Raw genomic sequence first — 493,748 nt, forward strand, 5'->3', positions numbered from 1 at the left:
CTAAATATTTACCTAGCTGATACATACATATATTGCGGTAAAAATATATATAATTTCTATATAGCACACTTAATTAATTAAATATTGTTAAAATTAAAGCATTAGCATATACCAAGAATGTGTATTATCTCGTACGTATGTACATATGTAATGCTATACGCATACATATACTTACTTATAAATACAACTATTATATACAAAAAAAAAATAAATGAGGTAAAATTTAATTAAAAAAACACTATTAATAGAGAAGACAAACTTTAAGCTAAACAAATAATATATATTATTAAAAATAATAATGAAAAATGTACAAAATCTGCATATGCAAAATTAAGAGAATCTTCAATAAAAAGCAATTTACACAAAAAGTCGTTTTTTCCTTTCCATTAATTTATTTCATTACATTTCAATTTGAAAAATTGTCTGATTGCATTGAAACGGCGGTCATTTTAAAATTCCATGCATAATTTTTTCTGGTCACCCCAGCGGCAAAAAATGAAATTTGTCCGCGGCTCAAATTTGACGATTTGCACCAGGCACCCAGAAATGCAGAAATAGCAGCAAGCAACCAGCAAATTATCTAGCTCGGTCGCAAACCATTAGCGAAGACACCACAGATAGGAGCAGTACGCATTAAAAATCCGCATTCACAAGAGTACGGGTGGAAATTACACTACGTCAGGTACAGTACGCATGGAAAGTGTCGCAAAAATTCACAATGATTCTTTTATATTCTTAGTTTATTGTTGTTGTTGTCACACCTTCGTCGTGTCAGCTGTCGCTTGTTGCTTCTTCACGAATTTTATCGGGCGCGCAAAAATTTACAAGTGACCACTCTAAAGTGTAAAAATACACGAAATTTACTCCCGGATAAAGAAATACAAAATATTGCAATTAGGTGAGACGACTTTAAGAATCCGTATAAATAGAAGTTTATCAATTTTTCTCCGAAATATAAAATGGAGGTTACGCAAATCATTTGTAAACAACAAAATGTTCAAAGTGGTGCAAGTACGAGTGCAAGTCATACCGTGCATTAGCAGCAATCAATTTGACTCTTGTCCAACCATCAATTCCATGGGCTTCAGCATGACTCTACTATTGATAGCCATTGTGCAGGCACAACAGGTTAGTGGAATTAATATTTGACTTGTAGCCTCTGCCACCTTAGAGATTTTATCTCTTTTCAGGATGTTTCATGATTAAACTCGTCTAACAATAGATCTGACAGCTTTAAAGCTAAAAATTCCGGTATTCATCAGGAACACCAGCAACACCAAATCGAAGCAACCAACTGCCCAAAAAGCAATAGCATGAGGATGCCAAATATGAGCCGTCCAAACTTATGCAAATCATCTTGGCCAAGAGCCTGCAACAGGCGACCGAAACCATCTGGATCGTCGACAATGACCTCAATAAGCAGTGCCAAGATCAGCAGCTGCAACAACATGCGAGTTATCATCCTCATGTGGAGCAAGAAGGCGGCGCAGATAATGCGGCGACAGCCTCAGAAGAATTGGGGGGAACAACGAGAACGGCAAGCAGAAAACCCAAGGCAGCTACACGAGTCCATGTAAAATGAATAAATGACCTTAAATATTGAACAAAAACACAACTACAGGAGCATGTAATTGATATAAATATGCTGAAGGAGCAACAATTGACGTCGACAAATGCACTGAAAGGTGGTGGTAGCAGCAGCGGTGTGAAAATAAAAAGGCACTATTATTAATAAGAAGACAAACAAATAATATATGTAACGAAAAATTTACAAAATAATTGACAAAATTTCAATAAAAAGCATTTTACTCGTTTTTTCCATTAATTTATTTCATTTTATTTGGCGGAAATTAGTTAAATTGCATTAAAACGGCGTCATTTTAAAATTCCATGCATAATTTTTTCTGGTCACCCCAGCGGCAAAAAATGAAATTTGTCCGCAGCACAAATTTGACGATTTGCACCAGGCACCCAGAAATGCAGAATTTGCAGCAAGCAACCAGCAAATTTATTTAGCCTGGTCGAAAACCATTAGCGAAGACACCACATACGAACAGTACGCAGGGAAAGGCCACATTGGCAATATAGTACGGACTACAGGTGGGTACAGTATACATGGAAAGTGTCGCAAAAATTCACAATGATTCTTTATTGTTGTAGTCGTCACACCATTGTCGTGTCAGCTGTCTCTCGTTGCTTTTTCACGAATTTTATCAGGCGCCCAAAAATGTACAAGTGACCACTCTAAAGTGTAAAAATACACGAATTTCACAATTTTTCCGGATAAAGAAAGTAAAAATATTGCAATTAGGTGAGATGACTTTAATAATCCGTATGAATAAAAATTTATCAGTTTTTCTGAGCAAGAAAATATTTAAAGTGGTGCAACTACGAATCCAAGTTGTACCGGGCATCAGCAACACAATTTGGCACGTCTTGCTCCATCAATTCCACTGGCTTCAGCATGAGCCTGCAATTGGCAGCAGTTGCGCAGACACAACAGGTTAGTGGAATTAATATCTGATTTGTACCCTCTGCCTCCATAATTACACCCTCTATAATCTCTTTTCAGGATCCTGCATGATTAAACGTGCCACTAGCTATAGATCAGACAGCTTGGAAGTAGAAAATTCTGTTCTTCATGATGACCAGCGACAATAGCAAAGCCTATCCCAGCATCCAGCTGCCTAATAAGCACGTGAACGAGGATGTCGAATGTGCGCTGTCCAAACTAATGCAAATCACCTTGGCTAAGATCCTGCAACAGGCGCCCGAAACCATCTGGATCGTCGACAATGACCTCAATAAGCAGTGCAAAGATCAGCATCAGCAACAACATGCCAGCATATCCTCCTCATCTGTCAGGCCGGTACTTCAATGCGGTGGAAAAGCTGAAATCGGTGGCTTTCTTCACTTTATACGACAACTTGGAATTGAGTGTGGAGCAAGGATACGATGGCGCAGCGACAGCGTCATCCGCAAGCGAACAACACGAGTCCATGCAAAATGAAATAAATGATCTTAAATATCGAACAAAAACACAACTACAGGAGCATGTAATTGATGTAAATATGATGGAGTAACAATTGACGCCGGCAAATGCACCGAAAGGTGGTAGGTGACAGTATGAAAAAAAAGCATGCTATTACAAATACTTGTGTAAAATGTATAAAATCTTCATATGTAAAATTAAATAAAGCAATTTACACAAAAAGTCGTTTTTTCCATTAATTTATTTCATTTTATTTGACGAATTTTGTCTGATTGCATTAAAACGGCGTCATTTTAAAATTCTATGCATAATTTTTTCTGGGCACGTACGCATGGAAAGTGCCGAAATTATTCACAATGATTCGCAATTTATTGCGTCGCACCATCGTCGTGTCAGCTGTCGCTTATTGCGCCTTCACGAATTCTACCAGGCGCGCGAAAATGTACAAGTGACCACTTTGAAGTGTAAAAATACACAAAATTTACAATTTTCTCCGGTAATACAAGATATTGCAATTAGGTGAGACGACTTTAATAATCTATATAAATAAAAGTTTATCACTTTTTCTCCGGGATATAAAATGGAGGTTATGCAAATAATTTGTAAGCAACAAAATGTTCAAAGTGATGCAAGTCATACCGTGCAGGAGCAACACAATTTGGAACGTCTTCAACCATCAATTCCACGGGCTTCAGTATGAGCCTGCATTTGACAGACGTTGCGCAGACACAACAGGTTAGTGGAATTAATATCTGATTTGTACCCTCTGCCTCCATAATTACACCTTATAAAATCTCTTTTCAGGATCATTCATGATTAAAGTCGCCACTAGCTGCAGCTCTGACAGCTTTTAGACAAAAATTTCAGTTCTTCATAAGGAAGACTAGCGACCACACCAACGCTTTTCACATCAATCAGCTGGCCAATAAACAAATACGTGCACGAGAATACCCAAACTTATGCAAATCACCTTAGTAAGAGCCTGCAACAGGCGCCCGAAACCATCTGGATCGTCGACAATGACCTCAATAAGCAGTGCAAAGATCAGCCTCAGCAACAACATGCCAGCATATCCTCCTCATCCGTCAGGCCGGTACTTCAATGCGGTCGAGAAGCTGAAATCGGTGGCTTTCTTCACTTCACACAGCAGGGACAGCTTTAGAAGAATTGGGGGAACAACGATAATAAGATAAACAAATAATATTAATATAAGTATTAAATAATATTGAAAAATGTGCAAAATCTTCACTTGCAAAATAAAGATTCGGTTTTTTACATTAATTTATTTCATTCTATTTGACGATAATTAGTTAAATTGCATTAAAACGGCGTCATTTTAAAATTTCATGCATCAATTTTTCTGGGCACCCCAGCGGCAAAAAATGAAATTTGTCCGCGGCTCAAATTTACACTACGGCAGGTACAGTACGCATGGAAAGTGTCGCCAAAAATTCACAATGATTAATTTATATTCTTAATTTATTGTTGTTGTCGCCACACCTTCGTCGTGTCAGCTGTCGCTTATTGCGCCTTCACGAATTCTACTAGGCGCGCAAAAATGTCATCTTTGCAAAAATTTACAAGTGACCACTCTAAAATGTAAAAATACACGAATTTTACAATTTTTCCGAATAAAGAAAATAAAAATATTGCAATTAGGTGAGATGACTTTAATAATCCGTATAAATAAAAGTTTATCCCTTTTTCTCCGAGATATAAAATGGAGGTTATGCAAATAATTTGAAAGCAACAAAGTGTTCGGAATGGTGCAAGTAGAGTGCAAGTCATACCGTGCGGTAGCAACACAATTTGGCACGTCTTCAACCATCAATTCCACGGGCTTCAGCATGGCCCTGCAATTGACAGCCGTTGCGCAGGCACGACAGGTTAGTATAATTAAATTTGTATTTGTAGCCTTTGCCACCATAATTACACCATATAAAATCTCTTTTCAGGATCATTCATTATTAAAGTCGCCACTAGCTGTAGCTCTGGAATACCTCAGCTCAGTATACCAGCAACAACAGCAACGCTTTTCACAGCAACCAGCTGCCTAATAAGCACATGGACGAGGATGTCGAATGTGCGACGTCCAAACTTATGCAAATCACCTTGGCCAAGAACGTGCAATAGGCGCTCGAAATCATTTGGATTGCGGACAATACCCTAAATGAGCAGTGCAAAGATCAGCAGCTGCAACAACATGCCAGTATCCTCATACGACGACTTGGAGTTGAGTGTAGAGCAAGAAAGCGGCGTGGATAATGGGGCGACAGCCTTAGAAGAATTAGGGGAACAACGAGAACAACAAAACCCCAGGCAGCCACAGGAGTCCATGCAAAGTGAAATGCTCTTAAATATGAAACATAGGAGCATGTCATCAATGAGAGAAGAAGCAACAATTGACAGCGTCACAGTTAATAGATTAAGATCAACAAATAATATACATGTATCATTAAAAATAATAATGAAAAGTGTGCAAAATATTCATTTTCAAAATAAAGAAACCAAAATTTGTTTTTTCCCTTAATTTATTTAATTCATTTGACGAAAATTAGTTAAATTGCGTTAAAACGGCGTCATTTTAAAATTCAATGATTATTTTTTTCTGGTCACCCCAGCGGCAAAAATGAAATTTGTCCGCAGCTCAAATTTGACGATTTGCACCAGGCACCCAGAAATGCAGAATTTTCAGCAAGCAACCACAAAAATTATTTAGCCCGGTCGAAAACCATTAGCGAAGACATCACAGATGGAACAGTACGCCAGGAAAGGCCACATTGACCATAGTACGGACTACAGGTGGGTACAGTATACATGGAAAGTGTCGCAAAAATTCACAATGATTCTTTATTGTTGTAGTCGTCACACCATTGTCGTGTCAGCTGTCCCTCGTTGCGCCTTCACGAATTTTATCAGGCGCCCAAAAATGTACAAGTGACCACTCTAAAGTGTAAAAATACACGAATTTCACAATTTTTCCGGATAAAGAAAGTAAAAATATTGCAATTAGGTGAGATGACTTTAATAATCCGTATGAATAAAAATTTATCAGTTCTTGTGAGCAAGAAAATATTTAAAGTGGTGCAACTACGAATCCAAGTTGTACCGGGCATCAGCAACACAATTTGACACGTCTTGCTCCATCAATTCCACTGGCTTCAGCATGAGCCTGCAATTGGCAGCCATTGCGCAGACACAACAGGTTAGTGGAATTAATATCTGATTTGTACCCTCTGCCTCCATAATTACACCCTATAAAATCTCTTTTCAGGATCATTCATTATTAAAGTCGCCACTAGCTGTAGCTCTGACAGCTTTTAGACAAAAATTTCAGTTCTTCATCAGGAAGACTAGCGACCACACCAACGCTTTTCACAGCAATTAGCTGGCCAATAAGCAAATACGTGCACGAGAATACCCAAACTTATGCAAATCACCTTGGTAAGAGCCTGCAACAGGCGCCCGAAACCATCTGGATCGTTGACAATGACCTCAATAAGCAGTGCAAAGATCAGCATCAGCAACAAAATGCCAGCATATCCTCCTCATCTGTCAGGCCGGTACTTCAATGCGGTCGAGAAGCTGAAATCGGTGGCTTTCTTCACTTCACACAGCAGGGACAGCTTTAGAAGAATTGGGGAAACAACGAGAACGGCAAGCAGAAAACCCAAAGCTTAAATGAAATGGTCTTAAATATACAACATGGGAGCATGTCATCAATAAGAGAAGAAGCAACAATTTACGGCGTCACAGTTAATAGATTAAGATAAACAAATATTATTAATATAAGTATTAAATAATATTGAAAAATGTGCAAAATCTTCACTTGCAAAATAAAGATTCGGTTTTTACATTAATTTATTTCATTCTATTTGACGATAATTAGTTAAATTGGATTAAAACGGCGTCATTTTAAAATTTCATGCATCAATTTTTCTGGGCACCCCAGCGGCAAAAAATGAAATTTGTCCGCGGCTCAAATATACACTACGGCAGGTACAGTACGCATGGAAAGTGTCGCCAAAAATTCACAATGATTCATTTATATTCTTAATTTATTGTTGTTGTCGCCACACCTTCGTCGTGTCAGCTGTCGCTTGTTGCGCCTTCACGAATTCCACAGGCGCGCAAAAATGTCATCTTTGCAAAAATTTACAAGTGACCACTCTAAAATGTAAAAATACACGAATTTTACAATTTTTCCGGATAAAGAAAATAAAAATATTACAATTAGGTGAGGCGACTTTAATAATCCGTATAAATAAAAGTTTGTCACTTTTTCACCGAGATGTAAAATGGAGGTTATGCAAATAATTCGAAAGCAACAAAATGTTCGGAATGGTGCAAGTAGAGTGCAAGTCATACCGTGCGGTAGCAACACAATTTGGCACGTCTTCAACCATCAATTCCACGGACTCCAATTGGTAGCCGTTGCGCAGACAACAGGTTAGTGGAATTAATATCTGATTTGTACCCACTGCCTTCATAATTACCCCCAATAAAACCTCTTTTCAGGATCCATCATGATTAAACTCACAACTAGCTGTAGCTCTGACAGCTTTTAAACAAAAATTTCAGTTCTTCATCAGGAACACCAGCGACAACAGCAACGCTTTTCACAGAAACCAGCTGCGTAATAAGCACGTGAACAAGGGTGTCGAATGTGCGCCGTCCAAACGAATGCAAATCACTTTGGCCATGAGCGTTCAATATGCGCCCGAAATCATTTGGATTGTGGACAATAACCTGAATGAGCAGTGCAAAGATCAGCAGCTGCAACTACATGCCAGCATCCTCATACGACGACTTGGAGTTGAGTGTAGAGCAAGAAAGCGGCGTGGATAATGGGGCGACAGCCTTAGAAGAATTGGGGGAACAACGAGAACAACAAAACGCCAGGCAGCCACAGGAGTCCATGCAAAGTGAAATGTGCTTAAATATGAAACATAGGAGCATGTCATCAATGAGAGAAGAAGCAACAATTGACAGCGTCACAGTTAATAGATTAAGACAAACAAATAATATACATGTATCATTAAAAATAATAATGAAAAGTGTGTAAAATCTTCATTTGCATAATAAAGAAACCAATATTTGTTTTTTCACTTAATTTATTTAATTCATTTCAAAAAATTAGTTAAATTGCGTTAAAACGGCGTCATTTTAAAATTCCATGGATAATTTTTTCTGGTCACCCCAGCGGCAAAAATGAAATTTGGCCGCGGCTCAAATTTGACGATTTGCACCAGGCACCCAGAAATGCAGAATTTTCAGCAAGCAACCACAAAAATTATTTAGCCCGGTCGAAAACCATTAGCGAAGACATCACATATCGAACAGTACGCATAAAAAATCCGCATTGACAAGAGTACGGATGAAAATTACACTACGTCAGGTACAGTACGCATGGAAAGTGTCGCAAAAATTCACAATCATTTATATTCTTAATTTATTGTTGTTGTCGTCACACCTTCGTCGTGTCAGCTGTCGCTTGATGCGCCTTCAAGAATTCCACAGGCGCGTTAAAATGTCAGCTTTGCAAAAATTTACAAGTGACTACTCTAAAATGTAAAAATACACGAATTTCACAGTTTTTCCGGATAAAGAAAATAGAAATATTGCAGTTAGGTGAGACGACTTTAATAATCCGTATAAATAAAAGTTTGTCATTCTCCGAACTAGAAAATCTAGAGTGGTGCAACTACGAATACAAGTCGCGCCGTGCATCAGCAGCAGATTTTGGCAGGTGTCCAACCATCAATTCCATGGACTTCAGCATGGCGCTGCTATTGGCTCCGGTTGCGCAGGCAAAACAGGTTAGTGGAATTAACATTTAAATTGTAGCCTCTACCACCACAATTACACTTAATAAAATCCCTTTCCAGGATCCTTCTTTAGCTATAGATCTGACAGCTTCAAAGCAAACATTTCTTGTTCTCAATTAGAAACAGCGGCATCACCAATGAACCAGCAGCCCAATGAGCATGTGCACGAGGATGTCGAATAAACGTCGTCCAAACTTACGCAAATTAACTTGGCCAAGAGCCCGCAACAGGCGCCCGAAACCATCTGGATCGTACAAAGATCTGCATCAGCAACAAGATGCCAGCATATCCTCATCATCCGTCAGGCCGGTACTATCGAGAAGCTGAAATCAGTGGCTTTCTTCACTTCATACGACAACTTGGAATTGAGTGTGGATCAAGAAGATAATGGCGGTCAGCCGCAAGCGAGCGACACGAGTTCATGCAAAATGAAAAAAAATTATCTTAAATACCGAACAGGAGCACAACATCAACAATAAGGAACATTTCAGTTCTATATCAGGAACGCCAGCGAAAACAGCAACGTTTTTTACAGCAACAGTGACAATGACCAGTGCTTATCATCCTCATGCGACAAGTTGGAGTTGAGTGTGGATCAAGAAGGCGGCACAGATAATGGGGCGATAGCCTCAGAAGAATTGGGGGAACAACGAGAACGGGAAGCAGAAAACCCAAGGCAGCCACAGGAGTCCGTGCAAAATAAAATGCTATTAAATATTAAGCATAGGAGCAAGTCATTAATGAAAATGTGCTGCAGGAGCCACAATTGATGGCGACAAATGCGCAACAGTGGCGGCAAGAAAGTAAAAGTGACTGTTAACAGATTAAGATAAACAATTAATATACATGTATCAATAAAATAATAATGAAAAGTGTGCAAAATCTTATTTTTAAAATAAAGAAAAAATTCAAAAAATCGTTTTTTCATTATTTTATTTCATTTTATTTGACGAAAATTGGTTAAATTGCATTAAAACGGGGTCATTTTAAACTTGCATGTATTAATTTTTTCTGGGCACCCCAGCGGCAAAATTGAAATGCATGAAAAGACCGCACAAATAATTGTACAGAAGGAAACGGCACTACAGTACGCATGGAAAGTGCCGAAAATATTCACAATGATTCTTAATTTATTGCGTCGCACCATCGTCGTGTCAGCTGTCGCTTATTGCGCCTTCACGAATTCTACCAGGCGCGCGAAAATGTACAAGTGACCACTCTGAAGTGTAAAAATACACAAAATTCACAATTTTCTCCGGTAATACAAGATATTGCAATTAGGTGAGACGACTTTAATAATCTATATAAATAAAAGTTTATCACTTTTTCTCCGTGATATAAAATGGAGGTTATGCAAATAATTTGTAAGCAACAAAATGTTCAAAGTGGTGCAAGTCATACCGTGCAGTAGCAACACAATTTGGCACGTCTTCAACAATCAATTCCACGGGCTTCAGCATGACCCTGCAATTGATAGCCGTTTCGTAGGCACAACAGGTTAGTGGAATTAATATCTGATTTGTACCCTCTGCCTCCATAATTACACCTTATAAAATCTCTTTTCAGGATCATTCATGATTAAAGTCGCCACTAGCTGTAGCTCTGACAGCTTTTAGACAAAAATTTCAGTTCTTCATCAGGAAGACTAGCGACCACACCAACGCTTTTCACAGCAATCAGCTGGCCAATAAGCAAATACGTGCACGAGAATACCCAAACTTATGCAAATCACCTTAGTAAGAGCCTGCAACAGGCGCCCGAAACCATCTAGATCGTCGACAATGACCTCAATAAGCAAAGCAAAGATCAGCATCAACAACAACATGCCAGCATATCCTCCTCATCCGTCAGGCCGGTACTTCAATGCGGTCGAGAAGCTGAAATCGGTGGATTTCTTCACTTCACACAGCAGGGACAGCTTTAGAAGAATTGGGGGGAACAACGACAACGGCAAGCAGAAAACCCAAAGCAGGCACAGGAGTCCATGCAAAATGAAATGGTCTTAAATATGAAACATGGGAGCATGTCATCAATGAGAGAAGAAGCAACAATTTACGGCGTCACAGTTAATAGATGAAGATAAACAAATCATATTAATATAAGTATTAAATAATATTGAAAAATGTGCAAAATCTTCACTTGCAAAATAAAGATTCGGTTTTTATATTAATTTATTTCATTCTATTTGACGATAATTAGTTAAATTGCATTAAAACGGCGTCATTTTAAAATTTCATGCATTAATTTTTCTGGGCACCCCAGCGGCAAAAAATGAAATTTGTCCGCGGCTCAAATTTACACTACGGCAGGTACAGTACGCATGGAAAGTGTCGCCAAAAATTCACAATGATTAATTTATATTCTTAATTTATTGTTGTTGTCGCCACACCTCCCTCGTGTCAGCTGTCGCTTATTGCGCCTTCACGAATTCCACAGGCGCGCAAAAATGTCATCTTTGCAAAAATTTACAAGTGACCACTCTAAAATGTAAAAATACACGAATTTTACAATTTTTCCGGATAAAGAAAATAAAAATATTACAATTAGGTGAGACGACTTTAATAATCCGTATAAATAAAAGTTTGTCACTTTTTCACCGAGATGTAAAATGGAGGTTATGCAAATAATTCGAAAGCAACAAAATGTTCGGAATGGTGCAAGTAGAGTGCAAGTCATACCGTGCGGTAGCAACACAATTTGGCACGTCTTCAACCATCAATTCCACGGACTCCAATTGGTAGCCGTTGCGCAGACACAACAGGTTAGTGGAATTAATATCTGATTTGTACCCACTGCCTTCATAATTACCCCCAATAAAACCTCTTTTCAGGATCCATCATGATTAAACTCACAACTAGCTGTAGCTCTGACAGCTTTTAAACAAAAATTTCGGTTCTTCATCAGGAACACCAGCGACAACAGCAACGCTTTTCACAGAAACCAGCTGCGTAATAAGCACGTGAACGAGGGTGTCGAATGTGCGCCGTCCAAACGAATGCAAATCACTTTGGCCATGAGCGTTCAATAGGCGCCCGAAATCATTTGGATTGTGGACAATAACCTGAATGAGCAGTGCAAAGATCAACAGCTGCAACTACATGTCAGCATCCTCATAAGACGACTTGGAGCTGAGTGTGGAGCAAGAAGTCGGCGCGGATAATGGGGCGACAGCTTCACAACAATTGGGATAACAACGACAACGGCAACCAGAAAACCCAAGGCAGCCACAGGAGTCCATGCAAAGTGAAATGTGCTTAAATATTATACATAGGAGCATGTCATCAATGAGAGAAGAAGCAACAATTGACAGCGTCACAGTTAATAGATTAAGATAAACAAATAATATACATGTATCATTAAAAATAATAATGAAAAGTGTGTAAAATCTTCATTTGCATAATAAAGAAACCAAAATTTGTGTTTTCCCTTAATTTATTTAATTCATTTGACGAAAATTAGTTAAATTGCATTAAAACGGCGTTATTTTAAAATTCCATGCATAATTTTTTCTGGGCACCCCAGCGGCAAAAAATGAAATTTGTCCGCAGCACAAATTTGACGATTTGCACCAGGCACCCAGAAATGCAGAAATTGCAGCAAGCAACCAGCAAAATATTTTAGCCTGGTCGAAAACCATTAGCGAAGACACCACAGATAGAACAGTACGCATAAAAAATCCGCAATTGACAAGAGTACAGATGAAAATTACACTACCTGTGTACAGTATGCATGGAAAGTGTCGTGAACATTCTGCACAATTCACAATGATGCTGGAATCATGTGATAGTAGAACAATTTTTACTAACTTATTAATCACTAAATATGAAATTAATCGATTATTTGCATTATTGGCTGTGTTTTTTTGTATATGTTTGTTACGTACATAGTTTATTTTCGTAAGTTATTGTTGTTGTTTTCACAACATTGCCGTGTAAGAGGTCGCCTGCTTTTTGTTTACCAGGAACGCAAAGCTGCAAGCATTCCAAATCATATATTGTCCAGTTTTCTTTGTTTGTGTCGATCAGTGTGCGTACAGTACGAAATAAAATTGTTTGTAAACAACAATGAAAAACCATTGCTGTAATTCAAGTTTTGTTGTAAGTAAATAGAAAATAATGTCGCAAATGTGCAAATAAAAATGGAGCCGCAATGCAATATATTAAGGAGTTACAACACTTATACCACTCTTAAACTTCAAAAAACCACAAAATTAAAAAAGAGCCGAATTAATAAATAAAAATTATAAAATTATGTTGTGGCAACAGATATTAGGTATAAATAACATTTTATAATTTTTTTTTCTCGAGTTATAAAGTAAAAGTTTTTGCGACTAACTTTTAAATAAAAAAGTATGTTTAAAAGTGGTGTAGGTTCTAAATTAATAGTTTTGAATGAGATTAGGCTGAAAATAATATACAAATATTGAATATAGAACATTACTTCTTCTAATAATATAAAATTAAAAAAAAAGATAATATGGGTATTAAATATTATGTATGTAAATAAATATGTATGCAAAAAAATAAACTATGTATATACATAATTTCAAATGAAAATTAATTAAGTTTTTAATTAAAAATATAAATTTTAAAAACACAAAGAAACTAAAAATATTATGTTAAAGTGTGTTAAATTCAAACAAAATTGTCTTATGTATGCTTAGTTTTTTTTTTTTTTTTTGATTTATTCGTTTGTAAACATTACAGTTATTTATACATCATTATTTTAAATATTTTTATATATTATATTTATGTATATATATTTTTTTTATTTTGTTAGTGGTCTTTCGCTAAATCACATAATAATTCAGGCGCAACAAACTATCGCGCACTCCACTGCACTCAGCCAAATTCAACATTCACTTATAGCTTTTAAATATAAATATGCCTATGATGTACATATGTATATTTCTTTGTAAACATGATAATTGATTAGTTGCATATATTTTTTAATTTATATTAAAACTTAGTTATTTATATTTGTGAGAGATTTTTTATTTTATTTTATGTTTGCTTGTATATGTTATATAATTTTTGTTTACCAATGCGCATAATACACACATACATACATATACATTTAAAAGTCAACAATAAATACACATTTCGAAGCGATGCCATTGTTATTAGAGCAATAGTTAACATTTACATTTACATTAATTAGATTTGCACTAAAAGCTATTTAAAATTTGATACAACAGTGGCGATAAACATTTAACGCACTTTCGTCTAATTTTGTCAACTGTGACTAACTAAATAGCTTCATTACATTAATTTAATTTAATTTATTTTTCGTTTGAAATTCACATAATTTCGCTGCCCAAAAATTTATTTGCTAAAAAACTGCCAAACTCTTGTAAATTACTAGTGCTTACATATATGTAAATATTTTAAATATGACAACAGCTTCAGCTTTTATGCAACATGTTGTATTTGGTTGTAAACGCAGTTATAAGCTTTTAAATAAAGAATATATAATTTATTGCGTGTGTTTGTATGTTAAATTGTTTGATTTTCGCTTACAAAATAAATTGGTTATGTTGTAAAACGTTTGTGTTTAACTAAATGGTAAATGTATCGGTAAAAAAAAACATTCGGAAAATTTATAAAATTAAAAAAAAAATCACCAAAATATAGAGCATTAACAAGAAAGCAATACCCACTGTAAGTGCATTTAAAAGTTCGCATTAAAGATGTAGAGATGAATAGGTTAAATGTGATATGCGCCAAAAGGCTATTTGGTGGTACCGTCGAAAAATCAATTTTGCTTCAATTACATTAACTATGATGATTAGTGTTTTTTGTTTGGCCTTCTGCAAATACAGCCTCCACCAGCCAAGTTCGCCCTTTAATCCGTGTGCTAATACTCTCTCTCATTCTCTCTCTCGCGCTCGCTTGCCCTGTTGATTGCTGAAAATTCCTCATACTTTTTAATCATCCAGCAGCGGCTCCTGATCGCTGGAGTAAGCACCATTATCATGATTTGCAGCGCGTCTGTAAAAAAAACGAGCCAACGTTAATGCACGTGTTCAATGTATTTGATTAACAAAAATTTTATTTGAATATGTACTTGTTTGCGTTTGCATTATCATTTCATTAGAATTTCACATACATTGCGGCAGCATATTGGGCACGTTGTGCTGGCGTCATATTCAGGTTACCTTTCACCTTCTTGTCATAGCCCCAGATAACGCAGGTGGAAATCAAAGCAACTGGAAAGCAAAGAAAATATTATAATCCATAATAATATGCGAGTTTTTTCTTGTTTTTGTAAAACTCACTTGTCAGCCAACCCATGAAGAAGAGCTCAACCCATATGTAATTGCCATCGCTGCGATCGACAATCATGCCAGCAACAATGGTGATTACGGCGAGACCAAGATTTTGTACCGATTGACAGCTGTTGAAACATTAAAAAATATGTTTTAAGAATGTGATTCGTAAAAATAACCAACGTTACTCACAATCCGTAGGCTGTGCCCAGTTGGTACTCGGGAATGATCAAAGCAACTAGTGGCCAAAGGCTAGCGGCCAACATGGAATAGGACAGTCCCATAATGACCATACCAATGTATGGGTTTAGTAGTGTAAATGCGAGCAGCGCATGTGCGCCAATTGTGGTGAATGTCGCGCAAAATACCCAACTAACATTGCGTCCAGTTTTGTCGATGACAAAGCCGAATACTGGCGAAGCAATAGCCGAGATTAAATACACAATTGAATTGACGTTATTAGCTTGATCCGGTTTCAAGTTGAAACGATGCATGAAGAATGTTCTGAAAAATAAAAACGAATTATTAAAAATAAAATAATGAATAAAAATAACATATAGCTAGCTACTCACTTGCCCAAAGCGATGAAAGGAAAGATGGCCACATAATAGGCCACACATATGATTGAAACCATCCAGAAGCTCACCTTGAATGTGGTGACATCACTGAGTTTGGCAATTTCACCCGAAGGATTGGTGTTGCGTTGCAAAATGCGCTCGGCACGTTTATCCATCCAACCTAGAAAGCAAAAAACAGCAAAAGTGAATCAAATTTCTTCAACTTATACAAAAACTATACAAACAACACTCACCCAAAATCAAAGCGCACAAAAGTGACATGACACAAGTGCCAGCCGCCAACAACAATACCACACCGATTGCTCTGTGATCCTTATAGAATTCCGAGACATAATCATATATCGGTTGCATGACCCAGAAATTCACAGTGCTACCAAAACGCGCCACCGACAATTGCAAACCGAACACCATATTCAATTCCTTCCCCTTGAACCATAGCACCGCGTAATTGTTTTGTGCAACAGCCAATGACTCAGCGCCGATGCCGAATATGAAACGTCCCAAAATCATAATCCAAAATGTGCCCAAAAGGCCACCGGAGGCGAATATCAATTGACCAATCAGTAAAATGAATAGATAGATAATTGTGCCGAGTCGTATGCCGAAGACGCGATCGATTAAGAAACCGCCAATGAAGCAAAGCACCACATTTGGCCACGAGTAAATGGAATAGATGAGCGTGAATTCGGTGGTGGTGATGTTGAGATCATGCTTGAAGACCTCCTGCAATGCGCCGGGGTTGTCGTAGCAAAAATAGGAACCTAGAAGTTACTTGCTGATTAGTAAGAGGAAGTGATAAACATCCTTTATAATGTATACTTATGTGTTAAAGTTGATTATTGGCCTATGTGAACTGGATTTTGTACTTATTTTTTGCTTTATTTCAACACTGTTCACAAAATTTAAATAAACATAGATTTTCTGTCTGCTTAACAAACTAAAATGAGTAAATTTAGTGACTTTTTAAGCATAAAACCATCGAATATTGGTAGTCGGTTTTAACCCTCTCATGCCCGAATTAAAATGGGCGGAGCTAACAGCTTTTTTAGGACAGATATATATTAGTCTTAACTCAAATATGAAGTGATAAAAATTTCAAAGTCCTATGTTACCTGGTTCACTAGCTATGTGATGTTGCTTATAGGCACAAATTAAATTATTATAAATAAACTAAACACTTTTTTCATGAAATTTTTTTAGTAAATAACTCTCTTATCCTTACTTATTTACATAGTTCACTTTGTTTTAAAATAAAACAATTATTTTTATGTTTTTGAACCATTTTTGTATAACAACTTTTGTATAACTTTTTTCGCGAAACGATTTTTGCCAGTTTCTCTCTGCTAAGAACTCTTACTGAGTGAACACGTGCACAGCTCAAATCAGAAAAAGTAACTGTAAGCTTGCATAACACATAAGTCTACATAATTGAAAAAACCGCTGGTTAAAAAAATTTAAATAACGAGAATTAGGAGCCGATAAGTACAATGTTGCATATACGCAACATTGGGCATGAAAGGGTTAAGCGCGTAAGATCCAGTACATTGTACTACTAGAACCTCCAGACGTTATGATGTCTAGATTCTTTATATGTGACCTGGTCTACGAAAAGGGAGCTAACGTGCGAATACTAGTTTTCTGGGAAACAGCTGTTAAAAATAAACAACTCGTTTCGTCATTTTCTGAGTGAAAATTGATTTTTTGACACCTAAGCCCCCTTTCCGTAGACCAGGTCACATATATCGAATGCGCACACGAGTAAAAATAATTTTTAAAAGTTGGTAATAAAGTGATGTCAAAATTCGAATACAACTTTATTGACTTTAAAAATTGTTATTTCTGAATTTAACATGTTCAGAAAAGTGCTTAGTACATAAATATCGGTTTTATCGCTTTTCAAATAGTTTTGATTATAGTAAAGAATTTCTTTTCAGAACTTCAATTGACTAATGCCGCTTCTCTGAAGCGTATCTTTGAGTTTTTGTCACAGTAAAAATTCAAAGGAAGCCGTATCTTATGAATACAGTTATTGAGAAACATTTTTCGTCTATTTGTCATAAAAAGACTATACTATCGCCCCCCTGAAGATTTTTGAATTAAATTAAATTTGTCTTGTTTTCTGATGTTTGTAAATAAGCAAACAAGCCAGAGCGATTGAGCGTCGGGAGATACTTAAAATCACATAAATCTTTACAATTCACGGGCATATTATACACAATATTAATATACAGAGTACGTATGTATGCTTTTTAATTGTAATTATCTGCGTTTTGGGCGCAGGCGAGCACTGTCCAAATCATTTATTTTATCATTTTATTCACCAATCATTATGCGGCCAATTAGCAATAAATGAAGATTGCAATGACGACCAGCCAGCCAGCTATCAGCAGTCATAACCAAAGGCATGACAACCTCAGGGTCAAGCTGGACTTACATCATATACATTTATAGTATGCATTTAATATTTTATGGTTGTTAATACTGTGATCTCGAAAAAATATCGGTATTTACGGAAATCATACCGAGTTTTATGAAAGGATTTTAAAGAACCTTTCATATAAAAAAAGAAAACATGTTAATATTACTAATTAGGGGCGAGAATATCTATTACTAAGCAGTGGTGAGTCAAAAGTTTGTTGTTTTTAGAGTTTATATAGCAGAAAAAAATTTTATAAATCTGTAGCTATGTAGTATCTATATAATCTATACTCGGGTGACACGATGTCGTCGTTCGTAAAATGGTTTTGAAGACTTTCACAACTGGTTGGGTAATCTTTATGAGTTAATGTGTAATTTTAATATTCGGCAAATTTCACAATCTCAAAACGGGATTCAATTAAGTTATCCCGTAACGAAAAATAATATTATTCACAAACATAATAAGTAAGAAGGCATACAGCATATAAATTCCTTATCAACACTCGTCAAGAAAAATGTGCAAAGAATTAATTAGTCACAAAGCAGAACGTTTAAAGTACGACTCGATTGACCGACTAAAGGATTGTTGTATTTTATAATAGAATTATCATTTATATATTTCTATATGTACTCTATTTATATTATAATTATTTTCCTTTGCCTTTTGTCTTTTAGAAATCATAATAACAATTGTTTGACTCACCAAATCCAAGCAGGCACATAAAAATCAAGGCTATGAAACGATGTACGCCGCTGGAGGGGTTGCAGCACACGGACGAACCGCAACCAGTGGGTTGCAAATCCAACTCGTTGTCCTGTGGACTGCGTCGTGCCACTGAGGCAGGCGATGGTGGACGTGCTTCCTCATTTTCCACTATTGGCAAGGCATCATCTGTCGAAGTCGGCATTTTGTACGCGACTTTATGCACACTTTTTTATTGAAATAATTAATTTTTTTTATTTACAGATTTTCACAACAGATTTCTTTTTTGGATTTTTTCGTACAACTTTTGACACTTTTATGTAAATGCAATTGTAGACGACGCGCTAACTTAACTGCAACTACTCAATTGCAATATTTCCAGCTGCGATGTGCACAGCTGTAAGCACTTATCTCGACTGTGTACAGCAGAGTATGTATGGATGCTGCAATCAATTAATGCTTGCAAAGTTTTTTTTTCCAAACTACTGCTTCCTAGAGGCAAGAGGGTTGTTTCGTTGTTTTGCCGACGCTTCTGGTGTTTATGCTGATTTGTTAATTCTTATCAAAGCCTCTACTGCCGTCTTCTATATGGGTTTATTTATTTTGAACAACTGATTATATATTAGTTGTTCATTTATTCGTTGATTTAGAGCGTGATGAGGGGCGTTATTGTTTTGTCATTAACACACAAACTCAGTATAAATTAATAATTAGGGAAACATTCGAAAAAGAACGATATAAACATTCCTTGTGAATCACTAGTAATATAATATATGTATGTATGGAGTAGTTGTTAATGTTACGCACTCGAAACTTTGACCGCTATGGAGACTGGCTATCGGTTAAGTCTTACTTCGCTTAGGAGCATATGTATGTATATGAATTGGTTTTGTTTTCGCTTTACAATATGCTTTCCACTTCTAATCGGCACAATTGTATACACTTATCGGACTTAGACCCGCATTATTTCCTTTCGATAATATAATACAGACTTTGTTGGATGCTCAAGTCAAAGACAGCGCGCTAACACTTATAAAAATGTATACACACAAGTATACATATGTGGAACAAGTAGACAAAGGAACGACAACGCGCACTATAAACAACGCGAGTGCACAACTATTTCGGGATATTATATTCTACTGCGCGCGACGAGATCTCGTTGTTAACTGCAAAGAGAAGAAGTATTAAACCATATTAATTGAATATAATGCATTTTATTAAAAGAAATTGGAATATTTGATATAATGCAACGTTAATGAGAAGCAGATCGTATTAAATTTATATAACCATTGTTTGCTTATAATTAGAGATATGTATAGAATTACTCAGCTTAAATTAAAAATAATAAAAATAATAAGAATAATACAAAAATAAAATTTGATAAATGAAATAAAAAATATGACTTTACTCATGATTCATATTTTTATTTACACACATACATGTTTACACACACTCAAACACCCATCAATGTTCACGGTTTTAGTGACCATATGCATCGGTTTACTAGGACATGTGATTTATGAAAAAGCTTCTAATTTCTTGCTGACGTCGGCAAGTTGAGCACTGAATAAGTTGCACGTACAAATTTTTAGATATCGGCATAAACATAATATTTATGCACAAAGAACAGAATAAACAAAAACAAATAAATACATACAAAAGTACGTATTATATATTATAAGTAAATAAATATACAGATGTTAATATATAAACGCCTGCGTCCCTGGAATAGATTACAAAAGTTCTTTGACTGCTGTTATTCTTTGAAAACAAAAACAAATCCGTATACAATTTTGCTTAGCCACTTTCTAAATATTTGTGAGTTATTGACATACGAACAAAACTGATAAAAGTATCAAAAAGTCATTTGTTATTCCATGCATTATTTTCCAATATTTGTTTGCTTGTAGTTTATAGATACTTAAAAGTTAAATAAAATTGATTTTAGCTGGGAATATCCTGGATATTTTGGTTTTTGTTGTAATTGTAATTTTTGAACTTTTGTTAAAATGTGCAGAAACAATATTTGTAATACTCTTTGTGCAGAACTTTATTTTTGGCAATATAAATACATACTTAGTTTTTCTTTAATTTTTCTCAAGTACTTAGCTAATATATATTTTTTTTATTTTTTAAGCTTTTCTATTTTTTAATGGTATTTTCAAAAAATAAAGCCTAAAAACAGTCTAAAATATCGAACAACTTTTCCAAAAAGACCTCAGAATTTACGCTATATAGTACCGAGCTATATACAACTTTAAATATTTATATATGTACATACAATATGTGTATAACAGAAGAAATTATATTTGCTTGATGTTTATTTTATATATTATATATATATATATATTTTTTTTTCTTATATTTACACACTACACAGCACAACACTTCACAGATAATACTGATTACAAAAGTATCTTTTCGGTGGAGATTTGCTTGTTGAAAACACATAAAATATAAGCTAGGGCAGTTGCTTTCGTCCGTCTGGCTCGCGCCAGTAAAGGCATTATCACAAAAATCCCATATTCCATGAGAGCGACGTGATGAACACAATGGCAAATTAAAACGGTTTTAAACGGAAACTTTTCGCTAATATTTCTGAATGACTTCGACTAGCTTGTGATTTCAAAATCACTACACCTATGAAAATACTAAAATTTACCTCTACTTCTATTACGCCTTATATACTCTTTCTAGGAGTCATTTATATAATACAAATATTAAAGTTATCAGCAAAATAATTCTAAATAAATAGAATTTGCGTAGACATGTCCAAAAATTAATCATATAAATGCATAATAGATTAGAACAGATATGTATGTATGCATATACATACATATGTACATATGTAAGCTGTATGGGTGCATGTATACTATTAGAATTCTTTGTTAGGATAGACAAATAGAAATTATTTGCTTCCATTATACTTATTTCCGTATTTTTCGTATTTTTAAAACAATATTAACGCCAAAAATGCGAAACATTAATATCAATGAGTATCAAAAGAAATCAAAACGACTCGAATTAAAAAGGCGTTTGGTCGAACCAATTTCTCAGTTCGCATGTTCTCTTATTTTGTCGGTTCCCTGTTGAAATCTATAAGGAACAAGCATAACAGCAGAGCCCCCGCATGACACTACCAACCTTTTTCCCAACTTTTTGCCTGCCCAACGAACCCTACTCATCTAACACCCTTTTCCCTTTGGTCCAACCCTGTCGAAACAACACGTTTCCTGGGCCTCCGTTACTACAACAACAACAGCAGAGTTGCTTCATTTTTTTCCGTTCCGTTCTATCATCGAGTCAAACCTTAGTCTGATAAACTGATATAACTTAACCACTATCTATTCCCATAGTAAACTAAAATAATCCTACCTAATTTAAAAGCCAAATCGAAAGTTTCGACTAACGAAAACGACGTTTTGGACTAAAGCCCGAAGAAATAGAAACTGGCAAATTACTATATACGGATCTAGTACGCCTAGGAGATATGAAAATACACAACCAAACAGATAACTAGCGATCCAAAACAAATTATACCCAATATATGTATATCATAGTCGGCGAAAGGAAATTCTCATTCATAGCTCCATTTCGCCTCCGTGAAATAAAACCTGATTAATTGGCATCGGAAATTAATTTATGTTTCATATATAATGATCATGAGGGCTAGCCACAAAAGGATGAAGGCGTCACGTCGGTAAATAAAAAATATCAATATTAGATAGTGCCCACAAGAAGGTAACAAAAATTAAGTGTACAAACAAAAATGCAACAAGTAGGTATGAAATTAACAAGGGTTGAAACGATATAATCTACCTACATTTGTATATATGAATATTAGTACATATGTACATACATATATACATCTTGCAAAGGAATATCCACAATACTACGGATATAAACGCAATCCTCACTTTAAGACCAAATGAGGTTAACTATGTGTTTCCAATATATTTAAAATGACATATGGACTAGGAGTTCACAATTTCTATGTTTTTAATATATAGTTATGTACGTACATTATATGTATGTATGTATATAACTGTACGGATGAACATGCAAATTATTGATTTCACCAACGTTAAGCGTTAGAGCTATTGTTGCAAACATATTAGTTTTGTTGTTGTTTGCACATTTTTTACAAAATAGTATTTTTAGCAAAAATACTTACAAGCCTATGAAGACACCTTTATTAGTTATTCAATTTATCTAAAGAACTAAGAACGCAATAAGCCACCGAAAAGTAAAATGTTATACATACACACATACATTGCATACTTTATAGCTGCCGTATTAAATAAAATTTTTGTAAAAACTCTACTCACACGATAATTAGACGTGGTTTTAGTATATGAAATAATTTTAATAAATTCCAACAAAGCCTGTTAGGTACATATATTAAAAGTATTATTTACGATGCACCTAAAATTCACTATTAAAACCAGTTTTTATTGCTTCTCTTTTGATATTCCATTTACCATCTTCGTTGACTTTTTTTTTGTTTTAATTTTGTTTTGCTTTTCATATTTGTACATCTATAGTGTTGTATTTGGAAGTACCGTATTTTTTATGCTTGTACAAATGCACTTTTATTGAATTATTTTTATTTCATTAAAATATTTCTAGGCTTCATAGGAGATAAGTTAGAAAACAATGTTAGATTACTCATTAATAAGTCCGGATAAGTTATTCTAATGTTTATATGTATTTCAAGTGCACATATATATAACTTGTATTTAGTTGTTTCGATTTTGGGTTGGATTTTGGGTTAAAATGGAGCCAAATAAAAGCAATCCTGTGGCTGTAATCAATGGCAACTCTACAGTATATTAGCAAAACAAAAACAGCTGTCATTTTATTTTCTTTTGTCAGTTCGCCCAGATTGACCTGAAGGGATCATAAATATATATTGGTGTATATTTCGTTAGAACATTTACTGACTGCATAATTAAAACAATATTAAATAATCGATGTGCAGCTTTTAGTACATTATTATAAATGCGCAAATATTTGAGAACCTAAAATCGCACGGGTTCGCCTGAAAATAGCCATCCACTTCGTCGCTGAAATTCTATTAATCAAAGATGGAAGCGATAAAGGCAAGTGCTATATCTTGTAGAAAAAGTTTATGGCTTTTTAATACGTACACATTTTTATTTGAGTACAGAACATTTCACTTGGTTTAATTTCCGGCGTCTGGGATAGCATTAGAGGTATGACACTGCTATTCCATATAGACGCAGATATATATAAAATAAACGAGGCAAAAGAGGCTGAAAAGCGCCGTCGGAAAAGAGAAAGAGAACGTAATCGCAACCCGTCACCGACACCATCGTCAGCAGCTGCTATGGCCAGAGAAGAACTAAAAGAACTTATCCAACAGAAGAATATACCGAATGAACGCAGTATAAATAGCATATTTAAACGTTCGGAAAACAATGAATTTAATGTCAAAAAACCGTGAGTAAAGATTGTGCAATTATTTGTTTGTAAATTCTCAACTAAATTTAATTTTCTTTTCCAAACAGCGAAAAAGAAGTGATTAAAAAAGTATGTCAATGCTGTATATTGAATGGTGGATTCACTTGGCTTAGCATTGTTTTATTCGATAAAGTTCTTATACCATCTTTTGAATTTGGACTGAACTTGTTTTTTGACGATGATCCATCCTCTATTAGTTTTTCAAGGAGTCTTATAGAACCCATTGTATCTATACTTTTTGGTATGACGTGGTTAATGCCAATATTTCTGCTTAGCAAATGCGTAAGCTCCTTGTGGTTTGCGGATATCGCATATTCCGCCTATTTCGTGCGAAAAGGAAAACCGCAGTTAATACCCAATATTAGCAAATTAATAGCAGATTTCCTATTTAACTTGGTGGTACAAGTATTGTTCCTTATACAAAGCATGCTTGTCAATTTATTACCCGTACCATACATAGGTGAAATTCTATGTTATATACATTTGTGCTTCATCTATTCATTATATTGTTTCGAATACAAATGGTTCAACATGGGTTGGGAGCTACACCGTCGTTTGAGTTATATCGAGAATAACTGGCCATATTTTATTGGGTTTGGCATACCTTTAACTGTACTAACCAACATGACCGATTCTATTGTCGTCAGCAGCTGCATATTTTCTATACTTTTTCCGCTATTCATCCTGAGTGCAAATGACGCAATACCTATCGTCGATGCAGCGTAAGTGTAAATTTTGTTATTTTTCAGCGATTTTATGTATACAATAAAATTATATTTTTACATTTAGCAATATTTCATTGCGCCTCTTCTCGCCCGTGATATTTGCATCTAATTTAATATTCACACGTGGAGGTCCTCCGAAGTTGGATGCAGCTAAATTAGCTCAACAGAAAAAGCAACTACTCATACAACAAGGAAAGCAACTACAAGAACACAATTTGATCCAGCAGCATATAGAAAATGAATATTTAGGACGTAGTCGTAGTCGCCAAACTGATGAAATATCAGATGAATCCTACAATTCACTGCGCCGACAGTCTTCACGCTACTCTGATTCACCGTCTCCAAGCCCATCCCCATATCGCTACCAGCAGCCACCAAACCAACCTCGAGTACCATCCACAATGCGCGCCACAAATGCTTTTGCTGAACGTGCTCAGTTCGGGAGTGGAGTTCCAACAATTACACCTACAACATTACCTAGAGCCCCATCATCTGTCAGCTCATCTCCACATTCTACACAAACCGTTCGTCGCAGGTAGGCGAACAGTTGCAGGCAAAAATAAAAATCAAAAATTTAAACACACAGCTGTCGACTACAAAATGAAACTGACGGTATCGACTGCTGGCAACATAAACAACTGAAATTTATTCAAATGGACTTTAAAGTGTGATCAATATCTTTTAGTTTCGCTTTATGTATATTGATACATAAGCTTAAGATAAGGAACGCTTTATGTGCTTGTTTCGCTAATACAAGTAATTCCCCCTAATAATTCTTATAATGACAATTACATACATTTGTATTTTTTAGAAGCTGATTTTTATTTACATATTTAGAAAGTATATCGCATATTAGGTATAAAATTCTCAATATATGTCGTAATGTAATGAATCGGACAATTTTTTTATTGTTGTACGTTTTATATGTACATACATATACGTATATATATACATATATACATAAATATACACGCGAGATAAATGATTTAAATAAACTTCATCAAAATAACTTTTGTAAACGCGATTCTATTTATTTTAAGTCTAACAACTCATCTGGTGGTTCATCTTTCACTTCGGGCATATTGTGATACGTTGATACGGCGATTAATGTTTGCAAAGCATCAAAACTCATTGTTGGGTCCTTGTCCTCAAGAAGAGACAAGTTTTCGTTGCCATTAGTATCTCCTTCTTCTAGAAATCCTTTGAAGTTCGAACATTGTGTATAGCCTGGATCCATTTGAAGCAGAGACTTTACAGTCGGATTAGCGAGACCGAAGAACTTTTCTCCCTGCACTTGTGTCGGCAATTGCACAACATCGGCTAAAGTGCGCTGAAGGGTTTCCAATAAACCCTTATGACAGATATTAGCTGTTTCGCCAAAGAAAACGCTGTCCAAATCATTGTCTGGTATTATTTGAAATTGTGGCATTCCAGCATTGTTAAGTATTTTACAAGTGTAAACACATTTTCGTTGTGGATCCTTTGGATGGGCATATATACGGGTAGCAACATAACCAACTGGATATATCCAGTTACTTGTATGGAAATTTGGATTTATTGGTATAATCTCGCCAGGTGAGTGTATAAGAATATTACATAGATTGATAGGATACATGGGTTTTCCACTAGCATCTAAAATCACCTTATCGCGCGGTTTATAACGTCTATCGACTTTTTCTTGCCCCTGCATCGTTGGTATACGTTTTTTGGGACCTCGCTTTTTGGGATTGGGATTAACCACTTTGTTTGGTCCTTTTTGTTGCGATACAGAAACATCCTGTTGTTCCATTTGTTGTTGTTCTAAACTATCAATACCCTCATGGCGCATAAGTCGTTTAATCAAATAGCGACGCTCTTCGCGCGCGGTGGTCAAATCAGCTTGTACCTGGGCCACTTCATCGCACAACGCAGCATTTTCCTAAATATAATTATGTAGATTTTATAATTCATGAGGCAGAAAAATATTGAATACTTACAAATACAAAGTTTTTAATTTGACGTTTTAAGCGTTTGTACTTTGATTTATACTTCAAATTCATTACACGCGTATATTGACTATTTTGATAATGTAATATTGTTTGAGGCTTTGACATGTTATTAGTAGAAGTATTTACTTTTTATGTTGTACAATTTGTTTATTATAATACCTTTATACGAGATCTTATCAAAAAATTATTTTTAGTTTATTTGTTTAGAAGTTAATTTTGACATTTTCCATTTGTTGATAACACAGATATGCATTTTCTAATAAACGCAATGTTGTAAGATATGCGCAAAATTCCCCCTTTATATTAATGATATATTTATAATATTTAAGGATGGATCCAATATGTATACATACTATAAAAATAATAACACACTACAAAGTAATTATTAAATAATTATTTTAATATACTTTAGAAATATATATTTACACGATAACTTGTTTGAGTGTTATCAAAAGCAACAATGCATTTTCAACAAGCAAAACAAAGAATAGGTAACAAGAAAATGTTAAAAGTCTACAGAGAATGTCAATTATATTATACGTTCTCTGAAGAAAAAGACAAGAAAAGAAACAGAAGAATTATAAACCCCAAGAAAGACTGATGTACGAATAAAACGGGGAATATATTGTTAAGTTCGTTGTTTTATATTGGTATATTCAAAAGTTTCAAGAATAGATGAACAAAAGGCAAAAGAGATTAATTACATCGGTGGTCGGACATTAACAAAGGTGTAGTTACCAGTCGTGTTATTATTGCAGCTATTGAACACAGAAAGTGAAAACTGATTACAAGGGCATTAAATACATAACGTAAGATAAGCAGAGGAATACATAAAGGAAACAAATCAGCTGTAAAGGTGCAAATTTATTGTATTTTTATTTGTTGTTACTAGATGTGATAAATTACTAAACACTGGAGATTCAACCATATATTCCTGATATTCATTTAAAAATAAGTGAGTAGGCCTTTAAACTGAGTTCACATATCTATTTTCGCAACACATTTTTGTCTAATTTTTATATAAACAACTTAAGATTCGCTGATCGTTGTTGTTGACCTTCATTTTGCTTTTATTTATTTATAGTTTAACACTTGTATATTACGGAATTTCAAGCCATTGCTCATATCGGAGTGTGAAGGTGGTATTAACTACTTTGGACTATTTCATAATTTATTCATTGTGCATCAACTATCTAATCAAATCGGAGATATCTATTTACTGCTGCAACACAAGTTCAGTAATTTCTAAAGCTAATTATATTCAAAATGCAATGGATAACTCATTTAGATGGTGGGCCACGTCGAGTGAATCATGCAGGTGCTGGTGTTGGTGATAGAATATACACCTTTGGTGGTTACTGCACTGGTGATGATTATCGTTTAAACGAATGCATAGATGTGCATGTGCTGAATACCAATACATTGCGTTGGTCACTCGTGCCGCAAATGCGTGACGAAAATGGTTTGCCCTTAAAGTATCCTGAAGTGCCCTTTCAACGGTAAGTGAAGTACAAAAAAATATAATATAACGATACATAATATAATTAAATCTTTCAGTTATGGACACACAGCTGTTTCATATGGGGATAAAATTTATATGTGGGGCGGACGTAACGATGATCAATTATGCAGTATTGTATATTGTTTTGATCCGAAAAGCTTAAGCTGGTCACGCCCTGAGGTGACAGGTGCTGTACCTGGCGCACGTGATGGTCATTCAGCATGTGTAATCGGCGATTGTATGTATATTTTTGGTGGGTTTGTCGAAGAAATAAATGAATTTTCATGCGATGTACACTGCCTTGATTTTCGGACAATGGAATGGCGATATATACAAACATTCGGTGCACCACCATCATTTCGAGATTTTCACTCTGCAGCCTCCATATATGATAGGATGTATATTTTTGGTGGTCGTGGCGATAAGCACAGTCCATATCATAGTAAAGAGGAAATGTACTGCCCAGATATCGTGTTTTTAGATATGAAAACCAAAATGTGGCATAGACCATCCACCACTGGTAAAGTGCCGGTGGGTAGGCGAAGTCATTCAATGTGTAAGATGTACAATTTTTCAAATTATGTAAAAGTGTTTAAACATTTTCTATTTACAGTTATATACAATGGCTTAATCCATATATTTGGTGGCTATAACGGTATTTTGGAGCAACATTTTAATGATTTTTACACATTTGATCCGAAATCCAATTGTTGGAATCTTATAAAACCTTTTGGACAACCACCAACTGTACGACGACGACAAGTTTGTATAGTGAAAGATAAACGAATGTTTCTCTTTGGTGGCAGCAGGTGAGTGTAACATTTTGATTTTCAAATAGTTTTATTTAAAATAAGCTATCATAACAAATGTTGAGAGGTGAACTTTTGTAAAAATAATTTTGTTTTTAGTCCACATCCTCATGACAGCCAATTAATCGACAATAACGACACACATCTATTGGACTTTGAGCCTACACTACGTACATTGGCAATTTTGGCTGTAATAAATCATCGTTTGGATACGACGTGTCTGCCAAAGAAGCTCAAGTAAATATCGATTATTACTGTCATATTGTAAATTGCTGTTTTTTATATAACTGTAACAAAAATTTCAGAGAGGAAATACGCTTAATGACACAGCCGAACTCGTTAACACGGCCACTTAACCATGCTGGTTAACTGCAAACGCAATAAGTAATAGTCCTGAAATTAAATTGAATACTGTCCTAGAAAACGAACGTGCAAATTCTCATTTACATACCTATACAGCACCAAGAATTAATAGGAAGCCAAATAATGGAGAGAGAAAAAAGCACCATTTTATAAAGCAAAGAACATAAAAATTTACCTAAGCTATATACATTATTCGCACCTTTTCACATTTATTTTTCTTTTGCACAATTATTATTTTTTCGTTACATTATTCTTTTTCGCACAATGTTCATCCAAAATTTAACAATGCATATAATGAAATATTTAGATTCGTAGTATTTTCCCTTTTTTTCGTCATTAAGTGTAATCTTTATGTTTATCCTTTCGCTTCACGAGTTTTAAATGTTACAAGGCTTTTTTAATTGCCCAGTGTTAGTATGAGTCACAGGTTTGAGAACTGGGCTGGTTTAATATTGTATGTACATATTACCCTCATAAAAAGTAACAGAAAAAGATAAAGGAAATCAAAACACTTTACAACGACAAACAGAATACGTAAAAATACCTACAAATAACAGTAACCTAATTAAAATGTTTATAAAGCAGTAATATGTATCTTATACAATTGAAAAATAAATATGCTATAAATAATGGAAATATCAGTTTCGTATACTACGAGTACGTAACGCTTGACTTTTCGTATATAATAATTTAGCATTATCTTTTTTAAAACGCAATTTATTTCCATAATTCGTTATCATTATAGTAGTCGATGCCTTTGACCCCATATAACAGATGTATTGCAATGCTAAATCGTAGTCGTGCGTCATAACTAGTATTAAAAACAAATTATTTATTTATTCATTAAAAGTTACTATACATATACATATATATGTATGTGTGTATGCGCGAGTGACGTATTTTTCATTCTTCGCGAAATGCGGTTATTACTGTTATTCTTTGTTATTGTTTCGCAAAAATGCAAGCGATTATTGTGAATGGACATTTTACCGCCAAATCATTTTTACAAATTTATAGCGTGGGAGAGGTTAACAAAATTTTAACCAGAGAAAATATGGATTTTCGGTTATAATTATAAATAATATAATTATTAAAATGTATAAAACTGTGTGTAAGAGTGTTCTGTGTGTTTTATAGTATATGATTTCAACTTTTATGTACGCGATAATTCATTTGGTTTTCATTGTATAAGTTTTGCGTTCTTTAAACGCTGATAACTCCTCATAAAATAAACAATAAACTACAAGAATAATTCACATCTTGGGGTAAGTACGTTTTACAACTTTTTACAATGAGATGTTTCCATATCGGTAATTGGATAAATATAAATTCAATATAAATGCGCTATATAAAAACTGCATCGTTTTCTCGAGCAATAACTTTTAAACAGACACTTTAGGTATTTAGTATTTTATTGATCCTTTATTTAGTAAATAAAAGAAAGTGCTCCTAAAGCATACATTTTTACAGCAAGTACATTTCCGAAACAAAAATCAACCTGCACTTACAATATAACAAGTTACATACCATTAAGTCTCATACAAAATCTCTTTATAACGCATACCACATATGAATTAAAAAACGTTGCAATTTAAATGTATATATTGTATATATGACTATGCTGCTTTATTAACTGAAGTTGCTGCTGGTGTTAATTGCAGAAGACAAAATCGTTCTTTAACAACGGATGTAAATAAAGGTAGACACTCGATAAGCAACAGTAGTAGTAACAAAGCTAGAGCCAACCATATAAAAGTCCTACGCCAATTTACTGACATTTCAAGACGTTTGTCTTTTACCATACACTATAAAATTTTCGCTTTTTGTTGCTTTTGGTTACGCAGTTCAGTCCAGGAAGGCGAGGGTGTATCTTTGAGTAGCGTCCAATTAGGTGATGGAACATCTGGCGACAGCCAATTAAAGTCCGCGACATCTGTATAATTGTTTTGGGTTTTGTCTAAGCCTGCCAATTGAAAGTCTTCATCGATTCTATCGTAATTATAGTTATAGTCAGCTATTTCAATTTGTGTACAATCTTCAATAATGGCTCGACATGTCACATGTAAATATATGCGACAAATGTTTGAAGAATGTAAACGTAGCTGTTGACAAGCTAAAGCAAGGGTTGTGCGCACGCAATTTTCTGCGAAAAGCGAACGTGAAATTGGCCCACAAAGGAATGTGCAATCACTGGCTTGCGATATTTGAACTGACCCTGCATGACCACGAAGCTCCACAAAACAATTTTTCAAATTAGAAATTGTTATATCTTTATTATTTAGTTCATCACCTTCGAGGCAAATATATTCATCTTCTCTATTCGATAACGTCCAGGTGAAAGAAGTACTGTCAGTTGTTGATTTTTCTGGCATATCAACTTTATCGGCCGAAATATTCACAACTCTAGGATTGACTAATACCTTCGGTGCTACTTTTTTCCCACTAAACCCAAACTTCTTTTTTGGTATCAATCGTAAACGACACTCTTCGCAGCTGCTATTTAACTCATTCAGGGTATTTTGACAAGCTTTAATTTTAAAATCCGTAAGAAACATTGTTGAGGTGGTAAGATAACGCTGCAATTCTTGTATTTGGATTGTTAAGTCGGCGAATATGCGAGTTAAATCTGCATTATTGGTGTTGTTGGAACTTGTTTTCTCCTTAGTATTGGATATATGCGATATATTTTGTATTTGTTCTTCTATTGCTCGTGCACGTTCCGTAAATGTTTGTGCAAAATAATCAGTACCTTCTAATTCGACATTTTCCTTGTTACGTTGCTCTATTTTGACGTCTAAATAATTTTGTCGTTCTTTATTCCGCTTGTTTAAACGCTCCAATATATTTTCCTTTTTAGAATCGGCATTCTCGCCACTATTCAATGTGCTGTTTTGTAAATTCGAACTCATCTTGCTTTATGTGTTGACGTTGAATTACTTATAAATTGGTGTTGCTTTTGTATTTACTTTTCTTTTTTCTGCATATAAATTGGCGGTGCTTCACCTGTAGCAGCCTCCCGCATACGTTGCATAAATTGCAACTTTTTAAGTTCTTCGTTTGTTAGATATGCTGGACCTCCTGTGGCTTTTATGCGTTCTCGTTTTTCCTCAGATGGTTCGGTAAGCAACATAAGTCCGTAGCCAACTCCGCCTGAACAAACTAACCAGATTAGAGATTTAACATAGGGATTGCTTGCCATTTAGATATTTAATTGTATTATAGTGTTGATTAAATATAAATAATTATATAGAACTTCTACTAAAGTACTACTTTTAGACTTGGTGGTGATAGTTTTGTGAGAGTATATATTTTTAAAAACGTTAATGTACCCAAGATCTGTGATTATTCTCGTTTTTCGCTCTCAGCTCGCCAGACTGCAGAATCGAGTTGCCTTAAGTTGCTATTTCCCAAAACCTCGCCCACTTTATAGAAATAATCGAGTGCAAAGGGGAAGTTTTCGTTGATATAGTACCGAAACTCTGAAAATATGGAGATATAATTTTATTAACAATAAGAATTTACGATTTAAATTAACATATGCATCTAAATATACTAAAAATGTTACGCAGATGTTTATAAACGTTTTATTTAGATTTATTTCACAAGTAATTTATTCTATTGAATATTGAAAGTTCAATCGAAATTATTTATGTTTCAAAATAAAGAAAAACATATTGTTTAGCAACCAAACAAATTTTTGCATCTAAACTGATGTCGATTGTCACCCACACTGTGCACACCCGTCATGATTCATCCACTGTACACCAGACATTTTATTTTCTTCTTCAGTAAGAATTTGACGTTCACTATCGTCATTACATTACGATTTTTACAATAACAAAAACATATTCTGTAATATTTTTAATGAGATATACAGTAATTCCATATTTTTCACATATTCTTTATTTCGTTCGGGATTCTTCAGATTTTATTTTAGGTTGTGTAAGAGTGTTTTTCGCTTACCTCGATTTGTATTCATACGATAATAAACTCCGTATGAGGCTGCAAAGCAAACAGCTTCCGCAATGAACAATACTTTAGCACTTCCTTTTAAGAATTTCCAGAATGCTGGTTTTGGCGATTTTGGCAACATCACAGTAAAATAAAAATAAATTAAGTTTTTTTCACACTTTGAAAAAGGATTTCACCATTTCTTTGACTACACGATTTTAATGAGATTCACTTGACACATGTCCATAATAAATATTCTACAGAAAATATGGCAACAATGATAATAAAATGCTACCAATTTATTAACTTTTACTGGCTTTGGCAATTTGCAGTATATTTTATTTAAATTTTTTTCTATAATTAACTATATTTCATGTTTTTTAATGTTCCAAATATCTCCAAGATTCAAAGTATTTTTATGAATATGATCCGTAATTTTAAGTTAAAATCTTACGCTAATATCAGTCACAATAGTGTAATTGTGTTACTTGGCAGCACTATGCACAAAGTCGGATAGTTTTGTGAGTTGTCGCTACTATCGACTCGCTAGTAAATGAAATAAATCCGAGTAGATGTTTACATGTTTTATCATATACGCGTTTCAGTTTTGTTTTTGAAGGAACATTTTTTAGTGATTTATGTAAATCATATTCAATAACAACAACAAGGAACAAGGAAAAATGTCCTCGGAGGACAGACAGTAAGAATCAATTTGATATGTAATAATTATATGAAATAAGTAATAAAAAATTGTAGGAAACGCAAACGGTGGAGTGTGCGCGAAGTAAAATGCTTACTAAAGTGCTATTTGGCTCATAAGGATGAGTTTGTTCATTCCCGAAAAAAGAGGTTGGCATATAACAATGTTTTGGAAGACATGATAGCGGACGGTTTCGTGGTAAGAAACAAGTACATATGTGGTCTAAACAAATAATAGAAACGTAATTGATTTAGGATCCATCGGCAACGGTGATAACACTGGAAAACAAAATAAGAACTTTACATTCCACATATAAAGCTGCGAAAGCAAATGAGGGCAAACCTACCGGCTTAACAAACTGTTTTCCATTTATGGAAGAAATGGAAGAAGTTTTTGGAGACATGGATTTTAGTTCGAATGATCATAGACTACAAATGGGAATAAGCAGTGAAAATTCATTTTCAATGTCACCAACAGATACAGTTTTTACAGCGGACGATATATTAATACCAGATCTAACTTATCCGGAATTACACATTAAAACATCACCACCTTCATCACCTATACCGCAGCCAGAAATTAAATCGTCACCACCATCTTCCCCTTCTTCCTATACACCCATGAAATCACCATCGGTACCAACTTCATTGTCTCAAATACAGTCTGTATCGGCATCATTGCCTCAAGTTTCAAACCGAAAGCGTCGGAGGAAAACCGCCCGTGAAATTTATTATGAGCAGAAATTAAAAATTAAACAAAAGTTGGCAGAAAATAAAATGGAGGAGAGAAGAAGACTAAATCAGTCAATTTTAGAGGTACTTAAGGATGCTGAAAAGAAAAAATTAGAGATGCTGAAATCGTATTTGAAGTAGAAGCTTCAGACTATTTATTAAAAACGTTGGGTAAATGTTTTCTTAAATAGTTTTTTTTGTTTGTTTTCAGAAGTTATTTATCATATGTACAAAATAAAAATAAAAAAAAAATATGTAACAAAAAATGTATTGTTTTTGGTTTTGCGTTTGCGTTAATGATTTGATGATGATCATTGGCTTGTACTGCCTTCCTCTTAGAGATTTAATTCTTGACTTCATATACACACTAACTCATATATTTCTGTTAATTATTGAAATATTTTAGTTGATGGTATTTTCTTCTTGTAAATGTTTAATAAGTAAATCACGTTTGTTAAATAAATATCGTGTTCAATCAATTCTTCCTTTATAATAGCTGTCATCAATTGGTCACTTCTCTGCTCGCTATCTTTGGGCGCTGTTCGTCTTTAAAAAAAAGTACATGTAAAAGCAGCACCAACAAAGTTATCTAGTTGAATTCGTACAGGAGAGTATACGGATTCCTCATTAAAAATGTTATCGCCGCTTGCTGAGTGCTGCCAGTGTTTTACATATGTATACTATTCACAACGGTAAAAACGACTCAAAGGACAAATTTTAGACAAAAATGACAATACAAATATATATGTTTGTTGTTTTTACTTTGAAATACATTTTAATTAATTAAATAACACATAAAGCATAGACGCAGCTCGAAACAAAGGTTAGGTTAGGTTTGGTAGGCCTGCAGGCCACGCATATACCACTTATGGTCCTTTGTGATACTAGAATGGAGTGCCTTTACATGTTCCCTGAGTAGTAGTAATCGTTTAGGATGCCTACTCTCCTGTACGAATTCAACTAGATAACTTTGTTGTTGCTTTCACATGTAAAATTTTTGACAGGTGAGCAGCGCCCAAAGATAGCGAGCAGAGAAGTGACCAATCGATTATATCTTTTATTAATTCACACAATAACAAAAAGGTTGCTTGCTGTCGAATAATAAGCATTGCTATATCTAAAAAATTTTAAAATGAAACGAAATATACAAAAAGGAGGGGTTTTACCCCAAATTGTATCTCAGGGTGTGCTAAGTCCCTTTGCTTACAATTAATCTGCTGCGGCTATAATTATATATATTCTTAATCTGGATTATCTCCTATATCCAACCATACCCACCCGAAATCGTGGGATACTAAACTAAAGTTTTCCCCATATTTTTAATATAACTATTCAAACAATAAATAAACAAAAAGTCTACAATTGTATTCACTGTTTTTTACAGTATGCTACATACATATTGTTCCATTAACCCTTATAAATACAGGCGTATGCGCCATCGTAAAACAAATCTTCAGGTGGTCGTTTACTGTGATTGGTATTTTATGTATCAGAAGAAGAGGAAGAAGGAGAAACATAAATATATTTTTGACAGTAATTTTTTGACATTAGTGTTTTAAATAATTTCACTTTTATTGTTTAGTCATCTTACTTTGATAAAAGAAGTTTCCTGTTTTGTCTAGAATATTTTGTCACAATTATTACGTACTTTAAATAGTGGCATTATACCTTATTGGCATTTAGTTTCAAAATGGAATTTCCACACCTCGGTCAACACTGCAACGAATCCACCTGTAATCGCTTAGATTTCCTGCCATTTAAATGTGATTCGTGTACTAAAGTGTTTTGTTCAACGCATTTCAATTATGATAACCACTCGTGTACGGGTCCACGTCGTAAAGATATGCAAGTGCCCATTTGTCCACTGTGTGGTGAACCAGTACCCACAGCGCCAGGTGTCGAACCTGACATAACAGTGGGTCGCCATATTGATCAACAGTGCAAGTCGGATACAAAGAAAATTTATACAAACCGTTGTAGCTATAAAAACTGCAAAAAGAAGGAGCTTATTCCAGTTACGTGTAGAGAATGTAAAAAGAATTATTGTTTGCGTCATCGACATACTGCCGATCACGAATGTAATAGGGCAGCTGCTGGAAATGTAGATCAACGTGCTTTAGCAGCGTAAGTACTTACATACATTTTTTAAATATATTTTTCAAATAAATAGGCTTTAAAATACAATTCACTTTATATTTTAGTACTGCTGCCGAATATCGTCGTACCAACAAGCCAACTTCACTGTTCAACGCACAGCCAAAACGTAATGTAGTACCCACAGGCACACAAGTGCAAAATATTCAAGGAAATATGGTAATTGATAATGTGTAAAACAAAGTGTTTCCAAAATGCTTTATTGTTATTTTTTTTTTTAGTCTGAGGATGAAGCGCTGGCACGCGCACTCGCGTTATCGATTATGGAATTGGATGAAAGTGCGGATCGCGAACGACGCAATCAAGCTGCTGGCAACTCTTCTGTACAAGCTAATCCTACAGTACGTGTTGGCGGTCGTGATGGACAAACAACAAATGTCAAGGATAAATGTTTACTTTCGTAGTGCGGATAAAACGAATTGTTAGAATTTTAGATGTTTAATAGGCTATATGAGATTTGATTTTTTTTAATCTAAAGTTAATATTTATGTTTTTTTTTTTGCGATATTGAATGAATGAATTATTATATTTGTAATATATTGCGAGGTGTCAATGCGCATTTGCATTTAATATATGAAATATTCAATAATTTCCAACACGTTTTGTATGGTATTGTACATGCATCTTTAATGTATGTATATAAATAGGTATTTGTATTGAGTATGTATGCCTATTTCATTCTATTTTGTAATTATGCTTAAAGTAGTCGAGTTAAATTTAGCATACTATAATAGACTATAACAGTGATGACGCATTATCAGTTTTAGCGAGTCATTGTTGTAATTGACTTAATACGAATTGTAGTTGTTCGGTTTAAATAAAATAGACGCTTATAAATGAAAAAAAATTATGTTTTTTTTGCACTTACCTATTCATCACTTCCGGTCGCTTTGCCAATACATATATACATCTGTATGTATGTATATCGAATACTTAGCATAACTCATGTTAGGTACAAAAATGGTCTTGTCATGGACATTCCGGTTTCAGTTCCGTATATATATTGTTTTCTTTGATTTGTTACAAGAAATGCTGACATTTTTACTTATTCTTCATGTATCCTAAATAATATTATTTGATCTTTGGCTAACTTTATATAAGTACAATACCTTGAGGTGTCTCAAAATTATGTTGTGATCATATACATATGATCAGAAATATATAAAATCGAATATATTAATATAATTTTTATAACAAATTGGTTGGTTTCAAAGTACATATTTCCGATAAGTAATATACATTTTTATGTATATTAGTAGAGCGTAGATTATCCAAATCAAAAATAGTTTCAATCGTTCGACTAATAATAAGCATGAATTTATTATAAAATTATGATAATAATGTTTTACACAACTGGAAATATTTCACAATATACATACGAATTACAAGCTTATCAGTTGCTTCCGTTAGGTGTGATTTTTTTTTTTACTGCCTTTGTTTAACTGTCGAATCAACATTCGTACGATCGATTTCGTTTTGGTTTGCTGCTATTGCTGATATGTATTGTACGTTATCTTTTAGGTAATTAATTTGAGCATGATCAGCAATTAACGTGTCTGATTGCTAATTGAAATTTGTAGTATATACAATAGTAATAAATAAATAATTATTTATATGAGTATGTAAACGAACTTGAGACGTAAGGAATGTTTGTTTGAAATCGTGCCAAATCATATTATTTCACAAAATAGCTTGAGTAACAGATTTTTATACATACATACATATATAAACAAGAACCTACAAACCCGATTACATATGAATGAACGCTCGTGTGACTTTTGCTATCAGCACGGAGCGTAATATAGGACGCTTACTCTCTCGGGAACAATAAATAATAATAAATAGATTAATGAAAACAAATCGTATATATGTATGTGCATATGAAGCAGACGAAAATATCGCTCTAACAGGCATATCATACATATATATGTACATATTGACATACCATACAAACCAACAAAAAATTTAAAACTGTCTATACAAATTAATATATATGTATGTATATACATACGCATATTAATTGTAACATTTCGAGGGAAGAGCGATTCATCAGTAGGTTTTGTGGTCAGTGATTGAGCAGACAGCGGGAGCAACACATCCCCGTAGACGACAGCTATGGCATTTTGACTTGCTGGGTTTCACTAAAAACGCTCGCCAGCCGGCAAATTTTTCTTTCAAACGTGTAATCAATTAAATTTCATATGCTATACATGCATGCATATATAGTATACAGTTACTCGGTATAAGTTTATGCGAAAAATTCTTTAAGTGTCAACAACAGTTACATAACCACACCGACACGTAGTGATAAAATAGTGTGAAAACAAATGAACTAACTGAAAACAATAGCAAAACAATTATGGCGAAATCAATGTTATGGATTTATTTTTTGCTGGCATTGGCGGTCTCTCACCCCAAAATCGTCGCTGGCGGTCGCATACTCGGCTTGTTTCCTCACTTTGGCTACAGTCATTTCAAAGTATTTTTTCCATTATTACGCACCTTGGCGGAGCATGGTCATCAGGTCACTGTGGTGACACACATAAAAGCGCAGGATAACACCACCAGCAACTATGAAGAATTGCTGTTAGCCGGTCAAAAGACTATCAATTTGGTCACATTTAATGACGTTCTGCCGCGTCGTCCGTTACACTATCTCCTTTTGGAAGCAGAGGCATTGCACCGAGAGGGACAGAAAGCCTGCAAGCTATTCTATGAGAGCGGTCATGTTGATACGATACTTAAACAACACGAACAACAACCATATGATTTGGTGATAACAGAGTACTTCAATACGGATTGCCAGTTGGCTATACCTTATCTGTTAGAAGTACCGATAGTGGGCCTAAGTAGTTGTATACTAATGCCTTATTTCTACGACCGCATTGCGTTACCTGATTTCCCCTCGCATGTACAATCGGAATTTGTCGGCTTTCCGGAAGAGTTGAACTGGCATGAACGTCTGTTGAACTTCGTACAAGCGCATGTGATTAAGAACCTTTATCGGTAAGCTAATTTTCAAGTGCAGATAGGCGGTGCAACCTAACCTACCAAGAGTATGAAACAGTGTTTGTGTAGTGTACAATAATATACATATTAATCAAATAGCAGTTTTGAATTGGCGTTCATAAATTGTTTGAATACTAAAGAGTTATGTAACGAACTTTAAATTTGTTCCTCATAATTGAAATTTTTTAAACGCTTTCAAAAACATAAAATTCCCTTTGGTTTTGTCGAACCTTGAATCAGCAAACCTAAAAAGTACTCTACACTTTTACTGCTTAAAGACTCTTTAAGTGATCTACGTGTACCATAGATAGCGAAGAATATAAAAGAGCGCTTGATTATACATATATGTGATATTTTTACAGTTATCGCACTAATTATTACGATCGCAAATTGATCAACAAGTATCTGAATGTGGACTTTGATGTTGATGATTATGCCAAGCAAAGCACCAGCTTCATTTTGGTCAATCAACATTACACCTTACACGGTAATAAACCGTTAACGGCGCAATTGATCGAAATGGGTGGTATACATATTGATGAGACTGCAGTAAATGCTACTTTACCGGATGAAATTGAGAAGTTTCTTAAAAATGCACCAGCCGAAGGTGTGCTCTTCTTCAGTTGGGGTTCTATGGTGCGCTCGTCCAGCATGCCCAGTGAGAAAGTACAAACAATAGTGAAAGTACTCGAACAACAACCGCTCAATGTGATTTGGAAATGGGAGACTGACGAAGTGCCAACAAAAAGTAAAAAGTTCCTTTTCGTTAAATGGGCGCCACAATTTAGTCTGATCTGTGAGTATGGTGGAAATAGAGGAATTATAACATATAGGATTGTATAAATTATGGATATGAATTCGCAACAGGCCATCCAAAGGTGAAGCTATTTTGGGGACATGGCGGTCTACTCGGCACCACTGAGAATATATACTGTGGCAAACCGTTAATCGTCACACCACTTTACGGTGATCAAAGCTCAAATGCTTATGCTGTACAAAACCGTGGTATTGGCACTATACTGTTCTTCGACGATATCAATGAAAAGAATTTACAGGCGACGCTTAAAGAAATGCGCCGCAAGAGGTGTGTATGGTGCAAAAAAATAAAATATATATTTTTCTAATATCCCTTAACATTTCGGTTCACAGCAATGCTGAGAATGCTGCCGCGTTGTCACACTTATTCCGCCATCAAGACATGAAACCGCTGGATCGAGCCGTGTGGTGGGTGGAACATTTGTTGCAGGAGAATGGCAAAATGGCACATAAATTGCTGCAGACAAAGGCGGTGAAACTTAATTGGTTCGTCTACTATTCACTGGACAGCGTGTGCATTATATTGTTCGCGCTGGCGGTGTTCTACTTCATTTTACGCGCGATTTTGCGACGTTTGAGCGGCCTTTTCAAAGGAGACAAACAAAGTGTCAAAGTGAAAACGAAATAATTGTACATAAAAATATTAATGAATAAAGAGATTTTTTGCCACCTTTTATTATATTGCTGTAAATAACTTTTTTATGTTATGTATCGGTTAATATAGTCAAGATTTTGATACGAATGATTTGTGTTGAGGTTGTCAATCTTCCGAGTTTACACTTTGCTTTTAAAATTAGGACGCAGAACTTAGTAAGAGGTTATGACAACTGAAGATCTTGATGATCTCAGTCAAGAACACAATTTTTTTTATTCGCAGTGTGGGATATATTCCGCATCGTCTTATTGAAACCAGTAACATGGAAGACCTTTTTCACGTATACTGAACCAACTGTATTGTATCTCATCGACGGATTTGTTTTGCTTGAAATTATTTTGCCTAAAACTTGATAAATTGACTACTACAAATAATGCTTGTGTGATTCCTTACCGCACACCTTGATTATATTTTAATTGTCTTACTACTGTTTTTTATTATTCAAAATCATTATTTATACCTCTTTTTAAGTAGTATACCCGTTATCAATGTTTTTGCACAATTCGTTGCATGTTTATTTACTTAAGATATTGTTTAATGGTTTTTCGCAATTTGATAATCGTTGCCGGCGATATAGGTTTCATGTCTGTCGACAATTTTTGCAAAGTTTTTTTTGGAAATTTAATTATGATTATATAAAAACATGAGTACATACTTTTCCATAACTTTTTATACTCCTACAACATGTTGCAAAGAGAGTATAATAATTTTGTTCACATTACGGTTCTGTGTAAGTCATAAAAGTCGTAAGTTTTTTTACTATAAAAAGCTATATGAAACAAACGTACTGGAATCCTTTCTTTTAGCCGCTTCCTTATAAAGTCTAAAAACGGAGGAAATCATGTTATAACCACATTTACCTCCCATACAAAGGTTATGTTCAAAACCAATAAATTTGTTTTAATTCAGTAAGGAAAATCACCAGAAACGTTAAATTTCATGATAAGGTGGAACAAAAGTGTGGCACTGCAATTTTTATATAAAATCTAAAATGGGTGTGGCTCCGCCCACTTATGGGTCAAAAACCATATCTCAGGAACTACTCAACCAATTTCAACGACATTCGGTTCATATCATTTTCTTGGCATCCCAATGCTATAGTTTGAAATGGGAAATCGATTCACAACCACGCCTACTTTCACTATACCACAATTTTGAAGCCTATCTAAATCTCTCAGATATTCTATAGAAAATCAAAGGAGTTGCATTCCTTGCAATAGTGTGCCTCTGTGCCAAAAATGGGCAAAATCGGACAAATCTAGCCCCCAATAAAATATTATTAATTATAGGATATAGTTACTAAAAAATGCAAAATATGAACATAATTTACATTTTCTACTTATGTATTTGCAATGGTGTAGTAAGATTTTTCGATCAACCTTTTTGACAGCTGCTACAAGGGGTCTAAGTTGGATATTTGAAAAAGAAATTAAAATTTAATATTTCCAAAAGTACTGGGACGACTTTTGGAAATTTGGTATGTTACTTTTTTGTTTGTATATGCATATTTCTTCTAATTCAAATATATATTCTTTTCTTGTTTTTTTTCTGAAAGATTTATACTGTAATTTTAAAAATACGTATATCAGTAGACAAGTAGCTTAACTATACTAAATTTGAAAAAATTGGTTCATTATTTTTCGAAATAGAAAGATTTTGTTTTTTTCGAACATCCAATATTATACGCCATTAAAATATTAGGGAAAGGTAGTCCATATCCATATTTTTGATATTTTATAGTATTATATATTAATAGTGCTTTCCAGTAAGTCTTTTCGGAACTTCGAAGGCAAATATTTTCGTTTTTATACTCTCGCAATAAAGTTGCTACGAGAGTATTATAGTTTTGTCCACATAACGGTTGGTTGTAAGTCCTAAAACTGAACGAGTTAGATATAGGGTTATATATATCAAAATGATCAGGGTGACGAGAAAAGTTCAAATCCGGATGTCTGTCTGTCCATCCGTCTGTCGGTCCGTCCGTCCGTCCGTGCAAGCTGTAACTTGAGTAAAAATTGAGATATCTTAATGAAACTTGGAAGACGTATTTCTTGGACCATAAGAAGGTTAAGTTCGAAAATGGGCGTAATCGGACCACTACCACGCCCACAAAATGGCGAAAACCGAAAACACATAAAGTGTCATAACTAAGCCATAAATAAAGCTATGGAAATAAAATTTGATACAAAGGATCGCACTATGAAGGGGCATATTTGGATGTAATTTTTTTGGGAAGTGGGCGTGGCCCCGCCCCCAAATCAGTTATTTGTATATATCTCGCATACCAATTAAGCTATATAAACCAAACTTTCTGAAGTCGGTTCTCTTACGTACCCCACCATACACCATGAAAATAGTTGAAATCGGATAATAACCACGCCCACCTCCCATACAAAGGTTAGGTTGAAAAAAATCGGACCATATGTTTTCAAGGCCCCATATATCGAACATGAGGACCTCGGTGCTTCTAACCTAATATTAGGGTTTCCAACTTTCAATGGACTTTATATAATATATATGACGAATATGTGGGTCAAATTGTGTATTATATAATATTAATTAAGTTAAATAAATAAATTACGAGTGTATAAAATGTTCGGTTACACCCGAACTTAGCCCTTCCTTACTTGTTAACTTATAAAATCATTCTTCCCGAAAAAAATAGTTTGTTCCAATACCCTGCCGAGTGTTGTACAGTGTTATTAATAACTACCGGTATTCGAATATTCACTTAAACCTTTCATGCCCAATAGGCATATAACAAATTTTGACGAAAAATTTTGCATACCACCACGTGGTGGTAAATATTGTACAAGTAATGAATATCACTTTTTTAGGTGATTTCGGTTCAAAAACGTTCCGCACAAAAATGGATTTATAAAAAAAGTCAACATTTTTTTTAAATATTTTTATTCATCTAACGGGAAATCATTCAACTATCGTAATCTTTCTTTTATCATTGTTGCATAGAGAACATTAAATAAAAGAGAAGAAGTATGTAACTACGCTCTCGTCTCGTCAGATGTAAAGACATTGTCGCGCGCACAGCTGTGTTATTATTATATTGAATCAGAATTTTCTGAAGAAAAATTAGTTTGGGGTGGGTGGGGCACTTCCCTTAGGTCCATTAAAAGGCGTTTGGAATAATAGGACGATTATTAGTTAAATAAATATCTATTATTATGAAGAAAAACGTGTACAGTGTACAAAACTTTTTTTGTTTTTTGCAGCAGTTCTGATAAAAAAGTAATTTCGTTTTGCGCGGAAACTTTTTTGCAATTTTGCAAAACAAAAAAAATAATGGGGCTCATAATTTTTTATTCTCTATTCGACTATGGTATGCCGTTTTTCGTGTTTGCAAAAATTGTAAAAAGTTATATGCCTATTGCCCAATGTTGCCTATAGGACAGGATACATAGGACTTTGAAATTTTTATCACTTCATATTTGAGTTAATTTTAATTTGGGCATGAGAGGGTTAAGTGTTTTACCTCTTATGATATTTTACATTTTGGTCGATTTGGCCATATGTACATATATGTTCTTGCTTTTTATAAAGAGACTAGGAGAAGTACTGCACCAATTGTATCCGTTTCAATACCGTCCTCTTATTAGGTATATGGAAGCTCGAAATGTATAAGCTTACATATATTTTTTATAAAATTTCAACCAATTTTAGATGCGAGTTGTCTGGGGATTTTAGTATCACTAATTGTACGGTTTTTTGTGCAATGTTTAGTTCGTCTAGTCGTAGACTAGTTTGTTTAGTACGAAATCTTATCTTTCTAACACCATCCAGCATAACCTGATCGCACTTATGCAATGCTAGATATATGTAGATTGCTATGGATATATTTCTTTTATGAATTTATCTTGACTAATATTATGTAGACTAAATCTATTTAAGGAAATCTTATCGATAATTAGCAATTCTTAGAAACTTTGTTGCCCCCGATATCAAATCGCTGAAAGTGAATTTTTGTAGTTTAAAAGCTTATATATAGATGTGGCGAATTTAAATTAGAGCAGTACAATAGTTTTTGCGATCGGTGAATACAAGGATTACGGCGAAACATAAACCAAAAGAATTTACTAAATTTATTAGAATAAAAGTTATGAAAACAGTTCTAAAAAAATAATTTTGAGAGTGAAATAAAATATATATAATTTTAGAGATATTTCGGTTACAAATCATCATCAGTTATGCTTATAAACGCATAGAAATATTGGTCTTTATAATTGTACTGACCACTTCAATTAACCCCATATTAATAGCTGATGGCAGTCGCATACTCGGCATATTTAACTATAATGCCTACAGTCACTTCAAGGTTTTCTATCCACTTTTACGCAGACTGGCCGAAAAGGGTCATCAAGTCACAGTGTTGACCCATGTAAAAGCGCTGGATAGGATAAAGCCACAGAACTATACGGAACTGCTGTTGCCTGGCGGTTTGAGAACTAATAAGGTTACATTTAAAAATATATTTCCACGTCGAAACTTGCTTAATATCTTCAGAGATATGGATTATATGCACAATGAGGGATTGTCACACTGTGAACTCCTGTATGAAAGTGGCCATGTCGATACGATTTTAAAAAGTCACGAACAGCAACCGTTCGATTTGGTCATCACCGAATATATGAATTCGGATTGTCAATTGGGTATACCGTATTTGTTGCAAGTACCTGTGGTGGGTATGAGTAGTTGTGTATTAATGCCCTACCACTTTGATCGTATTGCATTGCCTGATTTTCCGTCGTATGTTCAATCGAAATTAGTCGGCTTTCCGGAAGAACTGAATTGGTATGAACGACTGTTGAATTTTCTGCAAATTAAACTGGTGAATTTTTCATATCGGTAAGATTTTCGAAATTGATATTTTTTTGTTTCTGCCGAGGCTAAAGTGCTAACTACCAATAATATGAAATTTTACAGTTATCGTACAAATTATCACGATCGCAAAGTGATCAATAAATATCTTCATGTGGATTTCGATATTGGTTATTATGCCAAGCAAAGCACCAGCTTAATTTTAGTTAATCAACATTACACACTACACGGTAATAAACCGTTAACGTCACAATTAATCGAAATAGGTGGTATACATATTGATGAGACTGCAGTAAATGCTACTTTACCGGATGAAATTGAGAAGTTTCTTAAAAATGCACCAGCCGAAGGTGTGCTCTTCTTTAGCTGGGGTTCTATGGTGCGCTCGTCCAGCATGCCCAGTGAGAAAGTACAAGTAATAGTGAAAGTACTCGAACAACAACCGCTCAATGTGATTTGGAAGTGGGAGACTGATGAAGTGCCAACAAAAAGTAAAAAGTTCCTTTTCGTTAAATGGGCGCCACAATTCAGTCTGATCTGTGAGTATTGCGTAAATAGAGCAATTATAAACTGACGAAATTTAGGATAATTCTTCACAGGCCATCCTAAGGTGAAACTATTTTGGGGGCATGGTGGTCTACTCGGCACCACTGAGAATATATACTGTGGCAAACCGTTAATTATCACACCGCTCTTCGCAGATCAAAGCGTAAATGCTTACGCTGTACAAAATCGTGGTGTGGGCACAATTTTTTTATTTGACGATATCAATGAAAAGAATTTAAAGGCGACGCTTAAAAAAATGCGCCGTAAGAGGTGAGTATGGTGTACATTCAAATATTCATTTATCTATAATAATATTCCGCAACTTTTTGGTTCACAGTTATGCTGAGAATGCTGCCGCGCTGTCACACTTATTCCGCCATCAAGACATGAAACCTCTGGATCGAGCCGTGTGGTGGGTGGAACATTTGTTGCAGGAGGATGGCAAAATGGCAAATAAATTGCTGCAGACAAAGGCGGTGAAACTTAATTGGTTCGTCTACTATTCACTGGACAGCGTGTGCATTATATTGTTCGCGCTGGCGGTGTTCTACTTCATTGGACGCGCGATTTTAAGATGTTTATGCGGCCTTTTTAAACAAAGTGTCAAAGTGAAAACGAAATAATAAACAAATTGTTCGTAGATTTTATTACATTTAAATAATAAATTAATTAAGCGAAAATAAATTATTTGGTTCAAAATAATTTGGAACAAAATGCATTTTTTTACAGCGTGCACCACTAGTTTATATCGGTTTAGTTTAGTTTATGTTTATTTATGTTAAATATCGTGGTGGTATAGTGTTGATGGACATGGATGGATTGTGTTGTTGAGGTAGTCATTCTTCCCAGATTATACTTTGCTTTTGAAATTCAGACATAAAACGAAGTCAGCGGTTCTGAAACCTGGAGATCTTGAACTGACTATTTTTATGCGGAATGTCAGTTTCTGCATCGTTTATTTAAAGTGACTCAGAACTACAAATAATATTTGTCAGACTTCTTATGACATACCACCAAAGTGGGTTATTTTTTATAGTTCGTTAATCCAGAAGGTTAAGTTCAAGGTGATTTCTTTCTATCGTCTTTAAAGTAGTATTTGTAGATGTTATCAATGTTTTTGGGAAGTCCTGATATGGTTAATTATGTCAATTTATAATCATAATTGCTTTTGCGATATGGTTTTACTGTCTGTCGACCCTTGTTTTTTCTGAATGATCCTAATAAATCCGAATTTTCTCATATCAGAAGATATAGCTAATGAAATTATTGAAATCTCTTTGTAGTCTGTTTTCGCATTATCATAAGCTTATATAGTGCCGCTATTGGAAAGTACCATGTTCACTAAATTTTATAATTTTTTAATCTCACTTGTTTATAAAAGAAGTCATAAATTGGGCAGTATTCGATGTGATCACTTCTAAAAATTCGATATACGTTTTGTTGTTAAGTGGTTAGGTCGTATTCCATATCTAAATTGCTATTAGGAGACATATTTTATGCCTTTTAGTAACCGTTTATTTATCTTGGTAACCGTTATATTATTACTAACGCAGTTATTGTACAAATAGAAATGAAAACATATTAAAACTGATCTAAGTTAATATCCGCTTACCCACATTTTCGTTCAGATCTGCTTGCTGATGACACAGGCACGCTTCGAGGAGAACTTGGACAAGTTCATTAAATCACGCATATGTGGTTTTCCATGAGCAATCGAAGTGAAGTGCATATAAATTATAATTGTATATAGTGTTTTATTTGAATATGAGGTGTCAAGCAAGTGTTATAACACTGCATTGTAAATACGCATAAAATCTCGCGAGTGTGTGTAAATGTGAAAGTAATTGAAGGTGGAGCACATGAAATCAATAATCAAAATAGCCAATGCAAATCTATTAATAGATATTTATACGCACAAGCGCAGCATCGCAGCGAGAAGGTGAACAAGCACTCACAATTGACGTCACACATGGACCGTATGACAACGTCGTCGTCGCAAAATCCCTTCTAAATAAATATAAATATTTTTGTTCTTATTATGATTGGATGAAAGATGGGAAGCAATCAATTATCTAATAAATGCAATGTCATATTCATGATACTCGGTATAAGTGTGTGTTAGAATTTCTAGTATAGCAATGGTGTATCGAAAATGACCATGACAATGACAATGACAGTGACAAAGCACAGTTCTTTATAAGAGCTTTTAAACAAGGTAAACTCTAAGTGTGCTCTAAAATAAATCGATTTATTATAATTTTACATATTTTTCAATTCCAAAATTTCGAATCTTTTTTTATCGCTTTTGCTAGAGCTTACACAATGCAGACAATGAAATTTCTAGGCGAACACTAGGATTGTTCTACATTTTTTCTCTGCGTGGAGATTTAAAGCTTGTTGATATGTTATGTCGCGTTTCGTTTTAAGAGAATGACATTTCGATAGTTCTGTCATAAGCCAGCAGTTGTCTTTTATATTTGTTGTCTTATTGCCGTCTTTTATACTTTCATTTAGATTAAATACCGATATTATTTCAATTTTATTCTGGTAAATCCGTTTAAGGAACTAGTAATGCCTAGGAATAACTGTGAAAGATCGCTTTTGAAAACTCCAATGTTTACTGTACTAAGGGTTTATGTGTTTTATGATTTTTATCTTGAAAAGTTGAAAATTCTATGACAATGAGTTAAATTAGTTTAATTTGATTGACGTTAAGGCAAACATTGAGACCTCTAGTAATCCAGCTGCTTTAATGTATTAATTTGGAAAATGATGGAAATCTAGAATAGAATTTAGCATGAGAATTCAGCAAAAACCATTTGATAGGTATCTGATCTGTTGTACATATTTACAGTACATATATGAAAGCGGAACTCTAATCACCATAATCCACAAAAAACCATCCGAGTTAAGGAGAACTTCGAGTTCGCGAAGTTCGAGTTACGGAAGTTTAACTGTACTATTTATTTATTTATTAAATTCATATTTTTTTCTTCTCTGGGGTTTTTTTATACCCTGAACAGGGTTTATTAAGTTTGTCACGAAGTTTGTAAAACCCAGAAGGAAGCGTCGGAGGCCCTATAAAGTATATATATAAATGATCAGTATGTTGAACTGAGTCGATTTAGCTATGTTCGTCTGTCTGTCCGTTCGTCCGTCTGTCTGTCTGTATATATACGAACCTGTCCTTCAGTTTTTAAGATATCGTTTTGAAATTTTGCAGATGTTATTTTCTCTTCAAGAAGCTGCTCATTTGTCGGAACTGCCGATATCGGACCACTATATCATATAGCTGCCATACAAACTGAACGATCGGAATCAATGGCTTGTATGGAAAACTTCCGCATTTTACTACATATCTTCACGAAATTTGGTGTGAGTTATTGTTCATACAAATAATTTAATCTGCGAAAAAATTGTTCAGATCGCTTCACTATAGCATATAGCTGCCATACTAACCGAACGATCGGAATCAATGGCTTGTATGGAAAATTTTCGCATTTGACGTGGTAGCTTCACGAAATTTGACATGCATTACTGCTTAAGGTAATAATATAATCTGCGAAGAAATTGTTCAGATCGGTTAACTATATAACCTTAATGTTTCTAGCAAACAACCCGGCTAAAAAGAATTAGAAAAATGTTTTCTTTAGATTTGCTTAAACACATAGTTACTAAAAGAAATGCACCTGTGAAGAGTATATTAGTTTCGGTACAGCCGAAGTTAACGTTTTTTCTTGTTTTCTATATAATCTTTCACTTAAACCATTTCGAACTCTATAAAAATAATGTTCTTAATAGAACTGATTAGTGGTTGGTTGGTCGTAAGCGGCGCTCTTAAACCAAGAATAGGTCAAAAACTTTAAGAATCTTTAATAGATTTATAAATTTCTGATCAAATCTAATAATTAATTATAAAAATAGCTAAGTTCTTACTGCTTTAATGATATGACCTTGAAATTCCTACACTTCTCAGAGAAGATTTATAATTATAGTATGTCAAAAATGTCTGAAAACAAAGTCCAAAGTAATTTATTTTTAATTCTTTTTTATTTTATTTTCTATTCTTAATTTGTTTGGAGCGCAAAATTAAGTAATATTTCAAAATTGTTTGCGCATTATATAAAGAAGAGATGCTGAAGTTAATTTATATGTATAAGTAATTCATATGCATAACATAAATAACAAAATTTAAATACAAAGGAAAATACAGTAAGAGTAATAGTTATAGGTTATTTGGCAGTAGCGCATGAAGGAAGTTACATACTTTGTATTTCATACCCATTATGAATACAAGCGAATATGGTAATACATATTTAATTCTCCTCATAATCATATTCATCGAGATTGTCATCGCTGCGGTTGCGTATGATTTTTGTGCTATTGTTCACACTGCTGCTGCCGCTGATGCCACCGCTGCCACTACTGCTGCTGCTGCTAATGCCGCTATTATTGCCATTTACATTGCTGCCAATGTTGGTGTTGTATGTGTTGCTGTTGTATTTGTTGTAGTTGTTCTTATAGCTAGCATCCACTGCGCTTGTACTTCCACCATAACTGGTTGTGGACGTGTTATTCTTAATGCTGCCAACACTGCTGCTGCCGCCACGATTGCTAGTGCTAGTGCTGGTGCTGCTGCCAGAGCTGCCAGCATTGTTGTTGCTGTTGCTGTTCACATTGCCGCGTCCACGGTAATCACGTCCGCTTGCCTTTGTGACGGCTACCACATCATTCGGGCTGTCATAATCACCATAACCGTCCAGGCATACGCGATTGCATTCCTCCAACGTTTTGAAGTTGTTGACGTTGCCCGCACAGCCGCCAAAGTAGAACATGGCGCACTTCATGCGACGCATATCGAAATAGTAGCGCTTCACTTTGGCCCGACAGTAGCCAAAGTCCATGGGCATAAGACATGTTTCCGGTATGCCTGCAATGAGAATGCAAAGCCATGTAGTATAAATTGGAAAAAAACCAACACACACATACATACAAACACATCTATATGTATATGTAAATGCAAGTGTGTATTGTATATTGCATGCAAAATTATTGCTGCTTGATGTCATCACCGTTGCGATGACTTACTTAGTTGGAATGTAATTATAACAACAACAAGTTACACAGGTACTCCATACAAAGCTCCGTTCTGTTATTGCAGATACACAGGAGATTAATTATGATTAATTGCTTTAAATGAAGTGGCATGCATGCAATGTGTTGAAAAGAACCTAACTATTTATTTATAAATTTATAATAAGCATACAGAAGTGAACAAATCGTGATTGCGTGTGGAAAGAAGTCACCGACTTGTCAGATAGTTTAACACTTCTTTATGATATGCAGTTTCTTTGCAAATTAAATTCAATACCCTCGAAGTAACAACAACTCAGTTTTTTTAACTATGTCCGCTTCCAGCTTAATACCCTCTAAGTAACAACAACTTGACTGTTCGTATGTAAATCGGTTGCTGTGGTTATACGGAACTTCTCATTTTGGAGTTCAGTTCAGGAGAAGTAAATCAATTTAAAATTCATTACATTTCAATGCTTTTATAGTTTGGGTTCCTGTTGCAACCGTCTTTCTTCTATTAGTCATTTATCTAATTTGTTATTTATTACTCATTACACACCCTTATGCCTTCGGAAGCTTTGATCCACATAATGCATGCACCTCGTATGAAAGTTTTAGTTAACTTAAGCTTATCAAATCAAAAGATTTACTTTGAAACATTCGTGGGGGCATACTTTTTCTAAAACGACCTATGTAATACATCACTTTACTAGGCAAGCTTTAAAGATAGATGTTAAATTAACCCCCTAGTGCGTGTATCGACTGGTGGTAGGATAGACTCCAGTCGATTGAGTCGATTATACTTTATTTTGCTATTGTGTTGTGTAACTTGATCGACAAAATTCAAAAATTTCTAACGATTAAAAAATTGTCGACAATTGAGCGATTGAAAAGCATTCACAGTCGATGATTGAGCGACTGATCGTCACTCGCAATAGCACCTATTGATAGGGATAAGTGAGAGTTCTAAGGAATACAGTCCATTCTTCCGTTGCCCTAAATTCAACAGAATTTTAAGGATTACATATTTGTGTTTAAGCTGGTTATGTCGTCAAAACATTTCACATAGTTTATCGGGTATTACTTCAAAAGTCTTTTGAAGTTGAAATTCGGACCCCTTTTATTTCATGCAAACGGGATATAAGGGCTCTCGATCATATATGTCTAAAATTTCGATAATATCACATGGAATGAATATCTCCACTACAGCCTCCCAAATTGACAAAATCATACAAATATGTACTTAGTAAGACTCTCTGAACCATGTACCTTGAATCAGTCAGAAATCCCACTGATGTGGTGAAGACTATAACAACTCGATGAATATCTGAACCGGCACTTTTATAGAATTATTAACTCCGGAATCGCATAAAGAGTAAGACGGATTAGAAAAGAAATAATCTGCTTGAATAGTTTTATAATTTACTAACCACAGTTTTAGAAAACAAAGCTGGAATGATATTGCTGCAGAATAATGATCAACCAGAATATTGTTTCAATGTTAGAATCCTCAACAATGCTTAAGGGTTTAAATGGGTTTTGTCGCGTAAAAATGGCCTATTTTCAATATTTTTTTTCATGTAAAAAATTATATATTCAATTCAAACTTTTTTATGTCTTATATATACATATTTAAAGAATAATTTCAGAAATTCTTGACAGGATCATCCGAAATGAAAAAAACAGAAATAAGTGTTTTAGGTAAGTCCATAATCTCGTGCTTGAACGCAGGAAAGACAAAAAACTTAAAAATTGGAATTTTGGTAGACATTATTCCAAAAAAATAAAAATTTCGTTCAAATTTGCTTGCATTTGTTTTTTTTTTTTAAATAGTTGTAATTAAAAAAAATAAAATAAAATCCTTCGTTCAAGCACGAGTAAATTGTATCTCTCACACCTGTTCAAAATTTCATCAAGATCGGTTAAGTATTATAGTTTTCGAAAAAATTTGACAACCCACTTTGAAAACACGGTTCCGAGAAAAACACTTTTAAAGTTTTGAGTAACAATAGTGTCTGACTTGGAGCGCATACCTTCCAAAGGCTGTATCTCCGAAAATATTATTCGGATCGACGGAAATTTAGGACAATATTTTTGAGTTGTTGTAGAAATTAATAAGCCAAAAACCAAAGCCGATTTTTTGAATCCACGAAACCCATGAAACCCCTTAAGTGGAATGGTTCGAAAAATTCAGAAATCTGTCGCAATTTTTAAGAAAATAATTATCTGAAAGGATCTATAACGGTTGTGAACTCAAGAGATGATCTTAATGAAAGTGAAAATTAAAGAATCCGTGTGCAACAAGCCTTCAATATGTTTCAAGAACTTAAGCACTTGCTTTCTCACTGTCGAACCATCTGTGGATCACTGAGTCTGTTCAGCATTACAGGACAGCAATTACGCATACAAAATAGCCTTCTCAATTAAAGCGGTATTTGGAAATTTATTTTCTTATAACTTTTGAAAGAAACTGCCTCGTAAACAGGATTTTGAAAATTGACCTCAATAACAACGCTTGGTTGTGTCTGGGCTAGTGTTTTTTCGTTTCGTTTTTTCAATCTGCATCAATAATGTTAATTTGTCCAGTATGAAACTGGTTCACATTTCGATTGCATTCAAAAACGACACATTCCGCTAGCAATTAACGCATTTCTGCAGTCCGGTCAACAAATTGCACTTGTTATTTTCTATAAAACAACAACAATTTAAAAACGTTTTTTTTTCACTCACCATCATAACGATCTGGTGCATAGAGCCCCACCGTGGAAGCACTTGCCGCCAGCCCACCATGCAACACGACACTGATCAACAGTAGGCAGGATACGAATAGATGCATCTTCATTTCACTTTCCACCGCTCGAATGCGTTTAGCTAATTTTTTTTACTAACTGTTATTTGTTTCTGTTTCGTACGACAATGATCTTGTGAATGTTTGCGTTGCCGGCAGCACTGAATCTGTGTCAGCGACTACTGGACTAGCCGATTGGAAACTGAAACACTTACGCGCTTTCTCACGCTTACTCACACTCGCGGCAGCGCTGGCAATTAAAAAGCAAAACTTGCTAAATTTGTAGGAGAAAAAAATGAAACAACGGTGAAAAGTAAAATGTAGAAAATGTGCAATTGAGTTTTCACTAGACGCGTTTGCGATTGCGCCGCTTATCGACGACTGCTGTTGCGGCTGTTGCTGATCGATCACTGTGGCACAAGTTGCAGCGTTGCGCTGTCTTGTTTGGCTTGGCGAATATGTGTGTGCGCGCGCCGCTGTATACACCTATGTATTTGTGTATTTATGTATGTGTGTGTGTGAGGCACTCAAGTGGAAAATTCATAAATGTTCGTCTATGAAATTATATGCGTTTTTCGAATATTTTCGTTGTGTTTTCTTGCTTTTTTGCGCCTTTAAACGTTCAAATTTTTCATTTATTCATTAGCCACAATCACTTAGCGGTCTTTAATAGAAATTCATGCGTGACAGCTAAAGACTCGCACCCAAAAAATCGCGTTGATTTTGTTTTGCCTTATTTTTAAATATTGCCTCAGGTGTGCGCGTTCAAGTAGCCTGTAGGCTGTTTTGCACGTAGGTGTCTTTTATTGGTTGGTTTTGCAAATGTTGTTCATTCTTGGTTTGCGCTTGCGCGTATGGCGTTCAGTGCGCGTTTGCTGTTTAGAATATACTGAGCCAACAGCAGCTGTGCGCGCCATGTTATAAAAACTTTCAACAACACATCGCCAAAGAATTCCGATTATTCCAGCAAACGCAGTCATAAAAAAATCATAACAATAAAAAATAAAGTTATACTATATAATTACATACAAACACCTACAAATACTTACGTACATACATACATATAATCAAAAATACAAACATACAAATTAAATCAAAATACATTTTAAAACTTTTGTAAACAGCTTAACAACAAAGTGCTGCGTATTAAAACCAGTCCTCCTCGTCAGTCATCCGTTTGTCCGTCCACCTGTTCGCGGTTCTGTCATTGCACTGAATGTAAATATTCTTAAAGAGTAATAATTGATGCTGCGTCATCGACATGATTGTCGCCTGAATATACTACATTTCAGCAGCATTAAGTGCACCAGACTACCACTCGTTGCTATTGTGAGTGCTTGTTTTTGATATAGAAAGTTCATTTTATACTCTCGCAATTTATTTAATGTTATATAATACACAATTTGACCCACATATTCGTCATATATATTGTATAAAGTCCATTGAAAGTTGGAAACCATAATATTAGGTTAGAAGCATCGAGGTCCTCATGTTCGATATATGGGGCCTTGAAAACCTATGGTCCGATTTTGGCGATTTTTAGAATGGGGCTGCCACACTATAAACATAGTATTTGTGCAAAGTTCTGCACCGATATCTTCACTAGTGCTTACTTTATATATTGTAATGTAAACGATTCAGATCGTCTTCAAAGTTTTGGTATATGGAAGTAGGCGTGGTTGTGAACCGATTTGGCCTATTTTCACAACATATCATTGAGATGTAAGGAAACTATTACAAACCAAGTTGCATTGAAATCGGTCGAGTAGTTCCTGAGATATGGTTTTTGACCCATAAGTGGGCGACGCCACGCCCATTTTCCATTTTGTAAAAAAATCTGAGTGCAGCTTCCATCTGCCATTTCTTATGTGAAATTTAGTGTTTCTGCCGTTTTTCGTTAGTGAGTTAACCCACTTTTAGTAATTTTCAAACTAACCTTTGTATGGGAGGTGGGCGTGGTTATTATCCGATTTTAACTATTTTCATGGGGTGTGGTGGGGTACGTAAGAGAATCGACTACAGAAAGTTTGGTTTATATAACTTCATTGGTTTGGAAGTTATATACAAAAAACCTATTTGGGGACGGAGTCACGCCCACTTAAAAAAAAATTACATCCAAATGTGCCCCTCCCTAATGAGATCCTATGTTCCAAATTTTATTTTCATAACTTTATTTATGGCTTAGTTTTGATACTGTATAGGTTTTCGGTTTTCGCCACTTTGTGGGCGTGGCAGTGGACCGATTTTGCCCATTTTTGAAAGCAACCTCCTCAGGGTGCCAAGGAATGTGTGTTCCAAGTTTCATTAAGATATCTTATTTTTTACTCAAGTTATCGCTTGCACGGACAGACGGACAGAAGGACGGACAGACATCCGGTTTTCAAATCCACTCGTCATCCTGATCATTTATATATATATAACCCCATATCTTACTCTTTTTTTTCTTGGTGACACAAACAACCGTTAGGTGAACAAAACTATAATACTCTGTGCAACAGGTTGCGAGAGTATAAAAATATTGTTGAAAGAGGCGAGACTGCTTTCAAAAAGAATTCGTTATTCACATTTTGTTATGAAAAAGTTAGAATGCTCCAATTCTAGCCTAGACAAATACCATCGTAGAAACAGAACTTCCAATAAGTCCAAATTACTTTCATACGAAACTTAAAGCACTATATAATATATAAATATTAAAATAGAGGTTAGTTAGTATTTTATTAGAAAAATTATTGAGAACTTCAAAACAAAGCTATTTATACTAAGTTCTATTGAGACAGTCGCAAGAGTAGGTAAGCTTTGCTAACATTTACTCACATTGCATCACCCTTTATATAATGCATTCAAATTCATATCATAACTTCACTTACATACATACCTATATAACTTCCATTCTCGTTACTCATGCCCCCTGTTGTTTGTCGAACAAGTTTATTTACTCACATCTTAGTTCAGAATACGTATCCCCACCAATCGATTTGGCTTATTGCCAGTGACAGTGGAAGTGGTGAGTGTTGTGCTGCAGCGAAATAGGTGTGCGTGCACGCATGCGTGAACGAGTTTTGAAACCTCGAAAAGAAATGTTAGTCATGCTTTCATAATAAATTGCATTCATATTAATTTTTGGATTTGTTTATGTTAATATTTATATAAAGTTTCATTAATTTTTATCCACATCGTCTTTTTATGCCTAGTACATCCTTATTAGTTCTGTTTTCAGTTCAAAATTATTTATTATTTATTTCTAAAGTCAAAATTACAAATTTTTACTTTCTTACATAAAAAATGTACATCATATGATGTCATGATATTATATCATATCACATGATCTCTCTACATTACATGATATCAAAACGTACCGCAATATATCAATCGATCTTACACCTCGTTCCATATAAAATTGCATGTCACGTGACCTTAAATTACATCACACGATAGCATATCACATCACATTAAGACAACATGCAGATTTTTTACTTTCTTACATCAAAGTAATCACATCACTTGATGTCATGTTGTTACACCATATTAAATGATTTTTCTACTTTACATCATGTCAAATCATACTTACGATATCACAGTTTATTAATAGATCTCTTTGTTCCATATAAAATTTAATGTCACACGAGCTTACATCACATCACATTACCATATCACATGATATTATATCATACCAAAAAATCACATCACGTCAACTACTATCAATTGCAAAATGCATCAAATTAAATTATTCGTTAACTTTAAACAAGTTTTAATGCTAAAACCTCACAATTTTAATATATTTGAGCCGCTTTCATATCACATCACATCGAATTGAATATCACTAACACGCTATGATTATTTATTGTATGTGATTCTTCAGAGCTACTCATCCACGTTTTTTATATAGAGTTTGTATAGAATTCCAGTCATAATATTATGAATGAAATTTCGAGAAATGTTACCATATTCTTGTTACATCATATCATCACTTCAGCTTCGTTTTTCTACTATCCTGTCATGTGCTCTTCTCATTCGCCTTTCTTTCAAAACTCTAATTTATTTATAATTGTAGAAAAAAACTTTTTAATTACAGTTAATGTAATAACTAAACTAAAAAAATCCCCAATGCACACAATCAACCAATTGAAAATTACACGATATCTATAAGTATATGTACTTAAACGAACACTGCATTTGTCTTACAAATTTATGCATGGGCGTAACAGTGATTTAATAAAAATAATTACTGTAAGTTAATCGCCAACTCAAATAGACACTATGCTGCAAAATTAATTATTTTTATTGAATAATTCATTGGAATGGACAATAGTTGGACTGAAATTTTTTTTTATTAATTTGGAATAGTTGAACTCAATTTTTTTTTATTAATTTGGAGCTCAACATTTCGATAAAAACTAAAATTTTAGAAATTGTTTGTGAAATAAAATATTAAAAAAAAAAAAATTAATTAATTAACTTTAATGCATTTTTACCTCATTGTTGGTGTTCCCATTGTAAAGAATACTGTCGAGTTAACAGTTCTTGGTTAGATGAAAATCTGGGTCCGTTTTGGTGCCGTAGAAAGGTCGGCCATCGGAAAGACCTTCGTGAAGTCCAGTGCCTGACGGCCTTTGCTCTTGCTGTACTGCTTTGCTTTAACTTTTTTGCACTGTGATCCACTAGATAATCAGTGTTAGAGCACTAAACTGTATATTTAAAAATCACTTTATATGCTTTAGTCAGAGTACGAAAAATTTTTAGTTCTTATTATAGAAATATAAGAATTTACGAAAGTATAAATTTTGTAATATTTTTCTCAATAATTCTCATCCCAGATACGATCTCCGAGAACATATAATTCTCATCGCAGATACGATCTCCGAGAACATATAATACTCCCTATATTTACACTCTCTTTGTTGGCTTAGGTTGGAGGAGAGCGCGCTCTCTGTTTCTTTGTTTATCGCGGATTTTTTTGGTTATCTTTCATGCTTAAATCAACTATGAACGATCGTTTGTCACTTACACCTCCTCACTGGGTACGAAACTGATCAGTGCTTCAGCTTTTTGCCACGGGGTATACCTACATACCTATCAATTTCACATAATCTGCAACAGGTTGCTTGCTAATAACCATTTCTCGCTAATAATTTTAGATCTTATTTTTTTAATTGCACATAAAATCCAATTAATACCGAGTAATTAAGCGCGGACACATTCCACTGTTTCTTTTGTGCAATATTATATGTATGTTGGTATGTAAATAATACACTGTGTTTATTTATAAACAAATGTTGCGCAACTTAACGATTTATTAACAAAAATGAAATAATAATTATTCAACAAATACTCATACTCATACTCATACTTATATGTATGCATACTCCTTTGCATTAACGACAATTAAACGCACCGATATGATTCAACAACGTTATTACGATTGTTAAATTTATCGATAAACGCTAGTTGTTGTTGCATACACTTTAGAGGCAAAGCTTCTCACACTCCTCCTTGGAGTCGAAGCGATTGTCATTGCCCTGACAGCCGCCATAAATGAAGCTCTCACAGGCCTTCGACTCGTTGTTGTAGAAGAATTTCGGATCGGATTTGCGGCATGGACCCACCTCTTTGGGCTGCGAACAAGCTGTGCACCGAAAACAAAAAGAAAACATAGAGACATTAGTTTGAAGAAAGTGAAAGGTATTGAAAAGTGAAAAATGTATGCATTGGCTGTTAATTGAAATTTAATTAGTTGGCAGTTTACTCAATAAACTACTCACCCGACTTGTCTACGGTTTGTGCGCTAGCGCACAACAACAAAGCGATCAAAGCGAATATGAAGAGAGTGCATTTCATCTTGCTGCTGTTTATTGTAATTTACTTGATGTTGAACGTAATTAGTTGTTGTTAATACGTTGACAGACGCTGTGCTACTGAATGCCAGTAAGCCCTCGAAATCAATGCTTATATACAAGTTGAGGGCGCTGTTGAGCGGCCGATGTTACCTGTATTAAAATCGCATATAAGTATGTATGTATGTGTGTGTGTGTGTGTGTGTAAAAATAAATTCTATAAGTGTGAAGCCAAGCAATGTAAAGTCAACGCTGCAAATTGCAAATACTCAACGCTGTAGTGTTGTTGTAGTTGTATTGATAAGTGAATCCCAGCCTTCAGCTGATTTTGCAATTAACGCCTGTTTGCCGGTGCACACATGTATACACACAGACATTTATACGCTCTTCACTTCTTTTGTTTGATTCGAAAACTTGACCTACGGTCAACACCGGCTCCGGCATATGCTAAACAGAAAGGAAATAATAAACAATAATATACGAGTATTTGTGTGTGTACCTGTATTCATCCACTTGTAGCCCAATTTAGAATATAATAGAATAATAAATATGAGAATTTTCGGCATAGACTTAGATAAGGTAACTTCGAGATGAATTGAGACATTAATTAAGACAAATCGAGCAGAAGAATACAAAAAAAGAAATAATTGGTCCCACACTTTGCTTTATCGCACAATTTAAATTGTTTGTTGTTGTTGCTGAAATTAGTAAAAGAAACAAAAAAAATTGTGTTTATTTTAATTTTTGTTTTCTTAGTTTTCTCAGTTTTGCATGAACAAAAGTTAATACAAAAATGGTAAAACTTGTTTCGTTAAAGTCTTTTGCACACAACTTCTGTTATTACGTTACTCTTTGTGGGCTTCTCTGAATTTCAGCGTTGCGTAAAGGATAAGTGCATCCTACATATGTTTGTATATTTACGTAGGTGTATTCGTTTATTGCATAATCAGTGCAAGAGTAACTTCAAATAGCTTTATTCCTTTTTGTAATTAACTGTAAGGGCCCTTAAGCCAAAAATGCATATCATTAACGCATGCGCGTTTTTTAAACGTATTTTAAGCCGATGTAACAGTCGAAGGGTTCGAAAATGTGCTATCTAAACTTCATTAACGAGAACTTTTAAAAACGTAACTAATAACTCTAAATAGAGGGAGCTCCATCCGATCCACAAAGACCAATATATGAGGACCAAACATCCGATATAAAAAAAAAATCCTAAAATGACAGTAACTTTTGAGAAAATATCTTTTCAATCCAAATAGTTCTTCCAGCTGTGATTAATAGCTTTGAAAAGTCCCAACTTCTTCTTTTAAAAACAAATACTTTCTTCAGACTTATATAATTACTCGTATTATGAGACAACCAAATTTTCATTAGGAGGCCCTTATGTAATGATTTGTAGTTCATTCGTCTAAATACGATCGGGTAATTATATAGCTCTAGGAATTGGCAGAAACCAATTTCACCGATTTGCTATTTTTATATCCAGAATTTCACTTTGGCAATCAAAATTGGATTGTACCTCCGGGAACATAGTATAAGGAAAGATGTTCTGCTGTGTTTATTTTTTGCCCAGATTTTATCGATCGCTTTCGAAGTAGTTCAGCGACGGCATTAACGAAAAGCGGGAAGAATTTGTTTACGATTATTATAGAAGTTGACAGTTTACTACGCTTATGACATTTGTCTGGCTCATTCATTTCGAGAATTACAACTGTTTAAAGAAATACGATCAACTCCGAAGTTAGGTACTTTAATTTTGGTTTTAGTTTGGTTTAGTTTACTAATCCGCGCTAATCTGAAGATCTCTGCTTTCTCTTTCTATATTCTGGACGAAGAACTGGAACTAGAAGAAATGTGGGAGATTTGTATTATAAATGTTAAGCCCAGATAATAAAAAGGTTATTGTGGTTCCATAATGTGTTGAGTTAATATGGTTGAACTTCCTTTACTCGAATCACTATAATCCACATAAAAAACTTCGAGTTAGAGAGACTATCGAGTTACGGAAGGTAATTTGTGAGAAATTTTACTTCAATTGTCAATTCAAGAGTGTGAGTTATGGAGAACTTCGAGTTATGGAAGTTCAACTTTATATTATTTTCAAGACCCCCAAACTATGATTATTTCGTTTTTCATTGCTATAGAACTTTTATTTAATGAGTTACGGTAACTAAAATCGAGGTTTCTAAAATTTTCATACTAGGGATAGATTCACTTAATAATTTATCGGAGAACTGCTCATTATTAACTTCCCAGATATTTTTATATGCACAACTGATCAAAAATTTACTATTTTGTTTTTTAATCGATCAAGCAACTTTTAAAATAGTTACTATCCTATTCTAATTTTTACTCGCAAACCCGATTATTAATTTTATTTATTGATTCTAAACTCTTCCTGAAAGATGACTAGCTTCGACCAGTTGAAATTAGTTGGAGAAACTTTGAAAACAACCGGTCAGATTTCGATAGACTACTCACAGGTACTGAAATTATTTGGTATCCATTCTAGGAAGAGAGTTTTAAAAAATTCATTTCAAAATGCAGAAGGTTTAAACTATATAAAAACCCTTATATTCACTCATAGTGCGCCTAGTCTCTATATAAAAAAGTTCTCACTGCAAACCTCGACGTTCTTACTTTTTTTACTCGCTCGGAGTTGCGAACGCTTCTATTGCAAAAATTATCAGTGTAAATAGAAATAGTTTTGTTAATTTGCTACTTTAATTATTGTGTTAATTTAAATGGAAATTTAACTGGCAGTGAAATAAGTTGCGGCAGAGAAATAGGGTGCAGCACACTTATAGCTGATTCTATAATATTCACTTGTTATATTGATATTTTGGTAGAATACTGAGTAATCCATAACAATTCAGTTAATTGCTATATAATGGCGTATTTTTTGTGATTACCCTTTTTACATTTAATTAGTTGCTTGCTATTTGAAAATTAAGACATAGAATAAATTAATTCTATCCATAAAAGATTCGTATTGAAAATATTTCGTTTCATAGTAAGGTATATCAGTTTAGGTTTATTGGGTTCAGGCGACGGGATTAGGAAATTATATTGTGTTCTGCTTCAGACCTGAATGTTTCTCTATTGTTCTATACTTGTTCTTTATAATAAGAGATCGAAGAAGAGTCTAATTATCACATTATTTTCTAGTCCATAACTAATATTGTTGATCGCAAATTTTTGTTATCCAAACGGTAATCTACCAAATGTAAAAATTATGCGAGGAAACCGGCATGGGCTTATCTTGAAATCGATCGGGATATAAATAAACTAGAAAAAAAGCTGCCAATTACGACCTACCCGAGTACTCTCATCTTGAAATGACTAATGAATCATGATAATTAAAAACTGCAACTAAAATTTCTGTTCCACTAGCCTAGTGATAATTATAGTTTACACATAAACAATATAATTAACAGTTCCCTGATCGCAAGCAAATATTTATTGCCATAAAATGTATTGAATAAATACATTTATGTATGATAGTTTAAACAATTTGACTGAATTAACAAGTTAAATGGTTGGTACGAGTTAATCTACAGTACTTAATGAATAAACATATGGATTACAAAGTATATATATATGAACTAATTGTAGCTGTCACTATCGAATAATTCGTTGATATTCCAAACGACTCAGAGATTTTTCAGTTTTAATTTGTTAATATTTTATTAAATTAAGTTGGGTTAGGTCTGGTAAATCTAGCTGGCGAGGCGTGCACTGAAATTACGTGCAATTAAATCAACTATTTTTATGGCTTTCACTAATTGTTGGATAAAATTAGATGGGATAGGTTAGGCTCATAATTAAAATAGTAGTTACAGCGAAATATTAGTCATTCCCTCTTTGGTAAGCTGGTTTTGCTATTTATTTTTGCGAGAACTGCCCACGGACAATACGAGAGCAAAGAAACACAGTTCGTGTCGATATTTATACTTCCTTTGGCCCGAAATTCTATTAAATCATCCAAAGTTATGTTGAGATGGGAGTACATAGCATCTGGGAACCCAAAAGTTCTCCCGATAGACTCCACCCGAAAAGCAACTAAAATTATGTAAACTATCGTACATACATATATTATTCGATATTCGGGTTCATCAAAATTCTGCTTCTTGCATAGGCACCTACCGGTTTTTTTGATTTTAGACGGACAGATGCTATTTAAACTCGAGTCAGTTGAATTAAACAGATATCAGGCAGGTCTGAAATTAGTCCTTTTATTGCTTCTGTTTCTTTAGGCTCTGAACGGTTTCACTAAACAAGTTTTTACATTCTATTTATCTTAGTCTCAATTGGCCTATTGGGTATAAATTATAGTATGTGACATATTCCATATAAGTGCTTACATCATGGGTGTTGTTTTCTCTATGTCAAATGACTCAGTCACTCGTTAGTTAAAATCTAAAAATCATCGGCAAAAATTAGCAGTTAATAGTTCGGGCAATTCCCAATTATAACATTTGTGTTAATTGTAACTGTAAATGCGTTTTGAATATATGGATGATCTAGAGTTCGACATATGTACGTATGGCATCCGTTTATCAAATACATTGCAATTGAATGCATCTAATAAGTCTGTAATTGAACCAACACAAAATTTTAGCCAAGACTCAAAACACCACGATCGGACTACAGTACGACGGCTAAATTAGGTACTTCTCAGACACAAACCATATGATCATAGCATAGTACGAAATAAAGATTATTATTTTTGACGCAAACCTAAATGTGATCTTGCTATTGGTAGTTGGAACCATCAATAGTCAAAAGTAAATATTTCTTGTATAAAAAGCAGCACTTACCAAACGTAAAAATCAACAAATAGAATTACTTCAAAATATTTATTAATTACAATATAATATTTTAAATAATATTAAAATATAATTGTTTATGTATTTACATATAGATATACGTATCGAATTAAAAGTTGTTTTTCAGCTTTATTTTTAAATTCGGAATGATTTCTTTATTATTTTATAAATATTTATACTGGTCTTTTCGAATGCACATTTAATAGCGCATTATTGGCATATTATCGCGTCGACATTCCTCGAAGGTGAGAAAATGTTTCGTCATTGTATTCGCTGAACAGCCGCTGGTATAAAGGCTCACACAATTCCCGGTGGCGGCATTGTAGGCATAACGTAGTTGCTTGTTGTCGCAGAGCAATGGCATTGGTGGTAATTTACATGCGGGAACTAGAAGAAATGTGGGAGATTTGTATTATAAATGTTAAGCCGAGATGATAAAAAGGTTATTGTGGTTCTATAAGGTGTTGAGTTAATATAGTTGAACTTCCTTAACACATCACTATAATCCACAAAATACTTCGAGTTAGTGAGACTTTCGAGTTACGGAAGGTAATATGTGTGAAATTTTACTTCTATTGCCAATTCAAGAGTACGAGTTATGGAGAACTTCGAGTTGTAGGAGCTCGAGTTATGGAAGTTCCACTGTATTTTCAAAACCAAACAAATTATGATTGGTTTTGTTTTTCATTTCTATAGAACTTTTATCTAATAAGTTACTGTGCATAAAATTTTTTTATTTTTTATTTTTTATACAAGGGATAAGTTCACGTCATAATTTATCAGAATTCCGAATTTATTTTAGCTGAAAGGGTTGTCCTAAAAACTATTTGGAGGGCGTTTTATACTATTACAATAACAACACCTTTGTACTAAGTAACATTATAGAACTAAAGATAAAAATTATTTCACTTAAAAGTCAGATATCTGAAGGAAAGTATTTTAAGTTTTGTTTTAATAAAAATCGCGGCACAATTCCGATTACTATGGCGCCGCGATCTGATTACACCGTTGGAAAGAGGACGTCCTCCCGATTCAAAAATATATAGGGTAATAGGTACTGCCTAGTTTTCGAGATATTCCGCTTTAAAGATAAAAAAATCAAAATTTTTAACTAGCTATTTCACATAACTATTTAATACACTTTAACACATTTTACGCACTTTTTTTACCTCAAATTTATTAAATAAAACTGTAGGCGTTGCATTAAATGTACATTTTACCTTTATTATATAATTTTAAAGTTAGAATTATATGTTTCAAAAATCACTTTTCACTCTCAAATTTATGTGTTTACAATTATGCGGAAAACGAGCGCTGCCACATTGTAGATACCATATATAAATTCATCCATAAATTCCTCTTTTTGTGAAAATTCCTCTTTTTTGCCAAAATTCCTCTTTTATTTAACAAAATAAATTTTCAAAAATCATATCGATGACAGCCGTTTATTTTGCTAATACTTGTATTGGCTTGACCAGAAAGGAGTTCTACGCGAAAAAACTTCGAACACACCTGGTTTTGGCTCGATCAGGGTAATTTTTTTGAAGCGCGGCCGGAGGCCGCCTGTGCAGAAAGCAGTTCTACGCGAAAAACTTCGAACACCCCCGGTTTTGGCTCGACCAGGGTTAGTTTTTTAAAGCGCAACCGAAGGCCGCCAGTGCGGAAAGGAGTTCTACACGAAAACAACTTCGGACATCACTGGAAAGATTTTTTATATACATACATCCTTGATGCAGAAGAGAGTTCTACGACAAAAAACTATGATATGCTAATAAATAAAACACAGTCATTAAAAAATCTATCATCTATGGTTTCTAACATGTGGCAAAGCTCGTTTTGCTCGTGATTTTTAAAATAAGTAATTTTTCCTTAAAAAATCTTAAATAAATCTATGTTTTGAATTAAATTGAATGTTAATAGTGTAATTTTCAATATGCAAAATGTGAAAAAATAGTGTTACAGTGTGTGAAATTCCATGTGTTACTTATAGAAAAAATTGGACTTTTAAACATGAATATTTTAAAAACTATAAGACTATCCAGTCAAGAATATTTATATATATTCCTGCTCTGGAGAGCCTCCTCCTTCACCCGATACCCCATTCCGATGGGAGTTGTCAAACCCCGACCGCCAAAGTAATCGGAATCGTGACAAAATCGCCACCTTACGGACCACCTTGTATCAACAGACACCTGTCATACAATAATATATTCATTTACATATTGCAATTTAGCTGCTTTTTGAATATTATTTTCATACAAAATTTTAAATTAATTTTGACCCAAAAACAATATAGCTATTTTACAAAAACAAATAGATATATGACTATATAAATATTTATAAACCCACTACTACGTACCAGATCGATTGACGGCGAGGCTATTATCAGCATTGATCTTTTGTGTTGCGCCGCTGAGTAAAAGCAGTAAGACAATGGCTCTCAGTAACGGTAAAAAGTCAAATCGCTCAAAATGCGGCATGTTGTTGTAATGCAGCTTTTCTGTTGGTAGTGTATTCTTCCTACTGCTTTTTCAAATCTTTCACTTAAATCACAAAAGTGTTAACTCCAAGCTCACTTAATAAGGATACTTTATAAATAGCACAGTTCGGTTACGGCTCACTTTCGAGTTCTAATTGCAGTTTTCCATTTGCCACATACTTTTAACGCTTCTTTGCCGCTGCAAGCGCTGCAGACTATTCGGATTTCCACAGCACGAATACGAATTTCAATGATTTTCAACACTTTCTAGTGCAGAACACACGGAGAACACTTTCGGCAGAACACACTCTCACTGCCGCCCCGCACCTGCCTGCAATTGCATTCGCGTTGCTTCGTATTGCGCCGCAGCTGTGACAACAAATTGCAATTATTTGTATTAAATAAAAATATTTCGTTTAATTTATGTCTAACTTTTCGAAAACACTTTATTTTCGAATGGTTTTTCCAATTTTATTTTATTTTTATATTGATGTTGACTTTCTTTTCTTTTATCTTCGCGTGCACGCGCACCTTCAGCGGCGTGGTTGGTTGACAAGCTTCTGCTGTACAAATGAATTATTCTAATTGCGAAATGAGTAATGCAGATTCTGCATTTTCTTCGGCATAACTAGGTGTTGTTATTGCGATTTTTGTTTGTACGTTATTTTTTTTGTTTTGTTATGCTTTGTTTTTTTTTTTTTTTGCTATTTATTTAATTAAATTGAAGTAACAAGCGGCACACGACAAAAGCGAACGCTGCGAAAACTTCGAAAATGTACATGTTTCGTTCTAGTGTTGTTTACTGCGATCGCACGTACGGCAAATGGGGAGGAAGCATGACAGTGATAACTCAGTAGACATTTGTTTTAAAGAAGTTGTTTTTTTGTTTATTTTTTTTTTTTTGACTATTTAACTTTGCGGAACTACATTGGCCACGTAACTGTGCTGGCTGACACTGTGTAGAGTATTTAACCAAGCAGTGTTGTTGTTGTCTTTATGCGTCGCACTGTGGGTTATTTTACCAAATTTTGCTTGATTTGGATATTCTCATTGAATATTAAATATAATAATATGAGTAAATAAATATAATTATTAAATACAAAAATAATACATTAATATATGTATTTTTAAAAATAAAATAAATAAATAAAATTAACAAATTTAAAGAAATATAAAAAATTATTAATTGAGAATATTAATTATAATTACTAAATTAATTAGTTTAAAATATATTTTTTTATAAAATTCTATGCCAATTTTTTTCTTTAGGTTATAAAATTTTGTTAGTTAAATAACTAGATTAGGTAGGTTAGGTTAGTAGGCAGATCCTTGTATATGCAAAAGGATCCCACTTAGACAGTTTTGAGCGCTGACCTTTGTGATACCAATAAACTCTTTAAGATTCAGCAAAACGTTTAGAATCTGTTACGAACTTCTTTAGTCGGCTAATATCAATAGCCAATTCGATGGTGAGCATACCAAGGTATTTCAACCTCAGACTGGCAAAAGCTGGACAGTGGAGGAGGAAATGCTCAGATGATAACACCTCCTCCACCTTCCTCCAAACAGCTTTGGCAACTTGCATCTGCCAGGATTTCAAGTCTCAGCGTATGCGCAGCAATTGGACAATGTCCAGTAAGCACACCAATGAATGCACCGAGATATAGCTTGTTAAGAGAAAGCATTTCAAAGGACATTTTACGCTCCACAGCTGGGCAAAAGGACCGCGCAACTGCACACGTGCTAGTTGTTGACTAGCGCTTGGTGAGCTCATGCGTTATCCGTTTGTCCAGCCGTCTTGCGCTAGTGGACCATGAACTGCCAACCCGCTGCCATTCCGACGTCAATGCAACTAGGGTGCCCTGTCTTGCAAACTTGTCCGCTTTACAGTTACCAACGATTCCATGGTGACCGGGTATCACCACGAGTCGGATAGCAAAATAGCTAGATATTCCTATTGATAGAGTTCTGAGACACTCCTTAACTAACTACTTTAGCTAAAATTTTTGAATTTAGCAATGATATTACAACAACAACGCTTAGAATATTATTAATTATAATTAGTTTAAAACACTTTTTTTTATAAAATTCAATGCAATTTTTTTTTCAGGTTATAAAATTTTGTTGGTTAAATATCTATTCTACCTAAAATTTATGACAATGATATTACAACAATAACAACAAAACAAATTTATGATATTTTGAGGTTATGGATTTTTTTTTCCAAAATTGAATCGAAAAAATATATGAAAAAAACTCCACATTCATAGTTGTTCATCATTTTATTCATATACATACATACATAAATTTACAATATATATAATAGATATATTTAGTTTAGTTTATATTTAAATTTTAAAGTTAGTAACTAACAAATATTTTCGTAGATATTTAAATATTTTTTCTTTGCTTTACAAATCATGCAATTGTATGCGATAAAAAATAACAAAAGGCACTTAAATTGTTGTATATTCTATTAATTTCTATATGTTTGCATATTTGCATCTACACTTGTGTGGCAACAAACGCTTCACTCACAAATTCAACAAGTTTAAAGGTTAGAAAACTAAAACTAAGTAGTAGTTATGTATATATATAACATTTATATTAATTTATATTATGTAAGCTTGTATTATGCGTTAAACCCTCAATATAGTATGCTTGCATGTATATACATATCTATGTAGATTTTTTTCATTAAATGTATGAGCTTTTATAAAAATTGACCACATACATACATTCGAATATATAATTTTTTTTTTCAAATATTACAAAAAAATTATTAAACAATTTCATAGTTTTTACATTTTGCCCACACATTTCGTATAATCTAACATTAAAGCAAAGGTTTCGTTGTTCATAATATACAGTTGCGTATACCGAAATATGTATGTATGTATGCCATTAAATATAAGCATTAAAAACATGAAACCAATATACACAATATTTTCAGCAAATTAATAGAAAATAAAATAAAAGTTGTGTGTATTCTACTCCTTTTTTGAGTCAATACATACATACAAATGTTGATATGTATGAAAATATGCAATTAATAAAAAATAATTAATTAATTAAAATTAATATAAATTCTTTGCCAGTACACACTAAAAATATATTTATGTGTATATATTAATATAATTACGAAAATTAATTATTTTTTAGCAATAAATGTAGTACTATATGTATGTGTATATGCAAAATTATGCAGCTCTTTAGCAGTAGTTACATAATTATATGCGCGCTCTTAACAGTGTAGTGTTTAGAAACAGCAAAATATTGTTTTTACAAATATTTTCCCTTTCCTCTTCTTTTTTAATATAACAGCCAAAATTTATTTATTATGTATGTGTATGTGCATTTTTACAGTGTTGCATTTTGGCCTTATTTTTTAAACTTATTTCAGCATTCATTATTATTAAGATATATAATAAATTTTTTGATTTCCCACTCCATTGACCTTCATTTAAAAGTCTTTATCCCAACCGGTTAAGTCATCTGGCGGTGGACCCTCTGGATCTGGTGGATAAGCATCGAAATTGGTGGTGTCTACGACGCTCTTAACGGTCGGCCTGATCGGCGGCTCGAGTGTACGGTTTTGCAGACCCAACCAATAGAAGCCATCGAACCATCTGTAAGTATAGAAAATATGGTATTAATTATTATGAAAAAAAAACAACAAATATTTGCATTATTTTGTATCGCTAAGCTTAAGTATTAGTAACTGATGTTGTATGTGGTGATTTGATGTGTTACATACGCACCTTTTTCCTCAGCACACTATATTAAATAGTTGCTCCTCCTTAGTGCATAAATTTTGTATGTTTTTCTTTTTTTTGTTAATCGCAAGCATTTTAAAAGAATGAAAACATTTTATATAAAATGACAAAAATTGTTGGATGCATTGGTTTTAAATAATAATTTTAATTTTTAATAATGTATATTTCATAATTTATCGATTTCGATGAATAATGTCGATTGTACATTATGAATTTATGTATAAAATAAAAAAAATATATGTATGTATATGGGGAGGGCACCGCTTACGCGATAATTCGCTAATCTATAAGAGCGCGAGGATCATTTGTCCTTCTTAGTATTTGACGCCAATTGGTAATACCGAGCGAAAACAGGTCACTTTCCATTTGGTCTTTCCAACGGAGTGGAAGTCTCTCACTTTCTGGGCTTCCACCAGCTAGTGCTGCATGGAACACTTTCAGAGCTGGAGTGCTTTCGTTTAATTGAATAACACCCAGTGCCAGGGAACAGCCACCGAGACGCGGAGAAAGCCACTGAGAAGCAACTGAAAAAGCCGCTGAGAACCGGGGAGAGGCAGTGAGAACCAGCAAAGCCACTGAGAACCAGGCAGAGCCACTGAGAACCAGGAAAAACCACTGAGAACCGGGGAGAGGCAGAGAGAACCAGAAAAGCTACTGAGAACCAGGAAGAGCCACTGAGAACCCGGAAGAGCCACTGCGCACCAGAAACGCCACTGAGGCCCAGGAAAAGCCACTGAAAACCGGAAAGAGCTACTGCGAACCGGGAAAAGCCACTTAAAACCGGGAGAGCCATTGAGAACCGGGACGAGCCACTGAGGACCGGGAAGAGCCAGTAAGAACAAGGAAAAGCCACTGAGAACCGAGGAGAGCCATTGAGAATCGGGAAGAGCCACTGAGAACCGAGGAGAGCCATTGAGAACCAGGAAAAGCCATTGAGAACCGGGGAGAGCCAGTAAGAACCAGGAAAAGCCACTGAGAACCGTGGAGAGACATTGAGAACCGGGAGGAGCCACTGAGAACCGGGAAAGGCCACTGAGAACCGAGGAGAGCCATTGAGAACCAGGAAAAGCCATTGAGAACCGGGGAGAGCCAGTAAGAACCAGGAAAAGCCATTGAGAACATAGGAGACCCATTGAGAACTTAGGAGAGCCATTGAGAATCGGGAAGAGCCACTGAGAACCGGGAGGAGCCACTGAGAACCGAGGAGAGCCATTGAGAACCAGCAAAAGCCATTGAGAACCAGCAAAAGCCATTGAGAACCGGGAAGAGCCACTGCGAACCAGGAAGTCATTGAGAACCGAGGAGAGCCACTGCGAACCAGGAAAAACCATTGAGAACCGGGGAGAGCCAGTAAGAACCAGGAAAAGCCATTGAGAACATAGGAGAGCCATTGAGAACCGGGGAGAGTCAGTAAGAACCAGGAAAAGCCACTGAGAACCGAGGAGAGCCATTGAGAACCAGGAAAAGCCACTGAGGACCAGGAAAAGCCACTGAGGACCGGGGGAGCCATTGAGAACCGGGAGGAGCCACCGAGAACCGTGGAGAGCCACGAAGAACCAGGAGAAGCTACTGAGAACCGAGGAGAGCCATTGAGAACCAGGAAAAGCCACTGTTAACCGGGGAGAGCCATTGAGAACCGGGGAGAGCCAGTAAGAACCAGGAAAAGCCATTCAGAACCGAGGAGAGCCACTGAGAACCGCCTCTGCAAACCAGAGAAAGCCATTGAGAACAGAGGAGAGCCATTCAGAACCGGGGACAGCCCCTGTAAACCAGAGAAAGCCATTAAGAACAGAGGAGAGCCATTGAGAACCAGGGAAAGCCACTGCGAACCAGGAAAAGCCATTGAGAACAGAGGAGAGCCATTGAGAACCGGGAAGAGCCACTGAGAACCGGGGAGAGCCCATATAAACCAGAGTAAGCTAATGAGAACCGAGGAGAGCCACTGCGAACCAGGAAAAGCCATTGAGAACCGAGGAGAGCCACGAAGAACCAGGAAAAGCTACTGAGCACCAGGAAAAGCCACTGAGAACCGGGAAGAGCCACTGAGAACCGTGGAGAGCCACTGAGAACCGAGAAGAGCCATTGAGAACCAGGTAAAGCCACTGTTAACCAGGAAAAGCCATTGAGAACCGAGGAGAGCCACTGCGAACCGAGGAGAGCCATTGAGAACCAGGAAAAGCTACTGAGCACCAGGAAAAGCCATTGAGAACCGGGAGGAGCCACCGAGAACCGTCGAGAGCCACGAAGAACCAGGAATAGCCACTGAGAACCGGGAAGAGCCACGAAGAACCAGGAAAAGCTACTGAGCACCAGGAAAAGCCACTGAGAACCGGGAAGAGCCACTGAGAACCGAGGAGAGCCACTGAGAACCGAGGAGAGCCATTGAGAACCAGGAAAAGCCACTGTTAACCGGGGAGAGCCCCTGTAAACCAGAGAAAGCCATTGAGAACCGAGGAGAGCCACTGAGAACCGGGAACCGCCTCTGCAAACCAGAGAAAGCCATTGAGAACAGAGGAGAGCCATTCAGAACCGGGGACAGCCCCTGTAAACCAGAGAAAGCCATTAAGAACAGAGGAGAGCCATTGAGAACCAGGGAAAGCCACTGCGAACCAGGAAAAGCCATTCAGCACAGAGAGCCCCTGTAAACCAGAGAAAGGCACTGAGAACCGAGGAGAGCCATTGAGAACCGGGGAGAGCCAGTAAGAACCATGAAAAGCCACTGAGAACCAGGAAAAGCCACTGAGAACCGAGGAGAGCCATTGAGAACCAGGAAAAGCCACTGTTAACCAGGAAAAGCCATTGAGAACCGAGGAGAGCCACTGCGAACCAGGAAAAACCATTGAGAACCGGGGAGAGCCAGTAAGAACTAGGAAAAGCCACTGAGGACCGGGGGAGCCATTGAGAACCGGGAGGAGCCACGAAGAACCAGGAGAAGCTACTGAGCACCAGGAAAAGCCACTGAGAACCGGAAAGAGCCACTGAGAACCGAGGAGAGCCACTGAGAACCGAGGAGAGCCATTGAGAACCAGGAAAAGCCACTGTTAACCAGGAAAAGCCATTGAGAACCGAGGAGAGCCACTGCGAACCAGGAAAAACCATTGAGAACCGGGGAGAGCCAGTAAGAACTAGGAAAAGCCACTGAGGACCGGGGGAGCCATTGAGAACCGGGAGGAGCCACCGAGAACCGTGGAGAGCCACGAAGAACCAGGAGTAGCTACTGAGCACCAGGAAAAGCCACTGAGAACCGGGAAGAGCCATTGAGAACCAGGAAAAGCCGCTGAGAACCAGGAAAAGCCACTGCGAACCAGGAAATACCCTGGTGCTCAGTGGCTCTTCCTGGTTCTCAGTGGCTCTTCCCGGATCTCAATGGCATATCTTGGTTCTCAATGGCTCTCCCCTGTTCTCAGAGGCTTTTCCTGGTTCTCAGTGGCTCTCCCCGGTTTTCAGTGGCTTCTTCTGCTTCGCAGTGGCTTTTCCTGGTTCTCAATGCCTCTTCACGGCTTCTCCCCGGTCCTCAGTGGCTTTTCCTGGTTCTCACTGGCTCTCCCCGGTTCTCAGTGGCTTTTCCTGGTTCTTACTGGCTCTCTCCGGTTCTCAGTGGCTTTTCCTGGTTCGCAGTGGCTCTCCTCGGTTCTCAATGGCTTTTCCTGGTTCTTCGTGGCTCTCCACGGTTCTCGGTGGCTCCTCCCGGTTCTCAATGGCTCTCCTCGCTGCTCAGTGGCTTTTCCTGGTTCTCAGTGGCTTTTCCTGGTGCTCAGTAGCTTTCCATGGTTCTCAGTGGCTTTTCCCGGTCCTCAGTGGCTTTTCCTGGTTCTCACTGGCTCTCATCGGTTCTCAGTGGCTTTACCTGGTTCTTGCTGGCTCTCCTCGGTTCTCAATGGCTCTCCCCGGTTCTCAATGGCTTTTCCTGGTTTTCAAGGGCTCTCCCCGGTTCTCAGAAGTTTTTCCTGGTTCTCAATGGCTCTCCCCGGTTCTCAGTGGCTCCCCCGGTCCTCAGTGGCTTTTCCTGGTTCTCACTGGCTCTCCTCGGTTCTCAATGGCTCTCCTCGGTTCTCAGTAGCTTTTCCTGGTTCGCAGTGGCTCTCCCCGGTTATCAATGGCTTTTCATCGGTTCTCAGTGGCTTTTCATGGTTCTTACTGGCTCTCCCCGGTTCTCAATGGCTCTGCTCGGTTCTCAGTGGCTTTTCCTGGTTCGCAGTGGCTCTCCTCGATTCTCAAGGGCTCTCCCCGGTTCTCAGAAGTTTTACCTGGTGCTCAGTAGCTGTTCCTGGGGCTCTCAGTGGCTTTTCCTGGTTCTCACTGGCTCTCCCCGGTTCTCAGTGGATTTTCCTGGTTCTTACTGGCTCTCTCCGGTTCTCAATGGCTCTCCTCGGTTCTCAGTGGGTTTTCCTGGTTGGCAGTGGCTCTCCCCGGTTCTCACTGGCTCTCTCCGGTTCTCAGTGGCTTTTCCTGGTTCTTACTGGCTCTCCCCGGTTCTCAATGGCTCTCCCCGGTTCTCAGTGGCATTTCCTGGTTTTCAGTGGCTTTTCCTGGTGCTCAGTGACTCTTCCTGGTGTTCAGTGGCTCCCCCAGTCCTCAGTGGCTCTTCCCGGTTGTTAATGGCTCTCCTCGGTTCTGAGTGGCTTTTCCTGGTTCTCAGTGGCTTTCCTCGGTTCTCAGAGGCTTTTCCTGGTTCTCAGTGGATTTTCCTGGTTCTCAGTGGATTTTCCTGGTTCTCAGTGGCTCTTCCCGGTTTTTCACTGCCTCTTTCCGGTTTTCGGTGGCTTTTCCTGGTTCTCAGTGGCTCTCCTCGGTCCTCAGTGGCTTTTCCTGGTTCTCAGTGGCTCTCCCCGGTATTCGGTGGCTTTTCCTGGCTCTCAGTGACTCTCCCCGGTTCTCACTGCCTCTCCCCGGTTTTCGGTAGCTTTTCCTAGTTCTCAGTGGCTTTTCCTGGTTTTCACTGGCTCTCCCCGGTGCTCAGTGGCTTCTTCTGGTTCTCAATGGCTCTCCCCGGTTTTCGGTGGCTTTTCCTGGCTCTCAGTGGCTTTTCCTGGTTCTCACCGGTTCTCAGTGCCTTTTCCTGGTTCTTACTGGCTCTCCCCGGTTCTCAATGGCTCTCCTCGGTTCTCAGTGGCTTTTCCTGGTTGGCAGTGGCTCTCCCCGGTTCGCAGTGGCTCTCCTCGGTTCTCAGTGGCTTTTCCTGGTTCTTAGTGTCTCTTCCCGGATCTCAATGGCATTTCTTGGTTCTCAAGGGCTCTCCTCGGTTCTCAGTGGCTTTTCCTGGTTCTTACTGGCTCTCCCCTGTTCTCAGAGGGTTTTCCTGGTTCTCAGTGGATTTTCCTGGTTCTCAGTGGCTCTCCCCGGTTTTCGGTGGCTTTTGCTGGTTCTCAGTGACTCTCCCCGGTTCTCACTGCCTCTCCTCGGTTTTCGGTAGCTTTTCTTAGTTCTCAGTGGCCTTTGCTGGTTGGCAGTGGCTCTCCCCGGTTCGCAGTGGCTCTCCTCGGTTCTCAATGGCTTTTCCTGGTTCTTCGTGGCTCTCCACGGTTCTCGGTGGCTCCTCCCGGTTCTCAATGGCTCTCCTCGCTGCTCAGTGGCTTTTCCTGGTTCGCAGTGGCTCTCCCCGGTTCTCAGTGGCTTTTCATGGTTCTTACTGGCTCTCCCCGGTTCTCAATGGCTCTCCTCGGTTCTCAGTGGCTTTTCCTGGTTCGCAGTGGCTCTCCTCGGTTCTCAAGGGCTCTCCCCGGTTCTCAGAAGTTTTTCCTGGTGCTCAGTAGCTGTTCCTGGTTTTCACTGGCTCTCCCCGGTGCTCAGTGGCTTCTTCTGGTTCTCAATGGCTCTCCCCGGTTTTCGGTGGCTTTTCCTGGGGCTCAGTGGCTCTTCCTGGTTCTCAGTGGCTCTTCCCGGATTTCAATGGCATATCTTGGTTCTCAGTGGCTTTTCCTGGTTCTTACTGGCTCTCCCCTGTTCTCAGAGGCTTTTCCTAGTTCTCAGTGGCTCTCCCCGGTTTTCAGTGGCTTCTTCTGCTTCGCAGTGGCTTTTCCTGGTTCTCAATGCCTCTTCACGGCTTCTCCCCGGTTTTCAGTGGCATTTACTGGTTCTCAGTGGCTTTTCTCTGGTTCATAGTGGTTTTTCCTGGTTTTCAGTGGCTTTCTCTGGTTTACAGGGGATCTTCCCGTTTCTCTCTGCCTCGGTTTACAGTTGCTGTTCCCACTACCGCTCCCCGGTTTTCAGTGGTTATTCCTGGTTCACAGTGGCTCTTCTTGGCAGTTACTTTTCCCGAGTTTCAATAACTCTCCCCGATTTCCCGTAGCTCTTGCTTGTTTTTAGTAGCTCTTCCCGGTTCACACTACTCACTCAGCGGCTTGCCTCTCCTAGGTTCCCTAGTTTTCACTCACGCACGAAAAGGCAGTTTTAAAAAAAGTGAATATGGTATCCATGCAAAACTAATACGGCTGTGTGAACTGTTGTTAAGCAACATCAAAATCTCCGCCAGGACCCGAAAGGACCTCTCCGAGCTTTTGAAACGCAACGAGGTTTTTGACTGAGTGTTTCTCTTTTGTGCAACTACTTAAATCTAATGCTGGAAAAATAATACGAACTGCAGAGCTAAATAAAAAGGTACAATCTTCTATAAGTATGTACAACTGCAAGCGAACGCAATAAAATTGATGTCATCGGCCGCAACAATCACGCCGTTAGTTCTGCTTTTTCCAGGTGTCCTCCACTTTGTTGAAAAGATCAGATGGAAAAGGGGACCTCGTTTCGCTTGGTATTGCCAAATTGCAAGAAGGCGAAATGAACGGTGCGCTCAAATAAATTCGGCTATAATCGGTAAGTGGTGCACATGCCAAATACATACGTATAGATACATATATACATACAGATATATGGGTGATATTGAATATTTACATTACTAACTGAAGTGTTAAAATGTGTTCGAAAATTCGAAAATGAAATGATGGCGATATGAAAGTTTACTACATTCTAACGAACTTACCGATGCTTCTGTATTTCACTAATACCACCGCGTTGATAGCCCAAACGCTCAGCGGGATTATCGCGACACAGTTTCTTGATCAGATTGCTGGCATTGCGTGTAATATCGCGTGGAAATTCGATGGCATCAATACCCTTCAGTATAATATTGTAGGTACGCATTGGATCCGAGCCGGTGAATGGTGGCGTGCCTGTTAAAAAGCATAGATTTAATTAGCAAGTAGTAAAAATAGCTTAATAATATTCTATAATCACCCGTCAACAGCTCAAACATCAGCACACCAAGTGACCAGTAGTCGGCGCTAATATCGTGTCCCCGATTCAATATCACCTCAGGCGCTACATACTCCGGTGTGCCGCAGAATGTCCACGTCTTACGGCCGGATTGCAGTTTCTTGGCAAAACCGAAATCCACCAGCTTCACATAGCCCTTCTCGTCGAGCAACAGATTTTCCGGCTTCAAATCACGATAGATGATGTTGCGTGAGTGCAGGTATTGGAACGCCTCCACCACACAGGCGGTGTAAAAGCGTGTGGTGGCATCATCGAATTTACAACGATCACGTAAGATCGTCCACAATTCGCCGCCCAAACAGCTTTCCATCAGCATGTACAAATATTTGCGATCCTTAAACGTTTTGAAGAGCTTCACAATAAATTGACAATTGGCCTCGCCCATAATCTCCTTTTCGGACATGATATGCTGTTGTTGGCGTGTCTCGACAATTTGTGACTTCTTCATTTGTTTCAGCGCAAACGAGCGGCTATTATCACCGTTAATTTGCACCAACTCCACACGACCGAAACCGCCAACACCGAGCGTGGCGATTATGCGCAAGTCGGTCAGTTTCACATTGTCGAATTCCTCATTGATTCTGCAAAGAACACACAAAAAACAAAAGAAGAAAGTAAATCAATTAATGCAGAAGAATGGTGTTATACCGCTGTTGCGTGCAGCACATTAGCGTGCTTCGTGTTTCGTGCTTTTCTTGTGACTTACTTTTTACGCTCGCCTATGCATTCGTCATCGTAGCGATGTTTAATTTCATCTAAATTCGATATGAGTTGGTTGAACGTCTCGCGATCGATCACCAGGCAAGTAACGCCATCGGCGGAATCACATATAATATTCGCTGTGCGCAAGTCATCACTGCAAGAGAACGTAAATTATTATGGTTTATTTCAATTGTAATTCATTATGTTTGCGACGCCTCACCCTTGCAACGCCTTCTCGCCGAAGAAATCACCTTTGACGAGCGTGCGTATGAATTTCTCTTCCTGCGTATCCGGCTGTTTGATTGTCACACGCACTTGCCCCTTCGATATGATGAAGAAGGTATCACCGCGTGCGCCTTGACGCACAATATAATCACCCATCTGGTAGTGGGTCTCTTCGAGCACATCTGAGATTTTGATGAGTGTATCTTCGGGCAGATTTTTGAAGATCGGTACACTGGAAGTGGAAAAGGGGAAGAAATATGAGTAAAGAAGGTTTAATATGTTATTATCTATATTTATGAGATTAGAAAGTGTTTCTCAAGGAGATTAAGTAAAACTTGAGAGTAGAAAACTTAAAAGCTTTGGAGCTATTCCTTTAAGTGTTTAGTTCAAATTTTTGCTGTGTTGTACTGATGAGGAGGAGTCTTTAACTTTCTCGTAGAAAAAATCTAGTACTTTATGAGTCTTCTACCAATTCCATACTAATTACTATGAAAATTTAGACATAATTTTTATACAGTTTGCTGACTTCATGTAATTGAGTGAAATAGTGGAAAATTATCAAATAAAAATAAAAATAAATAAATAAAAATAAGACGCAGTTTGACTAATCGCTCAATTTTCTCTATAGTTTTTAATTAAATTTTCGCTACTTTAATAGACCCGGTACAATAAGACAATATAATTAGTGAATATGAAAATGGAAAATGATTTTTACAACTAATTATGGCTTTCATAACATTTTCCATATTAATTCAAAAGTGCCCCTAAAAATATTGATATGCAATTTTACAACTTAATTGCTTGCAATACAGGCAATACAACAATAAAGATAATTGTTTGTTGTAATATTGGTTGATAGCTTTCCGCACGGTTGCACCACACGCCAAAAGTCAAAGGTAAGCTCAAGTATGCATCGCTCGGCGTTAGGGGGCTCCAGGCGCATGAAATTCAGCTTAGGCCTGCCTTAAGCTACATCGAAAAAAACCCCACATAGGCTAACTTATGAACTCTTCTGCAGTGGAAGCGCGCTTGGCTATCATTTTGTGAGCTCGCAGGAGTGCGACGGCTGCTGGCTGACTGACAAGCGTGTAAAACTTGTCGTTTCAACGCTGCGCCAATTTGTGGCGTTATTTAAAGCTTTTTTGGCATGTTGTTTTGGTATTTTTTTTTGTTTTAATTTTTGTAATTTTCATTTGCTAATAAAATGAAAAGAAATCTCAAATTTTTTCACGGTCATTAACCGGGACGCTGGCGTGTTGATTTCAAGCATGTGCTTAGTTCCACACATGCTTATCCATTTACATTATGTACTTTACATATTGGACGAGTTGACTGACAGCTATTTGCTTAGCTGGCAAGTGTTGAAACGATACTTGAAATATATGTACATGTATGGAAGATGTTTTTTTGTGATACGAGAATATTACTTTTTGAGGAATTTGTTGAAAAGTGAAAACTTCTAATTTCAAAGAAGCGGGGATCATTAAACTTTGTAAAGCAAATGACGCTCTAAGATTTGACGTAAACTTTAGACAGGGTTGTATTTCTTCGAATTTCAAAAAATATACTAGGTGCCACCGTTTTCGGTATCTCAAATTACTAAACGAATAATTTTTAGAACCATACAGAAGAGAGCAGTTCATTCCGAGCTGCTTCTATTATATAGTTCCTCATTTGAAAAGATCTGTTTATCTATTGTTTCACTCATAGACCGCAAAGACGGATGAATAAATTTGGAAATATTCCATTACAATCCGCTAATGGTGGAAGCTAGATGGATTGATGACAACAGAGACAAGATTGCAAATGGAAAGGCCATATGGATCCCTACGTCTGAAGAGAAAACGTTTTGAAGTACGCAGGGTAACTCATACCTTGAGATTCAGTGAAGAAATATGGTCTGTCGTCATTACAAAGATGGTATACTGTAGCTTAGACAGTCAGAATAGAAACCATTGTTTAATCAAGCTTTTAATTACTGCTTCACTCAGAACTTTGTCCAGACTTTTCCAGTCGCCAGCACATTTCCTGTTGTCGAATGCTAAGCGACTGATCGAGTTTGAGAAAAAATGTTAGTGAGTTTCATAAATATAATACATACTAGCAGACCCGGCCACACGTTTTTGTGGCTAAGGTATACAGCGTTATAGCCGATACATTTTAAAATGATTGATAGATATTATTGTATCTGTATTAAGCGTAAATCATCATAATTTGTAAAACATTGATTTTTTTAATCGTATATTGGAGAAAGTAACAAATTACCAGATTTCATAGTTGGCTTTATCTTGGCTTTGGTGACGATATTGATTACCTTCTTCACAGCCAGTCTTGTTCTATTGCAAAGTTTGATGTTGATTTATGTTACGCAGCATGATGACAACTCACACTACTTTTAATCGCAAGTGAGTGGGGATAGTCCAGAAATTTAAAATAGTCTGTGGGATAATTGAATACGTCATCCTGGTTTGTAGCTGTGTCAACTCTCCTTTAACGAAATTCTAAATTATCGCATTAAGATCGAAGAGATCCTTGTTTTTTTACCACCAATATAGGTCATTCAATCAGCCATTTATGTTTATTATATTATGGTTTCATGTCAGGAATAACACGATGAATAAGCTCCTCTTTCGAGGCCATGAAGTGACAGAAAGAGAATGTGATTAGTTCGTCAACAACAGTTGATCCGTTGTCGCGTAAATCTTTTAAAGTCCTGTGCAGTACCTCCAGCCACTTGAATATCTAGAAAATCTTCTTTATAACACTTTTTTTTTGGCGATTTTGCAGACTGGTGTTTCGTTGATTTGCAATTTGGAGTAATTTCAAGGCCGATTTGCCGTTTATCTGCCTACTAACAGGTGCCAAGTTGCCCCTATTCCCATTATAACTGGGCGTTGAAAATTAGTGATATTGGTTCAGGATTTACCTCAACCCGCATGTACTATGTATGCTGATTTTCGTTATTCTATTGGACTCCATTTCAAATTGTGTGTAATAAAATTACATCAATAAATTGCGAGAGTATAAAATGTTCGGTTGCCTTTCCCTACTTGTTACAAATTGTTTTGGGCTATCGACAAAGCCTTATACAATTGAACAATGATAAAAATATTTTAACAAAGCAACAATGACAACTTTCAAAATATAATTATTTTTTGTTTTGTTTTCTTTTTTTTATAATTTTGTTGTAAATTCAAATAAAATCATCTTATTGTTATCTTCCTCACAATTTTTCCATATTTACTTACTTTCTAATCCTTCTCTGGCCTTCCATAAATATTTCAAAACTAAAATTAGCCAGATCGGGTAGGCCCTTCTCGACCTTTTTCGAGACTAACGACACAAATTGTTTGTATGGGGGATTAGAAAATTGTGGATTTAAGACTTTTCCAGGCAATTTTTCTAAATTTTCTCTCCGTAAGAACCATCCCGGTACCTCTAAAAACATTCTAAACAAAGAATTTGCGAAATCGGTTCAGCGGTTCTCGAGTTATGCGCTTAGCAACACATTTTGCGATTCATTTTTATATTATAGATATAGAATCCAAAGGCAGGTCAGTTATCTGAAACCACGACCGAATGTAAGCCTTTCGGAATCAGTATTTATATTATATGAGATACCATTTATCGGTATTCTTTAATACATACGATAAGCAAACATTTGAGTGATCGGATTCTAATAAATACTCTGCGATTAATCAGTTTACAAAACCTTAAGCTATTTCTCATGTAGACCTCTAGCTCTAACAATATTCTATTGTCCCGTTATAGGTCTTTTGAGTTTTAAGAATTTGAGAAACTCCGATCTTGCTTTTCTAACGCGATCATTAAGCCCTACTTTCAGCATAAAAATTCCATCAGGGATGCAAACAACCGCTCAAATGTACATATTGCTTGGATGAGCAATACATTTGCTACTTAGCCCACCGTCGCTAATAGTAAGCCGCATGGCAACTTGCTTAGCACGTAAGCGTTAGTCCATGCAACACAACAGCGTGTTGCGCAGCGCGTTAGAGAAAGTTTGTACAACTTATAAAATTTCGCAAATAAATGTAGAAATAAAACAAAAAACATTTGACGATTGGCATCGATCACTGATCGAATTGTCTTATTGCTGTTGAGCGACAGTGGTGGCAAACATTGACGCGATCCTTAAGACACGTTGAGACAGCCAACACTCACATCAATGTCAGAGTCGTGTCGAAAAGCAGGCTGAATGCGATGCCACATGTGATGGCTGCCAGTAGGGGTACACACTCCTACTCACACACGCATACATATGTGTGAACAGATGTTCATTACTATGAATATGCACATTTTGCCAAGTTGCATTTGCAATGCGTGTTGCAACCATAAATGCACGACGAGGGAAGCATTTTGCCATGCCAAGCTTTGCTATTTGCTTTGTTTTGGACTAAACCGCATGTGTTCGGCTGCCTGACTGCCTGTCTGCCTATCTGCTTGCCTTTGATGGACGGCAATAGCGAAACATTAACATTTATTAACAGTTATCATAAAAACAACATATTAGTGAAAAATTGTTGGCGTTAATGCAACTTGCCACACACGCACACCGGCTTGGTATGTGGCGCAATGTTAGACCTGCTGCTGCTGCAGGCATTTTCACTTTTCTACTTGTACAGAGATTGTACATACTAAATACCTTTGTAGGTGTATATAAAGTCAATGTCGAAATTTATCACTTTTGTGATTTTTAACAAACACAAAAGAGGAGGTCTCGAACATATGTCTCGTTGTATTAGATCAGATAATGTTCCGTGTAGGAATCTACTATTAGCAGTTTCGGAGTTTGAGGCTACAAAACAAACAACTCATCGATGTATGCCGTTCTTACTCCCGAACAAGCAACCCTTTATACTATCCAACCCTAGATATGAGTAATCTTGGTTACACTTAAAAAGTGAGTTGTAGGATAGTTTAGCATTATGATTCCCTAACCCTGGGTTCCCCACAATTATCACACGTTTGAACTCAATATAAGAGACCTATATGTTAATCTGGTAATTTCACCGAACTACCGAAAACAGCTGTTTAGGAAGTGTACTTAATATTGTATAGATCTCATAACGTCGAAACCATAACATTATAAATAAAATAACGACCATTTAAAGATCCACGCTTTTCTAAAGACCCATATCTAATAATGTGTTAATAGGGTAACCGATACAAGATCAAACACTTCTAATAATACAGTGGAACTTTTCCAACTCGAATCACCATAATCCACAAAAAAACTTCGAGTTAGAGGGACTTCGAGTTATAGAGAAGTTCATACGATATATAGGGAATTTTTTAAAATTCTGCCTCGATAGTAAAATTTTAAACTTTGAATTATGCCCTGGTCGAAAAGTTCGATTTATGGAAGGAAATTTGTATGCAATTTGACTTCTATTGTCAATTTAAGAGCTCGAGTTATGGAAGCAAATTTGTATGAAATTTGATTTCTAAACGCTAATGCCAATTCAAAAAATCGAGTTATGGAGATCTTCGACTTATAGAAGTCAAGTTATGGACTATGGAGAAGTAAAAAAAAAGAAATCAAACCGAAAACTCAGGGATACTAACCGATGTGGAGCGGTAAGGAGGGATTCACAAGATTTAAATATCATCAGTATTAAAGTTCAACTTTCAACCAATTCCAAAGGATAGGTATTTAAGTATTCAAAACTAGAAACCCGAACAATTTAGAGAGTCACTGTGATTATATTAAAAATAGTATAAAATATTTTCAATCGAATATTTCACTAATACTGAAGGTATTAATTACAGTGAGCCCATACCGCTTGCAACAAACTCTAAAATGCCCAATGACCAGAGGTACACACAGAGGCTCAGTGGTGAAAAAAGCTTAAAAAAATGTCGCCGCTTGTAATGAGATATTCTCAGGTTCTCACATTTCATTGCAATTGTAAGTTTGTTTAGTTTGTATTGAATGCACAACGATGTTGTTGTTGGCTTAAACATGGTACGCACAGTACGTGTGAGGTCAATCACTTGACCATTCACTCCACGCCGTAGAAGATTTTTCGAACAAAAGACGTTCCATGTGAGTGCTCAAGGTAAATAAAGCCGTTTGCTGAATAGAATTATGTGTGACTGTAGTTGTAAGGGTACATGAGTTATGGTGACGATGTTGTAACTCTTTGTTGCTTAGATTAAAAATTGAAAGTGAACGCTTGGCATATTGCCTAACCGATGTAGAGTTGAGCAGACATACACATTTATATGCATATAGAAGACTATATGAAAATTTTAGCTTCGAAATGAATAATTTTGATTTAGTAGAGGCATTGAAGAATGGAAGCATATGAGGTCATGCAAAATTAATTATTGGTTTGAGTTCCTTATACTCGAAAGCTGAGAGAAGTTTAAAGCTTGGTGCTTGTTCTTCATCGAAATAAGAAATATGAATGCATGTCAATCTCCATTTCCTTTTTTCATTTTTAATTTTTTTGTCATTTCAAAAATTGCAAGAAATGCCTTAAAAAGCACAGTTAATTTTAAAATAAAAACAAAAAGTAAGTATTTTTTTGTCACTCACCTCTTGAGAAAATCGGTATATTGCGCCTGCCGTATGAGGCCAGTACGCATCATTATCGTTTGGAAGCATTGCCGTTCGATGGCCCATAATTTACATTCCGTTATAGCGGTTATGGTCGCTGTACGCTGGCAGTTATATAATATGGCCAATTCACCCAACACTTTGGCGCCGGACAGTGTCGAAAGGTATTTACCCTCACGTGACACCTCAACACGACCCTCTGCAAATAAAGAAACGGTATTTCAGTTAATAAAATGTCACAAAAAATACAAAAACAAAATGTACAAAAAGGAGATAATGGAAATATAAAAAATAACAGTAAACATTTTGCTTCAAAGCAAAGGTGCGGCGTGATTTCAACGTTTACATGAATTTAACGGTAAAAAAAAGTATGGAAACAAATATATGATACATACCGTTGCAGCCAGTATATAAAGATGTTTGGAAAGGATATACAACTAGATATATATTCAAGATATTTGTATATTGATTTTAATAAAATATAATATATATTAAAAAATACCATTCACCATTGAAGACCCTAAGAAAGACCCAAAGAAAAAAATAAAACAATCTTAAATATTTCTTCTAAATACGTACTAGTGGCTACCCATGTAATGGTATGCTCAAGAAGAAGAGAAAATGGAAACCCAGTCCAGCCACTTATTTATAAAGGTATAGGGTATCCCATAAGATATTTTTCAAAAGTAACCATACTTTTTACTTAAATGATCCTTTTGAAACAGTTCGCGGATTTTTGGTAAAAACGCTATTTCTTACGTTATGAGTGTCGGTTAAAAAACTCAAAGATTTAAAATTTCTCTTGATTTCTTAAAAATAACAATCACATCTATAACTACTGGATGATTCCCTACAACAATCGGGACTACGTAATCGGAACTGGTTCGGATTTATAACAAACCAGGGATGGAAACGGTCAGCAGACTCATCCGCCACTATTTGAACAATGTTTTAAGGGGTTAGAGGGAGTCAGGATTTTTTCAAAATATTTTTTTTTTTTGCATTTCCGTTAAGAGTTAAATCTTAAAAATATTTTCTGAAAATTTGAAGTTGATCCGATAATTACTTTTCGAGTTATTCGACAAATAACAAAGAGCGCTCAGGTACTCCAACACACTAATGTTAAACTTCAAATGCGTTTATCTCAAAACTATGTTTTTTGAACTGGTGACAACTGTAACTCCATAACCGCTCAGTAGATTTTAATGAAATTCATACAGCTTTTAGAATACATAATAAAATAAGGCCTGATCCGAAAGATTTCTTTTCTCTCAAAAATTTCGATTTTTTAAGATCAAATTCCTGAGGCCGCCATTTTGTTAAAAAAACTTCGGATCAGGCCCAGGATTATCTGTTTATAAAACTAATTTTTTTTATCTGATTGGTTTTATATTTATGAATCTCCAAGGCCTTATGATTGTCACCGCAAGGACCTTTTCTTGAAACTGGGTCAACACAGACAGCTATAACTTTGGAAATTATAAATATTTTTTTTTTAAATATTCGTGACTTTAAGTCAAAACATTGTATAATAATGTCATATTATTACTTTTGTGAAAAAACATGATTTAATAGCAAAAAAATTACTGAAAATTGTAATTTTTTCGTGTCTCTGACTACCCCTAACCCCTTAAGCTGCTAGAACAATAACAGTAACGAAGGCACCCCCTGAGAAGGAAGGATAAATTGGGAGATAAATATATGAATATCTTGATACGTATCTATATACATTAGGTTCAGGTCTGAATCCAATAATAATACCAAAATTACGCTGGGAACGGTGTAATATCAGAAATATGTGCGACTTGAAGATCTTCTACAAACTTAAATGTAAATTAAATAGAGTTAAAAAGCCGGAATATATTAAAAAAACCGGCTGCAATCTGTTAGCATCGGTTAAGTATTTGAATGTGCGGCTTCCGGTTAGTGAATAGTGAGTCAAAGCTCCGAGTGTATATGTATATTTCCGACTAATCTTTATTGCAATTCAACAGTCTCTCAGGGCAGCTCTAAACTTTTCGGAGCTTCCATTCAGGAGCGTTAAAATTCAGCTGGTTATCACTAATGGAAAGTCAAGACTAGGACTATAACAAATAACCACAGAGAACCGGATCGTCAAGCTGACAATTTTTTTTTTTGAAATTAAAAGTATACACTTTCCTGTTCAATTACAAAATAGAAGTCATAAAAATATTTTCCGCTCAACTACAACATAAAAAGTCTTGGTCCACTACAACCAGTCCACATTTATAGCTGTTTATGCACAATGCACCAGATAATTGCTGTTCAATTCAAATTGAGTAATATGACTTAATGTTTGGCAAGGCAATGAAGTAATCCACAATAACGAGTCAACGAAGGAAATATTGCAAAATGAAACTGAAATTAAAACAAGCTAACAAGCGCAGCTCTAAGCGACATTTTAAAACGACATAAACACACACACATAAAGGTGGGGTATATACATATAAAAGTGGGAGATTTGCAAAAGCGCCTGCCGCCAAAAAGTTGAGTCAACATGCCACACAATATCAATAAAAACAAAAAAAAAAGTCGAAAAGCAACAAAAACACCAACCGGTCCAAATGTCAATTACAAGCCCAACCTAGCGACGAGGCAAGGCATACGGCAACTGCAGTTAGACACTGCGACACGGCGACCAGCCATTGTCAATTTGGCAGGAGCTGCTGGGTGTGGGACCATGTGTTGCGCATGCGTATACTTTGCATGTATCTGTGTGTTTGTGTGTGGGGTCTCGAGAGTTTAAACTCGTCTGCGTATGGCATAACTTTGAAATCGTATTAAAGTTCGATTTGTTTGGTCGCCAAATGAACATGAAATGAAACAAGTAATCTCAAATGAAAATACGAGTAAATGCAAAAACAACAACAACAGCAATAGCAATGAGCAATAATAAAAAGAATAAGAAATCGCATGCAGCAATCGCCTAAAGTGGCAAGAAAACCCCGATTCCGGTTTCACTTTCAAAAAATGCAAAGCAGTGTCTCAGTCTCATTGCTAAAGCCGTTAGCTGGCGAACCGGTCCGTTTAAATGTCTACCAGTCTTGTGCTTAGTCTTTTGTATTTGTTAATTTTTTTATTTTATTGTTTTAGTCTTAGGTGCAGCACTAAGCTTGGCTTAAAGCAAGCTGCTAAAGGCTCTGACTGTGCTGTGCTAGAAGTTTTGTTGCGCTTGATTCGTATACAGAGACAAATGAAATATTAAAATTTTAATGTCTTTTTTTCGCGTTCTCATTGTATAATTTGCTGGAGTTGTTGTTGTTGGTTTTTTACTTTCTTGTCTCTTCGGCCGGTTAGAGCGGTTTTTCGTGTGGCTGGTTGGCCGGTCAGCGTTGGATTGTGGTTCAGGGTTTGTTGTTAGTATCGAAATGGAAATGACATCATTGTGTTATTGCTTTTTTTTCGCTTTTCGGCTTTGCTTGTGGGTGCGGTGCGGTGTGCGGGTTGTTAGATTACTCAGTTAAATGAAGATTTATGGAAATGATTAAAGTGATATGCATTTGAAAAGAAAGTTTGTGGTGAATAATGAAGGTAAGAATTTCCGAAAAACAAGATTTAAGCAGAGACAAAATTAAGCATTAGATGACAAATTTTCAGAAGTGCTTATGGTAGGGTGATCCTTAATAAAATAAAATGTGCGATTTTTTCAGTTCCAATCTTTCAAAAGTGTAATAACACACTTAAATATACAACATATGGAAATTAGAGTCTCTTGAAGACATTTAAGGCGTGTTCACAGGCGTCACAATTTATGTTATTTAAAAGAAGTAATTAAAAATAATTTTCAATATTCAAGCGAGATATTACATTTAAGAGTTGTGAGGCTTATTGAGAACAGTGAAAGTCATCTGAATTTCGAACCCCAAACGAGTCTATTCGATCAAAAATTTGTAAAAAAAAATATCGTCTAATTTGTTTCGAAATATTTTTTTTTTTTATATTTTTCATTTAAGTACCACCCTAATACGTATATAGTCGTCCAAATTCAACTTTAAATTGTCTAAATTTGTCACTTTTTTGGAATGCGTGCGAGCTTAATACAGTACTAGGCGAAGCTTTCTGCTACTTTTACTTTGCATAAATCTTATTATATGTTTTATAGCCACTGCGGGTCACGCATTAACCTACTTTTTGATAATGTTTACATATGCTAAGTCTTGTTGCCAATTTGTATTGTTTAGATACCCTAAAGAATGGCTAGAATATCTAAGTGTGACCCAAAAATAGAGCTTTGTTCATAATAAATGAGAGAGAATGAATAAGAGCTTTAGAAAAGGGTTAGAAAATCTGCAATGAAATTAAAGACCGTTAAATAGAGTATTGTATATAGTATTGAGGATAAAGAAATTTAAATCAAATTAAAAATAGGCTGTCAAGCAATAGACATAGTGGTTTAGTGGGTCAAACTGTAAGAACACTATTTCTAATAGAACCAGAAATCTTGCGGAAGTAAAGTAACGTCCACGACGAACTGATGATCCCCCTTTCTCATTGTCTCGATTATTTCCCAAACACTTTTCTCTTTTCATTCGTATTTAAATTTCAATCAAAATAAGTTGTGTTTCACAAATCTTACCATCTCTGGGGATCTCTTCGATCTCCGGCTGTGGCCCACTAACGCTGGGATCGCGCAAATTACCAGTGCGTCGTTTGCGCGCATAAGTATGCACCGGGACGAGCAAGCGCGGACGTGGAATGCTGAATTGATCGTCGGAACACTGCGAAGTGCTGTTCGTAGACGAAGCGCTACCACGTTGCTTCTGCTGATGGCTAACACCCAACGTCATGCCAGTTAGGGCGTCTATTAAACTGTCGGTGCTGCGCGGCCTCGAGGTTTTACTCACAATCGGTTGTTCTGCAATATCCGCAGCGACGTCGTCGATGGGCACATCAACGGTGACGAGGACGGGTGAGTGTTTTTGTGTTGAATTATTAAATGTATTTGTGCCATTTGGTAGCTGGGGCGCGATGCGCCGCGGTGGCGGTTTTGGTGGCGTGCGACGGCGCGCTGTCAATGTTTGCTTCGCCGATTTGAGCGCGACGTCTTCGGCGACGGGTAGACGCATGGACTTTGCGCGTGTTATTGTCGCCACACGCGGTTTGGGTTTTGGCACTTCATCGCCGTCGCTGCCATTCAGCTTGCTATCACAGTTGTTGGGCGGTGCGGGCAGTAGTGGGGTACGTTGACGTTGCGGTTGTGTGGATATAACGGTTGGCAGTGGTGGTGGTGCTGTTGTGGGTGCAGCTGGCGCAGCGCTCATTGTGTTATGCGACGCTAGCGTAGTGCTTGATTTGGATTTTTTCATGCCTTGTTCCATCTTCCAAATGCGACGCAGATCTTTAATATCCAGCGTCGAGGATGATGAAGTTGAGGAGGACGGTGATGCGGTTGAGGACGGCGATGAGGACGGGGAAGACTGCAACATCTTACTGGGCGCATACAGCATTGTCTGTGAGCGTTTCAGCTGCAGCGCTGGCGGTTGCGCCGAGATCTGTTGACGCGGCCGTTGTTGGCGCTCCACTGTGGGATCAATAACGTAGTGATTTTGTTGTTGTTGCGTCTCCTTGGCGGATTTACGTTTGTCCGGCTCGTCATTGAACACGTGTGTATCCCACTCGCCATGCTGCGGCTGTGGCTTGCGGCGCAACGTTGACGGTTTATAGCCATTCAAATCTTTGATTTGCTTCACGATACGTCCGTCGCGACTCTGCTTATCCAAGGCGCTGATCTGTTCCAGGCTCATTTGGTACTTGCAGAGCGTGGAAATGCCATCGACGAGGTAACTGCCGCCCGTGTGTGGGTGGCGCGCAGCTGCAAATGCAGCGCTGTTCTTGCTATTGTTGCTCTTGTTGGTGGTGGCGTCATTCGTTTCGTCACTGTTGGATGATATGCGTTGCGATGCTGGAGGATCGCTGCGCGTATTGAAGCTTTCGTGCGCCTGCAGCCAATTGGCCTCGTACAACACACCCATCGCATTGTGACCGTCCAGTGAAAGGCTGGCGTCGACCGCCTTGCCGGGATAGCGTTTGATTTTCATGCTCGTGCGCCAAGCCTACGTACGAGTGATCGCTGAATTGCTTGTTGTGTTTGCACTTGTTGTATTTTTTTACACTTTTTTTTCAATAAAATCTTTTATATTTCACTTACGCGCTTGTGTGTGTTTCTCTTTAAATGCACTTTTTTTCTTCGCTTTTCGATTTCTTGCGATTACGACAGTCTACGAGAACACGTATTGAGTATTATTTTTATGTGTAAACATATTTATGCATATTAATTTCTGTTCCAGCTCACTGCTCGGTTGCAGTTTAGTTGGTTGCGCATTCGCGCATAACGGTATGTATGCAATTTATAGCCAGTTGCCTGTAGAGCACATATGCATAATAAATTACACAAAAAAGCACTTTTAACAACAAAAAAAAAATAACATATGGACAATAGCGATTTGCACGTCACACTTAACACGTGACGCGCCAGTGGCTGGCTTGGATCGAGTACGTAATCGATATGTGTGTCTTCATAGATATACATATACATATGTATGTATGTGTAGACACTGGCGAAAAGTATTCGATAAGCGACGCGCCTCTATATAAATTTCAACAGAGATGATATCAAAAAACCAAAAAAAAAATCAATAATCGCACGAATGCCTTTGACAACACATTTCTGTTATTTCAATATTCCAACAAACATAACTGTATATTCATTAAATTTTTTCGAAGGTAGTATTGTGAGACTTCAAGTCTAAAATTATCGATGACATCCATTAAATATACTCCAGGTCCGAATAAAGTAAAAACGAAAGAAATGTTTTGTGAGCAAATACGAGCAAATACGTCATATTTCTTATTAACTTCTGGATATGCAAAGCTATTCGAAGAATAGGCTCTGGAACCTCAGTCAGGCTCTGCTAATTCCAAAATAATTTCTGGTCTACTGACAGGCTTTTCTATAAATTATATGCATATAAGCAAAAACCAGTATACCCTCATCTAAAATCTGAAGATCGATGGCAAGATGATCTTGTGGGCGAGATTAGTTGTTTTTTGGTGTACATGATAATATTTTTACTCATTTACTATTAGAACATTCTTCGAATAATCTTACAAACGCCATTAATCAATATAAAGATCAATCTAGATTTGTTAAACTGATAATAGATGACAGAAAGCAAGCAATATGAATAACCGACCATTCCACATCTAAGTGCGGGTCTATGTAACTGGAACGAACCCGAACTTTTATCTTACCAAGAACTGCCAACTCGCCTGCATTTCTCAAAACTATTTGGAGAACGTTTTTTGACTCTAAAACAACAACAAAAACAAACGTCCGTCGATGATTCAAAAGGAAGGTAGCTCTCAAAGTACGGAAGTTTGAAAGCGAAATTGATTAGAACTTTGAGAATTCTCAAAGAATAATCAATCATATCACACAAGAGATCGCGTCCTTATATTGGATAAATTAAAATTTTAATTTTCACCAACACCAAAAAAGCAAAACTAGAGCGATACCTGACATACGTATATACTTAAATCAGCTGAATCTGAACTAAGGCTTTCTACTTCTTCTATTAAACACAGTGAATAAAATTGAAGTTGATCATCATTCCCGTCCTACTTTATGGTGCAGAAGCGTGGACGGTGTCAACATCCGATGAGACGGCACTAGGAGTTTTCGAGAGAAAGGTTTTGCGGAAGATTTATGGTCCCTTAAACATTGGCAACGGCGAATACCGCAGAAGATGGAATGATGAGCTGTGTGTGTTGTTCGACGACATAGACATAGTCCAGCGAATAAAAAGACAGGAGTATCGCTGGCTGGGTCATGTTGTTCGAATGGACGAAAGTGCCCCAGCTCTGAAAGTTTTCGATGCAGTACCCGCTGGTGGAAGCCGAGGAGGAGGGAAACCTCCACTCCGATGGAAGGACCAGGTGGAGAAGGACCTGTCTTCACTTGGTATTACCAATTGGCGCCAAACTGCCAAAAGGAGAGAGCAGTGCCGCGCTCTTGTGGACTCGGCAATAACCGCGTAAGCGGTCTACGTCCATCAAGAAGAAGAGGAAAATTTAAGAGGTTATGTAAAGTTAAATATTATTCGTGTTTGAATTGAAATTCCTTACATTTTCGTCGTTTCAAATTCAAATGCCTAAAAATTGATTTTTTGGGCTACAAAGTGGACAACTTCGTTGGGCGGTCCTCAAAAAAGTGACATTTAAAGATATTGCTTGATATTTATTTTACTATTGATTATGCTTTAGATTACTCTAGTGATATTTTTTTCAATAAGCGTATGGGCTAAACACGTCCATAATGTTTCAAAATTAATAATTATTTATAAAAAACCGGTATTTTCCCAAAATATAGAACTGAGACTCTCGGGTATCTAGGCTAATTTTAAATATTTTTTTTTTATCTACACATTCGATCTAAATCTGTCTTCATAACAATTATTGATAATACAGAAAGTGTATTATTTCACAAAAAATATGAAATTTTAATAATAAAACATCATAACGTTATTAAAGAGCTTAATCACTCGCGAAACTTTCAAACTTCCGCAGCGTGAAAACTTAATTATGATTTAATTACCACATATGTGTACTCTTTAAACCAAAAATAAAATATTTTTCACGGTTGCAACCTTCCTGTCACAAACACACACATGCGCAGTTGTACACGCATGATTACATTAAGACTTGTGTGTGCGCAAGCGCAATTTCACTGCCGCATTCAGATGAGTAATAAACAAACATTTTAACTTGTAAGCACACCACACACACACACACACATACACACACACACACACACACATACACAGAGAAAGAGATGTTGGGCATGCGCGTACCACCTTTTCTTTGCGCAATGCACACGGCATATTTACAATAGTTGTAATGAAATTTTGCACTTGGACTGACTGACTGACCAAATGGGTGTGATAACTGGACAGCCCACTATTTACGCTGACCATTAACAGCATGTATGTGTGTACTCAGGAGACGTGACAACGCGTACAAAATACGAGCGAGTGGCCATTCATAGCCCGGCGGTTCACATTCACATGTAGATATGTATGTAGTACATATTTATATAGTAAATCAAAGCGCACGACATGCAATTATGGCAATCGGTTTATTTATTTTTCAGCTGGTTGTTGTTGTTGTTGCTGTTCAACGTAATTCACTCTTTACAGGGTGCCTTTGTTTGGCAATTGTCAACGACGCGTTTGCGTTTCTGGTAGCGACGGTTTCGCTTTTCTCCCGCTTTTATTTGGTTAATGCGCGTGTTTTCACTTTTTTCTCTTGTTGTTGCTTTTTGTTGTTTGATTATGTGTTGCTGCTCGTCAACATAACAGTGACAACAAAGTAAGTAGTAGTAAATAAATACAATACAATTTATGGCATTTTAGAAAATGCTTTGTTGCCACATCTGCCAGATACAAGTGCTACAGTTTTTTTTTTTTAATTTGTACAAGCAAATAACAATAACAACAATAACAATATTATGTATGTACTTGCTTGTATTGTAGATACAATCTCTTGTTTGAATGATAAAAATCGCCGACACCAACACTTATCAAGGTTATGGAGCGCGAGAATTTCGTGCAAGACAACAAATGTTCATACACACATGTCTACATGTTATATAATTATATATCTGTATGTAAGCATAATTATATATATAGCAGCATGTAAGTAAATACTAACTGTTTACGCACAACACTATTATATTTCAATTTTAATTTTTCTCAATTCTTGCTGCCTTAGTTTACTTGTTAAATAACACGTAACAACCTTCAGCTGACAGGTGAATGACAGCTGTCAATGTCATATTTGCCAACTTCTTTCTTTGGTTGGTTGGTAACAAAGTTCAAAAGCACAAATCAAATTTTGATTGAATAATTCTCTCATGCAAAGATTTGCAAAAAAATGAAACAGATTATTTTGCGCAAAGTACTTTTGCTAGCTTTAATTGCTTGTGAGCAACGCTGACAGATATGAAAGAAGTAACTGAGCACTGCTGTCAGCTGTCAGCATTAACACCCTTCTTATCTGAGACAGTTAATAAATTAAATGATTATGTTGATTTAAGTTTAAATTTAGAGAAATGTGTGTATGATAGAAGGTAGAGATTGCTGAGCTTAACTAAAAATATAACCTACTGTTTCTAGCTTAGAACACTTCTATACGCTGATGACAACAAAACAGCTAATGTTGACAGACTCGTGAGAGATACTTCTGTGTTCTCCAATATTAGCTTATTATGTTTTTCGTTGACTTTAAGTTGCATCACCAAATCTTTTAACAAGGACTTACTTAGCACATTTTTAGTTCTGAGTAGATAGGTGAAGATTCAACTGATTATTATACTTCTATTAAAATTATTTTTCATATTGGTCTACAACTTTGCTTCCGCCGTTTTCCAATAGATGTCTTTAGAGTCAGGCACTGGTCGATTAAATCGTCTTATATCGATCTTGGACATTTGTGCCAACATTAACCCAAAAAAATATTTATAGAGATCTGTTTGCATCCCAAACTTATTCTCAACTGAAAAAATGTCACTTTGTGAGCCGAATTCTCGAGATTTGCACGAAATACGCATGCTGCCAGAAAGATGGTCAAAAGTTTTAACTAGCGACGGTCAATATTTTGAATTACATTTTTGTAATCGTTTTTATACAAAAAAGCCTTAAATTTACAAAAAAAAAAAACGGTGAAAAACGTACTTCAGGGTCTCGGCGGTGTGTCTTGTAGGACTAATTGCAATGGCTCTCACTAATAAGCGTAGATCTATGCATTTAAATATGTTGGGGCCTATGATAACATTGAAACCATATTTTAAAAGGAGCTTCATCATTTCTGGATTTTAAAAACTTCAAATAAAAGAAACATTCATCTAGTCCTATTCTTCTAACATGATTTTTTCAGAATTGACCTTTAAGATCTTGAATATAGGACACTCAAGTTATATTTGTGGATCGAATCTTACGAATAGGGCTTCAAACCTGCGAACATTCAGCGAGATGACATCATAAATATGAAGAGAAGCAGTACACAACAAAGGTAGAAGAACACGTTCTATATAAAGGGTGATTTTTTAAGAGCTTGATAACTTTTTTTAAAAAAAAAACGCATAAAATTTGCAAAATCTCATCGGTTCTTTATTTGAAACGTTAGATTGGTTCATGACATTTACTTTTTGAAGATAATTTCATTTAAATGTTGACCGCGGCTGCGTCTTAGGTGGTCCATTCGGAAAGTCCAATTTTGGGCAACTTTTTCGAGCATTTCGGCCGGAATAGCCCGAATTTCTTCGGAAATGTTGTCTTCCAAAGCTGGAATAGTTGCTGGCTTATTTCTGTAGACTTTAGACTTGACGTAGCCCCACAAAAAATAGTCTAAAGGCGTTAAATCGCATGATCTTGGTGGCCAACTTACGGGTCCATTTCTTGAGATGAATTGTTCTCCGAAGTTTTCCCTCAAAATGGCCATAGAATCGCGAGCTGTGTGGCATGTAGCGCCATCTTGTTGAAACCACATGTCAACCAAGTTCAGTTCTTCCATTTTTGGCAACAAAAAGTTTGTTAGCATCGAACGATAGCGATCGCCATTCACCGTAACGTTGCGTCCAACAGCATCTTTGAAAAAATACGGTCCAATGATTCCACCAGCGTACAAACCACACCAAACAGTGCATTTTTCGGGATGCATGGGCAGTTCTTGAACGGCTTCTGGTTGCTCTTCACCCCAAATGCGGCAATTTTGCTTATTTACGTAGCCATTCAACCAGAAATGAGCCTCATCGCTGAACAAAATTTGTCGATAAAAAAGCGGAAGAGCGAACACTGATTTTGGTAATAAAATTCAATGATTTGCAAGCGTTGCTCGTTAGTAAGTCTATTCATGATGAAATGTCAAAGCATACTGAGCATCTTTCTCTTTGACACCATGTCTGAAATCCCACGTGATCTGTCAAATACTAATGCATGAAAATCCTAACCTCAAAAAAATCACCCGTTATTTATATAATTCGATAACTTGTGAAAAATGGTAGACATCTATGAAAATTAATCTCAATTGGTTTTGCGACAATTTCGTGCAAAAAGCCTATATAAAATCAAATATTTACATTAACCTAAAAAAAAACTCGACTATTTCACAATTCTGCACAAAAAAATTACAAAAACCACCCCTTTTAAAGAATGTTAGGTTATGTTGGAAAGACAACCTTTCCCATTGCAGTTTAGCTTTGGTGCATTTATTGCTCAACTCGTATGCGAATGTCATTAGTGTCATGGTCATTAATTTGTATTCGGAAATGAAAAGTGCGAGTAACGCCGTCTACCCATACTCTCTTATGTATGCAAACAAGTATGCAGTTACGGTTAGGTCATAAAATGCACGAGTATAAAAATAAAATGAAATGAAATGAAATGTGTATTTACATACAAATAAACTGGCTGCATGACTTCTTTAACATTACCATTAACATTAACAAGTTTGTTGAATTTGCAAGTAAACTCACTGACACTATAAAATTAGCATACCCGCTTAAATATTTATGTACGTGTGAAGTGTGTGTGTTTGTTGGTAATTACAGTACAAGAAAAAGTTGAACAACTACTTTGATGTTATTATGTGGCACTTATATTGCAATATGCATTTGAAATGGATAATTAAATTGTAGAGTAAATATTAGTTATGAATAATTTCTATATTTATGTAATTATTGAAGTTAACCGATGGAGGAATTCATAGACAAAAAATGGAATAGAAATTCATAAGCTTTTTCAGCACAGGATTATACTCGACTCGACTTTTGTCATTGATTTTCAATTTAGAATTTTCTTCGCCTCACACGTTGTTTGCTCTATTTTTAGGTATCAAACTTCCAGCACTAGAAACTGACTAATATAATTTGTACAACGACTTCAGATTGCATTCCTTATATCAAGCTTTCTAGCCGATTTTGTATTCAGCTATCCTTTCCTTGAGCTAAATAAATGCTGAAACCAGATGGTCTAACTCAGCCCATGGGTTTCGTGGGTCCAAAAAATCGATTTATATTTCTTATTAATTTCTACAACACCTCAAGAATATTATCAGAAATTTTCAAGTCGATACGAATAATAGTTTCGGAGATACCGCGTTTGGAAGGTGTGCGCGCCAAGGTCAGGTATTATTGTTACTCAAAACTTTAAAAGTGTTTTTCTCGGAACCGTGTTTTCAAAGTCGGTTGTCAAAAACTCGAAAACTACTCAACCGATCTTGATGAAATTTTGCACAGGTGTTCGAGATACAATTTAATCGTGTTTGAACGAAGGATTTTTTTCAATAAAAAAAAAAATGTCAGGCAAATTTTACCGAAATTTTTATGTTTTTTTTTGGAAAAATGTGTCAAAATTCCAATTTTTAATTTTTCTGTCTTGAATAATAAAGGTTTACAGAAAATATTTTTCGACGGATAATTCAATATTTTTTATAACAGAATAAAATTAGCTAAATTCTGGTTTAAAAAAAAGATCCAGAAATAGGTTCAAAATCGACCAAACTAAAAATCAACTAAACAATTGCATAGAGACAAAAAGAAACGCAGAAAACTATACAATTTTTTCATTAATTATTTCTAATCAAATATGAACAATTTTCAAATGAAAAAGTGAAAGGAAGATATCATCAGCAAATTAGGCTTTTCTTTTACTACACTGTTACTGCTTAATAAAGCAATTCTACGAACGAAATTGAAAACTAAACAAAAAAAAAATTCAAATAAATTAAATCAGACTTCTCAAATCAGTGGGCGTACCATAGACCTCTCCAATTTCGCCAAAAATTACTTGAGCAAGCATATAATCATAGTCGTAAATTAGTCAAGGCAGGGATGAACAAACCGAATTATTGAATCAAAAATACCAAGAGCTGGCATACACACATCCAAACATATTATAAGTAAATTTTTGAAATTTGTTTAACAATTCGAAATCATATAACTGCCTAGATAATTATAAGGCAATCAAAACAAAAAACTGCAAATATTTCTAATATTATAAATGAATGAAAGCCGTCAAAGCACGTGTAGCGAACTTACTGCTAGGCAGACTGACTTAAGTTAAACACAAAAAGTGAAAAAATCTTATCAGCACTTGCAGGAAAAAGCAACCATAAATGAGCGTAATTTACTAGGCGGGTAGTAATTAACCTGTTGTGATTGTAGTAAACAAATGTGGAGATTTTGTTTTAGTTTGTTTCCCATAGTGTTACTGATTATATTTATTGATTGATTAAACTAAAAACAAAAGCGAAAACAAAAAAAACTTTGTGTTGTAGTTTTGATTGATTTTCTATGGCTATTCTTCTTCTTAACTGGCGTAGAAACCGCTTACGCGGTTATAGCCGAGTCCACAACAGTGCGCCACGCATCTCTGCTTTTGGCGGTTTGGCGCCAATTGGTAATACCAAGTGAAGACAGGTCCTTCTCCACCTGGTCCTTCCACCGGAGTGGAGGTCTCCCTCTTCCTCGGCTTCCACCAGCGGGTACTGCATCGAAAACTTTCAGAGCTGGGGCACTTTCATCCATTCGAACAACATGACCCAGCCAGCGTAGCCGCTGTCTTTTTATTCGCTGGACTATGTCTATGTCGTCGAACAACACATACAGCTCATCATTCCATCTTCTGCGGTATTTGCCGTTGCCAATGTTTAAGGGACCGTAAATCTTCCGCAAAACCTTTCTCTCGAAAACTCCTAGTGCCGTCTCATCGGATGTTGACACCGTCCACGCTTCTGCACCATAAAGTAGGACGGGAATGATGAGGGACTTGTAGAGTTTAGTTTTTGTTCGTCGAGAGAGGACTTTACTTTTCAATTGCCTACTCAGTCCATAGTAGCACCTGTTGGCAAGAGTGATTCTGCGTTGGATTTCAAGGCTGACATTATTATCGGTGTTAATGTTGGTTCCTAGGTATACGAAATTATCTACAACTTCAAAGTTATGACTGTCAACAGTGACGTGGGAGCCAAGACGCGAATGCGCTGACTGTTTGTTTGATGACAGGAGATATTTCGTCTTGTCCTCGTTCACCACCAGACCCATTCGCTTCGCTTCCTTATCCAGGCGGGAAAAAGCAGAACTAACGGCGCGGGTGTTGTTTCCGATGATATCAATATCATCGGCGTACGCCAGGAGCTGTACACTCTTGTAGAAGATTGTACCCTCTCTATTTAGTTCTGCAGCTCGTATTATTTTTTCCAGCAATAGATTGAAGAAGTCGCACGATAGTGAGTCACCTTGTCTGAAACCTCGTTTGGTATCGAACGGCTCGGAGAGGTCCTTCCCGATCCTGACGGAGCTTTTGGTGTTGCTCAACGTCAACTTACACAGCCGTATTAGTTTTGCGGGGATACCAAATTCAGACATCGCGGCATAAAGGCAGCTCCTTTTCGTGCTGTCGAAAGCAGCTTTAAAGTCGACAAATAGATGGTGTGTGTCGATCCTTTTTTCACGGGTCTTCTCCAAGATTTGGCGCATGGTGAATATCTGGTCAGTTGTTGATTTTCCAGGTCTAAAGCCACACTGATAAGGTCCAATCAGTTTGTTGACGGTGGGCTTTAGTCTTTCACACAGTACGCTCGATAGAACCTTATAAGCGATGTTAAGGAGGCTTATCCCACGATAGTTGGCGCAGATTGTGGGGTCTCCCTTTTTGTGGATTGGGCAGAGTACACTGAGATTCCAATCGTCGGGCATGCTTTCTTCCGACCATATTTCGCAAAGAAGCTGATGCATGCACCTTATCAGCTCTTCGCCGCCGTATTTGAATAGCTCGGCCGGCAATCCATCGGCCCCCGCCGCCTTGTTGTTCTTCAAGCGGGTAATTGCTATTCTAATTTCTTCACGGTCGGGCAATGGAACATCTGTTCCATCGTCGTCGATTGGGGAATCGGGTTCGCCATCTCCTGGTGTTGTACTTTCACTGCCATTCAGCAGGCTGGAGAAGTGTTCCCTCCACAAACACAGTATACTCTGGTCATCAACCACTAGATCACCGCTGGGGGTCCTACAGGAGTGTGCTCCGGTCTTGAAACCTTCAGTTAGTCGCCGGATCTTTTCGTAAAATTTTCGAGCATTACCCCTGTCGGCCAGCTTGTCAAGCTCTTCATACTCACGCATTTCTGCCTCTTTCTTTCTTTTTCTGCAAATGCGTCTCGCTTCCCTCTTCAGCTCTCGGTATCTTTCCCATCCCGCTCGTGTTGCGGTCGATCGCAACATTGCGAGGTAGGCAGTCTGTTTTCTCTCCACTGCGAGACGACAATCCTCATCATACCAGCTGTTTTTTTGGCTTTTCCGAAAGCCAATGGTTTCGGTTGCAGCTGTACGTAAGGAGTTTGATATGCCGTCCCACAGCTCCCTTATACCGAGATGCTGATGAGTGCTCTCAGAGAGCAGGAGTGCAAGTCGAGTAGAAAATCGTTCGGCTGTCGGTTGTGATTGCAGCTTCTCGATGTCGAACCTTCCTGCTATTGATTCCAGAGAATAAACAACAATATCCTAAAATTGTTTGTGCGCTGTGGCATTTTTTTAGACGCATATCTGTCAAATTCACTATAAATAATTTATTAAAATATTGCATACTTGCTGATTAGAATAGTCTTAACTAAGGCTAAGCGCATAGTGAAATGATGAGTGAAGACTAAAAAGGCTTAAAAAATATTTAAGCGAAATTAAACTAGAAATATCGAAGTTGAACCCGAAAACTAAGTTAACAATTTTGTCTGTTACTTTTTTTTAGAAAGAACTGACAATTTCCGACTATAATATACGGAAGATACGGAAGAAATTTTGATAAGAAAAACTTGTCGAATGTCAGATATATGTATGAAGATGTACAAAAAAACACGTGTATATACTATGTATATAATTTCCCATCTTATATATTTACCATTTAATGTGACAACTGTGAAAATTTCACGACAAGTTTCACTACAAGTTAGTTAAAACATTTACTTTGCGACGCTCTTCACGCGCATATACAGTTGAAATGATCGATAAACACTATATATATTATGTATATATGTACATATTTACCTATGCAAAAGGATGTTCGCACTCAACAACCAATAACTAAATAGCAATAATAACAACCAAATTGTGGAGAAAGAAAACCAAATCACAAATAGCAAAAATTGGGAAAAAAGTAAATAAAGCGAAATTTGTTAACAACAATAGGCGATATCTACTAGTAGTGATAATGGTGAAAAAATAGCAAATACTCGAAAAACAGAAGAAATTACAACAACGCAAACGAAGAAACCACTCTGCAAATGAAGCGGGAGGAAATTGTTGGTTCGTCAATAGATGACTGGTTGGTGATAACTCAGTTAGTTGACGGGCTGTCGCATTGTTTGGCCCACAGCGGGAGTTTGTATGTGTATTTATCAAAAGTCATGAGTGAAGACATGCCTGACATGTTTATATGTATGTATTAAAGTATGTTGTATGTTCATTTGTGCCTCGTCTATCTTGCCAATTGGTAAGAAATAATTAGCCATAAATAACAATTTCGATTTTCTATTGGCGGCGTGTGACACTTGGCTAATAGATAAGTGAGCTCGTTTTGTTGCTAATGTGGTTGTTGTTTGTTTTTGGTTTATTGTGCTGTAATGTGCGAAAAGAGTTACGAGTTGCTAAAGAGACAAAATGCATGTATGAACTATGTAACATATGTATGTATGTATATATACCAAAAAATAAAAAATAAATAAAAAAATTTAAACAAAAAATATCAAAAAATTAAAACAAAAAAATTAAAAATAAAAATAAAATTAATAAATATAAAAAAATTAAAAAAAAAATATATACATATAATTAAATAAAGTGATAACTGTAAATTAAGTTTAAAACAGCAACAGCAAAAAATATCTTTTAGGCATGGTACCGAATCGAACGTATTGCCGATATACCATGTAGAGTATTTTGAGACGTACGATCTGATCTAGTTCCAAAATTCTATTCGCTATATTCTATTCGGGATTGAAGATCTGGTCGATCTGATATAATTTCACAGAAGGTCCACGATTACAATAAGATAGGGCTAACATTGTTCGATTTTCTTCGATCAAATTTGGACGAACACCGAATATTATCATTTAGGTATATGGCTTGAAGAGATTAGGGTCCAATTTCACCAATATTCTTCAAAAAATTAGAGATACTACTTATTTTGAAAAATCTAAATTTTTTGCCTTGGTGTTTGGGTTATTAAGTTGTAGTCCAAACCTATTTATTATGTGTCTTTCGTAAGATAATTTTTCACCCCATTTAGGGTTCATGACTTAATCTTTGAAAATTAATCCTCACGAAACTGTATGTTTGAAACTTTTTTTTGGAGAGTTACTGCCTTTTTCATAATTTTAAACAGTATCAGATCAGTAACAGATTAGTGAACAAACTTTATGTCCCAGAAGATATATTGTTTTTATACAAGTGTTTGCATAGTTGGACGGATGGATGGTGAAACGAATAGATAAATTCGATTCTTTGAAAATTCGTTAACCGATTACGTCCATTTAACACATATATTCAGAGCTACATAGTTATTTCTATATCATTCATTTAAAAATTACGTCGGAAATTATAAAAAAAGTAATTATTAGGAACATAATTTGAAATCAATAAAGGAAATAAAAAAAATAAGAAGGAACTCAAAATAAATAGCATTAAAAAATCCGGACTTTAAATGCAAAAACTTGTTAGGTTAAGTTATTGTGCCAACTCATGAAAAGAATTGAAAATGTTAAAAATAGATACAATAGAAACAAGCTAAAAATAAACTAATCTAAAAAAAAAATGTATGCAAACAAAAGTATAATATATTTTATGAGGACTTCCTAGTAATTTGAATTGATATTATGAAACAAGTGTCACTCCCCACATGTTTCTTGGAACTACCGTTGCTCAACATGGGGCGGCGCTATGTTGGATGCTTCATTTAAAAGGCTACGCACGAAGCTTTAAATAAAATATGCAATGCTTAAACAACAACTGATCATTTTTTAGGGTACTTTTCCACACATATTTCGCGTTAGGTAGACAGACGACAAATCATTATTAGAGACAGATACAAACGTACATATGTACATATATAGAGTTTCTTAGTGGTGAATTGTCTCAAAGCAGGCTTGGTGACATAGCAAGCATTTAGGCTTTGTCACGCGTGTGGTTTTGCAAGACACACCAACCAAACAAACAAAATGGCAATAAAAAAGCGAATGTAAAGCATTTAGAGATACAAATAAAAGTAAAACGAAAAAAAATGTTAAACTTTTATTTCACATTTTTATGCACTTTTAAGTAATTTACGTTGACTTTGAGCCGCTTTTTAGTGGCAACACTAAATAATGTTTGTGTTTGCACTGTATAATGTTGGTTTTTCCACAGCCACAGCTGTGGCATTTGACTTGGCAGGCGCGTCGTCGTCGTCGACCATTACAAGCGTTGAATATGCAATAGTCAACGTGTGGTTGTTGTTGTTGTATTTGTATGTGTGTGTGTGGGTAATTTTTTCTTGCATTTTGGTTGCTCAGTCGTTACGCCATTTAGCCATAACCGTGCGGTCCAACAACATCAACAACACCAAAAAATCAACAGCGTACATGACAAATGCCACACAATTATGTATGTGTGTGTGCATATTTACATACAAACAAATATTTATATATATTTGCTTACGTACATTCAATCGCGATCAATCGGCAAATCGTCGACTTTGCTACAGTCTTACATACAAACTTATTTATGTAAATATGTACGAGTGGCAATTGTGGTTGTTGCCAATTACAGTTTTTGCTGTCGATACTTTGTATGCAATGCACACATACACATCTATGTCTGTATGTATGTATGTCTGCAATAAACTTAAGATTACGTTTAGTTATTTTCGTATAACCGCTTATTTGCCTTTTTTTTGTATTTTTTTCTGTATTTTTGCTGTTAATTTGTATTTTATAAATTGAAGTATTTTTTTGCTTTAAGCCACGCTCAGCAAAGTTGAGCGACGCTGCGCAAGGTCAACAAGTCAGTCAAACAACGCCACATTTGCACATACATAAATACAATGTTATAAGCGGTAAAAAAAATGCAAAGAAACAAAAAAAAACAAAGAATAATTTAAAAGAATTTGCAAATAACTACAAAAACAACCACACACACCTACACATGTACATACAGACACCCATACTCTCTCACATACACCTTCAACTACCAGTGAGTTGGAAGATTTTCACGTTAGCTTACACATTGACTGCATTGTTGTTGGCCAGTAGGTGGCCAAACAGTTACGACTTCATCACAACAACATGATACATACAGCATTCGTTTGGCATATTGACGGTACGGTGGTACGGCTCATGCAATGCCGGAAAGCAATAATAACGGTATTTAAAGTTAGCACTGAATGAGGCTATATGAGGCGAATCTAAGACAATAATTTGGTTAAAGTGTTTCGTATTCGACACTCGCTCTGTGTAGTGTAGCGAGTAGAGAATACTAATATTTGCTTTTATGGTCATCGAAAGGGTTATACATAGTTTGTTTACCAGTTAAATAAATAGCAAAAGAATTTAGTTTCTTCGTTATGTTATTTAATGTTTTAGAGAACTGAAGAAGCACGTTTACCATATTAACAGCTATAGCTCGAAAAATGTATGACTGGTGCAAAACAACACGTAACTCGCTTAATTTAGGGCTAAAATAAACTAATAGCCTTTTCGCACAGCCAAATTGTAAAATTTTAATTGAGAAATCAGTTTTTGTCCTTCGCACTGCCGGCCACTCGATAATCAATCAGCTGTTATAAATGTTCGTTTTTGCTTTTCATTAAAAGTTGGTAAGTTTCATCAGCTGATTGGTATTTTATTATTTATTTCCAGCAGCGACATCTACCGTCGAGTAGTGTTAATGTTATTTTATCAAAAAGATACAGCCAAATTTCATTTTCAACTCGATTAAAAGTTAATGTGGTAAAATTAATTTTTTATTTTGTATGTAAATCAAACTAAATCAGGCCGTTTAATTGATCAATTAGCGCCTGTGCGAAAAGACTATACGATTTACTACTACAACCAAATGCCTTTAGCCTTTAAACATAAAAAGTCATATAGTCGAAGAAAACATACTTTTTACTTCTACAGATCCCAAGCGATGCTGAAAATCTCTGCTCAAAACGCTTGAAGCTGTTCTCCAACCAACGCTAACAACCTCTAATTACTGGTAGACTTGCCTTTATTCTCTTCATTTCGATAGTTGCTTCATCTAATCGCCTAACTATTAAGATTTTACGATACTACCAAACAAGTATTATGAAATCTCCACAAGAAGCCGTCCAAAGCACAGGCACACATACACACAGACAGAGATTTCAAAAAGCTTGCGCAAAACAAGACTCAACTACCAACAAAACACCACTATAAAGTTTAAAATACCATTAATTCTAATTTTATTGCAATACAACAAGAACAACTCGATATATATACAAACAATTAAGAGGAACAACTTCACAAAATTTCTCACAACCACAGAAACCTTCCAAACTAACGAACGAGCACAACACAATTTTATCAACCACAAATCAAAAGGTGAAATAAAGTTGGAATGGAAAAAATAACAAATACTAATAAAAACGTATCATTAGTTCAAGGAAAAGAGGCTAAACCAAAGACGCATCAGACGGTGTTTACGAAATACCCAAATGGAGAAGAAAAACGGAACAATTTTGTTAACGATTACGTGATGATGACCTCGTTAAAATTGTTTTCGGTTGGTGGGAAGTGTGAGAAAGAGAGAGCGGGTGTAAGTAGAGGTTGTTTACAACATGCCGTTATATATTATATAGCAATGTGGGGTTTATACCATGGCTGTGAGGGGAGAAATGTGAAGAAGAGCAATTATAGAGAGAGAAATTAAATAATAATTGAAATTAAATTAATTGCAATCTCATTAGATAATAATTGAAGAAATCTCTAATAGTGAGTGAGTGAATGGTTAGCAGATTTGTATACTGTAAGACTTGAAAAGCATTAAACGTAAACTTAAATGTTAAAGAGGTAATTAGAGAGTTTACCTATACATAAATATAGTTGGTTGTTCAAAAATCAGAAGCGATCTTTCGATGGACCAGACAAATCGGTGATCCAAATCCAAAAATTCGTATGGTATTTAGGATGAGAAATAATGATGTTGAAACAGTGAAATATCTCAAATTACATATACATAGATAGAGACTACAGTCCTATGGAGGCTTTGAAAATATAATATTTATGGATTTCCATCAGAAAGTATTTATAATAAAAAAAAATCTTCTTAAACCGAATTGAAGAATTGAATATAGTTACATCCGATCACTAAGATGAATATTTTTGAATTGAAAAATGGGTGCAAAATCAAAAGATTATCCCGGAGAACTGAATCGATCTTAACATTACAGAATTTTCGTCAAACCAATTTAGAAAACACTTACTGAAATCAGAATTCTTTCCTGGGTTTATCTAGAGGATGTTGTTACGAATGAGTTCTGAACCCGTGAACTACCAAATCTATATACTGAGTTTCCATGAAATCGAGATTATCAGACCTCCATCCTATCCAACCTAACACACCCTCACGAGTATCAACTAGATTTATGGCCATAACAATGCCAAATCCATCAATTTTGCTGCCGGATTATATAGCACATATTTAAATGTACATTATAATAAGCACATTTCTCTTTGTCTTTCGCCACATATCGAAGCATTTCTTTTTTGTTGTTTTTCACATTTTAATTGTTAATTCAGTGGAAAATGGTGATTGATTTAATCTCTTTTCAAATGCTTTCTCAGTGCACAGCCGACGCATTGATTTTTATTTTATTTATTTTTTGTGTTGTTTTACTCCGGCTCTTGCCACACAACAAAGAATCCAGACCAATGACCGCAAGATTGTCAGCAGCGACAGCCTGCAGCAGTCAACGCCAATCGACCAGCTGCTGGCTGCTGGCTGCTGCTGCTACAACGAAAAGATGACGAGGCGCGTAGAGCGGCTACAGAAAAAGTGGCGAAGAAAAGGCAAAAATAAAAACCGAAATTGATAGAAATCAACCAGCATGCGAGCGATGGAGCACGAAAAACCACACATACATACAAACATATATAGTGGTACGAGTGTATCACATAGCAAAAACCGAAAAAGCGTACGCTGAAGAAACCGGAATTCTCGCCAAGATTACTACATGGCTTATGGAGACTGGTGGTACTACATTTGTGCGAAATGCTTGAATGATTATACAAACCACAACAACACAAGAGAGTTGCGGAGTTAAGCGATTCGATGAATCGAACGGCCAAGCGAATCGTTGCACGAAACAGACGACGCAGCATTCGACGGTATGACTCAGGGCGGGTAGAAAGAAGAAGCAACGCTGGAAAAAATAAGCGAATAATAAAAATTGGAGTGCAATTTGTGCCAGTCGCGCTAGTCACCAGCCGCCAACGTCAATTTCTACTACAACTTCTGGTTGACTAGCCGGCCGTCAGGCGACTTCGTGCGGCTTTTGGGATTACATACATACTCTCATATGCGAGTACTTTCACTTTTCTCCTTGCAGTTATATACGAGTATGTATGTATGTGCGTGGTGCCGGTATGAGCATTAGGCTGTATGTTCACCAGAATCATTTACATGACTCAACAAACAATAACAACAACAACACTGGGAAGTAATAACAATCGCCAGATGCAAACAGTAGAAGGCGCTGCAAGAAGCAGAAACGAGACGAGATGAAACGACAAGAAACATATGGCCGGAAAAGCGCATCGAATGCACGCGACCTGCTCCATATAAAATATTTACAGTTATCTACAAACATAAAAGTGAGGTTATACATAGTACATACCGCCAACAAATAATTGAATCTGGGTGCTTTTATATAGATACATACATATGTATATAGAGTGCACTTGCATTTTCATTGGCGCTCTAGTTAGTTGGCGTTGTATGCTTGTCGGAACGGAGGGCGCTAAGCGCTTGCGCTAACAGCATGCAACTGCAATTATGTGCATTCATACAAATATGCATAAAAAATTTGTATTTATTCATGGGTGTAGAGTTAAACTTGTGCGCCTTTATTTAGCATTTTTATTCAAATTCCGGGAAAATATGCTTTACACACACAAAGATGAGATGAATCAGCAGGCGCAGCGAATATGAGAAGGTATGTACATACATATATACTTATGCACAGATACTTATTTATTTATGGGAATTCGTTTACGAAACACAAAAAAAAAAAACAAATAATAATCAGAAAAACTCGTAAACTTAAAATAAGGTTGGGTCGACACGATGTTGGCCTAATGGGTTGCAATAAATTGGAAAAATAAAATCGTAAAATCAGTTGTAATGGAATAAAAAATAAATTAAATTGAAATAAAATAAAAGAAATAATAAAATAAGAAATATCTAGATTAAATGAATAAGTTGTTAAAAAATAATGTTTTACAAATTTAATTTAAAAAAATAGTAAAAGTTATTAATATAACATAATTTGATAAAAAAAAATTAATAAAAAAATAAAGTAAATTACGAAAATTAGAAAAAAAAATTAAGTAAATTAGAAAAATTTCAAAAAAAAAATAAAGTAAATTCGGAAAATTAATGAATTTAAAAAAATATATCCTAAATGAAAAAACAACATTAAAAAATATAAAATACAGTGGAACTTCCACAATGCGAACTTCTATAACTCGAAGATCTCCATAACTCAAACTTTTCAGATTTCCATAATTCAAACTTTCTTAACTCGAACTCTTGAATTGGCAATGGATGTCAAATTTCATAAAAATTTCCTTTCATAAATCGAACTTTTCGATCAGGGCATAATACAGGTAGTCTCAGGCTAAGAACCTAGTATCCCAATGACATTACGCTCGACTATGTGCTCAGCTTTATTGTAATATAGTGCAAAATTGTTATCAATTGACATTCAAAGGTTTATTCATAGCAGATATTTTTCTTCCTAATACACTTTTTAGAAATTTTAATCGAAAGGTTACTAAGAAATACAAATTAGTGTTAAGTATTCTGACATCATACTCTCAGTAAAATATATCACAAGCAAATGTGATTGTATCTTGAAACAATAGAGAAAGTAGATGCATAACTGGCTGATAGATAATTTGCATTGAATTTATGGAAAAAATTGATAATAGTTTTTATAGTTTCAAGTTTCTTCTTCGAAAAATGGGAAATAAGATAAAATAATAATAATAACGGGCATTACAAAAATTTATAATGTAGATTATAGAAGACTAGCAGACCGCTCCGGCTTCGCACGGGTTATAAGTTAGAGGTTTTGAAATTTTGTTCAGCAAGCACTCGCGAGCGCTCGTTCCTCGACTTTCTGGTACGCGATTGCGATATGAAGAGAATTACTTACAAGACGATTTTCAGTTTCAGATAAAGATACTCCATCACGGAGTCTTTTTGATACCCTCACCTGGGACTATATCCTATGTTACTCGGGGTGAATGTAGCTTTCCAATGGTGAAAGAAATTTCGACACAGTCGTTTTTGAGTTTATTCATTACAAACATACATACAAATCTTTCCTCTTAATAATAGTAGTATAGATAACCTAAAAGCGACCTCGATCAATTCAGTTCCTTTTACGTTGAATGTTTGAAAAAACAGGATGTAAGTGAAGAATGTCGAATTTAGAATTTCGATAACAAATATGTATATCGATAAAATAAAATATCGATACTTTCCTGAAATGCTTAATTCAATCTAAATTATATGCATATTTTGGTTGCGACACTTCATAAAGCAGTAGATTTCGGATTTGTGTTATTCAGAGTTGACTAATGGCGAAGTGAGCAATTTAATGGTTGAATACGGAGTCAAAAAGGTACGAACTTGATTATTTAATACTCTACATATAAATTTGTTGGAATATTTATGAAAACAGTATTCAAAGCAATTTCACTTAATTGAGTCATAGGTTTTCTGTTATATGCATGTATGTACATATTAATGCAAAAATATCACTGAAAATATTATATATATGCTATTTTGCACTATTTGTTTTTGCAAATTGCAAATGAACGCAGTGTCTCCACTTTAAACGCAATCTACACAAACACTTGCATATGCATATGTATAATACATTTGTATACTGTTTATTAAATTTAATTATCGCTTTAGCAACTCTCACTCTTGATTTCTACACAAAATCGCTTTTAATATTTTTTATAATAATTTATCTTTGCACTGTTTGTGTTTATTTTTTGCTATTACATTTATAAACTTTTTTCGCATTACTACTCCACAGCCACTTTTTATTATTGTTTGAATTTATTTTTTAATTATTTTTTGTTTAATACGCATATAATATTTTGGCTTTTATTCATTGAATTCTACTGCGAATTTAAGTTTCTTTCGCAGACACTCAGTGTTTGTTGGCAAAAAAGAAAACAATAAAAGAACACACAGTCAATGCACAACACATGCGGTCAAACCAACAAAAACAAAGAAGTAATTTTATTTCACATTAAAACAAATTATGGAAACACAAACAAACCGCACATTGCACATACACAGCCAGTAATGATAACCATTTAATTCTATTAAATATGTATTATATAAACGAATATAGTATTTCGCGCACAAAATTAAAAAGGAAACCCCAACGAACTTCGCGATCTTATACGCGCGTTACTTGAACCGCGCGCGCTTTGAAATCGCTTCGCGTTCACTAATCGAATGGCTAGTGCCGCGCGCAGATTGTAGCAGATAACCGAACGCCAGAAAACAGCCGCTTGGTTGTCGAACAGACGCGCTCACTCTCGGCTGCATCCAGCGTAACCCAGCGGTTTGTTTGTGTGCGCCTCGACTACTCACACGCTCAGCTGTAAAAATAATGAGTTCGAAACAATTTCGAACAAAACAATTGAGCGCTCAATAAATGCTAATGTGTGATCCAACGATCACCGCCGACGCCGCATTGCACATGGCAACCGACGTATACAAAACAAAGCGGAGTAGGCATATAAACAAAATAAAAGTATAACACACTCGCTCTCTTATTTCGAATCAGCGCGATTACAGGTAAATTGTTGGCAAACAATGAAGGTACTCGTTTCGCAGAAGAGGTGTACTCGACAACAGAACAGCTGCTGTGAAAATCGAGAGCGAAACGGAGCACTTCAAAAACCTGTTCGAGAGTGGTTGAAGTTGGCGTAGAGTGGCCAGCATCAGTTGGTATTTATTGTATCGACTTTATTATTAAAATGTAGGGAAAGAGATAAAATATAATTAAAGAAATCCAAGAGATGTATTAGGCGTTCGATTTAAGGTCGAGATAAAATTATATAAGATAGTTAAACATCAAACTAATATCATAAAACTCCGTTAGTCATTCCGATATGACTTAAAACAAAGGTTTGGACAAACACTAACACCGATAAATCAAGAGAAGTCTTCTTGGATTTTCGTAAAGGACTTTTTTTTGAATAGTGTTGAATTGCCCATTGAAAAAGCTAGAGAAATAATGAGAAAATCATTCCCAGATTGCTCCCTTTGGAACCCATGATAAATTGATAACGTGAATATCTAAATGGTGGCCCGAAAGAAGGATTGGGTGAAAAAGTGAAATTAATACATAAAAAAGGCGAAATAACTGTCCGAACATCTCAGTTAATGTTAACCGTCTTTTCTTTAGACTTAACTTACCAATTAAAATATGTAGAGAGCGAGAGAGAGAGAGCTAATGAGATTAATGCTAATATTATCTTCCGATAACAACGATAAATTTAGAAATAGTATCTTGATACTGCTGTTATAGATGTATGTGATTTTTTTTCCAAATTTTTAGTAAATAATTCTGAAATATCTTCAATCATAGTCTAATATATGTATTTATAAAAACATTTTGTATTTGTATTGCTGTGACCCCACCATATGAACTGGATTAATATTAAACAACTAAACATAAGTATGTATATATGTACATAAATATACCTAAGTATTTTTGTATTTAGTGATTATTGAATAAATCACGATTGACAATAAGTAAATTGGAACAATATACTTATCTCAAACTGCTGATCAACAATTACTTTAGACACAGTTTCAACGAACTTGAATGGGGACGTGACTTTTAAGTAAGTGATTATTATAGTCACAATGTTTTTGTATGTATTTCTTTGCTGACGGTTTGGGGTTTTTTGGGGATTAGAGAGATTTAAATTGTATTTTTGGGAAATAAATACTTTAAAAATTTTATACAACCAATAAAGACTAATTCCCTCTAAAATTATAATGAAGTTAAATCGAGTCATTTACGAAGAATTAGTTAGGTTTCTCACATATCTGGGAGTAGAAAACACGTACTATAATACTATTAAGAACTCTAGACATCGAAAAGGAGTTGAGTCAATCAGTTTCTGTAGACCAAAAACTAATACTATACAGATCATTTGACGATAGATCCCTTGGAGATCAAGTTAGAAACAAAAAACTTTCGAAAGTGATGACAAAGGAGCTGTCGCCTTACTTTAGTACTTCTGAAAACATTTCCCATTAGTAGAGAGAACTCTAACTTAAAATTCCCACCTTAATGCCCATATTTCAATGGTACATATAGCAACAGTTGTTTCCGATGATGAGGTAAAACTCGAATTAATTGAATTGATTTGTTTATCGACGGAATTAGTAGCAGAGAAATAGATTTTTATGGCTTCATATTCCGGAAGGGAATATTAGCTGCCATCGATTGGTCACTTCTCTGCTCGCTATCTTTGGGCGCTGCTCGCCTGTCAAAAATTTTACATGTGAAAGCAACAACAAAGATATCTAGTTGAATTCGTGCTGGAGAGTATGCCAATACCTCATTAAAATTTCAATAGTCGCTTGCTGAGTGCTACCAAGTTTTGTTTTACTCATTTTAGAACCATTTTACTATTGTGAACGGCTCAAAGAACAAATTACTGTCAAAATAATAAAAATTGTTATACACAAATTTGAAATTGAAAAAGGCAGGCGAAGATAAATCTTTAGTACTTTTGTATTGAATTTATTGAATAAAAAACTTTAATAAAAATTAAATTTGTTGCAGAAAACATTAGACATAGACGGTGGTTGAAGAGTTTACTGCGACCAAGTATATACAATTCTATTTCAGTGCTGCCAGTTTGTATGGAAATTTGGAAAGTTTGTTCGATTGGCTTGTCTATAGCAGTTAGCCAATCGATGGCAGCTATTATGTCGAAAAACCTTTGCTTTCTAGCGTTTCCCTTCACACTTGCTAACCTATTTCAAAGATTCTAATTGTATTTCGATTTTTTCTACCCTATTTCCCTGCATATAAATAATGTAATATATATGTATGTGTTCAATTTATATACTTAAATTTATGTATTCATGATCACTTCCAAAAGGTTAATTGGGTTATCTCTTAGCATCAATTCCATTTTTAATTATAAAAATATATAAGCATATATTATGATAACGTAACTTCCTCAATAAAAGAAAAAATAAATCACATTCAAATCAAATTGCAAAAACCTCAACGATCGTGCACCCGGTGCGATCAATGCAAACAACGCATGACACAAAAATGATTGCCTACATTTAGGCGGCGCGCAGCTGATCGCGCCTCACTGATCGACTTTGCAAGTAGGCGACGCGCAGTTGCTGCTACACAATGGACAAGCGCTCAGTGTTTAACATGCAATGCTTGTTTTTACTTCGATTTTTGGCTAGTATTTTTTTAAGGCAGCGGGCATTTAGCATTGAGCGGCAACTATTGTTGTGTTTATTGTTTCGAAAACACCGTCAACGCTACACTTTTGTCATTTATCAATGCTTCATGTCTTTTTTTCGTGAATAAATAAATATAAACTTTGAGGGTTTACTCACCTTCCATGACATAAACAATGCTGCCGACATCGCCTTCCTTGATGATGAGACTCTTTGCCGCATACTTAACGGGATACATGCAGTCGACAATTTCGCGTATTTGGGTTATATCTAAGTTCTTCATGAAATCATTGTCCAATATGGCTGATTTGATGAGTTCACGTGATCTGCAAGGAAACAGAGAGAGAAAGAGAGAGAGCAAAATAAATATATGTATATAAAACAACAACAAACACACAAAAATAAAAATATTGCTTAAGTGGTAAACAAAGCAGGCAATAATAATAAAAATATTAATAAAAGCAAATTATTGAATGGAAGAATTCTTTGCACGCGCCGCGCGCACAAAACTGTTTTTGGTGCAAAGATTCATTTAGTATACATAGAAATATAGATAGGAATGTTTATAAAAACAAAATATGATTTCTAATAATGTATTCAAACTCTGCCCGCCCCGCGCTTACAGTTCTGATTTGGGTATCTTCATCAGCTCACTATCCGCATCGACGAGATCGGAGAGCGGTTCCGCGCTGTAACCCAACCGCTTGATGCGCGGCTCACTGCCTGTTGCAATCATGCGCGACGATTCCATGCCGCTATGCGCCGCGCCACTTGCTGCCGCTGCTTCATAACCCTCTGCGGTGTGTTGCAAAAACACCTGCGTCAGCGGACGCACAACCTGTCGAAATTTATCCAATTCATTTTGCAGTTCTGTCACTGTTTGATCTTTGTTGGCGCACTCTTGCTGCAAGCGCGCTATGCTGCTGCAGAGAAAACGTATTTTATCACGATTTTTGATGAGGCGCGCATCCTTTAGCTGCAGTTCCGCTTGCAGTTTTGTTATGACATCTGTGTGTCCATTACTGGCGGCGCATGCATCCTCTTCATCCTCAGCATCGGGTTGCGTATCACTGCCGGTCGAAACGACGCTCAGCAGCTGATGGCATGTCGTGCATTGACTCTTCTCGAGTTCCTGCTGTAATATTGCACATTTCAGTGATTTGCGATGTAACGCCTCACGCACTAATTGCAGTTCGCGACGCATTTCCATCAGCTGATCTTCCAAGTGACGCGGATCGCGTTGCACAACATCGTTGTTTGTGGTGTTGTTCTTGTTGTTCAGCCGAAACATATTGATCATTGGTGTTGATTTTATGGGGAATAGAAAACAGTAAGCACACAATTCACTACACTTTATTCATACGAAGTACACTTCACTTGATGAACGCGAACCAACGCGCGCTGTTGTCTTGCGGCGACTGTGTGTATGGAAAAAATTTCGGTTATGCTAAGTAAGCGCACCCGGCTCTTTGCGTACTCTAGACTGTGCGGTCGTTACGCAGCGCGTCTACTCTACTATTTGTGTATTTATCACTGCTGCTGCTGGGCGTCACAACTGCGCTGACGCGGCGCAGAAAGGCGCGTTAACCGTATATGGCGTGGCGCCGCCGCCGCGCTTGCGTACGTGAATGCGCGCCCTAAGGTCGTCGCGCACTTGGCCTTTCGCCGCCTGCCGCGCTACTTTATTCACCGCTTTAGTACTTATTTTGCTTTTCGTTTTCGTTTTTTGTTTTACTTTCGCATTACACAGCTGATCATCACTAAGTTTTATTCGTGCGATAATTAAAAATTTTGGGTTTGTTTATGTCGCTGTTGTCGTCGTACGTTGCGCTGCTGTCGCTTCTGTGTCGTTTTCAAAATGTCACGCGCTAAAAACCAATTCACTGCGCTTCATTCCACCGCACAGCGCGCTGTCAAGCGACTGTGAAGAGCGCGCGTCGCGGCGCTATACAGCTGACACTCTCAATTAGTTAGGTGGCTCATTGCCAAACGATGTGCAGCGCGGCGCGCCGCAACCCAACGCCTGTTGTTGTTGCTTTTCTTGTATGAGTTTTTTAAATTTTAATTATTTATTTATTTATTTTTTATGATTTGTTTCGTTGCCGGCGCGCACTCATTCACTCTGGTAATTGTATGAACTATTGTACGCGGCGGTAGCAGCTACTGACTGCCATTGCTATTGCTACTGTTTGCTGTTGTTTGTTCTCGCTGCAAGCGCTGACATTATTATTATTTTTTTTTTGTTTTTTATTTTTTATTTCATTGACTTTGCTGCTCTTGTTCTTTAGTAGCGTTGCTATTATTGTTGTTGTGTTCTTCAATTAAAAGCAATTAAAATGAGTCTGACGTTGTCGTCGTCGTCGTCGTACGCCAGCCGGTATGATGCTGTTGCGGTTGCCACATTAGCAGCGCATCGGTAGCAACAACAGTAGCAACAGTAATAGTAACAGCAATAACAACACTTTGTTAAATGATAATATTTAATAGTAATAACTCGCGCGCAGCCCCAAGTGGTCGAAGACAACGCGTTTCAGAAAAAGCGCCCAACACTTCTCGCTGACACAGTGCTACTGATTTATATAACAGAGGTCGAGAAAGAGAATTTTGTTTTCGTAAATTTTCATAAAATCCCCCCACTTTAGTACCCGCACATCTGCCCGAAGTACGGTCATTGCAATGGATTTCCTCTTTCAAGCATTGTAGTTGACAAAAACACAAAAATACTTTCATTTTTATTTTTCTGTACGAATACTAAGTGTTTATATACTAAGTGCATTTGTTTGTGGTGTTTGCGAAAAAAATATTTTGAATGGCAGCCAATTTTGTCTCTGACAGAACTCTCATGTGCTGCAGCACTGCTGTATTTGATAGGCAAAGGAGTACTAGTACGAAGGGGTATGAAATTTATGGCGACCCATGTTGATTTATAAAGAACATTTAAGTGAATATTTAGAAGCAGTACTTAAATTATTTTATACCACTCTACCAGTGATTTATACCAGTTTGTTCGATTTGACATTTCCTATAACTTAATACGCTAGGTATGTAGCTATCTTCGACTTGTCAAACTTTAGGAAATGACGAATCGAACAAACTGGTATAAATCAAGCAGACTGGTATAAAGACGATGTACACTCATAGTCATAGAATGGAGGGCGGTTAGAACCACTTTAACGAGATATCCAGACTGTATCTGAGTGTAGCATGCAGTCGTTATAACTAAATTATTCGATGCATGGCGAATCGAAGACAGCTAATGATGCACATTCTGGCATACATATATAATGAGCAATATTTCTGTGCTTGATTCACTACTCTTTAGAATGGATCTGTCGTTTCTTCTCACTTTCTTCTCGCTTATTCTATGCTGATTAATTATATGTATACATACTTATATGTACATATGTATGCATATCTATTATTCATTCACAATTCAGTTTAGTACATTCATATACGGACGTCTGAAAAAATATATAAATTTGACTCTCAATATAATCAACACTTGACATACATATATTTATTGTTGACTTATGAACTGCTGTTTACAAATAACCGTAAAGTAAACAATGAAGTATCTGCTTTTTAAATTGAAAGTAATAGAGTCTGGAATAATAAATATGAATTAGCTTTATATCAAATCTTATGGTGTCATCTTACAATGCATCCTTCTTCGAAGCGCGAAGAATACACAACAGAGTTGTATAATTAGATAAGACAATGCATCAATTAATTCTTGTATAACAACATATAAATTAGACCAGTAGCTAGAGTTCTCTGGATGGAAAGAAATGTATGTAGGTACGTAAAGGAGTCCTTATTAAATAGTACTCAGCTTTCCACTATAGTATAGTATTGTGCTTTGGTTAAAGCTTTTCCTTTCCCAAAGGTTGATCATTTCCACTTTTAAACTCTATTCAGCGAAATTTAAAATACAACGAATAGAACCGGCAACTGGTATAAATGAAATAAACTGGTATAATGGCATAGAAATAGGAAACACCGTGTCATAAGCTTTACAGAATATTTAATTATAACATTAGATAACAAGTATTATTCTCACTATCCTTTAGTTGGAAGCAATGATACAAGATTATACCAGAACTTGATTTTAGACTGTTAAGATAAATACAAAACTATATTTATAATTTTTACAACAATAAACAGCAACAGATACTGGAGAAAATAATACGAGCTAAATAGAGAAGGTACAATTTACATTGGCAACAGCGAATCCGCAGAAGATGGAAAGTGCTCCAGCTCTGAAAGTGGTATTACCGAGGAAGAGGATGACCTCCACTACGATGGAAGTACCAAGTGTAGAAGGACCTGTCTTCAGTTGGTATTACCAGTTGGCGCCAAACTGCCAAAGAGAGAGATGCATGACGCGCTGTTGTGGACTCGGCTATAACCGCGTAAGCGGTGTCTACGCCAGTCAAGAAGAAGAAGAAACAGCATAAAAAATCAAATCTTACTTTATTTAGGGAGCTTCATAAGGAATATTTGATATAATTAATGATTTCTTGAGACGTTCTCGAACTTAGAGGTTATAATATCGTGCTAGTTATCTAATAATTCGGTAATCAATAACTAGCATGTGTGTTTGCTGTGTAAATACAATTGCGATCACACCGAATCATATAAGTTGTTAAAAACTATATTTGAAGCTAGTATTGGTCCACAACTAGACTCAAAAGGACTAGGTTTCGTTGTTTAAGATTACTGATATAAAGACTCTAGTTAAATTATTACATTTATGCCAAACAAATAACTATTAATTCCAACAAATGATCGATGCCCACCCCATGCGAGATTATGCTAACAAACAAACAACCAATTCATTCAAACATTGAATAGTTTCATATATAAAGCAGGCGCACGGTTTGCTGCTTTAGTTGAAGCTGCCGCGCGGTGGCTGGTATTTCACAGGCGTGGCGTAAGTCAATTGCTCGATGCGTAAATATATATGTGTAAACGCAAACAACCCTTCCAGGCATTGGACGCATTGCTTTCGACGGCCGACACCGCGCATTGGACTTAGGTAGCTGTGGCGCTGCTCCACTTAAATGCGCCGCCAAGTGCTAAAGTGCCAGCGGCAGTTGACGGCCCACTGCTGAGCGGCGGTCGCTGGTGTGCTTATTATTTTCTTTTATTAATTTTTTATAATATTTTTATGACTTTTTATTGAAAATATTTATAATAAAAACATTATTCATATGCGCTTAAAAACCGCTCCCCGCTGCCATGTGCGCGTTCAATGTCGAACGCTTGCGTTATGCGCGCAATGCTTAATATGCAATTATATACAGATGTGGGCAAGTGTGTGTTGAACGCGCATACCTTGCGCGCATGCGCAATGCAAAAAAAAGTAATGCGCGAAATAAAAGGCGGTTGAAATGGGTTGGGCGTAGCGGTGGCGCGGCATGTCATAGTCGCCGTTGAGGCAGCTGTTGGCTGTCGGTTGGTTGCATCCAATGACGCAGCGCGCGCATGCGTATGACGCCGTACGTACCGCTATGCAATTTACGCGTATGTAATTGTGCTGTAGGTAGCTTTTATTACGCATAATATAATTATGTATTTTTTGTGATTTTTTTACAAAAATTTGCATTTAATTTTTGACATTTTATTGACGCAATAATATCCGCATTTTGTGCATATCGCCGCTGAGTGAATTTAAAGCAAGTAAGCATACTTTTTTCAATTTATTTAATTTTATAAAAAAAGCGAAATCTTCCTGCAGCACATAGTGAATAAACACATATGTACATACACACACACACATTTCGCCGTTGATTAAGTTAAATTTAGCACTTTGCCGATAAAAATAAATTTTACGATAATTTACGAAATTACTACCGCAGGCTCAATTGCAAACTGGTTGATTGCCGCCTGCCTGCCATGCTTCGCTGAGCCAATAGCTGTTTAAAGCAACAACAATAACAAGGAATAACTGAAGGAAATCTCTGTATCCGATTTCTACATTCGATAGCGTGTGTTATGCTGATGATAGCGCTGATTAAAGCAATTGCATGAGTGAGGACACATACATACATACATATTTATATCCGCCTTTATACAACAAACATATGTACATACAGAGCAACATTCCTGCTTACACACTTACATATGTACAAACATAATAAATATATGACAGCAGTTGAAGCGTAGCAATTCGCCGAAACTATTTAGTAGAAGTTGTTGTAAATTGGAGTTGTATATGTCAAGTGTCAAATTTGAAATTTATAAGCCGTGTGCGAGATTTAATCGTAGATAAGGGATAATAGCAGTATTAAGTCGACTATTATACGCATAATTGCATATAAAAGTATTGCTGCTAATGCCTTGAAAGGCCTTTGACCGAGCTCAGCTTTCGTGAAGTAGCGCTTAGTGGCTTTCTGGAAAGAATGTTTAGTTCGATTTCTTCACAGACGGTCGGTTATCGACCTCATCTGGAAGCTTTTATTATAACATATATAATCATATCCTAAGAACGATTGGATGTTCCATTTCTACAAGAGTCGCCGACATACGTTACCGGAACTGAGCAGAAATAGATCTAACTAGTTTCACCCTGCCAACAATGCGATCGGCACCGTTTCTCAACATTAATGTTTCATGGCGCCACAATGTCTCAACAACAACAACACTCAGATCTACATATGCGGAATGGAACCAGACTTATATCTGGCCAACGATTATCGATTCTGAAGCATTCCTTGAATTATTCTGGAGAAACAGTGCAAAGCCAGGCCACATAGCTTTATTCTTTTAAGAACAAATACAAACTTTGAAGTCAATATTCGAAAATAGTAGGTCTAATAAAAAGAAATTCATTAGAAGATGGCTTTAGTAGCTTGTTTCTCGAGTTCGATTGGTATTTGATTGATAGAGCACGAATTATAGCTTATACACGAGTTTACCAAAAGCGTACTGTCCTAATTTCCATCTGCGTCAAGCGAAAATGGTTATGGTCTAATAGCGGCGAGCCCGCGCTAATGGGACGAGATTGGCTGGAAAAATCTATACTAAGAACTGCTTTCCTACGGCCAAATCCTTAACTCGACAACAATGGGAAGGTCTGAAGGAAGCAATTGCCCATAAAGGGTCAGCTTTGGACAATTGGAGAGGAGTTGTGTTCCAACAGAACAACGACTGGCCACATACATCGATAGAGACTGACCAGAAGCTCCGTGAACTTGGTTGAGAAGTTCTAGTGCATCTACCTTATAGTCCGAACCAAAGCACCAAAGATACCTGTTCCTCTCTATGGCAAGATAAGCTTGTAAAAATACACAGTGCCAGTCCTTTGCCAATAGGGAAATGAGTTTCAATAATAGTGGCATTATGAATTTATTTTCAAAATTACAACAAGTTATCGGTTCTAAAACCGATCCTTCTAACTATGCTAAATAAAACCTTAAATTTAATACGAAAATGTCTTCTTTTCTCATTTTATATGTATATAAAAGTAAGAACCACTAGACGTGACATGCTCCTTTCAGCTCATTAAGTTCAGTTCATATTGGATATATTGAAAGGACTTTTACGTTTACGAGACGATGATCTGCGGTATATGTATATTATATTTTCGCAGGTGCGTAGTAAAATATACGAATATAAGCACAGAAAATTATTACACCAACCTCACTTAAAAAAATATATAAAAATATACTACGACTTATAAATAGCCGAAGGCAAACGTACAAATTGAAAATTAAATCTAATTCGAACAACATTTCATTCGAGTGCAACGGGCGCTGTCAAAAAACGTAACACATGCAACACTGCAAATGGAACATGACCTAAACGGTAATACAACAGCAACAGGCAATTGCTGCTGACACAACAACGATTCGACGTTTGACCATAGCGGTGGACGATGGTGGACGTGTGGTCTCCTGAGAAAAATAAGAAAATTCCAAACTTACAATTTTTTTCTGATTTTCTATTTTTTCGGTCATATTGCGCGCTTAGCAACTAAACGCCACGTGCGTGTCACCAGACACAAATACGGGCATAACGCTTATTACGTTTTGCTGCGTGTTTGCGTTTGTGGCATTACTGACCATTACATTGGTCGGTCAGTTGCGACATGTCACATTTTCTTAAGGGGAATATTTACGAGCAATGTGCGACAAATACATGCTGACTGTTGCCGGTACCCACCCTAGGCACATGTCATGTCATTGTGTGTTGCAACTTTCGAGTGTGTTGCGGGCAATGTGTGGGCACAAATCGAAGTGTTGCGTGTCAAATAGCTGTCGAATATGTAGCTATAAATATTTACACACAAACTCATAAATAACAATTCATACATTTGTATATATTGCCTCACTGCTCTCAACTCGCAACAAACCATCATGAACTCACTGCCAACTGTTAAAGTAATCAGCCTTAGACCACCAGCAAACTGTCTGCCTGCCCGACTTCGCTATGAGTACTCACCAAATAAACAGTTAATTTAGTTGTCAATTTTGGTACAAAACTCTTTTCATATATCATCATTATTATAATTGAAAAAATCGCAGCTTTCAAATGGATCGCATTTTAAATGCGCATAAATCAAAAAAGTGGCAACGCCAGTTTTGCTTTTGTCCTTCGAAAACGTTTATAAATCAAATATCTAACGCTGATTTACGTATTAAAAATCGTTGGACATTTATATTATGACACAAAAGAAATTTGCATAAAATATTGCAAAAAATGTCATGCGAGAAAAAAATAGAATTTTGCATTTGAAATGTTGTTTAATTGAAAATGCGTATGAATATATTAATTACGGAAAAAAACAAAAAAAAATACTTAATTTATTACACAAAATAGTGCACAATACCTATTTGAGAGAATTTTTTTATTTTTTTAATTTTTTTTATTTTTTTAATTTTTTTTATTTTTTTAATTTTTTTTTATTTTTTTAATTTTTTTTATTAAAAAATTTTTCTTATTAAAATACAATTTTTATTAAAAAAAATATATTTGAATTTTTTAATAATTTTTTTTATTACTAAATTTTTTTTTTTTTGGTTCAAAAATCAATAAAATAATTTAAAAATTGGCTCAAAAAATGTACCACTACAAATTTCGTGTACAAAATGTCAATTAAAGTAAACAAAATATTTCAGAGGCAAGTACAAATTTACTAACATGTAAGTTTTTCTTGAAAATTGCGAAAAAATTCCCACAAATAAAGTGTCACTTTGTCACTATTAGTATTGGAAATGTATGCGTTTTCCAACTGCGAGTTCAGCGCCTAAACATTAGTTCAGTTTATATGCAATACTAAATTCCATATATACACACACCCATACATATGTATGTATACAATTCGTTTGCGAATGCAAGACAATTTCAATTTAAATTTTTTTTCACACAAAATCCTCAATTTTATTCAAATAATTTTTCTACAAGCCGATTGAGGTCAATTGCATTGCTGTAGAATTGATTTTGAAAAAATCTCAATCAGTTACTTACGAACGGGCGGTTAGACCACCGCCGCCACCAAATGCAAATGTATGTATGTATGTGCAATACACAGTGTTGTTGCTGCTGTTGCTGGCGTTTGCTGTTGCAATTGTTACATGTTGCATGAACGAGGGAAGTCACGAAATACGCTTGTGGCATGTTAACTCGATTTTGCAGCATTCGATCGTAACAACTTGTGTTTTATGAAGTGTTAAGAGGGATTAATTTTAATAGTCCTAAATTAGAAAAACTATCTACACTGAGAAAAACTGATTGATTATGATACAAAAACATATTGAAATAGTCGAAATAACTATAACACATTTATTTTAAAATCCAATCAGTGGTGATTAAATGCTTCTTTAACAAACAGATATATTTCTTTGAGTCCAAAAAACGGAAGTTCCGAATTTGAGGTTCCGTCTTAAAAATGATCTATTGAACTATATTACTTGGATTCATAATTCTAACTATTTCACTCTAGGCTCGAATCATCGCAGAGCAGGCGGCTAGATTCTTCCACTGTTAAGATTTCAGACCCCGATTTGTGAATACCTTTCGTTAATTGGTTTAGAAACAAGAATAAATATTTAATTCATCAAGGGACCAGCGTTCCCCCTGAAGCTTACGGAAAAGTATGTAAGTAAGTATGTATGAAAAGTAAGTAGAAGCTAATCTTAAAATTTGATTATAAACTCCAGGTCCATATTCAAATCATAACAACCTATACCAACTTGAGAATGTTTTTGACCTAATATCAAGACGTTAGACCTTACAATCTTATAATTAAAATTAGGTAATCGAGCTAACTGATCATATATTTGTACCAGATATTAAATACTTCACTCTGAAAGAATTTTTAAGAAAGACTAGTTCCAAAACGGTAAATTATGATTTTTTGAAGGATGCTATATTTCGAGAGTAAATATTAGTACGGAGGTCTAGAGATGAAGAAGAATCAGCTAAACAGAATCTATTAGGAATGGATCTAATGAAAGTTCTAAAGATATTGAATGAATAAAACGGACCGACCTATGGTTAATCACAATTTAGATATGCGAAGGATCTGTGCAATATGAGTGCCTCAGGACCTCTCATCCGATCGGTGAATAAGATGACAATAGTGCATGAATCGAGCTTGTAATTGCTTCCACATATGCTATCTGACCCTCAGAAACTTTTTTCTGTCCTTAGACCTTCCGAAAATAGCCATTGGAAAGAAATTTTCGGTACTGATGCTTAATTTGAAGTAAAAGATCAATCTTACTAGGAATATGGTATCGGAAATGTAAGAAGATCGCTATACGAGACACCGATATCCTTATTATTATTTAATAAGTTTAACTAAATTGGAGAAAAATATATTTCTTTAACATTATAAGAAATCCTTGTTCCATGAAGAGATTTCAAAATCGGTACTCCTCCTAAGTAACTCCTTCAAACTGAAAATATTTATGAGAAACATAAATTTCTTCGATTTTTTTTTCAAATGTATGTAATTACACATACTTACATATGGCTGATAGTTAATTATATACTTTCTCAAAGCGTTCGTTTAAAAGTTCATTGAAATGCTAAAAACGCATTAAAATGCAAATAACTAATATTACTTTTAATCACAGGCATTTTTGTAATTAAATCAGACAACAACCAACAGCGGCAAGTGCCGAGAGAGAGAGAGAGAGAGAGAGAGCGCGCGAGCGAGAAGCTGTAAAGTTGCAGTGGCGACTGCAGCCGGATGCATGAATTCAAGCGAAATGTGCACCAAATTGCAATGAACGATCAATAATGAAAAACAACAACAACAAATTTAAAAATATAAAAGCAACAACAACAAAAATGAAAAACAACAACCAACCAGTAGGCAATTACATATTTGTTAAACACTAATTTGCACTTGGCGAAATCACAACAAAAACAAAACACGAACCAAGCACAGCACACACACACACTTGTTGCAGCGAATTGCTGCCAACCGCCGAGCAGCAGCGGTGGCAATGAGTTAATCAAAATGGATAAAGATCAAAATCATTGGATGAAATGTGCAAGCGAAATGCAGAAGGAATGAAGAGCCGAGAGGAAGAGTAAGGCGATTAATATGCAACGCAACAAGCTACCAGTTTGTTGACTTACAGATGCGGCTTACAGTAGTTGTTGTTGTTGCTGCTGCCGTGGCATGAACAACTATTAATAACGACATGATTGTTGTTGTTGTTGTCTGCCACAAAGCGACACTGAACGATAGGCAAATCAAAATCTCAATCAAATTTTATTTGATATGTTGCATGCAGCAGCAGTGGCATTTGTGGCAGCTAACAAGCAGGCTGAAGCTGAATGCAAAGTAGCTTTGTGGCATATGTGTTGCCAATTAATTGGAGTTTAAGCCGACATTTTGAGATTTGAATTTGAAATCGTGGTGTAGAGCTGTGGTGTGGCGTGTTTATTGCCACTGTTGTTCTTGTTGTTGTTGTTAACAACGTTTTTCTATGTTTATTGACTTGCCTGTGTCAAGCCAATCAACATGAAAATGACAAATCGCTTTTGCCAACGATGCATGTATCTAATTGTAACTGTCAACTGTCAAAGCGTTGTTGTTTTTTTTATCAGCCAGTGGCAAATGACAAGTTGCACGCTAGTGTTTAATTAAATTTGAAAAAAAAAGAACTGAGGAAAAAGAAATCAGTTGGAAAAAGAAGCGTTTGCAGAAAAACTGTAAAAGATGACAAAAAATATGCTGGCAGTGTGGCAAAAGAGACTCGGTGGCATAAGTGGCTGTGTGGCACAGCAGTGCACACACGAAAATGGCGCACTCACAGACAAATTACCAATATCCCGCTGTACATTAGCAATTCCAATGCAACTTTTGATCAGCACCGAGCTTTGTGAAGCGGCAAAAAACTCACCATGCCACATATGCACTTGCAACATGGCAAAAAAATCGGTACAGGGTTTTCCAATTGGAATTAGACGATGGTTCTCAGTTATATTTGACAGGTTATATCGAATATCAGCTCGATTGAGGAATGACACCAACAACAAAAGTGTTCTCACACTTGAAAACGTATAGAGGAACCTGAAACAATCAATTCGTCTCTTAAAATCCAAAGTGACGAGTTTTTTGTCGGGACTTAGATGATTTCTTTAAAGTCCCGGAGACACAAGCATAATAACAGTGTTTGGGAATATTCCGAAGGGAACAGAACATTTTTAGGGAATATCCAACTTTTTAGACCAATCCGACTGGGCATTCAATAAAGGTTTGGTCATCAGAAAGGAATGATTCTTCCGCACCTCTTTACGCCAAGTCTGACAGCTGTTGAGTCTTCTGACGTTGACTCTAAACGATAAAAAACAATGATAACGACTTAATTATGACCCAAACTCGAAGAAACGTTGGCCTCTCCGAGGGTAGGGGACCCAAACCGAAATATTTAACTACTCTTGGCTTTTTTACGAGGTTCAAACCCGAACGAGGAGGACTCTTAGTCACTATAGCAGGGATATCAGAGAAGTTCACGGTCATTACAAGTGAAGCTCTAATTTTTTACTACCTCCCGAAGCACAAAATTTCGGAATTTTCTTCTTAATCTTCCAACATCGACCCACTCTTCTCGAAACACCTATTACGAACGGCATAAGTCCACAATACTTTTTTCTTAATCCACTCACACGCAAGCGCTGAAAATACACCACATGGATCGTGTGGCACGAAATACGCATTAACCTAACCTTATTTATCTCAACAACAAAAAGACAGTGGAGCACAACAGCGACCACCAGTCACCTGATAATGCAACCAATAATGGCGTAGTTGCAGTGTTGTGCTACACAGCATGCTGCTCCCATTACAGGCCAAATGCAATTTGTTGCTGCGCGCAGCATGAACGCGCATGCGCATTGAAGGTGTACGAAAATGAATTCATTACAGGGACCACGCAGCGTCGATATACATTGCCAAGTGGTATCAGTGTTGCTAGCAGCCCAATTGGAGGCGTAACAAAATACCGAAATTCCCCTGACATATGTGGCATTCCAGTGTGGCAACTGCAAGGAACGCTTGTAATCTCCAGCAGTTTGTTCGTTCGATTGCGCGAATGCGCAAGTGTGGCAGCGGACCCAGCGGTAGCTTATCCAGACAACACCAAAGTCCAAGTAAGGCCAATAATGGAGAAAACGTGTCGTTGGTCAGTAGTATGATTGGCATCGCCGACTTGTATTTGTATTTTGATGAATTAGTGTAGTTGTGCGCTGTCAAAGCAATTAAAAATGCTCGAAATGGCAAGAAGGAAAATATGTCTGGGTAATTAGTTGTAAGTGCACAAAAATGATTGCAAATGCGAAATTTTTAATTTCCAAATATAGTTACGGTTTTATGGAATGGTAGGTCGTAAGGAAGACACTATTTATTTTGGGTTGTAATTAAGATGGCGGAAATGAGTCGCGTGCCACAAGTAGCACATATCAATTAGACGTGAAAAATTTTATATCAAAAGTTGAATGATTGAAAGAGACTTTTAAGGTCCGCTGTGGTAATGAGTACTTTAAAAAAGTTCTCCTCTTACCAACCCCACGCATGCAACAATGAAACCTCCCATAGTATCGTGAAGATACATAAAGACTACTCTTTGTGACTTACGTGCTGATTTGATCCCTGTTTGTCGCTCTCTCTCTCTCTCTCTTTACTCGGTAACTAACTTGGAACTGAATAAGGTCCACATAAATTTGTTCGGTAAGAAAACAAGGTTATACCTAATCAGAAATAACTTTTGGTTCTAGAACCTAGAAATAAAATGAAATCTCAGATACTTCGAATCCTACCTCTTCAAGGCCGCTGTCGTTTCAGAGAAAATGTAAGACAATGCGTTCAGTAGTCTGCCATAGAGAGAAGCCAAGACATCGAAGAACAAAGTTTTGATATAATCTCTTAAGGTAGTGTATTCTTGTATATACTATTGCCATAAAGACGCCTGAAGCACAATTAAGCCTGGAAACCTCCTGAAATAGTACCAATATACATATATTTTTGGAACCATAAGAGATAGTATGATAGAATAGTAGATTCCCTCTACCAAGACCTCTGACTATATGATGCTACATTTCCTTTCCTTCACCAAAAAAGACAATATAACTTTCTCAAGCGGGAACAAACTTGGTTACACAGATTCTCTTCACATTACACAACTCCATTGCAATTTCTAGAAAATGTTTACAACATGTCGAATCAACATCAACATCAACACTTATTCAGTTGCATTGTCTTAACAAAAACAAACAGCTTACAACAATAAACAACGCCGTCTTTGTCACCATATTTGGTGTGTTTCTAACTCAATTGAAATATTCGACACTTCTGACCATTACTAATGATTCGTTAATTGTTTTATTGACACAACCATAATTAAACAATTGCCAACCATAACGAGACGTTGCTATAACTATTGTTGTTGTTGCAAGATGTAGCAAGAAATGTTTTCAGTTGAAAGCAATTAGCTCAAACAACAACAATTTCAAAAGGAATTTAATAAATTCCCTTTTTCGACTTGGTGCGAATGTGAAATTAAAATGGAATGCGATGCAAGAAGAAAATGGAAAAAATACAAATGTATTTATAAAGGGGACATAGCTGTACACAGATATTGCGCCCTGTAGGAAAAAATAACACGAGAGAGGTATGTGACAGTTCATTTAAGTAGAGTAAGTTAAAGATTAGCAGTTGAGGTATCAATTAATTAGACTAAATCGTTCACTTATTCCTCGCAAACTCGAGTTTCACAAATACTGAGTTTACCAAAATCACTAACTCAGCGCTTCAATTAGATTCGTATGAAAGCATCCTGATATGAGTAACGTGAGATGAAGGAAGTTGGAGGTTGGGAGTGATGTCACGAGGGCTGCTATATATATTTCGCAATCTGACATTTCCATTGGAAAGTTTGACATTTTTTAGCATAACATCACTCAGAACGTTTTTTCATTTAATCGTGAATTGTTTTATTTACAGGGAATTAAAAAATTCATCCCGGCCAAACAATGGAATTAACTCGTGAACATTTTCGCGCGATCATTTTTCACAACTTTCGACGTGGATTATCGCGACAAGAGTGCATCGATGAACTAAAATCTTTGTATGGCTATGAAACACCATTCTATAGCACTGTGAAAAACTGGTACAACGAATTCAATCGTGGCCGACGCTCGCTCAAAGACGAATTCCGTGAAGGTCGTCCAAAAACAGCCGTTGTGCCAGAAAACATCGATGCCGTACGTGAACTGATAATGAAAGACCGTCATGTAACATACCTTCAGATAGAGCCATGCCTATGCATTTCTCCCACCAGCATACATTCGATATTGCATGGACACCTGACCGTAAAAAAGGTTTGTTCTCGTTGGATCGCGCACAATTTGACAATTGCTCAAAAAAAGGCTCAAAAAAAAGTGCTTCGAAAATTGGTTTGAGCGCATGCAAAAGTGTATAAATCTTGATGGAGAATATTTTGATAAACAATAAAACCATTTTCGTTGATAAATAGGCCAGAAATATATATAGCAGCCCTCGTACCAATCAAGTTGAACAAAAATAAAATATTACCAACAGAATTTTTGACAGTTAATCGCAATTTCATTCGAATTTAATAAATAATATCTTTCCAAAACTTTTTCCAGAAAGAGTTTTACCTTTCTTATTTTTAATTAAGCCATTGAGTTCTGTGAGAAGCTATCAGATGTTTATTAAGAGGTTTCCTACAGGGTTCCTTTGCCAATATACAGTTGTTGGCATGTAATTAAAGCAAACTCTATCGTTTTTATGCAGATGTTTGTTGTACTACCGTTGATTCCGAAAAGTGTGAAATCGAACCGATATATCGCTACTTAGAGAATGATCCCATCAAAAAACGAGCAAAATCAGAACAATGGTCAGAAACATTGAATAAGGAATTAATCTCATTTCTATAAGACTGGATCTAATGGATAATTCTAATCGTAAGTTGATTTTGAAGCTAATAAATGGACTGAACACAGGAAATTCGTTTTTAGATGAGGTTCTTAGAATCCAGAGTTATCTTTTTTAACTTTTTTGAAGATTAGAATTATAGTCTGCAAACCCTGTTTCCAATTAGATAACCGCTACTATAGCTTCTGGTATTTATAATACTGTACCACATTCTTTACAGATAATCTTTATCGCGTTAAAAAATATGTCCGACCAGAAAATTCCATGTCACAGAATACCAACTGCAGTGGCACACCACAGACACACACACACTAAAGTGATACCATCAGCGGCTTTATGACATAATTTGAAGTGTACACACAGTGTAACTATAATAATTTATAGTGCAACAACCATGTGACAGCCCGCCAGTGCTGGTGTTGCAACAGAGTCACACTCGCGGTATATTTGTACGCGGCATTACGGCATATTTGTAGCGAAAATTGTTGCGCTTTGTCGCGGAACAACACAACGCCCGAAGCGCTAACATAAAACTACATCAACATCATTATTAATCTCACAATCTTACATGTAAATGCACACGCCAAACGGGCAATCAGTGGCACTTAAAGGATCGTCGCAGTTGGCAGCGACGCATGCGCAGCTACATACTCATGCAATCGGTCTCGCATATGCTATTTTATGAGGTTATGATAAACAAGCGACGAACAAACAAGCGAACTGCTTTTGGTAATACAAGTCGCTGGTTGTGGGGAAAAGACTATCGCCGATTCACTGAAAGCGGCAACATAGTTATGAGCGGTAGTGGTATCAATAAAGAAGATACATAAAGTATTTCGTAGGAATTGTGTTATTAAATTAATTAGCGGGCGACAATTGCTGGATGCCTTTGGAAATTTTCCACGCACACAAGTGATATATGCAGTCAGAGCTTTAGACGCGAAACAAGTGCACAGTTCACAGCGAAACTGATATCTATCAAGCTTAAGACGCTTGTAACTGAGAAGGAACTGGTAATGAAGAAGGAGGTTGAGTTGGAATGTCAAGGAGTCCAAAACTTCTGAGCTCACAGTTATGTATGTTTGAAGAATCTTTTAAGCTGTACGCATTCCAAGTCGGGGTTAAATATGAAGGAGATTTAGAAAAGCTACACCAACCTATTCTGGAAATATGTCTTCGAAGCTTACGTCTATTTGCCAAGAGTTGACGAGCTGACTGTAAGATGAAACAAAATCTTTAATATGCCAGGGGAGGGACTTAAGGAAACCGCTTAGTCCTGCTACTATTAAAACAGACAGTCAGGCGGCATTGTTAGCTTTGGCATCACCAAATATTAATTCGGGCGCAGTCAACAACTGCAGGAAGGCTTTGAGCTCACTGACAGAAAAACTCCACATGTATATAATATGGTTTCCCGGCCACAGGAACATTTTCGGATAAGCAAATGCAGACGAGTTGGCAAAGAAATAAGCTTCTCAGGATGGATCCGAAGCGGAACAACTATTATGCCCGTCAGGTACTATCAAACGAGATCTTCACAAAGCAGATGCAACCTAAAAATGACGGGATAAGAACCAAGGAGCTATTAAATAGATCCAGGAAGAGCATATATAGACTTACAGCTGTCATCACGTGTCAAACGGCTAATTGGAGAACATCCGCTGAAAATGGATCTGCACTAGAACGATATTTGTCACTGATGCAAATTATAAAGGAATATGGAAACGGTCTATGCCCTATCACAAACCAGACATAGCTCTCTTGGGATCCCTCAAGCACCAAATGTTCAATGGGTGTCCACAAAAAGTATTACGGAAATAAAAAGTTTCAGCAAATAAGATAGGCAGATAATAATAAAGGGCATCAAAATGGCGCATCTAGCTTTAATTGAGCCGGCATGGCTGCAATTCCAACTGACACTTAATCCAAATATACTGTACAGCCGGAGATCATTTGTTCGCTTTCAATATAGACAGAGATTTGAAACCAGGTCTTCAATGATCGTTATAACTTCTTCAACAGTCCATGAATTGAACCTGTCCTCAGTATTTTTATCTGTCCAAGAACTTAAACTGATCAGTGTTCAACAAAAATACTAAAATATTGTTTAATGTCGCTACAAATACAACAATCAGAAAGATATTTCAGATCAGTCAGCTTCGAAACAGATAAAAGGAAGCTCCCAGCAGATTACTTTTTCGGATTGATCTCTAACCAATATATTTGGCCAACTAATGGAGAAATTTCTACCCGCTAAGTTGTACTTTTCAATCGATCATGTGTATTTTCGATCAATGGAAGTCAAGCTTAGTTAGTTTACTCCGAAAAGTAGTCCTTTAACCGGAAGTGAACTATTGCTATATATTGAGCCGAACTCTCGAACAAACATCTTGGTCACTCTAGCTCTCTAACCTGATTCATTTATATGCACTATTTATATATTTACAAGGAAGTGCTTATTCTATGATAAATTAATTTGAATATTTACAAGCAGGCGGGTCCCAAATGTAATCACAACCATATATGTGTGTCAGTATGATTATATAAATAGAACATTTAATCAACATTTTAATACATTTTCGCTACCAACCAGGGTAACGTTTAGTTTTCGTTTAGTTTTACAGGCAAATATGTAAACTTAGACATACTTATAGACACACTGTTACATACATAAGCACATAACTGATCTCACTTGCTAAATATAACGCGTACTAGCTTCTGATACATGAATCGAACGCATAAATGCCCATAAAAATGTGTACAATGACAAAGTAAGGCTTATAAATTTTTATTAACAACTACAACAAACGGTAAAAATAAAAACAACAAAATCAATTTAAATTAAAAACGCTTGACTATCGATGTGTAAAAGAAAAGCAGCAGCGGTGTTGCTGAAAACTATGAAGGAGGTAAAAAAAAAAATAAAACAAGTAAGGAAGGGCTAAGTTCGGGTGTTACCGAACATTTTATACTCTCGCAATTTATTTATTTAACTTTATTTATATTATATAATACACAATTTGACCCACACATTCGTCATATACATATATTGTATAAAGTCCATTGAAAGTTGGAAACCCTAATATTAGGTTAGAAGCACCGAGGTCCTCGTGTTCGATATATGGGGCCTTAAAAACCTATGGTCCGATTTCGGCGATTTTTAGAATGGGGCTGCCACACTATTAACATAGTATTTGTGCAAAGTTCTGCACCGATATCTTCACTAGTACTTACTTTATATATTGTAAAGTAAACGATTCAGATCGTCTTCAAAGTTCTGGTATATAGGAAGTAGGCGTGGTTGTGAAGCGATTTGGCCTATTTTCACAACATATCATTGGGAAACTATTACAAACCAAGTTTCAAGGTTGAAATCGGTCAAGTAGTTCCTGAGATATGGTTTTTGAACCATAAGTGGGCGACACCACGCCCATTTTCCATTTTGTAAAAAAATCTGTGTGCAGCTTTCATCTGCCATTTCATATGTGAAATTTAGTGTTTCTGACGTTTTTCGTTAGTGAGTTAACCCACTTTTAGTAATTTTCAACCCAACTTTTGTATGGGAGGTGGGCGTGGTTATTATCCGATTTCTGTCATTTTTGGACTGTATTAGGAAGTGGCTAAAAAAAATGACTGCAGAAAGTTTGGTTTATATAGCTCTATTGGTTTGCGAGATATGTTCCCCAAAAAAATTACATCCAAATATGCCCCTTCATAGTGCGATCCTTCATACCAAATTTTATTTCCATAGCTTTATTTATGGCTTAGTTATGGCACTTTCGGTTTTCGCCATTTTGTGGGCGTGGCAGTGGTCCGATTTTGCTCATTTTCGAAAGCAACTTTCCTATGGTGTCAAGAAATAAGTATGCCAAGTTTCATCAAGATATCTTAATTTTTACTCAAGTTACAGCTTGCACAGACGGACGGACAGACGGACGGACAGACAGACATTCGGATTTGAACTCTCTTCACCCTGATCACTTTGGTATATATAACCCTATATCTAATTTGTTTAGTTTTGGGTGTTACAATCAACCGTTATGTGAACAAAACTATAATACTCTCTTTAGCAACATTTGTTGCGAGAGTATAAAAATATAAATAAATTAAAATCATGAAAAAACAGGAAAAAAATATAGAAAAAGTGCCGGCAAATAAATGTCAACAACGTTTGGTGCTGATATCGGGCGTGAATGACTATGAATATACAAACAAACAAGTATGTGTGTTTGTGTATATGACTGCCCATTTTATGCCATGGATTTTGATGTGTCCGTCATAGTTGTCAACACGCATGACATTTTGTGTAAATTGTGGCTAAATATTGCGCTACAACGTCATTGCGAACACTCAATTTTCCAAATGATAGTCAATTTGGAAATTTAAGTCAGGCCTAACATAGAGCCCCCCACTGGCGGTAGTTTATAGTTTTTGCAACGAAAATTGTGAGTATATATGGTTATAAGTATATATTTACACAAATAAATGGCGGTCGTTAGTTAAGGCAGTGTTTTATTGGCGAGTACCGTTGTTTTATGAGCACAGTGGGGGGTGCGAGTAAAGAAAATTAAATGAAAATAGAAGTAAAAACGAATTTTACAAGACCATATCGGACCAAATATAATTTATGATACACAAAATAGTTCTTAGAAGCACTTAAACAGGGTTGTCAATGTCCAGAGAATGGTGTAATATAGACAGGGTTGCATAATATTCATATTCATTGCAGCAGTAAAGATTTCAATAAAAATCGAAATGAGAAATTTGAAAAAAATATTTTTCATTTTCATCACTTTCTTTTCATTTCTACAAAAGTAATAATAAATTTCTTTCATATCATTGCATCAAACCCACCCCACTGTACCGCCCAATACACAACCCGCTCATTATGTCAGCCACCATGCTGCGACGACGAAGATGCTGTTTAAGCGCGCCTATATGTTGCAAGCAATGAATGTGCAACAAGTTCCAAGAGCGCTGTGGCGAAGTTGAATGCCCGGTCGGCCAATTGACTGCTGTCAATGTTGAAGTGAGTTGACTTGACTTGGTTTGGATATGCGCATGCATGTGCAGCTGCAGCAATAATGACAGTGGCAGCAACAAAAGCAAGCAGCAACAACTACAGCAAATACTACAGGGAACATAAACAAGGCAGTGAGGCTGCCTGAACAACCAACCATCCACCGATTCAGCGACGACAAACGAGCGCATAAATTTATAATTTCAATTAGGGAGCTTAGTCATGGCTGCCGTTTGGCCGGACTTTTGGTCCAATTGAGGAATACAACGATGACTAAATGTTGAGTCGAGCGCAGCAAAGTGGTGGATCAAATGATTGGTGATCGCGAGCATTCTACTGTTGGTTGGCTGGCTGCTACGTACTATCTTGCGCTCCTTTTTCAAGTGTGCAGAAAATATTTTTATGGACATGTAGCATGTTACTTGAGACCGCAACTGTGCGACAGCCGTGGTAATCGTTGATGGTGGTGATCACGTTGGGAATTGATTACCATCGAACGCAATGAACGCTGATAATCAAGTTCTTAAATTGTTGGCCATCACTATAAATATAACCGCGTTGTTGGCGATGGTGTGCGAAAGGTGTAGTTGGGAGAGATGCCATTATGTAGATATCATTATCATGGTGATTCGTAGGTTGCTGTGCTTTGCTTTGGCGACTAAATCGCTTTGTTGAAATGTAAATAAATCTCTATTATGTGTAAAGCGGTTGCTTTGCTTGGCGGTGGTCCATTAAGACACTGGATTTGGTATACAGTTGTTATATTTAAACTTAGTCGTATGTCAATTACTATTTAAGGTTGCTTAGAGCGAAGGAAGCACGTGTTCGATGTTCTGTTTAAGCACGCATCTGGTTTGGACCTCTGGAGAATGAATATAGAAGGGAAATATTCCTTTTATATCAGCATCATTATGTTTTAGAGACATGAAGTAGTCCAGTTTTTACAGAACTCTAAAGGTATGTCCATGGAGAGTCAAAGAAGTGTCTAGATTTAATGGATTTCACTCGAGAAAGTTGTTAACCAAGTTTCTTTCCCGTTTTAAACTAAGTTTCTTCTAAGTGCTAACCATTAGATTCATATGAGCCTACTTATGCGTCTTCATTGTACGCTTATACCATCTCTGGGCCTACATAAACTCATTTCCAATTATATAATCTTCTAGAACCCTCAGTGCCAAAAACATTTCTAAATTGTGTTCAACGTGGTCGCTTTACCTAACCACTTCCGTCTTCTATCTGTCTGAAGTCCTTGAGTTACAAATTATATACCTATTTCAGTTTCCCCGATTAAAACCTGTACTTGTTTTACTCGAAATGTAAAGACCTGCGGCTATGGGACTTCGAAGAAAAGCTAATGCTAAAGCAAAAAGAAAAAAAGAACATTTAGAAACATAAATCGAATTCTGTTGGTATCTGGGGTACGTTTGTTTTTTAAGACGGCGCTTGCTTCCTTAGGAAATTCTGGAAACACTACTGACCCCAATTAGGAATAAAAGGGCGCTGGAGCTCATTACATTATCGACACTTTGCAGGTGATAAAGAGAAAGGTGTGGAATATTGAGGATCAACTGACTGGAGTAAGTCGAAACCTGACGGATTCAACGTTGATAAGGAGCTAAGGTACTTGAAAAAATCTATTTTTTCAATTTCTGACAATTTTTATTCTCATTTTATGACCCCCACTGTATGCCATTGCAAATTTATAGCCATATTCCAGAAATATATGAGGCTCAAACTTGCCAAAACCGTTATCGCCTGTTAAATTTGTGGGTGTGTGGCGGCTTGTCCGCAGTTGCGATCGTGTAAATCACGGTCATTCGTTCGCTTGTAAAGCATAACGTGGCTATCTATTTAAGCAACAATAACAGCAACAACAAAATATCTACATAATTCCCGTAATAGCGGTGCTGAAAATTGTCGCCACCAGCCAAGCTTTGTAGCATTTACCGCATTTACGGCATTTACGGTCGTTATCCCGCCGCACGATTGTCTATTTTATTACGATTATTAATAATAAATAAGTATTCGCGCGATAACGGAGCGGTCAGCCGACAGGCGAGCGATCGAGTGCGTATTTATGTCGACCCGCTGCTTGATTTATGAGACCAGCAATGCATAGACGCATGCAACATGCCACACAGCGTATGTAAGTGTGGCACGGCACGGCATGGCATAGCATAGCAGCGCATGGTATACGCATAGCCACACGTGTACTAGGCAATACCGCGTACTCACCCACTAACAAGCTTAGCAGGACCACAGTCAATATTTGCTCGCGTTTCATGCCACAACCACGAGACACTTACATGCCTTGTGTGGCAGGCCACAGCAACCACTCACGTCAGCCCGTCGTGGCAATTTTACGCCAATAATCGATTTGGACGCCAAAAATTATTTTCGGTCTTTCGTGCGTATAATACATTTTGGCTATTTCAAATATAATTTCGCTCCAAATTGTTTATCCACATAGCGTATATAGATATTTTATCTAATTTATTATTATTTTTTATTATCTTTACGATTTTCACGCATAATTTTCTAATTCATTTATCATAATTTTTGCTTTCAGTTGCCATATTGTTTTTGAAGTGCGCTCTGAAAGGCCTAAATCGCTATACAATTAACGGAAAGTGGAACAAATATTGCTTGTTTTTGTATTTGTTGTTGTTGTTGTTCCATTTAAAATTGCAATTGTAATTGCCGCCTGTCGGTTTGTTGCAATATCGATTGGTTTTATTGAAAAATTGATGCAGCTACATAATTGATTGAGACATGGAAGTATGAGTGGGTGTGTATTATTGGCATAATGTGAAATGTTCCGGTGGCGGTGAGGTATTTACTTTTAATATAAACAGTTTTCGTAGAATTCCATAGACAATTATATCAAATCGAGAAACCGAAATAAAAGGGTATTAAGAGGCAGTGAGAAGAAGAAGAATCTACGTTTTTTCTAAAAACAGAAAACACTCGTATCTTAGTTTTCGCTGTTATAATAATAAATATCATAGGACATATAATATCAACATATCTTTAGCCTCTGTAGGTATTTTTGTCTTGATTGTGAGCTCCCTGTCATGTTATGTCATTGATCCTTTTTATTTTTCCTTTCCTCTTCTGTGTAATATGAAAATAAAAACTGCTTAGTGAAGTATCTTTCCAAGCAGCTTTGAGCAGCATTCTTTGAAAAACTATATGCCTGATTAGCATCTTATCTGATTGGTATGAGAATGTGCATGCAAACGAAAGATATCTCGAGTTAAAACCTTCGAAAGTCTTGAAGAATGAGTTTCATACAATATATGATCTCAAACTCAACCATATGTGATCTCAAACTACAATTCCTTCATAAGATAACTAACTCAAAGCAATAAGCGTAGTAAGCTTAGATGGAATAGTAAGGATTATAAATTGTCTTTAATTAAACTCATGAGAATGTTAAGGATGAAATCATAGTAAACGAAGAACCAGGACAGTATTTTCGATAATCTTTTCAAATCCCTTCTATAAACTACATATTTCGGATAAGCCCTAAGATTTCAACATTAATTTTGTATATTCTTTTATAATTCCAAACATTTATATATATAGTTTAAATACTTTGTTGTATGTTTAACAATAATATTTCCAAATCCGTACCAAGCTTTTTAAGTCCCTGGAAGTAATCCAGCTATCACACTTTTAGCTAAAAACCAAGAGACCTAAAAATACTAGAGTTTTTCCAGCCAAGAGTTTTCCTGGTCATAATTATTGTTTGTCATGAACAAATTAGTTTACTAGGTTCAAAAGCTTATGAGTTATACCTGAGACAGACATGTAGTATATATTGTAGTATGCTTCAGAAACCATATGTGTATCACCGGTTTTCCGAATTTTGTTTGAAAGCAAATGGTGTTCCGTACTACAATAGAGTTCTAGAAACCATTGAAATTTTGTGGTGTTGTGAAATGTACTACAATGGATTGCATTGAACACACCGAAAGCTTTAAGCTCTTCTGCCACAATCATATGTTTTCTGGCATTTTGACATACAGAAAATAAATTAAATTCAAAATAAATTGAAATCAAAAAACAAAATTTGAAAAAGTGATGTGAAAAATATGTAATATGTATGTAATAATATGTACTATGTAATAATTATATTGGACAATAATATTTTAAGATTGCTTGAAGTTATAACTAAGTCAGTATCAATTTTCCTGCCTGTTATTCATAATTATATTTTGCTTGAATTTATTTGCATCAGCTGATGGATGTAAACATAGTACAATATACTACATGTGTGTCACTATGCTGGTATATGGTTTCTTAAGCTTTTATTGTAGTACATATCGTAGTACAGAAACCATATGTCTGTCTTAGGCATTATGGAGAGCAAATTCTCAGAAAAAAACATCTTTGTTCGATTCATATTCCAATTGAAAAACTTTGAAAAAAAAAACTGAAGAACTCTATAGTATAGAAGAAAACCTAATTCTTTCTATAGTTTAAATATAGCTTTTTAACACAGCCAAATTAATTGATGAATTAAAATTTTGATTGAGAAACCCTTTTTAACCTTTTATAAAACCGGCTACTCAATAACCGATCAGCTGATATATGTACATTTTTGTTTTTGCTTTTCATAAGAAGTTGGTAAGTTTCATCAGCTGATTGCTGCGACATCTACCTCTATCCATCTATCGTGTAGCGTGAACAACAACTCGATGACAAAGATATAATTACCAATACGGTCGTTGTCGCAGAGTTGCATTTCATTTTCACGTCGATTAAAATTCAATTAATGCAGATTTTTATTTTATATAGTAAATCGATCTAAATGAGCGTTTTAATCGAGCAGAGGCCGGTCAATTGATCAATTAGCTACTGTGTGAAAAGGCTGTAAGAACCTTATAAATTGAAGATTGATGAATAACAGGAAATGTATAGAAAATTCAGTTCAGAGTATACTGAAACAATTAAAGTAAATAGATAGTAGCACAATTTTCCTTAGAAAGAAAAATTAGAAAACCTAATAGAGTAATTATTTATGTGAGTTTTTTGTTTGCTGCCTACACATGTCGAGATTTTATCTGGCGTAATAAAAAAGCGAATGAGAATAACCAGCAATACGCCATTAAGGCCAAATACAATTGCATATTTTCGCAGAACCCCCCACCGGGTGAAATCTAAATATTTATAGCAATATTGAAACTATTTTTAGCAATTTTACCCTTTTAAAAAGCAGCAAATGTTTATAATAAGAGCACGCTTGCCACATAAACGGATAATATGTATGTAATACTTTTATTCAACAGTAGTTTCCCCAATCTCAGTATAAAACTTTCTGTTTGGACCTATAATTGGTATACACATGAATTTAATTGTCTGTGAGACAGTAAACAGTAGCCGGCCACGTGCTTTCAACAACTTGTCGAGATGTAATCTACAAGCAGAATTAATACGCGGTATCGACAGGCAATAAATAGGAAATTAGCATTATTAAACTATACTAAATGTATATTCAGTAGCTACGCACAAAGAAATTTTGTGTGGAAAAATAAATAAATACAAGCAAGATGATTAAATAATGAACTCCCACCAATACCAATGGCAGACAGTAGAATAAATATTATTGTTAAACAATGTTGCAAAAAACTGGCGAAATGCATATAAACATATGTATAGATACATTGTAATGAATTGTGTTTATTGGCTAAGCATTAGCCTTCAATTGGCGTACAGGAAGCGTGAGATAACACAGATACATTTGCGTTTATGAATATTCATACATATAACATATAGTTATTTACAGTTTTTTTAGCGGCTAGCTATTCATGAATCGGCTTTGTTGCGGAACTGCGTGAGAAGAAAGCATTTAAAAATAAACGCAAACAAATTTCTAAACAAAAAGCTACACACATATACAAATCTATGTATTTTTAAAGATCGCAATGGAATTATTTAAGTTTTGTGAAAAAATCGCCTACACGTGGCGCATTAGCCAACAACAAAGTAGCAAACTAACCGCTTGATTTGCTCACAAATAATGAAGTGACAGCTGGAAATTAAAAAAGAAATTACTAAATCTACCATAAAAATAGCAGAAACGTAATAATCGCACACTAAATATGCTCGTAATTAATCTCTGTGGATCACAAGCTTTTGAAATGTTTAAAAATAAAATATTCGATTAAAATTTTTTTGAAAAAAAAACAAAAAATAAGAAAAATATTAAAAACAAGACAACAAATTTATATTTTTTAATAACTCTTGGGAAATTTTGCATGTGAAAAGGTGTGTGCTTGGCTGGGAATATATATATTTACATAATAAACGACATATATTTTGCTAAAAGAATACGAGAGTTGATTGATAAGTCCTTGAATATTAAGATAAGGCATCATAGTTCATTAAATATCAATCTTATTATTTCTATTTAAGCGATTTGCAATAGAACGCATTAAGGGGTACACCTAGTGTGAAATCTCAAAAAAAACGATCATTTTATCTTTAAACGCGTTTTTTCTCGAAACATCATTTTCCGAATTTGCAGCGGTGATTACTCAAAAACAAATGATCCGATCACTATCGAGTTTTTTTTTACATGTTCTTTATATAGTTCTCCGTACAAGACCTATCGATTTTTGATCTGATCAAAAAATCGAATTTTGGCAGGCCAAAAACGACTAAAATTTTGGGTAAAATTCGACTATTTTTTTTAAAAGCCGCCATATTGTCAATTTTTGATTTTTTTTTTATCGTAGGTCATTGTACAGACAATATTATCTAATTTAAGGAGAATTTTATTTTTTGAGATTTCATCCACGGAGAAGGCCGGAATCACAGTAGCAGTAAAATTTTGAAATAATTGATAAATTAGTTTTTTTAATAAAAATTCCCAAAAATCACCCTTTATATAATGGCCTAAAACATTACACCAGGTGACTTATGATAAATAGACTTTAGAAATTTCATTTAAATCTTGTAATAAAATAAGTTTTAGAAATCAGGGATGCATTTCAATTTTAATATTTTATTTCTTGCCGAAGCTGACGACAAATATAGCTTTTTGAGAGTCGAGAAAATAAGAAATATTTTTGAAAATATATTCGGTTGAGAAAAAACAGTCACTGAAAATGTATAATAACGACCTCGTTGTAAGACATTTCTAATAGCCTTTTCGCACAGCCAAATGAATTGATCAATTAAAATTTTAATTGAGAAACCAGTTTTTACCCTTCCAACACCTGGCTACTCGATAAACGATCAGCTTGTCATAAGAAGTTGGTAAGTTTCAGCTGATTGCTATTTTCTCAATAACCACAGCCATTATTTCCAGTAGCGACATTTATTCATACATTCTTTGTCGCAATTCTTTGTGTCGATTAAAATGAGATTTGTATTTTATATTGTAAATCGATCTAAAATCAGTGCTTTCTGTCTTCACTAAATAAAAGCGACAGCAGAAAATCACTATCAAAAAATTCCCAAGAAGCCTTGAAGCGATGGTTCTGTATGTGAGAGCTCTCAGTGTTTTCACTAAAGATTGCCATCACAGTAATTGAGAGTTTAGCGTAGAGTCTAGACTCAATGAACTAACTTAAGCAACTAAATATAGCTTTGGATCAGAAGAATACAACAATGGATAGCCTAGGAATCACTTTAGTACAGTGAATATGAATTTAAATGTTTCCAAAATAAGCCCAACTGTACTTTTATAAAGAATGCGGATACGCGTGGTATTGTATGATGTTATCTTGATCCACAGTCTTATTTATTTTTCGAAACTATAGAATTTAACCTATTTTGAGACGGATTTTAACACCAGAAGCTGACCCACGAATGGCGACATAAACGTTTATCACAAAAGTGAATTTTCTAAAAATATATCACAATCATGATCATGAAGCCCAGCTCAGCCCGAAGTGATAATGAGCCTGACAAGGGTTTCCGGTAAACGAGACGTTTTTGTAAGAAATAAGCTGGTCAACAAAAATTTTTCTATACAATTTCTTATCTTAATTTTTCAAGTGATCCCATCATGGGGTACTTTCCATCTAAAGGTTCCACAAAGGATCAAGCTTACAAGCGATCCATATTTCAAAGTATGTGTTTTATTATGTTTGGCTCATATTTCCTCCACCATTAGAAAAACTAAACACTTTATGAAGTTACCGAAATCGTTACTTTAAAACACAACGAAAAAGAAATTATCATATACAGAAAATTTTCTGGAAATCTATGTCAGCGAAATCCCATACCGATCACACATTTCAATGCTTCTTATAACACTTTCTTAATATAAAAAAAATATTCACTTTCACTCACCTCTCATCCTTATCGTATTTCGGCAATGCGCCCGGCTCCAGCAGCACTGAGGATTCACTTTGCGGCTCCGCAGAGATACCCTGCGCACGCTGTCGTTGATAGGCCTGACCACTTTTACGCTGTTGCACACCAGCGCCCGGCGTAGTGGCCGTACTGGCGTGACGACTGAATGGAAACACACTTTGAAACTTATCCAGATGTGATTTCAGTTCGGCAATTTCGGTATCCTTTTGCTGCAGCGCACGCTGCATCTCCTGGATTTTCAGCTCTTTCGCCTGTATGATCTGCATGAAACGCTCCTCCTGCGCCGATGTGGGCACATAACTGTTATTCAGTATATTCATGGTTGGTGAGGAATCGAGTAGTGAGTTGATGGTGGGCGCATTCGCTGGCGGCGCATTGGCCGGCGCGGCGTTACCGCCTGCTATACACAGTCCTTGCATTTGTTCGTTGAGCAATTTTTGCTGTTGCGCCGCACAAAAATCGGCCGCTTGAGCTGCAGTCGTTGTGTAAAGTTGTGGCGGTGTACCGACCACAAAGGATGTGCCGCCGCCTTGGGCAACAGCTGCGGCCGCAGCAGCAGCAGCAACGGTACCCGGTGCGTTTGTGTTCAGGAATAAGCCTTGCGTTTGCGCCTGCAACTGTTGCAGTTGATGGTAGCGATGTTGTAATTGCAGTTCTTGTTGTTGCAATGAGTTGATGTGTTGCGCGGCGGATGGCGGTACGGCGCCGTAAATGAATGTTTGCGTGATCACGTCTTGCTGTAGCGGTAACGTAAGCGTACGTATGGCACCCGTATTGCTGCCGAGTCCGGTGAGCGCGGGCAAACTATTGTTGTTCACCAGTCCCAGATCGGGTTGGAACTGAAAATTGGCGTTCGGCTCCTGCTGCATGGTGGCGGCGTTTTCACTTGTTCGCTCAGCGTCAACGTCGTCAACCTCTGTTGTCTCTGCCCCTTTCTTTGCTGCGGTCGTGTACGCGCTGTCGGTCTCTTCACCACAAGCGATAACGCCGTTGGCCGTGACGTTGTCGGCGTTCGAACGCAGAACCGTTGGTATACACGCGTTCGCCTCGGTAACGGTGCTGTTGTTTGTGTCAGCGATTGCGGAGGCGTTCGGGTCGGGATGACCAACAGAGATGCTACTTTCTCGCACCTCGTTGGCACTGACCGCGTTGTTGTACGCGTTTGTTTTCGCCAGACAATTTCGACTGCTGCTGCCTCTTAAACTGCTGCCAATGCCGCTGTCTGTGCTATTATTAAATTGATTATATTCGTCGTTCTCACTACAATTTGTTGTTGTTGTCGATTTTCTTCCAACGTTGATTGTTGACTTTTGGCGGAACGATTGCCGCTCGTCTGTGGCGTTGGTTGCCGCCAAAGATTCTACGTTTGCTACACTCTCCGCTGCTGTTGTTGTTGTTGTTGCGGCGGTTGTGTACAGCGCGTTTAGCTCGTTTGTGGTGGTGGTGGGTGGTGCGCCGTTCTGTTTTGCTGCTGGTGGATCTAGGGTGTTGTGTATGGTGCCGGGACCAAATGGTGCATTGCTATAGTTCTGAGTGCTATTACCGTTACTTGAGTTATTACTCTGGCTAAGTAACCACAAATTAGCGGGTTGTGTCGGTGCGGAAGGCGATTGTTGTTGGTGTTTGTGATTACTACTAGTCGGAGGTTTGGTTGTTATAACATTGCGCTTGAGCTGCTCATTATTATTAAACTGCAACCGATCGGGTGGTGGGGGCGGTAGTGAATGCGGTGAATCACTATCACTGTGCTCTGCTGTATTGGCTGGCCTCTTGGTAGCGAAGCACAGCCGGTCAAAACAAATGCGCATTCAAGCGATTTTTTTGACACGCTTCGAGTGAAAGCAAAATGGACGTGACGACAGCAGCCCTGCAGTGATCCAAATCATAACATAAGGAAGAAAAGAAAAAGGAAAAATAAATAAATATTAGAAAAATATTACTAAAACAAATAATGCAAAAGAAAATAAACAATTTGTGTCTTGACAAAATAGTTTATACAAATAAATATGCAACTAAAAGTATATGAACTAATAATCAGCTGATCATCAACAAATTGATGCGGAAGCTTTGAGTTGGCGTTGGCGTATGCATAAATCCAAATATTGTGACGAGTTTTCAGGCAGTGAAAAATAAATAAGAAATCTTAATCTAAAATAAAATAAATAAAGACGGAATATATATTATATTAATAGCTTTCACGTGCCATTTATGCTTCGGTTGAGTGCTTCACAGAAATTTGGAAAAAATCTTAGATTTATTAATTTTAAATAGTCGAAACCTAAAAATGTTGCCTACATTTAGGCGCTTTGAATCTCTCTTTTTTTAGTGAAGACACACACCATGAACTAAATTTGTTATTGTATTTCATTAAATTATTAGATTTTCATTGAATTAAACAATTTAATTGGTGTAGTAGTATTTTTTACTCTTTTTCTAAAAATATTCGAAAATAATAGTAAATCGTCTGGTAGGCCAATAAGCCACATAGACCAGTTTTCGTCTTTTGCGATAGTCCATCAGGAGTAGTCATCCATTAGGATGCCTACGCTTGATGCGAATTTGAAAAGGTTTTTACTATCGATACCTCTTCCAGATACTCATACTTTGAGGACCCCAAAAAATAATAATTTATTTTAAAAGTACAGTTGAACTTAACTAACTCTAATTAATCCACAAAAAAACTTCGAGTTAGAAGGACTTCCGAGTTACGGAAGTTAATTTGTATGAAATTAGACTTTTATTGTCAATATGGAGAACTTTGAGTTAAAGAAGTTCGAGTCATGAAAGTACAACTGTATTACATTTACGGTTGATTTAACGGATCACTACGTGGCTCCAAATTCGTTTCAATCGTTCTTTTTTGATACGTTTACAAGTTTTGATAACTTCAATTTCTATTTCATTGATAACCATAATACGAAACAAAGAAAAAAGTCTAAAAAGGAAATTTGTTTTATGGCTTTTGTTAAGAAGTCCCCATGACCTTGTGTGACGACATACCTCACAATTTTGTCAGCACTGTCAAATCGATTATATATCAAGTGAGGTTTATTAAAACTCCGAGACTTCAATGCTTACACTTTAGTGGGAATTCTCCCGTATATATTATATTAATTTGGATTTTTTTATTCAACATAATTCAGTGTAAAAATTTAGATTCATATATGTTAAGTACAGGCGTAAGTATTTCCATAAAGTGATACTCTCGAGGTTTTCGGGTAAAATTATTTGACAAGTGTCTTGAGAACCATAGTAACTATCCATATATATTAATATTCAATGAGCTATTTGGTAAACGAAAACGATGTGGCGCGAATTTCTTTGACTTTTTGGCACAAACGAACAACCATTCGAATAGTGTGGATATACTAAGAAAGAGAACTATTAGATTAAATAACTCGAAGTTAATTTCGTAAATATTTTCTTTTATGGAATTCCATAACTTATTTTCTGTGACATTGATTTTTCGATTTATTATAAAATTAAATGCAGATCTATTTAGATCTTGAAGGAACATTAACATTTCATTCTTGACTTAACGGAATAATATTTTTTTTCAGGTCGACTTGTATATAAATAAATATTTCTATTTTTATGTTGAATACCTTTCTAAGGTTTCTAGGAACCACAAAAATCATTATACTCATTTATGCATAATATAAACAAACAAAACTCGTAACATTTCTTTAAAGTATGTGGGAATTTCTTCTCGTATAATATGCCCGTAAAATGTGTATAAATAGTACATTAATGGAAACTTTTCCACAAAAACATTACAACGATTAATCAGCATTGTTTTTGAAATGAAAAGTAAACAAAAATAGTGAAGCGAATGTTTGTTACTCCAATTAAAATGCCTACGCTTCGTATGCGCGCAGTGATCGTCTAGGCATGGCAGACAGGCAGCCGACAAAAGAGGATCGCAAATGGGCTGATAATAATACACTCACAGTCACCTATATATACATGTGTATATAATAGTATGTAAGTAAGGTAAGTGAATTCCAGAGTAGGCCAACGCGTTGTGTTGTACATAATTATGCATGTTGTTGTTGGTGGTGGCGGTGGGTACATACAAGTGAATGAATCGACACAGACACCATGAAATAATTGCGCGCACCAATTATTGTTTGTATGAAAGTATGTATACGTTTATCGCAAATTTATACACAGTTAACTGCCTAACTGACTGGATGACGGCATGATTGCAAACTAAAACAAAAAACACCAAAACCATTCGTGACTTTTTCTTATTTTTTGTTGCTATAATTGTAGCCTTTTTTGTTGTTTCATGTTAACTTCCTACTTTTCAATGCCAGTGCAATGCTTTACATTGGCAAATGTGCAACAACAACAATAATTACAAAGTGCTGGATGGAGGAGCACACAAATAAACGCCTGTCAACAACGGGGCGTTTGTCGGTCGACAGCGCGATTTCAGTTGTTAGAGAGTGCCAAATGTGACACACCTAGTGGCGGCGGGAAACCGAAATGAAAATCTATGTAAATGCAAATGAGGAAAATTGAAGAGATAAAGACAAAAACAAAAAAAAAAGATTAAAAAACTTTCACAAGGAAGGAAAATGTATAATTGTTGGAACACTTAGAAGATAAGAATGCACACATTTATAAGAAAAAAAAATAAAAATGGAAAAATGGAATTGAAATATAAGTAAGGAAGAGCAAAAATCACATACAATTTAACCCATGTATTCGGCATAAAGTCAACTAGAATAAAGAAAATCATCATAATTAGTATATGAGGGCTGAGGTAATTCCTCAACCGATTTCATTCATTTTCACCACCAAGGGGCACTATATCCGAGACTATATGCTCACTTACTTTGGCTAAGATAACTCACATATTAACCGATTTATAAGGTAGAAAGCCAATCGTATTTTTGAAATACTTATAAGGGAGAGAGGGGAAGTTATGACCCGATTTTAACGATTTTTGGCAAAGAGACACACTATAAGAAGAAAAAGATTCCTTCTGAATTAAATTCAAAATTTTCGAGAGATTTACTGATATTTTCGGTGAAAAATTACCCTAAGGCACTGAGTTCTTCATGTACGATATCCTGGACCTTGGAAAGTTATAGTCCGATTTCGACAATTTTTTCACGAATTATGCCACAGCTCAAATACAGTATTTGTGAAAAGTTTTATTCCGCTATTTTCATTGGTACCTTATAAAGTTGGTATATTATAAAGTAAAGGAACCAGATGGCATACAAAATTGGGTTATATGGGAAGTAGGCGTGGTTGTTTACCGATTTCGCCCATTTTTCACTTGTGTCATTAGGATGTCAATAAAATAAATTTTTGACCCATATGTGGGCGACGCCACACCCATTTTCCAATTTTTTTTATCTGAGTGCAGATAGTGTGTTGCACAGAGCATCATAGTTTTGTTCACATAACGGTTGTTTTTGTCACCAAGAAATAAAAGAGTTAGATATGGGGATATATATATATAAATGATCAGGATAAGGAGTGGATTTGAAATCCGAATGTCTGTCTGTCCGTCTGTCCGTGCAAACGATAACTTGAGTAAAAATTAAGATATCTTAATGAAACTTGGAACACACACTTGGAAACCTTGGCACCCTGAGGAGGTTGCTTTCGAAAATGGGCAAAATCGGTCCACTGACACGCCCACAAAATGGCGGAAACTGAAAACCTATACAGTGTCATAACTAAGCCATAAATAAAGTTATTAAAATAAAATTTGAAACACAGGAGCGTATTAGGGAGGGGCACATTTGGATGTAATTTTTTTGAAGAAATGGGCGTGACCGCGCCCTCAAATAGGTTTTTTGTATTTATCTCGCAAATCAATACACTAAACTTCACATAAGAAATGGCATATGGAAGCTACACTCAGATTTTTTTTACAAAATGGAAAGTGGGCGTGGCATCGCCCACATATGGGTCAAAAACCATATCTCAGGAACTACTCGACCGATTTCAATGAAACTTGGTTTGTAATAGTTTCCTTACATCCCAATGATATGTTGTTCGGTTACACCCGAACTTAGTCCTTCCTTACTTGTTTCTATAAAATTTAGTTTTCTAACGTTTTCCGTTAGCGAGTTAACACACTTTTAGTCATTTTGAACCTATCCTTTGTATGGGAGATGGGCGTGCTTATCTTCCGATTATATTAATTGTTATGGTGTGTGATGTGGTACGTAAGAGAAACTACTGCAGAAAGTTTGGTTTATATAGCCCTACGGTCACAAGAAATATGTGTACCAAGTTTTGTCAAGATATCTTAATTTTACTCATGTTATCATATTGCACGGACAGACAGACATCCGGATTTTAACTCGTCGCTTCATCATGATCATTTTGATATATATAACGCTATATCTAACTCGTTTAGACTTATGACTTACAAACAACCGTTATGTGAACAAAACTATAATACTCTCTTAGCAACTTTTGTTGCGAGAGTATAAAAATCTACCTAAATGCTCTCACATCATAAAGCACAACAAGAACCATTGAATTGCTATTTAAAGCTGTCGTCCCTAATTTCCGCACAACTTGGCGGCAACGCTACAACAACTACAATAACAAAACTTCACACGCAATTTACTTAAATGACAATGAGACATTAATTGCCTGTGATTTTGATTCACCTTCGCCGAGCATGAGTGAACTGATGATATGTAAGACTCGTGCTAGGCGGACTATATCCATAAATACACGTAAATAACGCTAAAAACTAACTGACTGACGCTTATCTATGTGCAACAAAATGTCACTAAGCTGGTTTAGAAGTCATGAAATGGCAGCACGGAAGTGGAGCATTCAGCACATAAATATATGGCTTAGAAACCACATACTAATACAACCACAAACATATACACACACATATATAATACATTTGTGAGCTTATGGAGCCTTTAAGTGTCAGCGATAAATTCGCATTTAATTAAGTATGTATCCATGTCACAAATGCAGAGGTGTTGAACACACCGGATATGACGGTAAACGCCACTGCCTATTCACCAATACTAACCGCAAGGCGTGCACCTTTTCACAGCATTTTGTTTTTGTTTGTCACTTTTGTTGTTATTTTTTTAAGCTATCAACTATCACTTTTGGCGTATTTCATTTTGTTATGCGTAACTAATGAATATGTATGACATGTAATACATATGTACATAAATGCGCAATGTAAGTAAGGTGGCCTATGTGCGTTTGTGCGCATTCATTCATTCATTCATACATATTAATGTCAGTGTGCATTTGTTGAATTTCTGCGTTTGCAACCAATGAAATTTAATATAGTTGTTCTTCATGCTGATTGGTTACGCCAGTCATACGCATGGATTAGGTGGCACAGTGGGTTGTAACAGGTGGATAATAACTACTAGATATATATGATATATAACACATATATGAGATTATTAACAAAAATGTGCAATAGTTCTTATTATTGTATTTGTTAAAGAATAATTGAAGAAAAATGTCAGTAAAGCAACAAGTGAGACCAGATGTACAACTGAAATTTTGTCCAACCCTACTACATAATCCGTTTCTAAATCGCAACTTCAAGACTATGTTCGATAGCAATACCCTATATGTATGGGTCTAAAACATAAAGAATCTCTTCAGCTTTGAAAACTGAAACAACCAGAAGTCATATTAATTAATTAATTGAACGTCTAAAGTGAATTCGACAATCCTGTACGCTAAATTATACTGGTAAAAATCTTCAAAAATTTAGTAGCAATTAAACTCAAAATCTCTGGAAGCCATTAGCCTTAAGTAAAAGGCAGTTTTACAGGCTTCAAAAAACCGATTTTTTTTTGTTTTAAATCTCTTCCAAAACTATCCAAGAATATGTCTTTAAAATTTCAGAGGCCAATTCGACATATTTTTGAAGCTAGAGCAGTTTTAGTGGCCTAGCGTCGAGCAGGTGCGAATGCTCAGGCAGACCTTTAAAGTGCGTTTTTTCGAGTTTTCATTTTCACAAGTGTTAGAAAACGGTGCCGGCGATAGGAAAAAGAATACATGTCCGATCGAAAAAAACCAAAGTGATCTAGCTTCAGTATTAAATTATCTTCTATTTGAACTAAAAATGTTGGACAAATGTAGTATTTAAACTACTTGTTTTGCAAAATGTCAATTTTTTTTCTTAAAAAAGTGATTTTTTTTTTAAACATCGGTATTTATTTAGTTCATAAAGAAAAGAAACTTATAAAAATTAAAAAAAAAAAAAATGGTTCGACTGTTTCAGATGTATCGCACGACCTCCATCACCGGCACCGATTTACAAGTGTAGACTCCAGGCGCTCCAGAAAAATACTTACAACTTTGAAAAAATTTCAATATTTTTTTATAATAAATATTGTTTTTTAAGCCTTAAATATAGTACACTATCGTCTTCAAATTCCGTTTACCGCAATCATTTCCTTCCCTTTCAAAAAAAATTGCTAAAAAACGCTTTTTTCGGCTTCGAAAGCAGACTACTGCCTTAACAAAGCTCAGAGAGTTTGAAAAAGAGTTGGCTGCATCTGAAGAGCAGTAGCTATATTATATGTCCAAAACTAACGTCCTTAAGCCCCTGCCGACAAATACTTATGATTTTCTATTTCAATTCAATCCTTCCTTCAGAGAGCGTCTTGAATATGCAGTTCGGAATCGAAGATCCACGAGCACGTTTTTTAAGAGTTCTAATCGGACGACAAATTTGGTGATGGAATCTAATGTTCGGATCCCACTAATAATCCTGAGGTTTCCTTTTGAATAAAGGGTTATGGTGTAAGTATATTAATATAAACTCTAAGTCTTAGACATATTATAGTCATGATAGGTTAGGTTATTCTGGTGGGCCAACAGGCCCCACATAGGCCAGCTATGGTCCTTAGCGATACCAGATGGAGTGCCGTCACGTATTACCTGTGTAGTAGTCATCTTTTAGGATGCCAGACGTGAATTTTAAGAGATTATGACGACTAACGAAAGCTTTTGATGACTTTGTTATCAAACTGATTTAGAAGCACATATCATTTTCTGTATAGTGTGAGTTTTCTGAAGAAGATCCTCGAATAATCATTTCATTTTGGAGAAACGACTTTTCGGAAGCTTTTGATTGCTAAATCCTTATCAAAGCGAAAACAGAGCACAAATTCTCTCTGCAACTATTAGTCTGATACGAGTTTTATCTGAATGGACATTCACAAGGTCCCCATTGTTGAAGTAAGGCATTTGGGGTCTCAACTACTAAAAAACCTATTTCAGTGTTCTTCTTTTTATCAAAAGCTCTTATATTACAATATAAATTACGAAATACTAAATATGAGTACACATTCCTCATGTGCATCCCACTGTGTAACTGTAGTTACGCGTCAACAACAAACGCCTGACACCTGGTAGACCTTGTGACGCGCATTGTAAGAATCTAAGCGAGCATAACACTGCACATACATGCACTCAACTATTTAACAGTTGCAGCGAGCACACGCACAAAAAAGGTGTTTGAGCATTTGAATTTACAAGCGAACGGCGACGCATGCGCAAAAAGGCAAAAAACAAAAAATTGGCGAAACAGCAAAGCTGAAGGGTGGCGGGCAAGCGCCAACTAGAACACAGGCAGCCAGGTGGCTGGCGTATGCTGTCATTAGGCTGAGAGAGGTGTGCGCATTGCGCATGCGTAAAGGCGAAAACTATGAATTTGCAGTGTGAAATGGGTGGAGACTGGCGAAAAAAAGAGACTATTGACTATTGAAATGCGTGAAAATTTATTTATATTGAAATGTGGGCATATTTATTTGAAAATTCAGTTCGGTGTGACAGCGTTGGGTGAGTGAGTGAGTGGCGGACGAGGTGAGACACCTGGCGGCGACTGATTTTTACTGTTTGAGTGTGTATCTCATGCAGTTGCTTGCATAAAATGGCGTATATGCAATACAAAAAAAAGCAAACAGCAAACGCATGCAGTCGTCAGTAGCGGGTCATAAAATAAGCGGCTGCTTTGAGAAATGCTTCCGAAAAGAAATTAAAGTCACAAAAGCTTATTTATAGCAATTAAAAGTGTACAAACATGAAGATATAAATTTTGCGAAATAAAGCTACGCTTGCGGCTGATGGTTTACTACCAGATAGCGGTTTTATTGACGATTGGCGCTTTTTTAGGCCGACGCCGCCGTGAACGCATGAGAATGACGTCGAAAGATCCATAAAAAGATACTTTGTTTATAAGCTTGTGTGTGCGCGTGTGTCAATCGAACACCGCCAATTGCTACTTGGACTAATTGCCGTCAAATTTTTATTTCTGTACATTTCACCGTTTATTGATTGTCATTTTTTATGATTGTTGTTGTTATATTTATTGTTTTTTTGTTATCGCATATTCATTATGCATCTGTGGCATAAAACAAGTCAGCCCGCCAGCCATCTATCTTGCTAGCTGCCTTATTTACAATTACTTTTTGTTGTTTTTATGGTTGTTGTTGTTATTTGAACTCAAGTTGCAACTTCACACACTGCTTTATTGTTCTGTTAAAATTAAACCGGCCTTGACTTGGCTATTTTTAGCATATAAACAATAAGCGAGCGCTTCAAGAAATGGCAACAAATACGGGTATTTAAACCCCCGAGAAAAAAGTGCCAAAATAAAAGTGGAAACAATTTGTGTAGGTTGTTGAGTTATCTATTTTGCTTTTTTTCGATGTTTTTTTACGAAAAAGCGTAAATTTTCGCTGTTCAAATGGGCGATTGTTTTTGTAATAAATAACGACGTGCGCAGCAATTGACATATGAAGCGAAAATAAGTTAGCAGTAGACAGTGTGGATAGATAGACATTGTTATTTATGCACACTTATATACTCAATATATATACACACATATGTACATAAAAATGTATATGATGTTACAAACGGATGTACCGAAATGGCAGTTTACTTATCTAACAAGTTCTACTCTATAAACTGTAGTTACTTTCGACAAACTATAACCACTTTAGTGGGTTCTAATGAATATTTGTATGTGAGTAAGCCAAATAAATAAAGTTAAAATATTCTGGGTTGTTGTGGAATCTGACAGTTGTCGGAATCAGCATTCAAACCGACAAAAAATTTTGGTTCGTATCATGAATCCTAATATAATTGTTTTGATGTTCGAATCAGAAATTCTATTGGTTTTAGGTGTCATGGAAACCAGACAGATTTGAGACATTTTGTTCAAATTTATTTTGATTTGCCGTTAAAACGCTTTGGAAAAAATATAATTATTATTAAAAATTAAGATAAGAACGCTAAATTACGTAATTATTGAATTCAACGGAAAAAAATAAAATATTCTAAGAATTTCCATCAATTCCATACAAATTTCCTCGAAGTTTTTTTTGTGGATTATGGTGATTCGTGTTAGAGATGTTCCACTGTATATATACACCTTATTGGTTTGCTTATATTCGAAAAGACGAAAATCCAATCAGATTCTGTGACACCAATGAAAATCAGAATTGATTTGCCATTCTGACATTCAGCAAATCTGTCTTGGATTCCACAACAACCCTGATTATCCCATTTTTAGACCGAGAATTCTGGTTCTAATAAATATCGTAGAAAACAGTTTTCGATGATTCTGGGATCATCGCAGACCGTATACGGAAATATCAGATACGTCTTATATTTATTTCCTATTATCCTGAGTACATATACAATTGTTTACCATTTCTATCTCGACTGTTTTCGACAAGTGGATGTAATTACAAGCCTTCAAGTCCATCCCGGACATCTAAAGGATTTCGTAGAATAAACAATTAAAATGTACATCTTTTAGCTTTCTTGTCCCGCAAACATTTAAAACGGTATAAACCTTGTAATCTACTATAGAGAAAAAGTTGAAAATATTTCCGAGTTTCCGCCCGAGTTTCGTCGAAGAGAGAAGTTCAACTGGGATTTTTTTCAAGAAGAAAATGATAATAAAATACAAGTATTATATAATACACATGTACCATTTAAAAAGTTGATGAATTTATTTTCTACACATTCACTGCATTAGATGAGAATGATTCCTTAGAATTTTAATAAACGTAACATTTGTGGTCGAAGTGTGTCTGTAAACATGTTTAACCCATTAATTCCCAAGTGTAAAAATAAATGCATATTTTATGGTTTTATTGTTTATTATGTTTAAAAGTACATAAAAAAAGAGAAAATCATTAAAAAAAAATATATTGATTAATTATTTTTCATTCCGTGAAATGTTGCGCCTACGCAACGTTGGGATTACTGAACTTATATTATACAAACAAGTCATAAAAATACATTTAAAATATTTCACTTACGCTAATACTATAGCGATTAGCGTGAGTGAAATATTTTAAAACAATCAGCATGAAGATGTATATGACATTTTTTTCACATATAAATTTTTGTACTTCTACACTATCTACATCTTCTTCGACGTTTATTTTCGTGCTCCTCTATGACATGACCAATATTATCGAAGCGAATATTGGAAGGTAATGCGTTTTTGGATAGTCTTCTTAAATTTCTATTTGAATTACCCAAAAAGTGAGAATTATTTGCAAGTTGGGCTTCTTCGGTTTTCATCAAACTAACAGCAACGTAAGATTTAAATTCTAATTGAGTCATAGATCGCTCATTTGCCAGATTGTAAATCTTCCACGATTTTAATAAAACACTATCTATTGAATTGATGAACAGTGGCCACCACCACTTGTTCCCTCTTACTCGAATCCTATAATTGGCAATTCCATTATCATGCAGATCGACGCCTCCCTCATTTTTATTATAATCTGCTATAACCTGGGGCTGAGGCACATTCACCATTTTTTTTAGTTTTCTATCGTAACGTTTTGCTGTAACCAATGGTTCGATTTTTGCGTTGTTAATAGCCACATTCACCACAGAATTGTCATTCCATCGAACTAATAGTACTTCATGTTTTTGGTCAAAGCTGAAATCAAATCACCCTCTCTCTTTTTTTCTGAAGAGTTTTCGTATTTATCATGGTTTTATTCATTGTTCTATTTTCTCGAATAGTACCAGTGGCAAAATAGTCTCGTATCAAGTTATCTATGCTATTAGCTCAACGTTCTAGAACCAACTGAATAATAAAAACAAAACAGAACTACTCCTTGAATAGCAAGAACCCATTATTGACAATACATTTCTAACACGAATGGCATGCTGAGTAACAATAACTGACTATTGTTACTCCCAACGTTGCGTATACGCAATGTTTCCTAGAAATGTAAGATAAACAACACAACATTTGTCCACCAAAATGGTTTATATCACAAATAATTAATTATTTATTGTGATATAATTAATTATTAATAATATCAAAGCTTTGTACAGTGTAAAAAGTAAAGCTTTATTTAAATTAATATTTTTTATGATTAGATGAATATTTCGATCCCGAAATGACTCAATTAGCAGTTTTTGAATGATAAAAATAAAATGCATTTGTATTTGAAAAACCATAAAAAAAAATTGTTGTCTATCTGTTAGTTCTTCTTTTTGAGAGTGCCTTAGATTTCAAAGATTTATTTCCTTATTTTAGAAAAAAAAAAAACAAATTTGAAATGTTGCGCTTGCGCAACGTTGGGTAAAGATGGGTTAAAGCTAGTCTATTTACTTATTTTTATTCAAATAACCCCATAATTTGGTACATTAGCTATTATCATATTTACTAATTGGCTAATTCATGGCTGAATTAAGAAGTTCTTCAAAAGGCATTGACCTATCTTAACTTAACTGATCTTTGCTAATTGACTAAATTAATGGCTCGATTAAGATAATTGACTCAATTAAGGTGTTGTTCATGGATACTAGACCTCTCTTATCTTATCTGACCAATACTAATTTACTTAATTGAGCCATTAATTAAGAAGTATATCAGAGCAAGCTGTTGAATACTTTATCTATTTTCATTTACCAATTGACTTTATTAACGACTCAATTAAGATGTTGTTTAGATAACACGGACCTTTCAAAAAGCTATGTAAAAACGAAAAACATTCATGAATAATATCCAGATGCTGCAGATAAAAAAATCTTGGTGCTCTTGTGAATCTTCACATTATAGTAGATTCTGGAGCACTTTCAAACTAGAGGCATTTAATCACAACATTATTTGCATCAATATTCAGAAGAAAATTTGTAAAAAAATACACTTAAGAGAGAGGAAGATCCAATCCATATAAAAGGCAAACATACAACAGCAATAAATTGTAAAGAGATACAAATACGGATATCCAAAGTCATAATTGATATTCATAAATTATAATAAACTATAGAAATAACGACTATGAATAACATTAGCGTTTCCTATTCAAATTCCGGCGCAAGTAGATAAACAAATGTTTATTGTTTTCCTGTTAATTAAGCGCGCTGATAAAATATAATTGATGTGGAAACAAAGGAAATCGAAGACACATTAATTAGTTTATAAGAGAAATTCTAATTTCAAAACTGATGTGAGTATATGGTATACAAATGTATATTCATTTGTTTATCAGAACACAAAATTTTGCATATCATTCTTGGCAAGCGGATACGCCGCAGATAAACCAAATACTTATAGATTTATATATATATATATATATATATATATATATATTTATATTTATATTCATATATATGTATGTCTCTACGCATATTTGCTTGAAGGTAGATGACACGCTTAATTTTTTGGCCGCGTGTCTCCTTACAAGTGTCAATCATTGAAGCGAACAAGCGCTTTCGGCACTCGTTATTTGATTTGAACATTAAATGTGTATTTATAATTGCTGCTTGAATTTGATTTGATTTTCACGCTCTGTACAGTACAACGACCATTCGTTAGCGTACAGATGAGTGCGGCGCATGCGGTACACACATGTACACAAGGTAGCGCAATAAAATTGTTTATATATACACACATATATGTATATGATAACAGCAATAAAATAAATCAAAGTCGGAGAAAAAAATTAAAAAAAAGAATAATATTCAAAGGTAAACACCTAATAAAAAATGAGCCGTTAAACATATCGACAATTATATGACACGCATGTATGTGTGTTTGTGTAAATTACCCAATTTTTTTTTTGGCAAAACCGCATTGTCTATTTGCAAGGTGTGAAGATACGGCAATTGCCTTGTCAAACAAGGTGGGGGAGCAGTAAATTTACGACTTTAGAGGAAGAACTGGTTGAGTAATATTTAAAATAAAAACAACAAAGATATATGTATGAGAATAAAGAAAATAAACAATTCGATTGAAATTGGCAAATTTCGGATAATCATTTTTTTATTAAATTTCAGATTTTTTTAAACTAAAAATCAAAAATTAAAAAAAAAATTAAAAAAAAAAAATTTCAATTAAATGTGTCAACAATGTTAGCTCAAAAGGTGCGCATTGTCAGCAAAAAACAAGTAAAACGCTTTAACTTATTTATAAACAGCGGTCTTTTATTTATTTAAATATATAAATATAAATAGTACTTGGTACACAAATTAAGGCGACTTTATTTGTTATGTGGCTTGGCAAAAAGGGCACGATGAATTCGTGTTTGCTTGCTAATTGTTTAGAAAACACTTACGATGCTGTGCGATATGCACGTATTTATTTATTTTTGCGTTTTCAAAATGGTCAATATGACAGTGTTTAGTCGCTGATATGATGTGCATGACTCATACGCCGTGTACGCCCAAAAATCAGCAGCTTCTAGGTATAGTAAGTGTGTACATGAGTAAACAGTAATAATAAATACTAGCTTTATTTAAGAATAATAATCGATAAATGCTGTAGACAGCAGGGAAATAATAATGTTTAGTGGGACTATATTGGAGATCATCCATTTGGATAGAATGTGTCTTAGATTTTTGTCTATTTTATACAGAAAAAGTGTGATAAATGAATAGTGAGATTAGATTAGATGGTAGTCAAGATAAGGGAAAACGTGATGAAGTATGATAAGAAACATAAGATAAAGCCAAGAATATATGTAGATAAAACAAACAATAAGATCAGATAATTTCTTGTAGAGATGAAGCAAGATAAGATAAATGAAGATATCTATAGATAATATAGATAGAGTAGGATAACATAACTTTGGACAAAATAAAGATAAAAGACAAGATAAACCCCGATAACGTTGAGATATTATTTGAAATTGACAAGTTAAGTGGATAAGATCTAATGTAAGACAAGATAATACTGATAAGATAGAATGAAATAAGAAGATAAGCTAGAACAAAATTAGATAGGATAAGCTATCTAAAATAATATAGATAAAAGGATAAGATGAGATATAAAGTTAGAGACAAGAGAATATAATATATCGTAAGATAAGAAAGGACAATATAAAATAATACGCATAAAGTATTTAGGAAGGACTCTATAGGGTATTCCATTCATTCATGGATAAGGCACTATAAGATGATAATATTAGATAAATAAAGATAAAATACAATTCTCTGAAAATACTTGGTTAAATAAATCAGTAGGCGATTTAGCGATAATGTGACTGAGTATGTGGTTTTAACATATATTTTAGAGAGAATCTAATATTTTATAGAAGAAGAGAGGTCTAGAGAGGTATCGAGATGCCACCATGTGTCGCCACTGAGAACGAATAAGAGTTAGAGATAGGAAGAATGGAAGAGTTCGAATACTAAATAAGGAGATAATTAATAGCCTTTTCACGTAGCCAAATTAATTGATCAATTAAAATTTTGATTGAGACACCAGTTTTTGCCCTTCACACTGCCGGCTACTCGATAACCGATGAGCTGTTTTACATTTTTGTTTTTGCTTTTTATAAGAAGTTCATAACTTACAACAGCTGATTGCTATTTTTAGTAGCGAAATCTACCGTCGTGTAGCGTGAACAACAGCTCGCAGATAAAGAACGTATATATAATTACAAATACGGTCTTTGTCGCAGAGTTGCATTTCATTTTCAAGTCGATTAAAATTCAATCGATCAATGTATGGTAAATCGATCTTAATCAGCATTTTAATCGAGCAGAGGCCGGTTAATTTATCAATTAATTCCTGTGTGAAAAGGCTTTAACGGTAATGAACAATTCTACAAGCAGAACTTAAAAGGTTTGAAATAAAGAAACATGAGAAAACAACGTAACAAATAATTATGAGAGAAAAAGCCTCTACCCGGATATGCGCGTAGATCCGAGACTTATCTCAATAAAGTGTGATATAATGACAATATGTGTTCACTACTTGGGTCAGAGAAAGCAAATTATACACATAAAATTATATTTCTTATTAACTTTGAACAAGAACCTGAACGCGGGACCTATACCATTGCTCATTAGCCTTAAAAAATCGTTCAATGCATTACTTTCCATATTTTTTGGTTGAATGAATTTTTAATCTTTTTTAAAAAGTTCAATAAGCTCAAACTACCCTGATAGATCAATATGACTCCGTTCCCAAGACAGTCGGTTCTACATAACTGTTGGGGATGGGGATTTTCATCCGCCAAAGGACTGTCAAATCAGCAGCATTCCTCAAAACTATTTGGACAATGTTTTATGCCACTACAACAACAAAAACCGATATGACTCCACAAACACACCACATTGAGGTTATACTTCACTCAAACTGTATACTTTTATCAAACTTAACTCTACTTAACTTTTTTCCAGTGTAAAACTTGCATTTGTCCGACCTTGCTCCCTTTGCAATTGTGACATATGCGGGTAAAAACAATTTAGCAAATTAAAAAAAGATAATGAATTAAAAAATTGCAAAAAACTCCCCTTCAGACCGAATGATAAATGGAACAACAATTACCCTGAAATCGGCTAAAAAGGTTAATAATACAAATAATTTATAAATAATGAGGTATTTAGGTAATAAATATAAATGAATTTGTATTTAGCAAATTAACTGTATTTAGCTACATATATTTGGTATATATTTATTTATATATAATGACAATTTGTTTGTGGAGAGCGTAATTAGTCGCCTAATTGCTGCTACGTTCGCTGATTAAACAAATAACTTTGAACATTTCGTTTGCGATTAATGCGACAATAAAACACGTACAACAAATTTTATTGCTGAAATGCATATATTATTTAAATTTTGTATATATGTAGGTACTATATACAACTTATGTACAACAACAAAAATATATATTTTCAACACATACGGAATATTTCACACATTCATCATGGGTAAATATTTATTATTGTCATTATTATTATTTTATTTTATTTTTTTCATATTTTTTCACTCGGGCAACACCAATCGTGAGGAAATGAAAACATCAGCGCTGCGTGTCACCACCAGTCAAAGGCGGTCAATAGCAGTTTGCGCTTAACACTCAACAACAAACAAACAATAGCAGCAGAAGGCAACAACAACAAAAACACTTAGCAACATGCTTGCATAGAAACAGCCAACAACAGCAATAACAATCAAAACGTACACTTTATTGGCGATTATTAAGCTAAATTGTTTTTATCACAAACACATTGTTGTTATTGTTTTTGTTGTTGTGTTGAGCTTTCGTTTTACAACTATTTATGCTGTTGCTGCTGCATTGCACTGAGTTAATTTGAGTTGATTCTGAAATCGTGCAAAAATTTCGTTTGTTTGTATGCTTCAGCTTGAGTGTGTGTGTGTGTTTGTCTTTCTCCCAATGTCTGCGTGCTGCTATTTGTGTACTGACTATTTTTACTCCTCCCTTTTCGAGCACCCAACGCTTGCTTTTTGCACTTCATGACATTTTTCAATAAATTCCCTTGTTTTCCTCTTGCGTGCCAAGACGACAGTTAATAATTATTAGGGTAAGCCAAAAATGTGAAAAATATCATGACATATATTTTTTTTAAATAATAAAAGTAAATATAATAAAAATTTAAGAGGTGAAATTTTCAAAAAAAAAAGCGATACAAAATATCGCATTTAAAAAAATGTCGCATGAGAGTTTCTTCAGAAAAAAAATATATCATGATAGTTTTTTTTAAATATGTCATGATCTCTATCTCTATCTATTCGAAGGTGGTTTCTTCGCGAATCTATTATTTATTTTCTAATTTCCATATAGCAAATGGAACCACCCTAATGCCGACGTTGACACATACTGTCATCACAATTATTGTTTAATTTGTGTGACTGCCGTTCCAATAGATTCATTATTATTGCACGCAGCAGTTGATCTCTAAAAAAAAAACAATCTTCACACAGCGCAAAACAGTTAGGCGAGCACAATTACTCATGGCGAACTCGTAGATTCGCGCACTTGGAGGAAAAATGGCAGACAATTCTACTAGAATGATGTGGGGTCATTGATGTCTTGCGGAGAAATTGAAATTTCCTATTCTATATTTGTATGCAATTAACATAGATGTGTGTATGCACAGAAATAATTATGATAAATGCTTTATAAATAAATATCACCATCATTTATGTTTGCTTTCTTATTTGTCTTTCATGAGCTGTACTCATTTGGAGATGCCGTTGGCATTAAAATTGATTTGTTTTTGTAAACGTATTTGAAGTACTTGTATTATGAATTATTCAAATAAATGTTGAATGGTGATGATAGGCATATGGTTTGTTGAGGTCTCACTATTGTTTTGCTATTTTTAAACAAAAGTGAGAGAAGTACTTGCATACATATGCTAGGAGGCATGTAAATATATGTACATACTTAATTAGAAATTAGATTTGAATTCATAATGGAATTTTATAAAAGTATTTTTTTTATTTATCAATTATTAAATATTTATTTTGAAAATCATTATATTTTATAGCATGCTTTTAGGCGCTGGAATACCTCTTGTAATTTATAAATAATAAAATTACTTATTTGATGCAAACGCTGATATTTGAATTTAAATATTATTTCATATTAAAAAATAAAACTTTATTATAGTATTTTGATATAAAAATATAAAATTCTTAATATTTAGTTTTTCAAAAAATTCTTATTAAATAATAAAATATCATAAATAAATATCAAATCAATCCGAGTAATGTTCTAAGAGATATACCCTTTGGAAGCTCCGCCCATCAGACCCCGTCAGTACGAATGTAAAACTTTAAACATTTATCTTAAAACACAATTTTTCAAGACGGTGGACACGATAACCCAAAAAGTTATGAAGGGCTTTTGATCAAATTTTCACACATCTTTGGAATAACATTAATTAGTTAATGAACAAAGGACAACTACAACTATTTTTTTTTTATCAAATATAAGCAAAAATTTATTTTTCGAAAAATTCAGTCAAAAAATTCAAATTTCAATATTTTCTTTTTTTCTCCGTCCTTTAACTAGATTTATTCATTTACTATCGAAATATTTTTGTTTTATTAGTTTTGCATGAACCAAAAATGAGTTATGATGTCCACGGCGAAAGACTTTTTTGGCACACATCATGGGAGATGAGGTGCCAACGGCTGAGTTTTCTGAATTTGTAAATAAAAATTTTACAAAATACTCTTTAAATGTGTATCTTTGATATTCTGAAAAATATATTAAAAACAAAAATAAAAAAAAAATAAAAATACCCTTGTTTTTAGCCTCTAAAACTCACCTAACCCCTTAATCGATACTATATGTTTGCCTATACTATATGCGCCGAAATGTAGGCAACACCTAGTTAATTTTTTAATACATACTCTGTTAATTGAATAACTCTAAAAATATTGTTTTATTTTATTATTTGCTATCTATAGTAATTGGAAGTAGTAAGTAGTAAGGAATGGTAGACGAAAGTGACCTCAAACCGCCTTTTATTTCATGATAAATTGTACGAAAGACTACACCTAATGTTCACGTGAAATAAATGGTTTCATCATCTATTCGATACAGCCTATTATGTATAGGATCGATTCTAGTTTTGACCAACATTTACGAGCTTCTCATGAAGAAACTTATCATTAAATCTATTAGCTATTAGAAGTGGGCTAAAACTTGTATATTTATCGAATCAAAATAATGATTATATTAAGGACGTCTTTGGTAACAAAATTTCGATGAAACAATCAAGATAAGGCAAACGCATCAAGATATCCTAGCTCATTATACACTTTGAACTATAAGGCCGAGGAGCGTCTTGAGTTGGGAGTAGGTTAGATTTGGCGGATAAAGTTCCGCACTTCGGCTTTCGCTGACAAAAAATCCTAGGTCATTATGTAAAAGTGATCAGTCAAGGAAAGTTGAGAGATTTCGGAGACAACTCGAGTTGTTATTGAGCGAGTCAGGGCTGTAAATACACCCAGCGAAATATTTATAAAGCCACCTTCGTTTTGCTCAATAATGAATGAAAAACATATAATTTTGCTATTATTTATTATTTTTTCTTATAAATATTTAATTCAATGAATGTTATAGAAAGTTTTTGGAAAATAAATTAAATTATATAAGTTTTCTAAACAAAATTTAAATTAACAGAGCGAAATAAGTATTAAGCCACTTTGGTTATTCTTCATATTTTTAATACTTAAAAGAAAAATAAAATGTTTAATACGATGTATGACCTCCATTGTTAGCAATAACCTCTTCCAGACGTCTTGGCATAGAATTTATTAAAGAATGAATAACGGTTTGATCAATTGTTGCCCATTTTTCGACAATGGCATTTCTTAGGCATTTAACATTATCAAATTGCCGTCCCTGTTCGAAAACTTTGGCTGATAACATGGACCAAAGGTTTTCTATAGGGTTTAGGTCAGGACTAATTGCAGGCCAATCGAGAAAATTTATATTTCGAGACAGCAAGAAATCAATTGTTTTCTTTGAACGATGGATTGCAGCATTATCTTGCTGAAAAACGAAATTCTGTCCAATAAATTCCTCTCCGAAATCAATTAGCACTTCATCAATAAGCTTAATGTAGTATTCCGAGTCCATTTTTGTTGTTACAAAGCAAATTGGAGTCTTCCCTCTGTAAGCTATTCCAGCCCAAACCATGAGTGATCCTCCACCAAAATTTCGTCGCTTACATTTCTGCTTTGGTGACGCTTTGGGCCTCCAATATTTTTGGAGACCATCTGGGCCATCTAAATTGAACTCTTTTTTTCGTCAGTAAAAACAACGGTTTTCCATTCGTCATCCCAAAAACGATATTTTTCGGCGAATCGAAGCCTGGCTAATTTGTGTTTGTTGGTTAATGATGGTTTGGCGCACTTTTTGTCATAAATACTATCCAATTCGGATCTAAGTATTTGTTGCACTCTTCGTACACCTATTTCCAAGTTAATTTGTTGTTTTATTTGTCTCGCACACATATTTTCTTGCATTTCATTTACTTTTGGAGGCCTACCAGATCTCTTATTTTTTCCATAATTGGTCCCTAATTGTAAAAAATTTCTTACAACATCCTTAGACCTATTTAATCGTCTTGAAATTTCCCGGTTTGACAAACCTTCTTCGTGGTATGCCATAATTTTACCTTTCTCTTCTTCTGTCAACACTTTTCCGTGAGGCATTCTTCACAATTTAGAAAAAAGTTGAAATTTATATGAAATTAACTAGCTAATTAAATTACTTATGCAACAATAATTAAAAACTCACATGAAGTCGTACCTTTCACAGCTAAATAAACAATGGAAGCAGATAAATGCCTTTTGGCTTTATAATTATTTCGTTCAGAGATAACGGTTCTTGTTAAATATTCCCCGCATACACCGATTGAAAAATTAAATGTTTATGAAATAATTCAAATGTCATGAGGTTTATTTAAAATACAGGATTTGTGGACGCTTACACCAATTTTTCCAACAAAATCATGAAAATAGAGGATGGCTTTATATATATTTCGCTGGGTGTACAACGGTGTGTGAATGTAAAAGTCATATTGTAATTAAAATGTTTAAAATCAGGTCACGATTTTCCTATAGCAACTAATGTTATTTTTTGTTACAATAATAAGCCCTCGAACAATAAAAAAAAATTCGTGTGTTGTGATTTTCGTATAGATCATAAAAGGAAATACTTTCCAAGTGTTTAGACGCACGAATAATTATCGTGATATTACAAAAGAAAAATATTTGAGACAAAAAATAATAATAATAAATTATTATAATTAATAGAAATTTTCTTCAAAATAAAATAATTAAATATTTTTTTTTTAACTTTTCTTTATTATTATTGAATATATTGCATGGTATTAGCTAATTTATATTTTATTAAAAAATATTGAAAATTGTTTCAATTGAATAATTTAAGCGAATTTTAATTAAAAAATGAATGAAACTTTTTTACTGAATTTTAATTTTTTAAACATTATAAAAATGTATATAAAAAACTAGTATACATGGTATAAACATAGTCCACACATTTGTATTAAAATATGCTACCTTTAAATTAGCCCAAAAAAAATGCTTTTTTCACTTATGGACGCAAAGTAAACATTTTGACCGCCTTGCCAACGCAACAATTCCAAAAAGCATTTTCGCTAGTTTTTATTATCAATATAATTTTGATTTTTTCTTTCATCGTAAAACTATTTATCTACATTGCTATCTGCGAATTCTCAAGTGCTACAGAACATACACACTATTTCGTTGGAAGACAGTCATAAAGTTAAGCCAATAAATTCCACTAGAAAATTGAAGCCGAACAAGCATTTAGTTAAAAGCAAAGGTATATGGTACATGAACAACTAAAGGTACATGGATATATATTATAGACATAAGGTACTTGAAACAGACATATTTACATATGCAGTTAGATATAAATATTTCACAGCAAAAACATGTGTGCAGAGAAGACATGGCTATTTGCTATTTTGAAAGAAATATTTTTAACTGCAATATTTTATCGGCTATAAATTGTTTATAAGTTTGTGTATTTACCTATAGAAATATATAAATTTACTATACGACAGCAGTTGCAGGTGTTAAATGCGCATTAGATGCTACTTGCAATTGGAAAAATATATATATTTTATAGATATAAATACTTTTGCGAAAATTTTCGATAATGTTTTTGCTTAAACAATTTCTTTCCACGGAATTTTTGCTCACTTTTAATACAATTTATCTTTACTGCATACACACACACTTACAACAACTGTAAGCTGTATATAAACACCAGCAAAGTACACTCGTATTAATTTCAAATAAATTTCACTTACTTAAATTTATATTCGCATGTAAATGCTTCAATAATTAGCACAACACTGTAGGGTGCACCGCTTAAAGCCGTGTATACGCGGCGACTGAATAACGAAGGGCCGATTATTTTACAGCCATAACGGCATTACAAAGTAAAACCACAAAAATAAAATAAAAAATATTAAATTTAAATTTAAATTAAAATAAAATAAAACTGGCAGGGAATTTTGGTTTTTACAAAATATTGTAAACAATAATGCATTGACCTTGGCGAGACCGTGCGGTGATTTGTATAAACAACTTGTTGCGCTTTTATTAAGCAAATTTATTAAGCACCTATTTAAACGCAAATTTATAAACAAGACATACATACACACACACATATACATGCATGTGTGAAATTTTTGCATATTCTGGCGTTGAAGATGCACTCACAGGCAGCAGTGTAATGATGCGGTGTACCTTATTGCCACATTCATTGATTTTGGGGTGAGGTTAATGCGAGCCAATGAGGAAGGCATTAAAATTTACGAAACAAAAATTAAAAGAGTGTGTAAAAATATAATGAAACAAAATAAAATAAAAATTAAAAAAAATAAAATAAAAAATTTATAAATAAATAAAAAATTTAAATAAAATATAAATTAATGAAAAATAAAATAAAAAAATTATTAAGTAAATAAAAAATAAAACAAAATAAAAATTAAAAAAAAAAAAAATAAATAAAAAAATTAAAAAAAATTAAAAAAAACAAACAAAATAAATAAAATTAACTTAAAAAATAAAAATAAAATAAAATAAGTATTGAAATATACAAGGTCTAGTAAACAGAAATTTATTATTTTTTTTTTCAAAAGTTGCCCTTAGCAATCAGTATCTTGTGTTGTTTCAGCGCGATCGGAGTTCGAGAGTTAAAAGTTCGTACTAAAAACTTCTCAGACGGTTTTAAAAATGCTTGACTCTATATCCTTCGCGCATGCGTTAAAGATGAACACCAGCAAAGATAAAATACGCCATATTTTACAGTTATGTTTCGATAAAGAGCGAAAACGCAAGTCAGATGGTTGAAAATGTGAATAATAGACCTTAAAGTCCTAACACTATAACATCCAATCAGTTTCGTTTCGTCGAATCCGTTCCAATAATTTTGGGATCAAAGATACACTAGATTCTGGAAGGCCAATCGTCGAAAGCATCAATATAATAATGAAAGTCGTGGAGTCCGACTATCATGTCTCGATTGCTCAGGAACTAAACAATGCACAAAAACCCGTTTGGAACCTTTTTAATAAGGCTGGATACAATAAGGAGCTCGAAGTTTGCATGTCACACGAGGTAAGAGGTAATAAAATCGATCAATTTCTGAATCGGATAGTTACTGGTCACTTACGACAATGCCAATCCGAAACTGTCATGGTCGAATCACGGTGAGCCGGCGGAAACGGAAGCCATACTCGTATTAGAGTCATAAAGATTTTGTTTATTATTGGTGGGATTGGAAGGGAATCATCTACAATGAGCTGGACGGCTGCACTTTTAATTCTGACGGACCTGTACTGTCCACAATTGGACCGTCTAAAGGAAGATACCGCTCAGAAGCGGTCAGCTTTGGCCAACAGGAGAGGAATTGTGACCATAGTCTGAATCGATAGTGAAACGCCAGCATCTCCGGGCGCTTGATTGGGAGAACCTGTTATAGTTTGGAACTGCCACCAAGTGACTGCTTCCTATTTCCTTTTATGGCGAATGATTTTACAGAATTTTTGTGAATGATCGACGGTCACAGTTACTTGCCAATAAGGACGAGTGTTTCTAGGAAAGTGGTACTATGAAATTACCTTCAAATTGTCAACAAGTTATCAAAAAAACCTAAAAAATTTGATACAATCGGATCATTCAAATTATGACAAATAAATCTTACTATTTAATACAAAAATAATGTATTTATTTTTACAAATTCTATTAGGGAAATGCATCCAATCTTATAAATTCTCAGTTAACTAGAACCTTTTTAAGCAAATAGTATATGAAGTTATGGTCAGTCGACATTTTTATTATTTATTTTTATATTTGCCAATTGAACTAACTCAGTACTTATTTTAATTGCTGAACAATAAATTTTTGCACAAATAAATTACAAAGTATAATCAACGCCAATTAAAGGCAAATATAAAATATAGTGCAACAACGCGTTAATTGGCAACCACCAATTTGAAAATAGCAAAGTGGTGGCAATAAAACAAACAAGAAAGCAACCGGCGGCGAACCAGGTAGTAAATCAAGAAATTAGCGGGTGATAGACGTTGCAGCGATCGTACGTACGATAAACATAAATCACCGCCCGGTAAAAAGAGACAGTCGTACGGACGGACAAAGCTATAATAAAAAGCGCATGGCGAAAACGCACTTGTCGTTAAGTGCAGTGCGGCCGACAGTCCAACAGTCCCACAAACGCTCTGGGTCCCCCATAGTCCAGCCCAATTCAGTTGAGTGAGATTGCAACAAACGACGTGGAGCCGCCTTAAGCCGACAGTGGCATGTTGCTGCTTTTCACAAGGGATTAAAGTGAATTAAAAGGTTTTTATTGGACGTTTTTATAAAAAGCTGCCTGCGCCTAGCGCCTAACTTGTCATTGTGTTTAAGTTTTTATTTATTATTTGCTTTTTTAATATTATTTTTTCAAGCAAATAGTCAAGCATTTGCGCGTGATCGATGGTTATGCAGCACGTATACATAGCCGCCCTCCTCCTTCCTCCATTGTTGTTTGCACTGCTTAATTTAGTCATTATTTGTGTCTAAAAAAATTATTTCACTTATATTTACGTGTCTATTCCGGGGCAGTTACGCTTTTTAAGTATATTTAAAAATAGTTAAAATAATGTGAATAAAAATTTGGCAGTTTCTCAGTTATTTAGTCGGTAACTGTGTTGACAGCGCAACACGTTTGATCAGTTAAGCCGCTAAGGCGCGATAGCGTCGTCAAAGTCGAAATAAAATAAGAGTCTTAAAATGTATGTGTGTTGTGTTGGGAGTGTTTTGAGAGGCGTGCAGCGTGTACCCAGCTAGTCAAGGGGTGTGCTGCACGAAGGGAATAACAACTCATTGCTTTCTTGGGTATTTGTGGCATTTGTGGTCACATGACTGCACGGCGATGACAATAAAAAGTTCATTATAAAATGTATTTACAATACAAATATTGCGAATAAAAGCGCAATAACAGCAACTACAAAACGATATAGAAATATAAAAAATCTTAACAAAGAAATAATGATCAATAAAAAAGATATGCATATTTTTGCAGAAAATAACGAAGCACTTAAAATTTTTGCAAATCATTAAAGCCTGGAAGTAAATATTAGTTTTGTAAACAATATTTTTACAGGGTGTCTTCTGAGCACGTTTAAAGAATTTGAAAGGATAAGGTTAATAATAAACCTTAACTGCCTACTTTAAAGGATTATCATCAAGATCAGTTCCTTATAAGAGAACGCTTTAGCAAAACGACATATTTTTTGTCTTGAAAGCTTTACAATTTCATTTTTCTCATTCACTCTATAATTCTAAACTAAAGACGAAAAACTCCAACAAGAACCCCAATGAGTTCCGGGTATCAAATTTACAACCTTACCCTACTACACAAATCATCGTCGTCATATTCAACAAACCAAAAAATCACAAATGATTGCAAGTTCTTGTTAGAATGAAGAAATCTCTGCCGCCTAGAATTTTTCTGACAGTATAATAAGGATATACGGAGCAATGAGGAATCTGATGAATTGGGGAATATGTATCTATGAATACGGGGTGTGTTTTCGTATCGTTTTTTTAAACAATTACACCAATTATAGAAGAATTGCAGAAAGAAGTAGTCTCGCTCACTTCCCCGAATGCAGAGGAAAACACCGTGTGGTGGTGGTTACAGATGAATTAGTCCACATTAAGTGTGTCGCCTTTAAATTAGTCCCCATTCAAAATTATTCACTTATGCCAGCGCATCTTCCAAACGTCGAAAAACTTCTTCAACTCGATTTTTTTATTTGTGAAAATAGGAAAAAGTCTCACCGAGCCATGTCTGGCGAATGTGGAGCCTCGTTACAGAATTCACAAACAAGCTACGAAGTGTGAGTATTTAACAAAAGAAAATCACCAAGTTCATAAAAACACCTCTAACCTTTATCGTACTTCAGGGGCATAATAAAATATAAACAACAAAATTTTGACAATTGTACTCTCCAAACCCGCGGAATTGTAAAATTCCCGTTATTTTTTTAACCATCTCGTACAAGAGGGAGAAAAGGTGTTTAGAAATGTCAGAAGAGAACTGGTATCAGAATATGTTTTGATATACCAAGAACCATACAAATCTAAAATTTTACAAAAGGCTGACTGGAATGTTGTGGAAAAGGTTATGAAAGACTTCGGGAAGATTTCAATTTGTTTTGGAATATATCTTAAGATATTGTCTAGCTATTAGTATAAAACAAAACAGATCTCTAAAGACTTTACTGATGCTACAATAATAAATATTACAGTCTTTAGTACTACATTGAAAGAGATCCGATTATTTTTTTTTCGGATTCTTGGAGCATTTGAACAAATTCCTTCCAGAAGATTTTACAGGGTTCCTTAACGCTTAAGATTAAATAAAAATTGGTTGTAATTGGTCGAGTGGTTGTTGGGGTATGGGATTTGTCCAAAAATGATTGTGTCTAATATAAATAAGAAACAATTTGAGAAATTTCGCTGAGAATTTAACATGGGATTGCATTTTTTAAATGCTCCCAAGGTTCATTCGTCAAAATACACAAATTGTATTGAACTAAGAATATTCTCACAACATTTTGAAATAATTTGAGTAATTTTTTAAGTAACAGAATAACCTGAAAAGCTTCGGTCTGAACTTTTTGCTTTACAGTGGTTTTGATTCAAGCCTTCCATCGATCGGTAATCACACAATTTGTGGTATTTCATAAAGTATTCGATTTTGATTAAAGAAAATATTTATTTTAAATTCGATTATACATATTATATGGGAAACTAGTTTTAAAATATATTAATAATTTAATAACTGCACATAAAAGTTTATTTTAATTCTAGATCAAATTATTGCACTGATTTAACAAGTTTGACAGAAGATGATGTTGTTAATTTTTATTGTTGCTATGGCATAATTCTTTAAATAATTTATATAAATTCGTATGAAAGCAAGACCGCACCATAACAACAATAATTGGATTTCGTATACAAAAAACTATTAATTTGGGGATTCACTGTATTTTTGATGTAAACACGCACTTTTCAAGGTTTTTTTTTATAGAATTTTAAATATTTTTTGTGGTTTTTATACAATTTTACATTTTTTATATTGAAAAAAAAGAAATATTTTTATTTTAAATATATTTTTTTCAAAAATTTATTTTTTCCATACTATTTATTTTTTTTTTCAAAATTTTTCATAAAAAACTGTTTACCTTTTCCTTGTGGAGCCCCTTTTTGTCACGCCCGCCTATTTAGTTGGTTTGTTTACGCTTTTGTTTGTTGCTTTTATTGTATTTTTAAGTGCTCTATGCCCGCTATTGCTGCGTTTAAGCGCCTTGCATGGGCAAACTAGGAAACACTACACAACTATTTAGTGGGTTTATAAATAATTTTGCACTTTTTTTAGTTTTAGTTTAAACTTTTGTATTTGTTTGCATTTGCACTTGTTTCTTTCTTTCGCGACAATTAACGGTTTAGGCGTGTAACTAAATATATACGATTAGCACTTCCTAAAACAAACTGTGTACAGCAGAAAACCAATTGGCAATGCGGCTTGGAGTTAAGTTTCCATTAAAAAAATAAATTTTTACTTTTTGCAAAAAAACTTGACAGACACTTTGGGTTTTCGAAAATTCGATTTTTTTTCTTATTTCAAAATTCAGCAAATCACTTGAAAGCCAATAAGTAAAACACAGTCATGCTCATTATGTACATTAGAAGCGCGTAAATGACAAATAACTACATAAGTACTACGTAAGTACGTAAGCAAATAATTAAGTAAAATTGATTGTTGTCTCTTGAAACAACTTAAATAAATAAATATATATTTTTTTTGTTGTATTTGGCGCTCGTGACCGTAAACGTTGCGACGGCGCGTTATGAAAATCAAAATAAATATTTTTTTGTGGCTCGAATGTGTGTATACGAGTATTTGCAAAACCGATACGCGCTTGAAGAGTGCTGGAAGCGAACTGTTCGCACCAGCGCTGGAGATGGTGACAGAGAGCCATATAGTGATAGGCGCAAGAACATTGCCAGCGCCAGCGTCTCACAGCCGCACATGGTAGTAGCTAATAGTTCGTCGTTGCGCTGTGAAAGTTAACGAAAGCAGGGAGCCAAACGCGTTCGTGTGTTCGTAACAAACGCGAGTCATATTAGTCGCTTCAATTACTCCACATTGCTGCGTTTGCTCAATTTTCGCGTGCCGCGCTCTCTCTTTACTGGGCTATTTACGCTCATTAAGCATTGTATCTCTTCCCCAAAGTATCCAGCTTTAGCACGAGCGCTACTTGGCAAAGCTTGCTTTCGACTTTCATGCTGTCTCACTACTTTCGACTTCCTTCCTGTGTTGCAGCATGTCTGAGCAGGGTTGCATTATGCGCTTATTTTCAAGTGCAAAGCATTTTTTGCTTTTTAATTATCGATTTTTAATCAGAGCACTTGCAGATTAGTTAATGTTTTACATGCATGACATTTGTAATTACCTTAGACACTCAGTGATAACGGTATTATCGCCATAAAACATTGTACATTTGTACATTGATGGTTCTTATCTGAAGGAGAGTTGTAGTTATTTATACCGCGTTTTTTTGCAAGTGTCTTTTTAGATAAGATTTCGTCAAGTAATGGCTCAAATACTTATTGGAAGTAATGATAGGAAAATCAGTACGCTGTAATTTTTATCTCTTTTACTCTTACATATTTAAACAAAAAATCATATTTATAGATTAACTAGTCATGCTTCTCGACTAAAAATATATTATAATTTCAAAACTTAAAAAGAAGTCGAGAGATTTAGAGAGAGAGTGGAGGTATAAAGAGATAAAGAGATAGAACTGGAATTATAAATTGCTTTTTTTTCGAACTTTATGGATCTAGTACATCATATATAATATATTTTATATCTTAACCTCAAAAATATTAACTGAAACTTCTTCAGTACCCTCGACAATAAATATATTTCGAATTATTCCTGAGTTTATTCAGGATTTATTAGAGTATAACTACACTTTTCTAGCACTTTGGTCGAAGTTTTCTTCTTATTTGTAATGTATTATCCAACAAATGGAGGATTTAGTAATCCTTAAATCATCTCCACATAGCTAAGGTATTCTCTGATACTTTTTTTCATAATCCCAAGGGAGGAAGTCATATTCTCAACTCTTTCGCAATTATTTACCTCATTCAAACATTGAGGGATTCACTCCTTGGGCTTAACGAAGGCATTAGTTTGGTTCCATTTCCACCTCTCAATATCTATGAAGTGGGTTTATAGTTCCAGTGAAAACATATGCTATCTAAATAGTCTGAAAACTAAGAACTCGGAAGGGTACTAACTCACAAACTATTCACGCTTCACATTATAAAGAAAATCTGCCTCTCTAATACTTATTTTTATATTATAACTCCAGCAGAACTGCAGCATAACTTCTTAGCAAGATAAGGAAAAATCGAACCAAATAAAATTTTATTGTAGAAATTCTGAAAATACAAACATAAACAATGAATAAAAAAATCATCTGGCAACTCTCGTACTACTGTACGCCCTATAGGTATTCACATTTAAAAAACAAAAAAGTCTATATTTCTGTTGCATTTTTAATGAGCGTCTGCGGAATGCATTCAATCGTGCTTGCAAATATACAAACAAAATTATTAAAGCACAGTCATACATATATATTTATATACACACATGTCTTTCCACCTGAAATACCTTATAACAAAGCGTTAAATGCCACCAAGTGGGCACAACAACAAGCTCGAAAAGCTAACGAACAGTAGAAATCACAACAACGAAGCAAAAAGCTTATTCAGCCAAAGTTGTCAATTAAAAAGCTTTTTACATATTTCAACGATCGCAAAGTTTTGTTTCTGTTTATGTATATGAGTTGGTAAAGCGCTCTCTTTATTCAGCAATTTCTATACATGTATGTATGTATGAAAGCTTTTTGATTGCACTGTGAAGCAATATGGGAATTCGTGGATTTTTATATAAAAATGCGAAAAAAAAAAACAAAATAAAAATTATAAATTACCAAAAAAATTAAAAAAGTAATAATAAAAATATACATATATTTTTTTTAAGGAAATATTAAACCTTCCGGAGCAAATATTTTTTAACATGGAATTTTTTTGGATTTTTTTACCAAAGAAAATAAACCATTTTGAGTTATGTGGATAATACTTCCGGGGAGTCATAACAATCTTGAAGCATTGAATGAAGGGCTAACAGTAATATAAGCAACAAATATTTAGGTAGTCTGTAAATTGAACGATTTTAAGTTAGCTTATCTTAAATCGTTGAGTACAGTTCATTTCCATTAAATTTATTGACAAAACGAGAGCCATATCGCCTAAAGGTATGCTACGGTTTTACACTTAATAACTATATTCGCCAACAAATTATTTGTCAAACTGGCAGGAATAATGACTTCGTGCTACAATGGAGTTTGTTTTACTTTTGCCTGGATTAGGGAAGCTTATTCCACTAAGGAAAACAAATTTCCCATGGAATGCCTTCAAATCAAGAAGTTTTTCTGTGACTCTAAACCATATTAGATCTTTCTGGACAGCTTATTCTACTATGAAAGCAAATTTCCAAAGGGATGAGGTTAAAATCGAAAGATTTCTGTGACTCTAAACCAGATTAGATATTTCTGAAAATCTATAGATGCCTTCGGATGACCTTAAAAATTATTAGATGATAACGAAAAGCGGATTATTTTATATTTTAAGCTTCACTTGACCATAATCGAACTCAGATTACAACAGATGAGACTTAAACATGAAACACTATCATCATTGGTTCGATAAAACTACAAAAACTTTAAGTATGAAGCGCCCAAACCCCAGTGATATCATTTACTCTCTTCTAAACATACAAAATACCAGAAATATACATAAAAAACAAAAATTACTGATAACCAAGATACCAACAATTATTTGCCTACAAGTAAGCCCTCACAAATTTGTCAAGCAATTTTTTGCATTATTTCTTTTTATATAAATCCCAACATTTCAGCTTGGCTGCCTTTGAATTTTTGCCGAGCTCGCATGACAACTTTTTACACTTTTAATTTCGCCATTTCATGTTATGTTTTGTTATGCATTTGCTTTTTTCGCTCAAAACATGTTTTCTCTTATCATCTTGCTGCTTTATCGCTTTATTCGCTCGTACAGTTGAAGTGATAAGCTCCCAAAATAGAAACAACATTTACTCACAGCTGTTTCTTGGTAAATATTTGACTGAAAACAATGAACGGTGTACGAAAAAAGTCAACGAGAGATACATTTTAGAGAGATAGAAATAAAATGTATTTAAATCTTCCTGGTAGTTGTTGTTGTTGTGTTTGCTGTTTTGGCACACGATAAAGTGTAGACATTTCGGAATCAAGCGATGTTGAATGTTTGTATGTGTGTACTCTGCACCAGTATACACTTGAGTGCATTAAAATGGCAACGTTGTGTGGTTGGTTGAGGAGTACAGCGAGTCGTTATATAATTTTTTTTTTTCAATTGAACCATAACGTACATATTGAGTGTATTTATTAGGTTTGTAGAAATATACAAATTTATATTTATAAGAAATTGTAAAATATTTTAAGAATATTAGTAGTATAATTTTATATTTATGATTGAATTCTTCAGAACGACTTTTTGGTAACAGAATTTGAATGTAAATACAGTTTAACTAATTTTAAAAGTCTACAACATAGTGCGGATTCATCGACCGTCTATTATGAAACGAGATAATGTTGAAAGAAACCAGAAAAACCCTAATTTGACCAGAAAATATGTTATATGAAGCTAAACTATACGTTGCATCTCAGCCACAGTTAGATTACAAGTCTCTAAAGGTAATATATAAAAATTGATGCAAGTAATTTAAAGTAATAAAATTATACCGAAGTGTTCCAGGAGCAAAATACATTGTCTTGAATTGTGGTTTGAAGTCACAGAACGAGAACCTTTGTTGATTTCAAACTAAAATCGAGATATATAAAAGTTTCTTCTTCCAAACTCTATAAGAAACCTTGAAAATGTACCAAGAATCATCAATTGAAGTTTTAGAGTTATTAATTTTAAAATACTATTAATAGAAGGACCTTAGAAGAGAAGATTCCGACACTCAAATTGCAAAAAATACTGCTCTTAATATTTTCAAAATTCTGCAATACAAACGAGATATTATGACTCGCAGGTTATTCATTTTGGTTCCACCAACATTGAAGACTATTGAATACTGACTATCAAATAAGCTCAGTTTATAATATATATTTATCATTAGGACGTCAGCTAAGAAGTCGAATACTCCTTAATGAGAAATCCCTCTTCTAACAAATATTTAAGTAACTAATTGATCATATGTTCATCTCTCAAAAAATCTCAAAGGACCTTCGTGATAGAGAGTTCCGAGTTCCGGAAGGTAATTTGTATTAAATTTGACTTCTATTGCCAATTCAAGAGATCGATTTATGAGAAACTTCGTGTATGAAAGTTCGACTGTACCTGCATATTTCATCAGTTAATAAAAATTATCTTTGCGTGCTGCTACTTTTACGCACACCACTGTAGGTATATATACATATAACCCAACCGGTGTTGTGCCAACGTATTTTAGTCGCACGCTTGGCTGCCAGTTAATGGCCAAGATTACCGCGTAATTGCGAGGCAGCATTCAAATTCAAACACCAACTATTCAGTCACTCGGACAGTCCGTCAATCAGACCAGTCAACCGAGCGTGTAATATGTGGCCAAATCACTCAATAATTTTTCAATTGTGCATGTGAAATGTTATTAAATTGGAATGTGTACATTTATTGGCATAGAAATGCTGCTAGATTTTTCAAATACTGTCATTTGTGCGAGGTGACAGCTTCCGCGCGGGCGCACAAATACAAACATACATACATAAATGACAACAAACACTTTCAACACATAGCCACCACAGCACTCAACTGTCAGTCACAACACACAACACTTGACATATGTGTGGCCGCTGAGCATAGTATATACTGGCTACTGACAGCGCACCGTACCGCCGTTGACCGGCTTTTGTTTGATCACCGATCGCATTGCTTTTGTGTTATTAATTCAACTGCTTGGCGGCTGCTGACAGCGCGCCTGCCACCCCACCCGATCTTGCAATTCTCATTTGCATTTCTATAAAATGCCGCACACACTCCGCTCTCCCGCCTCTCTCATATATGCACTTCTCATTTGTGTTATTTTTGCCTTATCGCAGCGGCATTTTTCATTGTTGCATGCAAATTAAATGAAAATTTTCCGTGTCTTTTATTTTATTGATTTGTTGTTTTATGTATGACAATCTGTTATGCAGTCGCATCGCAATGTCTGAACTGTATTGTAACAACAACAACAGCAACAAATATGAAAAATATAAATGCATTGGTGGAGAGAATGAGCAAAAATTAATAAATCAAAAAAATGTGTCGTCGGTGTCTGATAACGCGCTCGGCTGTTATTGAGTAATATTTTCATGGTTTCTACTAATCATTCGCGAGCCAATAAACACACAAACCAACGCTATATGTGTTTATTACACAGTGGATGCTAAAAGTAGTAGAACAGCAGACATATTGAAATTTGTAATAAGAATGATTTGTTTCAAAATTCTATGAATTTTTTTTGGTAATTATAATGAAATAAATTTTAAGGAGGAAAAAATGTCTAAGCAGCTAAAGAGGTTTAGAAATTAATATAAATATGAGTTATCTTGAAAATTTCGACAATTTTTTCAATACTTTTCGACGTTTATTATTTAGAAAATGATATAATCGTTGCTGTCGTTAATTTTAAAGATGGAAGAAGGCTATTAGAGAGAAATGTACTTAATTTTAAATATGATTTTATTTACATTAAAATTTGCCATCAATCTAAATCAGAACGACTAGTTTTTGAAGTAATTCTATATTAACGCCATCTACCGGATTTTTGATATTTGAGCAGCGGTAATTCTACAAAATAACCGTATGAGGTAGTAAGTGTTCTATTCAGAGACACCAAATAATCAATTCGATTACTGTACTACAAAATATGATTATTTTTTATTAAATAAAGGAAGGAAGAGGTGTGCAAAATGGTTAACATAAACAAAAATTTTGCGTGACGTCTTCTACTTTTAAAGGAAATGTTGAATTACTCTTGAAAAAGAAACAGATTGAAGAAATATTGACTTAAACAATATTAATAATGTTGAAATATCAAAAGTGTTGCCTACATTTTGGCGCGCCGGCGAAAGTTTGAAATAGCGAGAAAATTACTAAGAAAATATCAAGTTCAATAAAATTTAGAATGTCCAAGGCGTCAGATTCAACACAAGGAAGACTAGTTCGTTAAGGGGCTATACCAGTGAAAGTACTAATAAGGATATTTTCACCTATATTTTAAGATTTTTTTTACTGTCTTCGGAGGTGTCAAAGAAGTTCCCCAACTGCAGAAAAGATTCCGACCGAATTAGTAGTTGAAATTACAAAAAATTAAAAAGGTTATTAAGCTTGAATAAATTTCCTATACAATGCCCTAACATCTTTGAAAAATATCAAAAATTGACAAAATGGCGTAGTTCTGAAAAAAATTTTCGTTTTCTATTCAAGATACGACCTTACCGTTTTCACAGGATATAAACTATCGAATAAGCAAAAATTACAAAAATTGATTTTTTAAAGAAATAACCTCAATAACTTATCCTACAAATGCTTATAAGGAAGTAAGTGTAAGTCACTATTCATCAAATTATAGCCAACAATTAAAAATAATGGTAAAAATTACCCATTTGAACATGATAAGCCTACGATTTTTAAAAGAAAAGTATGTGACAGAAGAATAAATTTAACTTTAATTTTATTGATTTTACCAACAAAGCAAGAGTAATTTTGAAGACCTGAATTAAGATATTCCAATCTTATTTATTCGTATATAAGCATAATAAAAAATTAAATTGGAAATTTTAAAATTCCTGTTATTTTTTGAATACACTTGTATTGATTTATAAATACAATACTATATATATATATTTTTAATACTAATAACAGTAATACAAAACGAATGCATACCTAGAAGAACTAAAATTACACAGCCAAACGTAAATATATTGAAAAAAATTAATATTGTTCATTCATGAAATGAGTTAATTTTTAATATTTTTCTAAAGAAATGCCTAGAAACTTATTTTTGAATTACTCAAAATTCGAATTATTTTAATATAAAAAAGTATAATTTGCAAATATTTAAATTGAAACTACCTTTTCTAAAGAAAAATCAAACAAGGATAAGTTTCGTACGACTAATTTTATAAAACACTGTAAATATACGAGTACAACGTTGTCGAATACCGGCTAAATGTTATGAGCACTCTACGCCATGCCTGTGCTCTATCTCAATATGGATTAAGTTATATGGCATAGTGGCATTGTTATTATTGTTATTAAATAAAAACAAAAAATATATATTGAAGAGCGGAAAATTTTTTAAAAACATTGACTATGGAAACTTACATGTGAACATATAATATTTATTTGTTTATTTACGATAAATATGTTTGCGCTACACTTTAGTTTATATATAAAATATGTAGATATGTATGTGTATGACGAAGCTTTTGATGCCCAAAAATTAATTCGCCGACTAATTAAATGTGAGCACAAACATATAATACATACACCACAAACAAACAGTCGTCACTAAATCGATGTAGATATGTAACGAATGTTTATATGTTTTTATGTATGTTTGTATATATATGTGGATGGGGTGTATTTTTGTAGTGTTGTATTTACAAGCTAACCGCTAGAAAAACAATGCAAATTTATCTCGGTCATTAGTTGGCTGAGGGTCGCTGAAGAATGCGCGCCCAAGGTTGTTTTGGAGTTAAATTGAAGTGTGCCTGGGCAGGTCAGTGACTGTCTGTGCGGCGTGGAGATAACTTTTGTCAATACAGACATACTTATGCTTATGATGAGGGTGTTTTATGCTATAAATATTTGTATAGTACATATGAGTCTGGAGATCATTGACCAGAGTTGCCAAATATGAACTGAGTGCTAATAAATACAACGAATTGAGGTATATATTATATTGGATCGATTGTTTAGGACCAAATCTTGGTTTCGAGTTCGATTAGTTAATTAATCTTTGATCAAACTAGCAAATCTCATCCTTCAGATGATCTGTCGAAATCGATCGGATCGGATTTAAATGTGAAATACCTAACAACTTAAGAATCACTAACAAAATATTTTAGAATAAGAAATATTAATGCGTATCTTTCGAAGAAGTGAAAAAAGTAGTGATCGTGGCAATTTCGATTAAACGAGACTAGAGAATTTCAACTCTCTCTCACTTTAAAATGTTTTAAGTGCATCACTTCAATGAGTCACCCCTACTAAAATGATTAAAGTCGAAAAAAGTTCATAAAAAATCATAAAAGGAACATCACTCAGCTGTCAATCTTAATACGAATTAGACTATGCGATCGATATCTGATTACTGCACTGCGCAATTATTTTCTCTCTCTCTCATCGCAAATCCTCACTATACTTTCAAAGAATTCAACTGTCATGAGATGATCAGATAAATAAATTCAAAATCATGCCAGTGATTTCCTATGAAACTCATGCAAAATTTCGAATTTATTTCGTTACAAAAGCTAAATTTTCAAAGAATTTTTATAACATGTAAATTGTACAATGTATATTTAAGTAATTTGTGTCTACATGAAATCACCTTCATGCATGACGTGTGGCACTAAATTAGTTCCGGGAATCTGTCTTTTTATATTTGATTTGATGAACTATACCAATTGATGTGTCACGAAATCATGCAATTCGTTTGAATTTGAAGGCGAATTTGTTTCGACAGAGAAATGTTTGTGAAAGTTTATAAATACAACAGCGTTTCATAGGTGTTTTGAGAGAAATAGTGAAACATTTTTGCTTGAATTTGAGGTGATACTACTGTTCCAGATAATCTGGGGGGCTAGAAACTGGCTTATAAAGGTCATAAATTCTATTTAATGTTCACGAGAATATGTAAAATTTGACTCAAGTGTATTGTGGTACTTTCACGAGTTCAAGCTATCTAAGATTTCAATAGCACCGTTAGCAGGCATATATATGGCATATATATTAGATGATAAAGTTAGTAAAACCGAAAGGTCTTTACTACGATGTTTTCTCGAAAAATTTCAAACATCGGTAAATTTTAAGATACCTCAATTGTAGGGTTCTTTATAAGTTAGCATGTCTGAATTCGCACAAAGTTTTGATCGAGTTGTAAGATTTATCTCCGACCAAGATTCTTCGTTTAATAAAGCTTCCAGAGTTACTCGACATAGAGAGTGATAGCTCAGTAATGCGCTGAAGCCCAAAGTATCTTTCAAATCTGGTTTGAAGTTGCTCTTTGAAGGACTGTATTACAATTGTGATCGGGGTAATTAGGTAATAGTAATAGGTAATAGTCCTTAAGGTATGTTATGTTAACTATCTCCCTGGAAATATAAAAGACTAGAGTTTTGAATTACTTATATGGACCCTAATAATATGGGTCCCTAATACTAATTATCTTTCTGGAAATATGAAAGACTAGGGTTTTGAGTCACGTATAGTCCTTAGGGTCTCTATTATTAATTATTTATAAACCTTAGGGTCTCTATTATTAACTAACTATCTGGAAATAAGAAAAGCTGGGGTTTTGAATTACTTATAAACCTTAGGGTCTCTAATACTAACTATCTTCCTGGAAATATGAAAGACTAGAGTTTTGCATTACTTATAGCCTTTAAGGTCAGTAATGTTAACTATCCTCTTGGAAATATGAAAGACTAAGGTTTTGAAACACGTATAGTCCTTAGGTTCTCTAATATTAACTATCTTCCTGAAAATATGAAAAACTAGAATTTTGAAGAAATGTACGGTTTATAAATGTACAAGTAAAGAAAATTGTTAAGACTGAGGGTCTGACCATTATTTAACAGATCTGGAGCGTTCTTTTGCCACTCGCTTAAGAATAATAAACTATTTACACTACATGCTAATTACTAATCCACTATAGGCTTGAAAACAGCACTACATGATCTCATCCACCACCGAACAATATGTCCAACTCAATGACAAAAAGATCAAAAATAGATTAATATTTGTTAAAAAATTCTTTTGTTTCAAACAATGTGAAGAATTTGAAGTAATTTTAATAGCAAATAGTAACAACAACAAACTACAAAAGAACATGCGATCACTTGACAACAGCTGACATCAGCTTGTTGCGCCAACTTTTATTACAGAGTTAAGTTTACAGCTGCGCATTTGCTGCTAATAAAAGAAATGCAATTATTGACTTGAGCTGTAAACAATGGCGGTAAGCGCATAAATAAAGAGCTTAAAAATGCAATATATGAATGATTTTCTAGAAATGTCATCATATTCTGAGTTAACAATAGTGTAAAAATACAGATGTAAGCCAACATGGCGTCACTGCAAATACCATACGAATGCCGCATTTAACGCGTCCGCAGTCATTAGTCGGTTTGTCATCAGTTGGTATTACCACCCGCGCCATTTGGCGTAAACAAACATTTGCAAAATTTATGGCTTATGGATCGCTCGGTCATGTAATCACGTAAGGCGGATTTTGATGCAAACGTAAATATTGTTGGTGTTTTCAATAAAGATCTACATTGTTGTGCGATAAGATGTTCCAACCGGTAAACAACAACACACATATACTCGTACAATTGCATTTGATATTTTATATATACATTTTCATATCAACTGTTTTCATATACTTTTATTTGCATTGCATTTACGGCGAGCGTTACAAACGCAATTGGTTGTAAATTGCCGCTTTTATGACGGTATTATAGTATTTTAATCAGAAATTCTGTTTACAAACTATATTCACACACACATATACAAGCATACATGCAGGCGTGAAGGCGTATAGGCATTGCCGTTAGAAAATCACGTACACGATCGATGGTTTTGTGGCCATTTGTCAGCGCGTGTGCGCTTAAGTGTGTGCGCGTGTGTTTGTTTGTTTGTGTAATTGGACAAATTGCGTTGTAAATGCCAATGCGGTAGCGAATTGTGTGACACTGTGCGACAGCGGACAAGTGATCGTGTTGGCGTTGAGATCTCATTTTCTAGATCATTAATCAATTTTGTGTTTGTGATTTGCGATGAAAATCTCAGATTTTTTATAATATCTATTTGATCTTAATACAAAGGGAAGATGGTTTAACTAACATTGAAAGCATTTGCGATCTTATGTAGTACTAACGATCGACGATCTAACATTGACCTGGTGAATCAAATACTACGTTCTATTGACATGATAAAGGAACTAAGGGAAAGCCAGCGACATTTAGAAGCTATACTATTTTATCTACACCTCTGAATATTTAGCAAAATATCATCCCTAAAAACCAAATTTTAGGAAAATAGTGGTTTACTCCTCAACATAGTATCCTTTAAGCTTAATCCAGCGAGGTTTCAACTTCTTAAACCTGTCTAAAAAATAAGTATTGGTTTACAAAGCAGCCCTTCGTGGAGATGATAACATCCTCATTCGACTCAGATTACTGCCCAAGTGTCTGAAACACCTTGTGCTACACATTTGTGTTTTTTGTTTTGCGAACTGAGACCACTTTTTGGCAATTCGGTGTCATATCGGCCCAAGTCAAACTCTGAGATCGTTTATCCCTTCTCCAATTATACGATGTAGATCGAGCCTTGTGCATCCCAGAAAACGTTGGCAAACATCTTTTTGGCCGATAAGAAAATCTTCGGAGTGAGACCCACGGTTTTGTCATTTTTGTTGTTGTTGTAGCAGAAAAAAAGTATTGCTCAAAAAGTTTGAGGAATGCGGCCGATTACACAATCCTTAGCCGGATAAAAATTCGAGTCCGCTCGGGTTACGTAGACCCATCTGTCGTGGGAACAATGGAAGATCGACTGTTTATTGATGCCTGAATTCATGTTTCGTCCACATATGTAGAAACTACTGCCAAGTAACTCACGTGGCCAATCGGAGGTCTCGACTAAATCTAGTCCTTTGAAACTTATTGGTATGGAAAAAGAAGATCGTGGAACTTCGTCACATTATCCTCTGCCGGATGACTAATCCTTTATAACACAGTGAATTGAAATTAAGGAAACACTACAACCTGGCCTCTGAAATTAAGAACTTACTATAGAACCTGTCTGAACCCATAATATAGCTTCTCTGCTGATATTTGTAGAACTTCAAATACTTCAAGGCATCCGGAAACCTCATAAAATATTTCAATTAATTTCACTATTTGTTGCACAGTGTAATCAGCAAAGAGTTGAGGCGTTGAGTATTAAATTGCATTTGCAAATGCGAATACCATGAAGGCGCCGCTTAAGAACACCTAAATCTACATTATATGTATGTATAGGGGAATATTTACAATATTATTTCGTAAATTCATAAGAGTGGACGACTAAGAGCTTTGGGCGCTTAAATAAAAATAGTTTTGCATTATTTGTATTAACAAAATTCACATAAATTTTCAAACTAATTCTCACTTAAATTTTTGAATGCCAAGTTATTTACACTTGACAACTTTGCGAATACAACTAAATATATTTAGTAAATATTTATAATGGCCATTAGCACATGTCAAGTGACAATAGCCATTATAAGAGAAACTACGAGCATTTCACACCACCGGCAAATTAATGGCGAAATGTAAATAAAAGTAATTTGAACTGATCTACGGAGGTTGAGCGGTGATGCTAATGTGGATGTACAGCCTACTTGTTGAACCCAGTGAGCGATAATAAACCAGTTGTTATTTAGATACCCAAAACTTTCGAGAGTAGCGAATCGAACAAGCAACTGGTATAAATGAAATAAACTGGTATAATTAAACTTTTGAGGCTTTTTGGTAAGGAAAAAATATTGGAAACATTTTTTTGTATTTTCAGACCGCAAAACTGGTATAAATCAAATAAACTCGTATAATGAAACTAATTAGACTTGTTGGTAAGTAACATATATCGAGGATTATTGTTAGTTTTCTCAGACCGCAGACGGTAGACGTTTAATTTTGAGAAAGGAGCGCTACAGTAAAGGTTTTGGTTCTAAGGCCGCAGAGGTCTCGATTGTTGTTGATACTAGCAACTCAATAGGAAAGAGTACTTCGGGAGTCAATTGATTTGTTTAGATATTATAATAGGAGTTTCTATTGTGGGCGGGCTCAATAGGTAGATTTTGGGAGGGACTACTTCCGGAGTCGATCGATCTATTTAAAGGTTTTAATAAGAATTTCTAGTGTAGGCTAGCTTAAAGGCTAGAGATCGGTCCGCGGAAGTAGATGATGTTGCAAATGTCACGATATTAATTATAAAGAGGACTTCGAAATGTGGTCTGTGTCAACACTGAGCAAACAGTTCGACTACATATGACCTGGTTTTGGACGCACAAATACTTGAAGTACAGTGATAGAACCTTCAGCCTTTCTTCATAAAAGATTTATGCAGTACAATCAATGCCACAACTATTTTTATTATATTATGGGTACCCATTAATTGTGGCTGTCACTTTTTATTAATGTAAATCGCCCATAGTTTGAGAGGGTCTCGTGAATCATGTCACTCTGACAAGCGTACAACTTGAGCGCGTAAATTACCTCGTTAGCACCACGGTTAGGTGAATACGCTGCGTATGCGATGGCATATCGCCAATTTATTAACACGATTATCAAAATGATATGAGCAAACAAATAGGGCCAAATGACGAGTTTAGTACTTCAAGCAAATACACAAGTACGCAAATAGCACACTCTCGCTCCTCTAGCACCCCACCGTACCACTAATGAAGCCTTAATTGTCTGTCATTTGAAGGTAATTTTCGAAAAATTGCAACTCTCCGCAGCTAGCAACTGCAACGATAAAATGTTTGACTGCGCGTGTGTATGTTTATTTGTTTTTGTTTGTTTGAAAAAAAAAGGTCTAAATTTTTTAGTCAACTCATTGATGCTAAAAATACACACATTGCAAGGATGATATGCACATTTGTGCTCACATCTATATACATTTGTATGCCTGTGAGTACGCGAAAATATTTGCGAACTTGCTCGATGCCGGCTTGAGTAAGCGAAGAGCGCGCTAAAACACCGGGCAATAAATCGCACAGCAAACGCGAAGAAGAAGGAAAAAATTTAAAGAAAAAATAAAAAAATAATCGCATTATTACACACAAACAATTGTTAAGTGGTGAAATAGCAGTCCAATGAAATGAGAACGATAAGAGAATTTTGGTAATGGATTTATGGTAGCAGATTTTTTATGTTTTTCAAAGACTCGCATTTACCCAATCATTGAAGAACTCTTCAATAAATTATTATTTTAAGGATTTCGAAAGTCTTGATAAAAAGTTGAGATCAGTCTCCGAAGAAACCGCCATACAGACCTGGCTGGTTCGAAAGTTTGTCCCGTCTTTCAAAAGCTTATCTACTACTCTACTACCTGATTATTTTTTTTTAATTTTTAATTTTTCATAAATTTATTCATTCCATTCTATTTTCCCACTGGTTACTCACAGAAGGAACTCATACAAAAAATTGATTCCATTCCGTAAAGAACAATACACAGTGGATTATTATTACCATAAAATAGTATTTTAAAAACAGAACATGAAGTTTAAGGTCAAAAGTTAGATTGGACTTCGAGAATATGCCGAAGATCACTTCAACTATACTTGAGAATAATAAGAACATTGTAAGACTTAAAGCAAAATAATGTATGGAGCAAAATGGTTATCAAAGACCAAAGTTAAGAGAGTGATGTTATAAAAGAAACCCTCAAGAATTATATTCAATTGAACAGAGTCCCGATCTGAGAGGTTAAAAGTCTGATATTGAGCTTAGCGGTAAAAAACGTTTCATATCAACAGATCTTTCCCCCTCAGACCTCCAATTACTCACAGAGGGACTCAAAACGTTTTAAAAATAATAATGAAGCGACTTGAAAAACGAAACTTTAAGGACATTTTTTATAAAATTTTAGGCCCTTTTAAGTTTTAACTCGCAGTTTAGTAATTTAGAAGTTTACAATTTAATTTTTTTGAAGACATTTAATTTTAACATGTTTTATCTCTCTTTCTTGTATTAGGATTGCCTCTTCGTACTATTATATCATCACTTAATTATATTCGCCTTTGGAACATCACTGATTTTATTGAGACTGAAGATCTCGGCATAAAGATCTGTAAGAATTGCGGAGAAGCTCCCGGGAGGTTCAAAATTATAAGAGTAATAGCCGCACAGTACCTGGATACGATAGTACTCGAATTCGAGGAAAAACTAAGATCTAGAAACTACAATACATTATTTGTTCCAAAGGATGGCTACAAACCAAAATGGAATGAGCGACATTTCAGTTCGAGGGTCTCCAAAAAAAAAAAATACAAAATATATAACCCGATTTCACCATCTCCAAACCACGGTACTTTCGTGATTCGTTTCGCGTCTATACAACTTGATTCGACTGGTAGAATGCAATGTGACGATTGGCAACAACAACAAAAAACAACACATTATATACTTGCAATCTGAACGAAGATAAATATAACTACAAGCATATAAGGTAAAAATAGCAGAAAAAATAACTTTGATATGTCTACCTATTATATATCTATATAGTATATATGTAGTTAGGTAGAAATAAACACAAGAGCAAACAATAATGTACACAAACAGACACACAAACTCATGCGTTCAATCATATACGATCGTACGACAGCTAAAATAGCACACTTTATCGTAAACGAACAAACGAACTTCATTGCTGCTCCAGAGCGGAGCTAGGTGGGCGTTGGTATGAAGTAATGCAAGCAAGCAAGCACAAGCTGTTCAGTTCAGTTCAGGTTCCAAAAATAGCCTAGCAGCAAGTGGTTGATTGTTAAGAATAAATGAAAATAAATGGAAACCCATGCAAACGGAATGCTGGCCAGCGTCGGTTAGGCGACAACGATCGGCGCAATACCCTACAAATATGCTAATTGAGTGGAGTTGGTAGATGAGCAAGGCAGTCAGTCAGACAGCCGGCTAGTGAGACAGCAAAGCATACAAAGCGAATGAGATAAATGCCCGTATATACATCGATTGTACTATTATCTATATATATGTATATATAGTAAAGGAAGTATGGTTTAGATTGCATTAAAATGAATGAAAAGAATGTGAAGCGTGTTTAAATTTAGCTCTCAGTAGCTTAATGACACAAACTAGCAGGAATTCAATTAGAATTTCACTTAATGCGGGTCACTGCAGACTTAGTGAGCTTCTATCTATATATTTAGTTGTATATAATGAGCGTTTTTTTTGTTGTTTCTATAGCGCTATTGTGTTGGTATTAAAGAAGTAGTCTTCAATGAGTCTAACAAATAAAATTAATTTATATATTTTTTTTTAGAAAAAGAGGCGAATGAAGCTTAAATTGACTGCAAAGACTAATATTAGACAAATGGAAATACAAATTCTACTCCGAATGTCTGTCAAAGACCCGGTGCAAGTATAAATATCAATTTGATGTCAGTCTGAGGGTGGGGTCTAATCCTAGTCAACATTACCCTTTTTATATTTGTGGTATTTCTTTTTTATTTTGAACAATATTCTTTTTATAATTTAATAGAGGTGGAGACCCTTTTCCGAAATAAATTCAATATCAGGCCTTGGAAATCACTTATACGTATAATTTAGAGCCCGGGACTTGCAGTTCTCCATTTCATAGGGTTTATAAAGACTTATTTAAAGCAGATGGCAACCTTGTTTATGATATATGTATTTTGCTTAAATGCCTTTCTTCAATCATATATTTTAATTAAATAGGTCTGGCAATCCATTAGAAGTTAAATAGAACCCTGACAATAATGTTTTATAAAAGTCCCGAGGTATTAGAACCCGGATCATTGAGAGAGAGGTCCTTGAACCGATATATTATTTGCTGAATCGATCAAGATTGCTTCTAATACTGCCGTGCTATTTGGTTATCATTACCATTTTGCTCTTAGCACCACTATGCGCTCACCTTTATATTGTTCTAAGAATCTTATTCCTTGATAATAGAATCATTTGAAGCTCCATTTCTTCAGAACTATTACTATAAATTTTAGCTGTTTCACTCTGAATATATTTTTACAGTTATTAGATTTCTGCTGCGATATGTTCTTTGTCTAAGGTCACCAAGTGAGCGTGGAATGATATCACAATGGTACTCGAAGATAAGTGTATTACGAGTATACGAAGATTTGAGTGGATTAATATCCACAAGTTTTTGTTTGGAAACGATAAGACTTGAAGAAAGAACGTGCTGAAGATGTCGTATGTTTGAAACTTTACTGGAGGTTATGGTAATAAAATTATTCTGCAAAGATGTTAACTACTCATTAGCTATATTTTCGGTTCACCAGCCTCAAATATATTTAATTTCTATTCTTTATATATAGCTTGATCAGTCGGCTAATGGAATTTTCAATAATCGGTGACTACGTTAAGAGGCTAGTAATAAAGTGGCATATTTGTCAACTCTGATAGAGTGAATGATAGTTTCAAGTACCGTATTCAAACAGTAATTTATTTAAATTTTCTTATTAAATCATGAAGCGTTTCGACATTAAGTTTGACATTAAAATTAACCGATCAAACTGAAATATAATGCCTATTTTATAGTGAAAATATATTGTCACGTTTTGTTTATAAAATTATCCGAAATAATGAAATATAACAACAAAAATAATCACTTTTATAAAAGCCTAGCATACAACGCACCTATCTCAAAATAAACAGCTTTCTTTATTTTCATCCAGACCTCCGTTCACCCATGCTATGCCAAATATTATTAATTGCTATATTTTTCATTTTACCACATTTCCCTCGCGCTTTTTTTCCGCGTCTCTTTTTTTAGTTCATTGATTTCTTAAATGCCATGATCTAGCACCGTATTAAATTGTCAAGTAAGCAATTATTTACACTTTTTTCATAATTCTTAACGCTACTTAGCTGTCACTTTTTGTTGTCGTATATATTTTTTCATGACAAATTAAACATTTACGGTTACACGTATGCAGTGCTACAACGTGCATTACTTATCGTTAGCAATTTTCATTTTTAATTAGTACGTACTTAAGTCATTTGATTTTTTATTTGCTGTCAGCAGAAGTTATAAATTAAAAGTAAATACACTTTATTTTTTATTATATGTATATGTATATCCCTCGTTGTTTTTGCAATAATAGGTATAAATTTCATTGACAAAACGTAACGGGTATGCAATATTTGTAATAAAAAAAAAATGAATTATTAGGCAGATATTACTGCCATAAGTGAATGTTATGAGATCGATCAGTCACTTATTTCGATTTTTGTGGACTAATTTCCTCGAAATCGAGAAAACTGTGTTTCGAGATTGACATTTTGATATTAGTTCCGAAAATTCTGATTTTCACTTCGAATTAGAACTTAAAACGTTTCATTTACTGATCCTTGTCCTATTCTAACCTCCTACTTTACCTCATTGAGGGTAATTTCAAAACATTGGGTTTGTTCTGATATGTGCCCAGAGCCTTTTGATAAAAAAAATAATATTTTGGACAATTATTATTATAATAAAACACCCCCAAGCTACTTCTGAGGTCTTCCGCTCAATCTTCTGAGGTCTTCAAATGCTCGAAAATTATTCATATAAAACACAGAGCTTTATTACTGATTAACCAATATGATATTCATTCTGGAAATAGAGGAGTTGCGCGCTATCATCGATTCGGCTATAACCGGCTAAACGGTTTCCACGCCAATCACATACATACATATTCATTCTGATTGAACGATTGTAGATAATCTATTGAGTTTGAATGGTTTCGATTAATATTTGTAAGATTCAACTTCAAAATATGAATTTGGATTCGAGATATAGTGAGAAGACAAAAGTTGACCGAATCAATGCAATTCAAAACTACAAAAGGTCTCGATACAGCTAAAAATAGTTGTCGAAACGAAGTAACGAATCTAAAAATTACAAAAGAGTTAGTCCAGGCCAATTATCTTTTTCCATAAGAAACATAATTAACTGTTAAAATCGTAGAATAGTCAGGAACCAAATATTCTGCTTCAGGTTTTTTTAAATAAATAGAAACAAGAGATCTATAAAGCAACCAGAGAACTCCCTCACACTTTCTACTAATAATATGTTCTCCAGGACCTTATTATTTAAGATCTGAAGAAGACGTTTTATAAATATATTTTCCAGGAAAGTTAGATATACTTGTGGACCTGTTATGGATTACCTTCCAAACCCGTTTAACTCAGAATAATATCGAAATGTTAAGAAAACGAAGCTACTCTTTATAAAAGAGGACCAACTCACTGCCAGAACACACACTAAAACCTCAAATCAACACCAAACAATGATAAACCAGAACATTTACATTAAAAAATCATGTTTTTTTTATTAATTTTTCGACTATTTCAAATGACTTATAAATACAACTAAATGACTAAAACTCCACTTGTACTCCTTCCAATTCGATTTATCGCAAGTCCATGGCCAATTCAAGATTCACACAGCGCCTCCTCAATATTGATAGTACTGATTGGGATTGTAGCCCACACCAGTGTAGCCAGCTGGCAGAGGAGCCACGTAAGTTGGGATGGGTGCTGAGTAGGCACCGGCTGAGCCGTATGATGGAGCAGCAGCTGGAGCGGCACAAGCGACTGGCGCCAAATTAGGTTGGCAGCTGAACAGGTAGTTCTTTGGGCAGGGAGGTGCTGGAATGCTGGGTGCGGCAGCGGCACCACCACCATAAGCGGACTTACGGAAACGGCTCAATTCGTAGGCACCTTGCACGCCTTGTTCGGCTTCGGCATCCTGTACACCAGCAACGGCACTACCAGATGGACCAGCCAATGCAACGCCGAAGACGGCAGCGAAGAGAGCAATGCAAACGAAGGATTTCATTGTGAAGGTTTTGAGTTGTGTTGGATACTTGAATGTAAGAACTTGAACTATGAAGCTACCGAAGTGAACTGATGATTGATTGCTGTTTCGTTGGGTCTTATATACCCCGAAAATTAAATGCAGTGCAGACTATAACTTCTTCAAGTGTTATGGTACGCGATAATTTTGTTTTGCGGGCGTATTTTACTTTTTCTTTTCTTTTTGCTAGTGTTAGCCAAAATCCAAGAAGTTTGCATAATTTTTTGTTGTAAAACACTTTGCTGCATTTCATTTTGCCGCGTTGTAAACTTTTTGGAGTGAATATGAGTTCGAAACGAAGGTTCATCCGGTTCACATAAAAAACTGATTCCGCAATTTTTTATGCACTGAGTGCATTCACATTTGTAAGAGGGTTTTCTTTTGCTTTTTTGTCTAGGTAACAATATTATGGTGTCAATGCCTTGACATTTACTTGGCATAATTATTTTTTTGTTGGCTACCGAATCGAGCAATTTTTTATGCCTTTTACGTTAATTAATGAATGAATATGCGTTTTTCTTGACAATGTTGCAGAACGATGGTGGGGACGATGTACCGATGTAATATTTACATATGTATTTTGGAAATAAGTTAAGACGGTAAGGACTCTTTGTGTCTGTCCTATAGATTAACGATAGGACCAGATGTCATATTACAATGGAATTGGAAAGTTATATAAGAACCTTTAGGAGAAAAATATGCAGAGGAGATCACAGTCAAGCGCGATAAATCGAAATATATATATAGGATATACGGAGATCAAGCTTGATAAATTAGAAATTTAACGAGAACCTTTATAAGCCAAACTCGGAGGAAGTACTCGATTTGCAAAGGGACTTAATTTGTTGGTAGTTAGAAGAATATCAAACAGGGTAAGGTTGATAATGCTATTTAGCCTCTTATTTGTACTGTTAATCTAATGGTTATTCCAACCATATATAGTTCTAAGACAGATGTAACAGGAATGTGATCTGAGAGTGGTTCCGAGGAAGGAGTCTCTTTGAAAGGATTTATTTATGAAAGGATCTTTAGGAAAAAATATGCACAAGGGAACCTAGATGGGTACAAATATTACAATTATAAACGAATGCGTCCATTTACGAAGTTTCAAGAGCTGAGAGTAAATAATTTACCCGTCGGATCTTACAAATATATGTACATATATCTATTGAAATCTGAAAAAACTTAATAACTGCTGATCGAAATACAGCGGAGAGAATAAAATAGGTGAGGTAGGGGTTTCGAGTTCCAGATTGTCATAGGTATTTTAATACAAATGGGCCATTTGAGGAATTTTGATAATGTCTTGATCACATATCAAGCCAATCTAACCAAGTAGACATTAATTCTACCCTCAAAATTGTATAACTTACGACTAAATATATGCTATTACTATATATAACCTAGAAAATATTTAATAAATGAATATTTGTATAAATTACGTCAATCATTAGAGAGAGAGCACTACTCACATTTTGCACGCAATTGAAATTCCACAGGTCACACAGCAGGAGAATTCAAAACCAGGAGTGTTGTTGTTGTTGAGTGGTGAATAAACACAGTCGGTCACACCGAGTTGAAAGTGAATGCGTTGTGGGTAATTTAAAGAACACACACACTAAATCACGATTTTTTTTCGATTCTTATTTTTTTTAAATTTGCTTTGCAGTAGACACAAAGCGATTATTGTAAAGTGAGTAAGTAGATCCGCAAGTTACCGGAATGAATCACTTTTTATTTAGCACGAGATCACTGCGAGATCACTACAACTTGCAACACACACGAAAATATATTTGTAGGTATGTATAGAGACACTTTGATTTGAATTTATATTTGATTTTGATTTTTTGCTATTGTTGTTGTTTTTCAGCTCTTTATGTAGATTTAGTATTTTTTCAACCAAAGTGGTTCACTGTCTAATTTATTGCCTTTCTTTTTATGGTAATTTTTCACAGATGCGACAGCAAGCTGCCGAAAGTGAAAGCGCTCATTAATTTTTGAGCGCGCAAGAGACGGTCAAAGCTGCCGGGGGGGTGGTGTTGGTGGTGTCACACATGTGCGGGAGGTCACTTCAGCGAAGAAAAAAAAAACAAAATAAAAACACACACAAAAAGCAACAAAAGTTTATGCGCTTGTTGTAATTTTTCAATTTTTATCAAGCATGCTGTCGACGTGCTGCCAAAAGATAAAAAGTTGCTGAATTAAAAATAAAACAAAAACAAAAGAAAAAAACATAAAGAAATAAAAAAAATACAAAAACAAAAACAAAAGAATGCTGCTGTGCAAGAAGCAGAGCGAAAAACATGTGATTGTGTCAGCCGGTGCACGTTGCCGCATGGTTGTTGTAGATGCAAGCAACAACAAATGAAATGCATACAAACAACAACGACAACGACAAGTGCAACAATTGTTGTACTTGACATGCAGTGAAGACGAACGACCGGCGAGCGCGCTGTCAACGTCAGGCGTTCGGTCGCTGAGTCAGTTGGGGCGGCGGTCGAGTGGTTCAGCACACAGCGTGGGTGAATGCACCGCAGCTGCAGCGGCGACTGTTTTAATATTTGTGTAAGTATGTAGAGAGGGTGCGCTTTGCCTGCATAACAGTTACAAAACCGCCGGCCGCAACGAAAACAAAAGTCAGAAGTCAGCGCAGCCGGTGCTGCAACAACAACAACAACAGGAAATGCAAAATTAGAAGAATGCACAGCAGCGTTTTTTATTACTTCGTTATTTATACATTTTAGTTTAATAATAATTTGCCCGCCCGCTTGTTTTTGTTTGTATTTTTTGTAAATAAATATGTACATTTTTTAAACACACAATTTGTTGCTACTGTTGTTTTTGCTTTATGCACTTGTCTTTCATTATTTTTTGCCACGTCTGCGCCTTTCTACACACACACAGATATGCATGTGCATATTTGGACGTTTATTCGTCTGTGCATGGAAATAACTGCTGAGCCGCGCCTCATTAAGCTACGCCGCTACCGCCGCCGCCTTCTTAATGATTTGCTTTATACTTTATTTATTCTTTCACATTTTATACTTTATTTTATTATTATGTTGTTTTTATTGTATTTATTTTGTGTTTCACTTTGTCGCCGCTTTTCGCTACGATCAACAGCCAGCGCGCTCACGCCACTCAATGAATAACAAGATCGGCTAGTGACAGTGGCGTCAGCGGCGCAGTCGAGGGGGGGCATAAGTTGACTTCATTTGCGTTGTCGCTTTGCTGTTTTGCTATTTTTAAGCGTTTTTATTGCATGGATTTTTATTTATATAAGTCTTGTTTAAAATGTATTGTTCTTGTTATTGCCACATCGTTGTTGCTAATCTTGTATTGTAGCTGAAGATGGTGCTAATGTTTTTTGTGCTCAACAAACATATGTTTGTATAGTTATGTTGCTGTTGGAGCTGCTGCTTTGAATTTTGATTTGATAATTTAATTCACAGCGACAGACGTCAGTATGTACACAATCACACACACACACACACACGCTACAAACAAATGTAGTATGTACTTATGGATTTACAAAAGGAATTCTCAAGCGTGTGCGCAATGGTTTTGGGGGGCATTGAATCTTATTTACACACTGTGAAGTCGGCCGAAAGACAATGGCTGTTGTAAGCATCGTATATGGTCATGCATGCGTAATTAATAATTATTATTTAATTAAATTATATTGTAGAAATCTGAATTTATTAAAGGTAATAAGTTAATGTACAGAAAAATAAAAACAAAAAATATAAAAAATAAAATAAAAAAATAATAAAAATTATGGAAAAATAAAAAAAATATATAAAAAATAAAAAAAAATATAAGAAATATAAAAAAAATAAATATAAAAAAATAAAAAAAAAAATTAATTAAAATTAAAATAAAAAAATAAAAAAAAAATTAAAATTAAATTAATTAAAATTAAAATTAAAAAATAGAAATTACTAGTAAATAAATATAACTTTTTACACTCAAGAATTAATTTAATAATTTATTTATATAAAAAATAATAATTTAAATAAAAAATAATATATTAAAAATATACATATATTTTTTATATTAATCTTTTTAAATATTTATCTATCAATTAATAATAAATATTAAAATTATGAGCTCATAAAAAACTAAGCTATTTAAGTGAATATTATTTAAAATAATGTGTTTACCCAAAAATTGGTTAAAAATTTTCAAAAAAAATTGTTTTTTTTTCAATATTAAATAAAAATGAAGAAGTTTAACGGAGGCCTTTCATACAAAAAAAAATATGTTTTACTAAAAATGTTACTGTAACTGCTTGTAAGAAATTTAAAAAAAAATTTATAATAATTAAAATACATTTATTAAATATTAAATATAATACGTAACATATGATTAAAATTTTAAAGAAGTTAAAACAATTAAGTATTAATTATTTAATCATACAAAATAAAATAAAATTATCATAAAACTCAAATAATAGTTTATAAGGAAATATGAAAATATTCGAATTAATGTAATTAAATAATACTAATACGAGAAGTAAATACATATTTATATATATAAATAAAATACTTAAAATATTATAAATAAAAAATCAGCAAGTGATAAGTAAATTATTATAAAATATGCATAAATGGCTAAAAAAATATTTTAAACAATTTAGAAACAACAAAATACAGTGGAACTTTCATAACTCCAACTACTATATAACTTTAACTTTTGAATTGGCAATATCGTTTAGAAATCAAATTTCATACAAATTTCCTTTCATAAATTGAACTTCTATAACTCGAATTCTTGAATTGACAATAGAAGTCAAATTTCATAAAAATTTTCTTCCATAAAGCGAACTTTTCGACCAGGACTTAATAGAAATTTAGAATTTTACTACCGATGCACAATTTTAAGAGAGATATCGTATGGAGCCGAACAAAAAATATTATATTACACTTATGGATTGCATAAATCATGTAACAAAGGCATGGCATACAGACGTCAGGAGCCAAAAAATAGCAAACTGCAACAAACAAAATTACAAAATACATGTTTTAACGTATGTACATAAAACTATGTCCGAAGTAAATAAATAAAACTGGGTATACATGTACAATTTACAGCTTGTATGTTTTAATGAAAATTCTATAACATGAAGTCTCTCCAACTCGAAGTTTTTTGTGGATTATAGTGATACGAGTTAGAAAAGTTTCACTGTAGTAAAATTTCTATATGAAAAAGCACATCGACTTAGATAAAAAATAAGTTATTGAAAAAATAAACAAAATAAATTACATACAAACACACTTTTTATAAATCTATATAAATAAATGGCACTATAAAACTGTATGTATGTAAGTCTAAAAGTAAAACCTCTCTATACAGAATATACTACCTCTAATATTTCTTGTTTAAACACCTACGTCGGCTGAGTAAGCTACTTAAAAACGCTAAAAAGCGACAAATACAAACTGATTCGATACATTTTGATTTGTTTACATTTGTGTACACATAAATATGTTTATGTTTTTTTTTATATTTACATATGAATGAGTGTATAATTTTTTTTTCTCGTTCAAACGAGTCACAATCAATTTAATTTTTATTTCCTACAACACTTCTTGACACGTCATAGCATGCCGGCTGTGCGTCAAACTGTTGAACAATTTGGCATTGTTTACCAAAAATAAAGAAAAAAACGAAAAAACGCAGATATAATCAAAAATCGAAGCATGCTTCATATTGAGTGCGGAAACAACAAAAACCACAAGCTAAAGTGGGTAAATAAAATAAATTTCATTAAGGATTGAAATTATTTACACATAATTAGTTATGACTATTTGAGTGCAGTTAGACTGTCAAAAGCTGTTAACAACGTCACCCGTTCACCTCCAACAACAAAATGTGGCAATGAACATGCTGAAGCGCATAGCTACAACAGCTGGTGGTTGGTCCAACTGACAACTCTGATGTTATAGACCAACTGTTGCACCACTAATTGGAACACTAGTTGCACTTTCGTATAAGAATTTTGAAGCACACAACTGTTGCAACAATAACAAGAACAATTTAAGACGTTTTTATGGCAGCACAAGTGGCTTATTTGCACTGTTACGAATTATTAATTGTTTTATTTTTACTTTCTGCTTTTTTTTTATTTTGTTTTGCGCTAGCAACAATAAAACGCGCAAGTCGAAGGCAATTGTCGACAAATAAGCTCATAAATAATAAAACCGTTTAATAATAGTAATATGTGGCGATAAAAAATACATGTATGTATGTATGTATGTATGTAGTGTGGCGGCGAAGCTCCAGCGAGATTGCGGTTAGAAGTTTTTCCATTGCACACAGCTGTCAGTGGGCAAACGCTGAAGCGAGAAGCGACATTGCGAAACATACACACACATGCAATGTTTTTTCCAAAGCCTCAGCGTAGCGTACATATATTTTTTAGTTAGTGGGGTTAGGTTATCGTCGTTTTTCAGGTTTAATTTTTACTTTTTTTGTGTAAATTTTATTTTTACTTTTCGATCACACACTAAAATAACTGGCTATTTTGTGTCGTATTACACTGCTGGCTCACTCGATTCACATTCCACATTTGAAATGCAATACAATACCTACATACACACAATGTGACTTTGCACAAATCGTGAATTACACGCTATCACATATATATGTATTGTATTATTTTACTTATTCACATTTGTAGGTATTTCTCTACACTTTATTGCATTAATCACAGGCACTTTTCTCGATCGTATTCACTTACAGAATAAAATATAAATTTTGCAGAAAGAATTTCGTTCATATGAAACACGACACACGATTTTTTCCTCTTTACCGTTTACCGTACGACAGAAAACTAGAAATGGCGTTTGACCGAAGGCGCAGGCGAAGGGAATTCGTAAAAACAACAGCACAACAGCACAGCAGCAGCAACACGTCACACACATGTTCATACATGCATACACATACCCACGTTTGTACAAACACAGCGCCGTGTGTTATAGAAAATAGTAATAAAAGCAACAAAAACACTAGTAAAAACAAATGTTAGCGCAGTGCACGAGAGAGAGCGTACCAACTGAAATACACATTTGATATGTTCTTCACTTGAAATCGCAACGTACTGAAATCACAAATCTGTTGTCTGCCCGTATGGAGCTATGAGTAGCAGCACTTTACTAGCACGACCTGCTCCCCATGAGAGCTAATTGACTGTAGCGATAAGTGGAGAACATCTAATTAGAGATTTTCTGAGGTAAGGTGAGCAGAATGAGCGTGGAATGGAGTAAGTAGCAGAAAAACATGCGCTTTGTGGTGTGTAAAGATCAGCGCAAGTGTATTACAGGGTTGCATTGGAATTTATTTAATTTTGGATTATTTAAAATATGTTTTTAGTTAAATGAATTTATAAAAATTATTAAATAAAGGTATATGATAATGAATTATATTTATAAATAATATTTTTTCGATAATTCACCAGACATATATTGTAGCAGCTGATGATTTCTATGCGTTTAATCCAATAAGCAAAGGGTACACTTTTTTATGGAGAGCTCCGATTAGATGATGAAATCCAATTGGACTTGTACCATACTCGTATAATAAAGAATGAAAAGCAGTGATCCTAATTGCATCAACATTTTTTTCTGAAAATTAAATTAATTGATCAAATTAAATATTATTTTTTTTTAATATGTAGAAGCATTTAATATTTATCAATCGAATAAATGCCATAAAACATATTATTATTTCTTTTAAGGCAGTAGTCTGCTTTAGAAACCGAAAAAAGCGTTTTTTAGCAATTTTTTTTTTTTGAAAGGGAAGGAAATGATTGCGGTAAACGGAATTTGAAGACGATAGTGTACTATATTTAAGGCTTAAAAAACAATATTTATTATAAAAAAATATTGAAATTTTTTCAAAGTTGTAAGTATATTTCTGAAGCGCCTGGAGTCTGCACTTCTAAATCGGTGCCGGTGATGGAGGTCGTGCGATGAATCTGAAACAGTCGAACCAATTTTTTTTTAATTTTTATAAGCTTCTTTTCTTTATGCACTAAAAACATACTGAAGAAGTTATAAAATTCCAAATTTTTTCGAAGTTTGAAAAAAAATTCACTTTTTTTAGAAAAACAAATTGGCTTTAAGTTGCAAAACAAGCAAAACAACTTTTTTAGCTCAAATATGAGATAATTTAATACTGAAGCTAGATCACTTTGGTTTTTTTCGATCGGACATACATATATTCTTTTTGCTACCGCCGGCATCGTTTTCTAACACTTGTGAAAATGAAAACTCGAGAAAACGCGCTTTAAAAGTCTGCCTGAGCATTCGCACCTGCTCGACGCTCGGCCACTAAAACTGCTCCAGCTTCGAAAATATGTCGAATTGGCCTCTGGAATTTTAAAGACATATTCTTGGATAGTTTTGGAAGAGATTTAAAATAAAACAAAAAAATCGATTTTTTGAAGCCTGTAAAACAGACAACTGCCTTAAATTCATTTTTTATAAACATTTCTAATAACACATATGTATATTTAAATATAAAAATTGCACAGTTAATTATTTTCAATAATATAAAAATTTATGCACACTAAATCTGGCAACATCATGTCCATCATCCATTTCCGTTAGACAATTTTCAGCATCCAAACTTAGCGGATGCAACCCTAATTACTTGTTACGCTTTCCTTCTTCCTCCGCTTGTTTGCTCTGCCGCTGAAATTTGACAGTTCGTGCCGGTTCAGAAATTCACTCGCGTGTTCGGTTCGTTGTGGTGCATTTTAATTTCAATAAATTGTTAATAATACATTATTAAATGTTCAATAAACTATAAAAATGTGTAATATATATGTCGGTAATGAAAGTGTGCGTGTTTGTGGCGTGAAATTTGCGTTATTAATGTGTTTTTATCGGTGTCAAAGTTGGTGCATCGAGGCCGATGTAGTCGTGTGCGAAAAAGTAGTTTGCAAGTGGGCGTGTGTGTGTTTCTTTAGTGCGTAATATTTATTATAATATGCAGAAAGTGTTTAGATGCTGATGTTAATGGTATTTTTGATTGATAAAAGTCAGTATAGTTATAAAAAATATTTGAAATGTAGTATGTGTGTTAGAGCATAAAATACTATAATAAATAAGAAAAAAATTAAATTTAAAGAATGTAAAGCTAGATATATATATAATAAATAATGTAAAGCTTAAAAGCTTGCATATTTAATTTGCAATATTTTGTTGTTAAATATATATATATATCATTTATCAAATACTATCGGAACTTGAAGAATTATGGATCGAAATATACTTAAATGGTAAGTGAATTTGTTTGTTAAGATTTTATTAATTTTTATTGTGTAAATTATTGATATTTTTTGTTAAACATTTTATAAAAAGTTGTATATTTTCTTATTATAAATTAATACAAAAAACCGAGTTCAAAATCGGTGCCATAAAAGGTTGGTAGTGTTGTGTTATTATGTATTTACGTGATAATTTAATGAAAGATTTGTGAATATTAATGTTAGTTTAGTTAGTATTAGAAGCAGAATTTGAAACTTTGGTACTGAGACTGATCAGTAAGTCTTGAAACAATCATGAAGCACTTAACTTTTGAGACGAAAAATATGTAATGGATTAAAATTACCACTTAAAAAAAAAGAATGTGTGAATTCTAATTACTAAAACATACATATGTATATAAATATTTTATATTAAAAACAACAGGTACAATCTCTGAAGTTTTTTTTTATTATTCTCGTACCAATTACTAAATTTAATGATTTTTATCGAACCACTTTTTATAATTTTTATGTAATATATTTAATTTTTCATAGCCAAAACTCCACATAAATGATTTTTATCGAAACAAAAATTGCTTGGACAGCTCTCTCGTGAAATAAATAGGGATTAATAACAAGAAAAATAAAATAATATTCATCTGTGGTGTATAAATTGAAGTCATTAATGTTGAAAATTTGATATCTTCGAAGCTAAATCGTGTGGTGATATATAGAGATAAATTTTAGAGTGTCTTTGAATAATTCAAAACGTGTTTAATGAATGGAACGATTAATTTAACGATTGTTCTGAGGTACATGCAAATTTACCTTATTCAATGTATGGGATTGACTTTTTTATATTGCATAAAAATTAAGGATTCTCTTTGAGTTCATTTTTTTTAAACTATCATGCAAAAGTAAGGCATTCTTTTATTAAACCTGTCGGACTATTAATTCAAAACACTTACCAAACATCTTTAAGAATAATTTGAGACCATTTCATATATACAATGGAACTTCTCTAACTCGAATCACCATAATCCACAAAAAAACTTCGAGTTAGAGAGGCTACGAATTATAGAATTTAAAAAATAAAATATAATTTTTCAAAAAGCAGTAAAATATAGATTTATACCCAGTTTTATTTATTTAATTCGCAAAAAGTTTTATATTCATACGCTCATAAGATATAGAGGGGCTCTTCTAAGATTCAACTCGATAGACAAATTTTAAATTTTGTGTAATGCCCTGTCCAAAAAGTTCGATTTATGGAAGGAAATTTGTATGAAATTTAGCTTCTAAACGCTATTGCCAATTCAAGTGTTCGAGTTATGTAGATCTTCGAGTTATAGAAGTTCGAGTTATGGAAGTTCCACTGTATAATAATATATAGTGTTTCCGTTTGAAACCGTCTTGGCACTCGTCATATCCATTCTTTGTGTTAAAATTTCAAATATTTACCCAAGTTGTGAACTAACCACCAATAATTGCCCTTTTTTATTTCAACAAGCAACACTCTGCTGCCAAAGTAATCAGAGACACAAACCATTTTGCTTACCTGGAGCGCCATCTACACCTCAGTTTCACAAAACATGAATATCTTGAAAATAACCCAATATTTCCGCGGCACCACAGCAAGCGCTCAACACAGCACCAAACATACTTAGCTCCGCCCATAATGCACATTCCCCAATTGCAAGTGTGTGAGTGGAAGACAGGCACACATGACTTTTTTGTGATGTTATTTTCTACATCTTCCTTTTCGGTTTCTTCATCTTCATATACAGCGCAATGCGTGTTACACACACACACAGTTATTTGTGGCAATGGTGTTGAAGATGGCTGTGCGCTGCTGTCTACCGACGGCAAGACAACGTTAGCACCCAGTCGGCGTTGTGCTGCCTGTGAGCCATGCTTACTCATTGCAAAATGGCTGAATTCCTGTTCACTTGATGTTTTTGTTACTTTTGTACGCATACACCTAACAAATGGTTAAGTGGGCGTTTGTTGTTGTTGTACAGATTGTAATTGTACTGTTGTGTTGTTGTACTGTTGTTCTGTATGCTTGGGTGTGTATGTGAGTGTGGCAGCTGCGGCGCACTGTCGACTGCGACTACCTTGTGTTGGCAGGGTTTGGGGGGCGAGCAAAGTTGATTAGATGGATTTCGTTTGGTTTTTGTGTTTTTAATCACACACCAATTTCATTTATTAAATCTTCGCATCAGCATTTCTCCAACTGCAGTCGACGCAGCATCAGCAGCAGCCGCACTGTCGACTCAGCTCGTTTCGTCTCATCCCGTGCCTTGTAAATGAAAGTGTGTGTGTTGGTGTTGTTGCTGTTGTCTTTATATAAAATGTCTTTTTGCTCGTTTGCTGATGCTTTCCTGTTGGTTGCTCAGTTAGTTTACTTTTTATATAAGACTTGTTTTTCGTTTTTCATTTTTAATTTCGGCTTTTTGTATTATTATTTTTTGTGTTTTATTTCTTCATACTCTTTATTATATTATTCCAACTGAACTCTCTTCTTTATCGTTATCTTTTGCCGTATTTGCTGTTGTTGTTGGGTTTTAGTGTCACAAGCAATTTGCTGCCAGAACTCAAAGTTGGCAAATGAAATTGTTTATAAATTAGCGAAATTGAATTAAAAGCGAAAAAAGGAATTGCATGGCATTGTGTGGCGGAGGAAAATGTTGCAAATTAAAATATTCGCATTTGAGTTCAATTTAAATAGATATTATGAACAATAGCAACAAAGGGTGGTATTGTGGATTATGGCTTCCCTAAATGAATTGTGAGGGACAGTTAAGCTTCTATATTGAATTTTAAAAGATTATCTTGAGGTCTCTTAAAGACAAGGAATATACTATGCTGAAATTACTAGTGGTAAGTGCCTTTAAAGACTTCAAAAGGAAGGAAAAGGCCATTGTGCTACACTTTGAATTGCGCCGGGGAAAATTAATTGACATTAAATTTTTTGCGATTTTTAGTGAGGGACACATGTTCAATTGGGACTTCCGAAAAATTGATGGATTTTGATTTTATGTTAAGTTTAAAAATGATGATCAGAACATCAAAGAGCTTTGAACATTTGAGGTATTATTTTTGAATATTTTTTATGCCATGAAATTTTTATTGCCACTATGTTATCATGGTACATGGTTCTTGAACTCAGTTACCTTTCTTCAGGTATATAACCAACGACAGTAACGGAAATCATGGTCATCCGGAAGCTAAATGAAGATCCCGATGGATTTAATCTGTTTTCTGTATTCAAAAGAGAATGTTTATTAATTTTCTTTAAGATATCTCATGTATATTAATACATCAATCGAATAAAGTCGGAATCAAGACAAACTAAACTTTGATTTTTCATTTCCGTCGCTTCATCATCAGTTATAATACGCTAAAGGGTAGAACCCATTAGAATGGTTCTGATTGGTTCCATCAGGTCCTCATGGATCTCGTCGACCTTTTCACTGCTATTCGACTCTGTTTGTTTCTCATCGGCTTTCATTTAGCCTTTTCATAGTTCTCGGCACCTATTAAAAGATCTACTACGTTCCTAGAGAAATATGTTTTTTTTTCTGATCAACAAAGTTTTCACATATAATATCAAGTCGGAGTAAAGTGAGTTTGCTTCGAAACTTCGATTTTTCAATACCGATATTCTTCCTCGAGTCAGTAATTATTGGCTCTCATGGGTCCCGTCAGGTTCTTTCAAGTACTTCTTTGATCTCATCGACCTTTTCACTTCTTTTCGGCTTACAATATTTCTCATTCGTTTTCAATTAGCCTCTCTGTAGTTTCTCCTGAAGATCTACTATGTGCTCCGAGAAATATACATATTTTCTGAGGAATGAACCATTTTCGTTTTTTTATCTTTTGATCATAATTTTCAGATATAAGATCAAGTCGTAATCAAGTGAGCTTACCTCCATACTCCGATTTTTCAATACCCATCGGATCTGTCTTGGATTTGATCGAACTTTTCTCTTCTATTCACCTCTCTTCGGCTTGCACTTTGTCTTTACTTAGCTCATATCTAGTTTTTACTATACACTTATTAAAAAATCTTCTATTTTATCTGAGAAATACGATTTTCTTCTGATGAAGAGCCCGTCTTCGTTTTGTTCATCTTTCGATCAGACTTTTCACATACCTATAGGAAATATATATATATGTATCATCATCATTGCTTGAACTATCTATTTTATAGTTAAAAAGTGACCCTTCGTTTCAGATTCGGGTAGTTAACTTCGGTAGTTTCATTGGTAACTAAATTATAAAATTTAACAATTTTTTTGAGTAAAGGCATTTTATAGGTGCTGCAATAATCGGATTCCACCTACATATATCTATTATATTATATATATCACTTTATTGCTAGTAAAAGCAGGCGTTCGGACGGACGGACTCGGAAATAAAATCGTCTTTCATACTGAACATTTTATATATTAAGAATAAATATTTTTTTATTGGAGAATTGTAAAGTAGGCTGATTTTCTGCTGATTAAGCGAAAATTGTAGGAAGTTCATTGTGCCGAAAATTGTTAAAATTTAGTAGAGCTCAAGAGCTTTGCAAAAATATTAAATTTACTACTCAGCAACAAATAGTAAGCCATAAATGCAGCTTAGTACTTCAGAAAATTGATCTGAGTCAACATTTTAATACCCAACAAACCAAAATGAGCAAACATTTTCAAGAAAGAAAGAACATTTTCTTGTTACCAACCCAAATCGAAATCGCCTAACCAATATTCAATAATGACAAATCAAGTTTTTCAATGCTTTAAATATTTTTTTTTTTATTATTTTCACTAAAATAATTAACTGCTTGCGCAGCTATTACTTTTGCCACACATCATTAGACCGCTAGATTGTTCCTTTGTCCTTTGTCTTCATCCTCCGTAGTTCACGCTTTAGTACACATAGGTTGGGATGGGTGCTGAGTAGGCACCGGCTGAGCCGTATGCGGCTGGTGCGGGTGCTGGGGCGGCACAAGCGACTGGCGCCAAGTTGGGTTGACAGCTGAAGAGGTAGTTCTTGGGGCAGGGTGGTGCTGGAATGCTAGGTGCGGCACCGGCGCCACCACCATAAGCGGATTTACGGAAACGTGTCAAATCGTAGGCCGACTGTAGGTTCACGGCTTGTAAGTTTTGTTCGGCTTTGGCCTCCTGCTCGGCGGCGGCACCGCTGTTGCTGGTGGGACCGGCCAATGCAACGCTGAAGACGGCGGCGAAGAGAGCAATGCAAACGAAGAATTTCATTTTGAGTTGTGTTGGGTTCTTGTAATAACTTGAACTGTGAAGCTGCTGAAGTGAACTGATGATTTCAAACCGCTTGCGTTGGGTCTTTTATACTAAAGCGAAGTATTTAGGTGTTGTAAGTAAACGCAGCAATGTAAATGCTGTGGCAATTTTCTGCTGTTGTTAGCGAAAATTATTAAATAAAACATATGAAAATGTTTGTTGTAATAACTTTATTTTGCCGAATTGTAAATTTCGTAATAATGCAAATGGGTGTGTAAAAAGTTGGACCGGTAGTAACCTGATTTTTATTGTCGAGGTTCGGTATTTGCCAAAAGTCATCAGTCAGGCTTTTATTTTAAGGTCATTCCAAACGAAATCAGGTTAGGTGAAGGTCCATATGCTGTGATCTGAAATTTTTGTGTGATCGAGAATTGGAATTTTATTGAAATACTTATACTACTTTTTTGTTCAAAATAAAATATTTTAATTAGATTAAAATTATTGCTATGTTTTATAACAAACAGACAATATATTTTTTATTTAAAAATATTTTTTTTTTACTATAAATACAATTTTTCTAGTTAGAGTACTTTTTTAAATTTTTTACTAGGGTTGGTTCATTAGTAACTAAATCGACCATGATTATAGTGCAAATTATAGTGCAGATTATTAGTAAAAACTATGTAAAAAACGTGAAATTTCATTATATACTTTTTTTAATTAATCGTTGGTTGGAATGCTCTGCAGCTACCCTCGCGTTTGCCTAAAAAAACTTATTATTTATAATATTAGTTTTTATACTCGAATACTTATACAAAGTATGAAACATTATCGAATTATTAATTCTCATCTCTTTTTTTCTACTGCGTGGACCACTGTTCAATAATATTTTTTTTAATATATTGTACCGTCCACTACAGTCTCCAAAATATTCATAATTTTTGTAAGAGCTATGACAGCTAGATATGAAAATTTCCAAATTACTGATATAGCTTGATTGTCGATAGAGTTATTGGAATTTAAGTGAGCTTTGCCCAGTCCACTAAAATATGAACCAAAATCTGCGAAAAATACTTCGAATCAGACTCGTGTTCTAGAACGAGTATTTTGTGAAATATCAAAGTCATTCGTAAGTAAATGATATAATTGGACCTTATTATTGAGGCTTCAAATCAGATATAAAAATCTACTAATTGGAGCATCTTTATTGAAAACCAATAATGACTGCTGTTTATACAGTAGAACAGTTGCTGTCATATGCTCCGATGGTTGTACAATTTATTGAAAGAGTTGTACTAAAATTGAATAAGTTTTAAATGCTGAAAACATATTCGATAATAATTGTATTTTTTCTCAACTTATTCCAACAATAACACCGAAAATATGTTCTAAAAAATATAGTGTATTTAATCTGTACTCACTGACCTAAACTTTCAGGAAATATGTCTAAATATATTATTGGAAGAAGTGGACTTTAACGTCAATCTACAGTCAATCAAGTGTTTTACCATGTTACCCCAAAATCTTAATTATAATCTTATAATCCTATACATCCAATTCTGCTCTTCCATTCATTTAAAAATATAATTTTAATCAGATTTATAAATTTCACTCAGGTAAGACTCAACAGTTGACTCAAATCGCCAAAAAGTATTCAAGTCGACATAATTTCCAATTCATCGAAAATATTGCAAGCTGCACGCTTGACTGTCTTGCTTACTACGGCACAGCGCAGCCATTCAGTTTACGCGAAGCAAAGCAAAAAATTCGATTGCACTAAACTCAGCTCTTAGTTGAATGAAAATATGCTTCGTTCGAAATGATTGCTAAGAAAGTAAGACAAGTAAAGTATTGAGCTTGGCTTGACGGAATTAGTTTATTTTTTTCTGGATGAGTTGAAGTGAGATACTTAGAATGAATTCCATTTGAGTTAAGCTCCTTCTAGATTTCTCTGAATCGATAACATCCAATTTTATCTTTTCGAAAAGTTGAACCAAAAACAATATGCTAGGTTCAGATAGTTATTGACGCCCTGGAAATGTTTTGACTATATTAATACTCTTTTTATTCAAGTTGATCACTTTTATTTGGAAGTTACGAGCTGAAGAGTCGTATCGTTTTAAGGTAAAACAAGGATAAATCCTAATTTATTATAGAGATATTCCAAATTTTCGTCATAGCTTTGCAATTCTTCTTCAAAAGAGACTTCAGATTTGTCGGTTACCTTTTCATTGTTGCTAAATTTCGTTCCAGCGAGATTTCTCTAGAGGTCTGAGAACATTAAAAAGTCGCTGGTAAATTAAGGTTCTGAGTATACGGTGTATATGACAGCAATGCAAAGTCGAATTCAAAAAATGTCTTAATCGGTTATTGATTTTGGACATGGTGTATAGTTCCGCAGCAGCAGCACATTCTCCTCTGAAATGTTCCAATAATTGTATGTAGAAGTTAATTTTCTAGATAATTGAGTAAAATTATTTGAGTAGAACTTCATAACTTGAGGGATAACTAGTGGAGTTCACTGCGTGTTTTACAGGCAGTCCAATCTATGATCGTCACTTGGATCCCGGAGTGTATAGATAGAGTCATGATTCACGCATTTTCACATATTGACTTAATTATTGTTGATGTCGTTGGTCGATTGTGATTTCGCGAGACACCTACTATGCACGTGGCTTTGACAAAACCAAAATTTGAAGAACAATATATTTAGGGTATCAGCTATGGTATAGGGGAGTTCTTTAAATAAAAAACAAATATTTCAGGGAAACAAAAAATTGAAAAAGGTGATAATTTTATTACTTTCCACTTAGTTGATATAGTTTAATATTTTTATATAAATTAACATTATAAAAAATATTTTTAGGCAGAAAATTTCCTAAAAGATAGTTTTTTACTTGTAGTAGGTTGAAAACCGTCTAAATATAATTTAATTAATTTCTTAAGATGATTTAAAGATTAAAAGTATTGAGTTCAAATATAATTTTTTTTAAATGAATTAGCGCTTATACCTTTATACATAAGAAACTTGAAAAAGCTTCTGGTTATGGTCAGAAGTACCCATATTATCAGAGAAAGAGAGAGTTTGTAGAAGCTAATTAAATATTCTAAATTCTTTTCCTTCATGAGTATTTTCTGACTAAATCCAAAATGGTAAAATGTTATCAAAATGAAATATGAAATTCTGGAATCACTTTCTCTCAAAAATATTTTACCAAATTTCATACGAAAGATTTGCTATACATTTTCCAATTTGTTAGACTGTTAATATTATTTCTAATAAATTTTCACAAAGCTGATATACATTTTTTACCCAAAACGTTAAGCAGTCCATTCACAGTGGAATTTATCAGTCGAAAATCAAGGAACAAGGGATGTGGCGCCTTGATATATGTAACAATTTTGTAATCCTTTTGTAATATCTTTTTATTTATTAATTATGGAACTGTATATAGGTAGGCTTTCGAGTATTGACTTTTGGTCTAGACTCAGTATAGAGATTGTTTAGAAGTATTTCTGAAAGAAAAAATTTCTTAAAATTCAATAAAAAAAAACTCTGGGGCTCTTGAAGTTGATTTGCATTGCCAAATGCCTACCAAGTGATATGTTATTCTTTTTCTTGGGCTGGTATTATTCGGACCTGTCTGATCTTGGCACCATCCTACTTACTTTCATTGCTTCCACTGCTACCATCCTTTGCAGTAACACAACTCAACATCCTTGCCGCTTACATGGAGCTCGAAAAGACACAGCTGTGGCATTGGTGGCCACCCACAACAACAATATGAGATTTGCAATTGCTCGCTCACTCACACATTTTACCGCAAGGCGTGCGCCAGGCTCACGGCTCACTCATACTTGTTTACACCAACACACACACACACGTACACAACTATAACGGTGAATTTTTTATAGTTTCTGCATTTGTTGTTGTTGTTGCTGTTGGTTTTATTTCACTTCTGCTGTAGGTGGTATGAAATTGATGTAATTTATATGGGCACTTGACTGGCTAAATTGCCTTTCGAGGAAATTTTATATTCTACTTAAGTTTAATGGAAAATAATTAATTTCATTCCAACTGTGTGAGTTGTGTGGCGGAATTTTTCAACAAACATACATATATATTTACTATATGTATATATACTAACGCTTAATGCACATAACTCCATGGCCCACAAAATGGCGTTAGGGGGGGTGCACCCAAAACCGTGGGCTGATGAGGCCAATGAATTATTGCAAGTGAAATTGCGCTGCTCCATTACTCTACAAACGGGTGGCAGCCACAATTTGCTCGAGTTACTTATAAAGCGTAAAACAGTTGACAGCGTAGCGGAGCAGTCGGGGGTCGGGAGTGCAGCAGAGTGAAGTGGCGCTGGACTTAAATGAACGATGCGCTTACATTTCTGCTTTCAATTTACAAAATTGGTTACTTTGGTGCGCCGCTAGAGGTCCTGCATGTGTCTGTGTGTGTGCTCCTGTGCGCATTTAATGTGTTTTGCCATGCTTATGGTCGCAGTCGCAGTTGTAACGGTAAATTTTCACTTGGCCTACCGCCCAGCCATTTAGTTTGTGGCTGCTCATCGCCTCCACGAGTTTAGCTAAATGAGTCGGTAAAGACCGTAACGCACAAATTTATTGGTTTCTCAAGTCGGACGCAGCATCCTGCAGCCTGCCTTCACTTCAAACACTCTCTTACTCGCTTCTGCATAAGTGTGTGCAGGCACATAAAAGTAGCGCGGGCAATTCGCCATTTTGCCGTATTTACAATATTTATGGTCACTCATGCTACCAATTGGCCGCGAGGAGGTTTGAGTGTCTTCGTGTATGTGTGTGCGTGTTTGTGAGGTTATGTACACACACATGCATATACATATGTACTTAAAAAAAACACATAAACGCTTTTCATATACTTAAATAAAATTTAATGCCTCTGCCTCCCTCTCTCTGTATGTATGTGAGTGTGTGTTAACGATAGCCGTCCACCTCCTTCACCTACTACACCTACATATCTAGGTTGTGTGTGTGTTGGTTGTGGCGTTCGGTAATGCGTTCACTTTAAATTACATTGCGGTTTTATTGATGCGGCAAATGCAATAAAAAATGCCAAATTGCCAGCAAACATTTATTCACTTTACTCCAATGTATTTATTTATTTATTTACTCACGTACATTTCACATCCTACATAGCACATATGTACATATTTACCACAGCCATTGGCATAGTAAATTGTTGTTGCTGTTATTTTTATTACATTTACGTTTATTTGCCTCGAGTTCGCCTTCCTTGCGCTACTCCATCGATTGGTACATTTGCTGAAATTTATGAGTGCGTCGGTAGCGTCCAATAGCTGGTCATAAATTCTATGTGGCACTTACTTACTCACATAACTGTATACTGTGTAGCATACATACATTTAGTAGTTATAGTCCTCCATTGCGGCACTGTTCATTTTAATGTGCTCAGGATATCTATAAATTATGATCCTCCATTTTATTGGTTTAAAAGTGGTTATAAAAAAGTTCTCGTTGGCCACTTAAATCAATCAGAGAGTGTTACGATTACTGATCTCATATTACAACCAGAAAGGTGATACCTATTTTCTAAAATTTTTAAATATTGGAGACTATAGTTCAGGCTACTCAGTAGTTTCGACCCAATACCTTGAGTACAGATACTTTTTGTGTAGTTATTCTAATTTTAAAAGTAGTTCAAGCTATTATTTAGTGCTTACATCTGTTTTTGTTGGACTTTCTCTGCCAAAGATGGTTGAATAGCTATTTTATGTGAGCCCTTGGATAGAACTTCGTGGAAGAAACTACAATTGAGACCAAACATAGAGATGAAAACCAATATTTTTCACTTACAAAGCCAATGAAATCAAAATGAGAAATGTGCTTCTTCAGAATTTAAAGAATTTTTATGTGGGTATATTCATTTCCATACAGAAATAATTGAGGAAAAACGTTACTCTTCTTTACGTTACTTACTCTAAATATTTTCAGAGAGCGAAAGCGACAGAAAACACTTTTTATACCCTGAACAGGGTATATAAAGTTTGTCACGAAGTTTTTAACACCCAGAAATGATCAGTATGTTGAACTAAGTTGATTTAGCCATTTCCGTCTGTCTGTCCGTCCGTCTGTCTGTCTGTATATATACGAACTAGTCCTTCAGTTTGTAAGATATCGTTTTGAAATTTTGCAGAAGTTATTTTCTCTTCAAAAAGCTGCTCATTTGTCGGAACTGCCGATATCGGACCACTATATCATATAGCTGCCATACAAACTGAACGATCGGAATAAAGGGCTTGTGTGGAAAACTTCCGCATTTTATTACATATCTTCACGAAATTTGGTGTGAGTTATTGTTCATAGAAATAATTTAATCTCCGAAAAAATTGTTCAGATCGGTTCACTATAGCATATAGCTGCCATACAAACCGAACGATCGGAATCAATGGCTTATATGGAAAATATTCGCATTTGACGTGGTATCTTCACGAAATTTGACATGGATTACTGCTTAAGGTAATAATATAATCTCCGAAGAAATTGTTCAGATCGGTTAACTATATAACCTTAATGTTTCTAGCAAACAACCCGGCTAAAAAGAATTAGGAAAATGTTTTCTTTTTTTTACTTACTTTTTCTTACGTCTTTAGATTTGCTTAAACACATGGTTACTAAAAGAAATGCACCTGTGAAGGGTATATTAGCTTCGGTACAGCCGAAGTTAACGTTTTTTCTTGTTTATATTAGTTCAGAAAGCGTATAAAAAATAAAGCATTAGTAGTCTCTGGGAAACTATTCGAAAGTTAAAACTACAATTAAAAGTTGTTTGAAATTTCATAACATCAATTTGTACCCCAAATAATATGTACTTTGGTGTGGTGTTTTGGGGTCTCTTTAGCGGTAGCCAAACTTAAAAAATCATTCAAAAGTTTCAAATTCACTTTCTTTGATGGAAAGTATAAGTTCATCTGAATTCGCTCGAGTTTTCATTTTCACAAGTCCCAAAAATTAGGAACTTTACCATAGATTGAGAAAGGAGTTCGGATTAAAAGTATACAGAGCTTATCGAATTTATGGCGAGTACACTTATCCCATTCGCTACATGGAGACAATAGTATAGTAAAAACACGGAGAGCATAAAAAACATTGAATAGAAGACCATGCAAGTGACGGTCCAAGAACTAACTGTAATATAGTCTAAATAGCAATAACACCTTGAAAGTGAGTCTTAAAAACGGATGTATTTCGAATGAAAACAAAAAATTAAAAAAAAAAAACAATTGAAATCATTCGAAACTTAAACACCTCACATCATTATCATCATCATTTGGCTCTACAGCTCTTTGTGAGCTTTGGTCTGCTGAACAATACGCCTCCAAGTTACTCTGTCTTTTGCGGCCTCTCTTCAATTTTCCAGTCGGAGATTCTTCAGATCTTCGTTCAATTCGTCCTTCCATCTTGATCTTGGCCTTGCTCTTGATCAGCCTATAAATGTTGTCGCGTCCAATCCGCACCTCAAATCACCTGGGCGATTACTGCAACCAAAGCGCTAAAAAACGTTCCAAACAATCTTCCATAGAAATTAGAATAGAATAAAATTAATTTCACAATTCTAAATTTAAGAAAATTCTAAAATTATTAAAACTCTTGCAGACACACGACCGTTGTTTGACATTTCCTTTTAGAGGCAGTTATATATACATATCTAAGTGGTCTAAGACTGTCAGTTTACTCAGGCTCACTCTTAAAGGGATTGACATATCTGGAATCCATTTGTTGGAATAATAAATATCGAACCAGAGCATAGCTTGTTACACGAACGACCAACCCCTAACTGAATTTTTAGTCTTTTTTGGAACCGTCTATGCTTTGTAATTTCATCGAAAAATTCGTCACTTGAAGTTTCAAGATGTCTGAGTGTTTTATTTTTACGATCTTTATTGTGTTCTAAGATTCCCACGTCACTGTTGACAGTCATAACTTTGAAGTTGTAGATAATTTCGTATATCTGGCACCAGCATCAACACCGATACTAATGTCAGCCTTGAAATCCAACGCAGAATCACTCTTGCCAACAGGTGCTACTATGGACAATTGAAAAGTAAAGCCCTCTCTCGACGAACAAAAACTAAACTCCTACAAGTCCCTTATCATTCCTGTCCTTCATTATGGTGCAGAAGCGTGGACGATGTTAACATCCGATGAGACGGCACTAGGAGTTTTCGAGAGGAAAATTTTGCGGAAGATTTATGGTCCCTTAAACATTGGCAACGGCGAATACCGCAGAAGATGGAATGAGAGCTGCATGTGTTGTTCGACGACATAGACATAGTCCAGCGAATAAAAAGACAGCGTCTTCGCTGGCTGGGTCATGTTGTTCGAATGGACGAAAGTGCCCCAGCTCTGAAAGTTTTCGATGCAGTACCCGCTGGTGGAAGCCGAGGAAGAGGGAGACCTCCACTCCGTTGGAAGAACCAGGTGGAGAAGGACATGTTTTCACTGGGTATTACCAATTGGCGCCAAACTGCCAAAAGAAGAGTTGCGTGGCGCGCTGTTGTGGACTCGACTTTAACTGCGTAAGCGGTGTCTACGCCAGTCAAGAAGAAGAAGAGAAGATTCTAATTCTTTATTTTTTCTTGGAGTTGACCAGTATTGGAGAATTTCGATACATTTCTGCGAAGTCAGTACAAACATTTTGGGTTAAGGGTTATTCATAAATACATATATGTATATATATATATATTGATAAGTGAAAAAAACGAAGAAAACCAAATGTATTCAAAATTAGATATCTGTCGGATTAACCATACTCACTCCGAAAGGGATTGACATTTGTGAAAAAAATTTGTTGGAATAATAAATATCGAATCAAAACATAGTTTGTTGCACGAGAGAAATGTCTTTCGAGTAAGTAGCCTTTTCCGGAACAACTCGCCTATGAAGCGGAAATTTATCGAACTTCTATTAACCTGAACACATACTATCAGGTCTTGAGGATCGATTTTAAGCTCTGAAAGTCTCATTTTTGTGAACTTACTTCGGTTCTAAGGTTTTAATTCTCTCATTTTTGATTTGGTTTGACCAGTAATGAAGAATTTCGATACATTTCTTTGAAATCAGTACAAAAAATTTGAGGTCAAGGTTTTGGTTAATAAAAAATAATGACGATTAAGTGGTCTGAATATAAATATTGATTAGTGGCAAAAAATGAAGCTTTTCCATACAAAGCTTATAAATAGAAATATTAATTTACCGACTCTTCAGCCTCGTTTACCGTTCGCTATCTAACCCTTTCGCAGCACTAACTCTAATAACTTTTACATCTGTGCATAAAAATTCATTATTTCCATGAATGTCCTGCCATTTGACAAAAAGCCTTCAGCCAATTTGAAAGACAGAAATACACACACAGCATTCTACGAAAACGAGAACACACACGAAGCTACCGAATATAAGAAAAAAAAAAAACAAATAAGCGAACGTGTGCTTGTGATTCTCAACAAATTCATTTCCTAATTGCAGCTCAGTGATGACACCAGGCAGCCGCCACAATTCAGCAGTCAGTTTAAACGACACCACAAACAACCTATAAGCGTACAGCTGCCAACCAAGTCAGCGGCTGTTCGTATACACCGTTATATGTACGAGTATGCGGCTTGAAGCAAGCTAAAGCGAAGAAGGATGAAGGGGGTAAAGAATATGATGGAGCGCACAAGCCCTACTGAGTGGCCTCCGAATGTGTGGCAGGCTGGCAATTTGATTGCAACATTTACACCGTTAGCTTATGGATGGAGTTGAGCAGAAATGGAATAGAGAGTGTGGAATAACCATAACAATAAAGGCAATAATTCCCGATAATAAATTAACTGAAATTCACTTACACATAATGTGGTCGGTGTGGCGCCACCATCGAACGGGGAAGGAGGAGACGAAGTGAGAGAAGAGGAGGGAAGAGAAGAGTGAAACGCGGACGCCAGCCAACAAGGTGGCTGGTGGGTGGTCAGCTAAGCGTTAGTAGCAGAGAGAGATTGCTTTTGGAGTAATGGCAGCAATGCGAAAGTTAACGAGCGTGCAGCAGCGACTGACGGCGTCGGACGAAGGAAGAGCAGAAAATTAATAAAAATAAATTGAGTTGTCAAAAATGATATCCCAAATAAATTCCACAGTGAGTAATCGTTCGGAGCGGTAAGTGATGCCGTAGCGGCGACGGCGGTGGCAGCGGAGATGGCAGCACAAGCTGTGGTCACCACCCACTTGAGAGTGTGCGGCAGTGAGTGAGTGATGTGATGGAAAGGGAGGGGCTGATGACAGAAATACCAACTTTTTTTTTGCTTTACAATGCTCTCAACAACAACATCGCATTTAGATGCGTAAGAAAAGGAGAACGTGAGTGCCATGGTGAGTAAGAGCGAGAGAGAGAGTGTGTGTGATAGAGCGATAGAGCGCGGCAATGAATTTGCCGTCATATTAGTAGCTGTAGTTGTTGTGAATTTAAGTTGGAAAAGGAGCAAAAAATCATAAAACAACAACAACAATAAAGTGCTCGGATCAAAATGAAAACATTGAGTGCACAAAAAATCAACCTCAAATTGCTGTAATAAAATAAAGTACTCAGGAAAGCGGATAAAAATGAAAAAAAAAAAACGAAAGAACAACAACAACAAGCGCAGAAAATTACCAAGAAATGAGAATTGTAACAATAAGGATGGCTTGCCAAGGATACCGTTACCGCCGGGAGTTACTATAAACCTATGAGCGACGTGGGGAGACGATGGAGTGGGGGAAAAGAATGGCTGTATAAGCAGGCAATGAAAATTCAATTTTACTTGTGCGAAAAAATCCGTTATAATGTGTGAGTTTCAACAAGAAACTGCGGCAGCCGAAAGAAACTGCTGAGTTGGCGATAGTGTAAGATGTGAAGCATGTGGGGAATTCAAATAAAATAACTTGAAAACAAAAAAATAACAACAACAGCAACATTCAGAAACCTAAAGAGAGTCAGCGCATGCGCATTCGCTCTGCCACTTGGCACAAATAGCGGGAAATTCTCATTGGCACAGGGGAAATGTGCGCCATAAGGACAGCCCATTGAGCGCACAAAGCCACACACACAAATTGCAACAACAAAACGTATACAAAAACAAAACAAATAAGCGAATGTGCGAACTCACCCCAAGCGCGCCTCGAACAGCAACAACAACACAAAGTGAATTGTCAGCAGCATACATTAAGGCGCCGCCACACGCCCTACCCTCTAACTCACACTGCAGCGCATTAAGCTTGTGTTGTTGTTGTTGCTCCTTGTGTGTGTGCCACGGCATGTGGCATGCCGCACGGCCGATCATCAGTCGTTCGCCATAGTCGCAGCAGCAGCAGCCAAAGCCAAAGCTAAATCGTCGTTGTTGTCACAACACAGTGCCGTCGCGCCGCAGGAACGCCAGCCGTACAACATAATCAATTCAAATTAGAGCAACAGCCACCAAACATATTAGATCATTCGCTAGCGAGCCGTTTACGTGTAAGCACGCATTGTACCGTTATCCGGTTGTATGCTATTTTTTTCTGTGCGGCGTGTGTGTTTTTGTGGAAAATAACGCAAAAATTAGTGTTCAGTTTGAATTTCGTGCAACACGCGGTTGCACATTGGATTTCAATAAGAAATGTTGATGAATTGTGTGTGAAGCTGAAATAAAATTTGTGAAAAAATATTTTAACACATAAACTAAAAGTATTTAAAATATTTTACGAACAAAAAAATATTACAACAACAAAAACAATAAAAAATTGCAAAAACATTATTTTTTATGAGATTTCTCCGTGAAAAATATTTTGATTGTAATAAAAAAAAATAAAATTCAAATTTAAAAATATTTTACCATATAAAACAATTTATATAAAAAAAATTAAATTAATAAAATTAAAATAAATGAAAATATATTTTTAAAGCCAAGAAAATTATCTAAAAAATCTGATAAATATTTTTAAGTGAAAATTTATTACTGACTTATGTATATTATAAATACAAATTGCATTAAAAAAGTTCCACAAAAAATTTACATTATTAAAATCAATAAAAAAATGAAATCTGAAAACTAAAAGTATTTAAAGTACTTAGATCTGTAAAGTGGCACCAATAATTACATAAAAACTGAAGAGAAATAAAAGAAATATATAAATCTTTATAGTTGAAAATTCACTGGTTGAAAAATCAGCAAAAAATTAACTTACATAATAAAATTTAAAAAATAAATATTAAATACATTAGATACTCCAAAAAAATATTTGAAAATTCAATATAAAATTCGCATAAAATAAATAACACAAAAATTAATTCAAAAACTAAATAAAAAATCCAATAATAAGAAACCCAAAAATAAAAAAATCCTCAACTAAACGCCCTTTGAAATATCAGCAGTGGAAGTCTCTCACACCCAACTGTAAAACAAACACATTGTAAAATCTTCAAAAAACCTCCCAGAACTCAACAGAGCTTCAAAAATGCTTTAAACTTTTGAAACTTCTAAAAAAAATCGGACCAATAACACACATCAACTTCAACAAGAAAATTTACCTTTACCTAACTAAGTGTGAAAAAACTTAAAAACTTTCTAAAGCGCATTGTTGTTGTTGTTGCTATTATATGCGAAACACGCGCGCATCAAAGTAGAAAAGTGCAATTTAACCGTAAGCAGCGAAACTTTGACGCCCACCCATGGGATGCTTTTTTTCTTCTGCTTCTATATATTTAAACTAAAGTAAAACTAAATTACAACGCTACACGTGTGTTAGCGGAAATACATCGAGAGATATATGTACATACATAAGTGTTTGTTGTTTGTTGTACTCACCTGACTTTCGCCTCGCTGCGCTTCTCGCCTATTTTGTGGATAATTAAACGCGTAATTGTGTGGCACGAAAAACTTTACTTCTTGTTGTTCTAATTGTTGTTGTGCGCTTTAGAGAAGGACGTGATTTTTCTACGACGTTTGGCGTGCTGAGTGTGTGTGAAAAGCAAAGAGTTGAAGAATTGTTAGACATACATACAAGTGAATGAAAAATCATTGTTTGCTGTGAAAGCTCGACTGTTTGCTAAATAAAATTGGTGAAGTTGTGAAAGTTGAAACATAACGGACTTCAATAGAATAAAATATTAAAAATAATAATAACTGAAAATTATCTTAGATAGTTATATAACTGCGTCCCCAGAATTAAACAGTGATTAAAATATATTAAAAAGTTTATATAATAAAATATCAGCTCTAATTGCCTTCTCAGCAAAGCAGCGCATTCATTCGTATTAACTTCAGCTTTTTTTATTTCAAAGCACGTTAGGACGGGTTTCCAAGTAGGAAACCCGCCATATAATTGTCGTCAAAATTTTCACAGACGGAAATAAGGTAATTTAATTAAAATAATAAAAGAATAATTTACGAATATTTTATATACAAATCACCTGTAACAAAATTTTATTGGGAACAATTGATAGAAATTTTTAGAAATTCATGTTTTTTCTAACCTCGAGTTCTTCATTCGTTCGATTTTTGGGGTATTATTTTTCAAGTGTTTTTTTTTCTTAAATTATTTTTGAGGATCAATTTTCTCTTTTGTAATCCAATATTTCATGATACTATTTAAGAAAATACCATTTTTAATAAAAAAAATCGCATGACAGAAATTATAAATCTCAAATAAATATCATGCGATTTTTTATGTCCCGAGAGATAATTTATATTACTTTCAAATCGGTGTTCGGAAATGTTTTTGTTAATAAAATCAGTATTTTGGAAACAGATTTTTGTTAAAAACTTGATAAAAATATGATTTCAAATATTCTTAATAGAGATATGCAAGAAATAATGGTGGAATAAATTGGTCTATACTTATCGAGGAATACAACCCAATCATTATATAATTGATTTATGTGTTAATTATAGTTTATGACAAAAACTTCACTATCTCCTTGTTGGATCTCTATATATATCTATAAAACAGTTTTCTGAATTATTTTTTATAATAAGTCTATTGAAAGGCTATAGGTCGCAGATTTCAGATCATTTCCTTCTCAATTTAGAATGTAGAAAGGGGAGCTTGATGTTAGACCTTTTTATATGCTAGTGCAATAGGTATGGGTTTCTAATTCGTTGACTTTTATCAATACCTTGATCCGGTACTTACTTACAAGAATTTGAACGGATGAGGATAAACTCACATGAGGTCGACTCTCCTTCGTCTACAATAAGGTGCTTTTCAATACCAATTAAATGAAAAATCAGTAGCTTAGTAAAGGCTAAATCGACTTAAAGTGCTTTTAATCTATTCGATAGCTATGCTGTAGCTTTACTAACTTTCTGCCGATTTGTGTTAAAATTAATTTTTTACAAATAATTTGCACTAATCACAGTTATTTGTCCCGTTCAACTCCTCAAAAGTGTGTTATTTTGAGTTAGGCACTTCTTCTTTCGAAAAATATACCAAGGAATCATACAATTTTGAATACAGAAATCTCTCAATTAACATTGCCTGCTGATAAGCATCTCCACCATAGCACTCGGCACTCATTTCTATTTTAGCTTCCTTTTTTTTTGCTACCAATCGTTGTAGTGCCGCCGCACCGACGGCTACTTCAGGCATCCTTCAGCGTTGAAGTGTTTACTTTCATGCCTTTCCTGTGAAATTACACACGATTTAATAATGCAGCACTCAGCGCTTAAATTAAATCATAAGCTAAAAAGAAAAAAGGAGGAAATCAAAAAGCAAGTAAATTAAATTTCTTGAATATAAAGAAGTTTTTTTTAAAGGAATTTGCATAAAAAATTAAAAAATAGAAATGAGATTTATGAAATTTTTAGATATAATTTTTTCTTTTAGATTTTTTCACGTATAAAATATATACAGAAAATAAAAAATCAATTTAAATTGAAAAAATTTTAACTAATAATGAATTTTGAATAATAATTTGAATTTTTTTTAATTCAAAAATTATTAAATTTTGGCCAATAAAACTAAATTAAGGTCTTGAAATTTTATCATCATTGGAAACTTGAATTAAAATTTTATAATTAAAAAATTCTTTGAAATCTCAAAACTAAGTAACAAAAGTAGGAAAATATAGAAAACCCCAACAATTTGATTGCAAAAAAGTGCTCAATTAAAAATGGCTTTGAATAATTGATAATAATTAAAAGGCGACTGTCGAACAAGTTACCAAAGACAAGCTCCACAACTGCCATAACTGACTGTGACCAACAACAAAGCTGCAGAGGCCATTGGACATACGCAGCACACACGCAGGCTTAATTGTATCAGAGTATATATACATATACATAGAACCCAAAGAAGTTTTTTTTATCTCGATATGAACTCATGTTTTGCATATGAAACATTTAGAGTCGAGGAGCGAGGCGCCATCGAAACAAATATGGGCTGAACGGTGCCTGAATTGCTACGCATGTGCCTTGTAGGAAATGTTAAGTACTTGTAAACTGTAAAATTGGAAGTTTTCATCTTATATTTTAATAATTTCAATATTAAGAGCGTTGAAAATCCTTTCTTTGTTGTCTAAAATAGATGATATCACAGGATTACTGAAATCTTTCAAATGTTGGAATCATAGATTTGTAGATAAGATCAGTGATTATTAGGTATTATAATCCCACAATAAAAGTCGACCTACTGAGGTTGGAGAGTAAATATGTTGTTTCGGATAAAAAATCTATTAAAAAAGTCATTTCCTAAGAAGAATTTTGCTTCACAATCCATTTTCAACCTTTTTTTAAAGCCTATTTATTTCATTTACAATTGAAACAAGTAAGGAAGGGCTAAGCTCGGGTGTAACCGAACATTTAATACTCTCGCAATTTATTGATGTAATTTTATAAAGATAACACAATTCGACCCATATATGCGGTATAAAGTTCAATAGAATAACGAAAATCGTCATAAATAGTATATGGGGACTGAGGTAATTCCTAAACCGATTTCACTCGTTTTCACCACCAAGATACAATGTGTCGAAGACTATACGCTCACTTAATTTAATATTACTTATAATTAGGTATATGGGATCTGGGGGAAGTTATGACCCGATTTTTACCATTTCAGGTACAGAGAGAAACTTTTATAAGAAAAAAATTCAGAGGGAATGAATTACATAAAAATATCTGAGAGATTTACCGATATTTTTGGTGAAAAATTACCCGTAGGCACTGAGTTCTTCATGTTCGATATCAGGGGCCTTGAAAAGTCATGGTTCGATTTTGACAAATTTTCCACAAGTGATGTCACAGCTCAAATACAGTATTTGTGTAAAGTTTCATTCCGCTAGCTTCATTGGTTCCTTATGAATACATTATAAAGTGAACGAATCAGATGGAATTCAAAATCGAGTTATATGGGAAGTAGACGTAGTTGTGAACCGATTTTGCCCATATGCCGCCCGTGTCATTAGGGTGTCAAGAAAGTGTTATATACCGAATTTCATTGAAATCGGTCGAATAGTTCTTGAGATATGGTTTGGAGCCATAAGTGGGCGACGCCACGCCCATTCATTTTTGGACTGTATAAGGAAACGGCTAAAAGAAACGACTGCAGAAAGTTTGGTTTATATAGCTTTATTGGTTTGCAAGATATATACAAAAAACCTATTTGGAGGCGGGGTCACGCCCACTTTTCCAAAAAAATTACATTCAAATGTGCCCCTCCCTAATGCGAGCCTATGTTCCAAATTTTATTTTCATAACTTTATTTATGGCTTAGTTATAGCTCTTTATGTGTTTTTGGTTATCGCCATTTTGTGGGCGTGGCAGTGCCGAGGAACACGTGTTCCAAGTTTCATCAAGATATTTTTTTTTTTTACTCAAGTTATAGCTTGCACGGACGGACAGACGGACGGACGGACAGACAGACATCCGGATTTGAACTTTACTCGTCACCCTGATCACTTTGGTATATATAACCCTATATCTGACTCGTTTAGTTTTGGGTGTTACAAACAACCTTTATGTGAACAAAACTACAATACTCTCTTTAGCAACTTTTGTTGCGAGAGTATAAAAACAAATAGGTGAGGTGTCTTGAAGCGTTAAGAAATCCAAATTTTTGAGAACATAATCACTTCATAATCGAAAACTTTGATAAAAATCGCAATTAATTTGCTACAGCTTAAGATTTTGGCTATGACAGCCTAAAGGTATGCTATAATTTTTTATTAGAGTCAGCTTAGCTAGCAGCTGAGCGTTGTTAACGAGTCAAATGCTGATCATTTTCGGTTTCAATATCCACAAATCGGTATATGAAAAAGTAAAACCATGAAATATTCGAAATATTACCGATTTCCAAGAGGGTACTATTGATACTATTGGTACCTCAACCAACGCTGTGTGGAGCATACCATATGTAGCCTAACTGTGCTGCATGGCGTTGAACGCCAATGACCAATAAAATAATATGCCAAATGCAAAGTCAAGCCGCCAAATTAAAATTTGTGCAAACAGTAATGTACAACAACAACAACAACAACAAAAAAGCAACAAAGTAACAAATATCGTTGAAATTAAATTGATAAACCACAAATTAATTGGACGGTCGTTGGTCGGAGCTGGGATGGCAATGCACAGACGAATGTATGTGAAGCATGACTGGCCGTTCAATGGAAGAGCGCCAAGTGCGCTGCCACCACACGCCATTGGAGCCACGCCAATGCGGGAGTTCACTTTTATGAGTATGTATGTGTTCATGTGTGGCTTACCATTGGCCGCCATATTCTTTGTGTGGCCACAAAAAAGCAAATTCGCAAAAAAAAATAAATTCTTCTCTGCATTCGTTTTGCCATGTTTTTGCGATTTTTCGCTTTCGCTGCAACATTTCGTTTTAATTTGACTCAATTCAATAAAGAAATTATTGAATGAAATTGCGGAAATTCGATTGAACTCATTGGGTGTATATGTATTTACATATATATGTATATGAAAAAATATGTCGCCTTCCACTGTATTCGTTGACCGTCCACTAGCCGCAGCTTATCCTCTATCCACCAGCTCTTATTCCATCCATCGTCTCTGTCCGCTCCGCTTTTTTGCATTCAATTGAACTTAAATTGAATTGATGATTGCAAATTAAAAGTGGAATGCGCTAATTTCAATTTTCCTATAAAACCGCAGAAGAAATGCAATTATTTTACAAGCTTTGAACGTTGAGCGTTTTAAAGCTTGAGTAATTAGTTTGCGTTCAGCAAATCAGTGTTTGTATTGAATTTTATAATAAAAATAATTATTTTAAGCTTCGAGCTTTGAGAGGTGATTTTTTGCATTTGATTATTCTTTAATTATGAGTGAACTCTGAAAGCTTGGTAGCATGTTGCTACGGAGCTTGTTAAGAGTGATTAAACTTTTACAGGTTTCCAAAAGCTCGGAGACTTTTTAAACAAAGTACTTTTCTTTCATTTGCTCCCAGGCTGAGTGCTTTCACAGTCTTTATAACGGTTTTTGAGTAAAAAATTATTAATTATTGGTCTAAGCTTTTTGACAACTTTTCTGAAACAAATTAAAAGTATCTTGAATTCTCTCGAATCAATTTAGAGACAAGTGAAATATTTAGAGAAATCTTATAATAGTAATTTTCTCCTTTCCCTCCTTCATTGATATTACATATAAAAATTCTTTTTCTTAGCTACTTGATTCCAGAACTAAACTTTGTACCAAGATAGCCTTATATATGTTATATTTGTATTCATCCCATCTCTCTTAATGACCATAAGTGAAGAGTTTAATAATTTAGATAATCACATATATGTATAAACTTTGAGCTTCTAAGCTTCCAGATTCTTATTCTTCTTTGATTTTTCATACAACTAGTACATATAAGATCCTTGAAGAATGTTATTCAAGCCTATCTGAATAATGTTACAATATATTTTACAAATTATGCTTCCTCCAAAGCTCAACTCAAGCTTTTAAGCTTCTTAAGACGAATTCAAAAGTTTATTTTCCTTTTAAAGTACTTGGAACTCCCATGTATCTAGTTGTAGAACCAAAAGACAAAGTATTTAAACGAATTCTCTTAAAAGTAACGGCACTTCCGTTAGCTATTCTAGATTTTTTTTTTATATATTGCTGGCTTCAGGAAGCGGTCCGTAGGTTTTCTGACTTAATCGCTTGTTTCCGAAAAACACAATAGATTTCGATAATATAATATGTTCCAAGGATCTAAGTAGAACATCTTCGAATAGTCTCATTTCATAGCCCTGTAACTCACAGTTCAAAGATTTCAAACAAGGTAAATAAACATCTCAATAGATAATATGCCACATTAGCAATCTTCGACTAGAGATTTTGGTGAGCCAAAGTGGATTGGTCGGTACACCTTCGAATGCATAAAATTATGACAAATTCGAGGAACTTTGGTCGCCTTCGTAATAATTTTTTATCGAGATGGAAGTAGGTTCACAAGGATAAGTTCTTCGAAAGCACAAGCTATCCAACTTAGCCTGCTACTGTAAGACTCCATAAGCTTAACAAGGACCTTAACAAGGACCACCTGCCGTCTCAGGGGAATTTTTTTGAACATTTGATATTAATAGATCATATATATGTAGAAGAGATGGGGCGTCATATTAGAAACCCTTTCCCTTGTTATTGTCTATGTCCAACGCATGCCATCAATCATCGAATTTGTCAGTCATTAACTACCAATAAACACAACCAACAAGTTCATTACACTCCCCTCTCTCGAAGAAAAAACCGATTTTCGTCTCATCTACACCCCGACTCCCACTACTTTGTCCGCTTGTGCTTTTGGCTTGCTGCGTACGCTGACTGATGTCCTTTGTGTTTGTGTAATTAAAGAGAAAATTGTGCAATGAAGTTGACAATGCAATTAACCCTTTGAGTGCTGATGACAAAACAAAAGCAAAAAAAAAAAAAACATAATAAACATAGAATGATAATAATGCGCCATGCAACGCGAGTGGCAAGTTCAACTGTCTTCAAATCGAAAGGGTTGACTTTTGCTAGTCGCTAAGCGAGGAAAAGGCTGTGACCGATTGGTTAGTTGCTTGGTGGCTGGCTGGCTTGACAAACGCTAAGGGTTGATGACACACACAACAACTGAAAATACAACAAAAACAAAGAGTGACATTATAGATGGCAGCGCTGCAGGTGGGAGTGTGTCGGCTTGGCTGCAGCGCATTATTATCTAAGTCGCTGCTGCCGTTGTCGTTGTGGCATGCGGCTGCCGGTAATTTAATTTAGCTACTAAAAATATCACACTCTCGCCGTCCCATATGCCAGCGTTAGTGGCACTGTGCAATCCGCTGCAGCTGGAAATCGTGATATTTCTTGATTTCAGCGCAATTTGCGCGCAAATCATCATCAGCAAATCACTGTGCAAAAATCATACACGTAAATGCCATTACAAACATATGAAGGTACATCTTCGTGTGTTAGTTGCTGCCAGCGTGTATGAGTATATTTAGCTGTAAGCGACCGGCACTTACTCGCTCGTGATATGCCGCGCCACAATTGCCACAATCAAATTCAAAAACAATTCACTTAATTCGCTAGCGGGTAATCAGCAAGTGGATAGTCATAGTCATAGACACCAGACAGCTTACTATTTGACACATTTGCATGTAAATCTATGTGTTTGTTTGTAGTGTTTGTGAAAGTTCACTGTCGGTGCTTAATGAAGTACCTACTTTATAGGCAGTTGGTGGTTATAAGCTCGTGTCGGTTAATGCATTTTTAGCACTCGCTGTCGACGTTATGAGCGTCTGCTGGTTCTGCTCGTGTGTGTTTGGGCATGTTTGAGCGCATAGAATGCAATTTTAATAAAATAAATCAATTTATAAATAGAAATTGATAAATTTATAGTCAAGGTAAAAAAATTGTTTCCGAATATTTTACTTTTTTCGCAAAATTTTAGTTATTTATTTTTTTCACAAATTCATACCAAAAGCTACAATAATATAATAAAAAATAAAATTTTCACATGTAATTGTCCATAATTTTTTTTATTTAAATAAAAATTAAAATAATTAAAAAAAAAGTAAAATGGCGATGCCGGTGATTAATAATGAAAAGCGAAATTTATATTCATTAAATAAATTTAAATTTCATAAATAATAACTTTTTAACTTTTTGAACCTATTTTTATCTAATTTTTTTCCAAAGTTCGGATGCAACCGCACATTTTATACTCTCGCAATTTATTGATATATTTTTATTAAGATAAGACACATTTAGACCCATATATTCGGTATAAAGTCCAATAGAATAACGAAAATCAACATATATGGTACATGAGGGCTGAGGTAATACCCGAACCGACTTCACCCATTTTCACCACAAAGGTACAATATGTCCAAGACTAAATTGTCACTTAATTTTATCTACTTATCTCACATAATAACCGATTTATAAGGTACAAAGCCCACCGTATGTTTTAAAAACCTATAATTAGGTATATGAGAGCTAGGAGAAGTTATGACTCGATTTTAAGCATTTTTGGTACAGAGATACACTAATAGAAGAAAAAGATTCTCTCTGATTTAAATTAAAATATCTGAGAGATTTACCGATATTTTCGCTGAAAAATTACCCTTAGGCCCTGTATATAGTATAAAATGAAGGAATCAGATGGAATTCAAAATTGGGAACCAATTTCCGTCCACATTCCGTCCGTGTCATCAGGGTGTTAAGAGATTATTATATACCGAATTTTATTGACATCGGTCGAGTAGTGTCTGAGATATGGTTTTTGACTCATAAGTGGGCGACGTCTCGCCCATTTTCCATTTTTTTTTTAAGTCTGATTGTAGCTTCTTTATGTGTTTCCATTTAGTGTTTCTGGTGTTTTTCATTAGTGAGTTAATGTGTTATACCAGTGTGATCTATGAAAAATTATACGATTTTGTAATTTTTTTTAAAGAAAGTACTCGATCGAATGTTTCGAAGTTGTTAGCTCAGGTGGTGGAGTACGGTGTGCTTCGTTTCGTGGTTGTGGTTGGCCGTGGGGAAACAGAAGGCGCAAATGATTCCACACAGAGTAATCCAAAATAAAGAACAAATATTCTTTGTAATAATTATAATTTTATTAAATAAATTGGAAATTCACTTACCACGTCTGGATCGGCTGAGATGTCGCAAAGGAAGGAAGAAAGAAGAAGAAGCAAAGCAAGAGCGCAAATATTCGTTCGAATTAAGACTTCGAAAAAGCTTCGAAATAGTGATCTCTCTTCCGACACAGACGTGGCAGTGAAATTAGGCGGGGACGGCGTCAACAGAAGTTTGTTTGACATCATAAGGTATACTTTCAACTATATTTCAATTTTGAAAAATGTCGTTTCGAGAAAAACGCGTATAAATTTCAAGTATAGCGGCTTATACCTGCGAGTGGTCGCTCATTAGAACGCTGCCATTCAAAAACTGTTCAAGATACGAGCTTACCGCTTTCACAGGATATTTTTGAAAGTATAAACTATCTAATAAAATAACGATTTTTCGAAAATGTCACACCTTTAACGAACTTTTAGTAATTTTCAACATAACCTTTGTATGGGAGGTGGGCGTGGTTACTATCTAATTTCAACAATTTTCATGGACGGACAGACAGACATCCGCATTTTAACTCGTCTCGTCATCCTGATCATTGTATGTCAATTTTGAATAAGTACAAAGTTAAATAAAATTTAAAATTACAATTTAATAGAACTTAATTTTCAATGAAAAAGTTTCGTGAAACCGGCTGTATATCTAATTTGTTTAGTTTTATGACTTACAAACAACCGTTATTTGAACAAAACTATAATATTCTCTTAGCAGCTTTCCTGCGAGAGTATAAAAATAAAATAATTGTAAATAAATTTGTTTGCACCTTAAACCCTCTGTTGTTTAAATTCTTAAATTAATCTTTTAAGATATTTTTTTACTACATATATTTTTTTAATAAATTTTTATCTTATTTTTTAATTTTTTTTTTTAATTTTTTATTAGTTATTTACGAAATAATTTTTTTATTAATTTTATTTTTTTTTAAGAAATAAATAACTATTAAGTAGTATTTATTTAAACAATTATTTATATCATTCAAAATTTCATTTTTAAACTTTATCTAACCCAATTTTTATTAGAGGACACTGCTTGCATTTCAAAGTCAATTTGCATGGAATTACCACAGCTGACTGTGTTGAGTGACATACTGCCCTCATATGCACACACACACACAATACATACATACATATGTAGACTGCAGAAGTGCATTCTAATTTTTGCGGTGATAGCATGCAACAACAACATCAACATACACACAATAACATGGCGGCGGCTAGTTACATCAGCGCGCTAATCCGCGAACGGCTGCACGCCTAATTTCTATTTGAGGCAAGTAAATGCAGCGCCGAGGCGGCAAGCAACCGTGTTCAACCGGTAGTTGTAACGCCAACGCGCGGCAACACCTTCTCACCGCTCAACTAGCGGTGTTTTTTGCATCCGATGTGCTCAGTTATTCTCTCTCTCTCCTTCATCTACCTCACTTCCTTGCTGTAGAAGCGCCTTTTATGAGCGTCTAATTCGCTTAGCGCGCATCGCCGCCAACACTAATATGCCTATCATCGCACTAACAACAACAACATCGGTGTCCGGTGTCGCCGCCAAAAGCAACAACAGCAAAGGCAATAGAGTTAACACATTAGCTCATCATCATCACATCATATCATCAGCTGTTGCACATCCGCATTGTCTAGCGCTGCATTAATTGGGTTAAATCATGTCGGCTGTTATGCATATATGTGAATATATATACTACAGTGTGTGTGTGAGTGCACGTGCTCTCGTCTGACTGTGAACTTTTGAGACAACGATCAATGGCAGTCATTTGTTCATAAAAGTTATGAATATCATATTTTAGTTACAACAACACATACATATACACTTGTGAGGGAAAAAAAGTTCATAAATTCAATTTGTGTAGCCTACTTTGTGGCGCATGCGCTTGTAAGTTTAGTTTTCGCCAGCCAAAGCAGCATAATGATAATTTTTATGTACTCTTGTATGATTGTATGTATATATGTGTGTGCTTGTCAGCTGAATTGCTTAATTCAATTTGTAAATTCGAAAGTATGCGCAGCAATTTGATTAATCGAAGGGCTGACTGCCGGGCTTGTTGACTGCGCAGCTATGCTGGAAGCATAAATATAATAAAGCATAGCTAAACTATGGACTCCCGACTGTATTGAAGACAATTGCTGCGGCATAATTTGCCACAAGTGTCGGACAAGCACTAATTGGCAGACAGACGCATGCATATGCATGCCGACACATACAAACATATTTATGTAATAAAATTACATACTCCGAGCTACATATATATATACTCCCAACTTAGGTCTTTGCTCATCCAAATTTGACCGCCAGGCATTCCAGGGTACTCGGGCCTACTTTTTTCGCCATACCTCATGCTTAAGTCTCCACTATGTACCAAAAGTATATATACATATGTCAATAACTACATTTGCACATAGAGTTTGCTCGTGCAATTTCACGCAATTCCCATATGCAATTTGTGTAATTTAACTTAATGAAATTAGGCTCACAGTCACTTTGTTCGTCCATTGTGTGTGTGTGTGTGTGTGCCCGTAAAGTTAAGTTTAGTGGCAAGTTGTTGCGTTGAGTGCCAATGGTCGCCTGCTTCGTCTTCTTGTGCGCCACACCAGCGTATGTGTGAAGTACAATATTTTGTTGATTAAATTATACGAGTTTAAGTACGCAATATTATATTCAATTTACGCGTTCAGATGATTTCAAGCAAAAAGGCATATCTTCTTTTGTTTCTTTGGTGGTGAAATTGAGGTTAGGTTGAAGAAAAAATATAGTTTTAGAGAAAATAGTCAAAGAAGTTCGACAAAAAGTCTGTAAACCGGTTAAAAAAATAAGGTGGCAACTCTTTTCAAGAAAAAAATATAGTTTTAGAGAAAATAGTCCAAGAAGTTCGACAAAACGTCTGTAAACCGGTTAAAAAAATAAGGTGGCAACTCTTTTCATGAAAAAAATATAGTTTTAGAGAAAATAGTCAAAGAAGTTCCACAAAAAGTCTGTAAACCGGTTAAAAAATAAGGTGGCAACTCTTTTCATGAAAAAATATAGTTTTAGAGAAAATAGTCAAAAAAGTTCGACAAAAAGTCTGTAAACCGGTTAAAAAAATAAGGTGGCAACTCTTTTCAAGAAAAAAATATAGTTTTAGAGATAATAGTCAAAGAAGTTCGACAAAAAGTCTGTAAACCGGTTTAAAAAAATAAGATGGCAACTCTTTTCAAGAAAAAAATATAGTTTTAGAGAAAATAGTCAAAGAAGCTCGACAAAAAGTCTGTAAACCGGTTTAAAAAAATAAGATGGCAACTCTTTTCAAGAAAAAAATATAGTTTTAGAGAAAATAGTCAAAGAAGCTCGACAAAAAGTCTGTAAACCGGTTAAAAAAATAAGGTGGCAACTCTTTTCAAGATTTTTCAACTATAAATCTTTCTTAATCACTTGACTTTGATATCCATGTTGCATAAAATTGTTAATTTCATAACTGCTATGGAATTTAAATTTTTAAAAAGGTGGCAACATTCCAAAAATTATATTTTAAAACATACAATTCTTAAATTCATTTAATTCAATACTCTTTTTGTAAGAATTTCGTTTATTTGAATTTTTTTTTATTAAATTATAATTTTTGAACAACTTGGCAACTTCCCATGAAAACTATTTTGAACTGTAGCCTTCTTAATTTATTTAATTTAATAATCTTTATGTTAGAATTTCGTTGTTTTGACAAAATTTGGTTTGTTTTAAGTTTTCAAATAAGTGGCAACCTTTGTCGAAAATCATTTGAAAAAAAAATCTTAGACTTTTCAATTCAAATTCTTCAATTTTAAGCCAAATTTCTTAAAAATTTTGTTTACTTAAAATTTTTAAACATGTGGCAACTCTATCTCAAAACCAAAAAGTCGAATCAAATTGAAATTTGTTTGCCCTCTTTATTTTTTTTTGTCGATCCAAAACATTTTAATATGAATTATGTTTTCTGGGAGCAATTCTTTACTTGAGAGCCTAATCTCCAGCACACAGGGTTCCTCATAGAAGATTTGGTACATAGCTTGTTCTCATTGTATGACCAACATATCATCTATAAGATTTTAAAGTTTTTAAAACTCCAAAATTTTAATAATAACCGGATTATCATATATACATATAGCCTTCATAAGAGCTACTTTAATATGTGCTCGTTTTCACAAACAATAAAATTTCAAAAAAAGAGTATACGCAAAACATAACCCCTTCCCTCCCTTGTGCAACATGCAACAAATTTGCTTGTCGCCATTGTGTCCGGCGTTAATGGAATTATAATTTATGAAATTCTACTTTTTCATGATTTTTTTTCGCATGCAATTTATTTGTGCATTTTTACTTTCATTATTCATTGCTGCATATGCTAGCAGGCAATCGATGCAGCGTCAGCTGACACAGCTGTGGCAGCAACAGCAAATTGTAAGGGAAAACAACAAAAACATGTGTACCAACGCATTGTCATCCGCAGCGGCGATTTTTATTAAATATTGTCCTTGCAGTTTTTGCGCATAATTTTTTGCACTTTTTTCCCTATTTTTTTTTACTTTTAATTCTGTTTTTGTACGCGCCACGTTCGTTTCTGCCTGAGTTGATGGACTTGTATTTCGCTTTTAATTCAGTTAATTCAAATTAATCAAGTGAAATTGCATTTCGTTTGAATGCAGTCTCGCGCTTTCAATTAATGCAATTGATGCAAAAACAACAACAAAAAAAACAGCAAACAACATGTTGCAAATGCATAAATAGAGATGAAGGAGTGTGTATATATGGATATGGTGCATATATGTACATATGAGAGTACATGAGTACATAAGTAATGAATGATTATATTTACCCATTTGCATATATGTACATATGTATGCTTCCATTTATATATACATTTTATTATATTTTTGTTGCTGCCTTTGCCTGATGGATGTTTGTTCGAATTTTCAATTAATATCTTTCATATTTACATGCAAGTGAATAAAGTATTTCCCATATGTATTCCATATCCTTATTTGTCTCAATTTAATTTAAAAATCTAATTAGCTAATTAACTTATAACTTTTTTATTAAATCCAAAGCGTCATTGTGTCTAAAAGAGTTTTTAAATTATAAATATATTTGTTAGCAGGATTTAAGTAGGATAACTACTTATTTTTTAGCTTGAAAATCCATTAAATGCTTTTACCGTAGAAAAAATACATTCTATTTCTATTCTATTTAACAAACTTCTATATTTTAACACTTGGAAACTTGTCAATGTCAACTTCTTTTAGAGATTAGTCAGCTTTCTTGCAAATTTTTTAAATACAAATAGAATTATATAATAATACTAGCAGACCCGGCCACACGTTGTTGTAGCTAAGGTATACATTAAATTAAGTTGGTCCAATCTTGGCTTCGGCGACGATATTGATTACTCGAGGTTGATTTATGTTACGCAACATGATGACAACTCACACTACTTTTAATTGCAAAGTGAGTGGTGATAGTACAGGCAATTTTAAATAGTTTGGGATAATTGACTACGTCATCCTGGTTAGTAGCTGTGTCAACTCTCCTGGACCGAAATTCTAAATTGTCGCATTAAGATCATCGACATCTTTGTTTGTACCACCAATATAGGTCATTCAGTCTTTTATGGTTATCATATTGAGGTTTCATGTCAGGAAAACTTCTCTTTCAAGTCAATGAAGTGACAGAAATCTGTTGGAAATGCTATTAATCCATCGAGGTGTCAACTGCGACCCTACCATTTCCAACTGCTTCTACAATCGCAATTTGATATTGTTGCAAAAACACTCATATGTTAGTTGTTAATTGGCGATACTTTATGTGTCGCCACAAATTAAATGACTTAGGCATGCGATTAGCCCGTCAGTAACAGTTGATCCAGGAATAATTGGAAGAGTCTGGCGTAAATTACCTGTTAACAGAGTCCTGCCTCCACCAAAAACGTTTATCTACAATCAAGATCTTTTAAAGTCCTGTGCAGTACCTCCAGCGACTTCTTGAATATTTGGAAATTCTTCGTTATAGCGCTATTTTTGGCGATTTTGCCGACTGGTGTTTCGTTCATTTGCAATTTAGGAGCAATTTCAACGCCGAATGTGCCGTTTGTTTGCCTACTAACAGGTGCCTATTCCCGTTAACCTTGGAAACCTTGGAACCTTGGTGAAAATGAGTGAAATTGGTTCTGGAATCAGCCCTCATATACTATATATGATGATTTTCTATTGGACTTTATGCCGAATATATATGTAGGTCATATTGTGTGTTATCTTAATAAAATTACATAAATAAATTGCGAGAGTGTAAAATGTGCGGTTGGACGTGAACTTAGCCTTTCCTTATTTTTTACAAATTTTTACACAACCTTATGAAATTGAACAATAACAAAAATATTTTAACAAAGCAACAATGACAACCTTCAAAATATTATTTTTTTGTTTTCTCTTTTTATATTTTTCTTATCAACACGAATAAAATTCTCTTATTATATCTTCCTCGCAATTTTTCCATATTTACTCACTTTTTCTGGCTTTCCACGAATATTTCAAGACTAAAATTAACCAGATCGGTTTGAACTTCAACAACCAATAACTTCCCGATTTTAGAACATTTTTAATTTTCTTCGCGGAAAGTTAAAAAAATTTATTGGTGGACCACCCTTAACATTTAGGAGGATGAAAAATAGATGTTGTCCGATTCCTAGCCGATATGCATGCGAAGATTCACGAAAATCGGTCGAGCGGTTTCAGAGGAGTTCAATAACGTACACCGTGACACGAGAATTTTATATATTAGATATATGTAAAGCCACTTTAATTGAGAAATTTATATACTTAATTGAGTCAATTATTCATGAATTCTTATCTAATAAACTTCATGTAAACCATAAATTCAGAATTAGGACTTAAAAAAATATAACTTACGTAATTAAAATATAAAATACAGCAATTAGATTCTTAATTGAACTCAATTAACAATTTTGCTTAATTAATAATGTATGTAATATTAGATAAAGGGTGATTTTTTAAGAGCTTGATAACTTTTTTTAAAAAAATATTAATAATGTATGTAAAATTAGATAGATAAATAGATAAATTATGGCTACGTGGATATATTTACAACGACTCCATTAGTCCTAGCATTCGCGCTCCTCGCTTAAATTTGTGAAACCCAAGATACTGTTTCTGCTCGAGTGAAGTGCTACACATTTAAGCAAGGAAGTTTTCTTGTCACAGAAGCTGCAGTTCTCAGATGAGAATATAACTAAATTGTATAGATGTTTCCTGAGCTTACGATTACTAGTATAAAGTCCACTTAGTTTATTGTATTCTTGAACTTTTAGTTGTCAGTATCAGTAGTATTTTGTCTTTGCGCAAACAAATCGCTATTAGTGCCGTTGCCTTTTCGAGTTTTGTTTGGCGTTCTATCGCTAGAAAGAGTTCAGGACCCAAGAACTCAACATTGTATTTAGTTGCAGCTGTTAGACGGGCCGACGAACTAACCCTGCTAGCTTACCACGTTTGATTTTATGCTCCGACATCGTGTGTAATATTAATGAAAAACATCCTCAAAGATAATTGACAATTTTACAGGTTTATGAAACCCGATTCAAACTCTAGTCTCCAGATCGTGTTAGTAAGCATGTGTAGTTCCGACGACTTTTTCTAGACGTTTATAACATTAGGCACCTTCACATTAAGCTAGAATTTTAATATTGAAAGCATAAAGTGTGTGTTTTGTTGGTTAATAGATTTTTATTCAAAGTGCTTTCGTCAGAAATCCTGTTGAAAGTTTGACATGGCCTAAAAAAGGATTTTATAGGAAAGAACGCACATAATAAAGGTGTTTTTATGACAAACTCTATAAGTAAAATACCAAGCTATTCATGTCCCACATCTTCTCTTCTATCTACCTTTAATATAAAATATCAAGGACTTGATTCAAAATGTCATCTCTCATAATAATATATTGATAGGGATATGATACTACCAAATTGATCAGTCGTGGGGTTTTATTCTTAGATACTACAGGTTCTTTAGATGTTACAGTTGTTGTGAAATCAGTTTTAATAACATTCTATGTGATTCTCTGTGTTTTTAGATGAAGTTTTCAAAGATATCCGTACTCTAACATTATTAATCATTTTTTGAGTAGTAAAATAAAGTTATTAAATGTTATAACAAATCATATTCTTATTATCTACCGCTTCTTTTCGTTTTTATGGCCACTGAGAACTTGCTTTGACGCAGTCAACTAGTGAGCTCAGGCTGTTTTCTAGAGATTTAATTTTATAGCGATTCAAAAGTATATTTTTCCACATTCCAAACTTTTTAAATGCAAAAAAGTATAGATATAGAACAACAAAAAAGTACGAAATCATACGAAACAAGTAAGGAAGAGCTAAGTTCGGGTGTAACCGAACATTTTATGCTCTCGCAATTTATTTATTTAACTTTATTAATATTATATAATACACAATTTGACCCACATATTCGTCATATATATTGTATAAAGTCCATTGAAAGTTGGAAACCATAATATTAGGGTAGAAGTACCGAGGTCTTCATGTTCGATATATGGGGCCTTGACAACCTATGGTCCGATTTCGGCGATTTTTAGAATGGGGCTGCCACACTATTAACATAGTATTTGTGCAAAGTTCTGCACCGATATCTTCACTAGTGCTTACTTTATATATTGTAAAGTAAACGATTCCAATCGTCTTCAAAGTTCTGGTATGTAGGAAGTAGGCGTGGTTGTGAAGCGATTTGGCCTATTTTCACAACATATCATTGGGATGTAAGGAAACTATTACAAACCAAGTTTCATTGAAATCGGTCTAGTAGTTCCTGAGATATCCATTTTGTAAAAAATCTGAATGCAGCTTCCATCTGCCATTTCTTATGTGAAATTTAGTGTTTCTGACGTTTTTCGTTAGTGTGTTAACCCACTTTTAGTAATTTTCAACCTAACCTTTGTATGGGAGGTGGGCGTGGTTATTATCCGATTTCTTTCATTTTTGGACTGTATTAAGAAGTGGTTAAAAAAACGACTGCAGAAAGTTTGGTTTATATGGCTCTATTGGTTTCCGAGATATGTACAAAAAACCTATTTGGGGGCGGGGCCACGCCTCCCCAAAAAAATTACATCCAAATATGCCCCTTCATAGTGCGATCCTTCATACCAAATTTTGTTTCCATAGCTTTATTTATGGCTTAGTTATGGCACTTTATGTGTTTTCGGTTTTCGCCATTTTGAGGGCGTGGCAGTGGTCCGATTTTGCTCATTTCGAAAGCAACCTTTCTATGGTGCCAAGAAATAAGTGTGTCAAATTTCATTAAGATATCTTAATTTTTACTCAAGTTACAGCTTGCACTCGTTTAGTTTTGAGTGTTACAAACAACCGTTATGTGAACACAACTATAATACTCTCTAGCAACTTTGTTGCGAGAGTATAAAAGAGAATCACAATCGCTAAATTCCTGTAATCCGCGCGAATAGACTTCAGAAGCGCTTACAAAGCTGTTAAACCCGAGAATGAAACTTTTTGTTTGCGCACACACCTTTGCCGCTGTCTGTCTGCCACGTTCATGCAACGGCGATTGCAACAATAGCAACAACAACAAATGCAATTATCCAATTGTCAGGCAAACTGCATTTTTGTTGCACTTCACCGTCTGTGAGGATTACTTCATTGATAAAAAGAGTATGACGCTAATGGCGATGGCGGGCAAGTGATAATGTGAGATTTCGGTGCGAGCGGTGTATATATGATGACTGCTGCTACGGCAAGACAATGCGCACACGCGAAATTCAATTAAGCGACACTAACAACAACTAAGCAAAATGTGCAACTACAACAACAACAACAAAAACAAGCCGTGTGGCGAACAACGGATTATGATTTAACAGCGGATTGCTGCCTCTAAGTGGCGTGAGTGTGTGTAGGTGTAGACAAGCTCTGGCAGCTCCGAGTAGTGCCATCGCAATCGCGGCACTAAATCTGTTGCAGCACATTTGCAAATCGTTTGTGATGCGCTGAGGTGGTGTAAGGTGTGTGAAAAACTGTATAGTTGAGCTCAGTTAGTGTTATGCATATATACTTGTACTCGTTCGGTGGCGTTCGGTTAGCGTGTGCTGCATTTAATGGCCGGCAATAAGCGGCGCGCAGTCGTCTAATGCAATTTCCCCATTGTGAAATTGTGAAAATTAAGTAAATTGCATTTGTTAAAATTGCCGCTATCGCTGACTGAGCGGTTGTAGCAGCGACTATCGGAACAAGCAGCGGTCAATCCGCGCGTCGTTGCAAGTGTTGCACGTGCATGAGGCAACACAATGTGGCTAAAATTGAACCGTTTGCCGAAAAATGCCATTCACAATTCTAATCCACATTTTGACGCGTTGATTGTAGTTGTAGTTGCTCTGCAGCTCATGCCACCGCGTTGCCATTTAGCGCGCCGAACGCGAATGCGCCGCAATTCATCATCAGCATCAATGCATCAACACATCATTGGCATGCAAATTCAATCAGCGCATGTTTGCCACACTCGCACTTAACTCCGTATGCCACATTTCCTAACTGCTGCGTGGCAACTTGCAACATTTGTAATCAGCCGGTGAAGTGTGCGAAAAACGATTTGTTGTGCGCTTGTTGCCATGTCGTTTAGTGATTGAAATTGCATTTTTGCCAAAAAGCCGCGATTTGTTGGTGAATTCAGCGTGGTGTTGTCGCCTCACTGTTGCATTGGCGTTGCAATTTTGGCTATTTTTCGTGTTAACCGTTATAAAGCGTTGTTGTTTTTTGTTGAGTTGTTTGTTCTTGTTGCACAAATTCATATATTTGAGAATTTAAAAGCTTTAAAATAATCTACATAAAGGGGTTTTCAATAAAACAAAAACGGTTTAGGATATCAATGAAATTCTTTATTGCTTTGAAAGTATATTTGATGCCATTTTGTTTGGAACTCAATCTCTTTTGCATGGCCGCCACGGGCACGCTTGCAGAAGTCCAGACGCTGAAGCCAATTTTCGACAGTTTCCAAGCATAAATCGGCCGATTTCACGTTCGATATTCGTACGAAGTTCATCAATCGTCGCTGGCTTTTTGGATAAATCCATAGACCATGGACTTGACGTAGCCCCACAGTTGAAATAGTGTAACGGCGCCAAATCGCACGACCGAGGCGGCCAATTGTCTGGGCCATTTCGTGAGAAAACACGTTCACCTAACTTGGTTTTTAATAAATCGATCGTAATGTAGATTGTGTGGCTTGTGGCGCCGTCCTGTTGGAACCACATATTGTCCAAGTCTATTTCATCCAATTCGGGTCAGAAGAATTCGGTTATCATTGAGCGGTAGCGATTCCCATTCACAGCAACATGCAGGTCTTGATCATCACGGAAGAAGTACAGTCCAATGACGCCGTCGGCCCATATACCGCACCAAACCCAAATTTTTTCGGGATGCGATGGTAACTTATGGTAGGTGTGGATTGTTGACCAATAACGCAAATTTTGCTTATTGACGAAGGCATTCAGCCAGAAATGAGCCTCATCGCTGGAGATGATTTTCCGATGAAAATCCGGATTATTTTCAAGTTGTTGCTCAGCCGAATTCACGAACATTCGACGATTCTGGTGGTCAAGCGGCTTCAGTTCTTGTGTCAATTTGATTTTGTATGGATTTTGACCAAGATCTTTTCGCAAAGATATGTTGAGAACGACGTGTGAGAGAATGATTTGGGCTTTCCTCATTTGATGCGTTAGCGGTAGCAATATTCTCGACACTACGGGCAGTTCTTTGTCTCACTGGCACGTGCCTGTAACTATATCCAAATTTTTCCATTGTTAATCTGACATGAAGATTATGACGACCATAAATTGGACGAAGCGCTCTTAAAGTTGAGTTGACTCCGAATTTCGGTAGTAAATTTTAATAATTTCGACTCGTTGTTGGATCGTATATCTTTCCATGATGAATTTGCAAACCTTACTGAAGAGAAATGTCAAAAGGTCGTGAAAAAATATGGCGTCGTATGCTGTCCCTAACGGTCTACTTTTGTGGCGTCCTATTGGAAAAACACTTCATATATATTTTTTTAAATTCATTAACATCTCCTTACAACTTTGTCCGTTGCTGTATTTATATTTTCCAATTTTATTCTCTAATTTTTCTAAGGCAATATTCTTTTAATGGTTTAAAAACTAAAAAATATAATTTAGCAAATATTTTAGAACGTGTTCTTATTTACTTGCCCGTAACTGTATCAATTTATATTAATTGTTTTTAAATTAAATATGTTATTATCGATCTGTGAGTGTCGGTTTTCACCTTAATCCATACAACATTAATTTCTTAATCGAATTTAACATGTCTTTATTATTTTGCCCACAACTGTATTTCATATATACCTTTAAGTTAAATTTTTTGGTTTTCAAATTTTTTAAATGTGTTCTTATTTTATTGCCCGAAACTGTATTTTTTTATTTATAAGCTCTTTGTAACAGTACTTCAGAAATTTTCAGAAATTTAACGATTTTTTTTAATTTATTGCTTTTCAAAGATTTTGGGTTCCTAACTGTATGGCCCGGAACTGTATTTGCATTTATAAAAATAATAATATTACTTTACTATTTTTTTTTAATTTAACGGTTTGAAACTAAATTTATAGCTTTTAAAAATCTAAAAAACATGTTCTTATTTTCTTGCTCACAACTGTATTTACCGTTATAAGCTATTTAACAAATTCTCTCAAATTGAGCGTTTTTAAACTTATTATATTGTTTTTAAATTTTTTTAAATGTGTACTCATTTCCTTGCCCACAACTGTATTCTCATTTAGCCATTCGCTATTAATCACTAATGCAATTCTCTAATGAATCGATTCATTTTGAACGCTGAATTAGCTGAATTTTGATAATTTCAATAATTGCATCTACTCAAATATGTTGCACACACACACACACAACGACAACAACACAAACACACCACACTGTAGGTATGCCTGTGATTACATTTGCCGGCAATTGCACCGAATTCCGCAGCTGCTTAATGAATTAATAAACTTTTAATTAGCAAACTATTAAGTACCTGCGTTTGCATTGCACCGCATAGGCACACACACAATCACACAGAGTGTTGCATGCATTATTACTCGCGCACAAATTGGAAATAGACACATGAGTTATACGCGTTTTGTTGTTGTAATTTTTTGTAAATATAATTTATCATTAGAATATAAAGTGCACACAATTTTCATATTTAACACGTTGGGAGTGAATCTGCACGATGTGGCCAAAATACCGTGCGAAATCCCATTGCTAATTGCCCTTATACTAAATCCCCATTAATATCCGCCCTAAATTAGGCAATGAAATTTTAATTTACTAACTGTATACACGGTTATACAGTTATAAGTAACAGCTGTGGTCAGGCGAATGATGATACAGAGTGGAAGCGGTAGGAGAGGGGAGTGTGTGAGAGTGATAGTGCGAGTGAGTGAGTGCGAAATAGTAGTTAGAGCTTAGCCGCAGAGGTGTTCTGACTGAATTTTCTGTGTAAATATTATTATATAACTGTGTATATATGTGTGTATGTTCCAGTGTTAAGGCACACCTGCTTATGTAATTGTGCCACTAAATATTGCATTAACTAACTACCAGCGCTTGTTAAACTATTTATGCATACACTTATGGTATTTGAGTGTATAGGAGTATGTATGAGTGTACATAAGAGAGAGTGTGTATGCAGCAGCTTTGTACCGTTAGTTATATAAAATGAGTTGTGTAGTTGTCGAGTTAACCACAACTGTCAGCCATTTGGGGTCACAGCTGTGGCCGTTCACTCTTTTACTCGGACATTTTATATTTATGCATGAGCCGTATGGACTTCAGTCAGTTGGGCACCAGCTTTGGCGCCACTTGTTCGAAAATGAGGAAAATTTCCATTTGCTAAATGAAATTTTGCGAACACTTCACTTCAAATGCGTAGCAGACACAATTATGCAGAATTACAAATGCGCGCAATAATAATGGCTGGCACACGCACACACACACACACATGGAGGCAGAGGCAAGCGCTCCACCCAACCACAGCTTAGCAATGTACCGTTAAAATTGCAAGTAACGGTTTATTAGCGCTGTGGACCACACACAATGTTTGGCAGAGAGGAAAAATAAAACAACAACAATAAAAACCAACAACAACTGTGGTGCTATTATTGGCTGTTGACTTCTACAATGCTGTTTGTTGTTGTTTTTTATTGTTGTTGCCACGTTTGACTAAATGAGAATTTATTGCACCCAATGCGCCATTGTGTGTGTGGCGGAAAAACGCACCCACCGCCATCAGCCCGCTCTGCCACATAACTATGCTACATAGACTAACGGTACATTTATATATCTGTGTATGTTTGTGTAACGTACTGGTCGCAGGTGCGCACTGTTGCGCCATTAAATATGCAATTTTGCGTGTTTAAATTAGTTGGCCGCATTGGTCCGCGAGCCGCATTTGTAATCCGATACTCACCGAATAGCGGCAATTGCAGGCAGTTATTCATTGTTTTTCTTGTTTTTGTTGTATGCGTGTGTGTAATAAAAAAAAGTCGCATATTTTTCGGTTGTAATAAATTTTGAGTTTATGTTCGCTTTTTAATTTCACACAGTGGAATGCTGTCAGTTTCGGTGAAATTTCAATTAACTTTATGACAAATGGACGAGAGAAGGATATGCAAATTTACTTCTTTTCATTATGGTATACTAAATATTTTCATAAAGATAAAATTAAATTAAATTTTAGTTTTACAAAATAAGAATATTTCATAGAGTTATAGGCAATACTCGTGTTAGCTCAGCTTTTTATTTTATTTGAATTTTTTTCTATCCAATTTCGCTACGAACCGTTTCGATTTCATCGATTTCTATCGTTTTCTATAACATTCATTGCTGCTTAGATATTCTAGATATTAAATTTTTTAATAACATATTTTTTTTTGTGAAAGAGAGTCTTTAACACACCATTCTCCATTTAAATGTGAATTCTGTACCAGAAAATGGTTTACAGAACTCACTTCTATCAAAAATCACCCAGAGAAGTTACGTTCAATTCTGCGATAGTAAAAATCTAATAGTTGATTCATCGGCCTTACGTCCACTTGGACGATCCAGTAATTTTATTTGTGATCTCTACTCTCGTAAATATTTTAAATTGATTTTCTCCTTAGAATACACCGTCATTCTCTTTTTGTAAGCTGGCATTATTTCTTTCAGAAATCATATTTTTTTCATTTTAGCAAATTAAAAATTTAAACAATTTCTTTAGCAATCTATTACACTATTGCTTTCTTTTTATCAAATAATTTAGTTTACTCTTCGATGTAGAGTTGAATGAATATATGTTGTTTTTCGCATTTGATCGGAAGATTCGGATGATGAAATCCAAATGCTTCTGTGATGACGGCGTACTAATAAATCAAGTCCATTCATGAAGCTATCTTTAAGCATATTCTCTCTAAGGATGAATCAAATGTTCTATACTTCGCTAGTTTCTTCTAGGGATTCTTATTTCAAAAAGGGCCTAAAAATTTCTTATTTATTTTACTAAAATGCTAAATAAAAGCAAATTTCTTTCAAAGAAGTCGGAAATTTGTGTATTCCGGAAGAAATAACCGTTATAATAACAGATTCTTCTCTGATTGTTCCATAGAATCCATGATTCAAATCTCAGAGAACTACTATAATCTGAATTCTACTACGATATCGATAATGTTTGGTACTCATGAATTCAGATACATATATACTTATTTCAAGAAAATTAATTCCAAGTGAATAATTCTGAACATAGATTATGTTTAGGAGTACTTTTCAGTAATTAGAAAAAGCGTAACTTCTTATTTGTTATAAAAAAATTATTTATATTCGCTTTGATTCATATCTAAATAAAGAAACAGATCTCATTGCTCTCGCGATTTGCATCGATCGGTGAGACTGTGCTATGTGAGCTTTGAGCTATGAATAACATTGTACTCATCTGATGAGAGAACAATAGTGCCATATGGCATGTTAAGCACGTCTAAGTTCACTCTTTTATTTGACTATATTAGATTTTGTTTAGAATAGACGGAATAACATGTTGGCAACTGAAAGGTACAAAAAGTTCATTATATCCTTCTTTCTTAAGAGAATAGATCCAAGAACTTCCAGGATCTCATTTTCAACGCTTTGTTACACCTACCGATCTTAACGATCCATAAGTGACAAAAGTTGACATCATACCTCCACAATACTTCTACTTACTTTGCTTAACTGGCACACCCATATCGAATTTACATACTTATGTACATAAATATCTACAAGATTTCATGCTTTTCATTTACAATAACAAATCGAATTGAATTGATTTCAATGGAATGCCATTAAGAGCAGAGAAAAAACTAACTAAAGAAAAGAAATCAAATTGCGACGCATCGATTGAATATTGAATTGCATGGTTGGCATTGGATATTGCAATGGATAATAAATGCATTGCTGCAGCAAACGGCAAACGCAGCGTTGCATTCGCATTGAACGAATAATGGTAATTGTCTCTAATTGAATCGAATTAAAGGTGCAATTGACAATGTTAACGCAGCGGCAATGCGACGGCGCCAACGACGACTTTCAATGAGCGTGCGCTCTCGATCTTGTTCTCATTCGCCTTCTCAAATATGTGTATGTATATGTTCATATATGTTCGTATATGCCCGTTATTACTCATATTCCAGCGATTGATAATTTACTTCAATTGAATTGAATTCAAATTATTCGTTCAAACGAATGCGTGATTGAAATTTTTAATTTATGTTCATTGCATGTGCGGTAAATTCAATTCTACACATACATTTGTGTGTTGGTGTGTATGTATATATGAAATGGTGAGAGAAAAATGCACGCATATGAATTTAAGATATTCTGTACTTAATTGTATATCACTGATAATCTCGATTAGGTCATATGTGATAGTAAAATGCTCAGAATGTCCTCATTTGCATATGTACTTGTAGCTTGGATTACATTTTGAATTACATAAAATATTTACGAAACATAATACTTACATATTCGTAGTTGTTCTGAAAGTGATCTTGATATTTTTGAAACACAATCCTCGAAGAAAGATGATCGACTAGAAGGAACTCTTACTAATTTATTTCAAAAAAAAAAAAGATGATCGACTAGAAGGAACTCTTACTAATTTATTTCAAAATAGAATTTAATATAAATTACTACAAAATAATTATTCTGGAACACCAAAGTGTCTTCTTCTGACCTTAGTATATAATAACTAGGTACTGTCTTATCTTCTAACTCATTATGGAGTCTGGATATAGTTTATTATTGATTTGTACTACATATGAAAACGGCAATCGAAGAAAGAGATTTGAGTTGTCTTGGTTAAGATAAAATGAACTGTAGGCAACAATATCTATCGAAGAAGGCATACAATATAATTTTCAACGAAAATGGTCATTAAAAACATTTCTGAATGAAATCGTTAAATTTTCGGGTTTTGCATAAACCCCTGTATCATTTTATCCTTGGGTTTGAGTGTTTAGAAGAAATTGGAAGAATATATAGAATATATATATTCATTTGTCGGCTCTTATTTGCTAGCCATTTGATAATGTTTTTAAAAACAAAATTTTGCGAAAAAGATCGGTTCAAGACATATGTGGCATAGTATTTTAATATAAATATATATAATATATTGTAAATTGTCTATTAATATCGGCAATATTTCAACGTCGGCACATGCAACATATTTGGAATTTCTAAAGTATGTGCATCATATGTCTCCAAAAAAAAAGAGTTTTTCAATAAGAGCGCTACAAAATTTCCTGTGAAAGTACATTCGATGCCATTATGTATGGAACTCGATTTCTTTTGCATGACCACCATGGGTACGCTTGTAGAAGTCCAGACGCTGAAGCCATTTTTTGATGGTTTGCAAGCATAAATCGGCCGATTTCACGTTCGATATCCGTACGAAGTTCATCTAAACGTCGCTGGCTTGTTGGCATAGACCATTGACTCTATGTAGCTCCACAGTTGAAATAGAGTAACGGACGACCGAGACCCAAAATTAACTATGCCATTTTTTGAGATAACACGTTCACCGAACTTGGTTTTCAATAAATCAATTGTGACATTCGCTGTGTGGCTTGTGGCGCCGTCCTGTTGGAACCACATATTGTCCCAAGCCCATATCATTCAATTCGGGCCAAAAATATTCGATTATCATGGTTGGTTTCGGTTATCACAGTAACGTGTCAGTCTTGATCATCACGGAAGAAGTACGGAAGCCACTGGTCCATAAACCGCACCAAACCGTAGTTTTTTCGGGATGTAATGGTAACTCATGGAGTACGTGTGTTTTTTGCCTGACCAATAATGCACATTTTGCTTATTGACGAATCCATTCTGCCAGAAAGAAGCCTCATTGCTGAAAATGATGTTTCGATAAAAATCCGGATTGTATTCAAGTTCTTGCTCAGCCCAATTCACGAACATACGACGATTCTGGTGGTCAAGCGGCTGCTTGAGAACGATGTGTGAGATACTGATTTGGTTCTCCCTGAATTGATGCGCTGGCGGCAGCAATATTCTCGACACTACGGGCACTTATTTGTCTCACTGGCACCGGAACATTTTGTACTGTGCCTGTAGATTCAAAGTTTTCCACTAGACGCTAAATTGTTGATCTGACAGGATGATTATGACGACCATAAATTGGACGCAGCGCTCTTAAGGGGTTATATACAGTTAGACGGCCGAAAAAAAGTGAATTTTCCAGAATTTTTTCTGAGAAAACTTTTTAATTTATTGATCCAAAAATTTATACACATATTATGGTATCTTTTAACTGTATTTTAAGACTTAGTACTAGTAAAAATATTTATTTGAAAAAGAGCTATAGCTGATCTCCAGGAGCTCCTCTCAAAAAAGACGTTTTGCGGTGACCACTATATCTCGGAACTGGATCATCCGAAATTAAAAAACCAAACAGATTTCGTTAAAATAATGTTAAATAAATAATGTGTGTAATTAATCGAAGGAATAAGCAAAATAAAATTTTTTGACAAAACGGCAGTTTCTCAAAAAAAAAGAAAATCGATTCTTCACCGAAATTTCGGCCTTAAATTGTTTATAAAAAAAAAAAAATATTTATCGGAGAGAAAAAATTTACGATTAATTACTAAAAAATATATTTAAGAAGGTCGTGTTAAAATTTGGGTCTAATCGGTCTAGCCGTTTTCGAGTAATGTTGGTCACCGACTTTGAAAAAAAAAACGTTTAAAGTTTGGACCTTGTACTGAAAAGCACTCTGAAACGTCTTTTCAAATTTTTCATTTGCTTGTAACTTTGAAAATATTCACCGGAACGATATGAAATTTTCTGTGTGTATTCTTAAATATATGTACATTAAGAAAATGAAATAAAAAAAAAATCGATTTTTTGAAAATTCTAACTGTATATAACCCCTTAAAGCTGAGTTGACTCCGAATTTCGGTAGTAAATTTTAATAATTTTGACTTGTTGTTGGATCGTATATCTCTCCATGATGAAATGGCATTAGCAAATAGCCTAACTGAAGCGAAATGTCAAAAGAACGGGAAAAAATATGGCGTCGATCTACTTTAGCAGGATGCATGAAAAGATACCTCTAGCCTTAGCTTTTGTCTAAATAATGAGATCAACAGCTTGTAGGTTGAGAAGGGGATTTAGATGCTCCGTTTTCTTTTGAAAATACAAAATAATATTTTTATTATTTATTCTCCATTGTTTTAATGAATAAACCATTACTATTGCGAATAACTGTAATTAAAAATAATTATATGTTTAGCAATATTGAAAAAAAAAATATTTTATTTACATTTTTCTTCTTTTCATTTATCTCCTAACAGCTTGGTCCTGCTGCCGCGGGAAGAGGCATGTTCTGCTATCAGTGTCCGCCATCGTTGCATCCATGTGGACCGCATCCGTCGCGTTTGCCAACACTGGATTATCCGTTTGCAGCAACGCATCCATGTAAGTAGGCGCACGCTCTATAATATACACAAAAAAAATAATACAATTATATGTGTATATTATTCCTATATTGATATGTTGTTCTAAATTTACATATGAATATAGAATGCTAATAGACAGAAATGTATGTATGTATGAGCGCAGTAAGATTTTCGTCCCTTCACGGCCTTTAACAGTCTCTTTATTTCTCCTTATCATTCATCAGCTTCATAGATAAAACCTAATAAAATTAGTTGGAATAACTGTAAAAGTGCAATATGCAGCATAATAAATACATAAAATTTGTGCTCATATGTTTACAACAACAAAAACAGCTAGAAAAACTGTAGAAAATACGAAATGTATACACACATCAGCATCACATCAGCGATAAGATAAAAAGCCGCCGATAAGCGTCGTGTGTAGTACTAAACTAATTTCGCAGCAATTTTCGACGCAAAAGCAAAGCGACAGCGATAAGCATCTTGAATGCAAAAATATCAGCTAGAGGCGTGCGTATGTTTGTATCTCCACACTTTCCGAGAACGCCCAACTCAACTTTTGCCGAAAACATCCTGCCAACCAACCCCGCTTCATTCCCGCACTCGTACAACCATTTTCCTAGCAGACGCTCCCTCAACCGAACGCCGTGGTACTCGTATGTATGTTCTTCAAATGCATTAACGAATTATTCTATTAGCCTTTGCGTTCGCCAAAGTATTCAAAATATCGAATTACCAATAACAACAACAATAAAAATCACTTACAACTTTTCTTTGCGCGTTTGTGGAGGGTTAAACTTTTGGCCGATCTCTTTTTTTGTAGTTCTTGCTACGGATTTTCCTGTATTCATCTGTGCGCCGTTCTTTATTTTCTAATGACCTTCGGTTTATTGGCTCTCTTGACATTTGCTGGCCTTCCGTACTCATTTTTTGTGAGACCTTTTTTATTTTATTTTCTTTTTTTTTTTGTTTTTGTTTTAATACTTTTTCGTGCTATCTGCTTATTGTTGTTCTTTTTCGGTGTTTTTTTTTTTGTTTGATTTAACGTTCGCGTAAATTGAATCAGCTGAATTTGTGTGCCAATCGATTCGATTATGGTTCGAAAATTTTCTGATTAAATTAATGGACATTGGAGATTCATCAAGTTATTCAATCAAGCGTTGTGGTGAAAATAGTTTGAACATGGTAAGATATTGACATATGATAGGTTGATTGGTGGACCATGAATATACTGACAGACATATTATACATAGACAAATTTCAGAGAAAGCATAAACTATATGAAGTTTATTCGAAAATTGTTTGAGAGCTTTAATGAAATTTAAGTGGGATTAATTTCTTTTTTTTTTATAATTCTTATCGACTCACAGAGTCTTTTGTATGTTTTTATGTAGATTCTATGTATTATATATGAATTATTTCTCCGCTAAATTTCATAATTTTTGAAAAAAATTCGAAAATTTGGGTTGTACCCCATTTCAATATTTGAAGTCGTGTTTGAAGCCATTTATATTCTCTAGGAAATTCTTCCAAGAGTCTCACAATATTTCAAAAAACTGACTAAGGTTAAAAAAATACTAGGTGTTGTGTCCAGGGCTTTTGGATTCAAGGAAAATGGAACTAGAACCGAGAGCAGAAAGTAAAAAAAGTAATTTAAGCTTCCATATAAGGAGAAAATGAGCTTTGGTCTCGGGCTTTTGTGTTTTAGGATTCCGAAAATTTTTGGGATTTAATTTGAAAATGTTATCTAAACCCTTATTACCGAAAGTGAAAGACCTTCAATGCTGTGGGATTGATTTTAAATTTCATGATTGATTGATTTTAAATTTAATGACTTTGAAATTTGTACTTCGGAATCCCGAATATTTTTGGGATGTCATTGAAAAATGGAATTCTAACCCTTATTACCGAAAGTAAAATAAGCGATTTAAGTTTTCACATAAATGGGATTGACTTCTGAATTCGGAATTTAGAAATTTTTATTTCGGGAACCCAAAAAATATTGGGATTTAATTAAAAAATTTGGGTCGAAAAAAAAGAACTAATTTATGTTCTCACATACAGAAGAAAACTGATTTCTAATTTCGGAATTTTAAAATTTTTATTTCGGGATCCCGAAAATTTTCGGTATTTAATTTCGGGATTCGGTATTCAAGGCGCTAACATATTTTATGCTTTAATATCGTCTCAGTCTCTCACTACTGTTGTACTTTTAAAGTAGATAATATACTCGTGTTGTCCTCATAAATGGCAACTGATAGTTCATTGGAATTTATAGTGTCACTGCATTCTTTTAGTAATGAAAACATGCCAATTTCGCCAAGGCCAAATGCCATTGCTTGTCATTACTGACATAAGCTTGTACTCTCCAGCAGCAGAAATCGAATTGTCAACGATTTATTCGATTTGCGTAGAGCGCTGAGTGTTGAGTAAAAGCAAAGCAATTACAGCTGAAGGACACAAGCTGAAGCGCCACAAAGGAGTGTCATGCCTGAGAGCAGCAGTGTACGAAAAATCAATTTTTCTTATTTAAGCAATTATCGGGATAACGCTGATTGCAGGAGAGTAAGGAGGAGTAGTCAGAAAAAAGAAACATGTAGACACTTGTGGGATGCTAATTATATTGGAATGCGCATAAGTATGTAAATTGATGGAGAGTGGAGATGGAAGGAATGACAATCAATGCTTGTATATAATTGTAATTGTAATTACATTGACGCCTTTGTCACACTCGCGAGAGTGCCGCTTCAAGCGACCCCTATGATGGTAGGCGGTTTTTCTTCAAAGCCCAACGGCGGCTTCATTGTACCGCTAAAATCAGAGCAAAGTAATTTTTGGTTACGAAAATGATTTCACATTCAAATAAAACACTCACAATCAATCAATCAGTCAATCAATCAATCAACAGGCGGCACACATCAAGCAGAGCTGGCACGAGTATGATTTCACAAATAAACGAAGAAGAAGAAGCACAAACAAAATGAAAACAATTCCAGTCATCGATTATTCACAGACACAAACACCTGAGTCGGTGCCACATACACCATTACTCCACGCACGCTCCATTCGCTTGAATTGTCGAATCCGTTGGCTTGGCGTCGCTGGCATATTGGCACTGTGTGATTATTGCATCTGTGATTATTGAATTTGCATTGATAAATTTGCAGTTTGGTTGCGGAATTTCGGCGCGCTCCAGTATAACCGTAAAAGGCGCCGACACACGCTGCCAAATAGCGCTAGTGTTGATTCCATTTTGAGGCGCTAATGATGCCGCCAAATGAAAGTGCACTCTGTACATATGTGGCATGCACATACATGTATACACGTGTGCCGTTAGTTTTGCTATTTGTGCAGTGAATTGCGGTGCGGCAACTGTGATTGCTGTTGAATTTGTAATTTTCGGCAAATATTCATAAAAGCCGTTTGCCGTCAAAAGCATATCAATGCTGATATGGAAATAAATAGACAAATCTGTTAGTTGTTAAGTGGATATGGAAATTTGCATAGACACTTAAAATATTAATGCAAATGTGGATATACATATGTGCATTTGTGTATTTGTATGTACTTCCTTTCATGTTTGAGTTTGAAATTTAGCATTTGATAAAAATTACTAGTTGTGTACTAGTACTCGTACTGTTTCAAATGAGGTTAGTTGCTTAATAAAGTACATTAATTTTAGTAATTAGCGCCATAATAATTACTGGAAGCATTATTGTTTTTATTCTTTTGAGAAAGTATTTATTTTAAAGCGCCTAAATGTAGGCAACGCATAACTATGGGGTAATAAAAGGATACCTTTAGTACTGCAATGAGACTAGTTGGGTATTTATGTGTTCTATTTATAGTAATTCGTCTCATTATAATGCCAGAAATAATTATTTTTTATAGAAACATATTAGTTTCGGCTACTCAATTTAATTTATAGTTCATTTTGACCAAGTTCTCATATAAACGCGCCTAAATGTAGGCAACTGATGATTTAGTATAATTTAGTATATCTTTTAAGAGCTATTTAAACAGAGGCGTCATCACTTAAAAGGTCAAGAGTGTTAAAGAAATGTATTTATACGCATGACAGTCAGTACCAAGTGTAAATACTTCGGTTTGATGTGTTTTCTGATAAAAAAGTGCATAATACCTTCGGAATTTAGTTAATTTACTATTTTGTGGAAACGTTGTTCTCTCGATCTCGGTCATAAGCTTAATTTTGGTATTTGGAACCAGTTATTATCATTATGTTTTGCCCTAGTATTTTTGGTGGAAATAAAAATTGTTACTATCAATTACGCACAATAATCAATTTTATTTCATTAATTAAGGGGCACACCTAGTGTAATGGCCTAAAAAAGGTGATTTTTGGGGATCTTTATTAAAAAAATACTTTAACAATTATTTCAAAATTTTAAGAATATATTTATACATGTTTCAAGAATATGCAGTGAAATTTTTGAAGAAAAAAATTAAATATTTTTTAAGTTATAGTCGATCTCCAACGTCGCAAACAAAGGTCCTTCACTGTTGCAGTGATTCCGGCCTTCTCCGTGGATGAAAACTAAAAAAAAAAAATTCTCGTTAAACTAGATAATATTGTCTGTACAATGACCTACGATAAAAAAAATCAAAAATTGACAATATGGCGTCGTTTTAAATAAATAGTCGAATTTTACCCAAAATTTTGGTCGTTTTTGGCCTGCAAAAATTCGATTTTTTGACGGAGAACTATATATAGAACATGTAAAAAAAATTCGATAGTGATTGGATCATTTGTTTTTGAGTAATCACTGCAGCAAATTCGGAAAATGATGTTTCAAGAAAAATGCGTTTAAAGATAAAATGATCGTTTTCAATGTTACGGAGCGGCTGTTCTTTAAATTGCTATAACTCAAAAACTATTTGAGATATCGAATTTAATATGCTATTTTTAAAGGTGTAATCTACCAAAATATGAAAAAAAATCGATTAGGACTTAAGGAATTAATTTTGATTTTTAATTAAGAATTTAATTTTACCTATTGGCGCCGTAGGCAATGTTTTCAGTAATATGCTAATAACGGTTTATTATTGTTTATTCTTTACCCTCGTTATTTTACTCAATATATCTCATGCTATAAGGCTCGAGAAACCAAATTTCTTGCAAAATTTTGAAGCGTACTTTTCTGTGCTTTTAGTGACATTTGCTTTTTAATATTGAACATATATAGATTTAGACGATTTTATTCCATTTTCAGCGAGTAGAATCCGAAATTGCTGTTATTGCTTATAAAATAAGGCATCAAAGGGAGTATTAAAGGTGTTGAGAGCTTCCTTAAATGAGTTGCAAACACTCAATAAACCAAGTTATAGTTTATTTCAATAGTAACCCTATCGTCGCAGACATTCTTAAATATGTATGCAACTTCAAAGTGTAATATTTAATAAACTACCAAAAATCAATCACACCAAAAATACTGGTATGTACATATGCACTCAACCAAACATATGTAAAAGTTGATAGCCATTACTATAAATGATATATTTATTTTGACACTTATTACTTAGCTTTTAGTTAACTCAATTATTTAGCCATATTCTCGTGCTGCTTGACAATTCACTATGAAATACACAGTTAACGTGACAAGCAGACACCTAGACACCTGCTAGCAATTTAATCCAGCTGCCCTGCTTGGAATATGAAATCACATTAGCACACCTACAAGCCAAGTGAATATCTACTTAAGATAAGGGAAGTGCTAAACACACACACATACACATACTTATATACATATATGTATATTTACTGGAGTAAATAGCTAGCTGCTTGCCCTGGAGCAAGAGATACAAGTGCAAATATGGTGGAAGCAAGTGCAGGTATATGTACATCAAACTATTGCCAAAACTATGCTTGAAGAGATGTACATTTGTATGTATGTATGTATATATGTATGTCTGTTTGTTTGCATCTACTCACATTCATATTGAATCCTAATATGCCAGGCGCTATCAAATATCGATGCTATTTAGTTGCGCGCACATCATATTAGCACACAAATAAGTATACTTATAAGCTGCATAAGTAGTTGTAATGGCATGTGCAACACCACACACATACACATACATACATGCTTAAGCATATCAGCAAGTAATTACTAAGCACTATGTATATTAAATTACCTTTACGTGCTGCCAATGCCTTAGAGCAGCATTAACTGCAAATAAGTGTAATGCAGATACATACTGACAAACATATATATATATATACTTATCTGTATGTGGTTGTTTGCCATCATAGCGTTTGGATTTTGTCTAGCATGTTGTTAAAATCTTCGCTGTAATGTGCTCGTAAGTCGTCAAATAATCTTATTATCGCTTAAGTATCTAAATAGCTAAGCAAAATGTGAACACCTATACACTTACGAGTATACATAGATGTAAGACACGGTTTTAGTGTGTTAGGTAGCATATTGTGTAGTAACAATAAGAACTAGCTAAGTTCAATTGCATCTCACTTGAGATTTTGCAAATTTGTTCGGTAGTGAATGTGCTTCTTAGCCACATAAAAAAAATTTGACATTGCCTGGGGCTCTTACTATGTGTGCTATATATTTTTTTGGGTCGCTGCTAACTCCATCAGTTCAAGATTTTGACATAATCCCAGAAACCCAATTTTGCGGACAGCGTTTTTTAAACATTTTCGGATTCGCTCGAAACTCGTTATTCGGGGGTTTTCGGGGTCGCTGATTACGAATCCGGTGTCGATTTTTTAAAATTCAAAATTACGGATGCAATATGGGGAAGTTTTAAAGTCCGTCATATTGGTTCGCCATTTTTAATTTTTAAAAATTAACATTAAATTTGTAATCAGCGACACCTAGAACCTGCGAGTAACGAGTTTGAAACGATTCCGATGAATTTTTCAGACAAGCGTCCGCAATATTGGATCCACCATTTTGAAGCTCTAGGTCATGCCAAACATTGTGGATTCGAAAATGCAATATTTTAATTCTTACTGACCATATATGTACGTCACTGAAATATTAAAGCTGCGTCAGTTCTTCATCATCTTCTTTGAGTTCTAATTCCACAATTTCTTATGAGGCTAAGTAAGGAGGATATTTATACATAAGGGTGTTCCTAAGACCAGCATTTAACAGAAATCTTACTTCTGGACAGAAAGATGCCAAAAATGTCTCCAGAAACAGAGAAATAAAGGTTAGACGATTTTTATGTACAATCATGTGTTCCAGTATTTCTAAATTTGTTTTGCTCTCATTAAGCACGCCGCAAAACAACCTTTACTTCATCTACACCTTGAGCTAGTACAATGCTTGAAAGCTACCTGGAGGGTCCAAATCCATTTCATTTTTTCTAAAACTTTTCAGTTCAGAAATCAATACAATAGTAAATGTTCAATATCTTTTGATGCTCTCAAAGACATTGTTAGAGAATACAAATATTTCCATTTTTGAAAAACCAAGAACGTACTTTTTATACTCTCGCAACAAATGTTGCTAAAGAGAGGATTATAGTTTTGTTCACATAACGGTTGTTAGTAACACCAAAAACTAAACGAGTTAGATATAGGGTTATATATACCAAAGTGATCAGGGTGAAGAGTGGAGTTCAAATCCGAATATCTGTCTGTCGGTCTGTGCAAGCTGTAACTTGAGTAAAAATTAAGATATCTTGATGAAACTTGGCACACTTATTTCTTGGCACCATTGGAAGGTTGCTTTGTGGATGAGCAAAATCGGTCCACTGCCACGCCCACAAAATGGCGAAAACCGAAAACACATAAAGTGCCATAACTAAGCCATAAATAAAGCTATGGAAATAAAATTTGGTGTGAAGCATCGCACTATGAAGGGGCATATTGGATGTAATTTTTTTGGGGAAGTGGGCGTGGCCCCGCCCCCTACTAAGTTTTTTGTACATATCTCGCAAACCAATAGAGCTATATAAACCAAACTTTCTGCAGTCGTTTTTTTCAGCCACTTCCTAATACAATCCAAAAATAAAAGAAATCGGATTATAACCACGCCCACCTCCCATACAAAAGTTAGGTTGAAAATTACTAAAAGTGGGTAACTCACTAACGAAAAACGTCAGAAACACTAAATTTCACATAAGAAATGGCAGATGGAAGCTGCACTCAGATTTTTTACAAAATGAAAAATGGGCGTGGCGTCGCCCACTTATGGGTCAAAAACCATATCTCAGGAACTACTCGACCGATTTCAATGAAACTTGGTTTGTAATAGTTTCCTTACATCCCAATGGTATGTTGTGAAAATAGGCCAAATCGCTTCACAACCACGCCTACTTCCTATATACCTGACAATCTGAATCGTTTACTTTACAATATATAAAGTAAGTACTAGTGAAGATATCGGTGCAGAACTTTGCACAAATACTATGTTAATAGTGTGGCAGCCCCATTCTAAAAATCGCCGAAATCGGACCATAGGTTTTTAAGGCCCCATATATCGAACACGAGGACCTCGGTGCTTCTAACCTAATATTAGGGTTTCCAACTTTCAATGGACCTTATACAATATATATATAACGAATATGTGGGTAAAATTGTGTATTATATAATATAAATAAAGTTAAATAAATAAATTGCGAGAGTATAAAATGTTCGGTTACACCCGAACTTAACCCTTCCTTACTTGTTATTACTTATGATTCAACTCTCCGTAAAAAATTAGTTTAGTCCATTACCAGCCGAGTGTTGTACAGTGTTCTATATCATTCTTTCACTTTATACTAAAATCATGCTTCTTTTCGTGGAATTCAACGATTTGATAAGGAGATAAGGTTTCTTGAATGAACATATATTCATTAGCTCAGGTATCATCTCAGCATCATCATTCTAAAGAGTCAGTCGAAATTATTACGTCCATTTTTAAGAGATAGTATAAACAATGGTAACTCAATTAAAAAAGTATACTGAGTAAGCCTGGACTGTGGATTGGGTTATGAGATATTTTTTCAGAGTACTTCCATTCCCATATTCTTCTTTTCTTACTACCATAGAAGCCATTTTGCGAAAAGATGCCTCAAATCACAGGGACTTCGCTAGACGATACGAACTGTAGTAGCTTTCATATTTTCTAGAGCTTAATTGAAATAAGATAAGTGAGTAAGACATTAGATGAATTATATTTATATATATTTTTTTGAGGTTAAGATTTTCAGTTTCACTTTTTTGTAGTATACAATCAAAATCATATTGTTTTTTTTTATTTTATTCTGATTCCAAATACAAATCAATGTCCTTTCAATCATTTATCTGGCTTACTTGGAGAGTACTCATATATTTACAGTAAGTAAATCTGTAGCACTACCAACAAGCAGCAATACCGTGACATTCTATCACCCTTGGAATTAAGATCAAAATTCTGTAGCACACATCCAAACATACAGTCCTACAGTGCTCACAAAAAAAGCCAAATAAAATCACAAATCAAGTTGAAATCATTGAAAATCCACTTTATAAAGAAAAGTATCAATTTGCATGCGTAATTCAATTGAGTTCAATTTTCGAAAAACTCTTCGTGCAAATCTGTGAGCTTTTCAAGTTAACCAAATAGCATTTTGTCAGAGCATACAAATTGAGATACACTTATACATGCATAATACCGCTATATACATTTATACATACCTACATACTGTTCACTTTTTTCACACTTAACATTCAGCGCATAAGGCAAATTTTGTTCAAAAAATGAAAAACGAAAAAATCAAATAATACCAGACTCATTGATATTCCCCAAAGGCCTTAATGCCAGTGACAATTACAACAGCAATAAGAACGGCTGTGTTGGCACGACATCACAGGACCAAAAGTGACGGTGAATGATACGGTATGCTATTGGGGATAAAGGTGGTATTTACAGTGTGACAGACAAATTGTTGGTTTATTGTTGTTGTACATATATTACCAGTATTGTTGTTGCTACAATGTCACAGCTAATTTGTAATTGATTTGTGCTCCATTTTTTTTTTGAGGATTGAAATTTATAGCGTGTCGGAATTTATATTTATATGTTTCTGACGATCCTGTTATTTTTGAAACTTTTTTTTGGGGTTTTGGAACATAAAATCTTTTAAGAAACCATATTTATTGAATGAAGCGCCCTAGAAAGCTTTGCTGTGCTTTGAGTCCAATATACATTGGACTAAGACATCTTCTGTAATCTAAAAAGTCTTAATGAATTTGAACATACATAATTCTATATATGAAGAGCTCCTGCCAGCTGAAATTCCTTAAGCAATTTAGCAAATATTTTGTATTATACCTGGGACAACCGAGTTGGTTAGCTAAATGTCGAGTCAAATACATATTATCCATATCGTAGTGATTTGTTGCACTCCCAATTATCGCAATAACACCATGAAACAACCCTTTAGATAACGACTTGATGCTAAATGCAATGAGATTGCCATACTACCGGCACTCATACCCAAAAGTGTAACCTTCGTTGGGTCACCAACAAAGTTTCTAATATGCTCCTGCTCCTATTTGAGCGCCAATACTTGATCAAAGTAACCATAATTGCCATTTGCCTTTTGGATGCCCATACTTAGGAATCCAAAAACGTCCAGACGAAAATTAACACCAACCATTACTATATCCATCAAGAAGATTTTTCGGACTGCCAATTATATACACTATAACAGAATTCGAAGCTGTTATATTTGTAGTAAAAACATTCAGCAACAAACAATCCTCGTCCACTGGCCGAAAGATAGAATCTTGCGGGCATGAAGGGCCATCATTCAAAGCATCTATAGTATCGTCTCATGCTTCGACTGGTTCGGGTGCAGCAAAACGGCTTAGTCGGTGGTTTAGCATAGTGTATGCCACGACAGTAGTAGATATTTCGTCCTTCATGCGGTATAAGCACATTTCCATGAATTTTGCCGAGCGAAGTTTCTATAACTGGCGCTTTGAATCATGAAATAGCTTGTGATTGCGCAAGTGTCTTAACATAACGGCAATTATACATTGACTAAATAGTTGTGAATTGGTTAACTGATATAAGCAAAATCGAATATAAGCGAACTAAGTTGCATTGAACATATATTTAATTCGTACCCTATTTTTGTGAACTTCAAATCATATTAAGACGGTAGAAAAACGATTGCACGGTTGCACTTATACTCATACATTCATTATTAGTTTAATCTATTTAAAAAAACAACATTTTTAAATTGGAAATACTTGAATTCTAAACAAAGACCTGAGATAAGTGAGTTTGCTTTCGATTGGCTTCAGACGAAAACCATTATGTTCGAAACTGCACACGCCCAATAACAAAGCTATAATAAACCTGAGGATACTCTTAGCGATAAACATCTATACCGATAATATACTAATTCATTTAGTCACGAATTTAGTTATCACCTACTACTGGTGAATCACATGTGTAATCTTCATAGTGAGCAAACAGCACTTTACTTCATTAATACATACAGTGACGTTGAACATGCGATAATGATAACAATGAAGTGGTTGATATAGACGGCTATATGCGATTATGCACGTAGTAATCAATATAACTATCTATCATAACTTTGGGTTCTCCAACTGTGAAGTGGCGAATAACTATTGGTTATACTCTCGCAACAAAAGTTGCTAAGAGATTATTATAGTTTTGTTCACATAAAAACAGGCATGTTTGTAAGTCATGAAACTAAACGAGTTAGATAAAGGGTTATATATATCAAAATGATCAGGGTGCCGAGACGAGTCAAAATCCGAATGTGTGTCTGTCCGTCCGTGCAACGGCTAATTTGAGGTACACATGTTCCATGGGAACGAAAATGGGCAAAATCGGACAACTACCACGCCCACAAAATAGCGAAAACCAAAATCACATAAAGTGTCATAACTAAGCCATAAATAAAGATATAAAAGTAAAATTTGGTACAAAGGATCGTCCTAGTAAGGGCCATATTTGTATGTAATATTTTTTGGAGAAATGGGCGTGGCCCCCACATAGGTTTTTTGTAGATATCTCGCAAACCAACAAAGCTATGTAAACCAAACTTTCTGCAGTCGGTTCCCCTACGTACCCCACCACACACCATGAAAACAGTTGAAATCGGATAATAACCACGCACACGTGGTTTAAATCACTAACGAAAAACGACATAAACACTAAATTTTACAGAACAAATAGCAGAAGGAAGCTACACTAAGATTTTTTTACAAAATGGAAAATGGGCGTGGCATCCACTTATGGGTCAAAAACCATACCTCAGGAACTACTCAACAGATTTCAATTCGGTATGTAATTATTCTTGACACCTTGATAACACTGATGAAAAATGGGCGAAATCTGTTCACAACCACGACTACTTTCCTTATAACTCAATTTTGAATTCCATCTGATTCTTTCACTTTATAATATATAAAAAAGGAACCAATAAAGATAGCGGAATAAAACTTTACACAAATACTGTATATGGTGAAAAAATTGTCGAAATCGGACAATAACTTTCCCATGCCCCGGATATCGAATATGGAGAACTCTGTGCCTTAGGGTAATTTTTCACCGAAAATATCGGTAAATCCCTCAGATATCTTAATTTAATTTAGAGGAAATCTGTTTCTTCTAATAGTGATATGTCTATGTACCAGAAATAGTTAAAATCGGGTCATAAATTCCTCTAGCGCTCATATACCCAATTATAGGATTTTCAAAAATACGATGGCCTTACTAGCTTATGCTATGTTAGTGTTGAAAATGAGTGAAATCAGCTCACGAATTACCTCAGCCTATATACTATATATGATGATTTTCGTTTTTCTATTGGACTTTATGCCGAATATATGGGTCAAATTGTGCCATATCTTAATAAAAATATATCAATAAATTACGAGAGTATAAAATATTCGGTTGCACCCAAACTTAACATTTCCTTACTTGTTTTTAAATATTTCCAAATAAGATTTTGTTTTGTTTGAAACCATTATGTTACATTTTAAACTCAATAACCAAGACTTATTTTCAGGTTTAAGCGAACATTTTATACTCTCGCAATTTATTTATTTCATTTTATTATTGTAAGATAACATAATTTGGCCACATATTCGGAATAAGGTCCCCTAGAATAACAAAAAGTGTTAAACAGTATATGAGGGTTACAAACGGTATAAGTATATTTCAGATTAAACCCATTCTGATAGTGGTGTTTGTTCAAAAACAATTTTATGCCTTAGGTCAATTGCATTGGAATTCCAGATTGAATTTTCCTTCGTATACTTGTGGTTTAAACCTTATACATCTTCCTACACTTATTGGTCATAGGGAAATGTACGGCCTAGTAAAACTTTTGAATGGTTCAGTTTGTAGTTCATTCTAAATGTCTTTTATAAAATTGAATGTTCTGTTTCGTTCAATTAGGTTGTTTGGAGTCGGTTTTTCTATTACGGACTGACAGACAGACATTCGGGTTTCAACTCCTCTCGTCATCAATCTCATATATGGTATAAATAATACTTAGACATGACTTATTTTGGTTTAGCAGTATAAAAATATGTGTTTAGGTACTATCATCAAATCGAACGCCTCGGAAATAAGAACAACAATGAAATAATTAAATTGTACATCAATTTTCATAGTTAATTTAATTAATGCATAACTCATGTTAATGAATTGATTTCTAATAATTTACTTTAACATACAAAATGCCAAACGAGTGCAAATGAGAACAACAATATGGCGGGAATTGATACCCCAGCGCCGCTTTTTTCTATTGGAAACAACTCATCCCATAATGCGTAATTCTCTACTGCGAACTGTTTACCCACACGAACTTGCCGATCATTGTACAGGACTACCGTTTCACTGGCGGTTGAAGGCGGCCAAGTAATGTTGTCTATAATGGGTGGCTCACTGTAATATAAATAATAAAGTCAAAAAAAAAATTCTTAATGCATTGATTGATTATATTTCAATTAAAATAAGTTATACTAACCCATTTGCAGCAAATGAGGTAAATATGTTAACCATGCGATCAATCATAAAAGTATGACTTGAATTTGTCTCCGTTGGAGTTTCTATGATATGAAAAACATAAGGAACGTCATCAGCATGGCCCACACCTTTAAAATAAGATAAAGTAATTTGTGTGTTAATTTTTCGATACAATATATCTTTGAACAATAATAATATGTGGTAAGGTACAGTGGAACTTCTTCCAGCGGAACATAGAAAGCATATTATTTCTTACCTTTCGCCATTCCAGCGTCATTTGGGTACAACGAGTACGCACCAACAAAATCAAAGCGATAATAATAAACTTTTGTATATTTTTTTGCCAATTCCACCAGTCTGTGCATACTATGTCCGATTAGACCATCCGACTTCATTTTGCCAATCCCGATGAGGTTTTTGTTGGTTATGGCCGTTTTGTTATAGTAAAACTCACGGATACGTCTCATCTTCTCGTCGTCGTTACCAGTGATTTTAAATTGCAGGAAATCAGTTGCATAAAGTCCAAAATTATTATTAATATCGTCAACCAACTCGGCATTATTTTCAAATCCTAAAAATTGTATAATTTACTGTAATTTATTTAGTTAAGCATGAAAAATTTTAGTCGACAACTCACTGTCGGGTTCGAAATCAAATTCATGTAGTGTTACTCCGGCCATAAGTGGTACGTGATTGAATCTATTATTGAGAAACGACTCAGTGGGGTGCTCTAATAGAAATTTTCCATCGATTTCATAATTCCAATTTATATTCGCCATACCATATGGTTCCCATCTATCGGTTACATTCACTATTTGCTGCCAACTAAACTGTCTGAGGCAATTTAGTAAGTATTGTGTATTGTATCTGGGACAACCAAGCTCGTTTGCTAATTTTCGGGTCCAATATGCATTATCTATGTCATAATGATGTGTTGCACTGCCACTCATTGCAATGGCTCTATGAAACAAACCTTTCGACATTGGTGATGTCAAGTGGACGGTGACCGACATGCTGCCCGCACTCACTCCGCTAATAGTCACCCTGGAGGCGTCACCACCAAAGTGTTTAATATGCTGTTGTACCCATTTGAGTGCCAACACTTGATCCAAATAGCCATAATTTCCACTGGCCTCGTAGGTCTTTGTACTTAGGAAACCGAATGCTCCTAAGCGGAAGGAAATAGCAACAAGTATCACATCCTCATCGAGCAACAACTGCGGACCTGCCTCATGTTCACTATGTGAGCTTCCATGTATGTTTGCACCACCATGTATATATACTATAACTGGATTTGATGCCGTTATATTATTAGTAAATACATTTAATGTTAGGCAGTCTTCATCCACAGTCTCCGCGATGAAACCTTGTGGACACGCGGGACCATCGCTAATTGCATTTAACGTATCGCTCCATGCTTCGACTGGTTCTGGTGCAGCAAATCGTCTCAATCCCGTCGGTGGTTTAGCATAATGTATACCCCGGTATGAGTAGATATCTCGTCCTTTACGCGTTGTCAACACACTGCCACTAATTTTGCCAAGCGAAGTTTCTATAATTGGTGCCTGTTGTTGCGAAACCTGCACGCAAAACAGTAAGAAACTTAATAGTATAATTGGTTTCAGCGTCATAACTGGCAGGTGTTAGCTAACTGAATGATTGGAATATATTGAATTAAAAGTGCTGCTGGGGCTATATTTATACAGTGATAACAAGAAATTTAGCATGGTACTTAAGAAATCAATCAGTTTGTATATTTTTTCGTTTCATACGTACTCATTTATCTGCTATCAATTACACATAAGATTTCACAGATTTTAATTCGAATTCTGATAAGAATACGTACCAGCTATAAATATTTATTGAATAACCGAACCGAATTACGAACTATGCTGCCAAATATTTTAAATAGTGTTGTGATCAGGGTTCTCATGTTCGCCCGGCACCCTTTTTTGTTTATTATCTATTATTATTATTACTATATTAGTAACAAGTAAGGAAAGGCTAAGTTCGGGTGCAACCGAACATTTTATACTCTCGCAATTTATTGATGTAATTTTATAAAGATAACACAATTCGACCCATATATTCGACGTAAAGTTCAATAGTATAACGAAAATCATCATAAATAGTATATGGGGACTGACGTAATTCCTAAACCGATTTCACTCGTTTTCACCACCAAGATACATTATATCGAAGACTATACGCTCACTTAATTTTATATTACTTATAATTAGGTATATGGGCTCTGGAGGAAGTTATGACCCGATTTTAACCATTTTTGGTACAGAGACGAACCGTTACAAGAAAAACAAGTAAGGAAGGGATAAGTTCGGGTGTAACCGAACATTTTATACTCTCGCAATTTATTGATGTAATTTTATAAAGACAACACAATTCGACCCATATATTCGGCATAAAGTTCAATAGAATAACGAAAATCATCATAAATAGTATATGGGGACTGAGGTAATTCCTAAACCGATTTCACTCGTTTTCACCACCAAGATACAACGTATCGAAGACTATACGCTCACTTAATTTAATATTACTTATAATTAGGTATATGGGATCTGGGGGAAGTTATGACCAAATTTTTACCATTTCAGGTACAGAGAGAAACTGTTATAAGAAAAAAATTCAGAGGGAATGAATTACATTAAAATATCTGAGGGATTTACCTATATTTTCGGTGAAAAATTAACCTTAGGCACTGAGTTCTTCATGTTTGATATCAGGGGCCTTGAAAAGTCATGGTTCGATTTTGACAATTTTTCCACAAGTGATGTCACAGCTCAAATACAGTATTTGTGTAAAGTTTTATTCCGCTAGCTTCATTGGTTCCTTATGAATACATTATAAAGTGAACGAATCAGATGGAATTCAAAATTGGGTTATATGAGAAGTAGACGTAGTTGTGAACCGATTTCGCCCATATTCCACCCGTGTCATCAGGGTGTCAAGAAAGTGTTATGTACCGAATTTCATTGAAATCGGTCGAATAGTTCTTGAGATATGGTTTTTGACCCATAAGTGGGCGACGCCACGCCCATTTTCCATTTTGTAAAAAAATCTCAGTGCAGCTTTCTTCTGCCTTTTCTTATGTAAAATTTGGTGTTTCTGACGTTTTTCGTTTGGGAGTTAACCCACTTTTTGTAATTTTCAACCTAACCTTTGTATGGGAGGTGGGCGTGGTTATTATCCGATTTTTTTCATTTTTGGACTGTATAAGGAAATGGCTAAAAGAAACGACTGCAGAAAGTTTGGCTTATATAGCTTTATTGGTTTGCGAGTTATAGACAAAAAACCTATTTGGGGGCGAGGTCACGCCCACTTTTCCAAAAAAATTACATCCAAATGTGCCCCTCCCTAATGGGATCCTATGTTCCAAATTTAATTTTCATAACTTTATTTATGGCTTAGTTATGACACTGTATAGGTTTTCGGTTTCCTCCATTTTGTGGGCGTGGCAGTGGACCGATTTTGCCCATTTTCGAAAGCAACCTCCTCAGGGTGCCAAGGAACATGTGTTCCAAGTTTCATTAAGATATCTTAATTTTTACTCAAGTTATCGCTTGCACGGACAGACGGACAGACGGACGGACAGACATCCGGATTTCAAATCAACTCGTCATCCTGATCATTTATGTATATATAACCCCATATCTAACTCTTATATTTCTTGGTGACACAAACAACCGTTATGTGAACAAAACTATGATACTCTGTGCAACAGGTTGCGAGAGTATAAAAATCTGAGGGAATGAATTACATTTAAATATCTGAGAGATATACCTATATTTTCGGTGACAAATTACCCTTAGGAACTGAGTTCTTCATGTTCGATATCAAGGGCCTTGAAAAGCCACGGTCCGATTTTTACAATTTTTCCACAAGAGATGTCACAGCTCAAATACAGTATTTGTGCAAAGTTTTATTCCGATATCTTCATTGGTTCCTAATGTATATATGTGACCTGGTCTACGAAAAGGGAGCTAACGTGCGAAAACTAATTTTTTTTTTTGGATTCTATCACATGAAAAAGCATCTCATCTTCCATCCGAATCAACTAAAAAGTGAAAATTGATTTTTTGACACCTAAGCCCCCTTTCCGTAGACCAGGTCACATATTATAAAGTGAAGGAATCAGACGCAATTCAAAATTGAGTTATATGCAAAGTTGTGGTTGTTGTGAACCGATTCCATCAATTTTGCACACATGTCATCGGGGTGTCAAGAAAATATTATATACCGAATTTCATTGAAATCTGTCGAGTAGTTCCTGAGATATGGTTTTTGATCCATAAGTGGGCGATGTCACGCCCATTTTCATTTTGTAAATAAATCTGAGTTCAGCTTCTTTCTGCTATTTCTTTTGTAAAATTAGTGTTTCTGGCGTTTTTCGTTAGTGAGTTAACCCACTTTTAGTAAATTTCAACCTAACCTTTATATGGGAGGTGGGCGTGGTTATTATCCGATTTCAACTATTTTCATGGTGTATGGTGGGGTACGTAAAGGAACCGATTGCAGAAAGTTTGGTTTATAAAGCTTTATTGGTTTGCGAGATATATTCAAAAAATCTATTTGGACGTGGGTCCACTTCCCCAAAAAAATTACATGCAAATATGGACCTTCCTAGTATGATCCTTCGTATCAAATTTTACTTGTATAACTTTATTAATATTTATAACTTTATTATAATTTATTAATTTAGTTATGACACTTTATGTGCTTCGGTTTTCGCCATTTTGTGGGCGTGCCAGTGGTCTGATTTCGCCCATTTTCACATGGCACCAAGTAAGATGTGTACCAAGTTTCTTTAGAATATCTCCATTTTTACTCAAGTTATCGCTTGCACAGACGGTCAGACGGACGGACAAACATCCGGATTTCAAATCTACTCGTCACCATGATCACTTTGGCATATATGACTCTTTATCCAACACTTTTAGTTTTAGGTGCTACAAACAACCATTGTGTGAACAAAACTATTATACTCTCTTAGCTTTATTTGCGAGAGTATACAAATTCAAATATCAAAGCTTTGAGAGAGAGCGAGAACCATAAAATCAATTTTACTGAACAGGTGGAACACTTAGAAACCATAATCGTATAGTATTGAGAACATAACGGTTAAATGTGTATACATACAACTAAAATACTCATACGCACTGGTACAAGTCACACAAAATACTCATACTCATAGTACGAAAGTCAATATGAGTGCAAAAAAGCTAAGATCAAAATAAACGACAAGCAAAGTCTGTCCCCCATAAGCTAGGGTAAATCAAATTCAAGCAAACTGGGGTGACGCCGTACTGTCGCTGTGCGAAGTACGACAGATATTGGCTGGATCGAAGTGTTGCGCACAAGGGTGTCTTGATGCTGCGGCGCTACGCCAAAGCTGCTCTTGATTAGGCTATCGAAGAGTGTGCTTGCTTGCTTGCCAACAGCTAAGCAATATGTTGTTGTAGTTTATTTGTTGTTGGTGTTGCTGCCGTTGCCTGCAGTGCCAGGAGGAGTAAATCCTTTAATGATGGTTTTTGCCGTTATACCAACTGTCTGAAAATTGAATTATCTCCATTATGTGCATCTAACGAGCAAACGTTGTGAATGCCACGAGAAGACAGACAACGAAGACACAGGTACATGTACACAGAGAGATTGTAGTAGACAGGGTCAGGCATTGAGTGGGTATACATATATATATTCCAGTTGTTATTGTTGCCGCTACTGTCACTTTTGGTTATGGTAACATGGCTCGGCTGACTAGTGACTGCTGACTGTTAGTCTCTGTATCGCTTGCTGATACCGTTCGATATTGTTGTCGATAGAACGAGAGCAAAAAAATCTTCTGTGCTGCATTGCTTAGTCTCATCGCCTGCCTATAACTCCCCAGCGCTCTTGGGAGATTACGTGTCTGTCAACGCGTACCCCCTTAACAGCTTAATATGAGTAAATTGTTGTTGATGATGATGATGTTGATGAAGTCACATCAACCGATGACTCGGCTAGAGTTTGAATTAAGCACGTTGATGAGTGTGCAATGAGCAAAGGAAAATCAAGAAAATAAATATGAAAAAATTGTATTTATGTATGTATATATATTCGCAGGAGAGTCACAAGAGCAAACGGCAAGTTGCTAGGAAAATTCGTTAGCAAAATGCTGTGTGGGGTAAATGCTAACGTTTTTGCTATTAGTAGTGCTCTGTTTTTATGCAAGCGTTTATATGCGCTCTCCAACAAACTCTGCTCGTGTTTGTGTGTTGTTGTTGTTGCTACTGCCGTAAATCGTAGCGCACACATTTGAATCAATTTGCAATAAGGATTTGTTAATCCTGTCTCTTGACAAGTGCGGTTAGTTTACCGTTCAATGTGGTGGTACGAGTGTTGTTCTTGTAACATGAGGACGAAGGGGTCCGTAGAGCGCTTGCCGACAAAATGCTAAAATTCGAAAATTTGCTGTTTGATTTTCAATGAGACTGTTGAGGGTGTCAATGGTTGTCGGTTCATTGGTTTTATGTGCAGTTATATACAAACATACATACACACACATACAGAAATATGTAAATGTGTGCCACCCTATACTTGATTGCCTTCAACGGCTTTTGCTTGTGTTGTGGATTAGTGCTGAGTGCCTTGGTATTTCGCTCGAGTTTTGTAGGATATACTGTTGTGCATGCAACTTTGTTTTTGTCTCTTCCGTTTTTTTGTTTTGCTTTCCCTGACGCTGACGCATTTGACACAGTCGTTGTGGGATTTGCACTCAAAACTTAATTTGTGCTAATTGCCGCTTGGTGCTGCCGGTTAAATATACAACAACAACTACAGAAGACAAAGTGAGCTTTTTCACATAATAAAATATATGTACATACTTACATATGTATTTCTCATATACACTGTATGTATGTACTTCATTATATGTTAACTTAATAAGGGTGTATCTCATTTGTTGTTGTACGTATTTGCATTCCACCTGATTAATATGGCGGCCTTGATTGTGCGTTGGATGTTGCTGCACCCAATGGGTTTTTTGGGTATTAAGATAATTCAAATAGAAGGCATTCCAGTATCCCAAGAGCTTCAGGGCTGTGCATTGATTATAAATAAATGCAATTTAGCGAGGATAATTTGCATATCAAAGAAAATGCAATTGATAAATTATTTATTTTTATTTAAAATTTACACATACCAGCCATATAAGCTGTCATATAAGATACATACATACTTTATGGAAGTCTCTCATACTTTCTAATAATTAATATTTGGCATACAACACCATTAAGAATATTATTATTTCTCTATCTTGGCAATCCTTTGGTTTTTATCTCATTTCAATATTTTACATAACTATAAAAATGTATTCAGCATAAATATGGTATATTCTGTATACAAATATAATTTTTAATTTTTCCTTTATTTCCACTCATAATTCATTCACTTGAATTTTGGTTATTACAGACTATTTCCTTTCCTTTCCTTTAAAATTTACACCTTTACTTATAACGGGTGATTTTTTTGAGGTTAGGATTTTCATGCATTAGTATTTGACAGATCACGTGGGATTTCAGACATGGTGTCAAAGAGAAAGATGCTCAGTATGCTTTGACATTTCATCATGAATAGACTTACTAACGAGCAACGCTTGCAAATCATTGAATTTTATTACCAAAATCAGTGTTCGGTTCGAAATGTGTTTCGCGACAAATTTTGTTCAGCGATGAGGCTCATTTCTGGTTGAATGGCTACGTAAATAAGCAAAATTGCCGCATTTGGGGTGAAGAGCAACCAGAAGCCGTTCAAGAACTGCCCATGCATCCCGAAAAATGCACTGTTTGGTGTGGTTTGTACGCTGGTGGAATCATTGGACCGTATTTTTTCAAAGATGCTGTTGGACGCAACGTTACGGTGAATGGCGATCGCTATCGTTCGATGCTAACAAACTTTTTGTTGCCAAAAATGGAAGAACTGAACTTGGTTGACATGTGGTTTCAACAAGATGGCGCTACATGCCACACAGCTCGCGATTCTATGGCCATTTTGAGGGAAAACTTCGGAGAACAATTCATCTCAAGAAATGGACCCGTAAGTTGGCCACCAAGATCATGCGATTTAACGCCTTTAGACTATTTTTTGTGGGGCTACGTCAAGTCTAAAGTCTACAGAAATAAGCCAGCAACTATTCCAGCTTTGGAAGACAACATTTCCGAAGAAATTCGGGCTATTCCGGCCGAAATGCTCGAAAAAGTTGCCCAAAATTGGACTTTCCGAATGGACCACCTAAGACGCAGCCGCGGTCAACATTTAAATGAAATTATCTTCAAAAAGTAAATGTCATGAACCAATCTAACGTTTCAAATAAAGAACCGATGAGATTTTGAAAAAAAGTTATCAAGCTCTTAAAAAATCACCCTTTATTACATGTAACATTCTCCTTAAAAGCAAATGCAGTGACATTAAATAACTCTATAATGCCATTAATACAAATGCCCAGTCAATAACATGTATGCATTATGTTAAATGCCTCTGCTTTTACATATTTTTACATTCATTCACATGTTTCTACAAGCATTTGTTGCTGCACACATCAACTGAGGTGGAGTAACAACTCCCCTCTGCTGTTATCAACAGCGCAAAAACAAGCAAAGGCAAATACAAGTGAATGTAAAGTTGACATTGCATGCAATGTGTGCAGTCGCCGAAGTCAGTTAACGAATTCAACGCGAAGGTGTGAAAATGTAATTTGGTGCGTAAAAAATGTGAAAAAATGTGAAAAAGTGTTAATGGTGCAAGTTTTAATAATAAATATAGCAATATTTAAATAAATCAATCAATAAAATCAATATGTGCAATATTTTCAATGCAAATAATTGATTTGCAATAGTAATAAAGTGTATAAAAGCAAATGTGTTGTTCCAACCGCATGGCGTGGTGTGATTTTCAATCGTGTTCATGCATGCATATTGCGGAGTGCATTTCATTGTTGCAGTGTGTTCAAACATGCATATGCGTGTATTTTATTGTGGGTGCTGCTTATTAGCTGCGTGAAATCAAATTAAATTGTAGGAAAAGAAGTTTATATTATATTAAATATTAATTATAAGAGTTTTAATAAAAAATATATGTATGTATGTATGCATAAAGTGTTATATTAATTGCATATTTGTATGCCGCTTTGTGCTCGGGTCGTGTGTGTGTGTCGTTTGTTCGCGGTGTTTTTGTGCAAAAAAGCAATTAGTGTTATACAAAAAGGCACAAAATTTTATTTAATGTTATGTATTAGGGTCGTGCGTATGTGAAGTGAAATTTATATCGTGAGTGGGTGTCGTTCGTCGTGTTTTATCGGTTCTTTTTTAATAAAGCTATATAAAATAATAAAAACTGATATTCAACTTGTTGGTGAGTTTTCAGAAAGTAGTGAATATTTTCTAATAATTTAGAAATATTTGTGGAATAAAATCTAAAATATTATTTATAGGTATAATAGCTTTATTTCGGAAATTTATTTATAAAGCCTTTTTGCGATTAAAATAAAATTAATTGGAATTAAAAATTTAATAATCTTATCATGTGCATAATTCTTGGGGTAACATTCAAAGATATAATGTTTTAATTTTGTTATGTATAATCGACACAAAATCTATATCGAACCTTTTTCAAGGAACTCTGAATTCTTGTTTTTTTTCAATGTTTAATTCCTAGTTCAATTTGTGCATAACCAGACGTAGTTTTTGCGTTTCTTCTTCTTTACTCTGAGATTATTAGGAAGAATTGTCCTACCTCCAGCTTGAGTTTATTTGTTTCGGAACTCAATTTTTGGCTTTAAGAAGCTCACTTTCGGAATAAATTTGCTTCGTCGAATAGAATTTGGAATTGACGAGGTTCTATCCCTTCTGCGCTATTGGAATTATAGTGTGTTGGTACTTCTAAGGAAACAAATATTGGGTGTTTTATCAATTACTCTTAAGTAATAGAAGTTATATTAAATGTGATACTCTTTTCATAGTTCTTTAAACCGTAGAATAACGGCAATTCACTTCAATGTCTCCAAATCTAATTTGTGCCTTTTGCAGAACTAAAAATTTATGCATATTATATTTTCATCAAACGATAATATCACACTAATAATCCACTTATTTAGCTTAATAAATTATTATATAGACAATACCAAAAACAAATTTTTGATCCAACCTAGCAAATGGTGCCAAAAGCAAATTTCAACATCACAAGCCAATTGAATTTTAAAGCAGTTCCATATAAGTTGGGCGCAGAGAGTGAAGAGTAAGAACAACAACACCAACAACAACCGAGTCATGAATTGGCCATAGCAAAAGTTGGCAAAATTATTTTCTAATTTAATTTTCTTTTCGACGCCATTTTGTGGGCAACGACTTGAAAGCACAACGAGTGGCAGCCATAACAAGTATCATTTGCTTTACTTGTATTTTGTTGGCCCCAAACAGTGAGTGAAGAGCTGGAAAACCTTTTCCGAAGTAACACAACACGCAGTCAAAATAAACCGCATACTTGACCCTTAAGGCACTTAGGAATTACAGTCAGTGGAGCGCAGGTTATTATTTGTAGCTACACAAAATGCGTTGTGTCGTTTGCTGGAATTCGCTAGCAGAGGCTGAAGTTATGGCGAATGTGTAGGCACGTTTTCTTTGCCGGCACGCTTCCGGTCGCAATTTCTACGCTTTCGAGTTGTTTGAACTTTTTGTGTGTGCCGTCGTCGACGAAATTAATTTTCAATTTGTTTTAAATAAATAATTAGGTAGCAAATTGTAAAATTTAATTTCTGAATGTGCCACATTCAAATGAAAGCGTAGCAAGTATAAGTAAAGTGAAAAGCGGGCAGAAGGTTGTCGGCTGCGGGTTTGTTGACTTTTTCACTAAGCTGTTATTGTTGTTGGCGTTGTTGTCGGCGCCATTACTAATTTGCAACGAACGATAATCGGATTAAGAATATTGCGCCGGAAAACATTTGCTTTGCCATCGCTGCGCCATTCCACCGTTACATAGCGCTTCAGCATCATCACCACCTTTGAGCTCCACCGAACTTGGCTTCCTTATTTATCTATGCAAGTACTTCTATATACCGAGATATATATATATATATAAGAACACACAGAGATTTATTTGTCAGTCGCTTAACATTTGCTGAGTTAAATCTCGGGGGAACTGTGTAATGCGTAGTAATGTTATTTAGTGCCAACAGCTGTTTGTGTTCATTCATACTTGGTCCATTTTGGCAGCCATTTTACTCTTTTACCATTACCTCTGCTCAGTTACTGCAGAAAAGGTTAACTAATTATATTTATATGTATGTGTGTGGATATAAAATTATGTTTGTAGGTGTGTTTGTTTGCCGCTGTCTATGCTTGCCTGCTTGTGGCTTGCTGAGTTCAGCTTTTTCTATCTCTTTCTCTCACTTGTAAAAACCATTGTAGCTTCTAGCGCCAAAAAGTATACTATATCATTTACATGCTAATTAATATTTAATTTGTTGAATAAAGGAATTTGTAAGTTTACTTTCCTCACTAAATATTTGCCATGGAAGCGTGGGGGGCTTTAAAGTGATTAGTGTATGAAGAATTTGCTCTGTATTGGACTTAAAATATGTATTTAAATTAGTCTACTTTAAAAATGTAATGGTGTGGATTCTTAATAACAGCATTTACGGTGCTTTTGAATACTTAAATAGTAATGTAGGTGCTCTTTGAAGTAATTAAACAGTATTGCAAGTAATATTCGGACTATTTAAAAAGGAATGCCAGAGCTCTTCGGGGTATTTAAATAGTAATGCAATTGCATATCGGAGTATTTATATAGTAAAGCAAGTATTTTTGGGTATCTGGCGAGGTCTCTGGTGCCTGCGAGGTGTACGGTATTTTAAATTAGAGTAATTATAAAGTTATACTACTATTAATTTGCTATAAAAGTTTCTTCATTTTGGAAGAGAGTCTGATATCCATTTGTTTTGTAGTTTCTATTCAAACTATAAATTAAATGTTCTACAAAAAAATACGCTTGAACTAACTGCTTTGCTAACTTAAATAATTATAATTCCCTCTGAGTTTACTACACTTACGTGCTTATCACAGCTTAAGAATACCACAGGGTTGAGAGTATATATACACACACTTATATAGTACTATATATACATTTTTATATATTTCATTTTAACTATTTTCTTACAAATTCGTCTAAATTTATATACTTTCTTCTATTTTCATAATTTACACTTTCGTGGTCCTCAACAACTGCAGATGCAAGTTACTCGTATCATCCTTCCATACATGATGAGACATTTGTGCGACGTAAGCAACGACGTAATCGCACCACATTCACATTGCAACAGGTAAGTACTTGGGTTGAGGGTGGCGAGTTTAAGAGCAGATTATTTCACTATTAGTACATTTAGTTAGTTTACCAAAGGTTTGCTTATTTATTTAGTTGCTTCTCCTTTATCCACATGCAATTTCTCATTATTAATTTCACGAATTTTCCGCCACAGTTGGAAGAGTTGGAGACTGCCTTTGCGCAGACCCACTATCCGGATGTGTTCACACGTGAGGACCTGGCGATGAAGATAAATCTGACGGAAGCGCGCGTTCAGGTGAGAAAAACTAAATGCTTGACGTACTACCTTATCTTCTCAGCTAGCATGTGTATAAATAAAATTATGCTCTCCTTTGTTTGGGGTAAATTGTAATGGACGTGACTACTTGAAGTTTGCAACAAAATATTTAAATGAAATCAAGATGGGTTATGAATAGCGCAGGCAGTGAAAAAGGTCATGAAATGAAAAGTATTTTTTTTTTGTTTCTGATAAGTGTTTGTATGTGTTATTATCGAGAAAAAAATTGAATTCATAAATCGTATCAAATTTCACTTACTCAACCAGTTGTGCTACGAAGCCTCGGCACATTGGCTGGCGGCTGCCAACAGTTCTTTTCCATTCATAATCAGCCACTCACTCATTCAGGCAGTCAGTTATGACTACAATATATGCCCTACTTACCATCGCTCAATTATTGCCTTTTTAGCTGTTCGCCTTCTCAGTTACGCCTTGTGATCAAAGGGCGTCTAAGTGTTTGGTGTGTGCCTTGGATTTTTATCCTCATTGATCCTTCCTATTGCTTTTACACTACGCTGTACGCTTGGTCTATCTGTAGTTCATTATTAATGCATGTGTGTTAGCATATCAAACATATATTTTTTACAGTTTCAAAATTTAAGTAATAATCCTAAAGAAATTACACGTGAAAAAATCTTCTGTCTGATTTTTAGGTTAGGCTGTCATGTATATAAGTCCTTAAAATCGTAGTCAATCTAGTATTTTAAAGGGAGGCTGGAAAGTAATACCATTCCGCCCGAATTCAGGTAACTTGGGATTTGAGGTAATCGGGTAACAAAAGAGAGAAATAGCTTCAGTCTGTCACAAGTCTAAAAAAGTAGATCTTCTTCAGTTTTGAGAGCTTGAATAGAATAGCTCTACAGTAAGAGGCTTCTACCAGCACATTTCCGCAGCGCATCATCTTTATTCCGTATTCAAGACAGTAGAAGAAAATCCAACCTCTTCTCAAAACTCTCTATCTTTCCAAATATTTCACATTATCAACATATTTTTCTCTCAGTGTACGATTTCGCTCATAAAAAAATTATGCCTCAAATTGAAGATTTCTCACAAAGGAATCCCCTAAAATGTTAGCATTTTTTGTTTTGTTTTCCAAAATTGAATATTTACGTGCAAAATGAATTAAAATAGGTTTTGTCCTTACTATTTGTTATTCTGCAGGAAAAAAGGATTAATTTCACTGAATTGTATTTTACATTTACAAAAACAGTAAGAAGACACAACAAAAGCCGTCAAAGATAAAAATTTGTATTATTTTTTTGTTTTTACTGTTTTGTTCTGCTTTGGCCTGTGAAATGGACGACAATTTCACCTTTTTTGCATGCATTTTTTATGATTTCATATTCAGTGAATTTAATCTACAAATTCGAATATAATTTCGAATATGAAAAGGGCAGTAGTGAAGGTAATGTAGTGAGGGACGCATAAATAAGCTGTGAATTTGTGTTTTGGGGTACTTTTAAATATCTTCATATTTTTGTTATAAAGGATTTTTGTCATGAAATATAAAAACTATATATGCTTAATGTTCACTAAGACTTAATTTTACTTAGTCGTACGGAAAGGTTTATTCGTAGTATCGTCAGGTTTTTGGAGATTTTAGTAACACACAAGCATATCGCTACTCTGTAATATATAGGTTATGGTAATCTCAGATTTTTAGCCGGAGTTATTGATTATTAATTTTCTAGACGAAGTTTTCTGAAGCTTCTTCATCTTCGTTCGATTCTATGGCTTATTATTCACAATTTAATCATAAAGCTCTTAAGTGCACCCCAATAACTGGTCATAGGAATAGGTTCAATATATTAAAGATTTTTTCGGCTATAAAATAGAGCTTGTGGTCTTGAACCAAATGTTGGGGAAAAATCTGTACACCTTTAAGAAGTCTGAAGGTCGACTAATAGTCTTGGACTTGCTTCGCCTAATTAAAATATAATCTTTCATAAGTTGGTTTTTTTTTCGTTATCAGAGATCGTTGGTACAAGAACCACATTTTAGATCTATACAAATCAGTCGTGGAACGATTTTTCTGTTTAAATTTCCTAACCAAATTAGGCTACCGAACACATTGTTGTTGCAGAACCAGGTGGATGATCACGTAGAGTTCAAATATTTTTTATATGGAGATGAAGGATTTGAATGGTGTATTTATCTTTAATACTATAAGATCGATTATCGATTACTGGTGATAGCAAATCTATGTGAAGGCGCCAAAGAATATATAATCAAAAGAATTGTAGGCTTTCTATAGAGAATACGTTGTTTAGAAGTTTTTATTAAAACGGGTCACTTAGTTTTAGACTTTTTTAGAGCCTCATATTGTAGTCTGATAAAACTATGGAGTTTTCTGATTTTTATTCACTTTGTCACAGCTGCGTTGTTCAGTATCAAACCCTGACTAATATTTTCATTCAATACTCGTACTAATTATGAAACATTTTTTTTCTTATACTCATAATTTCTTACATGGAATACCTCGTGGTTGGGACATGCGCACAAGCAGTTGCTCGACCATTCCACGCCCCAATGAGTCAAAGAATTTCCCACAGCATAAGCATATAAGAAATTATATTTTTATACAGACCATAACACACACACATATGCACTTACATCCTTAACTATCCTTAACCGCCAAAAGAAACTTTAACATAATTGTTGAGCAATAATTTTGACACTTGATACTTTGAATTTAATTTTGACAAAAACATAATCGCACGTCAATTTTCCACTTGTCGTACACGTGTGCCTGTCAAAAGTAACTAAATTACACGAAATGTGGGTGGAAGGGCGGGAGATGCAAAGAAAATGTGTGTGCATAAAGTCAGGGTTCACCCACCCACATCACAACAACTATCCTCCTCACACCAGCAACTGATGTTCGGTTATAACGGTGTCTTATGCTTTTTGACAATTATTTTGTAATATTTCGAATTTTTGATTATGATATTTTGCACAAAGTTATCCACACTCCTCAGCTTGAGACGCTGCCAGCTGTCTTTAGTTGGCGACCGCAAATTTTAATAAAACTCATAGTCAATCTCTTGTTGTTGTAATGCTTGACATTTTTACTTGTACAACGACTTTATAACAACAAATGACTTAATAAATAAATGAAATATCCTCAAAAGTAAGCAGAAAAAAAACGAAGTTGAAATGACAAATATCAGCCAGTCGCCGTGCAACCGACAAACATTTCTACATTTATACAGTTATTTATATATTTTTTTTTGCTCTCCACTACCACACACCCGCACAATGTGACTTTGTTGGGATTTCGATAATGGAATGAATAAGTGCCAAAGTGAATTTTGAGTGGATGTTGGATTTTGATGAGGGTGAGCTCCACTCCACAATGAGACGCAGACGAAGGCCAAAGCTGCGCTGTGTCAGGATAAATGGTTGTAAATGCGCGCTGTTACAGGATTTAAATGCCAAAAATATCAAAAAAAATTCATATTGTGAACCACAATTACTTAACGAAGAATTTGTTTTTTTTTTTTGGAAATCGCTCGTTATGAGCGAGTAATACAATTTGCGTTTTTTACGGCTTTACATTGCGGTTTCTGTAGCGCACATTTTGTTATCTGATACTTTTTGTGTTTCTCTATCAGCGTGCTGTATTTATGGCATATAACTTGTCCAATTGAGGTTATATTCCACAGTCTTTTTTTATGAAATTAATCAAAAAAAATTTAGAAAATAATTTGCAATAACTGCTATTGTCTTATTGATCATATAATTATTCAAAGTCCCTTAATTGATTTTATACTATCCGTTTACAGTAGAGAGCTCTGAGAGCTCTGAAACCAGACAATCCATTTCAATAAAACGAACTGCCAAACTATTCCAATAATTATAAACAAAGTCTTCCCTTTCTTTTATTTGTGACGTCACGAACTATTATACTTTACGTCCAAATGCACTCCGAAAGAAGTAATGGCACAAAATTGTTTTAATCTCTTATTTTATCAAGATATTCCTGTTGATAGGAAGGATCAGATCAATAAAAAAGTACCGACTTTAGCTTGAACACTTAAGCTCCAACAAATGGTTTAATGAAGCATGTCTTGTGAGCTTGCCCTCCACAATCAAGGCAACGTCTTCGCCACTTGGGGGCTCTCAATATGAGAATCTGGAATAGGCACATAACATTTTAAAATTCGCGTCAAGCGCAGGCATCGTAAAGGATGACTACTCCTCGTGGACAACGTGACGGTACTCCATCTGATATCGCAAAGAACCAAAACTGGTCTATGTGTAGCATATTGGCCTACCAGTATAACATAAACTAACGTAATAGTTTGGTATATAACTTTATATAGAGAGCTAGGGAAGATATACCTAATGTCTCCTTATTTTGGGAGTAGCGTTGCCATATATTGAGACCACAATATACATTTTTGTTTCGATTTCTTAATTGGTGCTAGAGTCATCTGATGTAAAGCCAAATACGCTGTGGTTCAGCATGATCATTAAGGGAAGTTCGATTTGATATATTTTGGAAGGACCAATGAGACGGCATGATAATACTACTAGTAAATTCGATTCTAATCTGTAAAATAATAAGTGGAATATAAAATTTGATCTAAAAGGGGACGATATCACGCCCTTAGCACTCTAGTATAAAATAAACAGTACTCGGGATGTGTTTCAAGTGTACTCCAAACTTTTTGAAGATATTTTTATGTTCTGAAATTAATATAGGATCAATATTGGGCCTAAATTAGATACCACTACTTCCTCGAGTAATATCGTAATTTATGTTCTGAAATTAATATAGGATCAATATTGGGCCTAAATTAGATACCACTACTTCCTCGAGTAATATCGTAATTTATCTTTATTGAAACAAATAATGAAATGTGGGGTATCTTTTGAAATATCATATTTACAAAACGTTATAAGGTATATAATATGCGATTGCGACCGAATATAGAGCTTTGTTACATGATTTCAAATAATTTATGTGAATGAATAATTTATAATGATAGAGTAATTAGCGACTTTTAATGAGTGTTTTTTGTGTTAATAATGGTGCATTTGCGTCATACGCGCATAATTATATGAAATTATATTTTACAACTACTATTAATGTATACCTATGAATATATGTAAGTCTGAAACTATAGCTACTAATTTGCATATCAAGTTATGAACGTAGGTAGACGCTAATATGCGAATAGGATATATTACAGTATACATATGTATGTATCTATATACAGCAGTGTAGTTTACGCCTTAATCAAACTCATTGTCATCACACTTGGCAATTACCAGCGATAATCGCTCATTTGCGTTGCTAATTTATTTAGATCGCGCTCATTTGTCGCCAAGTGTTGCCTGCTCCATGTTGCAGGTTGCAATATTGCACACACACACACACGCAGGGGCATAGACAAATTAATCGCCGGTTTGTGCAGAGATTTGCTTGCAATTTGGCGACGAATTAGAATTCAAGGTTTCACGACACACAAAGACGTCACTGAGACGGACGCGATTATATTTGTAGATACCTACAATAGAAGGGGCTTGGACACTATGCACACACCGGCCACTTGTGTCTGTTTATAGTCTAAACTTAGATTTCCTCAATTTCACAGCTCGAAGCTTGCATTAAGATGGCAGCAGCACACAGCAGAGCTTGCACAAGCTTGTAATTGGCATTGCTGTGTAGCGTCTGTGTGCACAATGCAAATCTGCTTGCATTGCAGTGCGGAAACTTGCCAATTAGTGGCTTGCCGATGGCGCTTCCAGCCTCTACTCGTTCACAAGTGCTTCTCGTTTGGTCGCTATAATTTCTTTGCTTTTTTCTATGTTTTTTGCTCACATTACACCTTCACCTCTTTGCCTCTGTGCTCTACTTATGCTCATATGTAACTGTCAATTTGTTAATCAGTGTTTACATATTATATATTTAAATGTGTGTATATGTGTCTCAGTTGTTGTGGGCCGCACTTAACACTTGGCGCGTGGCAAATAGACGACACTCATGCACGAACGGAAGCGCCGCGGCAAACGCTTTTTATTACATCAACGACTTTAACTAGTAGTTAACTGTTGTACCGGATCCGACTCGAGCGCGTAGAGCTCTAATGAGAGTTTTCACTGAAATAGGGTTGTCAAAAAATTGCCAGAATTCAGGTTGTAAATAAGAGTTTAAGAAATTATTTGTTTCTGAAAGGTGATTGCTTTCGGGCCAACTTCTTAAGGCTGTTCAGTAACATATTTCCGATATTTCAGAACTGGAGATAAATTGTAACATTTTCCATTCTCAAACTGATGTTTGATTTGCCAATTGTCATTTGTCATTTGTAACATATAATTTGTCACCAGTCATTTATCATGTATTAGTCCGTAATTTGATTTTTAACTTGTCATAAGTCATTTCTCATTGACGCTGAACGACGAAAGAACTGTCATTAATTGTCATATAGAAATGTGGATAGTCATTGGTCAACTGTCATTTGTCGTTTAGCTGTATTCTTTTCTAACTTAATGAAAATATTTGATGATTTCACATTTTAAGTTCACCCTATATTCAAGGGAGTCCCTCAAAGCTTTTACCATGCGCCATAATACTTTTTGCCATCTCAGAGTTGATACTGTTATTGTCACTTATGAAAATGTTGTTGACACTTATGATTACACTAATTGTGGTTACACTTATAAGGATGCCACTTGTCGAATAGAAGAACATTTAGCGCAGTTTCTACAATAATTTTTGCATTTATTTCCGGCATAATTTGCACGTCGCCGTATTAAGCTAAGACTTCCTTGCCATTATCGCAACCTCAAGTCTCTCTCTTTCCGTCGACTTTAACACGTTTCACTTAATGAGCTCTTGGCTTGTTGAAAATTATGCCTTTGTGTGTTTATATAAAAATAAATTCTTATTGTACGTAATACATATCCAATTAGTAGCGGAAATCTCGTAATGTGCTTAGAAAGATTTGTTGAGCTACAGTTAAGGTTGTGTTATTATTATTTTAATACTAAAATATTGTTCCGTTTTACTTTTTAGTTAGATGAGTGCATACTTAGGTTAAAGAGTACATAAGAATCTCAATTTTTACACCTTTTTGGTACCTTTGGTATCCTTGTTTCTTCTTTAGTAAAACTTTTTAAAACTTTTTTGGTCTTATGAAGCATAAAGGTAGCACGAAAGTTCGACGAGATGATTTATATATTAGGAATTTACCTTTGTCGAGACCCGACCACAAAAACACCTACTCTAAAGATTTTTAAAACTCATAGACTTTTCTCCGCTATATGGCAATCTTCAGATTACGATCCAATCGCCTTGATTTGCTCTAATAAAAAGTCGTTGTCTGTAGTTCTTATCGCGTTGTAGGGTTCGATTGTCTTTAATTTCCGTTAGAATAGATGTATTTATTAGCATAGGGACGATAATGATAATTACCCTCTTAGCGTCAGTTTATGGATTTTTAACTCAAGTGGTATAACCTCTTTGATTCTACCAGGTCAGTTCTTGTTGTTGTAGCGGCAGAAAAGATTTCCGAATTATTTTGAAGAATACTGATGGGTTGACAGTTCTTGTACGGATATAAATCCATGGTTCCGATTACGAAGACCTGACGGTCGAGGGAAACGGTTGAATATGCAAATTTAAGGCATTTATACGAGTTCTTTGTTCTATTCACGTCAAATATCAGATCAGATAGGCTCTTATATAGTGCCAACAGATCGGATTGCAGAAGTATTACCTCCTTAGGTAACATTCTTTCTGATTTTAAGACCCATAATTTCCCGTTTTTCAAAATCTGTTGCAGTTTTATGAACTCTTGCATATCAGGGATAAGGTTTACTGCACGCTATCACAAAATACTTATTCACTATGAATCTGTGAAAAATGTGCAAAATACTTCACTGATATTTCCATATTCAAAATATATATCTTAGTTCTGATTCCAAAGCTTTTCCTTGTCTGACTCCGTTAAAGAAAGCCCTAGGTCGACGCACAATCATATATTAAAAAATGAATGAAATATCGAATTTTGTATAGCTTCGCAAATAATCTCGAACTCATCTCATAACCAAACCTAGAGTAAAGTAAACTAATTTCTTGAAATAATCAAAATCAATTTTACTCATTTAAATTAGTGCTCACGAGCGTAAAAAACAATTTTACCAACAATAAACAAACAAACAAACTTGGCAAGGTAAACAAATAATTGTTTCGCATGAAATTAGCTGAGATTATGAGCAAACAATTTGTCAACATGTGTTAGACACAAGTATCAAGAAACAAAGGCAGGCAACATTTGCAACAATAACCAGACAAATGCCAACAAATGGTGAGCGCCGCTGGCAGACTGGCAGCCAGCAGACGCAGGAGAGCTGCAGCGGAGTTGAGGCAAACAACAAACACATCACTTCGAGTCAACCGCATCGCTGAACACGTATTGTTCAAGGTGTGTGCGCGTGTTGTTGTTTTAGAGTAGAAAATATTGTTGCAACCAACAATAATTACAACAAGTGCGCACCATTAGCTACCGCAAACAATTTACCACCCCTTCCAACAACCAAACAAGTAATAAAGAAGCATAAAAAACATGAACAACAATAAATCGAGAAGAAACATGAATTACAAAAAACAACGCTAAAGCAAACAGCAAAGTGCAAACACTTCGCAGTTCAGTTCAAGTGGAATGAATGAACAGATGTGTTAATACTAAGCGATTTGGAGAGAGTGTAGTAGAACCCTTCCGCTGTTGTGTCGGCCGACCGCAATTACCGCCGCCACCCCTTTCTGAGCTGGCAGCGACTGCAGCTTCATAACACCTCAGGCAACAACAGTAGCTCGGCGACAACCACTGTGTTGCAGCCGTGTTGCAGCTACGCCATCAACTTACATCAGCATTAAAGGATTATTCGACCAAATGCAATTATCCGAATGTGGCAACCCCTTTGGCTCGAGGCGTAATATTGGTTTCATGCATATCGAACGAAACGAAGCGCTTGAATGGGCGGCGAGCTAAACCGACTAGTGCACAATGTAACCAAACACTTTGGTAGTTCTTCGAAAAAAGGGGTTGCAATGTGTACCCAGTGAGCCATTTGAGTAAATGAGTGAGGATTTGAGTAAATATTCTCAAAAGTCAGTTCAAAATTGTAAAGAAATTCGGGTTCTAGAGGACCAAGCTTGCCTCTATATTTAATAACGATTTGTAAGTTCCCGTTGCATTGGGTAATCGGTACTGGTAACAATATTTATACTGGGTTTGAATAGGGAAAGCTTCTTCTGATCGGACCATGTCATTCATAGCTATTTCCACCTATCTTTGAAAGAACCCCGAAGGACAAAAACACCAAGTTCATTCTAAACATTTTAGGGCAAATGCTGACTTCTCTGGCGATAACTTACTTACATAGATATCGAAGTCCGTAGAATGAAGACACTAACTTTTCATCCCATACTAACGGTTTAACCTTCAACTAACGTGAATGAGACGGTAGGAAACAATTAGTAAATATAAAAACACATCCGTGTCTGATCTGATTAGAGGTTTCCGGCTGTCAATTAAACTGGGTCACGAAAGTTGGGATTCCAGGCGCTCGGCGATCCTTTATCGTCTCAAATAATACACTTGAGTACTTTTTCAAAACTTCATCAGTAAACTATGACTCTCACTTTTCGTTTACTGGGTATACCCGACTCATGTTCTTAATGGGGTGTGGATCATTGAAAGTGGTACATATTATACTTTCTGCCATATAATAATTATTAGGCGGATAATATCTTCATTCTAACTCAGTTATGTCGTACAAGCTATTATTACTTTCAATATGCATATATTAATTTTCATACCCATACTTGCATTGTTGTTTATGAGGCAGGTTGTGAATAGAGCAGTATTGATGCCATAGATTATCAGGTAGTTGCGTTAGCGTGTTGTTCCTCTTCTGCAAAAAGTGCACATATTTCGGCGTATAATCATGGAATTATAATCAATTTTATATGGCCAACCCATAAAATGTGTACTCGTAAAGAGATTAAGTGATTGGAATTGATATTTGAAGGAGTATCATTAGCCTGAATACTCATGTTTTGAGTTTGATGAAGTTCAAAGGGTTGTGTGAGGAATTATGTTGGTACATGAAATTATGTCCGAAGAACTAGCTAATCTAATATGGAAAATATTTTTCTTTCCTTAATTTAGTTATAATTTGTCCATACATTTTCTTTGCCTTAGTTGGAACTGCTATCGAACTCTGCTTCTGAATACTGGCCTCCGCCTAATAAGTTGGAAAAACGTCGCCTTATATCCTTTCTTTCTCCTATGTTCTCGATTTCTTTATATTTTCGATATTTTCTTTTTTAAGTACCAGTTCAGCATAGATTCATAGATCAAGAAAGTTCCCTTTTGTCCAAGTAGTAGATATCTTTTTTTAATTTCTGACATCGAAAAACGCACAATGGAGTTTCTGCTAGTCTTTCTCTGAAACTTAAAATGCGTAGTTCTATATAATAAGGCCTACCTTTAGGTGTATGGTCTAAAAATTTTCTAAATTGATGTCATGACTACTGGTATAATTTTTTAAATATAACGGTAAATTGAAATGTTATGTTTATTCATAATGAGTCTCAAATAGAGAAAGAGATAGAGAGAGAAGGAAGACAATTTAAGCTTGAAAGATTAGTCAGAGTAGTTTATTCTTCATTATATCCAGTTAAGTGCCGCAAAAATAGGCTTCAATAAAATTTTACGAAAAATATAGCCTACATTTAGGGGCATATTCAAAACTTTTCCCGAATATATTAATATAATTGGTGAAACGGTCCAATTGAATTAATATTATGATATCAGAACAAACCTTAAATTTTCATTAATTTTATCTTCGAAACCTAAATCATTTCTTCAATTCAGAACCCAAATTCTAAGCTAAAAATTTTCGGTTCTATTTTCTAACTAGAAATTTTTTGCCGCTTCTTCATGTAATTTCAACATCGAATTATCTTAACTAACTTACTTTGTTGCTAATCGAAAAATGAAATTCACTTAACTTTTTCGCAAATTGCCAAGAACAAAAAGCAGCAACTGAGAGGGAGGTCAATATATGTATGTATGTGTGTATATTTATAGCCTGGTATGTGGCAAGACAGCGAACAAAAGACTCCCAAAGGGATGACAATTCGGAGGTGGTGCCGTAGAATAAAGAAATAATAGCGCACCAAAAAAAATGGAAAAAAATGGGGAGCCATTACAGGCAACAGCAACAACAAGCATGAAAAAATATCTACCAACAATCAACACAACCACCGTAAAACAGACATTTCTACCGTTGCAAGCGCCATTTGTGCGAGTTTTTATTACCCCCCTTGTTGTTGTTATTGTTGCTGCTGCTATTTTTGTAACTCATGTTGCTGTTGTTGTTGCTGTAGTACGCTATAATGTGCTTATAAAATAAATATTGTATGAAACAAGTGGTGGGCGTCATCACTGAAGCCAACTAAATAGATGGCCGGAAGGATAAAAAGTGGCAACAAAACGGAGTACAGAGTATACCAAATTGTGTGAGTGTTCGTGTGTGGATTTGCCACAGGGGTAGTTGTCAGAGAGAATAGAGCGTAAAATTGTAAGTGGCGACTGCGCAACCGAGAGCACACTCATGATGACACTCGCAGCTAACTGTATTGATACCGAATTCACCACCACCCACAAATGAGCATAATGTGCCTCCGTATCCCACCACCACCACCCACGCCCACTTAAGTAGTCAACACAATGGAAGAAGGCGGTAGCAGTGGGTGTACAATCAAGCCAATCCGAAATGATTCGAGCTAATGTACGCCAAGCTTTATTCTATTAACACTTACAATGTTACAACCGAAAAGAGTCCAAAAAAAAAAAACTACAAAAACCAAATTACAAATAAAATGGAAAATCAGCACGATGATTAGAGAGGAGTGATAAAGGAGGTGGGAAGTCACAACGCAACCTAAACAAGCATTTCATTGTTTATACTGCAGCTAAATCCCTATCAGCTCTTGAGGTACCGGCTGAGTACTCTGTATAGTGAGGAATGTGTGAGCAGCTTCGGCTTAGCACCGTCTACAATCGGCAGTCTGCTTGTATGCCTTGCGGCGTGTGGCATTTGTTGGAGATTGTTATGACTGACTGTGTGGCATGATTACATCTCCAGCACGGAGTATTTGTTGTCGCCGACGCACGGCCCCACAGCCATTCCACAGTCGCAGAGTCATAGAGACGCCATGAATCCATTGTCTTTTGCCGCATTCAGGTCCTTGGAGGCAACCACAGCCACTCTCCGTGTGTGTGTGTGTGTGACTGACGTCATTTCCCAATTTCCATTTTCGGCTAGCAAGTCAAGCAGAAATTTTGTGAAGCATCTAATTTGAATTTTGATTAGAAAACTTACTTACTTAGTTACTTGCTTACTCACTTACTTACATACTTACGAACGTACAAGTGCTTACTTGCTTTCTATGACCGCGCTCAGCAGCAGCTTGAGGCTGGCGTCAATCCATAATTTCTCATTCTCGGTTATTTGCCGCCTCTTCCAGCTCTCCCTCTCTTTCGCTGTGTTGGTCGGCCATGCAATTGTCTCGTAACAAATCCCATTAGACTGCTAGGAATCAGCGAAAATCGGAAGTAAAAACCATTGCGGAAGGATGCCTCGTGTGCAGGGCACACAGAGACACATACTTTCATGTGTCTGCCGACATTTAGCAGTATAAATTGGATTGTTTTATTGAAATGAATGGCTGATTGTTTCATTAAACTTTATGCGAAAGTAAATAGTATTTTTAGTGGGATAATACTTTTGATGGGATTTTATTGCATCCCCATGCAACTAAGCAAGGAAGGCTGGCAGATTTTTGCAGGTTAGATTGCAAAATGTGCTTTGGGAGTCACAGATAGTGATAGTTGGCAGCTGGTAGCCTGGTGTCGGAATGAAAAGAATTTTCTTTAATTTTTGAAATTTCCTTAAGATTTCGAAACAAGAGGAACGAGGTCTCAAAGTACTTCAATTGCAAAGTGAAGAGCGAAGAACATACATTTTGAATTATTTTCTGTGTTACTCTCGTAAACCTAATCAATTAGATTTTCTCAGTCTGAGTAAGGTCATTTATATAGTACTACAGACTCTGACTAGATTTAATGGAACCTTTTAGTAATTGGATTGTGGTTCTTTATAGACTTGCGGACTCTCGATATTATTAGTTACCGTTAAGTTCATGTGAAAAGATATTATGTTTTAAACATCCACTGCTTTGATTTAGGTACCTTTTAGGTTAGCAAATGGATTCGCTTATATTCTTTCCCAGTCTTTTAACCTCTCACTATTTTAAAATTTACGGACTAGAACTCGCTTCGTAGAAATCTTAAGAAGCTCTGATTAACGTTTCTTTCGAGAAAATCTTTTCGAAATTTCTTCTTCTTCATAAACAAGTTCTATTGAACTGTTCATCTTTCCAGAAGAAGAGAGTTTCCATTTCGCAGTTCAGTCAGTTTCATCGTTAGTTTAATCGCTGAATTGACATCTATCCGGACTATATGAACGAAGAATGGTGTTTGGTATTTGAAATACCGTTTTAAACAACTTTTCCAAAAACATATATAACTTACGTATTTTGAACTTGAGAGAATAGTCTCAGGTCTCCTAGTGGTAGTCCCAAAAAAAAGGGAATATTCAATTCTCGATAGCTTCGTTCGTTTGGTCCATCACTTTTAAATATTTAGGAAACTAAGTGCTTAGGCTGATGAAGAGATTAATCAAAAACTCCGATGAAATACTTTTCCATTCTTACGTCTTGTTTAACTAATTTTGAATTCAAATATTAAGGGTGTGATATTAAGGTGTGTGATTATAAAACCCTCGGTTCTAGTTTATGGACCTTTTTTTAGTGATAAACGATTTGAATGAATGCCTTAGAAAATTAAAACAGTTGTCTGAAAGAGCTATGCTTGGACTTTGCTATGAATGCACAGAAGACCCCAGCTTAGTTCTTTCCGACAACTGGTTTAACTTTCCGAGGCTGTTTCTTGGTCTCTTACCTATCCTATTGACTGGGCTTAGTAAATTACACAACAGTGGACCCAAATATTTCGAACTGTTTATATCTTTCCGTCTTATTTTCACTTGACGAAAACGTTAGGCATCTCATCTAGAGTTACATAAATATCATAAAATCCGGATTCTCTCCATAGAGAAGACTCATGTAAAAATTTATCTTATTATTTAAAAAAAAAATGTGTTTTGCAAAATTCTGTTTAGAATAAGGTTCATGTTAAACAACACCCTATCGTTTTCTGTAACTCACACTTAGCTAAAGATATACTGTCTAAACAAAGCAAGTGATGTGCTAAATTAATGGAATTGTCTGAACACATGCAAATATTACAAACATATCCCGCAGCAAGAATTTGTCTCCACATTTCTTGGTAATTCTGGCACAATGCCAATTTACCCTTGCCCCAGCGCATATCCTTCTTACGTATTGTTATTGTTTTTGTTTTCATTGTTGATATTAATTTATTTTTGATTGCAACAATGGCGTAAACAACCAAAACAAAAGCAAATGGCGCCTGGCGGAGTGGAGAGTGGGAAGTGAGGAGCGGAGGCATGTAATACGAAATTCTTCCACAGAGTTGAACTAACGAGCCTGCAGGATGCGTACGCATGTGGGCATATAATAAATAAATTGATAAAGTTTCTGAGGTGGAAAATTGGGTTTATTGTTTGCATGATATACATTTGTTGTGTTGCGTCCGTCGAGCAGAAAACTTTTCCAATTTCAATTTTCACAACTACGCCCCTTGGCTACCGTTACAAGTACATATAACTCGCACAATTGCTTGCTAGCACTCGTAATATATAAAATTATTATAAATTACCTCTGGACATTCCACCCGTTTTTGGGGCGTCCTCTCGTCCGAAATGCACTCAAGTGAAATTGACGCCATTTTTGTTATTGTTATATTGCAGGTTTGGTTTCAAAATCGACGCGCAAAATGGCGTAAAGCCGAACGCCTTAAGGATGAGCAACGCAAGCGCGAGAACGGCGAGAGCAGTGGTTCGCTGGACAAGGTAAGTAGATCCAAATATATGCACACCCTTTAGAATAATATAGATTAATTCTCCCAATAATTCCAATTCTATCACTTCATATTTCAGTTGCATGACAGTCGCGAATCTTCGCCTGACATCACGGGCGAAATCGACGATGATGAACCACATTTGCGCCGCTCGCATAGTCCTGGTCCACCATCGGCCAGTCCGCATGCTATAGACTCGGACAATGAACGTCCACTCTCGTCGACACAACTTACCACACAATCGGCCTCGCAATCGGTCGGTTCGATAAGCGCTGGCTCACCGTCACCTAGTGCGCGTGCCACGCCTCAACATTGTCCCAATAGTCCGACTTCGAATTCACGCCACACTGATTCGCCCATCGAAGTGGGCGGTCCGATTTCGTTGACCTCGCGCACATCGTCTGGCACTACACCCACGTCGGCTTTACATAGTACGCCCACTACATTCGGTAGTCATATTTTCGGGAATTTCGGTGCCGATAGGTGAGTGAAATTGTTTATTTTATTTTATTTTATTATATTATCGATATACATATGTGTTAATAAATATGGGTATAAATGGTTATAGAGAGGAATAGAAACCTCTACCGACCACTAATTCCTAAGTTTGACCCATCGAATATCACATTTTTGAAAATAAGCTCAACTGAAGGCAGATTCCCTGGGGTTTCTGAACGCCATTATACGTTATTACCCAATCTCTCAGCATTGGTTATTTAGTAGATCGCTCGTTCTCAATTTGATGAGTATCTTTGGATCTGTCATAAGAACTTAGGCGATCTTGCGTCTTCTTTTATTATTTCACATACATTTTCGACCTGTGAGTCGCAGAAAGTGAGTTAAGGCCAGACTGATAAGAATCTCTGACCTAATCCTGAGGAAAAGATTGAACACAGATGTTTGATGGTTTGATGAATTGAGACTGAAGACGATTTTAGGGTCCGACCCCTTGGTTTTTACAACACTGAACCTAGTGCTTCAAGAATGTCTGAGCTTCCTCTATCCAAAGTCGTCGTAATTAAACCGAAGAAAATTCCGTGACCGCCTCCATTTCGCAGTTGGTCTAAAGAGTCTACCGTCATTTCATTTTCCCTAATCACGACAAAACACGTACACGATGCCGTAATTACCACATTAATGGATTAGCTCACTACCTTTACAAATCTCCCACAAGCATTCCTTCGTCGAGCAAAATAATTTTGTCTAAACAATAAGTTTCGCTCACACAAACTGCCCACTTTCTCATTAGGGGTACACAGATTTTGGGTTTCTTTTTCTTCGCCCATGTAACTACGAAGGCGGTAAATATCGTTTAAATGTTTGTCACGTGCACGCAATTCCAAGTCATTAACGGCTAATGTGGAATCAAACGTGGCGAAGGCTCAACGCGACGAACAGACAAAAGTTTGCGCTTAATGTTTCCGCAGAGCATGCTGTTTCCGGCACAACAGCAACAAGATGTTTTGATATTTCGCATGGATCGGCGTGGACTGCAGGGCAACAGCAGGGTGTCCGATGAGCTGTTAAACAGAGACGAGGCTCTCGCTATGCAAGCGCAGGCAGGATGGCAGCAAGCAGGAAATCATGCTTTGGTAAATGGCGAAAATTCTTTAGTAACGGTGGTAAACGTTCCGAGACACATTTCCGTTATTGGGAATCAGAGTTCGAGAGTGCGAAAGGTAGGGAGAGGAGATTGTGTAAAATTGATAAGGGAGTGAAAGTAAAGTTGCTCAATTTGGTTCTTGTTTTTAAATAAATGTTTGGACTCATCGACTGATGGATTTTAGAAAAAAAAAGGAACTCTATAACAAATTGTTCCAGATATCTGAGGGTTACCCCCTCTTCTAAGATAAATATTTTGATAGATCGACCATCTATATCTTATAACGGTATTTTTAATGTCATTCAGTTCAATACTGAAGTCCTTGGAAAGATATTGAAACAAATGTAAGTACTCTGGCATGAGGTAATCGATTTTCTGGAATAGCCGAAATCGACTTAAAGTTATCTTTGAAACCAATAACAAATCACGAAAAGGAGTTTTTTTGATTAGATCACAGAATCTTACTGGGTCCTATTTCGATAAGAGAGGGTTATGAGACCCGACTCTTTGCTTTCGGCCGTCCAGTTTTTCTAGATCTTTCGAAATATTCTACAATAAAAATGTCTGTGGTTCCGTTCCGACCCAATTCTCGCACATCCTTAATCACCAATTTATCCTTTCTTCTTCAACGCAAAATTCAATTCGCGTTAATTGGAGCATTTTAGTTCAGTTTCCCGTTTGTTTTTATTTCCTTCTACTCGTTTAGGTTTCGAGTGGCACTCCCGTGTCCAGTGTTTGCTTTTTGCTTTTTGTTTGTTGCTGTTACTGCTGGTCGCTCACATCCTTCATAATCAATTGCTAATTTAACCATTGCCACATAACAATTACTCTACCATTTACACCCCGCTCGCCCGCTGTTCCATACTCCTCTCGGGCTGAGCTCCGAGCTCATATTATTATTATTATTGAGTATGTTTACACTGGCAAGGCTGCGAGGGTTGACACTGATTGTCACAGATTTGTTGACACTGCACGGCGAGTGAAGCGCGCCCATGTGCTGGCGGAGGGTTGTTTCTGGCCCTTTTTTGTTTTTGTTTGTTGCCCGCTGTTTGCTGCCGTCAACTTCAATTTCACTTTGTTCGCTGCCTCCGTTACTGGTACTGCCGCTCTCCAAATGCTTCCTGGTACTTCCTTTATCGCTTTGACATCTTTTTTTCAGCGCAATAAATTTCTGTGTTGTTGTTGTTGGTTTGCATGTATATATTTCATCAAATTGTCGGTACAAAATGCGACACTTGCTCGCAATAAATTTGTTTGCCTGTTTGCCTCTTTGTTTGTTTGTTTGCTCAATTTTAAGTGGCTTAATGACACGGACGTAATTAGCAAATCGTTAGAAGCATAGCTTAGTCGGCTATTTAATCGGTGTTGTTGCTGCTTGTGCTCGTGCTGCTGCTGTTGTTGTTGACATTTTTGTAGCCCAAGTATTGTTCGGGGGAGGAGAGTGGTGGTTAACTATTTAGAAATGCATGACAATTAAAATGTCTGGAATGAGATTTGCGTTGCACTGATGACGTTAACGACGACAACAAAAACAACAACAACAGCAGCTGTAATAATAAAAATGAAAACAATTACAAACACAGGAAAGCCGAAGAGTGACAACAAACTTAAGAAAACGTGGTGTGTTTGTCTAAGTGGGCTGGATATGTGGAACGGTGTACATATATACAGATATAGATATAAACCATCCAACAAAAGCTGTCAACTGTGATTTAATGAAGCGATCTCTTTACGAAAATAGCCACGTTGACGTAAATGTGATTAATTTATAGCTATGTTTGGACAAATTTATATTTAATTGGCGTCCGTTTGAGTTGACTTTGGCAGCATACTTCCTTTAACGGCTTTTGTAGTTCGCCTTAAACGCTAAGTTTACAGATTTTCTTGCACTTTCGTGGTACTATGGTTCCTATGCTGGTTGGCTTATCGTCTCTGAGCATATCCATCTTGGAGGACGGTCTTTCGGAAGTACTTTCCATAGCATTACCAGTGTTTTAGCTAGAATTGAGATTTGCGAAATGTTAATTTCTTAGATTTACTAGCAGTAGAGGTCGAACTGTGGTTGATTTATCATAAAAAAAATACGACGGAACTACCAGTAAGGTGCTTAAAAAGAGAAAAATTACATTGGAAGTCCTCTCAACCCCTGAAAATGGAGTTTTCTGAGTTCTTCAAAGATATGTCGAAATGCTTTCTCTTTAGGAATACTAGAAACAATCCGTTGCTCTCATAGAGTTAGTTAGGGCAGTCATAATTAGAGATAAAGAGCTGTAAAGAATCATTTTTCTCTCTAGAAAAAAACGAACCATAATTGGTCGGCATTTTAAGACTTCTTCTGACCTTACGACGAATGGAGTGAATTATAAGTTACGGATCCCGTAGTTATTTATGTTCTATAGGGTTACCACAACGACTTTGGTTATTTTGACCGATCAACAAAATATCCTACAGAGCTCACAAGTACTACAAAAGGGACATAATGATTTCCTCCTGCTCGATTCGAAATCTGAAATCAGAGTTTTTAATTATTTGGAAAATCAATCTGAGTGAATAATGAATAAAATAGAAAGAGAATGTGAAGCTTATCTCAAATGTCGGAAGAGTTTTGTTTGTTGTACCCCCAAGAAGTTCATGAACCACATATTATATGTGGCTCTTGGTAAAAGACCAGAGACGTTTCAGGCAACTGTATATCGTTTGCATCTAAAAGTCCCTCGCCCTGGACTCGTGAGATCTGCTTTTGGTTTTTCGTATATTCTCAAATTAAAATAATATGTAGGGTTTGAAATCCGTTTATAAAGGATCTTAAAATTGTATATTGTCTCCAAATTACTTCTTAGTTCAAAATGGGTCTAAAGAAACTGGAATAACTTTTGCAAATTGCGAGTTTCGAACTCATATACCCACCTATTGCTAGTCAGAGTTTTTTCTATGAAAAGAACACCCTGCTCACCAATTACATGCCACCAAAAACAATCACAGCAGTGCATATTTTTCCAACCCATATGCGTTTGTTGACACAACTACCGCCCGCCTTACACTGCACGAAACCCAAGGCGTTGGTGCTCGAGGTACGAGTGTCGCCTGGTGGCATTGCCACTTGCAGATTTAATTGGGCGTAAGTAAGGGTGTTTCGAGTTCATTAAAAAACAAACGCTGCGGCATGCAAAAGCGTATGTCGAACACAAATACACAAAAGAAACGATGCCAGGACCTTTTTGCACACAGGACGAAGGACACATTCATCTGTATATTTGTACGGGTAGACAAAACACAGTTAGAATAGCGAGCGACAAACGGACCGCCTGCCGCGCATTATTGCCAACTTCTCGCCTTTTACAGCGCGCCGGGTTGTCTCATCAGCGCAGCCACTAAAAAACAGCTTAACCACAGGAGTTCGCTTCCGGTAAGCGTGCTGGCTTGCGATGCGAGCGATATGTTGTTGTAATAGTGATAGTTATAGCAATGCGACAGAAGGATATTAAGCAGTAGTTCTTATAATAATAATCTGTTATTACAACAATTGTGCATGATTCGACAATTGTCGGCGTTCAAGTGGAAATAGCAACCACAACAGCAACAATAACAAAATACAAACTATCATGCCTGCTGTGTCTGCTACTCGTTGAGGCGCACTTCTACTAATCTCAAACCAAAATACAATTCGAAAAAAATATCAGAATAAAAAACAGCAACAACAAGAATCATGTCACTTTGAAGAGGGTGTCACCCCAATTGTATCATGTGCTAGTATTATATAATATCACATCATTAGCTTGCTACATTTATGACGACTAACACTACAATTATTCGCCACCCAAATTCAGCAAAATTTTCATGATTTTCAAATTTCCAATTCATTATTTATGCATTCATTCATTCAATCGACATTTGCCAGCTTGTCTTGGTGCTATTGCTATGCCTCTGTTGTAGATTGTCTTCAATGCCACAATTATTGTGTTTATTTCGTATTATGCGCTCTAATATTTTATTGTTGTAAATGTGTAAATTGTTTTTTTTTTTTCAAATTTCGAAAGCATATTTTGTTGCGGTTGCGTGATATTCGTTTTTTATTGACCATGTGTCTGCTCTTCTGCCTGAACGGAAATCCGTTTGGCTAGTTTTTTCTATTTTGCCATTTTTTTTTTCGAATGCTAATTTCTGTGATTTGTTTAATGTAGCGTCACATAATTCATTAATCAATTGAAGTGCGATTTCGATAAAAGAAGGCATTTTCGTACGGTTGAATGCTTGAGATGATGATTGAGATTGCATGGTGATTTATAACTGAGTGCATTTTGAGAGTATGAGAAAATATTTCAAATATAATGGTAAGCAGTTTCCGCTTATCGAGTAGTCATCTATAATAGCTCCTTCCCAATATTTTTCAAAAAAGCGAAGTCCGAGTTAAAGATCGTAAAAGGTATACATGAATTTTGATTAACTGTTGATTATGTGGTTTATGGAGACACAATTACTTTGACACTTTCTCTCCTAGCTAATACAAATATGTCTGACTTTAGAAAAAAAAGAATGTTTCTTAGTCACCAAAATTGCCTTCATTCGGTTTAGCAGAGGATACAGCTGAGAAATGTAGTGTTTCAATTGGAAATAGCTCATGAAATTTTCCAGAAATCCTCTGAAGACCTTATATTTATTATTGTCGCGGCATAAATATAACAAAATCCATCCGCTATTGAGAGATATCATTTCCACGTTTCTATCTATGGTCCCAGTTACCTTATCCGAACTCAATACTAGTTCATGCAATAATATTCAATGATTTTCTCCACAAATTCCTATAAAATAATCGGTTCTGAGAGCATAGAACTTACACAGCACTATCATAAAAAGCACTTTTAGAAATCAGTCTATCTTTCTTTCGATCTTTAAAAAGCTTTATTATATATGATATAAATCGAACTAACACTCGACAATATACTCTGAGATCAGACAAAGTTATGCATATTTCTATAGAGTATTTTATATTTAATATATTTTTTATTGTTACTGGGTCTCCCATGTTCAAAATTAGTCTTAATTGTTCAATTAAAAGAATTTAGGAAAATTAACCTTTAATTATTCACGATTTATCATATAATAAAGCAATTAACTAATTGAGTAATTAGTATTAAATTGATAATAATTTGATGTAAAAGTTCTTCGCAACATTGACGTCGGAATTATTCACAAGGAACTTTTTACGAACCAAATCGAGACACTTTTTAACACTGTTTTTCTAAGCTTAATTGAGTAAGTTCAAACACCAAATACCTGAGTTAGTTTACATTTCAATTGTCTCATCTAATAAATGTATTTAAACATGATATAAGAAAACATTTCATACCTCTTAGTTGAATTTCAGTAGTCCCATTTCTTCATGAAATTCGTTTAAAATTTGAGTAAAGCAGTACACTTGAATTTGCTCGCATAAAAGACAGGTGCTTGAAAGAAAACTATGTACAAAACTACTTCAACCTGCGAATGTCTTAATTAAGACAAAAATGATGTTGAAGAGTTGCCTCGCAGCGGCCCCAATTACCTTCCACTACTTGTATTAGACTTAACCACTTGGTAAAATGAACTGTTTCCTAAAGAATCATGATTCGGAGCCTTGTTGTTCAACCAGTTATATGATGATGGTGTCTCACTAAACAGGACTACCCTCAAACTGGTCTGCCTACATGGGCATAAAAAATACATACTCCATGTACTTATGTATGCCAGTATATGCTCGGAACACACCTATGTATCTAGAACTCATGTGTTCTAACATATGTTGAGAGAAAGAGCGAGAGCTAGAGCGATGGGTACTTGCCAAGAGGACTCGTCGCGTCATAGCACTTCATCACAGTCAAAGTTCGTACGTTTGAGCTGCAGTTGAAGCTGCCATGTTGGCACGGTACTGTGATGGCCGACGTGAGCCTCGAGGCTAAAATTTTGTCGGTGCAAAATAGGAATGTGCACATGCAAAATTTAATTACGACAAAAGGATGAGTGCTTAATTATACGTAAACATTTAAGTTCTTCACAAGCTCTCTCTCGTACAAGTGGAGAAGAGGGCAAAGCAAAGCAAAGTAGTGTGAGGAGTATGTGAGCATATGAGATTACTAAAATGCATATATAAATATGTAAGGGGAAATAATAAAATGGTTATATTAAGGTGGAATGAATACTAGGTGATTTGTATGTGTGAGCTTGAGTACTGTGTTTGAGTAGCGAAATGAGTAAGTGGCATGACTTATTTAAGGAGTGTATATATTAAATTCAATATTTTTTTTCAATTCTTAAAGCATATTTAGAAGCTACTCGTGATGAAAAATAACTGATTCTATAACTAATTAAATTATGAAGTTTCAAGGACTTATAAATCAGTTTTCAGAAGCATAGAAATGTCTTCTAGAAATCTAAAAATATTGAAAAATTGAAACTTCCAAAAAATTAAAAATATATGATCCCTATAATACCATTCACTGGTGGTGAGTTCAAAAATCACTGGAAACCAAAAATCACACACCCCAAACACTCCACAACCGTTGAATTTCACTACCACAAAGCATTAAGAAAAAGCAAAAAAAAAAAATCTAAAATAATAAACTTCAAAAAAATCGCGTTCAAAATGCGCTGCACACCATCTAACCGCATTAAGGTAAATTTCGCTGTCAACCAAAAGCTTTTGGCCAAAAGCCAGTCACCAACAACAAATCGCTTTGGCGACCACTAAGCGTCACCGCCAAACATTCGCGCATCCATATTCATATTCACAAAAAAAAAAAAACCGTTACCATAATCCAAACACACAGTTACATACTGCAAACACCGATTCACAAGCAGCTTTCAGTTTACCGAGTTTGGTCTGGTCGCATCATGTCGCCCGAAAAAAAACATGAAAATGAGAATTATTAAATTTACATTTTTCCATTCGCGGTTTCAATTGGCAGGCAGCACAAATCAAAAAGAAAAACCAAAAAGTGAAATTGAAAAAAGTATGTTAATTCCAAAAAAGCAACGCATTGGCTGCCTTTCTCGTGTAGACCACCCCTTACCCGCTTGCATTTTCTCTCATGCGGCACTTTTATGAAAATCCAATTTCACTCCACTGTCCACTATTGCTTTCTTTTTACTTTCTTTTTTTTTGTGGTTTTTGTTGTTGTTGTTCCAGCTTGCTTTTTACTCACTCACTCTCTCTGCCCCTCATGTGCTTTTGTTGGATTTTGAAAATTTGAAGAAATTTAATAATTTTTTGCATATTAAATTAAGTTATGCTTCGTTTGCATTTGCCGAGCGTCGTTATTCGTTATTAGAGGTAGACTGAAGCAAGGGGAGGTGGGAGTTGCCGTATGGGAACATCAAAGTTGTTGCATTGAATATTTATATGTAGTACAAAGTGGGTGTGCGGGTGTCTGTGTTTAGAAGCTGCTGTGTTCAGTGAGCGAGTAGTTGTTGTAAAAGCTTCTGTTGGTTAAGTTTTCAAATTAGAATAAATTATTAAGGTGTGCATATTTTTATTTTTTGTCCTAATTTTTTTTATTAATTTTTGATAGATGTTGGGTGTATGTGTCTATAAAATTGCTGCATTTTAAGTTTTTGATGGTAAACAATGATTTTACGGGCTTCAACATTGAAGGAAAAAGTCATGGCCAAAAAGTTCATTCTAAATTGAGCTTTTCAGTAGTTTTAGTTTTAGTTTTTGTTCGTCGAGAAAGGACTTTACTTTTCAATTGCCTACTCAGTCCATAGTAGCACCTGTTGGCAAGAGTGATTCTGCGTTGGATTTCAAGGCTGACATTATTATCGGTTAATTATATCGTCGCTCAAGTAAAATATAATTAAATCTCTTCAAAAGTCGTATTTAAATCAAAAAACCACGAAAGCAGCGAGTTTACACAATATCGCGTTGAAAAATGTGTTAATGCAATTTTCATCACTCATACGCCATGCGGTACTCATATGTACTTGTATGCGTCGTCTTTTTGGTTCTTGCAAAACTTTTTGCCCAACAACATTTTAATTAGTTTTCATACTTTTGCATTCGCGTATGTATGTAAACATCTTATGTGTGTCGAAAGCAGATAATACTGTTCTCAAAACATACTCAAACTGGTCCAAAGTGGTTTCAAATCAAAGCCAGAGTACAATTTGTTCCAAAAAATATAAAAAGCTAAGCCTAAGCATAGCTTAAAGTTACTTAAGAAACCTTTTTACCAACAAAATATCGACGTATTACCATAGGTTAGGTCAGGTTAAGTGATTGTCAATCGACGCATCTAGGCCTTTGGGAGGCGCATTGTGTCACCACCGGGACTGTGATCCCTCACACTATTGAGTCATCTTTGAACCATCCTATGATGTTGATAAAGTGAAATAGTTCACACAATTTGATATGTGCAACTTCGACCACATCATGTTGGAATGGATTACCATAACAAATATATTCCTTCATGATACTATTTTATTGCTTGATTTATTCGAATAAAGGTACAACTCAGTCCTCTATTTCATTAATATCGTGTAAGTATTAACTATCTAAATTCGAGGGTTTATACAACATTTTGGACCACAAGGAATGCTCCTACACGTTTTTGGAGCTGTTTCCTAATAATTCTTTTTTGTAGGTCTTCGTTTTTTACTTTTCCTTGCTAAGCTCTACCAATATTCCCTCCTACTTTGACTTTAGAGTGAAATTTTCGAGTGACTTGGACAGTTGAAACCCCAGTATTTTGTGATACAAAACTCATGAGGTGTCTGTGTACCATGCTTTGAGCATATCACAAATTTATAGAAGAGTCTAATATAGTTCTAGTCTGTACGATCGGTTCCCGAAGATATGACACCTAAGCTGTTTAAGCCTCAGTCTAGCAACAGCTGGGCAGTCGAGGTGAAAATGTCTAAATTCTTCTACTTTGCTGCCTTCGACATAACTTTTTCAATTGATTTTCATTAAATTTGTTTGCATATTGGAAAGTGTTGTAAACTACATGTACTGATAGCTATTCCATAACAAAGATATGTAACGGACTTCATAAATTAATTTCGGCTAGACATTTTCTTAAGGTTAATGTAGGAGAATATGGAAGAGTGACTTTATCTATATTTTTACACAATTAGTGTCTTTAAAGGCCCCTATCAAGTTCACATATCTCATTTTTCAACCTAATCACTCTACTATTCAAATCTCTTGATAATGGAAATTCCCTGACAACGCCTCAAAATGATGTAACCGAATTCGAAACTTTCTTAAACTTTCCGTTTCACTGCATGGTAGGCATTTCCGTTGTACATACTCGTATATATCAATGTACATATGTACATGTGAATGTGGCCCACAAAAAAGTTTCCCTTCATTAAGTGTGAACTCAAGCGCGACACAGATTTAATACTTTCCGCAAATGCTGGCAAATTAAAATCGCATGATCAACACTTTGTTTGCATTGCAATACAGTGCAAGCAATTGCACAAAGTGCGGAATGAGTAAGGTGCTAACTTTAACTGCTGACGCCGCAAAACTTTTCTCGGTTGATAACACACAATCGCAGTATATAATATAATATACAGTTAAGCAAATTTCAGAACAAAAAAATAATTTTAATTTTCAAAGGCGTTATTTAGACGCGCCCAACAGCTGCGAACTCAAGCGTATGTGAGGCATTTTTATCATATATTTTTGTTCTCATTCTCATTCTCCTCTCTGAAACTTTCTGCTTAAGAACTGCCGCCTTCATCACTAATTGAATAACACGGTTACATTGATGTTATAAGCCCCTTAACTGTCGCATTAGACATTACGGTACATAACCTACAAGAACTTGTGCCGTTATGACGCCATTTGCTATTTTATGTATGAGACCCACACCCGGGGTTTGAGGCAAAACAAGGGTCTGGCACGCGGTTACAAGCTACTCTCATACCAACAATCTTGTACAAAAACAACAACACAAAGCACCTGTAAACTTAAGTGAATTCCCTTTTCGCCATGCTCACCGAAAATATGGCGACTTTGAGCCACAAGCACGAGGAGGCAGTCTACCGAGGGCAAAGTTCAATGCGTACACAGAAGGCGCAGTGGCAGCAGCAGCAGCGTCGTCGTTGTCGAGGCTTATTTTAATTGCATGATGAATATTAAAGCATTTGCCTAATTCATTATTGAAGTGCGCAAGTGTGGCATTATTTATGAGCTTAAGTTGTGAATTGCCAAATTGAGTTGAGTGAAGTTGAGTATGATGAGTATATGTAGAGTGGAGTAGAAGTTGACGCTTTGACTTAGCGTAAATTGTGTACATACCTACATACTTAGTGCATATAAGCATATTTATGGGCGTTGAAGGTGGTTCAAAGTTTCTCCTTTCTATTACCTCTATGTGGCACAATAATATTCAAAGCTGTTTGTGGCGATATTTCAAATATTCTGAGAAGTATAGGTATCTTTGCGTATGCGCCTCTTTTAGCATAAATATTTCTGTAGTTTGCCTGTCTGTCTATACGTCATTATCACGCGAAATTCGTGAGCGTTTCAGGCTCATAAGATATTTAAGACTTCTCTGCGGAATTTTTGATGAGCAAAATGTTTCTAAACATGTATCGCAGATACACACAGTATGCAAATCACAAATGATAATTATTAAAGTTTGATTTTCCATACGGGTATGCTAATTAATAGTTCTCGTAATTACTATACATTTTCATTATGGATTATGTAATTCAAAACCATTTTTTATATATATTTTGTGGATCGTCGATTGTTATAACGAATATATCTTGCTATAAATATATTAATACTGGCCGTTTTCGAAAGAGCTTTGGTTTGTAAAAAGCGATAATTAAATGTGAGATATTTATATTTTGGAATAAATGGCATACATTTAGGATGAAATTGCCAAAATGACTTGAACGACTAAAAAGCTTCTAAACCGGAAACCTATACACTTATTGGTATTGTATTGTTACAGTCTATTCATGGTTTCGAAAGTTTCTTGATGATAATAACGTCCCATCAAGCAGACCAATAGACCAATTTTACTAATTGGAAGGAAAACTAAAGAGTAAAATCAGGACTATTCGATGTTGACGGTACAAATTTGGTTCAACTTTTAAATTATTTTGAATCAATTTACGAAAAATAATTGGTAAAGATGGTTTATTGGTTTTAATTCTCGCAGCAGTTGGATAGTACACAACAGTAGGCCAAATTCTGACCTGGTGGGAGGAAAGGTCTAGCTGTTTAGAGTGCTATTGACGAATTTGAGTTATCGGTCTTTCATGTACTTTCGGAACGTCAGTGTGTAGCTTATTGGACGAATATTGATAAAACAATTAAGGAAGGGCTAAGTTCGGTTGTGACGGAACATTTTATACTCTCGCAATTTATTTATTTAATTTTATTAATATTATATAATATACAATTTTACCCACATAGTCGTCACATATATGGTATAAAGTCCATTGAAAATTGGATACCCTAATATTATAGGGGCCTTGAAAATTTATGGTCCAATTTCGGCGATTTTTAGAATGGGGCTGCCACACTATAAATGCAGTATTTATGCAAAGTTCTGTTGCGATATATATATATATTGTAAAGTAAACTAATCAGATCGACTTCAAAGTTCTGGTATATAGGAAGTAGGCGTAGTTGTGAACCGATTTGGCCGATTTGGTCACAAAATATCATTGAGATGCAAGGAAAATATTACAAACCAAATTTCATTGATATAGGTCGAGTAGTTTTGGAGATATGGTGTTTGACCCATAAGTGGTCGGAGCCACACCCACTTAAAATTTTGTATACCAATTTGTATGAAATTTAGGGTTTCTGGTGTTTTCCCTTACTGAATTAAAGCATTTTTAGTGGTTTTCAACATAACCTTTGTATGGGAAGTGGGCGTGGTTAAAATTTTATTTCCTCCAGTTTTGGACTGTACAAGGTAGTACCTAAAAGAAACGACTATAGAAAGTTTCCTTGATATAGCTTCAGTAGTATATGAGATTTGTACAAAAAACTTGGTAGGGGGCAGGGCAACGCCCACTTCTCCAAAAAAATTACATCCAAATATGCTCCTTCCTAGTGCGCTCCTTTGTAGGAAATTTTATTTCCATAGCTTTATTTATGGCTTAGTTATGGCCCTTTATGTGTTTTCGGTTTTCGCCATTTTGTGGGCGTGGCAGTGGTCCAATTTTGCTCATCTTCGAAAGCAACCTTCCTATGGTGCCAAGAAACAGGTGTGCCAAGTTTCATCAAGATATCTTAATTTTTATTCAAGTTACAGCTTGCACAGACGGACAGACATCCAGATTTGAACTCCACTCTTCACCCTAATCACTTTGATATATATAACCCTATATCTAACACGTTTAGTTTTCGGAAAAGTTATCTTTGAATAACAATTTTCCAAAGTAGACTTAACGCTAACGTCGAGCATAAGTATTTACTTCGACCGATTATTTGATAGACGTCTTTATAGATGTCCAAATAATTAAATGAAATTCTCTATTTATGGATCGATTAATTTGATAAAAATAATTTCACGGTTTACGTATTTGACATAAACAATTACGGTAAATTTGTTTAATTTTTTTTCTAAATAGTTAGTAATCTAACAGTTTATTCACTTCTGGATATGTTGTTGTTATTTTCGGTAATGAGAAAAGTAAATTTTTAAGATTTTTGTAAATTTAATACCAAAATCTCATAATACTTGTTTGTTTTGAATATAAATTTATATTAAATATATGGATTATGTATTAAATTATATACTTAAGTATATGAATAAACGTACAATCAGATCAAAATCGTTATATTATTACATAAACAACGTATTTTTCATACAAATATATGTTCATTTGTATACATACCAACTCAGCAGCTACTGTGTCTGCCTTTATGCTGAGGGTTCAATTCATTTGGCTGACGCTTTCAATTAACGCTTAATTGAAATCAATTAAAACAATTTTTTTGTATAATTGCATTATTATTACTGTGTGTTACTACTCCAATTTATATGCTTATGAATATTATACAATACTCACGGAAAACGTACAAACAAAAGAAAAAAAGAAGCAGCGAAAGCAAATATGAAAACAAGCTAAGTGAAAACGAGTTGAGTGGACGAGCGTGCGACACCCAAGCCAAAGCTGCGCCAAACAAACCACCCATTTAAACATACATACACGTACATCTGTAGGAAGATATGAAATAATTCAAAGCTAGACTGATGGATTCGCTGCAACGGAGCATTGTTGTCTATGACATCATGTTGCTGCCCGAATGTAGGCTCTGTCAACTATAATGTGTTTGTGTGTGTTCATAATATGCTTAAACGTTTAATTAAATGACATGGATATCGACGATTCAGCCTCCAATTCATTCACTTATCATCATAAATGTTTACTATTCACTCTGTTTTTTTTTTTTGCCCTTCTCTAAGCCACTCGCTCGCTTTCTATTCAATTGCATAGCTTGTGAACAGCGAGCGTTGAGCGTCGCGCAATAACACGCGATACATTTTGTATTTATTATTGTTAATGTAATTTAAATTTAATTGAATAGTGTATAACATTCCACAGACAATTGATAGTCGGCAGCATGCATCGGGAGTGAAGGCGAAGAAATATGAATTAATGATAACAAAATTTTACCCTTCTCCCGAAAAAGTCAAATTATTCACAATTTCTGGTGGTTTAATTAACTTTTTTATTAGCTGCCGGCGCTCAGTTGCATATTTTTATCTGCTACAATAAATATTTGTACATTGATCTACAAGTTCTTAAGTACTTAAGGATGTAAATTCCAACTTTTTTTTCTTCAATTTAAGCCAAATTGTGTTAATTAAGTGAACGCACGCAAATAAATTGATGAATCACATTTTAATCGAGAATTTAAATAAGTGTAAGAGCTGAGTATTTGAAAGTGGAGCAATTTGGAGAATTTGTATTTCTCTTGGCGATAGAACTAAATTCATACTTTTAATAGAACCAAAATATATTATCATCTTCTGAAGAATCACTGTATCAAGACCACGCAGAAAATGAGTTTCTCTCGAATGCCGAAAATCCATTAAGGTTCTTTGATAGATATGGTTTATGTATCTCCTTCTTATAAAAGAAAAAATATTGGCTTGGTTGCATGAGTTCTTGGAAAGTTTTTTGAACTTGAAAACCCTATTCTGTAAATGTGTTCCCTGGACTGAAACATTAATAATGATTTTGATCAATAAACCCTCGTATACAACGTAATTTCATGGCTTCGCTGTTCAAAGTTTTTAGAGGGAGTCTAATATTAGTCATTTGTCATATAATTATGTCTGTAACCTGTCATTTCGGAACACCTGAGTTCGTCCTAACATCATATAAGTTGTTTTTAATGAAATATTAAATGTCTGTCGTCCATTCCAAAGCGAAATTTAAAGTCACTAAGTCATAAGAATTCGCTCGAAAATGTTTTAATTCCCTCCACTGTTACAATATTGTATCGAACCCTTTTACTGGACCATCAAAGTCCAATGACGTTTGCCAAAATGTTTTAAATGATAGGTTAGATTAGGTTAAGTTCTACACATATAGTATGCTAAAGATTAACCTTTGTGAAGCCAAACAAATACCGATAGTTGGACCACAAGTAACGACGAGGCATCATGCAAATGACTGGTTGGTGTGAGATCCGAGACAGTTCAGCTTTGACACTGCTGAGATAGTCGGGGAAAGTCTGCATTAAAGTGGCCGGAATTTAAATATTTTATCTAATGGGATTTTTCAAGATTTTCTCTCATGTGATAAAAAAATTACATTTTGTCGTTAAATATATAGTTTTCACAGAGAATATTCGAAAGGCGCACGATATTTCACCTTATTCCGCTTAGAACTACTAGGTCTCCCCAGACAAATATTCCAGGTTAAGGCAGTAGTCCGTTTTAAAGGCTTCATCGAGTTTTGTTTTGTTTTAAATCCCTTCCAAAACTATCAAAGAATATGTGTTAACAATTTCAGAGGCCAATTCGACATATTTTCGAAGCTAGAGCAGTTTTAGTGGCTGAGCGTCGAGCAGATGCGAATGCTCAGGCAGAACTTTAAACGCGTTTTCTCGAGTTTTCATTTTCACAAGTGTTAGAAAACGGTGCCGGCGATAGCAAAAAGAATATATGTCCGATCGAAAACGAAAGTGATCTAGCTTCAGTATTAAATTATCTTCTATTTGAACTAAAAAAGTTGGACAAAAGTAGTATTTAAACTACTTGTTTTGCAACTTAAAGTAAATTTCTTTTCTTAAAAAATTGATTTTTTTTAAACTTCGAAAAAATTTGGAATTTTATGACTTTTTCGGTATTTTTTTTTAGTTCATAAAGAAAAGAAACTTATAAAATTAAAAAAAAAACAATTGGTTCGACAGTTTCAGATGTCGCATGACCTCCATCACCGGCACCGATTTACAAGTGCAGACTCCAGGCGCTACAGAAAAATACTTACAACTTTGTAAAAATTTCAATATTTTTTAATAATAAATATTGTTTTTTAAGCCTTAAATATAGTACACTATCGTCTTAAAATTCCGTTTACCGCAATCATTTCCTTCCCTTTCAAAAAAAATTGTTGAAAGAACGCTTTTTTTCGGCTTCTAAAGCAGACTACTGCCTTAATTCCATTGGCTCCATATACACTCGACTTCCGTTAGCTCCTTTTACTAATACCCGAATTGAAAGTTTTACGGTTTTCAGCAGTACCCTTCAGTCTAAATTTAATTGATTAAAGAGAGAGAGAGTAGAAGAGTTAATTTCTACCAAATCATTGAAATTTCATCAATCATAACAACGCTTAATTGCCTAACTTAATTGAATATCTATCAATTAAAGAATTAAACTTTTTAACAACTCCACACTTGAAAGCAATTACATTTTCAACACTTTTGATTTGACATATACTCGTATGTATGGTACATTCCCTCCCTCTTATATAACACATCATAAATGTACACAATTTTTAATCTTGTCTTTTCTCTTTTCAATTTCATTATTTTTCATTTCAGCAATTGCGGCTTTCGTCCGGTACTCAACGATAACTCCGGCAACAGCGTGGTCGCTTCTGGTGCTAGCGCACAACGCACCACCACCACTGCGCATCCACCACTCTTTCTGCCGCCGCATTTGGCTTCGCTGAGCTCACAGTTTACACATCAACCACTCTTTCCCGGACTAAAAGGTAAATGCGATTATTGTGCGAGCGTATGAATGGAAAATATTGTTGCATAAAATATTTATTTACTTAACCCCCCACACCACAACACCAACACCACTCAGACATCGTACTAAAAACACTCTGTGCACTCCATAGCGAGCTCCTGTAAATTCTCTCTTCGCGTATTATAAATCAAATACGCGGCGCATCAATAAGTAATAGCATCATGTTGTTGGGTTGCTTGAAAGGTTCCTGCGATCGAACTTATCTGTCTGTTGTTGTAACGTAATTACATAATGTTGGTTGGAGTGTTGTCGCGTCATCTGATAGTCCTCCAGTCGCGCTGTTGGATTTCAATCTGTTACGCTGTCAATCAGCTCCGCCGCAATCGATGACATGCCGAGACACCATTTAGCCCCTACCACTCGCGTATGACACTTCATAAAAGCCATCAGTAAGGCTTAAGTATCTGTTAAGCGAAAAGAAAGTAGTGAGCGGTCTATTAGCTTAATTGAATTTTAGATGGAAATCAGCAATTTGGCTGTGATTTGTTAGTGTATATTAAAGCACCGTAACCTTAATGCTTTACCATAAGAATTCTACTGCCCTCGAGGATACCGTTGGTGGTATTATACTTCTCTGGGTTTCAATAAGACCTATTGCTCCTAGCTTCTCGACAGTCTGGAATCCAATCCCTTAAAATAGGAACTTCAAACTTCTTGTTGGAGTCATATACACATAAAGGTAGCTTCCACGGTTGTCTTGTAAAAGTTGTAGAACATCTTCAAAGACCTATAAAAGGTCTGTCCAGATCTAGCTCTACAGTAGAAAACTTAGATATTAATAATTTGAGCTTTGATGGAAGGATCTCACGATGATTCTTACCCTAATAACTGTCTTCATATGATATTGGGTTCTAGTTTAACGTTTATGAGATCATATTGAGCCATCAATGTGTATGGATCATGATCAATTCCTTGATCTAACCCTCATATCAACTCCTTTTTATTAAAATCTTAACGGAAAGATATGCTCTACTAAATTACATGTTTTATCACTTCGTAACTTTTTTCCAACTCCATTTAACCATCTCACTTGATCTTACTCTTTCAGGCGTCTCACCGTTTCCGGGTCTCTGCTCGTGTTGCTCACTGAAACCCCCGCCGCCACCGCCTAGCGCCTCCTCAGTGGCCGCTGCCGCTGCTGCAGCCGCCGCAGCTGCTGCTGTCTCTTCCAGCTCCACTTCCGGTGTACCCATTTCTTCGGCTGCGCCATCAGCTAGCAGCTCACCCGACTCGCCGCCCAATGTCGGTTCGGTCATTAGCCAGGCAGCGCACAACAATCACGACGCTCGCTCTAGCTCTGTGGCTGAGTTGCGTCGTAAGGCGCAAGAACACTCCGCCGCGCTGTTGCAATCGCTGCATGCCGCCGCAGCAGCTGGGCTGGCCTTCCCCGGCTTGCACTTGCCACCGCTCTCATTCCATCATCATTCAGCCGCCGCTTTGAGTAATGCGCACGCTGCTGCGGCCGCTGCCGCTGTCGCCAATAATAACAACAATCACAATAATAACAATAACAATAATAACGGTGTACGCCTGAAAAGCGAATCGGCTCAGGATATGACTGCAAGCACCATGAATGGCCTATCTGCGGCGGCGGCAGCAGCAGCGGCGGCTGCCAATAATCATCACAGCATTGCCAGTTTGACGTTGCTCGATGCGCAGAACGCGGCGTATCATCATCACCAGCAGCAGCAGCAACAACAGCAACAACAATTGTCGCAAGCGGCTGCCTTGCATCTGCAACAACAACAGCAGCAGCAACAACAACTCTCGCCCCCGATAACGCCGACTCATACCCCCACGCTTCATCGCCAGGACACGCCACCCAAGTGCACACCAAACGGCGCTAGCGCCGGCGCCATCACAATCACGAAAAGTGAATAATTATAGTCAGCGGCTCCCGAATTGCTCCCAAAGCAGCAAATAAGTGAAATTTGAGAATTAAGTGAAAAGAATAATAAGCAATAGTTTAATATTAATGAGTAAATTCCTGTTGGTGGAAGCTGTCGCGCAAAGGTTAGATTTACTATATATCTAATAACAATAATAACATTAGTAGGTAGTAGTAGCACTTAAATACAGTAGTTTAGTGTTACTTAATTACAAGTAGTCTTAATATCGTATGTAATATTTAATAATACACATTTAGTTATAAGTTCGTCGAGCAAATTTCGATTTTTGGATTCTAAGAAGGATTTATTATCATCTCTAATTGCTGTTTATGCCTCAGCTAAATAATTGATTACAAGTAATCAGTGCTTGGAAATAGCTTTTTCAAGCTATTGCTGTTAAAGAAAGGATTTGTACATTTCGAGGAATCCAATATTTTGGAACATTAAAATTTTCGAAAATGAAACAGTGACGCCACATATAATTTTCATTCATTAAAAATATTTTATTTAATTGATTTATTATTTTTTTTAGCATTTATTATTTATTTATTATATTATTTTTTAACATTTATATCTCATTTCATCCCTCAAATATGACATCTTCAAACATTAAACTGATTTTGTTCGCTCCTAAATGTATGCTACATTCCGGATTACGTTTATCTTATCCAAAATTTTTGAAAATCTTACTTCTATGGTTCATCACTCTTTAATTCATTTAAATAGTTCAAGCTAATTTATCATCCATTTAGAAAAAAGCTTGATACTGTAGCGACCACTCATTTGCAGTACCGCACATTTCTTAAAAGAGCGGCTCTGCGTTTTTTTGAATTTCTTGAAGAATTATTGATAAGCATTTTATTGATTTGATATTCAATCCGTTCTTCTGTAATTCTTCATCTCAGTAATTTCATATTTTTGGTAATATTTTTATACTCTCGCAACAAATGTTGCTAAAGAGTTTTGTTCACATAACGGTTGTTTGTACCACCCAAAAGTAAACAAGTTAGATATAGGGTTATATATACCAAAGTGATCGGGGTGAAGAGTGGAGTTCAAATCCGAATGTCTGTCCGTCCGTCCGTCTGTGCAAGCTGTAACTTGAGTAAAAATTAAGATATTTTGATGAAACTTGGCACACTTATTTCTTGGCACCATAGGAAGGTTGCTTTCGAAAAATGAGCAAAATCGGACCACTGCCACGCCCACAAAATGGCGAAAACCGAAAACACATAAAGTGCCATAACTAAGCCATAAATAAAGCTATGGAAATAAAATTTGGTATGAAGGATCGCACTATGGTTTGTAATAGTTTCCTTACATCCCAATGATATGTTGTGAAAATAGGCCAAATCGCTTCACAACCACGCCTACTTCCTATATACCAGAACTTTGAAGACAATCTGAATCGTTTACTTTACAATATATAAAGTAAGCACTAGTGAAGATATCGATGCAGAACTTTGCACAAATACTACGTTTATAGTGTGACAGCCCCATTCTAAAAATCGCCGAAATCGGACCATAGGTTTTCAAGGCCCCATATATCGAACATGAGCACCTCGGTGCTTCTAACCTAATATTAGGGTTTCCAACTTTCAATGGACTTTATACAATATATATGACGAATATGTGGGTTAAATTGTGTATTATATATTATAAATAAAGTTAAATAAATAAATTGTGAGAGTATAAAATGTTCGGTTACACCCGAAATTAGCCCTTCCTTACTTGTTAGTATTATTTTAGTGCTTGGGATCGAACTGATGTAGCGTTGAATAAATTGAAATACTGAGAAGATTGCAAAGTCTATCTACCAGCAGGGTTTTGTATTTCGGTACAATTCTTTTATTTCGCTTGTTCCTCGAGCGTTTTTATCTTCGCGCCAGAATGTAGGCAACACTTTTCTGAAGGGTTCAGTTGTATGACAAATATTTAAATAAGCAAGGAAAGGCTAAGTTCGGGTGCAATCGAACATTTTATACTCTCACAATTTATCGATATAGTTTTATTAAGATAGCACACAATTTGACCCATATATTCGGCATAAAGTCCAATAGAATAATGAAAATAATCATATATGGTATATGAGGGTTGAGGTAATTCCTGAACCGATTTCACTTATTTTCACCACCAAGGTACACTGTATCCAAGACTATATGCTCACTTAATTTGGCTAAGATATTTCACTTATTAACCCATTTATAAGGTATTAAGTCCATCTTATTTTTAAAAAAAACCTATAATTAGAGAGTTATGACCCGATTTTTACCATTTTTAGTAAAGAGATACATTATTAGAAGAAAAAGATTCCCTCTGAATTAAATTAAGATATCTGAGAGATCTACCGATATTTTCAGTGAAAAATTACCCTAAAGAACTGATTTATTCATATTCGATATCCGGGGAATTGAAAAGTTATAGTCCGATTTCGACAATTTTTTTCACAAATGATGCCACTGATACAGTATTTGTGTAAAGTTTTATATACAAAGAATCTATTTGGGGGAACTTTTATATAGCAACTTTTATTGCGAGAATATAACAATTTTTACAAGCAATTCATGAGGGTAGCCGGCACAATAAATTATAAATATGTAATGAAGCTTCATAAAAATCCATTAGTTTCAATTTGAAGGCTTAGTTAGATTACTGGCTTTAGATCAGTGAAAAAATTCGAGCACAAACGATTCGATATCAAACGATGATTTTTTTTATATTTCTCTTTTTTCTATATATATTTTTTAATGAAATCAATCATTAAGTGCTTGTTCACACAACTCATGTTCTCGTTTTACTTACAAAACCAGCAGACAATGCAGCTGAGAACACTTTTCAAATTAAAATTTTTAATTTTTTTTTGTTTTTTTTTTTTGTTTTCTTCATTGGAATTTATTTTGTCTATGAAACAATAACAACACACAAAAACACTATAAAACACAATACTTTTACTTTTATTGTTATCTTTTTGTGTTAACAAGTGGCGTCAATAGTAAACACAATACATACTTTGAAAACAGCAATAACTTGCTGTGGAAAGTAATCACTTGTTTCGCAATTAGAACACGATTTTCACACAACAGCAACGATGAGGCGCATATAAATGAATGGAATTATTATTACACAGTGTTTTGGAACAGTAGAGCGAAGAAAAAGGCGCAAAAAAAACTTACAAAAAATAGTAAAAATAATTAAGTAAATATTAGAATGAATAATTAGCATATAGTAAAGTGCACGGTTGCACCAACGTCTAGTTTGAATGCTTGCGTGCATAAATATATATGATAATAAACAAAAAATATATATACATACATATATAATAGTGAGTAATAAAACGTAATTTTAAACAGAAGCGAAGAAAAACAAAATTTTACCCAGAAAATTGTAAAATACAACAAAAAAAAGTAATAAATATTATATTTAATGATTACTAAAAATATCAATGAGTTAGCATACTAATTTGCTTGCACAAAGACAATTCAATATTAGACAAACAATAAAGAGTATGACACCACATTATTAAGTTATGGCATAGCAGTAAGCAATTAAAAACAATATTGCCTAATAAACAAATTGACAAAAATAAATAATAATAATAAGTAAAAAAAAAAACAAAAAAAAAAAACAAACAAAAACTTGAAATTTAGAGCGCAGTTTAGACGAGTTCAAGCGCTTATCAGCGCTTCAAACAACGCGATAACACTGGAAACAAAAAAACAACAATAATATACAACAACATACATATGTAAATAAGCAAGCAGACACATAAGTGAAACATACAAATATTATATATAATATTAATATTTAAGCTTAACAAAAAATAAATAAATACAAAAGTGGTAAATAAATATGAAAAGTGTAAGCAAATTCAGCCTTCGAACTACATAAATATTCAAACATAGCATAGAAATACATACTCGTACATAGACATTGCAGAATAAAAGGCATAACCACACGCACATATGAGTCTCATATGTACAATGTGTGTCCCATATATATTATATGTACATAAGCCCATATATATACATATATTATATTTAAGTAATAATATTATTCGAAATGGCAAAATAAATTCCAATGAAAAAAGTTGAAATATAGTGCAAGTGGCGTTTTATTCTGAATGATTTTAAGAGTTATTAATAAAATGAATAAATTCATTAATTATAAATCACGGAGAAATATGTTTAATATTAGGTCTACAACTTTGCTACCGCCGTTTTCCAATAGATGTCTCTATGGTCAAGCACTGGTCGATTAAATCGTTTTATATCGATCTTGGACATTTGTGTCAACATTAACCCAACAATATTTTGATTAAAAGTTTGATTACAAATTTTAATACATTATTATTTAATGTTTTTTGTATATCATTGAAGTATTTACTCGATTTCTAATCTTTAACTTTGAATAACTGATGGATTTTTATGAAAAGCTTAGCTATTACACATATTTTTTATCAGAGTCACGCAATCTCAAAATCATCTGAGAAGTGTTTTCTTTCTCAGTAAACCCGATCGTACTTATATAGCATGAGATACAGATAACTTAAGGGAGGGGTCTGGGTTTTCACTTTCGAAAAATCGAATTTTTTTGTTTTATCTTATTGTTTAACATTTCAAGAATATTTCCTCAAAATTTTAATCCGATCTAAGCAATATTCTTGAAGTTATTGTTTAATTAGTCTCGGGGCCTTTAACGCTCTAACTCTAACAGCTACAGCTACAGCTACGCGTTTTTCTCAAAACTACTTTTTTGAAGTCCGTGTTCACTGCCATTTGAAAACTACTCGACCGATTCATTTCAAACTTCATACACATTTTCTTCACATAAAATACCTCCACCTACGTTTAGTAAATTTTTTTTTTTAACATTAAGGGTGTTTCCCACCCTGAAAATGGCGGAAATTTTAGTCGAAAATAACGGTTCACACTTTAGATGGCCGCCAAAAATTTTTAAATAAAAATAATAATAATCAGAGAACGTTGGGGGGAAGATTTGTTTAAAATTTAACTAAATTTTTATGGTTTTTCATTTTCGGATAATTTCCGGCCGAGTTACAGTGAACACCGCAAATTGTTTTTTTTTTCAAGACGTCCTAGGGGAAGCTCTGTCACGGGCTAATGTTTTAATATTTTTGCATGAAAAATTTAATGAATAAAATTGCTTAATCGAAATTTGAGATAAAAAATCACAAAAAAAGTGTTTTTTTTTTGCGCTGAAACCCAGTCCCCTCCCTTAAGGGGTTAGGAGTAGTCAGAGACACGAAGAAATGACAATTTTCATACATTTTTTTTGGAATTAAATTGGACTTGAAGTCCGAAAAATTTGAAAAAAAAAAATGAAATCTCCATTGTTATAGCTGTTTGTGTTGACCAAGTTCCAAAAAAAGTACATGGGGTGACTTCATATGTCCTTGTAGATTCATCTAAAATCAATCGGGTAAAAAAGTAGTTTTCTAAATAGATAGTCCTGGGCCGGATCCGAAACCCAGGATCATTATGTATTCTAAAAGCTGTAGAAATTTCATAAAAATCTATTGAGCGGTTTTCGAGTTACAGTTGTCACCAATTCAACAACATAGTTTTGAGAGAACCGTATTTAAAGTGTCACACTAGCATGTTGGAGTGCCCGATCGCTCTTTTCTATTTGTTGAATAACTCGAAAAGTAATTATCGGATCAATTTCAAATTTTCGAACAATATTTAAATCGAAAATGCAAAAACTAAAAAAAATATTTTTTTTTTTAAAACCCTGATTATCCCTTAAAACATATATTGAAAATACATACATAACTATGTAAATACTTCTGTCCGTCCATGAAAGATAGGCCTATATTTAAATATATTTATAATGACACTGATGGTTGGCTAATACTTATGGGCTGAATCTGTCACCCAACTCAATCAATTCAGCATTTTATAACCATAAACTATTGCATAAAAATATATAACATCGGACTATTCGTCCTGAAGTCTCCGTTTATCCAATTTAATGTATTTCGTTCCTCTAATTGTCTTCAGTTCCCCTGCTTCAGACAGTTAATGAGATAGCTTAGAGTAATTGTTTGATAGTTTTTCGTTTCACATAATGTCATTTAGCAGCACAAATGGTTGAAATCGGTTCACAGTGTATTTTGTCTGTATTTTTTGTATTTTGTAGTGTCGGGGAGCTTAATTTGAAGACCTATAATCATTTATATTAACATTAAAAAATATATATTAATCGGGTTAATCGGGTCTTTTATAAAAAAGTTCGTCAAATGTCTCAAAATATCACGCATTTATGATTTCTAAAATAATGTGCGACTATGTTAGTCTGTGCCTAACTTTCCTTATTATACCCTGAACAGGGTATATTAAGTTTGTCACGAGGTTTGTAACACCCAGAAGGAAGCATCGGAGGCCCTATAAAGTATATATATAAATGATCAGTATGTTGAACTGAGTCGATTTAGCCATGTCCGTCTGTCTGTCCGTCCGTCTGTCTATCTGTATATATACGAACTAGTCCTTCAGTTTTTAAGATATCGTTTTGAATGTTTTGCAGATGTTATTTTTTCTTCAAGAAGCTGCTCATTTGTCGGAACTGCCGATATACTATATCATATAGACCACTATATCATATAGCTGCCATACAAATTGAACGATCGGAATCAATGGCTTGTATGGAAAACTTATCTTTTACTTTTTTACTTACTTCTTCTTACGTCTTTAGATTTGCTTAAACACATAGTTACTAAAAGAAATGCACCTGTGAAGGGTATATTAGCTTCGGTACAGCCGAAGTTAACGCTTTTTCTTGTTCCATACTAAAGTTGATTAGCTCTGCTTGCAGTACTTTCCCGATACATTTTAATTTTTTTCTTTTCTAAGCTCAATTAACTTTAAATATTCCCCTCTTCAAAACATCTCTAAGGTAACCGTGAGTCAGAGATGCATTTACCAGAAAGCTAAGTTCACCCGTAGTGTTGTTGTTATAACGGCATAAAATCTTTCCTTCATTATATAAGTAACGGTGAATGTTGGGTAACCGGTTGTTAGAGCACAAGAAAATCTATATTTGGTTCCGTATACAAATCCTACTTCTCTCTCTCGCTCTCTCTATCAATTACAATTACAAGTGTTCAGAGACGCAAGAATAAATGAATCAATATTTCATTACCAATCACATATTTTTATTAAAGTAAGATTATTAAGTTTCCAATTTTAATTAAATCACAACACAATCTTCCAAACGTTTCCTTTGCCCCGTTATTCCTTGCATGTGTGTTCGCAAGCTACCTGTGAGGGGAAACGATTGTCATTACCGCCGCAGCCGCCATAAATGAAGCTCAAGCAGTTGTTACTGCTGGCATCGAAGGTCCAAGAGGGTGCATAGGCGGCACACTTCCTCAAACCATCGCCATCGGCAGAGTGCTCCTGTCCACAGATAGCTGTGGAGGGGTATAAAAATTTAAATTTTAGTAATGAGCGTGCTGTCTCACACCTAGTTGAGTATCCACTTACGATCCTTAAGCGCCAATGCGCAACCGATTACGGCGAAAATGCCGAAAATTGCAGCGAAGAATTTCATTTCGATTTAGTAAGATTGTAAGAGCTATTTACTTTAACTCGTGAATAATTTTTAACTTGTTGCCTTCAAGCTTCACTTCGAACTGAATTTATATAGTTGATGTGCCAACCATGAAGTATGCGAAACTAAAGGCCCTTGGCCCTAAAGGTCCGATAAAATAATCACGTCAAGCAATGCATATGTGTGAGTTCCCTCGTGTTTTGCCCGCAAACGTTCAAATAAATACGTCAAGCATCTTTTTTATTTGCTATGAGGTGTTTAGGTATATTAGGCCGGTGTATAGTTTAAAAAAAAAAACTAAAAAACACGCTTTTAAACCACATCAAATTAAAAAATTAAAAATAATTCTTAATACAGTGGAACTTCTCTAACTCGAATCACTATAATCCACAAAAAAACTTCGAGTTAGAGAGACTTCGAGTTATAGAATTTTCGTTCGAGTTATGGAAGGAAATTTTTTATGAAATTTGATTTCTAAACGCCAATCACCAATTCAAAAAATGTTGCATACTTTTTAGCGAATCTTTTTGCTGAGTTGCTCACACTTTAGATCGCCTTCTTGCAGTGAAAAAAGTTACAAACAAACAAACATACATACAAGTGAAGGTATTATCATAAAAGCGTATTAAAAAAAGATAAATTTTCAAAATAAAATCTTTAAAATAAATCACTATTGCTTCCTCTTCTCATTGCCGATTACTATTTGCTTAATTTTTATTCTCATATTATTCTCATCAAATGAGCTTTTTTCGTCAAGTATAAGTGGAGACGATCAAATTTGCGTCCGTCAAATTAAAATATCAATTTTTTTTTTATTTTCATCAAGCAGAGCCGACAACAAATCTGTGTAGCGTAATGTTATTTGACAGAAAAACGGTTGAAATCGTTTCACAATGTCTTCTGCTATTCAAACTAAATATTTTGTCTATCGGGGAGCTGACTTGAAAATAAATATTTTGGATATTAACAGAATATATTTCTGAAGCCATATAATCATGTTTACTAACATTGAAGAAAGTTATATTGATATCAGAAATCGATTGAATCGGGTCTTTTATAATAAAGTTATTCAAACATCTCAAAATAGCATGCACTTATGATCTCTAAAAGAATGCGAAACTATCTAAAGTTAGTCTGATTTTTCCTTAGTTTTTCAATACTAAAGTTGTTGAGCACTGCTTGCAGTACTTCCCCAATATATTTTCATTTTTTCTTTTCAAAGCTGAATTACCTTTATATATTCCCCTCTTTAAAGCATCTCTAAGGTGACGGTGAGTCAGAGATGCATTTAATTACACAGTGTTCACAGACGCAAGAATCAATATTTCATTACCAATCACATATTTTTATTAAAGTAAGATTTTTAAGTTTCCAATTTTAATTATATCACAACACTAGCAGACCGCAAGATATTCTTCCAAAGGTTTTTCTTCGCCCCTTTATTCCTTGCATAGCTGTTCGCAAGCTTCCTGTGAGGGGAAACGATTGTTATTACCGCCGCAGCCGCCATAAATGAAGCTCAAGCAGTTGTTACTGCTGGCATCGAAGGTCCAAGAGGGTACATAGGCCGCACACTTGATTAGGCCAGTGCCATCGGCCGAGTGCTCCTGGCCACAGATGGCTGTGGGAATACAAAAAATAATTTTAGAATCAAGAGTACTGCCTGACCATTAGTTAAGTAAACTTACGATCCTTAAGCGCCAGAGCGCAACCGATTACGGCGAAAATGGCGAAAATTGCAGCGAAGAATTTCATATCGATTTAGTAAGATTGTAAGTGATGTCTGAGCCAATTTATTTTAATTCGTGAATAATTTTTAACTTGTTGCCTTCAAGCTTCAGTTCGAACTGAATTTATATCGTTGATGTGCGAACCATGAAGTACACGAAACTAACATGGGATGCTCAGACATTATCTGCTCTCACATAAACTCTTTGTACTTGTGTATATTTGTTTGTTTGTTTTTTGTGTGCTCGTACTAAGTTTTTTGGGTGTGTTCATGTGAAATTTTAAGTCAATATGTGCATGAGTGTGTGTGTGTGTCTTCAAGCTTATTTATAAAAAGCACTCGCTTATAAGCGTTGTAAATACAATTAAGCCATTGTTGTTGTTGCCCTTTCGCATTGACAAAAGTTATTAGCACATTTCATATACATATGTACATACTTACACACATAGTAATGTATGATCAGCTCAAGTTAATGTTTGGGTTATTGCGCACAGAGTAAACTCTACGTACTGTTCTAGAGGCTATACACACATACATTTATCGACATAGTATTGCCAAAATATTTTTCAAACATCGGGTTTTTTTCTTTTGAGTATTATCAATTTGGCGATGATGCGCGAAAAATTGTTAATTCGGCGAAACGACGAAAGTTTACTTCGCCCAAAGAAAAAAACCGGTGCACGTGTAGACGTCACTGATAATTCTTAGATAATATTGACATTTCAAACAACGTAAAGTTATACCACACTTTCGCACTGCTATTTGCATGGAATCTTAGATTTAAAGAAAATAAGCACATTTTTTAACATATTTATCAACCAATTTTATTTATTTTTTTTTTTTGTGAAGTATCAGAAGCTCAGCTCATAACAAGATGAAACCGATTTTCTCGAATTACTAGAATATAATATTATATACATATTTCAATATTTTTGTTTGAATGTTGAGTTCGCAGTGCCTTTAAACAAACTTTATGCATGTAAACTCGCATGCTCCTAAGCTATCGAAATTGTTTTTATTACCACCGCAACCGCCATAAGCGAACTCCTCACAACGATGACTCTCTGCATTATAGGCATAACGACGGAGCTGACCAGTGCAACTACCGATTTCTTGGGGCTTGTCGCATTCTGCAAAAACAAAAAAAAAACAATATATTACAAGTAGCGAAATCACCTACGAAATCTACTAACTACCAACCCATATAGTAGTAGCCTGGTGGGAGCTCCAGTGGATCCACAGCCGCGACCTGCAGTGAGGCAATGAAGCAAGCGGCAAAGCACAGAGTTAACGCGAATTTCATCCTGTACGAATTTGTTGTTGTTTATCTGTTGTTGTTTAGGGATAAGGTAGATTTTTAGTTTAAATAAATTATAACTTAGAAGATCGGCTGTTGACACTTGAGATTCTAATGGCGCAATGATGCTACCGAACGCCTTCAACGCGTTTTAAGTAGTAAGTCGCCACCGCCTCAACACTCCAGATTTGCTTGCGTACCCTTTATCTGTTCTATATTGTTTTGTCTTTTGCCTTTGTCTTTTCATTTTTAAGTATAATTTTTTTTCCGATAAATATAATAAATAATTTTTAAGTTTAGTTTTTTGTTTACGACCACCACACAAGCGGTATGCAAATCCATAGCAATTTCGCTGATAACGTTCGCGGCTCAGCCAACAGCTGGATGCAGTGTGTTGTCTGTCGCAAGATCATTAGTAGTTGTGGCGGGTATTCGCGAGGTGGCACACGGTTTGCACGGTTTGATCGTAATATTTAGATTTTGATGGATATTTGCTGAGTATTTTGATAGTCCTCGATATTTATTTTACTATTTTTGTGTCCATCGAATCGTAATCATATGCTTAGGGGTGGCTTAAAATTATTTTGTATCCAGGATATCCAAGCCTTATGAAGAATTATTTTGTTTAACTGGCTCTACCCGACGTTCTGTCGACTGACTTAACTTAAAATCATACTGAACCATTTTTCTCAACTTTAGCTTCGAGACGACTGCCTGTTTCATATAAAGAACTGATTGTCAGCTTTTGATCAGGAATGTATCAGTTTTACAATTTCTATTGTAATCAGTTAGATAATAGTGAAGAAATTTTGATGATGCTCCACCGGAGGGATGTTTTTAGTTGTAAAGTTATGTGTCCAAACAATCCAAGACGAGGTAATATGCACGAAAAGAATCTTGATGTGTCAGTGATCTGTTAATTTATTTCTCGATTTGTCTAAAAGGATACCTAAATGGATAACAATATTTTCGGAACTTTTGAAATCGAAAAAGCAATGTTTATTAAGGGATATTTGCTAACTCCACATTAGAAGACCATTGGCTTTACTTGCAATTTTTCTTTCCTTTTGATAGAGATCTTCAAAAGTAGTGGGTTTCATTAAAGGTTTTTAGAAGGTTTAGATGTTAGGAAGGCAATATACACTTGTGCTCACACCCGCGCCGTTAGTTCTGCTTTTTCCAGACTGGATAAAGAAGCGAAGCGTATGGGTCTGGTTGTGAACGAGGACAAGACGAAATATCTCCTGTCATCAAACAAACAGGCAGCGCATTCGCGTCTTGGCTCCTACGTCATTGTTGACAGTCATATCTTTGAAGTTGTAGATAATTTCGTCTACCTGGGAACCAGCATTAACAGCAATAACAATGTCAGCCTAGAAATCCAACGCAGAATCACTCTTGCCAACAGGTGCTACTATGGACTAAGTAGGCAATTGAAAAGTAAAGTCCTCTCTCGACGAACAAAAACCAAACTCTACAAGTCCCTCATCATTCCCGTCCTACTTTACGGTGCAGAAGCGTGGACGATGTCAACATCCGATGAGACGGCACTAGAAGTTTTCGAGAGGAAGGTTTTGCGGAAGATTTATGGTCCCTTAAACATTGACAACGGCGAATACCGCAGACGATGGAACGATGAACTGATAGACTTAAATTCCAGTTCTGTTTTTTATTTGTACATACCAGTGTGTTATATTGATCCAAAGTAATGTTGCTCAATTGACATTTATAACATACCACAATGAAGCTTTTTTCAACGGTTTTTCCGTCGAAACTGTTTTCTTAATAATCCCAATAGGGATTAAGTTCGGGCTATGGTATGGTTCATCTTAAGTCAGTCCTTAACCACCCTAGAGCAGTGCTTCGGGTCGCTATTCTGCTGAAAGATCCAGGCTAATGGTAAATTATTGGCATAATCCCTATTAAAATGTTCTGTTAAAATGTCTTTGTCCATGCGCCAGTGATTTTACACTCAATTTGCACAAGTGGACCGTACCCCCATACCATGGCTGATAATCCACCATGTTTCACAGATTTTGTTTGTGTATCGTGGGTTTAATTCTTGTTATTCTTGTCGCCTGATATAGGGTCTACCATCATTCCCGAACTCTTTAAACATGAATTCATCGCTCCATGCCACTAGATCTAATAATTTGGAGTTCTTTTACTGGTACATCCTTGCAAACGATATCCTTCGCTCGTTGTTCTTCTTCAATACGTTTGGTCTGGGTAGAGCAATTCACCTATTTGGGAAATGTTCACACATTTTATGGCGGATAATGTGTTTTAACACACTTACACAATATCTATGCTCCATTTGAGCTCTAATTTCATCTGAAATCATGAAAGAATCCACCTTGCTCATTCATGGTAATTACCTATCGTCGCAAGGTATTATGTTATTCGGTTTTTACGAAGCACATTTTCAAAATTTTAAGTTTCCTAAAATATGGTAAAGGATACTGGACCCTTCCTCTAAAAAAGTCAAATATTCCCTTACTTTCACAATGTTTTTGAATTTTTGGAAGCTCTCATGTGATTTTTCCTTTACAAGGAGAAGAGCTCTTATTTTTACCCATTGTTAAATAAAGAGTTTACAACATGTTTTTACATTAAATAAGGCAATAGCCTTTTCACTTCTAAATAATTTTTTTTTCGCTCAGATCATGATTTCCACGCTTTCGTTACAGTGGCCTAATTATGTGAGCACAAGTGTACTTTACACTTCGAAACACTCGCTCCAAAGCTAATTTATTTATTTTTTGTATCCATAAGCAGATCGAGAACATGGACCTCGAACTCACACTGCTATTCACATGGAACCTTAGATTTTCAAAAAAAAATCACATTTTGTTTTACATATTTTTCAACAAATTTTTGTTTTATTTTTGTTGAGTATTAGAAGCTCAGCTCATAACAAGATAAAAACGATTTTTTCGAATCACTAGGATATAATACTATATATATACATATTTCACATTGTGTTCTTTTTTTGATCTGGAAGTTGTTTCGTAAAGGCTTTAAGCTGCTGTTGCCACTTCCTCAGCAGGAATTACAGGTGCTGCCTCATCATTAGCAGCGGCCTTCGCTGTGGTCGAGCGCTCATCATCGTTACCACGCAAGCATGTCGACTCGCAAGCCTCTTTGCTCTCGAAATTGTTCCGATTACCACCGCAACCGCCATAAACGAACTCCTCACAACGACGACTGTCTGCATTGTAGGCATAACGACGGAATAGGCCAAAGCAACGTCCAACTTCTCTGGGTTGGTAGCATTCTGCGAAAAAGAAAATAAATAACGATAAATGGATTTTAAATTTATGAAATCACTTACGAATCAAATACTAACTACAAACCTGAATAGAAATCGTTGGCCACCTCGGCGGCGACTGTGGTCGTTGCATCCTCGTCATTTGCTGGGAGCTGCGTTGTCGTAGGATCCACGGCCGCGGCCTGCAGTGAGGCAATGAAGCAGGCGGCAAAGCACAGAGTTAGCGCGAATTTCATCCTGTACGAATTTGTTGTTGTTTGTGGATAAAGTAGATTTTATTTTATATGTTGACGCTTGAGATTCTAATGGCGCAATGATGCCACCGAACGCCTTCAACGCGTTTTAAGTAGTGCCATGCTGAGTCGCCGCCGCCTCAACACTTCCGATTTGCTTGCGTACCCTTTCTCTGCTCAATATTGTTGTTATTTTTGTATTTTTATTTTTAAATATAATTTTTTTCCTCGTCCACCACACAAGCAATTATGCTCATAACCACGTTCGCGGCGCAGCCAGCAGCTGGTTGGTGGCTGGTGACGCAGAGCGGCGCAATGTGCCGTCTGTCAGCGGTGAGTCGCGCAAGCTCATTAGTAGTTATGGCGGGTATTCGCGAGGTGGCGCACGGTTTGCATAAGCGATTGGCGAGCAGGTGTGAGCGGCGCAGCGGCGTTCTGCTGTGGCTTAGCAAGCGTCCAACACCGGCTGGTACACCAGGCTCAGACGCGGCAAAACAGCAGCTAGGAAGCTCCAGTTCATTCAGCTCGGTAGCTATAACGCTAGCAACAACCGGCTTAATGACAGCTTTAGCAGCAGTTTCACAGTCAGACACGGCAACGGCAACGAAACTTATCAATGTCAACGACTGTCGGTGATTGGCTTTCAACGATTGGCAATGTTATTGCGATAGTTAATGTGCGGGTGTTTTCGAATCTGTTGACGTTCTAGTACGACATGTTGTTTTTGTATGCTGCGATTGTAGCCTTCCTGTAGCACTTTGATCGTAGTTATTCTCTTCTAAAATGTACAATAATAAATTGCAAATGTGTTCGCATAAATAATATGCTAATTCGATCAATAAAATGCTAACGTCTGATTTATGAACTATTTTTGCGCACTAAATGAGTCAGCGCACGAGTATACTCGTACAAATACAAATATTGACTTAAATGCGGTTAGTGGGATTTTTCTTCTCAATCGGCTAATTATAATTCTGTGTGTAAACTCATCTCTTATAGCACATAAAGCCGCAACCGCAATTTTAAATTCAGTTCAATTAAATCATATCAAACAGTCAAGTACTTGGAAAAGTAAATGCGAAATATAAATAAACGAATCGTTTATTATTTCTCATCGAAATGATGATGCGAAAATTTAATTGTCAGTCAACAATACTTGAAAAATAACTCCCTCAACATATTGCGCAAGAGTGTAATAATAATATTTTCAACTAACTGTTGTTTTGTAAGACCTAAAAATAATCTAGACCGATTAAGTTTATTAAAATAAACGAAATGACGGCATAAATTGATGTCATGATTTATATCAAATTGTCTTTCTGTAAAAGCGAGAATTCACGCAGAAATTGTGATATAATTTAACATGGCACTAAGTGCAGTCTCGTAAATGAAATAAAAATGGTTTGATTTAAAACCATAGTAATTATTTGTATATATAGAGTAGCAACAAAATATGCTGAGGAAGTCTTGTGAGGATTTTAACGTTTTCTTATGATGGGTGGGTGGCTTTCTGGGTAACCATTATTAAAATTAAAATATAAGATATTTTTGCTTCATTCCACTTTGTGAAAATTAGGGAAATCTGCTAATAACTATATATATTTGGCGCAGGAACCGCTTTAAGCGATTATAGCCTGCTAATAACTACACTAAGATAAAACAACTGATGGTGCTATAGTTTTCTAAAGCACGGTATCGGAAACATGTTTCGAAGTATGATTTATGATATATTGATCTCAAAGATCATAAAATCATAAGATTTAGTTTTTAAATTTTTACTATGGGCGGACATCACATTTAACAAGTCACTCGACATTTTATTCAGATTTATTCAGTTCCATTAAGAAATAATCGAAATACTTCCCTTGACCCTCATCCACATATTATACAGACATATACCGACAGATATACGAAATTTATTCATCAAATGAAGTGATTTGGTTTCAAAATCAGATGAAATCGGTTAATTTCTTTCACTGGATCCTTATAACCTTGACCAACATGCGAAAATTAATAATTAATAATTCTTCTAGTCCATAGCTTTATCCAGCACTAATTTGATGGATATACTGATTTCAGTTAGTTCCTTATATATTTCTCATACATATCTTTTATAAGTACACTTTTGATTACATTTCGAAATATCTCTTCAATCTCTCACAAACTGTGAATATCCATACTACTATTATAAAGAGGAAATATTTGTATGTATGTTTGTAATGAATAAACTCAAATACTACTGCGCCGATTTCAAAAATTCTTTCGCCATTGGAAAGCTACAGTCACCCCGAGTAACATAGGCTATATTTATTGATAGAATCTCAACTTTCTGGAAATAGTTCCCAGGTGAGGGTATTAAAAAGACTCCGCGATGGAGAATATTAATCTGAAACTGAAATTCGTCTTGCAAGACATTCTCTTCACATCGCTGTCGCAATGTAAATCGATTAAAGTTGTAGTATGGTAGATCTTAGTACTCATCTTTAGAAGAAACATAACTTTTACTGTTTCAAACACTAACCCTCCAGCCTATCTCCTTGTTCTTGGTGTTTCAAGAGCTGTTCTATGAATTCCGTTGTACAATTTTAGTAAATTTTCCGATATTTCTTTACATTTATTTATATTATAAATAGCTTCACTAATTTAATTTAAAAAATAATTTTTACAATTCTCCACAAATTTTTGGTGCACAAAATCTCAAAATAATATTCAAAACTGTACATGATCAAGATCGACTATTTGCTGTAATTTAATCACGTAGACCTTCATATAAGGTTGATGATATAACAGATCTTCTCTATTATGAATCCCAATCACCTACTAGTATGCCTATGCTGCTGTGGGTGTTTTCTTTGCCTTTGTATTTGTATTTGTTGTAATCGCTGCCGGCTTGGGATTTTTGGGCACCGCTGTGGGTACAGCAGCGGGTACTGCGGCTGGTGCTGCTGCTGGTACCACCGCTGGCACTTTAGCATTGCCGGCTGGTGCATTGTTCGTTGCTGTTTTCGGCTGCAAACAAGCATCTTCGCATGTCTTCAAAAAGCCAAATTTATTGTCATTACCACGGCAGCCGCCGAACTTGAATTTTTCACAAGTATTCGTCTGTGAATTGTAGTAGTAACGTTCGAGATTCATGCGACATGGACCGGGTTCCTTCGGCTGCAGACATTTCGGATCTTGAAAGTAGAAAATATTTCGTTTCATTCACTTCTTTTCATCGTTTTATTCAACTCTACTCACCTTGCACCCGCGCTTGTGCGCCACCACCACCACCCGCTAGTCCACTGACTGCTGCCTGTTTTTGTGCCTTTGTTTGTTTTTGTTGCGGCGCACTTGAAACGACACTAATCGCCACGATCAGCAGTAAGACACGTAAACACCGCTGAAAATGTACCGCCATTCTGTTGTAGTGTCAATATTGAAATGAGCTCAGCATTTCATTGAAATCGTTTAGTCGCTCAGCCGTTGAGCTGTAGAAATTATCATCATGGCATATGTGGCATGCAGGCGTTAATTAAGCAAAAATCTAAAACATAAATGCTAAAAATTTGTCATATTTATTTATTTTTGTTGTGTTCACGCTCATGGTCTCTCACCGCGGCGTATTAAATTCACATATACAGTGGGGAGCAAAATTTTTGCATGACAAGCGGAAGGAAGCTTTGTTTAGTTGTTTACTCAGTAGCTGTCTCTTAGTCTGAGAACTACACTTTTTAGTATTCATCTCTTGAAAATATCACTATTTTGGACAACTAGGTTATCTTGGTTCTTGGTTCTATTAGACTCCGCATTGTGTTGCTACGTCAAGTTAATACTAATACTCGTGGCTGATAAAGCATATTTTTTGATTTGAACACATCCCCAATTAGTTTTCAGGAATGCTGCAGAGTTCACTGTCCTTGGTTGGATAAAAATCCCGACAATCTACAAGATCGACTATTCTGGAAAATATCGTGTAGAATTTGGCCATAATTCGCTCTGATAAGGGCACACACAGTAGCGATGGCTATATCCCTAAATGTCTATTCAAACACCAAATGTCATAAAATTTACCAACAAAAAAGTCAAAATATTGGTTATTTCATTCTTCGATACTGTGATTTATTTTAAATAAAGTATATTATCCTTCTAAAGAACGCTTCGAATATCGAAGAACACGATGAAGTTCTCCGAAGTTTGATGTGATATGTATCAAATAGATTTGAGGCCTGATTTCTCTCATTTTCGTTACTAAATTCTCTCTATTTCATTCCTGAGGTTGTGATATAACTGCACGTATCTAAAGTTAGACACATGTATGAAATATTGGTCCTAACCATTGAATCCGCAGCGAATACCATTTCGATACGATAACGATTTTCGATCGTAAAACTGTTTTATCGACCTTCATCGACAAATGCGACAAAGTGTCTCTGCTTTTTGCTTTGTTCAACAAAATTAAAACTGACTTTTAACTATAGTGGAATTTATTCCGAAAAATATTTAATTAGCCTTAGGCTCTTCGAGAAAATTCTTTCGCTATTTCGAGGGGGCAACTTTACATCGCTTTTAAACATCTTTAATTCACTTTTTTTTGTCTTTTTTTGGCGCTCGTCTCTAAAATACCAATTTAAAATATAATTTAGTCCATCATCAGTAATTGTTTACATAAAAACTTCCAAATGGTGTATTTCTTCAAAATTTCCGCAACTAACTCATCAACGGATAGATTTCGACCAAAATTTTCGAATTTGCGAATTCAATGACTTCATAATTAGTGACATCTATTTGCCGCGGAATGTATTTTTTCGAGTGAGTGAGTTCAATGTGATCGTGAGTTTTATTTTCGATACGGATTCAATGATTCCGACGTAAAATTTTTCGATCGAATCGAACCATTTTTCGATCGAAACGGATTCAATGTGTAGGCCCATTTTGTGCATTGGAGACACTTATTCTCACTCTGACCCCGACTAGAGATAAGTTATGTTAGAAACTAACCTCTACTAAATGCCATACTAATATTTTCCTCTTCACTGTATTTATTAGATTTATTTTTTTCACGCAATTCAAGCATTCTCTCAAGTTGAGGCATTTGAAAAAAAAACAACACCAACAACATAAACAATAACATGACCGCAGATAATCGCTGCTAACAATGTGTTTTATTAAACAAACTAATAGAAATATGAAAATACATACATCATACGTACATACATATATACATACAAATGGCCAGACTAGTATTATTATTATGCAGAAAAAGACCGACAGTTGTACAAAAGCAAATAGACATTTTTTTTTGTTTTTATTCACTTGTTGTTATTCGTCTATTTGCCTACCACATTTCTGGGTATGTTTTTTGTTACTTTATTTTTTTTCTGGATTGTTTTTATATTTTTGTTTTTGCTTTTTTCAGGTGATATTTTTCGTCAAAAATATTTACAATTGAGTAATTGATTTAATGCTAAGCCTTTATATGCTCGCTAAGCGCGTTAAGGTCGCTAAGTGGCAATTACTATGAACTCAAAATTAAATTATGAATTAGTCAAAACAAACAACTACAGAACAAAAAAATAAAAAAAAATCATAATAACTAAATTGAATAATTTGGATTGATTTAAGTGAGTGGCGTTATTAACTTGATTTATGGGCACGTGCTTGCAGGATATTTTTTTAAATTATTTTTTATCAAAATTGAATTCATTGAATTTAAATTAATACGCATAAATTCGAGGTTATGTTTCACGTGAATAAATAAAATTATACCAGTTAGGATTTAACGGGTAGAACTATAACACCCTCCAATTCTGTAAAATCGCAAGCTATTCTTATATTCTCGAGACTATACAAAGCTGAAGAGAACTCATTGAATACAGGTCCTCCTATTCATTGTATTCCCTTCCCAGCTAAGGGGAAGATACCTTCTTTGTACGCATAAAAGAGTCAATGTTTGTGGCGGGCATAAAGTAAAGTTCTTCTCTGATAAACCCTTTTTAGTTTGCTTCAAACCTAGCGATTTCAACTATCCATCGCCGAGATAACTGGGGATCCAAAAAGCAGCCGAGTTAGTTAGCTTAAGCAACACCGAGAGTAGAATTCTGTGCTTTTGAATCAGCTAAAAACATTCTCAAAGTAGTTATAGTACTTCCCCGACTATAAATCCCAGTTTGTTATAGATCAAACTACCGTGGAACTGGGCTTTGACCTCAATCATAAGAAATGCATATCTTAGTTCTCATATCCTGAGTGTACATAGGATTCTTGTCTTTTCAATCAGTAATCCTCAAACCTGTCTCTACCCACTTTAAGAGCGAGGTTTATTTTTCCATTATTAGTGAATCGCTGAAGCGCATGTCAATGAAATACTTATGAGTTGAGCTAATTGTTTATAACACTCATTAAGTACATAGATTTTAAACATGAGCACACATGTGCCAGCACAGAATCTGTTCAATTAATTGCCTATCTGAAATAATTAAAATATTATTATTCAAATAATTCAAGTACACGTTATTTTCTAACAACAACAACAACAAGCATAGAACTGACAAAATGCGACTAGTTTATTTACTAAATGAAAAATGAGCTAAACTGTGTAATGTTAATTCAACTATGATTACATTTAGTAAGGTGGAGAATGCACTGAATGCAACCCTGCAAGAAAATGCAATCATAACTTGTATTTTAATATTCAAACCAGTGCAGTGGATGTGTGGTTGCAAGAGGTTAGAAAAATAGCCGTGACTGTGCGCTCTCTATTGCTGAATTTTATAATAAGATTCTCTACCAACCTTAGTGATACCGGTTCTTAAATTTACCCACGCACTTGGTTATATTAGAATTTTCCTGCTGGGTTATAATAATTCATACTGATATATATTTTCTGTGGGGTTCGTTATTCCACATAAATATGTATATATATAATGAACACTCACACGATCTCTTTGAGACCTTCATACTTTCATGCTTACATCACATAAGACACACAGTATCTTCGCCGGGAAGCTATTCAGAAGGGTCAGCATATGCACGAAAATGACTTATGAGTTGGACTGAAGTACTGACTGCCCAGTTGGTTTACTCAATAAAGTTGACTGAGTGTGAGATTTCGCAGTGCAGTTGCACTTAAATTAAATCATTTGTAGTTGTTATTATTGTTATATTATCACACAGCTGGATGCAGTGCGGTTCGTTTGAAACTGTAAGCGAGGCGCAGTGCTTTACTGGAAATTTAATTACATGATTTGTACATACATATTATGTAGTCATATATTTATAATATGTAGTTCATAAATATATTACCGCATTGTCCAATACATGTGCTATTAGGAATATGCAATTAATTAGAATACATTTTCTATAAATCAGTAATTAAGTCATTATGCAATGCGTTTAACTGCGTTTGGGAGCCTTCATATGAATGATGTGCGTTCATATGTATGACTGGGCATATATTACGATTTAGATTTTTATACAGACATATTTAAATAAACATATAATTCGTACACAACTTTGTAACTTATTCAAGTAAAATGTCAGTATATTTAGTAAGTTACTGCTTCCATTAAGTTCGGCTCTAAGCATAAATAGCAGTGCTTACATTGAAATATGCAAAGTATTATTAAATGCTTTCAACTCTTGTCAGTATTTATGTATTAATTTCATTAATTCTGATTTCATTTGTTATTTATTATGTTAACAGTTGTTGTAGACACCTGCCTATGAGTAATGGCTCTTACTTGCTACATTAGCACTGCGTTTAGTAACTAAATGCTTACTAAATCAATATTTTTCACACACTAGCTGGTACTGTCTATTGTATGAAATATGTTTTTAGGTATTTATTATTGTTGTATTTGCTTAAAATTCATGGTCATTATGTTTATCTCTTTTCTTATTCAATTCGCAATTGTACACTAAATAGTAATACAGAGCGTATGAGTAATATTCAGAGGACTTTCGATATACATACATAGTTACCGCAATGGAAGCGGTTAGATTTTATATAGTTGAGGGAATTAACTTATAACGCAGCAATGTCTCACTTTTTAATTATACACCTACTTAAACAATCTAAAATCAAAGGCAATAAACTAGTATTTGTTTTAAACTTAGAAAAAGAATTCTCATACCAGAAAATCAAAACTAAATCATGAATATTACGCACAATTTTTATGTAAACAATATCTTACGACTTATTTTGGTTACAACAGTTTTCAACAAAAAATTACGAAAAATACTATAAATTTCGTCAAATTCGTTGAGTCGCAGTGATGTTGGTTGATTGGTTATAATTTAGAATCCAAAATGAAGTGGAGTACATTTTTAGTTATAGTCTCCCAACTATTTTCGAACTCCAATCTAACCTAATGTATTTTCTAATTTTCTAACTAATTTTCGATTGATGTAAGGGAATACTTTTGTGATGTTTCAGTGTGCCTCGGCCCTGTTGCTTCGTAATAACCGTCTATTTCCCATAAAAGTAACTACTTCGTTTTTCATGATGATTTCCTGACAGATGTCGTTTGTTGGATTTTGGTCAAAAATATATCAGTTTTAAAATAACTAAAAACAGAGGCATAATCATTTATGTTTTATAAAAAAAAATCTGATTCCCAACTAAGCTCTCTTTTATATCAATATTTCCATAAAAAAGTGGTATCAGGATTTTCTTATCAATTCCATAGTTTAGTACAAAAATTTTGAAATTTTTCTCCGCAGGTATATTTTGGTTGCGTAGATATGTGTCCTAACAATCCAAGACGAAGTAATATTCTCGAAACGAATATTTAAATCTTCGTTTAATTTTTTGTGAGGCTGGTCGATTTGTCATTTATTTGATATATTTGGATCTTTTGAAATCTTAGTAAGGAATATTAGATTTCTCCTCATTAGGAGACCGTTGCCATCAACTAGCAATTATTATTTTCTTTTATGAGAGTCTTCAAAGGGAGTTGCTTTCGTAAAGGTTTTTAGTATATTTTCAAATAAATCTGATGTTAAGAAAGCAATATAGTATACATTTCGAATCATTCGCTCTAAACTTAATTTAATTTTTTTTGTATCCAAAAACTGATCGAGAACATGGACCTCACACTCACACTGTTTTTTCACATGGAACTTTAGATTTAAAAAATAATTAATTTTTTTTTTCATATTTATTAACTATTTTTTTTTTATATTTGCTAAGTAACAGAAACTCAGCTTATAACAAGATAAAACCGATTTTTTCAAATCACTAGTATGTAATACTATATATAATATAATATTTTGTACAGCTGCTGTGCGCAGTGACCTTATGCTGTTGTTGCCTCTTACGCAATTGGAATTACAGGTACTTCATCATGATTACGGAAGCATGTTGCTTCGCAAGCTGCTTTGCTCTCGAAATTGTTTTTATTACCACCACAACCGCCGAACTCCTCGCAACGATGAGTGTTTGCATTGAAGGTATAACGGCCAGTCCCAGAGCAATGACCGCCAACACGAACATGGAAGCAAATAAATATAAAAAATACGATAATAGCCTATTACAATATGTGATATCATTTACGAATAAAATATTAACTACAAACCTGTAAAGTAATCGTTGGCCACCTCGATGGTATCCTTATCGCTCAAGGCTTGCAGTGAGGCAATGAAGCAGGTGGCAAAGTACAGTGTTTGCGCGAATTTCATCCTCGTTATTGCCGCTTGGCGGTTGACGCTTGAGATTCTAATGGCGCAATTATGCCCAGCAAGGGCCTTCCAAGCTTTTAAGTAGTGCCACCCTGAGTCGCCGCCATCGCACCTTTTCTCCTCAAATCAGTACTTCATATTGTTATTATTTTGATCTTTTCATTTTTATATTCTCGCAGCATGTGTCACGTAGGCTACAATAGATTTGTTCGGTTGTTTTTAACATCTAAAACTAAATGAGTTAGATATAGAGATATAGAGTTATACATACCAAAGTGATCAGGGCGACGAGACTCCAATTCTGCATGCCTTTGCATAAAATACTTAAGAGATGAGCTAATTGTTTATTACACCCATTAAATAGATTTGGTTTAAATGCAAATAAGGGTTATGTAAAATTATTATTGATATTCTGTTTAAATAAATCTATAGCCCTTGGTGTAAACACGGGGACATGTGCCAGCACAGAATCTCTTTAATTAGTTGCCTAATATATAAAAGTTTATATTGATACAAACAAAATAATATATATATTCTGTGAGGCTCGATATTCCATATATACATTAGGGTGGCCCTTAGTTATATGGAGGATAAAAAAAATTTCTGGATTCTCGATCGCACCCCCTAGAAATATGCGAATAGCCCAAAAACTAGTATATACAAAGTTTTGGGTCAATCAAAAAAGGTTTAGAGGTTGCCCAAGGAGCTTGAAATCCTGAAAAAAATAAGAATTTTTGCCATAAGGGCCACCCTAATATACATATTAAATACTCACACGATCTCTTTGAGACCTATGTACATGTACAAACAGTATCTTCGTCAGGAAGCTATTCAGAAAGGTCAGTATACGCACGAATATGACTGATGAGTTGTACTGAAGTACTGACTGCCCAGTTGGTTTACTCAATACCAAGAAGACTGAGTGTGAGATTTCGCAGTGCGGTTGCACTTAAATTATATCATTTGTAGTTGTTATTATTGTTATATTATTACACAGCTGGAAGCAGTGCGGTTCGTTTGAAACTGTAAGCGAGGCGCAGTGCTTTACTGGAAATTTAATTACATGAATTACACATACATATGTAGTCATATATTTATAATATGTAGTTCATAAATTTTTTTTTTTTCATTGGGGGGTGTTTTTATGTGGTGGGTCCCAAACCCTACGCACAACCGCATAGGCGGGTTTCGCCTTCTCACTTTAGCTCGCCTCCAAACCGATGTCTGTTGGCTACCCAGAGGATACTTGGTCTAAGACCGGAAGTCGTGAGCTGCTTGAGCCACATGTAAAAGAATCGTTCCTGGCCACTCCCAAGTGAATGACAGTCAGAAACTGTCCTCACTTACGTGAACTTCTACATATGACTCCATCCTCCACAAACAGTCAAACAAACAGTCAGCGCATTCCCGTCTTGGCTCCCACGTCACTGTTGACAGTCATAACTTTGAAGTTGTAGATAATTTCGTCTACCTGGGAACCAGCATTAACAGCAATAACAATGTCAGCCTGGAAATCCAACGCAGAATCACTCTTGCCAACAGGTGCTACTATGGACTAAGTAGGCAATTGAAAAGTAAAGTCCTCTCTCGACGAACAAAAACCAAACTCTACAAGTCTCTCATCATTCCCGTCCTACTTTACGGTGCAGAAGCGTGGACGATGTCAAAATCAGATGAGACGGCACTAGGATTTTTCGAGAGAAAGGTTTTGCGGAAGATTTATGGTCCCTTAAGAATTGGTAACGGCGAATATCGCAGACGATGGAACGATGAGCTGTTTGTGTTATTTGACGACATAGACATAGTCCAACGAATAAAAAAACAGCGGCTACGCTGGCTAGGTCATGTTGTTCGAATGGATGAAAGTGCTCCAGCTCTGAAAGTATTCGATGCAGTACCCGCTGGTGGTAGCCGAGGAAGAGGGAGACCTCCACTCCGATGGAAGGACCAGGTGGAGAGGGACCTGGCTTCGCTTGGAATAACCAATTGGCGTCAAACTGCCAGAAGGCGGGATACGTGGCGCGCTGTTTTGGACTCGGCTATAACCGCGTAAGCAGTGTCTACGACAGTCAAAAAGAAGAAGTTCATAAATATATTACCGCATTGTCCAATACATATGTTATTAAGAATATGCAATTAATTAGAATAAATTTTCTATAAATCAGTAATTAAGTCATTATGCAAAGCGTCAAACTGCGTTTGGGAGCCTTCATATGAATGATATGCATTCATATGTATTGTATGTATGTTATTGGCGTTCAACCGTTTAACTGGTTATAGCCGAATCGATGAGAGCGCGCCACTCTTCTCTTTCCTTCGCAGTTCGCCGCCAGTTGGAGATTCCAAGTGTAACCAGGTCGCTCTCCACCTGGTCCCTCCAACGGAGTGGAGCCGAGGAAGAGGGAGACCTCCACTCCGATGGAAGGACCAGGTGGAGAGGGACCTGGCTTCGCTTGGAATAACCAATTGGCGTCAAACTGCCAGAAGGCGGGATACGTGGCGCGCTGTTTTGGACTCGGCTATAACCGCGTAAGCAGTGTCTACGACAGTCAAAAAGAAGAAGTTCATAAATATATTACCGCATTGTCCAATACATATGTTATTAAGAATATGCAATTAATTAGAATAAATTTTCTATAAATCAGTAATTAAGTCATTATGCAAAGCGTCAAACTGCGTTTGGGAGCCTTCATATGAATGATATGCATTCATATGTATTGTATGTATGTTATTGGCGTTCAACCGTTTAACTGGTTATAGCCGAATCGATGAGAGCGCGCCACTCTTCTCTTTCCTTCGCAGTTCGCCGCCAGTTGGAGATTCCAAGTGTAACCAGGTCGCTCTCCACCTGGTCCCTCCAACGGAGTGGAGGCCTTCCCCTTCCTCGGCTTCCTCCGGCGGGTACTGCATCGAACACTTTCAGGGCTGGAGTGTTTTCGTCCATTCGGACAACGTGACCTAGCTAGCGTAGCCGCTGTCTTTTTATTCGCTGAACTATGTCAATGTCGTCGTATAACTCGTACAGCTCATCGTTCCATCGTCTGCGGTATTCGCCGTTGCCAATGTTCTGAGGACCATAAATCTTGCGCAAAATTTTCCTCTCGTAAACTCCTAGTGCCGTCTCATCTGATTTTGACATCGTCCAAGCACCATAAAGCAGGACGGGAATGATAAGCGACTTGATTTGGTTTTTGTTCGTCGAGAGAGGACTTTACTGTTCAATTGCCTACTCAGTCCAAAGTAGCACCTGTTGGCAAGAGTGATTCTGCGCTGGATTTGTTGGCTGACATTGTTGGTGTTGTTGATACTGGTTCCCAGGTAGACGAAATTATCTACGACTTCGAAGTTATGACTGTCAACAGTGACGTGGGAGCCAAGACGCGAATGCGCTGACTGTTTGCTTGATGACAGGAGATATTTCGTCTTGTCCTCATTCACCTCCAGACCCAGAAATATGCAAATTATCATTAAATACTTTCAGCTGTTTTCCATATGATTTCATTAATTTGGTGTTATAATTTATTATATAATTTTAACAGTTGGTGAAAACACCTATGAGTAATGGTATGCTCTTATTTGCTTCACTAGCACAGTGTTAGTAAATGTTTGTCAAATCAATATTTTCACACTGGCGGTTAGTTATTATTGTTGAAAATTTATTTTTGTGTTTTTATGCGAATATTTTCATACGAGAAAATCAATGATAGTTCATGAAAATCTTCATTAAATTTTAATATAAGCAAAATCAAAAGAGATATATATTAGTTAAAACAGTATTTAAAAAAATATTCTATAACTTACTTCTGTTCATATATTTTTGAAAAATTCGCAATAAGTTGTCGATTTTTTATATAAAAACTAGCAGACCCGGCCACACGTTGTTGTGGCTAAGGTATACATTAAATTAAGTTGGTCCAATCTTGGCTACGGCGACGATATTGTTTACTCGAGGTCGATTGACGTTACGCAGCATGATGACAATTCACACTACTTTTAATTGCAAAGTACAGGCAATTTTAAATAGTTTGGGATAATTGACTACGTCATCCTGGTTTGTAGCTGTGTCAACTCTCCTGGACCGAAATTCTAAATTGTCGCATTAAGATCATCGATATCTTTGTTTGTACCACCAATATAGGTCATTCAAACAGTCATTTATGGTTATCATATTGAGGTTTCATGTCAGGAAAACTTCTCTTTCAAGTCAATGAAGTGACAGAAATCTGTTGGAAATGCTATTAATCCATCGATGTGTCAACTGCGACCCTACTATTTACAACTGCTTCTACAATCGCAATTTGATATTGTTGCAAAAACACTCATCTGATAGTTGTTAATTGGCGATACTTTATGTGTCGCCACAAATTAAATAACTTTAGGCATGCGATTAGCCCGTCAGTAACAGTTGATCCAGGAATAATTGGAAGAGTCTGGCGTAAATCACCCGCTAACAGAATCCTGGCTCCACCAAACACGTTTATCGACAATCAAGATCTTTTAAAGTCCTGTGCAGTACCTCCAGCGACTTCTTGAATATTTGGAAAATCTTCGTTATAGCGCTATTTTTGGCGATTTTGCCGACTGGTGTTTCGTTCATTTGCAATTTAGGAGTAATTTCAAGGCCGAATGTGCCGTTTGTTTGCCTACTAACAGGTGCCTATTCCCGTTAACCTTGGAAATCTTGGAACCTTGGTGAAAATGAGTGAAATTGGTTCTGGAATTACATCAGCTATATATAATGACTTTCTATTGGACTTTATGCCGAATATATAAGTCATATTGTGTGTTATCTTAATAAAATTACATCAATAAATTGCGAGAGTGTAAAATGTTCGGTTGGACGTGAACTTAGCCTTTCCTTATTTTTTACAAAGTGTTTTAGGCTATCGACACAACCTTATACAATTGAACAATAACAAAAATATTTTAACAAAGCAACAATGACTACGTTCAAAATATTATTTTTTTGTTTTCTCTTTTTATATTTTTCTTGTCAACTCGAATAAAATTCTCTTATTGATATCTCCCTCGCCAATTTTCCATATTTACTCACTTTCTAATCTTTTCTGGCCTTCCACGAATATTTCAAGACTAAAATTAGCCAGATCGGTTTGAACTTCAACAACCAATAACTTCCCGATTTTAGAAAATTTTTAATTTTCTTCGCGGAAAGTTAAAAAAATATAGGGTGAACCAACCTTAACATTTAGGAGGATGAAAAATAGATGTTGTCCGATTCTCCACCCTAGCCGATATGCACGCTAAGATTCACGAAAATCGGTCGAGCGGTTTCAGTTGTCAATAACGTACACAGTGACATGAGAATTTTATATATTAGATATAAAACAAAGCTACCAACCTCTTTTAAGCACCCTATATATTGGCCAAACCAAACGTCAAATTATCATAAACGCTACATGAATTGACAATTTTATTTTGTTGTGTTGACAAATTTTTTTAAAAACGTTTTAAGTTCATCTAACTCGTTATATTTACTTACAATTTCAATAAAGATGACTTTTTTGGCATTATAAGATTATATTATACAATTTACTATTTTAATAACCATTTTGTAGTATGATATGTATTTAACTTTTCAGTTGCTCTATTAACCATCTTTTTAAGGTTTGAAAACGGAAGAAAGTCGCTAAGCGTATACCTAATATTGGCGATCGTTTTAATTGATTTGTGAATCGGTATATTGTTTTGATGAAGCAGCATGTTTTTCTCTTCCAAATGTTTTTGTTATCGAAGATTTCATACTTCGGTACCAATAATAATACAGTAGAACTTTTCTAACTCGAATCACCATAATCAACAAAAAACCTTGAGTAAGAGAGACTTTAGAATTTTCATTAAAACATACAATTTTTCAAAAAGACGTAAAATGTAGATTCATTTGTTGCTGTTTGCTATTGTTTGGCTCTTGACGTTTGTATCCCATGACTTTGTTACATGATTTATACAATCCCTAAGTGTAATATCATATTTTTTGTTCACCTCCATACAATATAGAGGGACTCTTTTAAAATTCTGCCTCGATAGAAAAATTTTAAATTTTGTATTCTGCCCTGGTCGAAAAGTTCGATTTATGGAAGGAGATTTGTATGAAATTTCAAGAGTTATGGGGAGCTTCGATTTAAGGAAGGAAGTTCGAGTTATGGAGATCTTCGAGTTATAGAAGTTCGAGTTATGGAAGTTCCACTCTATATATATAGAATAGTCGCTGTTGACAATTTTCCTTTTTTCAAGCTGATATTTTGTCTGATTGAGTTGCAGTTATAAAAGATTTTTATAAAAAGCTAACGAAAGCTTGGTGTCGCTCTTAACTTCGATCCGAACCATCGCTTCTGAATATCTACGGTTATCTTCAATTATGCACTTAGAAATCATCGTCCGATAAAAAGAGGCAATTTCAAACGACAACAACCTTTTGCTAATTTATCCATTAGGGCCTGATATCTGGCCCCATTATTTTGCTTCCAAAGAATTATGTGTTCCAAATGAAGTATGTGTGTCCATTCTTTAAACTCCCTAAACCAATGGTATAATTTGTTACATTATAGAAGAAAATACACGATATGAAGGCATAATCCCAGCTAATGCTGGATATGAGGCCTTCTCCCACCCTCGTAAATATGGTCTTGTCACAATAAAATTTAATTTTTGTAGTTCTTTTTGCATTATTCATAACAATTTCGAAATGACGCAGCATTCAAGTCTGTCAATCCAAACGTTAACCCAATTAAAAATCGACGACGAAAGTAGTAAATCCATAGTTCAAACTAACAATGTCAACAAAAAAATCAAAACAAGTAGGGAAGGGCTAAGTTCGGGTGTAACCGAACATTTTATACTCTCGCAATTTATTTATTTAACTTTATTTATATTATATAATACACAATTTGACCCACATATTCGTCATATATATTGTATAAAGTCCATTGAAAGTTGGAAACCATAATATTAGGTTAGAAGCACCGAGGTCCTCGTGTTCGATATATGGGGACTTAAAAACCTGTTGTCCGATTTCGGAATGGGGCTGCCGCACTATAAACATAGTATTTGTGCAAAGTTCTGCGCCGATATATTCACTAGTTCGAAAGTTCTGGTATATAGGAAGTAGACGTAGTTGTGAAGCGATTTGGCCTATTTTCACAACATATCATTGGGATGTAAGGAAACTATTACAAACCAAGTTTCATTGAAATCGGTCGAGTAGTTACTGAGATATGGTTTTTGAACCATAAATGGGCGACGCCACGCCCATTTTCCATTTTGTAAAAAAAACCTGAGTGCAGCTTTCATCTGCCATTTCTTATTGAAATTGAGTGTTTCTGACGTTTTTCGTTAGTGAATTAACCCACTTTTAGTCATTTTCAACCCAACTTTTGTATGGGAGGTGGGCGTGGTTATGATCCGATTTCTTTCATTTTTGGACTGTATTAGAAAGTGGCTAAAAAACCGACTTCAGAAAGTTTGGTTTATATAGCTCTATTGGTTTGCAAGATATATACAAAAAACATATTTGGGTGCCTGGCCACGCCCACCTCCCCAAAAAAATTCCATCCAAATATGTCCCTTCATAGTGCGATCCTTTATACCAAATTTTATTTCTATAGCTTTATTTATGGCTTTGTAATGTCACTTTATGTGTTTTCGGTTTTCGCCATTTTGTGGGCGTGGCAGTGGTCCGATTTTGCCCATCTTCGAAGCAAGCTTCATATGGTGCCAAGAAACACGTGTGCGAAGTTTCATCAAGATATCTTAATTTTTACTCAAGTTACATCTTGCACAGACAGACATCCGGATTTGAAATCCACTCTTCACATAAAAAGTTTCAGTTTTGAAACTTTTACTGTGGACGGTGTCTAAAAAATTAAAATTTTTATCCCACAAGTCAATTGACTTTTTATTTAAACTTATTCAATTCCATTTCTTATTCCTTTTATAAGTACACTTTTTATTACATTTCGAAATATCTCTTAAATCTCTAACAGACTGTGAAAGTATTTAACATTTTCTTGCAATCATTGCAAAATAGGTTTTTAGGTTTTTGTTTTCTTTAATTTGCTCAGAGAGCGCCTTGAATTTGGCTCGGATTAAGAAAAATCGAGCGGGTCCTTATCGAATCAAACTTCACGCCATAATTAGTAACTTAAAAGATCTGGGATGGGGTCAAGCCGAACCTCTTGGTGGTTAATGTAAATCGTGTAATGAATACTAGGTTTGAGGAGACGTTCTCTTTGAAACCAACAGTTGGTAATGCATTAATTAATTTTAGATAAGACAATTCTGCGTTCAATCTTTCACTTAGTCTTTTACCATGCATTCTAAGAGTCTCAAGAGCTGTTCTATTCCGTAGTACAATTTTAGTAAATTTTCCGATATTTCTTTACATTTATTTATATTATAAATAGCTTCACTAATTTAATTTAAACAATAATTTTTACAATTCTCCACAAATTTTTGGGTGCTTTCTTCAGGGACCGTAAATAATGATTATCGTTCCGATTTTTAAGTAAAAAATCAATCACTTAGAATCGCCACACAAACAAAAGGATAACGTCATTGTAATCCTTTTTGGACGATCTATCCATTTCCACTATGATAATTTAAATATAGATTTTTATGATTTTCTTCACAGTTAATGATTAATTTTGAGTAATTTGTAAAAAAAATCATAAATAATCATCATTTTTGAACAAAAAAATAAAAATCGTAAATAATAATTATTTTTGATTTTTATATTTTTTGCTGAAAATAAAACTCGCTTTTGGGTTACATGTTTGTTATTAAGTTTTTTGGTAGTTTCATAGCTGAAGGATCAAATTTAAGATATGATTTTGCCACAGCCTAAATGAGTCAAAAACCATATCTCATGAACTACTGGACCAATTTCTATGAAATTTGGTCCATGATATTTTGATGTCATTCCAATATTTTCATGTCATTCTAAAAGGACACGAAAAAATAGTACCGAAAAACTTAATAACAAACATGTAATCCAAAAGTGAGTTTTATTTCGAGCAAAAAATATAAAAATCAAATATAATGATTATTTATGATTTTTATTTTTTTTTTGCTCAAAAATAATTATTTTTTATGATTTTTATTTTTATTGCTCAAAAATGATGATTATTTATGATTTTTTACAAATTACTCAAAATTAATCATTAACTGTGAAGTAAATCATAAAAATCATTATATAAAAATTATCTTTTGATTGATAATTTGATAATGCTTACGGTCCCTTTGCCTTTCTTTTCTTTTCTTTGCCTTTTTATTTGGCTTGGAATTTTTGTCTGCTGGTGCATTGTTCGTTGCTGTTTTCGGCAGCAAACAAGCATCTTCGCATGTTTTCAAAAGGCGAAATTTATTGTCATTACCATGACAGCCGCCGAAGATGAATTTTTCACAAGTATTCGTCTGGGCATTGTAGTAATAGCTTTCGATATACATGCGACATAGACCGGGTTCCTTCGGCTGCAGACATTTCGGATCTGGAAAACAGAAAATTTTTAATTTTCCAACTTCTTTTCATCGTTTTATTCAACTCTACTCACCTTGCACCGGCGCTTGTGCGCCACCACCACCACCCGCATTGTTCGTTGCTGTTTTCGGCTGCAAACAAGCATCTTCGCATGTTTTCAAAAGGCCAAATTTATTGTCATTACCATGACAGCCGCCGAAGATGAATTTTTCACAAGTATTCGTCTGGGCATTGTAGTAATAGCTTTCGATATTCATGCGACATGGACCGGGTTCCATCGGCTGCAGACATTTCGGATCTGGAAAACAGAAAATTTTTAATTTTCCAACTTCTTTTCATCGTTTTATTCAACTCTACTCACCTTGCACCCGCGCTTGTGCGCCACCACCACCACCCGCTGGTCTACTGACTGCTGCCTGTTTTTGTGCCTTTGTTTGTTTTTGTTTCCGCGCACTTGAAACGACACTTATCGCCACGATCAGCAGTAAGACACGTAAACACCGCTGAAAATGTACCGCCATTCTGTTATAGTGTCGCTCAGCCGTTGAGCTGTAGAAATTATCATCATGGCATATGTGGCATGCAGGCGTTATTTAAGCAAAAATTTAAAACATAAATGCTCAAAATTTGTCATATTTATTTATTTTTGTTGTGCTCACGCTGATGGTCTCTCACCGCGGCGTATTAAATGCACATATACAGTAGCGAGCAAAATTTTTTCATGACAAGCGGAAGGATGGTAGGTTTAGTTGTTTACTAATTAGTGCGCTTCGAGTAGTAGTTTTTATTTAAATCCGAGGAGAAAAAATTTAAAATAGTTTTCAAGTTAAAATTTCCAGACTAATTGGACAAATAGATTATGTAATTTGATTCCAAATCCCTATTGAGGAGCCACTTCAATTGATAGAGCTTTAACTGATAAGCCATTTATCTGACCAGTTGAAATCCAACAATAGAAAATAGTTTCCAAATAAATTTTATAAAAGCTACAGAGTTGACATTCTTTGGTCAATCTGGGTACATTCCGGTTACGAAAACCAAAATTTCGTGAAAACAGACATCAGACTTAATCCATATATTTGACGAGATCGGCTATACTGCAGAAATATGATGCAGAATCTTACCAGAAAAATAGTCTGATAAGGCGTATTCGCGCTAGCAATATCCCTGAAAGGCTGTGCAAAGAATCTAGTAAAATTTATGTAGTAAAAAGCAAAAATATCGTTTATTTCATTCTCAGACTCTGTGATTTATTTCGAATAAAGTATCTTATCCTTCTAAAGAACTTCTTTACTTTTTAGTTTTCTACGATATTGAACACGATGAAGCACTCCGAAGTTTGATATGTATCAAATAGATTTGTGGCCTGATTTCTCTCAGTTTCCGTACGAAATTTTCTCTATTTCTTTCCTGATGTTGTGATATAACTGCACGTATCTATAGTTCTACACTTTTATCAAATATTTTATGTTTTAGACACATTTAATTCTCATTCTGTCATTGAATTAGAGATAGTTTAGGTTAGAAACTAATCTCAACTAAGTGTTACTAATATTTTCCTCAACACTGTATTTATTAGATTTATTTTTTCACTCAATCCAAATATTCTCTCAAGTTGAGGCATTTGAAAAAAAAACAACACCAACAACATAAACAATAACATGACAGCAGATAATCGGGATTTTTTTTAATTTTTTTATCAAAATTGAATTCATTGAATTGAAATTAGTACGGAAAAATTCGAGGTTATGAGTTGAGCTAATTGTTTATTACACTCAATAAGTAGATTTTATGCAAATGCAAAGTAAGGCTTATGTAAAATTAATACCGTCATTCCATTTAAATTATTCCACAGCCTTTGCTGTAAACATGAGCACACATGTGCCAGCACAGAATCTGTTCAATTAGTTGTCTATCTGAAATAATTAAAATATGATTATTCAACAACACGAAACAAACCTACACAATGCGACTAGTTTATTTACTAAATGAAAAATGAGCCTATGACAGACTAAACTGTGTAATGCTAATTAAACTATGATTACATTTAGTAAGGTGGAGAATGCACTGAGTGCAACCCTGCAAAAAAATGCAATCCTAACTTGTATTTCAATATTCAAACTAGAACAGAGGATGTATGGTTGTAATAGTTAGATCAGTAGCCGTGACCGCTTGCACTATATTCCGGCTTATTATAATACGATTCTCAAGGAAGCTATACAGAAGGGACAGCATACGCAACAACATGACTGATGAGTTGGACTGAAGTACTGACTGCCCAGTTGGTTTACCCAATACCAAGAAGACTGAATGTGAGATTTCACAGTGCAGTTGCACTTAAATTATATCATTTGTGGTTGTTATTATTGTTATATTATCACACAGCTGGATGCAGTGCGGTTCGTTTGAAACTGTAAGCGGGCACATTCCTTCACTGGAAACTTAATTACATGATTTGTCCATACATATGTATATAGTCATATATTCATAATATGTAGTTAATAAATATATTACTGCATTGTCCAATTATTATTATTAACCCAAACGATTACCCTCCACCCGCCCAACCGACGCGTGGGGCGCAGTCCGCATACGAGCGGAATTTGCCGAGTCTAGAAAGGCAAGAGATTTTTAAGCGTCCGGTTCTCATACTGCTCAGCTACAGAAAGAAACATTTCAACAGCTGAGATTTAAAAATTTATAAAAACAAAAAGTTAAAAATTTCTGAATATTATTTATTAAGAGAAGACAAAATAGTTTTTTTGATGCTAAATATTGAGTCAGATGGATCAAATGTGCTGGAATGCGAATTAAAATCATGACATATTCGGCAGAATGGTTCATTTAACTCAAAATTTGTTCTAGAAGATTTTAGAAATAATGGTCTAAACTGCCTGGATGAACGCAATGGGACATTAAACTTAATATCAGACAAAAGGAATGAACTACAAACTAAACCATTCAGAAGTTTTACTAGAAAAATTATACCTAGCATTTCTCTGCGACTAGTGAGTGTGGGAAGATTTATAAGTTTTAAACGACTAGTATACGGGGGAAGATTCAATCTTGAATCCCAATGTAAGTGGCCTAAAGCAAAAAGTAAAAATTGTTTTTGAACGGACTCAAGCTTATCAGAATGGGATTGATAGCTAGGATTCCATACCACAGAACCATACTCCAATATAGGCCTTACCAATGTTGTAAAAAGAATTTTAGTAATATACGGATCACTAAATTCTTTAGACCAACGTTTAACAAAGCTAAGAGCACCTTTAGCTTTTAAGACAATTGAATTTACATGAGAATTAAAATTTAGTTTAGGGTCCATATTAACTCCTAAATCAACAAAGCTAAAAACTTGCTCTAAACTGAAGTTATTTATTACATAGGGGGAAAGATCAACAGTTCTACGGGAAAAGCACATCGTTTTACATTTTTTAAGATTCAGTGGCATATCATTTTTGTGACACCAAGTAACTAAATTATTTAAATCCGATTGCAACTCAGTCCTTTCGTTATGAGAAGTATATGATTTAAAAAGTTTTACATCATCCGCATATAATAAAATTTCTGAAAACTTAATTACTGAAGGTATATCATTGATGAACAACAAGAACAGAATCGGGCCGAGATGACTACCCTGTGGAACCCCTGAAGTGACACTAATTGAATCGGATAAAGTATTATTAAATAAAACTTGTTGTTTTCTGTTAGTAAGATATGAGGATACCCATTCAAGAAGTCTTGGTTGAAAACCAAGAAGATTCAGTTTTTGCAAAAGAATTGAGTGGTTTACTCTATCGAATGCTTTACTAAAGTCTGTATATATAACATCAGTATTCTTATTATCCCTAAAACCCATTGACACATGGTTTACAAATTCAAGCAAGTTAGTTACTGTAGATTTCCCTTTACAAAATCCATGCTGAGAGAATGAAATTAAAGGAGAGATTAAGAAACTTATTTGGTCAGTGACAATAGCTTCAAAAAGTTTGGGTATAGCTGACATTTTAGCTATCCCCCTATAGTTCTCAACAGATGATCTAACTCCACTTTTATGCAAAGGTAATATAAAAGAGTTTTTCCACATTGACGGAAAAATACCTTGTTTAAGAGATAGGTTAAAAAGCTTAGTTAAGGGCAGATAGATATATTTTGCGCAATTTTTAAGAAAGCTTGAGGGAATCATATCAGGGCCATATTTAAACGAATCTTTTAACGTAACTAAATAATTTAAGACATCTGTTTCAGAAATAATTGGTGTATTAATTACAGTACTCGGACATAACACTTGATGATATGGCACATTCATAGGGTAGTTTGAACAATAATTGGATTTGAAGAATTCTGCAAACATATTAGAAATAATATAATTGTCACATGACATTGTTGATTTATATTTCATCGCGGACGGAAAATTTGAAATCCTGCGTTTGGAGTTAACGAAACCATAAAACAATTTCGGATTACGAATAATATTATTTTTTACTTTGATTATGTAGTTTTTATAACATTTTTTGTTAAGTTCCTCAAACTGACGACGCAATTTAGAATATTTTAAATAGTCAACAAGAGCTCCAGTTCTTTTATAAAGTTTAAAAGCACGAGCTTTTTTATTTTTTAATTTACATAGCTCATTCGAATACCACAAATTTGAACTTTTTCTTTTGATAATAAAACATTTCGGAACAAATCTTTCAAAAATATTAAAAATTGTTTCATTAAAATGTGATACATTTAATTCAATATTACCACTATAATCAGGCCAAGTCAATTTAGAAAGTTCACAATTAATCTTTTTGAAGTTAGCTTTCGCAAAGTTGAACCGAGAACAAAGGTCCTGTTTGTTGCATACAAGTAATTCGTCTATGATTTCGATATTAATTTCCAAGGCAGGGTGATAAGAGTCCTCTGGCAAAACTAAAGGATCAGATCGGACCACAGAAACTGTTGAAGTATTATCAACATAGACCAAATCTAAGAATTTACCAAACTTGTTCGGTATTAAGTTAATTTGGTTAAGACCCATCCCAGACATTTCTTCCAAAAACTCATTAAAGCTTAAACGAGTGCAAAAAGGGGTAATGCAATCGTCAACAGATTTCCAAGATACACACGGTAAATTGAAATCGCCTAGAACAATTATGTAATCAGTATTCTTAGCAATTGAAAAAACATTATTTATTAAAGAAACATGCTGCGTATATACAGATAAGTCCGATTGAGGCGGAATATAAGATAAAGTTAGATAAATAGAACATTTATTAATACAAATTCGTATGCACTTAAATTCAATAAAGTCCGCATGAGGAACTTCTACTTCTTCAGATGGAATTGAAGAATGCACAGCAAATAATACACCCCCCCCGACTCTGTTCAGTCGATCGCATCTAAAGATTTGAAATTCACTATTTAATATTTCATTATCAAAGATATGAGGTTTAAGCCAAGTTTCAGTAAAAGCGATGACTTTAAAATTACAATTAGTGCTGTTCAAATACAATTCTTTTAATTTTGTATTTAAACCCCTTACATTTTGATAGTGAATTTGTAATGAATTTTTTATAATTAGTTTTTTGAATCCGCGGCATTTTTTGGAATATGAGCAATTACAGTTTGTTTTTGTTGCTTTTGCTCGAATTCGCGCACGAAAGCACCAGGTGGCCAAAATGATTCATCAAGTAGCAATTGAAAATTAACAGCTGAAACGCCAATCTTGAAAGAAGATATGTTTCTTTCGTATTTAAAGTTAAATTTTCTCACATCAATATCAATATCGTTAATTTTTAATTTCGACGAGATGTAAAACTTTATATCTTCGATTGTGGTATCCGAAGCGAATCTCGAAACGAAAATAGATTTCCGTTGAGGTATTACTACCAAATTTTTTGCCACAAACTCAGAGTTAATAGGAGGCGGATCCTGAATAGTTTTCCGCTTAAGGTTATCGTTAATTATTTTCGGAGGATTAAGCACTTTTGAAGAGGAAGGCTTCTCTCCTTGAGGGCAAGGAGATGAGAGATTAATAAGGTCTAATTTCACCGGTGACATACTTTTCACGGACAAAGTGGCAGGTTCCTCATTAGACGGACGTTTACGTTTTGATGAAGGCTTAGCATTATCATCTTGATCATTTAGGCATTTAAATGATTGAAACAACACTTCATAATGCTTAAATTTTTCTGTAAGGTTTTGAAGTTCTCGACCGATTTCTTTAAAATTATTGCGCGCCAGTTTAAAAACTTTAAATAATTCAATATCTGTCGGTCTACACTTTAAGCACGACCAGCGCAGACCCTTTCCATCGAGAATAGAATCTAAGATTCTACCTGTCAATCCAGCACATTTAAGATGGGCAAGCCCGTCACAAAGCCAACAAGAAACAAAACGATCAGAATCGCCTTTAATAGTACAATTCGGAAAATTGCAAGTCATTATGAAAAAAAAAATTTAAATTGAAGGAAAAAACAGAATAGTAAATAATAATAAAAATTAAAATATGATATAATAGTAAATAGAAAAACAATAATAGTTATACTGAATTAGCCGAGATCACAACCAATATAATAGTGAGCAGTTTGAGAAGCACTGAGCCACTTAAAAATAACACGCAAACAGCTGTGAGCAAAAATGAAAGAAAAAAAGACGAATCAAAAGAAAAAGAGCAAATTAAAACAAAAACAATATGCAATCGCACAAACAATTGCAAAGTAGGAAATAAAATTGATAATTGATAACAACAACAAATGATTTAAAAGACTCGGCACCAGAATTTAAGAAAATAGTTAAAATACAATTAAAATTTAAATATAACACAAAAGCAAATTAGCACAAATACTTAGCTTTAGATTACACTTATTAAAAGTAAACTTTCTTTAATTATATTAATAAATTTAAGCACAAATTCAAGAACCGAGAAAAAATTAAACTTCACAGTTTGACGTGTTGCCAGATTATATGATAATACATATGTTTTTAAGAATATACAATTAATTAGAATAAATTTTCTATAAATCAGTAATTAAGTCATTATGCAATGCGTCTAACTGCGTTTGGGAGCCTTCATATGAATTATGTGCGTTCATATGTATGACTGGGCATATATTACGATTTAGATTTTTATACAAACATATTTAAATAAACATATCATTCGTACACAACTTTGTAACTTATTCAAGTAAAATGTCAGTATGTTTAGTAAGTTACTGCTTCCATTCCAGTTCGGCTCTAAGCATAAATAGCAGTGTTTACATTGAAATATGCAAAGTATTATTAAATGCCTTCAGCTTTTGTCAGTATTTATGCATTAATTTCATTAATTCGATTTTAATTTGCTGTTATAATTTATTGTTTTAACAGTTGTTTAAGCTACCTGTCTATGAGTAATGGCTCTTAATTGTTTCATTAGCACTGCGTTTAGTAAATGCTTACTAAATCAATATTTTCACACTGTCTTGTTGGTTTTTAGGTATTTATATTATATTTATTATATCTGATTAAAATACATGGTCATTACTTTTATTTATTTTCTTATTTCATTCGAAATTGTACACTAAAAAGTAATACAGAGCGTATGAGTAATATTCAGGGGACTTTCGATATACATACTAGTGATGAGCGATATTTCACTACCGGTGATTTTTTCACTGTGATTGAAAAATCACATATAGCAACTGTAATCAATTTTTGTAAATATCAGTGATTTACAATCGCAGTTCAGTAATTTGAGTTCGATCACAGTAGCTATAGAGAAGTTCAGTGTTTTTGTTCGATCGCAGTACATATACGAGTTCAGTAATTCTAATTCGATCTCTGTAACAGTAACAGTTCAGTGATTCTAATTCGATCACTGTAGCAATAGCAGTTTAGTGATTCTAATTCGATCACTGTAGCAATAGCAGTTTAGTGATTCTAATTGGATCACTATAGCAATAGCAGTTCGAAAAGTAACAATCACTGTTCAGTAGCAATATCAGTTCGAAAGTAGCAATCACTGTTCAGTACCAATATCAGTTCGAAAGTAGCAATCACTGTTCAGTGATCACAGTAGAAATTTTAGTTGTGATTTTAATAATTTTGGGTGCGGTGATTACAAAAGCAGTTAAATGTACCTAAAATGTATTAATTAATTGATTGTGATTACAAAAACAGGTAAATTTTGGATATTTTTAAAATTAATATAAATGTATATGTAAAAAATTAAAAAAAAAATGTGGAGTATAAATTCTCATAAATTCGTTTTTTATTGTTGTGATCACAATAGCAATATAAAATCGCAGTGATTTAAAAGTAGCAATCACTGAAATCACAGTGATTCAAAAATAGCAATATCGCTCATCACTAATACATACATATGTACATACATATATAGTTACCTCAATGGAAGCAGTTAGATTTTATAAAGTAAGGAACATGAATGTATAACTCAGCAATGTCACTCATTAATTATAATTTTTAATGAAAATCCTTCTTAATTAAACTAAAATCCAATGAAATAAGTTGGTATTTGTTTTAAAATTAGAAAAGGGAAACTTATAAAAAGAGGGAAAGTCAAAACTAAATTATGAATATCTTCGCATAATTTTTATAGTAGCAAAATCTTACGAAATCTTTTTGGTAAAACGAGTTTTAAAAAAAAAATCCGTTGAGTCGTCGTGAAGTTGGTTGATTGTAGTGTCCGACCGATATCAAAATTTTGGCCGATGCCGATGCCGATGCCGATTCTTTTATCAACAACATTATTTAGTAAATTAGTATAGTAACAAAATAAAAACAAATACAAATAACATCACAAAATAAGTCAACAACTCAATTCATATGTAAATATGAAGTTGTTTATTCATTTAATTAATAATCAAATCTAAATAAATTATTATTATATAATAAGATATATGTTGATAGAACAAATAAGTTGTTCGCGATTTCTCAAAGCGAATCAGCAATCAGCAATATAGCTTTTTTCCTTTAAGGGCGTATACCGGTATGGCATTAAAAAAAATCGATTTTTTGTTTTTTGTTTATTCGATAGTTTATAATTTCAAAAATATCCTGTGAAACGTATCTTGAATGGTTTTTGAATGGCAGCGTTCGAAAGAGCAATCGCTCTCAGTTATAAGCCGCTATAGTCTATGACCGCTATACAATGACCTACGATCTTTTTGGTTTGTTAAAAATTGTCAATTTGGCATTTAAAAAACGACCATTTTTTACCTAAAAAATCGAATTTTTTTTCAGAACTACGCCATTTTGTTAATGTTTGATATTTTTCAATAACCGTAGGTCATTGTATACGGAATTTATTCAACTTTAATAACCTTTTTCAATTTTCAGTGTTTCAGTTACTCATTCGGGCGGAATCATGTCAACAGTTGGGGAACTTTATTTTTTGGCACCTCCCAAGACAAGCCATAACTCCTTTATTTTTCAACATTTTTGTAAAAAATCTCGAAATATAGTTGAAAGTACACCTTATTATGCGCAAAAAACTTCGAAACATTCGACCGAGTACTTTCTTAAAAAAATTCACTAAAATCACCTATTTTCATGGGTTACACTGGGTTTCGTCTTAAGGACAAATATGAGCATTAAGGCCAATATTCGAAAATAGTAGGTCTAGTAAAAAAATCCGTTATTTTCAAAGAGATGACTTTTCTCATTTATATCTCGCTTTGTGAAAGACGGCAAATAGTGATAGTGATTCAACAGAAACTTCGGAAGCATGTTTGGGAAGTTCTTTTCCATGCACCTTATAGTTCAGCCCAGCACAAAGTGATTATAACGTGACCCTGTCTATGGTAAACTTTTAAAAATAATCTCAAGAAATTTAAACAAAACGCCTTGACATAAATCGAATGTTTCTAGCAGTACTACATAAAACCTTTCATTAATGCTAAATTATTGAATTTCTTTATACTAGACCTTAATTATCACCATGATGAATTGTTAGTTTAGTGAAATGTGATTCACTGTGTTTTATATGATAAACAGAAGAATTCAAATTTTATGCTCTAAAGAAATCCAAAAAGTAAAAAAAAAATGTATTTTAGTATAATCCGAAAGAAGTAGAAAGAATCGGCTAAGAATCGGCCAAATATGGCCGATGCCGATGCTTAATTTTGTGGCCGATACTGACCGATGCCGATACCAAGGCCGATTAATCGGTCGGTCTCTAGTTGATTGGTTATAATTTAGAATCCAAAATGTAGTGGGGTGTATTTGTAGCTATAGTCTCCCAACTATTTTCGAACTGCAATCCTAACCTAACCTAATCTAATTTCTAAATTTCTAACAAATTTTCGATTGAAGTAAGGGAATATTTTTGTGTAAGCTCTCTTCTGGATCCAATTTTCCAAAAAAATGGTATCAGTCTGATAATTTTCAAATCAATTCGATATTTTAGTCCAAAAATTTTGATGCTGTTTCTCCGCAGGGATATTTTTGGTTGCGAATATATGTATCTCAACAATCTTAAATGATCTTGGTGTGTCAATAATTAAATCTTCGTTTAATTTTTTGTGAGGCTGGTCGATTTGTCTAAAAGGGCTTTTAATGAATATTTTCGGATCTTTTGAAAACGATAAAGCAAAGTTTAGTAAAGAATATTAACTTTCTGCTCATTAGGAGACCGTTACATTTAACTAGCAATTATTATTTTCTTTTATGAGAGTCTCAAAGGGAGTTGGTTTCGAAATGGGTTTTTGGTAGAATTACAAATAAATCTGATGTTAAGAAAGCAATATATCATACATTTCAAATCGTTCGCTCTAATTTTTTACGTATTTATAAGCTATTTTTGTTTTAATTTGTTAAGTATCAGAAGCTCAGCTCTTAACAAGACAAAAATTATTTTTTTCAAATCCCTGGAATATAATACTATATATAATTATATAATATAATATTTCACTTTTTTTAAAGTTGTTGTGCGCAGTGACCTCAAGCTCTTGTTGCCTCTTACTCAGCAGGAATTACAGGTACTTCATCCTGATAACGGAAGCATGTTGCTTCGCAAGCTGCTTTGCTCTCGAAATTGTTTTTATTACCACCACAACCGCCGAACTCCTCACAACGATGAGTGTTTGCATTGAAGGTATAACGGCCAGTCCCAGAGCAATGGCCGCCAACCCGAACGTGTAAGCAATCTGAGAAGAAAACAAAAAAAAACGATAATTGCCTATTACATTATGCGATATAATTTACGAATAAAATATTAACTATAAACCTGTAAAGTAATCGTTGGCCACCTCGATGGTATCCTTATCGCTCAAGGCCTGCAGTGAGGCAATGAAGCAGGTGGCAAAGTACAGTGCTTGCGCGAATTTCATCCTGTACGAATTTGTTGTTGTTTAAGGATAAAGTATACATATATACAATTTTGACTGACACTCTCAGCTCTTGTTAGTATTAATTTCATTAATTTGCTGTTATAATTTATTATATTAATAGTTGCTGAACGCACCTATGAGTAATGGTATGCACTTAATTGCTTCACTAGCACTGCGTTTAGTAAATGTTTGTCGAATCAACATTTTCACACTGGCTGTTAGTTATTATTGCTTAATACTTATTTTTGTATTTTTTTCTTTTGTATATTTTTCTATGTTTACTTCAAATTCACGGTCATTACTTCCATTTTTTTTTTATTTCATTCGCAATTCTTCTTAGTCTGATACTGAAAGTGATACAGAGCGTATGAGTAATCTTCAGAGCACTTTCGATATACTCGTATAAAACTCAATTAGATCATATCTTAGCAATATCACTCCTAAACATTTAGTTAAGACTTTCTCTAAAGCATCTCATACCCAAGAACATCAGCAAGTATTTGTTTCTGGCACAGAATATATATGAGATATGCGCCATCGTGATAAATATATGAAAATTTAAATTGAATATCTCTAAAATTTCAATGTGAGCAGAATCTTACTATTTTTTTTGTTTAAAAATATATATAAAAAATATATTATATAAAATACTTTAATATTTGAAAACTTTGCGATAATTAAATGCAAAAATATAAAAAAGCTACCAAAGTTTATTAAACACCCTATATAAATTACACTACATGAATTTCAATTTTATTTTGTTCTGTTGACAAATTTTGAAAAACGTTTTAAATTCACTGAACTCTTCATGTATTTACCAGCTAACGATATTCTCAGTTGCTCTATTTACCATCTTTTTGAGGTTTGAAAACGGAAGAAAGTCGCTAAGCGTAGACCTAATAATGGCGATCGTTTTAATTGACTTGTGGATCGGTACATTGTTTTGATAAAACAGCATTTTTTTCGTTTTCAAATGTGGTTTTAGGTACACTTCGGTACCAATAGTAATATACATATATAGAATAGTCGCTGTTGATTTTTTTTCCTTTTTTCAAGCTGATTTTTTGTCTGATTCAGTTAGAATATAATCAGATATAATAGAATTTTATATAAAGCTAACAAAAGCTTGTTGTCGCTCTTAACTTCGATCCGAATCATCGCTTCTGAATATCTACGATAATCTTCAATTATGCACTTAGAAATCATCGTCCTATAAAAAGAGGCAATTTCAAATGGCAAGAATCTTTTGCAAATTTTTCCATTATGGCCTCATATCTGGCCCCATTATTTTGCTTCCAAAGAATTATGTGTTCACTTGCCCATTCTTTAAACTCCCTAAACAAATTGTATAATTTGTGACATTATAGAAGAAAATACAAGATATGAAGGCATAATCCCAGCTAATGCTGGATATGAGGCGTTCTCCCACCCTCGTAAATATGGGTATTAGACACAGTAAAATCTAATTTTTGTGATTCTTTTTGCACAATTCATAACAATTTCGAAATGACGCAGCATTCAAGTGTGTTTTGCAAATACAAATATGAATATTAACCTAATTAAAAATCGACGACGAAAGTAGTAAATCCATAGTTCAAACTAACAATGTCAACAAAAAAAATCGAAAAAAAAAAAATTAAAAACAAAATAAACAAATACACTTCACGTGTACGAATCGCTACAAGGATGATGATAACGCGAACAGATTGCGGCGAAGCGCTCAAAGTGAATGAAGCTAAAATAGAGCTTTTTGATGTCACACTGAGTACATATGTATGCATAAATATATATGTATAATATATTTTAGACATATGATGATTTATATGGTGTGCAATTATGTTATTTATGATCGCGCTGAAACTCAGCTAAACGAAAGCTTTTACTTCTACAATATTTTGTGGACTTCAAGCTCTGTGCGGCTTTTCGAAACACAAGCTTTACGTCTACTACACTCTGTATTGTGATAAAAAAATACAAAAAAATTATCGCAAAAAAACGTTAAAATATTTCAATTTCATCAAAAACAACACTAACACTTCCGAATACTTGGCAATTGCGCTCTAACTAATTCTAAATATACATACCTACATATCTACAGTTATTACTTACTATTATTGTCTTGGCTTTGATTTGATTTTTATCGACGCTTCACTTCCTCTGCTCATTCAAGCGTCACATGCCGTCGCACGTCATCGTTTGCGCTGTCGTCTGCGCTTGCGCGAAGGCCGTCTCGTAGTGTTTCGAGCGCTACAACGGCCTCCCCTCTGACACCCACATCTCCACTCAAACACTGAGTACGCGTACACCTGTTATGCTGATGAGTCGCACTACCATATAGCACAACAACAACAACTTAGAATCGCTGTCAGTCGTCACAAATTCTCCACGCCTGCAGCAACGACTACAAGGCACTGAGGTACTTTGTAGTACCAGCCGACAGTGCTGAGTCAGTAGCGTTAGACAGCTGACAGCAGGTGTGCCCAGGTTAAGCATTTCAATCGCGCTGTATCTCATCGCATTCAAGTAAAAATACTAATAATCATTCAATATCTGGACTCAAGTGGTGTGTGTGTGTGTGTTTAGTGTGTATTTAAAAATGCAGTTTGTGCGCGTAATCGGCATTATTTGTTGCTGTTTGGTTTTGTTTTTATTTTGCACACCGCTCAACGTTGCTGCCCTCAATCGCCGAGGTACATACATACATATAACCTATATATATATACAGATATTAATATATATATGCAGAGTTATTTACAAGCGTATTCCTCACTCATATTTTTCTCGTTTTTCTTTCATATTGCCTCCGTTCATTTGCATAACAACTTTTTTGTTGTTCTTGTTCATATATATTTTTTTGATTTTTCGTTTTATTTATTTATTTTAATTTGATTTGATTTTTGTGTAATATTTTTTTTGATGTTTGTAGTAAAACTTTGCTTGCAACCACCTCAAAGCGGTCGTTGCTTCGGCTATGTGTCTAGCTTTGCCTATAATCCGGTGGCGCGCAAATGCGAGGAGTTCATCTATGGTGGGTGTGGCGGCAATGATAATCGCTTCGATACGAAGAAGGAGTGTGAACTGACTTGTCGTGATGTTTAGCAGGGATTTGGCGCTGTGATTGGGTGGCGAAATTTGTGAAAATGTGTTTGTTAATACTCGTATTTTAGGCTTTCATGTTCTGTTTCCATAAAAAAAAACTATTAAAGTATTTCATTAAATTAGACAAAAATAAAACTCGAGCAAAAATGAAATTATAAAAATAAAATATTTTTTATGTTTAATAGATCATTTTAAATCAGAAAATTATATTCAAATTCTGTTTCATGCTGAGATAACTCGAATGAACCATTTGATGGCTTTGTTGTTTGTTATTCATATAATTCAAACTTTCTCTACATTTGTACAAGCAGTATCGCTGAAGCTCAATGATTAATTGAGGACTACACGGGAACTCACATTCCATGTTATATTTTTTGAAAGAATTCTTCTAGTATTTCATCAACTGACAGATCAATATCCCTATGAATATTCATTGATGATAGACCATTAAGCCTATCTTGACCTGTCGTATTTCGTAAATAGGTTTTAATTCTCTTTAAACCAAAAAAACTTCTTTCCGGTGATGCTATTGAAACAGGCAATAACGCCAATATGCGTAAAATCTTGAAAACATTCCCAAAATACGTTTTGTTCACTGCTTCTAAAGCTTCGAGAGCATTCCGAAAATGTTTGCCTGAAGTTCGCTGTTTCCACATTTTCAACTTCGCAACAAAGTTTTATTCTGAACAGTTGATCACCCTTTCATAAAAAGAAAATATTTCTCGAGCTTTTTTAGCGTCAAATTCGTACTTTAAGAAAAATACACAAAAAAACAAAAAAAAAAACCAAACCGTGTCCTATAATAACTGAATTTTTGCGAGGGAACTGCTATATTAAAAATACGTTGAGTAATATAACTTTTCGTTAACCGAGACCCCCCTCCCCCCCAAAATTTTTTCTGGATCCGCCACTGTATATACCCTATACAGTAAAGCTAGAGATTGATAGGCAGTTCCTCTTTCTACTGTTTGATCAGATAAAAGCTTCGTTGACAGATAAATGATGTGACTTCTTAAATAAAAGAAAGTTGGTGAGTGGTCTTCGGGTTTCACCGTGTTTTACGTCTTCATTAAGATAAGCTGAATATATGCACTAAAGGAACTTTTAACTTCTCAGTTTATAGACACTGTGAGAATCAACGCTTACATCCTTCTATAGAGAAGTACATTTAATAAATAAGACTATTGCTTAATTCTCGACATTAATCGGGTTGACCAGTAAGTTATACAAGTATTTTCTGTGACAGTTGTTCTCACCTATATACAGTGTACGACAAAAACTATTATATCTCTTAAGCGGTGAAATTTATCGCTTTGATTGTTGTCTTTTTTTGATTTGTACATTTTAACTATCTGAGAAACACAAATATTTAACAACAACAAAAGTATGGCTACCCCTATATATATTGTAAGGTTAGCTTCTAAATAGAGCTTCAATATTTAGTGTCGACGCCTTTAGCGTTATTGCAGTCAAAAGACTTTGAGACATACTGTCTACCGAGTTCAGGAAAATTGATTGTGGTATGTTTTCCCAGGAGTCCTTCAATATATTGAAAATGTCTCATTTATATGGACGACAAGATCATTCAAATATTGCTATAAATGCTTAATAGGATTAAAGTCACAGTTTTGGGCATAGTAGGAGCTCTATCGATTTTTAATCGAAACATTTTTTCTTAACCCGACTTGTATGTTTCGGTTCATTGTACTGCTGGTATATAAAGTTATCTTCTAAGTCTATTTTTTTTGCAGAGGACTCCAAATTTTTACTCAGTATCACACTGTAGGACTCTTCGTCATTTGCCTTCGATTAATACACAATTTTATAGACCGCTGTAGCTACAGCAACCCCAAACTAAAATATTTCCACCTCCGAACTTAATGGTGCCTTGGATGTACTTACTTTGGAGCCTCTCATGCCTATTTTGTTAAACTTTTTGACTGCCTTTCATATTTATACTCTCGCAACCTGTTGCACAGAGTATCATAGTTTTGTTCACATAACGGTTGTTTGTGTCACCAAGAAATATAAGAGTTAGATATGGGGTTATATATACATAAATGATCAGGATGGCGAGTAGATTTGAAATCCGGATGTCTGTCCGTCTGTCCGTCTGTCCGTGCAAGCGATAACTTGAGTAAAAATTAAGATATCTTAATGAAAGTTGGAACACATGTTCCTTGGCATCCTGAGGAGGCTTTCGAAAATGGGCAAAATCGGTCCACTGCCACGCCCACAAAATGGAGGAAACCGAAAACATATACAGTGTCATAACTAAGCCATAAATAAAGTTATGAAAATGAAATTTGGAACATAGGATCCCATTAGGGAGGGGCACATTTGGATGTAATTTTTTTGGAAAAGTGGGCGTGACCCCGCCCTCAAATAAGTTTTTTGTATATAACTCGCAAACCAATAAAGCTATATAAGCTAAACTTTCTGCAGTCGTTTTTTTTAGCCATTTCCTTATACAGTCCAAAAATGAAAGAAATCGGATAATAACCACGCCCACCTCCCATACAAAGGTTAGGTTGAAAATTACTAAAAGTGGGTTAACTCCCTAACGAAAAACGTCAGAAACACCAAATTTTACATAAGAAATGGCAGAAGAAAGCTGCACTGAGATTTTTTTACAAAATGGAAAATGGGCGTGGCGTCGCCCACTTATGGGTCAAAAACCATATCTCAAGAACTATTCGACCGATTTCAATGAAATTCGGTATATAACACTTTCTTGACACCCTGATGACGGGTGGAATATGGGCGAAATCGGTTCACAACTACGTCTACTTCCCATATAACCCAATTTTGAATTCCATCTGATTCGTTCACTTTATAATGTATTCATAAGGAACCAATGAAGCTAGCGGAATAAAACTTTACACAAATACTGTATTTGAGCTGTGACATCACTTGTGGAAAAATTGTCAAAATCGGACCATGACTTTTCAAGGCCCCTGATATCAAGCATGAAGAACTCAGTGCCTAAGGTTAATTTTTCACCGAAAATATAGGTAAATCCCTCAGATATTTTAATGTAATTCATTCCCTCTGAATTTTTTTCTTATAACAGTTTCTCTCTGTACCTGAAATGGTAAAAATCGGGTCATAATTTCCCCCAGATCCTATATACCTAATTATAAGTAATATTAAATTAAGTGATCGTATAGTCTTCGATACATTGTATCTTGGTGGTGAAAACGAGTGAAATCGGTTTAGGAATTACCTCTGTCCCCATATACTATTTATGATGATTTTCGTTATTCTATTGAACTTTATGCCGAATATATGGGTCGAATTGTGTTGTCTTTATAAAATTACATCAATAAATTGCGAGAGTATAAAATGTTCGGTTACACCCGAACTTAGCCCTTCCTTACTTGTTTTTTCTGCATTTTCTTTCTATATGCAGAGAGCCCCAAAGTGATTAAAATTAACACACTTTTGTTTATATAATAATTTTTTAAAACAAAAAATATATTTTGCAAAAATAAAATTACGCTTACAATCTACCAACTATACTACATACATACATATATATCAATCGTTTTTATAAATAAACTAATTAAAATTTAGCGAAATCAAAAAGCTTGAAATACATTGTTCTTTTCATTTTGATCTTAAATACAATATTTTTTCTCTTTTGCTACTATGCAAATTGCAATTTATTCTTCCCTATTAATATTGTTCGTCTTGTTGTTGTATTTGCTACGTAGTCGTCGATGTCGTGGATTGTTGCAAATCTTCTCACAATCCTCAAGTGTTGCAAACAATTTCCTATCGGAGCTGCAGCCCATATATTTGCAACGTTGCGTTTCCACGTCGTAGACAATGCCCAAAGTGGAGGAAACACACAGACCACTTATGGAAGGTTGTACCAAGCAGATGTCACCTGAAAGATAGCAAAGTAAATTTACTTAAAATTTGTGAAATTGCATCGATATATTTTGGGATGATATAAAAAATATATATATTGGAATTGAATAGCTTGTCATTGGAAGGATTTTGAGATCATTGTAATGCATAGATCAAATCCAACCAGGATTCTTGGATGTTATATTTTTGAATTGATCAATTAGATTAAAATATCTTGCTGCTAAGCTGAATCATCCATCTAAGATCGACCTAACTTCTCTTCCGTATTTTTCTCACTCTATATATTTTCTGTTACCCATATATTTTATATGATAAGCCTTTCAACACTACTTTTCTTGCTAAAACAGCGTGTATATCTTGGTTTAGTAATATATCTCAATAGGTCGTGATTTTCAAATCAATATACTGTGGAACTTTTCTAATTCGAATCACCATAATCCACAAAAAAGATTCGAGTTAGAGAGACAATGAGAGAAATGTTCATTAAAACATACATTTTTCAAAAAGCTGTAAAATATAGATTTACCCCAGATTTTAGTAATTTAGGACTCTTTTAAAAGTGTGCCTCGATAGTAGAATTTTAAATTTTGTTTTTATGCCCTGGTCGAAAAGTTTGATTTATGGAAGGAAATTTGTATGAAATTTGACTTCTATTGCCACTTCAAGAGTTCGAGTTATGAAGAACTTCGAGTTATAGAAATTCGAGTTAGGGAAGGAAATTTGTATGAAATTTGACTTCTATTGCCACTTCAAGAGTTCGAGTTATGGAGAACTTCGAGTTATAGAAATTCGAGTTAGGGAAGGAAATTTGTATGAAATTTGGCTTCTAAACGATATTACCAATTCAAGTGTTCGAGTTATGGAGATCTTCGACTTGTAGAAGGTTCGAGTTATGGAAGTTCCTCCGTATATTTTTGGCCTTGTCTCACTCTCACTAAGCTCCCGAGCTCTGAATCATTACAAAGCCTTTGTTGATGTATAGAGATTCACATAGAGAAACTTAACTCGACTTGGCGATTAGAATTTACATCAGCTTGTAAAAAAGACTTACCGAGAAACTAATTTCACCGAAATATAGTAAATTATGCAAGTAATTCAAAATTATAAGAATTGAGGAAAGATACTGTTGTAAAGCTATAGCTAAACATTGAAATCGTATTTTCTACAATCTAAAAGAGAACAATCGAAGAGAGTCCCATAAAATCCGTCTAAAAGTCGAGAAACTGCGATTTTACTCTTTTTAATATGAAATAAGTTTACTAGTAACGATTTCCGGCTATTGAAGAGAGTATCTGAATGCCGTTTCTACCGTGTTTTCATGGCTACCTAAAGTGATTTGTCAGATCTCCCAAGTTTACCATATTTTCTTAATCTTTTGAGACTCTTTTAAGTAAGTTTTTATTAATTAAAGCAGAATTCTAACCCACTATTTGTATTCCACTAAAGCTGTTGTTGTGCTCCAATCTTTTCATTTCCCGGAAACGGATACATTTGGATACCACAATTTTTGTAAACATCCTTTTGTGCTTAACGTAACGTAAACACTGATTACAAGCCACTATCACATGCGCTGGCATGCTCTCAACAAACTGCTACTCTGATTAAGTTTTAACCTTGTATTGCTTGTTATTTCTTCACTTTTTTTTCGTATAAAATTATTAATAAAATGTAAAATAAAAATAAATAAAAATAAACAATTTTATCGCCTTACGTGCACGTCCGTAACTGCCCACGGCCAGGCAAAGCAAGCATAGCAAACTCAAGACAATATGGCACTTCATGGTTGGTGTTTCTTTATTTGTATTTTTTCTTTTAAGAGAGCGGAAATTGTTGTTTTTTTATATTTTTTATTATTATTTTATTTTTATTAATAATTTATATTTTTTTAATAATTTTCTTTTATCGTATAAAAACTAAAATACTGATTTTAGGTTAATTAGGAACAATCGCCGCTTTTTCGAAAGTTTTCACGATTTACACGTGCTTATCACACTTGTGTGTTTTATTTGCTATTTGCTACTTGATTTTCGATACTTCTATATAGTTTGGTCCACTTGGGTCACTCGGTGAATTGGGCGCGTGTTGCTGGCAATTTTAGATATTTTATTTGTGCCAAAATCAATTTGTATGGCCAAGCGAAATGGATTTCCATTAATTTCGAAATTCACTGCAATTTCACTATAACACCACTGGTCAAAACACTTTGCAAATTTTAATTAATTTTCAATTTTTTCCACTTATATAACTTGGCTGCTGCTTGACTACTTTTCCTTTGGCTTTCTTGTGGCTGCGGCGAGTTCTTTTATTGCTTTTGTGAAAGCCTAACGGACGAGCGCCGTGATTTTATACCACTCGTTGCCGAACACACCAAAAACTCGATGAGCTAATTGACCACTAAACGTGGCGACCCTCAGATTAGCCTGATTTACTGATTTTGTTGCTGCTGCGCTTGTAGACTGACACAGACGAGCGGGGAGTGGTGCGATAAGTATGCGTATATGTTTGTAGCTGGCTAGCAGATGGCTCGATTTCGCGTAATTGTCACAATGAATTTATTGTTTTTGTTATTTCATATATTAATTGCATAGATTTTAAATATTTTTCTAATGATTTATTGTTGTTACTTTGCTCAGCTCAAGAGTAAAGAAATTTTCGGAGAAAAGTTGTTTTTTATTATTTTTATTATTGTTTTTGTTTATATATTTCTGCTAATTTTTCCGCTCGTTTTGTGTGCGCTGGTTTCTTTTATCAGCCGCCTGTGCACTTCGAAACCTCTGCAATTATTCCAAAAAGTGCAATTATTCCAAAAAAAAAATCGCATGTAAATGACCGACCGCTGTGGCGTTCAATAGATAGCGTGCGCTTTGTAGGCTCTACACTCTCGCTGCAGCACAATCCAAACGATTTCTTTTGGCTTGCCGTAGATTTTTTTTTTGCTCAAAATTTCGACTTTTTTTTGCTCAAAATCAATATATTATTTTTGTTTTTGGTTGTGTGCTTGTGTATGTGTCGAAAAATATCTCGCCACGAAATTCGTCAATAATATTAGAAAAGTAAAGATTTTCGTTAATTTTCTAGCTGTTTGTCTCACCACAGTTGGTTGAGTGTTTCACGAGTTTTGTTTCGAATTGAATGCGACTACAGCAGATTTTACTAAGATTAATCGTCAATGTGGGAAAATAAACTACTATATAAATAAGGTTTAATATACCTACATACCCTATAGGAAAAAAACAAAGGGTTTTGATGAAGGGTTTGAAGAAATATCGTAATCTTCAATGCAATTTTTTGAAAAGTTTTTTAGTTGAAGTAATTGTCAAACTTGGCTTTAATCTGATCTCAATCACACTATTTTACTTATTCTATCACAGAACTATTCTTCAAAGTGAGTCCCAATTGTAAAGAACTATAGCTGTTTATGAGAGATTTCTTAAGATCTACATTCTACTATATATACCATATGAAATTACGCATTTAAAACCTCCTTTTAAAATTTTGGGTATCTTAGCTTTCCAACAGTAAATTTTATTTTTTTTAATTTACAAGGGTCTTGAAAAAAATGTGCAAAAAAGGTATTTATAGCAGATTATATCAGAGACCCAACCCTCACTTGTCCATAAAGAGGATTCAAGTCCATCCACCTATCTGTACTGTGGTTTTAGAGCATTGGAGATATCGATGGAACATAGATATAACATACGGTGCTTCAACTATAATAGAAAGAGAGATATATCCACTATTTCGGTATCGGATTTTCAATCATCTTTGATGGTCTTTTGATATAATAAAAAGTATGACTTTTGCGATTTATCGCAGAAAAATTCTAACAGTAAATTTTTACTAACCGCTAATTGAATGATACAAATTCAATCCTGATATAAATAACTACTTGTAAGAAATATTTTTCAAAGGTGAGAAGTTCACACATATACTTTAAATAGTACTCTTTCTCTCTCTCTCTCTCGAAATGCCTTTTAATCCGTGTTGACTCAATCCTATGGGTTTTCCACTACCATATTTCTAATTGCCTTAAAATATAACCAAATTTGTATGAAATATGCGAGAAGAAGATACTTAAATTCAGCAAAAAACAAAGCACAGACTTTTTCTTATCATTCCTTTGTTTGAGTTTGAAGAGTGCAATCAGTTTTTATACCGCAATTCCAACATACAAACATAATTTTAAGAAAATATTTTGAAATTCCATAAAATACATTATTTCCAAGAATCCATTCCTATAGTATCTGTTATAAGGAGATAACAGGTTCTTATGTTTCTAAGAAAACCCAGAGAGCATAAAGAAACAGCTATTCCCAGAAACATTCAGAGTCAACGGTATTTCCAATTATTTTCATATTTATGACCTACATACAGAAACAATTGCCTAATTTGTTAAACATTCCGCTGTGGTAGTATGAATTAATGATTTCTTTGAACTGTGATTTTATTCTTTTCAAGAAATATTTTTTTTAAGAATTTATACTACGAATATGTTAAATTCGAAAGTAAAATTTTACTTTTAAAAAATTCGAAAAAACAAATTATTGAAATCTTGATTAAATAAACTCTATTCTATATAGCCATAATTTCATATATATATATACATATATATATAGAAGACACCGTAGAAACCGCTTTAAGCGATTATAGCCGAATCCACCAGAGCGCGCCACTCGTGCCTCCTTTCATATCCCCAATTAATACCCAATTTAAAGCAAGATCCCCCACAAATTTTGAGAATTTTGCAACTGTGATTTACTTCACGCTTCAACTTGGTAATTGTGCCGGGTTTAGAAATGGTTTTAGTTATTGAATTTTATTTCCTATAGGGTCTTCTAGTTAAATCAAACTACACATACTTTTGTAATGAATAAACGCCTCTTATTTTCCTTTCCTGGCGCTTTGGTATTGATGGCTCAATCGATGCTGGTGTGATGCATGCGAATGCTCTCGCCAAGCGCTGATAACGCGAGAACAAAGCACAGCAAGCGATGTGGCGCAACAGCAAGAAATAAAAAAAATAATAAAATAATTCAAAAAAAAAAATTTAAAAAATTAAAAAAAAATAAAAAAAAAAATAATAATAATTAAAAAATATAAAAACAAAAAAACACTGAGCAGTGATAAGCACAATTCATGCTATGCATCAAATAATGAACTGTACATAACTTTGTTTGTATGTGCTGTACATATTGACAGCTAAGCGTAGACGCAATACGTAAGCTTTGTTTGATTGTTGCGATGTTGGAACTGGTTCTTGCCGGCATTCTCTGCTTACTACAAGTCTGTGATTTTGAAACGTACGCGTTAATGCCATTTGTTTTTGTTGTGTTTATGTCTTTCAAATGCTTGTCTCATATGTGCACACAACAATTTCGAATATTTTCAATATGGTTAATAATTGCGGCGAAGAGTGTGCGTGTGGTCTTACTCGAGACGACTTTGGTATTTCTATTTCTTTAATAGAAAGAGAAAATATTTAAATATGTTTTTTAATATCCTAAATTTTTGATATTTTTTTCGATTTTTTTTTTTTAATATTTATTTCAAATTTAAAATTTTTTTAAATCTTTTTTTTTTACATATTTTGAATTTTTTTTTAAATATTTTTTTTTTAATATTTTTTTTTTTAATATTTTTTTTTTAATATTTTTTTTCAATAGTTTTTTAAATATTTTTCAGTTTTTTTTTTCAATATTTATTTCAGGTTTTTATATGTTTTTTTATAATTTTTTTTTTTCAATGTTGTTTTTTTTTTTTCAATTAGTGCCTCAGTTAATCGGCGACGCAGTAAGTCCGCTTGCTGACGTCCCCATGGCGTTGCAATTCTCAATGGGTGGAATTGATTGTGACGCTATCGGCTGCCTACTACTACAGTTCATATTTACTCAAAGCGTACACAAACATATTTACAACGTCTGCAGATGCTGCCAGTTTTGTTTATAAACTAATTACAACAATTTAATATTATTGTTATGCTACTGATCGTTGTAAGATAGCTTTATATTGTATTTAGTTGCCGCTAACCCCATAGAGTGTTACAAATGCTTATCAGCAGCAAGCTTGATTCTCTACACTCACACACATCTACACTCTCGTTACGCACAGTAGCATTTCAAAGAGTTTCAAAAGCGTACGAGGTATCACGTGAAATTCGCACTTCTACTCGCGCCGCACGTACACATTCACGTGTAAGTCAGTTGAACGCTGGACCGTTGAAGCTTCGCTTAAAAAAGGCGCAGCCAAGCAACCGTAACGTACAATGTAATGAGTTTTGGCGATTAAATATGTGTTGTCAATATGTTGTTGATAGTGTGTTGATAAGTCTGCTTTTCATATTGCGTAGGCTAATTAGAACGCTTCACACTTGTTGCTATCTCTTTAGAAATCGTTTAAGTGCTTCATATTTTTTATAATTACCGATTGATTTGAGCCGAGGTTTTGCGGTCGTTGGCCTTAATATCGTAGTTGAAGTCTAGAGCGAGAAAGTTATTAAAATTACTGAAAAGTGTTTTCTAAGACGTCCTTGGTGGATCGTTTCCAAATCATTCTGATAAGACAAAACTACTTTTAAAATCCTTCAACCATTTCATGGCCAACTAAAATTAGTACAGGGGCTCGACAAAAAACGTGCATATTTACACATAACAATTTAGGCGTTACTTCTCAGCGCGATAAATTTGAGCCCTGTTTTCTGCTCAAAAAATTTACATGCAAAGGCAATAACAAAGTTATAAATTTTAAATTAGTACAAGAGAGTATGCGAATAATGTATTCTCTCTCATTCTATTTTTTACACTCTCGCAACAAATGTTGCTAAAGAGAGTATTTAAGTTTTGTTCACATAACGGTTGTTTGTAACACCCAAAACTAAACGAGTAAGATATAGGGTTATATATACCAAAGTGATCAGGGTGAAGAGTGGAGTTCAAATCCGAATGTCTGTCTGTCCGTCCGTCCGTCCGTCTGTGCAAGCTGTAACTTGAGTAAAAATTAAGATATCTTGATGAAACTTGGCACCATAGGAAGGTTGCTTTCGAAAATGAGCAAAATCGGACCACTGCCACGCCCTCAAAATGGCGAAAACCGAAAACACATAAAGTGCCATAACTAAGCCATAAATAAAGCTATGGAAATAAAATTTGGTATGAAGGATCGCATTATGAAGGGGCATATTTGGATGTAATTTTTTTGGGGAAGTGGGCGTGGCCCCGCCCCCTACTAAGTTTTTTGTACATATCTCGCAAACCAATAGAGCTATATAAACCAAACTTTCTGTAGTCGTTTTTTTTAGCTACTTCCTAATACAGTCCAAAAATTAAAGAAAAAAATCGGTTAATAACCACGCCCACCTCCCATACAAAAGTTAGGTTGAAAATTACTAAAAGTGGGTTAACTCACTAACGAAAAACGTCACAAACACTAAATTTCACATAAGAAATGGCAGATGAAAGCTGCACTCAGATTTTTTTACAAAATGGAAAATGGGCGTGGCGTCGCCCACTTATGGGTCAAAAACCATATCTCAGGAACTACTCGACCGATTTCAATGAAACTTGGCTTGTAATAGTTTCCTTACATCCCAATGATATGTTGTGAAAATAGGCCAATCGCTTCACAACCACGCCTACTTCCTATATACCAGAACTTTGAAGACGATCTGAATCGTTTACTTTACAATATATAAAGTAAGCACTAGTGAAGATATCGGTGCAGAACTTTGCACAAATACTATGTTAATAGTGTGGCAGCCCCATTCTAAAAATCGCCGAAATCGGACCATAGGTTTTTATATCGAACACGAGGACCTCGGTGCTTCTAACCTAATATTATGGTTTCCAACTTTCAATGGACTTTATACAATATATATTACGAATATGTGGGTCAAATTGTGTATTATATAATAAAATAAAGTTAAATAAATAAATTGCGAGAGTATAAAATGTTCGGTTACACCCGAACTTAGCCCTTCCTTACTCTTTTTTTGTTTATATTTTTCATTAGAACAGTTTTTATACCAGTTGTTTGTTCGATTCGAAACTATTCAATGTTTGGTGAAACGACGCTAATTTGCACTTAAGTATGCCAATTTAAGGCATTTATACCAGTTGTTCGTTCGAATCATGACTCTGCAATGACTTGTGTATGGTTGAGTACGATATATAGAGCTCGTATATGTACACGATTCAAATTTCTATATTGCTGAGTGTCGCATTTTTTATTTCAAAAAATATATTAAAAGACTCCTACTAGATCTTAAGAAATTAAGAGGCTATACCAGTGTGACAATTTCAAGAAATCGATTTTTTTGTTTTACTTATTCGATAGTTTATCCTTTAAAAAATATCCTGTGAAATCGACAATGTCGTATCTTGAAGAGTTTTTGAATGGCCGCGTTCTAAAGAGCGACCGCTCGCTGGTATAAGTCGAAACTTCGAAACGACGTTCTTCAAAATTGCTGACATCATAACTCAAAGAGAAATTTTCCGATCGACCTTAAATTTAAACTGAGTATTCTTGAATATATCTACTATACAATGACCTACGATCTTTTTGATTGGTTGAAAATCGTCAATTTGGCATTTAAAAAAATAGCATTTTTTCACCTATCGTACATCATTGTCACCCCCGAAGACAGCACATAATTCGGTTAATTTCAATATTTTTGTACACAAAATAATCCTAAAATTTAACTGAGAACATACCTTATTATGACCTAAGAACATCGAAACATTCGATCGAGTACTTTCTTAAAAAAAACCACGAAAATCGTCTATTTTTTTATGGGTTACTCTGACCCCTTAACAATATTGTTGGTCGATTTTTTATGAGGTTTACCAGCTGCATTCTCAGTTTACGTACTGTAGTTATTTATAGTAGTTAGTATTTCATGGCTTTCTTGAAGGAATGAGAGGACATGGAAAATCAGAAGTTAGAGATTTTTAATTATTTATCCTCAGATCTTAAGAAAATCAAAATTTTCTTTACACTCTTCAGCCAACTATATAATCTATACTAGTACTTAATCTTCTCAGTAGTTGATAGTTTTATAACCTATTCAGAGCTTTTCCAATTCGAAGTTACTTGTACAGTTAGGTAAGCGAAAAACAAGAGAGATATTTAGTTCGTCGGAGAATACCACTTACACTCATACCGCTCAATTCAATCACCTAGTGAAAGCCGCCCTCTATCCCATTATGAATTCTTTAAATTTATCCAAGGTGCTGCTTTTAGAATGATTGAATCCATTGCGTCCACTTATTATGCAAAAGGATTTCTCAGTTTTCTCTCAACACACCATTAAGCGAGAAGTTAAATTAATTAATTGCGTAATTAAAAAAGTATTATGACAATGCAAAATTTAATCTAATTGGACTATGAACGTTCTTGCACACGCTTCGGTGTATATACTATCTTAATACAAATACATATAGAAGAATACTCGCTCTTTAATATGGATCAAGTACATTTTAATGTTAAATTGTATATATTATATATAATTATGGGTTGCATGCTTGCGAAAATATCGCAAAATGTCTTTTTTTTATTTAGTAAAGATTTTAAAAATATATTTTTGAATTCCCTACAAGTGCAAGACCGTTACATATATGTATGAAACATATCCGTATGATAACGAAATTTGAGAAGAAACAAATGGGTTCAATTTACAGGTTTAACTAAAGCTTTCAAGCTTCTTCGTTTTACTCTTGAATAGAGAGATTTTCGATTTCCTGGACTTCGCTGACTTATCTATATAAATTAAGAACATCTGTGTCAGTTGGTACTAGACTTAAAGGTTGGATTATGAGTAGGCCGATAGGTGGCGCTGTTTTTTGAAATATTTAAAAAGGGGCGTGTCTGCATACATCGGTAGTGTAGCTATTAATCTTTGCCATACAAACTTCCTTCCTTCTTGATCTCTTTATTAATTAGTTTCTTCCAACATTTTTTTCACTCATCATCATATTTATTATATAAATTCGTAAATCTTATGTGCTACACAACGCTTTGTCGCTATTAGTCGCTCTACCTTTGTGCCATGGTTTATCTCAAACGCCGCTTAGCTCACTCATTGTAACGCAAATCCTGTAGACGTCTTGTCATATGCACACAAGTGTCTAGGCAATCTTGTCGCGAGCCGAAACTCTGTCCCGGTATGGTGTGACAGCCGCCCAACACATACATTAGACAGTCATTGCTACGTTGATCAAAGTAGAAACCTTCAATTTCGATAGTGCAAACACCTTCCGACCTTGGTGGCGGCTGCAGGCAAATGTCTGTGGCGAGAGAAAGCAAAGGAAATTTAATTGGTGACAGTGAGTGAACTCGATTTCATCAGAACAAAACATAACAAATTGACATCATCACCAAAGCATTATCTATTCTATATAAAAAATAATGAATAATTTAATTAAACAAACTTGGCAATTAACGAACCAAAAAAAAAAATCGAACAAAAAATTAGCGAAATGTATAGGTTATGTGCTTGTGGACAACGCGTACATTATAATAAGATAATGAGCCATTATTGATAACACAATCGCTGGCAATTATGGCTGACAACAAATAAATAAAGAGGGATTTAAGAAGCGAAAACCGACAGCAAACCCTAAGCAGAGCGAACAGTCAGGTAAATGAACGCTTTCGACACAAACAAGATTTTAGCGAATATTTGATAGAGTATGAAAAATTTATATGTATATAAGTAAAACTATATGGATCTATATACAGGGTGTTTTTTAGAGGAATTGAATTTCATATTTCAAATAAATTCCCGAAATTTTTAATCCCCAATATTATGGCCAGATCGACACAGTCTCTTATGAAGAGTCTCTGAGAACTTTGCCTGTAAAACCTTGCTTTACGCTTTCCAGCATCTATTAGGTCTTATGTCCCCAGTAGAGGTCCTAATATTGGTTTTCCAACCAGTCCGTCGTCTCTGGTTTATCAAAATAGACCTCGGGCTTGGCGTACCCTTAAACAAGTAGTTTAACGGAGTGAAATCACATGAGCTAGGCCTCTACCTTGATATAAAACGGTCAGCATTCAAGTTGATCCCAAAAAAATGATGGCTTGTAGTCTGTTCTAAAGAACCGTATAGAACTTGGGCATTGATATTGACCCGGTTTCGATACATTTAATGTATCGGTAGCTTTTTTGGTATGAAAGTGAACCTAAAGGTCTCTTCGGGGTCTTTCGTACTTTCGCACGGCATCTTCGCTTATTTTTGTGGCCGAAAATCAGAAATATGTCTCATCACTGATGTCTGGGAAGCGGTTTGTAAGGTTGTCGAATAGGCTATAAGTTTTCGAAATAAATTAACACGATATCTGAGAACTAAAAAACACTGTAACTCCAAAAAGAACACCCTTTATGTGGCTTCAAATACAGTTTATAACGGGAAAGCAGCGCTACCCAAGCGAAAGTAGTGAAAATTATTTATTATTTCATTTTCTGTTTGCTGTTGTCATAAACTCTAATCACGCCCATTTTTTCACCGAGCTCTACTCATAAATACACACACACACACACTCCAACATCCATATATGTATGTAAATCGCAAATACCTTTCTAAACCGTTTATTTGTACTCACTTGGCCGTCCGCGCGATCTAGCCGCCACAGCGCTCACAAATAGCAGCCAAATGCAAAGCAAAACAAAGCGACGCAATTCCATTGCAACGAACACAATAACACACAGTTGTATTTGTAGGTATTTACTCAACACCCGCCGCGACTCGACTCTTGAACACCAGACCACCGCAATGCCACAAGTTACTTGCTGTATGTAGCCGCTACTGGCACTGGTACTCGCCAAACAGAGTGACGAAGGCAACGGCAGTGGCGGCGGTGGGTAGTGGGCACTTGCACTATCGCAATTGACTAGGCAACGGCGGAATGATGAGATCCATGCACAGCGTTTGGCGCTCAGTGTGCGCTCTCTGAGATGACGATGGCAGTGACGCGGCGCTTGAAACTATGTTTAATAATAATCATAAGTAATTTATAAGAATACCAACAACAATAACATATAAATATTATATTTATAATAAGAAGATTGCGCGTGTGGCGACAGTTTTACGAGGGTTACCCATGAAGTTTTAGGCCCATTGTATATGAGAGGAGAGTTTAATGTGTCTGTCACTAAGTGTCAGTGCTGACAGATAGTTGCCTTTTGTCAAATACTATCGTTTTTTGGTATGATAGGCCTAGATTTTACAGTTATTTGCTTCTTCTCCTTTTTCTTCTGCGAGGTTGGTCATCTATAAATCGTAGATCCTTCACAGAAAATTGCTTTCAGATACATCTAGGATCCATTCATTTGATGAACGTGTAGTCTACGCGCTTAATGAGAGACTTCAAGGCCATGTGTTCGACACTGATGTTTGAAGTTCTTTCGTCTTATCCTCCTTCACCTCAGATACCAAAGTCTCAGATATGTGGAATTTATTTTTGAAATCAAAGGGATGATACTAGGGCTGAATTTGAGAAATAAGTATTTACTTCCTATCTAGCCCGTCCTGAGCTTCAGCTATAGCCTCTGATCCCAAATATCCAAAAAGTAAAAAACTATCCATACATTTTTTTGAGAAAAGCTGTCGAGTTGATTGTATAAATCTGATAAACGTGAAGTTATTTAATCCAGTGGGAGTCACAATCTGACCTCGTTTTTTATCGTCAAGAATTACCTTGTGGGTAAAACACATTGTGGGGTTCGAAACCAGCTTAAATGAACTAGATCTTCCATTTGTCAGATAGATTATAGCAAGAGACAAACTATGAATCGAAGTTAAAGCTCAATCATCTCAAATATCTACAGATCCACTAGAGTACAGCAATTTCGGCCGATTTCCCAGTAGAAGCTGAGAAAGCAGCACGCTGAGGTTAACAACCCTTTCCATCCTTGTAAGAAAGCTGGGTGACTAAGAATTTTTGAGTTGAAAGTACAATAGTAGACTTATTCTCAAGTCGAGTGGTTCGATGTCTCGTTTTCATTATTGACCGCACGTTCTACACTCTAGGCATGTTTTTGTTGTTGTTGCTGATAAGGCAGCCGAAGAAAGTCAAAGGCTTGAAACGCGCAACAACTCGCAATTTAATTCGTTAGCAACGTAGATTTTGTTTGTATGTGTTACATAATTATATGTATTCAGACTATTAATGACAAAGCATAGCCTTGCTTATAATTGTTATGCTCTCCGACAATTACTATCAGCTCGTTTAGATTTGTATATGTTCTATGTATGTTGAGTTTCCTACTGTGAAAATGAGATTTGTTACGAGGGTCACCACTTAGTTTCCTGATTATGCATTAAAATGTTTAAATTTCTTGAGAAAACTTGAAAGGCGGGGTAAAATTCTGGAAAAAAGTAAGGAGGGCTAAGTTCGGTAGTAACCGAACATTTTATACACACGCAAGTTATTTATTTTATAATGTCAAGATAACACACACTTTTATCTATTTATTCGACATAATGTCCACAAGAATAACGAAAACCATTGTATTAGGTTGTCAAATATCTCCCTTCCGCTTTTTTGGTCAGACACTTTTCACAGGCCTCTTTTCAACTTCAATTTTACACCACCAAGGGCGTTCGCCATGGACAGGAACAAGTGGTAATCACTTGGCGCTATGTCCGAGCTACTATATGGAGGATGCGATAAAACCGCCCATCCGAGCTCCCGTAACTTCAGACGAGTCATCAACGAAGTGTGTGGTCTGGCGTTTTCCTGATGGCACACTACACCCTTCCTGTTGGCCAATTCTGGACGCTTTTGGTCGATCTCCTGCTTCAAGCAGTCCAGTTGTTCGCAGTAGATGGTAGAATTAAGCGTCTGGCCATATGGGAGCAGCTCATGGTGGATGATTCCCTTCCAATCCCACCAAACACACAGCAAAACCTTTCTGGCCGTCATTCCCGGCTTGGACACAGTTTGGGACGATTCACCGGCCTTCGACCACGACCGTTTTGGCTTGATATTGTCGTATGTGATCCATTTTTCGTCGCCAGTCACCATCCGCTTCAAAAATGGGTCGAGTTCGTTCCGTTTCAGCAGCATATCGCAGGCATTGATTCGGTCCAGAAGGTTTTTTTGCGTCAAATCATTCGGCATCCAAACATCAAGTTTTTTGTCAGCCTTCTGCAGATGGTTTAAAATGGTTTGGTGACTAACTCCCATTTCCTGGGCGATGTCACGAGATGCCACAAGCCGGTCTAACTCAATGTTTTCTATGTCGGTCTTCCGCCGGCTGCCTTATCTATGGTGTCGTTTTCTCCCGCTATGAATCGTCGAAACCATTCCTCCGCAGTTCGAAGTGATAGAGTATCATCCCCCAAAACTACATTAATCTCACGGAACGTTTCTATCGCGGATTTGCCTTTAACGAAGGAAACTAATCATGCATAGCGTCGTTTTTTAGGTTATGTCAAGAGCTTTCAAAGATGTATAGTATTGCCAAATACGTGGTCTGTATCGCTTTCTCCATAGCCGCGAAATTCAAAAGACAAAAAGGCTGAAGAGAGATATTTGCCAACCTATTATATAGTACATATATGAGAGCTGGGGTAATTCCTAGACCGATTTCATTATTTTTCGCTACCAACCTATGTACATTATATCCAAGATTATACCTTCACTTAATTTTGTCAAGATATCTCACATATTAACCAATATACATATACAGTATAAAGTCCACGGGCTGTTTGAAAACCCTATAATTAGGTATATGGGAGATAGAGAAAGTGATTACCCGATTTTACCCATTTTGGGCACGCATTATTAGATGAAAAGCAATTCCTCTAATTTCTGTAGAATATTTGAGAGATTTACCAATATTTTCATAAAAGCTTGTCCATAGAGATTGAGATCCCCATGTTCGATATCTGGGACCTTGAAAAGTTATTGTTCGATTTCCACAATATTTAGATAATAGATGACACACCTCCAATGCTGTATTTGCACAGAATTATATTCCGATATCTTCAATGGTAGTCAATTTAGGTATATAAAGTGTACGAATCGGAATTAAAAACAAGTACGGAAGGGCTAAGTTCGGGTGTAACCGAACATTTTATACTCTCGCAATTTATTTATTTAACTTTATTAATATTATATAATACACAATTTGACCCACATATTCGTCATATATATTGTATAAAGTCCATTGAAAGTTGGAAACCATAATATTAGGTTAGAAGTACCGAGGTCCTCATGTTCGATATATGGGGCCTTGACAACCTATGGTCCGATTTCGGTGATTTTTAGAATGTGGAAATGTGCCACACTATAAACGTAGTATTTGTGCAAAGTTCTGCGCCGATATCTTCACGAGTGCTTACTTTATATATTGTAAAGTAAACGATTCAGATTGTCTTCTAAGTTCTGGTATATAGGAAGTAGGCGTGGTTGTGAAGCGATTTGGCCTATTTTTACAACATATCATTGGGATGTAAGGAAACTATTACAAACCAAGTTTCATTGAAATCGGTCGAGTAGTTCCTGAGATATGGTTTTTGACCCATAAGTGGGCGTGGCTATTTTCCATTTTGTAAAAAAATCTGAGTGTAGCTTCTATCTGCCATTTCCTATGTGAAATTTAGTGTTTCTGACGTTTTTGGTTAGTGAGCTAACCCACTTTTAGTAATTTTCAGAATAATCCCCTTCCTAAATATGGGTGGAAGGGGATTTTATCAATATTAGAATTTAATCCAATTGGATTATTTGACTCTGTTTGATGTAAGAATAGTAAGTGAATTAAAGTTATTGCTAATACAATAAATGGTAAAATAAAATGAAAGGTGAAAAATCGAGTAAGGGTTGCGTTATCAACAGCGAATCCTCCTCATACTCATTGTACTAAATCAATACCATAACCTTTGTATGGGAGGGGGGCGTGGTTATTATCCGATTTCTGTCATTTTTGGACTGTATAAGGAAATGGCTAAAAAAAACGACTGCAGTTTGGTTTATATAGCTCTATTGGCTTGCGAGATATATACAAAAAACCTATTTGGGGCCACGCCCACCTCCTCAAAAAAATTAGATCCACATTAGCACCTTCATAGTGCGATCCTTCATACCAAATTTTACTTCCATAGCTTTATTTATGGCTTAGTTATGGCACTTTATGTGTTTTTGGTTTTCGCCATTTTGTGGGCGTGGCAATGGTCCGATTCTGCCCATTTTCGAATTTGATCTTCTTATGGTGCCAAGGAACACGTGTTCCAAGTTTCATTAAGATATCTCAATTTTTACTCAAGTTACAGCTTGCACAGACGGACAGACGGACAGACAGACATCCGGATTTGAACTTTTCTCGTCACCCTGATCATTTTGATATATATAACCCTATATCTAACTCGATTAGTTTTAGGACTAACAAACAACCGTTATGTGGACAAAACTATAATACTCTCGTAGCAACTTTGTTGCGAGAGTATAATTATGCTATATGGGAAGTAGGTGTGATTGTGAAATGATTTTGCCCATTTTCCTTCGGTAATATTACAGTGTCAATAAAATATTATGTACCGAATTTCATTGAAATCGGTCGAGTAGTTTCTGAGATATGGGTTTTGACCCCAAAGTGGGCAACGGCACGTCCATTTTTAATTTTCATATAAATCTGAGTGCAACTCTTCCCTACATTTTGTGCTTTTGTATGAGGAGTGGGCGTGGTTATTATCCGATTCCATTCATTTTTATTTTGTACAATGGAGTACATAAAGGAAATGACTCCATAAATTTTGGTTGATACACCTTAAATAGTTTATTAGATATGTACCAAAAACCGATTAGTTGACAAGGCCACGCCCAATTTCCAAAAAAAAATCGTCAAAATGTGATCCGCTGTACCGCTGTTCATAGTTTTATTAATGGCTTAGTTATAGCACTTTATAGGTTTTCGGTTAATAAAATTTTGTGGGCGTGGCAATGGCCGGATTTCAACTCTACTCGTCATGCTGAACATTTTGTTGTATATAATCTCATATCTAATGTTTTTCACATGTATAAACTAACAAACTCAATTTAGTAAAGCGAATATCAATAAAAATATATATATTTATTTATATATCCCTAGATATATGCATACATTTGCCTAAATTTGTTTCAGTAAAGAGATATTATCACTTTTTATTATTATAAACAAGAAAAAACCCCAAATAATACATGCTTCTTCCCATTTTTCCTATAATTTCAGGTGCAGGCACTAAAATCACCAGCAATACCGCATATAATTATCCCAATTTATTATAAATCAATGATTTATCCATATTCAATTTTAATCTATATATAAATATGTATAATTCACTGATTTCCATAATAAAAATGCAAAAAATCCCCAAAAAATCGAGTATTTCATTGTGTACCACTAAATATGCGAGAAAAGTTTGGCAACCACAGCAAATTGCAGTCACCCACACAGTTTGAATGCCATGCAACGCACATCCGGCGCCTGAAAGCATGCAACACTATTGCGAGCGGCACGTCTTGCACTTTTAACTTCCGCTGGGAGGCGGACTGAACATCACATCAACAGGACGTCACATCACATCACATCACATTAATAGGACGTCACATCAACTGGACGTCACATCACATCACATCAACAGGACGTCACATCAACTGGACATCACATCACATCACATTAACTGGACGTCACATCACATCACATCAACAGGACGTCACATCACATCACATCAACAGGACGTCACATCAACTGGACATCACATCACATCACATTAACAGGACGTCACATCAACTGGACGTCACATCACATCAACAGGAGGTCACACGCATTTTGCATGCATTAATATGCATTTTCATCGCATTTGAATGGATTGTACAGTAAAAACACGGAATTTTGGGTATATAGCATCGAAAATGTATGGTATTTTTAAATAAATCGGTTAAATATAATGAAATATATGTATATAACTCAAAACTAAAGCTAAATCGGGGTTTAATTCATCAAAATTAGGGTTAATATAGGGCTAAAATCGGTTTTTGATAATTTACGGGGTGCATAGCAGCTACATGCATATGGATATCCTTGCATCGCATCATCACATCACATCAACATCACGTCACATCACCTGGGCATCACGTCACATCATCTGGAAATCACGTCACATGCATTTCACATGCGATAAAAAGCATTTTTATCGCTTTTTAATGGATTTTACAGTAAAAAACGGAAATTTTGGGTATTTTGCATAGAAAATTTATTGTATTTTTACATAAAACGCTTAAATATAATAAAATACATGCATACGGCTTAAAATTAAAGCTAAATTATACAAAATTAGAGTCAAAATTTGTTTTTTTAAATATACAGTTAGCACAGCAGCTACATCAGCTCATGCATATGGATATCCTTGCGAACGGCGTTGTTGAAACCCTCCTTGTAGCGATACCAAATGGGGCTTTTGACGATTGCATCGGTTTTACCTGGAATTTATAGAATGAATAGGTTAAAATAAGCGATAATTAATATATTAATTAATAAATAAGCAAAAATCAGATAAATAAAACAAAATATAGCGAATTTTATGAATAAAAAAGCTGAAATATAGAAAATTAAAGCGAAAAATCCAATTTTGATGATTTTAGGGTAGCAAATTTGATTAGTTTGTAGTGATTTTTGACCAGAAATGAAAGAATTCTAGAATAACATAAACATATCTAAATTATTGATTGAATTGAAGCTACAACTAGGCTATAAAGGAAAATAAAATAAAAACTACTGAATAAAGCAATACTCACAATCATCCCGTTGCCCTCCGACCGTTCGGTGCTGTATACGACCAAAGAAATCCTTCGAAATCGCCTGTAATAGCGTAATAAATAAAATTAGTAAGCACGTACACATTTAAAACTCCTAGTTACACATACTATATACAGTATTGTGCAAAATATATGCAACTGGGTAGAAAATTTTATATAAAAACCATGATTATTTGGGAAATTTCAGTCGCATATGCTTTGCACAACTCTGTATACATATATTCACTGCAAATTGATAATACTCCTGCAATTTATCTAGATAACTACGCAGCGCACAAAATGACATTGTATGAAGCAAGGATTCAATGCTCCAGCATTTATTCCACTGGGAGCTAGTCACAAATAGAAATTGACACACAACAAACAGCAGTAACAACTGACGAACGGATAAAATAAATACAAATCTACCAGAATTGTGGTGGCTGTAGTGGAAGGTATTTTCAAATGCCTCAGGAATCTAGCAGGAATGTCCAAATGCTTCTAGGTCACATAATCGACATTGATCCGACGAGCAGATTCTTAGTTTGTGCAGTTGGCTTCTTAGGCTGCAGATAACTTGAGGCGTGGACCTGTTAACCTATACTCAGTGTTGTCTTAGACCCGTCCGTGTACCATGCTTTTGCTTGTGACTTCCTTGAGAATGGAATCCTCCCACTCCCTCTTGCTGCTCAGAGCTATTCCGAATCGTTTCTCAAAGTGTACTAGCTTGATAATGTCATCCCTTGGAAGTAGAGCCATTGACAGTTTTCCACAGCTAATCCCCAATTTTTGGACGCTTGTTACCCTGCTGTTACCGAGTCCAGGTGTCATCAGGGCTAGTAATGTCTTATTGGCCATAGTGCACATGAAAGTAAAACCAATATTCTGCCAAAATTACAACCATTTTACATCTGTTCTTTAATAATCGAAGGAGCTCCGTACTGAAATTGGCGTATTGCATACAAAAAGCATTTCACTACACATTCCTTTGCAACACACGCTCCCGCAACCTATTTGACATGCAAATGTTAAGCTAAATTCTGCCTTAATGAATGACTCACTCTTCCACTTCAGCCTTATACACTACTAATACGAGCAAAGTTAAAAAGACTGTGCACTTTTCGGCTATGCATACAAAATAGAACTCAGAAGATAATAACAGGGATGTGGCAAGTTACTAAACATACTTATGTATCTACGAACTACTGCACTTCACTATGAATATTAGCTTTCACTTTGTTACTTACATCTTTCTTGGCATTTGCATTTTTATTTTCGATTTGCTTGGCCTTTAGCCGCTGCAGATGATTTGGTAGATTTTTCGTGGTATCCTGCGCAGCTGCTGGTGGGTTTTTAGTGGCTGACTTTCCATTTGTTTCCGCGGCTAAACGTGGCGTGGAACGTCTTATGCGCTCCAGTTCGACCTCACGTGCCACCAACTGTCGGCTGAAGTAGTTCAATGCGATGCCGGGATAACCTGCGGAGAAAGGAAAATAGAGAATTAGTACGAAAAATAATCTAAGAATAATTATTTATTAATTTTATGGTTCAAAACTTGTCGAAAATTGATTCTAAAAACATTCAGAGAGTAAAAAATTAAGATAACTGCCTTACCAAATAGGAAAATCGGCCTATTTCGGCATGCAACAACAAAATACCGTTTAGTCACAAATTCGCATACTCATAAACAACGCGAAGAATATATGTATTCTTAAAGCCAACGGGTTCGCAACCCTAGTACCATAATAAATATAGAGTCAATAGCTTAACTGGAATTACCTGGAAACTGTGCCAAAGCATCCAAATCGGGCTCCATCTGATAGACATAAGAACCCTCCGCTGCCTTCACTTGTGTATAGGTCAAACCGAGATCGGCCATAACGGTGACGGTGTGATAGAGATCATCGCGTTCTCTGACAAAAAAAAAAAATAATGAAACAAATAAATTAATTAAAAAATTAAAAAAATAAATTAATTAATTAAATACATAAACAAATAAATTAATTTATAAATTAAAAAAAAAAATAAATTAATTAATAAAATTAATTAATTAAACAAATAAATTAAATAAATAAATTAATTAATTAAATAAATAAATAAATTAAATAAAAAAATAAATTAAATAAAAAAATAAATTAATTAAATTAAATAAATTAAACAAATAAATAAATTAAATAAAATAAACAAATAAATTAATTAAACAAATAAATTAAATAAACAAATAAATTAATTAAATAAACAAATAAATTAATTAAATTAAATTAACAAAATAAACAAATTAATTAATTAAACAAATAAATTAATTAAATTAAATTAATAAAATAAACAACTTAATTAATTAAAAAAATAAATTAAATAAAAAATAATTAAATAAATTAAACAAATAAATTAATTAAATTAAATAAATACATTAATTAAATAAATAAAGTAAATAAACTAATTAAACAAATAAATTAATTAAAACAAATAAATAAATAAATTAATTAAATAAATAAATAAATTAAATGAATAAATAAATTAAATAAATATATAAATTAAATAAATAAATAAATAAAATAAATAAATGAAATAAACAAATTAATTAAATAAACAAATTAATTAATTAAAAAAATAAATTAATTAATCAAATAAATTAAATAAATAAATTAATGAAATAAATAAAAAATAAATTAATTGAATTAAATTAATTAATTAAACAAATAAATTAAATAAATAAATAAATTAAATAAATAAATAAATAAATTAAATAAACAAATTAATTAATTAAAAAATAAATGAAATAAATAAATAAATTAAATAAATAAACAAATAAATTAAATAAATAAATAAATTAAATAAATAAATAAATTAATTAAATAAATTAAATAAAATAAAAAATTATAAATAAATTAAAAAAAAAAACAAATTAATCCATACAATGAAACAAAATAGTAAATGCTAAATTTTCAGCATTTTGAGCCGCGCTTGTAACTGATTTCTATATATAATATGCGCCCACCTTTGCGATAGCAATTGCACAGCGACCGAACGAAATTGTGGCGATAATATGCGCTTGAGTAACGGCACAGTATCCACCAGAACGACATGACCCTGTCCGAGACCATTCATGCCCGTTGTAATACCCTTGCGAAAAGCTTGAAAAATATTGCTTTGTGTGGTGCTCTTCTGTCTGAACTGTAAATAAAGCACAAAGAAGGTAAAAAACAAAGAAAATGATATGAAAAAATAAAGAAAAAAAAAATAGAGAAGAAATAGAAAAAAGTCTTTATATACAAAAACTTAAGAGTTGAGTGAAAAAAGCGTAAAGTTCAGCAGTGATGTATTTATATACCACCATAAAAGAGAAAAATTAATAGCGGCCACAAAGTGCAATTTAAAGTAGGCTCAAACACAAAAATGAGCCATAGTGACCATCTCAAATTGTGGCGACGCAGTTGGCGCAATTTTGTTAATTGCCAAATACATTTTTTATTTACACACTTATATGTATGTAGGTATGTATGTGGCACAAAGATACAGAAGAGAAACTGACGAGTGCATGTGGTAAATCGCCACTAAACGCCTACTTATGGGACAGTTAATAAGGCAGAAGGCAGTTGGATCAACCTATGCGCTTTGGACACTCAAAAACACACATAAGCAGTTGAGTAGAACGTTTCAAAGTAAGTTCACATTCACTGCATGAATATGAAATTAAGTCATAAGCTTCAAACACTTTTGCATTTCTAAAGCGCATACAGAAAAGCGGTGTAAACAAGCGCTCCGGCACAATTGGTTAGATAAAAGGTTAAATATGCTTGTTGTTGCACTTATTCATTTCATTTTCACAATTTTTTTTTTTCTACATAGCCTTTGAGCTGAAAGGATGCTGCTTTTAAGGCTTAAGGCTACAGCAACCGTGGTGCAAGCAATTCAACCGATTCATCTAAGATGCACAGTGCTACTCAACGCTCACGTTCGAAAGGCCGTCATTAATCTCATGATTGCATTTAGAGTGTATAATGGAAATTACTTATTTCCTGATTGCCTGATTATTCACCGCTCCGAAGCATTGAAAGGCGTTTTAACTGCAATGGTTAGCAGAAAAAAAAACAAGAAATTTGATTCATCTTCCTTTAGAAGAATGTCTGCACAGTCTGACCTGTTTGCAGAGTTTTTCAATATTTGATAAAAGAAATAACAACAACTCGGTAGAAGGTAATGAAGTTTGCATAATTCATAGTGTCCAGCAGGTTGTTAATGAATGTAAGTAGATTGCCCAGCTATAGGATATTTGCAAAGAAAGCTGAAAAGTGTAAGCATAAACAAAGCATGAAATATACGGATAAGAAAAATGAAAAAAAAAAATAAATAGAAAAAGAGAGAATAAAAAACTGACAAAAAGAAAAAAAATAAATAAAGGGAATAGAAACTACGAAGAAATTACAGGAACGACCAAATTTATGGATCGGTAAATTTAAATATACGAACTTGATTTATATCGGACAAAAGACAGTTTTGTGGAATCTGTACAGTATACGTGAAAAAAACGGTGACTTTGCGTTTCTTCTCAATAGTTTCTTTATTTTTAATAATAATATCAATTAAATTTTAGACTTAACGCAACACTAAAAACTTAGACATTATATAAGAGATTTTCAACTGAATTTGATATGAATAGTGGCAGCTCCTTTCAATCTCCCGCTACGCACTCAACACCTTCGAAAATTCCGCAGTTCGAGTAGTTCTCTTCTCAAACACGCACTCGAAAGTCCCGATATCATTTTGTTCAGACCACCCATACACATTTGGAATTCGCTGAATGTCAATCGTCGTGCATTTTGTTTTAAGAATCTTATTAGTTCCAAACATTGTTCGACCAGCAAAGGGTCAACGGTTTTCCCATACATATCATGATCGAATACCCACTGCACTAAGGGTATCGTATTGTGTTTCTTAATAAATCCTAGGGTATCCGAAACTTTATCAAACGGTTGTAGATTTTTTTTCGGGGATTTTCGTTTAGAATGGCGTATTATACGATACATTTTGTTAAAATTATTTTAAAATTAAGTCACTAAAGTTAGAACAGTTTAATATTTATTTAGATGAGCTTGTAAGTTACACTCAGTTTTCTACTTTTACGACAGGAAAGTGTGTGTGTGGGTGTGTGTCTACGTAAAGTTATGAATAATTGAACAACTTCAATTTCTGTTCGCTTTTTGCAAATGCATTAAAGTCGTTCCACAAAAAGCTAGCAAGTACACTTTTGCATCGTCCCATTTAACATAAAATTAACGTATTTTACAACAGCGTAATTAACATTAAAACAAACAGAGGGTAATTTTATTGGCTAAACTCCTTTAATGGCATTGTCCTCAATTCAAATAATTGTTGAAATAGTTCGTTTATGTCCTTACGAGTCCTTACATTGGCAATAAATTAAATACTGAATTTTTTAGCAAACGAAACGTTGAAACAATTTTTATAACGATCATCGATAAACAGCTAGTTCGTTGAAATAACAGCTTGTCCGTGTTCAACTGTCTTGGGAATAGAGCAAAGGTCGTTGCAATGCCCACATTGTTTTTGAGACTTTTACATATTTTGTTGAAGTCTAAATATTAAGAAATAGCATCGTATGTATATAATTTTTGAAAATGGTGAAGAACAGAATTAATTTTCATAACTTCACATAACTTTATTCCTGTTGCTTCCGCGATCTTTACTTAAAACTCGATGTTTGTATTGCAAATATGAGCACTCCCGATTTATTTTAGTAACTGTAAACATTTTTGTTGCAATATTTACAGTATATTCCGAACTATTATTTATACAATTCCGAATTATGTGTTGTTGTTAGTGCTAAACTGCAAGAAATATTTCAAGATTTTGAGTGTTTTATTTATATTTTCTACTCTTTTCATTTCAACTTTAGGCCTCTTTCTTACACAACATGAAGAAGCCTGTGCTTCATCTCGTTAATAATTATAATACGAAACTGCTTTATGTGTTTCCATAATCACTTTATCTCACTTTCACAATTTCAGCTTGAGTTAAGGCCAATGTATGGGATTTAAATTATTAAAACGCATTGTCGATTTCAATAAACACAAATACACTGCATTGTCATCAAATATGACAAGTAAACGTCCGTACCTATTACATGGACTCGACTGTAGTGTCAAAATGTTTTTAGTTTATTCAATTCTTATTAGAATTTATCCAATTAGAAATATATTGTATGTTGTCGCCCGGAACATTGAACGTTTGTGATTTTATTTAATTCTTTCTCCATTAAATTTATTTCCACTTTTTCTATTATTATTAAGAAATAGAAACGTAGATCCGATATTAAAGTTTCGATTGGATAATTTTTCCATCTATTTATATGTTTATTTGTTTTATTTACTACACTTTATATTGATTTCATTTTATTTTACATTATTTTATGATTATGTAATTGAATACTTTCACTTAGTAAATTTTTGTAAAAATTGCGCGATAATCGAATTGAGATTTTTTGTATATAAAAAGTTCAACTTTCGTTTGCTGAACTTTTCAAATTATTTAACCGCGATATTTCACACTTTGAACATATGTTAAAACTACTAGATCACTTAATTCCGTATTCAATTAATTACATTCTTAGTAGATAATTAGAAAATATGTTAAAATCACTCACCTCGAAGCCTTTGGAAGGGAAATTTATTTTCGGCCATGCAAGTGTTGCAAACATCAAGTGCCACGCCGCAAATCCAAATTGCAAATAAGGGTAGACTGTATAATTCTGTAAGTGATTTATCTGATGTTGCACGGTATCGCTGAAGCTGAACCATTTTGTTGCCTCTACAACTGCAGTCAAATTGGGATCAGGCATTTTCTGATGTAAATAATTTTCAAAGACACCTTGTGTAAGACTGAAAGATAATAAAAATAATTAATAATATATAAGAGAACATGTTTTATTTTCTATTTTATAAGATTATTACCGTTCATAATCACCGCCGCCATGCACCACATCCAAAATGTTGCGCACACGTGTACTAGTCGACATATCTGTCATGGTGATTTCAACATCCTCTGTATTATCAAGGTGTTTCGATTTCCCCAACTGCTTGCGGGGGCGTTGTATCTAAAAACGTAAAAATGAATATATGATACCTATTATTATTTTTCTAAAACAAATATTTTGTATCAATTACCCTAAAAACTGCACCCCAAACATCGAACAATCCTTGTTGACGATCCTTTTGTCCCAAATTGGCGTTAAGTACATCTTGCAGCGTCAACGCTTTCTTCTGCGCACTAAAAATATTAAACGTAATAATTATATTAAAACATGTACACAAGAAATACTAATTGTGTTACTTACTTAAAAAATTGTAATGTTGATATGCAGCAGCGTACATCATTCCCAGACTTCTCCGACATGGCATACAATGCACCGAAATCAGTTTTTAGCCGTTCTCTCTGCGCTATCTGAAGTAGCCTAAAAAAAAAAAGTTGTAAATAATTATATTGCCATTGTTAATGAAAAGAGCACACCTTTCTGTTAATCTCGTTGTTTCGATGGGTGGAAATGTTACCACAAAGGCAATTTGCCGCAGCGGTCGCAACGCTGGTTCGTAGATATCGTTACAAATACAAATGATTGGACGTTTTAGTATATTACGTTCTGGTTTGCCACCTTTACCTTTCGCTCGTGCCTTGTTTATCGCATTGTCGCTCACGAATTTGACCAGAAATTCTATTGATTGACGTGGTGCGCCATCGATTTCATCTAAAATTATTATTTAATTATTATAAGCCTCTTTAAGGCAAATATTAATAAAATATCACACACCCAGCACAATACAATTTGGACGTCGATCTTCATTTAGTACCGACGACATTTGTGTTCCACTCTCCAGCGCTTGCTTGAAGGCTTCAGGACTACGATCATCTGAGGCATTTATTTCCCGCACAGCATAACCAGCGTGTCGTGCAATTGTATGCGCCAGCGTCGTTTTACCTAAACCAGGCGGTCCGCATAGTAAGGCCACTTTTTGCATCGGTCGTCCATGCTCATCCAAATTTGTATCCAACATGGATTGAAATTTTCTTTTCCGCCAACCCCCATTCGATTCAAACTTGCCAGTTCGTTTATTAAATGTATTCAAACCATTGCCAGTACTATTAGGATTATATTCATGCTTCTTTTTGAATTCCCTGAAATTAAAAATTTAAATGTTAAAAATTATATAAAAACAACCAATTTCACAACACACCTGCCAAACACTATTTTGTCCCACATTTTCAGCCAATACAGTAAACTCCGATTAGTCGCCTCATCCGACAGCAGATCTATGTATTTTCGTGGTTTATATTTTTCCACCCACAATTGTTCTTCTTCACTTGATTGTTGATCTGTTGAAACTGCAGGAGTTTGCTGCTGCGCATTTTCTTGTAGTTGTTGCGATGGTGTACTAGCGCGCTTCAAAACCTGTAAAATAAAAAGAATCAAATAGTCCATGAATTTTCCGAAAAAAAAATTACTTACAATATCATTTGCCTCTGCCCATATACGTTGTTTGTTCTCGCCCAATAAGCCATCAAAGTGCGACAAGGCACGCACATCCTCCAACGCACGATTCTCATATTCCTCCGAATGAAAACGAACGAAAACACGTTCGTGATCACCTCTTTTCAACACTTGGAATGGCCATTGAGGTACCGTGTATGACAAATTGCGCATTTTAAATTCATGCAATGCCTTTAGACGCGAAAGGTCATCCTTCCGTACCGCCTTATTATTTTCTTGCAAACGCCGACGTGTTTCTACAATTTTTTCAATCATTTCCAAATCACGTTCTTCCTCCGTGCGTGCTTTCTTTGCAATTGGATCTTCGTATGTTTCATTTTGAAACAAATCATCTATGTCACCGAAGAGATCACGTTCCAGACGTCTTTTATTACGCAGTCCCATTCCTTGTAGTTCGACTGCCGCATCATTCACTTCTTCCAAAGGTTCACATTCTGGCAATGGCGTCAAAGAAACTACTTCTTCTATAGGCGCTAGAGCAGCACGCGGTTTATTTGTGGCTAGTGGAGTTGAAGCGATGCGTTTATGTGGTCCACCGGGTGTTCCAAAAAGACGTCTATTCACGAGGCCACCTGAACTATTACTGACTCCAATGTTGGAAATTTGTGAAAGGTGAGGCGAATCAATGGCGTCGATTGCATTAACGGAATTAATAGTGTTATTGTGATTTAAAGTTGTGTTGGGTACAAAGAGTTCTGCAATGGAGGGGTAAAATAACGGAACTGCATTTTTTATGTATTTGCTTTTAGACTCACCTTCGCCTTCAGGGGGCACATCGTCCAACATTTCCAATTCCTCCTGATAACGGAGCTCAAATTCTTCATCCTCATCGGGATATTGATCCATTTTAACCAAGTTATTGCAAAACTAATTTTATTCACAGCAATATTAAATCTGCAAATTACACAAGTCAATGTTACCGGTGACGCCGAAAAATTAAACCAACGAAATTACCTTGACAATGTAAGTGCGTTTCAAAAAATCCCCTTCAATTACAGTTATGTTTCCCCAATCGTAATTGTTGTGTTTTTGCAAGAGGTGAATGTAAATAAACTGTCAAGAATGGCGCCAAAGTCATCTGCTGCTGACAGTGCTTCCAAGTCAGTTTACATAGAGGTAGACAAGGTGATATTTACACTGCGACTACACTAACGGCAATATCGTTGGCAATTAAAATATGAACTAGAAATACAATTTTAAACTTGTATCATTATTCAATCCTGCTTGTAATTACCTACAATAATAATTTTGTAATGTTTATTAATATCTCCAGTTAATAAAAATTGGTTTAAAATTTGGAATAAATGTTTTTATATCCCAGATCTTGTCATGCTAACGTTTATAGCTTACTATTTTTAAATTCTACAAAACACTCTTTTAATTTTGTGGCAACACTCTTTGTAAAAGCACCCCTGTGTTATTCGACAGCCATTGATTGATCAAAGTAGTTGAATTTTTATCTGAGATCAATTGTTACAGTTATAGATTGGACGGGAGGTCACTAAACAATTTCATTTTTGTTATCAAATTGAAAGCACAAGAAAGTTAAGGTTTACACAATCGAGAATTTGCATTGCAACAAGCAAGTTAAAATTATCAAAGTAAAAGATTTATTGAACAAAGGCATTTGCCTTTGGTGTGACCACACCACAAACTAAAATTATATCAACCAAGACTCGTACAACGACACAGTGGAATCCAGCGAAATGGATCCAAATTACGCGACATCTTAGCAAATTCTCTTCCTGGTGGAGGCAACGCACAAGTTCGCGAAACGCTCCATAACATCGCTAGCTACCGTACTTGGTGTGATTTTACTCCAGCATAGAGAAAATATTACAAACAACTCCTTCCCCCTCTATAACCATATTTATATACCCGTTTTTCTTTATCCTTACACACCTAATTAATACAACTGGATAAATATGTGTCCAACTGACCACCAAAGTTATTTTATAATGGCATACTACCTCGGCTAGTCGTCAATAACGGCTGCTACATTTTTAAACTACAACAAATATCCAAAGACGCATTACTACATACACAACTTGTAAGTTTTCTACATCAATAACATTATTATCAGGAATTATAGCATTATTACTGCAAATGTAAGGAGAGTGTGCGTTCGACAGTGGGTCCAACAAACCTATATTCTTATGAGGAACAGCAAGCAATACATTTACACAACATTTTTTATATATTTGTAGCCAGGTGAGTAAGTGAAACATATGTACATACTTGAAATTGTGTTGTTGCTGCATGTTTATACAAATCGATTGGTTTTAACAAAACTAAACATATGTAACCTTGGCCTGGTGTTTGCCACCACCAACATCCTATGATAAAACGGGTTTAGGAACAGCTGATTGCACGAATTTCATCAACAAAACTCAACGGTTTTATGTTTCAAGTAATTTCACAATCACAATTTATGCTATGTAGATAATAAAAATAGAATTTCGACAATTTGCATTTGCATTTATGTGGTAATTGGTGAATAATGTAACCACTAAAAAGCGAAAATCGTTTCCACTGGCATTGTTTGGTTTTATTATTGACAAACAAAAAGACAACAAAAATTTCCAAAAGTCATTTTATAAACAAGTATTTTGTGTACATCCATTTGTATGTGTATATGTAATCATTTATAATCGCGCACTGTGAATAATTCGTAAACAATTGCTAGTTTAATGCTATTTGATAAGGTAGGCCTTTGATAAAGAGCAGCCGCACTTTACTATCAATCAGCGCACTTTGGGCGTTGCACAGATTTACTGAGCACATTTTTATCAATTTTTATTTTCACTCAATTCATATTTCATTGTATTCTTGAATTTCTTTACAGATATTTTATTTTTGGCATAACTAATTTCACTACGCTCATTGAGCATACCTCGAGAGAATAATCTTTCTGTGCGTGTCATTCAACGCATTTCACAAATTCCCAAAGACATTTTGTAATACAACTGCGAAAATGCAACGCTGGTTTTTCGCTGATGAGGCCGAGGATTGCGATGCCTTGGCGGCGGCGGCGGCGGCATCAACGTCATCAGTAGAGGTGCTGCAACCTGCCACGCCGATACATGTAAATTGGAAATTTTGGGTGAGAATAAATCATGAGATTGCACCGAATGAGCGCCTGGCCATTGTGGGCAGCACCGAACGTCTGGGCAATTGGCAGTTTAGCGAGTGCATAATCATGATGAGAGAAACTGGTGAGTGGGCATTGTACCCGCACCAAACGGCGGGTCTTTAACCACGTTATTCTACATTTTTTAGACACGAATAATTGGTACATCTACGTTAGCATACCGCGTGACACACGCACTGAATACCGTTACATAGTGGTTGCAGTCGATCCGACGGCGGAAAAAACGATTGTACGCAACTGGGAGGCACATCTGAAGCCACGTTCTATCATACCCGGTGTCAACCGTCCGCCTAGGGAATGTGATGAGGAATATGGTTACGTAAATGGTGTTGAAAAAGTGGACCGCGGCTGGGTGACGTCCGAGACAATTGTACAATTGAAATTTTTCAATGCACCTTTCACATGGAAACAACGTATGAAGCGGCGTCTAATCTTTGTTAAAGTCACACCAATGAACCTGACGATACCGCATGGTGGTAGTGCTGGGGGCGGCGCAGGTGATTACCATACATTTTCACAGCTGGAAGATTCACTTTCGAGTGATACGCATGACACGCGTGAGAATGGTGCAGATCTTAGCACCGCCTTCGCTTTCAACGAAGTAGCGGTCTTAAAAGATGACGAATTCGTTATAAAAGCGCAACCACAATTCGGTACAGCTTGTGGTCCCGATGACGTAGTAATTTTCCATTTGACAATCGGCGATTTCGATAGTACCGCCTATCTCATTGACTTATACTCGTACAGCTCCAAAGCGGCTATGGATGAACCACCTTACCATCTCGGTTATCATTATGTATTGCCAAATTTACTTAAACGTTCTGATGGCAATCTGGAAGTGCCCATAACATGCGCGACACGACATCGGCCAATGGGCATGATGCAAATCGGTTATTTACTCGTAAAGCCAACGAAGTGTATTAAGTTGGATATGGAGCTCACATATACGCGCTATTGGAACCCCAAATGGGCTGGTTTGGATGTCGGACATCGCGGTTCTGGCACAAGTTTCAAAACGAAAGACTCGGTGATACGCGAAAACACAATTACTTCGTTGAAGAATGCCGTCGAACATGGCGCCGATATGGTTGAGTTCGATGTACAGTTGAGCAAAGATTTGGTGCCGGTGGTCTATCATGACTTCATGATCTATGTATCGCTGAAAGCGAAAGGCAGTTGCAAGCCAAATGATTTTCTAGAGTTACCATTGCGTGAGCTAACCTTGGATCAATTGAATAATTTAAAGGTAGTGAAGATAGATTTCTTAAATGAAATGTAACGTAAAATGGTCATTCACTTTTCATAGGTTTATCACACACAAGAGGGCCGTACACGCGAGGAGCGTTGCTTTCACAACGACGATCAATTGGAGCATCAACCATTTCCAAGTCTTGCAGACGTTTTAGATGCCATCAATCCACATGTTGGCTTCAACATAGAAGTGAAGTGGTCACAACGGCTCAAAGATGGCAGCATGGAGGAGGAATTCGAGCACACCATCGATCGTAATTTGTATGTGGACTGCATATTGAATGTGGTATTCCGTAAGGCTGGCAATCGACGTGTTGTATTCTCATGTTTCGATCCCGATATCTGCACCATGTTACGCTACAAGCAAAATCGTTATCCGGTTATGTTCCTCACCATCGGTGAAACGACCAAATATCAAAAATACTTAGATCCACGTGGCAACACCATTGAAATGGCTATATACAATTCACTAGCCATGGAATTGCTGGGTATTGTGGCGCACACTGAAGACTTGCTGCGCGATCCCACGAAGGTGAGGTGAAATGTGACTTTTGAAAATATTTGTTGTACTGATAACCTTTCTGTTTCTCTAAAAAAAAGGTGAATTTAGCTAAAAGCAGCGGCTTGGTCGTCTTTTGCTGGGGTGATGACAATAACTGTAAGGATACCATAAAATTCCTCAAAGAATTGGGCTTGCATGCCATTATTTATGACAAAATGGATGTGCTCACCAGCAAAGAAGTGAAGGTAAATACAGTTATATATGTCTTCAATATATAGCGACTAAATGCAATTTTTCTACAACAACAGCAAAGCGTATTCCTGCTGCAAGCCAAGGAGAGTCAAAATGAAATACTCAAACTACAAGCGCTGGAGCGTGGCAAACTGTGGCATGACAATATACCGGTGGTGCATAAAAAGCACTAATAACTCAAGACCCAGACGCAGTTGATATTATAATTAAGTTACATTTGAAGCAGTTGCTAAATTCATGCAATAATTGAAATTATAAAAAAAAATTAATAATAATTCGCCAGAAATTAACACTTTCAATCATCTCTACCAAATTCTGTTCATATAAATATATATATTTAAACTAGTAATGCGTAATTTTAGTAGTGTAATCACTTTTTTTATAAATCACAATACATAGTGCATATATGTTCAAATTAGTAAATATTTTTCATTATTTTTTACTTTTTTTATATAATCCAGTTAGTAAAAATTAAAAACAAATTATGACAGAAATTATAACACTTTGAAATTCAACTTGCCACTTAAATGAATGTCTGTATGTATTTTAATTATAGCACATCAGTTTATACATTACTGACGCTGTGCGTATTTGTTATTATATAAGCTTATATGTGGCGTTTTGTATTCTATTCGGTGCCTTTCGAATATTGTGTGCACAACAACAAATTTAGTAAATCTATTTGAAATTATAAACAAAGGCGAAAATTTGAACAATAAAAATATATATGTAATTAAAAGTAAGCAGAGAGGTAACCAAAAAAAAAATTGTAGCAAGACCCGAGAAGTAAAATTTGAGACTTCATAGAAAAATGTAGCAAATAAATAATGATAATAAATATTATTGAAATTACATAAAACAAGTGACTTTCAGAATTTGGTGGTTTTTGGAGCATAAACGAAGCTGATTTCAACTCACGGACACCAAACATAACCTATTTTTATTGTTTTTCGGCAAAAAATATTTCCGAAAAATGTTTAGAGAATGCTACCGGGTTGGCGGTTTTGGAAGGATAAAATTATATGGTTAGAAGAATCGACGTCCCTTGTTGTTGTTGTAGTGAAGAAAAATATTCTCAAATTATTTTTAGGAATGCTAGCGAGCTGCCCTTGGTCGTTCAGGTTACGCAGACCAAACTGATCGTAAAATCGTAGACCTTCTTCGATCTTCTACGAGCGATTTGCCAAACCTTAAGACTTATACCTGTCAGGAAAAAGGTCCTAATAAAACCGCCTTAAATGCCGTTCGGAATCGACTTAAAACTACGAATTTCGAATAATTGGAATTGGAACATTGGAAAAGTACATACGTCAAATTCAAGGTCTAACGCAAAAGAATATAGTAGAACTGTTTTATTTCATCAGAGGAGTGATATATCCAGTCAAAGTATCTTCATGGAACCAAAAAAAAACTCGGACGATAATACTAAAAGTAGTATATTTCTACGATTAGACTAAAAAAAATTGGGTAGAAAAGAAAGGAACCATAAGGAATTTTTACGGGTCCTAACAATCAGCCTAACATAGCAAACCAACGCGCATTTGCTCCCACATCACAGTTGACAGTCATAACTTTGAAGTCGTAGATAATTTCGTATACTTAGGAACCAGTATTAAAATCAATAACAATTTCAGCTTGGAAGTCCCACGCAGACACACTCTAAGGTGCTACTAAAAGGTGCTACTTTGGTGCTCTAAAAGGTGCTACTTTGGACTGAGTAGGCAATTGAAAAGTGAAGTCCTCTCTCGACGAACAAAAACCAAACTCTACAAGTCCGTCATCATTCCGGTCCTACTTTATAGTGCGGAAGAGTGGACGATGTCAACATCCGATGAGACGGCACTAGGAGTTTTCGAGAGAAAGGTTTTGCGAAAGATTTACGGTTCCTTAAACATTGGCAACGGCGAATACCGCAGACTATGGATGATGTATGTGTTATTCGACGACATAAACATAGTTCAGCGAATAAAAAGACAGCGGCTACGGTGGCTCGGTTACGTTGTTCGAATGGACGAAAGTGCTCCAGCTCTGAAAGTTTCCAACGTAGTACCCGCTGGTGGAAGCCGAGGAAGAGGAAGACCTCCGCTCCGCTGGAAGGACACGGTGGAGAAGGACCTGTATGCCAAGGACCAAACTGCCAAGAGGAGAAATGAATGGCACGCTGCTGTGGACTCGGCTAGAAGAAGAAGTCTGGCAGGGTTTTCTCAATGGATGGGTGTTTCTGAGTCCATTGTCGTTCGATTTGAAAAATGCGGTCTCGACAGAAATGCTTTCAAAGTTTGACTTGTTGAAGTTGACTGACTCAAACACTACAACCCATTAGACAGGATATTTTTTTCACTATTTTACCAATTGAAAAACATTTTTAGGACCCTAAAGTGTACTTTAAGCCAAAAAAATTACGACTTTTTGAAAACACTAGAATGGTCCAAGAACCCCTTACAGGAACCCCCTTTCATTTCTACCACAGCACTGGCCACAAATTTCACTCATTCAAAAATCTGATCACAGCGACATCTATCCTTAAATTACATTCACTGTTGAAAGCTCATACGCCCACACAGCCACAGAGGTCGCCGACAACGCAATGACGATGACGACGATGTTGATAAAGTAAACATCGCCACAGTGAAATTGTTTATATCCGTCAACGCGACAGCGATGGCTGCTGCATAAGTGTACAATGAACAAACGAAGGAGAAACATAAAGCAGAGGAAGAAGCAGAACATGAAGAGGAAGACAAACTGCCAGAAAGGTGTTGTTTTGGCAATGAGCTTAACGGTTAAGTCAGTTAGTGAAAGAATTTCGGACTGGTGAAACGTGTAAACGGAAAGCAATAACGGCAGAGTGAAAAAAAAATAGCTCAAGAAGTAGAAAAAAAAATTGTAAAAAATAAGAAAAATAAAATAAAATTAATTACGAAATTGTAAAAGTGGATAAAAGCTGAAAAAAAGTAATAAGCATTAAATAATAATAAGAAAAGCGAAAGGAGAAACGCATACTGGCAGCCAGTAAAAGAATATTATGTAGTTAAAGTGAGCCAGCGAGCGAGCAAGTGAGTGTGTGAGTTGCGGCAGGCAGCACGGGAAGTGGTTGCGAAAGGCGAAGCATTGAAAGCAGCAACAGCAACAGCATTCATTATTGTACACACACCAAGTGGCAAGAAGTAGTAAATGTGAAGCGAAAAAAAAGTTGTGAAAAAAGTAATACTCCAAAAAAAGGGCAAAAGCGAAGTGTGTGTGGCAGGAGAGCGAAAAAATAGGAAATTAAGAAAAAAAAGGTGAAGAAAAAATCGCTGGGAAAAAAAGTGGAAAAAAAATTACAGTTAAAGTGTGAAAAGCTGTGCAAAGTTGTGAGCGCACTGAATGCAAGCGTGTGAAGCGGCGGCGGCGACGGCGACCACTCTAATTGGGGCAGTAGCAGTGGTACTACGGGCAGTCAGGAATTCGCGACACCAGTGAGGTGCCACATGTAGTAGGTGAGGCAAACAGAAAGTTGAGAAAAAATAGAAAAAAAAAATTAGCAAAAAACCACTGCCTTTGACAGGACGAAGTAGTTAGCATAGACTGGAGTAAGCGTAGAGTGGAGTGATTGCGACTGCTGACAGCTGAAATTTTGTTGAAAAAATGAAAAAAACGAAAAACAACGACAACAAAAGAAAAATATAACAAATGAACGCCATGAAAATTATTACAAAATATTAAGTGTGTATATGTATAAGCGCATACATACAGACAAATTGTATGTAAAAAAGGCTACTTTCATGTTAGTACATATGTGTGTGTGCGTGCGTGTGCGCTTGTGTGTGTGTGTGTTTGAGTATGCCTAAATAGTCAATTAATTTGAGGCAACATAAAAACTACCGCAGCGCAGCGCCGAGCAAAGGGACACACTCACTCAAAGAGCGGCGCAGGTGGCGGTGGCGGTGTAGGCGCGGCATGGATGAACTAAAAAACCAAAAACAATAAGAAAAAACAAGAACAACAACAAAATAAAAACAACAAGAACAAAATAAAAAAGAACAACAACAAAAACTACAACAATAATAAAATATAACAACGACAACAACAACAAAACATTTTCAGAAAAAGTAACAAAAATTGTTGTTGTTGCCTTTTGTTGTTGTAAGGCTTTTCAGTTACCGCCTATTACTACTATGCATGCTTGCGTGTTACAACTGGCGCTTGTTGTTGTTGTTTTTGTACTTTATTGCTACTCACACAGCGGCTGTAGTGGTTTAGTACAAAAAAAAACAAAATGGTTAAAAGCTAAATGTAGACTAAGCTGAAAATTGTAAATTGAAAACTGATAAACAAGGAAATAAACGCGTCAACATGCGCTCACAACTACAGTTCACATGTGTGTGGCACATATACCCTTCCACATGCATATAAGTATGTATGTTTGTATGTAAGTAAATGTAAGTGCGCCTATGTATGCCAAGCGAAAGTGGGCCGTAGTGAAGGTAAACTTTGACACAATTAGTAAAGCGTGCGGCAGCGGGTGGCCATAAAAAGGATACAAATAACTAAAAGTGTGCCAATATGTATGTATGTATGTGTGGGTGTATAGAGGGTTAATATGTATATGCTTGTATGTGCCGCTGCTGCAGCCGAAACAATTGGTCTACGGCAACGCCAAAAAACCAGTTGGTACGATGAGAATTGTCGTTCCGCAGTGGAGAGAAAACAGACTGCCTACCTCGCAACGTTGCGATCGACCACAACACGTTCGGGGTGGGATAGATATCGAGAACTGAAGAGGGAAGCGAGACGCATTTGCAGACGTAAAAAGAAAGAGGCCGAAATGCGTGAGTATGAAAAGCTTGAAAAGCTGGCCGACATGGGTAATGCTCGAAAATTTTATGAAAAGATGAGGCGATTAACAGAAGGTTTCAAGACCGGAGCATTATCATGTAGGGACCGAGAAGGTAATCTGGTAGCGGATGTCCAGAGCACACTGGGATTATGGAGGGAACACTTCTCCGACCTGCTCAATGGCAGTGACAGTACAACACCAGGAGATGGCGAACCCGATTCCCCAATCGATGACGATGGAATAGATGTTCCATTACCCGACCATGAAGAAATTCGAATAGCAATTACCCGCTTGAAGAACAACAAAGCGGCGGGGGCCGATGGATTACCGGCCGAGCTATTCAAATACGGCGGCGAAGAACTGATAAGGTGCATGCATCAGCTTCTTTGTAGAATATGGTCGGAAGAAAGCATGCCTGACGATTGGAATCTTAGTGTGCTCTGCCCAATCCATAAGAAGGGAGACCCCACAATCTGCGCCAACTACCGTGGTATAAGTCTCCTCAATATCGCATATAAGGTTTTGTCGAGCGTATTGTGTGAAAGACTAAAGCCCACCGTCAACGAACTGATTGGACCTTATCAGTGTGGCTTTAGACCTGGAAAATCCACAATGGACCAGATATTCACCATGCGCCAAATCTTGGAAAAGACCCGAGAGAGAAGAATCGATACTCACCATCTTTTTATCGATTTTAAAGCTGCCCTCGATAGCACGAAAAGGAGCTGCCTTTATGCCGCGATGTCTGAATTTGGTATCCCTGCAAAACTAATAAGGCTATGTAAGCTGACGTTGAGCAACACCAAAAGCTCCGTCAGGATCGGGAAGGACCTCTCCGAGCCGTTCGATACCAAACGAGGCTTCAGACAGGGTGACTCACTATCGTGCGACTTCTTCAATCTATTGCTGGAAAAAATAATACGAGCTGCAGAACTAAATAGAGAGGGTACAATCTTCTACAAGAGTGTACAGCTCCTGGCGTATGCCGATGATATTGATATCATCGGAAGCAACAACCGCGCCGTTTGTTCTGCGTTTTCCAGACTAGATAAAGAAGCGAAGCGTATGGGTCTGGTGGTGAATGAGGACAAGACGAAATATCTCCTGTCATCAAACAAACAGTCGGCGCACTCGCGTCTTGGCTCCCACGTCACTGTTGACAGTCATAACTTTGAAGTTGTAGATAATTTCGTTTATCTGGGAACCAGCATTAACAACACCAACAATGTCAGCCTTGAAATCCAACGCAGAATCACTCTTGCCAACAGGTGCTACTTTGGACTGAGTAGGCAATTGAAAAGTAAAGTCCTCTCTCGACGAACCAAAATCAAACTCTATAAGTCGCTCATTATTCCCGTCCTGATGTATGGCGCTGAAGCGTGGACGATGACAACATCCGATGAGACGACTCTTGGGGTTTTCGAGAGAAAGGTTTTGCGCAAGATTTTTGGTCCTCTAAACATTGGCAACGGCGAATACCGCAGGCGATGGAACGATGAGCTGTACGATTTATACGACGACATTGACATAGTTCAGCGAATAAAAAGACAGCGGCTACGCTGGCTAGGTCATGTGGTACGGATGGAAGAAAACACTCCAGCTCTGAAAGTATTCGATGCAGTACCCGCTGGAGGAAGCCGCGGAAGAGGACGACCTCCACTCCGGTGGAAAGACCAAGTGCAAAGTGACCTGGCTTCACTTGGTGTTTCCAATTGGCGCCAAAAAGCAAAAAGGAGGAATGAGTGGCGCGCTCTGGTGGATTCGGCTATAATCGCTTAAAGCGGTTCCTACGCCAAATATATATATATTGTATGTGCCTGATGAAATACCGCAACAGCCGTAGTAAGGGGCGTACTCTACTGTGTATATGTATCTAAAAGTGTGTGTGTGTGTGTGCTCTATAGTAGTATGGTGACACGTGAGCCGCTTGTCAGGTTGCTCATACGCCACGTTGGTCTATAGGCAGTAGTATGGTGGTTGTAGCTACGTACTGCTTGAACTTTTATTTGGACGGTCAGACGCTGTCTAGCTTATGAAGCACAAGCTGCCGCTGGGCACACATGTGATGCATGTATGTATATGTATGTATGTGTGTGAGTGCGCTCATATGCGCTCAGAATATGCTGCGGGCAAAACTAATGATTGTTCACTTGCTGTAATGAAATAACAAAGGAAAATAAGTTATGCGCATACACATACATATAAACACACACACACATATATATATATATATATATATATATACAAAGCAAGTCCTTTTTGCTAATGCATGCTTGCTTGCTTGCTAGTTGTTGCTGTTGTTGTGCTCATACATAATTATAGTGTGTTAAGTGAAGTTTTAAAAATACATGCGGCATGCATTGCCTTGAACCAAACAAAAATAAAACGGTTTGAAAAGAAATTATAATGCGAAAAAAAACAAGTTGCAAAAAGCAGGCACAAGGCACAACAACAAAAATAACAACAGCAAATGGGACCAATGGGCGAAAAATCGATGCAACTTGGCAGCAGCAACAACAACAACAATAACTAACAACAGGCAAGCGAAGTGACACCCCATTCGGCAAACAGAGTTGTGAAGTTGTGCACAAAAACCACAGGCGCAACACGAAATACATACATACAAACACACATAAACATAGATACACTCAAGCAAGTGAATATGCCAAATATACATACAACAAAAAAGGTTGGAGTCCGAAAATTCAAAAAAAAAGAGAAATGAAAAAATTAGAAAAACAAAAAAAATGAGAAAATAAAATAAATAAAAAAAACAAAAAAGTGGGTACTAGAAAAAAGTGTAAAAAATAAACAAAAAATTTAGCACTAACACACACCTACATATCTACAACTGATTCGCACACGAAAAACCATTTACATTAGCGATAAAAAAAAGTTAGCAAAAAAGTGCAAACAACCCAGGCAAATGTTGCGTTTTTCATCAAACACCTTTGGGGAATTGCTAGAAAGACTTTTGAGTAGCAAAAAACAAAACACACAGACAGCTATTGCAACAAAAACAATACAACATGAAAAAACCACAAACATGCCTCATCAATTATAGATTAATGTTCACACCTCAAAATTGAAGTGTTAAAATAGAAAAGCGAAAAAAATCTGCGTTAGTCCGTTTGCAAAATGGTCGAAATGGCTACAATGCCGAAAAAGCAATGAAAATATTTTGCCAATAAACATTAATAAGCAATTGAAAATTATTTATTTAAAATTTCATAAAGCAACATGAGTGTAAATGTAAATACATTTTATGTGAAATGAAATTTTCCAAATTCAATTATTTTCCGCGTGTTTCTTTGATGATCGTTTGAGATGTTTTGAAGTGTTTCGGATGTGTTTTTTGATGCGTCTGGCATGTGCGGACATTGTGGTGTGTGAAATGTATGCCAAACCAATGATTTTGAGTTATAATCTCATAAAAATAAATCTTAATCGTTATGGCTTAGAAATATTTGTGGTAATTTTTAATAATTTTTTTTAATGGGCGTTATGATAGTTTTATGGTGGTTTCGCAAGTTTGTACTTATTTGCATCATCAGGTGAATTTTAGTGAAAAAGGCTAGAAATGTTTCTGCATTCAGCGGATCAGCGCTATAGGTAGCTAAATTTTTGGAGCTTATATTGTCAGATTAAGTCGAATTTATTATCCTTGTTTTTGTTGTTATGTGAGTTTTAAGGTTTTATAAATTTAAATACACCTTCTAATGCGTAATATTTTTTTCTAAAAAATCATTCGTTTATTTTTAAAAATATTAAAAAAAAAATTACAAAAATATTTTTTTTTTACAAAAATAATTTTTTTCATACATTTATACGTTTATACGATATTTTGAACATTTGATTCCATAGTTTCTTTAAACTAAATAAATAAAATCGAATAAAAATAAAATTACTACTCTGTATGGTTTTTGTGCCTGACATAACTGGTCTGGTATCTTTTTACTCTATACTCTCTATCTGGGTCAACCTTCCAACTGACTCTTTCCATATTAACTTTAAATGCTCGAATCTACAAACAAGTTCTCTTGTCTTCTCGTCCTTATTGGATCAATTAGCAACAGAATTAAAGCACTTGGCGAAGAAAAAAATATAATAATATTGATTGTAACAGTAGTGTATATAATACTGAAACTGAGCATCGTCGAAGACCATATCTTCAATCTTAGATTACTTAAAGTAGTTATCGTGTCGCGCAAATCAGATTCAATCTGAAAGAAAATACAGTGGAACTTCCATAACTCGAACTTCAACTCGAAGATATCCATAACTTGAACTTTTGAATTGGCAATAGCGTTTAAAAATCAAATTTCATACAAATTTCCTGCTATAAATCGAACTTTTTGACAAGTTCATAATACAAAATTTAAAATTGTACTATCGAGGAGCCTTTCTATATCGTAAGGAGGCGAACAAAAAAATATGATATTACACTTATGGATTGCATAAATCATATAACAAAGGCAAGAGCCAAACAAAAGTAAACTGCAGCAAACAAAATTACCGAATTTATGTTTCACACATAATTTTATGCGAAGGAAATAAATAACACTGTGTAAAAGTCTATATTTTAACACTTTTTGAAAAATTTTAAGTTTTAATGAAAATTCTATAACTCGAAGTCTCTCTAACTCGAAGATTTTTTGTGGATTATGGTGATTCGAGTTAGAGAAGTTCCACTGTATATAATTTTTAATCGGATCGATCAACACTAACAGGGCCTAAATGACATAGGATTTAAAAGTAAAAAGTCCTCATATTTTTTTATAGAGACTATTAGCGTATTTTGGCAATACAAAAACAATTGAAAAGCTGATGGTAATTTAATAATTTCTCAGAATATTCAAGAATATTTGTGTTCAGAAAATACTTCCCATAGCATTTTTTACAAGAGTTAATTAAGCAATATAAGATAAAACAATTTTTCCTTACAATCCTTACAAATTCGATAATACTGCATTTTGTTAAAAAAAGATTGGAGATTGCTCGACCGGAGAAGTGTCTTCCGTAACCTTTTAAAGCGCTTGCTTCTAGTCAAAATATATCGAATATTCTATAACCTACAACAGTAATATTGCGATCTATGTATAGCAACGTTGATTTTTACTTCACCAATTTTTTTAAGTTTCAATACATGTATACGATACTCGTTCACTTCATAGCGAAGTTCGAATTGTTCGAACGAAGTATATTCACATAAACTGAAGTGAAATGATGATTTTTATCCTTTTATAGAAATATTCTTAAAAAATCTAGTCCAAAATCAGACAAACCAGAAATTCCAGGTATGAGGCCCAACTACTTTTTGCTGCAATTGGGACCGTATATCAGCAATAAACCTTGGCAAACCAAACTGAGTAAAAATCAAGTAACAGCTGTCAGAAAGACCAACTACGGAAAAAGCCTTACCTCATTCAAAAACACTCATTGAAAAGCGCCTAAACACCCACTACTTTTAGTATTTATATCCTTTTCTAACACAAAAACAAAGAGTAGAGATAATTGACACATCCATCAATGTGGCAGCTCAGTTAAATGAGATAAAGTTTTTCTGTTCAAAAGTTAGTTATGTGAGGCAAAAAGACAAAACGACTTAATTGAGCAGAAAAATTGATAAAGTTATTTTAAAACGAATTATGCAAGGCATCTCTCTAAATTGAGATATCTCCTTTTGGGTTGAGAAAAATGCTGAATCAACTTTGTGTTGCACGCGACTAATTATCATACTTGCTTCTGCTGCCAATACTGCGAGAATCAGTGATTATTAACGAGCAAACATAGTAAGGATATACACAGAGATACACAGGAGTTTCTCTTTAAAGGGATCAAGATTATTTCAAAATATTTGTTAACCAATAATCATGATATTATTGCTCAAAATACATATGTCGCGAAACGAAGACCTGTCCGTTGATATTCACTTTGGATGTTTTCTGGATACTACTATACATGTTTGGCTGGAACAGGCGTCACTTGAATGGAATAGTATATATGTTCTAGTTAGATAAATCAGCGTTTCAATTAGATTAGTCTGGGTTCCTGACCACTGTGGCATCGCGGGGAATTGTAAGGCTGATGAGCTTGCAAGGTCAGGAACGACGAACTCACTATTAGAAGCATGAAATCATGTAGGAGCACCATTATCCTATTGCGGTCTGCGATTGGACAGATGGGCCTCGGTTGAGCTGGGTAGGCGCTGGTCAGTTACCAACACATGCTTAGTCTCAAGATCCTTTTGGCCTAAGGTAAGCCGCGGTAGGTCTACCGAACTTTTCGCCCTCAGTAATCCTTACCTCTCCTTAATCGTAGGGGTTCTTACTGGCCACTGTCCCATTGGGATTCACGCTGTAAGGTTAAAAATCTTACCGGATGCTAGCTGTAGAAGCTGCATGGAGAAGGATGAGGTGGAATCGTCTCATCACTTTCTTCTGGAATGTGCCGCCTTTACGAGATCAAGAAAGATATTTCTGGATCTCACTTTCTAGAACAGTTAAAAATCAGAACAGAAGTTAAAAATCTCTGCAGATTTGTAGTAGGTTCAGGGCGCTTTGTAGACTCCTAATTGTTGATCTAGGGGGGATCCAGGCTTCACAAAGGACTATATTTTAAAGTCTACGTGTGTTTTTCCTTTGGGAAACAGCCTTACAACCTAGATAAATCAGCATGCATTCAAAAGAAGCAAGAACACATCACAAAAGTACACAAAATGATTTTGGATGGTCATTGAGGTTGATCCATAAGTAATCTCTAAGATTCAGACCTATTTTAAAGCAAAAGGAAAATTTACCTAAAAAATTATGTCGCAAGGTAGGAAGATCGCTATAATCGATATGTCTAATAATCGAAATCAAAGATTTTCGAAAGAAATTGAAGCAACACGAACTTGTTTAGTATATTAGATACTTTGTATAGCGCCCGCCTACATTCATTGATAGTTTTAATATGGTTACTTGCACAGAACATCACTCAATATGCTGCTAGATCGTTAAATTGGCAAACCCTAAATTTTTTGTATACAATTACCAACATGTAAATGCCAAAATATATCTCACTGTATGCCGGCGAAATTCGCATAGTGCAAATGAAACGTCAATTGACTGCGCCAACTGACAGCGCGATCGACAGCGAAACTGGCACTTACGAAATTGCTGAATTGGCTGACAGACAAATACTAATATACACCTACACATGTAAAAATGCAATGTAGCTATGCATATTGCCAATATTAGTAGTTGCTTAAGTGCATGTTATAAAATTTGAAAGCGTTCGCGCTACAACGCGCTTACACGCTGTATGAATGGTACAGCGAACATTTTTCGTATTCGAATGTGATATGCATGGGAAGTGTTTACTAATTAAATTGAAATGAAAATGAAAATCAAAGTATACAATTAAAACATAAGCTACACATACACACAGATAGATAGCAAAATATCGACAGGCTGTTGGTTGAACACACACACACATCCATATACAATACATTTACTGTTAGTATAACGGCAAAATTTTCGCAATATTATTGCCCTAGTAGCTAGCTGTGGTGTATGCGGGTTAAAATGATTGTAGCGTTGAAATGAGCACCGCAGTAAGCATGAATTTGCGCTTTGCTGCCTGCCTGCCTGACTGAGTGAGTGCATTTGTGAATGTTACTCATACGCAGTGACCGCCCGCGCAGTGCTCGATAGGTGGGCAAGTATAATTGTTGATTTTTTTGTATTTTGTTTTTGTTTTTGTATTTTTAGTTGCTTTGGCTGTAATTTTTCTTTGTTTTATATTTTGGGGCGGCCTTTGCGGATTTCGTTGCTTTTGCCATTAAAGCTGTGTATTTGCGTGCGTTGTAAGCGACGATTAGCGTGCGCAGACAAAAACAAAGCTACCGCATTACATATATATACCATATATCTACTAAAGTATTTATGTAGACGTGTTTGTGTGTGAATTGAAATAAATCGGCTTGCAGCATTAACTCGCCAGACTTTATGCAAATATATATGTACAAGTGTATTTAGCTTAATAATAACAATAATAACTAAATGAAAAATTGCCAATAATTTGTATGAGAAAGGAAAAAATGGAATTTATTTCATTTTACAGGCAGTCAGCCAGCAAGGTGGTGAGTCCACTTACCAAAATTAGTGTAAGCGGGGTGATTTTATTAAAGCCTGCTTTACAGATTACTGGTATTAAAACACGGACGGTTGGAAAAATGTAATTCATATCCTTTAGTGTGAGGAAATGGTTTAAGCTCATGTATTTAAAGAGTAGATTTATGTATTAGGGTAGCTTTTAAGTCATTATGGTAATGCATACGCAGACTGATCAAAATCGAGTGATGAGTTTTTGGTGGCAAGAACCGAAAAAACTGAGTTGGTATTTCAAAGAAAAGAGTTAATATTTTTATGAAACGATTTTGTACCTAAGAAGATTTCCTTTTATATTTAACCCTTAAATGCATGAGGTCAGCCCCAACTGAGTATAAACTGCGGTAATTTTTAAATAATCGTTAGCAATTATGACGAATACTGTGAGTAAACCAAACTGCGATACAGATTAATTTGATCGAATTAAAATCGCATGTACCATATATAGTACACCATGCATTTAAGGGGTTATGCCACCCTGAAGGCATGGAAATCTCATGGTTTTTTACGATTTTTTTTTTGACAAAACTGTTTGAGGTTTGACTTCTTTACATTTATTACTAATTTAATACATATCTTAAGATTTTTAAATATTAAAAAATAATATATTATTTTTAATTAAAAATGGCAGAGATATAAGCATTGGCGTGGATCAATCCTTACGGATTACTCCTTGATGGTGTATATGATGCGCATTCTAGTTTTTGTCTGAAACAAGTACTATTTTTCTTAAAAGTGATAAATTGTGGACAGAGTGACGTGGTCGTTTTTTTTTAATTTTTTATTAAATAAATTTGTATGCAATTGAAAGCACCTCAAAAATTGAGATTATATTTTGGGCTAAAAATATCGTATAAAAATTTGGATAAACATTTTTCAAATTATTCAATCGAAAAAATCCCCCGTCACTCTGTGGTAAATCTATTTAGGAAGATGTATTTTAATTTTCAAGTCCATCGGTTGAATAGTTTTTGAGTTATCATGTACACAGTCTCGAAAAATGTGGTTTGGAGAAAAACGCAAAAGAAGATAAAAATGTATTATACTATAGGCGCGCTCCCACCGCGCTGCCTTCTAATGAGCATAACTTTCGTAATTATTGTGCTATTGTTTTCGAATATATTTCAAAAGACTCGTTAGAATATAGACATTGAAATTGAGCAAAAATAAAAAAATAAATTTTTTGAAAATTTAAGGGTGGTTAAGAGTTAAGAAACGATTTGCTATAATTACATCAGCCATTTTGCATAAACGTTTCAAAAGAAATTTATTTATAACCGAATATTTGTCCTTCCTTGAGGTCTTGGCTCACCTAAAGTGAATAGTGGCCGTCTAAAATACTTTTTTTATACAAACCTCACGGTTCTTATAAGAAAACTTCTTCAGTTTCGATGATTTTTTTTTCAAAGAATTAAAAAAATCGGCACTCGGTCCCTTACAATGATGATAGGTCTATAGATATATGTAAACTCTATTTTATTTAAACTGTTATTTTATTTATGTAAAATTAGTTTTTATAAATCACACATTTTAGTGTTTGATATAAAAATTAATTCCATCAAACACATAACTCATCATTTTAAACTGCATTTTTATTTATTCTACGTCAATTGCTTTGTTTACTTTATTTTATGTTTCATTATCGTTCAGACTTTTATTTATTTGTATTACACTTGCATTATAGACTAGCACTTAACGATTTTGGCACAAAAGTAATAAACTTTTAATAGCGCTTTTTTTCCTCAGCTTTAGTCTTCCTGTTTAATTTATTATTAATTTAAGGCGTTTTAATAGTTGCATAATTCGTGGGAATCTAATGTGAAAATGTACAAAATTTAGCCGAAATTATTGAAAATTTTTGAAATTTGCTATCTCTAAGAAAATATGAGATGTACCCCACAATAGAGGTAAAATTTGACGAAACTACGAAAACATTATTAAAATAGCTTTTAAGAAGCTAAAACTTATATAATGAGGTTTCTTTGGACAGGGTTCGATAAATACAGACAGGCTCTTTATCAACACGAAACATTTGTTTTTCTTCTATACTAGTTAGATTTAGTTTTCATCTATATTTTATTTAGGCTTTGAGCAGCCACCTTTTATATTGCAGAATTTAATCGAAGAATAATGTAGTAGTCTTCTGGTTAGCTAGAGCCCACGTGAGATCTAGACGGAATAGTAGATTGTCTAGGAAATTTCATAATTAGAAACACTCATTGAGACATATATGGATAAAAGATCGCTACTGTCAAAGTCATTTGCCTTCTGGATAAACTATTTCGTAGAAAATAAATATCTGTAGCACATTTATGGTAAGCTCACGTCGTTCTGTCGATATACAGTAATTTCATTTCAAAGGAAATTTAAAATTGATATTGTATAAGATATGATATGTGTGATATTTCGAAGAGGTTCAACCGGAATAACTTAGCCTGAATTCCCAGACAACTTGATATTTTAGGATTTATAGAATTGGGTTCTCAATATTAATGACAGAGCGAGTGGAAATTTAGAAGAATGAGAGTCCTTTTTAGCTAGCAAAATGTCCACCTTTTTGGCATCCAAAAACTTACTGAGATTGCAACGTAACTTCAATTTTTCTTACGTTGGAGAATTGGATATCTATGAAAGCTATAGTTAGATCGATTATCAGCACCACTTTTTACTTCTCAGTTAAGGTTTCTGGCTCTGGGTAACAATTTCGCCTGATAACTCTAAAAAAGTCGGAGACGACAGTATTCAGAGACAAATCTTAACTGATAGGGTGTAGTTTCCGTTTTCAAACCGGATCGAATAACACTTAAATCTTTTCTGGAACTGCGTTGGGATGTATGGAGTGTTTATATGTCCTTAAAAGTCCCACACAATTCCAGTTCCATCTTTAAAAGTTCAGAATAATTTCGTGCGCTTCCCGTGGCAACTCCCGCCACAATGAGGTAATATCATGCGCGTGCACATGAAAAGGGGATTTCATTTTTTCGATACCTATGCAAATTTCTGCTCCGGTGACGTACGCTTATGCAGCAACATTATATAAGTATGCGCACATGTAAATATGTATATATGGATGTATGTGTCTCTGCAACTAAACGTGTTTATTTTGTTTATAAATTGGAATTTTCGTTTTCTGGCTATTTGGATAAACATTATACAAGTGATGCGCCTAGCGGCGATTTACATAAATACATAAGAACAAGTGGATGTGGGAATATACTATATATAGATATATGTATATGAGTGTTTGTACATATTTTTGTGTGTTTGTATGTATGTATATCTTACTTAAAATTGTAAATGATTGTTTATACATTTATGTCTATGTCGAATGGACACTCCAATGCGCCTGAGAGTATGTATGTCTGTTTCTTTGTATGTACATATGTATGCTTGCCAGTAAGTAAGTCTGTATTTCTACAACTAAATTTCTGCGTGCTTGTGCTCACCTTCTAAATACGATTTTTTGATATTTTTCTCCCCCCTCCTCATTTTGAATATTTGCATCACTACTCCCGCACTGCGCCTCCATCCGCCGCCCCTTGAATGCGGCAAGTCATTTGCCATTAATCCCGTGTAGTGTATTTAACTTGTTTAACTTTTCCGATTTTCATTGTTTATTTGTTTTTCTGGCACTTTTGTTGATTTTCGCTCGTGCTTTGTGCTTTGTGTGCATTCAAGCTTCGCCAATGATATGCATGTAATTCGGGCCAGCCAGCTAATTCGCTGCGCTGCGTCTAAATGCGGCCCAGAGTGTTTCCCAAAATACAAATTCGCGTAATTGCCTTAGTCATTCGTGCGTGGTTGCGGTTCTCATACAACAAATATACACATACATACATACATTATTATGTACATCCGTGCCTCATAACCATAACTTGCGCTGATTTATATTTCTAAACATGTAAATAAACACGAACGCACACACACTCAAACACACAATTGAAATGAAAAAAAAAAACAAAAAACATTAAATCAAATAATATGGCAACCACGCAATTTAAATTTTAAATTAAGTTGTTTTATTGAAAATTAGCGGAAATTATGGTGCCCACAAGCTACAACAGCAACAACTAAACAAAAAATACAAATAGAAACCAAAAACAATGCCAAGCGCAGCACAATATTTAGAGCTGAGCAAACGCGCATTTTTTTTTAATTTTTCCAAATTTATATCGTAAATAATAATAAAGTTTAGTTGGCGAAGCAATTGAAATAATTTCGCAAAAATACACGTGTTTTTTCTTAGATTGCATAAACAATTAGAGTAATGTTTAAAAAGCGCTTGAGATCGAGCAAATATATAAGTCCATAAATATATACTTTTGTATGTGCGTACATTTACATGTGTTTACATTTATATTTGGCATATTAATTGACTTGAATTGGCGCCTAATCGAATGAATTTGTGCTACATGCAAATATATTTCGCTTCTTGTTAATTATGTATGTATATACAAATATACAACCAGCTATGCCTCACTGTGGACTATATATTCCAAAAACCATTTTGTCGGCCATAAAAATTGATTTGATTATTATTAGAAAGTGTCTTGTCTTCGTCAAAGTTAAAAGTAAAAATCACCAGAAAATATCACATGGTCAATATTCAGGGAAAATTAGTCAGTAATGTTAGCTGGAAGAGTCTGCTGTATTGTTTAGAATTGTTTATTAGAATTTGATAGAAGTTTCCATGAGTTTCACAATGAATCACTATTGCTGAAAAGAGGAAGACATCTTTTTAATTTACTTGCAAGTGGCTGCCGTTATAAGCGGAGGTCGCAAGGTCTTTTTGGTTCGGAAAAGATCACACGAGGTTTAATGAGCTCCCACCTTTCCACAAAGTTCATCTTTCTCATTTCGTAGCGATACTAATGAGCGAATTAGCATCGAAGTTGTATGGGGGAAGACGACTGTCTTGCTTTTGTCAGAGTAAGGTTGAACACCTTGGATCTTATACCATCATTAGTTTTCCAGAGGAAACTAGTTAGAATTTAAACCAAGCGGTTAAGTAGATTGGTGATGGATTCAATGGGCTTTGTCTACATATGATCTAAACTGATTTAACTTCCGGAATTTTTTGCCATCAAAAAGGACTTAACTTTAACGGTCCGATGAAAGCTTCATTTCGGCGATTAGCCTTGCAACCGGACCTAAACTAACCTAACAGAATTCATAAAAACACAATGGAAAACCGAATCCTTGCTACACATAGAGTCTACGTATGTTCAGAGCCAGAGAGTTCATATTATTCTGGGCATCATGCTATTATCGCCTCTATCTTGAACACTCTACTCAACTTTAGAACCGTACTAGTAGTCACTTGGACAGTCCATCCATATACACTTATATAACTTCGAATCTTTGCTTTTGCTTATTGAACTTGAGTAAGGTATCCAGGATAATTATACTTCAAAATTTGGTATACCTGGTCTCAAAAATTAATGGTTGGGGATAGTCAGAGACACGAAAAATTAGAATTTTTTTTCTATTAAATCATATTATTTTACAAAAGTAATAATTTGGCATTATTACACAATGTTGTGACTTGAACTCACGAAAATTAAAAAAAAAAGGATATAATAATTTCCAAAGTTATATCTATAGTTCGTGTTGACCCAGTTCTAAAAAAAAAGGTCGTTGCGGTGACATTCATAAGTTCATCATTTAAAATCAATCGGATAAGAAAAAATAGAATAAATAGTTAATCTTGGGACTGATAGAAGCTTTCTCAGGAAATAACAACAGTTGATTGGTCTTAAAAAATCGAAATTTTTGAACAACAAAAAAGGCTTCTATCAGGCCCAGGATTATTATGTAATAGCTGCATAGTTTTGAGAAAAACGCAATAAAAATTTCACACTAGAGTTCTGGAGTGCGCATAACACGAAAAGTAATTATCGGATAAACTTCAAATTGCATAACAAACAAAAATTTATGTTTTGAAAATCCTGGCCACCCCTAAGGGGTTAGGGTATTTCTGAACTCAATGTCGATAGGTCTTAATTGTTCAATATCGTTAATTTAGACCATGGATCAGGTTCAACTGGATACCAATGAGCCTTTTGAAGTAAGAATAAACAAGGCGAAGTCTTTTTATACTCTCGCAACAAAAGTTGCTAAGAGAGTATTATGGTTTTGTTCACCTAACGGTTGTTTGTAAGTCATAAAACTAAACGAGTTAGATATAGGGTTATATATATCAAAATGATCAGGGTGACGAGACGAGTAAAAATCCGAATGTCTATCTGTCCGTCCGTCTGTCCGTGCAATGGATAACTTGAGTAAAAATTGAGATATCTTAACGAAACTTGGAGCACGTATACCTTGCCACCCTGAGGAGGTTGCTTTCGAAATCACTCACTGTCACGCCCACAAAATGGCGATAACCAAAAACACATAAAGAGTTATAACTAAGCCATAAATAGAGTTATGAAAATAAAATTTGTAACATAGGATGGCATTACGGAGGGGCACATTTGGATGTAATATTTTTGGAAAAGTGGGCGTGACCCCGCCCTCAAATAGGTTTTTTGTATATAACTCGCAAACCAATAAAGCTATATAAACCAAACTTTCTGCAGTCGTTTCTTTTAGCCGTTTCCTTATATTAAAGAAATCGGATAATAAGCACGCCCACCTCCCATACAAAGGTTAGGTTGAAAATGACTAAAAGTGCGTTAACTCACTAATGAGAAACGTCAGAAACACTAAATTTTACAGAAGAAATAGCAGAAGGAAGCTGCACTCAGATTTTTTTACAAAATGAAAAATGGGCGTGGCACCTCACACTTATGGGTCAAAATCTCAGGAACTACTCGACCGATTTCAATGAAATTCGGTATATAATACTTTCTTTACACCCTGATGACACATGTGAAAAAAGGATGAAATCGGTTCATAACCACGACAACTTATCATATAACTCAATTTTGAATTCCATCTGATTCCATCACTTTATAATGTATACATAAGGAACCAATGAATATAGCGGAATAAAACTTTACACAAATAGTACATATCATCTCTGTCTTGACTTGAGAAAAAATTGTAGAAAACCGACTATAACTTTTCAAGGCCCCTGTTTTCGAACATGTTGAACTCCGCGCCTAAGGGTAAATTTTAACCGAAAATATGGATAAATCTCTCTGATAATTTAATGTAATTCAGAGGAAATTGTTTATTCTAATAGTGCGTCTCGGTAACAAAAATTATTAAAATCGGATAATAACATCTCCTAGCTCCCATATACCCAATTATGGGTTTTTCAAAAATACGGTGGGCTTTAATCTGCATATATGTATTGATTAGTATGTGAGATATCTTAGCGAAGTTAAGTGACTGAAAAAGTCTTGGATATAGTGTACCTTGCTGGAGAAAATTAATGAAATCGGTTTAGGAATTTCCTCAGCCCTCATACACTATATAGGACGATTTTCGTTATTCTATTAAACTTTGTGCCGAGTTTAAAAATTAAAATAGAGACCAATCGAATACTCAAAAAGTTGATCAATAAACTAATAATAAACCAGGGTTCAATGTCACCTAAATATCTCAAGAGTTTTAGAAACGAAAGCTAAGCGAAATAGACATTTATTTTTGCTATTATGTCACGTGACTGAAAAAGAGAAAACTTTGAACAACTACATACAACTAAGTAAAATACAGTTACAAAAAATTCAATAAAATGTCTTTTTCTAGAACATCTTCTGAAGTCATTTATATGAGTATTGTCGTATCTAATTAAATTTTATAACCTTCCCTTGCAGATGATATGTTAAACACTGGTGACCATATGCAACGGCCATGTCAACATGATCAACTATTGTTAACGGTACAACATACAAATGCAGCAACAATATTTTATAATCACACGCAGGCGGCACATTGAAACTGCATATCGCGACGGGAGTGTACAACAATAACAACTGAAAGGTTTGCAACCAAGAACCAACAACAATAAAAAATAAAAACCAAAATCAAATCACAATTCCCATAAACAACATTACAACAAAAACAACAGCAACACACAACACAAGCAATATTACATTAGCATATCGTAATTGTAGTTAAAGTGAACACACACACACACGCTAGCATAATATTCAAGTTAAGAAGACACTCAGACTCAAAACCACACACATAAACACACATATATACAAACGCACATACGACACGTAAACGTAGAATACAGACGGTTTTTATGAGGCACCAACAGACACGCACCTATCAAAGCTCCCAAATGAAATTCATACCTAAAAATATGCACTACTCGCATGCAGCTATGAATCTGATAAATATGGATTCGGAAAATCGGGTCGTGCTGAATGTGGGCGGCATTCGGCACGAAACGTATAAGGCGACATTGAAGAAAATACCCGCCACCAGATTGTCACGTCTCACCGAGGCGTTAGCCAATTATGATCCCATATTGAATGAGTATTTTTTCGATCGGCATCCGGGAGTCTTTGCTCAAGTACTTAACTACTATAGGTGAGTTCCATTTTATAAGGTTGATGATATTGCTTTGCTAATTTAAATTGCTTCTTCTAGAACCGGTAAGCTGCACTATCCGACAGACGTTTGTGGGCCACTGTTCGAGGAGGAGCTCGAGTTCTGGGGCTTAGATTCGAATCAAGTCGAACCATGCTGTTGGATGACATACACGCAGGTGGGTATCGCGAACAGAAATCATAATGCATAAGATGTGTTATCTGACTATTTTGGGCCAAAAGTGAGCCTCTGATAAAAACTAAGCAGTCTGAGATAATTTATGTTCCGACCTACGATCCACGCCAGTATCGGTTCTTCCTAGCAAGAGCGGCCTCCGATTTTAAACCGATCGAGGACTGTCACAATGGCAGTATTCTCGAAACCGGCTTGGATAAAATCTTAACCGCCTCAACAACAGAAAAAAAATGTAAACTTCTCACATCATCTAGTCCGAACCCCATTCCCTCTGACGTCGGGATCTTCTGATGCGATAGCAAATTGACTCAACTCAATTGTCTACAGCTTTCAGCATTTGCATGAGATCTCTTCACATAATCTCGATTTATCAGTGGAAAAATTGAGTCTTCAAGGCTCTTTATCGAAATGTTTAAGCCGCCCTCCTTAGACTACATCGTTATAGAAAACTTGATAAGAGTCTTTACAAGAATATTTCCAATTTTGAAGAGTCTTCAGGGTGCACAGAGTTTCAGATCTTCAGTTTACTTTATACTATATATTTTATGCGATGATATTCTTTAATCTTGTTCACATTTTTCACTTACAGCACAGAGACACACAAGAGACATTAGCGGTATTAGATCGTCTGGATTTAGATACAGAAAAACCGTCCGAAGAGGAATTGGCGCGCAAATTCGGTTTCGAAGAGGACTACTACAAGGGCACATTGTCGTGGTGGCAAGAAATGAAACCGCGCATTTGGTCGCTCTTCGACGAGCCATACAGTTCGAATGCGGCCAAGGCAAGACACACAAAACCTCATCTAGCTCAATGGACCATTTCTAAAATTTCTTCAATTTTTTTTATTCAATAGACAATCGGTGTAGTTTCGGTATTTTTCATTTGTGTATCCATATTATCATTCTGCCTGAAAACACATCCGGATATGCGTGTACCATACCTCGTTAATACATCGGTGAATACATCCAGTGGTAATATGGCATGGTACATCGATAAACCGCAAACAAATGCACATATAGCTTTCTTTTATATCGAGTGTGTTTGTAATGCTTGGTTTACGTTCGAAATACTGGTAAGTATTGGAGTTACATAGATTATGTGGATTCGGTGTTGTATGTGTGCGATATAGTAGATTCGAATAGAGGTACAGAAAGAGATTTCTGAGAATACATAGAAACAAATATTAATTCTACAAGGATTCAACGAAACTAGTTTCGGATCTTCGGAATGCAGTCTCCCACTTCTGAGACTTCTTCCAAAGTCACATAATTTCTCTATATATTAATAGACAAGAAGAGACCTTGAATTTCTCAAGTAAAAGCTATTCATATAAAAATCAACTAGACTACTTGTATGTAGAATTTACGACGGTCTCAAACGGAGGATAGATGGTCAAAAATTCTCATATAAGACATTCCCGGAAATATATAGGACTTAGTAGTGAGGTTAAAATTTATTCGATTTATGACACTTGGGCATAGATAGAATCGTTCTAAAATGTATTACACTGGTCTGTAGACACAAAAGAATGCTTCAATGGGTCCATAATCTCAATCTACTGAACTACATGCAGTATTATATATAAATTATTACATTGCCGAAGACTTCTCTCAGAGCAGTTAGCCTGAGAGGTCTTGAGTTTCGAGTCTTATCAGGCACTCAGATTCCTCTTGAGTTGAGAATTGAGAAAATAAACCCGCCTCTTTAGTAGCTTATAGCTTCCCGAAACATTTAAGATCTAGAGCTTAATGTAGAACACATCCAAACATTCTTCTTTACCTATCCTTAAAGTGTAAAACAAACTTCTCTTTTTTCCATCAATTTTATAGGTTAGATTCATATCCTCGCCAAATAAATGTGAATTCATAAAGTCATCTGTTAACATCATAGATTATATAGCAACGCTTAGTTTTTATATCGATCTTGTGCTTCAACGGTTCGCATCTCATTTAGAGAACGCCGATATTTTAGAATTCTTATCAATTATACGTATTATGCGTCTATTTAAATTGACGCGTCATTCGTCCGGCCTTAAAATTCTAATACAAACGTTTCGTGCATCGGCAAAAGAGCTCACGCTGCTGGTGTTTTTCCTCGTATTGGGCATTGTGATTTTCGCAAGCCTAGTTTACTATGCGGAACGTATACAACCGAATCCGCATAATGATTTTAATAGTATCCCGTTGGGTCTATGGTGGGCACTGGTCACGATGACCACCGTCGGTTATGGTGATATGGTGCCAAAGACCTATATTGGCATGTTTGTGGGCGCATTGTGTGCGCTTGCCGGTGTGCTAACGATCGCACTGCCCGTACCCGTCATTGTGAGCAACTTTGCCATGTACTACTCGCATACGCAAGCCAGAGCTAAACTGCCGAAGAAACGGAGAAGAGTGCTTCCGGTTGAACAGCCCCGTCCACCAAGGTTGCCAGGTGAGTACTGTATTTTTAAATTCTTATATAATTTACAATCATATATTTCGGAAGAGTTTAATAATTTTACTTTGCAAACGGAAGACCTCTAGCATTGCATAGAGTTATTCTGATCTCTGTGAGAATAAATGTAATTTGAGAATGTTCGTCTGTTATTTTTCCGATAGACGGATAGCTCGAGAAAAATATTTCGATAAAATCAGCTTGATCTTTCGGTGCTTATAAAGGACATGTATTCCATTATATACCCAAGGTATCTCGGTATTATTAATGAATTGGGATCGGTTCTTTGCCATACCCAAAAAATGGTCTCATTCAATAATATATTTCGAGAAAAAGAGTTTTACATTGAAGGAAAAATATTACGAGACTGAATGGACCAAAATTTTTTTCAACGATCTCTTAGTATAGGTTGTGTATCGGACAACAACCATGCCTACTAGTCATAAAAGCATCATTAAACCCGATTAATGTTTATTAAATTCAGCCTATATATCTATATAAGCAATTTTTACGAGATTTAAAGTGCTTTAAGTGGCATCTCTGTTCCAAAAATTGGAGAAATCCGTTCATATTCTCCACTAATCGGGCTTGACGTTGAATACTTCTGCTCCAACTTAGTCTTCCAAAGAGTAGTGATTCCTAAAACCGCTTTTTATGGAAGACAACCCTTACATGTCATATTAAAATGCGCTCCTAAATGTATGCTTCTTTTTTCTTTGATTTAAATTATAAAAAAATTCTAAATGAATGCTTATCGGTACATATTCCTGCCTAAACATTTATTTAATTTAAATTTAATGCTATTATTTTCCTAAATATATATTTTTTTACCTATTTATTAACCAATTCACCACCTTCCAGGTCAAACGGGCGGCGTTAGCGGTTGCGGTACACCCGGTTCCGGACCGCATTCCGGACCAATGGGATCTGGCGGCACCGGTCCGCGGCGTATGAATAATAAAGCGAAGGATTTGGTCAGTCCGAAGTCAGGTAAGTGAACGTTGTGTTGTGCGCCTAAAAGACGACTAAGTTTGTGCAATTTCTTATTTATTTGCTTAAAAAAAAACCTATGCAGTTAAGCAAATTTTATATATACTCGTGTATGCATATGCGCGCAACGGCTTCTTTCCATAACCATAAACATATTTTTGTTATGAATTAAAAGCAATTGCAAAACCTACATGCAAACAATAACAACAGCAACAGCAACACACATATACGTGTAAACAAATATAGCATAATAACGTTATAATAATAAGCAAAATTTGTGAAAATTAACGTATATAGTAGGCGCATTAGACTGGCTTCAAACAACACGCACCGCACAGCAGCGGCCAACTAAAAGCTATAATAATATATATCTACTCATATATTCCTAGTTTGCCAGTCACCAGACGCAACAGTGTGTTAGTTTATATATGTATGTCGAACACTGCAAAAACATAAACATAAATATGTATACATAATTAATGCTAAGCGTTAGGCACTAACTAACTAACTATGTATGTATGTTAACCTGTCCACACTGCCTAGCCCCCCAAGCTAACCAGCAAACCAAAAATGCAGCTTTTATATGCCAAACCAAGCAGCAAATGTTCCGCACCGCCAAACATAGACGTCTAATCAAAAATTTATACAACAATTTTCACTTGTAACTAGCATATGTATGGCTATGCGCCTAAAAGTATGCTACACACCGCATATATGTATTTATATTCATATAGGTATTACAAACCAACAACAACAACTCCAATTTGTCGTACCCAAGCAAAATTTTCACCCCTACCTCCTGCTAGAAAAATTTTAAATTACCTGCTGCACGCGTACTCCCAGCAATAAAGAAATTCTCATAAATACATACAGACATACCTACAAGCATATGCATATTCATATTTTGTGTGACTACATATTGGCGCAAATGTCATACATATGTATATAGAATTTTGCGTACTCATATTACCCATTAAAGCTGTGCCGCCCAACCCACCGCTCTCATGCTCACACATACATAGGTAGGCATATGTAGTTATGTTTTAACTGCTCAACATGCATGGGGCCGTCGGCCGTTGCGTACTGTCCTGCAATCTGTGCGACAAAATTTAATAATCCAAATCCGCCTATTTCGCTAAATTTAAATAGTCCTACAATTTATAATACTTAAGTGGGGCTTCATTGTTGTTTTAAAAGATTAATTCATTCAGATTTTTTGCCACATTCTACATGTTTATACTTATAAGTGTGTAAATGACGGCTCATTTATATAAATTTAAATGCCTACATCCCATTCATAAGCGTTAATAATTTGTTTCGTTAAAAGTGATTTAAACAGCGCTCAACACTGTATGAATGTGTGCCGTAAAGCTTCAACGACGGCTTCTTTGTTTTTATAAGTTAAATCACAGAAAAATTTAGCATACATCTAGGAGCGGATTTTAACAAAAAGTGTGTCTCGAAAAGGCTCTGTATACGATAGTATTTATTGCTTTTATAGCTGGAATCGCAGTTTAACTTTTAGAATATTCTAATTACAATATTGTAAAGCATACATTTAGGAGCGCATTTTAATAAGTCCACACTTTGATATATAGTTTTTTTCAGTTTTACGGAGAACAAATAATTTTTTGTTATTCGTTCGATATGATCCAGCGAATTCCAGTTTTGACAACCGTTTCGCAAAGGACACCTTTAATACCATCGAAATTTAGTTCAGCTTCGTTCCAAATTTCAGATCTACGGACCTCTACCTCAGAAACCCTTATACTAAATAGGAAATACTTTTTAACCCAATAGCAATTTAAACTACCGTTTAGCAGGGTATACTGTGTGACCTCTTTTAAACGGATCCTTAATATTGTTCCCATATTCTTTGATCCCTGAAATATTGCGACTAGTTCCAATTTGGTCGACACATGACATATACGAGACGGTTAAAATACTCTTCAGTAAGGAAATGTTCTTCTCATTGTTTGTAATCTTTGTTAGGGATATTTCATTGTTAAAGGTCAAAGGACCCAAGGTAGCTTGGAGTTTTAAAATGGTATTCCAGAGTTGATACATTCCTGATTTACAGAGTTTCGTACCGTAAATCACATTCCATATCTAGGCGACAGTTTTCATATGACATTTTGATTTCCTAAGTTCCTTTAAGAATATTTCGGGCTCTTATATTAGAGGGAACTTATAGCGGTTAATTAATAAGCTTTAAGTTAGGAACACATTATTTAGTTGAGATTCCATTCGATTTCTCGACTTTTGAGTAGCACACTTAATGATTGTAGAAATATTCAGAGGCAAGCGCTCGACTCTGTAATATATTAAACTAGAATTGTGTTCGTAATAAATTTGGTCTCTTAAAAGGGTAAATAAAGAAATAAATGGAGGTCAGACTAGCGATAGATAGCCCAAAGAGGGCGTATTGGCTTATCTGAGACCATTCTAGGTCAAAAAACCTTGCGTGTCCAAGGTTGAGAACCATGTTGGATCGCATAATCTTTCTCACTACTAAATTTACTGGGTTAGGTTTAGTCCACATTGGATTAGTCAATACGTATCTTCTTGTCTGATACGACAATATCCCGAACCAGACGAGACAAAAACGCATGTTCGCTTGGTATGGGTTAGAGCAAAATATCTTGTTGTGTCTTATTAGTCAAAAACGTTTTTGACTAAGCTGGTTTGGGTTGAGCTTTCAGGAGTGTTTAAGTGTGGAGTGGCTTAAATAGCAGAACAACTGAGGTAATGGTTTCGCCCAATAAAATTAGTTTATTAATGCTTCTAAAACAGTGTTTCAATACTGTTATACTCTTTCGCTCTATATCTTTGGCATTACATTGAAAATATCTTCGGTAGGCAACCCGTCGTTCCACAGCAGCTTTAGGCTTAAAATCAACGATTGAATGTAACGGTTTGCAGATGTGTAGACAGCATAATGCTGTCTTTAAATGTTAGGCAAGGTTTTTTTTTTAACTTCTCATCGAGATTTTCGCTTGATAACCGTATAGTTGCTTCGAAATTTATTTTAATATAATATTCTTTCAGGTTATTTGAAATTATTTTAGCTACCCATTTAATTTGATCAACTACTATATAACCCTTTATATAATGTATATAAGATATGTTCAATATTTCATATATGTATATATATGTATATGTTCGTATGTATTGAATATCCTATATGCTTTACCTGTTTAACATCATTATTATTATACAATGTTTGTGTTTTTGTAAATATAGATGAATACTCAACCATGATTGGCAAGCCAAAGGATGGTAAAATGGGTAGGCTGCTTTGAAATAAATAGCGGCGTTGCTCACCGCACATAGCTGTGCCACAACCAACCATAGCCATGCATACTGGCGTCATAAGCAACAATAATACAACAAATACTGTTGCCAATATTGTTGTTGTTGAACAAATTGAGAACAGTGAAAAACCAAAACAAAAACAAAGAGTATGCATAAAGCAAACGACAACGACGACCAAGGAAATGCTTGAATGTAGACTTTGAGACTTTTCGAGCAGGCTACTACTAGCGCACTAGAGGCAATAACAAAAAAACATCCATCCAAAAAACGAAAATTAAAAATTAAACAACAACAACAAATGCACTTTCATACAACTCACTGTAAATATATCATAGTAAACAAAAACACCAAAAAATCTACAAAAATATATGTATGTATGTAAGCTAACAGCGTCAAAACACCTACACCTAGCGACCCAAACACCTACCAACACACACACTATCTAATTGTAACCAAAATACATATAATCAATTCAAAGTGATCCCTACCGATCAGGCAACAACAACAATAACGCCATTAATATAATACATCAAAAAAAAAATTACAATCAAATATAGCAACAACAACATATGTATACTACGATGATCATACAAGCACCACCCCCATCCACCAGACCATTGGGCCAACCCACCAACAATTTTATGCTTTCCTGAAGAAACGCTAGCTTCGTCTTGCAACGCGCTTTCTTTGCTGTGGTATGTGTAAGTTGCGTTGTGTAGATCACTACTTGAGCGACCGCCTTGGTGGGGTTGCTTGAGACACAACAGCGCTACTTACTTTTATAACGTCGTTTGCTTTCTATTTATTACGTAATTATTGTTATTGTCGTAATGGCGTGTCGGTATGTGTCTGTGTTTTACTTCTACTTCATATTCTTCTTCTTCTTCTACTACTACTACTACTACTACTACTAAGTTGCTTGCTGTTTAACGCCTGGTGTTCTCATAAATGTCTAGCTACAGTGCTTTATTGTGCAATATATGTAATTATGGTATCTTGATATAGAGGTTTCTTTCTTGAGACGCAGTTTTTGCCGTTAAATAAGGAAAGTGATGATTCTTTATAGTTCTTTGAGTTAAAAGAAAGCTTTGTGGACCACAAAAAAGCTCGAAAAATCTTAGTTTTATTAAATTTTCTGATTTAAATAGGGATTTTTCAGGATTAGTAGTTCTCCAAAATTATTAGGGTGGCCCTTTTTCTTTTAAAAAATATTTATGACGATTTTTTTCTGAAATTATATTCATTACATGGTGTTCCGAATAGGGAGTAGGCAAGAAAATCTTATTATTACCAATTAGGGTAGTCCATTTTTAATTTCGAACATTTTCATACAATTCCTTTGCACATTAGGTTGATACTTCTTTAGACTTTTGTTCTCATTTACCTTTAATTTTAGTAATATTGATTCAAAATTTACAAATATGAAAGATTCTGAAGCTTTTTAAGATGTTGTATATATAGGGTGTCTCTTTAGAGGTATCAACATTTTTAGAGGAATATCTTCTTCAAACCCCTATTAACTTAATTGTATTGGTAAGTGGTTTAATCAAATGGTTAAAAGTCAATAAAAAGTTCCATAGGCCCAAAATGAGCACCCTTTATATCAAATACTGGGCTTAACATCAACAAGGGTTCGAAGAACTTCAATTGTACTCAGTTCGAAATTATATTTTTATAATATTATTATTTCCTATGATAATATGAACCACCCTAAAATATTTCATAGAGCATAAATTCTTCGAACAAAATACTCCCATTGAGTTTTTTTCTTTGATCTTAATTTAAAATCCACATTATTTTGTATCATTTCAACAAGGATAACCAACTATTGTACTTTTCAACTTTTCATATTTCTCCAACTTTTTATATCTTTCAGATATGGCCTTCAGTTTCGACTAACTATTTGTACATGTTGTTGTAATACCCGATAACGTAACCTCAATTCTCAAATACAAATCAAACAAACAAACAAACAGTATGCAAAAATGAAATGCACTACAAAACACTACCATGATTTTAATTTCCATATATATGTATACCGTTATAATGTAAATTGTGTACCAATTGTGAAACAAACACCAACAAAATGCGAACCATATGTACCAACAAATTTGAAATGAAACGAAACGAAAGAAAACGTGTAACCAAAACTCAAAAAACTCGAAAAAATCAAAAACTCGAAAACCAATTCAAAACGAAAATGTCACAAAAATGCATACCTGCGGATACTGGGCGGGTGTGTTCATCTTCCTAAATGTACATTTTTCCTCAATATAATTACTTGTAAAAAATTTTTATACTTTTTTCCTCCAGACATTTACAAACTAGTGCAATTATTGGTATATGTAAATATACACAAGTATTGAACCCGATTTTTTACGCTGCTCCCCAATAGCACCACCCTTTAGTATAGAAATATTTTAGTGTAGGTGTGAATAGCCCGCTGAGATTTGTGTTTCACACGAACCCTCTACTCCCTCTTTTTTAATCCAAACTTTATATTATTCTGTTTTGAAAAAGAAAACTATCAATTGGCGTCTCTAATAATTTAGACAGTGCTGTATATATATGCTTAAAGCTGATTTTGAATTGAAATTCGCTTATTGTTTTTGTTACACTTATTAACTTTTTGTATATAATGCATGTTATTAGATATATCTATGTATTTGTACATAGTCAGTTATACTTTTTGATTGAGTGAAAATTTTCTTCAAGTATTTTTTGATGAAAAAAATATTTTATTTTTAGTTTTAAAAGTATTTATCTAGTTCAGATCTTTATTAATAAAATTTTAATTGAAGTCTGAAAATTATCTTATAAATAATAATGAAGTTTGAGGAATGGCCTAACCCTGAAATCCGATATCCTTTCATTTATAAAAAAATAATATCCCTAGTTTCTTAAACTTGTGAAACCTGTCCTTTCAATTTAGGAAAACCGACATTGTTTCTTCATTAAATGGAGAAATATTTGTCGCAGCGATCATGGAAGCGAATACTTGTTCGAAGCCCAGCCCCTCTATAGGGTAAGATATATCCGTTGTTTATTATTAGTTTTCAATCGAGACTCGAACAATCCTTAACATCCTAAAAAATCAACCATTTTCAGCCTCTGCGTCCTCTATAAAACCTCTAAGAATCACATCGTCTGTTAAATGAGAACCAAAATCATTATTGACCTGCAGTTAATACGCATTTGTCGCAATTTTCCGAGAGTGTCTGATATATCGAACTCTTTTTCATTGATACTTTAGTAGAATATAATATGCACCAGATAATTACCACAAAGGATTTAATTTATTCTACGATGAAACAAAGTCTTCTTCAAGACTATCAAAATAGTACTCACGATGCTGGTATCAGAAATTATCTCTTAGGGACCTATATGACTATACCGTAACAGAAAATGATTTTAGCTTTACCTGAGAGCTCTCATTTAAGCCTGTTACGACTGTAATCTCCAACATAGAAAACTAACCGTATTTTAATTGAATGTTATCCACACCTTTGGATATTTTATAAGGTTTATAGAGCTCAGAGAACCAAAATCTATCATGATCGCAGTATACAGATATCCAAATAATGAAAGCTGAACCCATTTGAAAATTTAAATTATTTAGTATAAAGCTAGATTGGTTCGAAACGAGAAAAAAAGTGTGGGTTGCCACCCATTTGAAAATCCGACGGAGCTATTTATAGTGAAAGCTGCACCGATTTGATTTTTTTGATTGTACTGTGTAATGCTAGTATGGCTCGAAACCAAAAAAATTTAGGGTTGCCACATATATGTATATAAATAAATATATTTAAAATATTTAAGATAAACAAATCATGCCATAAAATAATTATTGCAATATTGGTATCAGACTAAATATTTTTAAGAAGGTAAACATATTTTTGAAAATGGTTGCCACCTTTTCTTAAATTAATTTTATGTATATTGATTTCAAATAATTTCACTAGCAGCCAGTGAATTTTCGTTTGTAAAAATTTTATGAAGGAACTAAGAACTATAACTGCTCTTTTTATGAACACAACTGTATTAGTGGGAATATCTAACGAAATTATGGAAAATAAAATATTTTATGATATTTTTGTTTAATATTATAATTTTGAATAATTTTTTTCTTTTTCAAAAGCATATTCACTCAATAAAAAGTACTTTTAAGCCTAATTAAATGTACATAATACATTAATAATTGCCTGCTTTGCTTGTGTAAATGCTTTATGCATGCTTTCCAACATTTTTAAAAACAAAAAATAATAATTTTTGGTTGCTTTTACACCTTTTTCACCTTTTACTATTTGAACTTAGTAATTTAGTTATGAAAAAGTAGCAGAAACAATTAAATTTAGCGGAGTTACTTAGAATTCGTGAATTTTTCTACAATCTGGCACCGCTTGGCCTCTACCAATTTGCAGCTTAGCTCTTTTAGAATTTACTTGCATCGATTGCACCGGTTACAGTTACTTGAAACTTAGCTTTAAATTTTGCTTTTGGAAAACTTACAACAAAAATTATATTTTATTAATATTAAATGTTTTTTTCTCTTTCTCTCTATAATTGAAATAAATTAAATAGGTCCCATCGGCGCCAGCATTGTGGCGATGAGTCCGCGCACTATGTTGGACTTAAATCCGGCATTGGCGATGGGCAAACCGACCTTCGAATCGAAAGGTCCACCAATCACCAGCAAGGATATCAAGGATGCAACAACCATACGCAATCCACTGGATGCCGGTGGCAAGAAGAACTTTTTATAGATGTAGTATTTGTATAAAAAGTGTAGTCAACAAATTAATGAAAATAACGTAAAAGAAAAAAAACACTAACAAATAATTAAAAAATAAATAGTAAATAAAAGATATTATGACAAATTATATGCGAAAGTAAAGCGTACTGTTTCAGAGTGAGAAGCAAAATACAAAAAATACGCAAAAAGGTAGTAGAAAGCGTAGTAGAAAGTGTGGTAGAAAAGGTAGCAGAAAAGTTAGTAGTTTAGAACAAATGTGGCGGAGCGTGAATTGTACCAAACCAAAATGCATTTTAACTAATTGACTAATTAATTTAAATACTATTTAGCTAAAAAATATATATAAAAAATAAAAGGAGGGAAGCCTACTAGTTATTTCTAATCTACATGCATACATACATATATACATACATGAATAGCAAATTCTAATAGCCTAAATATTTCTAACCAACTGCATACATACTTACATGTTTATCTACAACAAAAGCATAACTTATATATGTATATATAACTTATACTACTTACTACTCCATATACATTATTGTCCATTAACCAAAGCATATACCAACAACAAAAAATATACATATATACCTGCATACTTACTTACATATAACCTAAACGAAACCAAAAATTTAACGCTTTTATTCCAAACGAATTTGATTGAAGAGTAAATTATAGGAAAAATATTAAATATGAAAAATACTAAAAATTGCAACGCTCAACTCCCAGCTTCTAAAATACAAAAGCAGTTGAAAAAATTCTATGTTTAATTGGTGCAACGGTAATATTTATGAAAATTCCTAATAATAAATAGCCGAAAATATAATAATTTAAATGAAAGTGCTGAAGTTGTATGGCGACCAAATACAGGGTGTCTCAAGATAGAAGTAAATTAAATAAAGCGTGTTACGGCAGTTTGTTTGCTACTTTATATTTTGATATTTCTTTGAAAACTATTACTAAATGATTGTTATGAAAATTTTCCGATGGTATAGGTAACAGAAAAGGTAGTAGAAAGGGTAATAGAAAAAGTAGGAAGGGTAGTAGAAAGAGTAGTAGAAAAGGTAGTGGAAAGAATAGTAAAAGGGCAGCAGACAAGTTAGTAGAAAATTTTAGTGCGAAAAATATTATTAATTTTCTGAAAATAATTTCATAATTTTGTCGATTTCGAAAAAATAATTATTTATATAAAAAATAGTTATTTATATAAAAAAAAAACTAACTGACATATCAGACGTTGTTTAACTAATACTCTTATAATTTTTTTTTATTTTTAAATAATTTAATAAAATATTAAAAATAAATTTAAAAACAAATCTTTTCGTCAGTATTCTAAAACCCCGTATACCTATTCAAATCTAAGTAAATACTACATATCCAAGCCTCCTGGTCCGTTAAAACATACATACGTACTTGAGTACATATATCAAATGGTAACAAATCGAATTGTAAACATGTTTTTCTTTTAACTAAGTCTAAATTAGTGTGCGACTTTTAGAATTATAAACAAAATGTTAGTGTTTTTTTATGCAAGAACTAAATGAAAAATTATAGTAAATTATGAAAACAAAATGTTTAGAAAAAAGTACAATAAATAATGAAATTCGAAATGGAAATTTTTTGTTGGCTTTGATATTAATTTATAAAGAAAAAATAATATTTTAATGTTGAATTTAATTTTTTTTATTTTTTAAATACATTAAAAAAAATTTAATAAACTGTTGTTATTATAGTTATAAAATATGTATTATTAATATTGAAATTAAATTTATTTAAATTATTCATTTTTTTATTTTATTTACTCCCAAAAAATAAAAATAATATTTTTAAAGATTTGTAAATTAAATTTTAATATTTTTTTTTATTAATTTTTAAAAATATTTAATTTAATTTAATAAAGCATATATTTTTATGAAAAATGCCATAATTTGCTTCTAGAAAAGTTATTTTATTTTTTTGTATTCTTAATTTTTTTTTAATTATTTTTTTTTTTAATTTTTTAAGTTAATGATTTTATTAATTTAATTTTTTATAAACTTATTTTTTTGTTTTCAAATTTATTTACAATAAATTATATTTTTATGAAATTAAAAATTGATATTAATTTATAAAAAAAATATTTTAATGTCGAATTTTAATTTTTTTATTATTCAAATCATTTTTCATACATTTTTTTATAGTTTGTTGTTATTAAAGTTATAAAATATTTATTTTTAATATTGTAATTAAATTTATTTTAATTATATATATTTTTTATTAACTCCCAAAAAATAAATATAATATTTTTAAAGATTTGTAAATTAAATTTTCATATTTTTTTTTATTAATTTTTAAGAGTATTTAATTTAATTTAATAAAACATTTATTTTTATGAAAAGTGCTATAATTTACTTCTAGAAAAATTATTTTATTTTGTTATTAATTTTTTATAAAATCTTAAATTTTTCTGACTTATTTTTTTTTATTATTTTTATTTGATTTTTGAATTTAATGATTTTTTAATTTCATTTTTTTATATTCTTATTTTTTGTTTTCAAATTTATTTACAATAAATGATATATTAATGAAATTAAAAATTGATATTAATTTATAAAAAAATCACATACATTTTTCATTCATTTTTGTAATAATTTGTTGTTATTAAAGTTGTAAAAGATTTATTATTAATATTGTAATTAAATTTATATAAATTATATATTTTTTGTACGTACTCCCAAAAAATAAAAATAATATTTTTAAAGATTTGTAAATTAAATTTTAATATTTTTTTTATTAATTTTGTAAAGTATTTAATTTAATTTAATAAAACATATATTTTTATGAAAAATGCTATAATTTACTTCTAGAATTGTTATTTTATTTTTTTATTAGTTTTTTATATTCTTAAATTTTTTTTGAGTTATTTTCTTTTATTTTAGAATTTAATGATTTTACTAATTTCATTTTTTATATTCTTATTTTTTTGTTCTTAAATTTATTTTGTTTTTTATTTTACAACTTTATTAATTTTTTAAATTTTGTTTAATATTTTTTTTATTTTTATTTCAAAAAAAAAAATTAATAAACTAATTTTTATTATTTTTTAAATAAACAATAACAACTGTATATAAAACCAAAAGAGTTTCTAAATACATATGTTAAGAAATATAAAATTTTAACTAAGAAAAGAAAAAAAAATAACAAAATTATAAAAAATCAAGCAATACCAACTAGCAAATTGTTTAAAAATAAAATTAAATAAGAAAAAACATATATTAAAAATTAATTGAAATGCGTGCTTAGAAAACCAAGTGCAATAAAGAAACTAAGCGAAATACAAAAATAAAAAAATACACACATCTAAATCTAAAATTAAATTTAAGCAACTAACAATTTGAGAGCATAAAAAATAAAATAAAAAAACAATAACAACAAAAATAACAAAATCCAAACTACGCATAATAATAATAATTTAAGCTTTACGAGTACGCGTGCGTTTTACGATGAATTTGTTAAGTTTTTCTAGCAATTTTCTAAAATTGTCATTTATCTATTGTATACATACATACGTACTTATGTACCATGCAAAAAAACATTTACTAAATACTAAATACTATACATACAAACATACTATACATATATATATACGTATATGTAACTGTACATATGTTTTACTTGTTGTTCACTTGTTGTTAAGTTATTCTTGAAAACTCTACATTATTTCCTTTCCTTCGAAGCAATTATGTAATATAGACTCTTATTATTACATAATTAAAAAAAAAATAGAGAAAAGAAACTCGATATTATTTACTTGCGATTATAGGCATTAAGCTAAACTGTATACTATTGAAAAATGATATTATTCCTTTAAAGAAAAATAAACAAAACAAAACAAAAAAAAAAACAATAAAAAATATAAACAGAAATATTTCTCATACACAAATAAGTGGTTTGATTTTTTGACTAGGATTTGAGATCGATGGAAAGACATTTAAAATGACAAACTGTTCCAGTAGATTCTAAATAGAAATATATATAAGAGATATCATTAGTAAAAATTAAAGTTAACCCCTCCCAACAAAATAACGAACTGAACGAAAATAGATGAATCTTAACCTCTGCTTAAGTGTGGAATATAACTTCTGGTTAGAAAGACTTCTTGAAACGACATTTTTGAGCCTTGAAAACATATCTAATAAATCTATCCTATTCAAATCTGTAGTTTTGTAAGGTTGTTTAGTAAAAAAGTTTCACTACGATGAATTATATATCCATATTAAAGGAGTTAGGACGGACAGAGAAATATTTCAAAATTTGAAAACATTGATGACTCACCAAAAATTGTTCAGTGGATTCACTTTAATGTCTGTCTCTCTTAACAAATGACAAAAATGTAGAACTCGTGGCTATTAACTTAAATTAAAGCCAGTAAAGTAATCGGAAAAATTCTAGGAGCTTACATTTCTTTAACTTCAGTTGTTGTTGTTCAATGTTGCCAATCAATTAGGAAAGTACATGTTGAAATTTCTTAAAATATTGTTTTTGAGATATCAGCTGTTCGAGCCGTAAAAAGCCTAAAGAGTAATGAATCCAGTTTTGAAATTGCTTATTCTCAAGAGCTGCTCTAGAAAGGCTGTATATTCTATTAAAGCCAAAATTTAACAAAACATTTTCACCGAGTCATTTAACAAGCCGTAAGCAATCTGAGAGAGTTTAAGATAAGATTGGGTTTAACTTCTGCGTAACAGTTGAAGAAATTAGGACTACCAATGTTTAATCCAAAACCATGACTGAAAACTGTTAATCTAAAATTAAGGTATCGACAGGACATATGTCGTATTGAGAGAAGTCTATGGAGAGAAGAGATATTTCGAAACGATTGGTTTCTAGCATGAGACCACTAAAATTGGATTTCATTGTTCTTTGATCAAATATCTCCAAAGGTTGCCATGACAGTCGGGTTCTACGTAACCAGAACGGATCCGAATTTTTATTCGGCCAAGGACTGGCAAATCGGCATTATTTCTTAAAATTATTTGGGGAATGTTTTGTGACGCAATAACAACAACAACAACGATCTCTTTTTATATTTTGAAGACAGGCAAAATGTACCATATTTTGAATTGCTTTCTAACAGCTGAGATATCCTCTGAGACAGTTTGTTATATAAATATTTCCAAAGACTTTTCACTCCTTTGAGAAAATCACTTTGGTTAATAGAGGCATTGCATACTCTAGAAACCACACCCCAGCGAAACATGATATTTTTTATTTAAGAAACAACGACGAAAGGACCCAACTAATGAGCTCCTTAAAATCTGGAATTCAAAACCCTAAACTTAATTCGAACCTAATAAATGGGAGAGGGATCAAAATGGTGAGATAATGTACTCTTTGTGGTAAAATTACCGACTAAACTACATTAATTTTGAAAGGTTATAGGCTAATAATATTTGGATTATTTAAAATTCTTTGCTCTTCAGTGATGTATAGTATAAAATAAAATAATAGGCTGGCAAAAAAATCTTTTGGATCGAATCAACGCCTGCGATATGCTGCTGAAACGGAACGAACTGGACCCACTTTTGAAGCGGATGGTGACTGACGACGAAAAATGGATCACATACGACAATATCAAGCGAAAACGGTCGTGGTCGAAGGCCGGTGAATCAGTCAGTGTCAAACAGTGTCTAAGCCGAGATTGACGGCCAGGAAAGTTTTGCTGTGTGTTTGGTGGAATTGGAATGGAATCATCCACTATGAGCTGCTCCCATATGGCTAGACGCTTAATTCTACCATCTACTGCGAACAACTGGACTGCTTGAAGCAGCTTTCGGCCAGTAGCGTCCAGAATTGGCCAACAGGAAGGGTGTAGTGTTCCAACAGGACAACGCCGGACCACACCCTTCGTTGTTGACTCGTCAGAAGCTACGGGAGCTCGGATGGGAGGTTTTATCGTATCCACCATATAGCCCGGACATAGCATCAAGTGATTATCACCTGTTCCTGGCCATGGCGAACTCCCTTGGTGGTGTAAAGTTGAACTCAAAAGAGGCTTATGAAAAGTGGCTGTCCGAGTTCTTCGCAAATAAGGAGGGGGGCTTCTACGAGGGGGGTATTATGAAGTAGCCGGATAGATGGAAAGAGATTAACGAGCAAAACGACGCATATTTGAACTAAATCCGATAACTGTAACACTTTTTATAAAGCATTGAATAAAGAGCAAAAAAGCGGAAGGGAGATACATATGTAATATATATTTCCCATAGTCCTTAGATAAAACATAGGGCCTCGATTTACGGTGTACAATGGCTTAAATGTGTGTAAAATATAATAAAATTGTAAATAATCTTTCACTTACCAGTATTATGTGTATCTGTATCGAAGTAAATGCTGAATTAATTACTGCAATGAAAAAAATAAATAAGATTATTAATTACAAACCAATTATTTTCAGCAAATATTATAATATATATGTGTAAGTATCCACAAACATAAATTAATTATTATGAAACTAGAATAACTAAATATTTTTTCACAGTGCACTTGCATACAATTTCTTTTGTAAACATCACCCAATTAGCTTAACATGAAATAAAACATAACAATAGTGACCAGTTTGGCCCCGACTCCCAGCGGAGACAATCATACAGTCTGCTGTGTGTTACAATTCTTTTGAATACCGTTATTCTTTCTGTTTATTTTTTTCCTGCACTTCTGTTGTTATTGTAATATGACAAGTTGACCAAGTATAATTACAGACAGTGATACAAATGCTTTGTTACTGTTATCATCAACCACCCGGTGACCGGAATTTCCGGTTTATTCAGCCATCATTTTTCACAGCCAGCAAACAAGGGTTAATCACCTTTTAACGTTGCCGCACAATCGCATTGGGGTTATATTTATTACATTTACACATTTTGCTGGCATTGCAATACAAAGTTATGTGAAGTGAGTAGGAAAAATAGAAACAGTAGTCGAAAAGAGGAGTGTGATGCTTCAGCGAAGGAAAGGGTTTGCGAAAGAGCAGACACTTCAGCGGCTGTAGCATTGCCGTGAATTCGTTTGGTTGTTGGCATCTGGTGACTACTTTCAGTTGCAAGCGCTCAAGAAATGGCCCACTTATGAATGCGTGCGCCACAAAAACAACAGCAACAACATACACCCACGGTCAACAAGCGGGCAACAAATAAGTGAATGTGAAACGTCAACACTTCTCTGCTAAATGTAGAAAATATATTGCTGTAGGTCTACTTTCGCACTATTTGCTCTCTCGCGATACTCTCTCCCACAGTCGCATTTTTTATGCTTGCACTAGTGTTGCCAGACGAAAGTTTTTTGTTGAAATATAAAGGGAAAGCTTGGAATGTTATCAATTTGGGGAAAGAAGAAAGAAAGAAAGGGTTTGTTTTACGTCATATCCAACTCTAGCTCTCTTATCGATCGTCTCTACCCATATCCATATCATTTAAAAAATACAATACTTTTTTTCGGAACCTGATGGTCGGATGATGATTTATGTTATGAATAGAACCTATATTTCAGTATAACGTGGCATGCCTTCGAGTTCTGAACTAGTTTAGAACTTGTAGAAAATATCCTGGCGCCTGCAGCACACGATGGAACCATATATCAGCCTTTAGAAACAGCACGATTGGAGTTCGATCTTTATATGTTATCCTACGATGAACATCACTGATTGGAGTAAGTTGAAACCTCCTTTAGGAATGTTGGGACCTGGTGTAATTATAGCACAATCCAGAGCTTCGTTACCAAAGACAGGATTGTTAATATAATCAGTCTTATCCAAGAAGCAAGTTTTCAGCCATAAAAGCTAAAATGGTTAAAAAAGTAAGGTTTGAGGTATGTTTTGACTGAATACTGCAGATCTATTTGTAATTCTCGAATATTGTGTAAGAGAGTAAGATCCTACCAATTTGAGTGACGGAAGCAATGAAGACATCTTACGATATCAAGACGTATATAGAAAAGGAGAAAATGGCGAACAAAGATGATATAGAAATATCCTGAGGTATGCAGAACCCGATGAAATCATATATCAACGTGTTGCAAATTGTCCTATAGAGCTGCTACTGTGCTCTCCTCCAATCCTCGGCCGCAATCAAAAAATATGGCAACACTTGCACACATCACAATTTCCAGTTTATCTAGGCTGCTAGCCTGCTGGCGCGCGGGAGAACGCACTTTCATAGCGCTCACTGTACGCACAACCCGCGCGAAAACAGCAGAGCGCCGCATACGCACTCAGAGATGCTTCGCTGCTACGCGCTCAATGCTTTTGCAAAGCTAATTGTTGCTTTCTTGTCTAGCTTTCGTGCGCGGTATGTGCGTCGGCCTGGAAAGTTGTTTTTCTGCAACAATAAAAGTAAGCAAAAGCGAAGAGAGCGTGCGCTCAAACAAATGCTTGCCCACTAGTGAGGGCGCTTTACAGCGCTTGCAGCGTGAAATGAACGTGGAATGTTAAAATTCCAGTGAGTGTCGGAGCGCTTCATCACCTTTCTATAATAACGCCGACTACCGCTCGGCTGCAAGCTCGTTAGAGGAGCATCTCGTGCCTCCAATATTCTTCAGGTTGCTAGTATATCTACGAGATTGTCTGTTGGTGTGTGTGTGTTTGTGGATACACCGCGCTCACTGGATGCTGCATGCTGCATGCTGCTGGGAACTCACTACTAGATCTCGCTTGCTGTTTGCCGAAACGAATAGCTTTGCTGCGATTCGCTACTCTTGCTGCAGCGGCAGCTGTGTTCGCCTGTCGCTGCCGTGTGTCTATCGTAATGTGATGCAAAAATGGAAAATCAGTTTGCTCGCGACTTTGCACCGTACGTACGAGTGCTTCCTGCTAAAGTTGGTGGGTTCGGCGTCGCGCATACAGCCTTTACTACCGTCGGTCGCTTAGCTGTTTTGGTGATAACTCTGATGTGTTCAGTGTTAAAATAGTGATTTCAAGTAATACACACAGGTATATATATATTCATACATTTTTAGTGCGTGCGTGTGTGCCGTTAATTTGTCGTTTTTTTGTACGCCACATATGTGTTGAATATGCGTACGCGGGTGTATAAATCGGTATACCGGGTTGCGGAAAAAAACTTGTAGTAAATTGACAAACAATTCGGAAAGCATGAAAATGCCAGCAAGTGTGTAATTAAAAAAGGAAAAATCAGAAAAAAACGCATTGAAAATCATATTTATTGCCGAAGCGAACGGGTAACTTCAATGTGCCACAACTGGCTCTTGCAACAACGCTTAGCTCCTCCGCTGAAGGCTTAGCAGCGCACAAGTGGTGTGTTTTCTAATTGTAAGTTTTACAAGTGCGCTGGATTACGGCACATTAACCGGTGACAACAGTAAAAATTATAATAAAATTTTTTTAAAAAATATAAAAAAGGGTGAACAAAATTAAAATAAATTGAAAAAAATGTATTAAAAATTAAATTTGAAAAAAATTTGCAATATAGAAAATATAATAAAAAAATTAATAAAAAACTATTGAAAACAAAATAAAAAAAAAAAATAAAATGTTGGAAAACAATTTATAAATAAATTAAAAATTTAAAAAAATTAATTTAAAAAATTTTAAAAAACTAATTTAAAAATTTTAATAAGGAAAATTAATTAAAATAATACAAAAAATAAATAAAAATATTTATAAAAAAATAATACTAAGGTAAAAAATTATTTTTAATAAAATTATTATCAATAAAAAATATTATGAAATTTTAAAAATATTAAAAATTAATTTACAAAATTTTAATAAATAATTAATTTAGATAATTTAAAAAATGTAGAAAATGTATCTATAAAAAATTACAACTAAAATTTTTTTGTTAAAAATATATTTTAAAAATTATTATCTATAAAAGAAAATTATAAAAATATTAAAAAATTAATAAAATATTATAAAAATTATAAGAAAAAATATTAAACAAAAAATAATGTTAAAATTTAGAAAATTAAAAGCAGTTATTTAAAAAATAATAATAAAAAATATTTAAATTTAGAATTTTATTTAAAAAAAAATATTTACAATAAAAAATAAAAAATAAATGTTTGTCGCATGTGGCATGCATTAAACAAAAATAATATTAAAAATTAGAAAATTAAAGAAAAAAAATATTAAAAAAATTATAATAATAAAAATTATTTAAATTTCGAAATTTATTTTCAAAAAATATTTACAATAAAAAATTTAACCGCATGTGGCATGCCACAATCTCTGCGCGCCTATTCCAATATTATTTACGGTATTATTTGCATGCTCCCCGCTTGTGCATGTGGTATATGTATATACAACAACGCGCTGTCGTCAGTCTAATAAATGCAAGTCAGCGACCCTGCCATTAGCAACGTCACCAAATATGTGCGTGTGTGTGCGTGGTGGTCCTCGTCGGCGCGCACACATACTTACTTAAATAAATATATTACTATGTCAGCATATGTATAACGTTTTAATAGTGCGCTATACGCATTTATATGTGGGAGTATGCATATATGTGTGTTTATGGATGCTAACGGATGTTGTCGGTGTCCCTTGCGTATGCCGACTGACCGACTGAATACAAACGGCGACCGAGTAACCGGGCTTACTTTGATACAACTACTACAAGCATATACATATATTAACATACGTTACATATACACGTAAATACATACAAACACACATTAATGCACACACACATACATTCACGCGTTCGCTTACGCAGCACACACGCGCGCTAGTTGCTTGGTCCTCGGTCCTTCAATGACCGCTCGCAACAGAGTTGTATCAATTTAAGTGCCATCAGCATTCGTACTCACCTGCAGAAAGTAAAGAAAAAACAACAACAACAACTATAAAAAAAATAACAGCAACAACCAACGAAATAACGGTACCTAACTTGCTTAAGTGATTGCTTGCGTTGCGCTAGTGCTCGTATATAGTTGTTGGCTGGCTGGCTGGTGTACGCAAGCGATGACTCCTGCCACCAGGCAAGAAAGCAAATATATTACCCTGCCCGGCTTGTTGCTCAAACTTCTACTTTTTCCATTAGTTGTATGTACATGTGTGTGTGTGTGCCTGCGTTGCGCGTAGGTGCTTTGTGCTAGCAAGCTGAGAGTGCTTTTTTGACAATCTACCAATTACTCAAACAAAATAAAAACAACAACAACAAAAAAGTGAAAAAATTTCGGTGCAAAAATATTTTTTGTTGCTGTTTTTGTGCAACGCAACCCGGCAAACGCATAAATATTAAAGTTTTCACCGAGCGCCGGTGCGCGTTTATACACATTAGTGTTGTGTGACTACAGTGTGACGCGTCGCACTCCTGCTTCTCCTGTGCTCTACTGGTACGCTAACCTCCACCTGCTTCTCCTGTGCTCTACTGGTACGCTAACCTCCACCTGCCAGCCAGTTGTGATTGAACGTGCCGCAATGTGGTGAGTATCAATTTAGTAGACATACACAAGCGCATATATATTCATATTAGTGGCTGTGCCTCTGTGTGGCAACATACTCAATTTCCATGTAATGTTGCCACTTTCATTGAACTTAGGCGCATCTTCGGCGCACACACAGTCACCGGTCTCTACGACCGTTCAAATACTAAGTAATGTTACACGCGCGCGCACGCCGCCCACAATATTAAAAGCATATTTATATATATACTATATTACTATATACTATATTATGCTTGAGGCAGGCGAGTCTGTAATTATAATTTCAATTACGCTGATGCCGCAGTAAATTAATTACATGTAATCATCACGTACGAAACGCGCGCTCAATATGAGTATGAGTGTATGAGTATATAAATGAGTATGTGTTACGAGTATATAAGTATGCATGTGGCATGCATGATGTTACTAGCTAGTTGAGTGCGCGCTCAGTGCTCGTTTACAGGCAAGTCTAGTGTTGCAAGTTGAGCTTTGGCGGCTGGGCGCGCGCACATACAACCACACACTTGAAGATAGATATAACTGCATATGTGTGTGCGCGCAATTTTTTCTAACTGTTTACGTCAGGATGAATGAATTTGTTGCCATTTCTGTAATTTGGCACTTTGGAGGATGCGGCGCGCCGGTCGTCGTGCCGCGCGCTACTCTTACTACTATACCGACGCGCTACATTACCAAAGCGCTTCACAACCAACGCGCTCCGTACCACCAACACGCTCACTGCCTGCAACACGCTCTATGTATGTGCTTCATTCGCTTTTAATGTCTACGACTGTCGATTGACGTTATTGCCACATTAGCTATAGCGTCTTGGTCTAGTCAAGCTGTTGCCTATTTCCCGAACTAATCAGCATAAAATGTGATTTACGAGTGGCGCTGCTGCAAGTGGAAGTGGGCGGCGTGCGGTGGGCGACATACATTAGGACTTAATCTATATTACATATTACAGGGTAGCCGAAGTAAGCGGCGAAGCAAATGAAGTAAAATAAATAAGACGAAATTAAGGCGCTGAGTAGGAGAAAGGAAGGAAGTGAAAGGCAACGAAAAATAAAATAAGAAATGTAGCGGAAATAAATCGAAAAAATAATGAGTAGAAAAATTCAACAGCATATACATATGCTTGCCACAAATTTCGTGCGGGCAGCAACAGCAACAGTAAAGTTTATGCCACAAGCAGCAGTTAGCCGTCAACAGTCAGCAGCCGCAGCAGCTTCAGCGAGTTGTTGCGGATTTTAAGTGCAGAAATGCGACAGCTGAAGGCGCACTAAGAATTCTGTGCATGAAATATGGTCGTTAAATGCAAAATGGAAAACATATGGAAACCCTTTTGAGCTTATTTTCTCTTACTCTTTAATGAAAAAAATTTTAATGTCGCTTCTTCACAAGTGGTTCATGTCCTGACCTTCGAAATTGCTTGCCAAATCTCCGAACATATTTCCGCTTCTCCAGAATCCATAAATTTTCGCTGTAATAACATAATTTAGCGAGTCCAATCGAACGATCAGATTGTCATAGATCCATAGAGTCAAAAATCGTAGACAGAAACACCAAAAGCTCCGTCAAGATCGGGAAGGACCTCTCCGAGCCGTTCGATACCAAACGAGGTTCCAGACAGGTTGACTCACTATAGTGTGACTTCTTTAACCTGATGCTGGAGAAAATAATATGAGCTGAATAACGAGCTAAATGGATAAGGTACAATCTTCTATAAGAGTGTACAGCTACTGGCGTACGACGATGATATCAATATCATTGGAAACAACACCCGTGTCGTTAGTTCTGCCTTTTCTAGACTGGATAAGGAAGCGAAGCGTGTGGGTCTGGTGGTGAACGAGGACAAAACGAAATATCTCCTGTCATTAAACAAAAAGTCAATGCATTTGTGTCTTAGCTCCCACGTCACTGACAGTCACAACTTTGAAGTTGTACATAATTTCGTCTTTTTGGGAACCAGTATTAACAACAATAACAATGTCAGTCTGGAAATCCAACGCAGAATCACTCTTGCCAACAGGTGCTACTATGGACTAAGTAGGCAATTGAAAAGTAAAGTCCTCTCTCGACGAACAAAAACCAAACTCTACAAGTCTCTCATCATTCCCGTCCTACTTTACGGTGCAGAAGCGTGGACGATGTCAACATCCGATGAGACGGCACTAGGAGTTTTCGAGAGAAAGGTTTTGCGGAAGATTTATGGTCCCTTAAGAATTGGCAACGGCGAATACCGCAGACGATGGAACGATGAGCTGTATGTGTTATTCGACGACATAGACATAGTCCAGCGAATAAAAAAACAGCGGCTACGCTGGCTAGGTCATGTTGTTCGAATGGATGAAAGTGCTCCAGCTCTGAAAGTATTCGATGCAGTACCCGCTGGTGGAAGCCGAGGAAAAGGGAGACCTCCACTCCGATGGAAGTACCAGGTGGAGAGGGACCTGGCTTCGCTTGGAATAACCAATTGGCGCCAAACTGCCAGAAGGAGGGATACGTGGCGCGCTGTTTTGGTCTCGGCTATAACCGCGTAAGCGGTGTCTACGCCAGTCAAGAAGAAGAAGAGGATAAGGAAGCGAAACGTATAGGTCTGGTGGTGTACGAGGGCAAGACGAAATATCTCCTGTCATCAAACAAACAGTCAGCGCATTCGCGTCATGGCTCCCACGTCACTGTTGACAGTCATAACTTTGAAGTTTACATACTTTCGTCTATCTGGGAATCTGCCTGGAAATCCAACGCAGAAACACAGGTCAACACCTCTTTGGACTGAGTAGGCAATTGAAAAGTAAATATTTCGGCTTATAAAAAGACAACGGCTAAAAAAAGGGACGAAAGTGCGCTAGCTATGAAAGTGTTCGATGCAGTACCCGTTGAAGAAGAGGAAGACCTCCACTCCGTTGGAAGGATCAGTTGGAGAAGGACCTGACAAGACTTGGTATTACCAATTGGCACCAAAAGGAGGAATAAATGTGGACTCGGCTATAACCGCGTATGTGGTATCTACGCCAGTCAAGAAGAAGAAAATGATGAGTTAGTAGAAAAATGGAGTAGTTGAACTTAAGTTCCAACTCTTGAATACCGAATCGGGAAGGAAAATATGGAATTCGGGAAGTTTTATAAGCCTCAGAACTGCCTTTCATCTTGAACCTGAATGCCACAGCGTAATTACAAGACTTTGCTTTCGTCCAACTATCCTCGGAGTATATACTTCAAAGCTTGTTTATCAGAGATGGGGTAGACACAGGAGATCCTGTAAAACTCCTAAACAAACCATTTTATTTCTGGCAACAACGAAAATGAGTTCTGAAAAATGAATTTGTTTACTTCAAGACTTCGAAAAAGAGTTGAACGTACACCAGCGCAACATTAATAACAAAGTCTTGGTAGCATAAAAAATATTGTATACAACTCGATTGCACGATTGCATATTGGACCACCAGAGCTCTGCCACGGCTTAACACCACAACTCAGTGGAGCAGTAACTATTTCACCAGCTATGCAATGTAATGTAATACCGCCGAGCGGAGCCGCTTCCTATTTGCCATTTCGCAGCACGTATTGTGTTGAGTAGACACACGCACAACACCAGGCGAGGCGTTGAAGCTGCCGACCAGTACGAAGCTGCGCGGCAGATACACAGAACACACACTTACTGCCACGCATTATGGTAGCTTCGTGCTGCATACTTTTTCGCAGTCCAAAAAAGTTTTACCCACAGCTTCCCTTATGCCGAGCGTTATTACAGCGCTGCGTTGGCTTGACGCCGGGTCGCCAGGATTTATTGTAGGTCTTTTGAAAGTGTAACACGAGGCGACACGAACTCCATGCATAAGCGGTGAGGATTGCGTTGACTGTGGGGTCGGGTGACGGTTGTCGGTCGGTTGGTTGAAGGAAAAAAAAACCAGATGCTGTAAAGCCAGTGACAAAAAACAACAGCAAAAAAGATAGACACGCACACGTTACACAAACAGAGAGAAGAAAAGAACAGTCAAAGCTCGTAAATACCCAACTTTGTAACAGTTAAACGCAAATCAGTGAAAACGGAATGGCTAAGTTCAAAATCAGAGAAAAAAAAAACAAAATACACAAAAAAAAGAAAGAAAACCACGCGCGCCATACAACAAAAAAAGTTTGAAATGCAAATGGAAATCTTGAAAAATCACTAAAAAGTGACTATGAAACGTGAGCGAAATGTAAAGAAAATTCGGCAAATGACACAAAAAACACGCAGAAAAGCCCCCAATGAACTCCCACAGCAGTCGAGCATCTGTAAATGGCTGACTCGGTTGGATAAATGTGGCAGGCAAGAGGACAGGCAGGCACGACTCACGAACCAGTCAGTCGTTTGGAGACGTGAGCTTAAGCGTATGCATTTGCCGTTATAAAGTGAAGTCGTGGTGTGTTATTAATCTTATGGATACACAGAAGATAATTTGCATAGTGAAAACGGTGAAAAGTGGTCGCTTCGTAGAAAACGGCTTAGCACCAATGACAGCGTTGGTGGCTTGCCTCACACAGCAATACCAAAATAACTGTTACAACAACAACACTGTGCGAGAGTAGTAATAATGCTAAAGCAATCATTGGCGCAACAGTAGCGTTAGCGCATTTATTGAAATATCCGCACGAATGTGTGGCTATTTAAGATAAGCGTCTTTCGTTTATTTGCTCTTTTTTCTTGTTTTTTTTTTTTTTATGGGAGAAGTCTTTGGCATTTGGCGCTTCATAGTAATATTTTCTTAGACACCCACGACGTGCTGCTCATATTCGTAATGTATGGCGGCACAGTATGTTGGCTGAGTGGATGGATGGAGGACGTGAAAAGTTTAAGTAAATATTATAATTTGGTTTTTGAGCTGCTCGGATTCAATAAAATTAGCGGCAGTTGTCAAATCGGACTTTGCAGGTGTTGTGAACTGAACACTGAACTGGGGTAGGGAAAAAGTCTCTAGGGTGTTGTATAAATACTACGAAAAAGTGTCATTAGCATAAATTGAGAACGCATAAATACCTTCGCCAATTGCAAAATACGAGTTGTCAAGTGGGACTTTGGTTTCTCTGCAGAACTCAGTGGTATCTTAAATCCTTAATTATTCACAACAAGATATACTCATTAAGTTGCCAGTTTCCGCATGGCATCAATCTTTTCATCAGCTCTACGAGACCCTCCCATAAATTTCGTGTTGTATTTGACTTAATCGGATAGCAAGTGTTTGAGCCTTGGCGGTACCGCTCGAAAAGTTTCATGGCAAACCCTAAAAAATACGGTCTTAAGAACTAATGGACTACTAAACTGCCTCTGAACTCGCAGACATCATTGGATTCTCTGACCACGGTGTCGAACCAGACCATTTAGTGGTGGCGGATGTTCCAAAAACCACCTTTATAGCCTTTTTCGATCGAAGTGCTGAACTGTTATTACTTAGGGAAGATTCCCTTGTTTCTTAGATCTACTCAATATGAACTGTAGACACGAGATTGTGAAATATTTTTGTACGACAGTCATTTCTACATAACCGGAATGAACCTGGATATTTATTTTATATTTATAAAAACAAAAGTATGTCTCCGGTGTTTTCAATATCATAAATCTGTCTGGGGCCTACAATAAAGCTGGTGGTGAGATTGCTTGCGGCTCGGTCGTTTGAATTCATGTTCACTTCAAATTCTCATGAGATTATCTTAGTGGATTAATCGATCCAACTCAGCTAATTTTAGAGAAAAAACTGAACCTTATCTACAGTAGCTGAACTGCGCTGAAACTCATTCGCTATGCGTTTGAGGATACCGCGGCCACGTCTGGATAAATCCAGCATATCTCACTTTAAATGCTGCCTGGGTTCCAATGTTCATGAATATCTATTGCAATATATCCATACTGTACTGTTACGGCTTCTACTTCCTCATGCAACTCGTGCAGCTTTCCTTCTTTGTTCACCTAATTGTTCATCTAATAGATTTTCCAGACATAATCAAAGATTTCTATTATGGCACACTCTTTGCGATGGTCTCAATGTTCAGTATACCTTCAGCTGTTCTGCCACCCACTATATGGAACCATTATAATCGACGCTGATTCGTCTTCAACCTACATATTTACTAAGTACTTTGTTTGTTGATTTGCGAAAATTTCCAACTTCAAACTTTAATTTCATTAACAAATGCATTGCTTACGCGCTTTGTTGTGCGCTGAACGCGCGCTGCTCATTTGTTATCGATACGCGCCATGGTGTGCAGCTGCACAACATTTTGGATTTCGGAACTCACGTGCAACACTGTGTGCCAACGCAAATTTCACATAACTAATAGAGAATTATATTACAGTTGGGATCAGCATCAGGAGTGGAGGAGAGCAAGGCAGGTAGCAGCCAAAAAATAGAACACTGGGTAGCGCTTACTTAGATATCCATTACATACAGACATATATGAGTTATGACATATCATAAGATAGTGCGGCTCATAGTATAGTGTGGTGTATGATTGCGGTGGAGCTTTCCGTTCGCCATTTGTGTGTGTTTGATTTTTCCTCTCTTTTACGGCTATCCTGTTCGTTATTTCTTCATTGCCGTCTGCCGGTTGGATTTCCTTCCGTCTTTCCTGTGCGCACACACTCTCTCATGCAGATATCTACACATAAGGAAGTGCTCACACACACACACGCGCAGATACTTTCCGTACACGCGCGATGAAGTTTACAATAAGCGAGTTTACGTACTTCCTTTAGAACTTCGTGGGTTGTTGAAAAATTTCTGCGTACGCAATGCATGAATTCGCTAAAGTGGAGCCAGGACACTAAGGCATGTCAAAGCGTATGTGCGTACGTAAGATGCGCTAAGTTGTTCATTCCTCGTGAAGTAAGACCTAAACTAGCGGAATGCATTTATAATTCGATGCTGGCGTCATTTAGGTAAACAAGAACCAACTATCAGTGTCTAAATAACTGAAATTTTGATCCTGGTTCGGAGAGGGACAGTCTTATAAGTTTCGTGTCAACACACTCATGGCCAAAAGCTACGGTTGATGCTTAGGCGAGGACGATCCTTTGGAATAGTCTTTAGGTACCTTGAGGTTCGTGTTTCTCAAAGACCTCGGGGTTTCCAAGATGACTACGGGAATATACATAGCTCACGTATCCCTTCAAATAGCTAGAATTAGGCGAATGCGTGTTCCATAAGGCATTCCGAATTTGGTCCCACTGTTGTAGCATTCTAACTTTGGTTAAGTAAAGAGCTTATTCCAACAAGATAGCTGCCGATAGACACTAGAGGAATATATGCTGTCGACTTCTGTAGATCCTCAATTCATATATGGAAGAGCAACTCCATTAAAGCGTTCCCAATGGATGACGATCAACTAAGGTATGCCACAAGTAAAGGAGGTCAAACCAAACATCAATCGAATAAAGAAATCGTTATAAATTTTAAAGTTAGACGTCGGAGCCCCAAATGGAACTTGAATTTCGTCCGAATTATCGAATTATCAGTATAAAAAGAGTGAAGTTAGAGACGCTGAACCTTTCTTAAGTTTCTTGTAGTCAATTCCTTAGAGTCCGAGTCCGAGACGTGTCCATTGTCTCTACTGCCGTTTATAAACAAAACGAAGCAAGTTCCTCCATATTTAATCTCTTGAACTTCGCCTAGAGATTAAGGATCCGTGAAGAATGATACATTAGGCAATATAAAGGTGGTTCCGGGAGGAAAATTTTAGACTAATTTGTCACATGACTGAACTGTTCTAACAGAAGTATGAGTTTCGATTAGGATTTTACAAAAAAGTCCATTCTGGAACTCATTTAAACGATAATAGATAAGATATTACAGACTATCCCGAGATCTCTTGTTTGTGAAAGAGCTTTACACTTCTTAACTCGAACTTCAACCTCCTTATCCACCAACACAGCTTAACCAACACCATTGCGGTCTCAGCGAAAAAAATAAAAAAAAAAAACAAAAACAAAACGAAACACTCATAAATACCAGGCCAAAATTCAGTTATAATCTTTGAACAGTTTATGGCGAACCCTTAGATACACACGTACACTCATTTTCGCATTTATTGCGCTCTCTGTGTGCGTAAGTGTTAAATTTATTTATTCCTTTATATTTATGATTATATGGTCGTGCTCGTGCTCGTGCTCGTTTATGCGCCTTAGCTGACCGTTAACGACACCAACTGCTGTTGCTGTTTTGCTGATGCTTCGGTGGTTCGCATGTAAGTATGTGTGTGTGTGTGTTTGTGGTGGAATGGTGGAAGTTAATCAACTGCGGTGCTACTTTCTCAACAATTTGGCGCATTCAAATTGATTGCCATCGACACATCCGTGTTGCTCGGTCACTCGGTCGTGCGGTCACCCTGGCGTATACGTACTCGAGTGGCACTCGCTTTGTTGCGCGCACGAGTACACGCATACATATCTATATACATACGAGCACATTGAAAACAGCATACTGTGCACTGTGGTCTGGCAGTTCATATTTATATGCAGACGAGGGGAGCTGGATTAGTTCAGTTCTGTGCTAATGAAAGTGGCGAGATCTTTGAGGTCGCGATACCTTTATCTTAGCTTTATTGTTTGGTCACGATGTCGAAGAATCCGTCAGTTTTCCGTCGACCAGATTCCGATTATGAGTGTGTAATAGCAGTCTGCAGTACTCTGTAGGATTGGTCTCTGAGGATTCCGAGGAACCTCGGCTTTTCAGATTATAAGGATCGAGAGGGCATATCCTGACGGCTCTACAGTTCTATCGTTGCCGCCGCCTTCTTAGCCAGATAAATAATCATTTATTTTCCCTCAATAACTACTGTATCCAGGAATCCATACTAGTTTAAAAAGTTTGTATATTGTCTGGATTAAGCAACAATCGTTTCTTCATAAATTCGTTCTGTGCAGAAGATGGAAGTCGGTTCCGTAAATCTCCCTTGCGGACGTATATATTGGTGTATATTCATTCATAGAAGCTCACCAACATACATGGATCTACAGTCGCACAAGTATTACTTGGTAGTCAGCTCCAAGCTAAGTCTTCTTTATTGTAGGTCCTTTCAGATGAGACTACTGCTTTGACTTCTCCAGTTTAATTATTTCGAACTGAATTTATGCTTTAGCCAGATTGTTTATTTTGTGTACTTACAGCTCTTTGGCTTACTTTGATCTTCCTTCCATTGTCTGAGTCCACTAATCGGTCGGTCCACTAATCGGTCGGATAGCTTTTTCTTGTACAACTATTTCTATGAATCCGGCGAACCCGTTCTCATGGATTGAATAAGAGTTCATGGATGGATACAGCATCACTAGAGCTCCTAAGACCTCAATTTGATCACATTAAGGATTCACTCAAATCCACTGACATATTAAACGGTCCTTATGTCAACTAGCCAGCTAGGCAACTCAATGGACAGCTAAGAGCAAGAGCAATACCAAGAGTAGTTAACGGCTAACAGCTGCCAGTACTGCCAAAAGGCGAGTATTACGTCGAATTTACGTCGGTGTGCGTGTCAAAATATGCGCGTACTTATTTTGCTTCATTGCTTTATTGCGATTTTTCCTGCCACTGTGACTGCATGTGGCAGTTTATAAGGAGCAGCTGCGACAACCGCAGCGACGAAGACGCCGACAACGGAGACTGGGACTGGGACAGAAACAGCAATAGCGACAGCAACTGTCGCTGCGACTGCGATAAGCTCAACTAAGCAGCTGGCAGTATAGCGCGTGACTGCGGCTACCCTGCTGCCACAGTGATTTCCTCGACGACCATAGTTAGTTGAGGTTATGGTATTGGCTTTTTCGCGCTGTTGACTATCGCCTTACAGTCGGTTGGCGTTTGTGGTTGACGCGCAGCGGCGCAGAAGTCAAAGCGAAATATGCCTTTACGTTTACGCATTGATTCAATTAAATACGGGCTGGCGGACGGACGGCAAGGCACGGCACGCAAACACTTCTAGGACACACCCACACCATCAGCAAGGCTGAAAATACAATCAGCAAACCTCACACAATGTTCACGCATTTGGCAGTGCCTCTGCTGTGCTGCTCGGTTTGTGGCTCAATACCCCCCACTCGCTTAACCTCCACCGCACTTACAATTACAGCCACTGAAATGCCACGCAGCGCTACGTCACATCACGCCACAGCAAGTCAAGCCAGACCATGCCGCATTGCTCGCCTTTGCTTTGTCTCTTCGTGGTATCTTTGTGCCGCATCATTGTGTGTTGTCTTTGTTTTTGCTTTCCTTTTATTCGTTTTTGGGTTATTTTAGGCAAAAACCAAAGCACAAACGCGCATCGACCGCAAATTAGATATGCTCGAGGGACTGCTATGGACCACTTGTGTGTAGTTGAGTTGAGTTGAGTTGACTTGACTGGCAAACTGACACAGTGACTGACTGACTGAAAGATTGACTGACTGCCTAGCTAAGCGACTCATTGACTGACCGAATATGTGTGACGCTGTGTGTAACTGTTTGTCTAAGTGCATGCCCAGCTGCTGGTTTCGTCTGGCTTAAACTCCCTACCGATGCTACGTTGTACCCTCGATACTTTACCCTCCTCACCCCTCCATCAACTAAGCTCTATGGCTTACATTGTCTAGCGCTGGCTTTCTTGGCCCACTCGTAACGCGCCTAAGGCCATTTTACGAGGTGCTGAATGAATGAGTGCCTGTTTTGGTTGCTAGGTTGGTTGGTTACAGCTTTAAGTACATACATTCGTATGTATGTAAAGTCCTGCGGGTGGGTTTTTTTCTGGAGCGCCACAGTAAAAGTCAGTAAAAGTGCGACGGCCAGAAAAAGCCATGTTTGCTTTATTTTAAGCATTTAGCATATGTGTTCGCGCTTATGCTTTTGCTTTTGCTTTTGTTTTTGTTTTTCGATGCGGGCGTATTTTCGCATTTAATGCGTTAACAACTAGACTCTTCGTTTATGACAGCATCGATAAGCCGATACTGACACGACAAGACTGCGGTTGGCGTGAGTAGCAAGCGAAAAACAGCAAAAAATTAAAAAAATAAAAAATAAAAATAAAAAATAAAAACGTAAAATGAAGTGTGTGTGCACAAGCAGCTCTTAAAATAAAATCAAAATATATATGCGCGCATAAACGTTAAAATGTTTACACAAACAACACATATGGACAACAACTAATGGGCTGCCGGCGCTTGACTTGCCTACTCTATGTAAATTTACAGCGTTTTATCGGAAATAAATCCGCTATGTTTGAAATGAATTTGCATATGGGCATGACCGCAAGCAAAATCTCCGCCGCAATACTCTCACGTATGTAGATTGGATCAAATGTGTTTGTTTAACGCTTTTATTTTAATTGGTTAACATTCCATTATTCAGGGCATTAAAGTATATGGGCTATTAGATAAAAGTTAAGGCTAAGTTAAGTTTTAAGCTGTATAAAATACAGGAGTTGTCAATGGACGTATTTTGCAAAATTTTTGCTTTATAAGGGCTTTTGTTCAATGGAGTTTTATTCATATTCAAATCCTAAACCTTCAAGAAAACACTCAAGGTTGAGCTATAAGAACAAGCCTAAAATAAGCTCCAAAGAAACTCAACACCTACCGTGAATAAATGAAAGACATGTCGAAAAATGCTCGACGTATACAAAACTTCTCCAAATTACAGTCTTGCATCTGGTGCTTTACAGTTTTGGGATTGTTGCCTTATAAGACCAATGTGGTTTTATTTCCGACTGGGCTTTTAGAATAGTTATATTATAGGTTAGGTTAGAGTGGTTGATCCCCTGTGCCACAAGAGATCTCACTTGGACAGCTAAAGCCAGTCCTTTGTGATGCCGGCAACTCTTAAAAATGGATACCCAAGACATTCTAGTAACGACAAAGAACTTTGAGCCTTTCACGAATTTGTGCAGGCAACTAATTTGTAGTGGGGATACTTCAGTTGGTTCCTCGAAGTTTGTCCTGCCAAGATATTTCCGCCGCAGTCTAGCAAAAGTTGGACACAATGACGGAGAAAGTATATCTATGTCTCAAACTCTGCTTCTTCCATGCAACGTTGGCAATTTGCATCCGTTAGTTGAGTTTTCCTTAGTAGAATTGCCATTTCTGAGGCATCTTAACAAGTAGTTCATCTATTAAGCAGCACAAATGAATCTATCATGGGTCCAATAAGTGATGGGTGACAGACAGTCTACAAAGTAAATGAAATCAACTGAATTGTGGCTAGTTTTATCCGAAAGATGTACTGAATTATGAAGCTTTAACGACATATTAATTCTTCAACGGCAGGAATGTGGAAGCCCCAAACTTTGGTTATACTTCGAGCTTCACAAGAGTTCTGTATTTCGTAATCAATAAGAGTGACTTACTGTTCCTGCGTTAAGACTTTGGTTGACAACAGTACAAGATTAAAGCTAATTGTTGCGGATATTTAAAGTTATGAACTACTGCGGGTTCAGAAATTCTTCAACCATTAGGTGATCGGTTTGATGAGTTTCTTATCCATTCAAGTTTAAACTGTCCTTCTTTTCAAAAACTTCGAAACTTTGAGATGAGAAGATATTAAAAAGAAGTATCAAATATACCACAATACTGCGATTCTTAAGCTCAATAACTTAAAGAAATAAAGTCGACTTAATATTCTATTGAATTTGTGTATGTCAAACGAAGGTCCTAAGCAGGTTAATTATTAAATTATAACTAGGCCGGAAGAAAATGCATTTTTGTGACAGAATAGGTGCCATTCTCTGAGCAACTTTGAAGAAGATAAAAATTGAACGTGTCAACCCTTTTCTAGAGAAGTTAGAAAAATATAATTGAATCGCTTTAAGAAACAGAAATTATGTATTCAGAGCAAAAAGCAAGCTTCCTCAGCCACACAAAGTTGCCTGGGTCATCCATCATCTCACTTGCGTGGATGGGGTTGATATGTATCCATAATGAAAGGATAATTGGCCTAAACCGGAAATTTGTGAGCTGCTCACTCCCAAGTGAATAGAAAGCCAATATTTCACCATATGAAACCATTCTTCAATTCATTGACAGCACAATAGCCCAAAAAGGCATTGCATGCTTTTGTTGACCTTGCGAGCGCCGTTCTGTAATTTATTGATTTATTGACTCATATTAATGTTTTAATAAGGACTCATTGTATTCATTATATTATATTTTGAAGAAGGTCAAGATGTTAGCATCAGCAAAAAATTGTATTTATTTTTGTGGTTTTGGGCATAAGTGTGGTATTTAAATTTGTATTAGGGTAAAACGGACAGTTGTTAATAATTTAGGTGTATTTTATAGTACTGACTTTGTTGGAAGGTAAGTCCATAGCCCGATATGAGAAAAATGGAATGCCACCCTGAAGTAATGCGAAAGCGGTTCCAGGGTGGGCGACGGTTCCCTAGAGGTGGGGTTTTTAGTGGCCTACAAGTGGCACATACCATCGCTGCGACGACAGCGTTGATGATGCGGTAGGCATTTTCCACACCCTCTCCCGTGAAAAAAAATAGTCCGATAAACGATATTATTCAAGGAATTTCATATGAAAAATAGATAATTATTTGTTACAGATTCGACCTATTTTTGGAAGGACTTGGGTCCGAATATTATCACAAAGATTACTTTTTAATCATGACCGCATGCTTCCACCCATAACAAGGCGGTTCAAAATATGTGCTTTTCGTCTAGTAATGTCTAAAGTTTTATATATAGTCCATACCATTTTTGATTTTAGAAGAGAAGAAGAGTCCATAGGTCCTCAACGGATTGGAAAAGGATATTTAGGCATCCCGAAGTAACTTCTGCTTCGTTTGTAGATTTCTAAATGCCTCAAATCGTTTTTAAATTTTTTTCATCTATTTTTAATTTCTTTTATGCCAGATATACTATCGGAAGGTGATGTCTTGAAACGAGTTTTAGTTGAAAAAATCGAAATTACCCAGCGCGGTATGAGCTGCTCGACTCAAATAATCTAAAAATACTACTTCTTTAATGAGCTTTAAAAATTTATCTTCCACGGAACAAAAAGGTTTTTGCTATTAAAAAAAAATTTACGTTTTAACTGTATTTTATTAATTTTTTTTTACACAAAATTTTACTAGCCACCCCTAATGCACATACGAGTATCTGCATAAAAAAAATTATATACCTACAAAAGCAAATATAAGCAGCAATAAAAATGAACATAATATTTATAAGAGCGCCAGTGTGTACACCTACAATATGTGCTTAACGAAAAGCAATAATACAGCGCTACCGTTTTAAGCAAGCCATTCAAATGCATGCCAAAGATCACACAGCGCGCGCTCACTGCCTTGCCTTGCCTTCGCTTAGATGCCACGCACGCACTTCCCACCATAAATCCAACATTTCCTTGCTTACTTTTCGCAGCGCGCCATTGTTTTAAGAGCACTATGCGTGCTCGCCGCCTTGCGCCTTACGCCGTGCGCAATTCCTTCTGCTTCGCTGACTGCGCGCCTTCGAGCAGTGGCGCTCTTGCTAACACCAACACCGCCGCCGTCTACAAACTCCTAAACGCCAGCGGCGGTGAGTGCTGCGCCCCAAGAAAGCCGCTAGGCGACCAACTCATACCAGAGACAGCAGCCGGGGGCGCACGCACTTACCGCAATAAAACGCAACAAAAAAAGTAACAACAAAAAACAAACGCCCGCAGCCTAACAACCAGCAACGCACAGCAGCTGCTGCCGCGCGACCAGTCAGTCAGTGTGTGTGTGTGTGCTTTGTGGAACCCTTCTCCTGCCGCGTCGCACTCTCCTGGCAGGCAGCCATTGGCAGCATTCATTCACGCCACTTACGCGCCTAAGTAAAGTGGCGCTGGGAAAATGTGTGCTGCATTAGTCAGTTATATCAATGAATGACTAAATGAGTGAATGAACAAATTTGTACAGGCGCGCGTGTGTGTGTTAGTGCGTATGCTTACTTGCGTGCCCGCGTATGTGTGAGCGTGAGCTTGCGCGTGAATTCCTTCATGAATTTGGCCCTACAAGTTTTTCATTGCCTATCAGAGCTCCCTTTTTATAGAGTGCGTTTGTATTTGTATGAGCGCGTTGTATGTGTGTGTGCGCGCCGCTTCATGAGAGTGTGTATCGGCGCGCATGAGTGTGCTTATGCGTGTATGCGCGTAATTCTAATTTAATTTAATTTCACGAAGTATTTAAAATTAAATATTAAAAAGTTTTTGCGCTGATGACGTTGCGACTTCAAAGTACCATGCAGCAATAAAACCAACGACGACGACGACTCCTTGTAAATTTTGCAAAAGTAAAACAAAGTGTACAACAACAAAACCAAAAGGAAAAAACGAATGAAATAAATAAAAGTAAAAAAAAAAATAATAAAAATGGAAATATAATAAAGAAAAATGCGTTTTAGCTAGAATGATTTTTGCGTGCACGCACGCAACTTTGCTTGCTGTTTGCACGTTGGCAGCTGTTGGCTGCCATTACTCAGCGCGACTTTGCACTCACTTCGGTTGGCTGGTTGACGGCTTAGCTGACTGCTCGCTTAGCTATGCAAACGCCAGGAATGGTAGATATTCGTATGTGCACCCAACTAAATAAAGGGGTTCGTAATAAGGGTCGGCATGTTGTTAAAATGGAATAAAAGGAGGTCTGTGAAAAGTCCGTTTGCTTCTTTGTACTTAACGGGCTCTAAAGAACGCACAGATACGCGCTGGCCGAACACGCTACATTGTTAAGACTGCTTTGGAGCTATATTCCGGGTTATTTGAGCTCAGCTTACCCTTTTGGATGAGTTCGGAGTGAAACCTCATAAAAAATGATTTGAAGAAAAGCTCTAAAGATATGACTGATTCCGAGAAACATATCTCCCAAAGTATCGTTGGATTTGAGCTCTAATTCTGATTGCAGCAGTATCCGTTAATAGTTTCTGTTGAGATCCGACATATCCAAGTGGACTGAGGTTTTCTTTTAGATAAGACTGAAATGGATCTATAACCATAAGTTCTTTGTAAAATTTCGTCACAATAAAGTCATCTGATTGCTTCAGTTGGTAACACAGTTCCGAGTGAGCTGAGATAATCTTATAGGGAATTGTAGTATGTACTTTATTATTTGGTGACTAGCAAAGTACTGTCCGATCGTACTCGTTCGTTCTACAGTCGTGTCGTTATCTTCATCAGATTCTGCTGTTCGTCAGGTTGCAGTGTCGTATTTGAATTGGGATATATAATCGTTAAAAGTTACGTCCACTTCTAGTTTTCTTTCGTTCGTCTGTCGGTAGATACAACTTAACTTGAACTATTTGGAGTCTGCGTTTCATTTGCGAGATGAAAAATTATTAGCTTAGACAGCTGAGATCAGGAAATCCACTAACAAGCGTTTCGAGAAGTCCAATTCGACGAACTGCTGGTAAATAGATACATAGTCGTGCATAACCTCAAATTATATGTGTTATGTTCGATATGGCATTTGACTCAAAGCTTCCAAATCACTCAATTCATGATGATAAAAACTTATTTTGGAAAGTGGTGTGTCACCAAAATCATATACGACAGTACCGAATCTTGAAATAGCGATTTTTTTAAATGCAGACCTTTAAAGCTCTTAGATATTTTCAGAATCCAAAAGAAGAATTTGAAAATTTGGGATAAATTTGAGGTCCCGTGTGGTAATTCAGACTAGAAACTTGTGGAGAGTCCGCTGCGTGGTCTTTGCTTTAAAGAGAACAGGTGAGATAGTTAAATAGATTTAAGATTCAAATGGTCCAAAGCTCACACATATACAGGATGAGAGGTACTGCGGAGTACTGATCTGAACCTACAAAAGATTACTCTCTGAATATGAGGTATTGTCAGAACATTGAGTGTCCATCTGCACATCAAAGGATTGTTCCTTGAATACGAGATATTGTTCAAACTTTGAGCTACTTCCTTGTTTTATATCGAATTGTGGTAGATTGCAGTTCAGTAAAGCCAAAGCTCTGGTGCAAGTCGAGGAATCTGCGGTCCGAGGATCTCGACTTTAAAATACCAGCAAAATATTTTCAACCGATAAAAGAATTAAACTTTTCCAAAGCCACCGTCTCGTTCTCCATAAACTCCCGTTATCACAACCTATCATCAACGTCCCACAACAATTGAAAATTGAAAACCCCTTTAAAAATACAAATGTGTTTGTGTCTGTTCCTGTCGTTATTAATTAGCACTCGGAATGCATGGCTGCCTGTTGGTTGGTTTGGTTCACTGCTGATTACACTGCAGGTACATCTGTGCTTAACACCAACCATACCGGCGTAGTGTAGTAGCAGCAGCACACACCAGTAACCACTTACGAGTTAACAAATATGCGCGTACACCCCCCGCACGCTTGCTCGCTGTACGCTGCGCGCTCCAGCAGTGTGGCCACCCGATTTTTGTTTCTTGCCAGTTAAAACGTGCTCAAAAGAGCATTGGCCGCATTTGTTGTCACACAGCAGCGACGCGATTCCCAGGTTTTTTTGCATTTGTTGTTATTTTCTAGTTGTTGTTGTAAAATATATGTTTTTGTTGTTGTTACTGGTTGCTACTATGTACACATGTTGCCAAGTAATAGTTGTAGTTTTCGTTTTCGTTTTCGTTTTCGCCAGTAATGTTGCTGATGTTGATATTGACGTCGTTGCTGCTGTTGTTGACATTACTAGCTGCTGCCGTTGCTGCCGTTGCTGCCGCTTCGATAATTCTCGCTGTTGTTGTTGTTGCTGCTGTCGTTAACATAACACTTTGTGTGTTTTATATGTGGGCGATGGCGTACAACGATCTCTGATATCTGATTCTGATAGGTGAACAAAATTGATGGTTTGTGGTACACTTGGTGGCAACTACTCCGCCCACGCTCGTCCGCTACGTTGCGGCGGCATGTGGCAAGTGGAGCACATGCCACGTTTTTTCTACATTATAAACACGTATACTCTTGCAAATATGTGCGAGTGTGTGTGTGTGTTGGTGTGTAGACAAATATGCTTTTCATTTGGCTGCATGCTGCGTTTGCCAAAATATTTCGCCGAGTTTCTGCTGAGCGCTTGCGATTCCGGCATTGTTGTGTGCTCTCTCTGGTTTTACACAACTGACTTTCATGAGTTTATTTGATTTAATCTCGAAGAATGCAATTTTCTTCTAAAATCAAAATTGAATGTATGTCGATTTTTCGTATACTGTTTTTGTTTGCAACAATTGCAACAAATGTTCATTGTGTTTGACCGCCAAAGCCAGCTTATTGGTGGTGTACGTGACTATTATTACGCTGGTTGTGAGTTTAAAAAATCATTCATATTCGTGATAGGTCACATCTAACCTCTGAATGTATTTCTGATACGAAAAAGTTACTCTTCAATATTCATCAGTTCTTTGAAAGCGGCTGAAGAATCTTACAAAATTTTTCATTTTGAGAACAGTGTTAAGATTTCAGAAACTCTAAGGGAACTCTAGCTTTATTTATCATAATTATCGCAATTCATATGTCTGCTGAGACCGATCTGTCGAATGTCGAAGGGACTCGAATTCCTCCGATTAATTGACCTATTAACCGACCAAGAAGCATAGTTCGAATATCGGTAGTTGAGATCAAGCCTTAACAAGCGGTGATAACGAAATTACTACAGATATTCGTACACAATCATTCCCGCAAATCCATCTGTCTCATTCCAATCAATAAAATCCATAAATCTCACGAAATGAGTTCTGATCTGAGTTAATAAGGAACTCGAATTCCTCTGATTAATTGAACTATTAACCGACCAAGAAGTATTGTTCGAATATCGGTATTTGAGATCCAGCCTTAACAAGCGGTGATAACGAAATTACTACAGATATTCGTACACAATCATTCCCGCAAATCCATCTGTTTGTTGATTGGAATGAGTCCAATCAATAAAATCCATAAATCTCACTAAATGTGACAAAATCTAGAGTATCGATATGGTGCTAAGATGGATTAACGGATATCCAGATATCTAGAGCTACTTGCTGAGCTGTTGACTTCAGATCATAATGGAACGAAAAACGGTGCCTTTTACTGCAATCTCTCAGAATCCTTGAGCAACACTTGAATTTTGGAAATACTTCTTCTACAACTTTCTGAAAATATCTGTGAATATCCTGGGAGATATCCAGAGCCACTTTGTTGACCTCAGCTCAAATGATACAAAAAGGTGACTTGTACTGCAATCTCTCAGAATCCTTGAGCAAGAATTTTTTTTTTTTTTTTGAAAATACTTCTTCTACAACTTCCTGAAAATATCTGTGAAAATCCTGGGGCACACTATACGGTGGAGCTTGGAGATTGGTGAAAAGTCGGAAGAAGACGAAGACCAGAATAACCTTGATAGGAAAACTGAGACTAAGCCCACTACGGTAAGTACAAATAGAATGGTAAAGGACGAAAGAGTAACTAACAAGTTCGTAAGTTCTTAAGCGGAAGGGAATAGTAGCCTTGTTAGATAATTTAGTTAAGCGAAAAAGGCGAATACCGCATTATTCGACGACATAGACATAGTCCAGCGAATAAAAAGACAGCGGCTACGCTGGCTAGGTTATGTTGTTCGAATGGATGAAAGTGCTCCAGCTCTGAAAGTATTCGATGCAGTACCCGCTGGTGGAAGCCGAGGAAGAGGGAGACCTCCACTCCGATGGAAGGACCAGGTGGAGAGGGACCTGGCTTCGCTTGGTATAACCAATTGGCGCCAAACTGCCAGAAGGAGGGATATATGGCGCGCCGTTTTGGACTCGGCTATAACCGCGTAAGCGGTGTCTACGCCAGTCAAGAAGAAGAATATTATAATTATATTAATATTGAGTTTAAATCTGGATCCTACTAAGAATACACACGTTGAATGCCGCGACACCTCTTGATTTATGAATGGAAAGAGAAGCAATGCAAATTGTGAAGCTTCTGATGTGGTTTAGTAATCCTGCGACTTCTCACACAACAGGCTTTGCGGGGCGTTCATATAACTTTAGTTTTCATTTCTATAGTCTATAGTGCTCGCTAAGAAACTACAAGAGACCCTCTATTCAGAAATAGGTCACAAATTGTTGTGTATTCCTTAATTGAGAGAGACCTTATCTCCACGTTATCGCCGAAGAACAGTTTTTTCACAATAGAGATCGTGATATAACTCAAGTCTAAGGACGTTTGACCTTCAACAACCTCGGATTACAATTTTTCATCACGTTTAACTGGTTTTCATCGAATTATTAACTGTAATAATTTTCAGCTTGCCACAATCGATTGCATTAAGGTCACACGAAATGATACAAAACGCAGGCTTTTTCTATGAAAATTGCCTTACACCGCATCACCGTCTTTGATTGCCAGGCACAACGATTTTTATTTAAAAGGCCGATGAAATATAATCACTGTGCCGCTCCCAGAGCGATAACTGCCAAATCATTTGGCGTGGAATGCGACGTAATCGTCGGCGAGACACAGACGTTGCTTGTCAACAGGACGTTTTGATTATGAAGAAGTGGTGTGTCTTGGTGTGGAGTGGTTGGCTGCAACAGCGGCAGCTGTAATAATAAAAATGTGGCCAACAAAAACAACAGCAACAGCAATAGCAACAACAAGCAATGATAGCAATTGCAAGCAAAGATGCATTTGTGGCACAATGTAAGAGGAGACTGCAATCAGAGTGTTGGATTGCGTTGAATCTTTGCTACGAAGGCGTGATGGGTTGCAACGAGATGGTGAAGGGTGAAGTGCAACTGATGTGAGCCGATGGTGTGGAGTGGTGATGTGTTGATGACGGGCGGTGATAAAGACGATGGTGTTGACGTTCGTTTAATAATGACTAGTTGTTGTTGTTGTTGCTGGTGCTTTTTATTATCATTATTATTGTTGTTGTTGTAATTTACTTTGTAGTCGCTTAAGTTCGATTGGTTGTATTTTATTGTTGTTATTGCAGTTTTTATGATTATTGCTGTTATTGTTGCAATTTATTTTTGTTGTTGCTTTAGTGCTATTGGTTAAATTTACTTTCTTGTTGTTGTTGGCTATTGACTATTAATTTCACTTCTGCTGTTGTTGTAATTCCATTTGTTGTTGGCTTAGTGCCACTATTGGTTCACCATTGCGGATCAGCAATCATAGGCCACTATTGTTGTTGTTGTTGTTGCTCTAATTGTTATTGTCGTTATTGGCGCAACTGCCAATGGTGTTAATGACGCTGTCGATGTTGTTATGCTCACCTTTTGTTCAACACTTCTCATTTCATGTACAATAACATCAACAGCAACAACAACTCGTACAACAACAAACAATTTTTAGATTCAGGCTAATTCCCAATCTAATGGCTTCACTATCATCAACAACAATTGAAGCGAACAAAAGCCAACCAACAGTAAGCCGTAAGGCATTTTCAACTTTGGCGATGCGGACAAAATGAGAAGCCACATGTACACACACACGCACATGGGTAAAGGCACACACCTACACAACTAACGGTATATAAGAGATCGGCTCGTGGGCTAGTAAGGAGCGCTTGCCGGGCGTGACAAGAAGTTAAGCCATCGTGCGCCGCAATTGCTTTCTTCAACGACGACGAGCTGAGAACAGGCAGTGGTCGGTGGGATATGAGAGTTGGGAGACTGTGCTGCGAGCGTCTGCGGGTGACTGCATCGTCAGTTGGGCGCACTGGGACTCAGTCCGTTAGGCTATTAGAGCATCAACTCAATCAGCCACAAAGTGACAATGGCTTCAAAGGCAAACAAAAGGCAAAAGAACCCCCCAAAAAAACACTCAGAAAAAATAAAATGAAGTGAAACGAATACAACAATAAAAGCAGCAAAAGCAACGCAATCGACGAATGCAAGCAAGCCAGCATATAGCACAAGTCGAAAAGGAAGCGAGGAATAGGAAGCGTGTTAAGCGTAGCGTACGCCAGCTGCCGGCAGGCATTGCCACGAAAGCTATGAAGCTTTTGGAAATAGTTGCAGATGCGGTTGCACTTGAAAAGCTATGAGTTCTTTCACACACCAGCACCAACAGCCAGCAACGAAAGGATGTGGTGCCACGCGGTGGGAAGGGTTTGATAGGAAGTAGGAAGACTGTTGAGCGAAAAAAAGTGTTCCGGAATTTCAATTGAAGTTTTGTTGAAAAACTCTTGAGCTATTCAGGCGCGACGAGTGGAAAATTGGGTTTATGTGAGTGTTGGTGTGCCTATCTACGCATACAGGGTGATACAATTCGGAACTTAATTGGAAGCGATTCGCGTCTTTAGTACTAATAGGTCGCTAGTGTCAGAATCCTCGACAAGCTGTATGGCTGAGCAGAAAAGTACCGCAAGATCAACTGAGATCGCGAAAGTTCGGGAAAAAATGTGAATGGGCCTGTACAAGACTCTCCTTAACGAGACCGCGAGTTCAAGTTAGAGACCATAGGTAGTGCTCTAATTTTAATTTCTAGGCTTTGTTCCATCATTATTTTGTCTATACGGTTGAAACATTATATTATCTGTGGCGAAAAATCTGAGCCTTTTCGGGTTCTCAACAAAAATTTTGTGCATTAATGACCGACGTGCTCAAAAGCTCCTACATGTCCGAAGAGAACCTTTAAGAAATTCGGTCGATCTCATTGAAATTGAGTTAAGAAAAACTGAGGACCTTTCCTTTCTCTGCTTTCTTCTCGTTCATAGAGCTTATTTTGTCACAAGACATCCTTGATATAGTCCGATCTGCAACTAGTGGAAGTTGTAGTTATAACTAAACCAAGTATTTCCCCTTAGTTGAGAAGATATCTCTATAACGGGAAGTCTTTCGTCGACAACTCTTGTCCAATCAAACATAATCCCAGCGGATCCTTTAAGGAAGAGATACTTCGGGTTAAGAAAAGACCTACTGAAACACCCTCTATACAAGTCTCTAGCACTGTTTATATTCCTCTCAAAGATTCTACTGACAAATGCGCCAGCTGACGCGCACTTTGCACACTAAGCTCCGCTGCTGGGCCAGAACAACAAACGAAGTGCAACCGTACGTTGTAAGCGCCAGCGCCAGCGCCATTTTGGAACGTGCCAATGCATTGCTGGCGTTAACCAGACAAAAACTATGTTGTTGCTAATGACAACAATGCAGCTGTCAATATGAGATGCAATGACTCGATGTGCAACTAGGAACTGCAAAAGTGTTGCAAATAGAGGTTGATGGGGACCACCGCAGAAGCCTGATGATGTCTAAATATGGGCAAAAGCAATTGCAACGGCCAAACAAAAGCCACCAAAGTGCTGTGGCAGCACCACTAAGTAGCTGGCTGTAGGTAGTTGCAGTTAGGCAGTTAAAAAAGAAGACGGAGCATATACAAAGCCTTAAAGTGATAAAAAGCTGTAGTGCCATCATTTGTCCGCTTTGTGGCGCGCTGAGCGTGGACTCAGCACTTGTTGGTTGGGGTGGAGCTGGTGGTTGGTGCTGTGCGGTTGGTTTTGTGGCACCACAATCAGCTATCAGAAGCCATTTCGCTATCGACCACCCTCCTCTTTCCTCATACCGTTATCAGCGCAAAGCATTAGCTTTTTTTTTTGTTATTTCTTTGCCACATTTGTCGTATTGAGGTCACGAGCGGAAAATTGTGAGGAAATTGCGGAAACTGAATGAATGCAAATAAAAGTGGCGATGAAATTTTACAAATCTGTGGGCATTGTGTCACCGCACCAACACAAACCAACAACACTAGCACCAGCACACAGAGAGTGGCCAGTGCATATGCATGTGCTGTATGTGTTGTATGGACGCTGGCACTCGGCTGTTGCATCGCTGTTGTTGTTGCTCTATATTTTGTTGTTGTTGTTGTGTTGGTTTGTCAATTCTGGCACAGCGAAAGACTCTTACAAATATTTATTTGTTTCTTTACGTGCACAATACTTTTTTAGCATTTAAACACGTCAATATCAATGTATGTGTGTGTGAGTGTGTGTGTCTATGCATATGAAAATGACTGTATATGTGTTTGACTGTGTATGTGCGCTGGCTCGTGCTCATCGTACATGTCTCTGAGTAAAAGCATTTCATTGAAATACAAAAAAAAAAACGAAAACAAAACGAGCGCAACGGTACAAAAATAAAATATTAAAAAGTAAAAACAACAACAACAAAACTACATGTAAAACAAATTAAAACAAAAGAAAAAATGCTTGAAATAAGAAACAGATACAAAATGCTTACACAAAAAAAAACAGAAAAAATAAAATACTAAATGGAAAAATATTCAGTAAAAACTTTTTGTTGCGAAAAAAAAGTATTTTTGCAACAACGACAACAACAATAGGTGGAAAATATGAAAAGTTGTAAAATGTGGAATATGGCAAAAAATATGCAATTCGCTGAGCATTACATCCTTGAGGCACTTGGCGGTGAGGGAAAGTATTAAAAGCACACAACAATAACAACAAATGGAGAAACAGCAGCAGCAAATACGTTGCAATAGTAAATGCAAACAATATGACGACAACGACGTCGAGTAATAACATTGGCAACGGCTAGCATATGGAAATGCAGATGAGTGCGCATACCGTTATGAAAACGCTGAACGCCTCAGTGGCATGGCCTAGGCCTGTTGGGAAGTGTCGAGGCAAAGTTCAGCATGAAATGCCAAGTGGGAAATGAGCGTTTTGTAGAGTTTTTTACGGTAGTACGAATAATATACATATGTGCTGGTGGTTGCTAATCTGGTGTGGGTCAGGTGAAGGGTTTAAAAGTTAACTCAGTTAGCTTGGTGTACAAATTGCAACCAAAAATCTTCATTTAAGACCCTTAAGTAATTAAAAGTTTCTCGAAATGTTTAGTTTTCATCATAATTCAATCTAACAAACCTCGTAAGTGCCGAATATATCCTTTTCGTACGCTTCCGATTCCGTAAAATAGTTCGTTAGCTCTAGTGTATATCTTAAAACAAAACTTCCGAGTCAAAAAAATGTTACAAAGTGAGGTTAAGGCTGAACGAAGGCGTACGGAGTGCTTCTTACACCATCGAAAGATATGAAGACCTCAGAAGCGATATACTATGAGACTGGTTTTATGAAAAGAAAGCAGCAACAGCTTCTTGAAGACGTCTGGAAGTTAAATCTGATGCATTGGTTTTTATGTAGATTTTATATGTATCTACATAGCTTATCTTTGGACTCTAAGCATAAAGGAAGACACAACTGAAGCTCTTTACTTATAAAGACATGTGGTTAAAAGAAGAAGAAAATAATTGAATTCCTTAAACAGTTTTTACTAAAATTAAATTTATTTTAATAAAACACTGAACGCCCAGCTATGACGGAACCTTCCGATTTTTTATTTCAAACCATTAAGTAAAATGAGATTCTATTTGGATTCATTTCTTTAGAATCATATGGTAGATATTTCTATAAATAAAAAGTCCCCTTTATGAGTTAGAGATTAAAACTCTTAAAATTTCAGCTCTATGCGTTTTATTTTTAGAAAAAAGTTCGGTTCCAGCAGTCCACTGATGATATATGTTTATGTTTATTTTTTTGTTTAAGTTTAAGTTTAAGTTTAAGTTTAAGTTTAAGTTTAATTTAAGTTTAAGTTTAAGTTTAAGATTAAATTTAAGTTTAAGTTTAAGTTTAAGTTTAAGTTTAAGTTTAAGTTTAAGTTTAAGTTTAAGTTTAAGTTTAAGTTTATTTTTAAGTTTTAGTTTAAGTTTAAGTTTAAGTTTAAGTTTAAGTTTAAGTTTAAGTTTAAGTTTAAGTTTAAGTTTAAGTTTAAGTTTAAGTTTAAGTTTAAGTTTAAGTTTAAGTTTAAGTTTAAGTTTAAGTTTAAGTTTAAGTTTAAGTTTAAGTTTAAGTTTAAGTTTAAGTTTAAGTTTAAGTTTAAGTTTAATTTAAGTTTAAGTTTAAGTTTAAGTTTAAGTTTAAGTTTAAGTTTAAGTTTAAGTTTAAGTTTAAGTTTATTTTTAAGTTTAAGTTTAAGTTTAAGTTTAAGTTTAAGTTTAAGTTTAAGTCTAAGTTTAAGTTTAAGTTTAAGTATAAGTATACGTGCAAATATGTAAGTATAAATATAAATCAAAATCCAAATATCAATTGAACTAAAATAATTGAATTTGAACTTATCGAAGAGTATTCTATTAATCCCCACCACCAACAAATAACCCCAATTCAAAAATTACTCGATAATCACATTCACGCAGTGCCACAAAAGTCAACAATGCGCGTTGCCCTATAAACTTCCAAAGTCCCTACAGCATTGTGCGTACGCAAAGATTAGAAAATCAAATCAAATTTACCTGAAAGAGTTTCTCAGCGCTCAGTTTCGCCACTTTTTGTTTGAGTTTTGATTTTGTAATCTTTCCTGTCATTCATGTCAGCTACCAAAAACCCCAAAAATTTGCACTCCACCCACGAAATGATGCCAATAAATTTTGCTTGGCGTTTCGCACCTCACAAACTCGTTCAATTCAAGGCGCACACACAGAGTGTGCCGACACCAGGCCGTCATTGTTGTCATAGACAACATAGGAGTAACTTCAAACTTAATTCGGTTTCCGCACACTTTTTGTTGTCTTCCGAAACTTAACAATTACCTTTGTTCAACCAACTAACACTTGATTCAATTATCAAATCCCTACTAATGCCACCAACATTTGCATACAACTGATTCACCGGAAACCGGTAAAACACTTGCCAAGTGCGTCGGGGGCTCTGCAACAAATTGGTGGTTACACATGCAACCAACACTCATACACTGATACATACCAACGTACAGTGAAAGGAGCATAAATAATCGTATGTGCGAACTTAGACTTTTTGGGCTTTATAGAGTTGAGAAGACATACGAGTAAATATCTGTATGTGTGTGTATGTGTAGGAGTTTCTACGCGCGTGTTGATAAGGTTGCTGTATGTACTTATTGGCACGCTTGCTTGCTTGGCTTTGGCTGAAAATTTCCGACAGTGCAGGCAGTAAGGCTATCGCAACACCTTTGTTTTACCGTTACTTACACTCCTGTGTATGTGTTGGTTATTTGCACTTATGGGAGGACAATAAGCAAGGTGCTTACATTCTATCATTTCGTGAGTGTATACTTATGTATGTAGGTGTGTGTGTGCGTATAGTTACAGTGTTGGCTAAATAAATAGGAGCGATTTGGTTTCTTTTAAAATGGTTCGGAGAATGTGCTTAGAAATATTAAAAATATTATTGGATTTATCAAATTGATTTCAAATACCTATATTTCTCCATAAATATTTTTAACAGGTGGCAACCTTTGTCTAAAAATTAAAAAGAAAAAATAGTTTATTAAACCCGTTTAGTTTCAAACTTATATTGAAAATACACTCGATAAAAGAATTATTAAAATTAAAATTTAAAAAAGGTGGCAACCCTCTCAAAATTTTATAGATAATTATTAGACATTTTTATATTAATATTTTAATGCTTCAATGTTGCAATTATATTCGATAAAAAACATTAATAAATTTCAAACAGGTGGCAACCCTCGCTAATTTTTATTTAACTTGCAAACTTGAATAGTGTCTTCTCATTGTTCTCATTGTAATATCACATTTTTTCATCAATTAAATTCAATAAACACTTTTAAATAGGTGGTAACCCCATCAAACATATTTTCAAGAGTAAAGTTTCTTTAATCATTCAATTCTACGTCTCTAGTGTACACATATAAATTTTACAAATATTCAACTAAATATTATTTTGTATCCAAAAATGAAAAAAGCAGATTTCTGACGGTATGGACGGACATCGATTCGGCTTACCACTATAATGAACCATATGTGAGAGAGAAACTGAGAAAGAGTGAGTGGGAGATAATGAGAGAGGAGAAACCAAAATAACGAGGGACATTGATTAGTCCCTCATTGGATATTTCTTTATTGTACTTATTTATGTTAAGTGTCAAAAGATTGATATTTTTCTAAAAAGCTTCCAAAAACTCTGAGCCTAGAATGCTCGGAAGCTTTTGAGATTCGAGAGATCGAGATCTACAGTATCGACTTTAATTATTCTATAATCAATTGAAGTTATAAATAATGTAAAAGATACCTCTGAGGTAAATGATTGGAATCTTTTTGACATTCTGATTTGCTTAGTAGCTTAAAGCTTACCAGGCATTGCTCTTAAAAAAGCTCTCGCGTTTAGATTTCTTGATAATTCGAACGCAAATTCACAGTTCGAAAATATTATATTTCCCCCTCTCATTACAGCTGTTTCCATTATTGTACCCCACACTGTAATATTATAATAAGCAATATGCAACAATATCTTCATGCGGACAGCAGCGGAGATGTTGGCGGTGGCGGCAACGACACTAGCTGGCGCACAAATATGCTGATGCGCCTGCAACGAGAAACGCTCCGAAGCAGTCCGCTTGATGGCGAAATTGCATTTCAGCACCAAAAATAGCTCAAGGATTATATAAGCAGATGCCTATACGGTATGCGAAAAGTTGGCATGTTTATGAGACCAAGCAAATTGCTCGATAAATATGCGGCGCTGCACACTACGCGCGTGTGACTGTGTGTTTTTGAATGTCTGTGGGTAAGTGGGTGTATTGAGGCTACTCACAGCTCCTCAATGTAGCGATTGATGGGTGATTGGTAAAGATGATGATGGCGGTGGCGGCAATGCTGAGCGGGGGTGTGGCATGCGAGTTGAGTGACTGCGGCCGGCAGCGTCTTCGTTGGTCGAAGTTCATTTGCTCGATTTGGCAGTGATTGCCGGCTGAGCGGACAGGACAGGCGTAGCGATCGAGTGAGCGCGTCTGAATATTGTTTATGTTTATAAATACACAGTAGATGCAAGCAACTAACGGTATTTTGTGTGCCTGCCTCTGTATATGTATTAGAGAGAGTGTGTGTGTGTGTGTGTGTGTGTATGTGCGATTGCTTGGCTTGACACAAATTCAACAAAGATTGATTGAATGCTGATGTTGATGAGCAAATTATGCGGTTGCGGCGCTTCGGCAGGGGGGAGATACGAGATGTGACGAAGCAAGGCGTGTAGAAAGCATTTGGGCGGCAAGTGGTCCACGTTGTGAAGCGGAAGGCCGGCAATTAACTTTGATAGACATGCAATAATATTTACGTTCACTTCTTTCGGTTTGGCTAATGATGCGCGTGCGGATTGTGAATTTGAAAGTAGTTAGAGGTTGTGCCCTCAGTGAGCATGTGTGTGTAAAATAATAAATGAATGAATTCAATGCGTGAATGAGCAGCTGAAATGGTGTTGTTGGTGGGCGTGTTTTGTTTGAGAAAGTTCGACATTTCATCGCTTTCCAATATGAAATGTGTATGTCTTTCGAATGGCAAATTTGAGTTGTTTCGATGTGTTCAATGGCCGCCACTCATGTGGAAATTTATGTTATTTGATTTTAGTTATATATAGTTTTTGAAATGTGTATATACATATATATCTCAAGTGTAAAAGGAGAGGGGAAAACAAAAGGGTGCGTTATGCAGGTCTGGAGCCTTTATTCTTTAATTATGTCCTCTTGTCTTATATTTGAGAGCAAATGGAAAGGAAAACCTGAAAGGTTCATTCGAAAATAGTGCACAAACGAATAACGAACTAAGAAGATCTGAAAAGTTTCCTTTTATCAAAGGTAGAACCAGAATATTGTCTGCTAGTGTGTCTTCTTATAGTTAATATTTCTTAAATCTCCATCTACAGTCTTCTGAAGGAATCAAAACCTTTCTGTCGGTATGAGTTTTCAAAAGAAATTATCTGCGAGTAGGCTTTTCGCTTTATAATCTTTCGAAATATAATCCTGTAGAAGATAGCACTTGGTAGAAGGAGAAGATTTATAGTACTAGATGCGGATAGAATAAGTCGGGGAAAATTTTGTTTTCGAATGGATGTCAGATCGCAGATGTCAAACAGATGTCAGATGGATCATATATCATAGCTATCAAAAGGATGTCAGATGGACGACACAAGAAAGCTCTCAAACGGATGACTGATGAATATCAGATGACAGCTGTCAAATGGATATCAAACGGTTGTCAGATGGATGTTGGATGGTAGCTGTAAAATTGATATCAGATGACAGCTTTCATGCGGGTGACAGATGTGTGTCAAATTATAACTGTCAAATGGAAGTCAGATGACAATCAGATACAAGCTGTCAAACAGACTTTATTTGGACGTCACATGAAAGCACTCAAATGGATATCAGATTAACATCAGATGACAGCTGTCAAATGGCTATCAAACAGATGTCAGATGAATGTCGGGTAGCAGTTGTCAAGCACAACAGATTGATGATGATTTGACAGATGTCAAATGGATATCAGATATATGTCAAAGGACATATTTCAAACGGTTGTGAGATTGACGTCACTTGGCAGTTGTAAAACGGATGTCAGACTGATATCAGATGACGGCTTTCATATGGGTGTCAGATGAATGTCGGATGGCAGCTGTCCAATTGATGTCTGATGACAGTTGTCAAGCGGACAACAGATGAATGTCAGATGACAGTTGTCAAGCGGACAACAGACGAATGTCAAATGACAGCTGTCAAATGGATATCAGAAGAATGTCAGATGGACAACACTTCACAGCTTTAAAACGAATGTCAGATGGATATCAGATGTTAGTTGTCGGGAAAAATATCGGCACGTTTATGGTTCTCATATATATATATTTTTTTTTTTATTTTTTTAGTAAAGTATTTATTTTATAACTGTTCTCAGCGTGTCTGCTATCGCTGTATAAAGAAAGTGCCTCATCTTATTTTCCAACGGTTTTAACAAAGCACCACTCTGAGTACCTGCGAATCCGCTGAGAAATTTAATTAGCTATGCTTTGCATTTTTAATGCGCGATTTGAGGCATACTCATATATTATATTTTGTCCCGTCTCTGCGCTGCGCTTTACGCGTTTGAATTTAAACTCAAAAGCAAGGGTAGGCCGCTTCATTTAATTAACTCTAAATTTGCAGCAAAATTTAAGCGTGAAAATTTTCGCGCATAAATTTCTTGAAAACTTTCAGGCATATTTTCAGCACCGCCACCACTCGACCACAGGCGGTATTAACATTTTATGCTTATGCAAATGCGACTGAAAATGTTTCATTGGAAAATTATGCGCGCACCCACAGTCATATATATGTATATACACATTTGTATATATACGCTCTTTTCGACTGAAAATATTAAAATGTATATTTTATCGCGTCATTTAAAGTATTTTAGCGCGCTGTTTATGGCATTGTTAAATTAAATTTGCACTTCAATATGATATTTGCTGTTGTTGTTGTAATCTCATTCGTTTCATCCGTTTTTTTGTTTGTTTGCAGCCATTTCACTGCCGCCTGCCACAAAATGCTGTTGCTGCTGCTGATCGCTCCCAAATGATGTGCAACAGTGTCATTGCCACTGCCATTACGCGCGCCACGGCTGTTGCTGTTGCTGCTCCCACCGCTACTACGTTCGCTTCGACGCGCGCTGCCACAACGATAACGGCTGCTGCTACAACTAACACTGCCAACCAGAACAACAACAACAATAAGATAAATAAACGTATTAAAAATAAAAATAATCAACAGCAACAACAAAAACAAAAACAACCAAAAGTGCTGGCTCACATGAGCTGAGCGAGTTGGTGGACTGCGGTACGCAACAACAACGTATGCCGTTGCTTTTTTGTGCAATAAACAACTCCCACGACAACAATAAAAAGTGAAGCGCAATAGCGCGACGGCGACACCACATAGTGCGCAATCCCTGTCGTATACAAAAAGTGATTATTATTTTCGGGTTTACTTGCGGTATTTGTTGTTGCCGATTGTTGCATAGGCGTTAGCTGCAACGCGCTGGTGTTGTTGGTGTTTTTTTGTTTTCGATATTTTCGCGCGTGACATTTGCGTGTGTTGGTACGGTGTTGAAGCGCCGCGCGTATAAAATGAAAATCAACTGTTCATGTGATTGCAATTGCAGCGACCGCGCCTCGTGCAGCACCAACATCACCGACCGCCGTCCGAGCGATATAATGGCCCATGGTGATTGTTATCGCCGATTGTCGAATTCATCGTCCGCATTGTACGGCAGTTGTCCACAGCTAACGCAGCATTGCGATTTAATACAACAACAACAACAACAACAGTTTTGTCCACACATCAAGCCAAGCGAACAAGTAGCACAGCGACAAGCGAGCCCACATTATCAGTCGACACATCAGCAAACACGTCAATATTCGAGTTTAGTACGTACCCGCCCGTCGCGTAGTCCAGTACTTTGTCAGCGTTGTGCCGTGTGACGAAGGAATAATCAAGCCTGCACACATCCCGATAGGTCCACAGTCACTTGCGCGCTTACATTCACCGCGGCGCGCTCGACGAAGAGCAGTAAAGCCGCAAAGGAGACGAGTGCCGTAAACGCCGCAGCCGCAGTAGGAACGTCAGCAAAAAACGCTTCAGCCGCGAAATCAACTTCTTTAGCATTTGTGTCCTACAAGCCGACCGCACACACCCCGAAAATAAGCAGAGCGCAACAATTGCAACAGGAATTTACATCGTCCATCGCGACACCGGCTGTCACGGCGACGCGTTACTTGTGTCGACGCTGTAGATACAACAATCAACCAATCACTTGGTGGGTATCCTGCCCGCGCCTCTCCAATTTGGGTTCGACACTGAGTCTGCAACAAAGCGCTGAGCCACAAATTCAACAGCAACAGCAAGCGAAAACTCAAACACAAGCAATACCAGTGACGCGCGGCACCGGCAATAACTACGATTATCAGCAGCAACAACAGCGTCCTTTGCCCGCGCCACCAGTGAGTAACGCAGCAACGCGCGAGGACCCGCCCACGCCAAGTGACAGCAATAGCAGCAGCAACATGGCCACCACAGCCACCACAAAGAAGACCGTCACGCGCCAACAACTCTACGGTTCGAATCGTTGTCTGCGCCAGCAATCAAGTGTCCATTATCCACTCGATCATGGCGGCATGCAGCCGACACATGTTGGTGGCGGCGTCGGTGCCAGTGGCGGCGGTACGCTGAAACGCCAGCCATGCGCGCTCTCACATTCGCGTTCCATCACCGCGCTACAAAATATGGATCTCTATGGCAGCTATGCGACATTGCCATCGTCAGCAGCAGCCACCGTCGCCGCGCCATTGGACACACCACAACGCGCGTACTGTGCGCGTCATTTGCCGGCTGTTGCTGGTGGGGCAGCTGGCGTTGGTGCGGCTGTGAGTGGCAGTCACACTTGGCATCCGAGTCAGTATGCGGCTGCGACACCTTGCTGTCACAATCTCTACAATGCCAACCAGGCAGCAGCGGCGGCGGCGGCGCCCACTTGCATGTATGCTGGCAGTGGCATTGGCCACACCTGCCAGCAGCAAGCGCCACAAACGCACCCACACCAGCAGCCGCAGCAACAGCAATATCCACGCGCCGCGCTGTTACATGACAGCCATAAACCTTTGGTGCCCAACGGCTGTTATTTCGGTGAGTTAGCTCAACAATGATGGATTACAGTTGGGGGTTAATCAATTTCATGTGTGCGCTTTTGCTTTGTTTTCTTTCACTTTACTCCTGCAGGCTATGAACACAACACACATTTGACCGATGAGGAGGATTCGGCATTTCCGGGTTTTCATGACCGTGAATTTCACATGCTCCATCGGAATATACCGGCCTTGCGGCGTACTGGTGTGGACACGGCTGGGATTAGACAGGTATGTTGGGGGATTAACGGATTTGCAATAATTTTTTGTAGAATGCTATTTGGACTCTGGCGACATGTGATTTCTGCTACGCTTCTACATTATCTTTAAACGCCCTATGTTCGAGTTAAGTCAAGGGGTTTTTCTTTCAATAAAATTCCAAACTGTTGTATATAACTGGATTCACTCTCTGTAACTAGCTCATAGTTTAATCATTGCTAGTCTACCATGTCGCCGATCTATTTCTAGAGGTCAATAATACCCTCGTCCTTTAGGCTCGAAGATTGACTTATTAAACAAAGCTGGATCATAATGGAATGTAAACAGTTTACTATGAGCTCGCCTTTCTTCGATACAGTTTTATTTTCTGGTTCTGTAGTCACCACATCTTCCACCCAGTCAGTCTTTATAACTCTCTACTGATAATACCATTAAAGGATTAAGTTGATTAAAAGTTCCAAGACCTTTTTATCGTTATATCCTGGTCGTTTATCATATCCGTAAAATCCTTTTAACCATTGAGTTATCAGTTACAAAGCTGTTAGAATTTGTTTGAAAATCTCTAATACAGATCTGTGAGAAGGGCAGTATTTTTATGTCGCCTCTCTGCGAAAGCCTTTTAGAACCCTGAACCCTAAAGGACTACTGACTACTAATCTATTTCTATTAGGGCAAATACTACAACTGTTAATCTCAAAAAATATAAAATTCCTTTTTCTTTTTACAGTATTTCTATCCGGATGGCGGTTGGGGTTGGATCATATGTGGCATAGCCTTTTTGGTTCATATACTTACGACAGGTTTACAACTGTCAAGCGGTTTATTACTATTCTATGCCATCGAACATCTGCGAGACTCCAATGGCATTGGTAAGGCTTGGGTTCTATATGACATTCCTCCGATAAATTTTCAAAAATACATTCTAAACTACTTTCTTTGATTGCAGAATGGGTTGGTGCTTTAAACTGGTCAATTTCTATGTTACTATCACCGTTTGTGATCACATTTTGTCGAAAGAAATCGACGCGACTGATGGCAGTGGTTGGTGGTCTCGTACTACCGTTAGGCATACTATTTACCTCCTTCGCAACGGAGTTGGGGCAAATATTTTTTAGTTATGGTAAGTATTTATAAAGAAAGAGGGACAATTCTTCAAAAGGAATGCTCTAAGAATCTTTAGAATTTATTAAAATGAATCTAAAGACATATTGGATCAGTCAAAAAATATTAATTTGGAGTTCAGTCTGATCCCGGCCTGTTATATGTAAATATTTTTATCAAAATTAGATTTCCTTACTCTTTCTAGGTATTGTTTTTGGTATAGCTGTGGCCATGGTTCGTGAATCGTCCACAATTATGTTAGGAAATTACTTTAAACGACGTAGACAATTTGTCGAAATGGTCGCCATGTCAGGCGAAGGCGTGGGCATATCGATTTTCTCTGTGATACTGCGTGAGGGTGTTGGGTGAGTGCTTTCTGCTCTGAAGCCTTTAAAGAAATCATAAAAACCAATGAAATATCTTCTCCTTTCAGCAATGCTGGCTGGCGTGTGGGTCTTCAAATTGTTGCTGGTCTTGTTGCGGTTAGTTTCTTTATGGGTTTATTATATAGACCCGCCTCATTATATCATCCACAACGGCGCGCTATACAACATTTGAAAAATCAGAGGAAAAAGGTGAAGTTTAAAAATTTTAAAATTATTTCGTTTTTTTTTTTTAATGAAAACCACTTCTTCACAGATGCATGAGAACAAATCGAGAGCCGTGGTCACAACCGAACAGAAAACAGTCCGTTATTTATTTATCGACATATCACCATTCAAATCAACTAATGTGAAAATACTACTCGTATCAGCTGCGGTGGCGGCGTTGGGAATTTACACGCCCATGATCTCAATGGTAAGTTTAATAATCCTTCAATTATTATCCGAATAAGCGAACCACAATATTATCATTTGTTCCTTTCTTTTAGACCTTGACCGTCGCCAAGGAGGGCCCCGATATAGAAGACTTAGTACTGTTGCAGACTTTTTTAGGCGTCTCTACCACAATCGGTGTATTTATAGCCGGTACAATATTGCGTAAGACTTTTAGAATAGGTAGCTTTTTAATAACCTCACAAATTGTGTCTCAGGTAAGTAAAAACAAGACGATAAATACCAAACATTTTTTTATAAAAATAATTTATCTTCGCTTCCAGGTATTTATTGCGTTGATAGCGATTTCGATATTGAGCCTGTCTTTCGTCGTAAGTTTTCGTTGGTTTTGTATACTCGGCTGGATGTATGGCATTGGTTTTGGCGGCTTCCGTTATGCTTTTAAGATACTAACACTGGATCGAGTTAAGGTGAAGCAGTTCTCAAAGGCATGGGGTGAGTATAGAAAATGTTGACTGTGGCTTGAGAAACCCTTATAACTCCCCACTTTTATTTACAGGTCTCATCAAAGGCGCTGAGTCCTTACCGGTGCTCATTAGCATACCGCTGACCAGTTTCCTCAACGATTACTCACTCAATTATGGACGTGCGGGTTATTTCATTTGCTCGGCAGCTGCCGCTATCGGCGGCATCATAATATTTTTCATGACTTACTCAACCGTCGAGCAGGAGATCAGCAGTCACGGCAATAATAAAAAGCATGGTAATGGCGCCATACCGACGTTGCGTCCATTTCCACAATACTGCAAACTGCATGGGTTCCATGAGCCCGTGGTGGACTTTAATGTCTATAATGGCTGTGATTATCCCGCGCCCGATTTGCTAATGAGTCGCAGCTGTGTGAGCTTGAACCAAGTGGATTTCGAGAATCTCTGTCGCAATAATGCCTACTGTGATCGCTGGCGTATGCCGAGCGTGCATAAATTGCAAAACTGTGCGGTACATGGTGCGGCGACACGAGGGCGTGGTCATATGGCAGCAGATATGAGTCGTCCGCATAGTCCACACTATGATATGGAGCAAGGTTATGCCAGTATGGGACGCAGTATGGGCAAACGACTTCAGAAGAGTTTGTCCTTCATACAAAATCCATACTGCTGCAATGGGCAATGGTATTGCAATTGTCATGATAGCTATCAGTGGGCGCAGACGTCACCGAGGTGAGGGGAATGTCTTCTTGCTTAATGTTATTAATTTCATTACACTTTAGATTTAACTTAACGCTTTGAACATAAAATTAATTATATTTCCTCTGACGTCTTCCATCCACAGATCACACATGCATCAACCGTTGCTGTGCACCTGCAATCAGGGCTCCACAAACTATCTGCAAAACTCACGCAGCCGCAGTGTTCCTGAAGGTCTCTCCACTATCGGCAATCAGCTGTGCCGTTGCAAGACAACAGCAACGCCAGCCGCGACGACGACATCGCGCTTGGGTTCTTCCACTGCCTTATCGCGTGAAGTTATCTATTTGCCGCGTCATGATCACGACTATGACTTCACGTGCCGGCATCATCAAAGAGGTGTTGGCGCTGCGGCGGCCACAGCTACCGCAGCGGCGGTTGCCGCTATACATGGTGCCGCCACAACACCGCGCTACCGCCATCGACGCACGCAATCGCTCTCCAAACCATTACAATATGTTGAACAGATAACGACATCGGTGTAGGTGAATAATTACTAACCGTTAGATAGACACAAGACAGTTAGTGCAATAACTGATACTAGACGACAAAAAGTTCAAGGCTACTAAGATGATGCACGAGCGTTGGAAAGTTGTGAAATTTTGTTCAAATTGGCTTAAGTGCTGAGGGTTGTGGTAAAAAATTGAGTAAAGGGGTCTGTTGGTATCCAATAAATTACGGTAGTAGACGACGTTTGTTTATTTTAAGACCTTAAATAACCTACGACCAAGTCGAGACTGTCGAAATAGATGAAGCAGACTCTTGTGGGATTCTAAAATCTAGTTTTATATTGATAATCGTGGATAATAATAATACGTATGGACCTACAGAATTCCCCACTCTACCAGTTCGCACGTTTTAGTCAAAATTCAATACATTTCTAGCAGGAACTGACTACTCTTCTACCAATTAATTCACTTTAGACTGATTCGGAGTCCCTTAAGAATAGATTTCTTGGAGTAAAAATACCTTTTGGGTGGCCTTGGATAGGAAAGGAATACGTATCTCGTAAAAATAGGTGGTTGAAAGTTTAAAATAGGTTTAAGAACCCTAGAAGGATTTAGAGATGCCACTTAGATGCAGATAGCTTTTTTCCAAAGGTTTGTTAGTTTGTCGCTAAAACTTTTGTGTCTGAAATGTAAGAAGATTATAAGATTTACCCTAACTTTTGGAGACTTGGAAGACGTTTAAAGACTTCAGAAGAATACCGCCTGTATAAGGGAACAAATTTGCTTCGAGTTTGCAAGTTACTGATTTCCAAAACCAGCGAAAGTCAAGTTTCTTACTACAACAAAAAGTTGGGCCGACATTTTTTTTGGTTAGTAACCCTCGACTGTTTGTGATACACTCCTGGTTCCAGTTAAAACTCAGTTATGAGAACGGATCTTGAATTGTAAGGATTAAGGCATTAAATTCAGTCTCAACAGTCTAAAGTCGACAGTCATAATGTCTAGTATGAAATGTACTTTTTTATTTTGAATACATATGGCAACCCTGCTCAATTACTTTTTGATACCACTGTATTTAAACACGCCGGTGCATTGTCGACAAAGGCCTTGAAGTTAGCAGATAAAACAAGAAAAAATTGCAAAAAACAATATTTCTAAAATTCAAAGCGAAGAATGACAACAAACAGTATACACCGAGTGTTCGTGGTCTACATACTTATAGTACAGACTATAGGCACACATGTGTCTATGTTCAAAGAAGATCTAATGCACAAATGTATTTATACTTCTAGTCTTTTAGAAACTATAATTTTCCCATTTCTCAAAAAAAAAGTTGCTACTGTAATTTTATATAATGAAATACATAAATACATATATACTTCTAAATATAAATAAGGAGAAAAAAACTAAAATTTGTCACAAACGCATGAAAAATTCATAAATTCTATAAAAATAGAAAATACTAAAAAATTAAATTAAAAAATATGTATAAATAGTTATGTATTTAAATACACTTATATACTTATATACATATATATAAAATATATAGGAGCAATGTAATTTTCGAGTATTATTAATGATGCATAAGCATTTTGATAGTCAATCAACTAATGAAGCGGAGGAACAGAAGCAAAACTTTTACAACTACAATTTTTACCTACACCATTACTAACATCACCACCAACAACAACAACTAAAACAAAAATTTAACAAAACCAACACCACCACAACCCGTCACACCACTTGACCCCCGCCTCCCACTTAGCGCCTAGTACGTATACCCCTAATGCCCCTAAGGAGTTTGAAAGCTTTATCTCAATAGTTTGTATGTATCTCGTAGTTAAATTTAAATTTATAAAAACAACAAAAACAAAAAACAATTTAAAGCATAAAACAAAATAAATTAGATACGAAAATTTAGAAATATTAGAAATATCAGAAATATGTATGTTATTGAAGCTCGTAAATTATGAATGAATGAATGAATGAATGCAATCAAATTCAAATTGTGTGTGTGTGTGTGTATTTGTAGCATAAATATTTAAATATTGGTTAGAGTCAATTTAGTTGTAATTAGGAAAATGTGTGTGGTGGTAATTGTGTGATTGAGTTTGAGTATTTTCAAATTGTTGTAGAAATATTTATAAAAGCAACAACCAACAACAACAATTTTGTTTAAGTCAATTGGGAAGCCAACCACACGCACATTGCCACAAACTAAACAAAACATAGCAAAAACACCTGCAAAGGTATTTAATTCGAACTACAGTGGTGGGCGGAAATATGCGTACGAAATTTATTTATTTTAGAAAATTTTTAAATTATGCATGCCTTTTCTTGTTAGTTATAAAAAACAATTCTTTAATAAAAGCACGTAAATTAGAAAAATTTAAAATTTTTTTTTAAATAAAAAATAAAAATTATTTATTTATTTTATAAAAAAATAAATAAATTTTTATAAAAAAATGAATAAATTTTTATAAAAAAATAAATAAATTGAATTAAATAATTTTTTATAAAAATATTAGATAAATTAGACAAATTTCAAAAAATATTTTTTATACAAAAAATATAAATTATTTTTAATTTTAGAAAATATCAAATAAATTAAATTAAATAATTTTTTTATATAAATATTAAATAAATTAGACGAAATTCAAAAAATTTTTTTTAAACAAAACACATAAATTATTATTTTATAAAAATATCAAATAAATTAAATTAAATAATTTTTTTTTATAAAAATATCAAATAAATTAGACAAATTTCAAATTTTTTTTGTAAAAAAATTAATATTTATTTTGTGAAACAGTTGCTATAATTAAATAAGTAAATTACAAAAAAAAAACGTTTAAACAAAATATAAAAATTATTATTTATAAAAAAAAAATTAGAAAAATTTCAAAAAATAGTTTTGTATAAAAGAAATACAAAAATAAAATTTTATTTTGTAAAAGATAAAAAACTTCTAACTGTACATTTCACGATTTGATTCTTTCTTTAAAATTATAACTTTAAATAAAAATATTTTAGTATATACAATTTTCTAAATTTTATTTATTTAATTCGTTTATAACGTTTTTAATTTTATTAATTTTATTTATTTAATTTTTGAAACGTTTTTAATTAATTTAATTGTAAAAATATATATTTATTAAATATATTTTTATTTCACCATATTTTATATTCACCATAATTTCGATTATTTAAATAACAAATAAAAAAATATGATTTAGAAACAATTTTACATCTTTCTGAGAGCCAACCGAAATAACTTAATTTATTTTACTCTTTCTTCGCTGAGAAATTTATCATCTCGAACAAGCATGATTGTTAATAGTGCGTAAAGAACACAGAAATAGGGATACAAAGAGATATCAGAATGAAGAAGAAATGTGTCTTAAGAAATAAGTCTTAACACCTTTCCCATACCACACAAGGGAAGGTTATACCTATAGATTTAGCCAGTGAATATCACATACATACATAGATCATGGTTTCTCCTATTTATACAGCAGTAAAGACCTCCATAAAGAGCAAGAATTTTAGTAGAACTACTAGTTCAGCAATAATTATACTTTTGCGGCAGGCTAGATCAACCAAGAAACGATCGTAATGATACAATGAAGGTTGAAAATATTGGTGTTCCGTAGATTAAATTGACTTAAGCGAGTATAACATTGACAGTGAAAATAATCTTTAGATTGAGCTTAAAGCTCCTATAAAGCTTATTGTCCAAATATGAGCTTTTATGTTAGAAATCTTTCAGTTACAAAGCAAAAAAATCTATTTTGTATACTATTTGGTCATAAAGAGATGATAAAGAGAAGCACCAATAACGGGAGGCTATGTATTTATACAAATTATAGTTCCAATTATTCAATTACGAAACTTTTTTCAGCAGATTTTCATATCATTATTACTAACCATGAAAATTTAATTACACTGACACAAGCTTTCATACAAAATATGCTTTAAATTTAAGATTTTTATTTTAATTTTTTTATATAAATATGAAATATAATATTCGCTTATAAACAACCAAAATCCATAAATTCCTCAGTAAATCCACAAATATCAGTTCAACCTGTTTTATACACCACTGTTTACACATAAATAGTCCACTACTGTCAAGCAATCAAAATAAACATGTTACGCATACGCCCTGTAGGACGCATAAATACTTGAACTTGAACGTGCTTATGCGTGTGCTTGTGTGTTCAGTGACTTTAAGCGTTTGCGATATTCGTAATGAATAGCTAAAGAGAATAGTAAAATAGCGTCGATCATTGAGTAATGTGCGCAAAGGGTAATGAATTGTGGCATTTGAAATTTGAATGAGTGTGTGCATGTGCGTGTGGATGTTTGGGTGCGGATTAGTAAACCGCAATTACAAACAATTGCCGGCACATACATGCATAAATATGCATTTTCAAGGCGTCCGCAAAAGCACTTAGCACACAACACTTGTACGCCGATTACCTGTGCGTCGATTACATGAGCACCTGCCTGTCTATGTATGGTTGTGTGTGTTTGTTTGTAGTTGTCTTTGCGGTTTGTAGTGTATATTTGTGAGAGTGTTTGTGTGTGCTTGTGCGCCTTGGTGTTTGTACAATTTAGCTGTTAAATTCATGCAATTCATTAAATTAACAACAACAACAAAGATGTAAAACCATGTAGTTTAAAACATACATAAAGACACTCATACACATACATACATACATGTAATATTGTACAATACTCTCGTTTGGCTGCTGAAGCTAAACACTGTTGTGGGAATGAGCCTTACTTTAGATAAATATTGTACATGCATACTCGTATCACTTAAGTATACACGTGTGTATTACTTAATAAATGCACACATACCAAAATACATACATACATATTTATATATGTATATGTGTGTATACGTGAACTTGTAGCGCAAAAATTTTGTATAAAATGTGTTCATACTGAAAAATCATATCCAAGTAAAAGCATTACAAATGTTACTAAAATACATACAAACATACTCATATATAAATATACATACATATATATATCGATATACTTACATATAAATATGTATGTATAAGTAAAAGCAAAGTTATTTCGGTCAAATGAAATTCGGAATTGTATATAATAAATTAAGGTAAACTAACAAATTGTGTGCGATGCCAATGTAAATCGTTGGCTACATGTGACGGACACGCTTCGATACAAACATACATATGTACACTTGTATGTGTTTATGTGTATGCCGCCGTAAGTTCACTAAAAGGTAACTAAATTAACAGCAAAAAAGTAGTAAGTCAATGATAAAAATGGCGTAGCCTGAATGTGAATGGTGTTAAATGGATTTATATCAGCCGTATAAACAAACAAACATATAAACACAAAAATATATACATATAAATATAAACATATATATGTTTGTGTATTTGTATTTATATGCAATAAATTCCCTGAGGAAGTAGAATTTAATATTTGTCTGCATTTAAATTTTGACTATTGAAATGAAAACTCATGCACTTTACTTAAATTTCATTCGTTCGATAGTAAATCGTTCAGCAATTCTCAAATGGTTTATGAAAACGATAACTGCGTTTGCTAATTTCTAAGATTTTGAGATTTAATATCATGGATTCAACGTTAATTTATTTGACAAATTGGAATATGAATCATTGCTGGACTCACCCTTCACTCTTACAGGTTTTTGTCTGAGCACAAATATGTTTTCAAGCTAAAGAGTGAAAGATTGGTTTCTAAGGATATAAAAAAGACGGCTTAAAGGGAATCTGAACATTTTCATAGCTTAATTATGGATACGACGTATAAATGTGTTTAAATATATAAAGAATGGTAGCAATAAGATAGGAATTCAATGAAGTGGTCAGGAGTAAGGAGATCAAGTATAAGAGTCTCTATAAAGAATCTCACTCAAATCCTTTGTAATGAATGAGTTGTTGAAATGGTCGTGACATTATTACTTCATATTGATCGATGTAAAGGGAAGAATTATTGAAGAGTCTTTACAAATCCTCCTTATTTAATGTTGAGTACAAATTCCGAATTCTGAAGGTCACTGAGTATTAGATCACAAGCTCAATTCCTCGACACAAAACTGTGAAATGATTATAGGACGTTTCCAAAATACCTCCAAAAAATTTAGACAACAAATGAGAACAGAATTTTCATAGAATATCATTAAGTTTCACTTTAAGGAATAGTAAGATCGCGTTAGAAGGCGTTCCCAATACACTTAGGAGACTTAAAAGCTCTTCTTTGTGATGCTTAGTTAGAAATCCACCTGAAATTATATAAATTGACAGGTCAGAGCGTGAATCTCACGTCATATTTTACTTGTAAGCTTTTCTTGAAGGCTCGTCAGTTTCTAAAGCTTATAAGCTGAATATTATTGAAAATATGAATACTTAAAAAATTCAATTTAGCTTCTTTCCGAAAAAATATGATTTTGAAAACACTATCTTCTCTGACAAGCACACAGATATTGTCGATATTTGGCCGAAAAGCTTTCGAAGCTTTTACAAAAAACTAAGCTCAATCTACAGACTTGTAATATTGGAGAGTCGTATTCAATTCATTCTACATAAATTTCTAGGCTCACTTACTGTAAAATCCAAAACAACAACACCAACAAAACACATACAACTGTACATTATGTATCTACCAAGCTGTCCGTCGTCACACTGAAAATTGTATTTTGTAATTGTAAATAGTAAACTCCAAGTATAATAGTTTAGTGCAACTCTCTCTTAGAAACTCTCGAAAATTTCTCAAAATCATAAGTAGCTAAAATTTTGAAATTTAGTATTCTTCTTTAATAACCTACTCGCATACTTGCCATACAAACAACTACAACTACATGTGCACCTAACACATACGAAAGCGCAAGAAGTATAAAAGCCTAAATGAATATGGTAAATTGTGAAAAACAAAAATATTGATATTGCATACATATAACATACATATGTACTCACGTACTCACATCACTATCCCCACCATCACCACCAATCACTACAACTACAAAATAACCCTTACAAAATTGTAATTAAACGAATTTGTAACTTTTTAAATGTCAATACACACAAAACGAAAACGAAAACAAAATGAAAAGATAATCGAAACAAAAAACAAATTAAATAAAAAACTTAAAAAAAATTGTTTGTAAAGCTCCTTTGTTGAAGTATTCGATGCATGCAGTTCATATAAAAAAACTATTAATATTAATATAAATGAATTCAAATACATACATCTTTTTCAAAAATCTAGTAAAAACAAACACGATTTTTTGCATTTTTCATTGGAACTGATGGATTATAAAGTGTATTTTTTCGCACGTGGTAAGTGATGTTTGTAAAAATTGTAAAATAGTTGAAAACAATCTCTCATTGTTTTGATGATTACAAAATTTTCAGCTGAAACTATTGTTTTAATTTCATAGAATATTTTTAAATTTTGTTATTTTTACTAGAGACGTTCTGTAGTGCAAATAGATTACACAGCCACACAAAAAAAAGTTTTTGGCATGACCTGGGAATCTTACTATGTTTACCATATGTTTTTGGGGTCACTGAATCCATTTAAACCCATCAGCTCAGGGTTTTGAGATAACACCAGAAAATTAATAAGTCGGACAGCGATTTTTAAAATACATCGGATTCACTTGAAACTCGCTAATCGTGGGTTTTCGGGGTCACGGATTACGAATCCGGTGGCGGTTTTTCAAAATTCAAAATGGCATTACTTGAATCTCGTTACTCGGGGATTCTCGGGGTCGCTGGTTGGTTTTCTGAGGTTATCTTAAAACTCTGATCTGATGGGGTTAAATGGACCTCGGGTTCAGATTCAGCGACATATATACCTAGTACACATAGTATGATCACCAGGTCATGCCGAACATTTTTTTGTGTGGCTGTGAAAATTAATGAACAATTTTAAGATGACCTAAGTTAATCTCAGAAATGAAGCATTATTCATCCATCCAAAACCTATTCTTCAGAACAAGAAAAAGATATTAAGTGCGATATTTAACAAAAAGTTTGTCATAATTCTGGCATTACTGTAGTCAAATTCCCCATTGCCTTCAAAATATGGACAAGTTTCAATGGTTTTTGTTAACTTTGGACTAGTGCCGAGAAATTCCACACAAATTTCTAGGATTACCAACCCAATATCTGTATAAACATTACTTTTTTTCCATTATTGGAGCTTATGTGTTATGTGCTAACTAAACGAGTTAGATATAGGGTTATATATACCAAAGTGATCAGGGTGAAGAGTGGATTTCAAATCCGGATGTCTGTCTGTCCGTCCGTCCGTCTGTGCAAGCTGTAACTTGAATAAAAATTAATATATCTTGATGAAACTTTGCACACTTATTCCTTGGCACCATAGGAAGGTTGCTTTCGAAAATTAGCCCACTGCCACGTCCACAAAATGGCGAAAACCGAAAACACATAAAGTGCCATAACGAAGCCATAAATAAAGCTATGGAAATAAAATTTGGTATGAAGGATCGCACTATGAAGGGGCATATTTGGATGTAATTTTTTTGGGAAAGTGGGCTTGGCCCCGCCCCCAAATAAGTTTTTTGTACATATCTCGCAAACCAATAGAGCTATATAAATCAAACTTTCTGCAGTCGTGTTTTTTAGCCACTTCCTAATGCAGTCCAAAAATGAAAGAAATCGGATAATAACCACGCCCACCTCCCATACAAAAGTTAGGTTGAAAAATACTAAAAGTGGGTTAACTCACTAACGAAAAACGTCAGAAACACTAAATTTCACATAAAAAATGGCAGAAGAAAGCTGCACTCAGATTGTTTTACAAAATGAAAAATGGGCGTGGCGTCGCCCACTTATGGGTCAAAAACCATATCTCAAGAACTACTCGACCGATTTCAATGAAACTTGGTTTGTAATGATATGTTGTGAAAATAGGCCAAATCGCTTCACAACCACGCCTACTTCCTATATACCAGAACTTTGAAGACGATTGGAATCGTTTACTTTACAATATATAAAGTAAGTACTAGTTAAGATATCGGTGCAGAACTTTGCACAAATACTACGTTTATAGTGTGGCAGCCCCATTCTAAAAATCGCCGAAATCGGACCATAGGTTTTTAAGGCCCCATATATCGAACACGAGGACCTCGGTGCTTCTAACCTAATATTATGGTTTCCAACTTTCAATGGACTTTATACAATATATATATGATAAATGACGATGTGGGTCACATTGTGTATTATATAATATTAATAAAGTTAAATAAATAAATTGCGAGAGTATCAAATGTTCGGTTACACCCTTCCTTACTTGTTTTAATGATAATTAGGGTCCAGAGCCAGTGCTAGTTGTCATAGATGATGGAAGGTACCTTGTCCTCTGGCTGAATAACGGTCTTATAAAGCGTTTTGTGAACAGTTCTGAGATTTTCATCGAGAATCTGCATCTCGAATACTGAGCTCTGTTGACTGTATAGCGTGACTAAAGCCACCTAGAGGAACTGTAACTCATATTCAGGGTATAAAATAGGAAAATAAAGACCGACTCCATACATTTTTTGGATACATATCGCATTGTGTTAAACGTAATATGCTCACTTATTGCCTGACATTTAGAATGTTACTACAAGTTATGGGTCGGGAAAGAGGTCGGATCAGGAGTAGTAATATTAAAAAATTGTTTTTTCAGTACTTTTGAGGCTAAGTGTCGTTAAGTGTTCTATTTCGCTTATAAAGCTTTTTCTGACCAGAACCCCTGAAGTTAGGAACTCGTTAGAAATAATTATCAATTAGGAAGCTTCGAAAGCTTAAAAGCTCAATATAAAACTTTCATTTCTTTAGTGCTTGTTGGTTTGCGATTATTAGGATCACATTCTTTCATTCAACGAAGTTTTAGGCGACGGAACACTGTAAGATATAACTTTGCTAAGATGTTTAAGTTGATATAAAATTATAAACCATTCGTATTCAAAAATATACCAATGCTTTATTCACAAGTTATACAGGAATTGATTATAGAGATACTAAACTATTTAATATATTTAATAATTCTATATTTAGCGGCCTCTGCTTTACTACTTAAGCATTTTGAAGTTATTTTCGAACTTAGAATAGAATTGCCTGCCGTTTAAGAAACGCGAATATGAAATGCAAATCTGCAAATATGCAAAAATGTGTGCCTGTGTACGAGTATATGCCAATTTCAATACACGTTGAAATCATTTAGCCCCCTGTAATGCCCATTTAAACTATATCAATCAATCAAAAACATCAATCTTTTGTAAAACAACTTGTTAAGGATCGTAATACCACGATACTTAAGGAGCTACATGAATATGTGTCGGCTCACATGCATGGTGAACATACAAATATATTTACTGATATGGAAATTTAGTCCTATACATTGCCTATATAACATATATATATGTATATACATATGTGAGTGTGTGTTTGTGCGCTCAATGCGCGCGTGAATGTTTTCATTCAAAAGTATAAAGAACCTTAATCCGCAGAAAACACGCTGTTGAATGGTGCCACAAAAACGAGGAAACTACACATACAAAGTAATATAGATATATGTACATACATATATAGCACATGTACAATGTATTTTAGTGCAAATTGTAAAGGATAAATTATGTGTGTTTGTAGGAGCGGCATATCAAATTTGGAGCTCATTCTTTCCAATAAGTAATAATATTTTTAGTATCTACATACCATATATATATTTTTATGATTGGTATAAGTAAGTACATATTTATATACTGTTCAAAAGAACGATTTAAGATGTCTTAGAATGAATGATAATGCAGGTATCAAACATTTAGACTTCTCAAAGATATTTGAATAAGCTACTTCTTAGAAGTCTAGTGCTCTCATTATAGATCTTAGACAACAAAGTCGGAGTTCTACTAGTTTCTAGTCTCCTAATAGATAGTACTATCTCTGTCTTTAGAAAAGTCGAGATTGTGCCAGAACTGTAGAGTTTCTTTGAAGTACAAGTTGAAGCTAGCGAAGCTCTTGACCAGGATTTTTGAATTGGTTAGAATATTACAGCTTTAGATTTCAAATTTAAGCCTCGAATATTTAAAAAAATCTTAACTGATGGCGGAATACCTGCCAATAATACGAGCAATAAAAGATCTATAACTGAAAAATAAGAAACAAATACTGGCAAGTACGAAATAACAAAGCGAAGAGGCTTTTGGTGTCTGGTGAGTAGACTCTCCGCGGAAGCGTCCACCACATTTTGATGAATGTTTGGACCTCCAGATTTCGAGTTGAATATTCTAGAGGATTCAGTTCTAAAAATTCTAAAATCTATCAGACATTTAGATATCGCACAATCCTTTGTAGGTCGCTATCGAGAAAAACACACAGAACGAGATCTGATCCAATCTTTTATAATGTAGGACAACAAAACTGTTTATTTTTTTAAAGAGTTGTAATAAAAACAATAAACGCTTCTTCTGACCTAGTTAACTATTTAGTAAGAGTATTTTGAAACCGAATAAGGTTTATCAATCTTTATGAAGATGGTTAGAGAGATCAGTTCAGAACATTGTATTTGAGTCCTCGGGAGAACTTCTGAGTCGCCAAATAATACATTGTAGACATTTGGTCGAGTGGAGAATTTAAGTTCTCGGGAGAACTTCTGAGCCGCCAAATAGTTAAAAAGAAAGGCAGCTACAGAGAGTGGACCCCCAAAATTAAGGTACCAGCTCATTTGTAGTTTTTGAGTATCACATCGAATCGGACGATGTTTTTTTTTAAACTTCAAACAATTTAAAAATCGCAAAATCTCTTTCAGGACCACATTTTTTAACAATAGTACGGTTAGGTTCCATTATTATTGCTAGCAGTCAAAGAGGTACCTTGGGGTACCTTGTCCTCTGGCTGGATAACGGCCTTATAAAGCCTTTTGTGAACAGTTCTGAGATTCTCATCGAGAATCTGCATCTCGAATACTGAGCTCTGTGGACTGTATAGTGTGACTAAAGCCACCTAGAGGAACTGTAACTCATATTCAGGGTATAAAATATGAAAATAAAGACCGACTCCATACATTTTTTGGATACATATCGCATTGTGTTAAACGGAATATACATTGTAGACATTTGGTCGAGTGGAGAATTTAAGTTCTCGGGAGAACTTCTGAGCCGCCAAATAGTTAAAAAGAAAGGCAGCTACAGAGAGTGGACCTCCAAAATTAAGGTACCAGCTCATTTGTAGTTTTTGAGTATCACATCGAATCGGACGGAGCTCCATTATATCAACGGGATATGATAAATGACTAAAAATTGGTGCGACCTAAATAGGCTCTATGTATCACATAGTAACTATAGGAAAATATATTTATGTAAGCCTACAAAGTCAGTTGAAAATTCTGTTTTTAAGAGAAAGCTCATACATGGGGCACTATTTAGAGCTTGAGGGCTCACATGAACCTTGATTATGTTATGATCTTCAGTTTTGTTTTATTCTTGACTATTCTCTCCTCGGCATTACTAAAGGCTTTTTGAAAAAAAAATCATAAAAAATGTATAGAATATGAGGAGGTGATATCGAAGATTCAGTGAGGTTTAGTTAAGACATTTCTCACAAAGACGAATGTTGCTCAGATTATGGAAGCATCTGGCTTCTCGAAACCATGAGCCATATTCGGAATAATGTCCATGTGTATTATATATATAAAAACCTAAGGTCGATAATGAAGAAGTATGCCATATTGCAGCCTTCTGCAATCTATTGAGTCCTCTATTCCCAGTATTCGAAACCACATATGCTCACTGGGCAATTTGTGTTGGCATTACTTTGGCAGGTGTACACGAAATGCTGTGTGCAATGGCTGTTCGCAGTGTCAAAACAGTTGTCATATGAACGTTTTACAAGCATGCACTTGTGTGTTGCGGCCAAAATGAAAACACGAAAACAAAAAAAAAACACAGCAACAAAAAGCTGAACCACGAAATGTCAAACACCGAAAAAATAGTAGCATAAACGCTGGCGTGGAACGAGTGGAAAGTGACAGTAAAAAGTAAGCAAGCGTCAGAGCGCGTACGAGACGCTGCGCTCCGTTACACTCTTTACGGGAGAAAACGCATGGAAGTTGTTCGCAAGCATGCGCGCTCACGCACTTTACGCCGACAAAGCGTAACGCTTAACATACTTCCAGGCGTCCTAAGTGATGCGTTGGTCAACTCACTCTCTCTCTCTCTGTGTCTGTGTGTGCGTGTGTTGTTATTTTTCCAGAAAAACTTTGCAGCGCCGCTAAGCGCGCTAAAATTCCTGTTGTGCGGATGAACG

At 35.3% G+C, this 493,748-nt stretch overlaps 30 protein-coding genes and 2 long non-coding RNA genes across 53 annotated transcripts; 11 read left to right on the forward strand and 21 right to left on the reverse strand.

Annotated features, from left to right (window-relative positions):
* The first annotated feature begins 8,130 nt into the window (after positions 1-8,130).
* On the forward strand, positions 8,131-9,446 carry LOC114803772 (uncharacterized). Its single transcript, XR_008470321.1, has 2 exons — positions 8,131-8,811; positions 8,881-9,446. It is a non-coding gene; the product is annotated as an uncharacterized LOC114803772 (long non-coding RNA).
* Positions 9,447-14,223: 4,777 nt separating this feature from the next.
* On the reverse strand, positions 14,224-23,278 carry LOC105210801 (major facilitator superfamily domain-containing protein 1). Of its 6 annotated transcripts, none has more exons than XM_011181947.3 (8): positions 23,119-23,278; positions 18,788-19,956; positions 15,900-16,427; positions 15,661-15,826; positions 15,281-15,592; positions 15,098-15,216; positions 14,929-15,028; positions 14,224-14,810 (listed from the first exon to the last, which is right to left on the reverse strand). In XM_011181947.3, exons 2-8 carry the CDS (start codon positions 18,990-18,992, stop codon positions 14,747-14,749), a joined length of 1,494 nt encoding a protein of 497 aa, XP_011180249.1. In that variant the 5' UTR covers positions 18,993-19,956; positions 23,119-23,278; the 3' UTR covers positions 14,224-14,746. The 6 variants fall into 6 exon arrangements, with proteins under 6 accessions (XP_011180249.1, XP_011180250.1, XP_054083682.1 ...); XM_011181948.3 differs by having other exon boundaries at positions 14,887-15,028; XM_054227707.1 differs by lacking the exon at positions 23,119-23,278 and adding an exon at positions 22,965-22,982.
* A 358-nt stretch (positions 23,279-23,636) lies between these two features.
* Positions 23,637-26,018, forward strand: LOC105210800 (etoposide-induced protein 2.4 homolog). The gene is made up of 4 exons (XM_011181946.3): positions 23,637-23,892; positions 23,961-24,253; positions 24,322-24,996; positions 25,064-26,018. Exons 1-4 carry the CDS (start codon positions 23,878-23,880, stop codon positions 25,536-25,538), a joined length of 1,458 nt encoding a protein of 485 aa, XP_011180248.2. The 5' UTR covers positions 23,637-23,877; the 3' UTR covers positions 25,539-26,018.
* Positions 25,793-27,271, reverse strand: LOC105210799 (transforming growth factor beta regulator 1). Its single transcript, XM_011181945.3, has 2 exons — positions 26,976-27,271; positions 25,793-26,917 (listed from the first exon to the last, which is right to left on the reverse strand). The coding sequence occupies exons 1-2, from the start codon at positions 27,090-27,092 to the stop codon at positions 26,030-26,032; spliced, it is 1,005 nt and encodes a 334-aa protein (XP_011180247.2). The 5' UTR covers positions 27,093-27,271; the 3' UTR covers positions 25,793-26,029.
* A 253-nt stretch (positions 27,272-27,524) lies between these two features.
* On the forward strand, positions 27,525-30,296 carry Klhdc3_0 (kelch domain-containing protein 3). Of its 3 annotated transcripts, none has more exons than XM_011181942.3 (6): positions 27,525-27,796; positions 27,880-27,942; positions 28,072-28,486; positions 28,545-29,297; positions 29,397-29,534; positions 29,603-30,296. In XM_011181942.3, the coding sequence occupies exons 3-6, from the start codon at positions 28,254-28,256 to the stop codon at positions 29,664-29,666; spliced, it is 1,188 nt and encodes a 395-aa protein (XP_011180244.1). In that variant the 5' UTR covers positions 27,525-27,796; positions 27,880-27,942; positions 28,072-28,253; the 3' UTR covers positions 29,667-30,296. The 3 variants fall into 3 exon arrangements, with proteins under 3 accessions (XP_011180244.1, XP_011180245.1, XP_011180246.1); XM_011181944.3 differs by having other exon boundaries at positions 27,526-27,942; positions 28,545-29,044; positions 29,102-29,297; XM_011181943.3 differs by lacking the exon at positions 27,880-27,942 and having other exon boundaries at positions 27,525-27,843.
* Positions 30,297-31,054: 758 nt separating this feature from the next.
* LOC105210794 (tubulin-specific chaperone C) lies at positions 31,055-32,569 on the reverse strand. Its single transcript, XM_011181937.3, has one exon. It carries the CDS (start codon positions 32,567-32,569, stop codon positions 31,466-31,468), a length of 1,104 nt encoding a protein of 367 aa, XP_011180239.2. The 3' UTR covers positions 31,055-31,465.
* Positions 32,285-33,006, reverse strand: LOC105210796 (uncharacterized). The gene has a single exon (XM_011181938.3). It carries the CDS (start codon positions 32,857-32,859, stop codon positions 32,623-32,625), a length of 237 nt encoding a protein of 78 aa, XP_011180240.1. The 5' UTR covers positions 32,860-33,006; the 3' UTR covers positions 32,285-32,622.
* On the reverse strand, positions 32,622-33,872 carry LOC105210797 (uncharacterized). Of its 2 annotated transcripts, none has more exons than XM_029039361.2 (3): positions 33,624-33,872; positions 32,990-33,139; positions 32,622-32,810 (listed from the first exon to the last, which is right to left on the reverse strand). In XM_029039361.2, the coding sequence occupies exons 1-2, from the start codon at positions 33,751-33,753 to the stop codon at positions 33,003-33,005; spliced, it is 267 nt and encodes an 88-aa protein (XP_028895194.1). In that variant the 5' UTR covers positions 33,754-33,872; the 3' UTR covers positions 32,622-32,810; positions 32,990-33,002. The 2 variants fall into 2 exon arrangements, with proteins under 2 accessions (XP_028895194.1, XP_011180241.1); XM_011181939.3 differs by having other exon boundaries at positions 32,622-32,819; positions 33,624-33,869.
* A 221-nt stretch (positions 33,873-34,093) lies between these two features.
* Positions 34,094-35,461, forward strand: LOC105210793 (uncharacterized). Its single transcript, XM_011181936.3, has 3 exons — positions 34,094-34,311; positions 34,368-34,509; positions 34,566-35,461. Exons 1-3 carry the CDS (start codon positions 34,292-34,294, stop codon positions 35,181-35,183), a joined length of 780 nt encoding a protein of 259 aa, XP_011180238.1. The 5' UTR covers positions 34,094-34,291; the 3' UTR covers positions 35,184-35,461.
* LOC128920446 (uncharacterized) lies at positions 34,728-36,401 on the reverse strand. Its single transcript, XR_008470524.1, has 2 exons — positions 35,648-36,401; positions 34,728-35,588 (listed from the first exon to the last, which is right to left on the reverse strand). It is a non-coding gene; the product is annotated as an uncharacterized LOC128920446 (long non-coding RNA).
* Positions 36,402-36,581: 180 nt separating this feature from the next.
* Positions 36,582-38,043, forward strand: LOC105210792 (AN1-type zinc finger protein 2A). The gene is made up of 3 exons (XM_011181935.3): positions 36,582-37,166; positions 37,244-37,355; positions 37,418-38,043. The coding sequence occupies exons 1-3, from the start codon at positions 36,733-36,735 to the stop codon at positions 37,598-37,600; spliced, it is 729 nt and encodes a 242-aa protein (XP_011180237.1). The 5' UTR covers positions 36,582-36,732; the 3' UTR covers positions 37,601-38,043.
* Positions 38,044-39,266: 1,223 nt separating this feature from the next.
* Positions 39,267-51,642, forward strand: LOC105210791 (uncharacterized). The gene is made up of 8 exons (XM_054226529.1): positions 39,267-40,202; positions 40,568-41,001; positions 41,073-41,289; positions 41,355-41,646; positions 45,827-46,536; positions 46,615-47,048; positions 47,109-47,325; positions 47,393-51,642. Exons 1-8 carry the CDS (start codon positions 39,556-39,558, stop codon positions 47,676-47,678), a joined length of 3,237 nt encoding a protein of 1,078 aa, XP_054082504.1. The 5' UTR covers positions 39,267-39,555; the 3' UTR covers positions 47,679-51,642.
* LOC105210790 (uncharacterized protein DDB_G0283357) lies at positions 51,337-54,994 on the reverse strand. Its single transcript, XM_011181933.3, has 2 exons — positions 54,859-54,994; positions 51,337-51,985 (listed from the first exon to the last, which is right to left on the reverse strand). The coding sequence occupies exons 1-2, from the start codon at positions 54,968-54,970 to the stop codon at positions 51,372-51,374; spliced, it is 726 nt and encodes a 241-aa protein (XP_011180235.2). The 5' UTR covers positions 54,971-54,994; the 3' UTR covers positions 51,337-51,371.
* Positions 54,995-60,171: 5,177 nt separating this feature from the next.
* On the reverse strand, positions 60,172-60,856 carry LOC105210789 (protease inhibitor-like). Its single transcript, XM_011181932.3, has 2 exons — positions 60,676-60,856; positions 60,172-60,539 (listed from the first exon to the last, which is right to left on the reverse strand). The coding sequence occupies exons 1-2, from the start codon at positions 60,749-60,751 to the stop codon at positions 60,379-60,381; spliced, it is 237 nt and encodes a 78-aa protein (XP_011180234.1). The 5' UTR covers positions 60,752-60,856; the 3' UTR covers positions 60,172-60,378.
* A 4,851-nt stretch (positions 60,857-65,707) lies between these two features.
* Positions 65,708-68,852, reverse strand: LOC105210788 (spleen trypsin inhibitor I). The gene is made up of 3 exons (XM_054227709.1): positions 68,491-68,852; positions 67,939-68,427; positions 65,708-65,966 (listed from the first exon to the last, which is right to left on the reverse strand). The coding sequence occupies exons 2-3, from the start codon at positions 68,057-68,059 to the stop codon at positions 65,779-65,781; spliced, it is 309 nt and encodes a 102-aa protein (XP_054083684.1). The 5' UTR covers positions 68,060-68,427; positions 68,491-68,852; the 3' UTR covers positions 65,708-65,778.
* A 1,469-nt stretch (positions 68,853-70,321) lies between these two features.
* On the reverse strand, positions 70,322-203,741 carry LOC105210784 (cGMP-dependent protein kinase, isozyme 2 forms cD4/T1/T3A/T3B). Of its 9 annotated transcripts, none has more exons than XM_054226865.1 (10): positions 203,604-203,741; positions 198,022-198,724; positions 146,173-148,063; positions 116,588-116,754; positions 86,593-86,812; positions 80,026-80,262; positions 79,810-79,959; positions 79,065-79,684; positions 78,811-79,000; positions 70,322-71,687 (listed from the first exon to the last, which is right to left on the reverse strand). In XM_054226865.1, exons 3-10 carry the CDS (start codon positions 148,002-148,004, stop codon positions 71,522-71,524), a joined length of 3,582 nt encoding a protein of 1,193 aa, XP_054082840.1. In that variant the 5' UTR covers positions 148,005-148,063; positions 198,022-198,724; positions 203,604-203,741; the 3' UTR covers positions 70,322-71,521. The 9 variants fall into 9 exon arrangements, with proteins under 9 accessions (XP_054082840.1, XP_054082839.1, XP_028895222.2 ...); XM_054226864.1 differs by having other exon boundaries at positions 203,502-203,644; XM_029039389.2 differs by having other exon boundaries at positions 198,022-198,618; positions 203,498-203,644.
* Positions 195,997-196,614, reverse strand: LOC105210786 (vitelline membrane protein Vm26Aa). The gene has a single exon (XM_011181929.3). It carries the CDS (start codon positions 196,529-196,531, stop codon positions 196,148-196,150), a length of 384 nt encoding a protein of 127 aa, XP_011180231.1. The 5' UTR covers positions 196,532-196,614; the 3' UTR covers positions 195,997-196,147.
* A 1,968-nt stretch (positions 203,742-205,709) lies between the features above and the next one.
* LOC105210783 (homeotic protein ocelliless) lies at positions 205,710-383,718 on the forward strand. Of its 3 annotated transcripts, none has more exons than XR_008470311.1 (9): positions 205,710-205,835; positions 253,101-253,224; positions 279,448-279,539; positions 279,696-279,797; positions 294,795-294,896; positions 294,984-295,387; positions 312,520-312,692; positions 313,782-314,746; positions 383,376-383,718. XR_008470311.1 is itself a non-coding variant. In XM_011181924.3 (8 exons), the coding sequence occupies exons 1-8, from the start codon at positions 205,833-205,835 to the stop codon at positions 314,612-314,614; spliced, it is 1,833 nt and encodes a 610-aa protein (XP_011180226.2). In that variant the 5' UTR covers positions 205,710-205,832; the 3' UTR covers positions 314,615-317,125. The 3 variants fall into 3 exon arrangements, 1 of the variants encoding a protein (XP_011180226.2); XR_008470312.1 differs by lacking the exon at positions 205,710-205,835 and adding an exon at positions 224,320-224,460; XM_011181924.3 differs by lacking the exon at positions 383,376-383,718 and having other exon boundaries at positions 313,782-317,125.
* On the reverse strand, positions 210,580-211,144 carry LOC105210780 (vitelline membrane protein Vm26Aa). The gene has a single exon (XM_011181921.3). The coding sequence runs from the start codon at positions 211,067-211,069 to the stop codon at positions 210,722-210,724; it is 348 nt and encodes a 115-aa protein (XP_011180223.1). The 5' UTR covers positions 211,070-211,144; the 3' UTR covers positions 210,580-210,721.
* On the reverse strand, positions 266,796-268,854 carry LOC105210781 (juvenile hormone esterase). Its single transcript, XM_011181922.3, has 4 exons — positions 267,813-268,854; positions 267,432-267,746; positions 267,177-267,303; positions 266,796-267,094 (listed from the first exon to the last, which is right to left on the reverse strand). The coding sequence occupies exons 1-4, from the start codon at positions 268,804-268,806 to the stop codon at positions 266,875-266,877; spliced, it is 1,656 nt and encodes a 551-aa protein (XP_011180224.2). The 5' UTR covers positions 268,807-268,854; the 3' UTR covers positions 266,796-266,874.
* On the reverse strand, positions 321,771-322,290 carry LOC105210778 (male accessory gland serine protease inhibitor-like). The gene is made up of 2 exons (XM_011181919.3): positions 322,128-322,290; positions 321,771-322,054 (listed from the first exon to the last, which is right to left on the reverse strand). The coding sequence occupies exons 1-2, from the start codon at positions 322,192-322,194 to the stop codon at positions 321,873-321,875; spliced, it is 249 nt and encodes an 82-aa protein (XP_011180221.2). The 5' UTR covers positions 322,195-322,290; the 3' UTR covers positions 321,771-321,872.
* On the reverse strand, positions 323,519-324,077 carry LOC105210779 (male accessory gland serine protease inhibitor-like). The gene is made up of 2 exons (XM_011181920.3): positions 323,883-324,077; positions 323,519-323,815 (listed from the first exon to the last, which is right to left on the reverse strand). The coding sequence occupies exons 1-2, from the start codon at positions 323,947-323,949 to the stop codon at positions 323,634-323,636; spliced, it is 249 nt and encodes an 82-aa protein (XP_011180222.2). The 5' UTR covers positions 323,950-324,077; the 3' UTR covers positions 323,519-323,633.
* Positions 324,770-325,354, reverse strand: LOC114803784 (kappaPI-actitoxin-Avd3d-like). Its single transcript, XM_029039388.2, has 2 exons — positions 325,124-325,354; positions 324,770-325,053 (listed from the first exon to the last, which is right to left on the reverse strand). Exons 1-2 carry the CDS (start codon positions 325,224-325,226, stop codon positions 324,884-324,886), a joined length of 273 nt encoding a protein of 90 aa, XP_028895221.2. The 5' UTR covers positions 325,227-325,354; the 3' UTR covers positions 324,770-324,883.
* Positions 328,205-332,178, reverse strand: LOC105210890 (actinia tenebrosa protease inhibitors). Its single transcript, XM_054226530.1, has 4 exons — positions 331,965-332,178; positions 331,556-331,900; positions 328,577-328,765; positions 328,205-328,497 (listed from the first exon to the last, which is right to left on the reverse strand). The coding sequence occupies exons 1-4, from the start codon at positions 332,122-332,124 to the stop codon at positions 328,241-328,243; spliced, it is 951 nt and encodes a 316-aa protein (XP_054082505.1). The 5' UTR covers positions 332,125-332,178; the 3' UTR covers positions 328,205-328,240.
* LOC128920192 (thrombin inhibitor hemalin-like) lies at positions 346,765-348,453 on the reverse strand. The gene is made up of 3 exons (XM_054226870.1): positions 348,239-348,453; positions 347,951-348,175; positions 346,765-347,887 (listed from the first exon to the last, which is right to left on the reverse strand). Exons 1-3 carry the CDS (start codon positions 348,396-348,398, stop codon positions 347,589-347,591), a joined length of 684 nt encoding a protein of 227 aa, XP_054082845.1. The 5' UTR covers positions 348,399-348,453; the 3' UTR covers positions 346,765-347,588.
* Positions 361,637-362,457, forward strand: LOC105220396 (kunitz-like toxin PcKuz3). The gene is made up of 2 exons (XM_011196833.3): positions 361,637-361,888; positions 362,125-362,457. The coding sequence occupies exons 1-2, from the start codon at positions 361,795-361,797 to the stop codon at positions 362,295-362,297; spliced, it is 267 nt and encodes an 88-aa protein (XP_011195135.1). The 5' UTR covers positions 361,637-361,794; the 3' UTR covers positions 362,298-362,457.
* Positions 365,740-369,264, reverse strand: LOC128920193 (boophilin-G2). The gene is made up of 2 exons (XM_054226871.1): positions 367,885-369,264; positions 365,740-366,189 (listed from the first exon to the last, which is right to left on the reverse strand). Exons 1-2 carry the CDS (start codon positions 367,952-367,954, stop codon positions 365,963-365,965), a joined length of 297 nt encoding a protein of 98 aa, XP_054082846.1. The 5' UTR covers positions 367,955-369,264; the 3' UTR covers positions 365,740-365,962.
* LOC105216145 (kunitz-type serine protease inhibitor vestiginin-1) lies at positions 376,056-378,059 on the reverse strand. Its single transcript, XM_011190498.3, has 2 exons — positions 377,768-378,059; positions 376,056-376,450 (listed from the first exon to the last, which is right to left on the reverse strand). The coding sequence occupies exons 1-2, from the start codon at positions 377,847-377,849 to the stop codon at positions 376,239-376,241; spliced, it is 294 nt and encodes a 97-aa protein (XP_011188800.1). The 5' UTR covers positions 377,850-378,059; the 3' UTR covers positions 376,056-376,238.
* Positions 383,719-384,375: 657 nt separating the features above from the next.
* LOC105216141 (chromosome transmission fidelity protein 18 homolog) lies at positions 384,376-394,683 on the reverse strand. Its single transcript, XM_054226869.1, has 15 exons — positions 394,458-394,683; positions 394,259-394,397; positions 393,462-394,198; positions 393,190-393,404; positions 392,766-393,130; positions 392,468-392,702; positions 392,295-392,411; positions 392,125-392,227; positions 391,912-392,054; positions 391,605-391,839; positions 387,939-388,114; positions 386,720-386,853; positions 386,188-386,417; positions 384,941-385,004; positions 384,376-384,625 (listed from the first exon to the last, which is right to left on the reverse strand). The coding sequence occupies exons 2-15, from the start codon at positions 394,347-394,349 to the stop codon at positions 384,525-384,527; spliced, it is 2,946 nt and encodes a 981-aa protein (XP_054082844.1). The 5' UTR covers positions 394,350-394,397; positions 394,458-394,683; the 3' UTR covers positions 384,376-384,524.
* Positions 394,684-394,932: 249 nt separating this feature from the next.
* Positions 394,933-399,521, forward strand: LOC105216142 (glycerophosphocholine phosphodiesterase GPCPD1). 2 transcript variants are annotated; one of them, XM_011190491.3, is made up of 7 exons: positions 394,933-395,553; positions 395,617-395,714; positions 396,349-396,718; positions 396,783-397,900; positions 397,961-398,437; positions 398,506-398,652; positions 398,716-399,521. In XM_011190491.3, the coding sequence occupies exons 3-7, from the start codon at positions 396,478-396,480 to the stop codon at positions 398,830-398,832; spliced, it is 2,100 nt and encodes a 699-aa protein (XP_011188793.2). In that variant the 5' UTR covers positions 394,933-395,553; positions 395,617-395,714; positions 396,349-396,477; the 3' UTR covers positions 398,833-399,521. The 2 variants fall into 2 exon arrangements, with proteins under 2 accessions (XP_011188793.2, XP_011188794.2); XM_011190492.3 differs by lacking the exon at positions 395,617-395,714.
* Positions 399,522-401,249: 1,728 nt separating this feature from the next.
* Positions 401,250-432,305, forward strand: LOC105216144 (potassium voltage-gated channel protein Shaw). 3 transcript variants are annotated; one of them, XR_008470401.1, is made up of 9 exons: positions 401,252-402,138; positions 419,398-420,121; positions 420,182-420,299; positions 420,906-421,100; positions 421,173-421,391; positions 422,149-422,752; positions 423,617-423,745; positions 428,937-429,296; positions 431,642-431,782. XR_008470401.1 is itself a non-coding variant. In XM_054227365.1 (8 exons), the coding sequence occupies exons 2-8, from the start codon at positions 419,832-419,834 to the stop codon at positions 427,045-427,047; spliced, it is 1,614 nt and encodes a 537-aa protein (XP_054083340.1). In that variant the 5' UTR covers positions 401,250-402,138; positions 419,398-419,831; the 3' UTR covers positions 427,048-427,130. The 3 variants fall into 3 exon arrangements, 2 of the variants coding, with proteins under 2 accessions (XP_054083340.1, XP_054083339.1); XM_054227365.1 differs by lacking the exons at positions 428,937-429,296; positions 431,642-431,782 and adding an exon at positions 426,989-427,130 and having other exon boundaries at positions 401,250-402,138; XM_054227364.1 differs by lacking the exon at positions 428,937-429,296 and having other exon boundaries at positions 401,254-402,138; positions 431,642-432,305.
* Positions 432,306-443,159: 10,854 nt separating this feature from the next.
* LOC105216139 (uncharacterized) lies at positions 443,160-481,847 on the forward strand. The gene is made up of 12 exons (XM_029042820.2): positions 443,160-443,234; positions 474,479-476,638; positions 476,732-476,868; positions 477,584-477,725; positions 477,803-477,976; positions 478,163-478,322; positions 478,391-478,532; positions 478,597-478,755; positions 478,829-478,990; positions 479,057-479,228; positions 479,293-479,953; positions 480,066-481,847. The coding sequence occupies exons 2-12, from the start codon at positions 476,020-476,022 to the stop codon at positions 480,463-480,465; spliced, it is 2,928 nt and encodes a 975-aa protein (XP_028898653.1). The 5' UTR covers positions 443,160-443,234; positions 474,479-476,019; the 3' UTR covers positions 480,466-481,847.
* Positions 481,848-493,748: the final 11,901 nt, after the last annotated feature.

Source organism: Zeugodacus cucurbitae, chromosome 3 (genome assembly GCF_028554725.1).
Source record: "Zeugodacus cucurbitae isolate PBARC_wt_2022May chromosome 3, idZeuCucr1.2, whole genome shotgun sequence".
In the NCBI taxonomy this organism is placed as follows: Eukaryota; Metazoa; Arthropoda; class Insecta; order Diptera; family Tephritidae; genus Zeugodacus; species Zeugodacus cucurbitae.

Excerpts from the sequence above, each read along its gene's own strand:
- LOC114803784 (XM_029039388.2), bottom strand. The coding sequence starts at position 325,226 with ATGAAATTCGCGTTAACTCTGTGCTTTGCCGCTTGCTTCATTGCCTCA. Across the intron at positions 325,054-325,123 it reads ACCAGGCTACTACTATATGG|AATGCGACAAGCCCCAAGAA; the intron begins GTTGGTAGTTAG and ends TTGTTTTTGCAG.
- LOC105210791 (XM_054226529.1), top strand. The coding sequence starts at position 39,556 with ATGGCGAAATCAATGTTATGGATTTATTTTTTGCTGGCATTGGCGGTC. Across the intron at positions 41,647-45,826 it reads GTGTCAAAGTGAAAACGAAA|AATAAAATATATATAATTTT; the intron begins TAATTGTACATA and ends TTTTGAGAGTGA. Across the intron at positions 47,049-47,108 it reads GCCACAATTCAGTCTGATCT|GCCATCCTAAGGTGAAACTA; the intron begins GTGAGTATTGCG and ends AATTCTTCACAG.
- LOC105216145 (XM_011190498.3), bottom strand. The coding sequence starts at position 377,849 with ATGGAATTGCGTCGCTTTGTTTTGCTTTGCATTTGGCTGCTATTTGTG. Across the intron at positions 376,451-377,767 it reads TAGATCGCGCGGACGGCCAA|ACATTTGCCTGCAGCCGCCA; the intron begins GTGAGTACAAAT and ends CTCTCGCCACAG.
- LOC105210788 (XM_054227709.1), bottom strand. The coding sequence starts at position 68,059 with ATGCCGCATTTTGAGCGATTTGACTTTTTACCGTTACTGAGAGCCATT. Across the intron at positions 65,967-67,938 it reads CCTCGCCGTCAATCGATCTG|TTCCCGCATGTAAATTACCA; the intron begins GTACGTAGTAGT and ends CATTTCTTCTAG.
- LOC105210794 (XM_011181937.3), bottom strand. The coding sequence starts at position 32,569 with ATGAGTTCGAATTTACAAAACAGCACATTGAATAGTGGCGAGAATGCC.
- LOC105210783 (XM_011181924.3), top strand. Across the intron at positions 279,540-279,695 it reads CCACATTCACATTGCAACAG|TTGGAAGAGTTGGAGACTGC; the intron begins GTAAGTACTTGG and ends TTTCCGCCACAG. Across the intron at positions 279,798-294,794 it reads TGACGGAAGCGCGCGTTCAG|GTTTGGTTTCAAAATCGACG; the intron begins GTGAGAAAAACT and ends GTTATATTGCAG.
- LOC105210786 (XM_011181929.3), bottom strand. The coding sequence starts at position 196,531 with ATGAAATCCTTCGTTTGCATTGCTCTCTTCGCTGCCGTCTTCGGCGTT.
- LOC105210781 (XM_011181922.3), bottom strand. The coding sequence starts at position 268,806 with ATGACGCTGAAACCAATTATACTATTAAGTTTCTTACTGTTTTGCGTG. Across the intron at positions 267,747-267,812 it reads ATTTGATTTCGAACCCGACA|GATTTGAAAATAATGCCGAG; the intron begins GTGAGTTGTCGA and ends TACAATTTTTAG. Across the intron at positions 267,304-267,431 it reads TGACGCTGGAATGGCGAAAG|GTGTGGGCCATGCTGATGAC; the intron begins GTAAGAAATAAT and ends CTTATTTTAAAG.
- LOC105216139 (XM_029042820.2), top strand. The coding sequence starts at position 476,020 with ATGGCCACCACAGCCACCACAAAGAAGACCGTCACGCGCCAACAACTC. Across the intron at positions 478,756-478,828 it reads ACACGCCCATGATCTCAATG|ACCTTGACCGTCGCCAAGGA; the intron begins GTAAGTTTAATA and ends CCTTTCTTTTAG. Across the intron at positions 479,954-480,065 it reads TGGGCGCAGACGTCACCGAG|ATCACACATGCATCAACCGT; the intron begins GTGAGGGGAATG and ends TTCCATCCACAG.
- LOC105210780 (XM_011181921.3), bottom strand. The coding sequence starts at position 211,069 with ATGAAATTCTTCGTTTGCATTGCTCTCTTCGCCGCCGTCTTCAGCGTT.
- LOC105210779 (XM_011181920.3), bottom strand. The coding sequence starts at position 323,949 with ATGAAATTCTTCGCTGCAATTTTCGCCATTTTCGCCGTAATCGGTTGC. Across the intron at positions 323,816-323,882 it reads CGCTCTGGCGCTTAAGGATC|CCATCTGTGGCCAGGAGCAC; the intron begins GTAAGTTTACTT and ends GTATTCCCACAG.
- LOC105210789 (XM_011181932.3), bottom strand. The coding sequence starts at position 60,751 with ATGAAATGCACTCTCTTCATATTCGCTTTGATCGCTTTGTTGTTGTGC. Across the intron at positions 60,540-60,675 it reads ACAAACCGTAGACAAGTCGG|CTTGTTCGCAGCCCAAAGAG; the intron begins GTGAGTAGTTTA and ends TTCGGTGCACAG.
- LOC105220396 (XM_011196833.3), top strand. The coding sequence starts at position 361,795 with ATGCAGTTTGTGCGCGTAATCGGCATTATTTGTTGCTGTTTGGTTTTG. Across the intron at positions 361,889-362,124 it reads TGCTGCCCTCAATCGCCGAG|TAAAACTTTGCTTGCAACCA; the intron begins GTACATACATAC and ends TGATGTTTGTAG.
- LOC105210778 (XM_011181919.3), bottom strand. The coding sequence starts at position 322,194 with ATGAAATTCTTCGCTGCAATTTTCGGCATTTTCGCCGTAATCGGTTGC. Across the intron at positions 322,055-322,127 it reads CGCATTGGCGCTTAAGGATC|CTATCTGTGGACAGGAGCAC; the intron begins GTAAGTGGATAC and ends ACCCCTCCACAG.
- LOC105210792 (XM_011181935.3), top strand. The coding sequence starts at position 36,733 with ATGGAATTTCCACACCTCGGTCAACACTGCAACGAATCCACCTGTAAT. Across the intron at positions 37,167-37,243 it reads GATCAACGTGCTTTAGCAGC|TACTGCTGCCGAATATCGTC; the intron begins GTAAGTACTTAC and ends TTTATATTTTAG. Across the intron at positions 37,356-37,417 it reads AAAATATTCAAGGAAATATG|TCTGAGGATGAAGCGCTGGC; the intron begins GTAATTGATAAT and ends TTTTTTTTTTAG.
- LOC105210784 (XM_054226865.1), bottom strand. The coding sequence starts at position 148,004 with ATGCGCATTTGTTTTGACCGGCTGTGCTTCGCTACCAAGAGGCCAGCC. Across the intron at positions 86,813-116,587 it reads CATTGTTTATGTCATGGAAG|AGGGTCGTGTTGAGGTGTCA; the intron begins GTGAGTAAACCC and ends CTTTATTTGCAG. Across the intron at positions 79,001-79,064 it reads GATGTTTGAGCTGTTGACGG|GCACGCCACCATTCACCGGC; the intron begins GTGATTATAGAA and ends GCTTTTTAACAG.
- Klhdc3_0 (XM_011181943.3), top strand. The coding sequence starts at position 28,254 with ATGCAATGGATAACTCATTTAGATGGTGGGCCACGTCGAGTGAATCAT. Across the intron at positions 29,298-29,396 it reads TTTCTCTTTGGTGGCAGCAG|TCCACATCCTCATGACAGCC; the intron begins GTGAGTGTAACA and ends TTTTGTTTTTAG. Across the intron at positions 29,535-29,602 it reads TGTCTGCCAAAGAAGCTCAA|AGAGGAAATACGCTTAATGA; the intron begins GTAAATATCGAT and ends CAAAAATTTCAG.
- LOC105210790 (XM_011181933.3), bottom strand. The coding sequence starts at position 54,970 with ATGAAGATGCATCTATTCGTATCCTGCCTACTGTTGATCAGTGTCGTG. Across the intron at positions 51,986-54,858 it reads TGCACCAGATCGTTATGATG|GCATACCGGAAACATGTCTT; the intron begins GTGAGTGAAAAA and ends TTCTCATTGCAG.
- LOC105210797 (XM_029039361.2), bottom strand. The coding sequence starts at position 33,753 with ATGTTGCCAAAATCGCCAAAACCAGCATTCTGGAAATTCTTAAAAGGA. Across the intron at positions 33,140-33,623 it reads TCGTATGAATACAAATCGAG|AGTTTCGGTACTATATCAAC; the intron begins GTAAGCGAAAAA and ends CCATATTTTCAG.
- LOC105216141 (XM_054226869.1), bottom strand. The coding sequence starts at position 394,349 with ATGGATCAATATCCCGATGAGGATGAAGAATTTGAGCTCCGTTATCAG. Across the intron at positions 385,005-386,187 it reads ATGCAAATGCCAAGAAAGAT|GCGATTTCGAAGGATTTCTT; the intron begins GTAAGTAACAAA and ends ACGCTATTACAG. Across the intron at positions 384,626-384,940 it reads CGGAGGGCAACGGGATGATT|GTAAAACCGATGCAATCGTC; the intron begins GTGAGTATTGCT and ends TATAAATTCCAG.
- LOC105210799 (XM_011181945.3), bottom strand. The coding sequence starts at position 27,092 with ATGTCAAAGCCTCAAACAATATTACATTATCAAAATAGTCAATATACG. Across the intron at positions 26,918-26,975 it reads AAATTAAAAACTTTGTATTT|GAAAATGCTGCGTTGTGCGA; the intron begins GTAAGTATTCAA and ends AATTATATTTAG.
- LOC128920193 (XM_054226871.1), bottom strand. The coding sequence starts at position 367,954 with ATGAAGTGCCATATTGTCTTGAGTTTGCTATGCTTGCTTTGCCTGGCC. Across the intron at positions 366,190-367,884 it reads GGGCAGTTACGGACGTGCAC|GTGACATCTGCTTGGTACAA; the intron begins GTAAGGCGATAA and ends GCTATCTTTCAG.
- LOC128920192 (XM_054226870.1), bottom strand. The coding sequence starts at position 348,398 with ATGGCGGTACATTTTCAGCGGTGTTTACGTGTCTTACTGCTGATCGTG. Across the intron at positions 348,176-348,238 it reads CGCACAAGCGCGGGTGCAAG|ATCCGAAATGTCTGCAGCCG; the intron begins GTGAGTAGAGTT and ends TCTGTTTTCCAG. Across the intron at positions 347,888-347,950 it reads CGCACAAGCGCCGGTGCAAG|ATCCGAAATGTCTGCAGCCG; the intron begins GTGAGTAGAGTT and ends TCTGTTTTCCAG.
- LOC105210793 (XM_011181936.3), top strand. The coding sequence starts at position 34,292 with ATGTCCTCGGAGGACAGACA. Across the intron at positions 34,312-34,367 it reads ATGTCCTCGGAGGACAGACA|GAAACGCAAACGGTGGAGTG; the intron begins GTAAGAATCAAT and ends AAAAAATTGTAG. Across the intron at positions 34,510-34,565 it reads TGATAGCGGACGGTTTCGTG|GATCCATCGGCAACGGTGAT; the intron begins GTAAGAAACAAG and ends TAATTGATTTAG.
- LOC105216142 (XM_011190491.3), top strand. The coding sequence starts at position 396,478 with ATGCAACGCTGGTTTTTCGCTGATGAGGCCGAGGATTGCGATGCCTTG. Across the intron at positions 396,719-396,782 it reads AATCATGATGAGAGAAACTG|ACACGAATAATTGGTACATC; the intron begins GTGAGTGGGCAT and ends TACATTTTTTAG. Across the intron at positions 397,901-397,960 it reads ATCAATTGAATAATTTAAAG|GTTTATCACACACAAGAGGG; the intron begins GTAGTGAAGATA and ends CACTTTTCATAG.
- LOC105210800 (XM_011181946.3), top strand. Across the intron at positions 24,254-24,321 it reads GAATTTAATGTCAAAAAACC|CGAAAAAGAAGTGATTAAAA; the intron begins GTGAGTAAAGAT and ends TTTTCCAAACAG. Across the intron at positions 24,997-25,063 it reads ATACCTATCGTCGATGCAGC|CAATATTTCATTGCGCCTCT; the intron begins GTAAGTGTAAAT and ends TTTTACATTTAG.
- LOC105210796 (XM_011181938.3), bottom strand. The coding sequence starts at position 32,859 with ATGGCAAGCAATCCCTATGTTAAATCTCTAATCTGGTTAGTTTGTTCA.
- LOC105216144 (XM_054227364.1), top strand. The coding sequence starts at position 419,832 with ATGAGGCACCAACAGACACGCACCTATCAAAGCTCCCAAATGAAATTC. Across the intron at positions 421,101-421,172 it reads ACAGTTCGAATGCGGCCAAG|ACAATCGGTGTAGTTTCGGT; the intron begins GCAAGACACACA and ends TTTATTCAATAG. Across the intron at positions 423,746-431,641 it reads TTTGGTCAGTCCGAAGTCAG|GTCCCATCGGCGCCAGCATT; the intron begins GTAAGTGAACGT and ends TAAATTAAATAG.
- LOC105210890 (XM_054226530.1), bottom strand. The coding sequence starts at position 332,124 with ATGGCGGTACATTTTCAGCGGTGTTTACGTGTCTTACTGCTGATCGTG. Across the intron at positions 328,766-331,555 it reads GAAAACACCCACAGCAGCAT|ATCTACTTTATCCACAAACA; the intron begins AGGCATACTAGT and ends ATATAAAATAAA. Across the intron at positions 328,498-328,576 it reads GGCCAACGATTTCTATTCAG|AATGCTACCAACCCAGAGAA; the intron begins GTTTGTAGTTAG and ends TCTTTTTCGCAG.
- LOC105210801 (XM_011181947.3), bottom strand. The coding sequence starts at position 18,992 with ATGCCGACTTCGACAGATGATGCCTTGCCAATAGTGGAAAATGAGGAA. Across the intron at positions 16,428-18,787 it reads TATGTGCCTGCTTGGATTTG|GTTCCTATTTTTGCTACGAC; the intron begins GTGAGTCAAACA and ends AGTAACTTCTAG. Across the intron at positions 15,029-15,097 it reads CTTCATGGGTTGGCTGACAA|TTGCTTTGATTTCCACCTGC; the intron begins GTGAGTTTTACA and ends TTTGCTTTCCAG.